Source organism: Bombus flavifrons, chromosome 16 (genome assembly GCF_040668555.2).
Source record: "Bombus flavifrons isolate JBK064 chromosome 16, iyBomFlav1_principal, whole genome shotgun sequence".
NCBI lineage: Eukaryota > Metazoa > Arthropoda > Insecta > Hymenoptera > Apidae > Bombus > Bombus flavifrons.
Window position 1 is genome coordinate 4,251,454 of NC_138457.1, and position 487,587 is coordinate 4,739,040.

Genomic DNA, 487,587 nt, shown 5'->3' on the forward strand with positions numbered 1-487,587 from the left:
ACGTTATAACGTTATACCATATAACGTATTACATTATAACGTTATACCATATAACGTATTACGTTATAACGTTATACCATATAACGTATTACGTTATAACGTTATACCACACAACGTTATATTATATTACGAAATACGTTATAAAGATATACCATATAACGTATTACGTTATAACGTTATACCATATAACGTTATACTATATAACCTAATACGTTGTAACGTTATACCATATAACGTAATACGGTATAAAGTTATACCATACAACGTTATACTATATTACGAAATACGTTATAACGTTATACCACATAACGTATTACGTTACAACGTTATACCATATAACGTTATACTATATAACGTAATACGTTATAACGATATACCATATAGCGTAGTACGTTATAACGTTATACCATATAACGTTATACTATATAACGTAATACGTTATAACGGTATACCATATAGCGTATTACGTTATAATGTTATACCATATATCGTATCACGTTATAACGTTATACCATACAACGTTATACTATATTACGAAATACGTTATAACGATATACCATATAACGTATTACGTCATAACGTTATAGCATATAGCGCTATACTGTATAACGTAATACGTTGTAACGTTATACTATATAACGTAATATGTTATAACGTTGTACCACATAATGTATTACGTTATAACGTTATACCATACAACGTTATACTATATAACGAAATACGTTATATCGTTATACCACATAACGTTATTCTATATAACGTAATACGTTATAACGTTATACCATATAAGGTTATACTATATAACGTAATTCGCTATAACGTTAGACCATATAACGTATTACGTTATAACGTTATACCATACAATGTATTACGTTATAACGTTATACCATACAACGTTATACTATATAAAGAAATACGTTATATAGTTATACCACATAACGTTATTCTATATAACGTAATACGTTATAACGTTATACCATATAACGTATTAAGTTATAACGTTATAACATATAACGTATTACGTTATAACGTTATACCATACAACGTTATACTTTATTACGAAATACGTTATAACGTTATACCATACAGCGTTACACTTTATTACGAAATACGTTATAACGTTATACCATATAACGTATTACGTTATATCGTTATACCATATAACGTTATACTATATAACGTAATACGTTGTAACGTTATACCATATAACGTAATACGTTATAACGTTATACCATATAACGTATTACGTTATAACGTTATACCATATAACGTTATATTATATAACGTAATACGTTATAACGTTATACCATATAACGTATTACATTATAACGTTATACCATATAACGTTATATTATATAACGTAATACGTTGTAACGTTATACCATATAACGTAATACGTTATTACTTTTTACCATATAACGTTATACTATATAACGTAATACGTTGTGACGTTATACCAAATAATGCATTACGTTATAACGTTTTGCCATACAACGTTATACTATATAACGTAATAAGTTACAACGTTATACTATATAACGAAATACGTTATATCGTTATACCACATAACGTTATTCTATATAACGTAATACGTTATAACGTTATACCATATAAGGTTATACTATATAACGTAATTCGCTATAACGTTAGACCATATAACGTATTACGTTATAACGTTATACCATACAATGTATTACGTTATAACGTTATACCATACAACGTTATACTATATAAAGAAATACGTTATATAGTTATACCACATAACGTTATTCTATATAACGTAATACGTTATAACGTTATACCATATAACGTATTAAGTTATAACGTTATAACATATAACGTATTACGTTATAACGTTATACCATACAACGTTATACTTTATTACGAAATACGTTATAACGTTATACCATACAGCGTTACACTTTATTACGAAATACGTTATAACGTTATACCATATAACGTATTACGTTATATCGTTATACCATATAACGTTATACTATATAACGTAATACGTTGTAACGTTATACCATATAACGTAATACGTTATAACGTTATACCATATAACGTATTACGTTATATCGTTATACCATATAACGTTATACTATATAACGTAATACGTTGTAACGTTATACCATATAACGTAATACGTTATAACGTTATACCATATAACGTATTACGTTATAACGTTATACCATATAACGTTATATTATATAACGTAATACGTTATAACGTTATACCAAATAATGCATTACGTTATAACGTTTTGCCATACAACGTTATACTATATAACGTAATAAGTTACAACGTGATACCATATAAGGTTATACTATATAACGTAATTCGCTATAACGTTAGACCATATAACGTATTACGTTATAACGTTATACCATACAATGTATTACGTTATAACGTTATACCATACAACGTTATACTATATAACGAAATACGTTATATAGTTATACCACATAACGTTATTCTATATAACGTAATACGTTGTAACGTTATACTATATAACGTAATACGTTATAACGTTATACCACATAATGTTATACTACATAACGTAATACGTTATTACCTTATACCATATAACGTTATACTATATAACGTAATACGTTGTGACGTTATACCAAATAATGCATTACGTTATAACGTTTTGCCATACAACGTTATACTATATAACGTAATAAGTTACAACGTGATACCATATAAGGTTATACTATATAACGTAATTCGCTATAACGTTAGACCATATAACGTATTACGTTATAACGTTATACCATACAATGTATTACGTTATAACGTTATACCATACAACGTTATACTATATAACGAAATACGTTATATAGTTATACCACATAACGTTATTCTATATAACGTAATACGTTACAACGTTATACCATATAACGTATTACGTTATAACGTTATAACATATAACGTATTACGTTATAACGTTATACCATACAACGTTATACTTTATTACGAAATACGTTATAACGTTATACCATACAACGTTATACTTTATTACGAAATACGTTATAACGTTATACCATATAACGTATTACGTTATATCGTTATACCATATAACGTTATACTATATAACGTAATACGTTGTAACGTTATACCATATAACGTAATACGTTATTACTTTTTACCATATAACGTTATACTATATAACGTAATACGTTGTGACGTTATACCAAATAATGCATTACGTTATAACGTTTTGCCATACAACGTTATACTATATAACGTAATAAGTTACAACGTTATACCATATAACGTATTACGTTATAACGTTATACCACACAACGTTATTGTATATAACGTATTACGTTATAACGGTATACCATATAACGTATTACGTTATAATGTTATACCATATATCGTATCACGTTATAACGTTATACCATACAACGTTATACTATATTACGAAATACGTTATAACGATATACCATATAACGTATTACGTTATAACGTTATAGCATATAACGCTATACTGTATAACGTAATACGTTGTAACCTTATACTATATAACGTAATACGTTATAACGTTATACCACATAATGCATTACGTTATAACGTTATACCATACAACGTTATACTATATAACGAAATACGTTATATCGTTATACCACATAACGTTATTCTATATAACGTAATACGTTATAACGTTATACCATATAACGTATTACGTTATAACGTTATACCATATAACGTATTACGTTATAACGTTATACCATACAACGTTATACTTTATTACGAAATACGTTATAACGTTATACCATACAACGTTATACTTTATTACGAAATACGTTATAACGTTATACCATATAACGTATTACGTTATATCGTTATACCATATAACGTTATTCTATATAACGTAATACGTTATAACGTTATACCATATAAGGTTATACTATATAACGTAATTCGTTATAACGTTATACCATACAACGTTATACTATATAACGTAATACATTGTAACGTTATACTACATAACGTTATACTATATAACGAAACACGCTACAACGTTATGCCATATAACGTTATATTATATAACGTAATACGTTATAACGTTATACCATATAACATATTACGTTATAACGTTATACCACATAACGTACTACGTTATGACGTTATACCATACAACGTTATACTATATTACGAAATACGTTATAAAGTTATAGCATATAACGTATTACGTTATAACGTTCACCATATAACGTTATACTATATAACGTAATACGTTATAAGGTTATACCACATAACGTTATACTATATAACGTAATACGTTATAACGTTATACCACATAACGTTATACTATATAACGAAATACGTTATAACGTTATACCACATAACGTTATACTATATAACGTAATACGTTATAACGTTATACCATATAACGTATTACATTATAACGTTATACCATATAACGTATTACGTTATAACGTTATACCATATAACGTATTACGTTATAACGTTATACCACACAACGTTATATTATATTACGAAATACGTTATAAAGATATACCATATAACGTATTACGTTATAACGTTATACCATATAACGTTATACTATATAACGTAATACGTTATAACGTTATACCACACAACGTTATACTATATTACGAAATACGTTATAACGTTATAGCATATAACGTATTATGTTATAACGTTATACCATACAACGTTATACTATGTAACGTAATACGTTATAAGGTTATACCACATAACGTTATACTATATAACGTAATACGTTATAACGTTATACCATATAACGTATTACAATATAACGTTATAACATATAACGTTATACTATATAACGTAATAAGTTTTAACGTTATACCACATAACGTTATACTATATAACGTAATACGTTATAACGTTATACCACATAACGTTATACTATATAACGAAATACGTTATAACGTTATACCACATAACGTTATACTATATAACGTAATACGTTATAACGTTATACCATATAAGGTTATACTATATAACGTAATTCGTTATAACGTTATACCATACAACGTTATACTATATAACGAAATACATTGTAACGTTATACTACATAATGTTATACTATATAACGAAACACCCTATAACGTTATGCCATATAACGTTATATTATATAACGTAATACGTTATAACGTTATACCATATAACATATTACGTTATAACGTTATACCATATAACGTACTACGTTACGAGGTTATACCATACAACGTTATACTATATTACGAAATACGTAATAACGTTATAGCATATAACGTATTACGTTATAACGTTCACCATATAACGTTATACTATATAACGTAATACGTTATAAGGTTATACCACATAACGTTATACTATATAACGTAATACGTTATAACGTTATACCATATAACGTATTACATTATAACGTTATAACATATAACGTTATACTATATAACGTAATAAGTTTTAACGTTATACCACATAACGTTATACTATATAACGTAATACGTTATAACGTTATACCACATAACGTTATACTATATAACGAAACACCCTATAACGTTATGCCATATAACGTTATATTATATAACGTAATACGTTATAACGTTATACCATATAACATATTACGTTATAACGTTATACCATATAACATATTACGTTATAACGTTATACCACATAACGTACTACGTTATGACGTTATACCATACAACGTTATACTATATTACGAAATACGTTATAAAGTTATAGCATATAACGTATTACGTTATAACGTTCACCATATAACGTTATACTATATAACGTAATACGTTATAAGGTTATACCACATAACGTTATACTATATAACGTAATACGTTATAACGTTATACCACATAACGTTATACTATATAACGAAATACGTTATAACGTTATACCACATAACGTTATACTATATAACGTAATACGTTATAACGTTATACCATATAACGTATTACATTATAACGTTATACCATATAACGTATTACGTTATAACGTTATACCATATAACGTATTACGTTATAACGTTATACCACACAACGTTATATTATATTACGAAATACGTTATAAAGATATACCATATAACGTATTACGTTATAACGTTATACCATATAACGTTATACTATATAACGTAATACGTTATAACGTTATACCACACAACGTTATACTATATTACGAAATACGTTATAACGTTATAGCATATAACGTATTATGTTATAACGTTATACCATACAACGTTATACTATGTAACGTAATACGTTATAAGGTTATACCACATAACGTTATACTATATAACGTAATACGTTATAACGTTATACCATATAACGTATTACATTATAACGTTATAACATATAACGTTATACTATATAACGTAATAAGTTTTAACGTTATACCACATAACGTTATACTATATAACGTAATACGTTATAACGTTATACCACATAACGTTATACTATATAACGAAATACGTTATATCGTTATACCACATAACGTTATTCTATATAACGTAATACGTTATAACGTTATACCATATAACGTATTACGTTATAACGTTATACCATATAACGTATTACGTTATAACGTTATACCATACAACGTTATACTTTATTACGAAATACGTTATAACGTTATACCATATAACGTATTACGTTATATCGTTATACCATATAACGTTATTCTATATAACGTAATACGTTATAACGTTATACCATATAAGGTTATACTATATAACGTAATTCGTTATAACGTTATACCATACAACGTTATACTATATAACGTAATACATTGTAACGTTATACTACATAACGTTATACTATATAACGAAACACGCTACAACGTTATGCCATATAACGTTATATTATATAACGTAATACGTTATAACGTTATACCATATAACATATTACGTTATAACGTTATACCACATAACGTACTACGTTATGACGTTATACCATACAACGTTATACTATATTACGAAATACGTTATAAAGTTATAGCATATAACGTATTACGTTATAACGTTCACCATATAACGTTATACTATATAACGTAATACGTTATAAGGTTATACCACATAACGTTATACTATATAACGTAATACGTTATAACGTTATACCACATAACGTTATACTATATAACGAAATACGTTATAACGTTATACCACATAACGTTATACTATATAACGTAATACGTTATAACGTTATACCATATAACGTATTACATTATAACGTTATACCATATAACGTATTACGTTATAACGTTATACCATATAACGTATTACGTTATAACGTTATACCACACAACGTTATATTATATTACGAAATACGTTATAAAGATATACCATATAACGTATTACGTTATAACGTTATACCATATAACGTTATACTATATAACGTAATACGTTATAACGTTATACCACACAACGTTATACTATATTACGAAATACGTTATAACGTTATAGCATATAACGTATTATGTTATAACGTTATACCATACAACGTTATACTATGTAACGTAATACGTTATAAGGTTATACCACATAACGTTATACTATATAACGTAATACGTTATAACGTTATACCATATAACGTATTACATTATAACGTTATAACATATAACGTTATACTATATAACGTAATAAGTTTTAACGTTATACCACATAACGTTATACTATATAACGTAATACGTTATAACGTTATACCACATAACGTTATACTATATAACGAAATACGTTATAACGTTATACCACATAACGTTATACTATATAACGTAATACGTTATAACGTTATACCATATAAGGTTATACTATATAACGTAATTCGTTATAACGTTATACCATACAACGTTATACTATATAACGAAATACATTGTAACGTTATACTACATAATGTTATACTATATAACGAAACACCCTATAACGTTATGCCATATAACGTTATATTATATAACGTAATACGTTATAACGTTATACCATATAACATATTACGTTATAACGTTATACCATATAACGTACTACGTTACGAGGTTATACCATACAACGTTATACTATATTACGAAATACGTAATAACGTTATAGCATATAACGTATTACGTTATAACGTTCACCATATAACGTTATACTATATAACGTAATACGTTATAAGGTTATACCACATAACGTTATACTATATAACGTAATACGTTATAACGTTATACCATATAACGTATTACATTATAACGTTATAACATATAACGTTATACTATATAACGTAATAATTTTTAACTTTATACCACATAACGTTATACTATATAACGTAATACGTTATAACGTTATACCACATAACGTTATACTATATAACGAAATACGTTATAACGTTATACCACATAACGTTATACTATATAACGTAATACGTTATAACGTTATACCATATAACGTATTACATTATAACGTTATACCATATAACGTATTACGTTATAACGTTATACCATATAACGTATTACGTTATAACGTTATACCACACAACGTTATATTATATTACGAAATACGTTATAAAGATATACCATATAACGTATTACGTTATAACGTTATACCATATAACGTTATACTATATAACCTAATACGTTGTAACGTTATACCATATAACGTAATACGGTATAAAGTTATACCATACAACGTTATACTATATTACGAAATACGTTATAACGTTATACCACATAACGTATTACGTTACAACGTTATACCATATAACGTTATACTATATAACGTAATACGTTATAACGATATACCATATAGCGTAGTACGTTATAACGTTATACCATATAACGTTATACTATATAACGTAATACGTTATAACGGTATACCATATAGCGTATTACGTTATAATGTTATACCATATATCGTATCACGTTATAACGTTATACCATACAACGTTATACTATATTACGAAATACGTTATAACGATATACCATATAACGTATTACGTCATAACGTTATAGCATATAGCGCTATACTGTATAACGTAATACGTTGTAACGTTATACTATATAACGTAATATGTTATAACGTTGTACCACATAATGTATTACGTTATAACGTTATACCATACAACGTTATACTATATAACGAAATACGTTATATCGTTATACCACATAACGTTATTCTATATAACGTAATACGTTATAACGTTATACCATATAAGGTTATACTATATAACGTAATTCGCTATAACGTTAGACCATATAACGTATTACGTTATAACGTTATACCATACAATGTATTACGTTATAACGTTATACCATACAACGTTATACTATATAAAGAAATACGTTATATAGTTATACCACATAACGTTATTCTATATAACGTAATACGTTATAACGTTATACCATATAACGTATTAAGTTATAACGTTATAACATATAACGTATTACGTTATAACGTTATACCATACAACGTTATACTTTATTACGAAATACGTTATAACGTTATACCATACAGCGTTACACTTTATTACGAAATACGTTATAACGTTATACCATATAACGTATTACGTTATATCGTTATACCATATAACGTTATACTATATAACGTAATACGTTGTAACGTTATACCATATAACGTAATACGTTATAACGTTATACCATATAACGTATTACGTTATAACGTTATACCATATAACGTTATATTATATAACGTAATACGTTATAACGTTATACCATATAACGTATTACATTATAACGTTATACCATATAACGTTATATTATATAACGTAATACGTTATAACGTTATACCACATAACGTTGTACTAAATAACGTAATACGTTGTAACGTTATACTATATAACGTAATACGTTATAACGTTATACCACATAATGTTATACTACATAACGTAATACGTTATTACCTTATACCATATAACGTTATACTATATAACGTAATACGTTGTGACGTTATACCAAATAATGCATTACGTTATAACGTTTTGCCATACAACGTTATACTATATAACGTAATAAGTTACAACGTGATACCATATAAGGTTATACTATATAACGTAATTCGCTATAACGTTAGACCATATAACGTATTACGTTATAACGTTATACCATACAATGTATTACGTTATAACGTTATACCATACAACGTTATACTATATAACGAAATACGTTATATAGTTATACCACATAACGTTATTCTATATAACGTAATACGTTACAACGTTATACCATATAACGTATTACGTTATAACGTTATAACATATAACGTATTACGTTATAACGTTATACCATACAACGTTATACTTTATTACGAAATACGTTATAACGTTATACCATACAACGTTATACTTTATTACGAAATACGTTATAACGTTATACCATATAACGTATTACGTTATATCGTTATACCATATAACGTTATACTATATAACGTAATACGTTGTAACGTTATACCATATAACGTAATACGTTATTACTTTTTACCATATAACGTTATACTATATAACGTAATACGTTGTGACGTTATACCAAATAATGCATTACGTTATAACGTTTTGCCATACAACGTTATACTATATAACGTAATAAGTTACAACGTTAAACCATATAACGTATTACGTTATAACGTTATACCACACAACGTTATTGTATATAACGTATTACGTTATAACGGTATACCATATAACGTATTACGTTATAATGTTATACCATATATCGTATCACGTTATAACGTTATACCATACAACGTTATACTATATTACGAAATACGTTATAACGATATACCATATAACGTATTACGTTATAACGTTATAGCATATAACGCTATACTGTATAACGTAATACGTTGTAACCTTATACTATATAACGTAATACGTTATAACGTTATACCACATAATGCATTACGTTATAACGTTATACCATACAACGTTATACTATATAACGAAATACGTTATATCGTTATACCACATAACGTTATTCTATATAACGTAATACGTTATAACGTTATACCATATAACGTATTACGTTATAACGTTATACCATATAACGTATTACGTTATAACGTTATACCATACAACGTTATACTTTATTACGAAATACGTTATAACGTTATACCATACAACGTTATACTTTATTACGAAATACGTTATAACGTTATACCATATAACGTATTACGTTATATCGTTATACCATATAACGTTATTCTATATAACGTAATACGTTATAACGTTATACCATATAAGGTTATACTATATAACGTAATTCGTTATAACGTTATACCATACAACGTTATACTATATAACGTAATACATTGTAACGTTATACTACATAACGTTATACTATATAACGAAACACGCTACAACGTTATGCCATATAACGTTATATTATATAACGTAATACGTTATAACGTTATACCATATAACATATTACGTTATAACGTTATACCACATAACGTACTACGTTATGACGTTATACCATACAACGTTATACTATATTACGAAATACGTTATAAAGTTATAGCATATAACGTATTACGTTATAACGTTCACCATATAACGTTATACTATATAACGTAATACGTTATAAGGTTATACCACATAACGTTATACTATATAACGTAATACGTTATAACGTTATACCACATAACGTTATACTATATAACGAAATACGTTATAACGTTATACCACATAACGTTATACTATATAACGTAATACGTTATAACGTTATACCATATAACGTATTACATTATAACGTTATACCATATAACGTATTACGTTATAACGTTATACCATATAACGTATTACGTTATAACGTTATACCACACAACGTTATATTATATTACGAAATACGTTATAAAGATATACCATATAACGTATTACGTTATAACGTTATACCATATAACGTTATACTATATAACGTAATACGTTATAACGTTATACCACACAACGTTATACTATATTACGAAATACGTTATAACGTTATAGCATATAACGTATTATGTTATAACGTTATACCATACAACGTTATACTATATAACGTATTACGTTATAACGTTAAACCATATAACGTTATACTATATAACGTAATTCGTTATAACGATATACCATGTAACGTATTACGTTATAACGTTATACCATATAACGTTATATTATATAACGTAATACGTTATAACGTTATACCATATAACGTATTACGTTATATCGTTATACCATATAACGTTATACTATATAACGTAATACGTTGTAACGTTATACCATTTAACGTAATACGTTATAACGTTATACCTTATAACGTATTACGTTATAACGTTATACCATATAACGTTATACTATATAACGTAATACGTTGTAACGTTATACCATATAACGTAATACGGTATAACGTTATACCATACAACGTTATACTATATAACGAAATACGTTATAACGTTATACCACATAACGTTATACTATATAACGTAATACGTTATAACGTTATACCATATAACGTATTACATTATAACGTTATACCATATAACGTATTACGTTATAACGTTATACCATATAACGTATTACGTTATAACGTTATACCACACAACGTTATATTATATTACGAAATACGTTATAAAGATATACCATATAACGTATTACGTTATAACGTTATACCATATAACGTTATACTATATAACCTAATACGTTGTAACGTTATACCATATAACGTAATACGGTATAAAGTTATACCATACAACGTTATACTATATTACGAAATACGTTATAACGTTATACCACATAACGTATTACGTTACAACGTTATACCATATAACGTTATACTATATAACGTAATACGTTATAACGATATACCATATAGCGTAGTACGTTATAACGTTATACCATATAACGTTATACTATATAACGTAATACGTTATAACGGTATACCATATAGCGTATTACGTTATAATGTTATACCATATATCGTATCACGTTATAACGTTATACCATACAACGTTATACTATATTACGAAATACGTTATAACGATATACCATATAACGTATTACGTCATAACGTTATAGCATATAGCGCTATACTGTATAACGTAATACGTTGTAACGTTATACTATATAACGTAATATGTTATAACGTTGTACCACATAATGTATTACGTTATAACGTTATACCATACAACGTTATACTATATAACGAAATACGTTATATCGTTATACCACATAACGTTATTCTATATAACGTAATACGTTATAACGTTATACCATATAAGGTTATACTATATAACGTAATTCGCTATAACGTTAGACCATATAACGTATTACGTTATAACGTTATACCATACAATGTATTACGTTATAACGTTATACCATACAACGTTATACTATATAAAGAAATACGTTATATAGTTATACCACATAACGTTATTCTATATAACGTAATACGTTATAACGTTATACCATATAACGTATTAAGTTATAACGTTATAACATATAACGTATTACGTTATAACGTTATACCATACAACGTTATACTTTATTACGAAATACGTTATAACGTTATACCATACAGCGTTACACTTTATTACGAAATACGTTATAACGTTATACCATATAACGTATTACGTTATATCGTTATACCATATAACGTTATACTATATAACGTAATACGTTGTAACGTTATACCATATAACGTAATACGTTATAACGTTATACCATATAACGTATTACGTTATAACGTTATACCATATAACGTTATATTATATAACGTAATACGTTATAACGTTATACCATATAACGTATTACATTATAACGTTATACCATATAACGTTATATTATATAACGTAATACGTTATAACGTTATACCACATAACGTTGTACTAAATAACGTAATACGTTGTAACGTTATACTATATAACGTAATACGTTATAACGTTATACCACATAATGTTATACTACATAACGTAATACGTTATTACCTTATACCATATAACGTTATACTATATAACGTAATACGTTGTGACGTTATACCAAATAATGCATTACGTTATAACGTTTTGCCATACAACGTTATACTATATAACGTAATAAGTTACAACGTAATACCATATAAGGTTATACTATATAACGTAATTCGCTATAACGTTAGACCATATAACGTATTACGTTATAACGTTATACCATACAATGTATTACGTTATAACGTTATACCATACAACGTTATACTATATAACGAAATACGTTATATAGTTATACCACATAACGTTATTCTATATAACGTAATACGTTACAACGTTATACCATATAACGTATTACGTTATAACGTTATAACATATAACGTATTACGTTATAACGTTATACCATACAACGTTATACTTTATTACGAAATACGTTATAACGTTATACCATACAACGCTATACTTTATTACGAAATACGTTATAACGTTATACCATATAACGTATTACGTTATATCGTTATACCATATAACGTTATACTATATAACGTAATACGTTGTAACGTTATACCATATAACGTAATACGTTATTACCTTTTACCATATAACGTTATACTATATAACGTAATACGTTGTGACGTTATACCAAATAATGCATTACGTTATAACGTTTTGCCATACAACGTTATACTATATAACGTAATAAGTTACAACGTTATACCATATAACGTATTACGTTATAACGTTATACCACACAACGTTATTGTATATAACGTATTACGTTATAACGGTATACCATATAACGTATTACGTTATAATGTTATACCATATATCGTATCACGTTATAACGTTATACCATACAACGTTATACTATATTACGAAATACGTTATAACGATATACCATATAACGTATTACGTTATAACGTTATAGCATATAACGCTATACTGTATAACGTAATACGTTGTAACCTTATACTATATAACGTAATACGTTATAACGTTATACCACATAATGCATTACGTTATAACGTTATACCATACAACGTTATACTATATAACGAAATACGTTATATCGTTATACCACATAACGTTATTCTATATAACGTAATACGTTATAACGTTATACCATATAACGTATTACGTTATAACGTTATACCATATAACGTATTACGTTATAACGTTATACCATACAACGTTATACTTTATTACGAAATACGTTATAACGTTATACCATACAACGTTATACTTTATTACGAAATACGTTATAACGTTATACCATATAACGTATTACGTTATATCGTTATACCATATAACGTTATTCTATATAACGTAATACGTTATAACGTTATACCATATAAGGTTATACTATATAACGTAATTCGTTATAACGTTATACCATACAACGTTATACTATATAACGTAATACATTGTAACGTTATACTACATAACGTTATACTATATAACGAAACACGCTACAACGTTATGCCATATAACGTTATATTATATAACGTAATACGTTATAACGTTATACCATATAACATATTACGTTATAACGTTATACCACATAACGTACTACGTTATGACGTTATACCATACAACGTTATACTATATTACGAAATACGTTATAAAGTTATAGCATATAACGTATTACGTTATAACGTTCACCATATAACGTTATACTATATAACGTAATACGTTATAAGGTTATACCACATAACGTTATACTATATAACGTAATACGTTATAACGTTATACCACATAACGTTATACTATATAACGAAATACGTTATAACGTTATACCACATAACGTTATACTATATAACGTAATACGTTATAACGTTATACCATATAACGTATTACATTATAACGTTATACCATATAACGTATTACGTTATAACGTTATACCATATAACGTATTACGTTATAACGTTATACCACACAACGTTATATTATATTACGAAATACGTTATAAAGATATACCATATAACGTATTACGTTATAACGTTAAACCATATAACGTTATACTATATAACGTAATTCGTTATAACGATATACCATGTAACGTATTACGTTATAACGTTATACCATATAACGTTATATTATATAACGTAATACGTTATAACGTTATACCATATAACGTATTACGTTATATCGTTATACCATATAACGTTATACTATATAACGTAATACGTTGTAACGTTATACCATTTAACGTAATACGTTATAACGTTATACCTTATAACGTATTACGTTATAACGTTATACCATATAACGTTATACTATATAACGTAATAAGTTGTAACGTTATACCATATAACGTAATACGGTATAACGTTATACCATACAACGTTATACTATATTACGAAATACGTTATAACGTTATACCACATAACGTATTACGTTATAACGTTATACCATATAACGTTATACCATACAACGTTATACTATATAACGTATTACGTTATAACGTTGTACCATATAACGTTATACTATATAACGTAATTCGTTATAACGATATACCATATAACGTATTACATTATAACGTTATACCATATAACGTATTACGTTATAACGTTATACCATATATCGTTATACTATATAACGTATTACGTTATAACGTTATACCATACAACGTTATACTATATAACGAACTACGTTATATCGTTATACCACATAACGTTATTCTATATAACGTAATACGTTATAACGTTATACCATATAAGGTTATACTATATAACGTAATACGTTGTAACGTTATACCATATAACGTATTACGTTATAACGTTATACCATATAACGCTATATTATATAACGTAATACGTTATAACGTTATACCATATAACGTATTACGTTATATCGTTATACCATATAACGTTATACTATATAACGTAATACGTTGTAACGTTATACCATATAACGTAATACGTTATAACGTTATACCTTATAATGTATTACGTTATAACGTTATACCATACAACGTTATACTATATAACGAAATACGTTATATCGTTATACCACATAACGTTATTCTATATAACGTAATACGTTATAACGTTATACCATATAAGGTTATACTATATAACGTAATTCGCTATAACGTTAGACCATATAACGTATTACGTTATAACGTTATACCATACAACGTTATACTTTATTACGAAATACGTTATAACGTTATACCATATAACGTATTACGTTATATCGTTATACCATATAACGTTATACTATATAACGTAATACGTTGTAACGTTATACCATATAACGTAATACGTTATTACCTTTTACCATATAACGTTATACTATATAACGTAATACGTTGTGACGTTATACCAAATAATGCATTACGTTATAACGTTTTGCCATACAACGTTATACTATATAACGTAATAAGTTACAACGTTATACCATATAACGTATTACGTTATAACGTTATACCACACAACGTTATTGTATATAACGTATTACGTTATAACGGTATACCATATAACGTATTACGTTATAATGTTATACCATATATCGTATCACGTTATAACGTTATACCATACAACGTTATACTATATTACGAAATACGTTATAACGATATACCATATAACGTATTACGTTATAACGTTATAGCATATAACGCTATACTGTATAACGTAATACGTTGTAACCTTATACTATATAACGTAATACGTTATAACGTTATACCACATAATGCATTACGTTATAACGTTATACCATACAACGTTATACTATATAACGAAATACGTTATATCGTTATACCACATAACGTTATTCTATATAACGTAATACGTTATAACGTTATACCATATAACGTATTACGTTATAACGTTATACCATATAACGTATTACGTTATAACGTTATACCATACAACGTTATACTTTATTACGAAATACGTTATAACGTTATACCATACAACGTTATACTTTATTACGAAATACGTTATAACGTTATACCATATAACGTATTACGTTATATCGTTATACCATATAACGTTATTCTATATAACGTAATACGTTATAACGTTATACCATATAAGGTTATACTATATAACGTAATTCGTTATAACGTTATACCATACAACGTTATACTATATAACGTAATACATTGTAACGTTATACTACATAACGTTATACTATATAACGAAACACGCTACAACGTTATGCCATATAACGTTATATTATATAACGTAATACGTTATAACGTTATACCATATAACATATTACGTTATAACGTTATACCACATAACGTACTACGTTATGACGTTATACCATACAACGTTATACTATATTACGAAATACGTTATAAAGTTATAGCATATAACGTATTACGTTATAACGTTCACCATATAACGTTATACTATATAACGTAATACGTTATAAGGTTATACCACATAACGTTATACTATATAACGTAATACGTTATAACGTTATACCACATAACGTTATACTATATAACGAAATACGTTATAACGTTATACCACATAACGTTATACTATATAACGTAATACGTTATAACGTTATACCATATAACGTATTACATTATAACGTTATACCATATAACGTAAAACGTTATAACGTTATACCATATAACGTATTACGTTATAACGTTATACCACACAACGTTATATTATATTACGAAATACGTTATAAAGATATACCATATAACGTATTACGTTATAACGTTATACCATATAACGTTATACTATATAACGTAATACGTTATAACGTTATACCACACAACGTTATACTATATTACGAAATACGTTATAACGTTATAGCATATAACGTATTATGTTATAACGTTATACCATACAACGTTATACTATATAACGTATTACGTTATAACGTTAAACCATATAACGTTATACTATATAACGTAATTCGTTATAACGATATACCATGTAACGTATTACGTTATAACGTTATACCATATAACGTTATATTATATAACGTAATACGTTATAACGTTATACCATATAACGTATTACGTTATATCGTTATACCATATAACGTTATACTATATAACGTAATACGTTGTAACGTTATACCATTTAACGTAATACGTTATAACGTTATACCTTATAACGTATTACGTTATAACGTTATACCATATAACGTTATACTATATAACGTAATACGTTGTAACGTTATACCATATAACGTAATACGGTATAACGTTATACCATACAACGTTATACTATATTACGAAATACGTTATAACGTTATACCACATAACGTATTACGTTATAACGTTATACCATATAACGTTATACCATACAACGTTATACTATATAACGTATTACGTTATAACGTTGTACCATATAACGTTATACTATATAACGTAATTCGTTATAACGATATACCATATAACGTATTACATTATAACGTTATACCATATAACGTATTACGTTATAACGTTATACCATATATCGTTATACTATATAACGTATTACGTTATAACGTTATACCATACAACGTTATACTATATAACGAACTACGTTATATCGTTATACCACATAACGTTATTCTATATAACGTAATACGTTATAACGTTATACCATATAAGGTTATACTATATAACGTAATACGTTGTAACGTTATACCATATAACGTATTACGTTATAACGTTATACCATATAACGTTATATTATATAACGTAATACGTTATAACGTTATACCATATAACGTATTACGTTATATCGTTATACCATATAACGTTATACTATATAACGTAATACGTTGTAACGTTATACCATATAACGTAATACGTTATAACGTTATACCTTATAATGTATTACGTTATAACGTTATACCATACAACGTTATACTATATAACGAAATACGTTATATCGTTATACCACATAACGTTATTCTATATAACGTAATACGTTATAACGTTATACCATATAAGGTTATACTATATAACGTAATTCGCTATAACGTTAGACCATATAACGTATTACGTTATAACGTTATACCATACAACGTTATACTTTATTACGAAATACGTTATAACGTTATACCATATAACGTATTACGTTATATCGTTATACCATATAACGTTATACTATATAACGTAATACGTTGTAACGTTATACCATATAACGTAATACGTTATTACCTTTTACCATATAACGTTATACTATATAACGTAATACGTTGTGACGTTATACCAAATAATGCATTACGTTATAACGTTTTGCCATACAACGTTATACTATATAACGTAATAAGTTACAACGTTATACCATATAACGTATTACGTTATAACGTTATACCACACAACGTTATTGTATATAACGTATTACGTTATAACGGTATACCATATAACGTATTACGTTATAATGTTATACCATATATCGTATCACGTTATAACGTTATACCATACAACGTTATACTATATTACGAAATACGTTATAACGATATACCATATAACGTATTACGTTATAACGTTATAGCATATAACGCTATACTGTATAACGTAATACGTTGTAACCTTATACTATATAACGTAATACGTTATAACGTTATACCACATAATGCATTACGTTATAACGTTATACCATACAACGTTATACTATATAACGAAATACGTTATATCGTTATACCACATAACGTTATTCTATATAACGTAATACGTTATAACGTTATACCATATAACGTATTACGTTATAACGTTATACCATATAACGTATTACGTTATAACGTTATACCATACAACGTTATACTTTATTACGAAATACGTTATAACGTTATACCATACAACGTTATACTTTATTACGAAATACGTTATAACGTTATACCATATAACGTATTACGTTATATCGTTATACCATATAACGTTATTCTATATAACGTAATACGTTATAACGTTATACCATATAAGGTTATACTATATAACGTAATTCGTTATAACGTTATACCATACAACGTTATACTATATAACGTAATACATTGTAACGTTATACTACATAACGTTATACTATATAACGAAACACGCTACAACGTTATGCCATATAACGTTATATTATATAACGTAATACGTTATAACGTTATACCATATAACATATTACGTTATAACGTTATACCACATAACGTACTACGTTATGACGTTATACCATACAACGTTATACTATATTACGAAATACGTTATAAAGTTATAGCATATAACGTATTACGTTATAACGTTCACCATATAACGTTATACTATATAACGTAATACGTTATAAGGTTATACCACATAACGTTATACTATATAACGTAATACGTTATAACGTTATACCACATAACGTTATACTATATAACGAAATACGTTATAACGTTATACCACATAACGTTATACTATATAACGTAATACGTTATAACGTTATTCCATATAACGTATTACATTATAACGTTATACCATATAACGTAATACGTTATAACGTTATACCTTATAACGTATTACGTTATAACGTTATACCATATAACGTTATACTATATAACGTAATACGTTGTAACGTTATACCATATAACGTAATACGGTATAACGTTATACCATACAACGTTATACTATATTACGAAATACGTTATAACGTTATACCACATAACGTATTACGTTATAACGTTATACCATATAACGTTATACTATATAACGTAATACGTTGTAACGTTATACCATATAACGTATTACGTTATAACGTTATACCATACAACGTTATACTATATAACGTATTACGTTATAACGTTGTACCATATAACGTTATACTATATAACGTAATTCGTTATAACGATATACCATATAACGTATTACATTATAACGTTATACCATATAACGTATTACGTTATAACGTTATACCATATATCGTTATACTATATAACGTATTACGTTATAACGTTATACCATACAACGTTATACTATATAACGAAATACGTTATATCGTTATACCACATAACGTTATTCTATATAACGTAATACGTTATAACGTTATACCATATAAGGTTATACTATATAACGTAATACGTTGTAACGTTATACCATATAACGTATTACGTTATAACGTTATACCATATAACGTTATATTATATAACGTAATACGTTATAACGTTATACCATATAACGTATTACGTTATATCGTTATACCATATAACGTTATACTATATAACGTAATACGTTGCAACGTTATACCATATAACGTAATACGTTATAACGTTATACCTTATAACGTATTACGTTATAACGTTATACCATATAACGTTATATTATATAACGTAATACGTTATAACGTTATACCATATAACGTATTACATTATAACGTTATACCATATAACGTTATATTATATAACGTAATACGTTATAACGTTATACCACATAACGTTGTACTAAATAACGTAATACGTTGTAACGTTATACTATATAACGTAATACGTTATAACGTTATACCACATAATGTTATACTACATAACGTAATACGTTATTACCTTATACCATATAACGTTATACTATATAACGTAATACGTTGTGACGTTATACCAAATAATGCATTACGTTATAACGTTTTGCCATACAACGTTATTCTATATAACGTAATAAGTTACAACGTTATACCAAATAACGTATTACGTTATAACGTTATACCACACAACGTTATAGTATATAACGTATTACGTTATAACGATATACCATATAACGTATTACGTTATAATGTTATACCATATATCGTATCACGTTATAACGTTATACCATACAACGTTATACTATATTACGAAATACGTTATAACGATATACCATATAACGTATTACGTTATAACGTTATAGCATATAACGCTATACTGTATAACGTAATACGTTGTAACGTTATACTATATAACGTAATACGTTATAACGTTATACCACATAATGTATTACGTTATAACGTTATACCATACAACGTTATACTATATAACGAAATACGTTATATCGTTATACCACATAACGTTATTCTATATAACGTAATACGTTATAACGTTATACCATGTAAGGTTATACTATATAACGTAATTCGTTATAACGTTAGACCATATAACGTATTACGTTATAACGTTATACCATACAATGTATTACATTATAACGTTATACCATACAACGTTATACTATATAACGAAATACGTTATATCGTTATACCACATAACGTTATTCTATATAACGTAATACGTTATAAAGTTATACCATATAACGTATTACGTTATAACGTTATACCATATAACGTATTACGTTATAACGTTATACCATACAACGTTATACTTTATTACGAAATACGTTATAACGTTATACCATACAACGTTATACTTTATTACGAAATACGTTATAACGTTATACCATATAACGTATTACGTAATATCGTTATACCATATAACGTTATACTATATAACGTAATACGTTGTAACGTTATACCATATAACGTATTACGTTATAACGTTATACCATATAACGTTATATTATATAACGTAATACGTTATAACGTTATACCACATAACGTTGTACTAAATAACGTAATACGTTGTAACGTTATACTATATAACGTAATACGTTATAACGTTATACCACATAATGTTATACTACATAACGTAATACGTTATTACCTTATACCATATAACGTTATACTATATAACGTAATACGTTGTGACGTTATACCAAATAATGCATTACGTTATAACGTTTTGCCATACAACGTTATACTATATAACGTAATAAGTTACAACGTGATACCATATAACGTATTACGTTATAACGTTATACCACTCAACGTTATAGTATATAACGAAATACGTTATATCGTTATACCACATAACGTTATTCTATATAACGTAATACGTTATAACGTTATACCATACAACGTATTACGTTATAACGTTATACCATATAACGTATTACGTTATAACGTTATACCATACAACGTTATACTTTATTACGAAATACGTTATAACGTTATACCATACAACGTTATACTTTATTACGAAATACGTTATAACGTTATACCATATAACGTATTACGTTATATCGTTATACCGTATAACGTTATTCTATATAACGTAATGCGTTATAACGTTATACCATATAAGGTTATACTATATAACGTAATTCGTTATAACGTTATACCATACAACGTTATACTATATAACGTAATACATTGTAACGTTATACTACATAACGTTATACTATATAACGAAACACCCTATAACGTTATGCCATATAACGTTATATTATATAACGTAATACGTTATAACGTTATACCATATAACATATTACGTTATAACGTTATACCATATAACGTACTACGTTACGACGTTATACCATACAACGTTATACTATATTACGAAATACGTTATAACGTTATAGCATATAACGTATTACGTTATAACGTTCACCATATAACGTTATACTATATAACGTAATACGTTATAAGGTTATACCACATAACGTTATACTATATAACGTAATACGTTATAACGTTATACCATATAACGTATTACATTATAACGTTATAACATATAACGTTATACTATATAACGTAATAAGTTTTAACGTTATACCACATAACGTTATACTATATAACGTAATACGTTATAACGTTATACCACAAAACGTTATACTATATAACGAAATACGTTATAACGTTATACCACATAACGTTATACTATATAACGTAATACGTTATAACGTTATACCATATAACGTATTACATTATAACGTTATACCATATAACGTATTACGTTATAACGTTATACCATATAACGTATTACGTTATAACGTTATACCACACAACGTTATATTATATTACGAAATACGTTATAAAGATATACCATATAACGTATTACGTTATAACGTTATACCATATAACGTTATACTATATAACGTAATACGTTGTAACGTTATACCATATAACGTATTACGTTATAACGTTATACCATACAACGTTATACTATATAACGTATTACGTTATAACGTTGTACCATATAACGTTATACTATATAACGTAATTCGTTATAACGATATACCATATAACGTATTACATTATAACGTTATACCATATAACGTATTACGTTATAACGTTATACCATACAACGTTATACAATATTACGAAATACGTTATAACGTTATACCATATAACGTTATACCATATAACGTTATACTATATAACGTAATACGTTGTAACGTTATACCATATAACGTAATACGGTATAAAGTTATACCATACAACGTTATACTATATTACGAAATACGTTATAACGTTATACCACATAACGTATTACGTTATAACGTTATACCATATAACGTTATACTATATAACGTAATACGTTATAACGATATACCATATAGCGTAGTACGTTATAACGTTATACCATATAACGTTATACTATATAACGTAATACGTTATAACGGTATACCATATAGCGTATTACGTTATAATGTTATACCATATATCGTATCACGTTATAACGTTATACCATACAACGTTATACTATATTACGAAATACGTTATAACGATATACCATATAACGTATTACGTCATAACGTTATAGCATATAACGCTATACTGTATAACGTAATACGTTGTAACGTTATACTATATAATGTAATACGTTATAACATTATACCACATAATGCATTACGTTATAACGTTATACCTTACAACGTTATACTATATAACGAAATACGTTATATCGTTATACCACATAACGTTATTCTATATAACGTAATACGTTATAACGTTATACCATATAACGTATTACGTTATAACGTTATACCATATAACGTATTACGTTATAACGTTATACCATACAACGTTATACTTTATTACGAAATACGTTATACCGTTATACCATACAACGTTATACTTTATTACGAAATACGTTATAACGTTATACCATATAACGTATTACGTTATATCGTTATACCGTATAACGTTATTCTATATAACGTAATACGTTATAACGTTATACCATATAAGGTTATACTATATAACGTAATTCGTTATAACGTTATACCATACAACGTTATACTATATAACGTAATACATTGTAACGTTATACTACATAACGTTATACTATATAACGAAACACCCTATAACGTTATGCCATATAACGTTATATTATATAACGTAATACGTTATAACGTTATACCATATAACATATTACGTTATAACGTTATACCATATAACGTACTACGTTACGACGTTATACCATACAACGTTATACTATATTACGAAATACGTTATAACGTTATAGCATATAACGTATTACGTTATAACGTTCACCATATAACGTTATACTATATAACGTAATACGTTATAAGGTTATACCACATAACGTTATACTATATAACGTAATACGTTATAACGTTATACCATATAACGTATTACATTATAACGTTATAACATATAACGTTATACTATATAACGTAATAAGTTTTAACGTTATACCACATAACGTTATACTATATAACGTAATACGTTATAACGTTATACCACATAACGTTATACTATATAACGAAATACGTTATAACGTTATACCACATAGCGTTATACTATATAACGTAATACGTTATAACGTTATACCATATAACGTATTACATTATAACGTTATACCATATAACGTATTACGTTATAACGTTATACCATATAACGTATTACGTTATAACGTTATACCACACAACGTTATATTATATTACGAAATACGTTATAAAGATATACCATATAACGTATTACGTTATAACGTTATACCATATAACGTTATACTATATAACGTAATACGTTGTAACGTTATACCATATAACGTATTACGTTATAACGTTATACCATACAACGTTATACTATATAACGTATTACGTTATAACGTTGTACCATATAACGTTATACTATATAACGTAATTCGTTATAACGATATACCATATAACGTATTACATTATAACGTTATACCATATAACGTATTACGTTATAACGTTATACCATACAACGTTATACAATATTACGAAATACGTTATAACGTTATACCATATAACGTTATACCATATAACGTTATACTATATAACGTAATACGTTGTAACGTTATACCATATAACGTAATACGGTATAAAGTTATACCATACAACGTTATACTATATTACGAAATACGTTATAACGTTATACCACATAACGTATTACGTTATAACGTTATACCATATAACGTTATACTATATAACGTAATACGTTATAACGATATACCATATAGCGTAGTACGTTATAACGTTATACCATATAACGTTATACTATATAACGTAATAAGTTATAACGGTATACCATATAGCGTATTACGTTATAATGTTATACCATATATCGTATCACGTTATAACGTTATACCATACAACGTTATACTATATTACGAAATACGTTATAACGATATACCATATAACGTATTACGTCATAACGTTATAGCATATAACGCTATACTGTATAACGTAATACGTTGTAACGTTATACTATATAACGTAATATGTTATAACGTTGTACCACATAATGTATTACGTTATAACGTTATACCATACAACGTTATACTATATAACGAAATACGTCATATCGTTATACCACATAACGTTATTCTATATAACGTAATACGTTATAACGTTATACCATATAAGGTTATACTATATAACGTAATTCGCTATAACGTTAGACCATATAACGTATTACGTTATAACGTTATACCATACAATGTATTACGTTATAACGTTATACCATACAACGTTATACTATATAACGAAATACGTTATATAGTTATACCACATAACGTTATTCTATATAACGTAATACGTTATAACGTTATACCATATAACGTATTACGTTATAACGTTATAACATATAACGTATTACGTTATAACGTAATACCATACAACGTTATACTTTATTACGAAATACGTTATAACGTTATACCATACAACGTTATACTTTTTTACGAAATACGTTATAACGTTATACCACATAACGTATTACGTTATATCGTTATACCATATAACGTTATACTATATAACGTAATACGTTGTAACGTTATACCATATAACGTAATACGTTATAACGTTATACCATATAACGTATTACGTTATAACGTTATACCATATAACGTTATATTATATAACGTAATACGTTATAACGTTATACCATATAACGTATTACATTATAACGTTATACCATATAACGTTATATTATATAACGTAATACGTTATAACGTTATACCACATAACGTTGTACTAAATAACGTAATACGTTGTAACGTTATACTATATAACGTAATACGTTATAACGTTATACCACATAATGTTATACTACATAACGTAATACGTTATTACCTTATACCATATAACGTTATACTATATAACGTAATACGTTGTGACGTTATACCAAATAATGCATTACGTTATAACGTTTTGCCATACAACGTTATACTATATAACGTAATAAGTTACAACGTTATACCATATAACGTATTACGTTATAACGTTATACCACACAACGTTATTGTATATAACGTATTACGTTATAACGGTATACCATACAACGTTATACTATATAACGTATTACGTTATAACGTTGTACCATATAACGTTATACTATATAACGTAATTCGTTATAACGATATACCATATAACGTATTACATTATAACGTTATACCATATAACGTATTACGTTATAACGTTATACCATATAACGTTATACTATATAACGTAATACGTTGTAACGTTATACCATATAACGTAATACGGTATAAAGTTATACCATACAACGTTATACTATATTACGAAATACGTTATAACGTTATACCACATAGCGTATTACGTTATAATGTTATACCATATATCGTATCACGTTATAACGTTATAGCATACAACGTTATACTATATTACGAAATACGTTATAACGATATACCATATAACGTATTACGTCATAACGTTATAGCATATAACGCTATACTGTATAACGTAATACGTTGTAACGTTATACTATATAACGTAATATGTTATAACGTTGTACCACATAATGTATTACGTTATAACGTTATACCATACAACGTTATACTATATAACGAAATACGTTATATCGTTATACCACATAACGTTATTCTATATAACGTAATACGTTATAACGTTATACCATATAAGGTTATACTATATAACGTAATTCGCTATAACGTTAGACCATATAACGTATGACGTTATAACGTTATACCATACAATGTATTACGTTATAACGTTATACCATACAACGTTATACTATATAACGAAATACGTTATATAGTTATACCACATAACGTTATTCTATATAACGTAATACGTTATAACGTTATACCATATAACGTATTACGTTATAACGTTATAACGTTATACCATACAACGTTATACTTTATTACGAAATACGTTATAACGTTATACCATACAACGTTATACTTTATTACGAAATACGTTATAACGTTATACCATATAACGTATTACGTTATATCGTTATACCATATAACGTTATACTATATAACGTAATACGTTGTAACGTTATACCATATAACGTAATACGTTATAACGTTATACCATATAACGTATTACGTTATAACGTTATACCATATAACGTTATATTATATAACGTAATACGTTATAACGTTATACCATATAACGTATTACATTATAACGTTATACCATATAACGTTATATTATATAACGTAATACGTTATAACGTTATACCACATAACGTTGTACTAAATAACGTAATACGTTGTAACGTTATACTATATAACGTAATACGTTATAACGTTATACCACATAATGTTATACTACATAACGTAATACGTTATTACCTTATACCATATAACGTTATACCATATAACGTAATACGTTGTGACGTTATACCAAATAATGCATTACGTTATAACGTTTTGCCATACAACGTTATACTATATAACGTAATAAGTTACAACGTTATACCATATAACGTATTACGTTATAACGTTATACCACACAACGTTATTGTATATAACGTATTACGTTATAACGGTATACCATACAACGTTATACTATATAACGTATTACGTTATAACGTTGTACCATATAACGTTATACTATATAACGTAATTCGTTATAACGATATACCATATAACGTATTACATTATAACGTTATACCATATAACGTATTACGTTATAACGTTATACCATACAACGTTATACAATATTACGAAATACGTTATAACGTTATACCATATAACGTTATACCATATAACGTTATACTATATAACGTAATACGTTGTAACGTTATACCATATAACGTAATACGGTATAAAGTTATACCATACAACGTTATACTATATTACGAAATACGTTATAACGTTATACCACATAACGTATTACGTTATAACGTTATACCATATAACGTTATACTATATAACGTAATACGTTATAACGATATACCATATAGCGTAGTACGTTATAACGTTATACCATATAACGTTATACTATATAACGTAATAAGTTATAACGGTATACCATATAGCGTATTACGTTATAATGTTATACCATATATCGTATCACGTTATAACGTTATACCATACAACGTTATACTATATTACGAAATACGTTATAACGATATACCATATAACGTATTACGTCATAACGTTATAGCATATAACGCTATACTGTATAACGTAATACGTTGTAACGTTATACTATATAACGTAATATGTTATAACGTTGTACCACATAATGTATTACGTTATAACGTTATACCATACAACGTTATACTATATAACGAAATACGTCATATCGTTATACCACATAACGTTATTCTATATAACGTAATACGTTATAACGTTATACCATATAAGGTTATACTATATAACGTAATTCGCTATAACGTTAGACCATATAACGTATTACGTTATAACGTTATACCATACAATGTATTACGTTATAACGTTATACCATACAACGTTATACTATATAACGAAATACGTTATATAGTTATACCACATAACGTTATTCTATATAACGTAATACGTTATAACGTTATACCATATAACGTATTACGTTATAACGTTATAACATATAACGTATTACGTTATAACGTAATACCATACAACGTTATACTTTATTACGAAATACGTTATAACGTTATACCATACAACGTTATACTTTTTTACGAAATACGTTATAACGTTATACCACATAACGTATTACGTTATATCGTTATACCATATAACGTTATACTATATAACGTAATACGTTGTAACGTTATACCATATAACGTAATACGTTATAACGTTATACCATATAACGTATTACGTTATAACGTTATACCATATAACGTTATATTATATAACGTAATACGTTATAACGTTATACCATATAACGTATTACATTATAACGTTATACCATATAACGTTATATTATATAACGTAATACGTTATAACGTTATACCACATAACGTTGTACTAAATAACGTAATACGTTGTAACGTTATACTATATAACGTAATACGTTATAACGTTATACCACATAATGTTATACTACATAACGTAATACGTTATTACCTTATACCATATAACGTTATACTATATAACGTAATACGTTGTGACGTTATACCAAATAATGCATTACGTTATAACGTTTTGCCATACAACGTTATACTATATAACGTAATAAGTTACAACGTTATACCATATAACGTATTACGTTATAACGTTATACCACACAACGTTATTGTATATAACGTATTACGTTATAACGGTATACCATACAACGTTATACTATATAACGTATTACGTTATAACGTTGTACCATATAACGTTATACTATATAACGTAATTCGTTATAACGATATACCATATAACGTATTACATTATAACGTTATACCATATAACGTATTACGTTATAACGTTATACCATATAACGTTATACTATATAACGTAATACGTTGTAACGTTATACCATATAACGTAATACGGTATAAAGTTATACCATACAACGTTATACTATATTACGAAATACGTTATAACGTTATACCACATAGCGTATTACGTTATAATGTTATACCATATATCGTATCACGTTATAACGTTATAGCATACAACGTTATACTATATTACGAAATACGTTATAACGATATACCATATAACGTATTACGTCATAACGTTATAGCATATAACGCTATACTGTATAACGTAATACGTTGTAACGTTATACTATATAACGTAATATGTTATAACGTTGTACCACATAATGTATTACGTTATAACGTTATACCATACAACGTTATACTATATAACGAAATACGTTATATCGTTATACCACATAACGTTATTCTATATAACGTAATACGTTATAACGTTATACCATATAAGGTTATACTATATAACGTAATTCGCTATAACGTTAGACCATATAACGTATGACGTTATAACGTTATACCATACAATGTATTACGTTATAACGTTATACCATACAACGTTATACTATATAACGAAATACGTTATATAGTTATACCACATAACGTTATTCTATATAACGTAATACGTTATAACGTTATACCATATAACGTATTACGTTATAACGTTATAACGTTATACCATACAACGTTATACTTTATTACGAAATACGTTATAACGTTATACCATACAACGTTATACTTTATTACGAAATACGTTATAACGTTATACCATATAACGTATTACGTTATATCGTTATACCATATAACGTTATACTATATAACGTAATACGTTGTAACGTTATACCATATAACGTAATACGTTATAACGTTATACCATATAACGTATTACGTTATAACGTTATACCATATAACGTTATATTATATAACGTAATACGTTATAACGTTATACCATATAACGTATTACATTATAACGTTATACCATATAACGTTATATTATATAACGTAATACGTTATAACGTTATACCACATAACGTTGTACTAAATAACGTAATACGTTGTAACGTTATACTATATAACGTAATACGTTATAACGTTATACCACATAATGTTATACTACATAACGTAATACGTTATTACCTTATACCATATAACGTTATACCATATAACGTAATACGTTGTGACGTTATACCAAATAATGCATTACGTTATAACGTTTTGCCATACAACGTTATACTATATAACGTAATAAGTTACAACGTTATACCATATAACGTATTACGTTATAACGTTATACCACACAACGTTATTGTATATAACGTATTACGTTATAACGGTATACCATACAACGTTATACTATATAACGTATTACGTTATAACGTTGTACCATATAACGTTATACTATATAACGTAATTCGTTATAACGATATACCATATAACGTATTACATTATAACGTTATACCATATAACGTATTACGTTATAACGTTATACCATACAACGTTATACAATATTACGAAATACGTTATAACGTTATACCATATAACGTTATACCATATAACGTTATACTATATAACGTAATACGTTGTAACGTTATACCATATAACGTAATACGGTATAAAGTTATACCATACAACGTTATACTATATTACGAAATACGTTATAACGTTATACCACATAACGTATTACGTTATAACGTTATACCATATAACGTTATACTATTTAACGTAATACGTTATAACGATATTCCATATAGCGTAGTACGTTATAACGTTATACCATATAACGTTATACTATATAACGTAATAAGTTATAACGGTATACCATATAGCGTATTACGTTATAATGTTATACCATATATCGTATCACGTTATAACGTTATACCATACAACGTTATACTATATTACCAAATACGTTATAACGATATACCATATAACGTATTACGTCATAACGTTATAGCATATAACGCTATACTGTATAACGTAATACGTTCTAACGTTATACTATATAACGTAATATGTTATAACGTTGTACCACATAATGTATTACGTTATAACGTTATACCATACAACGTTATACTATATAACGAAATACGTTATATCGTTATACCACATAACGTTATTCTATATAACGTAATACGTTATAACGTTATACCATATAAGGTTATACTATATAACGTAATTCGCTATAACGTTAGACCATATAACGTATTACGTTATAACGTTATACCATACAATGTATTACGTTATAACGTTATACCATACAACGTTATACTATATAACGAAATACGTTATATAGTTATACCACATAACGTTATTCTATATAACGTAATACGTTATAACGTTATACCATATAACGTATTACGTTATAACGTTATAACATATAACGTATTACGTTATAACGTTATACCATACAACGTTATACTTTATTACGAAATACGTTATAACGTTATACCATACAACGTTATACTTTATTACGAAATACGTTATAACGTTATACCATATAACGTATTACGTTATATCGTTATACCATATAACGTTATACTATATAACGTAATACGTTGTAACGTTATACCATATAACGTAATACGTTATAACGTTATACCATATAACGTATTACGTTATAACGTTATATCATATAACGTTATATTATATAACGTAATACGTTATAACGTTATACCATATAACGTATTACATTATAACGTTATACCATATAACGTTATATTATATAACGTAATACGTTATAACGTTATACCACATAACGTTGTACTAAATAACGTAATACGTTGTAACGTTATACTATATAACGTAATACGTTATAACGTTATACCACATAATGTTATACTACATAACGTAATACGTTATTACCTTATACCATATAACGTTATACTATATAACGTAATACGTTGTGACGTTATACCAAATAATGCATTACGTTATAACGTTTTGCCATACAACGTTATACTATATAACGTAATAAGTTACAACGTTATACCATATAACGTATTACGTTATAACGTTATACCACACAACGTCATTGTATATAACGTATTACGTTATAACGGTATACCATATAACGTATTACGTTATAATGTTATACCATATATCGTATCACGTTATAACGTTATACCATACAACGTTATACTATATTACGAAATACGTTATAACGATATACCATATAACGTATTACGTTATAACGTTATAGCATATAACGCTATACTGTATAACGTAATACGTTGTAACCTTATACTATATAACGTAATACGTTATAACGTTATACCACATAATGCATTACGTTATAACGTTATACCATACAACGTTATACTATATAACGAAATACGTTATATCGTTATACCACATAACGTTATTCTATATAACGTAATACGTTATAACGTTATACCATATAACGTATTACGTTATAACGTTATACCATATAACGTATTACGTTATAACGTTATACCATACAACGTTATACTTTATTACGAAATACGTTATAACGTTATACCATACAACGTTATACTTTATTACGAAATACGTTATAACGTTATACCATATAACGTATTACGTTATATCGTTATACCATATAACGTTATTCTATATAACGTAATACGTTATAACGTTATACCATATAAGGTTATACTATATAACATAATTCGTTATAACGTTATACCATACAACGTTATACTATATAACGTAATACATTGTAACGTTATACTACATAACGTTATACTATATAACGAAACACGCTACAACGTTATGCCATATAACGTTATATTATATAACGTAATACGTTATAACGTTATACCATATAACATATTACGTTATAACGTTATACCATATAACGTACTACGTTATGACGTTATACCATACAACGTTATACTATATTACGAAATACGTTAGAAAGTTATAGCATATAACGTATTACGTTATAACGTTCACCATATAACGTTATACTATATAACGTAATACGTTATAAGGTTATACAACATAACGTTATACTATAAAACGTAATACGTTATAACGTTATACCACATAACGTTATACTATATAACGAAATACGTTATAACGTTATACCACATAACGTTATACTATATAACGTAATACGTTATAACGTTATACCATATAACGTATTACATTATAACGTTATACCATATAACGTATTACGTTATAACGTTATACCATATAACGTATTACGTTATAACGTTATACCATATAACGTATTACGTTATAACGTTATACCACACAACGTTATATTATATTACGAAATACGTTATAACGTTATAGCATATAACGTATTATGTTATAACGTTATACCATACAACGTTATACTATATAACGTATTACGTTATAACGTTAAACCATATAACGTTATACTATATAACGTAATTCGTTATAACGATATACCATGTAACCTATTACGTTATAACGTTATACCATACAACGTTATACAATATTACGAAATACGTTATAACGTTATACCATATAACGTTATACTATATAACGTAATACGTTGTAACGTTATACCATATAACGTATTACGTTATAACGTTATACCATACAACGTTATACCATATAACGTATTACGTTATAACGTTATACCATATAACGTTATACTATATAACGTATTACGTTATAACGTTATACCATACAACGTTATACTATATAACGAAATACGTTATATCGTTATACCACATAACGTTATTCTATAAAACGTAATACGTTATAACGTTATACCATATAAGGTTATACTGTATAACGTAATTCGCTATAACGTTAGACCATATAACGTATTACGTTATAACGTTATACCATACAATGTATTACGTTATAACGTTATACCATACAACGTTATACTATATAACGAAATACGTTATATCGTTATACCACATAACGTTATTCTATATAACGTAATACGTTATAACGTTATACCATATAACGTATTACGTTATAACGTTATAACATATAACTTATTACGTTATAACGTTATACCATACAACGTTATATTATATAACGTAATACGTTATAACGTTATACCATATAACGTATTACATTATAACGTTATACCATATAACGTTATATTATATAACGTAATACGTTATAACGTTATACCACATAATGTTATACTACATAACGTAATACGTTATTACCTTATACCATATAACGTTATACTATATAACGTAATACGTTGTGACGTTATACCAAATAATGCATTACGTTATAACGTTTTGCCATACAACGTTATACTATATAACGTAATAAGTTACAACGTTATACCATATAACGTATTACGTGATAACGTTATACCACACAACGTTATAGTATATAACGTATTACGTTATAACGGTATACCATATAACGTATTACGTTATAATGTTATACCATATAACGTATTACGTTATAACGTTATACCACACAACGTTATATTATATTACGAAATACGTTATAAAGATATACCATATAACGTATTACGTTATAACGTTATACCATATAACGTTATACTATATAACGTAATACTTTATAACGTTATACCACACAACGTTATACTATATTACGAAATACGTTATAACGTTATAGCATATAACGTATTATGTTATAACGTTATACCATACAACGTTATACTATATAACGTATTACGTTATAACGTTAAACCATATAACGTTATACTATATAACGTAATTCGTTATAACGATATACCATGTAACCTATTACGTTATAACGTTATACCATACAACGTTATACAATATTACGAAATACGTTATAACGTTATACCATATAACGTTATACCATATAACGTTATACTATATAACGTAATACGTTGTAACGTTATACCATATAACGTAATACGGTATAACGTTATACCATACAACGTTATACTATATTACGAAATACGTCATAACGTTATACCACATAACGTATTACGTTATAACGTTATACCATATAACGTTATACTATATAACGTAATACGTTGTAACGTTATACCATATAACGTATTACGTTATAACGTTATACCATACAACGTTATACCATATAACGTATTACGTTATAACGTTATACCATATAACGTTATACTATATAACGTATTACGTTATAACGTTATACCATACAACGTTATACTATATAACGAAATACGTTATATCGTTATACCACATAACGTTATTCTATAAAACGTAATACGTTATAACGTTATACCATATAAGGTTATACTGTATAACGTAATTCGCTATAACGTTAGACCATATAACGTATTACGTTATAACGTTATACCATACAATGTATTACGTTATAACGTTATACCATACAACGTTATACTATATAACGAAATACGTTATATCGTTATACCACATAACGTTATTCTATATAACGTAATACGTTATAACGTTATACCATATAACGTATTACGTTATAACGTTATAACATATAACGTATTACGTTATAACGTTATACCATACAACGTTATATTATATAACGTAATACGTTATAACGTTATACCATATAACGTATTACATTATAACGTTATACCATATAACGTTATATTATATAACGTAATACGTTATAACGTTATACCACATAACGTTGTACTAAACAACGTAATACGTTGTAACGTTATACTATATAACGTAATACGTTATAACGTTATACCACATAATGTTATACTACATAACGTAATACGTTATTACCTTATACCATATAACGTTATACTATATAACGTAATACGTTGTGACGTTATACCAAATAATGCATTACGTTATAACGTTTTGCCATACAACGTTATACTATATAACGTAATAAGTTACAACGTTATACCATATAACGTATTACGTTATAACGTTATACCACACAACGTTATAGTATATAACGTATTACGTTATAACGGTATACCATATAACGTATTACGTTATAATGTTATACCATATATCGTATCACGTTATAACGTTATACCATACAACGTTATACTATATTACGAAATACGTTATAACGATATACCATATAACGTATTACGTTATAACGTTATAGCATATAACGCTATACTGTATAACGTAATACGTTGTAACGTTATACTATATAACGTAATACGTTATAACGTTATACCACATAATGTATTACGTTATAACGTTATACCATATAACGTTATACTATATAACGAAATACGTTATATCGTTATACCACATAACGTTATTCTATATAACGTAATACGTTATAACGTTATACCATATAAGGTTATACTATATAACGTAATTCGTTATAACGTTAGACCATATAACGTATTACGTTATAACGTTATACCATACAATGTATTACATTATAACGTTATACCATACAACGTTATACTATATAACGAAATACGTTATATCGTTATACCACATAACGTTATTCTATATAACGTAATACGTTATAAAGTTATACCATATAACGTATTACGCTATAACGTTATACCATATAACGTATTACGCTATAACGTTATACCATACAACGTTATACTTTATTACGAAATACGTTATAACGTTATACCATAAAACGTTATACTTTATTACGAAATACGTTATAACGTTATACCATATAACGTATTACGTAATATCGTTATACCATATAACGTTATACTATATAACGTAATACGTTGTAACGTTATACCATATAACGTATTACGTTATAACGTTATACCATATAACGTTATATTATATAACGTAATACGTTATAACGTTATACCACATAACGTTGTACTAAATAACGTAATACGTTGTAACGTTATACTATATAACGTAATACGTTATAACGTTATACCACATAATGTTATACTACATAACGTAATACGTTATTACCTTATACCATATAACGTTATACTATATAACGTAATACGTTGCGACGTTATACCAAATAATGCATTACGTTATAACGTTTTGCCATACAACGTTATACTATATAACGTAATAAGTTACAACGTTATACCATATAACGTATTACGTTATAACGTTATACCACACAACGTTATAGTATATAACGTATTACGTTATAACGGTATACCATATAACGTATTACGTTATAATATTATACCATATATCGTATCACGTTATAACGTTATACCATACAACGTTATACTTTATTACGAAATACGTTATAACGATATACCATATAACGTATTACGTTATAACGTTATAACATATAACGCTATACTGTATAACGTAATACGTTGTAACGTTATACTATATAACGTAATACGTTATAACGTTATACCACATAATGCATTACGTTATAACGTTATACCATACAACGTTATACTATATAACGAAATACGTTATATCGTTATACCACATAACGTTATTCTATATAACGTAATACGTTATAACGTTATACCATATAACGTATTACGTTATAACGTTATACCATATAACGTATTACGTTATAACGTTATACCATACAACGTTATACTTTATTACGAAATACGTTATAACGTTATACCATACAACGTTATACTTTATTACGAAATACGTTATAACGTTATACCATATAACGAATTACGTTATATCGTTATACCATATAACGTTATTCTATATAACGTAATACGTTATAACGTTATACCATATAAGGTTATACTATATAACGTAATTCGTTATAACGTTATACCATACAACGTTATACTATATAACGTAATACATTGTAACGTTATACTACATAACGTTATACTATATAACGAAACACGCTATAACGTTTTGCCATATAACGTTATATTATATATCGTAATACGTTATAACGTTATACCATATAACATATTACGTTATAACGTTATACCATATAACGTACTACGTTATGACGTTATACCATACAACGTTATACTATATTACGAAATACGTTATAAAGTTATAGCATATAACGTACTACGTTATAACGTTCACCATATAACGTTATACTATATAACGTAATACGTTATAAGGTTATACCACATAACGTTATACTATATAACGTAATACGTTATAACGTTATACCATATAACGTATTACATTATAACGTTATAACGTTACGTTATAACGTTACATTATAACGTTATACTATATAACGTAATAAGTTTTAACGTTATACCACATAACGTTATACTATATAACGTAATACGTTATAACGTTATACCACATAAGGTTATACTATATAACGAAATACGTTATAACGTTATACCACATAACGTTATACTATATAACGTAATACGTTATAACGTTATACCATATAACGTATTACATTATAACGTTATACCATATAACGTATTACGTTATAACGTTATACCATACAACCTATTACGTTATAACGTTATACCACACAACGTTATATTATATTACGAAATACGTTATAAAGATATACCATATAACGTATTACGTTATAACGTTATACCATATAACGTTATACTATATAACGTAATACGTTATAACGTTATACCACACAACGTTATACTATATTACGAAACACGTTATAACGTTATAGCATATAACGTATTATGTTATAACGTTATACCATACAACGTTATACTATATAACGTATTACGTTATAACGTTAAACCATATAACGTTATACTATATAACGTAATTCGTTATAACGATATACCATATAACGTATTACGTTATAACGTTATACCATACAACGTTATACAATATTACGAAATACGTTATAACGTTATACCATATAACGTAATACGGTATAACGTTATACCATACAACGTTATACTATATTACGAAATACGTTATAACGTTATACCACATAACGTATTACGTTATAACGTTATACCATATAACGTTATACTATATAACGTAATACGTTGTAACGTTATACCATATAACGTATTACGTTATAACGTTATACCATACAACGTATTACGTTATAACGTTATACCATATAACGTATTACGTTATAACGTTATACCACACAACGTTATATTATATTACGAAATACGTTATAAAGATATACCATATAACGTATTACGTTATAACGTTATACCATATAACGTTATACTATATAACGTAATACGTTATAACGTTATACCATATAACGTTATACTATATCACGTAATACGTTGTAACGTTATACCATATAACGTAATACGGTATAACGTTATACCATACAACGTTATACTATATTACGAAATACGTTATAACGTTATACCACATAACGTATTACGTTATAACGTTATACCATATAACGTTATACTATATAAGGTAATACGTTGTAACGTTATACCATATAACGTATTACGTTATAATGTTATACCATATATCGTATTACGTTATAACGTTATACCATATAACGTATTACGTTATAACGTTATACCACACAACGTTATATTATATTACGAAATACGTTATAAAGATATACCATATAACGTATTACGTTATAACGTTATACCATATAACGTTATACTATATAACGTAATACGTTATAACGTTATACCATATAACGTTATACTATATCACGTAATACGTTGTAACGTTATACCATATAACGTAATACGGTATAACGTTATACCATACAACGTTATACTATATTACGAAATACGTTATAACGTTATACCACATAACGTATTACGTTATAACGTTATACCATATAACGTTATACTATATAAGGTAATACGTTGTAACGTTATACCATATAACGTATTACGTTATAATGTTATACCATATATCGTATCACGTTATAACATTATACCATACAACGTTATACTATATTACGAAATACGTTATAACGATATACCAAATAACGTATTACGTTATAACGTTATAGCATATAACGTTATACTGTATAACGTAATACGTTGTAACGTTATACTATATAACGTAATACGTTATAACGTTATACCATATAAGGTTATACTATATAACGTAATTCGTTATAACGTTAGACCATATAACGTATTACGTTATAACGTTATACCATATAATGTATTACGTTATAACGTTATAGCATACAACGTTATACTATATAACGAAATACGTTATATCGTTATACCACATAACGTTATTCTATATAACGTAATACGTTATAACGTTATACCATATAATGTATTACGTTATAACGTTATACCATACAACGTTATACTATATAACGAAATACGTTATATCGTTATACCACATAACGTTATTCTATATAACGAAATACGTTATAACGTTATTCTATATAACGTAATACGTTATAACGTTATACCATATAACGTATTACGTTATAACGTTATTCCATATAACGTTATATTATATAACGTAATACGTTATAACGTTATACCATATAACGTTATATTATATAACGTAATACGTTATAACGTTATACCATATAACGCATTACGTTATAACGTTATACCACACAATGTTATACTATATAACGTATTACGTTATAACGATAAACCATATAACGTTATACTATATAACGTAATTCGTTATAACGATATACCATATAACGTATTACGTTATAACGTTATACCATATAACGTATTACGTTATAACGTTATACCATATAACGTACTACGTTATGACGTTATACCATACAACGTTATACTATATTACGAAATACGTTATAAAGTTATAGCATATAACGTACTACGTTATAACGTTCACCATATAACGTTATACTATATAACGTAATACGTTATAAGGTTATACCACATAACGTTATACTATATAACGTAATACGTTATAACGTTATACCATATAACGTATTACATTATAACGTTATAACGTTACGTTATAACGTTACATTATAACGTTATACTATATAACGTAATAAGTTTTAACGTTATACCACATAACGTTATACTATATAACGTAATACGTTATAACGTTATACCACATAAGGTTATACTATATAACGAAATACGTTATAACGTTATACCACATAACGTTATACTATATAACGTAATACGTTATAACGTTATACCATATAACGTATTACATTATAACGTTATACCATATAACGTATTACGTTATAACGTTATACCATATAACCTATTACGTTATAACGTTATACCACACAACGTTATATTATATTACGAAATACGTTATAAAGATATACCATATAACGTATTACGTTATAACGTTATACCATATAACGTTATACTATATAACGTAATACGTTATAACGTTATACCACACAACGTTATACTATATTACGAAATACGTTATAACGTTATAGCATATAACGTATTATGTTATAACGTTATACCATACAACGTTATACTATATAACGTATTACGTTATAACGTTAAACCATATAACGTTATACTATATAACGTAATTCGTTATAACGATATACCATATAACGTATTACGTTATAACGTTATACCATACAACGTTATACAATATTACGAAATACGTTATAACGTTATACCATATAACGTAATACGGTATAACGTTATACCATACAACGCTATACTATATTACGAAATACGTTATAACGTTATACCACATAACGTATTACGTTATAACGTTATACCATATAACGTTATACTATATAACGTAATACGTTGTAACGTTATACCATATAACGTATTACGTTATAACGTTATACCATACAACGTTATACTATATAACGTATTACGTTATAACGTTGTACCATATAACGTTATACTATATAACGTAATTCGTTATAACGATATACCATATAACGTATTACATTATAACGTTATACCATATAACGTATTACGTTATAACGTTATACCATATAACGTATTACGTTATAACGTTATACCACACAACGTTATATTATATTACGAAATACGTTATAAAGATATACCATATAACGTATTACGTTATAACGTTATACCATATAACGTTATACTATATAACGTAATACGTTATAACGTTATACCATATAACGTTATACTATATCACGTAATACGTTGTAACGTTATACCATATAACGTAATACGGTATAACGTTATACCATACAACGTTATACTATATTACGAAATACGTTATAACGTTATACCACATAACGTATTACGTTATAACGTTATACCATATAACGTTATACTATATAAGGTAATACGTTGTAACGTTATACCATATAACGTATTACGTTATAATGTTATACCATATATCGTATCACGTTATAACATTATACCATACAACGTTATACTATATTACGAAATACGTTATAACGATATACCAAATAACGTATTACGTTATAACGTTATAGCATATAACGTTATACTGTATAACGTAATACGTTGTAACGTTATACTATATAACGTAATACGTTATAACGTTATACCATATAAGGTTATACTATATAACGTAATTCGTTATAACGTTAGACCATATAACGTATTACGTTATAACGTTATACCATATAATGTATTACGTTATAACGTTATAGCATACAACGTTATACTATATAACGAAATACGTTATATCGTTATACCACATAACGTTATTCTATATAACGTAATACGTTATAACGTTATACCATATCATGTATTACGTTATAACGGTATACCATACAACGTTATACTATATAACGAAATACGTTATATCGTTATACCACATAACGTTATTCTATATAACGAAATACGTTATAACGTTATTCTATATAACGTAATACGTTATAACGTTATACCATATAACGTATTACGTTATAACGTTATTCCATATAACGTTATATTATATAACGTAATACGTTATAACGTTATACCATATAACGTTATATTATATAACGTAATACGTTATAACGTTATACCATATAACGCATTACGTTATAACGTTATACCACACAATGTTATACTATATAACGTATTACGTTATAACGATAAACCATATAACGTTATACTATATAACGTAATTCGTTATAACGATATACCATATAACGTATTACGTTATAACGTTATACCATACAACGTTATACAATATTACGAAATACGTTATAACGTTATAGCATATAACGTATTACGTTATAACGTTATACCATTCAACGTTATACTATATAACGTATTACGTTATAACGTTATACCATATAACGTTATACTATATTACGAAATACGTTATAACGTTATAGCATATAACGTATTACGTTATAACGTTATACCATATAACGTATTACGTTATAACGTTATACCACACAACGTTATATTATATTACGAAATACGTTATAAAGATATACCATATAACGTATTACGTTATAACGTTATACCATATAACGTTATACTATATAACGTAATACGTTATAACGTTATACCATATAACGCATTACGTTATAACGTTATACCACACAACGTTATACTATATAACGTATTACGTTATAACGTTAAACCATATAACGTTATACTATATAACGTAATTCGTTATAACGATATACCATATAACGTATTACGTTATAACGTTATACCATACAACGTTATACAATATTACGAAATACGTTATAACGTTATAGCATATAACGTATTACGTTATAACGTTATACCATACAACGTTATACTATATAACGTATTACGTTATAACGTTATACCATATAACGTTATACTATATTACGAAATACGTTATAACGTTATAGCATATAACGTATTACGTTATAACGTTATACCACACAACGTTATACTATATAACGTATTACGTTATAACGTTAAACCATATAACGTTATACTATATAACGTAATTCGTTATAACGATATACCATATAACGTATTACGTTATAACGTTATACCATATAACGTTATACTGTATTACGAAATACGTTATAACGTTTTAGCATATAACGCATTACGTTATAACGTTATACCACACAACGTTATACTATATAACGTATTACGTTATAACGTTAAACCATATAACGTTATACTATATAACGTAATTCGTTATAACGATATACCATATAACGTATTACGTTATAACGTTATACCATATAACGTTATACTATATAACGTCATACGTTATAACGTTATACCATATAACGCATTAAGTTATAACGTTATACCACACAACGTTATACTATATTACGAAATACGTTATAACGTTATAGCATATAACGTATTATGTTATAACGTTATACCATACAACGTTATACTATATAACGTATTACGTTATAACGTTAAACCATATAACGTTATACTATATAACGTAATTCGTTATAACGATATACCATATAACGTATTACGTTATAACGTTATACCATACAACGTTATACAATATTACGAAATACGTTATAACGTTATACCATATAACATTATACTATATAACGTAATACGTTGTAACGTTATACCATATAACGTAATACGGTATAACGTTATACCATACAACGTTATACTATATTACGAAATACGTTATAACGTTATACCACATAACGTATTACGTTATAACGTTATACCATATAACGTTATACTATATAACGTAATACGTTGTAACGTTATACCATATAACGTATTACGTTATAACGTTATACCATACAACGTTATACTATATAACGTATTACGTTATAACGTTATACCATATAACGTTATACTATATAACGTAATTCGTTATAACGATATACCATATAACGTATTACATTATAACGTTATACCATATAACGTATTACGTTATAACGTTATACCATATAACGTATTACGTCATAACGTTATACCACACAACGTTATATTATATTACGAATACGTTATAAAGATATATCATATAACGTATTACGTTATAACGTTATACCATATAACGTTATACTGTATAACGTAATACGTTATAACGTTATACCATATAACGCATTACGTTATAACGTTATACCACACAACGTTATACTATATTACAAAATACGTTATAACGATATACCATATAACGTATTACGTAATAACGTTATACCATATAACGTATTACGTTATAACGTTATACCACACAACGTTATAGTATATAACGTATTACGTTATAACGTTATACCATATAACGTTATACTATATTACGAAATACGTTATAACGATATACCATATAGCGTATTACGTTATAACGTTATACCATATAACGTTATACTATATAACGTAATACGTTATAACGGTATACCATATAACGTATTACGTTATAATGTTATACCATATATCGTATCACGTTATAACGTTATACCATACAACGTTATACTATATTACGAAATACGTTATAACGATATACCATATAACGTATTACGTTATAACGTTATAGCATATAACGTTATACTGTATAACGTAATACGTTGTAACGTTATACTATATAACGTAATACGTTATAACGTTATACCACATAATGTATTACGTTATAACGTTATACCATACAACGTTATACTATATAACGAAATACGTTATATCGTTATACCACATAACGTTATTCTATATAACGTAATACGTTATAACGTTATACCATATAAGGTTATACTATATAACGTATTTCGTTATAACGTTAGACCATATAACGTATTACGTTATAACGTTATACCATATAACGTATTACGTTATAACGTTATACCATACAACGTTATACAATATTACGAAATACGTTATAACGTTATACCATATAACGTAATACGGTATAACGTTATACCATACAACGTTATACTATATTACGAAATACGTTATAACGTTATACCACATAACGTATTACGTTATAACGTTATACCATATAACGTTATACTATATAACGTAATACGTTGTAACGTTATACCATATAACGTATTACGTTATAACGTTATACCATACAACGTTATACTATATAACGTATTACGTTATAACGTTGTACCATATAACGTTATACTATATAACGTAATTCGTTATAACGATATACCATATAACGTATTACATTATAACGTTATACCATATAACGTATTACGTTATAACGTTATACCATATAACGTATTACGTTATAACGTTATACCACACAACGTTATATTATATTACGAAATACGTTATAAAGATATACCATATAACGTATTACGTTATAACGTTATACCATATAACGTTATACTATATAACGTAATACGTTATAACGTTATACCATATAACGTTATACTATATCACGTAATACGTTGTAACGTTATACCATATAACGTAATACGGTATAACGTTATACCATACAACGTTATACTATATTACGAAATACGTTATAACGTTATACCACATAACGTATTACGTTATAACGTTATACCATATAACGTTATACTATATAAGGTAATACGTTGTAACGTTATACCATATAACGTATTACGTTATAATGTTATACCATATATCGTATCACGTTATAACATTATACCATACAACGTTATACTATATTACGAAATACGTTATAACGATATACCAAATAACGTATTACGTTATAACGTTATAGCATATAACGTTATACTGTATAACGTAATACGTTGTAACGTTATACTATATAACGTAATACGTTATAACGTTATACCATATAAGGTTATACTATATAACGTAATTCGTTATAACGTTAGACCATATAACGTATTACGTTATAACGTTATACCATATAATGTATTACGTTATAACGTTATAGCATACAACGTTATACTATATAACGAAATACGTTATATCGTTATACCACATAACGTTATTCTATATAACGTAATACGTTATAACGTTATACCATATAATGTATTACGTTATAACGTTATACCATACAACGTTATACTATATAACGAAATACGTTATATCGTTATACCACATAACGTTATTCTATATAACGAAATACGTTATAACGTTATTCTATATAACGTAATACGTTATAACGTTATACCATATAACGTATTACGTTATAACGTTATTCCATATAACGTTATATTATATAACGTAATACGTTATAACGTTATACCATATAACGTTATATTATATAACGTAATACGTTATAACGTTATACCATATAACGCATTACGTTATAACGTTATACCACACAATGTTATACTATATAACGTATTACGTTATAACGATAAACCATATAACGTTATACTATATAACGTAATTCGTTATAACGATATACCATATAACGTATTACGTTATAACGTTATACCATATAACGTATTACGTTATAACGTTATACCATATAACGTACTACGTTATGACGTTATACCATACAACGTTATACTATATTACGAAATACGTTATAAAGTTATAGCATATAACGTACTACGTTATAACGTTCACCATATAACGTTATACTATATAACGTAATACGTTATAAGGTTATACCACATAACGTTATACTATATAACGTAATACGTTATAACGTTATACCATATAACGTATTACATTATAACGTTATAACGTTACGTTATAACGTTACATTATAACGTTATACTATATAACGTAATAAGTTTTAACGTTATACCACATAACGTTATACTATATAACGTAATACGTTATAACGTTATACCACATAAGGTTATACTATATAACGAAATACGTTATAACGTTATACCACATAACGTTATACTATATAACGTAATACGTTATAACGTTATACCATATAACGTATTACATTATAACGTTATACCATATAACGTATTACGTTATAACGTTATACCATATAACCTATTACGTTATAACGTTATACCACACAACGTTATATTATATTACGAAATACGTTATAAAGATATACCATATAACGTATTACGTTATAACGTTATACCATATAACGTTATACTATATAACGTAATACGTTATAACGTTATACCACACAACGTTATACTATATTACGAAATACGTTATAACGTTATAGCATATAACGTATTATGTTATAACGTTATACCATACAACGTTATACTATATAACGTATTACGTTATAACGTTAAACCATATAACGTTATACTATATAACGTAATTCGTTATAACGATATACCATATAACGTATTACGTTATAACGTTATACCATACAACGTTATACAATATTACGAAATACGTTATAACGTTATACCATATAACGTAATACGATATAACGTTATACCATACAACGTTATACTATATTACGAAATACGTTATAACGTTATACCACATAACGTATTACGTTATAACGTTATACCATATAACGTTATACTATATAACGTAATACGTTGTAACGTTATACCATATAACGTATTACGTTATAACGTTATACCATACAACGTTATACTATATAACGTATTACGTTATAACGTTGTACCATATAACGTTATACTATATAACGTAATTCGTTATAACGATATACCATATAACGTATTACATTATAACGTTATACCATATAACGTATTACGTTATAACGTTATACCATATAACGTATTACGTTATAACGTTATACCACACAACGTTATATTATATTACGAAATACGTTATAAAGATATACCACATAACGTATTACGTTATAACGTTATACCATATAACGTTATACTATATAACGTAATACGTTGTAACGTTATACCATATAACGTATTACGTTATAACGTTATACCATATAACGTTATACTATATAACGTAATACGTTATAACGTTATACCATATAACGTTATACTATATCACGTAATACGTTGTAACGTTATACCATATAACGTAATACGGTATAACGTTATACCATACAACGTTATACTATATTACGAAATACGTTATAACGTTATACCACATAACGTATTACGTTATAACGTTATACCATATAACGTTATACTATATAAGGTAATACGTTGTAACGTTATACCATATAACGTATTACGTTATAATGTTATACCATATATCGTATCACGTTATAACATTATACCATACAACGTTATACTATATTACGAAATACGTTATAACGATATACCAAATAACGTATTACGTTATAACGTTATAGCATATAACGTTATACTGTATAACGTAATACGTTGTAACGTTATACTATATAACGTAATACGTTATAACGTTATACCATATAAGGTTATACTATATAACGTAATTCGTTATAACGTTAGACCATATAACGTATTACGTTATAACGTTATACCATATAATGTATTACGTTATAACGTTATAGCATACAACGTTATACTATATAACGAAATACGTTATATCGTTATACCACATAACGTTATTCTATATAACGTAATACGTTATAACGTTATACCATATAACGCATTACGTTATAACGTTATACCACACAATGTTATACTATATAACGTATTACGTTATAACGATAAACCATATAACGTTATACTATATAACGTAATTCGTTATAACGATATACCATATAACGTATTACGTTATAACGTTATACCATACAACGTTATACAATATTACGAAATACGTTATAACGTTATAGCATATAACGTATTACGTTATAACGTTATACCATTCAACGTTATACTATATAACGTATTACGTTATAACGTTATACCATATAACGTTATACTATATTACGAAATACGTTATAACGTTATAGCATATAACGTATTACGTTATAACGTTATACCATATAACGTATTACGTTATAACGTTATACCACACAACGTTATATTATATTACGAAATACGTTATAAAGATATACCATATAACGTATTACGTTATAACGTTATACCATATAACGTTATACTATATAACGTAATACGTTATAACGTTATACCATATAACGCATTACGTTATAACGTTATACCACACAACGTTATACTATATAACGTATTACGTTATAACGTTAAACCATATAACGTTATACTATATAACGTAATTCGTTATAACGATATACCATATAACGTATTACGTTATAACGTTATACCATACAACGTTATACAATATTACGAAATACGTTATAACGTTATAGCATATAACGTATTACGTTATAACGTTATACCATATAACGTATTACGTCATAACGTTATACCACACAACGTTATATTATATTACGAATACGTTATAAAGATATATCATATAACGTATTACGTTATAACGTTATACCATATAACGTTATACTGTATAACGTAATACGTTATAACGTTATACCATATAACGCATTACGTTATAACGTTATACCACACAACGTTATACTATATTACGAAATACGTTATAACGATATACCATATAACGTATTACGTAATAACGTTATACCATATAACGTATTACGTTATAACGTTATACCACACAACGTTATAGTATATAACGTATTACGTTATAACGTTATACCATATAACGTTATACTATATTACGAAATACGTTATAACGATATACCATATAGCGTATTACGTTATAACGTTATACCATATAACGTTATACTATATAACGTAATACGTTATAACGGTATACCATATAACGTATTACGTTATAATGTTATACCATATATCGTATCACGTTATAACGTTATACCATACAACGTTATACTATATTACGAAATACGTTATAACGATATACCATATAACGTATTACGTTATAACGTTATAGCATATAACGTTATACTGTATAACGTAATACGTTGTAACGTTATACTATATAACGTAATACGTTATAACGTTATACCACATAATGTATTACGTTATAACGTTATACCATACAACGTTATACTATATAACGAAATACGTTATATCGTTATACCACATAACGTTATTCTATATAACGTAATACGTTATAACGTTATACCATATAAGGTTATACTATATAACGTATTTCGTTATAACGTTAGACCATATAACGTATTACGTTATAACGTTATACCATATAATGTATTACGTTATAACGTTATACCATACAACGTTATACTATATAACGACATACGTTATATCGTTATACCACATAACGTTATTCTATATAACGTAATACGTTATAACGTTATACCATATAATGTATTACGTTATAACGTTATACCATACAACGTTATACTATATAACGAAATACGTTATATCGTTATACCACATAACGTTATTCTATATGACGTAATACGTTATAACGTTATTCTATATAACGTAATACGTTATAACGTTATACCATATAACGTATTAGGTTATAACGTTATACCATATAACGTTATATTATATAACGTAATACGTTATAACGTTATACCATATAACGCATTACGTTATAACGTTATACCACACAATGTTATACTATATAACGTATTACGTTATAACGTTAAACCATATAACGTTATACTATATAACGTAATTCGTTATAACGATATACCATATAACGTATTACGTTATAACGTTATACCATACAACGTTATACAATATTACGAAATACGTTATAACGTTATACCATATAACGTAATACGGTATAACGTTATACCATACAACGTTATACTATATTACGAAATACGTTATAACGTTATACCACATAACGTATTACGTTATAACGTTATACCATATAACGTTATACTATATAACGTAATACGTTGTAACGTTATACCATATAACGTATTACGTTATAACGTTATACCATACAACGTTATACTATATAACGTATTACGTTATAACTTTGTACCATATAACGTTATACTATATAACGTAATTCGTTATAACGATATACCATATAACGTATTACATTATAACGTTATACCATATAACGTATTACGTTATAACGTTATACCATATAACGTATTACGTTATAACGTTATACCATATAACGCATTACGTTATAACGTTATACCACACAACGTTATACTATATTACGAAATACGTTATAACGTTATAGCATATAACGTATTATGTTATAACGTTATACCATACAACGTTATACTATATAACGTATTACGTTATAACGTTAAACCATATAACGTTATACTATATAACGTAATTCGTTATAACGATATACCATATAACGTATTACGTTATAACGTTATACCATACAACGTTATACAATATTACGAAATACGTTATAACGTTATACCATATAACGTTATACTATATCACGTAATACGTTGTAACGTTATACCATATAACTTAATACGGTATAACGTTATACCATACAACGTTATACTATATTACGAAATACGTTATAACGATATACCATATAACGTATTACGTTATAACGTTATAGCATATAACGCTATACTGTATAACGTAATACGTTGTAACGTTATACTATATAACGTAATACGTTATAACGTTATACCACATAATGTATTACGTTATAACGTTATACCATACAACGTTATACTATATAACGAAATACGTTATATCGTTATACCACATAACGTTATTCTATATAACGTAATACGTTATAACGTTATACCATATAAGGTTATACTATATAACGTAATTCGTTATAACGTTAGACCATATAACGTATTACGTTATAACGTTATACCATACAATGTATTACGTTATAACGTTATACCATACAACGTTATACGATATAACGAAATACGTTATATCGTTATACCACATAACGTTATTCTATATAACGTAATACGTTATAACGTTATACCATATAACGTATTACGTTATAACGTTATAACATATAACGTATTACGTTATAACGTTATACCATACAACGTTATACTTTATTACGAAATACGTTATAACGTTATACCATACAACGTTATACTTTATTACGAAATACGTTATAACGTTATACCATATAACGTATTACGTTATATCGTTATACCATATAACGTTATATTATATAACGTAATACGTTATAACGTTATACCATATAACGTATTACGTTATAACGTTATACCATATAACGTTATATTATATAACGTAATACGTTATAACGTTATACCACATAACGTTGTACAAAATAACGTAATACGTTGTAACGTTATACTATATAACGTAATACGTTATAACGTTATACCACATAATGTTATACTACATAACGTAATACGTTATTACCTTATACCATATAACGTTATACTATATAACGTCATACGTTGTGACGTTATACCAAATAATGCATTACGTTATAACGTTTTGCCATACAACGTTATACTATATAACGTAATAAGTTACAACGTTATACCATATAACGTATTACGTTATAACGTTATACCACACAACGTTATAGTATATAACGTATTACGTTATAACGGTATACCATATAACGTATTACGTTATAATGTTATACCATATATCGTATCACGTTATAACGTTATACCATACAACGTTATACTATATTACGAAATACGTTATAACGTTATACCATATAACGTAATACGGTATAACGTTATACCATACAACGTTATACTATATTACGAAATACGTTATAACGTTATACCACATAACGTATTACGTTATAACGTTATACCATATAACGTTATACTATATAACGTAATACGTTGTAACGTTATACCATATAACGTATTACGTTATAACGTTATACCATACAACGTTATACTATATAACGTATTACGTTATAACTTTGTACCATATAACGTTATACTATATAACGTAATTCGTTATAACGATATACCATATAACGTATTACATTATAACGTTATACCATATAACGTATTACGTTATAACGTTATACCATATAACGTATTACGTTATAACGTTATACCATATAACGCATTACGTTATAACGTTATACCACACAACGTTATACTATATTACGAAATACGTTATAACGTTATAGCATATAACGTATTATGTTATAACGTTATACCATACAACGTTATACTATATAACGTATTACGTTATAACGTTAAACCATATAACGTTATACTATATAACGTAATTCGTTATAACGATATACCATATAACGTATTACGTTATAAAGTTATACCATACAACGTTATACAATATTACGAAATACGTTATAACGTTATACCATATAACGTTATACTATATCACGTAATACGTTGTAACGTTATACCATATAACTTAATACGGTATAACGTTATACCATACAACGTTATACTATATTACGAAATACGTTATAACGATATACCATATAACGTATTACGTTATAACGTTATAGCATATAACGCTATACTGTATAACGTAATACGTTGTAACGTTATACTATATAACGTAATACGTTATAACGTTATACCACATAATGTATTACGTTATAACGTTATACCATACAACGTTATACTATATAACGAAATACGTTATATCGTTATACCACATAACGTTATTCTATATAACGTAATACGTTATAACGTTATACCATATAAGGTTATACTATATAACGTAATTCGTTATAACGTTAGACCATATAACGTATTACGTTATAACGTTATACCATACAATGTATTACGTTATAACGTTATACCATACAACGTTATACGATATAACGAAATACGTTATATCGTTATACCACATAACGTTATTCTATATAACGTAATACGTTATAACGTTATACCATATAACGTATTACGTTATAACGTTATAACATATAACGTATTACGTTATAACGTTATACCATACAACGTTATACTTTATTACGAAATACGTTATAACGTTATACCATACAACGTTATACTTTATTACGAAATACGTTATAACGTTATACCATATAACGTATTACGTTATATCGTTATACCATATAACGTTATATTATATAACGTAATACGTTATAACGTTATACCATATAACGTATTACGTTATAACGTTATACCATATAACGTTATATTATATAACGTAATACGTTATAACGTTATACCACATAACGTTGTACAAAATAACGTAATACGTTGTAACGTTATACTATATAACGTAATACGTTATAACGTTATACCACATAATGTTATACTACATAACGTAATACGTTATTACCTTATACCATATAACGTTATACTATATAACGTCATACGTTGTGACGTTATACCAAATAATGCATTACGTTATAACGTTTTGCCATACAACGTTATACTATATAACGTAATAAGTTACAACGTTATACCATATAACGTATTACGTTATAACGTTATACCACACAACGTTATAGTATATAACGTATTACGTTATAACGGTATACCATATAACGTATTACGTTATAATGTTATACCATATATCGTATCACGTTATAACGTTATACCATACAACGTTATACTATATTACGAAATACGTTATAACGATATACCATATAACGTATTACGTTATAACGTTATAGCATATAACGCTATACTGTATAACGTAATACGTTGTAACGTTATACTATATAACGTAATACGTTATAACGTTATACCACATAATGTATTACGTTATAACGTTATACCATACAACGTTATGCTATATAACGAAATACGTTATATCGTTATACCACATAACGTTATTCTATATAACGTAATACGTTATAACGTTATACCATATAAGGTTATACTATATAACGTAATTCGTTATAACGTTAGACCATATAACGTATTACGTTATAACGTTATACCATACAATGTATTACATTATAACGTTATACTATACAACGTTATACTATATAACGAAATACGTTATATCGTTATACCACATAACGTTATTCTATATAACGTAATACGTTATAAAGTTATACCATATAACGTATTACGTTATAACGTTATACCATATAACGTATTACGTTATAACGTTATACCATACAACGTTATACTTTATTACGAAATACGTTATAACGTTATACCATACAACGTTATACTTTATTACGAAATACGTTATAACGTTATACCATATAACGTATTACGTTATATCGTTATACCATATAACGTTATACTATATAACGTAATACGTTGTAACGTTATACCATATAACGTAATACGTTATAACGTTATACCATATAACGTATTACGTTATAACGTTATACCATATAACGTTATATTATATAACGTAATACGTTATAACGTTATACCATATAACGTATTACGTTATAACGTTATACCATATAACGTTATATTATATAACGTAATACGTTATAACGTTATACCATATAACGTATTACGTTATAACGTTATACCATATAACGTTATATTATATAACGTAATACGTTATAACGTTATACCACATAATGTTATACTACATAACGTAATACGTTATTACCTTATACCATATAACGTTATACTATATAACGTAATACGTTGTGACGTTATACTATATAACGTAATACGTTATAACGTTATACCACATAATGTATTACGTTATAACGTTATACCATACAACGTTATACTATATAACGAAATACGTTATATCGTTATACCACATAACGTTATTCTATATAACGTAATACGTTATAACGTTATACCATATAAGGTTATACTATATAACGTATTTCGTTATAACGTTAGACCATATAACGTATTACGTTATAACGTTATACCATATAATGTATTACGTTATAACGCTATACCATACAACGTTATACTATATAACGACATACGTTATATCGTTATACCACATAACGTTATTCTATATAACGTAATACGTTATAACGTTATACCATATAATGTATTACGTTATAACGTTATACCATACAACGTTATACTATATAACGAAATACGTTATATCGTTATACCACATAACGTTATTCTATATGACGTAATACGTTATAACGTTATTCTATATAACGTAATACGTTATAACGTTATACCATATAACGTATTACGTTATAACGTTATACCATATAACGTTATATTATATAACGTAATACGTTATAACGTTATACCATATAACGCATTACGTTATAACGTTATACCACACAATGTTATACTATATAACGTATTACGTTATAACGTTAAACCATATAACGTTATACTATATAACGTAATTCGTTATAACGATATGCCATATAACGTATTACGTTATAACGTTATACCATACAACGTTATACAATATTACGAAATACGTTATAACGTTATACCATATAACGAAATACGGTATAACGTTATACCATACAACGTTATACTATATTACGAAATACGTTATAACGTTATACCACATAACGTATTACGTTATAACGTTATACCATATAACGTTATACTATATAACGTAATACGTTGTAACGTTATACCATATAACGTATTACGTTATAACGTTATACCATACAACGTTATACTATATAACGTATTACGTTATAACGTTGTACCATATAACGTTATACTATATAACGTAATTCGTTATAACGATATACCATATAACGTATTACGTTATAATGTTATACCATATATCGTATCACGTTATAACGTTATACCATATAACGTATTACGTTATAACGTTATACCACACAACGTTATATTATATTACGAAATACGTTATAAAGATATACCATATAACGTATTACGTTATAACGTTATACCATATAACGTTATACTATATAACGTAATACGTTATAACGTTATACCATATAACGCATTACGTTATAACGTTATACCACACAACGTTATACTATATTACGAAATACGTTATAACGTTATAGCATATAACGTATTATGTTATAACGTTATACCATACAACGTTATACTATATAACGTATTACGTTATAACGTTAAACCATATAACGTTATACTATATAACGTAATTCGTTATAACGATATACCATATAACGTATTACGTTATAACGTTATACCATACAACGTTATACAATATTACGAAATACGTTATAACGTTATACCATATAACGTTATACTATATCACGTAATTCGTTGTAACGTTATACCATATAACTTAATACGGTATAACGTTATACCATACAACGTTATACTATATTACGAAATACGTTATAACGATATACCATATAACGTATTACGTTATAACGTTATAGCATATAACGCTATACTGTATAACGTAATACGTTGTAACGTTATACTATATAACGTAATACGTTATAACGTTATACCACATAATGTATTACGTTATAACGTTATACCATACAACGTTATACTATATAACGAAATACGTTATATCGTTATACCACATAACGTTATTCTATATAACGTAATACGTTATAACGTTATACCATATAAGGTTATACTATATAACGTAATTCGTTATAACGTTAGACCATATAACGTATTACGTTATAACGTTATACCATACAATGTATTACGTTATAACGTTATACCATACAACGTTATACGATATAACGAAATACGTTATATCGTTATACCACATAACGTTATTCTATATAACGTAATACGTTATAACGTTATACCATATAACGTATTACGTTATAACGTTATAACATATAACGTATTACGTTATAACGTTATACCATACAACGTTATACTTTATTACGAAATACGTTATAACGTTATACCATACAACGTTATACTTTATTACGAAATACGTTATAACGTTATACCATATAACGTATTACGTTATATCGTTATACCATATAACGTTATATTATATAACGTAATACGTTATAACGTTATACCATATAACGTATTACGTTATAACGTTATACCATATAACGTTATATTATATAACGTAATACGTTATAACGTTATACCACATAACGTTGTACAAAATAACGTAATACGTTGTAACGTTATACTATATAACGTAATACGTTATAACGTTATACCACATAATGTTATACTACATAACGTAATACGTTATTACCTTATACCATATAACGTTATACTATATAACGTCATACGTTGTGACGTTATACCAAATAATGCATTACGTTATAACGTTTTGCCATACAACGTTATACTATATAACGTAATAAGTTACAACGTTATACCATATAACGTATTACGTTATAACGTTATACCACACAACGTTATAGTATATAACGTATTACGTTATAACGGTATACCATATAACGTATTACGTTATAATGTTATACCATATATCGTATCACGTTATAACGTTATACCATACAACGTTATACTATATTACGAAATACGTTATAACGATATACCATATAACGTATTACGTTATAACGTTATAGCATATAACGCTATACTGTATAACGTAATACGTTGTAACGTTATACTATATAACGTAATACGTTATAACGTTATACCACATAATGTATTACGTTATAACGTTATACCATACAACGTTATGCTATATAACGAAATACGTTATATCGTTATACCACATAACGTTATTCTATATAACGTAATACGTTATAACGTTATACCATATAAGGTTATACTATATAACGTAATTCGTTATAACGTTAGACCATATAACGTATTACGTTATAACGTTATACCATACAATGTATTACATTATAACGTTATACTATACAACGTTATACTATATAACGAAATACGTTATATCGTTATACCACATAACGTTATTCTATATAACGTAATACGTTATAAAGTTATACCATATAACGTATTACGTTATAACGTTATACCATATAACGTATTACGTTATAACGTTATACCATATAACGTATTACGTTATAACGTTATACCATACAACGTTATACTTTATTACGAAATACGTTATAACGTTATACCATACAACGTTATACTTTATTACGAAATACGTTATAACGTTATACCATATAACGTATTACGTTATATCGTTATACCATATAACGTTATACTATATAACGTAATACGTTGTAACGTTATACCATATAACGTAATACGTTATAACGTTATACCATATAACGTATTACGTTATAACGTTATACCATATAACGTTATACCATATAACGTTATATTATATAACGTAATACGTTATAACGTTATACCATATAACGTATTACGTTATAACGTTATACCATATAACGTTATATTATATAACGTAATACGTTATAACGTTATACCACATAATGTTATACTACATAACGTAATACGTTATTACCTTATACCATATAACGTTATACTATATAACGTAATACGTTGTCACGTTATACCAAATAATGCATTACGTTATAACGTTTTGCCATACAACGTTATACTATATAACGTAATAAGTTACAACGTTATACCATATAACGTATTACGCTATAACGTTATACCACACAACGTTATAGTATATAACGTATTACGTTATAACGGTATACCATATAACGTATTACGTTATAATGTTATACCATATATCGTATCACGTTATAACGTTATACCATACAACGTTATACTATATTACGAAATACGTTATAACGATATACCATATAACGTATTACGTTATAACGTTATAGCATATAACGCTATACTGTATAACGTAATACGTTGTAACGTTATACTATATAACGTAATACGTTATAACGTTATACCACATAATGCATTACGTTATAACGTTATACCATACAACGTTATACTATATAACGAAATACGTTATATCGTTATACCACATAACGTTATTCTATATAACGTAATACGTTATAACGTTATACCATATAACGTATTACGTTATACCGTTATACCATATAACGTATTACGTTATAACGTTATACCATACAACGTTATACTTTATTACGAAATACGTTATAACGTTATACCATACAACGTTATACTTTATTACGAAATACGTTATAACGTTATACCATATAAGGTTATACTATATAACGTAATTCGTTATAACGTTATACCATACAACGTTATAATATATAACGTAATACATTGTAACGTTATACTACATAACGTTATACTATATAACGAAACACGCTATAACGTTATGCCATATAACGTTATATTATATTACGTAATACGTTATAACGTTATACCATATAACATATTACGTTATAACGTTATACCATATAACGTACTACGTTATGACGTTATACCATACAACGTTATACTATATTACGAAATACGTTATACCGTTATAGCATATAACGTATTACGTTATAACGTTCACCATATAACGTTATACTATATAACGTAATACGTTATAAGGTTATACCACATAACGTTATACTATATAACGTAATACGTTATAACGTTATACCATATAACGTATTACATTATAACGTTATAACATATAACGATATACTATATAACGTAATAAGTTTTAACGTTATACCACATAACGTTATACTATATAACGTAATACGTTATAACGTTATACCACATAACGTTATACTATATAACGAAATACGTTATAACGTTATACCACATAACGTTATACTATATAACGTAATACGTTATAACGTTATACCATATAACGTATTACGTTATAACGTTATACCATATAACGTATTACGTTATAACGTTATACCATATAACGTATTACGTTATAACGTTATACCACACAACGTTATATTATATTACGAAATACGTTATAAAGATATACCATATAACGTATTACGTTATAACGTTATACCATATAACGTTATACTATATAACGTAATACGTTATAACGTTATACCACACAACGTTACACTATATAACGTAATACGTTGTAACGTTATACCATATAACGTATTACGTTATAACGTTATACCATACAACGTTATACTATATAACGTAATTCGTTATAACGATATACCATATAACGTATTACGTTATAACGTTATACCATACAACGTTATACTATATAACGTATTACGTTATAACGTTGTACCATATAACGTTATACTATATAACGTAATTCGTTATAACGATAGACCATATAACGTATTACATTATAACGTTATACCATATAACGTAATACGTTATAACGTTATACCATATAACGCATTACGTTATAACGTTATACCACACAACGTTATATTATATTACGAAATACGTTATAAAGATATACCATATAACGTATTACGTTATAACGTTATACCATATAACGTATTACGTTATAACGTTATACCATACAACGTTATACTTTATTACGAAATACGTTATAACGTTATACCACATAACGTTATTCTATATAACGTAATACGTTATAACGTTATACCATATAACGTATTACGTTATAACGTTATACCATATAACGTTATATTATATAACGTAATACGTTATAACGTTATACCACATAACGTTGTACAAAATAACGTAATACGTTGTAACGTTATACTATATAACGTAATACGTTATAACGTTATACCACATAATGTTATACTACATAACGTAATACGTTATTACCTTATACCATATAACGTTATACTATATAACGTCATACGTTGTGACGTTATACCAAATAATGCATTACGTTATAACGTTTTGCCATACAACGTTATACTATATAACGTAATAAGTTACAACGTTATACCATATAACGTATTACGTTATAACGTTATACCACACAACGTTATAGTATATAACGTATTACGTTATAACGGTATACCATATAACGTATTACGTTATAATGTTATACCATATATCGTATCACGTTATAACGTTATACCATACAACGTTATACTATATTACGAAATACGTTATAACGATATACCATATAACGTATTACGTTATAACGTTATAGCATATAACGCTATACTGTATAACGTAATACGTTGTAACGTTATACTATATAACGTAATACGTTATAACGTTATACCACATAATGTATTACGTTATAACGTTATACCATACAACGTTATGCTATATAACGAAATACGTTATATCGTTATACCACATAACGTTATTCTATATAACGTAATACGTTATAACGTTATACCATATAAGGTTATACTATATAACGTAATTCGTTATAACGTTAGACCATATAACGTATTACGTTATAACGTTATACCATACAATGTATTACATTATAACGTTATACTATACAACGTTATACTATATAACGAAATACGTTATATCGTTATACCACATAACGTTATTCTATATAACGTAATACGTTATAAAGTTATACCATATAACGTATTACGTTATAACGTTATACCATATAACGTATTACGTTATAACGTTATACCATACAACGTTATACTTTATTACGAAATACGTTATAACGTTATACCATACAACGTTATACTTTATTACGAAATACGTTATAACGTTATACCATATAACGTATTACGTTATATCGTTATACCATATAACGTTATACTATATAACGTAATACGTTGTTACGTTATACCATATAACGTAATACGTTATAACGTTATACCATATAACGTATTACGTTATAACGTTATACCATATAACGTTATATTATATAACGTAATACGTTATAACGTTATACCATATAACGTATTACGTTATAACGTTATACCATATAACGTTATATTATATAACGTAATACGTTATAACGTTATACCACATAATGTTATACTACATAACGTAATACGTTATTACCTTATACCATATAACGTTATACTATATAACGTAATACGTTGTGACGTTATACTATATAACGTAATACGTTATAACGTTATACCACATAATGTATTACGTTATAACGTTATACCATACAACGTTATACTATATAACGAAATACGTTATATCGTTATACCACATAACGTTATTCTATATAACGTAATACGTTATAACGTTATACCATATAAGGTTATACTATATAACGTATTTCGTTATAACGTTAGACCATATAACGTATTACGTTATAACGTTATACCATATAATGTATTACGTTATAACGCTATACCATACAACGTTATACTATATAACGACATACGTTATATCGTTATACCACATAACGTTATTCTATATAACGTAATACGTTATAACGTTATACCATATAATGTATTACGTTATAACGTTATACCATACAACGTTATACTATATAACGAAATACGTTATATCGTTATACCACATAACGTTATTCTATATGACGTAATACGTTATAACGTTATTCTATATAACGTAATACGTTATAACGTTATACCATATAACGTATTACGTTATAACGTTATACCATATAACGTTATATTATATAACGTAATACGTTATAACGTTATACCATATAACGCATTACGTTATAACGTTATACCACACAATGTTATACTATATAACGTATTACGTTATAACGTTAAACCATATAACGTTATACTATATAACGTAATTCGTTATAACGATATGCCATATAACGTATTACGTTATAACGTTATACCATACAACGTTATACAATATTACGAAATACGTTATAACGTTATACCATATAACGTAATACGGTATAACGTTATACCATACAACGTTATACTATATTACGAAATACGTTATAACGTTATACCACATAACGTATTACGTTATAACGTTATACCATATAACGTTATACTATATAACGTAATACGTTGTAACGTTATACCATATAACGTATTACGTTATAACGTTATACCATACAACGTTATACTATATAACGTATTACGTTATAACGTTGTACCATATAACGTTATACTATATAACGTAATTCGTTATAACGATATACCATATAACGTATTACATTATAACGTTATACCATATAACGTATTACGTTATAACGTTATACCATATAACGTATTACGTTATAACGTTATACCACACAACGTTATATTATATTACGAAATACGTTATAAAGATATACCATATAACGTATTACGTTATAACGTTATACCATATAACGTTATACTATATAACGTAATACGTTATAACGTTATACCATATAACGCATTACGTTATAACGTTATACCACACAACGTTATACTATATTACGAAATACGTTATAACGTTATAGCATATAACGTATTATGTTATAACGTTATACCATACAACGTTATACTATATAACGTATTACGTTATAACGTTAAACCATATAACGTTATACTATATAACGTAATTCGTTATAACGATATACCATATAACGTATTACGTTATAACGTTATACCATACAACGTTATACAATATTACGAAATACGTTATAACGTTATACCATATAACGTTATACTATATCACGTAATTCGTTGTAACGTTATACCATATAACTTAATACGGTATAACGTTATACCATACAACGTTATACTATATTACGAAATACGTTATAACGATATACCATATAACGTATTACGTTATAACGTTATAGCATATAACGCTATACTGTATAACGTAATACGTTGTAACGTTATACTATATAACGTAATACGTTATAACGTTATACCACATAATGTATTACGTTATAACGTTATACCATACAACGTTATACTATATAACGAAATACGTTATATCGTTATACCACATAACGTTATTCTATATAACGTAATACGTTATAACGTTATACCATATAAGGTTATACTATATAACGTAATTCGTTATAACGTTAGACCATATAACGTATTACGTTATAACGTTATACCATACAATGTATTACGTTATAACGTTATACCATACAACGTTATACGATATAACGAAATACGTTATATCGTTATACCACATAACGTTATTCTATATAACGTAATACGTTATAACGTTATACCATATAACGTATTACGTTATAACGTTATAACATATAACGTATTACGTTATAACGTTATACCATACAACGTTATACTTTATTACGAAATACGTTATAACGTTATACCATACAACGTTATACTTTATTACGAAATACGTTATAACGTTATACCATATAACGTATTACGTTATATCGTTATACCATATAACGTTATATTATATAACGTAATACGTTATAACGTTATACCATATAACGTATTACGTTATAACGTTATACCATATAACGTTATATTATATAACGTAATACGTTATAACGTTATACCACATAACGTTGTACAAAATAACGTAATACGTTGTAACGTTATACTATATAACGTAATACGTTATAACGTTATACCACATAATGTTATACTACATAACGTAATACGTTATTACCTTATACCATATAACGTTATACTATATAACGTCATACGTTGTGACGTTATACCAAATAATGCATTACGTTATAACGTTTTGCCATACAACGTTATACTATATAACGTAATAAGTTACAACGTTATACCATATAACGTATTACGTTATAACGTTATACCACACAACGTTATAGTATATAACGTATTACGTTATAACGGTATACCATATAACGTATTACGTTATAATGTTATACCATATATCGTATCACGTTATAACGTTATACCATACAACGTTATACTATATTACGAAATACGTTATAACGATATACCATATAACGTATTACGTTATAACGTTATAGCATATAACGCTATACTGTATAACGTAATACGTTGTAACGTTATACTATATAACGTAATACGTTATAACGTTATACCACATAATGTATTACGTTATAACGTTATACCATACAACGTTATGCTATATAACGAAATACGTTATATCGTTATACCACATAACGTTATTCTATATAACGTAATACGTTATAACGTTATACCATATAAGGTTATACTATATAACGTAATTCGTTATAACGTTAGACCATATAACGTATTACGTTATAACGTTATACCATACAATGTATTACATTATAACGTTATACTATACAACGTTATACTATATAACGAAATACGTTATATCGTTATACCACATAACGTTATTCTATATAACGTAATACGTTATAAAGTTATACCATATAACGTATTACGTTATAACGTTATACCATATAACGTATTACGTTATAACGTTATACCATACAACGTTATACTTTATTACGAAATACGTTATAACGTTATACCATACAACGTTATACTTTATTACGAAATACGTTATAACGTTATACCATATAACGTATTACGTTATATCGTTATACCATATAACGTTATACTATATAACGTAATACGTTGTAACGTTATACCATATAACGTAATACGTTATAACGTTATACCATATAACGTATTACGTTATAACGTTATACCATATAACGTTATACCATATAACGTTATATTATATAACGTAATACGTTATAACGTTATACCATATAACGTATTACGTTATAACGTTATACCATATAACGTTATATTATATAACGTAATACGTTATAACGTTATACCACATAATGTTATACTACATAACGTAATACGTTATTACCTTATACCATATAACGTTATACTATATAACGTAATACGTTGTCACGTTATACCAAATAATGCATTACGTTATAACGTTTTGCCATACAACGTTATACTATATAACGTAATAAGTTACAACGTTATACCATATAACGTATTACGCTATAACGTTATACCACACAACGTTATAGTATATAACGTATTACGTTATAACGGTATACCATATAACGTATTACGTTATAATGTTATACCATATATCGTATCACGTTATAACGTTATACCATACAACGTTATACTATATTACGAAATACGTTATAACGATATACCATATAACGTATTACGTTATAACGTTATAGCATATAACGCTATACTGTATAACGTAATACGTTGTAACGTTATACTATATAACGTAATACGTTATAACGTTATACCACATAATGCATTACGTTATAACGTTATACCATACAACGTTATACTATATAACGAAATACGTTATATCGTTATACCACATAACGTTATTCTATATAACGTAATACGTTATAACGTTATACCATATAACGTATTACGTTATACCGTTATACCATATAACGTATTACGTTATAACGTTATACCATACAACGTTATACTTTATTACGAAATACGTTATAACGTTATACCATACAACGTTATACTTTATTACGAAATACGTTATAACGTTATACCATATAAGGTTATACTATATAACGTAATTCGTTATAACGTTATACCATACAACGTTATAATATATAACGTAATACATTGTAACGTTATACTACATAACGTTATACTATATAACGAAACACGCTATAACGTTATGCCATATAACGTTATATTATATTACGTAATACGTTATAACGTTATACCATATAACATATTACGTTATAACGTTATACCATATAACGTACTACGTTATGACGTTATACCATACAACGTTATACTATATTACGAAATACGTTATAACGTTATAGCATATAACGTATTACGTTATAACGTTCACCATATAACGTTATACTATATAACGTAATACGTTATAAGGTTATACCACATAACGTTATACTATATAACGTAATACGTTATAACGTTATACCATATAACGTATTACATTATAACGTTATAACATATAACGTTATACTATATAACGTAATAAGTTTTAACGTTATACCACATAACGTTATACTATATAACGTAATACGTTATAACGTTATACCACATAACGTTATACTATATAACGAAATACGTTATAACGTTATACCACATAACGTTATACTATATAACGTAATACGTTATAACGTTATACCATATAACGTATTACGTTATAACGTTATACCATATAACGTATTACGTTATAACGTTATACCATATAACGTATTACGTTATAACGTTATACCACACAACGTTATATTATATTACGAAATACGTTATAAAGATATACCATATAACGTATTACGTTATAACGTTATACCATATAACGTTATACTATATAACGTAATACGTTATAACGTTATACCACACAACGTTACACTATATAACGTAATACGTTGTAACGTTATACCATATAACGTATTACGTTATAACGTTATACCATACAACGTTATACTATATAACGTAATTCGTTATAACGATATACCATATAACGTATTACGTTATAACGTTATACCATACAACGTTATACTATATAACGTATTACGTTATAACGTTGTACCATATAACGTTATACTATATAACGTAATTCGTTATAACGATAGACCATATAACGTATTACATTATAACGTTATACCATATAACGTAATACGTTATAACGTTATACCATATAACGCATTACGTTATAACGTTATACCACACAACGTTATATTATATTACGAAATACGTTATAAAGATATACCATATAACGTATTACGTTATAACGTTATACCATATAACGTATTACGTTATAACGTTATACCATACAACGTTATACTTTATTACGAAATACGTTATAACGTTATACCACATAACGTTATTCTATATAACGTAATACGTTATAACGTTATACCATATAAGGTTATACTATATAACGTAATTCGTTATAACGTTAGACCATATAACGTATTACGTTATAACGTTATACCATACAATGTATTACATTATAACGTTATACTATACAACGTTATACTATATAACGAAATACGTTATATCGTTATACCACATAACGTTATTCTATATAACGTAATACGTTATAAAGTTATACCATATAACGTATTACGTTATAACGTTATACCATATAACGTATTACGTTATAACGTTATACCATACAACGTTATACTTTATTACGAAATACGTTATAACGTTATACCATACAACGTTATACTTTATTACGAAATACGTTATAACGTTATACCATATAACGTATTACGTTATATCGTTATACCATATAACGTTATACTATATAACGTAATACGTTGTAACGTTATACCATATAACGTAATACGTTATAACGTTATACCATATAACGTATTACGTTATAACGTTATACCATATAACGTTATATTATATAACGTAATACGTTATAACGTTATACCATATAACGTATTACGTTATAACGTTATACCATATAACGTTATATTATATAACGTAATACGTTATAACGTTATACCACATAATGTTATACTACATAACGTAATACGTTATTACCTTATACCATATAACGTTATACTATATAACGTAATACGTTGTGACGTTATACCAAATAATGCATTACGTTATAACGTTTTGCCATACAACGTTATACTATATAACGTAATAAGTTACAACGTTATACCATATAACGTATTACGTTATAACGTTATAACATATAACGTTATACTATATAACGTAATAAGTTTTAACGTTATACCACATAACGTTATACTATATAACGTAATACGTTATAACGTTATACCACATAACGTTATACTATATAACGAAATACGTTATAACGTTATACCACATAACGTTATACTATATAACGTAATACGTTATAACGTTATACCATATAACGTATTACGTTATAACGTTATACCATATAACGTATTACGTTATAACGTTATACCATATAACGTATTACGTTATAACGTTATACCACACAACGTTATATTATATTACGAAATACGTTATAAAGATATACCATATAACGTATTACGTTATAACGTTATACCATATAACGTTATACTATATAACGTAATACGTTATAACGTTATACCACACAACGTTACACTATATAACGTAATACGTTGTAACGTTATACCATATAACGTATTACGTTATAACGTTATACCATACAACGTTATACTATATAACGTAATTCGTTATAACGATATACCATATAACGTATTACGTTATAACGTTATACCATACAACGTTATACTATATAACGTATTACGTTATAACGTTGTACCATATAACGTTATACTATATAACGTAATTCGTTATAACGATAGACCATATAACGTATTACATTATAACGTTATACCATATAACGTAATACGTTATAACGTTATACCATATAACGCATTACGTTATAACGTTATACCACACAACGTTATATTATATTACGAAATACGTTATAAAGATATACCATATAACGTATTACGTTATAACGTTATACCATATAACGTATTACGTTATAACGTTATACCATACAACGTTATACTTTATTACGAAATACGTTATAACGTTATACCACATAACGTTATTCTATATAACGTAATACGTTATAACGTTATACCATATAAGGTTATACTATATAACGTAATTCGTTATAACGTTAGACCATATAACGTATTACGTTATAACGTTATACCATACAATGTATTACATTATAACGTTATACTATACAACGTTATACTATATAACGAAATACGTTATATCGTTATACCACATAACGTTATTCTATATAACGTAATACGTTATAAAGTTATACCATATAACGTATTACGTTATAACGTTATACCATATAACGTATTACGTTATAACGTTATACCATACAACGTTATACTTTATTACGAAATACGTTATAACGTTATACCATACAACGTTATACTTTATTACGAAATACGTTATAACGTTATACCATATAACGTATTACGTTATATCGTTATACCATATAACGTTATACTATATAACGTAATACGTTGTAACGTTATACCATATAACGTAATACGTTATAACGTTATACCATATAACGTATTACGTTATAACGTTATACCATATAACGTTATATTATATAACGTAATACGTTATAACGTTATACCATATAACGTATTACGTTATAACGTTATACCATATAACGTTATATTATATAACGTAATACGTTATAACGTTATACCACATAATGTTATACTACATAACGTAATACGTTATTACCTTATACCATATAACGTTATACTATATAACGTAATACGTTGTGACGTTATACCAAATAATGCATTACGTTATAACGTTTTGCCATACAACGTTATACTATATAACGTAATAAGTTACAACGTTATACCATATAACGTATTACGTTATAACGTTATACCACACAACGTTATAGTATATAACGTATTACGTTATAACGGTATACCATATAACGTATTACGTTATAATGTTATACCATATATCGTATCACGTTATAACGTTATACCATACAACGTTATACTATATTACGAAATACGTTATAACGATATACCATATAACGTATTACGTTATAACGTTATAGCATATAACGCTATACTGTATAACGTAATACGTTGTAACGTTATACTATATAACGTAATACGTTATAACTTTATACCACATAATGCATTACGTTATAACGTTATACCATACAACGTTATACTATATAACGAAATACGTTATATCGTTATACCACATAACGTTATTCTATATAACGTAATACGTTATAACGTTATACCATATAACATATTACGTTATAACGTTATACCATATACCGTACTACGTTATGACGTTATACCATACAACGTTATACTATATTACGAAATACGTTATAACGTTATAGCATATAACGTATTACGTTATAACGTTCACCATATAACGTTATACTATATAACGTAATACGTTATAAGGTTATACCACATAACGTTATACTATATAACGTAATACGTTATAACGTTATACCATATAACGTATTACATTATAACGTTATAACATATAACGTTATACTATATAACGTAATAAGTTTTAACGTTATACCACATAACGTTATACTATATAACGTAATACGTTATAACGTTATACCACATAACGTTATACTATATAACGAAATACGTTATAACGTTATACCACATAACGTTATACTATATAACGTAATACGTTATAACGTTATACCATATAACGTATTACATTATAACGTTATACCATATAACGTATTACGTTATAACGTTATACCATATAACGTATTACGTTATAACGTTATACCACACAACGTTATATTATATTACGAAATACGTTATAAAGATATACCATATAACGTATTACGTTATAACGTTATACCATATAACGTTATACTATATAACGTAATACGTTATAACGTTATACCACACAACGTTACACTATATAACGTAATACGTTGTAACGTTATACCATATAACGTATTACGTTATAACGTTATACCATACAACGTTATACTATATAACGTAATTCGTTATAACGATATACCATATAACGTATTACGTTATAACGTTATACCATACAACGTTATACTATATAACGTATTACGATATAACGTTGTACCATATAACGTTATACTATATAACGTAATTCGTTATAACGATAGACCATATAACGTATTACATTATAACGTTATACCATATAACGTAATACGTTATAACGTTATACCATATAACGCATTACGTTATAACGTTATACCACACAACGTTATATTATATTACGAAATACGTTATAAAGATATACCATATAACGTATTACGTTATAACGTTATACCATATAACGTTATACTATATAACGTAATACGTTATAACGTTATACCATATAACGCATTACGTTATAACGTTATACCACACAACGTTATACTATATTACGAAATACGTTATAACGTTATAGCATATAACGTATTATGTTATAACGTTATACCATACAACGTTATACTATATAACGTATTACGTTATAACGTTAAACCATATAACGTTATACTATATAACGTAATTCGTTATAACGATATACCATATAACGTATTACGTTATAACGTTATACCATACAACGTTATACTATATAACGTATTACGTTATAACGTTGTACCATATAACGTTATACTATATAACGTAATTCGTTATAACGATAGACCATATAACGTATTACATTATAACGTTATACCATATAACGTAATACGTTATAACGTTATACCATATAACGCATTACGTTATAACGTTATACCACACAACGTTATACTATATTACTAAATACGTTATAACGTTATAGCATATAACGTATTATGTTATAACGTTATACCATGCAATGTTATACTATATAACGTATTACGTTATAACGTTAAACCATATAACGTTACACTATATAACGTAATTCGTTATAACGATATACCATATAACGTATTACGTTATAACGTTATACCATACAACGTTATACAATATTACGAAATACGTTATAACGTTATACCATATAACGTTATACTATATAACGTAATACGTTGTAACGTTATACCACATAACGTAATACGGTATAACGTTATACCATACAACGTTATACTATATTACGAAATACGTTATAACGTTATACCACATAACGTATTACGTTACAACGTTATACCATATAACGTTATACTATATAACGTAATACGTTGTAACGTTATACCATATAACGTATTACGTTATAACGTTATACCATACAACGTTATACTATATAACGTATTACGTTATAACGTTATAACATATAACGTTATACTATATAACGTAATTCGTTATAACGATATACCATATAACGTATTACATTATAACGTTATACCATATAACGTATTACGTTATAACGTTATACCATATAACGTATTACGTTATAACGTTATACCACACAACGTTACATTATATTACGAAATACGTTATAAAGATATATCATATAACGTATTACGTTATAACGTTATACCATATAACGTTATACTATATAACGTAATACGTTATAACGTTATACCATATAACGCATTACGCTATAACGTTATACCACACAACGTTATACTATATTACGAAATACGTTATAACGATATACCATATAACGAATTACGTAATAACGTTATACCACATAACGTTATTCTATATAACGTAATACGTTATAACGTTATACCATATAACGTATTACGTTATAACGTTATACCATATAACGTTATACTATATTACGAAATACGTTATAACGATATACCATATAGCGTATTACGTTATAACGTTATACCATATAACGTTATACTATATAACGTAATACGTTATAACGGTATACCATATAACGTATTACGTTATAATGTTATACCATATATCGTATCACGTTATAACGTTATACCATACAACGTTATACTATATTACGAAATACGTTATAACGATATACCATATAACGTATTACGTTATAACGTTATAGCATATAACGTTATACTGTATAACGTAATACGTTGTAACGTTATACTATATAACGTAATACGTTATAACGTTATACCACATAATGTATTACGTTATAACGTTATACCATACAACGTTATACTATATAACGAAATACGTTATATCGTTATACCACATAACGTTATTCTATATAACGTAATACGTTATAACGTTATACCATATAAGGTTATACAATATAACGTAATTCGTTATAACGTTATACCATATAACGTATTACGTTATAACGTTATACCATATAACGTATTACGTTATAACGTTATACCATATAACGTATTACGTTATAACGTTATACCATATAACGTTATACTATATAACGTAATACTTTATAACGTTATGCCATATTACGTATTACGTTATAACGTTATACCATATAACGTATTACGTTGTAACGTTATACCATATAGCGTTATTCTATATAACGTAATACGTTGTAGCGTTATACTATATAACGTATTACGTTATAACGTTATACCATATAACGTTATACTATATAACGAAATACGTTATAACGTTATACCATATAACGTATTACGTTATAACGTTATACCATATAACGTTATACTATATAACGAAATACGTTGTAACGTTATACCATATAACGTAATACGTTATAACGTTATACCATATAACGTATTACGTTATAATTCTATACCATACAACGTTATACTATATAACGTAATACGTTATAACGTTATACCACATAACGTTATACTATATAACGTAATACGTTATAACGTTATACCATATAACGTATTACGTTATAACGTTATACCACATAACGTTATACTATATAACGTAATACGTTGTAACGTTATATCATTTAACGTAATACGTTATAACGTTATACCATTTAACGTATTACGTTATAACGTTATACCACATAACGTTATACTATATAACGTAATATTTTATAACGTTATACCATATAACGTATTACGTTATAAGGCTATACCATACAACGTTATACTATATAACGTAATACGTTATAACGTTATACCACATAACGTTATACTATATAACGTAATACGTAATAACGTTATACCATATAACGTACTACGTTATAACGTTATAACATATAACGTTAGACTATATTACGTAATACGTGGTAGCGTTATATCATATAACGTAATACGTTATAACGTTATACCATATAACGTACAACGTTATAACGTTATACCATATAACGTATTACGTTATAACGTTATACCATATAACGTATTACGTTATAACGTTATTCCATATAACGTTAGACTATATTACGTAATACGTTGTAGCGTTATACCATATAACGTATTACGTTATAACGTTATACCATATAACGTATTACGTTATAACGTTATACCATATAACGTATTACGTTATAACGTTATTCCATATAACGTTAGACTATATTACGTAATACGTTGTAGCGTTATATCATATAACGTAATACGTTATAACGTTATACCATATAACGTATTACGTTATAACGCTATACCATATATCGATATACTATATAACGTAATACGTTATAACGTTATACCACATAACGTTATGCTATATAACGTATTATTTTATAACGTTATACCATATAACGTATTACGTTATAACGTTATTCCATATAACGTATTACGTTATAACGTTATACCATATAACGTATTACGTTATAACATTATACCATATAACGTATTACGTTATAACGTTATACCATATAACGTATTACGTTATAACGTTATACCATATAAAGTATTATGTTATAACGTTATACCATATAACGTATTACGTTATGACGTTATACCATACAACGTTATACTATATATCGTAATACGTTATAACGTTATACCACATAACGTTATACTATATAACGTAATACGTTATAACGTTATACCATATAACGTATTACGTTATAACGTTATACCATACAACGTTATTCTATATTATGAAATACGTTATAACGATATACCATATAATGTATTAAGGTATAACGTTATACCATATAACGTATTACGTTATAAGGTTATGCCATACAAGGATATACTATATAACGAAATAAGTTATAACGTTATACCATATAACGTATTACGTTATAACGTTATACCATATAACGCTAAACTACATAACGTAATACGTTATAACGATATACCATATAACGTATTACGTTATAACGTTATACCATATAACGTATTACGTTATAACGTTATACCATATTACGTATTACGTTATAACGTTATACCACACAACGTTATAGTATATAACGTATTACGTTATAACGTTATACCATATAATGTTATACTATATAACGTAATACGTTATAACGTTATACCACATAACGTTATACTATATAACGTAATACGTTGTGACGTGATACCAAATAATGCATTACTTTATAACGTTATACCATACAACGTTATACTACATAACGTAATACGTTACAACGTTATACCATATAACGTATTATGTCATGACGATATACCATATAAGGTATTACTTTATAACGTTATACCATATCACGTTATACTATATAACGTAATACGTTATAACGTTATACTACATAACGTAATATGTTATTACGTTATACCATATAAAGTATTACGTTATAACGTTATACCATATAACGTTATAACATATAACGTTATACTACATAACGTAATACGTTATAACGTTATACTATATATCGTTATGCTACATAACGTTATTTGCTATAACATTATACAATATAACGTAATACGTTATATGGTATGACGTTATAACGTATTACGTTATGTAGTATAATGTTATATGGTATAACGTTATAACGTTGTGTGGTATAACGTTATAACGTAATACGTTATATGGTATAACGTTGTAACTTATTACGTTATATAGTATAACGTTGTATGGCAAAACGTTATAACGTAATGCATTATTTAGTATAACGTCACAACGTATTACGTTATATAGTATAACGTTATATGGTATAACGTTGTAACGTACTACGTTATATAGTATACCGTTATATGGTATAACGTTATAACGTAATACGTTGTATGGTATAACGTTATAACATATTACGTTATATAGTATAACGTTATATGGTATAAGGTAATAGCGTATTACGTTATGTAGTATAACATTATGTGGTATAACGTTATAACGTATTACGTTATAAGGCTATACCATACAACGTTATACTATATAACGTAATACGTTATAACGTTATACCACATAACGTTATACTATATAACGTAATACGTTATAACGTTATACCATATAACGTATTACGTTATAACGTTATACCACATAACGTTATACTATATAACGTAATACGTTGTAACGTTATATCATTTAACGTAATACGTTATAACGTTATACCATTTAACGTATTACGTTATAACGTTATACCACATAACGTTATACTATATAACGTAATATTTTATAACGTTATACCATATAACGTATTACGTTATAACGTTATACCATATAACGTATTACGTTATAACGTTATACCATATAACGTATTACGTTATAAGGCTATACCATACAACGTTATACTATATAACGTAATACGTTATAACGTTATACCACATAACGTCATACTATATAACGTAATACGTTATAACGTTATACCATATAACGTATTACGTTATAACGTTATAACATATAACGTTAGACTATATTACGTAATACGTGGTAGCGTTATATCATATAACGTAATACGTTATAACGTTATACCATATAACGTACTACGTTATAACGTTATACCATATAACGTATTACGTTATAACGTTATACCATATAACGTTATACTATATAACGTAATATTTTAGAACGTTATACCATATAACGTATTACGTTATAACGTTATACCATATAACGTATTACGTTATAACGTTATAACATAAAACGTTAGACTAAATTACGTAATACGTGGTAGCGTTATATCATATAACGTAATACGTTATAACGTTATACCATATAACGTATTACGTTATAACGTTATACCATATAACGTATTACGTTATAACGTTATACCATATAACGTATTACGTTATAGCGTTATACCATATAACGTTATACTATATAACGTAATACTTTATAACGTTATACCATATTACGTATTACGTTATAACGTTATACCACATAACGTTATACTATATAACGTAATATTTTATAACGTTATACCATATAACGTATTACGTTATAACGTTATACCATATAACGTATTACGTTATAACGTTATAACATATAACGTATTACGTTATAACGTTATACCATATAACGTTAGACTATATTACGTAATACGTGGTAGCGTTATATCATATAACGTAATACGTTATAACGTTATACCATATAACGTACTACGTTATAACGTTATACCATATAACGTATTACGTTATAACGTTATACCATATAACGTGTTACGTTATAACGTTATACCATATAACGTATTACGTTATAACGTTATACCATATAACGTATTACGTTGTAACGTTATACCATATAGCGTTATTCTATATAACGTAATACGTTGTAGCGTTATACTATATAACGTATTACGTTATAACGTTATACCATATAACGTTATACTATATAACGAAATACGTTATAACGTTATACCATATAACGTATTACGTTATAACGTTATACCATATAACGTTATACTATATAACGTAATACGTTATAACGTTATACCACATAACGTATTACGTTATAAGGCTATACCATACAACGTTATACTATATAACGTAATACGTTATAACGTTATACCACATAACGTTATACTATATAACGTAATACGTTATAACGTTATACCATATAACGTATTACGTTATAACGTTATACCACATAACGTTATACTATATAACGTAATACGTTATAACTATATGGTATAACATATACATATGGTAACGTTATACCATATAACGTATTACGTTATAACGTTATACCATATAACGTATTACGTTATAATGTTATTCCATATAGCGTTAGACTATATTACTTAATACGTTGTAGTGTTATATCATATAACGTAATACGCTATAACGTTATACCATATAACGTATTACGTTATAACGTTATACCATATAACGTATTACGTTATAACTTTATACCATATAACCTATTACGTTATAACGTTATACCATATAACGTATTACGTTATAACGTTATACCATATAACGTATTACGTTATATCGTTATACCATACAACGTTATTCTATATTATGAAATACGTTATAACGTTATACCACATAACGTTATACTATATAACGTAATACGTTATAACGTTATACCGTATAACGTATTACGTTATATCGTTATACCATACAACGTTATTCTATATTATGAAATACGTTATAACGTTATACCATATAACGTATTACGTTATAACGTTATACCATATAACGTATTACGTTATAACGTTATACCATTTTACGTATTACGTTATAACGTTATACCACATAACGTTATATTATATAAAGTAATACGTTATAACGTAATACCATATAACGTATAACGTTATAACGTTATACCATATAACGTATTACGTTATAACGTCTTACCATATAACGTATTACGTTATAACGCTATACCATATATCGTTATACTATATAACGTAATACGTTATAACGTTATACCACATAACGTTATGCTATATAACGTAATACTTTATAACGTTATACCATATAACGTATTACGTTATAACGTTATACCATATAACGCATTACGTTATAAGGCTATACCATATAACGTTATACTATATAACTTAATACGTTATAACGTTATACCACATAACGTTATACTATATAACGTATTACGTTATAACGTTATACCACATAACGTTATACTATATAACGTAATACGTTATAACGTTATACCATATAACGTATTACGTTATAACGTTATACCATATAACGTATTACGTTATAACGTTATTCCATATAACGTTAGACTATATTACGTAATACGTTGTAGCGTTATATCATATAACGTAATACGTTATAACGTTATACCATATAACGTATAACGTTATAACGCTATACCATATATCGATATACTATATAACGTAATACGTTATAACGTTATACCAAATAACGTTATGCTATATAACGTATTATTTTATAACGTTATACCATATAACGTATTACGTTATAACGTTATTCCATATAACGTATTACGTTATAACGTTATACCACATAACGTATTACGTTATAACATTATACCATATAACGTATTACGTTATAACGTTATACCATATAACGTATTACGTTATAACGTTATACCATATAACGTATTATGTTATAACGTTATACCATATAACGTATTACGTTATGACGTTATACCATACAACGTTATACTATATATCGTAATACGTTATAACGTTATACCACATAACGTTATACTATATAACGTAATACGTTATAACGTTATACCATATAACGTATTACGTTATAACGTTATACCATACAACGTTATTCTATATTATGAAATACGTTATAACGATATACCATATAATGTATTAAGGTATAACGTTATACCATATAACGTATTACGTTATAAGGTTATGCCATACAAGGTTATACTATATAACGAAATAAGTTATAACGTTATACCATATAACGTATTACGTTATAACGTTATACCATATAACGCTAAACTACATAACGTAATACGTTATAACGATATACCATATAACGTATTACGTTATAACGTTATACCATATAACGTATTACGTTATAACGTTATACCATATTACGTATTACGTTATAACGTTATACCATATAACGTATTACGTTGTAACGTTATACCATATAACGTTATACCATATAACGTAATACGTTGTAGCGTTATACTATATAACGTATTACTTTATAACGTTAAACCATATAACGTTATACTGTATAACGAAATACGTTGTAACGTTATACCATATAACGTAATACATTATAACTTTATACCATATAACGTATTACGTTATAAGGCTATACCATATAACTTTATACCATATAACGTATTACGTTATGACGTTATACCATACAACGTTATACTATATATCGTAATACGTTATAACGTTATACCACATAACGTTATACTATATAACGTAATACGTTATAACGTTATACCATATAACGTATTACGTTATAACGTTATACCATACAACGTTATTCTATATTATGAAATACGTTATAACGATATACCATATAATGTATTAAGGTATAACGTTATACCATATAACGTATTACGTTATAAGGTTATGCCATACAACGTTATACTATATAACGAAATAAGTTATAACGTTATACCATATAACGTATTACGTTATAACGTTATACCATATAACGCTAAACTATATAACGTAATACGTTATAACGTTATACCATATAACGTATTACGTTATAACGTTATACCATATAACGTATTACGTTACAACGTTATACCATATAACGTATTACGTTGTAACGTTATACCATATAACGTTATACTATATAACGTAATACGTTGTAGCGTTATACTATATAACGTAATACGTTGTAGCGTTATACCTTGTAACGTAACACGTTATAACGTTATACCGCATAACGTTATAATATATAACGTAATACGTTATAACGTTATACCACATAACGTTATACTATATAACGTAATACGTTATAACGTTATACCATATAACGTATTACGTTATAACGTTATACCATATAACGTATTACGTTATAACGTTATACCATATAACGTTATACTATATAACGTATTAAGTTATAACGTTATACTATATAACGTAATACGTTGTAACCTTATACCATATAACGTTATACCATATAATGTATTAAGTTATAACGTTATACCATATAATGTATTAAGTTATAACGTTATACCATATAACGTTATACTACATAACGTAATACGTTATAACGTTATACCATATAACGTTATACTACATAACGTTATACGCTATAACATTATACCATATAACGTATTACGTTGTAACGTTATACCATACAACGTTATGCTATATAACGTAATACGTTATAACGTTATACCACATAACGTTATACTATATAACGTAATACGTTATAACGTTATACCATGTAACGTATTACGTTATAACGTTATACCACATAACGTTATACCATATAACGTATTAAGTTATAACGTTATACTATACAACGTTATACTATATATCGTAATACGTTATAACGTTATACCACATAACGTTATACTATATAACGTAATACGTTATAACGTTATACCATATAACGTATTACGTTATAACGTTATACCATACAACGTTATTCTATATTATGAAATACGTTATAACGTTATACCATATAACGTATTACGTTATAACGTTATACCATACAACGTTATTCTATATTATGAAATACGTTATAACGTTATACCATATAACGTATTACGTTATAACGTTATACCATATAACGTATTACGTTATAACGTTATACCATATAACGTATTACGTTATAACGTTGTACCATATAACGTATTACGTTATAACGTTATACCATATAACGCATTACGTTATAACGTTATACCATATAACGTATTACGTTATATCGTTATAACATATAACGTATTACGTTATAACGTTATACCATATAACGTATTATGTTATAACATTATACCATATAACGTATTACGTTATAACGTTATACCATACAACGTTATACTATATATCGTAATACGTTATAACGTTATACCACATAACGTTATACTATATAACGTAATACGTTATAACGTTATACCATATAACGTATTACGTTATAACGTTATACCATACAACGTTATTCTATATTATGAAATACGTTATAACGTTATACCATATAATGTATTAAGTTATAACGTTATACCATATAACGTATTACGTTATAAGGTTATGCCATACAACGTTATACTATATAACGAAATACGTTATAACGTTATACCATATAACGTATTACGTTATAACGTTATACCATATAACGCTAAACTATATAACGTAATACGTTATAACGTTATACCATATAACGTATTACGTTATAACGTTATACCATATAACGTATTACGTTGTAACGTTATACCATATAACGTTATACTATATAACGTAATACGTTGTAGCGTTATACTATATAACGTAATACGTTGTAGCGTTATACCATATAACGTAACACGTTATAACGTTATACCACATAACGTTATAATATATAACGTAATACGTTATAACGTTATACCACATAACGTTATACTATATATAACATAATACGTTATAACGTTATACCATATAACGTATTACGTTATAACGTTATACCATATAACGTATTACGTTATAACGTTATACCATATAACGTTATACTATATAACGTAATACGTTGTAACGTTATACCATATAACGTTATACCATATAATGTATTAAGTTATAACGTTATACCATATAACGTTATACTTCATAACGTAATACGTTATAACGTTATACCATATAACGTTATACTACATAACGTTATACGCTATAACATTATACCACATAACGTATTACGTTGTAACGTTATACCATACAACGTTATGCTATATAACGTAATACGTTATAACGTTATACCACATAACGTTATACCACATAACGTTATACTATATAACGTAATACGTTATAACGTTATACCATGTAACGTATTACGTTATAACGTTATACCACATAACGTTATACCATATAACGTATTAAGTTATAACGTTATACTATATAACGTAATACGTTATAACGTTATACCACATAACGTTATACTATATAACGTAATACGTTATAACGTTATACCATATAACGTATTACGTTATAACGTTATACCACACAACGTTATATTATATTACGAAATACGTTATAAAGATATATCATATAACGTATTACGTTATAACGTTATACCATATAACGTTATACTATATAACGTAATACGTTATAACGTTATACCATATAACGTATTACGTTATAACGTTATACCACACAACGTTATACTATATTACGAAATACGTTATAACGATATACCATATAACGTATTACGTAATAACGTTATACCACATAACGTTATTCTATATAACGTAATACGTTATAACGTTATACCATATAACGTATTACGTTATAACGTTATACCATATAATGTATTACGTTATAACGTTATACCATACAACGTTATACTATATAACGTAATTCGTTATAACGTTAGACCATATAACGTATTACGTTATAACGTTATACCATATAATGTATTACGTTATAACGTTATACCATACAACGTTATACTATATAACGAAATACGTTATATCGTTATACCACATAACGTTATTCTATATAACGTAATACGTTATAACGTTATACCATATAACGTATTACGTTATAACGTTATACCATATAACGTATTACGTTATAACGTTATACCATACAACGTTATATTATATAACGTAATACGTTATAACGTTATACCACATAACGTTGTACTAAATAACGTAATACGTTGTAACGTTATACTATATAACGTAATACGTTATAACGTTATACCACATAATGTTATACTACATAACGTAATACGTTATTACCTTATACCATATAACGTTATACTATATAACGTAATACGTTGTGACGTTATACCAAATAATGCATTACGTTATAACGTTTTGCCATACAACGTTATACTATATAACGTAATAAGTTACAACGTTATACCATATAACGTATTACGTTATAACGTTATACCACACAACGTTATAGTATATAACGTATTACGTTATAACGTTATACCATATAATGTTATACTATATAACGTAATACGTTATAACGTTATACCACATAACGTTATACTATATAACGTAATACGTTGTGACGTTATACCAAATAATGCATTACTTTATAACGTTATACCATACAACGTTATACTACATAACGTAATACGTTACAACGTTATACCATATAACGTATTATGTTATAACGTTATTCCATATAACGTTAGACTATATTACGTAATACGTGGTAGCGTTACATCATATAACGTAATACGTTATAACGTTATACCATATAACGTATTACGTTATAACGTTATACCATATAACGTATTACGTTGTAACGTTATACCATATAACGTTATACTATATAACGTAATACGTTGTAGCGTTATACTATATAACGTAATACGTTGTAGCGTTATACCTTGTAACGTAACACGTTATAACGTTATACCGCATAACGTTATAATATATAACGTAATACGTTATAACGTTATACCACATAACGTTATACTATATAACGTAATACGTTATAACGTTATACCATATAACGTATTACGTTATAACGTTATACCATATAACGTATTACGTTATAACGTTATACCATATAACGTTATACTATATAACGTATTAAGTTATAACGTTATACTATATAACGTAATACGTTGTAACCTTATACCATATAACGTTATACCATATAATGTATTAAGTTATAACGTTATACCATATAATGTATTAAGTTATAACGTTATACCATATAACGTTATACTACATAACGTAATACGTTATAACGTTATACCATATAACGTTATACTACATAACGTTATACGCTATAACATTATACCATATAACGTATTACGTTGTAACGTTATACCATACAACGTTATGCTATATAACGTAATACGTTATAACGTTATACCACATAACGTTATACTATATAACGTAATACGTTATAACGTTATACCATGTAACGTATTACGTTATAACGTTATACCACATAACGTTATACCATATAACGTATTAAGTTATAACGTTATACTATACAACGTTATACTATATATCGTAATACGTTATAACGTTATACCACATAACGTTATACTATATAACGTAATACGTTATAACGTTATACCATATAACGTATTACGTTATAACGTTATACCATACAACGTTATTCTATATTATGAAATACGTTATAACGTTATACCATATAACGTATTACGTTATAACGTTATACCATACAACGTTATTCTATATTATGAAATACGTTATAACGTTATACCATATAACGTATTACGTTATAACGTTATACCATATAACGTATTACGTTATAACGTTATACCATATAACGTATTACGTTATAACGTTGTACCATATAACGTATTACGTTATAACGTTATACCATATAACGCATTACGTTATAACGTTATACCATATAACGTATTACGTTATATCGTTATAACATATAACGTATTACGTTATAACGTTATACCATATAACGTATTATGTTATAACATTATACCATATAACGTATTACGTTATAACGTTATACCATACAACGTTATACTATATATCGTAATACGTTATAACGTTATACCACATAACGTTATACTATATAACGTAATACGTTATAACGTTATACCATATAACGTATTACGTTATAACGTTATACCATACAACGTTATTCTATATTATGAAATACGTTATAACGTTATACCATATAATGTATTAAGTTATAACGTTATACCATATAACGTATTACGTTATAAGGTTATGCCATACAACGTTATACTATATAACGAAATACGTTATAACGTTATACCATATAACGTATTACGTTATAACGTTATACCATATAACGCTAAACTATATAACGTAATACGTTATAACGTTATACCATATAACGTATTACGTTATAACGTTATACCATATAACGTATTACGTTGTAACGTTATACCATATAACGTTATACTATATAACGTAATACGTTGTAGCGTTATACTATATAACGTAATACGTTGTAGCGTTATACCATATAACGTAACACGTTATAACGTTATACCACATAACGTTATAATATATAACGTAATACGTTATAACGTTATACCACATAACGTTATACTATATATAACATAATACGTTATAACGTTATACCATATAACGTATTACGTTATAACGTTATACCATATAACGTATTACGTTATAACGTTATACCATATAACGTTATACTATATAACGTAATACGTTGTAACGTTATACCATATAACGTTATACCATATAATGTATTAAGTTATAACGTTATACCATATAACGTTATACTTCATAACGTAATACGTTATAACGTTATACCATATAACGTTATACTACATAACGTTATACGCTATAACATTATACCACATAACGTATTACGTTGTAACGTTATACCATACAACGTTATGCTATATAACGTAATACGTTATAACGTTATACCACATAACGTTATACCACATAACGTTATACTATATAACGTAATACGTTATAACGTTATACCATGTAACGTATTACGTTATAACGTTATACCACATAACGTTATACCATATAACGTATTAAGTTATAACGTTATACTATATAACGTAATACGTTATAACGTTATACCACATAACGTTATACTATATAACGTAATACGTTATAACGTTATACCATATAACGTATTACGTTATAACGTTATACCACACAACGTTATATTATATTACGAAATACGTTATAAAGATATATCATATAACGTATTACGTTATAACGTTATACCATATAACGTTATACTATATAACGTAATACGTTATAACGTTATACCATATAACGCATTACGTTATAACGTTATACCACACAACGTTATACTATATTACGAAATACGTTATAACGATATACCATATAACGTATTACGTAATAACGTTATACCACATAACGTTATTCTATATAACGTAATACGTTATAACGTTATACCATATAACGTATTACGTTATAACGTTATACCATATAATGTATTACGTTATAACGTTATACCATACAACGTTATACTATATAACGTAATTCGTTATAACGTTAGACCATATAACGTATTACGTTATAACGTTATACCATATAATGTATTACGTTATAACGTTATACCATACAACGTTATACTATATAACGAAATACGTTATATCGTTATACCACATAACGTTATTCTATATAACGTAATACGTTATAACGTTATACCATATAACGTATTACGTTATAACGTTATACCATATAACGTATTACGTTATAACGTTATACCATACAACGTTATATTATATAACGTAATACGTTATAACGTTATACCACATAACGTTGTACTAAATAACGTAATACGTTGTAACGTTATACTATATAACGTAATACGTTATAACGTTATACCACATAATGTTATACTACATAACGTAATACGTTATTACCTTATACCATATAACGTTATACTATATAACGTAATACGTTGTGACGTTATACCAAATAATGCATTACGTTATAACGTTTTGCCATACAACGTTATACTATATAACGTAATAAGTTACAACGTTATACCATATAACGTATTACGTTATAACGTTATACCACACAACGTTATAGTATATAACGTATTACGTTATAACGTTATACCATATAATGTTATACTATATAACGTAATACGTTATAACGTTATACCACATAACGTTATACTATATAACGTATTACGTTATAACGTTATACCATATAACGTATTACGTTATAACGTTATACCATACAACGTTATATTATATAACGTAATACGTTATAACGTTATACCACATAACGTTGTACTAAATAACGTAATACGTTGTAACGTTATACTATATAACGTAATACGTTATAACGTTATACCACATAATGTTATACTACATAACGTAATACGTTATTACCTTATACCATATAACGTTATACTATATAACGTAATACGTTGTGACGTTATACCAAATAATGCATTACGTTATAACGTTTTGCCATACAACGTTATACTATATAACGTAATAAGTTACAACGTTATACCATATAACGTATTACGTTATAACGTTATACCACACAACGTTATAGTATATAACGTATTACGTTATATCGTTATACCACATAACGTTATTCTATATAACGTAATACGTTATAACGTTATACCATATAACGTAATACGTTATAACGTTATACCACATAATGTATTACGTTATAACGTTATACCATACAACGTTATACTATATAACGAAATACGTTATATCGTTATACCACATAACGTTATTCTATATAACGTAATACGTTATAACGTTATACCATATAAGGTTATACAATATAACGTAATTCGTTATAACGTTAGACCATATAACGTATTACGTTATAACGTTATACCATATAACGTATTACGTTATAACGTTATACCATATAACGCTAAACTCTATAACGTAATACGTTATAACGTTATACCATATAACGTATTACGTTATAACGTTATACCATATAACGTATTATGTTATAACGTTATTCCATATAACGTTAGACTATATTACGTAATACGTGGTAGCGTTACATCATATAACGTAATACGTTATAACGTTATACCATATAACGTATTACGTTATAACGTTATACCATATAACGTATTACGTTATAACGTTATACCATATAACGTATTACGTTATAACGTTATACCATATAACGTATTACGTTATAACGTTATACCATATAACGTTATACTATATAACGTAATACTTTATAACGTTATGCCATATTACGTATTACGTTATAACGTTATACCATATAACGTATTACGTTGTAACGTTATACCATATAGCGTTATTCTATATAACGTAATACGTTGTAGCGTTATACTATATAACGTATTACGTTATAACGTTATACCATATAACGTTATACTATATAACGAAATACGTTATAACGTTATACCATATAACGTATTACGTTATAACGTTATACCATATAACGTTATACTATATAACGAAATACGTTGTAACGTTATACCATATAACGTAATACGTTATAACGTTATACCATATAACGTATTACGTTATAATTCTATACCATACAACGTTATACTATATAACGTAATACGTTATAACGTTATACCACATAACGTTATACTATATAACGTAATACGTTATAACGTTATACCATATAACGTATTACGTTATAACGTTATACCACATAACGTTATACTATATAACGTAATACGTTGTAACGTTATATCATTTAACGTAATACGTTATAACGTTATACCATTTAACGTATTACGTTATAACGTTATACCACATAACGTTATACTATATAACGTAATATTTTATAACGTTATACCATATAACGTATTACGTTATAAGGCTATACCATACAACGTTATACTATATAACGTAATACGTTATAACGTTATACCACATAACGTTATACTATATAACGTAATACGTAATAACGTTATACCATATAACGTACTACGTTATAACGTTATAACATATAACGTTAGACTATATTACGTAATACGTGGTAGCGTTATATCATATAACGTAATACGTTATAACGTTATACCATATAACGTACAACGTTATAACGTTATACCATATAACGTATTACGTTATAACGTTATACCATATAACGTATTACGTTATAACGTTATTCCATATAACGTTAGACTATATTACGTAATACGTTGTAGCGTTATACCATATAACGTATTACGTTATAACGTTATACCATATAACGTATTACGTTATAACGTTATACCATATAACGTATTACGTTATAACGTTATTCCATATAACGTTAGACTATATTACGTAATACGTTGTAGCGTTATATCATATAACGTAATACGTTATAACGTTATACCATATAACGTATTACGTTATAACGCTATACCATATATCGATATACTATATAACGTAATACGTTATAACGTTATACCACATAACGTTATGCTATATAACGTATTATTTTATAACGTTATACCATATAACGTATTACGTTATAACGTTATTCCATATAACGTATTACGTTATAACGTTATACCATATAACGTATTACGTTATAACATTATACCATATAACGTATTACGTTATAACGTTATACCATATAACGTATTACGTTATAACGTTATACCATATAAAGTATTATGTTATAACGTTATACCATATAACGTATTACGTTATGACGTTATACCATACAACGTTATACTATATATCGTAATACGTTATAACGTTATACCACATAACGTTATACTATATAACGTAATACGTTATAACGTTATACCATATAACGTATTACGTTATAACGTTATACCATACAACGTTATTCTATATTATGAAATACGTTATAACGATATACCATATAATGTATTAAGGTATAACGTTATACCATATAACGTATTACGTTATAAGGTTATGCCATACAAGGATATACTATATAACGAAATAAGTTATAACGTTATACCATATAACGTATTACGTTATAACGTTATACCATATAACGCTAAACTACATAACGTAATACGTTATAACGATATACCATATAACGTATTACGTTATAACGTTATACCATATAACGTATTACGTTATAACGTTATACCATATTACGTATTACGTTATAACGTTATACCACACAACGTTATAGTATATAACGTATTACGTTATAACGTTATACCATATAATGTTATACTATATAACGTAATACGTTATAACGTTATACCACATAACGTTATACTATATAACGTAATACGTTGTGACGTGATACCAAATAATGCATTACTTTATAACGTTATACCATACAACGTTATACTACATAACGTAATACGTTACAACGTTATACCATATAACGTATTATGTCATGACGATATACCATATAAGGTATTACTTTATAACGTTATACCATATCACGTTATACTATATAACGTAATACGTTATAACGTTATACTACATAACGTAATATGTTATTACGTTATACCATATAAAGTATTACGTTATAACGTTATACCATATAACGTTATAACATATAACGTTATACTACATAACGTAATACGTTATAACGTTATACTATATATCATTATGCTACATAACGTTATTTGCTATAACATTATACAATATAACGTAATACGTTATATGGTATGACGTTATAACGTATTACGTTATGTAGTATAATGTTATATGGTATAACGTTATAACGTTGTGTGGTATAACGTTATAACGTAATACGTTATATGGTATAACGTTGTAACTTATTACGTTATATAGTATAACGTTGTATGGCAAAACGTTATAACGTAATGCATTATTTAGTATAACGTCACAACGTATTACGTTATATAGTATAACGTTATATGGTATAACGTTGTAACGTACTACGTTATATAGTATACCGTTATATGGTATAACGTTATAACGTAATACGTTGTATGGTATAACGTTATAACATATTACGTTATATAGTATAACGTTATATGGTATAAGGTAATAGCGTATTACGTTATGTAGTATAACATTATGTGGTATAACGTTATAACGTATTACGTTATAAGGCTATACCATACAACGTTATACTATATAACGTAATACGTTATAACGTTATACCACATAACGTTATACTATATAACGTAATACGTTATAACGTTATACCATATAACGTATTACGTTATAACGTTATACCACATAACGTTATACTATATAACGTAATACGTTGTAACGTTATATCATTTAACGTAATACGTTATAACGTTATACCATTTAACGTATTACGTTATAACGTTATACCACATAACGTTATACTATATAACGTAATATTTTATAACGTTATACCATATAACGTATTACGTTATAACGTTATACCATATAACGTATTACGTTATAACGTTATACCATATAACGTATTACGTTATAAGGCTATACCATACAACGTTATACTATATAACGTAATACGTTATAACGTTATACCACATAACGTCATACTATATAACGTAATACGTTATAACGTTATACCATATAACGTATTACGTTATAACGTTATAACATATAACGTTAGACTATATTACGTAATACGTGGTAGCGTTATATCATATAACGTAATACGTTATAACGTTATACCATATAACGTACTACGTTATAACGTTATACCATATAACGTATTACGTTATAACGTTATACCATATAACGTTATACTATATAACGTAATATTTTAGAACGTTATACCATATAACGTATTACGTTATAACGTTATACCATATAACGTATTACGTTATAACGTTATAACATAAAACGTTAGACTAAATTACGTAATACGTGGTAGCGTTATATCATATAACGTAATACGTTATAACGTTATACCATATAACGTATTACGTTATAACGTTATACCATATAACGTATTACGTTATAACGTTATACCATATAACGTATTACGTTATAGCGTTATACCATATAACGTTATACTATATAACGTAATACTTTATAACGTTATACCATATTACGTATTACGTTATAACGTTATACCACATAACGTTATACTATATAACGTAATATTTTATAACGTTATACCATATAACGTATTACGTTATAACGTTATACCATATAACGTATTACGTTATAACGTTATAACATATAACGTATTACGTTATAACGTTATACCATATAACGTTAGACTATATTACGTAATACGTGGTAGCGTTATATCATATAACGTAATACGTTATAACGTTATACCATATAACGTACTACGTTATAACGTTATACCATATAACGTATTACGTTATAACGTTATACCATATAACGTGTTACGTTATAACGTTATACCATATAACGTATTACGTTATAACGTTATACCATATAACGTATTACGTTGTAACGTTATACCATATAGCGTTATTCTATATAACGTAATACGTTGTAGCGTTATACTATATAACGTATTACGTTATAACGTTATACCATATAACGTTATACTATATAACGAAATACGTTATAACGTTATACCATATAACGTATTACGTTATAACGTTATACCATATAACGTTATACTATATAACGTAATACGTTATAACGTTATACCACATAACGTATTACGTTATAAGGCTATACCATACAACGTTATACTATATAACGTAATACGTTATAACGTTATACCACATAACGTTATACTATATAACGTAATACGTTATAACGTTATACCATATAACGTATTACGTTATAACGTTATACCACATAACGTTATACTATATAACGTAATACGTTATAACTATATGGTATAACATATACATATGGTAACGTTATACCATATAACGTATTACGTTATAACGTTATACCATATAACGTATTACGTTATAATGTTATTCCATATAGCGTTAGACTATATTACTTAATACGTTGTAGTGTTATATCATATAACGTAATACGCTATAACGTTATACCATATAACGTATTACGTTATAACGTTATACCATATAACGTATTACGTTATAACTTTATACCATATAACCTATTACGTTATAACGTTATACCATATAACGTATTACGTTATAACGTTATACCATATAACGTATTACGTTATATCGTTATACCATACAACGTTATTCTATATTATGAAATACGTTATAACGTTATACCACATAACGTTATACTATATAACGTAATACGTTATAACGTTATACCGTATAACGTATTACGTTATATCGTTATACCATACAACGTTATTCTATATTATGAAATACGTTATAACGTTATACCATATAACGTATTACGTTATAACGTTATACCATATAACGTATTACGTTATAACGTTATACCATTTTACGTATTACGTTATAACGTTATACCACATAACGTTATATTATATAAAGTAATACGTTATAACGTAATACCATATAACGTATAACGTTATAACGTTATACCATATAACGTATTACGTTATAACGTCTTACCATATAACGTATTACGTTATAACGCTATACCATATATCGTTATACTATATAACGTAATACGTTATAACGTTATACCACATAACGTTATGCTATATAACGTAATACTTTATAACGTTATACCATATAACGTATTACGTTATAACGTTATACCATATAACGCATTACGTTATAAGGCTATACCATATAACGTTATACTATATAACTTAATACGTTATAACGTTATACCACATAACGTTATACTATATAACGTATTACGTTATAACGTTATACCACATAACGTTATACTATATAACGTAATACGTTATAACGTTATACCATATAACGTATTACGTTATAACGTTATACCATATAACGTATTACGTTATAACGTTATTCCATATAACGTTAGACTATATTACGTAATACGTTGTAGCGTTATATCATATAACGTAATACGTTATAACGTTATACCATATAACGTATAACGTTATAACGCTATACCATATATCGATATACTATATAACGTAATACGTTATAACGTTATACCAAATAACGTTATGCTATATAACGTATTATTTTATAACGTTATACCATATAACGTATTACGTTATAACGTTATTCCATATAACGTATTACGTTATAACGTTATACCACATAACGTATTACGTTATAACATTATACCATATAACGTATTACGTTATAACGTTATACCATATAACGTATTACGTTATAACGTTATACCATATAACGTATTATGTTATAACGTTATACCATATAACGTATTACGTTATGACGTTATACCATACAACGTTATACTATATATCGTAATACGTTATAACGTTATACCACATAACGTTATACTATATAACGTAATACGTTATAACGTTATACCATATAACGTATTACGTTATAACGTTATACCATACAACGTTATTCTATATTATGAAATACGTTATAACGATATACCATATAATGTATTAAGGTATAACGTTATACCATATAACGTATTACGTTATAAGGTTATGCCATACAAGGTTATACTATATAACGAAATAAGTTATAACGTTATACCATATAACGTATTACGTTATAACGTTATACCATATAACGCTAAACTACATAACGTAATACGTTATAACGATATACCATATAACGTATTACGTTATAACGTTATACCATATAACGTATTACGTTATAACGTTATACCATATTACGTATTACGTTATAACGTTATACCATATAACGTATTACGTTGTAACGTTATACCATATAACGTTATACCATATAACGTAATACGTTGTAGCGTTATACTATATAACGTATTACTTTATAACGTTAAACCATATAACGTTATACTGTATAACGAAATACGTTGTAACGTTATACCATATAACGTAATACATTATAACTTTATACCATATAACGTATTACGTTATAAGGCTATACCATATAACTTTATACCATATAACGTATTACGTTATGACGTTATACCATACAACGTTATACTATATATCGTAATACGTTATAACGTTATACCACATAACGTTATACTATATAACGTAATACGTTATAACGTTATACCATATAACGTATTACGTTATAACGTTATACCATACAACGTTATTCTATATTATGAAATACGTTATAACGATATACCATATAATGTATTAAGGTATAACGTTATACCATATAACGTATTACGTTATAAGGTTATGCCATACAACGTTATACTATATAACGAAATAAGTTATAACGTTATACCATATAACGTATTACGTTATAACGTTATACCATATAACGCTAAACTATATAACGTAATACGTTATAACGTTATACCATATAACGTATTACGTTATAACGTTATACCATATAACGTATTACGTTACAACGTTATACCATATAACGTATTACGTTGTAACGTTATACCATATAACGTTATACTATATAACGTAATACGTTGTAGCGTTATACTATATAACGTAATACGTTGTAGCGTTATACCTTGTAACGTAACACGTTATAACGTTATACCGCATAACGTTATAATATATAACGTAATACGTTATAACGTTATACCACATAACGTTATACTATATAACGTAATACGTTATAACGTTATACCATATAACGTATTACGTTATAACGTTATACCATATAACGTATTACGTTATAACGTTATACCATATAACGTTATACTATATAACGTATTAAGTTATAACGTTATACTATATAACGTAATACGTTGTAACCTTATACCATATAACGTTATACCATATAATGTATTAAGTTATAACGTTATACCATATAATGTATTAAGTTATAACGTTATACCATATAACGTTATACTACATAACGTAATACGTTATAACGTTATACCATATAACGTTATACTACATAACGTTATACGCTATAACATTATACCATATAACGTATTACGTTGTAACGTTATACCATACAACGTTATGCTATATAACGTAATACGTTATAACGTTATACCACATAACGTTATACTATATAACGTAATACGTTATAACGTTATACCATGTAACGTATTACGTTATAACGTTATACCACATAACGTTATACCATATAACGTATTAAGTTATAACGTTATACTATACAACGTTATACTATATATCGTAATACGTTATAACGTTATACCACATAACGTTATACTATATAACGTAATACGTTATAACGTTATACCATATAACGTATTACGTTATAACGTTATACCATACAACGTTATTCTATATTATGAAATACGTTATAACGTTATACCATATAACGTATTACGTTATAACGTTATACCATACAACGTTATTCTATATTATGAAATACGTTATAACGTTATACCATATAACGTATTACGTTATAACGTTATACCATATAACGTATTACGTTATAACGTTATACCATATAACGTATTACGTTATAACGTTGTACCATATAACGTATTACGTTATAACGTTATACCATATAACGCATTACGTTATAACGTTATACCATATAACGTATTACGTTATATCGTTATAACATATAACGTATTACGTTATAACGTTATACCATATAACGTATTATGTTATAACATTATACCATATAACGTATTACGTTATAACGTTATACCATACAACGTTATACTATATATCGTAATACGTTATAACGTTATACCACATAACGTTATACTATATAACGTAATACGTTATAACGTTATACCATATAACGTATTACGTTATAACGTTATACCATACAACGTTATTCTATATTATGAAATACGTTATAACGTTATACCATATAATGTATTAAGTTATAACGTTATACCATATAACGTATTACGTTATAAGGTTATGCCATACAACGTTATACTATATAACGAAATACGTTATAACGTTATACCATATAACGTATTACGTTATAACGTTATACCATATAACGCTAAACTATATAACGTAATACGTTATAACGTTATACCATATAACGTATTACGTTATAACGTTATACCATATAACGTATTACGTTGTAACGTTATACCATATAACGTTATACTATATAACGTAATACGTTGTAGCGTTATACTATATAACGTAATACGTTGTAGCGTTATACCATATAACGTAACACGTTATAACGTTATACCACATAACGTTATAATATATAACGTAATACGTTATAACGTTATACCACATAACGTTATACTATATATAACATAATACGTTATAACGTTATACCATATAACGTATTACGTTATAACGTTATACCATATAACGTATTACGTTATAACGTTATACCATATAACGTTATACTATATAACGTAATACGTTGTAACGTTATACCATATAACGTTATACCATATAATGTATTAAGTTATAACGTTATACCATATAACGTTATACTTCATAACGTAATACGTTATAACGTTATACCATATAACGTTATACTACATAACGTTATACGCTATAACATTATACCACATAACGTATTACGTTGTAACGTTATACCATACAACGTTATGCTATATAACGTAATACGTTATAACGTTATACCACATAACGTTATACCACATAACGTTATACTATATAACGTAATACGTTATAACGTTATACCATGTAACGTATTACGTTATAACGTTATACCACATAACGTTATACCATATAACGTATTAAGTTATAACGTTATACTATATAACGTAATACGTTATAACGTTATACCACATAACGTTATACTATATAACGTAATACGTTATAACGTTATACCATATAACGTATTACGTTATAACGTTATACCACACAACGTTATATTATATTACGAAATACGTTATAAAGATATATCATATAACGTATTACGTTATAACGTTATACCATATAACGTTATACTATATAACGTAATACGTTATAACGTTATACCATATAACGCATTACGTTATAACGTTATACCACACAACGTTATACTATATTACGAAATACGTTATAACGATATACCATATAACGTATTACGTAATAACGTTATACCACATAACGTTATTCTATATAACGTAATACGTTATAACGTTATACCATATAACGTATTACGTTATAACGTTATACCATATAATGTATTACGTTATAACGTTATACCATACAACGTTATACTATATAACGTAATTCGTTATAACGTTAGACCATATAACGTATTACGTTATAACGTTATACCATATAATGTATTACGTTATAACGTTATACCATACAACGTTATACTATATAACGAAATACGTTATATCGTTATACCACATAACGTTATTCTATATAACGTAATACGTTATAACGTTATACCATATAACGTATTACGTTATAACGTTATACCATATAACGTATTACGTTATAACGTTATACCATACAACGTTATATTATATAACGTAATACGTTATAACGTTATACCACATAACGTTGTACTAAATAACGTAATACGTTGTAACGTTATACTATATAACGTAATACGTTATAACGTTATACCACATAATGTTATACTACATAACGTAATACGTTATTACCTTATACCATATAACGTTATACTATATAACGTAATACGTTGTGACGTTATACCAAATAATGCATTACGTTATAACGTTTTGCCATACAACGTTATACTATATAACGTAATAAGTTACAACGTTATACCATATAACGTATTACGTTATAACGTTATACCACACAACGTTATAGTATATAACGTATTACGTTATAACGTTATACCATATAATGTTATACTATATAACGTAATACGTTATAACGTTATACCACATAACGTTATACTATATAACGTAATACGTTGTGACGTTATACCAAATAATGCATTACTTTATAACGTTATACCATACAACGTTATACTACATAACGTAATACGTTACAACGTTATACCATATAACGTATTATGTCATGACGATATACCATATAAGGTATTACTTTATAACGTTATACCATATCACGTTATACTATATAACGTAATACGTTATAACGTTATACTACATAACGTAATATGTTATTACGTTATACCATATAAAGTATTACGTTATAACGTTATACCATATAACGTTATAACATATAACGTTATACTACATAACGTAATACGTTATAACGTTATACTATATAACGTTATGCTACATAACGTTATTTGCTATAACATTATACAATATAACGTAATACGTTATATGGTATAACGTTATAACGTATTACGTTATGTAGTATAATGTTATATGGTATAACGTTATAACGTTGTGTGGTATAACGTTATAACGTAATACGTTATATGGTATAACGTTGTAACTTATTACGTTATATAGTATAACGTTGTATGGCAAAACGTTATAACGTAATGCATTATTTAGTATAACGTCACAACGTATTACGTTATATAGTATAACGTTATATGGTATAACGTTGTAACGTACTACGTTATATAGTATACCGTTATATGGTATAACGTTATAACGTAATACGTTGTATGGTAGAACGTTATAACATATTACGTTATGTAGTATAACGTTATAACGTATTACGTTATGTAGTATAACGTCACGAACAGGAACGTATAAATGGGATAACAATATCTATATTTCAACGCTATCTCTTCCCCAATTATCCAGAATTAGGTGAAAAATTATTCAATTATCTCCATCATGCTGCCAATGTTAATACTACGCACTTGAGTGCCAATTCTTTCAAACAACAAGCAGAGAAGTTCCTCTCTGTAATGAGTGATCAAACTGTATTACAGAATTATGTGAAGATGTATTCTGATATAAAAGGAGATGGAAGCATAAATCCTGATGGATTGAAGGCTTTATTGAACATTTCTTATAATATTGCTATGGATAGTAGCGGAACCTCTCCCTGTATTTATAAAGGTTAAATAATTGATTCAGCTGTATCATCGTGTGTTAGTAAATTTAATATTTATTAGCATTATTACCCAAAACCTATACGAAACTAAAACTATAGAATGTGTATTACAGTTTCATGGTAAACATACTTTGTCTGTGAGTTATGTGAGCAACTGGATCTGGCAACATTGTCCACGTCTAATATATGGCCCTCATCGATATATAATACATGTACTAACAACTGCTTACATAAATGGTAAAGCTCTTTTATCCAAAGAACAACCACAACCACGTTTGGAGATACCAACACCTATATTGGAGCAACCAGATTCTTTATGTTTTCCACAAGTTTTGTTACCTATGAGCTACGTGTGGTTATTATCAAGCACACTACCCGAATGTTATCTTCAGGTATATTTTCATTTGAAATTTGATATATACTTCACTGAATTGTAAAATAATAAGATAAATATATGTTTAGACAGATGATTCACCAAAAGATGTTACTCATGCACTCATAGCTAAAAGAATGGGCAATGTGTGTCCTAGACACTGGACATTATTGTACAATAGCTCAGAACATGGAACAGGAGCTAATCGATTTCTTTACCATGTATTAGGGTACAGAGGACCCACTCTTTTATTCATACGGATTGTTAATCCAGATGGAGATACTTCGCGTCCTACATACTGCATATGTTCAGCGATAGAATGGCGTGAAAGTCATTTGTATTGGGGCGACGAAGATTCGATGGGCATTGAATTATTTCCTTCATATAGGGTTATTGAAAAAGGAGCTAAAGTATTATACTTGAATACTGGTATCAGAGGTTATCCTCATGGATTACGCTCGCCGTATATTAGTATAGATGAATCATTCCATTCAGTCAGTATAGCAGGTGCACCTTATCCGATTGCTAGCTTAGAAGTTTGGGGTTGTGGAGATATGAAATTAAGGTATCTTTTTTTTTTTGTTTTTTCTCTTATATAAAGATGAATAGATTACAATAAAAAAAAATTAATTTGAAATATTTTACAGGGAACGTCAATTGGAAATTAAAAAGTGGCAAGTGAAGGAAGCAGAAAAGCAGAGGACCGTTAAACTAACTGCTAAAGATTGGAAAGATCATCCTGATCGTTACTTACTTGAATTGGCGGGTAGGGCATCCTACAACGAATCAAATAAATAATCTCAATATGATATTCTATTATAGCACAAAATTAATTCAGGATTTTAGTAGATTATTTGTATATATGTATATATCATTAAGCATAGTATTGCTTGAATGTGTAAGTACTTATGCTGTATGTGTAAGATTGCAAACACCATATTCGATTTACAAAGTACGAAGTGCTATAGTATATAAACTGTACAATAACAGGAGGAGGAAAGTTTCTTAATTTATTACTTATTTATTATGAATCAGTTACTTAAACTAAAATCGAAGTACTTCAAAAACCTAACATAGTATATTTTTAAATAGTACTTTCATGCTCAATAATATTAACATAAAAGATACAAAGCTGCAAAAATATTTAAGATGAAAATGTGCTATGTTATATAGCGATGATTGAAAATTTGCATTATAAATGTTATAAAAATTGTTTAATAACTGTAAACTTTCAATTTTTAATAAAATATTCGATATACACGTGTATTTGTTAAAAGTATAACTACATAGGTGCTATTGCATATTTTTATGTGAGTTTTAGATAAATGTGTTTTAATTGTGTGCGTTAAGTTTGAGCTATTTGATTCAACCAACTCAGATTTATGTAACTTCCGGAATTTTGTATCTTTTTGTATTTTTAAGCTGTGCCTTATGGCGTGCCTTATATACGTACTTAAAGAATATAATGAACCACGTTAGATATTAACATTAGATGCATGCAAAAATGAAATAAAAATAATAGATATAACTGAAGAACTAGTTGCGTCCGAAATCTTATTACCATCGGAGAAAAAAGTAGTCATTACTGGATAATTTATTTTAAATGACTAATGTTTTTTAAAATAAAATTTGTATTTACATAAATAAAGCAATGAAATAGGGAGCAAGATTTTTTATTTTAACGATTATACTGTATGAACAATGTTATTTTTTGGTCAAGGAATAAATAAGATATTTAACATATTTTCTTGTTTTTTAAATCCCAAAGCAGTGCTCATGTTTAATATAATTTTTCTTATTTTATTCAGTTATTTCCTTAACTCTATGCTTCAGTAACTATAAATGAAAATCGTATGCTTTTTCAAGAATTTATTGCTTAATATAACGATATTCAATGTAATATATATTTCTATAGAAAGACGTGTATAAGATCATTTATCATTCCAAAGATAATTTAAACATTGTACAATATATAAAGTAACTTGAGGAAATTGATTAATTGCTGTGACATTTAGCATACTTTTTAACATCACTGAATAGAGTAAGGGAAAATAACTTATAACGTAATTTTCATAAGTACGTATATCAATACAAGTATATACTTTGTTAGAAACATATCTATTGAAGATCACTAATATGATTTTCAATATACATTCACACTTACTGCAAAAAACTCTACATATATATCAGAATACCATATAAGACATATTTACAGTTATTTAAATAAATATATAAAACTATATCTCTCTAATAAGTTTTATATATATTATTTATGCTACCTGATAATATGGGATGTGCTACGAATGGAAGATAAACAAATCCAATATATTCATCTCTAGAATGAAATGATCTTTTGAAACATTAAGACAGTAGAAGAAAACATATGCTGTTAACCAAAGTGGAAAGTATAACCGTCTGTACGAAATTGATATCCATCTTGTTGAAAGAATGTTTGAAACACTACATTTGGATCGATATCTTTAAGGAAAAAAGTTAATTATTATACCACATATACTGAAATATCTATAAAATCTTATACCAGCATAAATTTAGAGATTGTGCGAACCTTGGAATCCACCTTCAGCATCATTAATGTCGTGTCCACTATCATAACGCGACCGTTTCTTAGGATCAGATAGAATACCATAGGCTTCTCCAACTTCCTTAAACTTCTTTTCTTGTTCTTTCTTTTCTCCTTCCGTTGCGTTAGGGTGTCGGTCTGTACACAATAACGTAAAGATAGATTAACATAATTAAAATAAACTGAATAGAAACGCATTTTCAAGCTCACCAGGATGATGTACCATCGCTCGTTTCCTATATGCTTTTTTGATATCATCAGTAGATGCGTTCTTATCAATACCTAAAATCTTGTAGTAATCTTTCCTCTTTGATTTTTTTAACGCCAACTTAGCTTCCATTAACAATCGTTTGTTATCTGTCAATATTTAATAAATTAATATGTTATTATAAAAGTGTTTATTATTGTAAGTAAAATGTGTATCTTCTTTACCTGAACTTTTATCCATTTTATACGCTTTTTCGAGATCACGAACAGCTTTTTCATATTTTTCGAGCTCCATATAGGAAGCTGCTCTTCTCAAGAGTGCTTTAAGATACTTTCCATCGAGTTTCAGTGCTTCCGTACATTCTGTTACCGATTCATTTAATCGATTTAACTATAGGGTTATGTGAAAATATTAGTAATTTTTATAAAATCGATTTTAATAAAATATGAAAATATAATACCTTTGCTGCAACCGTTGCTTTATTAAAATGGAGTTTTGCATTTGTAACTATATTTTGAGGATCTATAGTCAAAGCTTCTGTATATAATTGATATGCTTTCAAATATTGTTCCATTTCATAAGCAGCATTTCCTTCTTCCTTTTTTTTTTTCAAATTCTTAGCTCGCTTATATATTTCTAATGCTTTAGCATGGTCTGGAGCCAATCTAAGTACTTGTTGGAAGTGTGCTAATGCTCTGTCAATATTATCTTGGAAATATAGGCACATAGCACGAACATATATAGCATCTGCATTTTGCTTATCAAGATGTAAGATATCACTGAAATATCATTGATATTGAATATAAAATAATTTTGATTACTTTAGGTTCATGAAAAAAGCAATTACTTTGCTATTTCCTGTGCTTCTTGATACCTCCCCAAGAATACCAAACATTCTGCTTTAGTTAATTTAAATCTTGTGCAACGATTACTCACATCACAACAACGATCCATACAATATACAACCTACAAGTATTATATGTTAAACACTATTATCTATATTACTAAGTACATGTTCATTTAGAAACCTTAGTTTAGTTACAAACCTTACGATAATCTTTAGCATTATATGCAGCATCTGCATCCTTAAGAAATTTTTTCACATATTCTAAGTCTTTTTTCTCTGTGGTAATGCCTATATTCTCTGGATCAATCTCTAATAACTTGGATAAAGTAGTCTCAGCTTGAACTATGTCACCCAAAATCAGACAACATTTTATAATTCTTACATAAGCCTAAACATAAATGAATTGAATTAAAAGAATGTTCATTTCTTTAAATGTATTTTTATGTATCTTTATGTCTAACGTACTTTGTATACTTTTGGATCCAATTCAATACATTTCTTTGCATCTTTCAAGGCAGGAGGATATTTGTTAAGCATCATGTAACATGCAGCTCTGTTTGTATAAAGTAGTGGTGTATTTGGATATAATTCTAAAAGGATATTCGTTTTATTGATCCATAAGGTTGTAACATCATAACAAATTTTTAATTGAACAAATACTTACCAATAAGTTCACTGTATTCTTTTAATGCTTCCTTGTATTGTTTTCCACCATAAAGTTCTTTGGCAGTTTGCATTTTTGCATGTTTGGAACATCTATGTATTTAATATTGCACTGAATAATTTGATAAACCATAATCATAATCATATAAACTAAAGCCATATCATCTTTTACGAAGTCAATTATGTAACCCCATAAAAAATATTAAAAACATAGGGTCAATATAAAATTAAAACGATTATTATGAGATAGAAAGAATGTTTAAGAATGTTGAACGATATATAAAGAAAAAGATCGATCAGTCCACGGTATATATCATTTCTGTTTATTAAAAAAGTAACATTTAATAAATTAAACGAAGCGCGACATTATATATTCTCGGTCTTTACTTACTCTTTAATAGTAGACATTGTCGAATGTTTTGAAATATACTTGTGTATATTCCTAGAAGACTGAAAAATAGTAAGCGTAATATTTCATGAGATATTATATGATATTCCTATATTTATACATAGTAATTTTATATTATTATGAAACTTACATCTTTGTAACAAAAATATATACGTACTAACCCAATCGGTTTATTCCCTTCGTGCAACAGTCCTACTCCCTTTAAAACTACCAACAGAAGAGCCGCATTTGTAATAATGATCCCAGGAAATTAGTATATACACGTTCCAAAACGCATCCAAAATGGTTTAAAAATCCAAATTAATTTTAAATTAATTATTATTTAATACTAATCATTAGTGCAATAACTAATCAAATTTTTGTCCTAATAATAATTTGAATAAAAAAAAACATCAAGGAGAATTTGAAAACTTTCCACCATTTTTTTTGGAACACTTTTCATCACAGCAATTTTATGATGTATCAGCCTTTAATGGCGTTGTCATTCTAACCTGTGGCAGTTTAACCATTTGAAGCGAAAAAAACGATCAATTTTGTAATACGTAAGTTTATAAATGAATAAATAAAATTTATATACTTTTACATCATTTTTGTTAATAGCAATGCGTGCTCAACATAAACTAATACTAATCAAACTATTGCACCATGTGCTTAAGAATTATCGCATATACAGAGCAGATTTTCTAATTACATGCACAGTTCAAATTTCAATTTTATTATTATCATATTATATTATGAAATTTTATAAATAAATATATGTAAAAATTTGTATTAATAATAAAGTATATACATTCATATACCACCTTTTCAAATATTAAACATTTACTAAATTTGTTCCTTTTTTCTGACACAGTATTTTTCTAAACATGAGTCGTTTCTTTGCTACTGGATCAGATTCTGAATCTGATAGTGCTTCCGAGGAGGAGCAGGTTCAACGAGCACCAACTACAGCTTTCACGGTAAATTTAAGCATTATAATATTTCATTATTTCCTTTTTTATACTGTGGCAAACATACAAAATTTGCATTAACATAATGTAAAATTTTTTCAGTTCAGTGATGAAGAAGAAGAAACTAAGAGGGTTGTACGATCAACCAAAGAAAAAAGATACGAAGAGATTGCAAATCTCATCAAGCTCATAAGAAATTATAAAAAGATCAAAGATATGAGTAGCATGTTGTCCAGTAAGTACTTACAAAGTTTAATGATGTTAAACAAATATAAATTATTCATAAAGTATTCATTTAATTAAAATCATTCATATTGTAACTATAGGTTTCGAGGATTTAATGCGTGCTTATCAAAAAGCTCTGCCTGTAATAGCAAAGGAAGAAGGTGGTCAAACACCACGTTTTTACATCAGATGTTTAGTAGAAATGGAAGATTTCATCAATGAAGTATGGGAAGATCGCGAGGGTCGTAAAAATATGTCAAAAAACAATTCAAAGTCATTGACTTCATTGCGTCAGAAACTTCGTAAATATAATAAAGATTTTGAAGAAGATATAGCAAAATTCAGAGAAAATCCAGATCAGGATGATGATGAGGAGGAAGAAAAACGTGAGTCAATTTCACTGATAGTATTCAATAATATTTCAATTCAATAATAATTCAATAATATTTACTGATGTTCTAAATTAATTATTTAAAATAAAAATTAATCATTGTTTAAAATCTTCTAGCTGAGGAAGTTATAGAATCTGAGGAAGAGGAAGACAGTGCAGTTCCTTTCAAAAAGGCTGGATCAGAAGCAAGTGAACCAGATACTTCTAAATTTAAGGTTTGTTATATGTAATAAAATATTTTGTGACTTCCTTCTCTTAATATTAACAAAATCATACTTTTACAGAAAAGCATAGCTGATGGAGAAGAAGGTAGTGAAAGTGAATCTGACTGGGGTAGTTCTTCAGATAGCGAGAGTACAAGTAGTGAGGATGAAGGTCAATATCAAAATATACGTGAACGGTTTATCAAAAAGTATGTTTAACTCATTCACACAAATAGACGAAAGTAATAATTAATTAATGTAATATTAACATTGGCATATTCTGAAATAGAGTGACAGATAAAGAGGAAGAAGAAGACAAGACAAAACGAAAGGAACAGCGAAAGGAACGTAAAGAAAAGGAACGGAAAAAGAAGAAAGATGAAGACGACGAAGAAGGTGAATGGGAAACTGTCAAAGGCGGTGTAGCCATTCCATCCGAAAAGCCGAAAATGTTTGCGAAGGATGCAGAAATTAATGTGGCTGCTGTCTTGAAGAAACTTTCTGAGATCATCGCGGCTCGCGGTAAAAAACGTACCGATCGAAGGGAACAAATTGAACTTTTACACGAACTGCAATCCATAGCCGATACTCATAATCTTGGACCAGCGGTAGCTGTAAAAATTAAATTTTCTATCGTGTCCTCTATTTTCGATTACAACCCAAAAGTATCAGATGCAATGAAACCTGAATATTGGTCAAAGTAGGTATTATATTTTAAATTTTTAGAATATGAAACCATCCCAATTTATGAATTAATAAATTATTTTTTTGCAGGATACTAGAACGTATCACAGAAATGCTCGATATGCTTTTGAACACGAAAGATATGGTTATCGCTGAAGTGGTATCTGAGGATGCAGAAGAGTACGAAACTCCGCCTTATAAAATACATGGATGTGTGCTAACGTTAGTAGAACGTTTAGATGAGGAATTTACTAAGTTATTAAAGGAATGTGATCCACACAGTAATGAATATGTAGAAAGGTATGTATATATATTTAAATAAATTAGTAAATTGAAAATGTAGACGAAAATATTCACCATCTTTTTAGGTTGAAAGATGAGAAGCAAGTGTCTATGATAATAGATAAAGTTCAAGAATATTTAGAAAGGCAAGGCACAGTTTCTGAACTTTGCCGCGTATACCTACGTAAAATTGAACATCTATATTATAAATTTGATCCAAATGTTCTTAAACAAAAAGAAGTAAGTATATAATTATTAATATTTTACAGATAAAAATCTAAGAATATAATATATACATATTCAGGGAGAACTTGGTCTAGACGTTGCAACATCTGTCCAAGTTATGGAGAAGCTTTGTAAATACGTTTATGCTCATGACGGGACAGACAGACTTAGAACTCGTGCGATTCTTTCTCATGTTTATCATCATGCTCTTCACGATAACTGGTTTCAAGCACGTGATCTTATTCTGATGTCCCATTTACAAGAAACCATTCAGCATTCCGATCCAGCTACACAAGTTTGTATCCTTTATAATGAAATTATGCTTTTCCATATTCTTATGAATTTTTTCCCCTCTATTTCCAATTACAGATTTTATACAACAGAACTATTGCTCATCTGGGTTTATGTGCATTCCGTCACGCGAATATTAAAGACGCACACAATTGTTTAGTTGATTTAATGGTGACTGGTAAAGTAAAGGAACTCTTGGCACAAGGTCTTCTTCCTCAAAGACAACATGAACGGAGCAAAGAACAAGAAAAAATTGAAAAACAGAGGCAAATGCCATTCCATATGCATATTAATTTGGAACTCCTTGAGTGTGTTTATTTAGTTTCTGCCATGCTCATTGAAATTCCGTACATGGCTGCACATGAATTTGATGCGAGGAGAAGAATGATTTCCAAGACATTTTATCAACAGTTGAGATCAAGTGAACGTCAGTCTTTAGTTGGACCTCCAGAATCTATGAGAGAACACGTTGTCGCGGCGGCAAAAGCGATGCGCAATGGAAATTGGTTGGCTTGCAATAATTTTATCATTAACGAAAAAATGAATGCTAAAGTTTGGGACCTCTTTTACCAAGCGGACAAAGTTCGTGACATGCTCACAAGATTAATCAAAGAAGAGGCTTTAAGAACGTACTTGTTCACGTATTCCCACGTCTATGATTCGATTTCTATGCCAAAATTGGCAGAGATGTTTCAACTGAAGCGACCTGTTGTTCATTCCATCATTAGTAAAATGATTATCAACGAGGAACTTATGGCATCTTTGGATGATCCAACAGAAACGGTTGTGATGCATCGCAGCGAACCAAGTCGTTTACAATCTCTAGCATTGCAGCTTACCGATAAAGTAAACAACTTCGTGGATTCTAATGAACGTATTTTCGAAATGAAACAAGGTAAGCTATGAAAACTTTAAGCAATTTTAAATGATTGTAAAATTGTAAAATGATTTGTATTGTAAATGATTGTAAAATACTGATGATGATGAACGTCTTACGTCACAGGAAACTTCTTCTCAAGAGGAAATCAAGGAAACTTCCGTGATAGGCAAAATTACAATCGACAGGGACAAGATTGGGGCCGTCAGAGACGGGACCGTGATCGGGATCGTAATCGAGAAGAAAATCGAAATTATTAAAAATCAGGGAACATTGAATATTGTTTATGTGGGTGTTTAACAGTGGATTATCATTGTACCGTGTATACACACTCATGTGAATAATGTTGAAAATAACAGTATATAAATAATTAATCACTATTTTAGTGTATATTCATACTTCCATGTTTGCTACTATTTACATATAATTACTTAATATATAAATGTTACAAATTTTTGATTATCATCTTTAAGATGTTCATATATCTTGGACCTTCTCCAGCAATTTATTACCTGTTATTATATTATCCGAGGTTAGTACAAGTCGAATCCCAGTCGATTTTTCTATAAACCGGCAAGCAGTTATTTCAGCATAAGTAATACCACCAATGATACATATCACTACCATTTTTGGTAATAATGAACCACGTTGGCCACTTATGACGCAGTTTGATAAATTTGTTAATTCGTCAAGACTCTTAGTATCCTTTTCTTGATTCACAACAATATTTAATATTTGAGCCTATAGAGATGTGAATTTTTGTCAACTCCATTCAATATTAAACATTATCAAGTAAACTAATTTAATTAATAATATTACTAACAATTAGTGGTATGTAAACATTATTGAATACGTAACTTGCACACGAACGGCTTTTTTGCTCCATTTGCTTGTAGTAACTGGGTAACAGCTTTAACTTCTGTGCATTATTATTCCATTCACTGTTCCAATTTGGTAATTTGTGTAAAATATTTTCTGACCTATACTTCAATAAACCTATACTATGCAATTTATAAAATAACGGTATGTGTTTATAACCGTGAGCATGAAGATAAAGTTTTTGTATAGAGTCCAGTTCATTTTGGGTAATTCCGTCGCTTGTAATCGATAATAAACATAATAAACGTAAGGTTCTCAGTGGATGATCGTCTGAAAAATGAGTTGTAAGATCGCGATAAATAAGATCATCTGAAAAAAAATAGTGTTATTGTCTATTAAAAGAATTTACATACCTACATATCTCTCAATATGACTCAAACACTCTTTCCTCTCTTTGCACTCAAGCATACATTTCTCTATTTTTTGCAAGGTTTGAAAGTCAGAACTTAATGTGTCTGCTATCAGCTGGCAAGCAGAAATATGAAAAGCAAGTTGTCGCGTTAGATCTCTAGTTTTTTGTAATCTCGTCGCTACATATCTTTCCATTTCGGATAACTTCATTGTTTGTATCGCACTCTGTTCCACTGATATGAACCATTAAAAATACTGCTAACTTTTATGAAAAATAAATTAATAAAAGAAATATATAAGGACATACATTTTAAAGATTTAGCTTTCCCATGTAAAATTGGAAAAACTTCGCTGCATGGTGTATCTCTTACTTCCCCGTAAATTTGATCTTTATCTGGATCTAGCTTAACTTGAGATTTGCCCAAAATACCAGTACCAACATTTATTTCCACTACTTCGTGTAATAATCCAGCGTAAGTTACAGGGGTTAAAAGTGGCGTAACTAAATCATAATTCCTGTCCATTATAATTAAAGCTCCTATTTCATTTTCTATATTAGAGGAGCCTAAACAGTGTTTCATTGACTCCATAATTTTGAACATTTGCTGACTGTACTTTCCAAAGGAAAGTGTCAATTTGGGTGAACCAAGTATAAGTTGCAGTGACCATAAGCTACGACCTAATGCTGGCAGTAATGTAGTATCTTTATGATAGTAAAGATCAATAAACATACAGTTTTCTAAAGTTAAGATGTTCCCATCTAATCTTATAAATTCCCAAGATAATGTTTGTAATGTAACTAATCCAGATAATCCTAGACAAACATTTGCATTCTTACTCTAATGGAACTGAAACAACTATTGATTATTTAATTGCATAATAAAATATTCACCTTCTTCTTCGATTATTGAATTAAGAACAGTGGGTACAGATGGAGTAACTAGAATATGATGATATGGTTGTACATGTGGTTTAATATTTGAAGGAATTTCTGACTGTATTTGATCTAGTACCCTTTTGCAAGCAATCAAATCACTTGAAACCAAAAAGATGTGTTGAGAATTTGAAAGCTTCAAGCCTTGCTCCATTTTATAAATCTTTTCAACGCCATAACGTCTAAGTAAAAAATAATATCATTTGATATCTGTTCAAAAAGTAACATGCCACATTAATTTAAAATAATTACTTGAGTACAGAAACTCCTACAAAACTGTCCAAAATTTTCATAAGTTTCTGCTCTATCACTAAGTCTTTGGTTCCGGGTATCGCGTCCAGTATTTCAACAAGTTTTCGTTGACTTATTTGTTGTAATACATTCAATCTATCATCCAACGTGATGTCCATATCTTTTTAATATATATTATAAATTTCAATAATTTGATAATAAGTAGTAACAAAATTATTTAACCACTATGAATTATGAAGATGCTGCATATTTTTATTCGATGACATGATATCGATGTAAAGTTAAAAACTATAATGGAATTCCAATGTTTTATTCGTCTATCAAAATTCTTTTGAACTGCAAGTGATTTTCAAACCACATCACATTAAATTGATACTTCTTCTAAAGGGAGCATAACAAACAACTCGACTAGTGCACCCATGTGGCAGAGCTTCGTAAACCGGAGTGAAACGTATTTTCCAATCCTTTCAATACTCACGCGTATGCGTATAGTATCTCAGTAGGGTTATTTAAAAATGGCGGACGCATCGTCTTCCGATACTACCTCAGATTGTTGCTATGAATGGTTCTCTGATATTACTTCCGAAAAATCGGAATACGTGATAGTAGGTCAGAAACCATGCCTGTCTCATCGACGCAGTAAAAGACATTTCTTACAGAAGCTATTTTTAAGAGAGGTAATGTTGCTTAACCTTCAACTTACTACGAGCGTTAATGAAATTGACAGACTCCAAATAACTGCCAAAATTCTGTGATAATGTGAAAAAAAAAAGGAAAACAATTATGACATGTCCAATAAGAAAATTTAAATCGTTCCTCGGTGTTGTATGCTTGTTGTTAAATGATACATAGTGCTTAATATTTTATGGATGCAAGAAAAAATGTGCTTTTGTTCTTACTCATGAAGTTTTTTAATCTCTCTTGTTTGTTCTCTACTGTAAATTAAATGAATTAATGACTACATGATACCTATAAGAAATAGAAATTAAAAAAATATAAGAGCAACAGTGATCTATTAAAATTTGTTAATTAGAGAGAAAGAACGATGAGGGTATTATAAAAAAATATTAATTTTTACAGATCAGAGGTTGTTTATCAGCGCACAACTATGCCTCAGAAGAAAGACTGTTTGCTACTGTACCTTCATGGAGACATTTACCATTATTACATGTAATCCCAAAATCAGCACTTGAAGCAGGGTATGTTTATTACATGCGTAAATTTATATCACGAGGAAATGTAGTAAAATGAGAAAATGTTCATTCATTGAGAATCTTGTAATAACAATAATTATTATTATTGAAGACACATTGTAATGGGATTGACACAATGTGGTCAGTTTTTACTTACATACACATATACCATGGATGTGAGTGGCACTACCTCTTTGTACAAATACTTGTTACATTGGTGGGCCTTTACTCCAAATCATGTTGCACGTAAAGTTGCAGAAGTCACGCTTTTTGGTAATTACACTATCTACAGAGAACTTAGTATTGTTATATCTCAATGGCCACTGGAGAGGAATAAACTAGTGATACATGGTCTTTGGTAAGATTTCATTTAATTATTTTATTTATTAGATAAGTCTTCAAATTTACAAAGTAAATTAAGTAATTTATGAAGTAAGTAAAAGTAATTAATAAACATAAATTTCTAGTACAAATTGGCTGCACCTTCAACCAACAGATAGAGCGTACTTAACAATAACTACAGTACCATCTCTTGAAAATTGTAAAGACTGTTTAAAAGTAGCAGCATCCTATGAAGAAGAAGGTGAAGGTAATATAACATTACATGTATAAAATGCATTGCAGTAAATTAAAAAATATTTGTTTGATTTTTTTTTGCAGAGCTTGCAGCAAACTGGGATGGTTGTGTACGGTGTAATTGTCTTCAACATGGACTCACTGTCCATACCACCTATGAAGTAATTTCTCCATATCCTAGGTTCCGTGCTACTGTCTGTTTGAATTACTGGAATCATGTGGTAGTTAACACAGGCAACTTTTTACATGTGCTCAGGGTGGACTTGGACATTCCAAAATCAAAAAACCAGAAGTCTAGCGATAAACAGGATACTGTAATTCCCGACACAGTGCCGTTAGACATGAGTGATGTTGAAGAATTGGATTACACGAAGACAGTGGAACGTTATGAGAGTTCCGACGAGAAAGTAGGCACACCCGAATGCGCGGTGGATCAATCACCGCGATGCGAGTCGAGTATAGAACATGACTTTTTAGAGGAACCAATTAAATTAGATGATAAGTTAGGTCGTGATTCATTAAATACCTCAAGCAGCAATCAAAGCGACTGTGCCTGTGATATAAATAAGTCTGCTGACGTCGTAGGTGTTAAGCCGTGCGAGTGTTCCGACAGCATCGAGTGTAAATGTCGAAACAGTAGTCCGATCTCACGAACCGAACAGCAAGCGATCTCTGTCAGAGACAAAATCTTACAGGACTTCTGTGAGGACATGTCCCAGGAACTCAATATCGGTAGTGATCTGATCACACTAGTGAAGCACCCCTCGTGTTCCCCACGGTCTACACCACAAAGACTTCCTTCTGATCTCAAAACTATGACATGGTCTTCGCCAATTCTTACGCCACCCTCAGACATCTTGAGAACCCGGAATTCAGAGTCTAGTCATAAAAGCACGCGCAGTCAACGTTCTAATTCTCCTCAACCTGGTGCTTCAAAGGACAGCAATGTCAGTTCTGTTAATTCTCCTCTTCATTCGGTCTCTATAAGTCCATCCTCTTCATGTTCTTCGCGGTTAATGTCACCTCCTGTGTCACGATCCTTTCGTCATCCAAGTCCACGCAAAAGATCTAATTTACATTCTCCTCCTCCCATTGTGAATTCGACGCAGTCGAGGACGAGAGCTACGCATAAGCTTATCCTCGAAGCTGAAAAGGCGTATGAATTTACGGACGAAGCGCAAGAGACTTGTGAAAAGCTTAGCTCATTCCGGAAACGAAGACTTGCTGATAAGAAGTACGAGTTCTGCGACGAAACTGAAGATGCCGAGAACATAGTTCCTTTCAAGCATATACGGGATCAATTTAAACATCGTGGCTGTTCAATACATCAGATATCGTCCTCTCCTACAATGTCACCCGCACTGCCAAACGGTAAGAAGCATTGGGTGGATTCCGATCAGAGTGAAACGGATGATTTCAGCGTTACTCAGGATATTGGTTTGTCGAATGATTTAATCATCGATTCAGGTAAACTGAATTGTCCATATCGAGGGAGCACTTCGATCTTATTGATAGATGAAGTCAATAATGTTATTTTAATTTATTAGCGGAAAAAAATGTGCTACGTCCATTGAATCAGAATCAACTATCCAATGGAGGCATAAGTAGAGATCGTTCTAATAAGCATTCTGTTAATTCTTCGCCATTAGTTCCAAAAATAAATTTACAGTATCCTAGTATAAAATGCACTGCACATTTCAAGAGAAGTTACATAGAACTTGATGATGAAATGATATCAGTTATTACAGATGTTGAAGGTATATTATAATTTTTATTATTTTTTGGTAATTAAAATAAAAAAAAACAAGCATAAGCATCCATATATATATACATTTTACAGATGAGGAAACGGGAGGATATGTGAGTTACCAATGTGTGCTTCCTATGCATGTCCATGGATCTGGTTATGTTCAAATGCAAATGATTAGCAATAGCAAAGCTGAAAAATTGGTATTATGCTTAAAATTTGAATGATTTTATTCAACAATTGATAAGATAAATTTAAACAATTATTGAATTTTTAGATAGTACCATGCGTTTCGATAAATCAATTAAGTTTCGATATTGAAACGTTCTCTCATCATATTGCAGACTGGATTTGTATGAGATTTAAAAAGAAATATTGGCATTGTAGTGATTATGATATAGAAATAATAGATGTGTGCGCGTTAAGTGGTGACATTATCTGTCTATTAATAATGAAGATACAGGCTAGTGAAATTAGTAGTCAAACTCAATGGTTCGTACTAGTTTATGTTCAAGAATTTTCATTATACCTCAAATACTTATTTTGGTGAAATATAGCTCTCAAGAGAGAACACAGTATGAAGTGGGATGCAAATTCACATGGAACATTAATACAAGTCAATATAGGATAACTGATATATTACCATTGGAAGAAGTAAAAACCGAATCGTGGAAGCCAAATTTTATGAACGTTCCAAATTTTCGTAGTCCATTATGGAACCCGACCAGACGTTTAGCGCCAAAATTAAGGGAAAAGATACAACAACCATATGCGCACACAGTACGATTTTTGCATAATGAAATGACTTTGGCAGGTAAGCGTTCCAAATGAAGTAAACATTATTTTAAAAAATAAAAAATACATGATATATTTTTTAGGTGAATCTATAACTAGACTTTATGATTTGGATAACCTGGTGGAATTTTACATAACACCGATGCCAAATTACTCTTCGATCGAGTAAATAATTATCGACTAAACGATATGTCGCAAACAATAATTTATTTAGTGTTACAAATCTATGAGTTTCATCATCAATAAGACAGCGTGTACAATATACTGAATGTATTGGAAACATACCCCATACACTTATGATACTATTTCAAAAAATTATTAATTCCAAACGTGAATAGCAACAGATGTAACACGTTGTATAGATTCTTACTGTGCTTTTTTCACGAGACTACCTAAATAAGTTGATTGTTAAGTGCCGCTATAATGGATTGTTCAAAACTTAATGACGTAGACTAAAGGTACTGAATAATAATACAACGAATATTACAAGCGGTTTGCTTGAACTTTGTAAATTATATTCTAGCGCTATATATTGGTTATCTATATATTATAGATAAACTTTGGTAATTACCAGATATAAGTAACTAAGAACTGATTGTCAATGAATGTATTGTATATGGTCTCAAAGAAATGGAATAACTAGTAACAAATTATTTAGTACTTGGTCCCAAAATTAATTAGCAAAGGAAAAATATATCTCAACATACTTCTTAATTAACTTTTTATGCTAAAATTTGCCCTAGTTAGATTTGTAGAATTAAATACATTTATTTACGTTTTCGCGTTAACTTCGCGTAACCGTGTTGTATTATAAAGCCATTTTACCATAAACCTTTTTATATCTGAAAAACTGAAATACATATATAAATGTGCACAACCTGTGCGACTAATCACTGTATTGTAATGTATATAAGTACCAATTGTACTTTCTACAAAAAACATTTAAGATTTGAGAGATAAAGTTATTTAATTTGCTGAAGCAGCGACGATGAAACTGGAAAGATCAGTTTCTTAAATGCAATAAAATATTTGTCATTACTGGCGAAGGATGACTTTAAGTTTCTTACCTTTATAAATGCATAAGATAATTACTATCTGTATGTACGAAAGTGAAAGATTATAGAATTCAAACGGGAATCTTGATAGGTGGTCCTACGCTAACTTCGGATCCTATTCCATCCAGTTTCAAACCAGTGAGAATTTCTTCCCATGCACTCATACACTGCTGATAATGTCGAATTTGTCGATCTGCCATTGAAATTAACATATTTTTCAAATCCATTTGCTTTTCAACGTTCCACCTTTGTAAATCACTTCGGAGATTTTCGTTCGCACATTCTACACGATCTTGCAATAATTCTGTTTGCTTTGCTAGTCGTGGAATAGTCTGTCCGAGTCTTTCTAATTTTTCGTCACGGGATTCTGCCTTCCAAAGTGATCCACCCCAATTTTGGGTTGAAGAATTACCGCTCGTAAGACCCATTAGCTATTTGAATAATTAGTATCATAAAATATCGCAATTTATTAATAATAACTACATTTAAAAGTAAAATGTAAAGTGCACCTGATCTTTCTCTAATCTTTTCTTTGCTAATTCTTCAACGGTCATTTCGTATTCAATTTGCATTGAGTCCCGTCGGGATAAAGCATTTCTAACTGCATCTACATATGAAATGTATTCTCGCTCCTCGTTCGTTACGTTTTCTAAGAGTTTCTGATGAGCCACTGCATTACATTCTATTGCTTTAGCAATGGCTAACAGAAAGGAAGCTAATTCTGGCTCTGAAGTTGCCCATAAAGTGAAAATTGGATGTAATTGATGCAATTCCAGCAAGTAGTCTAATAAAACATAATTTAATTGAGATCATAATAAAAAGTAATTAATATAACGAGTCAACTAATCTTTGGTTATACCTTGTCTTTCCTTATGTATACGATGATTTATTTTATCTACAGTTGCTAATTTTTCGCTAAGAGCTGTACAATAATCCCGAATTTGCTCAAATTCAAAATGACGCTGTTTCATGGTATATGTACTTGCGATATTTTGCAGAGAATCAGTCATTTTAACAAGAACATTTCCACGATTTTTACGATGTATAAGGAATTCCTAAAAGATATGGAAGTACAATATTCAAAAGTATATTGAAGAAATAAATATATAAGAGACAAAAATATTCTTACTGCAGGTTTAGTAGTCAGAAAAATGTACAGATTTTTGTCACAACTGAGAATTGGATGATTCACAACTCTATTAAGAAATACATGTAACAACTTCATGCGTGCTATGATAAATTCTTTGGAATAACGATCTAACTGAGCAAGTAACGTATGTTTTCCAGGCATTGGCTGTAATAATAATATTAATATTTAATCATTCTCATAAGTTATAAAACTATCCTGGGGATAAGTAAGTAAACATAGAGTTAATATGGTTCAGAAATGTATAATGGCTCACTGGTATGATATGTGTAGGATATAAATCCACTAATTTTTGTCGCAACCAAATAAAATCATTGTAACGTCTCCTGACAATGTATTCTCCTTCCTCAAATTCTGGTCTCATAGACTAAAATGATGCAAAAAGTTTATCATTCTATCAATGCTCTTTATCAATGTTGGTTTATCGTCCTCTACAGATATATAACTATAAACTTGAAATAAAACTTACTTTTGTTGTTATACGAAAAGTAATATAAGTTTCAAGCGTTTCAAGATGCTTCTGAGGATTGTCTACTTTTACTTGTAGATCTCTAGAATCTGTTTGAAAATCTGATATTTCTTGCTCTGGTAGAGTAGAGAAACTGTCAATGGAGGGAGAAGCTATCTGGAAATAAAAGTTGCATTAAATAAAACACGATATTAAACGTAAATAATTAAAGCTATTAATTGTATACAGTAAGACATTATGCAAAACTCGTGATTTTTATTTCTGTATCGTTGTAATACAGTGACTGTCAAAGATATTACAGGTTATATCCTCACCACAGAACCCTCGACGGACGTGCTACAATTCGAAAGAAAATCGACATCGCGGCTTTCCTGCTTAATAACACCGCCGACTGCCATTGTGCTTACTTCTAAAATTGCAGAATCTTCCACATTCTTTTCACTCAAGTTCTCTACCTCGATTTCCGAAGAGGTCATCATCTTTAAACTGTCAAGCAACAGACACACAGCTTTAACAGCACTGCGTCCTGCGTCACAATGCGCAGCATTAGGTCAATCACGAGTATGATACGCACATTGATCATGTTTTAAAAACTGGAGGGCGGTCAACAAAAAGTGACGAATCTGTATCTTTTCAGATTTCTAAAATCCTAATAAGATGTCATTCTATAAGTTCTAAGTTATCATAAAAGTACAATTATTTATAATAAATATGATGGGAAAGTTTGAGGAAATGTAGATGAAGTCGACGGTGCTCCGAAAGACGAATTAGAACTTTCTGACTTCGAATAATGATAACTTCCAAACGATTTATAAAAACATATTGCTCAAATTGTTAATTAATAAAACGCGACAAATTAAGGCAAATATTCCATGAAATATGTTTTTATAGTTATACTATAACTTTACTTTTAAAACAAGAGGGAATATATTGAATACGAAGAATTGCCGCTATATTTCATCCTTTTTTTATTTAGATGACGTTTTTTTCGATAAAATATTGGTTGTACCTTTATTTGCCTGATGCCTAAGTAGAATTTTAGATGTCTGAAGGAACACTAATTTGGTATTTTTTGACCATCCTTTTTTTTGAATATAAATAATTTTCACGTAATCAAATTAATCATTATTCCACATTACAATCCAATTATTCCACATAAGAGAAAAATCGTATATTGTTCTCTCTGTAATTGAAGAACTATAATCTGATCTTCGGTTGTTATAAAGCGTGGTTGAAAAAATTTACGACATTCTGGAGTAAAGAGCAAATAATTTACGCCCGTGGAAACCGTATCTCGGGATACAGTCGACAGATTTTCCCGCGATTAAAACTCTAAAACTTTGGCGTGTACTTCGCAAAAGTATGGAGTGGCAGGAAGAGGACGAATACAATTCCATTTTTTCCAAGAGATATTCCATAATGATGGCGGAAGAATCCTCATTGCCGATTATTTATTATCGATCTCAAAATTTGTTGTCAAGTAAGTTTTACGTTTACATATTTCCTACACCTGTCAGAAGGTTAAACGTGCAGCGAAAGTTTATTTAAAATATAACATTTTTGTCATTGGGTGTAAAAGTATTTAGTTGTTTTAGGAAGATCTTGTTCAGGTTATTCGTTTTTGTTACGATAATAGTAATCACTAGACTGCGGATTTTTATGCATTTTTATATTTTTATGAACATAACTAAAGAGATAAAATTCCAATCAAATTTCTAATTTAAATAGAAATTCGTTTCATCTACTATCAAATATTATAGTAAATATCCTATTTTGTGCACATTATATGCATTGTGCGTTATGATGTATTTTTGCATCATCAGACTTCCCATAGATGTATAAAAATCCGCAATCTAGTAATTATATTTGTGCATGATTGGTCAATTATTTACAATCTTTCACTCTTCGACAATTTCGAACAGCGCGCCGCGTGAAAGCGCGGTGTATTTGTATGATCGATTGATTCAAACGAATTAAATGCAGATTAAGATGAATTAAAGATACTCTGACATATTGCATATCCAATCGAGTAAAAATCAGCGGCTAATCTAAATGATTATTCATCGGAGCAAAGCAAATGTCATAATGCAGTTAGTCGTTATCACGTATAGGCTGCGCATTGATATGCGATTGCGCACACATACACTAACTGCTATGTAACACAGTTTCTATTTATGAGTTACATTTGCCGTTTTTCGAAAACGGGATTCCTATGGAAAAAAACCTGGAGTTAAATCTTATCTAAACGAATGTTATAGATTTTAGTGATTTAATCAAGTCCGACTGTTAATGTAGAAGAAGGGCACGCGCGACATTATTCATAGGCGTATCAATAATTCTATAGACCCGGTTCAAGATTATTCTGTAAGAATAATTTTTTACTCGATTTTAGTCGACTATTAATAGACGCGGTTTTTATGCGTTTATAAGAAATTTGAAAGCGCAGAATTGCACAAAATGCACGTAATACGAAAAAATGTATGAAGTATCCAAAGTATAGTGCCTTCTGTAATACTTGATAGTTAAAAGAATTTTTTACTGAGATTCTACTTTTTAAATTATATTCTCAAAAATATAAATTTACATAAAAATCCGCAATCTAATTACTAAATATCATTGTGTATTGCGGGATATGTAACTTATAAGATGATTTTAACTATGGTCGCGATAGAAGTGCTTGATCACATAACATATACAAAACCTAATACTAATTAAGTTCACTGTCTATCAAATTAAACTTGAAAATGGCCGAAACTTTAATAAAACATGGTTTAAAAAAACGAATACTATTTCGTTTACTCCAAAGTACATTTACTTATTATATCTTACTAATTACATATATATAGTAGCTCGCAAAAATATTTGAACACTGAACACAAAACTTTTTTGATGAATATATTATATGCGTTATATAAACGTTTTTGAAAATTTGTTAGCACTGTAATGAGACACAATTATTGTGATTATAATTATAGAGTTTGAAATCAATTTGAAAATGTATATTAAAGTTACAAGACATTTATTGCAAACATACACTTAGTAAAAAATTAGTATACAGAATGTATAGAATAGTAGTCTTAAACATAAAATTAGTGCTAAACATGGTCTGGTAAAATATTATGGCTTATTAATATAGAAAATAATTGATTGTTAATACTGTGCTCATCTTTGCAAAGTGTATGTTTCCAATAAATATCTTGTAACTTTTATGCACATTTTCAGATCCGTCTCAAATTTTACCAATATGAATCACGATAGTCATGTTTTACTATAGTAATAATGAAATTTCAAAATGTTTTTTATAATATATACATAAAAGTTCCTAAGGATATTCGAATACTTCTGTGAGCGTATGTATAGAAGAAGAATGAAAAGGAGAAGGGCGAACTTAACAATATTTAGAGAAAATAGTGAACTTAATCAGAAAACGTTGATTTGAAAGAATAAAATTTAAAAACATAAAAGGATATATTCTGAAAGGGCATAAATAATAGTGGTAGTTTGTAGTATTGGTTGTTTTGTATATATGTATAGGGTAGTTATAGCACCCTAAGGTAAACGAAGATTAGGTACGGTACTGGTTGTGACGCGGGCAGTGATGCCGTAGTCAAGGCGACCGCAGTAGCAGACAACCAACACTCCGACCAGCCGTCGACAACAAAATATACAGGTTTGTCGGAGTGTGCTGCTCCGCTTTTCCACTTCTACGGTGCCTTGGCTGTCCGCGTGGTTTCCTGGGTGACAACTACGGCAGTTCCTTGAACGGGAAAAGCCCGATTGAAATACGTGGGGGGACACGTTCGGTCGCGCAAGTGCGTCCGGGCGTCGTGTTGAAAGTACACGCCATTCATGAAGACAGGTGAGTAAAAAAGAAACGTATGAACCGCGCTTTCTTACGATTCTAATTACTATTGTTTGTGCGCGTGTTCATAAAATTTTCCATACACGATTACGGAAAACAGAACGTAACGTGTTCGAACATACAGCGTACTAGCGTCTTATCAAACTCAGCTATATTATTAATTTTATCATCTGCAATATGTATTTGTATAGTGACAGTTGATACAATTTGATTATTCATAGTTGTAAGCTGAACTATCCAAATAACTGCGATTTATGGTTCTGAGAATTTTTCACATTTCATAATTGTATTCCTTAATGCAAAGTCATCGTACTATGAACATTCATACGTTACTGTTTGGCCTTTTTATGTGAAGATTTGTTGAAAATGTTCACACTACACTGTTAAGACTATGAATCGTTTGGTTGCTTAGACATTTGCAGAAAAAGAAAGTATTTGCTGTAGCAAAGATTAATTAATTTCTCCCACAGAGAAAATCATTGCAGATTTCTTGCTTTATATATTCCCCTATTGCATTACGCTTTGGTGATTTTATTGTGCACCCTACCTGGGGGATATCTAATATTTGGAACCCTGTGTAGCATTTAATTAAAATGGGCTTATCAATGTACTTCTTGAAGCATGAAAGAAAAAGCCCACCTTCAGCCATCTAATTATTTTAAAAATGATGCTGCAATAAACTAAAAATTTCAAGTACTGCAATGTTTCTTGTTCAATATGTTTATAGATTATGTTTGTAAGATAAGACTTATAATATTAAGATATTTGAAAGTATATAAATATATGTGATATTATATATGGGGAACATGCAATGTAAAGTAACAAATAAGGTGTGCTGCAGAACACTTTCAGGCATCAGTCATGCAGTCATGCATAACAGAGGCCAGGTGCATACACAGTATGCTTTCTAATAAAACCACCATTTTTTAGAATAACATAATACCTGATATCAAATAATATATTTTTCACATATATTTTTCTCAAATTAATTATTACATTAATAGGGTCTTAATAATTTTATGTTGATATTATATTTGCAAAGAAAACGATTAATATATCTTTTTTCAATAGAATATACAATAAAAATTTCTATATCCTATTTTTTTTGTACCATCGAAACTTTTTCACGGGTACGTAGGCTAATTATAAAATTTATTGCTATTGATCAGCAGGGAGTTTTAATACTCTCTAATTGCACCTATGATCCGACCTTTCCTATCGATGCTTTCAATCCCCTTGACAAGAGTTCTATGTCCATCCACGCGTATGCTACATTTTAGCCACTACCCCTCGCCCTTTCGTTTTCTTCCCTTTGAAACATTGTTTGGTACCTGTCACCCTACAGGTACAGGGTGTACCAATACATCTTGCTACACATACGTCGAAACGACAATGCCGTGTTTCATTCGAGCGCTCTTTGAGGCTTCTCTTTGATCTATAGATTATTGAATGCTACACACCTGCGAGAAATTACGTAGGCGATTCTTCTTATATGTAGGTTAGGGTGTCTGTTAATCTATCGCTATAACTAACATCCGATTCGCGGGTATCACCATTCGATTATGTTCCCTGCTTCTGCTTATCAACGTATACAATATGTATTCTGAAATTTATTATAATAAAAATGATTAACTCTACCATATTGTTATTCTTTCGATACTTATACGATCGTATTTGTTATACTATAAAAAATAATCAATACATTCTTGCACATTGTATAATACATCTACACAGCAAAATATACATAAAATTTTTATTCATTTACGAAATATTTATTTTTCTCATTTTCATTTAAAAACTTTCCAAAAAGTAGTACATAATACTTATCAAGTGGAATAGTTTGTAACAATCTATAGATTTTATAGTAATTTTGCTTCCTTTATTTATCAATCAGTTATATTTCTTTAGTGATTGCATTCTATAGAATGGCTATAAGCATATAGAAAGAATTTATAGCAGTTCTTCCTGTGCTGAGTCTGCTGGAGAACGTTATTGATATTTATTGCATTTGTATATGTATACGTCTACAGATTCTTCCCTTCACAAACGGGGAGGTAGCAGTAGTGGTGATACAGTGGGAGTAGAGAGAGGTGAAGGAGTGATTGCCATGACTACGACAGGAGCCCAGTATGCCCTCGCAGCATCCACCAGAGCTAATAACAGTGGGGGTAGCTCTACAACAGTGGGGGTGGAACCTAAGCCAAGCGTTGTTGTCGTGACTACTTCCAGCTCCAGTGGCAGTGGTAATGCAGCACAGAGTCAGTCTACGAGGGGACAGCAACTTATTACTGTTGTTACCAGTCCTGATCCTTCCAGTCCAAATAATCTACAACCTATACAGGTTTGCTCAACTACATAGTATTAGTAATTCTCTATTTTCTAAAAAATTTCCTTTTTTAAAGAACTTTTAAAGAAATTTTTTTCATGATGTATGGAACCTTATATTTATCAATTATATATATGTTTGATATTATTGGAAATGAAGAAGCTGTGTTAAATATTTATATTATTATATAGAAATTTACCGTTGATCATGAGAACATGCATACTATAAATAATAATTTAGTTATTGGTTCAGGATCCGCTTGAAACAGCTGCAGACTCTTCCAACGGCTCAACAGGTACTCCAGCGCATGTTACAGCACAAGTTGTAGTGAATACTACCCATTCTGGTCAGCATACTCTTGTTGATTCTGACGCTGCATCCACGTCTGCTGGTACCATTGTCAGTGGATCTCCGCATTTTATTACAGTAACAGGTGCGTTTTGAGCCAAAGTTAATTTCAATTCAGCTGTTAGTCGCAAAATTGCCGATTGCCGAGTCGAAAATTGCAAAACGTTCAAATTTGAGAACTTGGTTTTAAAAAATACCGGTGATATATATAAAAGGAAATCGCGATAAGTTATCGAGAGACTCCTTATAAGTATATGTTAGGGGTGAGTATCAGGATCAGTTTGAAAAAAAATTATAGTGTTTGAGTAGAGATTTGGCCCTTTCCATGCTGCTGAAAAACATGCACCTCTGTTCTTCTACTCTGACCACACTAGGCACCAGTGACTCACCATCCTACGCGTCCCTCACAACGGCAGTAGGTGAGGGCAGAATATAATTAGCATGCATTATTTATTTCATTACTAATGTACAACATACTTGTAGAAAAGTTATGTAGTATTCGTTAATATGCATTAATTAATTTTGCATGTTATAGTACGTTTTTTATATGGATGAATAATAAAGAAAAATATAAATAAATTTAAATACGTGTAGATATTAAATTTTATTTTAAGAGTGGAAGCGCTTACTTAAATGCACTCTATTTTTTCTAGTGATTGGCAAGATACAACTGCGTAACTCCTAAATATTATGCATTTCACGAAGCTTAATTCGTGTGAAAGTGTTGTCTATATAAATATATTGAAATATATCGCGTTTGTTTCAGTGTCTGGTGAACCGGAAGCGGTGGGGTCCGAGTCGGTTTCTCATCCTACCTATGTTCAATATGTTGAGGGAGATGGTTCTACGTATATACCGACAAATGGCCAGATGTAAGTATATCAATATTATATTCAATCATTCCACTAAATTTTATAATTTATCATTCATAGGACATACCCTGTGTATGCTGTTGGAGAAGCAGGAGCGATGTATACTCCTGCGTCCAGTCAGTACTACACACCAGCAACCACACCAGTAACTTACGCTCAGGTAATTTATAAAAGATCTTATCTGCTATTAATGGATGTAACTGTAATTCTAACGTAATGTGTGGCTTTTAGTATTATCGTGAATAATATTTCATTGCATGTAGGTTACTGGTCAAGGTTCAAATTCTACAACTGGACAATTGTTATCCCAGGGCAATGGCACGTACCTTATTCAACAGAGTGTTGTAGATGGGGATCCGACAACACACGCGTTAATATCTGCAGCCGCTGCACGTGCTAGTCCGCAGACAGAAAATGCGGTAAGATAGCAATGCATGTTTATGGTTCCCATTGCTTTCAATTTCTTTGTTATTTTGCAAAACTCTGTATATATATATATATATAATATTTTTTTATATAATATAAATTTGTATCGAATTGCTCTAGAATATTAAATAGCGAATGGTGATCTATAATAAAGTTACTTTTTCGAAATTGGGACTTAATGTGGTATTGGTATGTTGGGTGTTTGATAGGAAACTGTGGTTAGCGGGGGTGGAGGGGCATACTTGATCAGCGGTAATTCAGGAAGTACTGCTGTCACCGTGGAAGATGCTGCAGCAGCAGCTGCAAATATGACGCATGCCACTAGAGTTTCCCAAGCAACAGTAAGCTGATACATAATCTCTATTTGTAAGCTTAGCTGTACTAATTTGTTGTAGCATGCAAAACTGCTTTTTTAGAGGTGCTTTATACTAGCTCAAAATTTAATTTGATTCACCAATAATGCAAGAAAGATTTTTTCTAACATAAATATTACTAGCACGTGTGGGTGTTATATGTAGTTTGAACTAGCATTTTATTTTCTGATTTTTTATGTATATAGTGTTATATATCTGTTGTTCGTTAATAATATAATTCTGGTTTATAATGAATTTTATGCAATCAGGTTCATTGGTTGCTTGAAAATTATGAAACAGCAGATGGTGTTTCTCTTCCAAGATCCACACTTTACAATCATTATCTACGTCACTGTTCCGAAAATAAGTTAGATCCTGTAAATGCCGCAAGTTTTGGGAAATTAATACGTTCCGTTTTTTTGGGTTTAAGAACCAGACGATTGGGCACAAGGTAAAGGACTTTATTGTTCTTTCTAAATACACTCTGCATTATATTTTAATTGTATGTTGTAAATAATTATGTTTTAATTACTATCATCTTCCACAGGGGAAACTCAAAGTATCATTATTATGGAATTCGTGTTAAACCCAGTTCTCCTTTAGTCATGCTAAATGAAGATGGAACACCGCGTCAGCAACATGGTACAAATTCGCAAACGAAACGATTCAAATTCGTGAATCAAAAACAGGATACTACATATGAGAACAATGCGCATTCGAATACGAACATTTCTTCGAACAATTCGCCGCCACAATATCATCAATATCTGGGTGAGGCGAGTGGTGCTATTCCAGAATTTCCAGAAATAATAGTCGGACATGGTTCGTCCCTTCCGGAAGATTGCACGTTAGAGGATATTGATACGTTTCGTAGTATATACAGAGAACATTGTGAAGCCTTTTTAGATGCTGTTCTCAACTTTGAGTTCGCTACTGTAGAAAGTCTTTGGAGAGAATTTTGGCGTAGCCAGGACAATAATAATGGTGATGAATGTGAGGAAGAAAAATATTTATCAAAGTAAGATTTTTATACTCGATTTTTTAAAGAAATTTCTGAAAAACATTTTAAGACATTTTATACTGTTTATTTAGGACTAAGTTATATCAGATGTGTAAATGTTCAGAAGTTCAAGATTTCATAAGAAAAGTTGATTATACATTTTATCAAAATTTAGTAGAAGTACTAATGCCTAATGTGTTGCGACCCATACCGAGTGAGTTGAATTGATCACGTCATTATATATTTGTAATATCATTACGGTAACAATTGATGTACAATTTCCAGGTTCATTAACACAGTCTATCCGAAATTTTGCAAAAGGTCTAGAATCGTGGTTGACGTCAGCAATGGCTGATTGCCCTGAAGAAATGACTCAAATAAAGGTAGTATTAAAAAATGATGAAGAATTATATCTTTTTTAACAATATTTTATTTTAGTTGACTGCTGTATCTGCGTTTGCTCAGACACTAAGGCGTTATACATCATTGAATCATCTTGCTCAAGCTGCACGTGCAGTGCTTCAGAATTCTAGTCAAATAAATCAAATGCTAGCTGATCTGAATCGCGTTGATTTTCATAATGTGCAAGAACAGGTATCTAATTTATTAAGGCTTAGTAATTTAACATAAAGTGTACCTCTTCTAACACTGAAAGATGCATATATGTATATTTTACAGGCTTCGTGGGTATGCCAATGCGATTACGCAATGGTACAACGTCTGGAAGCAGACTTTAAGGTAACATTACAACAACAAAATTCATTGGAAGATTGGGCAATTTGGTTAAAAAGCGTTGTGACTCAAGTTCTTAAACCGTTTGAGGAAAAGCCAACATTTGCAAAGGCCGCTCGACAATTTTTGCTCAAATGGTCCTTTTATAGGTAATTATTTCAAATATGTAAAAGATTACGATTAATTCCTTATATCTTTGATTATTATTTTACTATTCATTCAATAGTTCCATGGTTATTCGTGATCTTACTTTAAGAAGTGCAGCAAGTTTCGGATCTTTTCATCTAATTCGATTATTGTATGACGAGTATATGTTTTATTTGATTGAGCATCAAGTAGCAGTTGCCACAGGGACAACTCCAATAGCAGTAATGGGAGATGTGTGTATTCTTGTCAGACAATGTAAGATATAATATTTGTAATGATTATTGGATTAATAGCTTTTATTTTCTTTCAGAAAAGTCAAAATTGCTCTTTAGTTAGCGCGTTTGGGGCCACTTCTAATGGAGGTAAGTTATGTTTGCTTAATATTTTTCATGAATTTTATCCATTTACATGGAATTTGTAATTTAGAAATGTTTTTTTAGATGCGTCAAACACGAGTCAACCAAAGCGTATGAAATTAAGCTAACTGCGTGCCTACGTCTTTTAGTTTTGAAAATAAGCCAGTAGCACCTGAGAATGGAACGTTAGCACAAGAGCATGCAGGCCTACTAACACACTAGTCCCATAAATTATAATTTTATATAAGATGAGATCTTATTGTATTATGACTTGAACAAAGAAGATTTTTGCATAACGAACACCCAGGATATATACAATCTAAGTAAGTTTGTGTGATATAATGTGTAGGAATATGTAATGCAATCTCGTTTCATACGAGTATATGATGCAAGTGTAACGTATCGCTGGCACGATGTTTAGTACATTAATGTATCATCTAGTCGAAACATCCTTGAAATGTGTATGGGACCATGAATTTATCATGCCCTTATAGTATTCAATATTGAAAGCTTACTCGACTATAAATTTCGTTTCCTTTAAAGCTTCCGAGCATTCCGAAAATTCTTAAACTTTACCACTAATAACTTGAACTTTGTACTACCTAATGTACTTTACTTTTTAGCATGTTACATGAAAATTAAGTCGAGTGAGCTTAAAATAAGAAACATCAGTTTGTGCAAAAGAAAATAGTCGGAAAGAGAGCATTTTTAACGGAGAAAATTTTTTCTCCTAGAATTCATATCGACGGATTCTATTTTGCACAAATAATTGAGTAACATTTTACAAGATCCGCCCTGTCGACGGTATTGTCAAAAGAAAGAGTAAGAAAAGTAACTGTTCCTACTGGAGCAGATTCAAATTAGATTACTATAATGGTATAATCGATACCAGTTTTAAAAATTTCCGACATTCATATTTTTTAATGCAATTTATTAATTATACATCAAGCTGCGTAAAAAAGTTCTGTTGTAAGCCGTCTGTGTGTTATACTCTATATATATTCTTTCAGTACTTTTAAACGAATAGTACAAAACAGCGATGAGAAAAGTGGCGAATGTAATGGTATAATATAATCGTTTTCATTTACTGATAGAATATACATTATAGTTCTTACATTAAATGTATATATATGAATGGTATGACAGAGAATTGCACAGTTGTTGAAATTTAATATGAAAGAGAAAGAAGAACATAAAATTGCAAATTGTATCAGTGAAAACTGTGAGTGTCTTCAAACATACTTCGCATTTATTACATAATTTTAATATATTTAACTACAGAAGATGATTTGTATTTGTAGACACTCAAGTAACTTATCTATGTAGTAAAAACTAACTAAATTTTAAGTATACTTTGTGAATTTCATGTTATACTTTTTTGTTATATATGTATTATTTTATGAAAGCATGTCAAAATATGTAAGTTGTTACAAAAGTTGAAAACACACATACTTTTTTTTTTATGTATGATTTCATCATTTATTGTATTTATTTATTTCAGCCTGATGGCCTAGAAATTAGATTTCGTGTTACATAATGATTTCATTATTTATGATTCTAATTAGATTTAATTATATATATCACAGCCACTTCCTAAATGTGGAAATTAGCTGAATTAATGGAGATATACTATAATTATTTATGACTTACGATATGATACCAAAAGACTTATATTCTAATTTGATATGTTCATTTCTAAGCATTTTAGTGTACATTGAGAGAAAGGGAGAGAGAGAAAGAGAGAGTATAATTTGTTGTACACTGTAGGTTCATAAAAACTTATAGCTATTATTATTTGTTTCCATAAAAATTTGATATTTCTGAATTTCTCATATTTTATGTCATATTATACATTTATTTCATATATTTAGTGACATGAACAAATATATACACACACTATATTTACTTTGAGAGAAGTACAAAGTTTCAATGAAATTGATGTGTACTGTTTGACATATTTTTTCAGTAACTTACTTATTATGGTTATTACCAAATGTCAGAAAATTACTCTAATAATTCCATATTTATAAAACAAAAGTACTTTATTTGAGAAACTTGCGCTGAAGTAAAGTTCAATTAATGCTTGCACATTTACGGAAATGAATATTGAACATATTAAAAGATTATCTTTCAAAATTATTACTACCTGCATGCGAGTTTACTCAAATACAGAATTGATGATGTAAACGTATTTTTTATTGCAAAACATTGCTATATAGATTGTTTAATTAGACTTTGTGAAAGCACGTTACGTATTTTACAAGAAATCGAGAATTATTATGTAAAAATATACGAATTGCTTGATTTTCCAAGAGAAATCCTGTCAGAACGTATCTCGAAATGTAGGAAATGAGTAATTGCATAAATGTTTAAATCCATTGTAGGATGCTATTCTTATTCAATATTAAATTGAAAGATAGAAATTCCTATGAACAAACTAAATGTTTGGCAAAACTTGGTGCCTTTTATTTCATACAAGAAAGAAACGAACATTTTTTTATTGTACCTTGATTATATAAAGAATCGAGGCCAAACGACCAAGATGAATGGGACAGATAGTTATGCTCTTCCTTTAGGGCTTCTTTTATAACATTTTATTTTGTAAAAAAGAGTTAGGAAGTTTTTTCAAAGTGATGGAGTAGAAAAGAGAATTAAATGAATGTATGAGAGAAAATGTATGCATTTTATAAAAATATTGTATCGAGCAAAAAATAGCGGTTATTTCTGTTAAATTTATTTAAACGATTTTTTTTTTTGCAAAAAAAAGATTTCTTCCAAAGTAAAATTCACTTTGTTAAAGGTCATAATAAAGGGTACTAAATACTGATCAAATTTATTACATTGCGATGTTCGTAAATAGTTTTAACGAAAATAGGATACAAATATATATATGTATATTTATTTATTGTATAAAAGTATTGCATATATACACTAGTCAAACTTTTTATAGATTTAAGTCGAGAACAGGGATTGAGTATCACACAGTAAATTGACCATTGGTTGCGCATTATATTATTTGTGTGCAAAAGGAAAGGATAGAATATTTCCATAACTATAATGAGCTTATACATGTAAAAATTAATGATATGTGTACTTAGCATAAGAATGGCTTTCTAAGAAATTTCTATATTTCTTTTTTTGTCAATAAGAATTCATGCAATGATGGCAAGTATGATTGAATATAGAAATGTGTGTTAAACTACTTCATTTTCAAAATGCAACATTTAAAAATCAAAATCAAATAGAAATGTCTTATTATATTACACAAAAACGATGCTATTCAAAAAGAAATGTTTTGCACGGTTCTGTATTCATTGATACTTGCTTGTACTTTGTATTTCTTAGATAGAATCGCTGTTCGTAAGTTTCACATAATTATCACAAAGTGCAAGCAATTGTAGTCTTGTTGTTGATGATAAAAGATCAAACTTAACACAGTTTCCTATGTTGCGAAAGAAGACGGCCTTAAATAATTCCAATTGTAAGACAGAAAAAAAGATTTACTACGTTGTTAAGAGATGAACACTGAGAACAAACGAAAAAGAAGAAAATTAAGAGATACTCTTGAGAGAGGAAAAGAAAAAGTATCGTTTTCCTTATAACTTAAAGAAAATATTTTGATACCTCCAGATTTGCACAAGTCGAGTGTCATTCATTACTGCTTAAATAAGATTATTTTTACTGAATGCAGCTCAAAACGATAAACAATTTATATAAATTATGTGAGGTGTAAGAAGCTCTAAGAACTGTGTGAATGTGCGAATCACAAAAAATTGAATAATAAATATATGTTTAAAACTTGTAAGATTGCGTTTGTTATCTAATTTGTGATGTTATCATAAGTCATTTAGTTGACGAGTATTTTTCATTGAAATAATTCATTGAGAGACATTTAAAAGAATAAAGATAACTTAACAAACTTGAAATCTATCAACCGGATACCACCTAATTTCATTTTTATGTTTACTACAAAACATGAAATACCTACAACGTAAATAATACAATAATCATTAATGTTAGACTAAGGTCTTTGCTTCAAAATTACCCGCGTTTCGCACGGATCACATGTAGACCCCAAAGTCGAGTAAATTGCTCCCTCAGTCGCCATGTTGCGCGCGGTCTGTATATTATGTAGTTGTGCGCGGTGGAACGAAATTTTCCAAATTTTTCACAGAATTTCGAGAAGTTGAATTAGTTTTTATTCATTTCGTATATAGTATACTTTAAAGAGTAAGTATTGATATAAATAAGAGTAATTTATAATATAAAATACTATAATATCAACATAAACATTATTAATGCAGGCTAAGCTGTTTTCATATATTATACGTTTTCTTTATCTATTTTATTCCACGAGCATTGTTAATTCGTCGAGAATTTTATTCTTTTTATTCAATTTTTACATCGACAATGAAATATAATTAGGAAAAGATGGTAGGGATTATAATACATAAAAATTATTATTCGAAAAGAATTCAATTTAAGTTTGTTCGTTATATTTGAATCATAACAGCACCCTCTATCGACCATTTTTTTATAATTTGAATTTTGATAGATGGTCGTTTTTACAGCAGAATTATAAGCTAACTGTTATATTATTTGTATTATTGTAGGCGATAGAGTAACGCAAGATATCATCTTCAAGAAGAAAATACAACACAAAGCAAGGAGGATTTCATCTTCCTGATTTTCTACGATCATGGTCTCACTGCATTGGTAAGTGGATAATATTGAATATTTTGAATAATTAGACTAAAGAAATTTTTATAAATACAGTTAAAGAAATGCAATGTAAATAGAAATTTATTTCATTGTCTAAATATTATAATAAGCATTTGGGTGTTTCTTGCATATTACAGTACATTCTGTACATATTTACACATATAAATTTTTAATAAATAAATAAGTATTCTCAGCCTAATTATTATCAGCATTGCGCAATATCTTGCTTCTTTTGTTTCAAATTGTGTTTACCATAAAATTGTGATTAATTTCAAAGAATTCGATTATTAGTTTGGCAGATATTCGAAATAGAAAATAATTTATATGTATGAAAATTAAATCTTTTTTTATTTATTATATGTATGTAGGAGGTTAAATGATGAGATTACTGGTAGATAAAATCGTTATTATATTTGAAATCGTCGATACAATGTACCAGTCGCGAAACGGTGTGCGTAACGTCGTTTGGTCGTTGTTTATAATAATCCGTTTGCGATCACGTCCATTTATTTATAGTAGTCAGGGGGAAGTCGGAAGATTCAAATTTGTCTTTGTTTTACAGTTACATGTAGCGGCGACGTTGTTTTGCTCGGAGTTTGTTTATTCTTACATTATACGTAACCTAACTTTATACGAACTTCATACTCCGAAGCATAACAACACATGAATTGAATCGAATTCTAACTCATGTGCCGCTACATGTATCTAACATATCTAACATCATATCTCACGCATTAAAATAAAATCAAGAAAAAGGGGAATAATAGACATTACTTAATATGGATAATTTTTAACGTTAAATATAAATCTCTAGACTTATACAACAATAATAATGACAAGCAATTAAAGTTGAGACAACAATCGATAGTTTGTCTATAGTTGAGTAATTGGTATAGAATGTATACATGGATAGTGTATCACTGCCTTTTATTCATACATTCATACGATATTTTGTGTATTTGCGGATAAGTAAAAGAGGAAACTTAACAATAAGCTTGATTCACTTCATGAAATTTAGCAGAACAATTTATTTTAATAATTGAAAATCAATTAAACATCCTCTGTAAAATTAATCTTAATAGTTATTGACACGTCATCTACAAGTAACAAGGTAGTTCCAGATATTCTTCTTAATAGTTTTTGTTTATTATATCTATTTACAGTAAAAGGAAACTATATCTAAGGTATCGTTTATCTGTTACAACATAATATTTTTATAACAAATTTTGAGCCATTTTGGTAGTTAGAATAATACAATTATTAAAACCATATTGTTAGTTCTTGAGGTTATAGGAAAAAGTAATTTAAACATTTAAGCGTGTTTAATCAATATTTTCGAGATTTTCTTAGAATTGCAACGAACTTTCTCGCGTTCATTAAGTGATGCTTTTATTTTGGTAATCCATTAATTTTAAATATGTAAATCTAACTATATGTTAGACAAATTTTTTGCAATCAGTTGTCATATGGCATTAGTAAATTTTTCTTTAATTTCAAGAAGTCTATAAAATCAATTAGAAAAATGATTGAGTTTAATATATACTTTCAATTGTTAGGTATATAATGTCTTCAGATATCATGAGCACAGATTTTGGCAAAAATAAAAATATGCTAGTTGCTAGACGGTACCTTGTAGTTGATGCAAACGATATTAATGATGATAGAAGTTTACATATCCCAACTCCATCTGAAAAGTTAATTAGTAGTGAGTTGCAAATAGATATAAAGACGGTTAATAAATCAAAACCTGATTTGGATACTGCAAAATCTTTGATAGATACTAAAGAGGATCAAACTAAAGGTGATAATAACAAAAATATTAGATAAAGCATTCTTAGTGATGATAATATCATCAAAGATATTTCATTAAAAAACATTCCTTGTAAATACTTGCCATTTTGTAGTTCATTATAATTTAATTTTCTGGTGATATTTGTTAATAGAATTTGCTATTTAGTTCGTTATAAGTATGTTGTTAGTCACTTGAATAGGCACTTTAAAACAGCTGATCTTTTAAGGTTTCCATAGAAGGAGACCTGCGAGGTCTTTCTTTCTCTCTTTGTCTTTTTAATATGATAATAAAATCAATGTTGAGCTACTGATTAAGTTATAGTGCACACCTGATACAGTAGTATATTAGTGCTTTCAGAATGCCAGTAAAATATAAAAATAAAACAAAATTTTCAAAGCGTCAAGGTATCATCATCACTTATAGAATAGTTCCTAGAAGGTCTTGTCTTTACAAAAATCCATTTCTTAGAAATATTTATGAACATTTTGTACTCTAAGGCATGTATTTAAAACAAGATTGTTTTTGCTCTAGAAGTTGTTGGACATCAATTGAAATTTAGTACTCACAATGAAACTAATTATAAAAGTAGTGATATTGCTGCATTTATTCAACCAGAATATGATGCAAGCATAGATGAGAAGTTACCAGAGACAGTGACATTACTTACTACACCAGAAGGAGGAAAATTATACTTAGTAGGTACAGCACATTTCAGTGTTGAAAGCCAAAATGATGTTGCAATGGTAAATAAATTATATTTTATATGTACCAGATATATTAAGTACATTTCAAAATATTCAAGGATCATTCCAATATGTTTTCTTTAAAGATAGTAGGAACCCCCTAGTAGGATAATTAAAAACTATATTTTTTCTTTACAATTAAAGATCATTCAGGCTGTACAGCCTCACATAGTTGTAGTTGAATTATGTAAAACTAGAATCGATGTTATAAACATTAATGAGGAAGCTCTGTATCGTAATGCAACAGACTTAAGTATTAGTAAGTTCCCCAGATTGTTTATTTAAGTACAATGCTTTTAGCATATCATTCACTTACTTCGTTTTGCAGAAAGTTTAACTGAAACAATAAGACAGTATGGGGTTTATAATGGATTGTTGCATATTATGTTATACCGCATGGTGAGTCATGTCGTTAAGCAACTTGGGATGCCACCAGGTGGTGAATTTCGTACAGCATTCGAAGAGGTATACTAGAATAGACTTTAACCGAATTTAAACAACAACATGAGATAATTATAAATTTCATGGTGCTTCTTTAGGCAAAAAAAGTACCAAATTGCATTATTCAGTTAGCGGATCGTTCGATTAATGTGACATTTCAACGTGCGTTGAGAGAATTATCTTGGTGGGAAATAATTAAACTAGCTTGGTTAGTGGTACGATTAGATTCTCGTATCAATAAACAAGACGTAGAGCGTTATAAACGAAAATGTGTGATACAACAAATGATTTCATCATTGAGGGAAGAATACCCAGCGATAGAGAGAACGTTTGTCACAGAAAGGGATATATATCTTACATACCATCTTCAGATGGCTACTGCAGCACAACACACTGCAGAAGGGCTAAAACCACCAAGAATTGTAGGAGTTGTTGGCATAGGACATATTAATGGAATTGTTGAAAACTGGGGAAAAGTAAAAGCCTCTGATATATGGCCTATTATACGGTATATATAAAGTTAACTTAAGTATTCATGGATGTATCATTATGGATACCTACTCTTCTTTTCCATATTTTTTTTTTTTTTTATAGAGTACCTCCTCAACCTTTATCAAGCAAAATATTAAAGTTTACAATTAAAGCCTCCTTATTGGGAGCTACGATTTACATGGGATATAAAATTATACAACTACCTTCTTCTAATGCGTTGCAATCGATCAAATCGTCGTTTGAAGGATTATTGGAGGTCAGTGCTAAGTAGAATAGCTGGAATTTGACTTTTAGAACTCTTTATTAATATATAATACATACTTTTTATCGAGGACAAAGAAACAAATGCAAAATAATTGTCTCCTTTATTTTGTGCTGCCTATCCTTAAAGATCCTGTCGAACTTTCTTCTGGTTTTTAATTGATATAATATTGTAATAATCATGGAGGCGACTGCCTGTGCAGATGAATACGAACACGCTATACCTGGTGTCATGTACACAGTACATAATATACCAGGTCCTGGGATAGATCTGGAAGAGTTCGAATCAGAATATTCATTAGGTTGCTCATGTACAATTCAGTGTTCCAACTGTTTCTGTACACGTGGTTCGCCAAATTATAAAGATGATTGTATACTAGATGAAAAATTATCAGGGCCAATAGTTGAGTGCAACCCTCATTGTACTTGTGGAGAAAATTGTAATAATAGAGTGGTACAGAATGGTCCAGTGGATAGTCTAATCGTGTCAGAGATCGATGGAAAAGGGCATGGTTTGTTCACGAGTAAACCCATTAAGAAAGGTCAATTCATTTGCGAATACGCTGGGGAGGTGGTAGGTATTGAGGAAGCAAGGCGTAGAGTCGAAGCGAATAAAAATACCATGAATTACGTTCTTGTCGTTTCTGAACATATCGGGGATCGAGTAATAGTGACGTGCATAGATCCTAAATATTTTGGCAATATCGGAAGATACTCCAATCACAGTTGCGATCCAAATACTAATCTTGTACCTATTCGAGTCGAAGGACCAGTACCTCGATTATGTTTGTTCGCATCCAGAAATATAGAGGTAGACGAAGAGATAACTTTTAACTATGCCGGCGGAGTTACTAATTCCGTCCATAATCTCAGTCATACACCCTGTCTTTGTGGCTCCAACAACTGTTCTGGCTATCTGCCTCATAATACTATTTAAAACTGTTAAGCTTTTTGATAAATTTATCGAAATACTATTTAAGACTGTTAAGCCTTTTGATAAATTTATCGAAAAGCCTTCAGTAAATTTGTATGACTGGAAAGAATTGAATGTGGATTGATCATAGAGTTGTGTAAACAGAGTTTTGGTAATTTGTATTTATTCGTTGTTTATTTATAGTTTATCGAGAAAAAAAAATATATATATAATATTATTTTGCAACAAGTTAGTATCCTGAAAGAATATTATTTTTAGTAAGAAATGAATAGTTGAATATCAAATTCGTGATATTATGTTTGTTATAGCATGTAGAAAATTAGTGTGCTAGTAGTATAGAAAAATTATAATTTTTTCTTATTAATATAGGAAAATAGCAGAGTAAAGGAATATTACTTTGATCATTATAATTATATTTTCTATTACAGCCTTCTCGTGTGTTCGTTTACACTGATACATATTAGAAAAGATAATGGGGATAGGGATATTTTTGTGAATATAACAATTGTTAACTTTAACATATTGTAAATTAAAAAAAATCATTACAAGAAAGATTGTGATTCTCAGTAGATTTAAGGATATAACGTGAATTATAATTAAGAAATGATTTATCATAAGATCATGATTTTATAGTGAAATTAAAAAAAAGTGATGTACTAATATATTACTCTAACTAAAACTATTAAGAATGATACAATATCATTGTTACTCGAGCCTCGATTTAATATTCTTTGGTATATACGTACCAAACATTTTTGTAATAACTGATATATATTAAAAACATATTATATAAGAATGCGTGTATAGCAAAACAGTTAAGCACAGTATATATCAATTTTCCAACGAAATAAAACATTCGTGCGTTTTAAGTAACACCAATGTTGTTAATAATGTAATTTTACTCTATACAAATATTTGAACACAGTTTTTTTAATCTCCATATTGTTAGGTATAAATAATGTGCAGTGCTGACAATAAAGTGGAGTGTGATATACAGAAAAACAAGTCTCGGATTTATAAAAATCTTTTCAATTTATTAGAATATACATCCGATACGTCAATTAAAAAAATTGACCTTTAGGAGATTGATTGAAGTTTATATTTTAACTTTAAAATTGATTTTTTATAATTGTGTAAGTAAGAAAAGCACTAGAGAAGCATCCAATATTCTTTTCGTTTCTTAAACATTAGTGAACTTCTTTGGTTTGTTGTGTAACTATGTTTCCTGTATTTTAAAAACTGTACATTACGTAAAGGTAATACGTAGAACGAGCATAAAATTAACCATCAAGCTAATATCTTTTTGTTCTATTAATTTCTATTTTTTTTCTTCGTTTTTCGTAGCGTATTCCGATTCTTTTGACTCGTTACGATATTTCCAACGCATCCATGCCACCCTCATGCGATCCCAAATGTTCTCTAACGAATCCATAGCTGGTCTAACATCTAGTAACGAGAATGTAAATTTTTCATCAACTGCTCCACCATCATAATAATCTATAACGTATCGTACATCCTTTCCGCATCTGTCTACGATCCAATCATGCCGGTCAAATGGTAATTCATATCTAAAAAAAAATAGGTCTATGTTTATTAACCAAACTCATTAAGGATAATCGTGAATCATTCTTCTTGATAACCATAACTTACCCCAACCAATATCGGATGCGAGCGCGTGGCGAATACTGCTTGGCCTTGCCTCCAAAGCTACGCAATTTCGGAGTACAACATTCTCTTGCATGAAGAGCCTCCCACTTAAGCACTTCTTGCCATGCTAGTTCGTTATTGGCATTGTGGATTTTTATTATGTCATCCATGTCTTTTGGTGTTATGTCGTCTTTTTGCCATCTCCAGCCTTTCCTCAGCATCGCATTCCAGAACATTTGTTGCGAAGGGTACACCCAAAACTCTCCTTCTCCCACTGCTTTTGGTATAGATGAAACTTGTCTCTCTGTGGGCAGTGGAAAAGGCTGATCTGGTGCTGGTTGTTGATTAGCTGCTGGCATCTAGAATTTTATTTAAATTATCATTCAGAGGAAATGAATTAATACCAAGAGGCATTCTAAAGATATTCTAAATTGTGTTAATTAGGATATTAACCATATTAAGGGGATTAATGTCTCCTGAAGCCATGTCATTAATTGGACATTCACTGGGATACGTAGATGGTGTTTTGTCCTGTGCAGATTTGTGCATAGGACATTCTGGAGGAGGTTTCCCATCAGGTTTGTGTATTCCATGATATGGAGCGTTTGAGATCTGTTGCTGGTGCGTTGGGATAATTGCATCAGCTGCCAATACAGCAGAATTCATTACATTACCCATCTTCCTTTGTTCTAGAATTTCTGCAACGAGTATTTGAAATTAGAATACTTATGTTTTCATTCAAGAAAATAAAAATTACGACCGTTGGAAGTATAACCTATAAATAGATTATGCAATAACCTACATCTTCTGTTGTTTCAATGTCACAATTAGATATGTTAGAGTAAGTAGTGAAAATATAGTAGAGTAAGTGAAATGTTCTCGTGTTTTGGCAAAGGCGAGGTTTTAATACTTACATAGAGCTATGAACATGTGATATCGTTGTTTAAGTAAATGTATTTGATCATCTATTTTTATCAAATTAGGGGGACGTTTCAGTAAATTATGATGTTTCTAAATATATTAAATAAATGTTAAAAATTAGAGATATTGTCCTTTAAAGAATTGGAACATCTCAATTCCGAATTCTTCAAACGGATTAGGATTGTGTCACACTTCACACTGTCATTTCTAGCAGTACTAGTAACAGTGATCTCTGTTAAGGTCACGATAATTTTCTCTAAAAGTAGGGAACTTTCTAGATTTTACAACGAACGTTCGTGAATAATTTGAGGCAACCTTTTAACAAAAATTTATTCTATTTTCATATCTATACATAAATATGTTTGTAATAATATGTAATTAACAATTCCACCAAGTTTTAGGAAGTTATACGTTCTTCTATTGGTAAAACTTTAGATTCAAATTTGAAATTTTTGGCATAAGGAATTTATTAGACAGTGAATTATTTTTTAGTGCTTTTTTATTAAAATACATATAATATGTACACTCAGTCCGCAGATTTTAGTATGCGAATGGTGACGTTATCGTTAGATTTAAACCATCTTTCATTATATGTACAAAAGACATCCAATTTCGATAAGAAAATTGCGTTATTAATAAGATAATATTTTCTCAGTAACAACAATAATTTCAGAATCATCGATAAATTAGAAATAGTAATTTCTAACGCAAAAGGACTTTCCACTCGCATAATTCTTTAGCCTACAATACTGTAAAAACAAATCAGAGAAAGAGAACAGGTTTATCGAAATACATACTCGTTATTATTAGATTTTAAGAAATCACTATTTATATTATACTTAAGGCGATCTACTCTTTACAACAAAACCGGTTTTCAATATATTCTTCTTCTACTATCATCGAAAGCCGATTTTGACAAATACACTGGCCACTATTATTCATAAATTCAGCAAGTTCCGTAGCTTCGCGGAAATTGAACATATTCAATCGTGTGGCATAGATGTGTGTTCTCAAAGGATTCGATTAAAGCAAAAAGAATCATCAATTCCTTGCGATCTTCGTTGATTCCTTGTTTCCGGTTACGTGTTCCAGATCCAGACTATCGTATTCTAGTCCAGCAGTGTTATCATAATAGGCATAGTCGTAGTCATTTTTTTTCCCAGATTTTGGCCGCGTTGTAGTGGTACTAGGTAGTAGCCTCGTCGTGGATGAAAACGGTCTGGCGGATCCACTAACATAAGTACTTTCCCTAGGAGTTGTTGGTGATTGTGACGATCTTTGGGTATTAGAGTTGAAATTGTTGGGATTGTACGTGGTGGCTGTAGAAATTCTCCTATGTAAAAATAGTAAAGTAGTAATAGTTATAGCAGTAATAGCAAAATGATAAAAACTGTAAGAATATGTAAAAACGTATTTTTTTTAATAGAGAGAACGTTGGCTCGAGTTTAGAAGTCCATATTGCGTACTAATCTATCTAATACCTTGGTACTGGAGTCGTAGACCTTGGTGTTTCAGCCAAATGATTGATACTAGCAGGGCTGAATCCAATTCCAACCGAAGACCTTGCTAGATCGTAATTTCCGGTGCTGGTTTCGGTATAGTATTTCCCATTTGTTCCATCGTAATTGTTGTATTGCGTGGCTTTCTTTGGTGCTTTGGTGCTGTCGTAGTATTGAGACGAACTTTTGATAGGTTGGTTAGATTTTTCGTAGTACTGTCCGCTTTCGCTGGTCCTCACAGCTGTTTGAGCCTGAGCATTGTCATTAGGAATATACTTCTTCGTGGCTGGGCTATATGTAGTAGGAACGTAACTGCTGCTTGCAAAACTAGGGAAGTATTTAGTGGTTGGTTGAGAGATATCCTGCTTGATGGTTGTACTACTTCTGTACTGTCCATTATTATTGTTGTTATTGTAATTATTGTTGTTGTTATTATAATTATTATCGTAGACGGTAGGTGTAGCAGTGGTAGACTGATAAGGTACGTTATTATTTGTACGTTGAATATTATTGTAACTTCTCTGGTAGTTTGTGTAATCGTTTGGCTGGTAATTGGTGCTAGGTTGCAAGGTTGTGGATTGCGTAAACTGCGCGCCGTTATTATAATTCTGATTGTAATTCTTATTATAGCTAGTCGGCTTCACCGTGGTACTCTGACTGAAGCCACCGGTATTTTGTTGATTGTAATTGGGATTGGTGTTGTAAGCGTTGTAAATGGTCGTTTTGGTCGTCGTGCTAGGAGACTGGAAGTTGTAATTATTCTGATAATTGGTGCTAGGCCTGTACGTCGAAGACGGCGTGTTATATCTCTGCGTATTTTGTTGATTCCTGTTGAAATTCTCTAGAGGTCTCGCACTGGTCGACGATACGAAACCATTGGCTCGCTGATTGTAATTATTACCACTATAGAAGCCGGTATAAGTATTCTGATTAGCAGGAGCAGCGGCAGGTACAGCAGTGCTGGATGCTATGTAATTATTGTTGCCATTGTCATTGTACTGCTGTTTCCTGCTGACCTTTCTCACTCCGGTCTTCTTTTTTTCTTGAGCAATCTCGTCCTTGTAGGTTTTCTCGCTCTCATAATCCTCATCCTTGCCGTTTCTATTATTGTAAAAATTGCCACTACTACTGCCTCGGAGATCCCTATTGGCGTTAAAGCTTCCCGACGACACTCTGTTGAGAGTGTTGGCCGACGAACGAACAGGGTCACTCGTTTCAGACCGTTGAAGATGGTCTTGGGGCTCGGCGTCGCTGCGTATGCTATCGTAGTGAAGCGACTCCAGGCCGGATCCTAATCTGTACAGGTCAAAATTATCGCTGGCGTAGTACAGAGTAGCCGCCTCGCAGTCGACGTCGTACCAGTCCGCGCAGGTTTGACTTTCTTGGTCGAACGCTGTGTCGTTAGGACACAAGAACCTTGAAAAAAAAAAGAAAAAAGAAAAAGAAAGAAAGAAAAAACAACAGATGCTTATAATAAATCGTTTTGAACGCGTTGGTGGGCGGAATATTAATTTTTCTCACAGAATAACCTACTTGTAATCCTGAATAGTGCCGGACACGGACACACAGACGTGGAAGACTTGACAGTCAGTCTCTGGGTCGGCGTAATAGCTTCCTACGATCTTATTGCGACAAGTGAAGGAAGTTTCCGGCATGTACTGTTGCGAGTACCTGGGTGGTGGCCGTTGGAGCCCGAAGACACAGGCTCCGAGCGCAGCCACTGTAACAAAATGGAAATCATCGAAAAAAGGTCGTAGACTTTCGCTTTCCATAATTAATTTCACCAGCAACGAGAAGGGAATATCGCTCGGCAACCAGTGGCTCGTCATGCTTCGCGCTGATGTTTCTTTTCTCGCGCGTTTACGGCATGTTCGCAGAATCGTATTCGCGACACGCGTCTCTTTCCGCTCGAAGGATCGCGACAGAGAAATTCGCTGGAGCACCCGTGAAATTCAATTAAATCTCCAAAGTTTCGTCTAAACGTACCCCATACAAGGCAAACGAGTCTCCCGATCGATTTCATCCTGTCTTCTTCTTCGACTAAACCGTTCACTACAGCAGTTGATCCACAAGATAGCTGACACTCGCGCGTTACCTTCGCGAAGGGACTCTTCGAGATGACTGCAGCGTCGAGGAGAACGCCACGACCGAGAAGAGGATGCCCAACGGGGAACGTTCCACGGGAGGACGCCTCTGGGGCCCGTGGACGAGGTAGGGGCTCTCCTCTATCCAGGAGAAGGCACACGTGTCTGATGGGGGTAGAGGACGTAACGAAGCGTTACGTCACTCTCCGCTCGATCGCCGAAGGCAGATGCTACCAGCCAGTGACGACCTGCATAGAGAAACTATTGATGAAAGCTGCAGAACGATCGTAACCTCGCATTCTTCTCATCTTCCTATAGAGTTTGTTTTTCGAACATTCTGAGGTCCTCGCTGACGTCTTTTTAAGCACAGTCTGGCGATCTTTGGAGCTCAGAATCTGAAAGAGGAAGGGGGAGAGAGAGAGAGAGAGAGAGAGAGAGAGAGAGAGAGAGAGAGAGAGAGAGAGAGAGAGAGAGAGAGAGAGAGAGAGAGGAAGAGGAAGACTATGGAAACACGTAGATTAATACGTGTCTCTACACGTTATGTATTAAGACAACTATTTATAAAAAGAGCTTAATAAATTTCACTTTTGTAAGAATGAACAGCACGTAAGATTCGTACGACGCGAATAAAGTAACAGATTTACTGTGAGATAATTGAGGAATAAACGCAGTGGACCAGCGTTCGATTTCTATCAAATATCATCGAGAATACCAATATTCATGGCCGGCGGTTTAATTGTTTCACAATTGTTTCGATTATTCATTTGATGTAAGTTGACGAACCTGCGAGTTCTCCGATCTAGGACAAGCCTAGCCGATCTTTGGAGAAGGTTTACCCGCTCCTATGACAAAACGACGTTGCTGTTAGACTCTCTCGGATGACAAATCGATGGGTTACGAAGGCGACAGGCAGTAAAAGTCGCTTTCTATTAAATCATTCGGCGGGACGCAGCCAGGACACGGGTTACCAAAGCCCGGAAAAATCGTCGATCGACAGGAGATCTTAGCTCCGAAAGTGTCTACAGTTGAAGATACCGATAGAGATCTGCGATCGGATGAATTGGTCGATACCATCGAAATCGGTGACGGTCGGAGCGTGCTGAAATCGACACTGGAATCGACACAGGAATCGTGGTGTACGCCGCGACCGGTCGTCTCTTGCCCTTTGCCAGCTCGAGATCGAGTCTCGACCCCTGGAGAAGGCGCATCCAAGGAGTGCTGTGTCGCATTCCAGCGGTGGACCGACTTCTCGTTGCCTGGAACCTGATCGTCCTATAGTCCGAGAGGAATCAAAGGGTTGGAGAGCGGCGAAGGATAAAGGGAAATCGAGAGGAAGCACGGGGAGGCTGAAGATCGAGGTCGTACCTCGACAATCGAAATTTTGCAATTCCCCTCGCATTCTGTTTATCCTGCGTGAAACGGAGGTGGTTTCCGGCACGTTTGAGAACATCGTCGACGATAAAACGAGGCTTACGCAAGACTCTTGGATCGAATATAACGAATATGAACGTATACATACAGAGTGTCCCAATATTGATGGTACATCGTGGACGGGCTGATTGTACATGAGAAAATAAGTCGAATATATGGAATAAATTTGTTTCGTTCGGGGCTTTGTTTTCGAGAATAGTGATCCGTCTAACATAATCAAATTCACGCGTATTTGGGAGAAATTCAAAGTCGATTTTTTCGAAAGCAAATTTATTCCAAAAAATGTATTCCATATTCTCGACTTATTTTCTCATGTACGACCATCCCTTCCACGGTTGTACCATCGAACCTGTGACACCCTGTACACTGCAAATATATCTGACGCTCAATGTATTCTAGCGAAGCTTCGTATTTTGTATCGGATAAACGTGTATCTTTTTTTCGAAAATTGTTATTATCATCTTTTACATACGCTGTTGGAATCTCAAGTAGAAGAGCGGAAAAGAAGCGAAATTGTGTTGTACTAGCGGAAGCACAAGCAAAGGACAGCAGTGTCGAATATATTTATTAGCGTCGACTGATTCTGTCGTGATGAAAATTAGATTTATACTGTTTTAGCTGTTCGCAAGAGATCAATCTTCTGCCTGTAAATAACAGCTAATCGAAAGTTTCATCACAGACAGCGGCTATTCCGTTTTTCAATGACCATCTGCGTCTCTATTACGCGCGATGAGCTCGCGACGAGGAATCTTCTCAGCCTTGGAGGGCGAAAGTTGCCTTCCACTCGTTCTTAGATGGCACGATATTTGCACCTACAGCCGGAGGAACGTGACCATAGTGGGAGATGGATCGGCTGGCTCCTTGTAATTTTACTTAGCTTCCTTTTTTCCCATCATCTTCGATATCTATTAATAGAGGTCGTGAAAACCGTACATGGATCATCTCGGCCTTCGCGCAATTTTCAGTTTTCTATCGTTCCATCGGTGGAAGCTCGAATGCGATTTCGCTTTTCTTTTTAAAGCCGAAGGTCGCGAGAATTTGTATAAAATACGTCCGTAGAATATTCAGCGCAGATACCGATACCAAATTCACGGATACGGTGGCTGTAAAAAACACTGCCACGTGTCGTTATTTTCGAGCGAAGCACATTCTTCTCAGATTCTGCGTTTCACTTTCCTGCCAAATTTTTGGTACGAAAGTATTACCTAATTTTAATGCAAAATTCGTATTAATTGATAAATAACAATTAATACGAATACGATGGCGTGTCAATACTTTTTGTGGCCACTGTATATCAGACACACGTTAGACACACGAGGAGAGGTTCGAAAACGCTTCCGTCTTTTTTGCCCATATCGCGACCGCCTACGAGTATGAACGTTCGTCGTGACATTCTTTGCCAAGCGTCGAACCGATGCGATGGAGAAAGCGGGGTCATGGATGCACAGACAGGTCATTTTCCCGCCAGGATATTTATCAGGGATGCTACGAACCTGATAACTCCATAGGCGATTATTAAATTGTATTTGTTGCAAATGAAAACGTCCTTATCTAAAACAGGCTTATCTAGAAACGAACTAGACGCTTATTGTTAGCCTCACGATCCGGTGCGATGTCTGCATCGACCATTGCGCGAGGATCATTCACTCGTCGTCGATCGGTCTACGTTGGAGTTCACGACCGCAATAGACGAAAGTATTCGTACGCTTAGCGTAAAAGATTCTTCTGCGTGTATCGTATAGAACATTTTGAAATTTACGTAACGAGACATCGTCATGGTTACACTGGTATTTGAGACCAATACAAAGATATACATGTAGTATACGTATAGAAACGAGGATAAGCATCTTAGGCGTGTTAAGGATGATCCTATGGAATACCAAAGTTTATTTTAACGTAACGAATAATCGTTTGTTCGGTATACTACGATCTCCGCGAAATATACACTTCGATGGATACAATTTTCAAATTTGTTTCGAACATTGCGAATATAATGGCGATAACCGAGCCTCTTAACGGTAGTAACAGAAGTTTCAGAATGTTTCGTACGATACACTCAGAAATTATCTACGCACGTTGGAATACTTTCGCGAACTTGTGTACATGTGGAAGAAAAAAAAGCTCGGTTTTACACGACTGTCGGCGAGGAATGATATTACGTAGATTTGCATAGCGATTTGGAGAAGAGAGAATGTTGCTCGTTACCCAAGCGGATACAAAAAGGTGCTAAGCGTATGCGGGAACACACTCGACTTCCGTCAGACCGGTGCACCTCTTCGTCCAGCCACCGTCTCGCTATCTTTTTTAACACTTTCGCGTGTGACGCGAAGCCGCGTCTTTCTCTAAACCACGGTAGATTGCGAGTCCATTTACAGCATGGAATTCGAATGGGACATCGAATGGGCTAGTTAATATTCAACGATCCTTCGTCTTCTGGCATCCTTTTTTACACGTTACACGCAAGATATTCGAGCAGGTAGTCGTATAAAAATATCTCCAGTCGAGCTATTTTTGTATTTGTAATTTTCATGCTCGATCGAATGAAGAACGAAAGGTGGCGGCACGAAAGAGCGAACGCGATTAGATGTACGGCCTTGGCGTGTACGAGCTCCCGTTTTTCCTATTTCCCTTCGTACGCGTTCCTCTTCTAGCCCGAGTCGAGCTAGTGAAAGCTGGCTGGAACATCTCCAGCGTCCTCCGGCACGTGCACTCGAATCCTCCTCACGAATCGACGATTTATCGCGTTGAAACGGCGAAAGCAATAGGAACTGGAGCACAGATATATCGACATCACGACTATCGTATCCATTGGTCGATGCTCCGCTGGTGAAATCAGCCGCTGAGTCGGTTAATTCTGCATCGAACTTTTCGTCAACGTGCTAATATCGAAAGATATTCGGACAATTTATGATATTCAAATTTGTCTATTTATTTATTCCATAGGACAGATACGAACGTAATACAAGATATATACAGGGTGGTTGGTAACTGGTGGTACAAGCGGAAAGGGCGTGATTCTACGCGAAAAAAGAAGTCGAAAATATAGAATAAAAAAATTTTTTTTTTCCTAATTTTTCCATCGAGACAACGATCTACAGTGAGATGCGTTATAAGGAGACGTGATAAATTGCAAGCGTACCGAGCGAAAATTCAAAGTCGATTTTCTCGAAAACAAAGCCTCGAACAAAAAATTTTTATTCTATATTTTCGACTTCTTTTTTCGCATAGAATCAGCCCCTTTCCGCTTGTACCACCAGTTACCAACCACTCTGTATATATAATATAACAACTTCGAGAGCTGATTATAGCACGTAAAAGCGATGAAAAAGTCCATGTAAACGTATGCTGTGTCTGTGTTCGTTAATGAGACGTAACGAATTTTGTAAAAAGAGCAAACGCTCGTGAAAACGTCGAGAGACTAACGTTCAGGATAGAACAAGCTTTTCAACAAGTTCGGAAAACACCAGCAACCGGTTCGACGACAGAAGGAAAGTCAGATGCTCATTTCGAGCATCTTCCGTAAAGAAGCTAAGTTCGTATGAACTTTCTTCGTTGTTTTTAAGTGTACGATCAAGTGCTGAAGTGGATTCTACGCGTCCTGTTACGTCCTGTATAATGGCAATTATCGTGTACATAGAAATGAGCGTAAGGCAAGAAATAAGCAGAAGCAGAAAAGGCAAAAAGAGAGGCAGAAGAAAGTTCCTTTCTTCGCGTTTAAGTCGATCCGGAATGGAAAAGAATTCAGGATCGATTTTGCATGGTTGAGGAATTCAAAGGGAAAGAAACGGCCAAGCTGCTGGAAGTATGAAATTTTAACATCACAGTCGTCTCGTGAAATCGAACTAACATTATCAGCGAAGTTTTAAGTTGTAAGTTACAAGTTACGTTATCAATAAACCAGCTGTGCATAATATACTAACAAAATGAAAGGAGGATGTTATACTGTTTTTGGTCATTCGATTTGGCCATTTGATTACCTTGCGAACGAAAAATTCTTGCAGGGCGTTCAAGAGAATTTTTCGTCCAGAAATGGTCATTTAATGTGACATCATCGTTTACAGGTAGATGTTACAGATTGCAGGACGTTTGATTATCTCATTAGGCGACACATTATAAGGTCACAAGAAAGAAATGTATAATTTGTAACTTACAAGTTCAGTCAATTTATTAATATTATTAGTAGACTCTTATGGACATTTGCATTTTAGAATATAATTAAAATGAAAAAAGTGGAGCCTCGGTAGAAAATTGTTTATCAAGTATTTCAAAAAGCATTGTAATTTCTACATTTTACGAGTATACATACAGCTTTTCACGTTTCGCGGGTGTTAAGAGCTTCCGTAGTTTCTTCGTGAAAAGACGAGAAAATTTGATCAGCGACGACATGGAAGCGCGACGAGACGATCCGATCGTTTGGTTCCGGTGATTGAAAATGGCGAGGAAGGTCGGTGAAGAAATCAATGCCTCGCGTTTCCGACCTACGACCCTCGATTACGCAATTCGATGCGCCTGCCGAGAGAGAAAATTCTCGCCACTTGTCTACGACTTTTCTTTTTCCCATGTCTGTTCAGAGATTTCACTTAATAACGAATTAATTTCCTCGTCCTAAATCCTGCAGCCGGCTCGAACAAACGTATTGCGAAACTTGCTTCAACGTTCGTTGTAGGTTTGCTCCTGTTCGTAAACGGAGAAATTTCGGTGGTGCAGGCTCTCGAACACAATACGAAGGTTCTCGTGTCAGCATCTTATCTGCAATGTCTCTCTTTGAATATTCGTCTCGCGTGCGCGAGCTGCTATCTCGCAGCTGCATCTCGGCGTCGATTACGTTGTCGCAATTACGTTTCCTCTTGGAAAAAAACACCGTTTTGTAGCTTCTTATTGCTTCTCCAGAGGCGAAAATCTTCACAAATCTCGTCCAAATCGAGTTTTTCTTCCGAAAGGATCACTCGCGATAGCTTCTTAACGTGGAAATCAGAATCTTTTGTTTGGGAATTCTTTGATGGAAATATTTGAATGATTCCTCAAACACCAAAGTTAACATTATTGCACGTTGTACTCTGTGGACCGTAAGTGTTAGGACAGCCACTTGTTACACAGTCGGAGACGAAAATACAGGTAGCGGGGACAGATATCGAAAAAGTTTCGTTGAGTCTGGCTTATTTACGCAAAAATATGAATGTTAATTTTAGTTACTTAAAAAATAATCTATGTACTGTAAGGATATACAGGGTGCGGGCGAATAACACGTACAAGCGGATACGAGGCGATTGCTTATGATAAAATAGGAACAATAGGAATAAAATTTGTTCATTTCATTTTCATTTCATAAGGAATCGCATTCGGCCGCCATGTATAATAAATAAAACTTAGGTATATAACTGTAACAGTAGTACCAGTTCGATTAAACTCCATTGATACAGCTTCCATTATCTGTCCACTTATTTTTATCCGCAACTATATTTGTTGAAAAACTCGAGCAATATTTACCTTATTTAGTATTTTATATCATAATACGTTGCTTCTTCGTAATCACCATGATCATCGTAACTATATAATATAATAAGTATATATATATAGCTTACAGTTATATAATAAGTGCATAGTAAGTAGATAATATAGATAATATTAAATAGAATTTCGAAAGTCAGCACATAATATTAGATTATCTGAAAAGTTTCTTCCGTTTTATAAGGAAATAGCAGATGCGCAACGTTCCTTTGTTTCATGTTATTTTATTGAATTACGTACGATCCATTTTGTTCTATTGGAAATACATTGGATCCACAAAGTGGATCATACATAATTCAATAAAATAATAAAAAAACCTTGTGAATCTATTATTTCCACATAAAACAAAAGTAACTTTCGGGACAAACTAATAATAAAAACGGCGCTTGTAATGGTCAATACCTTGACAAGGTATTCGTCATTTCTGCAAATTCTTTAATCTTTTAATTACACGGCTGATTAAGAACGGTACCTTAAACAGATAGAAGAACTCCCAACGTTGATACAATCAGTGACATTTAAACAGCGAACGCCTCTATTACTATAACAAACAAATACTAGTATATAATAAATACTGCAATGAATTGCCAGGTTTTTTAGTATGTAACATGGATTACACGCGTGTCCTGTAGATTTCATAAAAAGATAGTACCTGTTACTTCCGACTATTTCGTTTGTATAATTTCATTTGTACAATTCACATACCAAAGTGTCCGGATACATACGAGCGCTAGTGTATACATATAGAAAGGTGTAGCTAATTACACAGTCGCGCAACGATTGCATACGCGAGCGGCGAAGATGGAACGACGAACTCGTGCACGAGGATCTTCTCGCAGTTGACTCGACTTGGCGCGGGGAAGGGGATTCCTCTTCTAGTCTTCGCCACGTGAGAAAGTGAAAGCAAAAGGCGAGTGCTCGAGGAGGCATCCTCATCGAGCCGATCTCGACTCGTCTGTCTCTGGCGATCATCCTGAAAATCCGCGTGGCCCCTGAGCTATGAGCGGCTCGTTAACCCTCCTCCTGGATCCTGTCCTGAGCCAACCGTTGCACCATTTACGTACACGATTCGCTATACTTGTAGAGAATTTTTAATTGATAAGAGCTCGCGCTGCTATTGGTTGAAAATGTAGTTGCCTGCGAGGAAGCAGACCGATGATTCGGTCGATTAGTCGGCTAAGGCCGGCCTTAGCGCCTGTCTACAGATATCCGCGAGCGATTCTAGCGGAAAACAAGTCGGTTAATTAAGGATCTGGTTAATTTAAGGCCCGACAACCGATTAGTCTCTACAGAAGGTCCGTTTACTAGCAGGAAGGACCGTGTAAAAGATACGGCGTTTCGAAATGGGCCCATTGATACAGCGAGGACGCGATTTACAGGACGAAAAGCTCGTACCGTGCGCAATTAACGCCGCTCCCGAGGTCTTAATTACGGAGTAGCTGGTTATTGTGACAGAGTGTGCAACTCCGTGTGAAAAAGAGGATTATCCACTCGTCGCCGTTCTCTTACGTAATCCGCGCTTTGGCTCGATGCTTTGTCGTCTGAAACAAATTTTCGTGACTCTACTATCCGTAAATCACGCGACGTCTCTACCGTTCAAATGTCTCGTCTGAATCAACCAAGTACCGCGTGACACATTACACGCGGCTGTATTTACACGACTTTGACAGAGAACCAGGTCGCGACGCCGTTACGAGGCACCTTCAAAATTAAGTTTCAAAATGTGGTCCCATAGAGAATGAGGTCCCAGCTACCGTCTAATACGGCTCTAATGTCACAGACACGAAGAAACAACCAAGTTCACCTACGAATGGTTAAAGAAATTTCTAACTCGCTCTGCGACTACCCACTAAATCGCTAGACGCTAATAGCGTCTCTCGCTGACGAAAAACAAAGGTCTGTGTTGCCTGAGATTATGAGAAGCTTGCGTATGCGAGTAGCACGATGATAAATGATAGTCGTTAATAATAGTAATAAATCGGTAGCTGACGCGGCTATAAGTAGCAAATAATAAGAAGAAGAAATTTCGAGTTACGCTTATTGGGATACATTTTCATGTGTATCATATTCCGAGAGAAATCTTTCCCATGACACGACGACCTTATTGGCGAGCTTCGAGCAATTTTCAAATAGCGAACGATGGGAAGTGTTCCACTTTTTATCGGGAACGCCGGCTGGCACAACGGTCGTCTTCTTTCCCAATATTGTTTTCTCCGAGGAAGAGAACAATCGATATTTCCCACTAATGGAACCCGATTCCACTTGGAAATCGCCACGAGATTCGTTCGGTACGTTTGGAGGATCCACGGGCACGGCGTTTAGTCTGGCCAGCTTCCGATATGATAATGGCAGCGGGTCGCCGCGATGTGCGCCGTCGGTCGGCGTAACTTTCACCGGGGCACACACGGGGACGAGGTGGTGTGTCGTGCGTGCGCAAATCCCCGAGCAAAGTTGCATAAACGCGGAGCCTCCGCGGCCTGGAACGTGGAAGTTATACAAGCGGCCGGTCCTGAGAGACTTTCCAGACGAGCGGCTGGATTCCTCCGCCTCCGAGGCAAGATCTTGGCTGGTGAACTTCGTGGGGAAGTCTTGACTTTGGGATGGAAAAAATGATCACCTCGCCAACTTCCTGTTTGCCTGGACCTCTTCCACGTACAGCGCCTCGTGGAAATATTAGACTGTGCCAAAAGTTTTGCTTTCGTTTTACAAACAAATGATAGATGCACGACATTTTATATTATTTTATTGAATTACGTACGAATTCGTATTGAATTTGTTCTGTTGCTGCGAAGCTTTATAAGGAAATGTTAGATGCACGACATTTTTTGTTTTATATTATTTTATTGAATTATGTATGAACCATTTTGTTCTATTGTTTACAACAAAATGTTGTGCATCTATCACTTCCTTATAAAAGGAAACTTTTGGCAACATAATGTTTAAACTCCTATCACAGGATTATTTTTGCGAATATACTATATGCGCTATAAGTTTTTGAAATTTGAAACTAATCCGAAAATGTACATAAAAATTATAAGAAACTTTTGGGGCAACCTAATGTTTAAACTCCTATCACAGGATTATTTTTGTGAATATATTATATGCGCTATAAGTTTTTGAAATTTGAAACTAGTCCGAAAATGTACATAAAAATTATAAGTCAGTTATATGAAACGTTTACTGCGAACATACATTTAGTGAAAAGTTAGTATGCAATAGGAATAGTGGTTTTGATACATCAAAGGCCAGCGTTGCGATAACGCAACATTTAATTTGCAATCTTTCTCAGTTAATTTATATCATAGGATCGAAGTGTGCTCGTAGAAGACACTGCAAGTGCGAAGAAACAAGCTTCTCGGGAGAAAATACCCGAGGAAATGTTCCATTCATTTAGATAGATGGCATAGACAAAAGCCAAGAAACAATTAACTAAATGACACTCATGCTTTTCTGTACAGAGGCGACGTTGTAACACCATCTACAACTATCAATAAGCAACAGCTATTTAAAGGTGGAAATTGCACTTAAATTCTATGCTACACAGTATATTCTCATTAGTACGTAGAACATTTTTCAATAATAAGTCAAAAGTTTTTAATTTTGCCACTTACAGTGTTCTCTACAAACACTTTTCAATTCTATTTCCTTAGTATCGTGGCTATGAGAAGAATATCCTTTTCCTACATTATTTCTCCCACTTAGATTCTTCGTGTTTATAAAATGTAAAAATGTAAATTGGAATATTTGTAATAGCGTGATAATTTATTATTGCCTGCTCCTTAATGGGTTAAACGTGTACAATTATGCCAAACATGGGTCTCTCTGGTTTTTTAATATAGGAAATAGTTGATCATTTGTACAAATGCTTTGGTGATCCTTGCCAAATGCTTCCAATAAATGTCTTGTAACTTCTGTATACAATTTCAAATTCGTTTCAAATTTTCATGGTGTCTGTGGTGATAATTATAACAGCCGTGTCTCGTTACGGTGCTAATACAATTTCAAGATGTACATAATATGAACACGTTTCTGTGTTCGAATTCCTTCATGAGCTACCATAGTCGCTAAATGCATTCTTTTTGTTTTTCAAATCTTAGTCCACCTAAATTGTTGACATCGTTTATCGAATGTCGAAGATAACGTTCTTGTTGCTTTGAATACGACGAGACTCTTCGTGTTCCTATAATCCTCTCGAGGCTAATTCTTTTTACTGTTATAGGATTTTGAAAGATTTAAGATACAATTGTCAACACGTAACATACTAACACGTTCTTTAGGGATCGGATTTTCATTTTGTAAAACGCTGTAGGCCAACAATAAATTTTCGTACAACACCTGTCTTTATATTACGAAACTGTACGTACGTGTGCAACGTGAATTATTATGAAATACTTTTCCACAATGTGCGTGATTTTTAGTTCACGCGCCATTTCGAAGTAAAAGCATGTAAATACGTCAAGTCGAGATGTTCGTAAATTTTTGAAATAAAAATAAAATATCGCTGAAGCAGCGATTCGAAAGTAGAATTTAGAAGACTAGGAAGATCAACGTCTAATATCGAGTCGACAAGAAAAGTAAGCGTTTACAAACTCTTTAATGGGCCATTTTTTAGTCAAATTAGCCTTTCAGCCGTTGCGTAAGCGCGCGTTTCCATCGGCTATCCGGGGCAAAATGATGCGACAGTAGACGAAGTAGGAGAATCTACGACAAACGAGCAACTCTCATGACAGATTTCTTCTAGGGGTCCATGGACAGTTACGAGAAGACGAGTGAGAGGTTCTCTAATTATTTCTCGATCTAACAATGCTCTAGAAATATCGAATTTGCACTTAGCGATATCTAAAAATATCCTTAACCCTCGATCGATATTGGTATATTATATAACAGACGACGACTCACGTTAGATTCGATTCAAGTTTCTCGTAGAATAGAATAGAATAGAAGATCGTAGAATATCGAATTTTAATTTATATTCTACATCTTCTTCGATATCATTGATAGCCTTGGTCCCTTAAAATACAGAACGCGCGTTCAATTAAGAAAAGCAAAATTACGTTAATTGAAGTTTGTTGTAGATTGATTAATCTCATGTTTGCACCACACCAATCGAGGGTTCGTGCCTATGCAAATCGTCGTTCAAGATAATCACGCACGTCTGGTTAAAGACGTTTCACCGAGTCTGATCGAGATGAAAACCGTATGGAAATGTTAGAACGGAATAGAGCGTAAACAGTGGAGGGAAATTGATGAAAGCGCGGGATGTTGCGTGATCGGAGGCGAGTTTCATTAGAAAGAGCGGATCAGAAGGCTAATTGGGAGAAGCGTAGGAAGCGTTCATTCATTACTGGGAGAAATGGTGCAACTTTGCTGTATTTTAATTACACATTTCGCAGAAAATCTCACGAAATTACCTACGGTTCTCTTGGAGGTGTTTCTGTCTGGCAAATCGGCTCTCTCGTCTCTGTATTTTAGATTTTCATTTTCATTTTCCATCCTATGGAATTTTACGATAGCGCGTGTTTTCGACAGAAACGAACCGCGGACATGTTCCGTGTCGCAATCGCGAAATCGCAGCATCGGTTTCGTGCTACGAATGTGTCGTTGCAGCCTCGGATCTGGCACAAGGATGCGTTGCCCGCTCGGCTGGATCCTTCAGTTTCGTTTTTTCCTCCTAGCGTCGAGCCTCTTCCCTGTTCAGACACGAATTTCCATGGGACCAATACGGTTCGACTTTCTCCAAAGTCTTATCGATGTTAAGAAACAGCTTGTGCCCCTAAAGGCATTGTCGCGTACTCCAGCTGCTTTCGCAGGCTGATTTTTTTTCCTCTCTTACGAGGAAAAATCCTCCTTCAATGGATCGGCTACTTTCGCGATGTTCCTGTCCCTAAAGAGTGTGAAGTCGAATGATGCGTAGACAATGGCACGCGTGCTGTCCTCGATTCTCTTCGTCTATAGTTCTCTTTGCACGAGGTTCCGAGTCTTATTGAATTAAGTAGTTCCGACCGTGAGGGATCTACGGTGCAATTTTTCACGCTATCGATTCGCACGATGCAGATAGTTTAATTCTAAAAAAAAAGAAAAAGAAAAAGAAAAAATGATATTTTCATGCAAACGTTCGAGCGATGTAAAAAATTTATTTCCAAAAATAACGATTCGTCTACACTCGATAGACAACGAAAGATACGAAGAGGCACGCGTCCTCGCCGACTTATCGGAATTTGATCGATGATCTGCGTGCCGTGTAGCGTTACGAAATTGATGATCAGTGTCACGCACAGTCCAGCGGTTCTTAGCCAGACTTTCGTATCGAAGAACCTTGAGGAAGACGAGCCAGGTAAGCAGCGCAGACAAGTCGATCGAAGGAAGTTGTAATTAGCCGGGGGCATACCCTGGAATAATGGTGGAGCCGTTACTTCTTTTTCAACCAGGCAAAACTCTCGTGGGAGGCTGACAGCAGTTTCACACAACGATCATTTTATTATACCGCTAGGTATGCGCGCCGTCAGGTCCCGTAATTGTTGGTAAAGCGAGCTGCTCGACTAACACGTACGATCGCGTAACACGCGTTATTGTCAGGCGAATTTTTTTCCTTGGTGGCATCTTCCTGCCATGGAACCAGGAAACGAAGTCTGGTTGCGCAATGGAAAGCGCTCTCCGAGAGATAGGATCTGGAGGAAAACGCGAGGACGATTATTTCGCCGGCTCTGATCGTTCGTTTAGGCTGTCCCTGTTCCGTTTTTGCACAATTTTCCCGGTGAATCTGATAGGAAAGCCAGGGTTACTTCTATTTATTTTCTCCACTGTTGTTATACCGCCTAATATCTCAAACGTTGTAATGTAATTAATTTTCTTTTACGTACAATAAGAATAAATAGCCGAAATACTGCTTGAGTAAAAAGTACATTATAAAATTCTCTTGGTCATGAGTTACATCCTCCCTTTCAAGGTAACCTTTAAATCTAGGAACATCTTACAGTAGTGCAGCCTCTAACCTATCTATAAGTCACGCACAAAGTTCAGTCACGCTTGTATTTGCTTCGTAGATTTGTTCTGTAGATTGTCATTTTAACCGGCGTTGACATAGAAACGTTTTCACAAGGATTCATAATCGATCGTTGAAAGTTAAAACCTATAGCATTTTTGAATTTTCCGTCGTTTGGATCTTCTATTCGAATATCCGATTAAGTTATAACGTACAGTGGCTCGTGTAAGTATTCGTACACATTTTATGAACACATTACGTGTGTTATACGAAACATTTTTACATTTCATTAGCTCGTTGTAATGACACCCAATTGTCACAATTATATTGGAAAAATTTCTAACGATTCTGGAAATGTATACAGAAGTTGCAAGACGATACAAGTATATATTTTATGGAGATCAAAATAATATTTAAATAGGCAATCATCCACTATACTAATAAATCTCAGTATTCAGTGAGATCATTTTTAAATTACACGCTTAAGATGATTATTCGTACTGTATATTAATTTTTTACTAAATATAAGTTAACAGTAAATATCTTGTAACTTCTGTATGTATATATCTTTAGGTTGGATTAGATTGTTGCCAATGTAATCATGGCAGTAGAGTCATTACAGCGTTAATGAAATTGCAAATTGTTTTATAAAATACGCACGATATTAACATAAAAGTTTTCTGTGGCAAATGTACAAACACTTCTGCTAGTCATTGTAAAGGACATTCTAATGATCAGCAAGCGTCCGAAGAACGTGCAATAAATGGCTATTATATAAGCCATCGAATAAACAATTAATCGTTTGGTAAAAGAAAGAGAATAAAAGTTCTTTGACTCATTCACTGGGTCTCCTGCAATCGGCGTAATCCTTGAATGTATAACCTTTTGATGAAGTCAGTGAGCATCCTCTGTCTAAATGCCAGAGGAGTAACATCACGACATGCTCATTGATATAATGGTGTTGGGTTTATTCTACCATAAAACTACTTGGGAAAGAAAAAGTCCTTTTCTGTCAAGGATATCTCGTTTTTATCGAAGCCGTTCCATTTCTCATTATAGCTCTGGAAATAATTGATGGTTTTAGTAGGACCTATTTTTGTGGATGTTTTTTAATTAATGGAAATACTTTGAATTACGTAAGTTTTAGGGATATCTGTAGGAATAACAATAGCGTGCCTAATTGAAAATGATTTATTGCAAATAAAATTTCTCTTGAAATTATTAATGCATTTGTATTTTGTATCGTTCGCAACTCACATTGTGGAGCCATCTACTGAACGCAGATTCAATCTAACGAGACAGAATGTAGATGATTGCGAGCATTAGTAAACAATAATTATTAAAATTTATTGTATATAACAGAAAATATGACGAATTGGAAGGAAATACTCTTTATTGCAAAAATAAAAATCCTACAAGTCATATACTTTGCCTCATAATATTTACAATTTCGTTGTTATATATCAAACAATATTATTTTTGAAATGCTTCGTTAGGAACGGCGGAAGATTTATAGTCCTTCATAAAATTCGAAATTGCTTTTCTTATGTCCCACTTAGCTTCTTCTAAATATGTCTGACACCAATCGGTGTTTAACCTAGTCGTTTCTGCAAATTTGGCTAGTAACTCTTTTTTCTCGCTTACACTAAAGCACGATGGAACGACGTCGTCGTGAAATCTTCCTTCTATACTACTTGGTGGAATTTCTTGTATAGTAGAATCTATTAGGTACTGATCATTTATAATATTGTATTCGTGATCAGGACCAGCTTGAATAATGAACGTTCTGTTGAACCATAGAATTTGCGATGTGGTGCTAATGGTCCTCAATAGTCCACAAACGGAGATTGCTAAGCATTTGCCATCGTCATACATTATATCCAATACAAAAGAATTTCTATCGTGATAGGATCGTGGTAATTTCTTTAGACCAATTAAAATATTATCTTGTCCGTAATAAAGATGCTGTTGCCGTTTCTTATTTGAATCCACATTTTTTAATAAATTTCTACTCGCTGTAAATTGAACGAGGTTCCGTTTATGAGCTACAGCTGCTGGAATCGCCAAGCTCATGGAATAAAACGCATTTTTACAATATAATCCTCTCAGGACTGTTCTATCCCTCTGATCGTACAGAGTGAAAAAGTGGTTGACGAATTTGGTGACTAACCCTTCCCTAGATTCATTTCTGAAGTAATTAGTATACGTGAGTGGTAGGCCAGATGTTCTAATGTAAACTCCATCCAATTGAAGCAAATTGGGACAGTATTTCATAGCAGAGTCTATGTACTGTTTAGAACTAGAATAATTTTCACAGAGAGGATTTCCATCTAACCATAACTTCAGTATACACAGATTTTTTAAAGGAGTGAGTGCTTCCATAGATATCAAGTTATTGTACCTTAAATCCAGATACTTTATGGATGTCAGACCACAAGTTTCTATAGGAATCAGGTTGAACAGTTCGTTTTTTTGAAGATTCAGGTGCTCTACCTTGGCAATTGAAGTCTTTGTTAATTTTAAAACATGACAAAAAGTTCTCTGTTGAGATAAAGGGCAATATACGGTGTTAGACATTTCAGAGTCTTTATGAAACTCTGACAGGTCTAAAGTTTTTCTATTAGAATTGTACATCTTGGTCAAAGCAGTTAAAATCAATGGCTGAATATTGAGTTTCAGATCTTGAATGGATGCAAATCCTAAAGTTACGATCAAGATCAGTGGATCTCCATCTGGATTTTTAATTATTAAGTTAGTCTTGCATAGCTTGTCCAGAGCATGAGCACAATTACGTGCCAAAAAAAAGGTATCTTCTCCGCTGGCTTGGTACTTAACAGGGATCAATTCTGCTGGTTCGATAGCACTCAATATGGCTTTCAATACACTTTCTCTGCTGTATTGAGTTCCTTTCAGAATTTTAACTTTGTGCCACACATCTGAACGACCCATTAATGTCCTTTCTTGGAACATAGACCCTCCCATGCTTATTTTTATAGCAATGGAGGAATCCAGTTGCATTGGCACAATTGGCAAACTTGTTCGTTGCATTTCCGTATTATATATTCATCCACATGTTCTAAGTAAATATTTATCGATATGGAGTCTTTGGAAATTTTTCTAATTTTATACCAAGAAAATTACATGTTCCTGAAAAGGAAAAATTTTTATTTTTTATATCGTTAGGTTAGATTTTTTAATGCAAAATTATATCGTACGTATAATAAGGATCCGAATTACATTACCCTTTTTCAGCGATATCCATGGAAAAGAAGATAAATTTATTTTTGTTTCAAAAATATTCATTACTAATATTATTAAATGTTGTTGATAATTTATATTGCATCATTGTACGTTGACAGTAGGTGTTACGTACATCGACATCTGCTGGCTGGAGTAGTAAGAAAGAAGTTGAGAAAGGATCACTTACTGGTTATCGATAAATTCAGCTGTTTAAAATGCCTGTCACTGTTTCAGTCAAATATCGTAATTGTTACTTTCGTACTACATATTAACCTTACAAATTTTCCACAGTTTACAAAATCTTTTTATAAATATTTCTGTATATCGTTTTGAACGTAAGAAACTTCCATAAGTTGCCGTTAAGCCTGCTGTTTCTCATAAATCTCCGGTTCATTTAATTGTCGAAAACACTTAGAACTGCGTCCTCTACAAAGTTTACATGATATCGCGTGAACAAAAGGTCCATTGAAATTCGGATAATTGTTTCTGCTCGATGAATATACGTCAAAAATGCCTGACAAATATTCTGAAACCTGACTCTACATAGAATCGAATTATGAAATCGTGGACGTGAAGATGTGCACGACATTGGATCCAGATAGAGATCAGTATCTCGACGTCGAAGTACCTTATGAAATCATTCTGAAAAAAGGTTGAAAAACCAATAACAGGTACCACGAAGCATTTTCACGCGAGGAAAGGGTAACCAGATATGTTAATGGCTGGTCGACGAGCAAGTATGCATTACCGGGCAACGTGTAACGTTATCGGGAGAGAATTACCCGCTCTAGAAATGGTGCGTGGTCCGGCTTCTCTTTTAAATGTGTTATTTCACGGCGAAGCTCGTCCAATCACGCACGAATACAACAATGAATAGCGTTGAAATAGAGGTATAGAAGATCGAGAGACCGGTGATTTGACCGAGGGGCAGAGTCAGCGTGTGGTGAGTGTGCATCGAAGCCGCCTTGGGCATCCTCTTCCGCATTTCACGTAGACCGAAAACGAAAAATCCGCCGCGTCCAACGATCTGCTAGTTACACTACCGCTCAAAAGTATCCGGGCGTTAGCTTCTTCTTTTCACAGAATTCCGCTCCAATTACAAAATTACGAATAAATCGGATACCAGTGATTTCACTCGTAATTAACACGACACTGATAATGTTACGAGGTGGTTAACACTAACCTTACCAGGTTCGGTCAAATGACAGGTTTGAAAATTGAATTTAAAATAGTACATTCATTATTATGTATGTATATTATATATGCAAATTCTTATATTATCTGATTAATCAATTTCTCAATTTTGGTTAATGTAAGAATTTACATAAGGTTAAGTGAACAAAAGAAGCAACGATGAAAGTACAATTTTAAAGTAAATTCTGAAACTAGAATGTTCAATTTTAGAAGTCGGAAAATCATAGAACGGAGCTGACGAACAATTTCTCCATTCACAAGTCTCTTGAAAATAATTCGCGCAGTAAAAAATTATTTAGGTGGAGTAGGAAACGCCTTTAACTTTTCTCAAATGCTAGTTTTAACTTTCTCCATAAACCTTCGTGGCGCTTTTTTCAAATTGAAGTTCACGCAAGAAAATCATACGAATATTCTGACTATATACACCAATGTTACGATAACGAAGTTTCATATTTTTATTATAAATCTTCCTAACATCGAACGTGCCGATTCATAGTAAATTTCTTCCACCGTAATGTAATTGATAATTAACGATAGAACAAGATTGAATGATATAGTAAATCAGATATAGTAAAAAGGCTTGCGACAGTAAATCTATATAATAAATGATGGAATATTCGTAAGCTTTCCAACAGATAATATAAATTTGTAGCCTGTTTTAGTTACTAGAGTAGAGTGCGCTTTTTCCATGCATTTATAGGAAATTAAAAAATAAAATGCGCAGGTAGCTCATAACATGGAAAAAGACATAAAACATCCAAAGTGTAGTACTCTCTACAGCACTTACTAGATAAAACAATCTTCTTGCGAAGTTCCATTTTCGAAATAATATTCATAAAAATATGAATTTGCACGAACATCCGAGCTCGTAAATAATGATAAATTCCTTATTGATTCGTACGCTCTGGTAAGATCCGCGTACTTCTCCTACGAAGCGTAGGGATTCTTACGTGTACGTGTACCAGCAACCGGATGAATATTTTTCTTAGTATAGCAGACTCGGACAGCTGCGCTAATGGCCACGGGCCATAGTCGAGATACTCGGAGCTGCGTTAAATTCGCGATTTAAACGATCCACTCGGAGAAAAATCTTAATGGAGACGCCTGTGCGTCTGCTTTTCGATAATCGAATCTCTCTTCCTATGCGATTATTTAACCAACTTGCATCTCGCCGTAGGAAGGAAACACGAGAGAAGTAGGAAGCGGGGTTTTCGTGTTTCAACTACGGGCCACATTTTCCTCTCTTTTTAGCTGGGACAAGGCTGGTTATCTCGCGGAGATTTCGCAGACCGTACGTTTTCCACGTGGTGTATACACACGGGATCGTAGCCCGTATTATAGCAATTCAATAATAAATTGTAGAACGTTCGGTCGTCGCATTATGCGCCGGTAATCACAGTAATAAGCAGTTCTAAAAGTAACGTAAGTACGTTGTAGGTAGTAACGAGTGAGCCGTAATCTCGGGGATGCCCCTATCTTCGTAGTTCGCAGCCATCGAAGGGAATCATAGGGAGGGAAAAAGAGTGGGAATCGAGAGAGGGAACGAGAAAGGGAAGGATAGGAAGGCAGAAAGACTGTGGGACGACGGAATGACAGAGAAGGAGGCGCGCGCGCGCGAAGGAGGAGAAGGAAAAGGCGATGCCGTGGAAGAGGCGCAGTGCGCTCGACGAGGAGAGCAGCCCATGGGCGTCATCCATGGTGCGATCTGGAATCGGCATAATTTACAACTCTCGCAGGAAATTGAGCCGCGTCGAGCCGATGCAAAAGTCCGCCGTGAGCAAGAGTCGCGATCATAGGTCCCTACCTTTCCTTCCGGCAGTAGATCACGTCCGATTGATGAATTTCTGCCTGCTGGATAGGAAAGGATCACCGATTCATTCCCGCTCGATCTATATTTTCCGACGTTCTTCGTTAGCAACCCTAATCGCCGCTCGAGATCGTTGCTCGTCCGGAGATCAGTGAATTCTTGTTGGATGGTTTAGGGAACAAGAGGAAAACGTAGCCACGTGTAATTTCGGGAATTAACGAGGGACTTTGTTAAGTCGGAACGGCTGGAATACATGGAGCTTCGATCGATCCAGGAAGAATCCTCTTTCTCTCTTATCAGATGGTAGTACAGAGAATAAAAAAAGGGCTGAGGCGAACCGTCGGCGAATTGAATTAAGTAGATCTTTAAAGTTTGATGCTCTCGTTACTATCACGCGATAAAGAAGAGCGGCGTATGTACGCCTATGAAACGGCTCGAAGAAGACCGTGTTGTACGTAGCCGTTAAGCCAACATCTAATTCGATAACTGGCGAAAATAATAACGTAGCGATCTGTTGCGTTCGCGAGGCGCAATCATCCGTTTCGTACCGGGTGTCCACAGAAAAGTATCGGTCGATTCTCGCGCAGCTCGCTCCACGCCATCTTTTTTTTTCTATCTTACCTCCCTTCTTCCAGCGTCGTTCGCGTTCCACTGAAATTATTTGCAATGATAAAGCAGGCGATTAGACGCGATTCTTCGCGTCTATAGGCATCAAAACTCAGAGAAATTACTATAAAATTTATCAATAAAAGCGGAGGGAATCTGAACGTCGGTTCCAAGGACAACAATTAACAATACTACGCTATTTTCCTTCGACGACAGTCGCAAACACGTTTGATCGAAAATATCGATCGCAGTTGAACGTTAACTTAGATGGAACTTAAATAGCACCGTTGGTTTACCAGCGACCATAACGATTGTTCTAGGTTAAATTAATAAGATTTAGAATGTTTGACTTCATTTTGTATCCTACGTTCTCCGCGAAGGAGGCGAGAGGACCAAATCGAATTAAAAATTCCAAGATGAAGTAATGAAACCTGAAATCGTTACCGATGGCTCCACGACAGTACCGATATAGAGCCTTCTCAATTTTCGAGTAGTAATGGAACGAGATCGTATTGTAGAAGCGGATCACGCGTTACAAAGGAGGTTGGCGTTACAAAGTCGACGAGTAGATTCGTAGCTGTAGGCTGGCAACGCCGGTTCCAGGGAATCAGATAATTTTCGGCCCTTAAAGACCGGAGCAGCGCACGGTAGCGATTTATAACGAGTCAGAAGAGACTGCTACCTCGGTAGCAGATGACATTTATTAAAAGTTTCGGTCCGAGCCGGGACGAGCATCGATCTTCCTCCGCTTCTTCCCCTTGGAAACTCGTGTTGTTCATGGCCGGCCCCGCGCGTCGGCTTGTTGCGCCCATCCACCGGGGAATACCGAACAGTTTAATAAGCAAGTGGTAGCCGTGATACAAGATACACCGAGTACCATCCATCACGATGCACTCGCCAGTCGTCATTATGCTCCACGAATATTTCGAACCGGCAGATCCTCCGCCCTTGAACCTACTCTCCCCTTCTTTCCTTCATCGTCGATCTTACTTCATAGATCGTATTCTCTATGTTACCTGTTACGCGTTAGAATTCCGCTAGTCACGACGGACAGAGTTGATACGCGAATTTATCAATTCTTGCTTTCTGCTGTTCGAAGTGTATAACGATCGAAGTGGCTTTACACGCCTTCCTTCTAAGCCAATCTTCCCTCGCGGAATCATAGAGACAGAGCACGCGAATTCCTCTATAGCGTCGCGTGTCAGGCAAAATAAACGAGACGTATCGAGATCGAATTGACGAGTCGGTTGTTTTCGAATAACGCGGTTAAACATTCGATTCTAAGGGTATGATCCGCCTTAAATCAAACTTGGTAACTTGTCTAGGTGTATGCACCGTGTGCTTCAGCACTAAGCTTACCAAGCCTGGTTCAACGACCGGTTTCAAAATTCAATTTAAAATTGTACATTCGTTGCTATTTCCTTTGCTCATCCTACTTTATGTAAATTCTTACATCAACGGGAATTGAGAAATTGATTAATCGCGTAATATAAGAATTTGCATATATGATATTCATACTTTTAATTCACTTATTTACTTATACTTTTACTTATACTTATTACTTATTTACTTATAATTCTCAATGAGAATTGATTGTAATATTCATCGGAATAAAAAAATATAATATTCATATATAATAATGGGTGTAGAATTCTAAATTCAATTTTGAAACTGCTCATTTTTATTAGTTCATTTTATTAACAAACATTGAGGAAATGATTACTTAAATGATATAAGAATTTACATAAAGTTGGATGAACAAAAGAAGTGACGAATGTACAATTTTAAATTTAATCTTGAAACTGCTCATTTTTATTAGTTCATGTCATTAACAAAAATTGAGAAATTGATTAATCAAATACTACAAGAATTTACATAAAGTTGAACGAACAAAAGAAATAACAATGAATGTACAATATTAAATTAAATTAAATGTTGACAGCGGTCATTTGACCGAGCCAGGTAAAGTTAGCGTTAAACGTGATGATATATTTCTACGTACGTGTGTATACGCGTAGAGATCATCCTGAGAACTATTGTAGTAGTTAATTGTTCGAACAGTCCTTCCTGATTTAATTTTCAGGCGCAAATGTATACACTGCCGCTCGAAAGTATCCGGTCGCTTGTTTATTTTCGACGAGACACTCTTCAGAGTGGAAACCTACAGTCAAAGCTGCAGTGATTTTCTTGTTTTCATCGTCTCATAGCAGTTACGTATAACGGAACGTTATTATCAGCCGATTAAATTGATTCTGAAAGGTCGATAACTAATAATAAGACTGGCGCGCGTAATTGTCACCTTTCTTCTGTTGCTTGACGAGCTCTTTATCCGCAGATTCTCTGATCTTCGAATTGTAAGATACAATGATATCGACAAAGGTGTTCTAAACTGATAGAAAAACATCCAACGTTAATTGACATAACGACGAAATTGATGCGACACGGCTAGTAATATTTAAATAGCAAATATGTACATACATAGTATCGGTTTATACCTGTATTTCCTGCACACCCTGTATAGCCAATACAAAAAAATATTATTGCAACGTTTCCTAGCATCTAACTCGGATTTACATTCTGTTAATTTCATAAAAAGACAGCGAGTGTCTAATTCTAACTCGTCACCGATTTCTTCAATCTGATCAAATTTGCATATTGTTACGATTTCACTGGACTAGATTTTCATGCAAACTCATATTAGGTCGTCCGAAAAGTTTCTTTCGTTTTATAAGGAAATAATAGATGCGCAACATTTTTCGTTTTATATTATTTTATCAAATTATGATCCATTTTCTTCTATCAAAATAAGGAACACAACGTTCGACAGATCAGCTTTCATGTTTGTATAAAGATGCGTTGTTGTAAAAGACGTGTCTGTAAAAGAACCTAATATTTTCCAGAATATCATTGAAAACGTGGAACCTACAAACAATACAAAATCGTTTAACCCGCCAAGTATCCAAGTAGTGAGCGCTATACTTTCCGCATGCTTTATACATTTCTACGTATTACGCACATTTTGTGCGATTCTGTACTTTCAAGTTCCCTATAAACGCGTCAATATCCGCGGTCCAGTTGCGACTACAAATCTCTCGACGCGTCCACGTATTTATCAACAGCCGTGTATACATATTCGGTAAGATCACGTGCGTAGTCCTCGGCCTGCGTGATTCAACAACGAGTTCGCAACAGTGTGAAATTACTTTGGAGAGGTGATCGCGTCGACCAACTCATTTTCCAAAGTGTCCATCGCATCGTATCGACCGTTTTGCGAATCATCGGTTATGGCCGATGTGTAATCAGATAGTAGCGGAATGGACGGTGTCTCTAGGATTATTCAAGAAAACTGTTAAAAGGATCAGAATGTCGTGGGGTGCCTGGACGTGGGAGGGAAAAGAGGGGGCGGTAGTCGCGCGCGAAACCTCCATTAAGCCCGGCGATAATAAAAGCTCAGGTCGCGGATCGACCCGTCATCCTGGTGGCCGGGTCGCGTGCAAAAAATACGTTAATTCCGCGGAACTTGCATGACCGTGCAAATAAATAAAACGGCGGGCACACATCGCCACCGGGCGTCGCGTACACCGTCGTCGTTCCGTGGCAGCGTATTTTATATTTTATCCGGTTCGAATGATTGATTGCGCTCTCCGCTGGCTAGCACGCCGCTCCGCGATACCATCTCGCGGAATGTCCCGGCTGTACTTGTCGTTTCACGCATTGTTTATTATTGTCCGATGCTTTTATCGTGATCGCCGCTCGAACCGACCGCAGCGACAATTCCAGCGGAAAAAGAAGCGCGGTCGAACGAGAAGCTGCGATACCTCCACCCTTTCCCTCCTTTTTAACTACGCGTTTTGCCCTCGTGACAGTGTAATTAGTCTGATACAGACAGGCTACCAACTTTGCTAGCCTCTTTGGCTTATCTTATATTTTAAGGACGTTAAAAACACCGTGCTGCATCGATACACTTACGTAATACGAAGCAGCAACGCGATGTGATTTGCCGCCATATCTCCGAAAGCACAATAGAAAAGAAGATAGCAAAATGTACGTAGCCATAAGGATCTCCTCTCTGGTACGGTAGAATGGACGCGTTTAATTCGCAATTCGAAGATATATCCGATACGAATTTCATTATAGTAATATATCTCATCGCGATATAACATTCATTTGGTTTATTTCGTTTCGTTTATCCGTTTTAATCGCTGCCAATAGAAACTAATCGATTGTAACGATTATTGTGTTCTTACCGCGTAAGGACACCGTTGGAACCAACTACTTATGTCCCTTGTAGGCTCCTGGTCCCAACTCTGAAAACTGTTGCTTGGGTTTAGTCCATTTAACCTGTAGACCGGATCATCCTTGAAACGGAAACTAAAAACAAATCAATTGCAACTACGTCGAATGGAAATGTTGCAGGTGTAGATACTACGAGGTTTGTTTTTCAGCAGAAACCATGTATTAAAATATAGAGAATTTAAATATAGCAATTCTACGCGGAAAAGGAAGAACTCGACTCGAGCCTGGCCTCTTAACAGATTGAAACTTCCAATGGTCACGCGTTCTTCTTTCGCGCTTTAATCTGAAGTAATCGGTTGTTGAGACGTTTCAACGTCAAATCGAGCCGTTTTTCTCACGCGCGAAAGCAAAGCCTCGTCTCCATCCAGACAGCATGGAAGAAGTTAAAACAGCGGACGAAGTTAAAATCCACCTTCCGTAAGTTGCCCCTCGCTGGGAATGTTTTGTGGAGCGGCAAGAGACGAGGAAAAAATTCGGTCGACGTTGCTTCGACCGAGACACGAGGCTTAACGCTGTCGCACGATTTTCGTAAGCAACGAAACTCGTCGATCAAACGTATGCGAGAGATGGAAATGGACTTGCATTAGACATTGACATGGCGGAGGCAGGGCGGGAAAGGAAGAGCAAGGTTGTCGTTTTTGGCACGAACCGGAGTAAAGAGGCAACGATGGTATATACGCGAGAGGAGGATAGTAATTACAGAAGCGGGACTGAAAACGCGGGGTTCCATCAGACCCTGCGAGGCACGATCCTCGATAAGTATAGTTGTTTCAGGATCGCGTCGATGCCTCCCTCTCTCTACTCCCGCTATCTCATTTTATTGGTACAGGTTACGTGAAAAATTTATTGGCTGCGCGCCGCAGTCGATCGTTCAAGTATACCTACAAAGATAGAAGAGAAACCACGACTTTCGTGCCCGTGGATCGTGTAATTTTAGGAGTTATCCGCGACCATTAGAGAGGCCTTCGATCGTTTCGCTAGGAATTTCTTTCCGTAAGCTCTCTTCGTTTCCTTTTTTTCAACTCCCCCGCTGAGCTTTTTGCAAAGGAGCCAGCCACCTTTGTTATTTCCGTCGAGAAATATAATATTTGTTTAATCGGCGCCGAGTACGAGTTTTTCTTTGCACGAGAGATTTCTTCTTCCCTGCAGCCACGTCTATAATAGTCGTCGTTCATCGTGTTATTCCTCTTCTGCGGTGAATGCACCCGATCACCATGGCACACGGCTACCCCCTCATTATCTTCGATACAGTTTCGCCTCATTTTTTCCCTGCCCCCTCTTTTTCTGTTATTTCATCTTTACCCCTTCCTCTGCAGCGCTGCAGTTTCCTTCAGCCGAAACAGAGTTGTTCTTCGTATTTCTCGAAAAAGAAAGAAAGAAAGAAAGAAAAGAAACGGTTGGGAATTGAAAGATGCTTTACGATGTTCCACCGAGGCTGCGGCAATTAACCGGTATAAATTCATCGATATCGATGGAGAATAAAACGGGAAAAGTATCTGGCGAGAGACGGTCGCCTTCAATTTCTCGATACGTTGCCTCGCCAAATTATTTTCCTTTCGTATCTTCGCGGTTATGCGTGGTACGCGAGCGTGAGCAGATCGCCTCGGTCGATCGTCACGCTCGATTTCCCTGGCATTGCGCGCACAGCGATATAATGTAGCCAATTAATGCCCGCGGGACAATCGCCCCGAGTTTCTTACGAACTGTCCCGCAAATTGCCGCGATAAACAGCCGCTGGCAATATTGAGACGGAAGTGGTCTATGTTACCGATATGTCTAACTTATTCCCAAACCACTTCCTTTTTGTATCGACGATCGAACAGTTACACAACTATTCGATTCTTTCTTTTCAGACTGTGGACGTTTGTACATTTATAGGAAATTTCGAGGCGGAAGATGGCACGGAATATGAAAAATATATGTGAAATAACCGAAGCATAGTGCTTTCAGTAGAGTATTATAGTAATAGTACTGTGGTATTAGTATTATAATAACCTATATACTAGTATTTGGTATATTTATTGCTATAATTACTAAATTTGTAAATTAAGTAATAATTAAGAAATAGTAAGAAATTTAGCAAATTTACGGTAATTATAAACAGGATAATATATTGTAATATATATGTATTATAGTATTATAATATAAAGTATTATAATTTTGTATATTGTAATAAAATATAAATAAAGTAATCATAATATTAGTATTATAATAACAAGGTATTATAATACTCGGTAAGTAGAACAATTTCCTACCGAGTTTTAATTTTCTAATTACAGTAGAATCTCAATTATCAAAGGCGATGCCGATCGGACCTGCCTCGGATAATCGGAAACTCAGATAATACGGAAAAGTCTGTTGGTGTTTGTATATTCATTATCCGTATAATGTTCTACGTGTATTTAAGTTTAATTAATTATCAAATCGACCGCAAGTTTAATTCACTGCTTTCACGATACCTCACTATTTATAATCTCTTACTCTTCGTGTCAACATTTCGAAAAAGGCGAGGTTATGGTAAAGTTCAAAGCATCTTGGATAATACGGAATTTCGGTTAAACAGGGCTCGGTTAACCTAGACACCATTGTATATACCTATTCTCAAACGTATGAAATATATTATACCGCACGAATGATAATACTATAATAATATTATAATTTATATAGTGATGTTATTATAATATTTCATTGCATCTTGCAGTATGACGTTTCGTTTCGTAAAATGATTCCAAAAGAGGCAAGAAAGGAAAATAAATTACAGGAGGCTACAGGACTAACAAAAGTGTAGAATACGAGCCTAAATTTAGGCCTGCGTTGGTTAGGTATTTTACTTTATAAGACGATATAATTACTTATTGCATTAGATTGCCTTCGAATAAGATACATTTCTGAAACCAAATATGTACGTCCCACGAAGCGTTAGGTGAATCAGTAGGCAAGGAATCGGTAGAAAAGAATTTATCTTCCACTAGCATCTCCCCGTGGCGCGGACCAGAGACATTATCGACGAATAATGTGCCGGTTCATGGCCGCGGCGTAAAAGTATTGATGTCCTGGCAAACGCTTCGGCCACTTCCTAGCGGGTGTGCTACCCTGGCTCGAAACCTGCCAGGAATCAATGACAAATCCACCAACCAACCTTCTTGCCTCCCCGCTTTTTAATTGTCCGAATCGATGGACCGCCTGTCCACCCTGAAACCATGCAATAATCGCAGCTAAATATCATTACGCGCCGTAATGTTACGGAATCGACCATTCGAATTAATGAATTTTCCAATCTTGTCGTTTGTTCCAGGCGAAGCGACGGTAGAGCAAACGACACGGAGGAGTCGGAATCTGGAATGGAGCAGATTTACTGGTAAGTCTAGTTTATTAAAAATTGACGCTGCATAGGAACGCGCCGTAGAAACGGGTTACCGCGTCACACGATAGATGGCAGCAGCAGTCTCTGTCTGTACTCGCAAGTTCTAGAACCTGGTATTACGAATTATGTAAATACCTAGATCCGATCCAGTACTATTTACCAGATTGATAATACTAGACCGACGGTTCCGAGTAGAAATTGGCGGTCGCTCTCTTTTTAATGAACAATAAACGACAATTTAGAGGTTGATTTAACAAATTCTACGCTGGAAAGAAAGCAGGATGGAAATCTCGGACGAAGCGTTCCATCTATGAAATTCGAAAGACCTCAGAGTAGAAAGTTGCCAGTGTTCCGGAAGGCACGTTTTACCCTAGGAACTTCCCCTCTGGAGGAACGAGTCTCGGTATGCTCGTAACTCGTCCCTCGGAACGGTTCTCTCGCAGAGTTTGCGTGTAAGTTTTTTCGACGGCTCGGATCCGTGGTTATTCGCGCATAACTCGAGGCAGATTCTAGTTGAGCCGCAGATTTATTAGCGATAGAGCAGTTCGATAGGCGGCCGTGCATCACCACGCCCAACCACGCGGCCTGCACATGCATCGAAACACTCGACTCGACTTCGCTCGACTCCACTCGACTCGTCTGTCGAGCGCAACGTGGAACGAGTGCGCCCCACGTCGCGTTTCTCTTATCCGCCGTTGCCTTCGCGTAGCTCCTGCAATTTCCTGTAAACCCTGTCGTTTTTTTCTTCTCGCTCCATCGTCTCTCCGTTTAATCGTTGCATGGCGGAAAGATGCTGACTGGAAGATTCTCTGGAAAAAACGTGGAAGCCAGTTGGAAAGTCTCACCGTGGAATATTATCGGTAGAGCGATTGAATCGTCAGAAACGACGAGCCCGGGAACTCGAGCACCGTCCACCGAGCACCGAAGCGATAATTACAAGGAAATCGAGTGCGAACGAGCGGCGTTTATCGGCTGCGATCGGGCAAGCCACCGGCGGGCCAGCGCCGAACAGATAAAGAGCCAGAGAGAAGAGAATCTGTGTCAGAGGTTGCTTATGCCTCGGATTTATGGGTTTGATTACCGGCGCGGCATACGTGCCGCGATTTTGTATGGGTAAATCGTGATCCTCCACGCCTCCTCTGTGGCTCCCTCCACCTCGACCCAGCGAAACCTCGATCGCGTATAAAGTTATCGCATTCTCGGCCCCGTAAGTGTCCATTGTCTACTTTTCAGGCCCGCATTATGCCCGTTCTGCTTCTTCCCCTCTTCGGCTAACCTCTCTCCCAGCGACTTCACCGCCGGTGTAATTTCACTTTTACAGCCGCATCGGATTCACCGGCGATAATCTCGATACGCCTTTACTCATCCTTCGGGTCCTCTGTTTGACCAGACGAATCTTTCGTATTTCACCAGCGAAATTGTTATCCTCGTTGGCAACGATCGCTTGGTGCTCGATGGCATTTGAATATCAGGAAGATGGAACTGTTCGTGCTCCTTATATCTGAACTGGTGTAACCTAAGTGATTCGCGTGACGTGGCTCTCTGTAATTTGGAACATACGCTGCATAGATATCGGGACACCTACGCGTTACATCGATCGACAAAGCCTTAACTTTGGCTTCGATGAGTACGCTCGTTCGTCGATTGACGCGGAGTATCCGTTTCACGTAGATTCGTTTCACGCGAATGGAAATCGCGTAAATAGAGCCTGTCGGTAAGAAAGGAAAGATGCGTACACGTACAACGACAGGCACGACGTAATGTACTTTTATCATTATCACGTGCAGCATTGACGCGTTTCAATATCGCGGAATAATAAATTACTGCATGCACTCGTTACTTTTGAAACTTTTAGGAAAATATATTCTCTGGCCGCGTAAATTACGGTCGCGCGTAACATTTACCGCGTAAGTTGTGTTGTAATTTGTCACGTAAGAAAGGTGCCGCGTGAATTGTGACAAGGAAGGAGAAGTTTATATTACATTTAAATAAGGTTTCGATAAACCTAAGCAGCAATTTGTTTTGCCTCCCCTTGATATTACGATAGCTGTTAAATTTCCTATTTTGTATAATTTAGCACTTTCCCTGTAAATGCATAAATATCCGCAACTTAATTATAAGGCGCGTACGATGCGAATATAATAGCAGATTTAGCTTAAAACGATTAAAAAGCAGGGCAGTGAAAAGCATTCGATCTTCACTAGATGCGTACAAGTTCTAATATTTATAAATATTTCCCGTCTTGTACGTGGCTCTGCGTTACTTTCGCGTTTCGTAAGATGACTATAATCTGCTTGAACCCTCCAACTCTCAGCCGTCGAATCGAACAAATACGAATTAGATTCGTGTTCTCTCTTAAGCTTCGTTCACACCGAGCGACGAAGCGATCGAACAGTTGAAATTCAGCCGTGCAAGCACAGCGTCAACCAAGTCGAATCGATTCGTCGTTCGACTAGGAACAGCCCGTTCTTCTATCGTTGGTCCTGATCCTTTGAACCCGCGGCCTGGTCGTTGCAAGCGCAGTTGGCCGATGTGAACGTGACTTTAGCCGGAACAGCCGGCCTCTTCGGTAACCGTGGACGACTCAGACATTTGGCTCTCGTTATGGAATTTAAAAACGACGATGCAGTTTCGGCTGGAAATACTCGAGCAGAGGCGATAGCTTGTAACTCGTAAGCAGGTCTCGTCTGGCGATGCCGAAGACAGAGAGATGGTGGCACGAAACGGTCGAAAAACGCCGTTACGCCGGCGCATCAATCTTGCACCGGCTCTCCCGAAGCGTGGCCAAAGTCCTTCGAGGAGGAGGACGCTGTCGGGGAGAGACGTCGCTCGGCGAGAAGATGAGAAACGTCGCGGGAGGTCCCGCGCTCCGGGATTGATGGACATCCTCACCTACACGGCTGATTATTTGCCGCCACACGCAGGTTCCGGCCGGGCCCTGGCCTACCTCCGTAACCGCTCTTACGCGTGTTGCCACGGATTCCCGCCCGTAATCACCGGTCGTTAGCGCCTCATTCACCGCTGATCTCGACGCACGTCACCGATTTCCATTCCCTTCCTTCGTCTTGGATCGTTTTAGACCACGCAGAGGCGCACCGAGTTTCCTCGGCCCAGCTTTCGATACAAGGACTCTTGCGTCATGCCGGACGATCCTGCAGGACTTCGACCTTGGGGCAACCTTCGAACAAGTCGAATTTTCAAGCCATCTGCGCGATCAATTGGACCGGTCGGCGGTATTGATCGTTCGTCGTTGGCGATCCCTGTGTTTTTAATCGACGAGTAAACGGAGAGATAACGGGCTGGAAGCGGCGTAACCGCATTAAAAGGCTGGCTCGTCTCAACACCTCATCTCTCATCGCGGTGCGTTGATGATGTTCGAAACTGGTCGGCTCATTAGTATGTGAAGCCTGGCTGCCACCTACCGGGCGGGGCAGCGGGTCATTGAAACAATGGTGTTGTGACTAGACATCATCAGGCCCTCTCAGAGTGTCCTGGTCTGATCGATTCCGGCGATGATCGATCGATTCACCGTTTCTTCATTTGTCCAGGAATCTTGGAACCTGTGGCCACGTGCGTGCACGTTCTTTGTTGTCGAGCCAGATGCCACTGGCTCCGCGTGCAATTTCCGTTTTACTCGATCGTACGTATACTTTGGAAAATGAACGACGTAATTACTGGAAAGTTTGCGTGCGTGTAATCTCGATGTAAATTAGCCGGGTAATTTATTCGAGGGAAATCAATGAAGGGCCTCCGCGTCGGTATAAATCAGACGCAGCTTCTCCTTTCTTTCTTTTCTTTCTTCTTCTCTTTTCTCTTTTTTCTCTCTTTCTTTTCGACTCTAGCAGGAAGCATCGCTTATTCGATCAAATCGATCGATCGCTAATAGACCTCTGCCGCGGCAAGATCATTAATTATGGCGTAATACTCGTCGAGAGGATGCGTCGATCAGCCTCGAGAACCACTCTTCTCCTCTCACCGTCGATGAGAGCAGGTAAGCGTTCTTCTAAACTCTGGGACCAGACGCTGGGGACCTGCACAGCCCTCATCCTCCTCCCTCGAAAAAGGGTACAGAGTGCCAGTCATATATTAGAGAACTGTTGGGGACACCTAACAAGCTGGCAGGACACGTTTCCCAGAATCGGGGCTACCCGCCACCCTCTACGCCTCTCTTACCCTCGATTTTCTCTTTTTGTCCCGATATTCCACCGCGTATTTCACATCCAACTAGCCGGCAGGCGCGGATAGATATTGTTTCGCGCCGTACGCTTGTTCCCAGCCCTCTCGAAACCTCCTTCCACGCGTCGTCCACGTTTTCTTAACGATCCAAATCGTTTCGCCTCTTCTTTTCTTTTTTCGCCTATTGCTTCGTCGCAATTTTAGGTCGACGACGTTTCGCCCTTTCGTCTTCTCTCTTCCTCCGCTTCTCTTTCACCGGCACGAAGGAGCTGAATGGCTCTCCGGTCGCTATGATCGGCAGATGGCTAAAAGTTTAATTACCCAGGTTGAAGAGGTTTTCGCAACGGGATATTAAGGCGAGCGCGCAACTATCGGCCGACAGGCTTATCGCTAATTATTAATCCAGTAGTTCCCTTTTATATGCGTCGTAAGCGGCGCAACCTGTTCGCCGCGGAATTATTATTAACAAGAGCGTACACTCGAGCCACTGAACGATTAATAGAAACGCCACCTTGCCATTATGCTACCTGCCTGAGCAAAAAACTGGCCACGACCAGCAACTCGTCTTTTCCGTTTGTTCGTCTTTCTTTTTGGTAAAGAGAAGGTCCGAGGTAAGATACACGGTCTCACGAAAGTACTCGAACGCTTGTACGTGTCTTTTGTATTATGCAGCTTGTACACACACGCGTCCTTATATTTGTTTCACATCCTGATCGTATCGATAGAATGTGGAAGAAATTCAAAGATGTACAAACTGTGGTATTTCACAGAGGCCAGAAAGATATCTAAACAACGAATTGTCTATTACACGTGTAATTACATTTTTTTTTATTTGGTAGACTTTTTACAATCTCATTGAAAATTATAAGCAAATTATTTTGGCGTGGTACTGTAACTTGGATCATAAGAGTTTATAGTACGTTTGATTCTAGTTCAATCTAATGCTTAAATCTAAAGGATATTGTCTTTTTAGTCCGCGGATTTGATTCGTCGTGTCAAGTAATTGGGTAACTAATTTTGGCGGTTGTTAACTCTTATATTATACCGAATTTCGATATTTCTTCTTTAGCCGTGGCTATCTTAAGGTCGCGATGTATCGTTTCGTTGGTAACATACCAAGGTGCACCTATCGAGGATCTTAGAGTTTTTCATTGGAATCGTTGGACAATTTCTATGTTGCAATTACTCGAAGAAAAACTCTACACCTTTTCGTTTGTACATCCGCAACCTACAGACCGCTGTTACGAAGAGAATAGAATTTAGTGAAAAAGATTGAAAATAACGAGAGGTCCATATCACTGTGGCCTTGAATATAAATTTCGTTTTCGGTTACAAGGTCTAGAAAGAAAAGAGCTATAAGTAGATTTCTATTGCTGTTTCTTGTAGCCTTCAGCTGCAGCCACACACCAAGGTTAACTATTCGGTAATGTCCTTTGCTATGAATATACGAACGTGATCCCTATCTTTCTATTGTATCGTGACACTGTAAGAGCGAGGATCTGGATCAGCATACGCTATATCTGTACTTATACTTACTTCAATATATTTTTCTATTTAATTCATCCACTGGTTCGTCTATCAGTCAACCTCAACGACACGTGTTGATAAAGCTCGATATTTATGTAGTCGTGGTCAGCACTCGTTGTACGTTTAAAGTAGCTGTATCAATTTGTTGCCAGATATACTGTAATTTCTACGTACATTTTCAGATGGCTTTCAATTTTGCCGAAAATAATCGTAACATGATTCGTTTGTAATGTTAATAAAGCCTCGTTAAACGTACCGTATAACGCACACGATGTGGCCATAAAAGTCTCGCATGGCACCTAGACGTTCAGATACTTTCCAAGTGTGTCTTCTCGTTCCGAAGACCCGAAGATGATTCAGCGTCGTCACTCGTCAAGGGAGCGAGGGAATAATCGATGAGAGGAGAGGAGGAGGAGAGACAACGGAATGAAACGCTAAGGACGAACGTAGTTCGTTAATATCAGTTATCGAGTCGCGAACCGCCTTAAGTGTCGTTGTCTGTTTGTCGTAATTTAAATATTTAATAACTCGAGGCAAAGTTGAAAACGTATAATGCGTATGAAATTCGAAGCTGTTCCCTTCATCTGAACGACGCGACGACTTTTACGCAGTGGTTCGACCGGAACAATAAAATTGCGAGAGGGCCGTTTTCAGCGGTTTTCCACGATTTTAACAGCCCGGCCGAATCCAGCGGGCTAGTCAGCTGGATAAATTAATCGAAAGTCCAGTGGAGGCTTCCTAAAATACCCGAACGAGTTTACCAGAAATAAAAACAAGTCTTAATTAAACGAAACGATCTCCGTGTTCGCCTGCTCGACCAGAAACCTGGTCGATACTTACGCCCTGGCTCGTTCAGCATTTCGAATTTAGTAGGTTCCACCGGCACTCGACAGTTCCCGTAACATTCTGCCATAGGGAAATCCACGAGCCACCTTGTACGCGACCGCTTGTTCTTCGACCACGTGCCATTCATTCGCACGCTTGTCGGCGTCGATACTATTTACGATATTATGTTGGAAAAATTTCATTTATTCTCCGAGCAATGGTTGTCGGTTGACCGTGCGTTGCATTTGAACAAGCTACTCGAAAGGATGCGTTTCGCGTTTGTTCGGAATGGTCAGCGGTTCGAGGACTTCTCTAGGCCGAACGGCTCAGGTAGCTCGGCCCTGGTATCAGAAACACATCGTGTCCTACACGGCTCGCGTCTGATAACACTATTACTCGAAACGATTCACACGGATCTGTTTTCCTTCCGCGATTAGGTGTGCTTGCACCTGGGAACCTTCGCTGCCGGTTAATGGGCCGATCGCTTTCGTATTTTCTCGCTTGGAAAGGAATCGACAGCGATCGGGAAAGTGGGATCTTTATCATCGTCGGTTTGATTAGCCTGACAGGGTCCCTTGATGGCTTCCTTATTTGTAACCGAACCGCCGTCGTGACTTTCACGGCCTTCACACCTACTCGGATGAATCTTAATGCCCCGTGTCGTGATCACGGGAAACGTGTCTGTTGCCACACACGTAGCCCGAAACCGTTGTTGGGAAATCCAACGTGATACAACGTGCGAGCCACAGCTTCGAAATTCGAAAATGCCTAGCACAAGAGGAACGCGCGTTCCAACGATACGGAAGATAGCGGCCAGATCGATCCGACGAATTTTCTCGCACAGCAACTCTCATATCCACGTTGTATACTTACGGTGCGATCTTTACGCCACGCGCAACGATTCGCGAGACAGGAATTTGTGGAAGAATGGCGGAAGAGTTATTTCGTCAAATGATCGAAAAGATTGGCCCCGCAAGGTTGCCGCGAGGTTAGGACCATCGGAACGATATTAGTAGCCGAGTTTGCTCCGGTGTCACTGGTATTCCAGCGAAGATCCGTGGTTTATCTGCGATCAGGCAGGAATTCGGGATAGAAACCCGGCCGATGACAATATGGACTCGCGAGAGGAGACAAAGTAACGAGCGGCCGTGGCGGTGGAAGAGGGGTCAAGGGTAAGACATTCCACCAGTTGACACTCTAAGCTGGCCCGAATGTTTCAGATGGTTTCTCCTCCGGCTCCTCGACCTTTCGTCCCCTCCCGGTGCATCGCATCGCTACGGGTTCCAGCTGGATCCGACACGGCGTGTTATGGGCCTCGTAGACCCACAGCGAGAGAGAAAGAGAAAGAGAAAGAGAGAGAGAGAGAGAGAGAGAGAGAGAGGTGGGCCGTGTGCCGTGCCACGGTTCGTGTTCTCGGTTCTCGGAATCGCTAATTAGTGTCCTCCTTGTTTTATTCCCATGGCCGGCTCGTTCTCTCCCAGAAAATCCTTGTCGACGACGGTCCTCCTCTTCGCGCACCCTCCGATCCGTCGGTTGACGCGTCCGTTTGACGATTTCATCGCGAATCGAGCGATTTTCAGTACCATCCGACAGACCGATCTTATAGATTCGTTTGTTTTTCGTTGGTTGGTCAATTTCATTGGTCGACACGGTCGATCGTGAGTTCTATCGCGGAAGAGTGGAAGCAAGGGAATGCCAGGCGTTCCCGTACGAACGGAGATCGAAAGGTTTATCGATTTCTTCAACGAATTTCTCGAATGCCTTACACTTCTTCAGCAGCCTTCACACCTCCGATCTATCGAGCCATCTCCCCCGTGGATTTGATCCACGGACCAGATCCACCGTCCGAAACGGGCCCCTTTCTCGGAATCGCTAATTAGTGTCCTTCTCGCTTTCTTCCTTTCCAATCAGCCGGCCAGCCGTCGAATCTGATGCGAGCCGGCCCCGGGCCCAGACTGACTGACGCCTTCGCATAATTTACGACGCCATAAAACGGTCGATCAATCCATGAAAAACTAACGCGAACGTTCGCCACGAGCAAACGACCGATCTCGGTTATACGATCCACGTGAATTAGATTCTTCACATCGATGCATTCGCTACGATCGAATGAAATTGAATGGATCGGAATATGCATAGCAGCGTGATAGTCTCGTCGTGGAAACACGCGCTGTCGTAACACATTTAGTGGAAGGTAAGTGGACTTGGCAGAAAGTCGAATGAAATTTTACGTTGCAGCTATCGACCATTAGGTACCTAAATATTTCGTATGTAAATCGTAATTTGTACGATATTGATTAGAAATCGATATTAATTTTGGCAAAGTCGAATGATATCTTACGTTGCAGGTATCGACCATTAGGTACCTAAATATTTCGTATATAAATTGTTATAATTCGAACGTTATTGATTAAAAATCGGGATTAATTTTTTTTAAGGTATAGAGAGGATTTGGAAAAATAATTAGTGTAAAATTTATATACAAATTATTCAGGTTGCTTGTTTGTTTTCTTCTGATGATTCCAACCACTTCTAACGACTTTTAGTAACATCCAACCGCTTTTAATCGCTTTTATCTCAACTGAAACCTGCACGTTCTTCGACGCGCACATACACTTTCACACGTACAGTGCGAATGTACCATATATTTAGCAATTTTGGCAAAGACACTTCTCTCAGCCAATTGTAGAGAAAGAAAATTCGAAACGCTGCGTTTTAACGGACTTGCGGTGTTAAAATCCACGCTTCTTGCTTCATATTCGCGTCTCGTTCGTTCATTCGCCTCGAAACCGACCGATTACTGTTTACTCGTGACACACGCCGGTTCTATAGTAATCGAGAAAAGTAAATTATGTCGAGTACATAGAATCGTTGAAGGCTTTATATTTGTCGAATATTACGTTTACACGATACGCTTACACGGTCAGCTGACTTTACTGCCAACACGAGCGCGTTTCTCGCGCGATTGCTCCGTTCTTGCGCAACAGATGAGCAACAACGATAGACCGAAAATAGTAGGCGTAATAGAACAACGATTGCTTCACGATGGACGCGTAAAGAAATATAATAATCGCTATAACGTCGATAAGAAGACAAATATTATTAACAGCAGATTAAGAACAGCAAATATTATTAATGCAACTGTTACGTAATTACCATGTAATACAACAGGCGATCGTCTCTCACCAGGATTCAAGTAGCCCAAATTTACTATCCAAAGCTACGGAGATTCTATGGTCGCAAGATGCGGGTGTGGCAGGACGTTACAGAGGGTTGAAGATGATTAAGAGTTTCGGAAAGTATGTCGAGCGTCGCTGTCGCGCGACACCGCAGGAATACATATCTGCACGTCCTTCGGCGGCAATAAGAACGGCCGCGGAATAAAGCAGAAACGTGACCGGCGCTCCTCGCAATTTACGTCAAAAGCGGCGTCGTGGATTCCCGCATACCGAATAACGACGTCGTCGAGAATAATGTCGCCTATGTAGATTCGATCCCGATAGCAGCAAAATACCACGCCGGTATCTCGGCGCAGTCCCTGACTGTTGAAACAAACCAAAAAGGGAAAGAAGAAAAAAGAATGGAGAGGGTAGGCAGGGGGAGGGGAGGGGAGAGGGTGAGAGAAGAGAGAAAATAGAAGAAGAAGGGAAAAATAAAAGGCGAAAGGAACGGGACAGGGTGTTCTTCCACCATCGGTGCCGTTTTCGAAGATGAAGGGATAAAACCGACTGCCCTTCGTTCCTCTTACTGCCCCTCTCTCTCTCACTCTCTCTCTTCTGGTGCTGTTTATCGCCTGGATCCTGCCACACGAGGAAAGTCAGCACGAGGGAGATCCGAGGGAAGAAGAGCAGAGAGGCTCGTTTCACCGTGTGATAGATAATGACAATTTCGTGTCACCGGTTCCTCCGGAACGGTTCTAACGAGCGCGGTTTACCTGTTGCACCGTGGGGTCCTGGAAAGGAGCTGCGGCACAATGCGGCCGGCAACGGATAGCAGTTTTTTGCCCAATTGAATTGAATGTAAAACACGGCCTTACATCAATCTGAGCCGCGAGACTGAGTGACCGGAGTGATTTAAGCATCGGCCGGACCGCCGCGCTCTTTAGAGCTTTCCTGTCTCGGACTATGGCTGCCGAGAATCGAAAAGGACTTGGCGTTAAGCCGATCGACCGTCGCTGCTCCCTCGGTCGTTCAACTTGTCTACCCTCGATCGGCCGAGCGTTTCGTTCTCCGGTTTATCCTGGCTGCGATTCTTCTTTTTACTTTATCAGAAAATTCGACGTTTCCACGTTGTTCCGTAGCACGCAGGACCACCGTGTTCGTTAACGCGTCCGCACGAGAGAAGATCGATCTCCTACCACGCCAGTTCGGGGATAAAGTCCGACAGGGACGCATCGCTCGGACGCTCCGGGAATTTATTAGTCGGTTGTGCGGCGTTTTATGATAATTGGCCAGCGCTCCGTAGTACGATGCAGTTTTTGCCGCAGTCTACGTGGACGGAAAGGGGAGCTGGTCTCGGGAACGCGGCCGCGTTCTTCGCGGAACCATATCGGGAACGAGTCGCCTGGAATTAGCGTCGGCTAAAAATCGGATCGACGCGACGCGGGCATTCCATGTAAATCAAGGCCCCGTGGCAAATGTGGCGCGCGAACCACGAGCCTCTGCTCTCTATTCTCGGCCACTGTAGCAACGCGTTCCACGCTGACAAACTCCACCGGCTAACAACATTCCGCCTGCGATTCTTCCTTTTCGCCTGGCCATTGTTTCCCGCGTCTCTCCGCCCCTGTCCATTTATTTGTCCTCGATTACCGGCGCCGAAATTTACATCCAACAACCCCCGGCTCCACTCGTGCTCCAACCCTCCGCTACCCTCCGCAGTCGTTGATAGCCGAGTGGAAGTAAAAACGACAGTGGAGAAATCACGAGGGTGTGGAAGATTGGCCGAAGATCGGTGCAAGAGGAGGCACAGGCATGGGACGATGTAGCTGGAACACGGTCGAGTTAAGCGACAATTAAATAAAGCCGAAGAGGGTCCCGTGGGTCCCAGGTGGCGCGGGAATCGGTGCCTGCACGCACGTCCAAGGCTTCCAACGGACTCCCACACTCCACCGACACGGGACACACGTACGTAAAGCTCGGAGAACCGTGTGAGTAAAGGTGGATACCACGGGACAGCCAGCAGGTATATAGCTCGCCTCTACCAAACCGTTGTCTTAAGGCTACCATATATTACGTCGGAAGACCGTGGGGCTGGCTCGGTCGTCCTCGTCGCACCTGCGGGTCCTAGCGTTCTCTCGCGCTCGGTTTCTCCGCTCACTTCCGAGATAGACGAAGAGGAGGCCAGGAGGAGGCCGAGAGGAAGGGCAGAGAGAAGCTCGAAGAGGTCCCACAGGCCCCGTGTCGTCGCGGGCATTCCTGCAGCTGATTTTATTTGTAGGATGTCAACCAGTCGCGGCCACGGAGGGACCAACCGAGGGACGCAGAATGCGAGCCTGCGACGAGACGGAGAGAGCGAGCGGACGGTCGGAGGAGGATGCAAGAGGCGGAGGTTCGAGGCAGAGACAGTGAGGAGCTGCGCGGCCATGGGACCCGGATCGGACCCAGACCCGACAGCACCAAACGGCAATTAATTCCCCTCTGGATTTATCGTGTCTAACTGCGCCGATCGGGGCCCGCGGATCCTATTACCCCCGCGGGCTCCATCATTTTTCCTCGCCCCGGACGCTGGCTCGCGTGTTCTCGGACAACCTCCGCTGCCAATCATTTCGACGCTTCTGTCAGCTTCCGTCACGATTTCTTTCCCGCCGCGCCTCCGCGTCCTCACGCTCTTCTCACAAATTTCGCCAGCACGTCGACGAAGATCGACACGGGTTTCGGACAAGCCCAGCCTAAGTTTGCCGGGCTTGTACCGAGTTCGCCATCGATCGCGAGAGATCACGACGCTGTTATCGGTAACGGTAGGCGAGGCTCGGCCGTAGAAAAAAGGTTAAACGACCTCGTGGCATGCTTCCCGCGAGGCAGATAAACTCGCCGAGACAATGACGACACGATAACAGTCTGTTTTACGGCGAGTATCCATGGCTGGTACGTGGGCTGCATCCGCGCCACGGTGAGAGCGACTTTCCTTCGTCAAATTCAACGTTATTAACTGGCCGTGGCTCGACCATCCCTCCGCCTCCGTCCCTAGACACGGCTACCGTCTTTGATTATCGGCCGGGCACATTTTTTTCCACCAAGATTGGCTGCCGAGATAAGCTTGACCGAGGGTAGCTGTCGAGAGTCAGCCTCGTCGAGTTCATCCTCGAGTATCCTTTAATTCCACCTCGTCCATGGTCGGAATTTCCATCGATTCGTTTGTCCAATTGAATTTTCGGCGGACGCGTTTCTCGATCGATCGCAGTGACAGTAGAGCGACGAATAGGGTGCTGTTCGTATTCGCCGCGACGAAAGCGACGTACGAGAGGACGATCTAATGGGTAAAAATTAGTGCTGACGGAGGGCATGGGTTCGACGAGACGGTAATGGTCGCCGGATTCTCGTCACGACCATAGATCGTTGGGTGCCGTGGTAGCCGAGACTGCCCGCTGGGCGTCCCAACACTATCGCTCCTGGATCAGCCACGGATTTCAGAAGCTACCAACTTATATATATCCACGGTGTTTATGTATGTTTATGCCTGTGTGCGGCCAGTCTTTACCGACCCCCTGCTGCACAGCAAGCGCGACTCTACGCTCGCGAAAAGGAAGGAAGAGGGTGGCCATCGGTGGCCTTACCCCTCGCCGCTGTTCGTCCTCTGGTCGACTGCGTGGCTGTCGATGCCCCATGGGAAAAAGGTGTAATAATTTGCAGCTCGTCCGTCCACCTTCTTTCCTCTGCCAATCAATTTCAACTTTCCTGCAGTGGTGTTTTTAATCCCGGCCAACGTTTATCTATCTCTAGATTCCATTTCGGTATCGATCGATGATTGATTTCCCGTGGATCTCATGGAAATACCGCGGGTACTCGCTTCGTCTAATTGCTCCGTCTATTTTCGGCCGGATGATTTATGGCCAGGATATGCAAAGCAGCTCGCTGAAAACGGCTCACCGAGTCCATTACACGCGTCGTTTCAGGCTCTCTCCCCCCCCCTCGCCCTATCTCTCTCTCTCGCTCGCTCGCTTTCTGTCTTCCTCTTCGGAGATTTTTTATGATAAATTAATCTAACTTCGGGAGAGACCAGTTCACCACTCGAACGCGACTTGGAACCGCTCGACAGGGGCAATAGGAATGAAGATCTCCCTGAAGCAGCGGCGGATTCGGTTAAATTAATTACGATCTTGGTCGGTTTATTAATACCTAACGAGTCGTCGGAGCGGACGCTGTCGTCGAAACGTCGTATATATTCGAAAAACGGCTGCTCCGGGCCGCAGGGATAAAAAAAAACAGGCAGGAACAGGGGGCAGAGTCGACTTTACGACTGGCGGAATGCCCGGATCGGCCCTTTTTACGCGCGGATTTTTAATTGAATTAAACGATGATAAATAATCGAACCGATACGAGAATGTCGCCCGTTACGTGCCGGATTTTTCTGCTCTCTGGATTCGGATCCCTCGATGCTCTCGGTTTCTTGCCGCCTGCTCGAACGAGAACCCGATCGAATAAATGCTATTCTCCTTGCTACGTTGCGTGCCGGTAAGAGAATACCACATCGGATCCAGTATACTGTATATTTATTCCTCGATAACTATTCTCCGTTTACGCTAACGACTACAGCCAAACGGGAAATACAACGTAGCCAGATTGTACGCCAGCTACTAGAAATCGCCAGCCGCCCGCTTGTCTCCGGAAACACGAAATCCAGTTTGATCGGCGGCGTAGATTCTGCTAAATGCACGTAATAACGCAAGGAACGGTCAGCGTTATCGCTGTTCCATCTGGACGAACTGCGTCCTTGACGACCGACGATCGTTAGACGCGGCTTGTAGAAAGCTCTGGAATCGAGAGGCTATTCTCCTTTGTCGCGCAAACGTCGTACGACCAGGTGAAACGCGAACGTCGTGTTTGGAGGAAAATTCGCGACGAAAATATCCGGGCAGCGGCTAAAGGAAATGGTTTGCCGCGAGTTAGGAGGAATTTCAGGGGTGTTGGCGAAGCTATCGAGGGATCGAGAGGCCGAAAGGAGCCGGTGTACGAGGCGGTTTGAGGCGGCCAGAAGGCCCGGCTCCATTTATCATACAGGAAACAATAGGAACTGGCAAAACACGTGCTTCGCGCGCGCTCTGCAAAACCAGCCGAGGCGCAGATCGAACGACGACCACGACCACGACAACGACCACGACCACGACGACCACGACGATGGAAGGAAAGAGACTGGAGAAGAGAGGGTCCAGATACATAATACGCCGAGGGGCTGTGTGCACAAACAGGCGAAAAAGAAAGTCACCACGGTCCCCGGAGTGGAGACGGAGACAGACGGCGAGGGACCAACGGGGTGACCGGTCTCCCTTCATTTGTTAAAACAATATAACAATTCATTTTTGTCACATCCACTGTCGAAGGGCTTTTATTGCGATGGCCAGCCCTCTCGGAATTGTTTCACCGGTCCAGCCAAACTATTGTCGAACCGGCGCGGCGGTGTTCTCTCGTCTTCTCCAGGGACGGACGAATATCTTACGACTCGGCCGAATACGCCATCTCCGGTTTTGCTTGGCAATTTCCAGAACGGCATTTTAAAAGAAACTGGCCAAATACGAAACGGTAATATGTAAGATGGGATTTTTAAGAAACCGATAAACCAATACAATCTGTCAAACTGATTTAGGTTGTCCCGATCGATCGCCCCAAGACGCGTACTTTGTTGCGTGGTCATGCGTTTTGTCACTGTTTATCTTCTCAGGAAGATTTTTCGCGATACTCGCACGGAGAAACGCGCATAATGCCCCGGCTCTGCAGAAATGGTCATCGATGATGATAAATGCCGACGATGGTGCAGAGTTTCACACTCGTCTGATCGTTGCAAACAGCTGTCTTTTCAGGTATAATTTACTAACCAGAGAGATCGTTGAGAAGAATAAAACTGTTTTTCCTTTGCTTTCCACGAAAATGTCACATCTGATGTCAATGTTTTCACGTCTGGCTGTACATATTCCATGTTTAGGTACAGTTTGTTTTCTCGTATTCGCCAGTTCGACATTAGAAATCGCTCGTAACGTTAGAGATATGCGAGGCTGTCGCGAAATCGATCGATTTCGTAAGAACGTTTTGTTACGTTCCTGCGCTCGATCTGTGCACGATTTTCTTATAGATTTTTGGGGAGAAGAACGTTAAAAACGTCGGTTAATTCTCAGTCGGAGAAAGATTTCAGAGTTGCACGCTTTTTCCAGAACAGGTCAGGGCTGGCGAGGAGCGTCACGCGAACTTGCAGCCGTTTCCACGAGAAAAATCGACTTGTTGCTATCTCGAGCGTCCCAGTTCCAATCCTAACGAGCTTCCACCAGCTCCGTCGCTGCTATTTTTTTTTTTTTTTTTTTAGAATCGTGAAATCTAGCCACGGCGATTTTTATTAGCCGGCTCTTTTTATCCGCATTTTCTTCGATCAAACGAAAACGGGGAAGCGGAGCGTCGCGCAATGGACCACGACGTCGTTTCGGGATGACTTCGGAAGCGGATAGGTTTCGCTCGATAATATTCTTGCAAATAAAAAATATAGAAACGCTTTCCATCGCCATTTGTTAGAAGCGTTTTTACATCATTCGCGAGAAGAGACTCGTTTCTTCTGAAATTTCTTCTTGTCGATGAAGAATGGAACATAGAACGGAGCGTGTTAGACGATCTGACAATTCTGATCTACGATTTGCTTAACTTAACTTTCGCTAAGTTATGATTGATTATTATAATTTGGTTCTAACTTGGATATTACAACGATCGTAACTTGGTTTATTCCTCAACAACCGTAATGTTAATTTAAGGCAATTTAATGTGATAAAAGATAGGAATATTAGAAACTGGACGCGCTTCTACTTTATCACCAAGACGGAACCAAATGTCTGCAAAACCTGCGACATACTAAACTCCGTTGAAAATGTCGTAATATCGAACGAGTACAATTCATGTACAAATTATACAATTTGCTACAGTTTCGTTTCGTTCCACTGAGCGTTCTTAACGTGGTCGCTAGTAACCTCGAAAGGTGTCAAAGACGACTTTAAACACACGATCGAAGAAAGAAAAACACTAACGAGAGTACCGTAGCGTAGAATCCAAGTGCAATTTGCTCTTCCAAATAATTAATTACGAATAATGGCAGAAAGGTACAAAGTCCAGCGAACGACGGTTAATTGTTTCTTGGCTCTTGTCCACGATCCATCCATTTAAACGAACAGAACACCGTGTTTCGTTTGCGTTTAGGAGCTGGCACATACAACAGGCTTCTCCACAGGTACGCTTTTCTTTTCCATCAACTTCAACTGCATTCGCGCGTAAGATTTCTCTTTTCCTTGAAAACTCGTCTCTTGGCACTCACCGTGTTTTTTCTACCAGCGCTCTTCGAGGAAAGCCTATTTTTACCACAACGTTGTTCGAGTGCTACTTCGCGATGAACCACAGCCGCCAACGCTGTTAACTCGAACGTCCCCGAAGATGATTATTCCCGACCTTGGGGAACAGCGAATTTCGTCGATTTCGAATTACCGAATGTCGATGCGCCACCGCTGTGTAGAAGTTTAAAACGTGACGATAGATTCGCAGCGAGGAACGCCATTATGGATGAGCAAACTGAGGCCGGTCTTCCTGGTCCTGGCCATAAGTTAGCTGCCACCGGCTTGAACCCGGCTGCATGAGAGATACTCGCGGCAGCGCATTATTTACATATTTATATATTAAACGCTCGGCTCCTACCACGCGGCCCTATCCTCGGGGATCCCTTGTTGCCGTTTCGGGATACGAATCGGCGAAATTTGTGTTGTAACCAGCCGATTCCCCATGCGACTCGATAAAATTCTCCAGCCTCTCGCGTCTCTCCGCCCGCTCCTTCCTGCTCTTTTTTATGCACCTTAAAAATTTCTTCGGCAACATCAACTGGAAAAATGGTACTTCTCGCGCTGTTCTCGTGTCCTGTCGCCTGTTCAACGGCTCGCGGGCATAATTCGCGAGGAAACAGGATACATAGTTATTAAATTACTGGCGAGTCTCCTCTCTGTGTATGCATTTTCGGCCGGTGGAATTTATCCCGCCGCTCGACCGGATCCAATTGCAGCTTAGAGCAAACTCCGTTTCGTCCATTTCGAATCGAAACGAACGAAATTTTTGGTCCGTTCGAAGGGTGACGTGTATTTGTACCCGAACTGTGTACCTAAGCATCTTTCTGTAAGTTTTTAGGCTATTAAGATACGACCGTTTGTAGGGAATCGTTGCACTAATTTTTATCTTTTTCAATTGCGTAAAAAGAAAGAAAAGAAGAAGAGGAAATGTAGTTAACCAGTGCACGCGTGTCTCGTTTGTACAAAGAATATAAATTTACGATACGTGTTGAAGATTCCACTTAGAAAACGGTATAGTTATTTTAGGTCCTAATTCTAATAGGTAATATGCAATATTAAAATTCCATAAACTTAAAACTCGGTTTTCTTAGTTCACAAAGTAGAAGAGGTAGAACAATTAACACTTTGACTGCCACGGTGGTCATTGGTGAGTGCTTCAACTTCTTACGATTGTAAAAATTGTATGAAAATTGACAGTTAGGGTATTTTGAATATAACCGATAAATAGAAGATACTTTGAAACAAAAAGTGCCCCATTGAACGATTAAACGTTTTTATTAGAACATCGATAAAAAAAAAAAAAAAAAAAAATGAGAAGAAATCTTGTATCTAACGGTGCACTGTGTTAAAACACTTCAAACATAAATGTGGCTCGTCGATACAATCTGGACAATAGGTGGTCACCTTTTTGGTCCGATTCTTAGCAGTATTTGATTCTAAATGTTTAACATTTTTTTTATACCACTCTCTGCAAAATTTTCGTGCCAGGTACGCTTGCCCTTCTTTCTTCTGCATTTCGTGTCGCAATCTTTGTCGAATAAGTATATTTCACGGTTGTGGCGAATGGCACTGTGTAAGGTGCATTACGAGTGCCATTCTAAAATCTGATACCTCGATTTTTGTTTTTGTTGCTTGTTTAGAGAGTATCATGGCGTTTGAAATTGATGTATTTAACAATAACTCTAAAGCTAATTTTATATACCACTTGAGGGTTCTTCTACGTAGTGTAGAATATGCTATCGTTTGATCTAATAAATCTACAACACGTTTTCCTTTCTTGTAATCTACCACTACCATTGGTTTATCGCAAACATAATTTTCTTTGCGGACCTCTACCATTTCAGCCGAATGTTTCGTCGAAATCATAAAAATAATCAAAACACTGTTTACTAATATCTTCTACACGTTTCAGCAATATATTCTGCACGTTTTGCTTACGATGAAATGACAAAAGCCTTTTTATGATATGTCGCTATCAACTGTTACCAAGGCGCTACGGTGGTTACCCGTAACCACCAATAAGATAAACGGTTCATTGTGGAAGAATGTTGTCTTACATCATCAATTTACTATTATTTTGCCATTATATGCTTCGAATAATAAAAATACTTCAGTGGCGTTCTCAGCGAAACGTGCGATTTCTACGTGGCAGTCAAAGTGTTAAAGACTGGAGCTACGAAATGTATGGGGAACGTTGTAAAAAATGTAGACGACGTAGATGATCCCCTGAAATTCATTAAATATATTTGTCGGATATGAAAGAAAATCGGGGCCTTTCCTTTGGAATTTTGGGAAAATCCCCAATACTTTAGTCTAGACTTTTTATTATATCTGAGTATTTAATCCGAGTATGTTGCCCGAGATTTATGACAGTAGGCTTGGGCTCGAATGACACATCTGGTCGCTAAACGTAGTCACGGTCACGGGATGGACGTTTTTACCTAACAGACGTATAACGTAGTTGTATAGCTCTCCTTAAAAATATCGTTGACCCGAGGGGTACAGAGAGGTACAGAGAAAAGTATATGGGAGAGTTCCACTTGGACTGCAGACAAGTCAATTTAGTTCCACTTGAACTGTAGACAAGTCAATTTAGTTCCACTTGTACTGTGGACAAGTAAGTTCAGTTCCACTTGTACTGTGGACAAGTAAGTTCAGTTCCACTTGGATTGTGGACAAGTAAGTTCAGTTCCACTTGGACTGTGTACAAGTCAATTTAGTTCCACTTGGACTGTAGACACGTCAATTTAGTTCCACTTGTACTGTGGACAAGTAAGTTCAGTTCCACTTAGACTGTGGGCAAGTAAGTTGAGTTCCACTTGGATTGTGGACAAGTAAGTTGAGTTCAACTTAGACTATGGACAAGTCAATTTAGTTTCACTTGTACTGTGGACAAGTAAGTTGAGTTCCACTTGTACTGTGGACAAGTAAGTTCAGTTCCACTTGTACTGTGAACAAGTAAGTTGAGTTCTGCTTGGACTGTGGACAAGTAAGTTGAGTTCCACTTGAACTTTTGACAAGTAAGCGCATTTGCTATCCTATTAACCGTGTATTCGTTATTGAACCTAAGATTATTGTCATTAGCATCTCGAGTATCTAATTGTCGCGGTTAATTGGCAAATTCTGCATTAGTCGTATAATCACCTTGTGAATTTATTATTATAGTCATTTAGGGACTAAGTAATCATTGTTATTATAATATAAGTATTTAGTGAGAACTTATTATTGTGTAGTGAAACTGTTTATTGCTAGTGAACATTATTCTGTAATAACCATATTTGTACCATTAAGTATCATCTATACTGTATAATGAAAAAAATGGCTAATTCATATGAACGTTCATTAAACGCTCCTAACCCCATTGCTAACTCGATAGTTTGTTTTTATTGAAATATGTGCAATTTTGTGTGCTACATTATATTAGCCGCGTAGTAGTGACACACATGTACGACTATGAGTGTGTGGAAGTATGTGCGTGCACAGACGAATGCAACTGTTGAGTTAGTAGCGTGGTATAGAAGATGGTGAGGCAAAGAGAGTGCCGAGACGCATGCAAATGTATATCGATGAATATCTTGCAAATCACATGTTAAATAAATCTGAAGCTATTTTGATATCAATTCTAAGTGTAATTTAAATGTTCCTATACATTTATTTCGGCGATTAAGATCCACAATTCTCAACAGTTTTGGAAGCAAACTATAATAAAATCGGAATAAAATATGCCCAATTTGTCGCGTTCTACTGTTCTCTTTTTGCTTTTCTTTTTCAAGTTTACCAGTTATTATTTATTTACATTCACATAGATCTCTGAGAGTTATTAAACAACCACATTCGTACAATTGTATTTCACAGGCCTGTACAACATTGTATTAGTACGTTATTGTTTCATATAGTTAAACTCGTACTAGTACACGCGTGTCAGTTGGCAGCGAAACTGTTACTTCTCTGCTGCTAATAAATTTATGACAGTTTTCCAGCAAAAAGCCCTGAACACTCTCAAACGGGTAATTGTCACGTAAAACTTAATATTAGAAACTACAAGCGAAGGTTAGGCTACGACAGGAAACTTCTCTACATACAAACCTTAAACGAATCTTAGATTAATACAGCGTTACGTGTACTTACGTATTTGTTATAAAAGCGAAGATCTATATCTGTAAATGTTTGTTCGATCGTTGATCTGTCGTTGGATTAGTCGGAATATTTTTATCCTTATCACGTTCTACCGTTATCAATTAACGATAAGAGCAATATGTTTCCACGTGCTATGTAAATACCGACTTTGTCTTACGAAACAACGTTCGAATCTTTGCATTTTATTCGTTCGTTGCAAGATTACGATCGCTTAAAGTCGACAAGTTGCAATTTGTCTTTCGCGTCGGCTTTATCTGTAAGTTCTTTTTTTTTTACAACTTTTTTATCACATTTGTCATAAACGACCGTGCTTTTACGATACCTCGGGACTCGTACAACGACGACTTATTAAAACTCGAACTATCCGAATGGCGAAACGGCACAAATATGGCACTTTTTCGTCGTTCTGGTCGTAGGATCGATCGGTCGTTATCGATTGGCGCAAAAGCGAAAAGGGCAACTTGTTCGAGTTTTCCTTTTAATCGCTAGCGAGGCTCGGCGCGATGCGTCGGTTGGAGCGTGAGCTTGCGATATTCGAGGCGAAAGAAAAGCGTTTCCGACATATTTCATGCGGCCAAAGATAACGCGAAACGGTCACGTGAAACGTGTCAGAAGGAACTATGAAGATTTATCGCGGCCGGCATCGGTGCTCCGGCTGCCGGACGATCGATAATTCCTTCCTCGTTTGCTTGCAGGGCCGCGAGCTTGCAAGCCCGTTTAGAACGCGATAAAGTCGTTAGCGCGCATTATCGCCGGCCAGCCTTTCCCAAGGCCACGCCGCCCGCCTGAATAATACACGTTCCGTTTTATAGATCGCTTTATAGATCGGCTCGAGTCCATCGGGCTCGAGCTTTCGGTAAACGAGCTTCCTTCCCAATAATTTTCTTCCTTTCTTCGCACTGAAAAGTGCGGCAGAGCAGCTCTGCGAAGGTTGCGACGAGGCATAATTTGCACGCGTACTCCGCGGCGATAGACCTCGGGGCCTTACAGCAAAGCGATCCACGTTGATTTCGTATGCGATCCGCGGGGGCCCGTCAAAACGCGCCGACTATGTCGCGGAACCTTCCAATAAAACACGCCACCAACGGCCATACAGTCCTATCGGAAAGTATGCGAGCTATCCTGCCATCGCAGAAAAACCCATTTTCGATTCGCTCTTTAGTATCGCGTGCCTTCTGCCCCGTCGAAACCTTAGACGTGGTCCTGCTTTTTACCATTTTATCGGTTAACAAACCGGGGACAGTCTACTTATTTATCGAGGTCCGCGCGCACGGCCACGCTTTCGAGAAGATTTCGACGCGATGTTACGAGCGTGTCCGGTGGATTAATATTTTTCTCGAGGCTGGTACCGCGCGGTCGAGAACGTCCCGGGAATGGTCCACACCGCTCGTTAACATACTTTCGGTGTTGACTGTATGCGCGTAGAGAGCCGGGCTTCTACGAGGAGTAGGTTTCCGGCGGTGGAATTCCTTCGCGAGGCAGGCATCACAAAGGGACCGCGAGACCGTGCCAGTTGCTGGGGCCCATTTTGGCCGCGGCGCCATTTTGGTGAACCGCTTTATAACTCGGGAACAGCGTGCCTTCCTCTCGAGTCATCCTCTCTCCTCTTCGCAACCTGGTCACCGGCGTCCCCACCTTAATTTCCAGCTGCACGAACCCTGTACGGCCTGCACAACGATGGTGCCAGAAGTCGAACCCGGAGCAAGAGTCAACGGATATCCACGTCCGTATCCGGCATAATTATGCAAAAACAGGGCGTAGGGAGGCTGGCCGAGGATCGGGCGAGATCAAAACGCCGCGGACGGGCCGGACAAATTGTTGGATTTATGGATCGGTGACGGGGCGAGAGGCCGCTGCTGGATCCACCCTGTTATCGTCAAAATCTCCGTAGCTTCCGAGAAGGGGCCACAACGGAGAAGGAAAAAGACGAGCGAACGGCGACCGATGTAAAGCAGCGCGCGCCTGTCTTCGTGCACCGTCCACCTTCTTCTCTCCCCTTCGCCGTATAATCTTAACGTCCCCCTCGTCGTGGTACCTGGTGAAAAAATTTACCCGCGCCGCGATAAACGTCGCGCCGAATAAGGAGCGCGAGGAAACTGCGCGAGGAACGTGGCACGCGCGTTTTCTACCTCCAACGTTCCATCTTCTTCACAGACTCGGCAACAAATTTCTTACTCGAGCGTCGCCCCTAAGTTTTCAGATTTCCTTTCGTCGCTCGTTATCCGTGTTGCCCGTTAATTGTCCGTGTAATTTCTCGTAATTCGGATCGATCCGAGGGACAAGGAGACGACGCTACGGCGGAACGCGATTTTTCATCTACGAATGCGCGCTGTGCATTCCGGTTTTTTTCGGTCTCTCGGAGAATCCAGGGCCAGGTTGGATGTCTGTGGGCGCCCGGTTTCGGCGAAAGCCAGCTCTCGATGGACCGGCTAGATTTCTATTCGCGATTAGGAGGCGCGTATACGCGTCCTACGTGACGAGAATGCTCGTCAGACGCGCGCCTCTCGTTGAACGGTCCGCGATATCGGGTTTCTGGCCTCTAACCACACCATCTGTTGCGTATCCTGGCTTACGAATCCTCTCGCTCGTTCGCGATAACTCGAACCACAGCATAGAAGGATTTCTCGTACGCGCACAGTTAACTAATTGGTTTATGAATAAGCTAGCGGGACGGTGATCGGTGGAATCGAGTCTCGATGATATAACAGACGGCCGATTCCTGGTGGTCACGCAGGGACAATGGTAATTACAAGCCAGGCCATTAGGACAATGCGTCGCGCCGCATGGGGCAGGTGTTTTTCGTTCGATCAGCGATGGCTACGAGTCCGCTTGTCTCGAACAATCTGCCCGTTTGTTTGCCGATCGAAATTTCCAGCAGTCGGTTGGACACGCGGTCGCTGTTCGTCAGTCGCCTTTCAACGCTATTTCTCTCGTCCGTCTGTCGCCATCGTTAATATCCAGATACGATTGCACGCGTGCAAGCAATCGAAATTGCAAGCTTCCAACAGAAAGCTACGGGAATTGTGTCGGCGTGCGTTTCGATAACGAGTTTCGTGGGACGTGGGATTTTCGTTGGAATCGTTGGAGTGAGGACGACGAGCGGAAGGCATCGTCGATAGGTTCACAGACATCGCTAGGCTCGCGAGACGCGCAGGGTGATTCAGCGAATAGCGGAGAAGCGGCGTGCAAGTCTTACAGGGTCTTAAGGGCCGTTTCTCGCGCATTGTTTCAGACCCCCGCGGGGCTGTAGCCTCGCGAGTCATCCGGGAAAATTAGTTCGTCCGCGGGGGGTTCCTTGTTACCACCGAGGCGCCCTTTCCACCCCCTTTCCTCTCTTCGCGATACGTGAGAAAGTTTTTTACGCAGCGTACTCCTTACTGCGTTGTCGAACCTGTTCGATTCGACGTTCGTTCGCGCCTCTCCATCTGCTCGTCTCGGTGAAGATGGTGGAAGAATTTCGGCCGAGGATTCGCGCTGCTGACGGTCCAAGACGTTTTCCTCTAGCGGTGAAAGTCGGCCGTGCACGTTAGAGGGGGAACTTTCGGCTTGTCGGAGTTGTAATTTGACCGTTTAGGCGGCGTCTCCTGCGGAGCGAGATCGACTCGCGTTCTCATAGTCATTCCCCGAGTAACTCGAATGCCATTGTTGCGTAACATAAGATACCGACGAGCCCGAATAATAAGCATCGCGGTCCCTAACGAAATTAATCCCTTTGTCGTCGCCGAGATTGAAATTTCTCCACGAGCAAACGCCGAATCGACGATTTGTCGAGGAAACAAAGAGACACTTGTTCCTTGCCGCCCCCGGAGCCACGCCACGGGCAAAAGGTATCTCGATAATTGCGATCGGGACGCGTCGTCCGAGGCGTGAACGACACGAATAGGGCGTTGATTTGACGACACTCCCATCGGGGGGAGAAAACTCGAGGCGCACGCATGCATTATGCATCGCGTGGCCGTTGTTTGTGCGTAGTCTTCCACGCTTTCTTTCGCTTTTCAAACTCCCACCAGTCGCTGGGCAACCACCGACGTTAACCGTCCATTCACTTCATTACCTTTTTTCTAATTCCTCTCGCTGGTTGGCGGATCTTTGTTTCTTCGCTGCTTGGCAGACCTCTGATCGCATCGTAATGTCGCGATGGTGTAACAGCCACATCGCCGTGTCCAAGGTCGGTAAGTTTGCCGATAATAATAACAACGATGCGACGAAATCAACGATAACCACAAACGACGAGATACAACTGAGAACCGGAAGACTGGACCGGCAATTTTCAGCCAATTGCACGTCAATCGAGTGCAAGTGTCAGTCAAGTCGATTCCTAGACTCGTTGGCTAAAGTTAATTAACAGTTAAGCTATTTCTACCAAAACAAGTCAAAATGACTGATCTTTGAAAAATACGTGAGTCACAGGACAGTTCAAATCACGTTGTTGTTTTGCCTCGGAGTATCAAGCTCGTTAGAGCATACAAAATGTAATAATAAATAAACTCCGGGCGAAACAATGTCGTCGCTACGTGCAGCCGTCGAACAAAGACGAATTCTAATTTTTCGACTCTCCCCCGGCCAATATAAATAAACGGACGCGATCGCGAGCGAATCAGTTATTAGCAGTTGTTATACGAGTTACACGAGTTATCGATTAATATCTTCGAGTTATCTGCGAGCGATTATACACCGTCTTTGCGAATACGTTTGTACGAGCGACTTTGGACATTGCCTATATTTATTTATAATTTATTTAATTTATTTCAAATATGTTCGACGGGTTGCAACAGCAAGTTCTCGTTACCGTTTTATCAATCCTCTACAATTCCGCCACATATTAATCCAGCTGGGACTATGATCCCTGAACGAGGGTCGACACATTTATAAAATCGTAGAACCAGTCGTTTTGTCTGCTGTGGTATTTCTAGCGTTAGCGTCTAGCGATCCAGCGATCGATCCGGAATTTTCCTGATATCTGATATCGTCATATCGAATGATACGCGGTAAAAATTTGAAAAACGCGTGGCAAGTTGTAGAAAACGAGGAAACTGGTTAATTGAGATTTGATAAACAGATTGCAGGATCCTTTTACATTTCGACTGCTATTGGTATAGGTAGCCTCGATACGAAATTATTTTCAGTTTGAATACATAGAAAACAAGATAAAATTCATTATATTATTCTTTTAGTTATCGTTGCGAGAGTCATTAGATCATTGCGGAAAAATATAATATGAAGTAGGAATTTTAAAATAAAATGGTAAAACCAGTCGATTTGACCGGCGTGGTAATTACTATATAGTACCGAGTAATACAATGTATCAAAGTACAGCGATAAAGAACGACGTAACAATGCTGCAATAAACTCGCGACGATTTAGAGTTCCGTATGCTTCGATTTGACCGAGATCTCGCGGACGATGCCGCTGTAATAATCGCGTACACGTGTGCACGGAGATGGACAGCTACCGTAGGTCCAAGGACAATTATTTTGGCCTCAGGAGCGAAGCCGACAGACAGGCAACTCGATCTGTCTTTCATCTGGCACGCACAAACCGTCGCCAATACCAACGTTCGTTCCTTTAATTCGAACCTTTATCACCGCGTTATCTGCACGGTAATAAATTTCGTTCTATATTATGTCAATCCGTTGCAAGAAAAACAACAAGACAACTTGCTGGAAGAGCGCGCGAAACGCGGTAACGTTTCTAGTAGTCTACGCCGCTTAGTCTAATTAATTCGCGGCGATTACTAATTGGACGATCTCGTGACCGCCTATCGACGAGTTTTAGCCGCGTGATCCACGGTGCATCCTGGCTGACCCTGATAGCGTTTCCAATTACGCTGTGTGTCGGCGGGCTGAAATCCTTGCAAGGTGCCGCTCGTTGCTGTTGGTCGTGGCCCGTTGTCAACCGGCCGAGGCCAAAGTGGACTCATAGTCGCGTTATCGACGCGACGTAAGCAATCGGAGCGATCGATCGATGTGGTAGCGATGGTGAACGCTGTGCTCACCTACCAGAACATCCCTACCGGCTACCGGCGCTCTCTCTCTGGCTCCTGCAAGCCAGATACGCCATCTTCTGGCGGGGCTCGTCGCGTCTTCTCCCGGCACTCGATCTGATATCTCGAGCCGCCTCCATCGGCTATCACTCTGCCCCTTCTCTGTCGCATTCTTTCTATTGCCGCGCGGTTCTCCGTGCCCTCTGTCCGAGTTATTCCGGGGTCGAGGCACAGGCCTCGAGTGATCCTGCAACGCTGCGTGTCTTTACGTTTCGTGGTACGTCGGCAGAGGATTTTCCAGTGGGAAGAGTGGAACGCACGGGCCGAGAACGATGGCAGGATGAACGGGAGGATTTTCTCGGGTCGGGTCCCGGGGCGTTTGTTCGGGTTCTGGACCGACCCATCCATCGTTCGGGTGTCTGCTCGGCTCGTTAGCGATTCTGCATGAGTTGTCCTCTGTTGGCCGGTTGTCTCTTGTCTTTTTTCGTGGGCCCACGAGCGAGTTGGGCCTCCGCGGGGCCCCCTTGACGCGAGACCACCCCGTGCACCCGACAGGTATCCCCGTCTGTCACGTGACCTGTCACGGAACCCTCGGACCTCGCTCGGCTGCGACTCGACCGTTTCCTCGGTCGACGTGATCGACGCTTCGACGGTACGGGACACTGTCGACGACAACCGAGATTCGTACGTCGTATAAAATAAGTTTACGTAACCCGCAAGACGGGGGTTATCGCGCGTAACCGGTTACACGGTGGCCACGACGCGTTCAAGGCCTTCGATTTCCCATATTTCCTGACCAGCCGGCCGCCGCTGGAAATAACAACGAAATAAATTTCATTTCGTCCCGGCGCGGTAGTACGTTACACGTGTTGGATCCGGCCGATACCATCTTCGCCCGGTATCGATTTCACAAAACCTTCTCTCTCCCTCTCTCTCTCTTTCTCTCTCTTTCTCTCTGTGGCTGACTTGGCCACGCTATCCTGGCTCTCTCAGCAGAGTCCTTTCCTTCCTGTCGACCAGCCATCGAATCGCTACCCGCGTCCGATTTTCCAGCCATCTCGAAGAAACGCCGCGATACCCAACTTCCTGGCGAAGCGAGTGCCCGAAGGCAGAAAAGCCCGACGTGCTCGCCGGATCCCGGGGACCAGGAGTTTAGACTAAACGGAGGAACTGGCGGTTCCACGGGACAGGGTAAAAGGCATCGGTTGCCGGAACGCATGTCCTCCGGTTGTTGGACCATTTGCTCGCATCCCGTGTGGTCCGTCGATGTCCCCATTGTTTCTGAACCTGGCCGTCCGTATTCAAATTCGCTCGTTTCGAATTGGCCGGGGCCCCGCTGGCCGGCTCCGCTCGCGGATCCCGCGACCAAGCGAGAGCAACGAGAAGAGAAGAGAAGAGAAGAGGGAAGGAAGAGAAGAAGGAGGTGGAGAGGCTCGCCTCCGTATTACGATCGGGCGAAACACACGCCGACTCGCTGAAGAGGGAGGAAGAAGAGAGTGGAAGAGATGGTGGAGGAGGAGGAGGCAACAGCAGCAGCAGCAGCAGCAGCAGCAGCAGCAGCGTGTTCGAGAGGAGGAAGAAGCGTGATGCACGGTGTAACACTGTGTGTGCCGGCGCACAGAGAGCGGAGAGAAAGACGACGACTGGAATAAAATATTCACAGCCGCGGCCCGAGCGGGGCCTTAATTGCGATCAGACGCGATCTCGGATTCCAACGGTCGGTGGGCCCACGAACCGAACCTAAGAAGTCCCCTCGAGTTCTTCTTGCTTGCTCGCCTCCTCTCCTCTCTCTCCTCGTCCCCTCTTCGCCTCGCCCTCCGTCGCTTATTCCTCTTCCCTTCTGTTCCTCCGCTCCATTCGGTGGTTGTTTCTTCTTTGAACCGTGTGCTGTGCTCTCTCGCTGTCTCTCCTCTACTCCCAGCGACCACGCACAGCTGCTCCTCTTATTCGTTTCTTCGACCGTTTCGTTGCTCTTTCGAGTCAGCCTGCCTCCCGCCCCAACAGGCCACTACCGTGTCTCGACTCCTGTTTATCCTGTTACAATGAGATGTATCGACCTGTTCCGACCGTCTACGAGCCGCGACCGCCGCTCCACGGGATTATTTAATTAGCTAGGCGATAGATCGCCCCGGTCACTTCGGATCTGCTCTTTTCTCTCGGAACCTGCAGGCTGCTCGCTCGAGGAAAAATCGTCCACGCCTTCGCGGCCATCCGCGCGAAACCGTAGGTTCGGGCGCGAGCCAAGTTTCCGATGTGCACGTGCAAGCAGATAAGAGGCGAGAAATATGCTACGGGTCCTCGTTCGTTTGTCTCTTCTAGTCGACAAGCGTGACTTGGATCGCGACTCGCGATTCGCTCTGCACTTTCAGAAACTCGCCTCTTTCCGCAGAATATTCGTCTTCGGACGATGACAACGATACTCGATCAGCTTCGGCAAGAATATCGTAACGAAACGCTTGTGAGAACCTGCATCGCTCGAGTATTGTGTGTCCACTTTTAACGGTTTCCAGAGGAACAGTTAAGAATTCAATGGAACCTGATAATCGACTAACTTCTTCTTGCATTTACCTCTGTTCATCTTCGTCCACGTTGTCGTACGATCGCTCGTGCAAATTCTACACCGATCCATTTTTTCCAGAAGCGACATAGCTGAAATTCTTGACAATATGTCGGTACGATAAGCGGAAATATTATTCGCCAGAAATACGACAAATACGGACGATACGAACGTGGCTTCTATGCGACGTGGAGGAAGGAAAATTACGCGAAAAGCGGACGTACGACGTTGGCGCGCCGAGTCGTCGAGGCGCGAAAAGCGCGGGCCGTTGACGATCGCGTCCAGTGTGTTGACCGACGCTAATGCGACAGAAGAAGGGCTCTAAAGTAGACGTTGAATAATAAAGTAGTCGCTCGCTCTCCTCCCACTCTGCCGAACCTCGACAGGATCTCGCTGGTGGATTGCATAAGACGCATCGTTACCTAATATCGTTCAAAGCAGACGTTCCGCGTTAAACGAGCCGCAGGATATGTCTGAACGAACGCAACGGATCCAACTTACAATTAAGAACCTGGAGAATTTCGCGTCGGTAAGTGGCGTGTAAACGCAAATTCCTCAGGTTGCTTCCGCATAACTGCGAATCCGAAGGAGTCCAGCCTGGATCCTGGGAATGTTGGATTTTTTCCGCGGCTCCCCGCTTTCTCTCTATCCGTTTCTCTGGCTGCTCGGCGGATGTGAACGCGACGATAAGGCCCGGGTACGTGCGTGACTCTCTTTCCGTCTCCGAACCCCCGCCGCCTCCGATCCCCTTGACACGGCTTGGATGCATTGTTCCGCGCGATCTCCCGCGTACCTCTGCACCACGTATATTACATTGTTTCTCCGGCTGGAATTCGTTACCTCGAGCCCGTTACACCCGCCTCGCGTCCGCCTAGCGTTCGTCCCGCGACAGCTCCCTTTCTCCGTCAGAGCTTCTCGATCCTACGACGAAAAATCGTCACCGCAGATCGAGTAGATCCGCCTGTTTCGCTTAGCGACGCGTTCCCGTAGATGCGATACGGATATCGTCGTTTGGATGATACGTTTCTAAGGTCTCGCGTAGTTATCGACTTTGTAAGAGAGCAGATACCACGCACCGAGCCTTTATGTATTGTTATATTTACCGTCAGACAGTCGAACAGCGATAGGAAGCAATGGATTTCAGTGTTTGTACGAACACGACGATAGAACAGAGGCTCTAGATAGTAAGAGGACGTCTTTTGGTTATTTCCTGTTGCTATACACATTTTCAGTTTGAGTGAGTTGCTTATCTTTAATCGTTCAACGAGCGTAGCAAGATCATTTCAATATAAGGAATGATTTCTTGATTGTTTTTTGTTGTCAGATTTTCAATTCGTTTGAATAAATTGCTTATCTTTAATCGTTCTAAGAGCGTAGCAAGATCATTTAAATTCAAGAAATCATATTTTGATCGTTTTCTGTTACTAGATTTTCAGTTTGTTTCAGTGAATTCCTTATCTTTAAACGTTCAAAGACCGTAGCAAAATCGTTTCAATATGAGGAATGATTTCTTGATTGTTTTCTGTTATTATATTTTCAGTTTCTTTGACTAAATTGCTTATCTTTAATCGTCCAAAAAGCGTAGCAAGATCATCATTTCAATTCAAGAAATCATATTTTGATCGTTTTCTGTTATTACATTTTCACTTTGTTTGACTGAATTGCTTATCTTTAATCTTTCAAAGAGCGTAGCAAGATACTTTTCATATGAGGAATCATTTTTTGATTGTTTTCTGTTATTACATTTTCATTTTGCTTGAGTGAATTGCTTATCTTTAATCGTTCAACGAGCGTAGCAAGATCATCTCAATATAAGGAATCATATTCTGATCGTTTCCTGTTACTAGATTTTCACTTTGTTTGAATGAATTCCTTATCTTTAATCGTTCAAAGAGCGCAGCAAGATCATTTCAATTCAAGAAATCATATATTGATCGTTTTCAGTTATTAGATTTTCAGTTTATTTCAATGAATTCCTTATCTTTAATCTTGGAACGATCTTATGAATTTAAATAATCGTTTCAAGATCACTTCAATTAGAAAAATTATATTTTGATCGTTTTCTGTTACTAGATTTTCACTTTGTTTGAATGAATTCCTTATCTTTAATCGTTCAAAGAGCGCAGCAAGATCATTTCAATTCAAGAAATCATATATTGATCGTTTTCAGTTATTAGATTTTCAGTTTATTTCAATGAATTCCTTATCTTTAATCTTGGAACGATCTTATGAATTTAAATGATCGTTTCAAGATCACTTCAATTAGAAAAATTATATTTTGATCGTTTTCTGTTACTAGATTTTCAATTTGTTTAAGTCAATCCCTTATCTTTAATCTTGGAACAATCTTATGAATTTAAATGATCTTTAAACGGAGCACCACTTATCTATGAGAATTTTGTAAATAGAATAATATCCTCTCTATCCAGTGATGTGTTATTCAAGCGAACGATATATGACGTGTTATCTTGATTCTAAATTTACTATTCAACTACGTTTTTCCATCTATATTATACATAATTTTTATTTTTTATTTTTGTTTCCTTTCCTTTTTCCCAACCTTCTGTATCCTATAACTATCTGTCGTTGTAAATGCATTTATTCTAATAGACTCACCCTATGTTACATACATAAATAGGTAAATAAATAAATAAATAATACTTACACACAAGTCTGTAGTAGCTATCATCCTCGAGGATACCATTTACCGGTTGATGTTCCTGCTTCTGGTAAACGATGATATTATCTGTGAGTTATTTTACTTTTGATAGATTTTGTACAGGAAAGCACGTACTTACATTACATTAGATTATTCGCTTTATAAGGAAAGAAAACTTTTACGGAGCCGATGATATTTTAAGATAGACGTGCTCAAAATTCGTTAAAAATTCGACTCGATGCGTTTCAATTTTTAGAGCAAAGTCAGTGCGTTCGCGCGCATTCGTCAACTTTTTTCTTTCACTTTGCAACTTGAGCGTTGCTCTTTAAAATCGTTCAACGAAACTCTCAAGTTGCAAAGAGGATCTGAGATTTCTCTGGCTTATAGTCCTCACCGATAGGAATAAAATACGGTTAAACAAATTCATTTTTTATTTACTTATTTAATTACACGGCCGATCAAATATAAAGCGCCGATCCTGTTCGCAGCATCGCGTTTCAGTGAACCGAGCAACGATCGCGCTATTTTCCTCTGCGTATGCTCGTCTCTGTACACTTTTGCCAATGGACGAGTAACTTTTTTATTCCAGTTCCGTAGAAAGTGAAAGGCTAAATCCAAAGCCAAATTCCACGCCAATTGCTCTACTTGTTCGTTGCTGTTGGAACGTTGTCCTGCTCACGACTCTTCGAGTGTTCGCGATTTAGCGCAACTTGCACTCCGTCCGAATCGTAGAAACCACACTTCCGCCACTTAACTTTCCAGCAAATTTCTTCGATCGTTACGCGACCATGTTCGATCAATAGCCGAACAGCTTCCAAGTTTGCTCGCCTTACAGTTGTCTCGAGGCGACGCGAATGCTACGCGTTTTGAACGTATCGACGTCCATCGAAAGACGAACTCTCGCGTCTTTCATAATGTTTCATCCCCCAATAGTAATCGCGATCTACGCGACATTTCGATGGTTAACAATATTCCATAATCACGCGTCGTGCAATGGAACGTTGCTTTGTCGTTCGTTCATCGCGTTATCTACGGAAAAAGCGATACAAAGAGAACGTGTTTAACGCTAATCTCAGCAGACCCGGTGAGACGACCGGTTTGAAAATCGAACGAAAGATCGTACATTCGTCATTTGTGTTGCTCGTCCAACTTGACGTAAATTCCTATATTATCCGATCAATCAATTTCTCAATTTTCGTTGATATACGAATTTACATAAAGTTGGCCGATCAAAAGAAATACAAACGAGCGTACAACTTTAGATGAAATTTTGAAACCGGTCGTTTCACCGGGTCTGCTAAGCTTAGTGTTAAAACACGCCTATTTCAACTCCCACGCAGTCCTATCTGGATAATCGACACATTTCGACATTGGGACATCGCGCAGGCTTGCTGCGACCAGTTTCCTTGTCATTTCACCGATCCTCGTACACACGAAATACGAAGAATATTCCATAAAAGTTTCATTGTAGAATTCCGAAAATTGCTACAGTTAGAGCGAAGGTTCGCTATGAGCCGACCAATCGTTTCCAGCGAAACGCAGCGTAAAGACGACGATCTTCTTGAAATCGTTTTAACAGTTTAACTGCCACGCCAAATTCACGTGTTTCGCTCAGGACGCCACAGTGTTTTAAAACAGTGCACCGTTAGATGCAACGTTTGTTCTCATTTTTTTTTTTTAATTGATATTCTAATAAAAATGTTTAATCGTTCAATGGAGCACTTTCTATTTCAAAGTGTCCTCTATTTATCGGTTATATTGAGAATACCCTAACTTTTCATTCAATTTTTACGATTGTTGTTACGAAGTTGAAGCTCTCCGGTGCCCACTGACCAACGTTGCAGTGAAAGCTCTCACGCCCTTAAACTTCAATTTCGATTTGTTTCTCGGCGATCATAGTTTCAACGATTCGGGAAAAACCCGGAAAACGATGCAAACCACCGCGAATTCGAAGATGGAATTTCCTCGTCGATCGGTTACGATCCCACGAAAGTCGACATGGGAAGCTTTGCCTGTGACGATTGGATGACGAGGGCAATGATTTTTTATTGGCTGGAATCGCTGTTTGACCGAGGTCGCTGTGCGCTGTACAATGCGGAAAGTATGCCAACGTGGACGACACGCGGATAAAAAATAAAGTAATTATAGGCATCCCGTAGGTTCGAATATTCTAACGGGTGAATTCTTCTTGGAAACGGAGAAGCTAACGTGTTGGAACGTTTCTCGCGGAATAATCGAGTTCACCGATATGCTAACGCGTTGTCATCGATAAAGCAATTTATTTCTTCGGTCGACGGACTACCGTTAGTTAGCAGCTGTTGCGAGGCCTCGTCGTGTCAAGATCCCAGCCATCTAACATTCCTATTGCTCGCCAGGCTGAATAAATCGTTCGACGTAACCTCTGCCCGATCTTTCGAACGAAAGCAACCGGAGCGTAGCTGAGCGCAGTGGACTCGACCGCGCGCAGATCGAACGTTCGAAAATACCCGCCATAAGAGGCTGCTGTTTCACTTTATCGCCATTCTGCATGCGCAGCTCTTTAATTGGAACCGCGGAAGACAGTGCAAAATCCTCCAGACTCTACCGCTGGAAAAAATTTCACAATACAATTTTCCTATTGTATTTTTCACGTTGCATTTTCCAGTGTCTATGTGTCTTTCTGTGTTCCAAGAATTCTACGATTTGGACCGCCTATCGCGATACGGGGCAAACAACGATGTATAATTTTAATTGTTTGTTAGTAGATAGTCGTATTTTATATATACAGGGTCCTTTGCAGAGATTGGACATTCCTTATGGAAAAATAAGAAAATAGTGTGCAATGAAGTTTTCTCAGTTTCAGTCGGCTTAGTTTCCGAGAAAATCGAGTTTGAAAATTTATCAAATATGCTTGAAAGTGGCTAATTGCGGATTGGAAGTACTAAATAATCGACAGGAGGTTGTTCTACGTGTAAAGATAAGTGAAAAACGTAGAGTAACATTTTTCCGTTCGCGGCTTCGTTTTCAAGAAAATAAAGTTCCAACGTTTAGCTAAGAATCGTACACGCGTATGATAAATTTCCAAATTTATTTCTTTCGCAAACAAGGCGAATTCCCCAATTTTGACTTATTTTCACACGTGCAACCATCTCCTGTCGACTATTTGGTCCTGCCTTCTCCGAAATCAATCACGTTCACGTATACTTGACAAATATTGAAACTCGATTTCCTCGTAAACTGACCTGAACGCTTTTATTCCACATCTTCTTATTTTTCCACAAGCCGTCGTGTCCTGCACGCTTGTACGCGTTACTCGGCCGCACCCTGTGTACGACACAAGCTCTTCTCCTTCGATCTTTCACTCATCGCACTCTTATTCTCGACATTGAAACTCTGTTAGACACAGTTTCATCAAGTTGGAAATTCTTGCCGCGAATGATCGCACTCTGTGCATCGATAGATCCGTGGCGCGGCTCTTCGTTCAATGTCTTCACCTTGAATTCTTGTTCCTGGGCAACGAACGACGCCGCTGCAAGAGCCGTTGCTCGTGATCGGTGGCGATCACGAAAGCCAGTCCAGCTCGTTAATTCGTTGGACGGAAGGTGTCGAAATCGGGTGGCCGGAGACGAGGCACGCGCGTGCCTCTTGCAAGATTCCGTGGAACATCGTAACGGAATCAGAAGCGTGTTTTTTCGTGGTATGGCGTGAGGCTGCGGAGAGCCGAGGAGGCGCTGAGGCGTCGCGGGGACCAGATAAAAATCTCCTAGTGGCCGCCGTGTGACCAGAATTCCATTATTTCCACCGTGGAATCATGCACTCCGGCCTCCTGCCGGAGTGTCGTCCACTGCCCGCCGTACATTTCAATAAGCCATGGCCAATTACGCGGCGAGTTTATGGAACGGGCCATCCAGTTCGCGACCTCTTTTCCTTCTAACTTCTCGCCACCGTGCCTCCTCTCTCCGTTCCAACGAAACCTTTACGATCCGTGTTTGTGAGAATCGCACGAGGATACGTTCTTTGGCGAAGCTTTGGCTTCGGTACAAATGTCTACAAGTTTCCAGCCAGATGCATCTCTCGCTTTATATTTCGATAGCGGTGTTTTCAACAATTTTAACGATCGTTCCAACGATTTCGTAAGCGCGTGTTTGCCTGTGTATTATATCTGCTTTTGTTTATCGTATTTATCGTAGCCTTACACGAAACCAGATTGAAAATTCCTTTGAACGTCGCCTGTCGAATGTAAAGCGAATTTAAAGGCAATTTCTGCACACTACCGTAGGTCAAGGTTCTCCCAGATCTACGTTAATTTAGTTAATTTAGATGTAAGATTCAAGGAGATCCTTGACCCAGCATGGTGTGCAGAAATTCCCGCGTTACAAGAAATTTCTTGTATTTCTTATGTTCGCTTTATATTCTAATTTAGATGTAAGCTTCTTTCCTAAAGTTTCGTTTCTAAATCGCGTTTATCGTTGAAACGCGACGAAGAAGAAGAAGCTTCGATACGACGCGTACGATAACGCACTGAATAATGCAATCACCGCTCAATCTGAAGACTCCGGGGAGTTCAGGTAAATTAGTATTGCTAATGGGGAAGTAAATTGCGCGAATTACCACTTAATTACACTCGTAGGACTGCGATAACGACAAGCCTCTCTAAGTAAGCTTGCCTAAACTGAGGTTGATGGCGTGACAAAGCTTCTCTATAGATACGCGTCTATCAACCCAGGTAAACAAGCTTTTCTATTTTCACGTCAAAGTTTCAAGCTTTCGGTTAGATCGATATTGGGCAATCTTTTGGCGAATTTTTTAACGATATTACACAACTACGTAACAGTGTGTGGAGCGTGTTATCTCGTTTCGCTTATCGCTTACAGTCGATGTTATTTAAAGTTCCTTCGGACGTGGCTGTTCGCGCTTAAACTTACAAATTCGCGCCACGGTATTTTCCGTGTCCAAAGGATATTTCTGCGTTCAACGACCACGTGGTTTCATTTTTATCGCGTCGCCAGGCTTATTAAGAGGCTCGCGAGTTGCCATTTGGCTCCAGGCTTTTCGAATAGCGTGTGTGGAAAGAGAAAGCTCGACTCGTGGATCAAATTTCGTGAGCGAATATTCAAATAGAGTTATGAATATTTCGTGGAGCTAATAGATAGCTGGAGAGTTGTACTTGGCGGGAAAAAAGAGAAGAAAAAGAAGAGGAAAGACTGGCGTGTTTCGTGAGCTATCGGCGCCAATCAGCGGAGAATTGAAATTCATACGCGAGATTATCGGCGATTCGTCGGTGAAAAGCACACGCCACTGCGCAATCTCATCTCTGCGTCATTTAATGGCACTTTGTACCCATGCAAATTAGCTACCATTTTGTCACTGCTTCCAGTTTTCTACGTCTCCAGCTCGCTTCTGTTTCGATGAGCAAGGAGATTCCTGTCGCTTTTGTCGGAGTACAAGTTTTTCCCAAACTTCGAAGAGGTCAGAGCCTTTGCATACAGACATTTGCAATAATTGTTATCATAGCTAGTATACCTTCTTATTGTTATCGTGGAGAATTTTGCATCTTAGTTGCAGAAATAACGGTGTGGCAACACTAAATTTGCACTTAGAATTTATATTAGAATAGTTATACAGGGTGGTACTAATCTAGTCTAGCACATAAAATTATAGTTATTTCTCCTTTCACTCTTCGTTTGTGACTTGAGTATTCACACGCGAACCTTCCACAGTATCGACACTGTGTCTCGACAAACTTTGTTATTGGTTCGAGCAGTGTGGCTATTAAACTCAATTTAATTGCTTTAACCTGAATTGCTCTAAATCGAACTAATCACCGATTAACAGTCAACAAGTTGAAGTACAAGTGAAGGAAATATTTTTTTCGAGGTAGATGCTGGTTTCTTGCTGGCTTCGCTTCTTTCTTGGTGCAACCAGCTCGAACACGGTTCACCGAGACAACAATTGGAGCAACTTGCTCGAGATGTTCTACCGCATTCTCCAAATGTTGCACGTTCTGACTGTCGCTTATCTCGCTCGTTGCGAAACTACCTCAACCACATGAACTCGTCCTCCTCGGAAGATTGCAAAGACGACTGGAAGGTTTCTTCCTGTCGGAAGAGAAAGAAAGAGTGTCCCTGGACGATCGAAAATATCAATAACAGCGACCGATGTTTCAAGATTCGCTTTGTCAATCAATTTTGACAATATTGGTTCGACAATGCGTATCGATCCTCGGCTGTCTCGAGATATTGACGATGTGTATTGATAGTCCGAGGGCAGCCTAAGCGATTCTACGCCGACGGAATAACAAAGTTGCGACAAAGATGGCGAAAAGTCTATCGAGATATGTACAATTTTATGTGCTAGACTAGATTAGCTGCGTAGTAGTGATACATGTATGTGAATATCAGCGTGTGGAAGTATGTGTGTGCGCGGCGTCTGGAAAACAAAGGAATGTAAACTGTTCAGTTAACAGTCGGCTATGGAAGAAAGTGCTGAGACGCGTGCGAGTTTGTATCGATGAATATCTTTGAAATCGTTTATCAAATAAATATATAACTATTCTAATATGAATTCTAAGTGTAAATTTAGTGTTCCTATACCATTATTTCGGCTATTAAGATCCAAAATTCTCAACAAAGCCATCGGAAAAAGGAATGACGTATATATACGTCGATTGAACACAATACGCGTAAATTATTCGGTTTGGTCGTAAAACCGAAGCGGTCGCTTCGGGTTCCAGTCGATGGACAGTGCTTTTCGAACAGGAGCGCAACCGTTTTAGGGAAAATCGAGGATTTCAGCGAGACTGGACGATGGAGCGCGTTTGGAGTTTCAAAGAAATTGGTCGGTGGTGCGCGCGTTAGATGAGAAAGTCGGTAGAACGGGTGCCACGCGTTCGAAGAAGAGGAGCAAACGAGGGGAAGATGGCGCGACATTAACGAACGTTCTCCGGGCTGGTATCGCGATCCTCGATCGTTTTACACCGGTGGAGTTCATATGTCGGTGGCCGTAGAATAAAATAAAATAAAATAAAGGGACGGCGTGCCACTGAATACAAAAAATAGGCCCATTAATTCGTCGGCTTATGTCCGGGCGTCTCGCGCGTTCTCACAGCGTCGTCACGCGACTTCGTGCCCTTTCTTGTCCGACTTCCACGCGAAAAGCCTTCTCACGAACGAAAGTTTTACCAGCGGACTCGCCTCTCGTCTCCAAACTTCTTCGTCCAACGTCCGATCCCGTTTCGAACGAGCGTCTGGCGAGAGACGGCCCATGTTTCGATGGCAAACGGAGGATTAGCTCAATTCCGAACAAGTGCAAAGTCCGCGGTTTTACGAAACTCTGGAAGAGCGGTCGTTCGTGGAAACGTCAAAAGCTACGCTCTGTTCTTCCCCAGGCGAGTCACGTAGCAGCGTACGGATTTCCACGGACGCTGCTCGTTAGCCGGACGATTTTGGAAAACCAGCGGGCGTCCGGCTGCCCATGATCCTTCGGTTTATCGCTCGATAACGTTCGAACGGAGAATCTCGATCGGCTGTGCGGAGAAAGCAATGATTCTTTCGAATGATTTGCATCTTATTTTTCAAAGATCGTTCAACCTCTCGTAACAGCTACTTAGGCGAAGATCAGCTTCCATCGTTGTAATACCGCGTCAGATGCAAAGCGAATCGCGACGGGACAATTGCAGCTAAAAGCGACGTTGCAAGTAAATTTTGCTACAAATGCGATCTGCTTTCATCGTAGCATCGATTTATAGCGCGACTCGATTTCGTACGAGGCAACGAGCTAACTATAGAAGAAAGTATGTACAGGTGTCGTTCGTATCGCGCGGTACAATCAACAGCTAAGAAAAGTACGCGAACATAGTATTTCTTCGTAACTGAGAGAGACACGTTTATTAAAACGATGGATAATTAGCTTAAAGCATTACGTGTTAACACTAGAACTACCACACCAGTTAAATCGACTGGCTTTAGAATTTTATTTTAAAATTCTCACTTCATGTTATATTTTTTTCCACAATGATCTAATGACTTTCGCAACGATAACTAAAAGAATAATATAATGAATTTTATTTTGTTTTCTATGTATTCAAACTGAAAATAACTTTGTATCGAGGCTACTTATACCAATAGCAGTCAAAATGTAGAAGGAACCTGTAATCTGTTTATCAAATCTCAATTAACCAGTTTCCTCGTTTTCTACAGCTTCCCGCGCGTTTTTCAAATTTTTACCGCGTATCATTCGATATGACGATATCAGTTATCAGGAAAATTCCGGATCGATCGCTGGATCGCTAGATGCTAACGCTAGAAATACCACAGCAGACAAAACGACTGGTTCTACGATTTTATAAATGTGTCGACCCTCGTTCAGGGATCATAGTCCCAGCTGGATTAATATGTGGCGGAATTGTAGAGGATCGATAAAACGGTAACGAGAACTTGCTGTTGCAACCCGTCGAATATATTTGAAATAAATTAAATAAATTATAAATAAATATAGGCAATGTCCAAAGTCGCTCGTACAAACGTATTCGCAAAGACGGTGTATAATCGCTCGCAGATAACTCGGAAGATATTAATCGATAACTCGTGTAACTCGTATAACAATTGCTAGTAACTGATTCGCTCGCGATCGTGCCCGTTTATTTATACTGGTCGGGGGAGAGTCGGAAAATTCGAATTCGTCTTTGTTCGACGGTTACACGTAGCGGCGACATTGTTTCGCCCGGAGTTTATTTATTCTTACATTTTGAATGTTCTAACGAGCTTGATACTCCGAGGCAAAACAACAACGTGATTTGAACTGTCCTGTGATTCACGTGCCGCTACAAATAATACCAAAAATGTACCACACAACATGGAATTGCCTCCGTAAGAAAGTAATAAATCAATAAATATAAAAATATTCTAAAACCACTCATTTTCACTGGTTTTGGTAGAAATAGCTTCGTGTTAACTATCGGTAGTTCTAGTGTTAATACGTAACGCTCACAGTATCAATGGTATTTATGCGAGTTAAAAAAAAAGTCACCTACATTTCGTCAGAAAAGATTGAAATTTGTCCACCGCAAAGGGATTAATACTCGACGAACTAAAAACGAATAAGAAATTTGCATATTCGAAACTTACGTACGCGCTGCATCTGAAACGACTAAAAAACGTACGAAGAAAGGTGCAAAGCGAAAGAATTCAATTTTCACTGTATCATTTTGTGCACCGATTTCTCCAATTTCTCCAATCTGTGCAATTTTCGAACCGTGTAGGTTGATAGAGCGAAATCGTATTAGAGAAATAGCAGCGCGGTACTGGGATTTTCCCAATCGTCGAGTGTTGTAGCACAATATAGTCGCTATATCGTTGTACACGGAGAAAATAGTTTTAAAGAAGATATCTTCCGTATCGATATAGCGATGCAGCAGATAAGAAACAGCATCGATTTACAATTTACCATTGAATCGTGCAAATTGTTTTCCTCGGAAACGCTGATAGCGGATTGATATCCGTACAGTAGGTCATCGATATCGAACAGAGTTTGTTTTCTTACCTGGTTAAATTACGAGCTTCGATTAGCATTAACCGAGAGAACGTGCAATCGCATGATTTTCCCTCACTGCGTGCTGCTTCTTCTCGTCCGCTTTTTTCACAGGGTAGAGAAGAAGCGGACGGCGATGCTGGAGAAACGGAATAAATCCGCCGACAGGCCGTCCATTTTCATGAAGCACGTATCTCCATCGAGGTGTGAAGACGTTATTCAAAATGTACAGCCATTAACCATTGGCATCCTACGGAACTGCCGGCCCTGAATTAACAAGTACTCAATGTGCGCCCGTACATCACCGCGAGGTGTCAGCCGATTCAGAGAATCGTCTCCCTCGATCTCGGAAGCCATTCACGATGCGACCCGTCGCGATTAACATTTCAAATATTCACCGGACGGGAACGGGCAGCTACTTAGGTCCTCCTTGTCCACGGCAAATCAGAATTTTCAACGTCCTCGACGTTCTCCACCGACCATTTTCCCCTCTCCTCTCGCAGTCGTTCGCTCGCTCGATCGTCCAGCAATAAATTAATTTCCCGCCAGTATCAAGAAAACATTTACGCAACGATCGGCTCGTGCAACTGTTAGATCGTTATCGATCGCTCTTCGAGCTCTTAATTACGTCGCTTTTATTTTCGTCATTTCCAACAGCGACCACGTTCGTTCATTGTGACCGATATACGGTTGAGCATTCGGCGATCGCGAAATCTTCAGCGCCGCTTTCCATCTTTCGTAAATTATCTTTAATATCCGGGACACCCGCTGCAAGTCGTTCGTTTCTACGTTGTTGCACGTGGAAATTCGAAAGGCTACGGATAGCTTTTTCATAAGATTCTCGTTCATCTGGATCATCCGACAGCGAATTTTTATGCGAATTCGTGTCACTGCGAACCTAATGGTAAATGAGATTTTCACTTGGTTCGATGAAGGTTACGCTAAATCGTCGCAGATGTGTCTTTCTGTTACAATCGCGTCTGTTACAACGACGAATGTTTATACAAACGTTTATCTTTATTTTAATGGAACAAGATGGATCATACGTAATTCAATAAAATAATATAAAAAGAAAAATATGGTGCTATTTCCTTATAAAACGAGAGAATCTTTTCGGACAATCTGACGATAATTTGGACGTTTTTATTATATTTCTTTGCGTATTTCTTTGCGTATAGGTGAGTTCCTGTACCTTGAAATTTGCCACGATCGCGTAGAATTTCACCATCTACCGATTATCCGCGTTTCATCGAATTATTTTACACGGCGTGAAAGTTTGCAACGAGCTTTGTCCGAATTATTTTTAGAAACATCTTTTTCCCAGCCTTGTAACACGCAGCTAGCGTATATCGATCTGTAACATGCAGCTAAATTGCTACATATGAATTATTATAATTAAATCGATAAAGTTGAATTAATTATAGATATAATAACACGTAGCCACGTTTCTGTCAGAATGATCGATGCGAAAAGTCAACGTTAATTTTCCGAAAGGTGAAATGTACAGTGACGGACAGAAGAAAATCTAAAGTCGCCAAGTAATTTACTTGTGTATATGCGCATATTAATTACTTTTGTATTTGATATACATATTTCGCCGTGCTGCTGACAGTTGCTTATTCTACTTAGAATACAGATACATGTATTTATTCTCTGTTCTCGTGAAATACAATCTGCAAAATTATAATACGTTTCGTATTATACCAGTTCGGACTTTCTTTCGTTCACTGCTGCGCCTATATTTACCGCAAAGGTAAAAATTCCACAACCCATAATTTCCAGAGTATCGATGTCTTAAATGATCTATGGAAGACGAATTGATTTGTCGTTCTTTTATTTATGGATTTCAATTTTTATTCGTAATCGTTTCACTTTTATCGGAAACGAGTTGTATCGCATCTGTCTGTATTACATGTACGTTGTAATAGTCTAAGCGTGAAATCAAATTAATGAAATTAATTTCTCTGCACGAACATTCGATTCCGTGGTTGCAGAACTTTCTGACAGAGAAATGGGCCGGTTAACGCTTACCTCGCCAGGCTCGGTTAAGCGGCCGGTTTCAAAATTTAATTTAATGTACGTTCACTGTTACTTCTTTTGTTTGTCTAATTTCATGTAAATTCTTATAGTAGTTGATTGATCAATTTCTCAATTTTTGTTGCTAAAATGAACTAATAGAAATGAGCAGTTTCAAAAATTAATTTATTATACATTCACTGTTATTTCTTTTATTCGTCCAACTTTATGTAAATTCTTCTAGTATCTGATTGATCAATTTCTCAATTTTTGTTGATAAAATGAAGTAATAGAAATGAGCAGTTTCAAAAATTAATTTTTTATACATTCACTGTTATTTCTTTTATTCGTCCAACTTTATGTAAATTTTTATAGTATTTGATTGATCAATTTCTCAATTTTTGTTGGTAACATGAACTGATAAAAATGCGCAGTTTCAAAAATTAATTTATTATACATTCACTGTCATTTCTTTTATTCATCCAACTTTATGTAAATTCTTATAGTATCTGATTGATCAATTTCTCAATTTTTGTTGATAAAATGAACTAATAGAAATGAACAGTTTCAAAAATTAATTTATTATACATTCACTGTTATTTCTTTTATTCGTCCAACTTTATGTAAATTTTTATAGTATTTGATTTATCAAATTATCCATTTTTGTTGGTAAAATAAACCAATAAAAATGAGCGGTTTCAAGATTCAATTAATTTAAAATTGTACATTCGTCCTCGTTTCTTTTCTTTGTTCAACTTTATGTAAATTCTTATATCATCCGATTAAACAATTTCTCACTGTTTCTTAATAAAATGAACGAATAAAAATGGGCGGTTTCAAAAATTAATTTAAGATCATACGTTCACTGTTATTTCTTTTGTTCGTCTAACTTTGTGTAAATTCTTACGTTATCTGATAAATCAAATACTCAAACTTTGTTAACAGAAGAATTTACGTAAAGTTGGATGACGAGAAGAAAGAAGGTACAATTTCAAATTAAATTTTGAAACCGGTCGTTCGACCGGATCTGGTAAGGTCAGTGTTAACCTGTTAACTGGGGAGTTTAGTTTCAAAAATCCCTTACGGGAAGCGCAGGTAAAATCAAGCAATGACGAGTATACACGTCGTCCGTAGGGTCAATGTTCCTATTATAAGCGTTACGAAAAAGGTAAAGCAAACCAAAGAGGGAAGCTTACATTTTCATTCGATGAAAAATTAACAATTCGTTATTTAAAAAAAAGAATTCTTATGAAAAATTTAAAAATTGTCAAAAACTAATAAACTAAAGTATACAAAACAATTCATGGAATAGTCGATGCGTTGTAGAAGATGATCAACTCAACTGATAAAAAGCGGTACGTTACACGTGCCATAAACCGATATACCGAAACAGAACGATCGAATAATCAAACTTTCTTTTTCTCTTTTACAAAATACATAACAATTTTACTCGAAACATAAAAAAAAAAAACATATCGCCAAACATCGTTTATATTACTTTCTACTAAAATTTCCAGTCCTTACATCAAACGTTAATTTTCTGCTTCTCACGACGAGTATACACGTCAAGCTCACCGTAATAAAGTAAACGTGTGTACGCGTCGAACGCAGTTAACCGGTTAACAGGTTAGTCCGCCGACAGAGTTTGGCGTACGGGGACGCGCGTGTAGCGGCGCGCGCGAAAAGCCACAGTGGATTGGTCCCGTGCGCGATCAGACAAGTGAATGCGCCCGGTGCTCGTTAGCCTGTGGCCATAATCCGCGGCTAGGTGCCCGCGAGAGGTCAAAGTCTTCGGTACGGGCCGGCGGGGTTCTCGTCCGGTCGCGAACCATCGCCCGTGGCCGGCGTTTAAATCAAAAAGTCCCGATAATAGGGGGATGCGTGCTCGTTAGACCCCGCCGGTCCGTGTCCCTCACCGGTGTCCGGCGATAAGTGCGAACAAGTGTGCGCGGCTGTCGGAGCTTCTCGCTCCATAGAAGCCACAGCTAAAAGGGAAAAACGAGAAGAAAAAGCCGCGCGACGCTGGTGGAAAGAGGCGGCGGTGGAGTGGCGGAAAGGGAGAAAGAGGCGAGCAAGGCGGGGGGTGGGCGGGGGGCGGTGTGCATGGTTCGCGAGCAAAACAAAGGCTCTCGCGAGCCACGGACGCGTATATAAAGGCAGCAACGGAGGGACAGACGGACGGACAGACGTACAAACACACGAAGAGAAGGAAAGAGAGAAGCGGGGTCGTGGGGAAGGTTGCGTAAAAGGTTTCCACGGAGGGAAACACAGGGGCGACGCGCGATGCCAGGAGGAGGTGCTCGACGACACGCGATGTAGCATGTTCTCGGCACGATGCAGTAGGATTGGTCGACCAGCAACCTGGGCGTCCATGGAAGCACGTCTCTGATTGGCCCCCGGCCTCGCTAACAAGCCTGCTTTCCAACAGACGAAATAATAAACCGCGACCAGCTTCTCTTTCTCTCTCTCTCTCTCTCTCTGTGTCTTTCTTTCTCTCTGTTCTTCTCTGTCTCTGTCTCTCCCTCTCCTTGTCATTCTTTCTTCTTCTCGCTTCCGCCAACACCTACCGATCCTCTCTTTTCCATCTTCCTTCCACTCGCTTCTGACCTCCTCCTCTGCCCCCGCCGCTGCCCCCGCGAGGCCGATGATAAAATATAACGTGGTGGACGGCCCTCGGAGTCGCGCGAGCCACGAGCCTCCTGATCCCCCGATCCCGACGTGGAAACCACCACCAGATGGCTCCCAACGGGGATCGTAGAACGATTCGAGGAACCTGCGCCCCTGTTCGACGATCTTAAGCACCGTGCTCGACGATCTATCGGCCAAAGGTGAACAGGTTCTCGATCGATCCAGCCACTGGGAGGAAAGAATTTTCCTATGGGGAATTTTTGGGTAACATTCCAAACGGGGCTCTCTGTCTCTCTTTCTCTCTCTCTCTCTCTCTCTCTCTCTCTCTCTTTCGCCGACACCCACTTACACCCGGAATTAGTTGCTCGACTCTATCTGGCGAATCGCGTGCCTGGCTTAATGGCTACCGCGGGCTCGAAGTTGCATGTAAAGTTGTTTGTAAAAAGGCCACTCTCCGTACCGAGACTGTGTGCGCTTTGCTAGCATGTTAATACGCGTACGTACACGCGCACAAGCCGGCTGTATAATCGCAGAACCCAGCGGCATTCGCATCGTTTCCATTAATCAGTCCGCAGATCCTATCTACCGGCTGCAGGGAAAAAGAAAAAGGAGTCGCTGAAAAAACCGGGAGAAAAAAGCGTACCGAGTCGAGAAGTATGAATTAGCCTTCTTTTCCGACGCATTAACAGCTCCGTCGCGTTTACAATCTCGCCCATCTATACGCAGATCGTTTCCTGTTTCACGCGTCGCATCCGAATTTCCATATTTCCCCCACGAGAGAAAAAACGCCTAAATTCTTCGTTTGTCGCCGATGGCTCGCAACGCTCTCTTCCGAACTGTCGCTGTATTTTCTGACAGCGCTCGATCAACGACACAGTCGATTCTCAGTGCACGGACATGAATTGCGTGAAACGTTAGGCGTATTCTATTCTCGTTAAATAAATCGGTTTACTTCGTCTTGCGCACCAGAGATACATCTTTGAAGCTTTTAATCTTCGCTGACACTATCGATGTAGCATTGGTCGCGCTACGCAGTCGCTAATATTTGACAAATCGATTCGTATACCTGTTGATAACGACCTTTGAACCGGCGGATTCTAAACTCAGAAGCCACGCTGTACTTTGTACCGTATTCGTCAAATACGAGGAAAACACGGAAGAAAATTGGTCAGAGAAATACGAGAACCGTTTGGAAGAGAAACGATGGCTGGAAAGGAAGTTCGGGCGAGGAAACTTTGGACGAAAAGATTATTTTGGTCGATGGCTGGAAGGGAGGATCCAACGACGTCCTCGTTAGCCGGCTACGCATGAAAGTGAATTTTAAGCGCGTTAGTCAGCGGCTTTATCGTTAGCCCGATCGGCCACGCTGCTCGCCGTGTGGAAATCGTGGAAAGGGATCCCTTGCCAGTCGCGGTTTTTAATTGCAAAGCAATTGCTGGTTTCATCAGCGCGAGAAACTCGTTTCGTGGCTTTCGATGTTATCGCGATCTTTTGTTCGCTCTTGTATCGTCGATTTTCCGACATCGTTCGAACCCCAAAACTGACGAAGTATCTGCTCGGCCATCTAAAATCGTAACGAGACGTCGTTGCAGTTTCACTTGTCCAAATTGACCGTCGCATCTTCCAGTTGGAACGAGGCACAAACAAGTTTCACATTTGCCTGGTTTCTTTTTTTGCAAATTCACGTGGAAACAAAGTCCATTTCGCGACGTTAATCGACGTAAATGTCATTCGAGTTTCTCCTTTGGCTCTTTTTCACGAGTGGATCTACCGCTACATTTTCGCATAAGCAATAAGTTCGCTGTGACGTCGTTCTTCCACTCGTCGATCATCGGCGTACACAAACAGATATTTAGCTTTCTTCTTAGAAACAAATCTCCGTAGAATCTGAAAAATCTTCGTAGGAAACGGTCGAGCGGTGTTGTTGTATTTTTAGAGCGCAGTGGTATCGATAAACCGAGGATACGTTTGCAATTTTGAGAAATTCGAATGCACGGAATGCACGCGACATATGGAAACGTGTAAAGTATCGAAAGTATAGCGCGAGCTTCTGCTAATTACAATAATAGCCGAAACAAATTTCCTGCCAGGTGTTGCTCTTTCAATTACACTCGTGAAAATGAAAATAATTTGCATAAAAATTGCCAGGATCTTTCCACGTCTCAAGGAATACGTAGAATACTCTGGATTTTATCGTTAATTAAAAATCACCTAATTTTACCGCTTAATCTCGTCCCACGAGGGGACACGCTGTGACGTTTACACCTCGCGCTACGAAATCCACCAATTTACCCAAAATGAATACGAAACAGGCACATTTAGATTATTCTCGGAAAGATTGGAAAAAGTTACCTCTGATTTCTTTATCTTCCTTCTGTGAGCCAGCCGGGGATCGTAAACAAGCCCCAATCAGCTCGACACGAGTCGTTAAGATTAGACAGGTCTAACGGAACCCGGACATCGCTTGCAAGTGGTGGCTTTTATTTCCGATCGCGTTGCCACGGCGATATCGTTTCAAAATGAAATATCGTGTGGCTAATGGGCGATATAATAATTAACGAGGCACGCCCCCGGGGGTGGAGGGTAGGCAGGTCATCTCTCACCTGGTCGCGCGTCCAGAACTCGTTTGGCAACGATTTGATGCATTTAAAAGCCTCCCGGTGAGAGCCGTTTCATTTTCCCCGAACTCCATTAGCGGCCACGATTACCACGTTTCTTCTCTTTCTCCTGTTTCTCGGCCGGGTTTCCGATGACGAGGGAAATGCAAATTTCACGCGAGCCCCTCGACGAGTCATCGGCGACAATGCGTGGCAACTGGACGCCACGGCCACCTAATAAAACGCAGAACCTAGCGTTCTCCGCTCCGAATGCCAAAGGTATCCGGTTTCCACCTTTTGATTCGACGATAATCCGTTTCCGAAGCTAACGCGCCGCTCTAGTTCTTAACCGACCTAACGCCATTCTTAAAAACCGGACAATTCAGACTCTACGACTCGACTCGACTCGGCAAGATACCTGCGTTTTCCCTAAGCAACGAAAAACCGTTTTTACGCTGTTTGTAATCGAATGGAAGTTTCTCTTTGCTTGCCAAGCCTGTGCAACTGTGCTTCCAGTTAGCATACGATAAGTCGTAACGAGGTAAACGAAGGAAAACGATCGAGTTTCGTAGTGTGTCGAGAAGCGTGGCACCGCGTCGTTTTCCCCGCGATAACTCGAGAATCGTATTTTTCGAGTTGCGTCTGAAACAATTGAAACGCGTTTGAAACGATCGTTATGCCAAGATTACGTATTACCAATATACGTAAACAATCTTTTACTTCGAAATGTAATTACACAAATTTGCGTACCACGTTTGTTAAGATCTTTCAAATCGAAAATACTTTCATCTCGATTATTAGTCACGCTAGCTCGCGTTTGTCTCGCTGCCAGTAAATATCCACTTTCAATCTTCGACTCAGTTTCACGTACAGATTCGATCTTCCCAACGAACCGATCATCTTCGATTGTACGTGAGAACCACGTCATGCGAAGACAGTAGTCGCAATATCTTTGACGCTCTACAGAAATTAGCGTTATACGAGACTCTACAGCTGTACTCTCGTTAGTCAAAAGCTATAGCTTTGCTGTCAAATGGAAGCTCATCTTTGTTGAAGCGGTCACCACTTATAAGAAAACTCTACATCTGGTCTTTTTAGTTTTCTCAAGCGCTGAAGCCATCGACAGCGCGTAGACAAAAGAAGTCGGACGAAGTCAGACCATAAACAGTAGACAGGCGACGTTGGCTTCGGGGTTTTCAGTTATTGGGTAACACAGCTAGCGTGCGGATTTGGACCAGCTCAAATTGTATTCTTAGTTATAATTACACTTCTATTTAAATATGTTTTCTGCCTTACAATTTATCCACGAGTTTTCACTGTTTACACATCGAATAACCTCAACAATCTTAAACTATCGGAAAGTTCGTCGGCCAGTGACCGACGCGATTATCGGTAGTTGTCGGCGGGTCGACCTTGAGGCGGACTTCCGCCGCGGAGTTTGGCCGATTGAATGTGGCCGATGCGGGGCGCGCAACCAGGTGGGAGGCAGATTGGATCGGTGCATCTTCGATATTAGCATAAAGCTAATATGCCACGCGAGGGGGACAATGCGTTATTAGAGCGGAAGATCGTTGCCGGTGATACGTCACAGGCCACGCATATGCTCTACTTAACATAATATAATTGACCGCACGCGATTCAATGGAGAGGCCAGAAACAAACGGTATTGTTTCGCCGGTTTATCGACGGAGCAGGTCCTGCGAGCGGACGTTGCAGAGGCTCGAGAAAAAGACGAAAGGAAGCGAAGAGGCGAAGAGGAGAGGGCGCATGGTCCGCGAAAACGCGGAGAAAATCATGGCAGTGGCGGAGGGGAGGGGGCAGTGTGATGGCCTTGGAGAAGCGATTCCGCAAGAGGGAGCAGAAAGAGAGTGTCGGGAATGATAATGAGAGATCGCCAAGAAGCGATAATCGCCTCGTCTCTTCCTTCAGCGCCGGTGTGGGTGTACGTGGCTTTTTAACGCTTCTCACAGACGAGTTGCCGGACCCCCCGGCGCGTTAACGGAACCCGATTGTGCGTCAGAAGACGCGGAGGAAGCGCGTAAGCGTCCTTTATCCTCGGCCGATCGGACCCCGATCGATCTAGCCGCGCCTGTCTCCTTTATGCCGGGGTCCCGGTCCCGTTTAGACGCACGGTGGCCTCCAGAACCACATTTCTACGACGCACAGCATCCGATGATACGACCTGTTCCTTCGATCGACCAATAAATTCCCTCGTCTTTCTTCCAACATCGTCACTTTCGTCTTTCGTCTGCGAAACGAGTAAATTATCGAGCCTGTCGTTTTCGAGCGTTTCGTCCTGTGATCAAGAAATACCGATACGCACTGCCGATCATAAGTCAGCCGATATTCGTCTACTTGGGTTCGCGCGATAGTCGGGCTATTGTTAGAGCGTAGGATACTTTCGATGTTTCGCGTAATGGTAACTTTATTTCAAAATACGTGTCGCGCGTATTCTAATCCGACGCAGAAACTCGCACGCAGACCATTTTGGACGAGACTGAGCGAGCGTGGCAACGACCATACTCAAATCCACGCTATTTCATACTGCTTGACAGCCGACCGTTAGGTTTTCACTTGATCTTTGCACATGGCCCAACGTTGCATTTTCCCCATTACGAAGGGTAATTAGGATCTGCCCCTTGCCCCTCAACACCTACAATTGTAATATTATAGTTAGTCATTTTCGTGAATAAAAGCCTACAAAATGATAGAAACACGGTCTCGTTAAGTTACTGCTCGACTACTTCTTTTTTATCATAAATTTTACGTGACACGAGCAGCTTGTTACGTTGATGGTGGAACATCGAGGCGACTAATATCGCGATATTAACAGCACGATAGATGTTCCACTAGTCCGTGGAAGGAAACGCTTCAGAAATATGGAAACGGGTTTCTCAGAGTGAACGCCAGCCGAATATTTTCGCACGATGCTGTGTAATATTCCCACTCGAGATACGCGCGTACTGTATAATCGGCACGGAAAATGTGAAAGTCCCGAGATCTCCACTCTCACATTACTGTCGCTGCATACATCAAGCTGACAAGAACAGACCGAGAGGAGAAAACAGCAAGAAGAAGAAGAAGAAGAAGAAGAAGAAGAAGAAGAAGCAGAAGAAGAAGAAGAAGAAACAGAGGAGGCAGAAATGTGGCCCGGTAGAGCCGTGTCCTTAATTGACAGGCCGTGGTCCCGTGTCCTTCGACTTCGTGGCAGGACCTCGTTAGCGAGGGGCCCCCATGGCCGAGGGGCGAAGAGGCCACGGGACAGAAAGACTGGATGGCAGTCAGAATGCCATCTGCAGGTATACAGGATCTACCGGGCCGAGAGCGGAGAGACGTCTCTAAATTAGTCGGGACACATTATCCTCGATAACGTGCCGCTACCACCGGTCGGGCCCGTGAATCGAGGAATCGATCGTCGTCCACGGAACCGGGGCCCACGTGTCCCCGGCTAATCGTCGTAAATTCAATTACCATGCGTCCACCTTGAACGCGATTCCTCTCGTTAGCCTCGCGACTGTTGCTCCTCCTTCGAGTTTGTCGATTAGTTAGAAAAAACAATTACAGCGGAGTAGTCGTCATAATCGTCGATAAATAAGACGAGGCTGTCTATCGGCTAACCTCTATCTCTCGAATCGCGAGCATAAAGATATAAATTTGCATAAGATGGCGTACTCCGCTAATAAGGAAAGCCGGAGGAAGAGAAGGCGAAATGACCGAGGCTCGTTATCGCGTCGCGCTTCCTCGTTCTCTCGAAGATATCGCGCCTTATTTCCCCGGCGAAACGTCGCAGCGCCGAGACCGGAGATTAAGACAGTTTACAGCGGTCGCTAATTGTCGGCCCAGCTGGGAAAAATTGATTGGAGCGCGGCGATGCACGCGTGCCCCGGCGCGTATGCACATCCGGCGCGGCGCTTAGCCGAGGCGAACATCGCCGCATAGCCGAGCTTGTTCTTGCGATCATCGCTCAGCAGCCTAATTACAGGACGATTACTGAATCAACACCTGCTTCCCTGAAGGCCGACGACGCCGTCGGTTCCCATGCTCGCCGGTGAGATACGTACGCGTTTGATGCGCGACGAATGGTCGTTGCCAACAAACCAGACTACAAGAGCGAAAATTCTGTGACGTCCACCGGGATTCACTGTCGTTTAATTGCTCAAGCCAGCCATTTCCATCGCCGAGGGCTCGATAAATGTTTTATAAGCTGCGACAGGCTCGTTACAGTCGATTGCTGCTGGCTAGTTTTGCGTCTCTTCGCGGATCGATGTCACGGTAGCCGCTCTGTCCTAAATATCGCCATTTGTCGAGAGAATTTTACTAATGTCAGCCCCCCGTCGATCGTCGGATCTCCTGCACGCGTTCCTGCTTTTCCTATTCCCACGCACGGAATGGGATTTCGTTGCGTGACATTTGTACCTGGCGCTGGATAGGTGGAATCAATTGGTCCGTATTGGTCGAAGGCAGAGGGAATTTCGGTAGCCGGTGGAAACGTCTGGTCGAGCGAAGATTAATATTCCCTGCCATTGTAATCTTGGAAATCTTCATCGAACGTTTCATACGAGGGAAAAATTACCTGGCAGGATCGCGTCCAAGGTTCTTCTACCTGGCGCGTTTCGCGGCGCGTGTTCCCTCGAAAAACGTCAGCCGAGATTTAGGCCCTTTGTTTCGCTTTCCATCAGGAATTTCCCTCGGCGTCGGACGGGTCGGGTAACACCCGACAACGAAACTGGTTCTTTCCTGGAGTCGGTGCGTAGTCGCCGGGCGAAAACTGACGCGTCGTGAGACGGACGGCCGAGGAAATTTAATCGAACGTCGAGCAGGACCCCCTGACCGGGCCCTCTAACGATCGAACGTGCTCGTAAAAGTCGTCTACCTGCACGAATCTCCCGTTAGGAATTCCTTAAAACAATGTCAGGATGGCATTCCTCCCCCGTGTACGGAAAGAAACAGCCTCTCTCCGTCCACGACCCCTGTCCATTTCGGGTAGTCGCCCCGTGATTTGTGCGTCAGCCTGCTCACAAACATCCTCGTTTCCAAGAAACAGAAAGGACAACGGTACAACCGAGCGTCTTTCTCGTTGCACTTTCACCCCCGAGGGTTTTGGCTTTTCCTGCGCGAGACCTGTCTGTGTCTCTTCCACCCGGAATGAGACACAGACAGAGACAGAGAGAGCATCGTGGGTTCCTCGAAGACGCGAGTTCCGGGGGCAGGAAAAGGGGTAGGGGGAGGAGGCCCCCGAAACGAATGATAATGCGGAGGATATCGTATTAAAATCTGGCGCTACCTAGAGGCCAGGCAAGGATCGTTGGGCGCCAAAATAGATGGACCTCGTTACAAATGGAATGGAGTTTATAATCAGTATCTCTGCGGTGGCATCTGTGCCCCCTCGTCGACCGGTGCTTCACCGGAGAGCGGTGAAGAAAGAAAGAGAGAGAGAGAGAGAGAGAGAGAGGAGGACAGTCGAAGGAGAAGGCAGAAAGGAGAGTGGAAGAGCTCTCGGTTCTCCGTACTCGTTTATATCTCTCTAACTGGTACCCTGCCGCCCTCGGCCCCCCTCGCCACCCGTTTTCGTGGCCTCGCCACCTGCACACGAGAAACAAGTCCAACAATAAGATTATAATAGCCTGTGGGAATGCGTCGTATTTATCATTGCCCATTGTTTACCAGCGTCAGGTCTCACTTTTTTAAATCGAACCCCTTGTGCCGCGTCCGTGCCCCCTATTTCGCTCTTGATCCTTTCACGAGCAGGCCCCCGATCTTCGTCCTGGCAGAGTCCTTGCTCGCGCAAAGTACACGACCGTTGGTATCCCTGTCCTGTTGCTCGTGCGACAGTGACGAACGGATGGACGGCCTTCGACAGCCGGGCAATTATCATAATCGATACCCTCGGAGCGTGAAACGATACATCCATCACGAACCTGGTTCAATTAACCTGGAAAAAGTGGTTCTCGGACTTAAAAAGTGGCCGGGGAAAGGATCGGCGGTAGAAATCGAGAAGCCGCAGAAATAACGAAGAAGAGGAAGAAGAAAAGGTTGGAAAAGAAAAAAGAGAAACACACACATATATATATATACACACGTATATCCTGCGGTGTCCTGCACGCGCGTATTTGCATGCCGTCTGTGCGGAGTAAGTTCGAAGGGGGCGTGGGGATCCTCTCCATTGGTTCACCATCCGAGTAATGGTCGCTTGCATTAGCTACTCCACGAGGGTCTGCTGGGCCCGTAGGCAAAGCAGAGACCCCGATAATTCCTCCCGCGGATCCTCCTCCGCCTCCCCCTCCGCCCCCGAGCTCTCTCGCTTCTAGTTTCTTCTTCCTCTTGTTCCTACTCCCATCGGTATGCGTCGTTGCAACAGCCTCGACTACGCCTACCGTTCCCTGCACCGGTTCCACGCGAAACTACGCCTACGTGACTTTCTTCGCTCGCCAGACAGTCCGGTGCTTCCTCTTTTTCGCGCCCCGGGGGTGGAAACGAGGGAACACGTTCCGCGGGCCCGGAAACAGCCGAGAAGCGGCTCTCGAGTCGTCGCAACAACAAGTCCAAGCGGAATGTCGAAAGGGATGCGCGATGGAGACCGCGTGTTTTAATATTTAACGCGAAGGAACGTTAGACGAGCGATCGTAGATAAGCGGCGATGTTGCAGCGCGTACTTGGCTCCCACACCCTCTGTCACCGATGACGAAAATTCGGTTCACGGTCGCGCAAGCTCGCTAATTAGTCGTCCGGCCAAATGACTCGATGGTCCCACGAACGGAGGTCCCATATGCCGAGCTCGTTCGGGGTTAGATTAGAATCTTCGCTTCCGTCTCGTTCCATTTTACCTTCTCTCTCTTTCTCTCTCTCTCTCTCTCTTTTTCTCTCGATCGTTGGCCGCGTTCCGCGCCGCATCTTGCGGTACGTGCGTGCGTGCGTTTACGACCCTGGATGCGTTTTGTGATCCAGATCGAGGGGATCGTTATCTCGAGCTGGCCGGTTATGCCTCGGTCGTCGCAGAAAACCGTCTCACCTGGTTCCTCCTTCCGGAACGCCCTCCTAGACTCCTCCGCTCCTCTCCTTCTCTTCGCTCGTTCCCAAAGTTCGATTCCTTTCGACCAGACGAACTTTTCGCTCCGTTCGCTCGCGCCTGAAATCAGAGAGGACAGCGTCGATCGCGACGATGAGACGAGATCGACGACAAGGAAGGCGCGTGTCTATCTTTGACCCAACGAGAAATTAGTGAAAATTAGCAACAGCATTAGCGAAGACAGCGCGGCGGTCGACGAGGACGGAAGTTTAAAGAGATAGAAAGTTTGAGAAAAGAGGATGAGTGGCAGGCTACGTGGGACGCGCGTCCCAGCCTCCCTCTTTCCCCACGAAACTCGATCCACCTTGGAAGCCTATGGTTAGCGCTCCTAAAAGACCGATCGCGATCGGCGTATTCAAATTTAACGCCACGGTCGTGAGACTGGCCCTCTCAGCTGTATCGCCTTTCGCTACGATTTAATATCGGCCGCGTACAACAGCGTGCATTTCGATGCTCGACCGAACTTCGACACGATAATCGCGAAACGCGCACGAGTTTCATCGCGTTGCGCGTCGCTCGCGTCTACGCTAGATGCGAATCTCGAGCAAAAATTGGCGAAAGAAGCCACGGGGGTAGTCGATGGGTTTCCACGAGGGGGCAGGAGGCTGCCCTAGGTAGGGCAACATTATGCAAATCCGTAGTCAATACCTAATACAAGATAATCACGATGATTATACGTCCCAATCTGCCTTCTCACGGGGCCGGGGAATGTGTGCACACACAACGCACACCCTGGCCCCGTGATCGCCGTAGTTCTCTTCCTTTTTCCCCCCCTCACGCTTATCCTTTCCACCCTCTCACGGCGTCTGGCTGGAACTTGCAAGTGCCTGGATCGCCCCCAGGCGGGGTCTCGTGGCAAAAATGCATCGCTGCTTATCATACAATATGCTCGCGATGCACCTGGAGAGAGGGCACCGCTCTCAGCCCTCCACCTACCCGGCGTCCCGAAAGTATTTCCCCAGCGAACTTTCCAACTATCGCGAATCTGCCGCCTTCGCGTCTTCGTCAGTTCCGCTTTTCCATTATTTCCACGCTCGTAACGCTTCGCGCGAATATTTTCCAACGACCCGGACAGCCAACGAATCGACCTGTACGTAGTTAGAGACGAAGGTTTTTTCTCCTCGTCGCGGAACACCGTGTACCCGAGCGCAGAGACTTCCTCCACGCACTTACCCCCGGGTGGCACATAACATTATGTGGCTCCCCGCGAGAGAGCTCGTGTTTTCGTAAGAGCACGTATATATGGAAGTTGCGCGGTGCTTCTCGCTCGGACCGCGATGGCAGCCCGCGGCCAATTGGAAATTGTCCCTAATAACAGGGGAACACGCTGGACCGTCCACTCCTATCTCGCGGGGTGGATTGCTCCGCTCCGTTCTGCTCCGCTCCGCTTCTACCGCATACCACGGTGAAACGTATTCTTAGACGAGAGAACTGTGCGGTGAGATGGCCGAGAAAATAAATCCTTCCATCCTGCTCGCATCGTCCAGCGTTGCTCTCGCTGCCTGTGCCGGGCTTTCCTTTTTAATTTCGTTAAATTTAGCCGACGAATTATGGCAGGCGACTGGTCGGTTGGCCCGCAGTGGACACGTGGGAAGGGCGAGGTGGAAAGCAGGAGGAAGCCGCGTGTTCCTTAATGAAACGTCGCGACAAAAAACAGCCACCACGGTAATGTATTCGCGGCGGAAGTAGGCCGACGGGGTTGGGGAACCTGCGGTACCGAGCGGCCAGCGGGCCCTTCGGCTAAGACCGTTACTAATTAACGCACACGAACCCGCCATATATCCGTCCTACCCTTCCCACGTGATTTATCGATGCAACGACTGCGACCGCGCCGATTTCCCGTCCGTTTCTCCATTCTATTTACGAGGAAATACGGTGCGCTGGAGCGGATTTCGCAGGAGCGCCAGGCAACGCGTTCTCGATGCTCGTAAGTCGAACAAGCTGCGTGGTCGAACGAGAACGCGCCGTCTCGCGGCTCGGTAAAAACGAATCGACGCGACGTTTCTAACGTAATCAGTGGCCGAAAATTATCCGCGCGGTTCCCGTACACGTTGCTCGTCCTTTCTCATCCGTCCCCCTTTGCTTTTCTCTTTTTGCCAGCGAATTGCCGCGGTAGCGAGACCAGACAATTCCGTTGGCCGGCCGACGGAGACGGACGGACGCGTGCAACGGGAGCGAAACGAGAGGGAAAGAGAGAGTAGACGCGTGCACGAGTGCGTGATATCGCGGACACGCATCTAAGATCCGGCGCGGCGATATCGAGCACGCATATTACGAGGCCCAGAGAGCAGATGCTAAGTTCGGTTGAAGCCGAGCCGCTGCCTCCGTTCCCGGTCGTTGCTTCGACGCGAGCAGGAAAGAAGCACGCGAGGAAACGGACGCACGGGGAGACAATGAGGGACTTTTTCGAGCTGCCCCGCGGGAACCCGCCGCGATCATTCACTTCCTCCTCTGTTTTCGTCCATACCTGCCGACAGTGTCGAGTCCAGGTACCGCGTTATCGGTAACCTCGTCGATAGGCGTCCGTCGTTTCCTCAAATTGTCGATACTGCGCGCGGCTATCGATAAGCGACGCTCACGGCCAGGCAAAGTGTCGTGTCAGCGTTAATTTCGGTAGAGGAGAGACACGCGGCGTATAATTTCCTGCCACGTGGCCTCGCAGCTTTGTTAAAATCTTTTTACTACTTTTACCAGTATCAGTTTCCGCGTCGTTGACTCAACGCGTTGAGATTGAACATAGGCAGAGAACGATTCGAAACGATACTGTCGAAGTGGGCCTCCTTTCTAGGAAAACTCTACGTCTTCTCTGGTGTTTAGTTTTTGGTACAACGATTCTCTTTACAGAGGATTCTTTGGTCTCTGTTATTGCGTTGAGACAAAATCCGCAATCACTTAGTTGCCAATCCAATATAATACCGCGGAAAGATCGCCGATATACAGACAATGTGGACGATAAAGCGGAAATGTAGACAAGCTGAAAGAGTGGGAAAACTCGAATAGGCCTAACGGTCGTCGATATATTTCGGCACCGCGTCTAACCAGCGGAGAGTGAAGAGTTGTGATTGTCACGTCCCGCGTCCCGCACGATCCGTAGCGCGAAAGTAAAATTGGTCATTTCTTTCGAATCAAGATAATTTAAAACGTTTATTTGAAACCGTGTTTACAGTATTTGAAGCGAAAGGCAGTTAAATCCGCTAAAAGCTATATCTTGCGATAAATTTATCCAACTATGCTTTTATATTTATCTAACTATGTTTTTATAACGATATTAAGACAGTTTAAAAGTGTAAAGAAAGTCGGCAGTTTGAACAAACGTTGGGGATCTTCCCAAACATTTTCAACAGAAAGACCCCGATGATATTCCATCTCCGACATATATAAATAAATGTAGCGACTCAGAGGAGTCAGTAAGTAATTACCATTCTATCGAGTAATAATTAATTACAGTTCGTCAACCGAATAATTACCATTGTCTATCGAAGAGTTATCATTTTGTCTATTCAAGAATTAGTTATCATTTTTTCAACCAAAGAATTACCATTTTGTGAACCGAAGAATTACCATTTTGTGAACCGGAGAATTACCATTTTGTCAACCGAAGAATTACCATCCGTCAATCTGTCAGTCAATTGTCAATATCGAAATAAATTAATTACATCGAATATCAATATCGAAGATTTGAATAAATCATTACATATTGTTAATTTACCTTCGAACAACTTTAATCCTCTCCTGTGCCAGTATTCTCGCACACAGCAGGTTAGCCGAAAATGGAACTTATTGCCAGTTGCATTAAACGTCAGTTAACACAATTAAATAAAACGTAACAATGATATCACACTACTGCATTAAGTTGGCGTTAAATAATCATCGTTTTTTTATTTTATTCACTGTAATAAATGCATCTATCAGTACATTATCATATGGAATAGAAACCATTGGAAATCCTAATTTCTAACATTCCTAAATAAAGAATTTCTATGATACATTCATCCACGAAAGAGCGTTTGCTCTTTCTATTCCGAGATATATAAAACCTCAACAGATACGAATACGAGGAAGTTTGTATGAAATTTATCATCTGCGGATGATACGTTCTGGGGAACACGCGTCGACCAGCTCGCAGCGATAAGAAGACGATTTCAGTGTTTTCTGTTTCTCTTTAGCTTCGAGAAACTTTACAATTTGTCCAGCTACGACGTTCGGTAAATTGATTTAGCTGCGGCGTCGTTATACGTCTACGCGTCACGTAGATGCATTTCTCATTGGAAGAAGATCGTTGCGGTGTTTTCTACGCGGTCTTCTAGCAATATCTTTCAATGTTTAATAATCGAGTTCCTCATATTCGAATTTCGCTTTTCTTCCAAACCGGGAAAACGTGCTTAAATATCGGAAATGGAAGGGAAAAATCACGCGTATCGATAACTGACTATTGTCTCTTATTTTTCCGAAATTTTCTACCGAGGAAGAGAAATGATTCTGTCGAAAAATACCCAGAGTAAGTTTGAACAGGATTATTCTGGAAATTAGAAAGGGACAGAAAATGGAAAATTAGCTAGTTGTAAAGTGTTTTAAAAAGCAATCTGATTTCGATCAATCTCGCCTTGGTTCTTGTTAAAATTACTCGAATTGTAATTGTAATTGTAATTGTAATTGTAATTGCAAGTCCTAATTGAATTACGTATATATCGATTATAGTATAATACGCTGAAGAACTATAGAAGCATAGTAGATCTTTACCACAATTTTCTCATACGATATACAAAATTTAAAATTAATTAATTTACAATATACAAATTCCGTACAAAAATTTATTTCCTCGACTTTCTTCCGTTCACTCGAATATCCAGAAAAATGGCTACACGTAATTTAACGTTGTAAAAGTAGAAAATATGTGGGAAGATGGTACAGCGAAAGATCGGAAAAGATGCAAATACGACGAAATCTGTCCACGATCGGTTCGTTTGCGATTCTCCAAGAATCCTCGATTCGAATTCACGCGGAATTTTCACCACCTCGCATACGTTAATCCTTAAATTAACTATGTCACCGGCGTGTGGCTGGTGTGCCATGAATTTTCGAGTCTCCGTGTTTATCGATGGCCGATCGTGCGTGTCGGAATCGCCTGAAATCGTTCCCGTTTCCCACCGAGCTTTATTTGAATACAGAACTAATTGAGACGGCGCAGGGATCGTCCAACGGAACGGAAACCCATCCAACGACCGCTTTCGTCGTTTCTCTCTCATTGTCAGTCTGTTTACCTGTAACGGGCAGTTGAAGGGAACGATATCGATAGCGATCGCTGCACAAATATTATATGTCCGTTTTTAGCTTTCTTTTCGAAGAAGACAGTTTTAGAAATTCAATGGTACTCGATGATCAGCCAGTTAGTCGTTTTCCACGAGTATACTCGTCACGAAGAAATGGCGATATTTTGTGTTACGACTTGTGAAACGACTGTTTTATTTTTGAACTTTATCACAGACAGACCTCATCGTAACGTAAAATATCGCCATTTCTTCGTGACGAGTATACTCGTCAAGAAATGCCGATATTTTGTGTTACGATCTGTGAAACGACTGTTTTATTTTTGAACTTTATCACAGACAGGGCTTGTCGTAACGTAAAATATCGACATTTCTTCGTGACGAGTATACTCGTCAAGAAATGCCGATATTTTGTGTTACGATCCGTGAAACGACTGTTTTACTTTTGAACCTTATCACAGACAGACCTCATCGTAACGTAAAATATCGCCATTTCTTCGTGACGAGTATACTCGTGGAAAACAGCTAACTGGTTAAACATCTCGAAACGAAAAATACGCAACTCAGGCCATTTTCGTAATCACCGACACGCGTATAAAGAAAGAAATCCGTTCCAACATAAACTTTGAACTTCGTCTTTTACTTTTTTCTTCCCCTTTAGGTGTCACTTGTTTATCATACAGGTTTTCACAGTTTATATCATAGCAGTATATTGTAGCCAGTATTGATGGTACAACCTAAATACAAACCTCGATACAAACCATTATTTACTTTATTTATTTATTTATGTAGAAACGTACATATTAAATGAAAAATTTATTCCGAAGACAAGGATGGTCTTCCACGGTTAAAAGCGACGATCGTTTCTCGAAGAACTAAAAACGGGAAATACGTTGGAAAACGTGCACGGAAATTTAATTCGGAGAGCACATCTATGTATGCAGTACAGCGTCCAACATTTTCAACAATTTTCGCATTAATAGAATAAATCCTAAGAACAACGTGCTTTGTGATTACTCGTAAACCTACGGCATATGTTTTGTCTCGAAGATGGTATCCCATTGGGGGTAGCCATCCACATTTTATTTAACAATTAATCTAGAAAAATTTACCAAAATCCAGCTGGACAAATTGTAAAGTACAAATTAAATAATAACAAAAAAGTATATTTTGTAACTTGAAACGTCTAACCAGGACATAGCCAAACATACTCAAAGAAAATCCAAAGCCTCGAATGAGAAGAATTTAATCCACACATTCGACTTATTTTCTCGCGTACGATCACACCCTGCAGTACTATCGATACTCGGACACCCCGTATATATTCCTCCACCCCATTCTTTCGTTTTCTCGCGTTTCTCGTCTGTACGACTATCTCATGCAATTTCTGCAACTATTTCGCGTACAAAAGACACGTCGTTGTTATTTAACTCGTACAATAAGCGAAATTAAAATGACGAGTTCTATCGGAAAGTACTGCCAGGTAGATGCGAAGATAGCGAAGCTGTTGAGTTTTGCTGGAAATCGGTAGCAAAGTGGACGGCGAGGAAAAATTATAGCGCGAATACTAGTCAGTTCTAGCTCACGATGCAAGTCAGCCCCCGGCAGGGTATTGTGTTACTCGGACCTTCCTATTAAACCGCGGCCACGGTCAGTATCGTAGAGAAAATCGTAAACGCAGGGTGGAAAATCAAGATACGCGATACCGGCCATGGTCCACGCGCCGCGGAATTTTACGCTTTGTCAGATTTCAGGTGCGCCGTGGCTTTAGTCTGGCAATTTATTTAAGGCAGTAGAATACGCCGATACGCCCTTATTACTACCAGTTAATGAGTGGAAAGGAACGCATTCCGTGGCGAACGCGCCAACGTTGCGCGCCCTCCCCTAACTCTTGGCAAATTGCTATCAGCGGTTGCTAATAGTTTGTTCCTCGTTATCGAAGCTTAATCGCCACCCGCGTACCCTGTTTTCGGTTATAATTACTCGGTGGTTGTGGTTCGCGTTTCTGCTCGATTAAATCTCGCCGTTCAACCTGTCTTGTATGCGGCAATCAGGCCGGCGCGACGCGACGCTCGGCTAAATCTACGGACATTGTACGTCGGCGGCGCAGTGTACAGGGCAAACTCTTTTGTCTCACAAACTGCAGATAAAATTGCGTCGATATCGATGTAGCAACGTTGAAACGTACGCGTCGCGCCTACCTTTTTCCTTGCTAAACGTCGAAGAACGTGGTAATTTAGCCTAACAAACACGACTTTCTCCGATTCAGCTTCTCTTTTCTTTTTCTTTTTTTCTTCACCTTCGATCATTTGGCGGTTCGTACGAGAATACGCTGTTTCTAGATCGTACCGCGGTTCTCGGAGAAGAACTTTCGTATGGCAAGTTGAAGATTAACTGCGTTTAGTCTGCAGTTTCATCTTGCATCGGGTAGGCTATGTTCTCTTCCCTTGGGCCTTTATCTTCTCGATTTTCTTTCGAAATTTTGATTTTTTCGATTATTTTCGAGTTAGAAGCCAACGTCGGTGCCTCCGAGGCTGCGTGTTTTATTTCCACGGCGGATTTCAGCGGACCTCTCGGACGCCTTCATTCCGCGAATGCCGCGCGTGTGCCGCGGCGCAACGAGCGGAAAATATACGATCCGCAGGCGAAGGCGGATCGAACCGACTTAAACCTGGCGCCTTTTGTCTCTGCCGGCCGCATTTGTCGTACCGGTATGCCTGGCGTTTCGCGCCTCGTCTACCCTGATTGGCAAATCGCTCCGTTTCTCGCGTTTCTTTCGTCCGTTTTTTCCCCTCCCGAGCTTCTTTACGAGCTGCCGGCTCGACGCACGTTGCTCTCGGTGTTACCTTGGAATCTGCGCCGAATAAATTACACCAGGTTCGCACCAACGCGGAACAATGCGCGGAGGATTGATCGCTGTGGCAATTATCAAGCTATTGTACATACGTAGTTGGCGTCACTCGACTTTCGGTCCTCTGGTCCACTTTTCTCATGGTACTTTAAGAATCCCGCGCAACGAGGACGGAGGATTTGTTGACCTTTCTGCAGTATCGAGAGCGGAAAACAGTTACAGGTAGCCGGAGCAGGCGGCTGTGGTACTTTAATATCGCGGTATTTTGCGAAATGCTAATTGCGAAACGTTTCTAAATTCTGCGGTGGACGGTGAAACGTGTTGTTGGTTAAATCAATAATTACTTATAGTTAGTTGTTTATAGTTATTTACTTATGATCTGTTGCTTATAGTTAATTCCTTATAGTTAATTGCTTATAGTTAATTGCTTATAGTCAGTTGCTTACAGCCAGTTACTTATAGTTAGTTGCTTATAGTCAGTTACTTATAGTTAGTTGCTTATAGTCAGTTACTTATAGTCTCCCGTGGTAGCAGCGAAATTGCTTTGTCCAGAGTTTGTTTATTACATTATGCGCGTCGTACAGTGTTAATTGTCTGTGGCAAAACGTGAGGCATCCGCGCACCGAAACGTCCTAAGACGCATATGCCGCTACAATTCCATTTGTAAGAAGCAGGAGGCCAGCAACGCCGGATATAACCGACGCTATCCACCGTGGACGAATTGCTGGATGCCGGAAATAACCGATGTCAGCCGCGAAAGGGTTAATAAGGCGTAAATCAGGTAGAATCAGCGGGCTGTTAGCCCTCGTGGACGTGTTCGGCAAGTGACGTTTCCGAGAAGGTTGAGCGGGGACACGACAATCGTCGTCTAAAATCTCTCACGGTTCGCCCTCCCCCCCATCATTATTCCCGCATCACCCACGCCCGGCGTTCTCGGAGGCGCAAGAGAAACGTGGACAGGACACGTCGAACGTGTAGAGCGTAGAGACTGTAGACGATCCTGAAGAGGTGGCTGGGTTCCACGGGGGAGAGCTTAAGGGGCCTCGAAAGCTGCGTTGCGAATTATCAGTCGCGTGTGATCGGCTGGCCGACCGAGTCGGCCCCCGACAAAGACTCTGGCCATCCATAATTCAAGCAATCCGGTCATTGTGTGTCCCCGCGCGGCCGCCCAGGCGCCGATTGCCTCTTTAGCCGAGCGAAACGGCCCTCTTCGCGCCCCTCGCGACACCTTCGGCCGCGGCTCTTCCTCTTTACGTGTTAATTCCGATCTCTCTTGTACCTTCCGACACCCTATCACGCAGCCTCCGCTCTTTCGCATCGGAATTTCCTCCTTCCTGTCCACCTCCGTGAAAGCTAATCCTTTGGCTACCGCCCGAGCTCTTCGTAGGTAACTCAACAACTAGCACTGCGTTGCGACTTAGCCTTCGGAGGAACAGCTTCGCGTTTGTCTAAGGTTTCCTCTAGGATCGTGCAAACGCGTCTCGACGCTCGTATACCGAAGCTTACGGAAAACCGTGTGGCGACTCAGTCGTGGAAAATCAACGAAGTTTTCGTTCTTGCGAGACAGGGACGGAGACGAGTAGAGCGACTCTGTTTCTGTCTGAGATGACGAAGAGAACTTCCTTGTCTCCCATGATGAGTCTTCGCGACTCAGTTTTCGCACGCTTTTCCCAAGGCTTCGGTGTACGGACGTCGGTACCTGTTTATACGGCGCCAGCTTCTGTACGTTTCGGCCGGGTTTCACATTGGTAACACGTCGGACTGTATGTATAGGGTGTGGCTAAATAACGCGTACAAGCGGGCACTAGGTGATTGTTTAAAATGAGATGAAAATGTGGAATAAAATTCAGTTTTAAAATTGAGTTTGAAAATTCATCAAGTATACTCGAACGTGGCTAATTAACTAGACGTGGAATACGACGTTTTCTGAAGACGCGTTTCTGAAAAAATACATTTGAAAATTTGTCGATTCTTAACCAAACTCTATTTGAACTCTATTTTCATGAGAATAAAACCTTAAACAGAAAAATCTTATTTTCTATGTTTTACTTACTTTCGCTTCTACGACAGTGTCCTGTTAATTGCCTACTCATATGCACTGGGTGATTAGCCAGCCACAATATTTATCAAGTACATTCGATAAATTTTCAAACTCGACTTTCTCGAGAACTAAACTGAAAATGAGAAAATCTTGTTGCGTATTATTTTCTTATTTTTTCATAAGAAATTGCGTCGTGTGCGCTTCTACGCGTTATTCGGTCGCACTCTGTATATACGGTAGATATACGCGTACGTGATTCCTCGTTTGTTTAGCAGGGCTTCGCGTTGCGACAAGTGGATCGAGTCGATAGGAGGAACCATTTAATCAAAGATACTGTTTGATCAACGCTGTATAGTTATGTCGCTTCTCGATCGCAGTACGCTCTTGTAGATGTCGTGTGCGGTTATTGTAAATTCAAATGACTGTGCTCGTTCGCTCGCTTGGATGCGTGCGTTCCAGGAACAAAGCCTGGAAAGCGAAGCGTTACTCTACAAAGTTGTACTAAAACCCATTTGGACCTGTGGGATTGAACCGTGCGAGACATCCAGTGATCTTAACACAGAGATCCTCCAACGATTTCAATCGAGGACATTGACCAGTTGGTTGTTGCGAGCTCGTTGAAAAGTGTGTAGCTGAAACGCGTGGCAAGAAGTAAGCCACGACGAGTATACTCGTCAAGCACAGAGTATGCGTGGCAGTTGTAATATAAAGTTAAATTGTAACGAATGTTTCATTTTTTAATTTTATTACCGATAGGGCTCGTCGTGAGACAAGGTATTGCCATTTCTTCGTGACGAGTATACTCGTCGAAAGCAGCTAACTGATTAAGGACAGTCACAAACGCTCCTTGCTATGTAAAATCGATGAAACGACCCCGCGCGATAAAAGGAAAGGCATCAAAGTACACAATCGAGTCGCGTAAACAATCAATCGAACGTACTGATCATCCAACTGTTGCACGGTATGGAAGACGTTCACAGACTAAGAGCCACTGACTATCCTCTAGAATTACACGATAGATTCGGCTAAAATGGGACATTCGCTCGCGTAAAAGTCAACTGTAAGGAATTTGAAACTATTTATAGTTACTTATAGGCAGTTACTTATAGTTAGTTGCTTATAGTTAACTACTTATAGTTAGTTGTTCATAGTTATTTACTTATAGTTAGTTGCTTATAGTTAGTTACTTATAGTCAGTTACTTATAGTCAGTTGCTTATAGTTAGTTACATATATACAATTAATAATAAAAATAGTATAAATATATAAATAATAATATATACATACTTATACTAATTAATAATTCTCGTTAACAATTAATCGTAGTATACTCGATGACTAAAGAAGAAAAATTCCAACAGCGAATCCTTCTTCGTTCACTAACGACACTCCAGCTACTGTAAACGTTAGCTCGATCTTCTTCTTGTTACGCAAGACTCTGCAAACGAAGAATTTCTTTGTTTTCGCTGCTGCTTAACCAACGGCGTATCTATTTCAAATTTCCACTTACAGGCTGCACCACTCGACGACGAAAATTCATTGCGAACGACGAAACTTGGGTCGTTTACCCTAGAACGCCCAGCGAAATATACAAAGAATACATTAAAATAACACAAACGTTCCACGCTTTGCCTAAAAACGACGCGTTTCTTCTACAAATTTCACACGTTAAAACGCCAACGTTTTACGCACTGCCGTGTTATTTTATATCAAATTGCCTCAAAATCGGAACTACTCCTTAAAAGACGAACTTTCCGAGCGACCAGATGCAATCGTCCCAGCTCGATTCTTTCGTCCAGATTGATTTTTAACCTACTTCGGGATCGTTCGACGGCAGTTTCCTCGGAGAAGCAGCCGATCACAGGTTATTTTCCGTGCGGGAAAGCAGCGGCTGCGATTGAAATGAAGCAATTAGGGAATTACCATACGTAATACCGGCCGTTTCCGAAAGCAGTAAGCGGAGGCGCACGCACGTTCGAACGCGAACGCGAACCTGGCTATCTGATAGGGACGTTACCTCGCGTTTAACCGGAGGCATGCAACAAGCCTCGTGTGTACATTCTTCCTATGTGGCAACTCATTAAGGATACTCCACGGAACGTCTGACCGCCATTGAGCCTCACCCCTCCGCCGAGGGTTCAAGGTCCTCCCGTTTCTTTTCCCTTGCGTCGACCAACGTGAAGCAACTCTCTGTCTTTGCTTGCTTTGTTTAGACACGGGAGAAAGTCCTGCGCGGAAATCCAGCAACGTTTGTCGTCCGTTAGAAATCAACCACAGCTCTCGTTCGATCCTTGTTTCTTTCGTTTGTACCGATCAAACCTGAATCATCGTTCCGATGTACCTGGCTGTCTGAGATAATGAGATCACAGCCGAAAATCGGATTAAAGAGCTTCGTTGGAAGCGCGTTCTCGATACCTGCGAAACGATTCCGAGGTGTCGAGGTATTAGGTTGTCCGAAAAGTCTCTTTCGTTTTGTAAGGCGATAATAGAGATGAACGACAATTTCTGTTTTATATCGTTTTATTGAATTTTATCGAATCCATTTCGTTATATTTCTATTATTATGTTCGCGCATAATTCAATAAACTAATATAAAACGAAAATAATATTATAAAAATAATATTATAAAACGAAAGAAACTTTTTGGACAACCTAATACCTGCGCGCGTACTTGAAGACTCCTTGTACAATAGAAAACGTTGTAGGTGGCGCGTTAGAAACTTGTCGCTTTTGGAAAATTGGCGAATGGGAAATGTTGTACGTAGCGAGAATATCTCAGCGTAGAATTCGAGTGTAATTTTTCCTTCCCATAGATAGTCGTTAATGACGTTGCAAGATGACTTCGTGATGTTGGCTATATGCAGGAAACTACGAGTGCCATTAAACATTAGCCAATTGTTTCTTGGCCTTTGTCTATGCCATCTATCTAAGTGAGCGAGCACGTTCATTCGGAACATTGGCATCGCAATGGGAACGTCGCGTCTTTTCTACAACTAAGAGCTGGCATATGCAGCATATGCAGCATTTTCGTGAATTTCAATTACTCTTCGATTATAATCGTCGGTTAACGTGGTCGATGGTGTTGCGACTAATTAAGGAGCTGAATTAGAATGTTCTAAAACAGCGTTTTTTGTGATTTCTTCTAGAAGGCAAAGAAAGAAATGATTAAATTATCAGATATTTTTCTTCTGGGCGAACTAAACAAAGGCAGAACAAAATGTGAAATTAAAAATTTTGGCGGGTTTAAAAAAAAATGTTAAACTTCAAGATGCTATAACAATTATTTAAATAAACTTTTTGACGAACTTTGTTTAGTTCACCCAGAAGAAAAATATATAATAATTTAATCCTTTTATGGCTTTTCGTTTCAGTCAATGATTACGAGCTGGATCTTCCCCGCCGATTGAAGACCGCAGCGTCGAGACGCCCATGAGATAGACTTAAAAGTCTGTTATAATTTTCTTTTTTACTTAAAAAAAAATATTTCTGTATTCCTTAAATATATATAAAACCATAGCTCAAAATTCAATAACTTCGTTTCTCTCTTTCCCTTGTGACAAAAATCACAAAAAAACGCTAGGACACCGCCTTAATACGGAAAACCTTAGAATTTCCAATGTACAACGCTGTATTTATTTTTCAGGCGACGCCGAGGAATTTGAAAGAGGCGCGCAGGGGAACGGAGGACCGCCGCAGACATCGGTGAGCGAAACAAAAATCACTGGTTTTTTTAATTATTCGCGATGGGAGCGAGATCCAGGAAGCTCGTCTCCAAAATCCTTTTGTATTATAATAGCCGGGCCGGGGATATTTAAAGGCACGCGGCCGGCCTGTATTCAAAGTAGCCTTCAACTAATTTGAATAAGGAATAAAGTGCCTTTTTCGAAGTGATATAAGCGAGGGAGCCAGGTGAGGCCCCTCTTGGCCGCTGTTTATCTAATCTTGTCGTGCCATGTAAGGCGGAATGGGACAGGCAGCTCTTAAAAGTCCCAGCCACCGACGTTATTATTTAAATAAGCCCACCTCTTCCTCTACCGATGACACCAGCTCCTATCCACGACCTCGATATGCAGAAATATCGAGCAACTAGTCTGACGAGCGATCCTCGGCCGCGATTGTACCCCTTTGTCATATTTATTTGCATTTTTATGACGTCCTTATCGACGCCAGCAGCTCCACGTGAAACGGCCACTCCGTTGTTCGAACCGATCGAAATTTCTTCTTTTTCGTTTTAATGACATACGTCACAAGTGTATTAATAATATGCATATACACGTGTATTTATTCTAATATATTTTATTCGTATAATTCAGAGTTAGGCATCGATCGATAATTTGTTCTCTGGATGTCTTGTTCTTAGAATTTGCTGGTTCTAGCCAAATCGTTTGTGTCAGCCCGTTGGCCTAAATCTTGTCGATTTTCTGCTAAGATCCTTGACCAGTATCGTAGCCAATTTGACGCCAATTCTCCGTTGTTGTCTATTCAACGCTATTCGTAGCTAGTTTTCTCATGGTAAACGTGACGTGCACAGATTTTGTTTGGCCGATCTTTGCTCGTCACGTCGCCAGCCATGTTTCTACGCCTCTAATTCCCTTATGAAGCATTTTAGAGGCTTGGGATCTTGATTAACTGCTAGTATCGTTGTATCGTTAGCTACCGATCGGAATTCAAAGTCGGAATTACCATCGAGCGATTTCAAAGCGCGTCCATCCTGGCTACTTTACATTCTCCTTGTTAAACATTTACGCGGACGTGGCACAGGAAAAATGGACTCGCGGTAGATGGGCACGTGAGATAAGGTCGATGAAAACACGTGTCAATAACGCGACTGCGATGGAAAAACGCGACCGTTCGTCGCCATTGCTCGGGATAAATCCCCGGGCGAAAAGACAATGATCGTATTGGAACAAAGGGCCATTTTCCCCGCTCCTGGTCCACTGGTTCCAAGATACTCAACCGAGGGTAGTAAAAGTAATGGCGAAATGGTAACGTTCGCGCGGAAGGGTGGCACAAGTCGCGCAGAGAACCGGTTGGAAACGTTCGGTCGGAACTAACGCCATTGTCCATGGTTGGGAAAGGCCGCGGGAACAGGTGGACGGCCGTAATAACATGGAAACCATAGCCAGCGAGAATATCGTTGACATCCCGCTGACGTCGACAAGCAGAATCGTGAAAAAATGGTAAACTTGTAAACCCTTGCGACTTCTAAAAATCTGTCAATTTTTCGAGTTGATAGATATCGATTTATAGCGTGAATTTTGAGAGTTCAAGTTCAAGTTTATCGTATCAGTGGTCGGCAGAACTCTGGAGAACAATTATTTCAATTACTTTTGATTAACGTTTACGTTCGAGTCCTTCGAGAAAATTCGCGGCGGTCGTAAGCTGTCGTTCGGCGGCAAAATCAGTGCCAAAAGATCGAGGGACCTTTGCTCGAGAAATTGTCGAAAATTTTTGAGTTCTTCTACTGCCATGTTAACGAACTCGGTGAAATTCGATCAGCGACGTATCGTTGGCAGTTGAAACGACTGAAAATAAAGAGATTAAGATCCCCCGATCCTTCAGGATCCGAATTCCGGTGGAGGGGCATCGATCATCGTGAGCTCGGGGGCGCGCTCGAAAAATGGCCCCTGGCCGGCTAATCGAGGCACGAGGCTGGTCGCCGTCGACAACGACCTACATCGTCGTCCTGGTGGCTCGTGAACACGCGATCTGATAGCGCTAGACGTGCCGGTTCTCGTGCCGAAATAAACCGTCGCGCTTTACATAATGCGCGTCCAGAGGGAGAAACGATCCTGGCCGCGGAACGAGGAGGAAAAGGGCCGAGAAACGTGGTGCACGTCCGTTTCCGTGTAGGTTCTGCCAGTCAGTCGATAAGTCATCCTCCTTCTCGTGTACGTCCAGCAAAGAAACTAGGAGGAAGAAAGAGGCAGAGAGAGAGAGAGAGAGAGAGAGAGAGAAAGAGTGAGAGAGAGGGAGAGTACGAAGCGGAAAGCTCGATGGTTTTGTTGCTTCCTCGTTAACCGACGAAAGCCACCCCTCGCACGAAAGCCGATACCGATCGTCTCTCGACGGAAACAACCGGGTAACGATGCGACCGCCGACTCGTCCAGGTTTATCGATTCGATTCTGGCCGCTTCGCCGATACGCGCTTCTTCCTCTGCTTGTTCTCGGATCACGCGTGGCCAGGGTGCGCGCGGAATATTCGTGGAACGCGTTCGGAACCAGCTGGAATTCGCTGGATAAAAGCGACAGTATTTATATATATCGAGTTATTATTGGGGTTAGGGACGTTTAACGAATCTTCATTTCGATTAGGTATTGTTATTGTACAATATAGATGATAGTTAATGGTACAAATATGATTATTACAGAATCTGACAATTAACCGTGACGATTAGATATTAGAGATGCTAATGACAATAATCTTAGGTTCGATAACGAATACACGGTCAACGGGATAGCAAATGCGCATTTTTCCAGAGTTTAAGTCAAATTGAACTTACTTGTCCACAGTCCAAGTGGAACTGAACTTACTTGTCCACAGTTCAAGTGGAACTCAACTTACTTGTCCACAGTCCAAGTGGTACTGAACTTACTTGTCCACAGTCCAAGTGAAACTGAACGTACTTGTCCAGAGTTCAAATGGAACTGAACGTACTTGTACACAGTACAAATGGAAGTAAATTGACTTGTCCACAGTCCAAGTGGAACTAAACTTACTTGTCCACAGTTCAAGTGGAACTGAACTTACTTGTCCACAGTCCAAGTGGAACTGAACGTACTTGTCCACAGTTCAAATGGAACTGAACGTACTTGTACACAGTACAAATGGAAGTAAATTGACTTGTCCACAGTTCAAATGGAACTGAACGTACTTGTACACAGTACAAATGGAAGTAAATTGACTTGTCCACAGTTCAAATGGAACTGAACGTACTTGTACACAGTACAAATGGAAGTAAATTGACTTGGCCACAGTCCAAGTGAAACTGAACGTACTTGTCCACAGTACAAGTGGAACTAAATTGACTTGTCCACAGTCTTTTCGGACAATTTAATACTAAGATACACTCGGCTAGCACGACTAGCGTTACTTTTGTAACGTTACGACTATGTTAATGTCACACACTCAAGAAGGTCACACGCTCAGAAGGAGTAATAGGATAAGCTAAACATCCTTCATGCCATAGCTATCTAAGCAATAACAAAATGGTAACAGAACAGCCGCCTCTGATATACACCAGACTACAACTCCTCCAGAGGAACTAAAACCTCAGTAATTAAAAATTAAAAACCCTCGCAAATTAGCGCTCGAGATCATTCTATTGTAACACTTTGAACCGTTACTCTGTTGGATTTGCATAATAAATTCTATCATCATATACAAAGTCCAATTTTTTCTTCTTATTTGTGAAACGTTCGAACTGCGACGCGAGGAGATCACCGGTGATCTATCATTTTCGTGATTTCTTGTGTCTCCTACGTGGCACTACAATAGTCGCGGTTAGTCGCGCTTCGCGAGCAGCTGGCGAGCCGTCGCGACGTCCAACGCTCCGCTCTTAACGCGTCCTCACGCGTCGCTACGTTTATCGGCAGAGATCCGCGTGGCTTCGTCTTCAGACGCGGTGCCATCGGCCTGTGTGTAGGTGTTGACGCAGGCAGATCGCGCGTGGAGTCCGCTTGAGCGGTACGCGCGCGTACAAACATCTGCTCGAGTTTGTAGTAGTTGCGCGAGCCACGTTGATCTCCTGCCGCCAGCAGAAACCTGGTCCCACGCTTGTCCCCGGAAGAAGCGGACGAAAACGAAGGAAAGAGGATACACAGAAGCGAGTGCGCGCCAGTAGCGTGTCCGGGGAGCGTTTAAACGGCTCGAGACGGTCGGGAAGGACCCCTGGAACGAGCTAATTATGAAATTATGATAATTCCCGAGTGGTCGCCGTTCCGGCTCGACGACCGCCGCGCAGTTTCTTCTCTCGAGTTCTCTCGGTGTTGCCAACCGTCCTCGATTTCGTCCGCGGCTTTCCACCCACTCGTGTCGAATAATTCTTACGCAACGAGAAATAAAAGAGAAACTGGTTAGCGTGGTTCGCATGATAGGTCCGATCGAGCGCCTTCTATTAGCCGCGACTTCTGCTACGTCGTTGTAAAATCGAGCGTAGTCGCACTACGATTTTCGCACTCGCCAGTTGCGATTGATTTCGTAAAAGGCGAAGAAACGACGCATTCGCCTCTACGTTGCTGCAAATTCGAAGGATAAATTCCGACAGGTTGGGTAAAACACGGTAGTCGGACGCGTTTTCGCGAATCATCCTTCCGGGGAAAAATTAGTACGTTGGAGTAATCGGCCACTTTGCCCGGTTGTTTTCAAGCTCCATGAAGATAGAGCATCTCATGAATGGTAATTGCAAGCGTGCCGGCTCGAGGTGTATCTTGATAAGCGGCTGCGCGTTCGGAAAGTCGGAGAGAGAATCCGCGGGCTTCGTTAGAGTTATTGCATTGTTCTGTTCAATTCGCGGATAAAGCCACGGCGCGGAGCAAGACGCGGCCTCGCGTTCGCGTGACCGTCGGTCTCGGCTGGCTAGCTTCACCGCGCCATCCTCGCTTCTTCAAACTCTTCTTCCTCCTGCGCTCGGGCCGCCATTACGCCCGAACCAGCGGCACCGCTTCCATTCCGTGCCGCCTCGCCGTTTTCCACGCCGATTTCTCTCTCCTCGTTCGCCGAAACTTTATCCACGCTGCCGGCTCTTTCCTTCGGTTTCGCCTTAATTAGGTGAGTCGGTTAGCCTAGGTCGGAGTTCATTAACGCGAGCCTCGGTTACCTGTAGGCGAAATTATACAGGGTATCTCCGAAATCGCGCTACAAGCGACCGGACGATGATTCTACGTGCAGAAATAAACGGAGAAGGAATAACGTTTCTTGGAAGGTTTGCTTTTCGAGAAAAATGAGTTGGAAGAACCGTCAGCTAGCCGCCTGTTTCAACCGGAAGCTTGGAATTATGAAACGTGTTATTAAATATCGAAATTATTAAATACGAACAGACAATGTGAATGGCTTCCTGTTATTGTCTTATCTCCGCGATATCGATTCTTATTCCTTATCGATTATCACGTTTTCCTTTATTCTGCATTTAGTTCGAATGGTTTCATAAATATGGATAGGATTAGCGCGTTTCAAGAATCGTTTTATCAATCGCGAATGAGATCGTAACGTTGTCTGTGTCTGCTGTGATACAGAGACGAAGAGAAACAGAAGTTTCGCGATCCGAAACTTGCAATTAATACGCCCGATGAGTTTTTAAAATCTGTTGAGAATTTTGAATCTTAATTTTGTAATCTTTATTTTGTTCTTTCACTTTTATACCGTGGCTTCTGAAAGTATCGATAGACCTTTTACGATCACCATACGCATATTATACGAAACATTTTCAAATTTCATTGATGCTGTAATGACATCCAACTATCATAATTGTATTTTTAAAATTTGAGACGATTCTGAAAATGAATGCAGAAATTATGAGATATTTGGTACAAGTACGCGTACATATATTTTGCAGAGATTATAAAAATATTTAAATAAGCGATCATTCATAACATTGGTAAGTCTCGGTATTCAGTGGGACCATTTTTAATACAATATAGTATGCCCATAAGGTGACTATACATACTGTATATTAATTTTATATTAAATATTCTGTAACTTTTATATATATTTTCAATTTGGCAATATAAATAGGGCAATATCGTTATAGTGCTAACAAAATTTCAAAATGTTTTATACGCAATACACAATATGAATATTAAAGTTTTCCGTGACAAATGGAAATACTTTAGCAAGCCACTGTACATATCAATGTTAACAGTATGTTTCTGCATATGTAGAAATAAAATAGAAGTAAACTTTCAAAATATTTGTTGAGAATTGTGGATCTTGATAGCTGAAATAATGGTATAGGAACATTAAATTTACACTTAGAATTCATATTAGAATAGTTATTTATTTATTTGATAAGCGATTTCAAAGATATTCATCGATACACACTTGCACGCGTCTCACCTTCTTCCATACCACACTGTTAACTCAACAGTTTACATTCATTTGTTTTCGAGACGCCGCTCACACACATACTTCCACACGCTGATATTCGCATGCGAGTATCACTACTACGCAGCTAACCTAGTCTAGAACATAAAATTATACGTATCTCAATAAAATTATTCTTTTTCTCGAAAATCAAGCCTTCGATGAAAAGATATCGTTTTTCCTTATGTTTCCACGTCGGATCATCATCCGACTGCTTGTTAATCCGTTAATTGTAATGCTCGTTAAATCTGGATCGAAGGCACGTTGAACTGCAACCTGCGTTACCGTAGGATGCAGTTATCCTAAACTGGAGCTATTCAAGGTTACAGTTAACGCGGATCCAGACTGTTGCACGCGACAGTTAACCCGAACCTGTTCTTTTTTACACCTTCCATATACGTAGAATGCGATATACATGCAACTCGCAGCAGACATAGACATTAGGTAAATCGTTATATTCGTAGAAGATAGAAGATAGCTGAAAGACGATATCTCCATCGAGACAACTTTATCCGGCACATTATCTAACTTCTTTATTGGTACGAGCTATCGATCCTAGTTGCTGCGAGTCGCTGGTTGTTTGACTCGATTTTCAGACCGTGTTCCTTTAAACCAGTCGGCTGTTCTTGACGAGTATACTCGTCACGAAGAAACGGCGATATTTCCTGCTACGACGAGTCCTGTCGACGATAAAATTACAAAGCAAAACAGTCGTTTCGTTACGTAGAAAGAGAGCTTGATGCTGTAAAAAGAAAAATCTGTCACGTTCATTTATTCAGCTATTTAACGTGACAAAGGCGACCGAAGCCTCGCACCTTTTGACATTTGCTCGGCGACTGACTGAAACCGATCGTCTACGATTCGACGTCGAGGAACGTTTAGATTATCGGCGTTAGATCCCAACATCGATGACTGACACGAGTTCTTGAGAAAGGTTTCCATGTTTTATCGCCTACAATTACGACTTAATTTTATATTGTAACAGCCACGCACCGCTTTACGTTTCGCGAGTATACTCGTCGTACGCGTCGTCGCTTGCTTTTCGCCGCACGTTTCAGGTACACGTTTCAGGTACTTTCAAAGAGGTTGCAATAGCTAACTGGTTAAACCTTCGCGGATGTATCGGTCGCATCCATTGTCGACCAATTCAGTCTTCCAGTCTTTCAGTCTTCCAGTCTTCCAGTCTTTCAGTTTTCCAGTCCTCCAGTCTTTCAGTCTTTCAATCTTCCAGTCTTTCAGTCTTCCAGTCCTCCAGTCTTTCAGTCTTTCAATCTTCCAGTCTTTCAGTCTTCCAGTCCTCCAGTCTTTCAGTCTTCCAGTCCTCCAGTCTTTCAGTCTTTCAATCTTCCAGTCTTTCAGTCTTTCAATCTTCCAGTCTTTCAGTCTTCCAGTCCTCCAGTCTTTCAGTCTTTCAGTCTTTCAATCTTCCAGTCTTTCAGTCTTTCAGTCCTCCAGTCTTTCAGTCTTCCAGTCTTCCAGTCTTCCAGTCTTCCAGTCTTCCAGTCTTCCAGTCTTCCAGTCTTCCAGTCTTCCAGTCTTCCAGTCTTCTAGTCTTCCAGTCTTCCAGTCTTGCTGAACGATCTACTAGGAACGAGGATTGATACATTTCCCAGCTGCGGAGGATACTGTGGATCGCGTGCGGTTGGCCGAGGACAGGTGGTGCAAAAAGACGGATGATGGACGGTGGGAAACGGAGAAAAGGACGAAATATAGGAGGAAGGCGAGGTGGGCGAAACGCGAGCATTATGCCGGCGATTATGTATTTAAATGCGGTTCCGGTGATCAGCTGCCGTTGCCCATTTTTCGACAATGATGGCCGTGATCGTAGCCCGCGGCCGGCCACGCGAACGCGATCCTCTCGCTAACGAAAACAGCCGGGGACCCGGCTGTATCGATACGATTATACGGTCGAGCTGATTATAGCGGCGCCGCGGCCGACGCGACGCAGAAAACAGGCGAAAAATTTGCTCCGACTGAAATTACACCGTGTATTTCGATTATGCGGGACCACGGACGCGTTTTATTAAATTTGCGCCGATCCGTTATCAGCAGCATCGGTTAACTTCGCCCTGGGAGAGGCCGGTTAATTATTAGACCGTACGCTCGCGATACCACGGTGAAAATTACTCGGACTCGCTCGAGCTAGACCCGTTGGCTTTTTAAACGGACTCGGCTTTCGGAATATTTTAGCGTATCTCGGCCGATCTTGGGGAACAGAGAGGCAAGATGGAGGCTTGTAAAGCCGGGGAACGACACGAATTCGAGAACGGCGTTCCGTGGTAACGGACAACCGACGATATGTATCACTCCTGTGTCATACAACGATCTCCGGTGGAATCGATGGTAAACGCATTATCGCGTTGCGATCGCGGAAGGGTCCGTTTCGTTCGGATAAACATCGGCGTTTTTAAAAGCAGCCCCGCGAAATCGCACACGCCACCGCGTCGCAATTTAACAGCCTAATGACCGTCTCGAACCACTGTGTTCCTCCTTGTTCGCAACCGATCAACCCCACTCGATTCTTTGTCCCGTCGATTTCCCTCGTCGCATGCTCGCATTACGCTCTTTGTGTATCGTAATTATCTTCCTCGGGTTTGCGGATACTCGCCTCACTGATTTCACATTTTCAAAGATTTTCCAAGGGTTTCGTCAAACCGGCTTTCAACTTCTCATGTCCGCGTTAACGCCGATTTAATCTTTAAGCTACATAAACGTTGAATCGAAATTATCGCAGGTTTGTATTAACTTGGATCCGAGTTTCATCGAGTTTTACGTTAATCTAGCTCCGAGTTAACTCGCATCAAAGTTTCTCTAAATCTATGTATATCTAGCTAGGTGTGAGCTTCCGTAGATCTATATATGTTAACTTGGGTCTAACCCTTTCCACTCTGACGTTAATCTACATCTCTAGGTCTGTTTTAATTTAGATACAAACTGCCACGGGCCTACCTTGACCCAAGCTCGAAACTTCCACTAACCTATGTTTTTGTATGATCATATACTATACGTTATCATGTACGTTAACTTATATCTAATCTTTTCCAGTTCGATGTTAATGTAGATCTCTAGGTCTGCTTTGATTTAGATGCAAACTTTCGCAGATCTATGTTGACCCAAGCTCGAAGCTTCCATAGATCTATGTACGTTAACTTGGATCTAACCTTTTCCACTTTGATGTTAATCTACATTTGTAGGTCTGTTCTAATTTAGATGCAAACTTCCGCAAACCTACCTTAGCCCAAGCTCGAAGCTTCCACAAACCTATGTTATTGTATGATCATATAATGTACATTATTATGTACGTTAACTTGGATCTAACCTTTTCCAATTTCACGTTAATTTACATCTCTAGGTCTGTTTTAATTTAGATTCAAACTTCCGTAAACTTTCCTATTTTAACGCAAGCTCGAAGCTTTCATAGACCTGTTTTATTGTATGTATATTAGTGTATTGTATGATCCTTGTACGTTAACTTGGATCTAATCTTTTCCACTTTAACGTTAATTTACATCTCCAGGTCTGTTTTAATTTAGATTCAAACTTGCGCAAACCTGCCTTGACTCAAGCTCGAAGCTTCCACAAACCTATGTTATTGTATGATCATATAATGTACATTATCATGTACGTTAACTTGGATCTAACCTTTTCCAATTTCACGTTAATCTACATCTCCAAGTCTGTTCTAATTTAGATTCAAACTTCCGTCAACTTTCCTATCTTGACCTGAGCTCGAAGTTTTCATAAACCTGAGTTATTGTATGTACACGTATGTATTGTATGATTCATGTACGTTAACTTGGATCTAATCTTTTTCACTTTAACGTTAATTTACATCTCCAGGTCTGTTTTAATTTAAATTCAAACTTCCGTAAACCTTCCTATCTTGACCCAAGCTTAATTTAGATTCAAACTTCCGTAAACTTTCCTAACTTGATGCAAGCTCGAAGCTTCCATAGATCTGTCGTATTATATATACATTTGTGTATTGTATGATCCTTGTACGTTAACTTGGATCTAATCTTTTTCACTTTAACGTTAATTTACATCTCCAGGTCTGTTTTAATTTAGATTCAAACTTTCGCAAACCTGCCTTGACGCAAGCTCGAAGCTTCCACAAACCTATGTTATTGTATGATCATATAATGTACATTACCATGTACGTTAACTTGGATCTAACCTTTTCCAATTTCACGTTAATCTACATCTCCAAGTCTGTTCTAATTTAGATTCAAACTTCCGCAAACTTTCCTATCTTGAGCCGAGCTCGAAGTTTTCATAAACCTGAGTTATTGTATGTACACGTATGTATTGTATAATCCATAAACGTTAACTTGAATCTAATCTTCTCCAGTTCGACGTTGATCTAGAGCCCTAGGTCTGCTTTAATTTACATTTAGGTCTCCGCTGAACCAAGCCCGAAGCTTCCATAAATCTATATATGTTAACTTGTACCTAATCTTTGTTAAGCTCTCGTTATCCTAACGTGGCGCGATCTAAGCGTGGAGAATGTGCACTGTCGAGCTAAAACCTTGCTCTCGATAAACAGCAAAGCTCAGAGACATTCCCATGGAAGGAGACAAAGAGCGTTTGAGAAGAGTCGCGCTGGCGACTGGCGTCAAGACAGGGACACAGCGGGAGCGAAACAGGGATCCAGAGGGATATCAGCATTGACAGGCGGGTATAGGAAGAAGCGTGGAGGCTGGAAGTTGGCGGTGAATCGCGGCCGGTGACGAGGAAGAGGGATCGAAAGAAAGAGACAGAGAAAGAGAAAGAGAGAGAGAGAAACGCGAATAGGTGCAGCAACAGCGGACAACAAGGCGACAGAGAGGAGGGAAAGAGGCGAGTTCTTTGTTCGGGAACGCGAGGCGACGGCCGATTGTGCGACGCGTTGATAATTTTAAAACAAAGCCTCGCCGGCCGGTCGGCCATTGTGCAAAAATCACGGGGAAACAGCGAAAAAGAGGGAACGCGGACTGGGAAACAGGGAGAAAGAGAGAAACGACTGGTTCGTTCGTTTGTTCGTTGCCTGGCAAACGACACGCGAGTGGGCTGGGGCCCAAGCTTTTATCTCGCGTTTACGAAATCCCGAGCTGGCCTCGATCGACTAATCGACCGTGTCGACGCCAGAGATCCCCTGAAAGCCTCTCCGGCCGGCAGAAAAAGCCTGTCGATACGCCTCTATCCAATGCCACTTCGTGCGATTCGTTTCCCGCCAAGATACGCCACTTTCGATCGCCTTCTCGCTACGCCGCGAGAATGCTCCCCTTTTCCTCTTGCAACGCTTCATCAGCAAATGGAAAAAAGCGCCGCGTACATCGCTGCGATTCGCATCGCAGTCGCACTCGCTCGTCTAATTCGCAGTCCACTCGTCTCAACTGCTGCTCCGTGCTTTGCGAAATGAATATTTTATGAACGCGTTTTAACGCGTCGCCTGTGGCTCGCCGGATGTTGGCCGAATCAGAGTCGACACATCTTCGACAAAGGTCGCGAGTTCTTCGGCGGGAAATTGAAATAAGACAGAAATAAGACTTGGCCGGTTGTCGTATCGGAAGGAAACTTCCGATACGAAGGGCGAGGATGCCGTGGCGCGGAAGAAGATTTTTGAGCGCAGGTTTTTCCAAGCGCGCCCTATCAATCGGCGGGAACTTTCTGCAGCGAAACAGTGCAAATCACAGCGGCGCGTACAGCGATGCATGTCATAATGAACGGCTGGCGACTTTTTGTTTCGGTCCCGTCGGCCGGAAATATCGGCCATTTTGAATTTTCAATTTTCAACGCTCTAGTAAGCCCCTTCGGCTCTCCCGGCCACCTCCCCCACCGCCCCTCTGGCCCCATGTCCCCCTCTAGGCCAGCATCGCCAAATGCACGCACGGAATCCATCGCGTCCAACGATTCGATTCGCTTTTTTCACCGATTCATTCTCAGCAACTTGGAGTTTCGCCTCGCTACTTTCATTCCGCCGCCATTTCACCAGTTCATTTCGTTGTAACGTTATCGTCGTTTATCTATTTGTCAGTAGGAGGAGCGGCAATTACTCGGCCAGCAAAGATGCGAGGCTTTGAAATTTATTTCAAAACACGATAGCCCCGCGGCTCTTCTTTTTCCTACGGTTTTTCGTTTAACCATCCTTCTCCTCGCGGGAATTCATTTCGTGGCTGGACGATTTTTATGGCCGATCCAACGAGATAGCCACGCAGGCCTCTGCTAAATATTCCTACGTTGCGCGTCTTCGTTTCTCCACAGAAAATTGCCGTTTTCATGCATTCGCAATTAACGTGGCCGCTTTCTTTTCGGTATCTCGATTCACGCTACGGCGTATCGATATTTGGAAACTCACTACGAAACGTTCACGCGTACTTTTACGACAAACATTCTCCGCGTTACGAAGAAAGAACCTTCCTCCACACTCGAGTCTTTGCTTCTTCCCATAACTCCAACCATAATCATTCTCCATGTTTTTCCTCGTTTCTGCGTACGCGATGGATCGCTCGGAAAGTTGGTTCCGATTTTTAAGAAATTTCATCGTTGCGAAAGATCGTATCGGAAAGTTCTTGGCCGAAAAAAATGACAGGTTCTGAAAGGATGGAAAGGCGGAGAAAGCTTGTGCAAGAAAATGGCACACGTATACATCGTTCGATGAATGTTCATCGAACGGAAACTAACTTCCCGAGCTTATTTACGCACATCCTGTACGATTTTTCGCGCCTTCGCAGACTTCCCAACGAAGCGGCGCAAGAGCTAGAGGACAATTCGAATCACGTTGTTGTTTTGCCTCGTCATCTACATCGTTATCGTCATCGTGGTTATCAACATCGCTATCGTCATCGTGGTTATCAACATCGTTATCGTCACCGTATTTATCAACATCGTTATCGTCGTCGTGTTTATCAACATCGCTATCGTCATCGTGGTTATCAACATCGCTTTCGTCACCGTGTTTATCAACTTCGTTATCGTCGTCGTGTTTATCAACATCGTTATCGTCGTCGTGGTTATCAACATCGTTATCGTCGTCGTGGTTATCAACATCGTTATCGTCGTCGTGGTTATCAACATCGTTATCGTCATCGTGGTTATCAACATCGTTAGGACGTACATAATGTGATAATAAATAAACTCCAGGCAAAACAACCACGCCTCTACGTGCAAGCGTCAAACGAAGACGAATTTGAATTTTCCGGTACTCCCACGATTAGTATAAATAGACGACCATGTTCTTCAGAAGTCAGTCAGTCTCCAGCGATCTTATTAGCGAATTATACAGTGTCTTTAGAGAATTCGTTAGTACGACCGTCTTAGCGACTATTGTCTGTACTTATTTAAATATCGTTTTAACACTTTGGTCGCCGCGTCACCCACATATATGTGACGGGTACACTTCCGTGGGGGCTCCGTCACCCAAGTATGGATGACGCTCTTCTCGTTCGAGTTAATTAACACGTTGGTCGCTCAGCGTACTTGGACTAAGTTTCCTGCGGGGCCCAAATCCGACCGCCGCTACACAGAACGTAAATAGAGCGACAAGCGGCGATTCATTGTTTATCGCCTTCGATTCATTGCAATGAAAAGATTATTTAGTTTCGAAACGGAGAAAGCGATAAGCTTTCCAGCTGGAATATTCCGAGGGATCTCATGGCAGATACCTGAGATCTTTCATTTTGTGAGACGTACATCAGTGATTGCTTCATCCTGAAAATGTTCAGTAAACAGCGCGAAAATATATTTGAAAGCGAGGAAAGTAGCGATGACGAAGTCCACAACTATTGTTCGAAGTGGCGAGAATCAGCCCAAATGTGTTTGCAATGTTTTAACAAATACCACGCGACATAGCGTAATGTAATATTTTATCCAGAATATAAATTAATAAAAAGTATGGTACAATGTGTTTTTAATATTTTTATCTCGTATATCCTATATTTAAAATATACTTGACGGTTTCAACAACGAGTTATCTCGTTATTCGAACAAATCAACTATCCTCTACAGTAAGCACACGTACAGTCGCACAACGAATTCTGAACGTTTCCATCGGTAATTCGTATCCCAAATCGCAGAAACGAGAGAATTACGCGTCGCGTCGCCTTCCACGTACGCAAGAATCGTTGGCGATTCATCGAACGATTTAATAACAGCGCAGATCGGTATCGTTAGGGATCACGGACGACCGATCGACAGCTCGTTAGAAACGTTGGCGTAATTTCGTTGCCGTAATGGAAAAGTCGACGGCTGTCCTATCGACGCGTGTCCATCTACGTGTCGGCTCTAAAAATACGTAAAAAGTACGCTGGATGCGATCGATAACTCGAGGAAGAACAGGCTGGTGGACGTGGACGCGAGACGCGCAAGACAATCGGCGTGGCGAGAAGATAACGTTATCCTGTGGAAACGTTTGTCGGGACAGCAACTCCCTCGTTCCGACGATGGATAGATCGATCGACGAACGCTCGTTAGAGATCGGTGACGAGGCCTCGAGAGCAGGTGTAGGCCCCGGTACGCGCACCGTTCGATGAACGACACCTGCGGAGGCGCTCCGCACACCGGGAAATTATGGCGCGTAGTGGCGCGCCATATTTATTGCTTGGCCAACTATCGCCGGAATCGTCGTAATTTATCCGCGGCCTGCTCGCGTCCGACAGCGTTAATCGTTGTATATGGAGCTGGCGGTTTCACCCCGAGCACGGCCACCGGTGATAGAGTAATTTAACGATTCATTAGCGCTTTCCACGCCAAGATTGCTCTCGCGAATCTCGAGAATGTTGCGCGGTGACTTCTGCCTTTCGGCTAATCTTGCCGTTTCAGCTCGACGTTCTTCGAGAAATAGAGGAACAGGCAGAGGCGAAACGATCGGGCCGCAGGATCGCCACTTATCGCGGAATCGGCGAGGTAGTCGCACGGAACGACGCCGATAGCCACGCGTTTCGCTTTCCGTCTCTTAATGGATACTCGAAAGATTACATCCGCGTTAATTGACGAGCCTGCCGGGCTCTTTTCACCATCCACGGCCTTTTCATCGCTATCTCGCGAGCTTCCTCGTGCTCGTTCAACGAGAGAATCCCATTAATTCGCACCGCAAGACGGCCAAATCCGCCCTGAAACGCGCTCCTTTCTTTCTCTTTACGTTCACAGCATCCGATCGTCGCGATCGTCTTCTAAATTCGATTTTTTCTCGGAAGCTTTTCGGTTCAGCTTTTCGCGTTGCAGGCTCGTCGTGAACGTCGCAGACACGTGAAAGACGTGGCAAATAAGCGGAACTATGTCGAGTTTGTACGGTTCGAAGGTTATAAAAACCACCGTACTCCGAACGATCTGTTTTATTTCTCCCTGCGTACATTTGCGTCTTTCAATTTCCCACGAACGTGTAAAAGAGCGCAGCCTACTCGTTGGAATTTTAGACGCCCGAAGGGATACAACTTCGCCATTCGTCGTCGACCACCCTCCTTTAAAAAACCGTGCGAGTCGTGGCGCGAGTTCGGCCGATTTACGAAGCAGTAAAACTTTGTGCCGGTTGATTAACGGGGCCAGATGTCCGCGGATACAACGATACGCCGATTCGTCGTGGCAAAGGAGCCTAATTTCTGGTCGCGGCGGAAAATCTCGCGGTAAATTTTCCCGCCGCTAACTGCCAGATAAAAAGTGCGGCCTCGGCTTTGCGAACGATCGCCACTGCCGATTAATAAATGTTGTATACTCTTATCGGGCTTAGAACGTATAATACATACGTATACGGTAGCTAACTGGCCACGGCGTATCTGGCGTGGTATACTTAATACGAAATAATAAAAACCGGCCACGGCGAGACGTGTTCGGCCACGTCACCAGATAATCGTGAATTATCTACAGGCCAACTGAACACGCGGATAAAACTCGACGTGTACCTGTGTACGTGTGATGGAGGCTCGCGTGCCACTCGCTTATGCACGCTCGGTTATCTAGATGCCTATCTGCCCGGTTTATCGGTAATTTATCTGAACGGGCATTAGTTTTTGCCGGCCGATGGCGTGCACCCAGTAGACCTTCGCGAGGTTAGATTATTCATTATATGGAGCAATCCTTCGCCCTTCTTACCCGCGCAAGGTGTCTTTGATACCTTTTTTTCGGTTATTACGACGCTACACACGACGTCCCGCGGCTTAGCGTACGAATTCTGCCGGCCAGTTTTACGAGTAGATAAAAAATAAGACTGTAAGTAACATGTAGCAATCGTACAGCGACGTACAGTCCTTAAATTCTTACCAGGACACCCTGTATATGAGGAAATAAGGCTGTAAATAACATGTAGCAATCGTATAGCGATATACAGTCCTTCAATTCTTACCACGACACTATATATAAGGAAATAAGGCTGTAAGTAACATGTAGCAATCGTATAGCGACGTACAGTCCCTCAATTCTTACCAGGACATCCTGTATATGAGGAAATAAGGCTGCAAGTAACATGTAGCAATCGTATAGCGATATACAGTCCTTCAATTCTTACCGCGATACTATATATAAGGAAATAAGGCTGTAAGTAACATGTAGCAATCGTATAGCGACGTACAGTCCTTCAATTCTTACCAGGACATCCTGTATATGAGGAAATAAGGTTGCAAGTAACATGTAGCAATCGTATAGCGACGTAGAGTCCTTAAAATCTTACCAGGATATCCTGTATATGAGGAAATAAGGCTGTAACATGTAGCAATCGTATAGCGACGTACAGTCCTTAAATTCTTAACAGGACACGCTGTATGTGAGGAATAAGGCTATAAGTAACATGTAGCAATCATATAGCGACGTACAGTCCTTGAATTCTTACCAGGACATACTGTATATGAGGAAATAAGGCTGCAAGTAACATGTAGCAATCGTATAGCGATATACAGTCCTTCAATTCTTACCAGGACATCCTGTATGTGAGGAAATAAGGCTGCAAGTAACATGTAGCAATCGTATAGCGACGTACAGTCCTTAAATTCTTAACGGGACACCCTGTATATGAGGAAATAAGGCTGTAAATAACATGTAGCAATCGTATAGCGATATACAGTCCTTCAATTCTTACCACGACACTATATATAAGGAAATAAGGCTGTAAGTAACATGTAGAAATCGTATAGTCACGTACAGTCCTTAAATTCTTACCAGGACATCCTGTATATGAGGAAATAAGGCTGTAACATGTAGCAATAGTATAGCGACGTACAGTCCGTAAATTTTTACCACGACACTCTATATATGAAGAAATAAGGCTATAAGTAACATGTAGCAATCATATAGCGACGTACAGTCCTTGAATTCTTACCAGGACATCCTGTATATGAGGAAATTTCTCTCGAAATTCTATCGTAGGTTTCTCGCGGCTTTCTGATTTCCGTTTGCCTTGGAATCTTCTCTAATCTCGTTGATCGCAGTCGCACAAATTCCGCCACATTTCGAACTCGCCGTATTCCTTTTGCTCAGCTTGCGCTCTAAACACGTCATACGTTTCACTTAATCAGAAACGTCAGATTTCGATAACGAAGCTTTCCGAATAATTGTATATCATTTCCTGGGACGTTGGCACACGTAGCGACCCCATCCCCCGCTGCCGGGGATGAGATATTCGTCTTCGGCGGGTTGGCTAGCGTGCATCGACTTAGCCCTTTCAGGGGCTAAATTATGCATAGCGCGCCGTAATTCCAATGTATGTACGTGTGCAAGCCTACACCTGCCCGGCAACGTCTGACGTTTATTAATTACGTCGAAGAATCGCGCTGCCTCCGACCATCGATCAGAATTATTCTCGCAATTAATGGAAATCATGCGAGATCCTCGCTTTTTACCTTCGTATCGCCGATCCTCGTGTTACCCGAGTCGTTGGCACCTCTACCACGCTGGACGTTTGTCGTTATCGACGTCGGACGAGACCGTTTGTAACACGTTTCGTTCATCGACGAATACATCTGTTTTTATCCGAAAGAAAGAGGAAAAAAGGAAAAAACGTAACGAGCAAGAACCCTTCAATTTTCTGCTTCGAGTAGCCTGCGATTTCGCTGCGATCTTTACCGTAGGGCTTATCAAGCACGCGTTTCACGGTTCACGGAGACGAAAGATGATCGGAGCGATTTGCAGAGAGTGTATCGGTCGCGATTAGATGCCCCCACGGATAAAGCAGCCACGATTAATAATTAATTATCCTTCGCCCATTATCCTTCGATCGACGTTCATCGTTATCGATGAAGTCGTCATTGGAAACTCGTTTCTCAGTTTTCCTTGCCGCGAGCCAGATGCGTCGATCGATAGCTATCTGTTATTAATTATTAACCTGCAGAAAGCGGTGAGGCTGATTGGTGTAAAACGGGAACGAGCGCTTCGTCTTGCGAACGGCCACCTTAATAGCCCTCGTCGTATTATCGTTGTTGGCAATAATTCGCCAATTTCGGTATAGCCATCGTAATTGTAGCGGCACATGAGCTACAGGACAATTCGAATCGTGTTGTTTTGCCTCGTTATCGTCATCGTCGTTATCAACATCGTTAGGACGTACATAATGTGATAATATATAAACTCCGGGCAAAACGACGTCGCCGCTACGTGCAAGCGTCAAACGAAGACGAATTTGAATTTTCCGGTACTCCCTCGATTAGTATAAATAGACGACCATGTTCTCCAGAAGTCAGTCAGTCTCCAGCGATCTTATTAGCGATTTATACAGTGTATTTAGAGAATTTGTTAGTACGAGCGTCTTAGCGAACATTATCTGTATTTATTTATTAATTATTTTAACAATAGAACTGGTTAACCCGAAGCTATTTCTACCACAAGCAGACAAAATGACTGATCTCTAAAAAATACGTAAAAATAGAATATTTTTACATTTATTGATTTATTACTTTCTTACGGAAGCAATTCTCCGTTATCTAGTACATTTTTGGTATTATTTGTAGCGGCACGTGAATCACAGGACAATTCAAATCACGTTGTTGTTTTGCCTCGGAGTATCAAGCTCGTTAGAACATACAAAATGTAATAATAAATAAACTCCGGGCAAAACAATATCGCCGCTACGTGCAGCCGTCGAACAAAGACGAATTCGAATTTTCCGACCCTCCCCCGACCAGTATAAATAAACGGACGCGATCGCGAGCGAATCAGTTATTAGCAGTTGTTATACGAGTTATACGAGTTATCGATTAATATCTTCGAGTTATCTGCGAGCGATTATACACCGTCTTTGCGAATACGTTTGTACGAGCGACTTTGGACATTGCCTATATTTATTTATAATTTATTTAATTTATTTCAAATATGTTCGACGGGTTGCAACAGCAAGTTCTCGTTACCGTTTTATCGATCCTCTACAATTCCGCCACATATTAATCCAGCTGGGACTATGATCCCTGAACGAGGGTCGACACATTTATAAAATCGTAGAACCAGTCGTTTTCACTGCTGTGGTATTTCTAGTGTTAGCATCTAGCGATCCAGCGATCGATCCGGAATTTTCCTGATAACTGATATCGTCATATCGAATGATACGCGGTAGAAATTTGAAAAACGTGTGGCAAGTTGTAGAAAACGAGGAAACTGGTTAATCGAGATTTGATAAACAGATTGCAGGATCCTTCTACATTTCGACTGCTATTGGTATAAGTAGCCTCGATACGAAATTATTTTCAGTTTGAAAACATAGAAAACAAAATAAAATTCACTATATTATTATTTTAGTTATCGTTGCGAAAGTCATTAGGGCATTGCGGGAAAATATAACATGAAGTAGGAATTTTAAAATAAAATTGTAAAACCAGTCGATTTGACTTAAATATTTGAAACCGCACGACCAACCATCCTCCACGTAATTAAGAGCAAATTATTTTCCTGGTACGTCGTTTATCTCTCACCTACGTTCCATCGATTCGACGATTAAGAAGGCGCGTCTCCGAAATGAGAAAGTTCGCGATAAAGGGCCAGCTCGGTCTCTCGGAAGAAAAGATTCGAGCTGTGGGTAAAGGGCAACACGAAAACCAGCGGCCCGTCCTCGTAAAAGAAATATATCGGGGCTGGTGATCTAGCGCCGCCATGGAAGATAATTATTCACGTTTAGATAACGAACGGCCGGCGATGATATCGAGCGGAGGCGTCCATTAGCGGGGCTAAGCGTCGGACCGAGCAAAGGTATATCTATTTATCATCAGATAACGTGCCGGGAATTATCTCGAAAACTCGCCTCGAACGGCTCGATATCGTTCGCGTGTCGCCGCTACGCGCGCCCGACCGTACCACCTCGCCTCCTTTTCGCTCGAAATTTTCTCTCCCTCGTTTATTCGACGCAACGACCGGCCAGAAATTTTTCGTTGCTCCGGATTCTTCGGATTCTCCGATTCCACGATATCGAAATTCTTCCTTCCAAGCGTAGCTCGCACGCTGTTCCAATTCCGCGTATTCGTGTTCTTCTCGATGTTTGGAAATTTCACTGGACCGCGGATTTCGAACAGGTCCGTAGGGAAATTGGTATCGTGACGGGAAAACGTAGGAAACGTGCGAAGTAAATTTTTCTACGACGTTCGGTCCTGCGAGTAGGCTTCTACTTAGATTTCGTTTGTTTAATCATACATTCATAAATACAAATTTGCACGAGAGTCTGTCTAGCTATCGCGTATGCTACAATTTCTTCCGCGTTTCTCCTTTGTAACAAACATTTCTTCGTTTCTTCCATTGCTTTCGGACGAGCCGGTCGTTTCATCGATACGCGTCCCTTTCTTTGTACGAGTTTCTCGAATGCCAAAGCTGTCGGACTTGTGATCGCAGGCCTCTGGAACCTTGAACTTTCGAACTCCTTTTACCATTATTCCTGCGATCCTCGGGCAGATTAGTCGGCAATTGAGTAACGAACCTGCGGCTAGAGCTGTGCGGCTATCGCGACCCATTAAAATACCAGCTATTAGAAATTAAATATTCAAGGGAGAGGTTCACGCGAGCGCGCGGGCCGCGGTAGGGCGACGAAAATCGGCGAAAAGTCGAAGGAGGCGAAAGAGCGGGACACGGGGCAGCTCTCGTCCGGCCACGGCACGGTGGCCAAGCTTGTCCGGTAATATACGTTCTCTCACGGAAAGCCGCGGCCACTTCCGGCGTGGCTAACCGATTATATATTCGCCGCGCAGAAGGACGAAGTCGGAGAGAATCAGCCGTTTAAACACGAGCCAGTAAGCTTCCACGAGGCTTGTCCAGTGGCCGGGATCACGCTAACCCCTCGTTAAGTCATAACTTACCCCCACCCTGGCCTGCTCTGCACCGGCCTACCCTCCAGCGTTCTTATTTATAAGCCGTCTCTGCGCTCGGCCCGGGCTAATTAAATATTAATTAAAACCCGTGAATTACAAATTACGCGCTTTCCCTGGATATCTCTTTTGCTGTGCGCGTCTTTCTCTCTACGCGTTTGGTGGATTTTCCAAGGGAAAGGTTGAGAAGAAGAATCGGCCGGGGTGAGACTGGGAAACGCGCGGAATCGTCGAGCTGTTCATCCCGCGCGGCGTCGCCTTCCAACGCGATAATTAAATGTTAATTAAGCCGCGGAATTCGCCGAGTCAGGCCGGCGTGATCGACTCGTCGAGATACGCGTCGTCTAAACTCGTCGAAATTCACCGCGTTATCGCCGCGACGACTCAAGAAACACCGATGGAAGATCACGAACGTGTTGCCCAACTCGCGATGAACGAAACCTCGATCCGACCTTTCCGTCAAGTCGCCTACGATTTCAGCAATTTCTGACGGTTCTTGGAAATTCCCGGTGAATTTCCAGTTTCAGGCTCGGCCGACCGTTCTGCTCGGCTGTTCCAGGAACCGGCCGCCATGCTCCCTCCGGTTCCATCGCGAATCAACGCCGTCGGCGAGCAAACGACTGTGACCGGCCGTATTCACGGGTTATTAAATTCCTGCGAGTTTGAATACGCAGGATCCGCGAACCTCGTGAACCCCGTTGCTCCGGGCGCTATGCAAACGATTCGACGCGCGAAACAGCCAGCCGCCAATTATCCCCGGCCGCTGTTTCGTCTACCGTGTCCCGGGTATCGTCCAGTTACATCCATTTACTCCGACAATTTTTTCGTTAGAATTACTTGGAACAAAGGCGGTTCGTTGGAGGGAAATTTCCCTCTGTCGGACGCGCGCACTTTCTTGACAATTACAGACTGCAACAATCGGCCTTCCGTGGCCGCCGGCCACTGAATAATTCGACGCGTCCGCTTATCATGCGCCGAGCTCGTTGCAATTAACCGGACCAAGATGCATTCGCGATAACGCGAAAGTCGCGCTAATTAATTAATTCCCGCCTTCCGCGCGGTTACTCGACAATTTTCCTGCAACAGTCCGAGCCAGGTATAACATCGTCGTTGGAAGAGAACGCTGTTTCTCGATACGTTGATTCCTTGGTCGATTCTTGGGCTCGTTCGTTGCACAGCCTCGACAAGGCTACAGAGGCTCGTCTCTCTTTCCTCGGATCGTGCGAAAATTCGTGCGCAGACGGGGCCCTGAATATTCCAGCGTCCCTCGAGTTCCGTTTGCGACCGCGAGGCGAGCAATAAAAGCGAGCGATCAGAGGGCAGGGGGTGGAAGAAAGAGGGCGAAGGTGGCGGGTCGGCCGGGATTTTAACAAGAATTTCGCTCGGAGCTCGCAAAGAGACGAGCGAGATGGACGGGGGTGGGGTGCAGAAGCTGGGAAGATAGCTGGCCCGAGAACGAACAGCTCCGCTTCCCCTCCCTCCCACGCGGGCCCCGGGGGTGGCTAACCCATCATTATCGACAATTTATCAATAGCCAATAATATTATATTAAAGCGGCCTGGCCCGCGTTCCGCAGCGGCGTGGAAACCGAAACTCGCGCGACGCCACCCCCTCTGCCCCTGCCCCTTTCCTCCACTTCGTATCTGCACGCCAATGCGCCCGTATTTATGTTGCCTGCAATCATAATGTTTATGTTGCCGCGCCGCCAGCAGGGGCGAGACTTCAATCAGATCACCGAGAAACTCGGTACCACGTGAGAATTTCGATCGGAGCCCACCTCTTCGTCGGTTCTTTTCCTCCAGTTAGTTTTCCGTTAGTACGCGCACGCTGTGCGCAAGCTGCTGAAAAAGGAAAATTGAACGTCGGCCGTTATCTAATAGAAGGCAGGCGAAAGAAGCGGATGGATAAAGAAAAAACGGCGGAGAAATGAGCCGATTAACTGTCGTAGGCACGCTCCGACAGTATCGCGGCCATTACGATATTTACAGGGGCAACTTAAAGACACCGTAAAACGTAAAACCAGCCAGGCTTCGACCGTTTTGCATATCGCGCGCGAGACCCGATGCCGAGACGATCTCTGTTTGCGCAGACGAGATTCTTTTAATCTCGATGATTCTCGCCGTTGCCACCTCGCAGAGTACGAGCTTCTGTTTGAATCGCGCGCGATCATGGTCGCAGGAACGAGGAAATTGGTGAAAAATTGAAAAAGATAGAATCTGAGGATGAACGGCCGCGGTGTCCACGGGTGCCTTAATTTACAAGAGCGATCGCGATCGCGCCGATAACCGCTCTTGTCTTGGGATATAATTTAGCGGTAGTCCGCTTCCACAGACCATCTCTCCAATCAACCACTTAGCCCGACGATGTATTTACGAGGTGTTTTGTAATTTTCTCTAATTCGACGCGACTTGCCTTCCGCGTCTGGCCAGCACGCGCCTTCCGCGTCCGATCAACCTTCTCCTGAACGCAAAATCCTGCGACTCCTCCTCGCCTGCCACTTTGCCCGCGTTATGCTTCACGGTAACCGCGATTTGTCTTCTCCGACGATACCATCTACCCACGATAGATCTTCGTTCGATGATCGCTGCTCGATAACCATCGAGATCCCGTGAATAGATTCCCACCTGATGGATGAAGGTTTCGTGGGTTTTGGAAATTTGACGAGCCCCCCTCTGCCCGTCTGCCATATTGTACGTTGGCAGCGATTTTCAAGGTTGCCGCATCACGAAATCCTAAATCAACAGCGGCGGAGGGAGTAGAGAGAAAGGGGTGGGGGTGGGAGGACGAGGATGGAATTCTGCTCGGTGGACAATTCCTCTGGCTCGTACTTAGCCCGACCGACAAAAACACAGGTTCCCGATCGTCGATATATCCGGATACATCGTGCGGCACCGGAGAAGGGAGACTGGTAGACCGCGTGTCTGAAAGGATGCTAACTAGATGCTCGACCCCGAAAAGGGCTGGTCGATCTGCTGGCTTGGCTCGTTCCTTCCTCCCCCACCTCCTCAGCCCGTTCTTCTTCTTCTTCTCCTTCTCTTTCTTCTTCTTCTTCTTCTTCTGCCGGTTCCTCGTCCCCCTGCTGCTCTTCCTGTTCCTCTTTCACGGCGGCTGGCCGGGCCCCTGCACCAGAGATTAAAAAGTTAATGGGGGGGCGTGCTGTGGGGGCGTGCTACGTGTACGTGGTGCCGGGATTTATGTCTGCACCACCGAGATATCGTTCCGCTCGAACGCCAATAGGCACTGGCTCGTTCTAAATCTCTACCCCCCGCCGCCCCCTCGGAACCCCCGTCCGTGTCTCGCGTACTCGACTTTTGCGAAACAAGCCTCTGCCCCCACCCCTCGCCCCTGCGCTTTTCTCTTCCTCGATCAGTCCGGACGTCGATTTTCGACTGTCCGACCGGCAACTGCCGAAATCTTCCATCGAAATGAACCTCCTATCGATCCACCGATTGGCTTTCGTTCGGCCGATTCTGTTCGGGAAACTGTGAACGAAGCCGAGACGCTCGTGGGAAGTTACGCTATCGCGAGATTCCTCGCCGACCAAGCTTCGTCCGACTGTTAAAAGGGGACTGGCGTCCGGCGAGAGAAATTTCAGCAGAGGGGAAAACCGTGACGAAACCGATCGGATCGATGGGTTATCGGGGGCCGCCTTCCGGGATTTTCAGCCTCACGATCCGACTCGCGATGCACGAAACCGATCGCGCTATCGTCGGAGCGAGATCCCGTGGCCCGGTTGGTTTCAGGTAAAAACTAGACGGAGCTCGGTCGACTCGTCGACAACGCCGTTCCTCCCATCCCATCTAACTTTCCATTCCATTTTTTCCCCTTTTAATTGCCGATAATTTATATACAGGGAAATATTAGATTCGTGCGAAACCGTATTAAACCAGGCCCATGGAGCGGAATGAAAGAGGAGGGTGGGGGGCAGGGAGGAAACCGTCTCTCGAAAGCCTGTAATTATTGGCAAACATGAGCACCGCGGGCCCATAAGATTAATTTTTACGCGAGATTGATGCCGCGGGATCGAAGGGTATCGACTGACGGCCATGGGGAAGGCTCCCTCTCAACGGGTCCTATTCTTCCCCCGGTTATCTCTCCCTTAACGAGATTCCATCCCTCCGTTCCTCAAAATCCTGTCTGAATATTAGTAGCTTTTACACTCTGCAAGCTCTCTGCCGCGTACATCGATAGCAGTCAGCTTGCTTGCTAATGTCGTCCAATCTCGAGGTAAATTTCCGTGTAATAACAACTGTGCCTGTGCCTGTGCCTGAGACAGCGGCGTATCGATTATTTACGCGTTCGATACAAAAGTCGTACGTATGGTCGGTTGGGAGCGAAATGAGAAGCGAAAACGGGAAAGAGGCGGCCGATTTACGCGCGCGACACGCACGCAACGTGTTCGCCGCGTAAGAAGAGTGCGCGCGTTATCCGGTGGGGATAATTGCGACACGATGAAAGGTGCAGCCACTCCACTGACACAGAATCGGCTCACCGAACGATCTCGAGTTTCCTCGGTCAGCCAGACCGGCAATTACCGAATTAAATATAAATTCACGGGTAATCGGCGCTTCCGCGATCGACGCCGAAATTCTTCTCTGCCTGTTGCTCGTCTGCCTCTGTTCGATTGTCCGGCACGGCGGTTCTCCGGATTGGCCGGCCTGTGCAATACGCTTTGGGATCGGCTTTAATCGATCGGCGGAATGCAAAGGCGGGTTCTCCAAGCGTGCGCTTTACCGGCTTTAATTACGAGAGCCGTGAGAATTTCGGCCAACGCCGGAGATTGAGCCTCTTGTTCGGAGGGGCAAGCAGATCGCGTATCGACGTAATGAACTTCGCGGAACCGTTGCTTCCTCCGTCCCTTTCGCCAATTTGTAACCGGCGCGACGAGAACTCTCGCGTACGCTGCAACACGCCATTTCGGAGAACGCGTACAGAATTATAGAAAGGGATACCCTGTCGCGTTCGGGTTATGGGGAAAATCGAGTATTCTCGGCGGCCAGGCTCCACCATGAATTACACGGTTGACCATTAAGACAAAACCCGACCTCTGCCATAACTCTGCATAGATTTATAGTAGCCGTGCAACGAAGGAAAAGGAGCCGGCGTTATAATCCTTCTGGTGTCCTCCGTGGTACCCGGTTTCGTCCCTCGGCTCGAGAGGAACCTCCGCGCAGACAGAGACAGCAGCACGCGGCCAAGCGCAAGCGAGAGAAAGCTGGCGGACCAGCCTCGGTTTCACGCTCACGAACGCGCGATACATTAGCATCGAGAGACAGAAACCGCAGAAAATGCAGCTTTGTGTGGTGTCCACACCATCAGCGCATAAAACAGCCACGGGCTATAAATATCGGCTTATTTACGGACATAGGTCCTGCCACGCAGCGGGGATAAATTCAACAAAATGCCCGTTTAATTAACACCTTATTTATTGAGACGTCCGGTTCCAGCCTCTTTTCCCGGCCACAAAGGATCCCCATCGAGGCAACAACGAAACGTTCCACCTCTACGACGCGCTATTTGCTCCCGCCTTGTGCGAAATTCCCCTTTAATCGACCACCACGTGCCACGCGAAAAGAGCGTCGAGTGTCGCCGGCCAGTCGAGCAACCGACCACAGAGTTCAGCAACGAAAACGATCAAAGGGACAAAGAAACGCGAGCAGCGTTCGACAAAAGGGGGTGGCGTTCGACGAGCCACGCACTCGTCGAAACAGTCGCGTGTGCCCTTGTTCTTTCGCCATTCTTAACCGTCCGGCTCTAGCTCGCTGCAAGTTTATATTATTCGTTCGAATGCGCCAAGTACGAAAGGACAAAGGCGGTGGGCAGAAGGCGGAGGACGAGCTTTTACAACTTTTCGTTCGAGCCTGTGCGAAAGGTGGAAAGTACGTTTCGTAGATTTACGTGAGTTTATGTACGCGTTGACAATTTCGTGCGTTGCACGTGTCAGCGGCCAACTAACCTTCTCGCGTACTCGCCGACTGGAAGTCGGGGCGCCGCGGTTCCGTAGAAAAATGAAGTTTTCCTCGTAAGTCAGAGGCATGACGGGCGAAACGCTCGCGGCGGATCCTTTACGGCCCCATTTGGCGGCGGTTAACCGACGGCGGGACTTCAATTACCCGCGCCAGAATTAGAACCTCGTTAAATAATCGTCGGGGAAGCGCGCCGGGGCGCGCAAAGTGGCCCGTTCGATCCATAACCCGGTTCGTCCCGTCGGTTCTTCTTTTTACAAGCGCGTTCAGGTGCCACTTTTCTCGAAGATTCAGCTGCTGCCGATGTCTTCTTCTTTCCTCTCTCGGCCGCGGCGATCCAACGGCTACTACCGGGTGGTAAAGTACACCGGGACGAGCCAGGCTCGCTTACACCTGCTTTACAAAAGCCGGACGCGAGAACCTTCTCATCCTTGGCGCTCACTTTGTTTCTGCCTCCTTTTCTCCGGTTATCGTGGTCGCTTCACGCACGTCAGAAATCCTCCTGTTTCCCTGCTCTTCGTCCGTGGAAACGTGTCCTTTGCTCCGGCTGAAACCAGCGTCGCGGACGTTACGGTTCATCGCCGACAGTTTCTACCTCGCAGCGGAACGAATTCTCCTCGTCTACACGATGTACGTAAATAGACTGCGGATACTTTATCTCTACAAACTCGTACGCTTGCAAACGCGATTGCAGAAATGCAGCCTAAATGGAAGTGTTTCGTGTATCGCGAATCCATCGGATTCGCCATTTTGGTCGCCAGCTCACTTCGCTTCTCGCGTTTATTGTGGTTTATTATGGAGTTTATTAAGTAACTCGGGACCATAGGAATTTTCGAATTTAGCCAGACAGCTGTTTCTGACGAGTATACTCGTCGTCGCTTACTTACCGCGACGCGTTTAAAGTACACGCTGTTGGAAAAGGTCGCAGCAGCGAACCGGTTGAAGAATCGCGAGAACGTTTCATCGACCAGGAGGATTTCTGGGATATTTCGGGTGGAATTAAGGCCGGAGATGGAGAGACGGTTGCTCGAAACGAAAACAGCGATCGCCCAACTCCCCAAGGACCGCGGTCGTCCACAAAACAGAGTGGATTACACCTGCGCAGCTGCCCGGCCGGGCAGGTGAATCCTTGGCTCACCTGAGCACCGTAGGTTTCGCGCACAAAGCTGCCCACGGCCACGGCACGTTGACACGTGTAAAGAAAAATACAGGCTCATCCGACACTCGGGCCCGCGCCCGGGGAAAAGTGTCTTCGAGGACACGGGCAGGTGATATCAATTGTACGAATTATGGTTGATTGACTTATGAGAGTCGACCCTCCTTGCCGCAGGCACGAGCCACTGCCGAACATCAACTACATTCTATAGTTTCGAGTTTCAGTCCACGCGTGCTCTTTTCCAATGGAATTCCATATTCAAATTTCGTCTGCTCGGGCAATGTTCTCAATTTTATTCCCAATTTTCTGTTCCTGCATCGTCCGTGCAATTCTGTTCGTTCGGAATTTCGAAATTGAGTGCTCTGTAACTGCGTAACTCGTGATACGACACGAGTTCCAAGTTTTCATCTGATTTTACTTTCGGCTGCTCTCGTCCGAATCTTTGAAACTTGTAAATCGATATACAGGTGTCGATATCACTGGAGATCGATAATTCCTTTCAGTTTACGTTACGAAAAAAGGATTCAGTTTGTATAAATTACAGACAGTTAGGACATCGAAGCCTTCGACTCGAAATTCCGCAATTCCTTGGTCCTTCGGGCGTAGCTACGAAACTTTTAATGCTCCTGGCTCAGATTTGTCGAAGCACGGAATTTCAGAGTGGCCAAAGATTGAAATCGAAGCGAACTTTTCGAAAGCGTAAAATGTCCGAGACGTTGAAAGCGTGGAATTGAAATGGAAAGACGGAACAGAGTGGCCCTCGAAGCGCCGACAGACTATTCACCGGCGACTAATGAAAGCGAAGAGGCCTCTAAATTTCCGCGCAGCTGTGGCCCATTTTTTTCAGCGGGCGGTGTTCGCAATAGCTCGTCTTCGATCGGCAAATAAAAGCGGCCCCGTATCGATCTATAATCTGACCATACGCTCGGCCTCTCTCTCTCTCTCTCTCTCGCTCTCTCTCTCTGTCTTTCTCTCTCTGGCAGCCGCATGCAACCGACCACGAGCCTCCGCTTTAGCCAGCGCATATACTGGCCAATCTTTGTAATTATAGAGCAGCCGCGCGTCCCATTAGCTCGATGGCCCTCGCGCACGGAACAGCGACTCGTCGGTGAAAGAAGAACGGAGAAACTTCGTATCATTTATCCGACCACTGACCAGCTCAACATCGTCTGCGCGTGTTCGCCGGTGAAAATTTCGTTACTCCACAGCTGTCTTGTCTTTCTAACGTCAAACTGTTTTAATCTCAGCGACAGATTCGAAGATGTACGAGGAGTTTTTCCATTTGCAGACAGCCGATCGCAGGAAAAAACCAGCGATTCTTAGGCGATGAGCCAGTGGAGAGAGAATTTTTTAAACATACACAATGTTACCAGGCAGGTTTCAAAATTTAATTAAAAATCGCACGTTCGTCGTTATTTCTTTCGAAAGACGACTTTATGCAAATTCGTATATTAACAAAAATTGAGAAATCGATTAATCGGATAATACGAGAATGTACGTAAAATTGGACCGACAAAAGGAACAACGACGAACGTACGATTTTTAATTTGATCTTGAAATCGTTTTACTCGGCCTGGTAACCTTAGTGTTAGCTATCTGCTCGCTGATTCTTTTTTCTATAGAGCGTCGAATAGAGAAACGATAACAGTTTGGTGTGAACGCACCATGTTGAACGAAATATGCGTAGCAGGTTCCTCTGCGCGGAATTTTTGTAATTACTTTATGCGTGCCGCGAGATGAGAAAGGTTGAAAATCGCTTGTCTAGACGACTAGCGGCGGACGACGAACCACGAAGGACAGGCTGGTACAAGCGGAAGTCGGTTGTAAACCCGTGCAAACGGTTTTGTTCGCGAGGGAGCGTGGTTCACGCACGCGGCAACACCGACAATGATCCTGTAAAACACGAGCTTGTGGATTTACTCGTATGCCAATGAGAGGCTGCCCCTCGAAGGAGGTGTTTCTACCGCCGACAGTGCTCGTTACCTCCTTCCCTGATGTCATCATTTCGGACGTGGCGTTCCTACGCCTCTGTCCATCCGCTCGCGTCGTATCTCCAGCGCTGGAATCTCTGAAATTTAAAAACGTACTTCACCGGTCGCCAAATGTCCATACTTGTCTTTCTAAAGTCGCCTAAGTCAAGAACTTAGAAAAATTGTCGCGTTGCGTTCATCTTCGATTATTTGCGATGATACGAAGATCTCTGCGGAGCAGTAGAAAGCAGTAGAAATATTTGACTGATTTGGTTTCATGTTTGCGTACAAATACGTCGTTGCAGAAGACGCGTTTGTAAAAGAAAGACACTTTTGGCACAATCTTAATACAGGGTGGTTGGTAACTGGTGGTACAAGCGGAAAGGGGGTGATTCTACGCGAAAAAAGAAGTCGAAAATATAGAATAAAAATTTTTCGTTCGAGGTTTTGTTTTCGAGAAAATCGACTTTGAATTTTCGCTCGGTACGCGTGCACTTTATCACGTCTCGTTATAACGGATCTCACTGTAGATCGTTGTCTCGATGGAAAAATTAAAAAAAAAAATCACCCCTTTTCCGCTTGTACCACCAGTTACCAACCACCCTGTATATTTTCATAAAATTCGTAATTTTCTAGCATATGAGCAATCTCTTTGCGTCTTCTTAGAGGCAACGTTCCAGTCGTTTCTTCTCCATTACGAATCGTATTATCGTTGAAAATTTTGGATCTTAATAACGGAAATAATGGTACAGGAATACTAAATTTACACTTAGAATTTATATTAGAATAATTATATATTTATTTGAAGAGCGATTTCAAAGATATTCATCGATACACACTTGCACGCGTCTCAGCACTTTCTTCTATAGCCGACTGTTAACCGACTGTACAGTTTACATTCATTTGTTTTCGAGACGCCGCGCGCACACATACTTCCACACACTGATATTCGCATACAAGTATCACTACTACGCATCTAACCTAGTGTATCTCAATAATTATTTTAATTTTAAAGATTTTGATAGCAATATCAACGATGAATGGCAAATTTTCCATCCAATAAAAATATAATCCTCCCTCGTTTTGCTTCGCCCTTTCGTTATTTACAATAATAAATTTACAATTGAGCCATTTACCCCGCGTTCCACGTATACACATGGAACATGCACTCGTGGAGTATACACTCGTCATTGCTTGATTTTACCTGCGTCAGGCATTTTCCAAACTAAACTGCGCAGTTAACAGGTTAAACACAGGATTGTGGTGGAATGGCAGCATAGTGGATGGCGACAAAGGAAGTGTGTCGAGGAGGCGAACAATCCCGCCTTGATTCCGTTGCTGTCCGCGACAGCGGCAGGGGCAGTTACGGGGGCCTGTAATTCATTGGTTCCGCTGCAGGTGTTTTCGCTCCTTGGACGCGAGTCCGGCTGAGTCCGAAAGCAACTATTAAATCGCAATTTTATGGCCGATCACCGAGTCGCGTGCCCGAATCTCGAGCTACCTATAAGCTTCTAATTAAGCAGCGTACGAACTGGAACCCTTTGTTGCAAAAGGAATGTGTTTGCGAGTCGTTAAAATAGCCGACGCGTTTGTCAAAATCCGACTGACAGCGACAAAATCGAGCGCAGTTCGTTCGCAGCGCATTCTCGATGCCATTCACCCAGTTTTTCGACGCCGCGTCGTTTAAAACGCGTCGCGTGCTCCACTGTACCACGCGTCGTCCAGCAGGTGCGTCTCCTACCTGTGGATCGACCTTAATATTCCCCTCGATCCGCGGATTCCTACAGAACCAGGGTGCCGTCCTGTTGCTTGAAAAACTTTTCCCAACGAATCAACAGGTTAATTGGTCAGCTTTCTAGCATCCCCTAACGACCAGACAAGACGAGGAACAGAGCAGACTAGAGCGTCCGACTATGCGTCTGGGTGGCGGTGAGAAAAAAGTGGGAACAAGGTAATCAGCAATTACGGCAGAATTTCCAGGTGTTGCTGGCGCGGTTCGTGAACGTCACGGAGAGATTTACTCGGTCGTTAATCTGTCCGATGAAGGAACGAGAGGCGATAGGCAGAGACTTTTCCGGCCAGGGACGTTCACCTGCCTCCGCGACTTTGCATTTATTTCCTAATCGGTCGAAAGTTCGCACCTGCTTTCCACGTCCACTTTCGTACGTCCTCCCTGTCCTTCGTGCGCTTCCTTTCCGGTCGAGCGGAGTCTCGATTAAACCGGCAATCGTTAAACCTCAATAAACGAGACCCGCACCAAAAACGGCTCGAGCCCCTTTCACGGTTAATCGATTTATCGGGCTCGCGTGATCGGCCACGATGATACATAATTAATCGTATCAGGAGAAACTACGAGAGCAGGATGATGCGCGGTTTATTTACACGATAATCGGCCGAAAATTATGTTTCCATTCTGTCCGGCTGGAGCTGTATCAAGCCGGCCCCAATCGCCGCAACAGCCTCCTTTCCATCACGTTTCTCTTAATTGTTCTGCAACGTGGAAAATATGGACCACATTTTTCCAGCAACCTGGTTCGATGTTTGTGATCGATGAAACAGCGCGACCAACAAGTTCGTCGCAACTCGCAGATCACGCGTGTTCGTATGATGTACAGTAGCAGACAGAAGGTAGTTTACGAAGTAAAAACTGTAGGAAAGTAGCGTAATTTTGTAAAATGGATTTACCATCCATCTGATTCGAGTGGAACAAGAGCAACTAATAAATACGATAAATAGCGTTGCGGTAAAAAATGTTGGGACGGAAGTTATTAAGATTCATGGTATGTCAATTTTTAACCTTTTTTATCTTATCAACCATAAGTATATTGTGTACGTTATATACATTAGGGCACCTATTGATATTTAGTCAAAATTACATGCTCCTATTTGCTAGTAATTTTATTATAAATCCACTGTTGCATTATCGTACACTGTGCTGTGAATAATTATACGTTGAAACAGATTTTTTGCCTTATTTCTTCGGTGTTTCCAAGAAACCACTGATTATGCCTCAATATGTTGAGCGAAATTGTTTTTGTAATGGATAAATTGCACGCTACACATGTTGCACGGCGAATTATTGCCTTTGATAACCGGAATAGAAGACAAAAAGGCGATTTTTCAACGAGACAATGTTCCTATTCATACAGTCGCCAGTGCAAAAAAGTGGTTCCAAGATGTCGGAATAGAATTATTACCATGGCCAGCACTGAGCCCTGATCCGAACACGAGCGAGGACGGAGAATTTTAGCAAGAAAAGTTTACGACCAAGCGAAACCATCGCTAGAAGATACCCATCAACCCCCCTAAAAAAAAGAATGAATAAAATCCACGAGGGCGGATATTGAAAAAAAGATACGAATAAGTCAGATAGTGTAGCCAACAGATGAATAAAAGCGATCAAAAATAAAGAAAAATCCATGGAACGTTAAATAAAAAGGTAACAAAGTGAACATCGAGTTTATGTCTTTTCACAGCCATTTTCAAGGCACAAGTTTCAAAGAAAATCTAATTTCCCTCGGACTTGGGAACAAGACAATTTTTGTATTCCTCGTATCTTCACTTTTATTTTTCGTTGTAACATGAAACCGTACAAACCATCTTGTCAATTTTTCCTTCAATCTCACGAAAAGCCGGAAAATAGGCTCGACTATATAATCACGTGTCTCGCTTACACGCGTAAAACGCTGAATAAAGTAGAAGTTGTTAGAATTCTGCGCCAAGTGCGACAAGTAGATATCCTAATACTTACGACCGACGATGTACGTTGTAAGTTGGTCTCGTTGCTTCAACGAGATGGTTAAGTAATGGTTATTTTGCCTCGGTCACGAAACACGCTATTTCTGGTCTCTGACTAAGAGTCGTGTGCAGAAGTTACGTATTGGCCGATCGGTGGAAGGTGGCACGGCGACGAGCTCTCGGTCGCATTAACCGTACCTGTTACTTGCCTGCGCCATCGGTAATTAGTTCAGCTGCAGCGTGCGGAGACGCGTGCCCAGTGGCCGGTACTCGGTGCTGCAGCTGCACCTGTCGCCCCGGACGATCCGCACGGCTTCATAAATACGTGGCTCCGCGGGCGCGCGGCTAGCGTAAGCGCGCACCACCGGCGACAGAGAGCCGCCCCGATAAAAAGCCGCTATTAAGCTCGATTCCAGACATCCGGGCCCGCCTGTAACCATACACGCTGTTGCACTTTAAATTTGATTTAGGACTGCCACGAGGTCGCCTCTCGCTCCTCGTCGCCTCGTCATCGTCCCTTCTATCGAGCGGTTATCGCGTGCTTCTTCGCCGCTGCGAGGGCAGACGGCACTGACGCGAGATGCATTGGCTTGGCAACTAAGTGATTGCGGATTTTGTCATTAGATGGTATTGACAAAACCCGCAATCACTTAGTTGCCAATACAACGAATGGAAATCGATTGGCGAAAATCTACGCTAAATTCCGGGGTCGATTAGTTTAGTCGCCTGTTTTAATCTGTTAATTCGCTTTTGATGGTGTAGCTGGTGTAAAGTTATGCAATAATTCGGGGAAGATATACGCGGCAGGGAATGGTCAAATAGTCAAATGCATTTTTGTAAAATACGTGGTAGGTTTATTGAAAGTGTAAAGGGAACATATCGTTAAATGTCATTGGTTTTTACTAAAATTTTCAGCTTTTATAAATAGAAAATGGTAATTTTTTGCACGTCAAACGCACCGAAATAAAGTTAAAACGTATACACGTGGAACGCAGTTGACTGGTCAACATTGGACTTTTAAGTTTCAGGTAGCTTTGGCATTGACGATTGACGTCTAACTTGGATTTTTCGGAACGTCGCGTCGATGGATTCTCGAAAACTCTTGGCCCATGCCACGTCTGCCATTGAAACAGCGTTGGAAGATTCAATCGTCGATTTTGAAAATAAAATTTAGTTATTTTTACAAACTGCTGCGTCGTGAATCCCTCCATTAGAAATTTCTAAAAAAGCAGGCTACAATTTTAGATTAGAAATTCAAAGCTATGGGAGAAGAAAAGAGTAACACGTGGAAGCTTCGGACGAGAAGTCGACAAATTTAGCGCTTCAGCTTTAGATTCCAAATCGAGTTACAAAAATATCGCGATCAAAATCCCCCTTCCACTAGAATTCCTAAACTTCGTACACGTTGATCCTCGGATTCTCGGCTGGCTGACTATTTCCTCTTCCGAATTCTCCAGGCTGTGGATTTGCAAGTTGCGCGAAAAAGTCCCTCCTCTTGCAGATCGTCGCGGATATTCGGTTAAATTCGCAGGTGTTGCGCTAGTGGCGAAACGCGCTAACTTCGCAGCGACTATCGAGCATATAGTCGGCGCATAGTCGGTGCACCGCGATAAATCTCGCCCACGATACTTATCTCAGCGACTATGCAAGCCAGCCAGACGGTTTCCTCGTCGTCGCGAAGCGTCGTCCCCTCGCCACGCGGCCACGACCGCTCGTCCAACCTCGATCTTCGACTGCAGATTCTCCGGGACTTCTGGAATTCCGCTAACTCCGTATTTCCGCGTGCCTTTGCCCTCACCTGGGGGAGCAATTCGTTTCGGCCATTGCACGAAACTTTCCCATTCTCAGCCACGCCACCGCCATGGTCGACATTATTTCGAGTCTCGTTCGCCAAGTGGATCCGCGTCTCGTTTACGTCCCTCGTCTTTCGACAGCAAAACGGCCATTTAAAGGGAATTTGCACCTTTTTACTTTGGACTATCGTCGTGGTCACGGCTTGAACGAGAAACGTTGTTCCTGGCGTTTCGTCCAAAGTAAAGAGGTTAAATTTGATTTGAGTCACGGAAGGGACAGCGGATAGGAAATTGAGGGCCGCGCGTTCGGCACGCGACGAGCGGCAAGCTGCGAGCGCGGCGAGCGAGCGAATACAAGCTGCAGCCTCTGCGTGGAACAGCGGTCTTATGAATCACGCGGAACGCCACCAAGCTATCATTACGTCCGGTAATCACGGTGATTTGTCGGAACTGTTCTAATCGAGAGTCGATATCGGCTCCCTTTTCACTTCGCTGCGAGACCGCGCCTTTCTTCCCTTTTCTTAATCGCATCTTTCTTAACGAGTTTCCAACGAGATACAAAGCGTCGCATTCCGCGTAGTGGAACCAGCACTCTGCCAACTCTACGCTTTGCGATCGTTCGAAGAGTTCTAGTTCGAGAAACCACGCTGTACTCGTACGTTTCAGGACGAAATGCACAGTCTGCTCTCGCGCATATTAAGGTTCATTCATAAACGCGTGTCGATAGTTAGCTACATGTACAGTAGCTTAAGACTACTTTCCTGACAAATTATCGCGATATATCGCGGGCAATGGACGACCAACAACCCTCGATCCTTCGCCATCGAATTCCGCTAATTAAATTAAAGTTCTTGTATTATCCGATTAATCAATTTCTCAATTTTTGATAATATAAGAATGTACATAAGGCTGAACAAGCAGAGGCAATAACAACGAATATACAATTTTAAATCGAATTTTGCAACCGGTTGTTTGACCGAGTCTGCTAAGGTCAACGTTAAACTAGTGTCCGCTCAATCGTTTCACGCTCATTCTCTCAAATATATCGTTCGTTTCAAAAGTCTGTTCATAGATAGCATACACGTAATTGTAAGAACAAATTCGAATGCTAATTTACAATCCATGTGCGAGAATCTATGAGAAAGTCAGTGTTCTGAAACTTTTGTTCGCCACTGTATAAAGAAACGAGCGTTTGCTGTTAATGACACGGCGATGATATCACTGCGGCTTGTCTCGACAAGCTGGCACATCCAAGAGAAGCGTAACACGAGGAAGCTAGCGTTCGTCGGCGCAATTTCGTACGACGTTACCGCGAACAGGGAACAGGTCGATGCACGGTTAGGTCAGGGAGTTTTTTGGCGTGGCAAGAAGTCGGCCGAAGAAATACGCGCAACACGAGCGAGCCGGGGTTAACGATTACTGCGCGGTAAATAACCACGATCCACCTGTGCGCGCCCGGTTGCCTTGTAAAACCGACAGAACGCTCCATTGTTTTACATGGACGATCGTAAAGCATAACGAGGCCGCGAATTTCTGACCGCCGCCGCGCGATAATCGTTCGTCGTGCGTTCAAGCGGATCGCGATATCGACGCTTGTAAATTCGTTGCTAACGAACGAAAGAAGGAAAAAAGAAGGCAAGAGAAAAATAATTTCGCAAACGTTACGTCGTAGATGTTTTCCTGGCAGCCGTGGAGAAAGAGCTCAAAGCAATATTATTTAACCGTTAAAGTCAGTCCTCGTTAGGCCGTGGCCGATAGAGGCGTGGGTCGTGTCGTCGTATATTAGTTGGGAAACGCCTCCTGCGGGATCGAGAGGGGTGATGGCACACGAGATTAATAGCCAGCGGGTCAAGTACGCCGAGAGGAGAGCTGCTCTACCGAACGGAGTTCACCTTGGAAAGTAGTCGGTGGAATCGGCGAACGTGCGCGTGTTTCTCCCGACAGGCAAAATTCGACGCGAGCCGTTTACACGCATTGCGCGTCCATCGACGAGTTACGATGTTTGCTCTGGATGAAACCGATACTGTTAAACAGTCCGATCAGATTTTCCCTCGATAAGATGGGGCGCAACGCGGCTGCCGGAGTAATTGCACGATACTTTATATATTACGCTAAGTAATTGCGGCGGCTGTATGCGCGTTTATGTAAGGCCAGGCAGCGAACAATGAGGCAGCGATTACCATCGTCTCGGAATCGCATTATCCCGACGCGTCCACGAATCTCCGACGTGGATCCTGCTCGTAATTAACGCCGCCTCCGGTTCTGTGAAAAGTCCAGGTAAACTCGCGCCGCTTACGCTCGCTCCTGCAAATTTTCTTCCTGTAGTATCTATCGCGCTTTACCGTTACGCCAACCTGAACGTACACTGTCTCAGGCGAAGCGTAACAATGTTATCACTGACATTGTCACCGACGTAATAATCTTCCGCCATCTATGGGACAGTCGCATCGTTACATCCGCGTACAAATTCTCTTGTTGTCTGTCAAGAAGAAACTCGATTCGAGGATGAATCGACGCATATCCTGATCTGGTAAATTGTTAATAAATAAATAAATAAATAAATGTATAAATAAGCGGTGGCAGATGTAACGCGAAACACCGTGAACGAAAATATTCAATTCGACCACCTTTTCCACGAACGATGGATCGGAAAATTACGCGTCACGGAAAATTATCCGCCAGAGTTATTCCGCAATCGCTGGTGTACACGGCACACGATTTACGACGTTCGTCGTGTCGCGGAAGCCGAGGCGCCACCGCCAGGCTCCGCAAAATGGCGACCGATCAGGCGATTTACGATCGATGTCTTTGTCTCGTTACGCAACCGCGCGTCTGTCTCGAGTCTCGAATAGGATGTTACCGTGAAATTATCGCGCGCCTACTTTTTCCGATTAATTAAACGCTGCGAGGGAAAAAGTACCGTATTCTCTCATTGTATCCTCCCTCCCGACTCTCGATCGTATCGCCAGCCTTTTGTATTATTATTTAGCAATTATACGGTCGGTGATAATTGGCGAGGCTTCACGGCTGAATCGTTCGATTTCACAGAAAACACTGTGATGGGGGACAAACGATCTTCTTCCTTCTTTTTCTTCTCGTAACACGGTCGAACCTCGGTAACTCGGAGCATCTAAGTCGGAGTAACTAGCATCTTCGAGTTACAGAGGATTCGAAGTTTCCGCGTAAAAGAGACTCGACGGATGAAAACTCTCCGGAAACTTCGATTACGTTCACCTTTCAGGAAAACGTTGGCGTTTTCAGCTTCCTATTAGAACTCGCTTTATACAAAGTAAATGCAACAAGTTGCGGTCGCGATCGACGATGATAATTGTACGTCCGGTTGACGAAAAACGACTAGCTTGCGTGGATAATGGAGAAACTAGGGAGATTGCGTCGTCTTGGTCTGTTGTTTGAGACAATTGCAACAGCTGGAGGAAAAGAGACGATGCATCGGACGATTGGTTTCGCGCATCCTGTCACACTATGTCGTAGCTATACGCTGACGAGACTGACTTCTACCGATTAGCTGGTGCGCCTTCCGTAGCGCGACATCGAAAGTGGCCTTTGTATCTAACAGATACAGCAGACTGCCGTATAACGCGAATTTCTGTAACGCGCCAAAGATATCGCGATTATTGTGTTCGTATAATACGATTCTTCGTACAACACACACATATAATTAACCCTTTGCACTGCGAATTTTATTTCAATTTCGTTACCAGTAGCTTTTAAGTGTTTTATTGGAAATTTACTTTAATTAAAAACTAAGACAATTTAAATAAATAAAGAAAGGAAGAAATTCACTTAAATACCAGTTTTATTCTATTGTCGTATTTTGTAACTTTTGAGTGCATGGTATATCTTGAAACAATTTCCAGGATGCAATCCTGCTTTTGAGCTCCTGAGATAAAAACTGGTGTCGAGTCACACTCGACATAGGAGTGCAAAGTGGTAATATTCGTTGAAAGATTCGTCGAAAAGGTGGAATTTGTTATCGAAACTGATTCGACGATCGAAAATGAATATTTGCTTGCACCAGAACGAAGACGTTGGAACGTCATTTCAGACGACTCGGACAGCGACTAATAATCAGATTGCAAACGTATTTTTCAATTTAGAAAATCTTAAAAAACACAATACACAAATTTGTGTAATTACATTTTCATTAGAATTATCGAGCTTCCACTTTAATAGGTCTCTGCCATGGACAAATAAACAAATAAATATCATAGTCACATCAGACGACAGTATGCGGTTTGCTTGCACCAGAACGAAGACGTTGGAACGTCATTTCAGACGACTCGGACAGCGACTAATAACCAGATTGCAAACGTATTTTTCAATTTAGAAAATCTTAAAAAACACAATACACAAATTTGTGTAATTACATTTTCATTAGAATTATCGAGCTTCCACTTTAATAGGTCTCTGTCATGGACAAATAAACAAAGAAATGAATAAATATCATAGTCGCATCGGATGACAGTACACGATGGACGAGCGGCGTACGGAAGAGGTTAATCCCACCAGGAGTGGAAACGTCGGGGAAGAACATGCGCTCGGGCTAAAGAAAATCCTAACACGATTCCGGAGACGCGCGGGAGCCGGCCACTAAATCCTCCCCAACCCCGTGTGCCGGCAGTCCAGTTCCTGGACGCGTCGTCCTGGACAAATGCCCGGATACCAACGGTGGAAGCAATGCGTCTTAACGACGCCACTCTGCGAGGCGTCACCGCCGTACCACGCCGTCCCGTGCAGTTCCTGCGGGGGCCGTTTCACGCCTTCGGCACGAACGTCCACCGCCAGGACCGCGTTTCTCGCACATACCGGGGAAACAGGGCCATCGATCCGCTCTCCGACCGTCTCTCACCGAGGGAACCTTATTTTTTTCCCACTCGAGCCCCGTTTCGATCAGCCCGCTGACTCGTTTGCCAATGCGAGCTCGTTATTTATTTTCTCCAGCGGCAATACGCTTTTGAGTTTGAGGAGTAGTCGAAAGAAACGATGAGTTGGTAGATAACGTAACGTAAGACGATGGAAGAACGCTCGTAGCAAACACTGTGAATGCGAAGAAACGAGTTTCTCAGGAGGAAGAGAAAACTCGTGCTGTTTGAATGTGGTCGAAAAATAAATACACATTTACATGTTGTAAATCGCAAGCTTTTGTATTAATCACTCGCGACCATGCCAGCTGAGAGTTATAATTGGACAGTGGAAAAACACCGCGAGTACCGAGAAACGAGTTTTTCCACGAGGAAAATAAAACTTGGGTATCCGTGTGTGGTCGAAATTCGTGAGAAAAGAGGGTGTATTTGTAGGAAAGCCTGTACGTGCTAGCTCCTAGTCGCGAAGAGAACACGATATTCCATTCATTTATGTGAATGGCATAGACAAAAGCCAAGAACCAATTGACCAATTTATTGGGGACATGGTGACACCAGCTACCAGCATTATTAACGGCTATCTAGAAAGGAAAATTGAGTTGAAATTCTGTACCGCGGTTATTCTCGTTGCTATGTGGAACATTTCGCAATAGGAAAATCAAAGTTTTTCAATTTTGCCAGTGTTTTCTGCAAATATTCCTCGATTGTCTTTCCTACACCCTCGAACAGATTAGACAAGTCAACTCTTTCCGCACTTCATATCCGATGTTTCTTAAGGGGGTGTCCTGAATTAGAATGTTCTAAAACAGCATCTTTTTGTGATTTTTTTTTAGAAATGAAATTATTGAATTGTGAGGTATGGTTTTATATATATTTAACGAATACAAAGAAATTTTGTTAAAGTAGAAAGGAAAAATTGTAACAGATTTCTAAGCCTATTTCATGGGCTGCAGTTTTCAATCGATGGGAAAGATCCACCTCGTAATTCTTGACCGAATCAAAAAACCGAAAAAGGATTAATATCTTTCTTCTGGATGAACTAAAAAAAAAGCAGAAAATAGCGAAAAATTACAAATTTTGCCGGGTTTGAAGAAAAAATGTGTTTTATAAAAAGAAAAAATAAACTTTAAGGTGCTGTAACAATTGTTTAAATAAACTTTTTGACGAACCTTTTTAGTTTATCGAGAAGAAAAATATATAATAATTTAATCCTTCTTTGGTTTTTCGTTTCGGTCAAAAATTACGAGCTGGATCTTTCACGCCGATTGAAAACTGCAGCCCATGAAATAGACAGAAATCTGCTATAATTTTCTATTTTACTTCGAAAAAAAATGTTTTTGTATTCGTTAAATATATATAAAACCATACCTCAAAATTCAATAACTTCGTTTCTTTCTTCCCCTTCTATAAAAAAATCATAAAAACACGCTGTTTTAGAACATTCTAATTCAAGACACCCCCTTAATTGTAATTAGCATTTTCCACTGATTTACAATCAGTTTCGACACTTCTTTTACAAATAGTTGGCCCTACAATCAAATTACGTACATTCTACGAGAGGCAAAAAGTACTGACCTCTCCTCGAGGAGAATTCCGCTGCTTCGAACGACGTTCGTGGCCGAAAAAGCGGAAGGAGCAGTCGATGAGACGCGGCGATCAAAGCCGAAACAAAGCCGGACGAGCGAAACGATCCGCGCGACGATTAAAGGAAGCTTACTGGCGCGATGTTCTATCGCGTATCTGGCGCGCGATTTTAAAGCAACCTCGGACCATGGTAGTTTATCGGGGACACAGGTGAAAACGTAATTAAGAACGCAGTCGATTAAAGCGCGTTGCGCGCCGCGGGACGGTGAGGTAAAAGGCGAAATAACCGAGAGGGCTCCATGTGTGGCACGGTTAGCAGCCCATCCATTTTTCTGACTGCTTGTTGTTTCGCGCCAGGGGTCCCTCGGAGAGAGCCGCTTCGATCTCTCCAACCCCCGCCATTCTCCTCGACTGATCCGAAGCAAATCCGACCCGACCTTAATATAATCGTAATCCATAAACCATCTATAAAGTTTAAACGGTCGATAAACGCACTGATGGGTGGAGAATATTGGGAACAGCGACGTCGAGACGTAGTTTCATCTTATAATCGAACGGTTTTTCCACCTTTCTCGTTCAACCTCGTTCAACGCTGTTTCGTTTTGCAAAGACGCGATCTTTTGTTCTGCGTGTAACGAAGTTGCGAAATGCACGACACGCTTGCACAGGTAAAACACGAAGACGCGTTAGAAGGTGGAAAAAGGTAGGTCGGAGAAAATGGGACATGGTTTTCTGGAAATTGAAGACGATTCTACGCTAGAAGGTTGGAAAATATTTATTGTTAGTTGACCATCATAGTAACGATTATAATTAAATTAATTCTGTTTTTAAATATCTTTGACAGCTAATTGTTATCTTGTCCGTAGCTTTGCGCAGCAGGCAGCCTCCATATTAAATATTCTATTAAAAACGTATAATTATTTATTATATTTATCGAACAGTAAGAAACGCGTAGATTTAATATTCAGTGCGGAAGTTTATTAACGCGAACATAAATCGATTACAAAATTTTCACCAGGTTTAAAACAATACTCGATTTTTAATCGCACTTTCTTGATTTATTCGAGTTACTCGAAAACTGCTCTTCGATCGAGAAATCTTAGGTCGTTTCAAGAGTTTTTTTCGTTTTAACGTTTTGTCCTTGCTTGGACCATAATAAATAAGAAAGTTGGTTACGCGTCGAGCCATTTCAGCTGTTCAGCCGTGTGCTCGAACTTGCGCAAAATGTACGCGTCTCATGACATGTCTATTTTAACGCGAGGAAAGGAATTGTGAAATAACAGACACGTGTGGACACAACTAATACTTTTAAGATGTCTTGCGAGTAATTATGATCGATTCATTAGTGAAGAAAAATGATTTATTGTTTACAAGTGGATAATGTATCAGTAAGAATATGTAAATTAATGTTTTGAGAAAACTCGTAGGAAATTAGTAATCTACAACTGTGTGATATTTCTTGAAACGATGAAACACAATAGAAAACACAATACCACTATCATAGCTATCGTTATCAGAAGGATTGCAAAAATAACACATTTCTCACTACTATCATCAATATTAGATTTTCTTTTTACTGATACGACAGGTATAAGGGTTGTCTAATTCTTTAAGGAAATTGTAATCTAAACGTGCGAACGTAACAAATAATTGCACGTAAGTAAAATAAGAAAATATCGAGTACAACTAACAATTTTTGTTAATTCAGAATATTCTGTACCATCGCAAATACGCTGGCAGACAATGCACCTAAGTAAACCAGTGTCCATCGAAGGTAATATACAGGGTGGTTGGTAACTGGTGGTACAAGCGGAAAGGGGGTGATTCTACGCGAAAAAAGAAGTCGAAAATATAGAATACAAATTTTTCGTTCGAGGCTTTGTTTTCGAGAAAATCGACTTTGAATTTTCGCTCGGTACGCGTGCACTTTATCGCGTCTCGTTATAACGGATCTTACTGTAGATCGTTGTCTCGATAGAAAAATTAAAAAAAAAAAGAAAATTAAAAAAAAAAATTTTTATTCTATATTTTCGCGTGGAATCACCCCCTTTCCGCTTGTACCACTAGTTACCAACCACCTCGTATTTTCTAATTTACCACGAGTCATGCTCGTGGTTATTGCTTTTATTTATTTATTTCATTTGCATGAATTTTGCAATCAATTCTCATTGAGAATTCTAAGTCAATTTTTCTGCCGTGCTACTATGTCCTGTTTAATAAACACGTTTATCGTGTGTTTGATTCTAGTTGAATCTAGCGCTGTTGGCCTAAATTTCTTACCACGAGTCTCACTCGTTGTTTTAGGGCAAAGGGTTAAGTAACAGACGCACAACATTTTCTTTTTCATATTGGCGAATATATTTTTTATATCGGGCGAATTATAAACAAGCAGTTGCGGAACATTTTCGTGCTTTGACTAAGACAAAAGACCAGAGGATTGCTAAAGGACAAAGAGGAATTAACAGTCATTTTGAGTTGAGAAGTCAGAGAGTGCGAATTGCGTTGTCGAGGGAGCGTTGAATCTGTGGTGACGAGAAATGAACTATCTAGTTGTCTTAATTACAATACTTTGTTGTGATTAGTTCACGTTAACCCCTTAACCTACGATTTACGTTCAAGAATTTTGGGCCGAAAACGTAAACAAGCTCGCGCAGCCTTCCAGCCATTCGCACTTGTGTAGTACGTACTATGGGCTATTCCCGTAATATTTCGTTTCCTGTTTAACCAACATCTGTTTAATCCATTTACCGTAAATAAAATTGTAGTAAGATCCTACAATATTATTTTATTAAATTATCTATTTCCATTACGTTCCATTACCACGAAATGTCACGAAATGATCAGTCGATAAAAATCAATAAAATCATTCGATGAAATAAAGCGAAAAATGTCGTGCATCTGTCATTTCCCTACAAAAGCAACGAAACTGTTGATCCAAGCTGACGTAAGCTATCGCACAACGCGCGTTTCTTACGATACAATAAAACTATCAATGTCTCGATCGGATCGCATCGATCAAGGACCTACGCGTGGTACACGCAGGCTGTCTATCTGTCGATCTGAACTAATAACAATCTCCACGCATCGTACGATCGTCGTCGAATTCGAATGGAACAGCGAGGACGCACCGATTCCGAATGCCACGTCGCTCGTGCAAGTCGATTTTTCTGAAGCATCCGGCCACAATGGAAATTCCAGGCGTGAAACCTGGATGTTCCGGACGTCGGGAGCTGGTGTCTGTATAAAGCACAGTGTCACGGGGCACCGTGACACCGGAGGGAACCTTCCGTGGAACGAGGTTACGCGGAGATAGAGAAAGATAGTGGAGAGAATCGAGCGTCTGTTGTCTCCGTCTAAGCGCCAGTCACGCCGCTCTCATCAATCTTGTTCGATTATTCCGTGATGGGCGAAAAAGAGCGGCGCGAAGGAGGTCCATGGCGGGCGGGGGACAAGGGGGAAACAAAAGGAAGGCGGGTCGTTATAAACGGCGAGGCGATTTGATTTCTATTAGGCGACGCATTGTTCGCTCCCTCCGGGGGATCCTCGGCTCGTTAATGAATTTGTGGTCGCGGATCCGGCCCGTGGAAAACGTTTTCGAGGGGCTCGGGCCGATTTCGCGGCCGCAGAAAGTCTCCTCTCTGCGTTCGTGCAAGCTCGCGTTCCCTGAGCGGAGGTTCGAGGGCGTCGACGGGAGGTGGACCATCGCAAACACTCCCCGGAGTGTCAGTCTCGCGGATAATTTACGCCGTGGCTTTATGGGAGGCTAACTAGCGGGTAGAGCGCGGCCGAACACCTACGTCTCCCTCCTTTTCCAACGATTGCTCGTTGGCGATGAAGCGAAGACTTCATAAACCCTGGCCATGCCAGTTCCACCTCGCTCCCCTCCCACCGAGAAATCCCGTGAAAGGATCGGCCTGGGTTTGTTAACTAACCGCGCGACGCGATCGACTCGCAAAGAAAGCTGGAAAAGCAGATCCCTCGATCGATCGGAGACCCTGTTGCGACGCAGCAGACGCGACAATAGGCAGATTAGGGGCTCGAATGGATTCCTGGTCGCCGGTATTCACGTAACAGGATCAAATCGCAGACGCAGGACGAGAGGAAATTATAGGTGGCGGTGATCCGGAGAGCAAACAGGGCAGCTCATGCGGTAAATCGGTTTGCCCGCTCCTCCTTCCCGGTCCGAGCCGCTTCACGCTCCTCATTGTCCGCTCTTTTTTCCATCCCGCCCGTGGGACACTCGAAATCTCGTTTGCAAATAAGATTTTACGCTCTCCTTTTGCGCGCACTTCCGTCCCCTCTCCTCTCTCTCTCTCTCTTTCTCTCTCTCTCTCTCTCTCTCCGCTGTGGACTCTTCCTCTCGTAAGATTCAACGATCCCGATGAAATTACCAATTAGCGTTGCCGTTTACGTTGCTGCTGAGAGAAACTGGCTCGCGCGTCAGTCCTCGTTCTCTTGGACTCGGCGTGCACGGGAGTGGAGCCGAGGCGGGACAATGACCGTGAAGAAAAGCTATTACAATCGTTGGACGATTAGCCCGATCGTTTTTTGGCTGCCCCATCGAGGAGGAATCACGGGGAGGGCATTCACTGGCTTTATGAGGCAACAATGACTGGTCATCCACGGGTATTCGGGGATACCTTCTATCTTCTTCCACTTTTTTCTCTCTTTCTTCGTTTTAACTCGCCTCTTTCTCTGTCTCTCTCTCTCTTTTTCTTTCTGCCTCTCTTTCTCTTATTGCCTGTCGGTGATTAACACGCGCCTACCTTATTCGATCTCTGCCGAATACGAGCTGCCACGATCGAACGATTCGGTAACGGGAGGGCGCCGATAATTGCCGTTATTAAAGCCTCTGCCGTCTCTCTTTCCTTTTATCTCGGTCTCGCTTAACTAGTCGATCGTGATTTGTGCGATTTCTTATTCGCGACCTGCCACCGCACGCTCCACATGCCGAGTCGACCAACCACCCCACGTGCTGTTCCACACTTTTCAAATTCCCGCAAATTTTCGCGCATAGACCTTCGAACGCGAAGCAAACGCAAGAAGGAAGCGAAGCTTAGAAATCTACGCTTCGTGCCGTGGCTTCTCCATTCGTGTATTTTCGTTTCGTTTCGGCTACAAATCTCTGCTTCTGTTCGTCGTTCGTCAAATTTTACGTCAAGCGGACGCACGGTACCTGTGCGGTAGACGATGGATCGCAGCAGAGAGAAAGAGAAACAGAGGTTGCAGGTAACCGCGTATCAGCAAATTCGTCTATCCGAAGGTTTTCTCTTAGAAATTTTCGTATGACGCGCGTCATCCCACGAGCGGCGACTAACGAGCTTTCCTCGGGCTAACGAGACTGTGGCGCAGGATGGCTGGGAGGCGTCGAGCCGTCAGCCGGACGTCCACGCGCGAAATTTCCCTATCGACCGCGATCTTATCGCGTCGAAGGAAGAATTGGATTAACAGGATCAGCCGTTGATGCGATTAATCCGGTGGACGTGGCCGATCGAACGCTCGCCTTCTTCCTCTCGATCGAAAACCGAGCACCGTCAGCTATATCGCCAGAGTTGGAGGGAAAAAAGAAGGACAGAGGGTGATTGGTATAGAGAAGAGAGGCCAGGCAGCAAAAGGGGAAGAAAGAGCGTGGCGGGAAAAAGGATCGTTCGGTCCGGGGGAGGTGCCGGGCAAGAAGCGATCGAGAGCCGCGATCTTGCGCTCGAAAATCGAGCACGAGGGCGTCTACGAGGCGTCGATACCTCTCGTCTCGTCTCCGCGAGCCGACGTTCATGATCAACCTGCAATTAAATCGGCCAACTGAATTTCGACGCTGCAACCTCCGTAGATAATTGAACGATAAAGTTCCGCGCTTCTATCCAATCGGCCAACCCTATCCGGATCGACCTCCCCTTGCGCGCTGGTGACCCGTTCGCCGTTAAAATTAATCGCCGAGGAATCATCGCGAGAAGCGTCCACGATCGCGATCCTCCGTCTCCCTCGATTCTCCGATCCGCTTCCAACGATCGCACGTTTACCGATTGCAAGCTCTCGTTGCTGCACGTTGCGCGTTCTGATCTTAAAAGCGGGCGAACGCGCATGATGTGCAGTGATTTATCGCGATATAGAAACACGGCGAAATGGGATAAAAATGGACATTCGAAGACGGTGGAAGGAATCGTCGATGTCACGTTCTATTTAGTTGCCGCGTTCGGTAGCGTTAACTGACGTTTAATGCAACTGGCAATAAGTTCCACTTTCGGTTAAACTGCTATGTGCGGGAATACTGACACGAGAGAGGATTAAAGTTGTTCGAAAGTAAATTAACGATATGTAATGATTTATTCAAATCTTAGTCCATTTCGATATTAACAATGACGGATATAAAATTCTTCGGTTGACAAAATGATGATTCTTCGGTTGACAAAATGGTAATTATTCGGTTGACGAACGGTAATTAATTATTGACTCCTCTGAGTCGTTACATTTATTTATATCCGTCGGTGAAAAGCGTCGGGGTCTTTCTTTTGAAAATGTTTGGGAAGTTCCCAACGTTCGTTCAAACTGTCGACTTTCTTTACAGTTTAAATTGTCTTAGTATCGTTATAAAAACATAGTTAGATAAGTTTTTGCAAGATATAGCCTTTAGCGGCTTCAACTGCCAATTTTACTTTCGCGCTATGGATCGTGCGGGGCGCGGGACGTGACAGTCGAAACGAACGCGGAATCGGTCAGATGGAAGGTTGCTTTTCGAGGGGATAGTGTCCAAGGGGCGGCCGAGTCTTTGGCGGAGGAGGGTCGGAGGAGGTGGATCAGCATCGTTATTAATGGGCACGATTACTTGGCGAAACTCGCGCCTTTGTACGCCAGCCTCCAACCAGCCCTGCCGCCTCCCTCGCCCCCGCTCTGCCACCCATAATACCCGCGCGAGTATTCTTCTTTTACACCTGTACGAGCCCTTTTAACTTATGCATGGGATCCTCCCACAGAAACAATGCGCCCGCTCCTCTTCCTCTTCTTCCTTCCTCCTTCCTATCCGACTCTCTCGTTCGATTCTAACCTCCTTTCGTTCCACTCTTCCATACACCGCTGCCTTTCTGCTAATCGATCTCCCCTTGTTCGAGCTGATTTTTCTCGTTCGAGCATTGGCCTGGAATTTACACCGGTCCGAACGCCGAGTTGAAACTTTTGCCAGAGTAGAATCCATACGGTTGATTGCTCGGGATCTCGTTAACAGCCAATTAAAAGACCGCTGGAATTTCGGCCACCGTGCACAGCTGTTAAAATTACTAAATTTCTATAAAAATTTCGAGGATACTCGCCAACGTGGATGTGTCTTCGCCCCTTAGGTTTACGTGTAAACTTGGAAACACTCGGTTCGTACGTGGAATCTACTCGATTGCTGATAATTGCTGGTTTGTACCGCAGCTCCTCTTAGCTTGTTTCAGCGCGTTTCAGGATCTGTACGAACGTTGTGATCGCATTCGTAGCTCGGTCAGTTTCTCTCATATTTTGAAATGAAATAAAATTAGAAAGCCACGTGTTTGTCGATTGTGTCTGAAAAGTACTAACTTCTTTCTTGAATTTCACAGGTTGCTTTCACGTTATTTATAATTAGCCGAATAAATTGATATTGCGGTGGAAGCTCGATTATTCGTTGCGACTTGGACCTGGCGTAGTAGAATCGCACAAAACGTTTTGACAACCTAACGCCGCACGTTACGGATTTAATTATATTTATCCAAGTACGTTAAATACATTTAAATTTGATTAATTATCAAGTTAGAGATATATTACACGATACTGGACTATTTACGCCTTCGTAGCCTTGGAATGAACATTTCAAAGAAAAACGAAGGGAAATACCACGGGTAATACGGAAATTCGATTAAACGGGACTCGGGTCGAGACTGTGTCACGTAAAATTAATGATAAAAGAGGAGTAGCTGAGCAATAACTCAACTTAACTGTGCTTTTATAATTTTGTAGGTTTTTATTCACGAAGATGATTAAATATTACAATGAAGAGGGGCAAAGGATCCTGATTGCCCTATGTAATGGGGAAAGCGTAATGTCGGGCCATGTGCTAAGCTCATGTCAAAAGCTAACGTTTCGCTGTCAGGTAGCACGAAATGGCATGGATTTGGTTATGGTCGTTGTCACAACCGCGCTGTAGTTTATTTTATCTGTGCAACAATTATTTGTTATCCGTAAGAAAGTATTAGGTCGTCCGAAAAGTTTCTTTTATTTTATGAGAAAATAATAGACGCACAATGTTTTTCGTTTTATATTAGTTCATTGAATTATGCACGAACATAATAATAGAAATAGAACGATACCTAATTCGATAAAATAATATTGTTGTTCATCTTATAAAACGAGAGAAACTTTTCCTAATATTTTCGGATTCTTTTGCGAAATTCGGAATCTTTAATAGATTCGGAATCTTTTGCGGATTCTGGAATCGTAGATTCTGTCAGGAAGTTGACGGACCGTCGATCTTTCGTATGACGACGATACGCTCGGCAAAAATCATCGTCAAGTGGAGAGAATCGAGGCTTCGTGGAAGCGGCGCGTAGAAATCCGAGCTAATTCCCGTCTTGAAAGTGCGTGACGCGTTAAACCGCGTTGCGTGCCATAGCTGGTAACAATCGGAACACATCTAAATCGGCGAATCACGAAGAACGGCTCGATGATTCCTCTCATTACGCTCTGTCTTCTTCTCCGTTTCTATATCATCGCTCTGCCACCGAACAGATTCCAAGTAGAAAGCGGACAAACGTCATGGCTAACCGATAAAAGAGATTCTCCGTACTTGTCTATCATCCTCGTGGAAATATACGGTCAGCGGAGAAACGACGTGACCGTAGGCGATCCGTAAGGTGTCCAGAGTGGAAATCCTGCCGATTGATTTCCCGTTTCTTCCCCAAGGAGCTGGAAATCCCGCAGTTTCACACTCGACGTGAGACTGACCCCAGCCGCTTGACCCACGCGGCGGGATACGCGACAGGGATTACGTGCAGCCTGTTTCGGTTTCGATTCACCGATTTTCCATAGGGTTTGCAGCCGATTCTCGGCACGAGAGTCGCGCGTCCATGCGTCACTTTTGCCAATCGACGCGGAAACACTCGATTTCCAATGGATTTACCTCGATACGTTTAATCCAGCGCTGTGCCAGGCTTTCCGTTTTATCGGCAAGAATTTTAGTCGTTCGTGGATCGAGTCTCCGCTTCGAGTTTATGGCTAGGGGGACCTTTAAGGACAGCCATCGATCTGACATAGAACATCGAGACGACTGTAGCCCGATCGACGAATAACGCAGCTTCGAACGAATTTTAGCGAATGTATCCATGGTTGTTTGAAAGTTCGCCTCGCTATCTGCGTAAGTCCCTCGATTCGAGTCGTCCTAAAGCTCACTGGCACACACTTGTTTATCTTTTGCTGTGAACTTTGAAGTTCTGCTTCCGATAGAGGCGTAAAGTACGCGAACTTTGCATATTCTTTTTCAAACAAATAACGAAATTAGAATACCACTGACTGATAGATCGTCGCGTCACTGCGATAATAAAGTCAGACTGCCAGAAGCTAATTAAACGATCAATATAGCTCCAAGTTTTCACAAGAAGATAACAAGCATTCGAAATAGCCTTCTCTTAAACGTCTCTCGACAAGAATATTCTGCCAACGATCGCGCTATCGATTCCACGATCGACCCACGACGAACTCGGGGCAGCTGCGGCGAACCGCGCAAAGGCAAAGCGAGGCAAAGGCAAAAGCGAGGAGTCGGTTGACTCGAGGACCTCGAGAAGTAAAGGAGCTTCCCAGGGAACGGGATTACGCGGAATCCCAGCCAGTTTTCCCCGAGACCAACGCATCTTCTCTTCGACCACGATTACCCGTGGCTGTTCCTTTCGATTCCTCCGGATCTTCCCCTTGCTCGCAAGCGGCCATTTGCCGGCCAGCTGCCGAGACTTAGTAGAAACCTATACACGGATTTAATTCGCCGTGAAACGAGCCCCTGCCTTCTCCAGAAAGACCTTCCACCCTTAGAATCGCCTTATTTTTCGCCAATCGCCTGGATTCCTCCGCGACTCTTCAGAGCCGCGGCTGTAAACCATTGGTTGCATAGTTTAAGGGGTAATTTGAGACAAAACGATAGTTAACCTTAGCTCACCTCGATAGTTTCGTATAAAATTACCAATTGCTTTTTCATAAAATTTGTTTGACAAATTTGTTACTTTTTATAGATATTATACAGGATGGTTGGTAACTGGTGGTACAAGCGGAAAGGGGGTGATTCTACGTGAAAAAAGAAGTCGAAAATATAGAATAAAAATTTTTTTTTAATTCTTCTTTTTGTTAAATTTCCATCGAGACAACGATCTACAGTGAAATCCGTTATAACGTACCGCACGCGTACCGAGCGAAAGCTCAAAGTCGATTTTTTCGAAAACAAAGCCTCAAACGAAAAATTTTTATTCTATATTTTCGACTTCTTTTTTCGCGTAGAATCACCCCCTTTCCGCTTGTACCACCGGTTACCAACCATCCTGTATAATAATACGTAATACCTTGTCTCTTTTTTCATTTTTGATCATTGAGAACTCGTGTTGATTTTACGGTCGATAACCGGCAGATACGAAGGAATTATCCAAATCTGGAAAACTTAGCCCATTTTACTAATTGTGCATTCGAGCAATTACACCGAAATGAATCTTTCCTTCAGACGAAGGTTCGTCGTTATACAAAGCCAGATGCAACGCGTGCTTTCTCTTTGTCATAAACTCTTTAGCATAAACACAAGTATTTTGCAACATACGAGAGGTATACGTTTTTTACTCCCAATCTTTTAATTTCATCGGACTGTCGAAGGAATAAAAACAGTTCTGACGCGACGACGCGTCTGGTCACGCTCGAAGTGAACTACGCATTTAAGGGATTGGAGTTAAAAATGCTAATTTATTGACGCTGCGATTATTCCGAAAGTTATACGCCGTATTACAAGCGTTGCTGGTTAATTTGATACTTTGTGATTCCCCTTGCTTATTTTCAACTTTGTACTACGTATTCCCCGATTCTTAGTCTTCAGTTTCCCGTCAGACCTCCTATAGAGTGCATACACTTTTTCCTTTTTAATACCTACCTTGTCATATTTCCATTTTTAATTGGTATTTCATACTCCACCCTTCAGTTTCAGAGTAACGATTCCCACTTCCCATGTTTTCCTCCCATGGTATCGTATTTCGAAATTTCCCTTCCAATTATAACTTACGTTTTCCACTTATCGCATCTTGATCGCGATACTCCACGTTTACGTTTATAATGAAACTTCATGATAAAATGTAGCAAGGAATTGTGTATAATAATGCATTTTTCCATGATTTTCTGCGTAGGAAGATCTCTAGAAAGTCTCAACTTCTCGCAGGAAGTTCGTATACAAAAACAACGTCGAAGAGGCTCGATGAAAATTCACTTGCAAGGCATCACATTCCTTGCACGAGGAAACATACGTACGAAACGTGTATTATATGCTATACATAGTTATTGTAATACATTAAATAAGTAATTAAAGAATTCATTACGCAGAAAAGTATGAATTCATTGTGAAATTGTACGATTATTGTAAACCCGCAAATTCAATTGAACAAAGCTTAACTCAATTGTGCAAATTAACGAGGAGTTCAGCCATTTAAAGTCCATGCAACATCCACAGTCCTTATAGTCCTTCCAATTTACAATGGTTTGAGCAATAATTCCTGGAAATGACGTCATTTTCTGAGAAACACGAGAGCACAAAATCTACCGCTCGAACGTAAAATGTGTGGGAAGAAAATCTCAGTTTTGTATCAGGAGAACATGAAGACGGAGAAGATGGCACGAACCTCGGCGATTTTTGGAAATGACGTCATTTACCAGGAATTCATAGAAGCGAGATTTATGAAATTTCGACCAAAATTTTCGACCGATTTTGCGATTTTGTATCAGGAGAACATGAAGATACAGGAAGTGGCACGAATCGGCCGGTTTTTCGAAATAATGTCGTTTCTCGGAATTATTTGTGAACCTTTCTGGGATTGGATAATGAAAAGGGTAATTAACAAGATGATAAAATACTGTTAAACTGTTTTTTTTTCTTGAAACTTCTGAATACACTCTGTACAATTATTTTACAATGAATAATTTCATTTTTTATTGTATTATGTAATTATTCTCAAGAAGATCGTTCATGCTATTTATCCATGGTTGCTGTTGTTTGTTGTTGATTGCTGCTACCTGTTTATGATCTCCTGATTGCTGTTGCCTGTTTATGATCTCCTGATTGCTGTGTCTGCCCCAAAGTAGCTTTCCTGTAACAAATACAAAAGAAAACAATTTATTTCTAATATATAATTAAACCATTTAAACGATATATCGCATGCAATTTCCCTTTTTGAATGAAAGTAATAGTCTAAGCTATTTTACACGACTGTGATGTTATCCAACAACTTAAATGAGTGCAATAACTATAATAAAACCATTCAGTACTTTAGCAAATCTCAAATCGTTAATTAACTGATAAATAGTCGCTGCACAATTATCGAAATTATTAAGACGGGTACAAAAAATAATATTCAGGCGTAATAATAATAAAAATAAAAATAATAAAAATAATATACGACAAAGAATTGGTGTTATAACATCTTCTACTAATTTTCGATTGCGACGATGTTGAAATGATCTGTGTAAACATACCTAAAAATAGTTTGATGTTCAATCAGCAATCGACGATACATCCTCCTCCTCCGAAGCCTCGTGGCAAAATAATTGCGGACAGATTCGGTTCCACTCTTCGAATTTCCCTCATAACCACGTGTTACTCGTTCTTGAACTCTTTAACCTTTTGCCTTCGCTACGGAGCCATTTAAAATTTGCCTTCAAACTCGAGGTGTCCAGTACGAGCCATTAAAAATTTCTCTTGAAACTCGAGGAGTCCGCTTCCACCGTAAACAATCTTCCAACCTTTTTTCCAACCTTATTTGCAAATTTTGCAGTTTGTAGCCTCGCGACAAAAACAACAAGTGACCTCGCGTGTTTTTATAACGGACAGATAAGATACAATCACAAAGATATACTCGAGTATTGGACAAAAGTATCAGATTACCAAACAAAATCACGCTGCACTCTGCGACGACGAATGGGTGACGTCATCAATCGCGACAACAATCACGAACAACGCAACTATAGTTCTTTTTTTACGCGCATTTCTATCTATACGTAAATATGTTCCTTGTGCTCAAATTGCTTCGAATAGTTGGTTAACGCGAGTAAAGAAAATCTTTTACCGCAAAGTGTTAAATATTGCCATATGAGATTTAACTAGGTAAAGATAGAACGTATCTACCGCCAGGGCAGCGTCGGAAAAAAACGAAACACAAACCTTGAAAATGAAATACAATTGTCCTTACTCGTCGTCCCTTTGCCAATTTTCCAATAATAAATTTCCAAGAAGCAAACTTTAAGAATCTTGCACAAGAGCTCAAGTATAAACAACAGCAAAACTGCACATCTTTTTGTCCCGTTTCCTCCGATGTCGATGATTTTTAAATATGTCGTAAAACTCAAAATTTCCAACAACTTTTTCCTATACATATAACCGTCTATCTCGTTCAATTTCCGAGATATTCGGAAGAAACTATCGGTACCGCTACGGTGAATTCCGGCTATGGCTGTGCGTAAAGCCCCGTGCACAACGTGCATACGCGAGGCAGCAAGAAACGTCCATTACAATTCCCTTCGAAACGAGTATCATCTGCGCGTTTTGGCTTTGTGCTTGCGTAAAGTAATTAATTAATCGTAAAAATAAGGCGAACGAATACTCGATATCATTTTACGAAATAGGATAATCGTTATTACTTCACGCAAGCGGTCTCCTGAATAACAAGCGTCTTTTCCTGCACCGATTTCGATCAGATTACGTGACTCGGCCGTCGAACTTCGTTACGTTTCAAAGGGAACACGAGGATCCCCTAAAGGGGAAGCTCCCAGTAGCGGAGATAACACCGATCAATTACGAGAAACATAGTGGCGATCGATTCTGAAGTAACACCGCGTGTACCGCTGTACCGGAGATCGGTTCGGCAAAAGATTCGCGTCGTAGCGCGAATAGATCGTCGTGGCAGCAACTGTCGCTGCTAATTCGTATTGGGGAAAATTCGCCACCCGGTGGAAAACTCGCGTCGTCCGTACTAGTTGCGCGAGCTTCTAAGTCGACCGGTTGCTCGCGGATCGAGTTGCTGAGAAGCCAAAGCTGCTGTGTCAATTATGCACGTGAAATTGTATGGAAGCGAAATGAACGTAGCGATCGCGTAAGCAGCAGTTGCTGCATCGCACGGGAATTGCCCCGGTTCGGAAACGTCCCTCGGCCGGATATCGATAGCCATCGGTCGGCGGCAGGGAGTTTATTCGCTTTCGCGAAAGCCGCCGACTTATCTCGCGCACCGGCCTTTGATTTACATGTAAACACGTCGCGTCGGCTCGATAACGCTTAATTAACTCGCACCTGCTAATTAATAAGGTTCTCGTGTCACGTCCGAGTCGAAAATCGTCTTGGAAAAACACGCCACGGCTCTTCCGATGTTTATCTTCCAAGAGAGCTCGGCTGTTTCCGCGAATGAGAGCGAAGGGCCGGTGAAAGAATTGGAACACACGGCTGACGCGTTGACTGCCACGCGAATTTTCTCTGCTCTGGTCTGACAGCCGCGACCGATTCAAATTCCTTTTACGTTACGGTTTTTCCAAGCTGTTACGTTTGCTGTCGTAAAACGATAGCCAGATGATCCGCACGACGTTCAACGAGAATGAAATCGAACGCGAATACGTAAAAAATGTTTCGTTTGACGAGAACGATATTGGAATAACGAAACGACACTCCGTGTTTCGCTGGATCGTGTAATTTAGCTGGTTCTAACGATCGAAGAAAACGCGGCTAACCGGCGACGATCGCGTGGCAGCGAACCTGTTAGCAGAGACTATGCTTCGGAAGCTGAAAACATGCGCGTTTATGCGTGAATTATCGTTAATTTATTTTAAGTTAAAACCTTTTTTTACAACGATATCTTACAATGTCGCTTTATACATGTTCACGAAATCAGTATCTCCACGAAACTTGTGTCGTTGAATTCACTTTCGGCCTCCGGTGACATCCCTCCTGCTCATCTTCTAAACGTCCAGCCTTCCGAATCATCGTACTTGCGCTCTTTCCCCTCTCCGTTTCCTCCGCGTTCCTGTGTCTGTGTTTCTGTGTGATCGCCTTTGTGTTTCTTTATACAGTCTACACGCTACACCCTAATAATACTATTTTATTAGAATAATCTGTCCTCTCTCCGCCGTCTGCGTCTCATCGTCTCATTCCGCGAAAAAAGGGGCCGCGGTGAAACATCCGCCGCCCTTTCTCCCTCCTCTTCTCGTCAGTCTTTTCTTTTTCCTTCTCCTTTTCTCTCGTTTCCCTCGTCTCGATGCTTTTCGAAGCCACCACGCCGTTCCAGGTCGTCCGCCATCTCTTCGAACGAAGCGATCTCGAACAATCGATCCACCCCGTCTGTCTTTCAATCTCGCTATCTGATCGGCTCGCACGGAATCCGAGTAATCGGCTTTGCAAACCTTCGCTTCGAAAGCTTTCGCGCGAATCTATTTCGCGAGGAATCTGCAAGGACGACGCGGTGACGAGCAAAAGTTTCCAGTCCGATGGATCTCTCTGTCTCTCGTTACGTTACATCTCGAAAACGATATCGCAAAGAATTTCAAGCAACTGCACGACTACGCGTACGACAATGTATCACTCGAATTTCTTTTACATATCGTTCCTCGAGTGTAAAATAATTGCAAGAGATTTGTGCACGCCATCGCGGCTCGGAACTACTGCAAAATTGGAAATCTACAGATATATTTTCGTACATCGCCGGTCATAGGTACAGGGACAGCTGCTGGTTACGTCTATCGAACGACTGGAACAAATTTTACTCGAACAAGTCGAATTATAAGTAGACCGTGCTTGTTTACGTGGTTTTCTATTTCTACGGCCACGAGCAAACGGCATCTAAATAGAGGAGAAATTTAAATAGAAATTTCTTTTCGCCCACTAGCGTATCACAAGGTGTACTCTAAATATCGTAGGTTGTTGCGTATGATACGCGTGTTATAAATTTTCCAAATCTGACGTTTGCGTAGAGAAAGAAACGCGTAAACAACCGCGGTCTAATTATAAGGCGCGTGTGTAACACTCGAGCGTAAGAGTAACGAAGTAATTAAGAAACGAAAGCAACGTTCGTATCTCTACGAAACTATTTTCATCGGTTGTCCGCGCGCTTATGGCCGGCAACGTACTTCCAAAGACAGAAAAATCTACGTTGATCCGCGTTGCGAATGAAAATCGAACGCGGAGGATACAAATGGGAAAGTTTGAAATGAAGTTTGCACGAAGGAAGAGACGAAAGATCGGGTGTTCGAAGGGGTGGCGAGATGGCGAAGAACGGAGGGTGCCGTTTTGCGATGTTCACGGCCTAGCAAGATCGAGAAAAGAAAGGATCGCAATTGCGACGAATCTGGCCGGCTCGTGCCGAGTGTGCCCGCGCGATTAATTAATTAATTAGAAGGAGAGATTAATGAATAATCGGCGATACCGGCCGATCGACGACCACGATAATAGTAATAAGAATAATAATGATAATCGTCATTCACGGCTATTAACCTTTCTCGCTCGCGATAAATCGTTTTAATTACCATCGCGCGCTCCGACTATCTAGATGCAAATCTTACGATGCGCAATTAACCGCTAATTTATGCACAATCACTTTTACTCCTCTCTTTCCTCCCCACCCTTTTCACTTCATTTTGCTTTTCGCCAGTCGCGCGCCTCCACTCACGCACGCACGCACGATGCACGCACACCACCATCCACACACACCTCAACTATTATTTATAATATTTATAATATTTATATTTATATATATATATATATTTATATTCATCTTTGTATATATAGACTTTTTCGTTTATATTCATATATATATATTTATAATATTTATATATATATACTATTATTACAATGATAACGGTACACAATCTCGAAGATACAAAATTTACAGCGCGATTTTTTCGTTTTCTTTACCCTAGTTTTCTTCATCCTTATTATTTAATTATCTCTCTTTTTTTTTGTATTTTCGCTTTTGCATTTCTGCCCAGTGCTCCGTCTCTCGTGTCCAGTCCCTGTCTTCCTTCTCTTTTATCCTCTCTATCTTCTCTTACTTTTTTCTTTTTTTCTTTTCTTCTCTCGAACCGAGAATTTCGATTTCTCGACGGGGACGATCGACTCGCGATCTGGATCACCGGAAGTTCCATATAATTTACCGACTTCTCTACGTGTGCTTTATACACCTAACTTGTTGCTCGCTATCGCTAAACCAGTACGACACACGACGCGACGCTCGGACCACTGGACGCCGATTTCCCGGCGGGAAAATTGGGGAGAGCGTTGCGTGCGCCACGCGGCAAAAGACGACGGAACGTCGCTCGCGCGAAACCTGTTTCGCGAGCTTCCTTCCGCGATTCGCCTAATCTCGTTCGAACTTACGAGAGAACAATTAGCCCTTCGCGGACGAGTATCGGCGAATAGCCGCGCGAGTCTTTTTGCAGTTCCGCACGCGTGTCACATAGCCGCCGGAATCTGTTCACAGTTCCTTATTTTCAACTTATTTTCAAGTGGCTGACCTACGACTATTTTTCTGACCGATATTTCTTAGTAAACAAAATAGTATTGCGTTTTTGATGAAAGAAAATTGTAGATCTTTGGAGACCTTCTCTTGCGTTTAACGTAAGCTCGCGATGCGGCATGCTGGTCGAGTCAGAAAGAATTTTAACCTTTCAATGGCATTACCAGACGACTCGGCAAGCTTTTTAGAAATTTTATATTTTTGTTTTTTTTTTAAGATCCAGAAAGAACATGTTCGATTGTGATAGTGGCGATGACGAATATTATTTCGAAGCTGACAAGGTAGAAGACGTTTAAATGTTTCTAGTAACAGCGATAACGATGATAAATTAATTATTGATAAAAATAATACAAGCCTGGACAAGGAACAAGGAAAACGATCAACGTGTACAATTTCTCAAGTACGCGCGTCGATACTTCGACAGCGACCTCGTCCGCAAACGGCTAGTGGCCGTAAGCGAGTGATGGAAATGGGGGAAAAATAAGAAAATTATCTGCAAATACCAAGTCACCGGAGTGTTTCCCTTAGCGCTGTCGCGTATCGTCGACGAACGGTGGAAAGCTGTTCTGCCATTTAAAATGGGGAAGAGGGAAACGTAGAAAAGTAAATGTAAAAATGGTGCGCGATTAAAGAACGGTGAAACTAAGTTTGAGTGGAGAAATCGCGTGTCATTAACCTTGAAAACAGTGTTGTTGATTTAGCGATTACAGATCAGTAGACGGTGGATTTTGAAATCTACGCTTAGGGGAAATTTCAGGATAGAAAAATGCACGCAACATGCGAATATTGCAATGGGAAATATTGAAAATGCGGCTGTGTACGATACAGACGAAACATTTGCCTATCCTAGTTCCATTTCGTAAATAATATTCGCAAAAATACCAATTTCCATAAATATTCGCAGATCACAATAATTTATTATTCGCGTTTAGGATATTTAATTATTTCTTAGCTTCAATTTTCTTTACGACCAAGTAAAATTAAATTCGATCGGAACTGGGAAAATTAAAACGCCGAGTCAAACTGTTCGACAGTCGAGTGATACGAGTTGAAGATGGAGAAGCCGCGGATCGACGTGAGATATTCGTGGCAACAGAAAACGTTTCACAACGCTAACGAACGTAACGAGTTCGTGAGAAATTTGCCCAAGACTACGAGAATCTATAGATTTGGCGGAATTATTTCGCGAGTCGAAACGTTTTCCCCGCCGTCGCTGTGAATAATCGCAGGATCCTCGCAAAGCGAAACAGATACAGCGCTCGAAAGCGTCCGGACATTTGCTTCTCTTCGATACGACGTATTTTAATTATAAAACTACGTTGCCAACTACGTTGAAATTCGGTGACATTGCTCTTCGTAATCGGCTAATAGAAAATTCGATCGATTGATTTTCAAACGCCGGTGTAGCGATAATAAACACGCAATTTGCTATTGCCACACCGTGTACGATTATTTTATTTCGCGACTTTTCATCCTTAGGTTCTTCGATCGCCGAATTAAAATCGGATCGACGAGCAGCTACAGAAACTCGAAACTCTAATGACTCAAACTTTGACGTTTGAACGGTATAGTACGTGGCAGTGTACGCAATGGATAGCAAAATGTATGATCGTTACGCCTTTAACCTCTTGGGAATTTTGCGCCAAGATGTTTCTTTGCACGGCAGAGTTTGACGCGAATTACGCGTAACACGTACAGCACAGCAATGTGTGGCGGATAATGTTGTTTCCTACGTGTTTGATAACTAAATTATAATTTTTCTTAAACGTACGATGCATATACCGCAACTTGAATAATTTACTTTGATAATTAACATTAAGTTTACGGGATTTCAAACTTTGAAATGAAATATCCCAATACAATACAATATACAAGTAGAATACAAGTAGAAGACAATTATAAACGTGTTTCAGAAACCATTGCTTTTTATAATAAAACAAAGTTTGGTGTGGACGTCGTTGACGCAAATATAGTGCGAAAGCAGAGACTTTTCGACGGTCCCTTCAAGTTTCTTTTCAATATTTTAGATTTGACAGCGATAAACGCGTGGATATTATGTAAAGAGTGCACCGGATCGAAAATATCCAGAAAGCAGTTCATATTTTGCCAAAGATCAGACGCTTCATTTCTGTCACTTTCAACGTGAAGGAGAAGTACGAAAAAGTTATCAAGTGGGCTACTGCAAAAAAAAAAAAAATAAAAGCAATGATTGTTGTATATATTGCAAAAAAGATCGTAGGCGGAAAATGCACAAACAAAATTCAGTATATTTGTAAAAAATGTGCTCAATAAATATGATTACCCTATGGCGTTAACATTATTGTTGTCATTTCCGTGATAATTTAAAAACAACAAGACTTTTTACTTATTAGTCATTTATTTAAACACGAAGCCTAATATTGTTCGATTCAGACTTGATTTGAATGAGATGATTTTTCCAAGAAAATGCAAATTTTCTTAGAGATAGAAATATAAGAAACGCCCGTAAACCTAGTGTTAATAATACAATTGAGTGTGATATGTTTTAAAGCACGGTACGACGCATTGACCCACGTCAAAATTTTCAAATTGCTCTTTGTTTTCTATTTCCGAGCGGCATTTTCAGCTTGAAGATTCTAAAAAATTATAAGGATACGGGTCAGCATGTTAAAAACAGCGTCTAACAATGGTATATTTATTCTAACGAGAAGCAACAATTGATACCTGACACTGGCGTATCAGAAACAAATTGTATATTGTTAACACTGTATATTGTTAACACTGTGAAAAAACATTGCGAGGGTAAAAAAGTGTGAAGCAAGACAAATTAGTTCAAACGGTGAAACAATTAGTCAGTAGACTAAGCCACTATGGTGGCTCGTCGTAATGTAGAATATCTGCGAAAGAAACTATAGTGGTGCGTCGCAATGTAGAATATCCAGGAAAGCCACTATAGTGGCGCGTCGTACCCAAGAGGTTAATGCACTTTTACAAATACATTTAACCCCCTTAATCTACAACTAAGGGCATAGCCCTTAATATTATGGGCATTCTCGAACGTAAATCGTAGGTTAAGGGGTTAAAAATGATTGCAGATCGGTGATCGCTGCTTCTGATAATTAAGTTTCCATTGATTTCTATACTCCGGTAGAATTTGCGTGCTGTCGTTACGACTTGTCCGGACACTTAGGAGCAGTAGCGCGTGTGAAAGCGATCGACGACCGGTGGAAAAGGCAGAACGGCGCTGAGGATCGAAAGAAAGAAACGTAGAGAAGCGAGGGAAGAAAATCGGCGTCCAATGGTCCCCGCGCGGGATTCTCGTTTAATAAAAAGACTTTGAAAATTGCACGATTTCTCTCACGGATACACGCTTAATATCTAATATTACTCACACCGGCCTCCGAAGACCGACTCCGATTCCCGAGGGTTTCATACCCTTTCGAAAACAATTGAACACCTTCGAACGTCTCGAATAAATAATTTTTTCCGCTGGTTCACCCTGTAAGAATCGTCTTCGAAGCCTCCTCGGAGGGACGATCGATTACACGACAAAGGAGGAGGGGGGTGGCTCGCGCTCACCCCCGTTTCTCACGCCACGCACGTAATAGAAACTCTTGGTTTAAGGTATAGCGTCGTCTATGTACAGAGCACGTCTAATTAGACTCAGATACAAGTTATAGCTGACTTTGTTTGTACTTGGGGCCCGGGCTCGACGGCCCTACCTTTTGTGCGAAACTTTACATATTTACAGCGACGCGAGACCGCGAAACGAAAGGGGACAGATGCGAGATGACACAGAGAGAGAGAGAAACGAAAAGAAAGAAGGGAGGAAGGGAGAAAAAAAAAAAGAAGAAAAGGGGGCAACGCACGTTCTAAATGGTTCGCGACTCGTGCGTTAATTTCTCTTTTTTTTTCTTTTTTTTCTTTTTTCGTTCGCATCGTTCTCTTTTTTTCCGTCCGTGTGCGCCTCTCGAACGTCTCTCGGTATCGTTCGCGGAGAGAGAAAGAGAGGAGAGCTCGAGCTCGCGATTACGTTAGAACGAGATTAGAGTGGTGGGCTGCGTCCTGAGCTGCTGATCACTCGCGATTCATGTGTACTCCGATCGCCAACCGGTCTGAAACCAGACAAACAGAACATCCATGTGGCTTTTCCATCGAACCACCGCTCTCTCCGTCTACTTTAATTCCACTACGCAGCTATAAGCAGGGCAGCTAGAAGGGCGGAAACGCGGCCAATGGAGGACTCACCATCGCGTTCGTCGTGGCGGCCAGCTGGAGACCCTGAAGACTCGTCATGTGATGGGAATGGGAGTGTGAGTGCGAGTGGGGATGAATCGGTGGAGGCGCCGGGGGCGCGAACCCTTGGTGAAGACCACCTGCCACTCCCACCCCCGTGTGGTACATGTAGTGTTGCATCGCTGGGTGCATCGTGTGATGATGCTGCGACGTGCCTGCAATCACAAATCATTTTCGTCTCGTATTTCCTGCTCCTATGAAATTCAGCGTTTCAGTGGCTAGCGAAAGTGCTAACAGTCGGCGACGTGCGTAGGCGGTTGGTTCATTCGAATGTCGAGAGTTTGCGAGAAAATATTCGTCGATGGGACAATTTGATAGGAATCTGACTGGGTTCTTCGAGTGAAACGACCGGTTTTAAAATTGAATTTAAGATTTTAGGTTCGTCCGCGTTATTTATTTATTTATTTATTTATGTAGATTTTTGTGTTAAGAAAAATTGAATAATAGAAGGATTTACATAAAGTTAGACGAGCAAAGGAAACAACGACGAATGCGGAATTTTCAATGAAACTTTGAAACCGGTCGTTTGACCGCGCCTCATGAAGTTAGTGTTATAACCAAAGCTATAAGTAAGACAGTACACTTCGAGTGCAATTAATTGAAGCAAATAAATCTATGTAATTATGTCTCTGACTAAATATGAAATAAAAATACCGGCACGTTTTCAGTAATTGTAAAAATGGAAAATCTGGAGAACCCGTTATTTTGACGGGTTTGGTAGCCTGTAGTGGCGTTAATCGAGAAAACAATCGATTTAAATATCGTGATATTCGGCGGCCAACCGGCTCCGATGCAAGCTACGCGAATTATAAATATACTATCACAATACAGAAAACATAGTTCATTATTACAGTACGATAGCTTGCGGCAAGTTGAAGCTACGAGAACTCTCGATCGAGTCATTGGAACTAAGTTTATCAAATTGTATAAGGTTGTCTCAAAAGTGTCCTTCCTTTACAAACACGTCTCATACAAAAATGTATTTTTACACAAACATGAAACCTAATCTGCCAAACGTTGTGGTCTTTATCTTAAATAGAACAAAGTGGATCAAACATAAGCTTGTCGGCGGTTAAATTGTATCAGGTTGTCTCAAATGTGTCTTTCCTTCACAAACACGTCTCATACAAAAATGTAGTTTTACACAAACATGAAACCTAATCTGCCAAACGCTTTGGTTTGTATTTTAAATGGAAAAAAGTGGATCATACAAAGGTCTGTCGACGGTTAAGTTGTATCAGGTTGTCTCAAAAGTGTCTTTCCTTCACAAACACGTCTCATACAACAATGTATTTTTACACAAACATGAAGCCTAATCATCCAAACATCGTGGTCTTTATCTTAAATAGAACAAAGTGGATCAAACATAAGCTTGTCGGCGGTTAAATTGTATCAGGTTGTCTCAAACGTGTCTTTCCTTCACTAACACACCTCATACAACAACGTATGTTTACGCAAACATGAAACCTAATGAGCCAAACGTTGTCAAAATGGATCATACGTAATTCAATAAAGCAATACGAAAGAAGAAACGTTGCGCATCTGTTATTTCCTAATAAAAGGGAAGAAACTTTTCGGACAACCCAATGGGTTTGCCTCCGATTAACGTGAACTTGTAAAATAATAATTGCCAAGTACGAAGATAAACGCGCATTCGAAATGAAAAAAAGAAATTGAGAAAGTAGTCGGCCAACAGGCGGAGGATGCGAGCTCGTGTGCCGCTTCAGCGTAACCGGTAAAACTAAAATTCACCGATGAAATTAGAAGCATCGCGTGGAAAAGGTAAAGAAAATCTGTCGGGGAATTTAAGAATAGAGCGTGCAGTACTTACTCATGGGCGAGCCGAAGCCAGAATGGAAGGGCTTGTTGTCGAGATCGAGGTGACCACTGGCCTTGATCATATCGCCCATGACGCCGCCAAGTCCTAGGCAGCCGCCGGCCTTCTTTTTCTTGCTCTTCGACGACAGCTTCCTGTTCCTCGTCTGAATGCCCTCCTTCTTCATCGTCAGCGGCCGATTCACCTGCAAGAGTCGTAGCCAACAATTCGTTGAGTCGATCGGCTTTAATCTAACGCGGCTTCTCACCAACCAGGGCAACCGATGTGCAAATGACATGAAATGGAAATAAATCAGCCCTCTGACACACGTAGACAAGGGGAGAGAAGGGAGCGGGCTCGATCGATCGTTCTTCAACCCGTAATTAAGAGATTCGCGTGCCGGTCACTAGCCGCGAATTCCCATGCGAGTCTCGCCAGGGAAACACTGCTGTTTGCAATTAGCGGATTAGCAGCTCGTGTAGGAAGCGGCGAATATTCTCCGCGTCCCAGCTGCGTGCGACAACGTCAAACTTCGCAAACGTGCAACTCAGTTTTCTCTACGCGTTCGGAACAGTTCAGAGGCAGATCGACCAACCGTAACTTTCGTCTAATCCTTTCGTTGCCAACTGCGGCTATGGTCACCGAATGCTATAGTCACTTTTCACGCTGGCTATGTGGCAAGTTGCTAACGTCGCTATAGTTGGCTATGGTCGGCCGATAACGCTGAACGCTCGTCGAATGTAACAGCACGTGGAATGTGCAGCATATACGCACACGCGGTGGCAGAGCGTTGGCGAGCAGAAAGCACCGTGTAACGAAAGGGCTAGAGCTCTAGTCGCGAAGGATACGCTGATGGCTCGGTGCGGCCGAAGGGTCACGGGGAAGCAGCGCAGCGTGCCGAGACTCTAATGGGATCGGGCGTAATTCGGCAAATTCGAGCAATCGCGTAATTCCGAAAAGAGTCGTTGACCGTCTGGACGTTGGCTTGGGTGTCGGAGGGAAGGAGAGGCGACGAGCGATCGAGAGAAGGACGCGACGGAGAGACAGAGAGAGAAGGCGAGAGGGGCTGGGCAGGCGGAGGACGAGGGAGGATGATGCCACGACCGCCACCTCCGGAGGCTCGTTCGCGCATCCCGCAATACCAGGAACCTTTTCCTTAAGTTGGCAGTTGCGTCACGTCGCGGCAACTACAAAGCGCGCCTCCGCCTCCTCCTCCACCCCTGCCGCCTGCCCCTCCGCCCGCCGCCCGTGCATTTCCTCCTCCGCCGCGGCGGCCGCCGCAACCATGCGGCACACCACACTTGCATACCTAGTTATTTCGTACTTAAGCATTGCACGCGCACCGCGAGCATCCGCGCGCGCACACGCACGCATAATTGGTCCTGCGACGCGAAAATCTGCCGCCTCTGCGACCAGCTTTTTCGATCGATCGGTTACATCGGAGAACACGGTCGAGATGCTTTGTCCGGGACGCCTTGAAATTATCCACCAGCTGAACGTAATCGCCAACGATCTCTGACTCTCGTCGCTGATTCGAGTCACACTGTCACACGCGACCACCATGTTACTCGCTAGCGAGGATCACGCTGTCGGCTGTACGCCATTATCCGAGGATTCTAGCGGATTTATTCCTCGTTATTCGATGCGTACGACGGTGCAACGATAGATTTGTAACAAAATTAAAATCGACGGGAAGCTTACGTCAAATGTGGTCGGTGTGCATCGTGGTACATTTCGCAGGGTCGTCGTTTCCGAAAAGGCGAAGTTTCACTTTCGTATGAATATCCATGCGCGTGTGTCGCGAATATGAGCGAGTGGAAAGAGATAAGGTTGGTGGACGAGAGACGAAGGAATGGGAAGGATGGCGCGAGCGGAGGATCGAAGGTCGAGAGTCGAGGGAGGATCGAAAACGCAGTATTTTAGCGGATCGACGGATGAAGCTTAATGAGCGAGCAAAAGTAGCCAGAACGGCAAGCAGACACGAAAGAAAGCTCGAACCGATTTGAATACAATACGAGCGGCTTTAATAGGAACCGAGCGACGAAACCGAGCGCGAGGTGCAAACAAAAGAGAGGGAAAGAGAAAGGGAGAGAGAGAGAGAGAGGAGCGAGCCGGAGGGAGAGAGACGGCCCCATCCGCGGAGATTCGAATGCAGATTGATGTGGTCACACACGATGCAACCGCACACCGATCGCATACGAAATCGCGCCGCGAACCTGCGCCGGGTGGGGTCAATGAATGAAAGATCGGAGACGAGCCTACCTACGGTCGAATTTCCTTCTCCACTCTCTAACACCGATTCCCCGCTCGTTCCTCGAATACGAGGTCTGCTACTCATGAATTAACGAACAGCTGTCGAAACAGGCGCTCCACAAGTTTTATGCATTTCCAAAGCTCCAAGTTTCTAATGGTCCAAGGTGGAAGTTACGCGGGTTGTCGATGAAGCGATCCTACAAGCGAAAACACTGGCGAATCTACGTGAAAAAATAGATGGAAGGCGCGCAGTGACACGTTTTTGTCTCTCGAGGCTTCGCTTTCGAGTTTGAATGTTTGTCGAGTATATTCGATGACATTTACTCTGCGGATTTTCGCGCAAAGTCATCGAGAAAGTAGAACTTTCGTAAAAAACGGTTTTCGAGCTTCGAACATTTTATACAGGATGGTTGGTAACTGGTGGTACAAGCGGAAAAGGGGTGATTTTTTTTTTTAATTTTTCTATCAAGACAACGATCTACAGTGAGATCCGTTATAACGAGACGTGATAAAGTGCACGCGTACCGAGCGAAAATTCAAAGTCGATTTTCTCGAAAACAAAGCCTCGAACGAAAAATTTTTATTCTATATTTTCGACTCCTTTTTTCGCGTAGAATCACCCCCTTTCTGCTTGTACCACCAGTTACCAACCACCCTGTATATTTGCCAATATTATGCGCATTTGGCGCGATTCAAATCTTCTATCGATGCGTAAACACGCGCAATCTGATAACGACAACAACAACTAGGTGTTAGTGGAGACGTGGAAAAGTGGAAAATAAAATTGCTTGCTTTAAGGATTCATTTTCGAGAAAACAGGATATGCGCGTGTTTAGTTAAGAATTGATCTCGTATACGATCTCTTCTGTAATCTATGATCTACGATCTATGGCCTAGTGTTTTATTTATTTCTCTCGGAAACCAAGCTCCCTGCTATTTTCGATTTACATAATCTCAGTCCGGAATTGACCGCGTTCAAGTATAGTTGACGAATTTTCTTCTAGGAGACGATGGAACGTGCCTATAAAAGATCATTTCCTTTACAAAAGTCTTGCACGCGCTTTTGAAACGTTGAAAACTCTCGTCCAAAGAAATTCACCGTCGAATTACAACAGTCTACACATTTGTAGGAAATTTAATTTTCAAAGGTCTTTCACGCGCTTTTGAAACGTTGAAAACTCTCGTCCAAAGAAATTCACCGTCGAATTGCAACAGTCTATACATTTGTAGGAAACTTAATTTTCAAAGGTCTTTCACGCGCTTTTGAAACGTTGAAAACTCTCGTCCAAAGAAATTCACCGTCGAATTACAACAGTCTACACATTTGTAGGAAATTTAAAATTGCCAAAATTCGCGCGATATACGTAACATGTAAAAATATAACAAGCAATGGTATAGTTACTATAATAATCAGCGGATGTATAAATATCTACTTAGACTCCGTTTGTTTAATTAGGTTTATAAAAATACGGATGTGCATAAAAATTCGCAGTATAGCGGCGAGGCTGTGGATGAATCATCGGTAAGAAGATGGTTGCGAGCATTCAATGCGAATGGTAAGACTGTGTGCGCGATAGTGAGCGTCCTGAACATCAAGAAACGTGTCTACGATTTTATACTCCAAACGCGTCGACGTATCAAACGGGCCATCCTTTCGTAAAACTGAAAGAGTTTCTGGGAGAAGGAGGGTTCGCAGGAAACGATGATTTAAATTTAGAGGACAGCGTGCAACGATAATTATGCAAACTCGCCACAGAGATATATCGTACATATATATCGTACGTATACGTGTATACTCATTTTACATTGGGATAAGTGTCGGTGTAAGACCTGCGAGTATATCGAAAGATGTTAGTTAGAAATAAAGAAAACATTTTCGAATGCGTTTCGTCGCTCTAGTTCTCAGCTGTTCCACATCTTCAGAGAAAACAGAGTTTGAAGTTTCCAAAGTCTAACATTATTGTACGGAGCTAGGAATATTTATCGCTCGCCTGGTAGAATTTCCATTTTATTATTACGAATTTGTATTGTTTGTGCGTACACGTACGCACGTGGATCGGTTAATCACAGATTTCGTGAAAAACGCGACTAGACGAGTTAAGAACCGAGGCGTCTTATTACTTTGCGAACGACTGGTGATAATTTTGAAAATCGCTGGACGAGCCTGTGGATTTTCGGAAGCGACGCGTGTTTCGTCTTCTGCGAGGAGATTGCAAGTGGCGTAGAAAACGGGAACAGAGGCGAGCGGAGGCGACTCGGATCTCTAGCTCGGCTAAAACGTTCGCAGAAAGCGGCACGGAGGAATGTCTCGTAGCCGGCTCGTCGGGGGCATATCAATTGGCGGCCCTTTGCGCCATTCCTCCTCCCCGTAGCGCGATTTTACAACTTCCTCGGGGGGACAAAGCCGCGCGACGCGATGCGCTGTTGCGTTCGTCGAACGTCCGCGTGATTTATCCGCAGCCGCGCTTCGAATGAAAAGGAAGTGTGAGAACCTTGTCGATCTGCCGTGGAAAAGACGAAAATTGCCGGTGTTATCGGTCGATCGGCGCGTTCGGGCCACACACGCGCCTATCTTCAACCTGACATCGAGATACGTATCGGGAAAAGACAGCGGCCCACTGTTTACGATCCCCCGACTCGGCTATTTCCGTCGCTTTTCCATTTCAAATTTCAGGCGGCTTCTCCCCTCGCGTACATCTTCCACCTCTTTCCTCCAACAACTCACGATATGCTGGCGTGTACTCGACCGACGAAATCGATTTCGGACAAAGTAAGTTAAAGTTGCGCGGCGATTGGAATCGACGCGACGTTTTCTTCCTATCGAGCTGTCGATACGATATGCGAACGACGCGTCGATCGTAAAATCGACGAGTGGCCACAATTTGTACGTTCGGAGCGTCGAAACGCGTATAACGAGAGGTTTCTGCGCAGATATAAAACGGCAGTTGCGAGCATCTTTCGAGAAAAATACGCGCTTTCTAATTCGCAAGGGGAAGCATCGAGCAGAAGAGGCGATCGACGGCGGGAAAGCAACGCGGCGCAATTTCAGCGATAGATCGTAATCGGAATATCAATTCGCAAGGATGTTGTGCGGTGTAAGATTTAAAACGCTTTAACAAAACGCGCACGATTCTGGGTGCGCCTACGTCAATGAACGTTGCTTCCTTAAATGGTTTAATTCAAGACCGCGCTGTATCTAACGCGTATACGTAATTCGTGTTACGTTAAACACGCTGCGGCTCGTTTAAACACCGCCAAATCGGACGTTCGGAAATTGTACGGATCGCGCGACGGCAAAACGCGGCGGTGGCGCGAGGCGAAGATTCGCGCGTCTAATTCTCGAGTCTCCGGCTCCTTTGCCGATCGTGGCACGCGGTTTCCGGGGGACGAGTATCGTCCTCGTTCGAGGAATTTCTCCGGCGACCCCGGCGACCCTCCGGCCAGGATTTCGAGCGGCGATTACCATATTTCGAGCAGCCGGTAGCTCGGCGCCGAGAGCACGAATAATCCGTGTATTTTCGACTAGCCGTGGCTCGATGGCTGGCTGGATGGCGCGCGCGCCACCGCGACCGCGCTATCGGCCCGCTCTATCTTAACGACGCCAGATCTGTCGTTCCGCGTCCCTCTCCTTTCTCTTGCTCTACCACTCGCGCCACAGAGCAACGGTGTCTATCTGGAATCTCGGGACAAGCCCGGGCAACAGCCGTATACCCTCTGGTGGCAGGTACAAGAGAAACTGCCGGAGACGCTGCTCTCGAAATGATTGATCTCTCGCCCGAGCCTCCTTACGCATACTTGGTAGCCATCGATTCTCTTTCCTCTCTGTCTCTTTTTCTTCTTTCCATTCCTTTTTCTTCTTTCTTCCTCGTTCGTCTCCTTCCACCTTTCACCCGCTCTCCTTTCCTTCGAGATCCGGGATCCCTTGCGTTGTGTACGCGCGTCGATTCTACCAGAGTGGTCGTTGCTCCATCGAATTTTCTGTATCGTCGACGACCGATCCAGGGAACCTTGGACGAGTGCACGGACCCCGGGGCTAATCCTCGCCGTCCGATTGTTCGACGGAGTGGCCGGACCGGGCAACCGAGATTCGGCGCGAGAGACTGTAACGTGTCGGCTTAACGTCACCGAAGACAGTCGCCTATTCCGGCTTACCCGGTTCTTCGCGAGTGAAAGAAAGACGAGGTCGGTTGGAAACGGAGCTACGAGTTTCGCGCGTTTCCGTCTCGACGTTTTACGCCGCACGAGAAGAAGGGAAGAATCGACCGAGAGAGTCGCCGAATTTATTCCCCCCTCCCCCCCTTGGTGGAGCGTGCACGGCGTCCCATGTCGCTAGGCGGGGCGGAAGGGGGCCCTACGCTTAATTAATGATTACCGGGAAACGTGTCTGGGCCGGCCTTTATGCCCGGCATTAACCAGCGCGAGGATCTTGCTGATGCTGCTGTACGTTGCTGCCTTGGTCGCTATCCTGCCCCCGCCTCACCCTTCTCTTCGTCTTCGTTATCGATTCGACAAACGTCGCGAGAAAACGCGATTCTCTTCCGTCGGTGATTTGGTTGCAGCGCTGGTCCAGCGATTTCGAGTGCAAAGTGCAAAGTACGAAGCGAAAAGTACGCGACTGTACGCGTTGCAACTGCGTGGAATCTGGATAACTCGGGACGGAGATGGCGAACAGGAGTCAGAGGCTCGCTGTGCGTTCGTATTTGAAGCGAAGATGGGCTGATAAGTCGGCGGAGGAGGGAAAAAAGCCGCGTAAATTCGAACGGACCATTTGCTTTCAGCAGAAGGGGCGGACAGTGAGAGCCGTTGTGTCATCGCGGGCCAATTAGCGCGAGCCGCAAACGAATCCTTATCGAGATCGCGCGAGAGACGCGCCTTATTTTTGGCCTGCCCTCTCCGAGCCGCGAAAACTCCGCCAAGGCAAAGAAAAACGAGCAGTGTACGATCGCTCGCAGCCTCAAAACCGCTTCAATATCCTACGTCGATCGCAAAAACCGAGAAAACGCGAGTACTCGAGGTGACGGCGCTTCGTTGAAATTGTCCAACTCGTTTCGCGTCCGCGTCTCCGCTACACGACGTGTCTTTACCTTTCGAACATACCGTTGTTATCACAGGATCGTCAAATTTGACAAACCGATTCATCAGCTGCACGAACTTCTTTCGCGTCCTCTTTTCAAGTGAACGTACAGAAAATTCTCCGACGATTACAATATCAGCGCTAAATTTCTACCTCGCGACACTCCGCTCGCGTACAGGAAACTGAGCCGACGCGTTTGTGGTAAAAATAATGGTTGGTCGTGTTCTACTTCGATAGTTTTCCAGCTAAGACATCGCGCGTCATTTTGCGAGAAAATGCCACACCTAAGAGATGATTCGCGAAGAAACGCCGCTATCTCTCGGACTGGGACGACGCGTAGTTCGATCTAAATAGGTCGACGCCAAGCCGCGTTCTTTCGAACGTCTCCACAGGGCGATCGCTAGCCGCGTGAAATACGTCGAGTTGCTGAGAAAAACTGCGCGCAGGATGTCCGTTTTTCCCTCCTCCCTTTGTCTTCCTCGCTGCTTCCTGTGTCACACGCCGTTGAGCACGCTCCACCCCCGCCGCCGCCGCCGTCTCGAGGGGATCCTGGCGACACTCTTCGCACGTCCGGCGACCCGCCGAGCACCCTAATTGTTGCCACAACAGAGGGTCGCGTCGCGTAAGCGGAAGGGCTGACTCGAGTGGCCACCCGCTCTCTCGCGTCTCTCGGAAACAACCAAACCACCCTCGAGATTCACGTTCCAAGCTGGCTACACGGCTTCCTACGTTCCTTCCTGGAAACCGTGATACGCGAAGAAACGCGCGATTTGTGTCGCGAGATGTGCGCAAGCGAGTCGTGAGGATTGTCGAACTTTTAGTTAGTTGGCTGTTGCCACCTCGTTGAAGACTTTGAAAAACGCGTTGCAAAATGTAAGCGATGACGAATATGACAGAGCACGTGTGGCTGTTGAATACAGGGTGGTTGGTAACTGGTGGTACAAGCGGAAAGGGGGTGATTCTACGCGAAAAAAGAAGTCGAAAATATAGAATAAAATTTTTTTTTTTAATTTTTCCATCTAGACAATGATCTACAGTGAGATTCGTTGTAACGTACCGCACGCGTACCGAGCGAAAATTCAAAGTCGATTTTCTCGAAAACAAAGCCTCAAACGAAAAATTTTTATTCTGTATTTCCGACTTCTTTTTTCGCGTAGAATCACCCCCTTTCCGCTTGTACCACCAGTTACCTACCACCCTGTATAATACAAAATTAGTTGCAACGAAATCACTGTTTTATTTAATTTTGATAGCGACAGGGCTCACGCAACACGAAATATTTCTTCGTGGCGAGAATATTCCTCGAAAACAGGTCATAGGTTAAGCCCTGTTTATAGACGTCCACGCGACGATCATTGATACATGTGCTACGTATAACGTTCAGTATATGACGCAAGAGGCTATTTCAATTGCATTACTCTAACTATACTCATGAAGATTGCATAAAAATCTCAGTTTAAAAGATTGGAGCTGGCTCTTTTACGCTTCGACTGACGTAAGCTCGTCTGCGACACCGAAGGCCCTGTGCCCGTTAAATAAACTTAAATAAACAAACAATTGATAAAAATCCGCGGTGTAGTAACTGATTAGCGCATGACAGGTGTTAAAAAGAGATGGAACGTCGGAGCGGTAACGCGCCGCGAGATTGGAAAGTGGCGGAGAATGCGAGGAAAATCCGACCACCGTGGCTCGCAGCAGAAAGAGGATCGAGGAATTAGGTTCCACGGATCGACAATAGAACTCTGGAGAGGCTTGCCGCGACAATAGCGATCCGATATTACGTTACACGGGCCGGTTCACGATCGGTGGCTTCGACGGTGGCCAAAGGACGACCTTTTGCCTCCGCTGTTTATCGAAGGGCCGCTCTCGTTCGTCGGATCTCGTATCCGTCGTTTTAATACCCGGGCCCCTTTTGTCGATGTCTCCCTTCTCGAAAACATTGTATCGAGTGGTACGGATCTTCCGCTTTCGATCGCTCGCCCCGATTCCGAACGGAAGTTGTCGGCAAATAAAGTATAATAGCCAAGCAGCGTTTGTTCCAAAGACGTTTGACAAAGGGATACATCGACGTACTACGGCGTTTGGCGTGGTGAACGCGAGACTGAATCGTCGAATCCGATGGAAAGATGGTTGGTTGGTTGGTTGGTTGGTTGGTTGTTTGGTTGGTTGGTTGGTTGGTTGGTTGGTTGGTTAGTTGGTTGGTCGCGGCTGGGGATCCAGCGGAGGAAACGTCGATACGGAGGGAATGTATGATCGATTACTTACGTTGTGCAGCTTGTAGTAGAGGCCGCACGCGTTGCAGACTGGCTCCCCGGCCTGGTTCCTCCGCCACAGCGTGGTGGTCGCGGTCTTGCAGTTGGCGCAGCTGGTGCCCGCCCGCCTCGCCGCGCTCTGCAGCGACAGTTTTGGAAAAGAAAACACACAGATATCACACCTGTAACGCATTAACCAACCGAGTCGTTCGCCGTCTTCCAGCTCGATCTCGAGCCTCTAAGATCGCGGTCGACTCGGCTTGCGTCGCTGTTCTGCTCGATGCGACGCTTTCGAGGATCGAACACGCACACACCGATAAACTGTCATAGAAAGAAGACTAAAGAGGAACCACCCCATTGACCTCATTAAAGAAATAAAATAGTCAAACTCGAAGATGATATCTCGCTGGGGTAGCCATCCACGTGTTATTCAGCGATTAGGTTAGAAAAATTTACCAAATGTCCAGCCGGACAAATTGCACAGTACAAATTAAATGATAAAAGAAACCATATAAGACAAGAAATAAGGAAAAATAGAGAAGCAAAAGAGATTTCGAGAATTGTGTTAATCTAAACGTAGAAATAAAACAGTCAAACTCGAAGATGGTATTTCGCTGGGGAAGCCATCCACGTGTTATTCAGCAATTAGGTTAGAAAAATTTACCAAATGTCCAGCTGGACAAATTGTGAAGTACAAATTAAATAATAATAAGAAGAAAAACACCGATAATCCTTGCGTACACCGGTACCCGAACTTACCGATCTTGCAACAGATTTTTGTTTGCAGGGTTAACACTAACCTTACCAGATCTCACAATGATCGGTTTCAAAATTGAACTTAAAGTTGTCGTTTCCTTCGTTCAGTCAATTTTATGAAAATTCTTATATCGTCCGATTAATCGATTTCTCAATTTTTGGCGAAGGTTACAGCCTGGTAAGCTTAGTGTTAATGGCGAGCATAGTCTGGTAATCATTGTAATCAATTAATATGATCCGCGGTACAAACGCTTGTTCTTGTAACGAGTACACCAATACATGCAGTCATTTACTCGTTTGTTTTTCTATTTCTTTTAATTTGGAAGTAGTTTACAATGAATTCTCATTGAGAATTATAAGTAAATTATTACTATAACGTGAATAATAAATGATTATCGTAAGTTTGGTTCTAGCTGAATCTAATATTTAAATCTAAAGGCTAATGTCTTGTTAGCCTGCGGATCTGATCCGTCGTGTCAAGTAATCGTGTAACTAGTGGAAGTTACTCGTATTCGAAATAAATTCGAGCGTCGAATAAGAAGCAATTGAAATTGTAACGCTTAAGTCACGACACATATTCGAATCTGTTAGAAGAACCCGATAAGAACTGTCTAGCGGATTTCTACTATCGAAACTGTCTTGTCCCCCAATTTGTTCGAACGAACGAGCTTCTATATCGAAACGATCGACGATTTGGTCCGCTTGCAGCCAAAAGTTGCTATAAACTGTTAATCCGTGGACTCAGGGGACGAAGCTTTCGACGACAGAATTGGTCAGAGGGATCCCTTTGCAGCTTTTCTCCGGCCGTGAGATTCGTGGGAGGAGAATCGAGAGAAGCTTCCAGAATCAAGAAGCCAGAAACCGAGCCGGGATCGCGTGAAATCGGCCGCCCATAATCCTCGTCCCGGGGATTGGAAATGCGAGCCCGTGTTCTTACCTGTGAGCCCGGATCACAGTCTCGTAAAAGGATCGGAGACCGTCTCCGCTACACCTGTTTCCCCATCGGCGAACGAGAACCAAGGGATTCGTCTCGTCGTGGCGTCGCGTCGTCCCGACAGTTACGGATTTTACGTGACAGCACCGGTCTATGCAACTCTGTAGCATCGATGTATAAATAAACATACGCTCGATAGTTTGTTAAAAACGCGACGCGTTATCCACTCTTCCAGCAATTTTGTCCTCTCGAGGTATGTTTCTCGACTCGAACGTTTTTCCAAGGACTCGCGCGTGGCATCGAGCGTACTAAATCGAGCTGGGTCTCCAGAGATTCTGGGAACCTTATTGCGATCGATGATCTATAATGTACGTTAAACATTGTATATCTTTTGTCAGGTCCTCGATGATCGTCGCACGCTCTTCACAGGGTCAGGTTGCGTCGAGTTTCGTTTGGAAATCGTCCTTCTCGCTTTCCATTCATCGGCCACTTAACCTTCGAACGAAAAGCAGACCCGGTTTCGGGCATTGTGGACGCAGGCGGAAGGGAGGGCGGCTCTAATGGAAAACCGATTGAAAGCTGTTTGAGCGAAAACGCGTCGTCGAAATTGCACCCCCTTTGTGCCCCCGTCACAATGCGTCTCTGGAGCGCGTGTCCACGAATATAAAATGTCCACGCAACTGTTTTTCCTCTTTTTCTTCGGTGTCTCCGTCCCGTCCTCGTCTCGAGAGTCCTCGAGAGAAACAGGGTGCGTCTCGCCCTTTGTCGTCCGCACAATGTAACCGTTTTCGCCTGTCTTGCTTCGACAAAACGGCGCAAGAATCCGTGCGTACGCGTAATTCTCGTAATCGCAAGCAGCTCGACAATTCGATCCTCGCTTCTAGTTCGACGCTCGAAGATCTCTGGAATCGAAGCTGGACGATCGAGGCTATCGCGGTAATCGCTTACTGTTAGGTTTTGTGCCGATACAATCTCCGATCTGCTCGATACCGACGCGTCTGCTCCTCTAAAATTGTTTACGACGAACAATTTTGATGTATTATATTTTCCTATATCCTTGGCAATATATAAATCCTCCATTTGGTTGAATATTTCAAACAACGAATAAATTCAAGCTACTTGTTATTCGCGAATGGCGAATAAATTAAAGAAGCTTTATTCTTGAGTAGTAAGTACCACGTTGTCCGAGAAGTTTCTTTCGTTTCATAAGTGAAACAATAGATGCACGACATTTTTTACTTTATATTATTTTACGGATTTACGTATGATCCATTTTGTAGTAATAGAATAAAATAATAAAATAATATAAAAATGTTGTGCATCTATTACTCCCTTATAAAACGAAAGGAACTTTTCGGACATACATCGAGTTTATTTGCACTATGACTATTACGCAACGCAGCTGGCCCATTTCTCCCGTCAATTTATCATTAAATTCCTACCTTAATCACATTCCAACCCTACTCTTTCGAAAAATCGCGATATAAAAGCCACTCTGTCACGACAGGCAGTCTTCCAAAACGCGGTTTCTTCGTCTTTAGTTTCTCGTCTCTGCGCGTGCATCTCATTAACGCTAAAACTACCGATAGTTAACACGATGCTATTTCTACCAAAACCAGTGAAAATGACTGGTCTTTTGTATATTTATTGATTTATTACCTTCTCACAGAAGCGACTCTATGTTATGTGACACATTTTTCGTATTATTAATCCATCTAGGTCCATGATACCTAAACAAGAGTTGACACATTTATAAAATTACAGTTAAAAAATTCTACCAAATGTCCAAATTGGACAAATTGTGAATGTAAAGAATTGAATTAAAAAAAGAAAACGTTTATAAAATTGTAGAACCAGTCGTTTTGACTAATGTGGTACATTTAGCGTTAGCATCTAGCGCTCGATCCGGAATTTTCCTGATGACTGATATCGTCATATCGAAGGATACGCTCTAAAAATTTGAAAAACGCGTGGGGAATTGCACAAAACGAGGAAACTGGTTAATCGGGGTTCGATGAACAGATTACAGGATCCTTTTACATCTTCACTGGCATTGGTATAAGTAGCCTTAATACAAAATTATTTTCAGCTTGAATACATAGAAAACAAGATAGAATATTATATTATTCTTTTAGTTATCCTTGCGAAAGTCATTACATAATTGCGGACAGAAAATATAACACGAAGTAGGAATTTGAAAATAAAATTCTAAAACCAGTCAATTCGACCGATGTGGTAGTTCCAGTGTTAACCTGCGTAAGATCGTGGAAATGCATCTTGAGGGTAACTGTCCGTGCGAATAAAATAATATAAAAGAAAACTGAGAGTTATCTGGACGACAAGGAGAACGAAGCAGCCATGAACGCGGAAGACTGTTTACACAGTCGGTGGCGGGGTGGCACAGGAAGGAGAGAAAAACGTTGGAAGAGGGGTGGCTCGACGCGGTGTGTAATCATGGCTTATCTGGCGGATCTTATCGGGGCTGGCGCGTAGCAAAAGGGGTCTGCAGGGTGCTCCGGGCCCCGGCGAAGCCTCTCCGCGTGCAATCAATACGCGGAGAGCCAGCTCATCAATATAGAGGCCCCTATCTGCTCTAGATCTTTCACACCCTCGCCGCGTCCAGCCTTTCACCTTCGCGCCCGCCGGCCTCCGACACGAGGGGGTGGAGTCGTCTGAAAATCGTCCGAGGCCTGGTCGGCCTAATGGTTATTAAACGAGGGAGAAAAGCGAAGCTGCGCCGTTTCCAAATTGATCGGGAAAAGCTGTCTGGGAAAGTTGGACATTCGATGGAACACCGGAAAGAGAAAGAGAAAGAAGGGGATATTCGTGATAATAATTAGGACGATGGTAAAATAATATTAAAGCCAAGGTGGGTGCTCGTTCTGCTGCGACTGCTCGTTCGATCGTTAACCGTCGCGATTGGACCAAGTGCGTGGAACGTGGCGGCGAAATTCGATTGCAAGAGAACGGTGGATGGTTTCGAGCGAGACGAGAGCGTTGAATTTGGAGAGTCGAAGACTAAAAAGAAAACACCCCACTGATCTCTCTAGAGAAATAAAATAGTCAAACTCGAAGATGGTATCCCGCTGGGGGTAGCCATTTTATTTAACAATTAAGCTAGACAAATTTACCAAATGTCCAGCTGGATAAATTGTAAAGTACAAATTAAATAATAATAAAACAAAATTTGGAGAATGACGCGAGAACGACTCGTAGGACGTGAAAGAGGAGCCGCGCGCGGTCCTCCGGTGGAAGGAAAAAGGGGCGGCAAGAAGGTCGACAGGAAATAAAAGCACGAACCGAACCGTCGCGCCGCGCTGGGTGGAAGGAAGAGCCTCCCTCTGGACGGGCGAACGGACAGGGAGGAGGGCAAAATGAAATGCACGCGAGACGCTGGAGAACCACCGAGCGGCAAGAGCCGGAGAAAGAGAGAGAAACTGACGTGGCCCGGAGACGAGCAAAACGAGATAATAAGGGAACAAGACCGGCAGAAAAATCGAATCGAAATAAAAGGAGGACGTCGAAGGGACGAGGATGCGAGGAGAGCGCGCGCGCTCGCACACGGCCAACGAACGAGCTGCGGGTAAAACGAACGAGAAGAGAAACGTAGATGGCCACGAACTTCAGAAATGTCATATCCGTCAGTGTCCACGGTTGTGTGCCTCCTCGAAGGCAACCGGTTCCCGGCCCGCGGATCGCGTCGGTATCGTCCCCACTCTGCTAACCACCCTGTGAAACGCCGATTACACGGCCAATCGGTGGCACCGTGTGCGCTAGGCCTCGATCGTCCACTCTCCTACCCCCGTGAGCGACGATTCTCAGAATCGCAAATCCCTTGCGCGTCAGGCTACTCGTTAAGCAAAAGCTTCGTTCGTAATTTTATCGTCGCTCTTATCCTCGTCGCAACACGAGGGTGTTACGGCTCGTTACGATGGGCCGTTGATCGGTACGCCGATTCCAACGTTAGGCAGAACGACCGCGGAAGACAATCGGAAGCAACGAGAAATCTTTCTGCAGGTATTTCTTATCCCCGCTTTTCTCCGATAAATACGTGCGTCGTCTGCGCGAGGGTTTCTACCCGGTGCAAATGTTTCGCCATTGCTGCGCTCATAATTTCCCGGGAACGTCCACGAGCTCTCGAAGGAATCTCCTAAGAAATTAGCGCTGAGAAACGAGAAATCTCGCGGAGAAGAGGCTAATCTCGACCGAGCAACTCTTTCAACCCTAGCAGAGTCTCCTCTTTTGGTTTTAGATTCGCAACGGTATTTCTCCGAATCGAGGATTTTCGATTATTCTATCGAGGATTTTCGATTATTCTATCGAGGTCCGGAGAGCGTCGCGCGATTCCACGGAACCAGTCTCCTCGCGGCCAATTCGATCAAGGCCGTCTCTCGAGGGGAATATCCTACGCAGTTCCAAGTTCCAACCGCCTAATCGCTCAACAATGCGTGCACGGGTGTCCCGGTTGAGCAGTCGCTCGTTCTCTCGGCTGAACGATCCACGAAGCCTCGTCTAACTGCTGCGCGCTGTTTATTCGCGTGTAGACGATCGCGATAATAACAACGATACCGACGATAACGCGATAAACATCCGCACGATCGTTTATTCGCTGTTAATGGTCCGCGGGACCAGCTATCGATGCGCGCGAAATTCGAACAACGGTAAGAACACGTTTTGAAAGACGACGAGGACTCGCGCGGTTGTTTGGCCGCGCTCACGAGAGACTGTTCGTCCAGGAGAATCTAATATCGTGGTTGACGGAGAAACAGAGGGACGAGGAGAGCGGCGTGATCCGTAGGAAACCGGATCGTACGTGACTCGGGACGATTTTTCAAAGTTAATTGCCGGCGAGTTATCGATCGCTCGTGACAGACGGCGCGGGAGCAATTATTACCGTTGCCTGCTCCAGTATCCGACTCTGCCGAACTCGCCCATCCACTCGTGTCCTTCTTCTTTCGCTTTCCAGCCTCGATTTCTCGGAACCGCTTGCATAATAGCCGATCATCGGAATCGAGTCAACGTGGTGAGCGCGCGCTCGCCTCACTCTCTCCATCCATCTACACTATCGCGCACATACGTTTGTATTTGGACACCCGATACAATGCAATGGACAGACCGATAGGTTTGTTAGATTCTCAACATTATGAAAATTGTCGTGTATCTAACGTGGGATATGCTGGTTTACGAGACTGTACCGTGGCGGACCTTGAAACGTCTCATCACACGCTGATTTATCCTCTTCCGTTCGATAATAAATTCAGTCCTCGAGATATTGTACCGGTTATGACGTACGCAAACCGTGCACAGGTATTCGGACACCTGGTGCAATCCAATCGTAAGACCGATATTTTAACGCTTTATGCTGGAAGAACGTTAATTATTCGCCTCTTGCCATAGCTGCGATCGAATGTTAAATTGAAATTGCAGCAAGCAGTTTACCTGCGCCGATCGAGCGCTGTCGCCCTATCAAACGTATAGAAACTTTTTGAAACATCGTTGCAAATACGTACTCCACTTATTCTAAGATCTGAACATTAAGCTTGAAGCAATTTTCATGCATCTTTGATTCATTGCTTTTTTATTTATATTAATTAATATGAATGATCGTTGTTATCAGTGTCTACCAAGCGTATACGCTTGCCCGAGATAAGATCAGAGACGGAAACCATCAACTTCCTTGCGATCCAGTTCTCCAACTCTCCGTCCAATAATTTCATTCAAATCCATCGCTATCGACTGTCTAACAGAGATTTGTATTTCGCGTGTATTAAATCCATGTAACTTTTATTATACGCGTACTCGTGCAATATTTCACGAGTATTTAAACGTATCTAGTGTACCTAACGTATTAGATCGTCCGAAAAGTTTCTTTCGTTTTATGAGGAAATAACAGACGCACAATGTTTTTTCTTTGATATTATTTTGTCGAATTACGTACAATCGATTTTCTTCTGTTGAGATAAACACCGCGACATTTCACGTTTGGACGAAGGTGCACTGTTGTAAAAGACACGTTTGCGAAAGAAACACACTTTTCCGACAACCTAACGTATCGCGTATCTAACTACACCCGCAATTTAATTCATACGACTTTTAATACACAAATATCCAGGGAACCTCAAAGATTGCGTGATTAACAAAAGATTTAGAGTAGTTCGATGTACAATTTGCAGTTTGCTGGAATAACACGGGGAAAAGTCGATCGAATAAAGACTTGTACTTAAATAAAATTTACACGGATCGTGGCGTGGATATTTTTTTTTAATTATTAATATTTAGTTTGTACTTTACAATTCGTCGGTAAATTTTCCTAGCTTCGTGGTGTGGATACGCGCGTATACGTGTCTTCTTACGACGACTAACGAGACTTACCAATGTTATGAATGATCGCTTATTTAAATATTTTTATAATCTCTGCAAAATATATGTACGCGTACTTGTACCAAATATCTCATAATTTCTGCATTCATTTTCAGAATCGTTCCAAATTTTAAAAATACAATTATGATAGTTGGATGTCATTACAGCATCAATGAAATTTGAAAATGTTTCGTATAATATGCGTATGGTGATCGTAAAAGGTCTATCGATACTTTCAGAAGCCACGGTATAAAAGTGAAAGAACAAAATAAAGATTACAAAATTAAGATTAAGACAAAATTAAGATCCAAAATTCTCAACAGTTCTATATGTTTGTCGTAATTCATAAGTGTCCAGACGCTTGTGCACGGTAGCGTACGTGTACGTACTCTGCGCCCGCTGTTATATTCGCTGGTCGTAAACTCGCGCTTCGATAAATCTTGGGCGGCGAACTTCCTGCGGAGCGGCGCGCGTGTCCCCGATCGTCGAGCGATTCCGCGAAAACCGGCCGATTCGGCGAAAGGCGGAATCGATCCGGATGAAAGACGTACACTGTGCGCGCACCGGCGGTCGCGAGTCCGCTCGTTAATCAGCCTATCGGGTTAATTAATAACGCTCGATCGACCGACAGACGCATCTTGCGTGGCTCTCGCCGAGGTATCGGTAGCCGACTCTCGTTTCCTTTTCCTCTTGTCCCGTTATCGCGCTACCGCTGCAGCCGTTGTCCCGAAATCGCAGCCGGATCTCGCTTGCCGATAGAATTATCATTGCCGAATTCTCAGCCGCGATACGTCGTACGATTTATTTAGAGAAATCCGAAACCAAGACTTTAAACCTTTGCGCTCCATGTCGAGTGTGACTCGACATCAGTTTTTATCTGAGGAGCTCCTTTGTCGAGTCCCACTCGACATTCTTTCACGTCCAAATCGATAGATGTCCTAGAAAAGCAGGAAATTGTTATACTTAAAAATTACAAAATACAACGATAGTGTAAATAAAACTGGTATTTGAGTGAATATCTTTCTTCCTTTATTTATTTAAAATTGTCTGATTTCTTAGTTGAAGTAAATTTCAAATGAAACATTTAAAAGCTACTGGTAAAGAAATTGAAATAAAATTCGGAGTGCAAAGTGTTAAACAAAGGATAACGGCGACTGGAAGCCGCGTACCGTACAACGAGAGACGAGGGTATTCGTAACGTGAAAGCAGAGAGATATTTCCGCTCGAACGTCCACCTGTTTATCACAATTCGTACATTTCTTACTGCAAATTGCTGTGTTAACCGTTACGTTGTACGTGTCACTGTGAACAAATTGTTAATTAAATTATTCTCTTATCGAGCTTATCGAAACAGCTTGCACAGCGTATTTATTTTACTGCAAACGATATTATAATTACGCTTATCCGACAATGTTTGATAACACGAACAATGTTTCTCTTTTTATTTCCATATTCCAAATGTGCGAATACTTTCGTGTTTCAGCGTGTACGATAGATTTATGTACAGACGTACACACATAGTTGAAAGTTCGTCGAAGGAATTAAGCGGAGGATGTTAAAAATCCTGGAATCGCCGATGCAATTGTTCTAGGAACAGGCTGCTTAAGGACGTGGCTGTCCGGGCTCTCTCTCTCTCTCCCTTTCTCCTTCGATTTTATTTATTCCCCTACCATGGGCCGAACCGCATCGGCATACGAGCAATTTGTATCCCGATGAGAACAATGTTTGTATCGAGGTTGTATCGGCGCACTCCCTCCGCTTCTAGTCACGATTTAGTCAAGGATACACGGAGATCGTTATCGGGGCTACGCTCGTAAAACGATCGTTTACTCGTACTCGTACGATCCGGCCGGAAAAGTCTCGATCTCTCCGACCGGCCTGGTAATCCTCCGATTTACAGCAATTCTCTTTGAAAACAATGGGAGGGGCATCGATTGGACGCGCAGTTCCCTGGCGGCGAGCGGCCAGCGAGCGCACCGGCCGGGACCCTGATTTTATTTTAATTGCGTTTCCGATCCTACGTGCACGCCGATTGCATCGCCACGGTGATATGCGCGATAATTTATGCCTCGTGATTTCAGCCAGGCGAAACTATGCCGGTTATGCGCCGTACACCTCGAGCTTCGTGTTCGCAGACCGAATCGCGTTTCGAATTTAGTCGCGCGCTTGGACCTTCGAGGAAGACGTTACGTTGCGACGATACGTACGTTCGTATTTAATCGCCTGCCAATGACAATAATAATAATAACAACAATAATAATGATAATAAAACGACAATAACACAACTTCACCGATTGTCTCGGTTGACTGGTCGACTGACCGGCCATTGGCGATCGAGCGAGGTGAACCGACAAGTAGCGAGGTGAACCGACGAGTAGCGAGGCGCGCGAAATTCCATCGTAACAGAAAGTTTTCGAATTTTCCGAAATTCGAACCGATGGAAAGTGGAGGGGATTTGCGAAACCTGTTACACCAGGGCCAATTATCGTAGGTCGTTGGACGCGCGGAAGCGAAGGCAAGCACAGGTAAGCAAGCGGCTACGTGGCCGGCGTTCGGCAAGCCGCTCGATATACAATATAAACTATAGACGAACGCACGAGGCGTCGTACGCCTACCGGGCCACTACTCGCGCTGCACTTATATGCAACCGCAGCCGCATAATACAAGGTACCGGTGGTACCGTGCAGCGTGCGCTTGTGACTGTGACAAGCAGTGGTACCACATTCCTAACACTAGCGCGCGCTCGACCCGCTCTCGGTGCACCTTCTCCTTCCCCTTTTGTCTCTCTTCCCCCGTCTCTTTTCTCCCCTGTTCGCCGTTTTCCGTTCCACGAGTCCTGGCCACCGGCTAGAGAAGGATACGAACGATGCGAGGGTTCGTGCAAAACGCCTAAACATTCTCGATTCGCAGTTTCGCGACACGCGATTTAGCGTGAAGCCGAGGTGCCAGATCAGCTTGGCCCGCCGATATTCGTCGCTTCTACCGTGTAGAAGCCGGTGACTTGGACAATTGGTGCAATTAAAACGCACGATTCCACTTTATAATATTTAACTTCATCCACGTTTCTTTTTTCCTCCGTTCCCATTATTCCAACTTTCAAAGAAACTTCCAACTTTCCCATCGCGTTTGCTACGAGCGATTGTAGGTTTATGCGTTTGAAACTCATACGATTAGAATTTATTAGAATTGCTGGCTCGCGAGGGCAGACGAGCGAACGAAGGATCGCCGCTGTCGGCTAGTCACGCGTCAGTTAGTTAAACCAGCGACACGCTTTCGAGAGAAGATTATTTCGCGCATACTTTGTGTACTTTTCTGAGAGAAGGCAGCGAGGAAGCGCGATGTCGCCTTGACGAGGTCGTGTGAAAATCGTGTGGAAACGACTGCCTGCCACGTAAACGCGTCTGGATTTATTCGATTAATATTAATGACCGTCGTATCCGATGTCTCGCCGACAGGTTTTCCAGCCGGATTTTTCCCGGCTCGCCGTGATAACCCGCCGCTTATATCGGGCCTCCGCTTTTTTCGTCTTCGACGCGTTTCTTGCGCTTCCGGTGGAAACGATCGCCGCGTAGAAAATTGGAAAAGCGACGCTGCAGAAGAGCCGCTTTTCTTTCGCCACGCGCGATTCACCGATGAATAATATTCTATTAAGGGAAGATGCATCGTCGCTGGTATTTAGCGAAGCAAAGGACATCGTAACAGTCTCTTTGTCTGTCGCGCGATTAACCAGCCTCGCCTATCCTTGAGAAACTCGGACCCTCTCGGCCGAGCGAAACGTTCGTCGATGTTGCGGAGGAAGAAGGGAAGAGGCACGTCATAGCAAATCCGGCGCGAAAACAAATTCGCCGAGAGGAATTCACGTGGCATCCAATTAATCGGCCAGCTCGCGGAAAATAGAGCAACGTTTTTCGTTTAGACAGAGCGACTCTTGGAAAAGAAGAAGCCTGATTTTCTGAAGCCGAGACTCGATTAATCCTCCAATTACGCTTCTGCCAAATAGAAGAGCAGAAAAAGGAAATTGCGCACTGGAAGGCGACGAGGAAGGGAAGCGAAAAGCGGACGGTAGTTAATTGGTTAAGAACAGTGGAGAGAAGATCGCGTAAGGTGGAGGAACGAAGTAAAACGGGAGAAGCTTTAAACGCGATAAATGTAAAAAAGTGCGCGTGAGAGTGGAAGGAGTAAGATTTAACGCGAGCCAAGTCCATCGGTTGTCCCTTGAGGTTGCAATTATCTGCAAACTGGCGTTTCCTTTCAAATTGCGAATTCCTATCGCCGGCTATCGAGCCAGTAAATTTCGTTGGCGACCGGGTTCGATGCAACGACCCGTTTTCTACGGCTATTCCGGCACGAGACATTGAACAGACCTTGGTCCGGCCAGGCAACCTTTCACTCATCTTCTATCCGCTGAACGCGGCACGCGGATCGACGCGACGCGACGTGGCAAACGATTTTCACCGCGTACCCGATACGCGCCGTGACGCAGCCGACCACGCCGCGGCGTTCCGTCGATCCAACGCTCCTCTCTGCCTTTCTAATCACTGCGATCACCGACCAGTCTTAATTCGTCGTCCTGACTCGGCCGCCTCGACGTTTACGCCGCGCGTTCCTTATCGTTCGCCAACTCGTACGAACGCTCGTTACTTGGCATCGTAGGATCGCCACGTTTCTGCGTTTCTACTTTGTCCGGCGGCCACTCGAAAAATCGAGAGTCGTCGCTGAACGAAGCTGAGCGGAGCAGCGTGGAAGAAGCAAAGGGAGGAGGAGGAAAGGTATAGAACGGTTGGAGCAGAGCCACGGGGACGACACGGTGAATTTATTTAAATTGCGAGCAATGTTCCAGCGTGTTCAGCAGCTTCTTCTGGGCCGGCGCAATCGAAATCGAGCAAAACGAGCAGCAAAGCGTGCTGGATCGCCGGTTTATATAAGGCGGGGAGAAGTCGAACGGTGGGTCGCCCCGTGGGACAACGCCACTGAACCACCTCCGCTGCTCTTCCCACCCTCGGCCCCCTTCGTTTCTCTCTGCCACGCGTTTTTTCTACTCTTTTCGACACTCCGCGCCACGGTTCCGCTTAAAACTTTAAACGACCGGACTGCACGACGCGGCGAACACCAACGACAAGCAACGATTGGACTCGCCCCTTCGAGGGTAGCCTGGAATTGCCGCGGGAACCGCCAGAGGGAATTACTTGTACGAAGAATTATTATCGGCGAGATTATAAGAGTTGGCAATAAAACGAGCAACGAGAAGGTACAAGGAACGGTAGTGGCGATTTTTGCCAACGGGCCACGCAGTAACGTCGTTAAATAGATACCCAGAAGCCATCGAGCCGGTTTCCGGCTTACGCGTGCTGTGCACCGCTTGATTGCACCGGTCCGGAGAGCGTATCCGCCTCGCACGGCCTCCTCACCGCCGATTATTAATTGGATCGCAACGCGGAACTAACAATTATACCTTCGATTTTTCGTAGCCCTAGCAATTTATCGGCAGCCTATCGAGAGAAACTCGAGGAAGATGAAGTTTCGCGCGTCCTCCTCTCTCTCTCTCTTGCCGTCTGCTTCAAGGGAGCAAACACGACGGACAGAGCTTTCGGGATGAAAATTACAGCGCAGAAAGCTGGCGAATAACGGTACGCGTCGAACCGGCGAAATAAAGCAACCGATAATTAGTATGGAATTCTCGTGGCATTATTGAACTGTCTATCTGCTAATTGCAATCGGTTCGTTACAGATGCCGCGCTCCTCTCCTCTTGCCACTCATCGTCTAACCACTTTTTTTCTCCGGCATTTCCATCGCGTTTTCGGCCAGCTGGACCTTGCGTTCGCGTATACGCCACGTTCTTTCTCTGTAGCAAGGAATTTCTCGGTTGACTGTACTTTCTATGCGCGCACACTGCCAGACAATTCAGAAATGGACGGAATCGCGTGGAAGAGAGCCGCGTGGAAGGGGCAGACCCAGGCGAAATAAAGTGGCGTATTTACACGATGAGGCCGCGGTATGCAACGCTTACGTTCGGCTGTAAATTACTACGCTGTAAATCGTGGCCTGTTATTTGGCCGCGGAGCGGGGGCGAACGAGCGAGAAAAGTGGAGTAGAGAGCGAGACGGAGGCCGCAGCTTTATGGAGCGCGAGATGATTTACGGGCCGATAGTTGAAAACAACTCTCGCGGATCAAAGGACGTTTAAATTACTGCATCTTCCACTTGCCTCTAAGTGCTACCATGCGCTAAACAATGGGTTAATAACGTGTGCCTGGGAGAGCGCCGCGGTGCTTTCCTCGCTATATGCAACCAACGATTAGGATCTTGGGCGTTTTGCGAAACCGCGATTCGTTCAACCGTGTCCTCGTCGTGGAATCCGCTTTGCGATTCGAAAAGAAGCTTCGAAGCGGCGTGGTCTCCGCTTCCACATCCTCCCAGTTCCTACGATCATTTCGTCGTATCCGCTTGGACAGAGACACCCTCTTTCATATTTTCCACGCTTCATCGTTTATCTCGATGTTTAATACGATTTATTTCTGTCCTTTCGCGAGGATAATTTCGTTGAAAAACCCAGTAGAATATAATCTAAAAGAAGAATCGTGCCGCTTTGATGAGCGAATGTGCATCATCCTCGTCGCTGGAACATGCGAGCGACTTGAATCGCAGCTAGCAATTAGAACGAACGAACCGAGGGAGAAGTTGGTCCGAAGGAATTGATGGAAATAAGGAAGGGACGGACGCGGCGCGGCAAACGAGTCGGTTTCCTGGTGGCGCGGCGTCGCGGCGAGCCGGCGCGCAATTAAGGTCAGCTCTTTATGCACTCAACGAGGTGACACGAGATTCATTATAGTTTCCCCGAGATGGCGAGAGTTCACGCGAAGCTCGTTCAGCTGCCTAAACAAACATAAAGCTGGCCGGTCTGTTCGTTAATTATTACGCCAGCAGGAAGCGGCGCCGGCACGATCGACCGGCCCGCCACAATGCTGCCAGTTACACCAGGATGCGTTCAAATGCATCTCGTTGCACGTGTACACGTCGCCTACCTACCTACACAGTTGCACGTGTATATGGGACACGGCCATTAAGGTCGTATACTAAATTCCAAATTAATTTTCCCTAGCTAAAACCACGGCCGGAAGCGAGCACGCGGGACAAAGCACGACCCGATCTACTTACATTTCCCGCGAACGGAACAATTTTTTCCAGATCGTAGGAAACAGCGGATAGCGTGGAATAAACGATCGTATTATTTGGAGAGACTTTCTGTTTCACATTCCGTGAACAGGAATGAACAGGGAATAACGAGGTAGGATATAGCAGGTCGGAGAGCGTGGCCGATGTATTGTATAAAGTCGAACGAAACAAAAATCCCAAGAGGGAAGAAGCAGGGTGAATTATGGCGGGCCACCCCTATCTACGCGCGTACAATGCATAAAGCACGCGCGTTCCGAGTGCGTGTGCGTGCCGTGGCCGCGATTCAGCTCTCGAAACTCGATTTATGACTTTGGCTAACTGCTCAGAGGCCGGCAGCCCCCGGCTGCTGCCCTTGCCAGTCCAACGGACCCGCGCTTAAATGCTAACGCATACGACCCGCCCGACGACTCTTCTCTCCTCTCGTCTCCTCACCGGTTGTCCGCGCTCGCCGTATCTCGCCGTAATTACCGCGCCTTTCCACCGATACAAATAACCTCGCAAATTGCTGGAATCTGAGAATCCGCGGAACCGACGAACATTCGAGCGATCCGTAAGAATTTCGTAGAAACGTAGAAATTTGGAATTGTCGTGGAGCGAGTGGAACAAGAGAACCGCTCGTGGCTCTCGTATGACACGGAATCGCGGCTCGATTTCAACCTCAACGGCTGGTTGTTGGCGCGGGATAGTGGCGCGTATGCGGCTTTCCGCAAGGATAGCCATCTACGATTCAAGGCGTTACAAGTAAACGGTCCCGACACGACATAAATCTCCACCGGCTCGATCTTTCAATAGCGAACTTGGTTCGACACGGATTTCCACGTATTCTCGCAGTCCACCGGCCGCCTTCTTTCTACCTTGATCTTTTCCTTCGCGATCAGCAGGTGAAGCTTGCGCAATCGAGTTCCGATGAATATTCGAGACGGAGAATGCGTTCGCCTCGAGATTCGGCGATTTTCCTCGTTTCTGTTTCTCCTCTTTCAGATTCTCATCGAGCTTCGTCCTCGGTGCACCAACAACGAGCAATTCTTTACTGTACGGGGCCACCCGCCGCTGCGTGCCTCGACGAACAACTTCTGCAGACACGTTTGTCTCGTTGGCGCGGCGATTTTTTCAAGGAACGTCGATCGCCAACGAAAATCGTAGGGCGCCGCAGCTTTTACGAATTCCCACGTCGGACGCGTGCACGCAGAAAACGTGTGGTGAATACTCTTAACCTTTTCCACCGCCCACCAGCGCGTATACGCGTCTTTTTAAATTCACTGGCCACACCGCCGACCGATGGGACGGCGGGCAATTTGAATAGATACGGTTTCACACCGCGGTCGAATTAGAATATCGAGATCGGGAGAATTGTGAAGTGACTGCACCGCGATTACCAAGTGAGATTCCACGGATCACTGTCCCTGTTCGTCGGGTTCTCGTTGAATTGCAAAGAAAAAGATGAAATAGACGAGAGACGGAGAGACGAACGGACAGACACATAGATGTGACGAGAAAACTCGTTGACCATTTCTCTATTTCCATCGTTCGACTCTGGAAACATCGTCGAAACTGGTTAACGACTAGTGTATTTGTAAGAAAAACCTAACAGTGGAAAAATACACAACGCTGTTTGTTTATAATGTCGCGAGGCACATGATCGATGCTGATATATTAGGTTGTCCGGAAAGTGTCTTTCTTTCGCAAACGTGTTTCTTGCAACGACGTACCTACGTATAAACGTGAAACCGAGTGTGTGAAACGTCGCTGCGTTTATCTCGACGGAACAAAATCGATCGTACGTAATTCGACAGAATAATATAAAAGACAAAACATTGTACGTCTATCGTTGCCTCGTAAAACGAAGGAAACTTTTCGGACGACCTAACAGTAATCGTCCGATCGTCCAGTCCAACTGCGTAAGCTTCTCGTACGTTTGATCGAGAAGAGGACGTAGACCGCGCAAAGAAACTTACGTCTCTGAATTCGTTCGTTAAACTTGACAATCTGCTAACAACACGCGTATGATGAAATTCAAAGGTATACTATCGAGTTGGCAACTAATCGGCTGGTATTGACAAAATATCGCAATCACTTAGTTGCCAGCGCAATATATATAGCAAAAGCGCGAAAGCACCAGGATGCTTCTGACGAGTGGCATCCTTCTGACATTGCGACGATATTCTTCATTCTCTGAAGAATCTGTAAACGGTATACGTGTGTGTTAAGTATTCATCAGGATACTTAATAAATACTTGTCTGGTTAGCTGGCATCTGCTCGATCGTTGCTATAAAAATGTAATTTCGCGTAAATATCCGCAACCTACTAATCACGGACAAACGTTGTCTAATGATCGGTAAAATGGTGGCTTTCGGTGAGGCGCGCGAAACGATAGGCACGAGGCGACGCGGGATAATTGCGATTCGCCGGCCGTAATCCGCAGTTAGATAATATACGGTATGATAGGATGGCTGGCAGCCTGGCCACGATTACCATACAGTTGGCTGGCGTGTAGACACGTGTAGACAGGCGTGTGTGGTCTGTGGCCGGAGCGCGCGAGCGCCGTTCTCTCTGCCTCACGGAGGCTCGATGCCACTTTAATGGCATCATCATCCTGCTCGTTCAGGGCCTCAAACACTATGTTACGCGATTTCATTGACTTAACTGATTTCTGTAATTTTGTAATTAACGATCAGCGTCCGGAGCGAATAAATTGTCGATCGAGCGAGCAAACGCCGCGCGTATCGGCCGTCGTTTCTTACGCTAACGATATCGTTAATGTCGCGTCGATCCAGCTGAATATTCTCTCGTTTCACCAGTCAATCCGTAACGCCCCGTTGGAAAAAATCACACCAGCGTTCCACGCTATTAACCTGTTTTTCCCCACTCTTTTCTTTTTTGCTTTTCCCTTTTTATGGGAAGAAGATGTTTGCCAGCTAAATGGACAGCCATTAAGCAACTCCTGGACAGTCGAAATACCATCGCGATCGCTATCGTAATGTTTTACGCGATCCGAGATCCGAGCGTAAACGTCGCGGAAAATGAAAATATTCTCTCGTGAATCAACGAAATACGCTTTCCTCGACGCGCGCTTGAAAAACGACTAGCGACAAGGCTATTAATCGCTGCGAGAGGACGTGGATACAACTTCTCGAGTATCCGCGAAAGATCGCCAACGATCGATAACGTTAATGTCGTCATCATCGTCAGTGAAGCTGTAAATCAGAGAGGCGTCGATTTCGCGTACGCCAGGCTTGGAAAAATTCGATAAAAATTCGCTCGCAAGGCTGCGGGATACTGGGTGGTCGAGTTTTCGCGATCACAGCCGCATCAATTTTGCTGTGAACGAGATGGAGCCGCGTTCGAACGGGAGTCGACGCGATCTTCCACGTGTCGATATGCAAATGCCCTCCACTCGATCAGGACGCGATATTAATTTCTCTCCGGGCAAAAAACCGCCGTAGAAACTCGTCCATCGAGCCGATTATTCATTCCAATCGGCTATTTTCCCTCGCACCAACCAACCACCTACGAGCTTTCCATTTGGTTTCCATCTTTCACGCCAACGAGGGAAGATGCCTGTTCGATCCGAAAATTCAAAAAGTTGGGAAACTTTGGGAATACGTGGAGAATATACAGACGTGTATTACGCGATTTATCTTTGCTGTCCGACTTTATTCTCGAGGCATGAAATTGTCTCTGGAACGGCAGGTTATTTGCCGATTTTAATTATTTTGCCGTAACATCGATAAGCTTTTTACCGAATATTTATTCCAATTAAAGAAAGTAGTTTTCTTTTTATCTCTAGTTTTATCTAATCTGCGAGTTGTAACGCAAAATCGAAGAGCATTTCATCTCTCGAGAGTAATTTCGAGTGGCAGAAGATAACTGCGCAAGAGTTTCGTAATTCGTTGATTTTTCCGCGAGTCGAAGAATTTGCCGCGTACATCAAATTTGCCCGATTTTCTAGAGAATTTTAGCTCGGCGAGCGATAAAAAGAGTTGCTCAGCGACGGACATTTAGTTTGGAAACGATTCTATGCCACAAAATCGCCGAAAGTGTCGAAAGTCTTGGAAGGCGTAATGCTTTTCCGATATCTCGAGCTTGTTACATTTTCCCCGACATTTACGTCAATGACACTACATAGCATACTATCGGCTCCAATAATAAACAATATATACAGAAAGAATAAAATTACATCTACGGAATATCAATATCGCGTTAAAAATTCAAAATTAATATTTTTGGATATTTTTGAGATGCTCGGAAAATATTGACCGCGCGCCAAGCTTTCAAAACGCTAACCGAAATAGCCGAGACCTTCGTGTCTCGCGAGACTTTCTAAATGACCAAAATTTCCAACACTTTCAGGTATCTTAGTGTATCGATTGCTACTCCAAGTATAATAACAACGATCGTAATTGTGCGGCGCGTGCGGACATTCGACGCGATTGGAAGTGGTGGGCATCGGTGAAGCTGGTGGAGGATGAACGATAACAGAAGGACTGTAATTGTAAGATGGATGGCGAAGAAACGGTTTCTCTTAGCAGCGTGTACCTGCATATCGGTCGGGGGCCTTCGTCTATCGCGCGGAGAAACCGCGTGTTAAGTGTGTTAAGTGTGCTCTAGTGAACTTTTAGTCACGGCCACACCCAGCCTCCGTCCGAGGCAAGGCTGGACCTCTTACACACACCCACACTCGACCGTGTACTTTCGTCCGGGCGTATCCGATGTAACGGGTGTCGGATGGAAAAAGGACGAGCTGGAAACTCGTGCGGAGAAGTAGAAAAAAGTTGAAACCGGCGTGGGAAAGCTGCAGCGAGATTGCAATTTCGAACGCGTTCAATTTACCGATCGATCGTTTTCGCTGTTTATGGAGATGGGCAATTCGTTCAACCTTGAACGTGCGAATTCCGAGCAGGAAATATATGGCAAGGTTTGCGATAGTGCGGGCGCCCGTGGCTTCTAAACGAGCATCGTTACGGCTCGAATTAAAATCAATTCCCGTTATCAGAAAATTGCAATGTCGTTTACCGGCTATTACATGGTAGACGCGATCAACGTGAAAGACAAGATCAGCCGATAATTGAAAATCGTAGCTGGCTTACGCGATGATTTCTCCGTGTGGTCGTCGATCGTGACAAATTGCCCGATCCAATTAGAGACGTCTTTTTTTTACCGCGGCTACGACTATGTTGCAAGGAAAAATTATCTTGTCTGTACGGTGTACGCGAGTAGCGCGCCGCGTTACTTTCGATCGAACGTTAATCGTTTCCCCTTCTTCGCGAGCCTCATTATCGCTGTATATTAATGCCGTGTCCGGCTAACGTTTATCCATTACATTGCCGCGCGAGGAGAAGCCGTTTTCACGGGATCTACGCGTTCGCGAGAGGAAAATGCCATTGGATCGGCGCTCTATGTTCCATTGCATGCCACCTAACCTAAAATTCGTCGCATCGCACGTACACGATTTTCATTCTGTCCATTAACGCTGCAACTACCACGGTCAACATGGTCGATTCGTAACTTTCCATTGAAATTTTGCACACTCGCAACGGTGCATTTCTACAGATTCGAGCGATTTTACATAAAATGCACGAATAATAGAAACGACGTGTCTTTTGCTTTACAAACATTTTCCTGTTCTCCGCGCTTTCGTTTCTTCGACGCGTACCAGCTTCCTATCTTATCTGTCGGTAGTTTTGGCGCCAATTACGGTCCTTTTTGAATGCTCCTTCATGCAATATACAGGGTGGTTGGTAACTGGTGGTACAAGTGGAAAGGGGGTGATTCTACGCGAAAAAAGAAGTCGAAAATATAGAATAAAATTTTTTTTTTTTGATTTTTCCATCTAGACAATGATCTACAGTGAGATTCGTTGTAACGTACCGCACGCGTACCGAGCGAAAATTCAAAGTCGATTTTCTCGAAAACAAAGCGTCAAACGAAAAATTTTTATTCTATATTTTCGACTTCTTTTTTCGCGTAGAATCACTCCCTTTCCGCTTGTACCACCAGTTACCAACCCTGTATATATTTTGAAGATTTCTTTTTATTTCATAGACTTTTTACAATCAATTCTCATTGAGAATTATAAGTAGATTATTTCGCCGTGGTACTGTAACTTGGATTATAAGAGTTTATAGTATGTTTGATTCTAGTTCAATCTAATGCTTAATGTCGTGTCGAGTAATTGGGTAATTAATGGGTTTTGGTGGTTGTTAACTCTTACGTTATATCTGTTACTGAATTTGGACATTTCTTCTCTAACTATGGATATCTCAAGGTCGCGATGTATTGTTTCCTTGCTAACATACCAAGATCTATTAAGGATCCTAGAGTTTTCGATTGGAATCGTTGGAGAATTTCTATGTTGCAATTACTCGCTGTTCCTCATAGTTAGACATTTTGAAGATGCGCATTATTCGAAGAACCACGCGAGTCTAGTTCCACCAGGAGACCCGCGCTCCTTATTGTTGGGTTCGGATTTCATCGACGACGCTGCACCGTGACCCCATACCTATCCCATACATACATACGTACATACTTCTGCCTGCTATATTTTCCACTGTTAAATCATAACAAGCTTTACGCGTACAAACTCTACGTATCGATAAATGCAATGATCCAACGCGTCACGGTATATCGTGGATAAATCTACTCGTAATTTGAGGAACGAATACTTGAGAAACGTTGGAAATGAATGAGCTTGGCTGTTGTTATTTTTAGAAGCTCTAGGCGAGCTAGAGGTCCAGGTGTGGGAAAACTTGGACATCCAAAATATAATGAGCGTTAGGCGGAATTGGCGGGTGTTACACCGGCCTCGACACGAGAAAGTTCCAGCCTAGCCAGTGCATTAATTACGTCACTGGACAAAACTTCGCCACCGCCGACGCGTATAACGCCGCGTACACGACCCTCTGTCTCTCTTCTTGTCTCTTGTAGTGCACGTGCGTCCTTGTCGGTGCACGTGCGCGTTCGTATGCGGCAGCGCGCTCGCGCGTCGCCTACCTCACCAACGGACGAGTATCGCTATCCAGGTGTGTAACGCCGCTGGTGTGTGGCATTTAAGTCGTTTTACAACGCTGCTCTCTTGCTACGACACCTAGACGCCCGCGCGTTCGTAACTAGACACCGTTGTTCCAACTTACACGCGATCCCTTCCACGACAGTGTCACAAATCCCGTGGATTTGGCTGCAGCTTCAGTCGCTTCAGTTTTCTACAAGTATTTTGACACTCGCAAATCATTGCAGAAGTACGAAGCGTACTTCCAGCTGCTAAGCTGCTCAATCCGAATTTCCCCTTATCTCTGGCAACCATAGACACAGCTGGTAGATATCGATGAAAAGCAACTGATCGATAATCGATATTAATTGATAGGAACGAAAGAGCAACGATAGAAAATTGTTCGTACGGGAACACGCAAGTTACGGCACTTTAAACGTATCTGTTAAAAATGTTGCGATCTTAGAATTCGAAACATCTGTCTCGAACACTGACCTTCTAAAAGTTTCTATAGATTTGATCGGCTATTTATTACAGCCAACTATGGAACTCGACCGATGCAGCTGTATCGCTCGTTTCAGTTTCAATTCACAGGGAAGTTTGGTAGTCGGAGTTATCGCAGCAAGCGAAGAGTCAACGCGAGGGAAAAACGTTGCATCGAAAATACAACGACAGTATCAACTGTCTTAATTGAATTTTTATTGAATTGCAGGGAGTGTGCAAGGACTTGCACCGTAGCGAGCTGTTACGGTTATACCGAAAGCGACTGTGTGTAACTAGATCGCGTTTCTGCACTTGAATCCGATCTTCGTCAAGATTTTGAACCGCCAAGAACGAGAGAACGAAACAGAGGAATAAAATTCGTTCAAATCGCATTATTCGATACGAGTCGCACGCGATCATCGTGCAAAGTGTAAAGGAAAATATGGAAAGCGCAGAGAAAGATTGGACTCTGGAAGCCTGGCCACCTGGTGGAGCTGGAACGCGCGTTGCGTCCACGCCAATCATCCGCGAGAGTAACCAAAGTAACTCGACTCTATCGTCGCGGGCAAGTGGTTACGAGGCGCGCGAATACACGTAAAACCGTGTACAGGTAAATATATCGCGAGTTTGTCGTGCATAAGCGTGCCACGAATTGCGCAATCCAGCTGTATGCACGTCAGACAATATACAACGCGGCACGCCGACAACGGCACAGGATTGAATATCCTGTTCAGGCTTATTGGGGCAAGGTGGCCAGCCTTGCCACTTTGATACCGGTCGCGGCGCGATAGCGCTACGCTCCATCGCGAGCCCATTCGGCTAGCGCTAGCGATGAACGTTCGAACGTCAGTCTCCGAGAGATCCGACGTTTTTCAAACATCGTGAAAATTCGAGTAGCTTCGAATGAGAAGATTCGATGGTCGAAGAATTCATAAAACTATCGAAACCGACGAAGATCCTGAAGATCTTGGCTGCTTCGATGAGTCTTGTGAAAGTGCGTGATTTCGAAAATCTCGGTTATTTTCACGAGCGTTGAAAGCTTGGCGTATGGTCAATATCGTAGAACTCGAATGTCATCATCGATATAAAATACGGAAGAAAGCGCGGAGAGTTCGTATGATCGTAAATTCTATTCTAAAAGTTCTATTTGCGTTTATAGTCCGCGATATAAATTAACAACTGTAGATACGTTTTTGTTATCAGATAAATATATCATAGAAGTATTCTGAATCGTCATTATTTAATCATCGACTTATTTAAATGCATACGTTATACTTCACTGCGTACATTACGTTACATTATACACGATTATGTTATTCAATAAGCGATATGCATATGCAGCGAGCTTACTTTTTCGCAAGCTTCGTCGCAGTCATCGGGAAATCTTTTCCATTTGATCTGGTTTCAAGTCTGCCGGTGCTTTCAAGGGCATTCGTGAGGCGATCGAAACTTTCGAGACAAACTTTCCAATGGAAAATTCAAAAACTCGTCCGCTTCTTCGTGTTACAAAGTCTAAGGAAGAAGTGGCCTGATCGACTTCCGTTTCTCGATAAAAACGACAACCTATCCGACGATCCGTATCGAATTTGAATTAATCATTCGCCTGCGTCGTGATTATGTGGCTTCGATGTGAGTGGATTTACATTTCTAACGACATGAGGAAAAAAGCGGCCGCGATTTTTCTCCCAGGTTTTCCGCGTAGCTGGAAAACACGCCGCGTTTCCACGTGCCGGTCATTCATCACCTCCGTTCTTCCTTTTTTCCCCCCTTTTTCGACCGCATTAAGCACACTCAGGCCTCTGTTATTTGTTCGGTCAACGATAAAACCAGACTAGCTGCCGGTAATTATTCAACCGCTGTCATCCACCGTGGCTCGTGACAATCCGTCTTGGGTTGTCACGTTCGCCCGGTTAATTGTATTAACCCTCTTGCTACAAGTTTTCCATGTTAGCGTTCGGAAATATCATGGCTAACATGCGTTTTTCACTACACTTGTCAACGTGAACTTTGCTTGTTGAAACGTGCACATTCCACGGTAGAAATATTTTCTATCGCAACTATTAAGCTATATATATAAAACTGAGGTGTAATAGTAGTCATCGCGATAGTGCTGCTGCTGATGCAGACGTCGACTATAAGAGCTACTGGGGTACTGCTGATTTTCTTCTCATTTTTTCGTGGAAGAAAATTCGGACTAGGAAAATTCGGGATTCGAACCCGGGTTCCGAACGTTCGTAACCTAAGGCGCTAACCACTGCACTGCCGTCGTCCGACACTAGTTAATAGTTAGTGCTGTTGAGTGCCGCCACAAAACTATTATAATTACTAAACACATTTCACAAGAACGAGACATCGTCACACGCGTTAAAGTGGAACTTCGATGTGTATGGAAAACGAACAACGTGAATATCGGGTTTCAGGTGATGACAGTGTTGGGCAAAGCTTTATTCGAACAACAGATAGCGAAGGAAAACAAGAAATAAAATGTTATTCGTCGCTGATGAATAAATATCGCAGGAATAAGGATTTATTCGAACAAGAAATTCGTGTAAGAATTTATCCTAATAAAAGTTTCATCGAATAACTTATTCAGATAAGAGCTTATTCGGATAAAATTATGTATTATGCATAAATATTTATGCGCTACGCGGAGGATGGACATGGTACCGAACGCGAGATATATTTTCAAGCTACGTTGCCCGGTTGTCGCAACATTGCCTTTTACAATCAACCTTTTTCAAACGGCGGATTAGAAAGTTGATCGTCCCTGGTTAATTAATTATTTGCTAAATTAATATCGAGAGTCGTGCTGGCGTCTGAAATTAAGCGGAAACAATCATTCGTGTTACTAGTCGAGTAATTGTACGATCACCGCTCGAGTAAATACAAAGAAAATATTAGCTTGGCAACTAAGTGATTGCGGGTTTTGTCATTACCGCCTAATGCCAAAGCCCGCAATCACTTAGTTGCCGAGCCAATAATTGCGCGCGTAAAACATTTCGCTAATACGAATTCGATTGGCCAACTGCCCAGATAAATATTTATCCAAAGGTGTGTCTACCACGAGGGTTAGAAACACCGCGCTGTGGCAGTCTCTTCACCACGATTTTCCATCCTCCGTGTAACTTTTCCGCTGCTAATCGTCGTCGTTCCTCTCTCTGGAATCGCTCGATCTCGAACCTCTCGGTCCAGTCCATTATAATTGTTAATGGAAGAAAAAATACACGTGTATCGTCCTTGATTCCTGCCGTCGGCAAAAGCGTTCGATAATTATGTATTCTCGATCGTGTGGCTCGAGAGGTAGCGGTCGAAGAGAGAGGGAGAGAGGTGGGGGCGCGAGGACGAAAGGAAAGAGAGACAGAGAGAGATAGAAAAAGAGGGAGAGAGACCCGGTCAACATTTACCATACGCTCTCGAGCCTCAACAACAATAGAGACAACATAATGACGCTATAAATAAATAATAATGCCACGGTCTAAGCACGGTAGAAAGGCTCTTTGTTGCGGCGTACCCACTTGCCTGGCGTTTATTATTCCGCCGAGGTCTGGGCACGCTCCAACGGCTGCGGATCTTGGAAAAAGAAGCGATTATTCCTCCGAAAAATTGCCATCCTCCACGGTGCACGCTGTGATCCGGTTATAGAACGTTTTAATCGCCGGAGAAAGTTGCCCTCGAAGCCAACGAACAAATAAAATTGCACTGCTGCCGGGATAGATCGGCGGTATCGTCGGGACGATTGTTTTAATATTCAAGGCTCGGTCGTGCCGTCTACGCAATCGCGGTTATTATTTACGTAAGTGTAATGGCTGAATTAAAGAATCGTTCGGGCTGAATCAGCGCGATTTTCCACGCGACGCGGTCTCCATGGAAATTCTATCGGGAAAAAAGAAAAGGAAGAGGCAAAGCGTAAGAGGCAGGATGTAAAATTGCAAGGAAGAAAGTGGATACACCGGTTAGCATGGTCGGGAATCGATCGTGGACCGTGGAAAGGTGGCGGCGTGTAAATTTATTCCGCGTAACGGTGAAATAAAAGGCAGCGCTCGAACGAAACAGATTGCTCGTCTTAATGAGCCAATACTTGGATTAATATTTACCGTAAAAGCTTTTTATCGGTCGTAATTTATACCAGCCGCGCTTATCGCTACATGTGTTCGCTTTGGTCGACTAGGTACGTAGCTTACATTCTGCGCGTGGTTTATTCCCCGAGCGTCGGCCAACCGGCCGACGTTTTAATGATGAGAATGGTAAGTGTTGTATCTTAGGCAGTAAAACCCATGACTGTCGCCGGGAATAGCTGTTGCGCGTTCGTACGCGTTTATATGGTCGCGATAAATTACGTTGGTCGCGGTTGCACCCGCAGACTTCCCAACATCCGTGACTCCATCGATCCTCCGATCGTGGCGCCCAGCTGTTTCCAGCAGCATGGTCCGCCAAGAAAACCTGGCTTCCCATCTTCCGACCAACATCGTCCTCGAGGCTCACATACGCTCACAGTGACGGCCCTGTGTAATTAGGATACCCATTTGTCGTGTTTACTCGACGATTCTAACAAATACTCCGTTCAGAGTTGTGCGTGACGAGACGCGTATCGCCGCTCCAGTTGTCCGCCGTTCTATCTTCACCAGCTTGTAAACCGAGGAAATTGAGTCTGCAGTTTGCGCGGTTTAATTTTATAGAAATAGGAAAATAAGGAAGTGAAATATCCTCTGGACGAGCAGAAGCAACGATATGGTTGGACAGCAATAAAGTAGAAATAAAAGTAGAACGGTTTGAAGGTAGATAGGCAACTGGTGTTGAATAAGGAGCGATAGTAAGGCAGATATGATGAGAATGAAAGGAATCGCAAGGGAAGTCCATTTCTCTAAGCTGAATTGAATTTAGTCGGACAGAAATTAGATAAATGACAACGAGAAATGAAATATACTCCGACTAACTAAACAGCTACTTACGATTTTATATCGTTGCATTTGGCTGAAATTAACGAGAAACGTATAAACTTGAAACGAAGCTGAGCAACGGATTTTCGAAGCTAGCGATTAAAAGAAAGTTATCAACTTGTACTCTTCGTGCCAAAGATTCGATTAATTACGTTCCTTTTTAAAGCAATGCAACTAGACCGACTAAGAATTAAAACGACGAAATACGACGCACGAACGGAATAACAAATCTACAGGAAAATTACTAGAAAACAATAAAAGCCACGTAATTTGTTCCAAGATCTCGATAGGCGTGTCCTGATCAACCTATGGCCGACTCGACCGCTGCGTCGTATTTTATTTCGATGGATAAGAATTGCGTTCAGAAAGAGCCGAAAGATTCGATGGGTACGCGGGATTTCAGGCGGCCGAAGACAAGACGAAGAGGAGGCGCGCGGTTAATCGGCGAGGCCGGTGTTGTTCGAGTTTAGAGCGGTCGTCACGCCGTTTATTCAGTCGCGCGACTAATCGCCGGGACAGGCGTGAGCGAGCGCGAGCACGCGCTCGCTTATCGCTGGAAATTGCCGGTGCGCGCCTACGTGTTCGCGTGTGCACCGGGACAGAGCGATAAATAACGGCCGCGGCGGCCATTACTTGTCGCTCACCCTCTGCCACGGCTCCTCCTGGGGGGTGCGCGGCCGCCCCCGCGCGCGCACGCTATTATTCCTTTCCCGACTTTCCACCGGAAACGCTCTGCAATCGATCACCAACCACGACCACGTCCGACCGGCTCTTCTCCTCAGTGGCGGATCCAGGAGGTTTCTTCGGCGCAGGCCGAAACGCGTAAAAGTATGGCAATACCAACACCGTACACGGAACTCTGGCCAATTTTTATCGAGATCGTCGCTAAACCGTACGATGGCAAACTAATTGTTGAAAATGACAACGTGAGTTCGTGCTCGCCATCCATGTGCAGATGCGTTGGTTATAAGAAATAGCAACTAGAAGATAATCCTAGCTACAATCGATAGATTTAATCGATAGGCTTAGGATGCTTTTTTGTTTTTATCCCTGTTTATTTTGCTATTTTGTTTTATGCTTTTATGTCTTTGTAAGCGCGTGCAATTAAGATTTTTTTTGGCTCACAACAGTGTGATGATAGATTTATCCATTCAATAAAATAATAACTATTGCGATCCTACCTCTGAGTATAGAAATAACAACACTAATGATGAAAAGTATATTTTATTACTTGTTGTAATTTAATTGTATTCTATGTTATAGTATGGTATTAAATGGAATTAGAAATACACGAGTCGTCCAGGTGTTAACAGATTTTTAATTGCTATAATAAAGCGGAGCAAGATAGTCTGTCAATTTGGAAGCATCCTCGTTATCTTATCCGTTGCTTGTCGGACAAATGATCCGCGGATAACGCAACTACTTGAATAATAACACTTGCGGATATCGATCCCTTCAACGTGTATTAACTCATAAGAGTAAGCCTTATCGCGTCATAACCAGGTAATCCCGCACGACAGCTCCAACAAAGGATGAAATCATCCTGAGTCCTTTCTATTTTTCAAGCGACAATGCGAGCACATTTTTGAAACTTCCGCGAGATTTCAAATCCGCTGCTAATTTTAATATAAATAAATAATTGAATGAACTGGCGTTAAATTAGCAAACAAGTTTTTCAAGCATTATAATATTTCGTTGCTCTTGCGGGATGCTATCACCCCCCTCCGCTTCTCTTTCTTTCCCTTTGTGTCTCTCGCTTTCTCCGTGCTTTCGCCTGCCTTCTAACCGGATTACAACGCGCCAGATAACGTCGAGCAAAAACTCTGCTTGAGAAGAAAAAAAAAAAAAAATAAAAAAAGATCTACTCGTTCTGACTGGCGGGCTGGCCGGGTCGCGGCCGTCTCGATTGCGATACGCAGAGTGACAAGCAAATATCGTGGCTGCAGCAGCCGCTCCAATCGTATCGCTTAATTGCGCGCTGCGCTTTTTGTCTTCGTTAACGACCACTCTGGTTTCGAGCTGTTATTAGCTTCGATAACGCGACGTTGTTACGGTTCGAGGAAGGGGTCGCTGCACTTTTCCCCGGTGAACGTATTATTTCGTCAAGCGTACTTTCGAGAACGCACCTGACCGGTCCTTGAATCGAACCGGTGGTCGGTTACGAGCGGCATTGTCGCGTCCAAGCAGATTCGTATTATTAGATTGGCAACTAAGTGACTGCGGGTTTTGTCATTAGGTGGTGATGGAAAAAGATGAAATAGACTAGAGACGGAGAGACGAACGGACAGACACATAGAGGTGACGAGAAAACTCGTTGACCATTTCTCTATTTCTATCGTTCGACTCTGGAAACATCGTCGAAACTGGTTAACGACTAGTGTATTTGTAAGAAAAACCTAACAGTGGAAAAATACACAACGCTGTTTGTTTATAATGTCGCGAGGCACATGATCGATGCTGATATATTAGGTTGTCCGGAAAGTGTCTTTCTTTCGCAAACGTGTTTCTTGCAACGACGTACCTTCGTATAAACGTGAAACCGAGTGTGTGAAACGTCGCTGCGTTTATCTCGACGGAACAAAATCGATCGTACGTAATTCGACAGAATAATATAAAAGACAAAACATTGTACGTCTATCGTTGCCTCGTAAAACGAAGGAAACTTTTCGGACGACCTAACAGTAATCGTCCGATCGTCCAGTCCAACTGCGAAAGCTTCTCGTACGTTTGATCGAGAAGAGGACGTAGACCGCGCAAAGAAACTTACGTCTCTGAATTCGTTCGTTAAACTTGACAATCTGCTAACAACATGCGAATGATGAAATTCAAAGGTATACTATCGAGTTGGCAACTAATCGGCTGGTATTGACAAAATATCGCAATCACTTAGTTGCCAGCGCAATATATATAGCAAAAGCGCGAAAGCACCAGGATGCTTCTGACGAGTGGCATCCTTCTGACATTGCGACGATATTCTTCATTCTCTGAAGAATCTGTAAACGGTATACGTGTGTGTTAAGTATTCATCAGGATACTTAATAAATACTTGTCTGGTAAGCTGGCATCTGCTCGATCGTTGCTATAAAAATGTAATTTCGCGTAAATATAGGCAGTCTACTAATATAGGCTATATACCTGTGTGTTAAGTATTCATCAGGATGAATCACACACCAGCCCGATAGCTTGTCCGAAAAGTTTCTTTCGTTTTATAATCAGCAAATAACAAACAGATGCACCACATCTTTGTTTCATATCATTTTATTGAATTATGTATGACCCATTCTGTTTTATTACCGCAGGATGCGTCATACTAATTCAACTTCAATTTTTCTTCCATTGCTACAAAATGGATGAATAAAATAATATAAAAGGAAAGATGTATATTTGTTATTTTCGTGTAAAACGAAGGACACTTTGGGGGCAAGCTAATGCGTTGGTAGCACAGCGACGAGCAAGGGGAGGATTCTAAAATAGAAAGAAAGTACAACGAGGCACGAGAATTTTGTCAGATCGATTTGTACCGGGTGTTTCATACTAAGGGGAAATATTTAAGGGACGAAGGGAAAACGTTAGGACATCGACGTACGTTCCGCGTGATCTTCTTTATGAGAATGTAGTGAGTTTTGTGTTCTATCGTTTCGTATCCGATTACTTTCGTACGAGATGCTGAAAATGAATTTTTTTGCCTTTCAACGCGGACGTCGCTGCTGTCTCGCTATGTCGACGTGGCGATACGCTTTCCATGCTTCCTGATTCCTATATTTCCAATATTCCCCGAATTCGTTGAATTCGTTCGGTTTCGTAGCAAAGTAGCGCGCTGACGCTTTCGATGGAGTCCGAGTACCCGCATAAATAAAAATCCAATGCGCGCGTGCATTGAAATGCAAGGAGGTCGTTTTCAGCGTCTCGTACGAAGCCACGCGATCAGATACGAAACGACAGAGCACAAAGAACTAGCTGTGTCCCGTAAACAAAATGAATGGGAACGCGTATTATGCCCATACGAACCGTTTCCATCGTTTTCAGACGTCGAATCCCTCAACCACCCTGTACATGATAGAATCAACGAACGAATAGAGCGAATGGCAAAATGGTAAAATGCATGTTCTTAGGAGAAAAGTTACCAAAATTCATAGCGTAGGAATCTGAAAGTTTCCTGTGTCCGCCACCGTATGCGAAAGTTCTGTACCGACAATGCAGCTGGCCTACGTTTCCTCGCGATACCGCGATCATGGTAGGTGGTCGCGACGTCGAGGGATATTTCTGCCGCAATTCCAAGCTCCCGTCGACCAGAAACTACCCGCGGCGTCCCGATGGCAAGATGGAGCGACGCCAGCGCCGAAGGGACGCCATGCGCGCTGCCCGGCACCGGCATTGGTCGACGCCGGGCGTCTGCGCGCCTTTCCACCCGTATTGACTTTACACCCTCTCCTCTGCGATTCTTCGCGTCCCCGCGACTCCCACGTCCCTCCCCCTCGCCCTTCTCGTTCATCCGCGACGCTCATCTTCTCTCTCTCTTTCGCTTCCTCTGTGTCGTTGGCTCGAGTCGGCGCGTACACGCTCACGCACACCCTTCGCCGCGCGAGCCACACGAGCGCGCAGGAACAAAGAACGAACGCGGAACGAGCGTACGCGGGGAACGCGGGGGACACAAAGGAAGGTGACTCGGTTCACGGATAACGCACGAAAGCCACGAGAGCACGCCACAAGAGAGATAGAGATAGAGAGAGAGAGAGAGAGAGAGAGAGAGAGGGAGAGGGAGAGAGGACGACTACACGCGAGGCGAGTGTCTTACAATTGATTTTCACGCCAGTTTGATTTATTCGACCGCGCCACCGGCAGCCGCGTTTTTCGTGCCCGCGGGCCCCAACCATGGAGAAGCCAGCCAACCAGTCGGCCTACACCACCACCCCCGTCCACCCGCGCCTCTCCGCCTCCTCGCCAAGATTTATGGACTTCCACGACGATTCTTTTTAGATCGACGAGACCCTTTTTCTGGTAGCCGTTCCGCGCCAGCTTCCATCGGGTCCGTGGCGATTTCCGACGCGACGATCCCGTCGTTGGCCGATTTTCTGTACCGCGTCCGATTCTTCCCTCGCGAGGTTTAAATACAGCGAACGCTATTGGGATATTTATCGCGGTACCAGCAGGACGGTAAAACTTTACAGCCCTTCGCAGGCGCTTGAAATTCCAATAAGCAGCGGATTCATATTTTTGCCAATAGAAGTTTGGAAAGGTTGAAATTCAAAGACAGGTTGTAAATAAGGTGGCGTTTAAATTGAAAATGGCAATTACTTGGTTCGCTAGATAATCGCAAGCAGCGTTATGTTGCTCGTTCCGCGTAGAAATCCACAGGCTTCTAATAAGACATTTGTTCTATAAGCCCTGACGTATCGTACGATTGTTTATAGGAAATACGGTGAGAAAGTAAAAAGTGATAGATGCGACTGTCTGTGTTCGAATGATCGTAAGTTGGACATGAACGCGTGAGATGCGTATCGTAAAGGGAGATGGAGAAATACTCGCGGAAAACACTGTGAAAAGAGAACTTGCGCGACAACGTGGCGGAAATTCGTGAAAAAGAAACGCGTAAAGTATCCGTAGAGAAGCTTGTACCTGCTGGTTCTTAGTTCCAAAGGAAACTCGATGTTCCACTCGTTTAGATAGACGACACAGATAAAAGTGGAGAAACAATTAACTCTTATTTATCGGCACTTGTGTTTTTCACTATAGAGGCGACGTTCTCATACCATTTTCAAGCATCATTAACACAGCTATTCAGGAAGAGAAATTGCACTTAAATTTTATTCTAAAATATAAACATATTATGCAATTACTTGGAACATTCGTCGATAGAAAATCAAAGTTCCTCGATCGTCGATTAACAACGATAAAACGCGACAAATTAAAATAAGATTCTACGATTACGTAGGAAGAATGATCGCTATTATTAACGATTAACGTTAATTATTATTAATTATCATTATTTCATCCTCGTCTTCGTTGGACGATAGTTTCTCAATAAAATCCTGGTCAAGGACGAAGCAGGCAAAATTTTAGCCGTCTCGTCGTTCGCTAGGATGGCCTAGCAAGTTGCGGAAAATTCGGGAAAAAGGAAGAAGACGAAAGATAAGGCGAAAGTCCTAGCGATATCTGGAAAGTTGCGGGGCTAACGTTTCTCATGAGGATTCCGATCTTTCGCCCCGTGTAATTTCGTCCGGGGACGGCAGCTCCGAAAAATCCACCCCAGGCAGGGATCTACCCTCGGCATGGGAAACACGGGATAGGATTGGTGGTCGATCGCTGGAGGGGTCGTTTCCAGGACTCGGGTGGGATCCATCGAGATCGCGACCAATGATAGCGAGCGCAGCTGCCCTAGGGAATCTACGAATCCTTCTCGGAAGACTCCTTCTCCCTTTTGACGAGGGGCAGCGAGGCTGACGCCTCGAAACGACGATAGGAGCCTGGATTACCTTCTCTTCCCTTGCCAACCTCTTTCTCCACCCTAACGACACAACATTCTGCCCTTAATCACGTTCACATGTGGCAAACGATAACAATTTCGGTGACTCTGCGTGGGGCGAACGAAAGTGGAACAGACAATAGGAGAGATCGCTAGGTCTCGGGCAAGGTGGAACAGAATTTTTGCAAACGCGATTGTCTGTAATTACACGCTGGCGAGTGTTCGTTTGCGAGTAAACATTCCTGCATATAAATCGCAAGCTGCACACACGATCGATCACCGTGAAACATGGTTGCATCGTGCACCTGTGTGCACGACGCCGGGCTGGTGCGCTGACCTCGAAACAATGCATTCTTCGGGCCACGATCGACTTTTCCATGGGCGGGTTGCAATCCACTCGTACTCCATTTTCTTCCCTGCAAATGAATTTCTCTTTCGTTGCGCCGCCAACCCTCCGTCACTTCTCCTCGTCTTTTTCCACCTCGTTATCGTTCACGAGCGGGCAAGGTTTATCGAGGCGGAAGATTTTCTTTCGTCGGCTGGTTTAATTATTTAGCCGCGAGGTTTCTCGGCCGGGGAATATCGTTTTAAGCAGCGGCCAGAGCACGGAAGCGAGCGGACGCACGCGAGAAAAATTCTTTCGTACTTTCTCGCGCGGCTTTTACGCGCAAAATCCTACGCGCTGCTCCTTGCTACGTTTCACCTGCAATTTCCTACTAATTTTTTCTGCCTACGCCGCGTGTTATTCCATTTCGATTGCGTGGAAACCTTCTTTGGAAACCACTTTTGCGTCGAATTAACTGTCTCTCGTTTTTCTTTTTTCATGTCAAATACGAAGGTAAGAAACGGCGTATGAAAATTTCCCAACAAATCTGTTGGGCGTAAAAAGAGGAGCGATCTCGCTGCGAGCCGAATTGGCCGAGGTAAATCAATTTCGAGAGCGTCGCTTGTACAGCACGGTAGTTTATCGAGCGGCCGATTGTTTCTTTGTGTCGGTGAATGATCGATCGACTTGTCGGACAGTCGAAACTGGTCATCCAATCGTGGCGTGCCGAATCTTAAGTAGCCGGCCGGCGACGAGAAAAAAGTATTATTGTTCGAGCTAACGGTGTCCACTCTCGATTCCACTCTCTTATTATCGCATCGATTGCGATTCAAATTCAAATTCTGCACCCTTCTCCAAACATACACTGCCGCCCTGCTATTTAATATCTACCTACCAATCCAATGTCTTTCCTTCTTCCTTATTTTGTATCTACGACATCGTAAACCTATTTTACCTATCGTTTGTATCGTGTAACGTGATGTGTACACGTGTGCGTATTTTCCATTGCAATTTACCCATTTTAGCAATTTGGCAATGTGACGTGTACACGTGTGCGTATTCTCTATCGCAATTTACCTAACCCCAATGACAAAACCCGCAATCACTCAGTCGCCCAATAGATGAGAAGCTAAATCGCAATAGAAAATACGCACACGTGTACACATCGTACTATACGATACAAACGATAGGTACAATATGTTTACGATGCTGTAGATGCAAAATAAGGAAGATGGAAAGACATTAGAATTGTCATTAGGTGGCATCGACAAAACCCGCGATCACTTAGCTGTACACTCCGCTGTGAGTTACACCTCGATCTTCTTTTTATGTTTCACGCTACTTCGCTTGGATTTCATTGGCTCTTTCTGTCGATGTGGTCACCGCTTCTAAGAGAACTCTACATTTGGTCTTTTTAGTTTGCTCAAGCACTGAAGCCATCCACAGCGTATAGACGATAGACTGGGACGAAGGCAAACCACAGACAGTAGACAGGCGATGATGGCTTTGGGGCTTTATAGGGTAACACTGTTAGCTCAAATTATATTCCTGCTTGTACTTACACATCTGTATTGGAATATATTTTCTATCTATTTTCTACGTATTTTCATCTAATGACCTCAACACTTTCAGTAAACGTAAAGTTGCGATAAATGTGCTAGCGTTTACTCTTTGCTTGCGTGTTTCTGTCTGTTTGACAGCCAGCCACGATTTTCCAGGCATTCCCGTTTCTGGATTGGAAAATTCGACGGCAGAGCGTGAAGCTGGACGAGAAGCTGGACGCCTTTAGGCCACGAAGGAGGCAGACCAGCCAATTAGGCGATCGCAGGGAATAAATGCAGGGTCGAAGACCGCGTAACCTATTAACTTGTAAATTGCTTCCGACTGATGCAGCTGAGAGACGTAGGCAATCCTGGCCGGCATAAATTCGCGAAATAAATCGTGGCGCTTGTCGTGCGGCGAAACGAGACGCGCGACCAACTTATTGGCCGGCGTCGATCGGCGGATCGCTCGTTTGCATCGCGTCGTCTGCGTCTGAAAACTACGTCAACGTCGCGACGACAAGGAATCGCGCGCGGCTTTATGACCGAAATTTCGTCCGATTTGGCCGTTTCCTTGAGATCGCAGACGGCACAAACGTTCGCAACTTCGCTCGGCAAGAGGACCGTCGGTCTAATTCGCGATTCCAACGGATGATAAGAATTTCAGGATTCGAAGAAGGAACCTGTTCCTTCCAGCAAATAGTAACTTCTACTTGGCAGAGAAGCAACGAAGAAATAAAGGGGCGAAGAAATCGACAGGAAGATCTCGAATCGCGACACGATCTTCCTCTCTTTTTCTTCTTTTTTTACCTTCTCGTTCGAGGAAAAAAAAAAGAGAAAGAAAAAGAGAGCAGTGGAGCGCGGTTGGATCTCCGGTGGTGGACAGCGACGTATTCAAAGTGTGAACGGATGCAAATCTCGTCTCTCATGAGCGGAATTTTCAAGGAAGCTGAAAGATGGATGGAGCACGCCGCCGGCACCGGACAATACGACGACATTTGCATCTGGTACATAATTCAGTCGACGTTTCTGCCCCCGACCATGGCTGCGTGTGCTGCTCATAAACCACCGTGCCGATCTCACGAAATCCGCCTGCCAGGGAAATCGCCTTTTTTTTCTCTTCGTCCCCGCCTCCTCTCCCTCTTTGGGTTTATTTCTTCTGTTTCTAAGCTTCGAAGCTTGCACGACGAGCACCCAGCAATTGCCTCTTCCATTGGCACGTCCATAATAATTAACACGTGATGGATCTCGGAAAGCGGCGAAAACTCGCTTTACTTTCGACCAGCAGGAAAATCGAGCGACGACGCTTTCACGAATTCAACCGTACGCGCGAATCGCAACAATGGCGGTGTAGATTCTTGTCTCGGATAACGACGACACCTAGTCGCATTGTGCGACTGCGAACGACGTTTTCTTCGTCGACTCGCAGCGTCGGTCACTGGAGATTCCGCGCCAGGCGGAGCAGATTCTTTTCTCGGAAGAGTCGCTGGCCGATTCCTGCTCGCGACACGTGGCCGTCTCTCGCAACTCGATACTCGAAAATCTTTGCAGCAGAGCGCGCAAGATTGCGCGTGGCTGTAAGAGACGACCACGAGACGTGGAGGAGGATTGGACGTTCGTCGGATGTTCATTCGATTCGATTCGAGAAACAGGACTATGGTGCAACACATGCTCACACATATCCATCTACTCTTCTCGCACTCGCTCAATTCCTCGCTCGATAAACTAGCATTACGTGGCTTATTTTCTCATTCCTTTCTTTAAACGTAGCAATCAATCGCATCTCGATCAGTGCGCTACATCTTCCGATGTATCGTGTCTCGATATTTTATTCTCACGACGACTTTTCTCGTGGCTACACGATCTTCCAGATTCCTAGCTGTTTCTACGTCTTCTAAAACGTTTCAACGATCCCATCTGCGGCTCAGATATTTCGCGAACTCCGTCCAGCTCCTCCCAGCAACAACCAGGTTTCTCAGTATTTTTTTCCTCCCGATTTTCGCATCTTGCGTTTCCCATCAAACTTTCACTTCCTGTTTCTTCGCGTACTTTCCGGTACCTCGATGTCAGGCACTGTACTCTGTTTGTGGCGTGCGTGTCTGCGAGCCATAGGAAAGCCGCTGTGCGCGTTGCCGAGTCAGAGGAAACGGAGAAACGAATTTTCTTCTCGAATTTCCCTTTCCCCTTCGAGATACCACCGACTCGGCGAAAAAAATGTCAAAGGGCACGCGAGACAACGGCGAGTTCGGGGAAAAAATTCCTGCGGCCGGATTAACGGGTGCCGCGAGCGACGCTGGCGCTTCTGTTGCCACCGGAATGTCCAGGAACGCCCGGAGGACCGTAACTCGGCGTTGCACGGCGCGGCGTGGCATGGCGCGCGCGATAACCATCGCCAGGACGAGAGGGAAGAAAAGGGAGAGCGTGTAGGACAGCCGTTAACGAGCGATTCCTCGCAGAAGCCTGGCCCCTCCGCTGCCCCACATGCCCTTTGCCTCTCTGCTCGTGGCTGCACCACGTTCTCGAGGATTCGCTCGTTGGAAAATCTTCCGCCGAGTATCTTCGCCCTGGCGATTCCTCTTGTCTCGTTGAACGCAACGCGCGCCTAGTTCCGCGTGCATTTCAGCGCATCCCAAGCCGGAGGTTCAGTGGCGAGTTAAACCGAGCAAAGTTGGGCTCGAAGATATTTTCTGCCACGCAATAATAAATGATAATAAAATAGATACTATAACATACATTGCAGAAAAATCGCCAAACAAAAGTTACCAAAGTACTTAGAAAGGAGGATGAAGAGGAAGGACGGAAAAGTATTAGCAAGATTCGGATGTGGAAACGTGATCAAAGCAAGGGAATACTGGAAAGAAGAGGAAGAAAAAAGATGCAGGCTATGTAAAAGGAAAGAAGAAGACCTGAGACATGTGATAGAAGAATGCGAAATAACGGGAGGATCAAAGGACACAGAAAAGATACTAAACGAGACCGGAGAAGGACTAGCAGAACTAAAAGCAATAACAGAAAAGAGAAGGGCAATACAAGACGGTGAGGAACGACAAGAAGGAAGCACAGCAAGAAGGCAAAAGTCCAAAAGTCCGAAAGGCACGTACTAAGCAATAATAAATAAAAAATAAAATAGATACAGTTAATAATCATTTGACATAATTTTCTGTCACTTTCCATTTAAACGTAAACGTAGAAAATGCGTTTGCGCGTGAAACGAAAGAGACGTTTAACGTCAGCCAGGGACCACGTTGTGCAACGTGTTGCAATTTTGCGTACAACGTGCACAATTCGAAGCAACAGAATTATTTACCTCCTACGACCATCTTTCTCCTCGCAAACACGTCCACGAACTTACTAAATCTGCTCCATAGATTCGCTCGCTTGATATGAGTTTGCTCGTTGAGTTACGTTCGCTCTTACAGTTCTACTTCGGAGTCCTGGTGAATTTTAATTGATGAAATTTGAATCACTGCGATTTCGTACAGAAAACTGCGCCCAGTAAGTCGGATTAGACGCGATCGTTATCCGTATACATCTTGCTACAGCTGGTGCTTCCGGTGCACACGGTTTCGCACAGACGCGAAGCGAACGTTCTCGAATTTAGCTGAACTTAGCTCGTGGCTGGATCTGCAGCTTGAAACTATCGCGAGCTGCTCTCGACAGTGTTCCTCGTAAGCTGCGTCGACAGTGATTCGACACAGTCATCGGTTCGGATAGTCTGAACGCGGTGTCCACTGCGATAAAAATCTATTTATCTGAACTTGTCTTCTATACAACCGGAATTCTCGTAATGGAAACTCGCCAATTTCCCTCGTTTTGTATTATTTCTCGTCCGGACGACAGAAGCTCGCGCTTCGTTAAGTATTAGCTTGTCCGGAAAGTGTCTTTCGTTTTATAAGACGATAACAGACGAACGACAATTTCTGTTTTATATTATTTTATTGAATCAAGTATGATCCATTTCTATTATCATATTTCTATTATCCTGTTCGTGCGTAATTCAACAAACTAATATAAAACAATTCATTACATTGCAAAACGAAAGAAACTTCTCGGACGACCTAATAGCTTGACTGAAGCTTGCAGAAGTTAAGCTAGTCAGCGAAATCTCGTTCGAACAAATCCAGCTCCGCCGTAACAAATAAAGCTAAATACACCGCGATAGTTTTACAACGAAACGCACGTTCGCTGCGAAGGTAACGGTAAGCAACGACAGCAGGGGTGGTTCTCGCCCCTGTTGCGGCCCGATAAAACAGAGACATCCAGCCGGGCAAGGAACCGGCAAAAAAGAAAAAAGAGAAGGTAGAAACGCGGCGCGGACAGAAAGGAAGAGAGGAAGAAAAAAAGCAGCAGCGAAAACTTGCCAGCTGTTCCAGGCTATCTGCGCAACGAATCAAAAATGGCGGCGGTCGGTTGAGCGGGACGACGCGCCGAGCGACGAAGAGAGGGTTTCAACCCTTGCTATCTGGCCCATCGGGGCTTTCGAGCACGTTAGACCGTACCCGTTCATAATAACGCACGGCTGGAATTTCCGTGGAAGAGACACGTCGGCACAATGCGTTTTCACGTGGCCCGATATGTGCCACGACTTTATTATTTCGGCGCAGAGACAGAGTACGGGGAAGAAGGGGGTGAATACCTGGTGGTGGCCGCCCTTTGTTTCGCTGATCGTATCGGCGGCCCTCTTTCTCTCCTCTCTCGTCACATCTGCGACCGGATTCGCTCCCATGGCTCGGCCCCGTAAAAACGCGACATATTGTGCGAAAAGCATATGGCCCGGGTGGCTCCTCCTATTTTTCGGGGCCTTTTTCCACGAGGTCTCGCGAGGGGGTCGATCGACCCTGTGTCCCTCCTCGACGATCAACTTGTGCGTTCCGGTCACACTCTCTGCTTTCTTTTTCACGCTGTTTATCACCAACGCGAGTATATCGCAACGTAGGAAACGTGCAGGTTTTTTGTATCGAAACTATAAAAAATTTCATGGCAGCGTCGAAGGGCTACACAGAATTGCGACGCCACACCGTGGCCGGTGCGAACGAACCGCGTATTGAGAGATTCGAAGTGGAAAATGTTAATTTATCGACGTTATTTGCGAAGTTATGCACCGTGTGTTACACAAGGCTACTGATTAATTCGCTACTTTGTAATTCCATAACTTGCTTATTTTCAACCTTGTACTACACATTGGCCGATTCTTGGTCTTTCTCCTATGGCGCACACACGCCTCCTTCCCTTCTTGATACCCAGCTTGTGGTATTTCCATTTTTAATTTATATTTCATAGCGCAGCCTTCAAGTTTCGGTGTAACTAACGATTCCCATCTTTTCCTTCCACGGTATCGTATTTCGAAATTTCCCTTCCAATTATAACTCACGTTTCCCGCTTATCGCATCCTGTCCGCTTCACGATTTACCTTTATAATGTAACACACGTTGCGCTAAAACCTACCAACGATATACGCACACCGGGGTACGAATGTGCTTAAAACCTATCAACTTGAACAACAATTTGCTTGAATACTGTACAGAAACAATAGATCGGACCTTAGTTAACCACCCATATTTGCATCGAAGCGCGGATCATTACGCAATCGAACGACTGTCTTCTATCACCAAGCGCGGATTATAACGCGCGCTGCGACTGCTTTTCATTTCAGTCGCCAAGTATTCTTCAGGTGTGAGAGATCACGTTTGACCCGTTTCTCAGCATCTCACACTTATATCAGTTTATTGTATTGACCATTTTAAAGAATTCCACGAGAAATAATATGATTTAATTTCTTATGTTTTTTAAATAAATAATTTTTTCTTTTTCCCTTTGTTGTAAAGAATGTAAGATGCGATGTTTGCAAGGTAATATGTTGTCTACCAATCGTTTCGAACAGTAAATTTTCGATAAACTCCATGAAGAATTCGGATGTCATTTACTGAACACTTTGCGCGTGCCGTCATAGGGACCAATCCTCTTAAGTAGAGCCATGATGCAAATGGGTTAAGAAACCATTAGAAGTTCTGGAAAATCGTGTCATTTGTAGAGCTATCACAATGATATATAATTACTACGTCCCGAATTATAACCGGAAATCAACGATTCAATATACGTTTTTAAATCAATCTGTTTCGTAGAATGAGCATAGCAGTGATGAGGGATAATTATCCATTGGACATGAGTCAAATGCTACCAGCACACACTATATAACAGTGATGGCTACTGTCACATTAACCAATCTGAGGTGGAGTAGTGTTACGATTGTAATTAGTTTGTCAAGTTAGTGCGTTACTGCTCATGTAGGGGTCGAGTTAATGTGTCTGCCGCGGATTTGGATGTCGCATTTTCTTCTCATTTAAGAAAAATCGGACTCCGGGTGGTCGCCGGGATTTGAACCCGGGACCCGAACGTTCGTAACCTAAGGCGCTTTTTTTTTTAAAGTTTATCTTTTACCAAGATACAATTTTTAATACATATTGGGTATTCACAATAAACTATGAATTTCGATAAGATGCGTTAGGCAAAAGTACCGATACGCGACGGTACGACGTAGCCATACTATATTATGTGTCGGCGTTTTACATTTTTTGTGTTTTAAATCTATTCTTTGGATTTAAGCCGCTGGGGAGCGGAGCATTCATGTAATTTTGTTTTTGGTTGATTTTTTTGTCCTGAAAACTTGGTCGCAAAACAGGACGCTTGTAACCTAAGGCGCTAACCACTGCGCTACCGTCGTTTTTTTTAATGATGTTTATTTAACCCAAGATACAATTTTAATTACACGAACTACGCTACGCTCGTTCAGCTCTACTTAGTGTCGAGTGGTGGTATTTGCTGTCGAGTGCCGCCACAAATCTATTGCCTGGCGAATTGTTCTATGAAATTAGTACAGAAAATGGTAAAATTCTACCTGGTGACAGCGCGGATTTACATTCTGTAAATGTCGAAAAGCAGCTAGAAATTACAGTGCAGTTAGATGAATACTCCTTTAGTGCGTTAGGGAAATATAGCGTTTCGTTGCATTCGGGACAAACCTTTAAGAATCCAAATATTACGCGTTATTTTATCGCCCAATATTCGTCTTGTACATATTTCTAAGCAAAAATTAATCGTTTTCGACGCTCTGTCCGAGTTCGATCGCAAGTCGAAGCTCGAAATGTCAGAAGCAACGGGGAGAAAGGCAAGCGAAGGGACAAGGCTCGTAGCAATTACCAAAAAATACGATGCTATTGAATGATTTATTCGACGTGACCGGTGCTTTCGCGTAACATGGAGGGCGAAGTTTCGTCGATTATTAAAACACACAGCGCAGAGAAAGCCTGCTGCTGCCCGAGGAAATGGCCACGGCAAGAAAATTATAGCGTCGGGCCGAAAATGTGACACGCGTGCCGGCGATCAGGCGACGCCTACCGGTTTAAACCGATACATATTTTATAGGTTCGGCTCGCGCCTACCGATCTACGCGAGTACGTCCTCGCTGTGTGAGTGATAGGTGGGCGGGTTCGGCTCGTCGCGCTGTCATAATATTTGAGCTGACGCCGACTACGCGGCGATCGTTAGACCCTCGCTGTTTCCGGGAAAACCTACTATATCGAGGGCGAATTATTCAGACCACTGTTCCATGGTATCGAGCATTTTTCCATACGATGTTGCAGCGTTTCAAACACGCGCTTCGAATTTTCTGGCATTCGCGCGCACTTCGCAAGCTATCAGCTCCGAGTGACGCGTATTTACGTACTTCGCATTACACGCGTCTCTTTAGCTACAGTTTTTTACTAAAACACTATGATCAACGAAGAAATAAATCTCCGGGTCTTGATGACTATCTTCCACGTGGAAACCGATGAAACGATAAATAAAACGAGCAGCAGGGTGTAACAACGATGCGATCTTTGTTCACGTGTGCACCCTGGGGGTGAGCAACGGCCGGGATGTATTTTCCGCTTTGCCCGTTTCTCTGCAACAGTTTCCAGTTTTCCTACTTCGAAAACCAATGGCATTTCGCTGGACAAAAAATGCGACACGTTGGAAACCGCGCGAACCCGAACAAAGCTTGGCGAGTTGATAGGCCGAGGCAGCCGGCCGACAAATGATGGCAAAAACGCGACGATTAATAAATCTAGTGCGTGCGTGAGCGGCGTAATTAGAGGAGCAGGTGGCGGCGAGAAAAAGCTTGAATCCATCAGCTTTGCTCTATCGCGCACGAGAGAAAGCGCGCGAGAGGGATAGTGAAACGTCACCGTGCTATGCGCTTTTGCATCCGCGGAATGCAGACTCTTCTCTCGCGAACGCGACTCGCCTCGATCCACTGGCCGAAAGCCTGCACTTTCACTTCGAATCGACGATTCTTCGGCGATTTCGTCGGCCAAACGTTTTTCCCAAAGCCAACCATTCCGTGGAAACACGAGGCGAATTTATGAATCTGACGTGGAAAGGAGGGAAGATATCGAGTTTCGCCATTCCGTTTGCGTAAGTGCCAGAGCGTCTGCTCGACGAAAATAGATGGAATTCGCACGAGTCGTACGGGCCGATCGCACGAAAGCCCCGGTTACCCTTCGCCTTATCGATCCGCCCCTACCGATACCTGGTGATCCGAAATTTCCATTTCTAACGCGTCGCACGGTCGTATATTCGCTGCTGACTGAGACTCAGTTTTGTCAAACTCGTTGCAAGCAACAAATAATTCATTCGATAAAGGTGCAAAGCTGGGAAACGATAAATTAGAATTTTTTGCGGCTGCGCGCTAATGGATATTCATGGCATTTGATCGAACCAGATTGATCGTATCTCACGACCAACCTGCATATATCTTCCTGCTACTATTTGCTACAGTGCACTTTCAAAGTCAGAGGTTTTCTTCGTCAGAAAGATATTTGTCAGAAGCAAGCTACGAATCGTTGGACAACGAGCAAACCGCGTTCGAAGCGAAGCTTCGCTCCTTTCAACGCACTCAACGGGTTAATAATCGTTTTGCCCAAACAGACCGAGACGCCATTTTCATTTGGTGGAAAATCGTCTGTGCGCGATTTTCGGGCAGTTCGTAACGCTGGAATCGACGAGGAATACGCGAACGTGAACGTGGTGTGTTAATAGCCGCGTATATAGGAAATTAGCTTGGCCTTGTTTTATCTTGCATTCTGATGACTGCATCTGCATATCGCGAGAAACACACAACTGCCGTGTATCGCGAGCGTGTATTAATTAAGTGTAATGTGCAGCTCGATGCGCACCGAGGAAACGATCAAGGACACGCTTTTACGAGGCAGACAGGTGCACCAGCTCCTAGACGATTCGTCGGTTGCCTCCGGTTTACTCCGAACGAAAACTCACTGACACCTTTGCAAGCGGCTCTGTAATCTCGGATTTCCGATACGCGCACATGTCAAACCGCAAGGTCCGACGTTCCAACTAACATTTTTCGACGACGCCTCGTCGTTACGTAAAGTTTCCTTTCCACCACTTTACAATGCAAATGGCACGAAGGCTGTGTGCGTCTTCGATCCTTCTCGAGTAAAAATACACCGGCATGCATAAGCATTTCGACACTCACGAATTATCACAGATAAATAAAATGTACAACGGCCATGTACGAAAACGTTAGTTAATATTAATTAGTATAGATAAAACGATGCAAGTTGTACGAAAATCGTGCGCTTGCACCGTAACCGTAGGCGTTGCACGTTGCTATCTGAGAATAACACGTTCGAAAACTCGCAGATGAATATGAAACTCCATAGACGCGCGTGTATTTCTTCTTTCAATTTTGACTTGGCGGGCCGTTTGATTCCGGTTAATCAAAGTTAGTCGAATCGTTGTGTGTTGAAAATATAACGAATTTTTCGATGACACCAGGTGTCCAAGTACTTGCGCACGCCAGTGTAGCAAAGTAATTCAGCTTAGGTACTTACCAGGCGTCGTTTCGGCTTGATAAGAGGTCTGTTTTGTCCGTTCATCTTGTAGTAGAGTCCGCAAGCGTTGCAGAGGTAATGACCAGTGCCGTCTCGTCTCCACAGAGGCGTGGAAGTTGCGCCGCAATTGACACACTCGCGGCCCTCTGTCGGTGTCGCACCGTCAAAACAACAAATTGATTAATCCTTCGGTGTTCGAACGCTTCGTGTCAAAGAGAAGCTACGTTCGGTGACGTCGATCGAACGAACAGCAATGGAATTCTTCCTCCGCTTGATATCAAACGCGCTGAAACCACACTTTGGACTAAGCTGTGACCATGCAAAAGTATCTTGACGATTTACAAGACGTTCGTAAATTATCCCGCTTGGAAGAATTCCGTTTGAATATCGTCCGATCGAGCGTACTGGGAAGAAGCTCGAGCACGCTGGCTTCTCGAAACGACCTGGAAAATTTGAAGGTCCGCGAAGAACGTTCAAGAAGAAAATGGGAGGATTTCGACGAGTCAGCGTGCTCGACGCGGACACCAAGTCACGAAGATCGGTGATGGGAGTCGCATGCAGTTGCAGACATACCATATCAAGCGATTACCAGAGCAAAAGCAGAGTCTCTTTAGGACCGTGGCCGTTCGAAGGACTCGTGGATCGAACACGATCGTCCGATAGCGGCTTGTTAATAGCGGGGACGACGTTTCAGATGGGATTGCACGACGAAGGATGAACAGACCTGGTATCGTTAGTTCTAACCCCCACCAGACAGCACACGGAAAGGGAAGGATCAAAAGTTTCAGGCGTCGTACTCTTTTTCCATGATTAATTATCGTCCGTTCGATTCTACCTGGGTCTGTCGCGACCCGAGACGCATCGCAATACGCGTAGCTCTCGAACGCTTGGTTTTACCATTTAACGCGATCTTCCTATCTTTTGCGTATTTCACGCCTGTTACTAGCAAAATGATTCAAGCAGAGAAGATCTGCGAAGAGATACAGACTGTTCTATGAGTCAAATAGACGAAGAAGAAGAGACGTCTGAAGAGATAGGGCTGCGATGAAGAAACAAATAGGACAGTTATAGTTGTAAAATATGTAGTTATAGAATTCTAGAGAAATTAAACGGCGATGACTATATTTCTTATTCTTATATATCTTATATATAATCGTGGTAACTACGTATGATACTAATACTACAACCGGTTTAACCGATTACTGGAAATCAATGTGCAATGATAAAAGCGACGTGTGCAATTCCCAGGACGTATAAAATTAATTTGTTACCTAACAAATCCTTCGTCTTCGGATTTTTCAAATTTCTTAATTACAGCGGCAATTAACCATAGTTAATTACAGCATTACCTACGTATAATAAATATCAAAACATGTTACTGCTACGTTTTTTTAAACGCAATTACAGATTTATGGCGTGATTTCATGAAAAAGTAATAGTCGTTGCTCCTAATTAGATAATAACCGATCGTTCATTCGTACACTTTGATAAAAATCGTAATACGCTGTGTACTCGCCATAAATCGATCAAAAATACTTTTTATCGCTTTGCCTGTTTTATTTGCCTAACGAGGAACGAGCCTGAAAGTTTTGGGAATCGTACGACGGGAGAAGAGAAGAGAAGGAAGGGGAGAATTTTATCCGATGAAAAGGCAAGAATTTTCCTCGAGCCGTGAAATCCGCGTCTCTCGAAGTGGTCCTTCGAGCTGCATCCTCCTCGAGATCGAACCGAGCGTTCGCCATGACTGCAAAAGATCTGTAGACTGCGCCGAGGCGTTTTTCGTGTCGAATCTTACGCAACCGACGTGGCCAAAGAGCGATTCGAAAACTCTTCCATTAACCAGGGGGGCAGGAAAATATTAGAAGAAGAAAAAAAAAGAAAAAAAAAAGGAAAAATAAAGATACATCCGACGATTTCTAATTTAACCGTAATCTTTGCTCTTTTAACGCGATTTATCGTGTCGCAAGTCCACGCGTTCATTCACAGACGACTACGCGAGATTGTTTTAATTGCGATCGCTGATCGTTAACGTCTCGGTACCGCGTCCGAGAAAACGATGTTTACGAGAAAGAGGCGGATTGTTTCGACGAAAAGACGAGTTCGACCGGGGGAACGAGACCGATGGAAGCCGTGCCACTTTTGCCATAAACGGATGAATTATGATCCAGGACGAGGAAACCGGCGTTCCGTCACGAATTTGGCCCGGCGACTCTTGCTGCTTCTTCTTCTTCTTCTTCTTCTTCTTCTTCTTCTTCTTCTTCCTCTTCTTCTTCTCAATTCCGATTTCGAAGGATTGCTGCGCGAAAATGGTTGCGGATGGAACGTTGTCGTCTAAACTTTCGAATCGCCAGGCCTACGAAGATTTTTTTTACGAAAACGAGGCTCGAATTAAAGAGCATGAAACGCTGCGAGGAGAAAAGCAACGGAATATGAGCTGGCTCGTTAATTGCAATTTTCACTTGTGGCAAAAACACGCGTCTTCGTTAACGATTAATTAATAAAAGCATCCGCGGCAGAGAAATCTCTCTACGGCTATTAGCCGAAAGAAACATTCTAACGAAGATGAAAATTATACGCGTCGCGTGTATTTCGAGACTCGTAACTCTCGCGAATTAGAAATGCTAAATTTTTACTTTCGACTCGATAGGCGCGGCGTGACGCGGTTCTTTCGCGCAAAAGCCGTCCGTTCTCTTCGCGGACAGCCTTTGCGCCACAACAACTCGTCAAAACGAAGAATTTTTAGATTTTCTTTTTTTCTTTTTCCAATTACCGAAACCGTACAGCTATAACGTATACGGGGTGTTTCATAATAAGCGAGCGATATTTCAGCAACGGATACTGCGTTCAAAAACGATAAAAAAGCCTTCCAATCGACGCCGTTTGATCTTGTTTACGAGATATACTTGCGTAACGAGTTTGGTGTTCTATCATTTCGTATCTGATTACCTTCGTACTCAAATTTACTTCCTTGCGTCTCAATGCACGCGCGTACATTGCATATTTCCTCGTGGGCGTACTCGAAGTCTCTTGTATAATCCACACCTCTTCAAGTTCTTGGAACACGTGGCCATAAAATCGAACGAGGATTTCGACAAATTTAAAAAATATCTGGCTGTATCGAAGGAGTCGCGCATCGATAGCAAGACAGACGTCTCCGAGTCTGCGGACACAGGAAAATCGTTTGCAGCATATTCGAAGACAAATTAAATACGAAACGATAGAACAGAAAATTCGCTGTATCTCGTAAACGAGATCGAAGAAACCCACGTGGATACGAGCTACGTTCTTATCGTTTTTAGGTACCGCTACGATTACTCGAACATTGCTCGTTTATTAGGAAACACCCTGTATAAGTTATATTCGTTGCAATTAATATGGTTGGAATTCTAGCGATTTAAAAGAGCATTTAGATACATTTGATCGTAGCTTTGTACGAGATCCACGGATTTGTCTGGCTTCGCAGTCATCGAGGCTGGCACGCTGTGCGTTGTGTGTGTCGTAAGTCGATTTAATTAGCGGACTTCCACGCCGCGAAGTCGGGCCATTGTTCCCGGAATTAGGATTTTTACCACGCCGTGCCGTCCTCGCCGCAGACCGGCTATTATTACCGCAATCAACGTATCCGGCATTTTTCAACCGTTTCATTCCCATTCCCGTTCCCCTTCGCCCCTTTCTACCTCCCCTTCGATCGCCAGCGACGACCCAGATTTCCGTTTTGCCCGATTTTCCTGCCGCTTTCCAGCTGTGGCGAGTGGCCGCCCTTTAGTTTTCCGTCAAACGGCTCGAGTATCCGCGGCACAGTTTCTCCGAATCAAAGAATTGGCCGTCGAGTTGATCGGTCGAACGCTTCGTGGCGCAGAGAAAAATCGTGCGAGAAAGCACGGCAAAAACGTTGGTCCGCAGACTCTTTTCGAGAGGGAGATTTTTGCCAGTGACAAAACCAAAAAACGAGTAGCATGTAGCCACACCACATCGAGATAGAGAGATACATAGAAAAAAAAAACAGGTACGTGTGTGCTGATTCGCCCGCGCGTGTGTGTCTTACACCTGTGTGTATTTATAAAAAATATATATATATATATAATAGAACCATACAGAGAGAAAGGCACAGAGAAAGGAATGCGCCGAGTCGAGTCGCCTGCAAGCGGACGCTCGAGCGTCTCCGACGCCTCGAAAAAAATAAGAGCAACGGTAACGTCTCGATAATTGCCCAGCGTGGTGTACATACTTGATAAATGTCCGGTCGTCATTCGCATCGCTAGACCAGCTTCTTCCAAGAGTTTCCTTTGACGCAGCGCGAATCTCGTCCGCTGACCAGCGTAATCCAATCCGAATTTAAACGTCAGCGTGACAGTACTAACGCAATAACGAAACTCTTTTGCCTGTGACTTTTTTTAAATTAAACCTTGACCAACCAGTTTGCGAGGTTTTTCTGATTAAAACGAGACCAAACACGGTATAGTTTAAATCGCGTTTAACGACGGAAAATAAGTTAACGTCATTAAATATGCAAATATGTCGCGAGCGATATCGCGTTGCTAAGAGAATTAACAAAATTGAAAATCTTTCGTCACCGCAGTTAATATTGTCCCGCCGATATGCTTCGTTCTCCAAAGCCCATCCCCGGGTCTCTTCCTTTTTCACTCGCGCTGTCCTCTTCCACGTTCCATGCAAAATGGCACACGTCATCTGTAGCTTCGGAGTGAATTCCACGATCCGATAATTGGTCGGCGCTTGTGCCCATTTTCGGACAATTATCGAGAGACATTACCGTGCAACGTCCGCGATAGCATAGACGTTGTTCAAAAGAATAAACGAGATTGTCGTACGTTTGGAATCAGAGACGTCTAGGCGTTGCCGTTCTCGGTGTCCCGCCCTGTGCATCCACGTTCGTCATAAAAATCAATCAGGTGTGGTGCTGTTCACGCTCGACGTCTCGCGGGTGCCACTCAAAAAACACATCGGTGAGGCAAAAATACAAAAATACGCGTCGGTGTGTCTCCCTCTCGCCGACAACACTCAGCTCGTTTCGATAAAAAAACAAAGAGAAAAAATATATATATATATAGAGAGAGACGTGTTGGTCGTTCGTATCAACGAACCGTAAGCGAAAGACGACCGCCACCAAAAGCTCGTTCAGGGATGAAAAAACGGAACGAAATTGAAAAAGAATAAAAAAAAAAAAAAGAAAGACGACTCGAGGTTTCTCTCCTTGGAGAAAGAAGTGGTGTTCTTCGTGCCTCGCTATATTCTAGGAACGAGTGCTCGAGGAATATCGATTGGCGCGAGGAACGCCGTGCAGGCGAACCTCGAGTCGATAAATAAAACCAAGGAAAAAGTACCCGGTGTGACAAAAGTGAAAGCAAACGAAGGATACTGGAACTGAAAGCGAAAAACCGCGCGAATCCCGGTGCTTCGAGTGCTTGCGGATAGTCGAGTGCACCGGGGTTCGTGCGTGCAAGCAAAATTAAGGAAACCAAAAGCGTTAACGTGGAACCAAAGGAAAGAAAAAGTGAAATGGGGTGCGGCCGTTTCGGTGGGAACGAGGCTCGTCCGATCACGAACTGGCCATTCTACTGCGTGGAACTTGCTACGTCCAGACAGTGAAAAAGTCCAAGACCAGAAACGACAGCACTCGCACGGCCTCGTCTCCGTAAGTACGTTGGTACTCGCGCAGCTACCGAGATAACCGAAAGAAAGACGACCGAGGTAGATACTCTGTTCTCTATCGCTCACTGTCACGCGTTGCTATGTTATTCTACTGGTATACGTTGGCACTTTCGGCCAATACGCGTGCTCACGCTGCCGGCCATTAGTATCAGGTACCTACAGTGGCTACAAAACATATTGGCACTCACACGCTCGTGGTTTACGACGAAGCGCATTTTGTCAGGTTGCGCAGTTCAGTTTCATATACTTCGATATAGCTGACTAATTGTGAATAATACGTACAACGATGATAAATAATAACGTTGTAATAAATACCACGGTGTACAAACACCTTCCGCGCAAATGGTTATGTAAATGCTACGATACAATGCTGTGCCGGTACTTTTTGTGGCCAGCGTCGAACAATTCCAAGAAATTTTACCTCGCTTAGCATTTTACGTTACAAGACGCGGCTCATACGAATGCAACAGATTGACAATGGTATTACCAGCAAGCAAAATCCATTGAGAGCAAGTAATTTATGCCGAACATCGATGATCCTAAACGGTCGGTCGTACTGTCGCCGACAGTGTACTTTCGCGATTAAACTGCGTGGAATAACGCGTCGGTGAATCGTAAACCTGGTTAAACGGGCAAAAATACGCGGTGCAATTGCGATGGCCTATCAGAAATAATCCATCGGACCGACGTCTGATTATGTCGTGTTCGTAGTTCTCTATCGTAGTCTGCAAGCGCGGCTTGGATCTTCGAAAAACTGGCTAGAAAGTTGCGGAGACTAGGCCGTTGCATTTTGAAATCCAAGGAATTCGGAAAATCAAGGAGAACCCAAAAGATAAAAAAAGAAAAACGAAAAAAAAGAGAAAGTAAGAGGGAAAGGTGGTAGGCGTGCCGCTTACCGGCGGACGTCCTCGACTTGTTCCTGGGCTTTTGCTGCTGCTGCTGCTGCGCGGAAGGCGAGCTCGGCGTGTTGGCGTGCGCGTGACCGACCAACAACTTCGAGTCGACGTTAACGCCGGCCACGCCGGTCGCGTTGCCGGCCCCGGCTGCGGCGGCGTGATGCCCGAAAATACCGGAAACCGCGGTCCCGTTGTGCGGGTTGTGGGACGAAGACGAAGAAGACGACGAGGAGGCGCCGTGATGATGGTGATGGTGATGGTGGTGGGTGGTACTAGGATACTGCAGGTGCTGGTACATGTTATACGCGCTGGTTGCCGGGTCGTACTGGGATCCGGAGGTGGCATGGTGGGTGTTGGAGGCAGCCGCGGCCGCGGCTGCGGCGGCGGCGGCGGCAGCGGCCGCGTAACTGTCCCTACACGACGGTGAACTCGCACCACCGCCACCACCGCCACCACCGCCCGCCGCCACGTTGTTCCCCTGATACGCAGCCTCTTGTTGCTGTTGTTGCTGTTGCTGCTGCTGCTGTTGCTGTTGCGTGGTGCTCGCCTGTTGGCTGCCGGACACGCTGCCCGACTGGTTATTACCTTCTCGTTGCTTCACCTGACCGGTCGCTCCGCCGTTCGTCCCGTTCCCAGCGTTTCCTGTGTTCGTCGTCCCGTTGTGTTGCTGATGCGGCGGCGATGGTGCTCCGTGATGGTGGCCTAGCATCACGCTCGGTTTTACGTCGCAGGAGCTCGCGCCCCCTGCACCCAGCGCGTCCTGATGGTGCATGAACACGCCCATCGCCGCCGCGTGGGCCACCGCCGCCTGATACTCGCTGCTCGCTCCGCCACCTAACCCTGACAGAGGATTGCTCGTGTTGTTGTTGTTGTTTGCGCTACTGGTGTTGTTGTTGTTATTGTTGGTAGTGCTGGAGGTGGTGCTGGCGGTGATGCTGTCGGGGGTGGCGTCCTTCGGCGGCGTCGGCGGGAAGGAAAACAGATGGTGGCCAGCCCCGGCACCGCCGTGACTCGACAGGCTGCCGGTGGTCGGCGGCAGGGACGAGCCCAGGGGGCTCTGCGGTTTATCGTCGCTGACCGCGCCGCCGCCGCTCGAGCCTGTCGTCGTCGGGAATCCCCAGGGCGTCTTCGAGGTGTCCGCCCCGCTGCCCGATAGCCACGGATGCAGCACGGAACTGTGGAAGTGCGGCCGACAGACCTGGCTCACCGGTCCGCTCGTCACGCCGCTGCTCGACATCCTTGCTGAAAGAACGCACAGAAAAGGATTGGTTAGACGACTCTTCGCTCTTTTCCTTCTCAATCTTCTACGTACAGGCACCCTATCTACGTAGATCTAAGCTGTGCCTCGTACGAAGCACCGCAGATATCTCGACGAAAAAAGAAAAGAATCGACAATACCTTGCACGATATCTCGTTGAGAGCAAAGCTCGATCGTATTCGCGTTCCAGCTTCGGCCGCGAGCTTATCGTTGCACGTGGTCGATCTACTATCAAACGCGTCAATTCCACGCCTGAAGACAGAGATGGTCGCGACGCGACGTGCTCCACAGGTCCCGTAACAACGCGATCGTTCCCTGCGCCCGAGAGAAGAACCTGATTCGTGCGTGCGCGGAATGATCGGCTTTTACGTCGATCGTAAAGGCAGCTAATTGCCGAGGACATCTTAATTACGCGCGCAAAGCCCGCTCTCCATTGACACGCGCGCTATCATCGCTTCTCCCCCTTTTTTCATCCCTCTAACGTACGCCATCGTGCATTCACCCTTATATTCCGTGCATCCTTGTACCAGAAAGAGAGAGAGAGAGAGAGAGAGAGAGAGGATTGACTCCGCCTCTGGCTAGGTATAATTAGACGTTCATTAACGATTTCAACGTTGCAACGTTGCCTATCCAGAATTCGCGTTTCCTCCAACCATTGCCTCCACCGGGTTCCGCGAAAAGGAATCGTTTCGTGCAAATTCGTGACTCGGGCGCAAGCCTGCTTACGTCGGGTGCAAGTTGCACGAGCACGATCGATATATTGAATGGTTCTTGCCGGCGTTGCTCCGCCACCTCGGCGGCATACGCTGATAACGAGCGAATGTTTTGCCAAACTCCACCCCGTTGCACCCCTTAGCGCAGCTGAATTACGACCGTTAATTCGAGCTTCGAGTCGACGTCACGCTCCGTATTCCTCGCTAAACTTACGACTCTACCTGTGGCCTTACGGTTCTCACAGCAGCGACTTGGTCGTCGGAAATTTTGTCGTCTAAGAGAAGGGAAGTGGCCCGAAATCACCGAGAATCGAGAGAGATCGTATCGAGATGAACGTTTTAGTCGGGCCGAACGACGAGTTGAAGATGCACGTGCTTCTGCTATGGAAAGTCGTCTAAATTTAGGAGCATGAAACGTAATATGAAGAGGGAGAGCACGGGACGAGCAGCTGCAGCGTCATGCAATTAATCGAATGCAGCGATGCCCCGCCTGTAATTGGATCTCGTGCATTAGATGGAAAGTAAACAAGAGAACAAGATCTCGGTGAAAGCTGGCGATCGCCAATTTTTGCAAAATACCTCGCGCCACGCTCTTCGTTATTGTCCGTAAGCGTCTGGATCTTTGTATTTGGTAGTTTGTTTTATCGATTTTCCATGTCGCCCCGCCATTTCCGAGTTATTTTTCGGTGAAATCGAGAGATATTGATATTAACCCTTTGTACGCTGAATTTTATTTCAATTTCGTTACCAGCAGCTTTTGAGTGTTTATTTGAAATTCACTTCAACTAAAAAATAAGACAATTTAAACAAATAAAGGAAGAAGCATATTCACTCAAATACCAGTTTTATTCAATTGTTGTATTTTGAATTTTTAAGTGTATCATATATCCTGAAACAATTTCCAGGATGCAATCCTGCTTTTCTTTCGCACATACATGTAATTAACCCTTTGCACTCTGAATTTTATTTCAATTATGTTACCAGCAGCTTTTAAGTGTTTATTTGAAATTTACTTCAACTAAAAATAAGACAATTTTAAATAAATAAAGTAAGAAAGAAATTCACTTAAATACCAGTTTTATTCAATTGTTGTATTTTGAATTTTTAAGTGTATCATATATCTTGAAACAATTTCCACGATGCAATAATTAACCCTTTGCACTGCGGATTTTATTTCAATTACGTTACCAGCAGCTTTTAAGTGTTTTATTTTAAATTTACTTAAACTAAAAAATAAGGCAATTTAAATAAATAAAGGAAGAGGCATATTCACTTAAATACCAGTTTTATTCAATTGTTGTATTTTCTAATTTTTAAGTGTACGATATATCCTAAAACAATTTCCAGGATGCCATCCTACTTTTCTAGGACATCTATCGTCGAGTGGGACTCGACAAAGGAACTCCTCAGATAAAAACTGATATCGAGTCACTCGACATAGGAGTGCAAAGGGTTAATTATCATAAAGGCAGGTAAGCGAAGAGGTGCTTATAGGAGAGACACGAAGGTATGCAAACGATAAAAGAAGCTCTCAGATGATTTTATCTGTCTTTTTTCATCGTGCAATCCATTTGATACGTTCGCTTGTCGCAAAGTTTGATTCTGTACCTTTCTACGCATTTCTGTACCTTTGAGCAGGTATAAACCATCTAAGATCGATAAACACGAAAGCAGAACGACGCAGACGTTCGGCTAATTTTACTCTACGTAACCACGTATCTCTAGATATAGCTTCATCAACGTTATTTGTTAATAAACATCAACTACAAAAGTCGTACAAGAGTAACAACGAGATCATAAAACGACGCGATAAATTCACGAAAGAAACTAAACTGGCGAGATCAGCAAATGGGTGTCCGGATACGTGTAACCTAAACATTCTACGCGTAAATCATTATAATTCGGACGATATTAATCGAATTAAACGGACCTACGCGGCCGTCTAAACAAAAATCGATGAAAATCTTGTTGCAGAAATACGTCGACGTCTGCAGCAGCTGGAAGAACAGGAAATCGGAAATCCGTCATTTTCACGGGTTAATTTTTGCAACGTGGCGGATGGAACGAGGGGCAGAAGCCAGTTCGCACTTCCTTCGGTAAAAACTTTCGCGCTAAGGGATATTTATCATGCCGCTACCTCTCCTTTCTCCGCGAGACGTTCGCTCTTTTTCGTTCGTTTGCGCGCCGGTCCTCTCCGCTTTTTGCCGCCGCCATCTCGCAAGCTGCCGCGTCTCTCGTTATCCCCGAGACATTCTCATTCAGGTTCACACTCGCTTCTCCTCCACCCACGACCGAGAGTAAGTTTTTCTGTAGGGCGAGCGATCGACGCGTGAATTTCACCGGCAACGAGATTGGCAAACGTCGCGACGCCGGGAAAAGGAGAAAAAGGCGAAGAGGCCTCGTTAAGGCAGTCTCGAGGAGCTGCTTAGGCGTCGATTCCCAAGGCGGTCGTTTGGAAACAGGTCGCTTCTAATATGGCGCCGCTTTTCCACCTCGCAGCGTGCCTTTTTTTTCCTTTTTCCCGATCCCCAACTTGCACGCGTTATTCGCGTTATGCTAACGAATTTTTTCGCCCAACTGCAACGAAGAACCTCCCATGTGGCTGTTACTCGACTGTCGCAGAAGAGCGTCGGGAAAAGCAAGGAAAGCGCGTGGAAAGTGAACAAGCGAAACCTGAGATACTGGAAACTACGTAGAGACACCGAAACCGAAGAAAGTGCGGGAAGCTGCAAGATCGGATAATATCGGCGACACGAAAACGATAGAACGTAAAATAGAGAGACAAGTTCATGGTGAAATACAATGGCGTGCAACGCTAATTTACACGATTTAAGATACACCTAAGCCATCACCAATTGGACAAGAGTATGAAACGCAACGAGCCAGAGGCAGTCGCGAAAAAGACTGAAAACCCAGGAAAAATTCCAGCGTCAGGCAGAATATCCGTTTGGGTCCCAGGGGTCTTTGAAGAAACAGGCTGGAGAAATCCTGAACAACGCGATAACGTTAATCGATTAATAAGACAATATCATTCGTCATATTTCTTACTTTTGTCAAATACATCTATATCATTAAATATGCGTGCTATTATCTTATGAATATTCCAAGTTTTGTTCGATAAAAATTACTGAGAAGATAACAATGAAATACAAAATACCGTCAGTCGTTAGCGTCCAAATGTACTGACACTTTTCCACGCAAAGTGTAAAGAGCGCGATCGCACTGCTCGCGACTCAAACCGATATAGTTCGTTGCTGGCTGCTAGAGGAATCGCGGGTTAAGCTAAGCTGGCAAATCCGCACCTTAGACACCGGGATAAGAGTTCGTATCGGAACATCTATTTATCGGAGCTGATGGGCGACAGGATATACCGGCGAGAAAACGTGGGTGCGTCGGTGGATCCGTGATGGCAGTGGATCTTTTCAAAACTCTTTTCAAAAGCACGAAACGACAAGAATAATGGAAAAGAAGAAAAGAACGTGGTTCGTTCGTCTCTCGGTGGAAACCTGTTTTCGCGGAAGGAATTCGACGTCCTCGAACGACGCGACGTACGTTCTCCGCTAGAGCCGCAGCTACTGCTACACGATCGGCCAACGATAAAGCGGCGAGATCTACGCGCAATCTAGATCGGATCCATTAATCGCTTACTCGATCGCGACGACTCCTCGCCAGACTACGCCCACGCGCGTTGAAAATATTCGATGCAATAAGTCACACCGGTCGCGATACGACATTCCGGCTGTTAATATGATAATTGACTCGTCGGCTGAATATCTAGCAACCGGATCGGCGTAGCTCGCCGCCGTGTTCCTTTCGATTCCAGCGGACGAATTTGCGTGCGATTGTTGCTGGCCCTCGAGCGCCTTTTTCCACAGCTCGTTTCCTACGTGGCATAGATGCGCACCTATAGATGCGATATTGTGCACTATGCGCATACTAATTCGAACCGAGATTAATTAGAACGATCACGCCTACCTCTTTTCCAGACTTTCGCTCCTAATTCCGACGTTTCCGCGTACATAACGTGCACATTGACGAGCGTAAGTGTACTTGGTCGCGTGGAAATTATCGATAAGTATAATTGAATTGAATTTCTGTTCGGCTAATCGTCGTGTTGATAAATCTTCAAACTTATTTAGTAGGATAACATTCGACACTTATTTTACAAGATGATTATTCGCGATATTTGAGAATTTTGTAGTAAATTCACGTCTGCGATGAACAGCTTGCAATTTCTATATACTTTTTTAACCAACGTCGATTTCAAGTTCGATGAATCACGACAGTCGTGTGAGTCGTTGCAGTGTTGATGAAATTGCAAAACGCGTTATATAACGCGTGCGATATGTGCATAAGAGTTTTCTGTACTTTTAAACAGATACTTTTATAGAGCAGTGATTCTCGTCTCCGATCTCATCTCATACACGTCACGTACGTAGATCACATCTAGTGGGTTGGTAACTAACATTAGGTGGTAATGACAAAACCCGCAATCACTTAGTTGCCAATCCAATAGATACGGTTAGTAGCATTGATACAAATAAATAGCTCGTGTTATAATCGTGTAATAATCGAAAGTGAATAACATTGATTCCACGGAAATATCTAAATTCAGCGAATATAAACGTATTTGTTGAATGCTAAGATCTTGGAATAAGTGGAATACTTATGTGTTCTCAACCACGTTCCGCAAATTCTTACAGATTCGATCAAGTGTCAGCTATTTATCAAAGATAAATACGGTTGTACTCCACGTTTTACTTGCAATTTAGCGGAGCAGGTAATATCGTAGTTACAGCAAGAAGCAAGGAATTAGCAGCAGAGAAAGATTCTTCTAACGAAGCGTTGCAAACGTACCTGATAAAAATACTGTTACGCTTTTATCTCGTAATAGAGAGAGAGAGAGAGAGAGGAAATGCATGGATGAGCACGAAGCTATTTCTACCAAAACTAGTGAAAATGACTAGTCTTTAACCATCTAGGTTAAAGACTAGGACCATGATCCCTAAACAAGAGTTGACACATTTATAAAATTTCAGTTAAAAAATTCTACCAAATGTCCAAATTGGACAAATGTAAAAAAATAAATTAAAAAAAAAGAAACATTTATAAAATCGTAGAACCAGTCGTTTTCACTGCTGTGGTATTTCTAGCGTTAGCATCTAGCGATCCAGCGATCGATCCGGAATTTTCCTGGTATCGTCATATCGAATGACACGCGGTAAAAATTTGAAAAACGCGTGGCAAGTTGTAGAAAACGAGGAAACTGGTTAATCGAGGTTCGATAAACAGATCGCAGCACCCTTTTACACTTCGACAAGTACCAGACATTTTCACTGCTATTGGTAAACATAGCCTTAATACAAAATTATTTTCAGTTTTAATACATAGAAAACAAAATAAAATTCATTATATTATTCTTTTAGTGATCGTTGCGAAAGTCATTACATCATTGCGGAAGGAAAATATAACATGAAGTAGGAATTTGAAAATAAAATTGTAAAACCAGTGAATTTGACTGGTATGGTAGTTCTAGTGTTAAGCACTCGGAGATGGTGTCCTATTAACTATATTAATTAAACTGGAAAAATTTACCAAATGTCCAACTAGACAAATTGGTAAGTTCGAATTAAATAATAAAGAAAGATATTTAAGCAAGTCTAATTACAAGGAGAATGTTGCTTGTAGAGCGTTGCTTTACGAGAGAGCTTCGAAGCTATGGGGTTCTATGGGTATCTATACAATTACGGAAAACTGACCTGTCCGTACCCAGTTGCATCATCCGTGCAACGCACGTTCCTAGAAAACTAAGAAACACTTCAAATTGATTTAGCGCTAAAACATACTCAATGGGTTCTCGGGCTAAGAAAACTAAACTTTAGAAAAGACGTGCAGTTTTCCCTAAAGCGAAACCCACTTCGCCAAATACCAATCTGCCGATTAAATTGTACCAAGTGTTCCAATACTTGCGCACGATTCTATGTGTCAGAAGCAACACGGTACGTTGAGTTTATTGAATTTATTCTCCGAAGACAAGATAAATCAGCGCGATGAGACGTCTCAATGTCCAACACGGCGCGATCTCGCGAGCCAGCGTGTCCGACGTTACATACACGACGATTTTCCTAACGTGGACAATGTAATAAAAGTATCAGGTCTTTCGATCGGATTGCTGCACCGGGTGTCCAAATACTCGCGCACGGTGGCGTAGGTCAGAAGCAATACGAGCTTGCCATCGAAGAGAAGAAGACAAGTTAGCGCGTGATGAGACGTTTCAAGTTCGAACGCGGTACGGTCTCGCAAGTCGTCGGATATCCGACGTTACGTATACAATTTCCATAAGCTTCGAAAATGCGATAAAGATATCGATCTTTTAATTGGATTTTCACCAAGTGTCGGGATACTCGTGCGCGACTGCGAGATGGAAAAAGCAGAGGATTCTCTCATTCATCGGTGGAGTTTCCAGAGGCGCGAGATCTTCTCTGCGCGATTTATCCGGTGAATGGAAAGCGGCGCGACACGCGTCGTATCTCCGTTTGGGTCGGCATTCGACATCAAAGCGGCTGCACTCCAAATAATTAGCCGCCCCGAGGTAACCGTTGGCTGTGGCCGCGTGGCTTTTGTGCAAAGGCGTGGTGAACGAGCGACGAGTGTGAAAGGCTGGAAAGGATTCAAAGCGTCGGGCCGTCGCTTTCAAAGGACGAGCCTTTCCCTATCGACGTATACAAACGTATAAAAAGACGTAACGAGAAAGCAAGGAAGCCTGTCGATGCACGAATTTTTAACCACGCTGATTCAACACCTGCCAATGCATGGAAATTGATTTCTGGCGGCCATTTCGCGGACGCTTGTTTTCCATTGAGGCGAGAGATCGCGGCGGATAAGGAGCGCGGCCATTTCATTCACTGCGAGCCAGCCAGGAGAAAATCGCGTCGAGAAAGGAAATCGCGTGAATTATGCGCGGCTCTCGTCGCTATTTCAAGGAAAGGCCCCGTCGCCTTCGCGTTTCCACAGTCCCGGCTAATTATTCCCTCGTTACGTCGCCTCTTCTTTGCTCGAGTAAGTCATCGAGCAATCGTCGTGCACCGTTCCGCGATTAAGCCATCTATCGCCCTTAACAGTCCGCGATTCCACGAATCGACCGACCGCTCGTTTAACCGACGTAAACGTCTCGCGATTTTTCTCCCGATTTTCGTTGGCGACAGCTGGAGGCAGAGTTTTCGAGTTCATCGAACGCTACCGACGAAACGCGACTTATCTGCCATCATTAAAGACACGTAAAGATTAAGGATAGTTATTTTCGCGAAAATACTTCGGCACGGCACGTCGTAAATCGCCGAATTACGATGGCAAACAAAGGGAAAAAGAAAAAGGCCAGATGGAGGGGTGGAAGCAGCGAGGGGCGGAGAGACCGCGTCTCGGTCGTAATAAGATTCACGGCGTGTACGAAATTCCAGGAGAAAATAACGTCTCATTTGGTCGTCGACCGCCACCAGCGGCTTTCTCGTAATAACATGCAATTTCACCCCATACGCTTGCCCCGGCTTTATCGATTCTTTTTTCCTCGCCGCGAGCTCTCTTAAGCGCTTGCCAATTATTCGCAAGAAGAAACCACCAGATCGATTTTTCGTCTATTATTTTCTGGTCGCCGTCACCGACGGGTAAACGAGGCGCAGTCCGAAATCGAAAATCCACGGCGGGAAGCCGGCAACGCTCGCGACAGCTCGAAAGAAAACGGATCGCGGGTCCAGGAAACTGGCTGACCTCTGGATAAAAGTAAAAAATGCGCCAGGCGGAGGGCGAGCGTAGCCTGCGCGCCGTCGAATCGTGACACCGAGAGGGGGCTACCGACTCGCTGCACTCGACTCGAGAGTCCGGAGGAACCCTCTTAGCCAGAGGCGAGCGAGAGAGAGAGAAAGAGAAAGAGAGAGAGAGAGAAGCAAGAACGAGGAGGAAGATTGATCGCGGCGAAGCTGCATCGCGAGTTGCATCTGCCTCGCGAGACTCTGGTCTCTCCGGGGGAGAGAGAGGCCAGCAAGACAGACGCAACCGGGAAAGAGAGAAAGAGAGAGCCCCGGGAGAGGCTCCGCCTTCGGTTGGCGTGTGCATTTGCGCAAGATGGCGGCGGTCGCGAGTTTTGCACGACCTGTGCGCCGTGTTCGACCGGCGGATCCTCCGGCTGGCTCGTCGCGGCGGGCCTCCGCAGTTTGCTCGCACGAAACGAGACTCCGCGCTCGTTGTTGCACGGCGAAACTTTCGACGGGGTCGTACGCAGTCAGGAGACCGAAGCGAGCAGGGGGTAAATAGAGCAATTAAGCGGCCGCAGGTAGACGAAGGAAAGCGAGAAGGAAAAATGCGAGAGACGGAGCGGATAGACGGAAAAACGCGCGGTGCAACGCCAGCCAGATAAAACGACCGAGATAAACACGCACGAGAAGAGCGCAGCAGGAGGATCGGCAGGTCGAGAACGGAGATAGGAAGAGATGGAGGAATAGAGAGAGAGAGAGAGACAGAGAGAGGAGGACAGGGAAGGAGTTAGAAAGAGGGAAAAAGACAGAGGAGAGAGAGAGAGAGAGAGAGAGAGAGAAAGAAAGAGAGGAGAGGGTAACCTACAAAAGCAGCGCCTCCCGCGTGGCCTGCAATTACGTATGCACCTCTCTGAGAGCCCGTGGGCTTCGCGGTTGGCTGCGCTTCCTTCCTGTCTGCCGCAACCACTGTGTGTATTATGCATCCCGGGGAGCGCGAGCGTCCGCCTGTCTTGTTTATTTTTTACCCATCGCCCTGCACGCCCCCGATCCGCGTGGCACTTTCCTCGATCGATCACTCGCGGACAGAAACATCCTCCGGGAACCGTTTCTCTAACGAGTCTGCAGGCTGGCAGATTCGGACGACCCGAGACTGCAAGCGATCGTACGTTTCCAACGACTGGACTGCGCATTTTTCACGCCGACGAGTATTTTTTAGGATAGCGATGGAACAAGTGGTGCCACTGATACGGAGTTGTTCTACCTAGCAACTGTTACAGAAAGCAGAAATATTATATTACCTCGTCCTTTTACGTCATTTAGTGCAAGCAGGTATACGCCAGAGGCTGGTCAAAGCGGTCAATTCGTGATTTTCCATGGGAGTTTCGTAGGCTTGCAACGACGACGCATATTTGAAACTTTGAACGATTCTTTGTAAAATAAATGGACGAACGTTTCCCTTCTGTCTTCGATTATTCGCCTATTTTCCTGCCTATCTTCCACGCTAATTTTCTCGCTATGCGGCCCTTACACGTTTCAATCGTTGGTAGCTCTAGCGTTATGTTAACGTTAAACAAGTTAAACTCACTTTCGAGTAACAAAATGCACACATAATTGAAATATAAAAATTTCCCACGAACATAAAGAAATCCACGATCTACCGTTAATCGTGCACCAACAGAATTTTCGCTAGAAAACCCGTCAAACTTTCGTCAAAAATTCTCAACGACCATCCCCCCCCCCCTGTAAGAAATTCCTGGCGTGGCAGTCGTTTCGTGAAACAGGATTCGATTCGATCGAGTGGAAGAATCCGTGTGGGACGATACGCGTGCTCGAGTCTGTTGCTCGCGAGGTTGGCGAGGCTTCGGCTGTCAAAACAGCGACTGGTACACTGATGGATGACGGGGAGGATACAGGTAGTGACGTTTCAATCGGAGGCGATAATCAGAGGTTGGTAAGACGGAGAAACGACGACTGCTTGCTCTGGAAACACGTTCTCACACGGCCAAGCAGGAATTCCTGAGGACCATGGCCGGCGGTGTCAGGGGGTCAAGCACCGACGCAGCCAGCGTAAGAAAGAGGGAAAGAAGAGCGGAGAGAAGTCGTAAAGAAGTCGCAGGGATGGCGAGCAGCCGCGGCTCCAACGACAGATAGAGATTTGATTCCGATTAGGGCGCTGGTTTTTTAGCGCAGCACGAGTTAACAGAGGACCGAGTATGATCCATGCACGTCGGCAAGAATCAGGGATATCGCGTTCCAGGGCCTCGAGATCCGACCGGCTGTATCGAGTTTCGTGCCTCTTCGTGCACTTTTTGGCTCCTTTCCCTCCTCTGTCCCACCGCCATATCTTTCTGTCTCTCTCTCTCTCTCTCCCTTTTGCGCTCTTTTTCTCTCAGCTTCTTTTCTTCTCTCTCTTCTCTGCTTTTTCATGCTTGGCCAGCGACGGAGAACCGAGAACTATCGGCGTTACCTAGACCGTACGCGCTATCGCTTTTTCTCGGCCTCGTCGTTACACACACGGGCGAAAAGCGACGCGCAAACAGACAACCAACGATGAGAAAATGGAGGCCCGTTGAGAAACTTCGCTAGGCTTGGTTAACCCGGCGTTCTTTCGCTCAGATTATTCTATTCCTTCGATATGAAGAACTACCTGTGTGTCACAGCTTCAGCGAAATACCAGAGAATCGTTATCGATACGCGTGTGAATTCTTCTTTCGATTTGAACACGTTAACACGTTTGACTGCCACGCGTGTTTTCGCTGAAATCTCCGTCAGAGGCCACGCGTTGCTGCTGTGCTAGAGCTACTCCCATCGATATTTCAGTATATGCGAGTAAATAATTTTTTCAATAAACCAATTTTTATATTAACTCAGATCGTGATAGTTGTAGAGCTACTCTGGTGTAGATGTCACTACTGGGGTATTGCTACTTTTTTCTTTTCATTTTTTCGTGGAAGAAAATTCAGACTAGGAATATTCGGAAAATTCGGGATTTGAACCTGGGACCCGAACACGTTCGTAACCTAAGGCGCTAACCACTTCGCTACCGTCGTCCAATATTAGTTGCTGTCCTCCGGTGGTACTTGTTGTCGAGTGCCGCCACATTATTTTTATAACAATTCAATAGTTTTATTATTTCCTTTGGAATATCTTTTCAAAAACCTACGACGATCCTTCGCAAGTAGTCGAATAAACGCCACCCGAATACGGCTGACGCGGTCCTACCGGAAACTTTGTTGTCACCCGAATACGGGTGCCGTGGCAGTCAACGTGTTTTAAAGGTGTTTTCGCCGGTGGTAGAACCGCGACATAAAATTTCGAGGAGCGCGGCGGGGTTGAGTTAACCGTGTAGAGCTGGTTCTGACGACCGCGGTGAAATAGTCGACTGGAAACGAAAAGTCATTTGCCAAAGGTGTGGAGGGTTCGAGAGAACCGCCGAGCAGCAGACAGAGAGAAAGAGAGCCGCCGTTTCGGCGTACGCGGTCGCGTGCTCGAAAGTGGATAATCGAGGCTCGATTGCGCACCGAGATGCCGGCCTCGAGGTTAAGAAGCAGCATGTTAGTTTTCAATCGCCGTACTCGCCTCTAATTCGAGGCCGGCGTTCCATCCACTTCCGGCGAGTACGCGATCGTCCGTCTTCGCGTGAAACGATGGCCAGCAGTTTCGAAAGAAACCGTCGACCATGGGAATCGTTAACCGCGAAAAAAGAACGCCGCCGAAAGAATTTAACGGCAAGAGGAGAGAGTTTCGTGCAGCCAGGCTGATGTTTTGCAAAATTTCCAGGAATTTTTTAGTGCCCCGGAGGCCAGCCTGGACACGACGACATAATTAAATATCCGCGTGGTAATTAACGAGCTAGACCAAGACGCCATTAGCCGATCGTTGAACCGAGTCACGAGAGACACGCGAAAAAACCAGCCGACGCGACCCGCGTACTCTACCCCGTGCGAGTATGTCGGCCAGCTTTACGACTGTTGGGGGTGGAAACACCGCCGCACGTCAGCGGCAACCCCTTCCCTCCGCCAATTTTTAATCTTTAACCCCTGTGTGTGGATAACCAATTTTTATATTCCCTTGGACAATCGTTAACGTTCTATGACAAAATATTGCCAAACGTTTCCTTCTCGTTTCTTTAGACAGTTTTATGTCGATTTCACGCGAGAAGAATTTACGCGAAATATTTTGAACAACGAAGCATGACAAACTTATTTATACCCAGGCGGTTAACCGGCTACCCCATACACTTATCCCATACGGAGTAAATTATGGTTGCAGTTACGAAGGGAAGTTTTACGAGATTATACAAAGTGTCGCGTTCCGGGTCTGCTTGTTTATTAGCATCCAAACTACGAATTATAATTATTAACGTAATAATTATTACACACACACATATATATATAATATAGCAATTATCGATAGAATAAATTACAATTACCAAGCAGCGACGGAAGAGGCAAGGTGAACGCGTAGCAATGCGTGTCACGCACGTATGCGACTTCATCGTGAAATTATATCGCAATTTCCAATGACTTTTCACTCGAGCGGATACGCGGAGACGGTACTCGTTACGGTAAGGGAAAATTGAGAGTAAAATTATCGCTGTACACGCGGTGTTTCGCGAATAGGACGTTCGAACATTTTCGTTGATTACACCGAGGGTTAACTCGCAAAAAAAAAAAATCCAGATTCGAGTAGGATCGGCCGCGATAAAGAAGCTTCCTTTGGCTTTATCTATCGATCGATCAACTGGAAATCGAGTGTCTCTTTTCACCGAAAAGCGAGAAGAATTCGGCGAAGACGACGATAAGATACAGGTTACGTGCCGCGGGTGTATTTGCCTAAGCAAACGTAACGATATCTTATCTGTAAATTCGGCCAGCACCCTGCACGATCTTGCCGAAAGAAACGGAATAATTCCAACCACACCTTCCAATGTACAGCACTTATATAGAGGACGTTTGATCGTGAGATTTATTAAATATTATTGCTTCTTGTTGAACCGTCCAATATATTTAAAATAAATTAGTATACTCGCTATATTGGCTGAGACGCTCGTATAGTGTACAAGTCGTAAAATAGGATCGTTAATTAGATCGCTGATAATTCGTTGATAACTGGTTGATAACTGATCGACAACTGACTGTAACTCCGTCGCTCTAATCTCAAAAAAAAAAAAAAACACGCCCGAAACACCGGAAATGGAAATTATTACGACGACTACACCGCGCGGATTTTCACGCGTCTAGGTGAAACTGGAGCGCACGCGACCCGAACCAACGAAATATCGAAAATACATGGACGTCTGAACTATTAGGTTGTCCGGAAACTGTCTTTCGTTTTACGATCAAATAACAGACGCACGATGTTTTTTCTTTGATATTATTTTCTCGAATTACGTACGATCGATTTCATTCTCTTGGGATAAACAGCGCGACATTTCACACACTTGGCTTCGCGTTGTAAAAGACACGTTTGCGAAGGAAAGACACTTCTCCGACAATCTGATAGTACGTTGTTCTCTGTAAATACTCGCTTCGGTAAGGACGCTTCGTTACACCGTGGAAAATGTGAAATCGCATGAAAATTCGCAGTCCGGTAACGAAGCGTACTCGAAGCGCTGCTGAGAAAAACAACAAAATGATTACACTTACTGTGAGCGTAATGTGCGGCGGCTGCGGGGTGATGGGCGGTTGGTCCTGCGTGGGGGTAGTAACCCCTGTAATCGGTGGGATTGCCGACGACTCCGGCGACTCCTGCGCCCCCCGAGGGCGGTTCCAGCGTGGACCTAGGGGGCTCGTACCACCTAGCCGCGCTCGACTCGCTGCTCATGTCCATCCTGTCGAGAATGCTGCTCTTGCGTCTAACGGAAGGGTGAAAGGTCGACGATCGGATCGTTCAGAGGGGGTTGCTCCAGCAGGGGGAGAACCAGGAAGGATGCACGGGAGTAGGGGGACGCGAGGGGGAAGGGAAATGGAAAGGGGATTAGGAACGCTGCCAAAAACGCCTCTCTGCCGGAAGCGTGGTCCTACTGAAGACGCTCGGCCAGGTCATAGGTAATCCTGGCGCTTCGTTCACGATCGCGAGGAAAATCTGTCTCTGACCCCGCCTTCTGCAACGACAAAGAAGAAAATGCGTGTGCGGTTAGTGGACGGAGTGGAACGGTACGTACACAGCGCGGTCCGTAAGTTAGTCGCTCACTTCGTTCGTGGCAACGTACATCGGTTTTCTTACTCGTCCGCAAGCGATTTTACGAAACTACGAAACCGCGTGTATCGCGAAACCAAGCGAGGCATTGTCGCGGAACGTTGAAATTGCGCAAGGTCAAAGTTACCGTACGTAGTTTTGTCGAAAATTACGCGCGCACGCGTAACTCCGCTCCGGCTGCTACTAAAATAAAAACATGTCATTCGCGAGTTACGCAACACGAACATCACCGAAACTGGAGACGTGGCCGCCGAAAACCGCGCGATCCGGTTGCGAACAGTCGGTTCATCTGGTTAGGCGATTAGACGCGGATGATCGAAGACACACGAACGTCGCTGTTTTCTTCTGCAAATACGCGCCAGGATGCACACGCTCCTCGGCGAATTTCGCGAAAAGGAGCGAGATAATCGGAGGGAAAAAGCACTAGAAGCGGGAACAACCGATCTAAGATGCGCAACATGGTAATCGAATGTTGGTCGCGCTGGCGTCGTTCGACCGGCCAATTTCCACGGCTCTTCCTTCCGGCTAGCGGCGGCAGGGATGGCGGGTCGATCTCTCGGCCAGATCTTCGCAGATAAACGCGCGAACAAACCAAGAAATTCGCGGCCAGACTCACCCGTCCGCGATCACGATAGCCGATCGCTCCGACAGATCTCGGTTAATTAGCTCCCGATCTGCGCGCTTCAGTCAGGCGACACTGATGTGTGCTCGGCCCACTCGACCATCGAGTGCCTCCAAATGATTTATCAATCGGCCCGGGTACACAGCCGATGATCAAGGTCGTGGATGACGTAACCAAAAGGACCGATCGTCCGATATCGATAGAGCGTTGTACGCTGGGAAAATCACCGCAATGGACAATGTCTTTTTTCGTCTATTTATTTACAGCTATGGAACCGTTTGCTGTATAATTCGATTGCGACCAGTCAGCTGTTGACAACGATACGTAACTGTACACATTACGCGTGAAGATGATAATACGCCGGTTGCAAGAACTTTGCTCCTTCTCGGCAAGATCGTCACAGAGGATCGGCCTCTTCTTCGCAGTCCCTCGAAAACACGGCGGATTAGATAAAAATGGGAAGAAATTTGTGGAAATAGATGTTTGTAATGACCGGTACAATTGCTAGAAAAATATATTACGTACGTACAAGTAGTCGATGACGGAGGGACGAGGCGTTTTCAAAATTATATGTCCAGGCCAAACAAAATACTCGAGAACGAGATCCGATAAGATACACACGAAAAGCCTGGCGATAAGATTAACAGCACGAAATCGGCCTCTACGCGGTTCCAATAATTCTTCGCGCCTCTCGCTACTTTCCACGCTAATTATAATTCAATAATTACGCTCATAATTATCGCCAATTTTTCCACCATTTAGGCAAAAGTGCACAACCTTCCAGTTCGTAACCTCCGAGCTATCGTCGTCTGCGATATTGTTGACGAGCGAAACTGCAGCCAAATACGCGTACGCGTTTCCTTCGATTCCATTTCCAAGCGATTACGATTCTGTCGAATTCGCCGACTTTGCTGTTCGAGTTATTGCACGTCCACGGCAGGCGGTCGCATGTGCAGGCGAAAAACGCTACTTTACTACTTTTCTCGTGGCTATTCGTCTTACTTCGCGTTTGGACAATCGAAGAACTGTACGGCCAAGTGTCTCGGATGATCCTTAATACCTAAAACTTCTGCGTAAATTCCGACTAGAATCTAAAGATACCCAGAGTCTTGCGGTGATTCTACCAAAAGATAAGAAAAATTGCGGAACTCGTGGAAACGGGTCGAGCGGAGGATGGAAAAATGACAGAATTCGCCGGCCCAAGTGCGATTTTCGCGTTACTCGACGACGAAGGGTCGCTGCAGGAAGCGAATCACGCGAAAGCAAACGGCAGAGATGGCGGGAGACGAGCGGAAAGACGATCGCGATCGCCGGCGCCGATATTTTCGGCTGATCACTCCCTGAAATCGTGAGGTGGCCCTGAATGTTTCGACCATCGAGATAAGCAAGCTCGCCAGCCGATAAGAAAACTACCAAATGACTTTAGACAAGATTAGACGAGTCGAAAATAACCCGAGAGAATCTACGCTGCTGCGTTTCACGCGTTTTTCGTCGCGCCTTTTCCAACCTGAATCTTCTATTACAGACGCAGCAGTTGGAACGCAGAATCTAACCACGTCGTCCTACGACTGTCCTTATCAGCCGAAATGAACGTTGTATTTCGATAAATATTACGAAAAGACGCGTAGCTTTGAAATATTTCATTCTGCCATTCTCTCGTACGCTATATCTCCTTTTATCGATAGAATAATTGAAAAAATCCAGGTATCTCGAGAGATACAGAGACGAAAAAAAGGTTCGAAGCTCGAAGGACGTCGGTGGAGAAGACGAAGTTTGACGGACGGTGGAATCGTCAAAGTTCAAATTGTTGGCAGTTCAGAGTCCAACTCTGTTATTATTAAATCTAGCGATTTCGTGCAAGAACGACGATATTTCGACAAATCGCGAAAAGATGCAAGGCAACGGATCTTATCTGGTTTTATCGGCGAGGCAGAGATAAGATTTTTGCCCGGAAGGTTCGGCATAGAACCTGGTTAACTTCCATCGTGGTCATCGCCGCGTCATCGGCGCGAAAATCGCGGCAACGCGACGTTCCACGATTTATCGCAAGAGGTGACGACGTTACATCATCGCGGCGAAAAAAACACCTCCATCGAAGCGAGCCGGCCGATCACGTATCGCGTAGAATAATCTTATCGAGATTTGTTAATCTTGTTCCGTCCGAAAAAAAAGAACGGCGTCGCGTTGCACGTGCGAGCAAATCGCCGCCGATTTCGTGACACCGCCTCGAAAATCGTTAAGCGGCGACCTCGAACCTGGAGCAAAGTCCACCAAAGATTCGCGTGCAACGTGGAAAAAAATGTATCCAGTCGGATTAATCGTCCCCGAAGCATGGTGAAACGTATCTTTGTCCTTTTCCGGCCGATCTTTTCACGTGCCTGAATTAATTACGCGCCTCTTGGATCGCTGCTCGCTCGTCTCTTCCCACATCTTCTTTCTCTCGGCTACTTTATTTTAGTGGCGAACAGAAAATCGCATCGCGTGGAAAAAGCAAATATTTGGAAAGTACGCGTATTCGAACGGAAGCGTAATATTTCGAGTCACATCGGTCCGACCAAGATCGGAAAATTGATTCTCTGACGAAGCAGCGTAAGTCGGAATTACAAGTATTACGGGGAGGAGCGGTGATGGAATAATATTTAAATCACCACGGAGATCGCATCAGGTGTTATAGATTTCCGATATGCTGTTAGAATCTCTGTTGAAAGATCGGCGAAGAAGTAGAATTGGTTTTAGAAACGTGAGCGAAAGACAGCGACGCAGAAAATCCTATGCTGTTGACCGAAATTCGACTTTCATCGCTGGATGAAAGAAAGTTTCAAGTTGATACACCATAAGTTTCCTATCGATAGCTGTACCATACAAATAACAATCGGTTGCTACGTGCGTATTACGTTTACTCGTTGCTCTTACCAGGTACGTTTTGCAAACCTACAATGTCTTTTTGTATCTTTCGTTTTAGAAACTTTTCTTTCGTTCGCCAGTTGCCCAGTCGCTACAAAATCGAGCGCGAATTTTGATTATGCGGTAGCTGGAGATTCGAATAGGCAGAGAAGTCGTAAAGCGTGGAAACTCGACGACGATGGAGATGGTCGACGCGAGTGCGAACGACGAAGATGAGAATAAGACGCGCGTGCGATTCTCAGCCGTCGGATCGAGGCTCCGACAGGGAAACGCGATACTCGCAGACCTGCGAATCTCTGAAGGCGCCCCTGGAGGCGGAATTTGTCGAATTTGTCGAATTCACGTGCACGTTTCATTTCACGAACAACACTGCACGTTTGTTGCAAAGTGGACGACGACGAGTGGCAAGCGGAGTCTTACGTCGATCGTCTTTACGAAGAATTCTTCGATCTCGTAATTTACATCGAACCTGATAAATGGGAAATACCGGATTCGATGATTTCCGATGAACAGAAAAACGCGTAGATCCTTAGAGCCAACGTTACCGAGAATTTTCGCAATACGAAGATCCCACTCGATATCGTATCGACCAATAATTCGATTGTTCATTACAGAAACAATGGAGCACTCGTTCGTGATCTACGATATCGTTCGATTTATCGATGACTAGACCGCGATTTCTTGCACATTTACAAGAAATTCGAGGGTGTAGAACACCGCGCACAATTCGTGTACAACGTCTGGAAGATGTGCGAGATATCCAAAGCGGAATACTTATCGCGATATTTAATAAATCAAATGCCCATTTCCATACTATTTCTCTTCTTCTTCTATTTCCTTTCAGTTGTAGCAATTGATAAAAATACGAAATCGAGCGAAAATGCGCCGTCTATCGATGACAGAGTCGATCCTTTACGTTTGAAGATGGTAGGACGCGAAATCCGCGTGTATAAATTTCCGCTGGAAAAATTCCTTCGCAACACACGGTCGTGATTTTCCATTAAATACGCGACTCCATAGAAGGAACGAAGGACGAAGAATAATTAAATAAAAATTCGAGAATCGATGGATGGTGAGGCAGGAGGAGGAAGAGAAGGAGGATGAGGACGAGGAGGAGGAAGCAACGCAGCCGACGTTTCGTCGGCGAAGAGAATGTTTATCGCGAAGAAACGAGCGAATTGCTTCGAATGCATGGTTGCGCTAATAAGCGGAGGCATTTCGCGGCTAATAAATGAAAACAGAAACCGACGGTCGTTTATTATACTTGCAAATTAGCAATTATAGGCCGCGCGCAAACCATCGGCCGATATCGCCTCCCTTCTGCAAGGGGTGAATTCCCTTTGAAAATCATCCACTTTCTCGCCGACTCGACGCCCTGTCCTCCGATTATCTACCTGTCGCTGCGAAAAATTCAATTGTCAGCGTCCGACTGGCATATTGGAAACTATGGCAACACACAGATTATGCTTTGACCTGCGAATTTTTCCTGTTTACTCGACATCCAGACTCGATGGAATCTTACAAACCGAACGAGATATTTACAATTTGAAAAGTGACGAACAACGGCCTGTGTTTACGGAGAATGCAATCGACCCGACGTAACAATTGGTCGCGGCAGTTGTCAACTTGATGGTTGAAAAGAAAATATGATTGACGTGAACGTATGTTAATAAGCTGCTAAGTGGAACGTACGTGGAAACTAAACGCAACTGGCCGAGCCGCGCAAAAGATACGAATCGATGGCGATACGATGAAACTTGCGCTTAGGAAGCGACGAATATTCGATTCTTTCGAGTCCTAACTAGAGATTTTGGTAAATTTGGAAGACAATTTTCTTCGTTTACGAAGCGGCCAATCATCAGGCTGTATCCCTAAAGGGATTAGCTACAGCGATTTTAAATCATTCCGCTGACGTCATCCACGAATCGATCGTCCTTCACTGGCTAATCGATTAGAAAAGAACTAGCAACAGCGGAGCAATTTTTCTACGGAGCTCGTTGCTTCTCGAAGACGATACCTGCGACAGGCACTAACGACGCTCGTAATTTTCATTTCCGCGTCAACAGATTTAGCTACGGCAGGCAAACGGCCGTTGCAAGAACAAAGGAAAATCCTGAGTCGCGGAAAGTCCTGACTCACCACGCGTTCTCGCCGGGTTTCTTCCGGTGAATTGGTCGATCTACCTGCGCCGTCGGAGTTCGATCGACTCCGGTCGCCTAACACACACACACACATACACACACAAGCTCTATGTCTCTTTCTGTTTTCGTGGAAATCAAACTGTTACGCAATCGACCGTAACGAGTTACACGAGTATTATTCGTGCATCGGGTTTCCAATTTGCCATGGAAAGCCGGTAACCCGATCGATCGGAAAAACTGGACTCTCCTATGCCGCGGTTTCCCCTGGGAACCTAAAATTCCGAATCGACTAGCAAGAATTACGCGACATTTCGCCTTTCTGTTGCTCTCTGACCGCGAGGTCGTAACGCCGAACGAATTTTCCCAAGATTCCAGTTAACTTTTTGTTTCGTAGGGTGGTGTGTACGCAAGCTGAAGATAAACAGCGGAGCGTGAAAGAGAATTAGCGACCGTCGGCGCCATCTTTTCGTCCCACTGGAGTGAGCAAACAAGCAATTTCTTCGACCTCTAAATAGACTGGAGTCAACGACCTATCCGAATAAAAAGGCACCGCTGTTTTTGTGTCTAATCGCAGGCGCTCGACTGTAAGCCGTTACATTTTTCACGCGAAGGCAGGCAAACGTTAGAGGGACGAATTTCGAAAACAACCTACCGACAACTTGAATTTCTCCTACGTAAGGACCTGAGACTTCCTAAATTCCAAAGTCGTACTTTCTCTACCAGAAAGGGAACGGGAGTATCGCTGCGACTCCGAAAAATCTGTCACACGGACCTCTACAATTCCGATTTCTCCGACGTTTGATCCTAAGAGAATTCGACCTACGGACCGATGGCAACTCGATCGCGATACGTCGACGTTACGACGCCAATTTTGCTCCACAGCGATCGGATTTTCACTCCGCTCTCAGCTCCGTTTGCATTCATCGCACTGAGAAACACGAACGGAAACAACTCCTTGGGTGATATACAACGACCTCCTACAACGACCCTGTGCAGTCGAAGGAAAAACAACCGACTACCGAACTATCGCACACTCGCAAGAGAATAGTCGAACGCGAAAGACAATCGAATGGAGGCGCCAGAGGAAAAGCGTACGGCGATCTGGCGCTTAGCTGGTATTCGTTGGAAACTGTCACGGAGTCTACTCCAAATTCGACTTGGCGTTCGTTACACCGATAAAAGGATAGAACGTGGACCGCGGAGCAAAGTGGTACACGCTGCTCCTCTCTGGAAAAGGAGTCGGCGATCGGTGGAGCGGCGGTTCGCGATCGTTACGAGCCAAACACGCTTACCTGAACAGTTATGAATTCCGAGTGGCGCGGTATGTCGCCGCGCGGCGTCTCGTCGTTCTGTGGGCGTGTTTCAATATCGTTATCACTAAGTTAGCACCAAGAAGACACTGCACAGTACACACACACAGCACATCGTGGCGTTCGGATGGTTGCCCGCGTCGATAGCTGGGCCCCTGTGTATCGCGCGCGTCGTCCAAGTCGTCGTCCAAGTCGTCGTCCAAGTCGTGGCCGAGCCGTTCGTGAGAAACAACAGTACGATGTAACGAAACCGATGCACAGGGAAAACGAGCACGGTAAATCGTGCACGGAGAGCTGCTGGGCTTGGTGCTCGAACCGGGTCGTCGGGATGTCAGGTTCGCGTGTCTCCGCGAGTTCCCCTGGCTTTCCTTCTGCCGTCTGTTTTCCTCTCGCTCGACTGCTCGATCCGCGTTGGGAGGGGAGACAGATAGAGAGAGAGAGAGAGAAAGAGAGAGAAAGATTTTTGGAAGCACGCGCGCGCGCGCACGTAAACTCGAGTCGATGCGACTGTCGTGGCACCCGGCGCGGAACTAAGGCGAACGAAAACACCGGTCTCGACGTTCCCCTCGCGTTCACCAGCGTTCGTTAGCTTTCGCCAGCGTTCGGCACGACTCGGCACGACCCGGTCACGCCCACTGCCACGGACCAACCTACTAGCGGGCGTTTACTCCCTCCCCACCATAGAACCAACGAGAACGACCCAGCAGCGTTCGTGTTGCTTCTCCTGTCAACACCGAGCCTCTCCCTTCTTTCCAGCAGGACCCTAGCGGCGCTCCTTTTTCCGCGGTGCCTAGCCTCTTGTTTTTCCAACCGCGATTTCGCCTTTTTTTCTTTCCCTTGTTCGTTCTAGGGCTGCCCTCTTTACACTCGCTTGCCGAATCGACGATGTGCACGGAATCCGAGGATTCGCGGTTAATATGTTCGACAGAGCCGCTAACGAGTTTACGATTCCAGTTTCTTGCTTTCCGGTCGATCCGTCAACAGCAGCCGGGAAATTTACGTACCCGGCTGAAACATCCCTATGCTCCTTTCGCCACTTTTCCAATCTTTTCATCTCAGTCTTTCTCCGGCTCTCCCTCGAAGAAGGACTCGGTTACCCTTTAGCAAGATATTTCGGAGGAAATCGATACGAGAGATCGTGCGCACCAATGACGATCCTGTCGTGGTTGCTCGATACTTTTACAACGTCGGGCGGATCGAGCGGAGAACGAGCGGAACAAACTGTTGGAAAATGAATCGCAATTAGCATAATCGCGACGTCTGTGTGTGAACGCGCGTAGGCACGTGACAGACTCTCTTCAGCAACCGATAACGGTTACAGGTGTTTTTCCTTTTTCTTGTCACGAACGTCGTAAACGAGAGACGTGTGCTTAATTAATATTGCGAGTGCGAACCGCGGCCAAACGTTGTATCCATAGTAACCTATTATCGAAACACCGTATCTACCTACATACCTACATTATTTGAAAAGACAGCGCTGGAAAATCCATCGGAGACGAATCTGGATCGGAGGTTCGGCGAATGATAGCGACGAGCAGGAGGCCGATTAACGGAGAAAATTTTTCAATCGCATTGCTAGGGACAGTATGCGTGAAAGCGTCTATCTGAGCGATGATCTTCGCGCGGGGCACGCGCCGTGCCTCCCGTTTTCCTCGATCCGATCTAAATTTGGGTCGACCGATCGCGCAAGGCATCTCTTTCATCGCCACAAACGCACACAGGCGCGCGTACACCTGCGTAAAGGCACGCGCTCGCACACGCTCGCGACAGAGAACGATGAAATCAGCGCACTGATCCGACGGAATTATTCAACACCTCCCTAGCTAGCTTGCCGCATCTACATAATATTCGTTCGTTCGATAAGCTGGATTTCACCGGGGGACATCTTTACGGTACTTGCAAAGTCTAGGAACCAGCAAGCCACTCGCCCTTGCACTTTGCCTTCCACCACACCGAGTTTTCAATAATCCTCGTCGAACGTTTCTCGGTTGCTATCTGTTGGTCGAGAATTAACCAGTTCAGCCAAATGATCCTGTATTTTCCATTGCTATTTTCTTGCTCCCTTAGGTACGTGGATACACAGTGGTATATCGAGAGAAAGTTCATGAAACGGAAATTATAGAAAGATAATTTCATGGCATGGAATTATATTCACTGTACGAGCTAAACTTGTAGTACGAAAGTTAGAAAAATTCACTGCGAGTGTTTCAAGTTGACTGGTTGTCGCTCGAAAATCTTTCAATTTTCATCGAAGTACACATCAACCACTAAAGGACTGTATTTGTATCTATACGACTGAATATCAGGCCGCGCGTTTAAATCGTAAGAAACAGAACTAGACTCTTAGAAAAGAAGTACACGTTGCGTGTGTAGATATTTGTATCGAATTTCGTGAACGAACGAACAGTGATAACATGTAACGCGCAACAAAGGTGCATTTATACGCAACCGTGCAATGTTGTTTCCATGTGCTGGCCGTGCAACGCACCCGAATTGGTTACCATAGTTTTATATGTAACAGTTTAGGTATTATACATCATCCATACCTTGTTCGTCAACATTCACAGTGTCCACGTTTCCCAGTCACATTTCCTAGTCTCCGATGTTTGCGTTGTTTCCCCGTCTGACTGATTCAGGAGACGTACGAACATCTGACAGCGTACGAGGAAGGTGTTCGTACGTCTCCTATGAGAACATCTCGACAAATACCAGGAAGAAATTGAACAACCTGAACCAGTCTCGCTGCAATGAAAAATACATCGGAGATTAACACAGTTGATCTTTGTATCTGCCTAGGCGAATTATTACAAAAGGCTGTTACAAAAGTTAGTTGGATTGTACGATAAAACTCGTAGAATAAGAAATCTGTGTAACGGCAACGCGATCTCGGTCAGTTCGATTTTTTTTTTTTTTTTTTTTGACGGACCTTAAAACGGAGGAACGTGGCCCCTGGATCTCGCGAAAACTGTTGAAGACACGTAGCGAAGGGGTAACGTGCCGAAATATTTATAACGAGCAAACATTTGTAAATTTCCCCGGCGTTCCATTGTAAAACACTTTGCACGTTAGGTTAGACGCGCGGTTATCGGCGATCTACGCAAATTTGTCGTGCAAATATTCCGAGTCGCCGGGGGTTATTAATGTATTCAAAGCAGGCCGTACGAGCATATGGTACGTGCACGGTCTGATGGAACGATTTGGCAGCGTCGAGCCGCAGTATCTGCCAATCGGTGGTGAGAACTGCATTAAATTCGCTCGGGAACATTGAATTTTCCACTGGCGCCCGTTCTATCGCCGCGGATATTCACCGCGTGCCGCCGATAATTGCGCGATTCCGCGTGCCGTTCGAAGAAATCTCGTTTCTTCCAATTTTTCATCCGCCGATTCGCTCGGGATGACGCGTACTTTTAAATTATCGAACGTGGCCGAACAATCCAAAAAATAGGAAAAACCAGGATACATATTTCGTGATCGTAAAGTCAAATCTCGCGAAAGACAGGTATCGTAGGAAAGTCTTGCTGCCACGCGACATCGTGGAAAGTAAAGATCGATCGTCGACCTGTTGGAGACTCAAATTCGCTATTGTAATTTTCGTATGTCGGAGATGTCGACCGATAAAATGACGAGCGACAGAATCAGGTTGGAGATCAGCTGGTAATTCGATGGTACGTTGTTCGGTTTTGGAACGGGTCGGGCGAACATACAGAGCTTACGTATCTACCTAGATACAGGTACACGCGTGCACGCGTTTCCGTGAGCCGATCTGGATGCCGGCGGCCTATCTAGATGAGATACGACGATTAAGATACACGCCCCTCCTCCGAAAACCAGAGGCCGGAAAGCAACGAGAGATGAGACGACAAGAGTGCACCGACTGGCGTTACAAGTTGGCCCAGGTCGGGCGATCCGATAGCGGCTGACTTTTCCGATCCGCTCTATCGCGATGCAGCCGCGAGAACTCGTCGATAACGTCGCCGAACGGCGTTAACGAGTAACCGATTGACTCTGACGATCGATAGGTATCGATAACGCGTCAGCTTTCTTTCGTCCTATCGCGTAATTCCAAACCTGTTCAAATTCTAAAGAATATAGTCCACTGCAAAATACTTTTCCTGGCAAAGTCCATTTCTCTGGGAATAGAAAAAGACCGATCGTTGATTTATGCTTCCTCTGTGAGATCGTTGACAATCCGCACGTTACTGCACCGGTTTCGACGTTGTCCTCTACACGCAATCCGCTATTCGGACTTGTCTTCCACCTAAAAGTGTTCTAAACGCGCCGATTCGGATCCGATCCGCGGGATCTGTTCACGGGCCAACGACCTTCGACGCGCGATCGCTCTCCGGATCGCTTTCTACCTTCGAGGCTGGGGAAAATTCTTGAGGAACATTAGCTTTCAGACGGAATTTCGCTGTATTTTGTAGCACTTATTCACCTATTTTTGTCTATTTATACGTGCGCGTATGTATTTTCTTATCTCTACTCCTCGGTCTTTCTCCTATCTTTTATTCTTCTTGTTTCTCTTCTCTGTGACGCAAATACGCGACACGTACACGGAGTAACCTTCCACGCAACTTGCTAATCGCGCTCTTACCTCGTACCACGATAGCGTACTCGATCATCGCGATAGACGACGAGTTTTACCGAAAGCTACAGCAAGAATCGTCCAATATACGGAAAATAAATAATCTCGAGACGATAACATAAACGGCGGAACGTAAATTCCATTTACAACGAACGATATTCTTTCGTTGTCTTATCGACCATCGGTTTCCAACATCGGCCCGATCCGAACTAGGATCGACGATGCGAAAAGAGCTCTCAGCCTTTCGGCTAATCGCAAGAACAACGTAATAGGCGCTTTACCGAAAGAAGCATCTCGGCGAGGAAAGGGTTCGGTGATTCTGTGGTCGGGCCAAGTCGGTTCGATTCCGTGGCGGGAAGGACGCGTGTCTCGCTTTCACGGCGCTGCGGGTCGGCTGGGTGGGGGTAAAAGCGCGGTGTGCGTGTGGCGCTGGTGGGGGAAAGGGACGTAGACGGGTTGGCGGCGTTGCCGGGTCGCCGGGTGGCTGGAGTACCGACGGAGAGTACAACCGAACAATCTGTAGAAGCTTGTTCGGGACGAGAGAAGTCCGTAGATCAGCCAATCAGATAGGCATACCCCCCCTCTCGTCCATTGTCACAAAATGGCGGCCCTAAATCAGCCAGACTCCGCCTATCGCGACCCCCACCCTCTGGCGCCTCCAGCGCCGCGTCATGAAAAACTCCGCCTATCGATTCATTTTTACCGCTCTTGTTTCCCCTCTCTACCCCTCTCTCTCTATTTCCCCTCTCTGTTCGGTCTCTCTCTCTCTCTCTCTCTTTCTCTCTCTTTGCCGTTCTCCCGTCTTCCCGAGGAGTCTCGGGATCTTCTACCGACATACAGGCCGTGCGTCTCGATTTCCAGCGGTTATTCGGCCTGGAAAATCGGAAATGGAAAATATCGTAGAGATCGTTTGGAGATGGAAGATAACGAGGGTGAATCATCTAATCGCCGGATACTCTTCCGGGATAATACGCTTCCGAGTGACTTTCTATTCCCCAAATTGGCCTTCGTTTAGCCTCTAATTGCTACTAATAGTCCTAACGATAATCCGACCTTGTAATTTGTCCACGCTGGCCTGTCCATTCTCCATTTCCCATAGAGTAGCTCGACTAGCATCGCTTAGCTATTCGTCCCGCGTACTCCTTCATCCGGAATAATAAATCGGCGTCGATATCTTTGCTCCAGGAAGACTCACGTAGCCACCTGATCTATGGCCATTCTCCTAACTTTATCCGCTGGCGAGCCGAATAAAAATCGGCTGGAAGGCGCGCTCCGGCCATTGATTCCAAGAAGCTGCGAGTTATAACGCGAGCGGACCACGATATTCGCTAATTACAACTCACCGAATTCGAAAATTGTGAAATAGGTCGATGTACCAAGTACCCGAACATGTATCGTCGTCGATACAGCGTCCAAACGACTCTGTAATCTCGGCTCGATCTTAGTCTTCCAAGTACCTACGCGCAAAAACGCCTAAGTGGGTATCTACCTATTTAGATTCTGTCGTTCGGGTTGCTACTTTACGGGTGAACATACTTTTCAAGGTACCGTGTATAGTATGAGATGGTTGTTGCTGAAGCAGCCCACAAAAAACACTCTTGATGTCCAACAAAAAAGTTTATTGAACTATTAGCAATCAACAGTCAACAATTTACGGTCAACGATTAACGATCAACGATTAGCTATCAACAACAATTAACGATCAACGTGAGGTAGTCGTTGGCGAAGGTGCCCACGAGAAATACTCTTGATGTTCAACAAAAGAGTTTATTGAACTATTAACAATCAGCAATCAACAATTTACGGTCAACAATTAACGATTAACGATTAGCTATCAACAACAATTAACGATCAACGTGAGGTAGTCGTTGGCGAAGGTGCCCACGAGAAATATTCTTGATGTTCAACAAAAGAGTTTATTGAACTATTACCAATCACAATCAACAATTTACGATCAACAATTAACGATTAGCGATTAGCTATCAACAACAATTAACGATCAACGTGAGGTAGTCGTTGGCGAAGGTGCCCACGAGAAATACTCTTGATGTTCAACAAAAAAGTTTATTGAACTATTAGCAATCAACAGTCAACAATTTACGGTCAACGATTAACGATCAACGATTAGCTATCAACAACAATTAACGATCAACGTGAGGTAGTCGTTGGCGAAGGTGCCCACGAGAAATATTCTTGATGTTCAACAAAAGAGTTTATTGAACTATTACCAATCACAATCAACAATTTACGATCAACAATTAACGATTAGCGATTAGCTATCAACAACAATTAACGATCAACGTGAGGTAGTCGTTGGCGAAGGTGCCCACGAGAAATACTCTTGATGTTCAACAAAAAAGTTTATTGAACTATTAGCAATCAACAGTCAACAATTTACGGTCAACGAGTAACGATCAACGATTAGCTATCAACAACAATTAACGATCAACGTGAGGTAGTCGTTGGCGAAGGTGCCCACGAGAAATACTCTTGATGTTCAACAAAAGAGTTTATTGAACTATTAACAATCAGCAATCAACAATTTACAGTCAACAATTAACGATTAACGATTAGCTATCAACAACAAATAACGATTAACGATTAACAACAATTAACGATTAATGATTAACAATCAAGAGTTAATAACCACGTCTCTGGAATTGTGTTTGCTTCGCTATGACGCTAAACCTGTTTCACTTCGCAGCTCGGAGCAGAATGAATTTTGTTCGGAACCAAACGGATTCTTTTCTTTGTTGCTCCTCGATATCGCCACTACGCACGCGTTTATTAGATATCCGCGACGGTTGTCGCGTGTGCATTCTTCCAAATATTCGGCGAAAGAACCATAGGGATATCGATGGGACATTAGGCACGTCGACCTTACGTTTTGAAGATATAGGGAAGGTATTAGTTTCCCTATACCTTCCCTATACCTAGTAAGATACTTTGTGTCGCGAAGCTGTTGGAATGTTTCGTGGTCGAGTGCCGTGACAAATATTATTCGGGATATTTAGTTACGTACAGCTACTTAAAGTTTCTAATTTTACTCTGCTTTTAACGTACGCGTTCGGTTCGTCAGCGAGCAATAATAGCAATTTAGGTTACGAAATCGGTAGCTTTTTCTCAATAATTATCCGATATTCCTAGCTTCTATCCTCGCTTTATTATCAGGGTTTCACCCGATAGAGCAGCAATTGGCCGATAATTTTCTGTCTCTGTACGCGCGTGACCTTAGGTTCATCGGGTTGCCACGTTATCGCGACTACTTGCACTTTCACCGAGCGCGTATTTTAACCACAACCATCCCCCTTCTGCCTCACCCTCCACCTGATAATCCAGATTTAGCGAAAGCAGCCTTTGGAATAAGCGGCGCGCGAAATAATCCCGCCTCTCACCGGGGTCGAAGCTCATTATCGTTAAATGTGTTCGGAAACTCATTTGGCCGGCAGCGGTCGCGAATAAAGTTCGATCGAATTATTTGTCGACCGCGAGAGTTCGTTTTCGGCCTGCTGCGCCACGATTAAATCACACCTCTAACGATTACTCTATTGACTGCCCTATGCGTCGCTCTAATGACCATTTCGCGCGATACACTGCACTCGCACCGTGTACAGCAACTCGTCGAGCGGATATCCGCGGTAACACGGTCGCAATTCGCTCGGACATTTTATTCAGCCATTCAGTCGGCGATCCTAGCGTTGTAAAAAGGAAGAAAGAATATTAATTGTTAGGGATAGCTCGTGTAGAGTTCTCGGCTAATACCACTGATTTTGCAATCTCATTCTGGAATTTCCTAAAAAATCCTACTCGCTATGTTCCTCGTAATTGATCGGTCGTCATGAACATTATTGGGGGCAGCTGCCCTCGAGGGGCCATTGTGTTCTCTTTGACACAAGTTCCGAGTAGCGTAACCTGATTCGAATTCGATCGTCCACGACGAAGTACCTGCAGAGGACTTGTGTAGAGGATGTTTGATCGTGAGATTTATTAAACGAGATTGCTCGTTGTTGAAACCGTAGAATATATTTAAAAATAATTAAATAAATTAATATACGGACAATATTCCCTGAGACGATCGTACAGTAAACAAGTGGCAAAATAAGATCGCTGATAAATACTCGAGAGATACTCGTAGATACGATAACTGTTAGATAACTGCTTGATAAGTGCTTGATAACTAAACTCTTTTCGGTTGCGTCCGTTTATTTATACTGGGAGGATCGGAAAATTCAAATTCGTCTCTGTTCGAAAGGCGACATTATTTTGCCCGGAGTTTATTTATTAATACATTGTGTATCCTAACGATATTGCTACTCCGAGGCAAAGCAACAACGTGATTTGAATCGTCCTGTAGCTCGTGTGTCGCTACATACTTTTTATCTTCGACTTGTTTAAAACGAGTCTTCTGCCAAAGTAAGATAATATTTCTAATATTAAAACGAGATCAAACGATATACTTTAGATCTATAAAATACTATTACGCTCCTCGTCAAAGAGATAGCCCATGTGAGCTATCTTTAATTTCTCAATAACGCGTGTAAAGTATTTCGCGTGTAACGTATAATACGAAAACATTATGAGCTCAGGATATGCGGTTCGTTGAAAGTAATTAAAAATATTATGAGGTTTAGTGTGTAACAAAAAAATTGTTTTATTTTAAGAACCAAATGATAGCACGTGTACGATAAGAAAATAGTAATCAACGTAAATTGTAACTAACAATAATTACTTATCAAACGTATATACTTATTTAATAATGAGTACATCCTCCTTTATTTTCTATTACTTCTATTGCACGATTTGCTATCGATTTATATAGTTTCTGGATGTAATTTCGACTTAACGTATCCCATTCGCGTGCAATTGCATTTTTTAATCGTTGTACGTGTTGATACTGATTTCCATTCGCGTATACGCCGTGAACAAGTTCTGCCCAGCAATTTTCAATGATATTAAGGTCCGGGCAGCGTGCAGACCACGGCAAAATAGATATATTATTTTCATTAAAGTACGATTGGACCAATCTTGATGTGTGTACAGGTGCATTATCTCGTTGAAAGATGTAATCAGGTTCAGAAATGCGTTCCGCATGAAAATTTATTTGTTCTTTGATTAAATTTATGTATCGGACACTACTCACTCTGCCAACGATGAACTTGACACTTGTCTTGCCGAAATAACCGATGCCGGCCCAAACCATCACGCTGCCTCCTGCCATTTGTCGTCGAATTGCCGACATTGTCTGTTTTCCCGTGTCATGAAAATAATATCGCAATCCATCAGGACCATCCAAGTTGAATATTTTTCGTCTGAAAATGGTACCCTTCTCCGTTTATTTTTCCAATGCATTCTTTCTTTCGCAAAGCATGAACAATCTTTTAATTGCTGTACGTGTTTCTGCCCAGCAATTTTCAATAATATTAAGGTCCAGGGACCTCTTTGACCCCTTTGACGAGGAGTGTAAATACGCGCGTGTATATAACAGACGGAAGGAGATAAATCAACGTGGCTGTGGCGAGTATACCACAAATTCTATCGCGTTTGGTTTTGTTCGTGAAAGTAAAATAGTTGCGTTAACATCGTCCGATCGATGCGTTTCTTTTCGCCCAGCCGATCTTCGGTTCTCTTCTTCTCCACTCGCGCTGTCTTCCTCCAAATTCCACAAAATAGTGTGTTGCGTCTATCGAGTATTTCCGATCAATTACGAAGAAGACACGCTGTACCGAGCTTTTCCTGCGGAGATTAAATTTGATTTTGGCGGGAGGAAGCTCGAGAAGCTCGATCTCCGCGTCTGAAGGACAAATTAGAAGGAGATTAGAAAGTTAAAGTTAAAATCGTTAAATGCGTGTCGTTTTTTGGCAAATGACGGATTCAGGAAATAGGCGATTCGCCATAAAACGTCCACGAATTTGCGGCAGAGACCAATGGACGAGTGGTCTGTCCAACAGTCCAGGTACAGAAGCGTCATAAAACCGACCCTGTTATAAAGTGTCCCTCATCTTTTTTTGTATCCTGAAAGCACTACAGTCTCTTTCAATGGCTAATTCGAGAGCTACTGCTGGACGCGACGAAGAATTCGAAGCATAATGAGTTTGGCCTAATGCTCAGCGACGAGTCATCGAGTATTGCTATCATTAGGCGTCGTTAGCGAAAACACTTTAAACGGTGGCCCATTAACCTTCGTTTTTCCGGCTACAGAGGAAAGCGGCCCAACGTACAATACCATTTTGTCTTTGAAACTTTCTCCTTGAAAGATCAATCGCAACGAGCGAAGGATGTTTGTTACTGTCGAGCAACGTATTTACGCTCGCCCAGCGCGATCTTTTATTTCTAACGTCGCCAACAATTTCCAATATCGAATTAACATTAAACGGACATGAATCGTGTCGCAAATATGGAACATCGATATCGGCCACCTCTACCAGGTACGCTATATTCCTCGGAAAGATAATTTCGTCCTTTTTATCGATTAAGATGATTTACTTATAAAATCAGGTTTGCAAGCAATTTAATAAGAACGTAGCTACTTGCAGCTAACAATCCTCGCACATCAAACTACCAGACCAGCGACGACAGTTCTTGGCAAAGCGAACGATCTCGAAGCGAACGATCTCGAAGCGAATGACCGAGATAGTCCACCGAAGTTTTTGATATTCGTGTGTCAAATTTTTGAAAATGCCAGCTGCTGGTCCATGTCGGATACAAGTACCGCTGCATATTTCGTCACTGTGCCGCGATATGGTTTCTTTCTCATAGCTGGAACCGTAGATCGCTAAACGATGTTCGCGAGTGCAAGCTTCTCGGTAAATAAATTGCTGCAAGTTTCGTCGCGAGATACGCGAAGACGCGCGAGAAGGAAGGAAGAAAAGTTATTATCGGGGAAAATTTGACTTCTGGGAGGTCAGCCGACGGAGAAAAAGAAGTCTCGCTATCTGAAAGCAGACCCCAGAGAGCCTTCCCTCTTTCCTTTTTCCTCTGCCCGTTTATTTCCACCGTTTGATACCGCGCCACAGCTTTTTCTGCGCCGCGACTACTTACTTTTCCGGAGGTCCTTTATCCGACAGAAGTCCCTTATCGACCGGCCGACCAACTTTTATTTTCGCTAGAAACGCCAGCCTGAATCGTCTTCGACAGCCAAGCTCGACCCTTTGCGAGAAAAAGCTAATACGCGAGCAAATGGCGATGGGTCGTCGAGCGATCGGACGCATTTGCTTCATTTTGCAAAACCGACGAGGAATAAACAGACTCTGGAACCATCGTTATATTATCGCGAATCCGCGTTTATTCGCAAACTACGTTTCCACTAACACCTTCCATATTTATCGATAATATCGAAACGTTTGACGATATTGTACAGACGATTTTATTAATCGTCCGAGGTTACAGTGATGTCGTACACGTGCAATAGCGTTGAGAATTCTGAAAAATTTCAAATAGCGTGCAACTGCGGTGGACGGTGAGACGTGTTGTTGGTTAAATTAACAACGAGACGAGTTCATTTCGTTAACTATATTTACAGATGTTTTAAAATGTAGAATACAAAGTTAATCGCAAGCGTTGCTCGCTCGATGCTATTCGTTGGAAGATTGCGCGATACTGCGGCACTGATACTAATTGTTATGCTGATTCGTTAGACTGATTCGTCATACTTATTCGCTCGACTGATGATCTCCATGACTCGATACCGATATTGATTTTCGCGACTCACTGACTGTGTCTGGAGAACATGATCGTCTACTATTTATACTGGTCGAGTGGGGGGAGGTTTGAACTTGTCGCTGGTTGTCGGTTGCGCGTAGCAGCGAAACTGCTTTGTCCAGAGTTTGTTTATTATTTTATTATGTGCGTCGTACAGTGTTAATCCTCCGTGGCAAAACAACTACGTGAGGCATCTTCGAATCGAAACGTCCTAAGACGCATATGCCGCTACACATTGTTCGTCCGAGGGTTCCTTGAAGAAAATCTGGAAAAAGATGAATTTCCGCATTTTAATATCCTGAACTTTTTACATTTTCTTCGACGGTTTGCTGTCCGCGTAAATTTGTTAGCTTGTGCTGAAAGATTCTCTCGTTTTATATAAAAACAGTAGATGATTAACGATTTTTCTTTTACTTTATTTTATTCAACTACGAATGATCCAGTTTGTTCTGTTAAAATAAAAACGACAACATTTGACGGATTTTTACATTGTTATAAAATTGTTGTAAAAGACACGCGTTTGTAAAAGGAAGATTCTTTCGCGAACAGCTTAATATTCGGTGACTTTAATCGGTAGGTTTAGTGATTTTCCGTACAAAGTTTCACGTTGGAAAACTTTACGTCGGAGTTGACATGCACGTGACGTCAACGTGATGTCACCGGAAACTAACACTTAACGTGTATTTAACGACACCCCTGATGTTATCTGACGCAAAGGTGCTCGTAAAGTAATTCCTTGCGTCGATGAAATATCGTTTGGACGAAAGCGTATGAAATGCTTGTTAAATGTTATCTAAGTGGCAAATTTTCGAAACTTATGGAAGTAAGCAAAGCCATGAAAGCTTAAAACTTTTAAAATTCACCGAGGAAACGAGGATGGAAACAGCGTTCGTCCGCTGACGTGTCGCTGCGAAGTGAAACAGCGTAAATCGGCTTTGTCGGCCGTCGAATCTTAACCCAAGTTTTTTATTCTTTTATTATTATTTAATTTGTAATTTGTATTCTTACAATTTGTCCAACTGGATATTTGGTAAATACTTCTATCTTAATTGCTAAGTAACATGTGGATGGCTATCTCAGCAAGATACCATCTTCGAGTTCGACTATTTTATTTCTACGTTTAGATTAACACGATTTTCGAAATCTCTTTTGCTTCTCTATTTCTCCTTATTTCTTCTTTTATATGGTTTTTTTTATTACTTAATTTGTACTTTACAATTTTTACAACTGGACATTTAGTGAGTTTTTCTAGCTTAATTGCTAAATAACACGTGGATGGCTACCCCAGTAAGATACCAACTTCGAGTTCGACTATTTTATTTCTACGTTTAGATTAACACGATTTTCGAAATCTCTTCCGTTTCTCTATTTTTCCTTATTTCTTCTTTTATATGGTTTTTGTATTATTTAATTTGTACTTTACAATTTGTCCAGCTGGACATTTGGTAAAGTTTTCTAACTTAATTGCTAAATAACACGTGGATGGCAACCCCCAGCAGGATACCATCTTCGAGTTCGACTATTTTATTTCTTTAGTGAGGTCAGTGGGGTGTTTTTTAGTCTTCTTTCTATGAGACTTCCCAAGACTTTTTCTTTTTTCTATTTGGATGTATTTTACAATCGATTCTCATTGAGAATTATACGTAAATTATTCTGGCGTGGTACTACAACGTGAATAATAAATGACGAATGTTTAAATCTAAATCTACCTACACCAAGTAACTCGAATTTCGACAGCCCTGAGACACATCGAATCGGTTGGAAACTCAGGTTCCAGCGCCTATCACTGACTCTACATATATCGTTTCGCCTACTTATGGCACAGGGTAAACGAGCGATATCGTTGGACAAGACGAGAAGCCCGCTGCAAGGATCCAAACGATGGAATTCCTAGGTCGGGATAAACAAACAATGGTGGACGAGTATACGGAGAAAAGTACCGCTCTGCTGGGAGAAAGGTCTGAAAAAACAACGAGTTTTCCTGCCAGAGGTTGCCTACCCTCGTTCGGTTAATTTACGACGTCTGCTGTTGCAGCGCGAGGTCCATTCGACTTTTCTACATTGTGTAACTTGGACTCGTAAAACACAGACACCTTGGCCGGACCCTGACCGCGAGATCCAACGATTCTCGTTAGAAGGACATCGATACCTCGGCCAGGAGACAACCTGACCAGGTAACGGGACAGCAGAGAAAAGAAACGAAAAAAAGAAAAAAAAAAAAAAAAAAAAGAACAGCGGACCCCTTCTGTTTTTCGCGGGATTCGAAAGGAGTGTTCCCGCGTGGAAGTTTGATTTAGGACGTTTCTCGCTGCTAACTCTAGTTACAGTTGTCCATTTCAGTTTCACGGGTCGATTTCAAACGGGTCGGAACAGATCGTAACGAATGGCACATAAACGCCATTCCCTGGAATTCGGTCACTTCAACCCGAAAAAGAGAAACTCTGCTATTCCATAGACTAAGCCGCGGATTTTCGTGCGTTTATGGCATACTTACGGCTTCACGCAGTAAACTACGTTTCGTAGCTTCTCTTTGGAAAGCGTAACGTTGCAGCAAATGTGCGTAATGTCCGTGAAAAGGTACACGATATTTCTATCCACTCGATTATAATGGCCTGGCAACTAAGTGATTGTGGATTTTGTCGATACCAGCTAACGACAAAATCCGCAATCACTTAGTTGCCAAACCAATATTCCGAGAAACGAGAATTTGCACGAGATTCGGCAACTTAGCAAGTAAAAATGAGTCCGCGAGCAGGAAACGCGGCCGTCTGATTAAAGAGGACGAAATTGGCCATTTTCTCCGGCGCCGATTGCAAGTTGGTCCGTGAAACTTTAGCGCTTCTTCAGAAGTTGCTGGCAGATTTACCGCCGGCCAACCACATCCTTTTTATTGGCCGCTTCGCCACCAATGCGATAATGCAGCCTTTAACGAAACGAAGCTCGTCGTATCGGCCGGTTGGCGCGATTAAATCCGAGCGGCGATCTCCGTTCCATCGATCGATCCAACTTGCAGCCTGATTTGTCGAGCTGAAAACGATAGCGGCTTCTGGCCTGACGATCGCCTCGATAATCGGAAAGATAAGGGCAACAGGGTGGGGAGCGAGAGCAACGAAATATCATGTCGGCTTTCAGCCCACAAAAATCCAATTCCTGCAGAGTCACAGCCCGCCTCTTCATACAGTACGTTTCCAAAGTGATCCTCGGCCCGAAACCCCAATCTTCGCTTCACCACTTTCCAACCTGCGTTCGTACACTTTCCACGTTTCGGTGACTTGAATTGTTCGCGATGGAACCGACGTTTGCGCTTGCAAGAGAAACAGCAGCGATCGAATTGTCGAGAAGCTACTCGCTCGTGGCTTTCAACGGGACCTTTCTCGATAAATTTGTCGTCGCGTGCTTATCGTTGGTATGTTACCAACGAAACAATACATCGCGACCTCAAGATACCCACAGTCAAAGAGGAAATAGCAAAATATAGCGACAGATATAGCAAAGGAATTAACAAACACCGAAACCCCCTAATCACTGGACTACTTGATACGTCGAACCTGATCCGTAGGCTGAAGAGACACTACTCGATAGACCTAAACGCTAGATTCAATTAGTTATTCAAATTAAGTAATATTTACTTATTTATAATACTTACTTAAAAATTATACTTATCTATAATAAGTATTAACTTATTATAAATAATTAGCTATTTCACTGCGCCACGCCAGAAAAATTACTGAAAATTCTCAATGAGAGAATTGATTGTAAATTTCAATAAATAAAAAAAAAAAAAAACGTGCTTATCGTCCTAGTTCTTTTAATCGCGTCTTTTTCATAAGAATTTAATTAAGCTACAGGCGTATAGATACGTCTCTCTGGCGCAAAGAATAGAAACTGGCGGGATCGTAACGACGACAATTCTATTTGCAAGAAACGTACAGTTCTTTCGGCAACTTCCTAAACTCAAAACTGGATTTTCCTATTACGAAAGAGTTGTACGCGCGAGGAAAGCGGCGTAGAATCGCACGAGGAAGCGACCGTTCGAGTTCACCGAATGTTGACAAGGCTGTAGATATTTTCAGCGAGTCGACGCAGCAGATTCGGGCGAGAAGCGGAGTAGGTGGACCGATTGTAACATATAGACGCGTGTCAGGAACGTGTTGCATCGACCGGATGGAAGGCTCCCGGAAAACGAGCGGTTCAGGGCGGGCGTTAAAAAAAAGAAGAAAAAAAAGGGCGGCCCAAGCGGGTCTCTGTGATTACGCTAATGCACCGACCACGAGGATGCTTTCTACGCGCGATACTTGCCTCACCTGCGCCTTTAAATCTCCACTCGTGTTCCTTAAACGATACGAATTCCTCGTCTCTTATTCGGTAGCCGAAGATTTCCTAAACAAAACTACGAAGATTTCGAGGCACTCGATTCCATCGGAACGATCGTCGACAATCGATCGCCGGGCCTAGGACAAAGAGACTCGCCGATCTGTTTGCGTGCAGATCGTAACTGTTCGTGCCTTCCTTTTGTCCGCCATCGACAATGGCACAAGGACAGAAACTTTCCACGACACGTCCCTCCACTCTTTCCTTCTCCGAGGATTTTCGTGGCTTTCTTCCATCAGATATCATCTCGTCCCGCTCGCCTTTCCTTTTTAACCGGCAGCGAATCCTTCGAAATTCCGGAAAAAAAAAAAAAAAGAAAAAGATTTGACCGGCAGACAGGAGGAAGCTCGGAGACGATGAGAGGCTGGCAACAGCTGCGCGTCCGCGCGACTCGAGAAGCGCGAGGCAGCGCGGGGCAGCGTAAAAAGAGGCGCAGAAACGGGGAAACGTGGCGAGGCGCAGGAACGCGGAGAAACTGCTTAAAGCTGCTGGTTAGGATCTCGAAAAGGGCAAAACATAAAGCACGCGCACCGCCGTACAATATCTTCCCCGTTCCTCGCGGACCTCTCCCGCCCCTCTGGCGCGTTCCACCTCCGGACAGAGAGAAAAAGAAAGAGAGAAAGAGAGAGAGAGAGAGAGCTCGACAGCGTTCTCTTGGAAGAAACACAAAGCCAGACCGGAGTTATCTTGATGAACCCTAAGTACTACAAGACCTATTTGGAGGAGAGATAGGCCCGGTCGCGCTGGAGAAGGCAGAGGAGCGACGAAGACGACGAGAAGCAGGAGGAGGTAGCACGAAGGAAAGACGAAGGTGGACGTGGAAGGTAAAAAGAAAGACGAAGGGGAGGAGGGCAACGTCCACCTTGGAAAAGAGATCTTTCACGGTTGTCGATGCCACGATGATAAGAAGACCGGCATTCTCCAATGCTACTCTTTTTACTACCATCGCGCGGCCTCTATCGCTTCGTTGCTTCTGCACTTTCGCGTTGCTCGGCCGCGCGCGCCACTCGTCGCTGACAAACCGTACGAAAATCGTCCGACGATCGTGGAAACCAGGCTCAGGTGGTTTCCAAAGGTAGCGGGATTTCCGAGACCAGCAGAGACGGCCGCGTAAACCCGTTAGACCGAGCACCTGGACACCGGTTTCTCGCTTGCAACGAATCCGGACAGAGAGGGAACAGTATGGCCCAGTCGAGTAATTAACTATGCAAAGGTTAAGCCGACCCATGGAGTCAGGGGGTCGCGGGCAATTACGTTGCGGCGAAGCTGGCAGACCGACGTCCTCTAAGGGCGTGACGACGTTTCGACGTCGTTCCGTTTCCGGAAAGGCAAGGGTTGGCGAGCGGCCACGCGCTCGCATAAATCATTCGTTGGAATTTGCCAAGGACACTTTCGGGAGAACGGCTACCGTTTAGGCTTCCATCTCGGCTCGATAGTTTTGTATTTGCACAGGTAATATCATTTCCGGGGCGCTTAAGCATTCGAATGCGAGAATTTCTGGCGCCAGTTGGAAAAGTTTACCGAATGTCCAGCTGGATAAATTGTAAAGTACAAATTGAACGATAAGAAGGAAGAAATTTCTGAAGCGGCTTAACCGATGGCTGAATGAGAGGAAAATCGCACAGATGCGATTTAACGCATATTTTCATGTGTTTATTTTCGTATTTATATGTCGGCGGAAAATCCGGTTGGGTAGAAAACTGGGAAAAATCTAGGTTTTACGTTTACTAAATACACAATTGCTCGTAGAACAACGTAGTCCGGTGAGAACAGGTGAAAATTAAGACGAGCCAAGTGGGGCAATTGATAAAAACGATCGCAGGATGCATGAGCGTCATTGATGTGTATTATCATTCGCGTGTACATCGTCGACGATGTAGCACGATGTGACGTCGTGATGAAATAAGAGACAGAGCAAACACGCTGACAAAAGACGCTGTGTAGAAAATGTGCAGAAACTTGAAGAAGATCCTTACTTCAGCTGTTTGCTACTCTTTAATACCACTCGTCGCGATGTGCAATCATTTTTTCAATTTTCATAAATAAAAATGTTACGTTATCCGCCAATGCATCTTGTTTATTATGCTTTATCCCTACTTTTAAATAATAATAATAATAATTTTGGGGACCTGTATGTAATTAGGGTTATACTTTGATAATTAAATTGAACGAACTGTTCGAGTCACCGTACAAGACAAGAAGAAATAAGGAAAAATAGAGAAACAAAAGAGATTTCACAAATTGTGTTAACCCAAACGTAGAAATAAAATAGTCACGCTCGAACATAGTATCCCACTAGGGATAGCCATTTTATTTAACAATTAAATTAGAAAAATTTACGAAATGTACAACTAGACAAATGGTAAAGTACAAATTAAATAATAAAAAAAGCCATATAAGACAAGAAATAAGGAAAAATAGAGAAGCAAAAGAGATTTCGAAAATCGTGTTAATCTAAACGTAGAAATAAAATAGTCAAACTCGAAGATGGTATCCCACTGGGGTTAGCCATCCACATTTTATTTAACAATTAAGCTAGAAAAATTTAGCAAATGTCCAGCAAAGGACAAATTGTAAAGTGCAAATTAAATAAAAAAAAATCTAAACATAATGCAAAACCAAACTTTAAAAAGCGTGTATCTAGAACGTGTCGTAAAAAGTAAGCGACGACGAGTATACTCGCCAAACACAAAGTATATGTTGCTGTTCTAACATAAAAGAATAAGTTACAACGAAACGTGTGTTTCATTTGTTAATCAGAGATCGTCGTAACACAGCTAACCTAATAAACATTCTCAAATTTCCAAAAATTATCGATTCTTCGAATTCCTGGATTCGTAGATGGTCGGTAAACGAAAGTCCTTGCAATAGCCACGCGTTCGTCGCGTGGTTAATTCAATTAAACGTCTGAAAACGCGATTATTTATGTCGGGTCACGTACACGTCTGCGGGTAATACAAAGGGAGCCGTGAAACGTGAATGCATAAAGACGTCGTAAACGACACGGGACAGTGGTTGAAAAGGAATACTGCGGCGTAAGACGAAGCCATCGAGCTTTTACTAACCCCCAGGAAAGAAAAGGGCCGCTGGCGAGGAAGAGAAGGGAAACGGCACTTGGAGGTTACAAGGCCTGGCGCCGGGTTCACAATGTATCCCAGACCTTTCACCCTAAAATCGTTCTGCTCGAAAGTGTCCCAGGCCCTCCTAAGGAAATTTGCATAAAAATACGGCACGTCCACGCCTCGGAAACTTTTCCACCATAAATTCCTCGTCCCGATAAAATTCAATGTTTTAAACTCGGCCCGGCTATTTTATGAATTTATCGCGCCTGATACATTTAAATTGCCGCCGAATTTTCCCCAATCTTATCGGTTCTAACTTCTTGTTGTAGCTTGTAGTCTGCTGCGAAAACAAGAATCGAGCGCGTCGCTCGTAAAAAGCCGGCCGTCGTCCGACCGGAAATCGGTCTACGCCGGGAAACCCTTTCGAATTGGCGAGATTACACGTGTTTCCGGCTCGTGTCGGCGGTAAAAGGCTCGGGCCACGGCCAGCCAGCCACGCCTCGCAGATAAGGCCGACGGACAACAGCCGCATCGATAAACTTCAATTTCCAACAAACGAGGAAAGAGCCTCGACCCTGGATGTATCTTCGACACGCCCCGACACCGTGTAAAACCACGCGGCGGTTATCTGGCCAGGACCAGCAGCAGATAAGTGGCCGGCCCGTTCGATCTCCTTCGGATACCAACGTCAGCTCGTCCATCGCTCCACGCTGCCAGCTTATCGTATTCATTTTCTAGCGGATTCTCACGAGGAAACCGGTTATCTGGCTCGTAGATAGCCATCGATACTCGGTTACCCGCGATTGACAACCCCTTTCCGATCCACGTAATTTTCCATCTTGTTTGCCTTTTTGCGCGTGCACGGGGTGGTTCTCGGTTACCAAACGACCACCAATTAGCGCGCGAACCCACGAAATCTATCTTTTTGTCCCTGCACTATTCGTTTCTTTATTTTCACGTGATATTGTCGATCTTATTCCGAATGGTCGAGAAAACTACGCTTCTCTGATCATTGGCGGGTGATCGTTCGGAGGAGCTCGGTCGACGTTGGAATCATCGGCGACCAAAGTAAAATACAACTCGTCTCGGGGGAAAGAAACTGCAAGGAATGGGACGAAAAAAAGTGTACAACGCAACAAGAGATACAAAGCTTTCTAGCGTGAAAAATTGCTTGGCTTTTGTACTCGGTGGTATTGGGCGCGGAAAGGTTCCGTCTAGCTTCGTCCGTAAACGAAGAATCTTGTTGCTACGTACTTTTAACAATTAACCGATCGAATCGGTTTACATATTTCTCATTTTTATTGAACAAACCAGACGAAGGCGATCTTTTTCTAATTCTTCAAATTATCCTTTGGCAGCCATTAATTTCAATGAAAATAATTTAGACGAAACACGATTTATTTTTCTTCCTGAGCAGGTAATTTTCTTCGAAATCCGAGCACACGGTCGAGCAATTCTTCGAAGTACTGTATGTGTGTATGCAATGGGTTGGCAACTAAATGACTGCGGATTTTATCTTTCGTTTTGTCAACGTATCCTTGTTGTTTGGACTTCTACCTTTAGCTTGATAAAAAAATTGTACCGATTGATTATTTAATTTCGTTTTTATCCCAATTTAAAAATAGAAGAACAAGACATTTCAGACATATTTTATCGTATTATTTGCGAAAAGTCTGTAGCTACGTGCTGTATATGAGAATGAAGCTTCGAAAGAAAATTGCTTTGCCAAATTTCGTTTTGCTGTTTTTTAAAAAATCCTCAACGATCTGGCCGTGCAGTTGAAGTTGACGAGACCCATAGCAAGGCCATTATCGATTCAGATCGCCATAGCACGACGCGTGAGATTGCAGAGAAGCTGGATGTATGGCATTCAAGAAAAATGAAAACAGCCTGGCTAATTTGGAATTTTCCTTCTTATTCGAAACACTTAGTTGCCAACCGAATATCTACCGTGGCGACCAAAAGCATTCCAACGTTTACTTTAATCATAAAAGTACAGTGAAATCAACCTAACCCTTCATTTGCTCCTCCGTAAAATTACAAACCATAAGTAGCTACGTATAACAGCACAATGTGATCTATGCAAATTCATTTTCACAACAGTCAACATATGACAATAAAATTTGTAATTGTCATATTTCACGAAACTATTTGGTTCCTTTACTCGAGCTGCTTATCTCGGAATTCCTTAATTCTCGAACCATCGTATCACAGACTAAGAAAGGTATTCTAAACAGATAAGACAACTGCCTGGACGAACAAAGCCAGTGATTGAACAGCAAATTTGTAACGTCGTGACTAATTATACTCTGAAACTGTAAATATTTTCGAGAAACTATCGATCATAATCTGGATATGTCAAGCGAAATCTGATTGGTAAATGGTCAATTTTGGGAAATGGTAAACGCTACAAGATACGAGGAGATGTTACGTGGAAAATTATCGCTTTTCATAGCCGAAATGGAAGACGGAAAGACAATTTTTCAACGAGACAATGTTCCTAATGTTCCTATTGTAGAATCGTTACGATGGTGGACATTAAGTGTCCGGATATGAACCCGACCGAAAGCTGTAGGGGATTGCGGCAAAAAAAAAAGGACTTGGAGGAGCTACCAATAGGAAATTCCATTGAACTTAAAAGAAGGAGTAATGTGCACGAAGGCAGATATTCAAACAGAATATAAATAAGTTAGGGAATACCTAACGGTTAATAGAAGCGAGGAAAGATAAAGAAACATCCATTAAATGTTAAATGTAAATTATTTAAGAAGATGAACAAACTCTGAAGGGAAGTTTACAAACGTTTAAACGTACAAACAAAATTTACTTCTTTTCAAACGTCAAAAGAAGACAAATATCTTGTTATTCTATCTTCGATTGTACGAACGGCTGTGTCAATCCTTTCGATATTGCGAGAAGCTTGAAAATACAGTTGAATTTATAATTATTCGCGACACTCTAGAGGTGTATTATTGTTTATATATTATATGCTATATACTGTGTACAGTAAATACTAAAATAAATTATTGTCGCTCGTTTTAATGGGTAACACAACTTCTAATACGAATATTCCGCTGGTTGCATAAAAAGATAGCGCGTGTTGCTTCTAATTGTACAATAATTGATATAATTATCGATTCATCGTCAATTTCTATACTTTGGTCAAATTTCACCTACTGTTGCTACAAATCGACCAACCTGTCCGAACATTTACCTGCGTTCGACTGTTAAGGGGGTGTCCTGAATGCCCTAAAACAGCGTCTCTTTGTGATTTTTTTTAGAAGGGAAAGAAAGACATGAAGTTATTGAATTTTGAGCTATGGTTTTATATATATTTAACGAATACAAAAAAATTTTTTTTAAAGTAAAATAAAATTGTAACAGATTTCTAAGCCTATTTCATGGGCATCGAAAAAAGATTAAATTGTTATATATTTTTCTTCTGGATGAACTAAAAAAAAGGCAGAAAATAGTGTGAAATTAAAAATTTTGGCGGGTTTATAAAAAAAATGAGTTTTTTTTAAAAAGAAACAATAAACTTCAAGGTGTTATAACAATTGTTTAAATAAACTTTTTGACGAACTCTTTTAGTTCATCGAGAAGAAAGATATATAATAATTTAATCCTCTTTTGGTTTTTCCTTTCAGTCAAAAATTACGAGCTGGATCTTTCACGCCGATCGAAAACTGCAGCCCATGAAACAGACTTAGAAATCTGCTATAATTTTCTATTTTACTTCAAAAAGAATGTTTTCGTATTCGTTAAATATATATAAAACCACACTTCAAAGTTCAATAACTTCGTTTCTTTCTTTCCCTTGTAAAAAAAAATCACAAAAGGACGCTGTTGTAGAACATCCTAATTCAGGACGCTCCCTTAACAAAGTACAAATACCCGTATTAACAAACAAATGAATAAACAAACGCGAAAATTCTAGAACGCTTCTGGCGGAATTCTTCGTGGCGCTCTTCGACTACAATAAGCTTCTCGCCCCATTTCCTCTTGTTGGCAAGGGCGGCGCGTTTACCTGAGCCTCGACACGAATAGGCCGAACGGAAATTCCCGTAGAACCTCGAGCATCCTGGCAGAAACGCCGAGACAGAGGTGACCCAGTTTCGCATTACCGATATTTACGATGACACCGGGGGATCTAAGGCAAGATGCACCGGCCATAGCCCGCTGAGACATTTACCTGGCTCACCTGTGCTTCATAGACGCGATTAGAAACGGGCCTGTGTCGTCTCGCAAGATATTTGCAGCCGAGCCAGACTGTCGAAGCGAACATGTGCCGTGACAATTATACGTCGTCCAAACGATTGGCGCTCGAGACCTCGTTAAACGAAAATCGAAGAAAATTCTCATGTAGCTTCTCGTGCAACTACTTTGAAATTCTCCTTTCGCCGATTTCTCGCGACACTGATAGCCGATTAGTCGATGGAACTTAGTCCGAGCCAGCTTAGCTCGCAGGTACGAGGGATCTGGGACGTCGTCAGAACGTGTCGCTCCGAAATGTCGCAATGTCTTACGTGCCCAAGATCCATTGTCCTTGTGTCGGGCACCCTGCCTGCGCTCTGCCTCTTCTTCTCTCTCCTCTGGTCTACTGCAGGACAGTTGGAGAGGAATGAGACGAGCTGCGCTTACTTCTGTATACCTTCGGCGCGAATACCACGGTTTTATGGTCGGTCGTGGTTGATTTATGGTCGGTGATTTTACCCCGTAAAATGTAAAAAGCGTCTCGTGCTCACGCGAGACCCCTGCCATCTCGTGCACCCTCGCGTTTCACGCAGCCAGCTACGATTTATTCCGCCATCTTTCTCATTAACGAGCTTTTCCTCGCTACGGGATTTTCCACCTCTCGAACTGACCGTCTTCTTATTTTTTTCACGCGGAGAGAGTCTCGTGGACGATATATCCGGTGACGTGGCGTAAAATCGGGAATAAAATTCCAGAAGCTTTACGTGTATTACTTTGTTTGTATAGGTGGTGTATACCGTAAGGTTGTTGAGCCGTAGGCGTTTGAAGAGAAGAAAGGAAAGGAAATGGTTGACAGTAGACAAAGGTAAGAACATCAGCAAGGTTATATTGTCATAATTGATCTGCAGAGGTATCGATTTCAGCGGTCGTAAATAACGATCCACCCTTCGATGCGGGGTGTCCTTGTGACTGTAGCCATTTCGTATTCTTGCCGAGGATTAGGGTAACCCGGGCGATACCTTTCGATTTTACGGCGCGTCCAGAAGTCGGCCTCTAACTTTTCCACTTGCTGTCTCTCTCTTCGTTCCCTCACGACCCTCGCCATCCACACCCCCACCCATTATCTTCCTTTTTTCCATGCGATTCAAGGAAGAAAAAAACGGCGTTTAAAGAAGTTTTACGACGCTGGAAAAAATATTAGCGCCGTTTCGAAACCCTTTGACCGCGATTCCCCAGACAGCTACGTTCGATCGTAACTCTATAATTAGCTTACGAGTGACTCGGACGAAATAAGCGGAGGCCATGGGAGCCTGTAACGCGACTTAATTGGTCTAATTGCGGTTAATCGCGGCGTGATTAGCGTCTGACACGTGACGAACGTCGGATCCTACTCTAATAACAGGTCCTGAACGAACCCTCCTTTCACCGGACCATCTCCTCCTCTTCTCTTCTCTCGCGCACCTTCACCCGGCTCCCAATGATTCGGTGATCTGTGGTTATACGGTAGTCTAGCGCTAACAATCGGAACCGTCAAACACCGGAAGCTGCGCGTCTAATTTCTGTTATTACCGCTCGATATTTTCCACGTTCCCGACAGCTCGATCCTTCCTACGCCTTTCTACCTTCGTAATTGCCGGCTGTAGCCTTCGAACACCGGAGACTATACTTTCGGTGATGGATCGACGCGAAAATTCAATGACCGTTATTTACTATGGCCGTGTAGACTTTCCAATCGCGATCACTTCGTCGTTGCAAGCTTCCAACGAGCGCGATTCTTAGAATAAGAAGAACGATGAACGATAGGCAAACTGAGCATAAATGGCTTTGCCAATTGTATATCTTCTTATAAATGGAATGTTACAAAGTAGCCCGTTTAATCTGCGCAGTTTAGTGCGAAAAATCCCTTACGGGGCGCGCAGTCAAAATCAAGCAACGCTGTGCGAATGGACCTGTTACACGTTTCACGAAAAACGTAAAGCAAAACGAGAAAGGGTTCTTATTTATTTATTTAGATTTATTCAATATGGTAAGATTTTTTATTTTAAATTTAATTTAATAAATAGGAGATTAATAAATTATTTAACTTTAATTTTGCATTTGTTACCATTAAATATTATTCGATAAAGAATTAAGGATTCGTCGTTGAGAAGAGGTATTGTTGTTAAAAATCGAAAAATTTCCAGAAAATAATATATCGAAGTGCAGAAACGAATTCGGGGAATAGCCGATATAAAGTAAAATACACAAATCATCGAAAGTCATCGAATGAATATGTAGAAAGCATTATGTCACGAGCATAGCCGATATACCAAAGACGATAATTAAACGAACACTTTTTTAAAAAATAGATAGCAGATTTACAGGAAGCATAAAGGAAACGTACCATTAAATATCATTTGTAGTGCTTTTTACTAAAATGCTATGTTTCTATAGTAAATGGCAATGTTTTATTCCGGATCCACATGTATACACGTCGAACATAATTAACTGGTTAATGTTATAAACTATTATCGATACTATATATATGTCGGAGACGAAAGGACATCGGGGCGTTCCTTTTGGAATGTTGGCAAAAACCTCAATGCCCTAATCTAGACTTTTACTATAGCTACGCTTAAGTAATAAAACTAAAGAATAGTTTTAACGTTCTAATCTGACTTTATGACGATGGGCTTGGGCTGGAAGTGACAAAACGGGTCATTGAACATAGCCACGGTTACAGGAAGGACGTGTACCTGACAGAGGTATGAAATAATTGTATAGCTCTCCTTAAAAACAAAGATTGACCCGAGAGGTAGGGAGAAGAATATATAAGGGCAGTTCCACTTGGACTGCAAGTTAGTTCGTTCAGGTAAGTTCAACTTGTACGTTGAGTCATACGTGTATCACATCGCATTCGTCATCCCATTGACCGTGGATTCGTTATCGAACTTGAATCCGTTGTCATCGACATCTCGACCGCTATTACTTGTAGCCTCTTCTAATAACCACATTTGTACCAATAAATATCAGCCATAACCGCGATGGTAAATTCGAGTGAAGGTTCGTCAAACGCCCAAAATTCCAACCTTAACCCGACATATGCATATTAATATATTTTCAAAATAAATTTCCATTGTTACAACGGAAAATGGTATCATACAGAAACTTGTCGCTAGGCTGGAATAATTACGAGAACTTAGGAAAGAAATATTTGAAAAAATTTCGGACACTGCTTCACCGCTTTAACGTTTCTTGCGTGGGCCACGGCTGGCGCACGAACTGAATTAGGCGTCTTACCGCGCTATCGCCTGAACTACAGGTCTACCGTATCGATTAAGAGACAATCTCGGTTCATTCGGTCTACTCAAAGTGGACAAAATCGCAGCAGCTGTTACGAGACAAACGTGTTTAAAGCGAAAGTTAAAATGTGGTACACGTGGCGAGGGAAGGCGATCGTGCCGGAGGCCGGCAGGAAAATAAGAAAACACATGTACATGGTAGAAAAGCAAACTGAACGTATTCCCGGGAGGATGACGGAATACATTGGACGAGGGAACGCGCCGAGGTAAATCCTCGGCCTCGAGGGACGCGATTTTCAAGGTTCCCGGGTTTTTACATCCTGATGGATGGAAAACCAGACACGCCTACCTCGTTATCGAGCACGAGCGACTCATTCTGCAAATATTTTACGAGCTTCTTTCCCGCCTGTCGAAAGATCCAGCAACCCCTCGATCGACGAGGAAGTCGCGATCCTCGATTTAAGCGTGGCGACCTTATCCGACGACAACCAGCCTCTTGTGGCAGCTTAATCGGCAAAAAAGTCGAGAGAACAATAGACTCGCAACGACTGAATGATCGCTGGAGCCTGGAAATGGAAAGGCGTAGAGGTTGACGTTAGCCAGTTGAGTCGATGAAACGGCGAACATCCGCGAGACTAGCGGCTGCAGGGAGGGAACCAGTGGCACTCGAGGTATCGTTATACAAACCGTGCAAGAGAAAACCGATGCACTTGTCGGGGCGGCTCGAGGAGAGAGGGCTGCGTTAAACGGTTTAGCGCCCTCCACGGTCTATAGATGTCGATAGGGCAGATCGTGGCCCTCCTCGAGCCACCACTCGACGGCCTCAGGGGTGAAAAAGGTAACTCGAGTTCCGCGACGACGTCGAGTACGGCCTTTTCAACGGAGCACACTGCGCACCGGCTCGCTCCCACCTTTTCTTATTGTCGTGTCACGAAGGACGATGACGCCCGGAAGTGCGGCGTTCCACTCGTTTTCTCCGGCCCTTCTCCTCGAGTCTACCTGTCGCGACCGCGCGTTCTCCGCTTGCGAATGGGTCGCGATACGGCGAGAAACGCGACTCCTCTTGTTCCACGAACCAACCGAATCCGATTTTCTGCTACTCGCGTGTCCGACCTCTCGTTAATCGCGAACAACGCAACGGAAACGAGTGAACTTGCTGGCTGGAAAGAGCGCAGTCACGACGCTGGACAAGGAAAAATGGAAACGAAGAAAATCTGTTCTCACCTTGCGCGTCTCGTTAGTTAGCGGCGTCGAGGTCGATTAACGCCAAGTCAAAACACCTGGCGCGAATTATCGGCCAATTACACGTGCCATTAGAGGCTCCGGTTGACTTTAAGCGAAACAGAGATCGCTCGTGTCTCCGACAGAGTGTGGCCGTGAGCCGGCGAGAGAAACGGAGATACAGCGATGGAGAAAGAGAGAGAGAGAGAGAAGAGGGTCGATGTGCAATCGTCTAATTTACGCAAATTGCAAATCTGGCCGGCAGTTCTCCGTCGCTCTCACGGCGTGTTACGCGCTAATGTCGGCGATCTCCGGCTACGCGGCCGCAAACTAAGATCTAATAAAGCGACAAATCAGCCTAACGAGCGACACGCGGACGCTGGAAATGCGGCTTAATGCGGCACGGCCCGTACGTTGGATTAACGCCGCCACTAATGGCTTTCCTATGCACGCTGCCACCGCATTCCTAGACGCGTATGATTTTCCTTATCTGCCAGCTCGAATTCAGGAATAGCCTCGTCTCCGAATCCGCCCGTTTATGTACTTCAGCAATCCTCTTTGGCCCTATATTTCGCCCCAGCAATTACGTTTCTTGCGTTTCTGACGCTGGCATTGTCACGACCGGCTCTGTTCAAAACCGGAGATAAAGATGTGGCGGCACTCGGCAACAATATATATCGCCGAAGCGAAGTTCCTAATGAACCGTCGCTATCCCAACGGTGCTTCCGCCGAATGTTCGAGAAGAAGGTGTGCGTGGCAGCAGTCGCGGACGCCTAACAAACTCGAGGATAGTCGGGAATTTGGGGGGTGACGAAAGGAAAATATCCGAAACCGATCGGAAGTCGAGTTGTAAGAGTCAGTCTTGAAAAGTCACGCTTAGAGCTCGGAAGCAAATTGTGAACAAAGTGTTAGAAAAAAAACAAAGTTCTTTTTATTTTTCACCTTAAATTTCTTTTTTTATTTTTTTTTTTTTTATTTTGTTATTTTACGTGACACCATCGCAGTTGTATAAAATCGTTGCTCTATTTTTACGTCTGTGGCGGCACTCGACCACGAAACTTTCCAACAGCTTCACGACACAAAGCGCAATACCTTCAAAGCGTAAGGCCGACATGCCTAATGTCCCATCTATATCCCTACGGTTCTTTCGCCGAATATTCGGAAAAATGCGTACGCGGCAACCATCGCGGACATCTAATAAACGCGTGCGTAGTGGCGATATCGAGCAGCAACAAAGAAAAGAATTCGTTTGGTTTCGAACCAAAGATTCATTCTGCTCCGAGCTACGAAGTGCGACAGGTTTAGCGTCATAGCGAAGCAAATACTATTCCAGAGACGTGGTTATTGACTCTTGTTAGTTAATCGTTAATCGTTAATTGTTGATCATAAATTGTTGACTGTTGCTTGGTAATAGTTTAATAAACTTTTTTGTTGAACATCAAGAGTGTTTCTTGTGGGCACCTTTACCACCGACTACCTCACGTTAATCGTTATTTGTTGTTGATAGCTAATCGTTGATCGTTAATTGTTGTTGATAGCTAATCGCTAATCGTTAATTGTTGATCGTAAATTGTTGATTGTGATTGGTAATAGTTTAGTAAACTTTTTTGTTGAACATCAAGAGTGTTTCTCGTGGGCACCTTCACCAACGACTGCCTTACGTTGATCGTTAATTGTTGTTGATAGCTAATCGTTAATCGTTAATTGTTGATCGTAAATTGTTGATTGTGATTGGTAATAGTTTAATAAACTTTTTTGTTGAACATCAAGAGTGTTTCTCGTGAGCACCTTTACCAACGACTGCCATACGTTGATCGTTAATTGTTGTTGATAGCTAATCGCTAATCGTTAATTGTTGATCGTAAATTGTTGATTGTGATTGGTAATAGTTTAATAAACTTTTTTGTTGAACATCAAGAGTGTTTCTTGTGAGCACCTTCACCAACGACTACCTCACGTTAATCGTTATTTGTTGTTGATAGCTAATCGTTAATCGTTAATTGTTGATCGTACATTGTTGATTGTGATTGTTAATAGTTTAATAAACTTTTTTGTTGAACATCAAAAGTGTTTCTCGTGGGCACCTTCACCAACGACCACCTCACGTCCATCTACTTTCTCCGATCGCTCCCTTTTCTGCCCTTAAACTGTCCCGGTTTTTTCTTCGAGGGAATCTTCAATATTCTCACGGGTTTTCACTTTGGAGCATTCATCGGATGATTCATCGAAAAACGCGGTTTTCATCCGAGCGATCAGCGGACCAGGCAGAGATCTCTGCTTCCGATGAATTCAGTGGACGATTTATTCGGTGAGAAAAAGGTTACGAAACGTAAAAGCTCTTAAAATTTGCAATTAGCTTGCTACGAAATGACAGTGATCTCTCGGTGATTGTCGCTTTTCTTTGGAGAAAATTGTAAAGTGAAGGTGTCTATTTCTGCGTTTTTTTAGGTAAACGGAACCTCGTTAACGCTGTCACGAGACTCGATTGTCGTGATTATGTCGGTAAAGTGTGAGGCAAATCGCGAAATCTACGTAGAAGCTATAAAACACTTAACCCAACAGATTTTTCCCTTAAATGAAATACAAGGAAATAAATACACAACATTTTTCGTTTTATATTATTTTATGCCATTTAACGATAGACGCACAACATTTTTTGTTTCATATCAATTTTCACAGTAATAAAACGAACGCATTTATTATTTCCTTGCAACAGGTAAGAAACTTTCGGGTGAACCCAGGTCACATTTCCTAGGGATCATAAAAGTACTCAAACAGTGAGTTACTTATCACATTGGTAAACTCGATGCACGCATATGAATTTGTAATGGCACATGAGTAAAGGACAATTCAAATCATGTTGTTGTTTTGCTTCGAAGTATCAAAATCGTTAGGACACAAGTAATGTAAGAACAAATAGACTCCAGCCAAAACAATGTCGCCGCTACGCATGACCGTCGAACAAAGACGAATTTGAATCTGCCGCCATTCCCCCCACCCCCGACCAGTATAAATAAACCGACGCAACCGAAAAGAGTTTAGCGTCTACGAATATCTACGAGTATCTACGAGCATCTTTCTGTATCAACGAGCGATCTAAGTGTTATCACGTGTTATCTACCGAGTTATTGACGAGCATTTACAGAGTATTTATCCGCGATTTTATTTTGCGATTTATACTCTGTACTAGGGACTCAACGAATATAGGCTGTAGACCAATTTATTATTTTTAAATATATTCGACGGTTACGACATAATAGAATAACCTCCAATAAATCTCAGGTATACCTGTCCTCTACAAATTTAATATTATATACTTAGAAATAATTTTATAGATGTATTGTTATATACTTAGAATAGGTATTTATGGCGTATACTAATTTCCCATTAAATATACGCGTTATTAAATGTTGCGTAGTTTCTCTGCCTCTTTAGGTTTTCAGAATGCCTTCGAATTTTCCCGATATTTACTGATCCCAAAAATAAAACAATTGCATTGTTATAGCTCTAATGAAATGCTCGAGTATTTTACGTAATGCGTGTTAAATAAATAAACTAAAAATTCTTTAGGACAGATACCTTCGTGACTCAATATACACTTACCAAACACATACATAAACAGCACACCTATAATCACTGTGAATGAATCATCAAGATTCACGTGATGAATCATGTGACGTGTAACGACACAAAGCGAGAAGCTACGAATTCGGCTGTACTGGCTGTCAATGTCTTCGTGGAATACGCGAAGAGAAAAAGGAAGAACGGGAAGGATAAAATAGATCGCCAATCTCGCAGCAGTTTCGAGATAAGAGAAGAGAAGCGAATTTCGAAATGGCAAGGCAGTCTCGGTGCGCTGGTTGGCGAATTAATTGAACAGCGTATTTATGCGTGCATTATGCGACCTGCCGAGGGATAAGACTTTCGGCCAGGCCCGCGGCTAATTGAAACGCCACTGTACACCCGATAAGCCCGATTGCGACGGAGAGTTATGAGACAATATTATGAGGCGTCGTACGTCAAGCTGAAATTAATTTCGGCCATCGCTTCGCTGGCTACAGATAGCACCCAGCCCGTCTCTATACGTCATCGCGATGCAACCGCGATCGTTTCCAGGCTGCGCTCCTTTCCGCTCGTTATCTCGCCGCGCGTTAGAATCGAAGGAAAGCGGGATATATTAGCTGCTATCTAGGAAACTTCTAGGCAACCTGTTAGCCACGGCGGTGGAAAAATCTGCTCGATGTTTGGTGCAGATGGCCGAACGACACCCTCGAGGGTCGATAAAATAATTTCAACGTCAACACGGCGATTTAACGTCTCCGTTTACGCGGCTGCGAACAGATGCGGCTGTATAGTTCGATTCGGTCGATCGACCTCCGCGGGTGGTCTCGTCACGGGGCTGAAACCGACCCTTAACGACCGGCCTGGGGCCGCGAAGCGGTCGTAGCTGCGGTCCTTAAGCGAATTTGCAAATCGCAAATGGCGCCTGCACGATGCTGACAGTGTAAAAGCGTCGAAACGCGGACGAAAGGCGAGTTTTCTGTTTCGTTGATTCTTTTCTGACGTACAACGAAATACGAGGCTTGGTGCGCGTTAAAAGGTTCCATTTAACGTAGTCGTATTCGGTTCGATGTTACGCGCGATTCTTACGAGAAGATGGCGAGAACTGCGAAACGTGGAACGAGCTAGCTAGTGTTGGTTAAATTAATAACGAGACGAATTGATTTCGTTAACTATATTTACAGATATTTTTGTCACGTCCCGTGACCCGCGCGTCCCGTGGCGCGAAAACGGAATCGATGGATTCCGTCAGATCCAGACGGTTGTAACTTCAAATTGAAAGTATTTGAGCAGTATTTGAGGTGAAAGGCAGTTAAAGTCGCTAAAAGCTATATCTTGCGAAAACCCATGTTTTTATATTTGTCTAATTATGTTTCTGTAGCGATGTTGGGACAATTTAAATTGTAAACAAAGTCGGCAGTTGAACTAACGTTGGGAATCTTCCCGAACATTTTCAAAAGAAAGACCCCGATGTTTTTCATCTGCGACAGATATAAATAAGTGTAGCGACTCAGAGAAGTCAGTAATAATAATTACCGAATAATAATAATTACCGTTCGTCTATCGAGTAATAATAGTTATTATCGTTAGTCTATCGAATTATTATCATTTCGTTTATCGGAGAGTTAATCATCATCTTGTCAACCGAAGAATCATTATTTGTCAGCCAATTATCAATATTGAAATCGAGTAAGATTTGAATAAACCACTACATATTTCAAATTTGTTTACGAGCAACTTTAATTCTCTCCCGTGCCAGTATTCCTGCACCTAGCAGGTTAGCGGAAAGTGGAGCTTATTACCAGTTGAATTTAACGCCAGTTAACGCTATCTTCTCGTTCGGCAACCAAATAGAACGTAACAGTTTTAAAATGTAGAATACAAAGTTAATCGCGAGCCTTGCTCGCTCGATGCTATTCGTTGGAAGATTGCGCGATACTGCGGTATTGATACTAATTGTTATGCTGATTTCGTTAGACTGATTCGTTATACTTATACGCTCGACTGATAATCTCCATGACTCGATACCGATATTGATTCGCGCGACTCACTAACTGAGTTTGGAAAACATGGTCGTCTATTTATACTGGTCGAGTGGGGGAGGTTTGAACTTGTCGCTGGTTGTCGGTTCCACGTAGCAGCGAAATTGCTTTGTCCAGAGTTTGTTTATTATATTATGTGTGTCGTACAGTGTTAATCCTCTGTGGCAACAACTATGTGAGGCATCTTCAAGGGATATACAATGCTTTAGGTAAAAACGATGGTGAAACAACTGCAGAAGGAGTTGATAGCCACTTGTTTTCGAGAAAGTAATAAGCTTTTATCGTATCGTACTCTATAAATTCTTCCAATATTCTATTATTCTATATTCTATTCTAATATTCTAATATTCTATCTTGATAAATTTTCGAAAGTAAGCTTAGGAGTTGAGTACTTAATTTCCCGTTGCTTTTCAGGTTCAACGACGACGTTCACAAGGCGAAGGTCGCAAGGAATTTCACTAGAAGCTACTTAACCATCCATCCGTTTACTGGATCGTTGTCGACCATTGATTTCAAGTAATTTTTCATTTCCCTCGCATTTTTGTTTAAATTCCTCTCCGCTAGAAACAACCAAGATGACGCGATGATAAGAACTGGATGATACACCGGCAACTTGCAAAAGCATCGAAGAACGTTCCGGGATATTTGGAAGCTTGAAATCCTAAGAGAAGGCTGCGTACGAAGACTCGAACGACTCGTTACGCGGATAAAAGAAAAGCGTCGATAAAAATAAGATCGCAGACGGAGAGCTAAAAGATGGCTGCGTAAACATTTGTGCGTCCGCTTTGCTGAGCCAGCGTGTCTCGCCGTTGGATTTATGCCAGTCGAACAGGTGAATTTCATGGCCAGACTTGCTTCCTATGCGAAACAACACTTGGACATCGGTTGGACTCTTGTTCGTCGGATTTGCTATCACCGGGATCAGTTAAGGATCTTGACGCTTGACACTTCCTGCGCCACACTCCGATGAAGACTGTCCCTGATGCGTGAAGACGTAGGGCCAATTACTCCGCCGTATCTCTAGAGAACGATCTACTATGTTGTAGCGTCTAGCGAACCAGCGTTTAAGAAAATTTCGAGAAGCGGCCGGGACAGCGAAAAGTCGATACGAAGGAGGATAGCAAGGGACGAAGGAAAGAGAGAGGCGATGGCTTGGAAAAGTCGGAGCGAGATAAAAGGCGCGAGCGCGAAAGAAAATTCGATCTCGGCGGAGGGGTTAGGTTTGGTGGAGAAGGAGGAGGAGGAGGTGGAGTGGAAGCGGAGCAGGCATAAATCAGACGGGCACCCGAAGGTACCGCGGAATACAAAACAGAAGAAAGATCGCGCGAGCCCGTTCCATTCTCATCGACCCTCGAGTTCGCCAGCGAAGGATCTCAGAGCGGCCGACTATTTTCCAATAATTTAGCCCGTAGAGAGGGGGCCGCGCTGGGTGGCGGTTTTCCGGCAGGGGTAGGTGCTGGTGCTACTGGTGCTGGAGCGCACAGGACTGACACTATCGCGGCCATAAATACTGGGGAGCAGCCTCTGACGTCACCCGGCGAGGGCCCGATATTATACTTTATCTCGAAACTAATTCCCCGCGACCAGATTTATTGCAAGAAAGGGGTGAAAAAATACACCTTCTCCGTCCCCGCCCTCTCACTTATCTGCCTGATGGAAAAGTAACGAGTGGTCTCTCGCGTTTTCCTCTCGGTGCTTAGAGCTTTCGCTCTGAAAACCCAAGAACCTCGCGTCCCCAGGACGCTACCGCGAGTCCCGCACCGGTGTACGCTTTATTTTCGGGTGTCTCTCCGACAGAAGCCCGGAATTAGCCGCGGAAAAAGAACATTACGAGTTACTTGGTCAGCGTAGGAGCAGGCTGCTAAGTCTTCCATCTTTTTTCTTCTTTTTGGCTTTAGAATAGTAGCGGTACAGGAGTCAAAGGACGACGCGAGTCGAGAGCGACTCATGCTGTTGTTTCACCTCAGGACATTGACTCAGCCTTCACGCGGAAATGTAATGATAAACAAACTCTGGGCAGAACAGTGTCGCCGCTACATGCAACCGTCGAATGAAGACGAATTCAAATTTTCCGACTTCTCCCCGACCAGAATAAATAAACGGACGTGATCGCGAACGACACACAGTATCACACAGCATCACGAGTATCTGACAGAGTATCTCCGAGTATCTCACGAGTATTTATCGAGTTACGCGACGAGCATTAACGAGTATTTATTCCACGATTTTATTTTCCGATTTATACTTTGTACTAACGACTCACGTATACGGTTTTACGTTAAATTATTATTTTAAATACAGGGTGGTTGGTAATTGGTGGTACAAGCGGAAAGGGGGTGATTCTACGTGAAAAAAGAAGTCGAAAATATAGAATAAAAATTTTTTCTTTTTTTAAATTTTTCCATCGAGACAACGATCTACAGTGAGGTCCGTTATAACGCACCGCACGCGTACCGAACGAAAATTCAAAGTCGATTTTCTCGAAAACAAAGCCTCGAACGAAAAATTTTTATTCTATATTTTCGACTTCTTTTTTCGCGTAGAATCACCCCTTTTCCGCTTGTACCACCAGTTACCAATCACCCTGTATTTATAGCAAAAGGACATTGGCAAAAAAGTTAAGCTTATAGCTTTGGCTAGAGGCTACAGGTAACATAAATAGAAACCTGTTTATTGGTTCCTTTGTTCCTAGACCTTGCAACCCAAAACATGATGTATATTCAAGGGCATAATAACATGCACTGCTCCTTATTTAGAATATTTCTGCGTAATAGCAGTCTGCAAGTCACGGATGTACATAAATAAAGATGATTTTCTTGATGTAGTTACTTCAACGGTGCTCGTTTGAAATAGCAACGGGTAAGAATAGAAGTTTATCCTAGAAAACGTATGTCGATTAAATTTCCACGGGAGATAACAAATTGAACATTTTGCACGCCTCAGCTACCTGCTTCTAGCGTTGAATCAAATACGCACCGGAATATATTCAACGGAATTGTTGAACAATCGCCTGCCATCTATCGCTAATGGAATTGTTATTCTCTTAGAGGGTAGGATTCCTGTTGAATCTGAGCAGAAACGCGAACTCGCAAGGGTTTAAGACTCAGCGCGATATTTCTTCGCACGATAAACTCGGGTTTTCAAGGTTAGAAGGAGCAAGTGACGAACCACGAAGAATGCAAATAGCGTCCGATCTGAGCCTCGTCGGGCAGGTTTATCTCGCGGCTAATTCCGCGCGATAAAATTTGTCTTTATGGAGACTTTTAATTTTCTGCGGAATTCAACGCGAATCGATATCGTTATCCTCTTCTTTTTCTTCTTCTTCCTCTTCTTGTAGCCGTTCATCGTGGTCGAATGGAGCTGCTCGACGGCGTATAAATAATCTTTCCATTTTTTGTCCGTACGTCGTTGAGATTTCGTCGAACGTTTCGTTCGGTCCTGGAAACTTTATGGGAATTTCCCTGGCTTTTTGTTGTTTTTAATTCGTCCGCCGTTGCCGGAAATATACGAGCAGCAGCAGGAGAAGTTCTGGAGAGGATGCCAGCCAGGACGGCGGCCATATACAGACACCGATATATGTATATCAGAGATATCGGCGTTATCTGCCACCAGATATATCGAACTCGTATACTTCGGCAGGAGGACGCGACCGGAAAGACATTTTTACGAGGAGCCTGCGGGATATGCGTACAAATACTGGCAATATATCCTATTGCCCGACCGCGGCAGTCATTCTCCTGCGTGAAATATTTTAAGCGAAGATAACGATTCCATTATTTTATTCCATCCAGCGCCGATCCTACGCCATCTTTTTAATTAAATAATTAGACCGGCCGAAAAATTTGTTTATGGACCTCCACTCGACGACCATTCGATGCAACGATAAACTGGCGAGGATCGCGGATAGCACCGTATTAAACTTGAAAAGAGAACCGTCCTCTGTTGACCCGGGCGGGAAAAAAGAAAAAAAAAGAACAAGACGACGCGAGGTCGTAGAGAGAACCGGAGGGTGTCGGGACACGAATGGGTGCCCCGAGGTGGTCGTGGAGAGCGCGCACACGTAGGAGGAAGCCGGAGGCGAGTCGCATTTTACATTTTTACTCCACGCTCTCCTTTTTCCCCTGGCAGCCTCCATTGCCGCCGAGCCGGTGAACGAACGAGCACACGATCAACCCCCGACACACCATCCCACCCCCTTGGCTGCCCGTATTTCACATTCAAAGCGTCCCCCAACGAGGCCACCGGACTCACCCCTTCGCGGCTTCCTGGACAGGCTTCCTGGCGTATCTCTGCAAGGAATATAAAAACGCGGCCGGTGCGTGGGGGTTGCTCGTTTCTCTGTCTCCGTCTATGTCTCTGGCTATGCGTGTGTGTGTGCGCGCGCGCGCGCGTGAGCATACACCGGCGGTCGCATCCGTGGATCGCACCTGCACGCGCCGCTGCACCGGCTTTAATTTAGAAAATAATTAAACCGCAAAATTAAACGAGCCTGCACTCTTCTACTTGCAGGCTGTCCCCCTCCCCCCGGCCATCCTGCCATTTCCAGCGCGCCTCATCCTACCGTTCATTCGCAGGCTTCCTTTCGATTTTGTAAGTTTCCATTTTCATCCACCACTAAATTTCCCTCTAATTCCTCTCCGTTTTGCCTCTCGCCATTCCCAACCCCCTTCCATCGAGTGCCGGCTGGCTGCCTCGTCGCATCCTCCACGCTGTTCCATCCCTTCGGCTCCGTCCCCTCGTCTTCCGCCGCTGTTCGGTCGGTTCTTTTTTCCACGACTCACGTACCACGAAGGGGTACACGCCAGATAGTCGAGTCTATCTGTGGCCCTCTCGTCGCGGCAACCCCTACCGGTCCGCCAGAGAAACGCGCATCCCGTATGTGGGGACAGGAACGTGACTGGACGCGTGGGAAGGGGTAATTGGAAGTACAAAGAGAATAGACACGGATAACCGATGTCTCCATTAAGCGTTCGCCGATTGCGGCCTGCACGCTCCACTACGCTCCCTCTTTCGCCGCGGTGGCTGAATTCGATCAGCGGTAATTGTACAACTCGCGGCCAACGCTTCTCTCGCAGCGAGTCGTCTTCGTTCTTTTTCCTTCCCTCGCTTCTTCTTTTTCCTCTTTTTTGGTCCCTGGTCGACTCGTGGGTCGTTTTAATGAAATCGCGTTCAAGGATTTGTTTCCCATCCTCGCGGGGCTTTTTCCTCCGACACGCGGATCCACCGCGTGCATTTTCTATCGCTGCAGGAGACTGAATTTATTTCTTATCGGCGAATTTGTTTCTTGTTGCGGGACGAGCGAAAGAACGCAGCTTAAGCCGTGTTTCAACATCCGAGATCAACATCCGAGATCAACATCCGTGAATCAACAGCCGAGCAACTTTTTGTCGCCTCTGGTTCCAAAACGCTTTCGACGAACGACAACTCGTGCAAACGTTTCGTCCACACTGAAGCAACGCAATTCCACCAACGTTTGCATTTTCTTTCGATTCCTGGACTGCGTTTGTTTCCAGCGACAGGTTATCAACGTTCCAAAGCAGAACTCGGGACGACCGAAGAAGAACTTGCTCCTTGCACCTGCGTTTTCCTTATCAACGACGACAGAAGAAGAACCGAGAAGTGCGAGTTTCAACGAATTTACGTTGTCAGAGATTCGCGAAGCAGCACTTGTTAAAAGATGGACATCTTCGAAACTGTGCAGAACATCAACGCAAAGTCACAGTGGCCCCGTTGTTTCTCCCAGCAACGATAATAATTTCCCACTTCTCTTGCATCTGTAACGGCCCGAATGAAAATAGCGGACGAGCTGCGACACGTTCGTTGAGCCAACGAGAACACGAAGAAACTTGGAGAAACGTCCGACCTTCTCGGGAAACACGAAACAGCAACACAAAGTCGCTGGTCGTCGCCTCGGTGGGGATGCGGCTTTAGACTATTTTAGGGCCGACCTATATAGCGGCGTTATCCTGCCGCGAGATCGCAGGATCCTCGACATCTTTTGCCACGACTCCTCTAGCACCTACCTTTCGACGAAATCTCTTTCTCCCACTGGAATATCGAGATGAAAGACGAGTTTTTTCCCTCGTCTTTGAAAACACTACGCGTGTTTGACAGCTTAGCCGTTGTAGCATCGGATACTATCTCGGCTCTTATCAGGGCAAAAGTGGAGAGGATCGAGGCAAAGGCGGTTAAGAGAACACGACACCGGACAGAGGAAAACGGAAAATCGCAACGTGCCAGAGGAAGAGAGGTAGAGTTGGAAGGCATCGATGTTTACGGAGCTTAACGCGACCGGACATTGTCGAAACAGATTAGCAACAATGCGCTTGTATTACGCGGCTCTCGTTATATCGGCGCCAACTCTTTTTGTTGGCAAGGATTAAGCAGGATTCTTCACAGCGGGGGTGCACATCTCGGGATACTTCAGTTTTAACCGGAGAAAAGTGGAGCCGCCCACTTCCATTCTCCACAATACCTGAGACAATGCGTCGTCCTTGCTGTAAAAGCTCCTGCACGCAGGATTTCGCGATCCTGTCACGGGATAACGCGTTCCTCGCGACCAACCTTTCACCGGATTCCAGTTTTCTTTCCTTTCTCCTCTCTCTTTCGTGCTTTTTGTTCGGGTCGTGGTAAAAAGAAATCACACGGTGTTACTTTAACTACAAAATACGCTGTATGTTTTAAGGTTAAGCCAACAGTTTCTCTTCGGACCGGATCCGTTTCGTTTCATAATTTCAATAGCAAGCGATGTATCTGATGTATCGGAACAAGCAGAGAATAGTAAATTTCGCAACGATTTAACTCTTCGGGGATTTGCAAGCGGACTCTTAAATTTGGGAAACTTTGAAAAATCTCTTAAAGGGGTGTTCTGAATTAGAATGTTCTAAAACGGCGTCCTTTTGTGGTTTTTTTTTAGAAATGAAGTTATTGAATTTTCAGGTATGGTTTCATATATATTTAACGAATACAAAAAAATTTTTTTAAAGTACAAAAGAAAATTATAACAGATTTCTAAGTCTGTTTCATGGGCTGCAGCTTTCGATCTGCGTGAAAGATCCACTTCGTAATTCTTGATTGAAACGAAAAACCAAAAAAGGATTAAATTATTATATATTTTCCTTCTGGATGAACTAAAAAAAGGCAGAAAATAGTGTGAAATTAAAATTTTGGCGGATTTAAAGAAAAAATGTGTTTTATAAAAAGAAAGAATAAACTTCAAGGTGCTATAACAATTATTTAAATAATCTTTCTGACGAACTTTTTTAGTTCATCGAGAAGAAAAATATATAATAATTTAATCCTTCTTTGGTTTTTCGTTTCGGTCAAAAATTACGAGCTGAATCTTTCACGCCGATCGAAGGCTGCAGCCCATGAAACAGACTTAGAAATCTGTTATAATTTTCTTTTTTACTTTAAAAAAAATTCTTTTGTATTCGTTAAATATATATAGAACCATACCTCAAAGTTCAATAGCTTCGTTTCTTTCTTTCCCTTCTAAAAAAATCACAAAAAGACGCTGTTTTAGAACATTCTAATTCAGGACACCCTCTTAAACGTGTAACTGGAAAGGTATAACGTAGCAAAAGCTCCGATAAGCGCGGTAAAACCTCAGTCGTACGGAGAACAGGAAAAGTTCTGTTAGTATTCGTTAACCACATAACAAAATTGTAGAAAAATTTTGACGATGTATTAGGTTGTCCGAAAAGTGTCTTTCTTCTACATACGCGTCTTTTGCAACGATGCATATTTATACAAACATGAAACCTAATCTATCGAACATTGTGATCTTTATTTTCATAGAACAAAATGGATCATACGTAATTCGATAAAATAATTTAAAACGAAAAATGTGCGTCCATTAATTGCGTATAAAACGAAAGACACTTTTCGGACGACCTAATAACATCGTAGATCTACTTGGGTTCCGTTAATTACTCAATCGGTTGAAAATTCGATTAACTGCTTCCGCGATATTTACGCTTCCATTCTCTTCGTGTTAAAATTTCCACAAAGAAACTTGTGTTAAGGTTGGAATAACACGGGACTGGAGCAACGATGGAGACCGTACCGCGTCGCAAAATTTCGTCAGGTTTTCCAAGAGCTTAGCGCGGTAACGAAATGCAGCGTAGACACGAACGACTCGGTTAGGCTAGCGGAAATGCGGAAATAAGCTTGACCATGGCTGGTCAATTTGAAAAACGCTCAGCCACGCGCGCGGTAATTAGAAGCGAGCAGGAAGCAAGCTTGAGGCGAGCTGCGTGTCTTGCCGTGCGATTGTCAAACCGACTAATTGCTGTGTGACGACACCAATCACCGTGCACGATTATTCGACACTTTTCCTTCTTCTAGGCGAGGGAAACGTTACGGCGCGAGTTGCGCGCTAGCACACCGCATTAGCATAAAGCAGCGCGTGTCGCCTCGATTAAACTGGATTCGACGCGGCGGTATAGATAAGCGAAAGCAAAAGAGGAGGACGAGAGACTCACCGTTGCGGCTCAGGTGTCCCCGAATCGGGCTGAATGCACCTGCATGGTCGAGGTATCACGGCTCCGTGATCGGCATCTGCAAGCAAACGATATTCGATATTATTACGTGCCTGCAGGATCGTTTGAATATCATCGACTTATGCTCGCAATTTCCTCCTAAGCGGAAACCGTCAGCCGCGCCGTCTTCGTTAACGAATCGATCCCTCGCCTTACTTTTGGATCGTAATCTGCGTTAAAGCGGATTGGATTTGCGGAGATAGTCGAATAGAGAGAAAGAGAGAAAGGGAGAGAGAGCTATCTAAGAGAAGCCATCGCTAGGAACGTCGTGGAGGTACGAAAAAGGCTCGGTGCCCGGCTCGTTTGGCGGCTAGATATCCGCGAAAAGAAAACGTCCGTGGAGCCGGGAGTTGCATCCTGTTATCGCGCCGCGCTTCCACCCCTCCCGTCGATCACGAAATTGCCCAAAGCGTTGCAATAAGCTATAAAGATACCGTGTTGGATACTGAGCCGTGCACGCGAGCCCTTCCTTATAAAGATATGTGTATCCTGCATCGAGAATAATTATATAGAGGAGGCCGGTGCACCGTCCGTGAACCGGCAGATTCGTAGCGTAGATGCACCCTCGATGCAACGTATTCCTGTACTTTTTTTTTTCTCCTCGTTTCATTCTTTTTTCTACTCTGCCTTTCTTTTTCTTCTTCTCTTCGCTAGCGCTTCTCCAACTTACGCGTGGACGTTTCTTTTTCTTCTTCTTCTTCTTCTTCTTCTTCTTTTCTAACCCCGAAGCTTGCGCTGGATTTGTGGAAATTGAAATTCGTTAATTTGTTAAACGCGGAGGAAACAGGCTTCCGGTATAGCCACGTGCATCGCTATGGGACGTTCGTTTCATCGAGGGAACAAACGGACACGGATGGAGGAAGACGAACAGGTCTGGAAACGAGGACGAAATCAAAGGGACACGGTGGAGCGAAGCGCGAGAAGGAGAAACACGATTCGTTGAATGCTATCTATATTATCCGGCAGAGCAAGGGTTCAGCCCGGTCGCGGTGTTTGGCGTAGATCGAGATTATCTGCAGCGGTATCTGAGGCCGCGGTCGCCGAAAAGCAAAGGGTGGAGAGGGTTGAAAAGAGAGACAGAGGGCGAGATTATCGCCAGATACGTTTGTGAGCACGCACGTTTGCTCTCCAAATCTAATGTGACGTCTGCGTCACGTAGCTCTCCTCCTATTCGGTCCTTCCATTTCCCTCGGCCTCACACGACCAACCCCTATGTGGTAATCGTGGCGAATACACCGTTCAAATGTCCTGCGCGACCAGCTTTCTCCGCATGTGGGACCGGTAGGTTTTAAACGATCGTTGCATCTCGATCTTCCAAGGTAAATGTAAAACCTTGCTAAATATAGCGGTTCGTCAAAATATTCGTACATTTGTGCACATCTTTTACGAACATGTTGCATGCGTTGTACGAAACATTCGTTGTACGAATTTCATTAGTATCGTAATAAAAAGATATTCAAATATCAATCGTGGTAAAATGGTAAAACATCAATATTGGAAAAATGCGAAACGTGTCGGGAAATGTACAGACGAGTTACTAGATATTTAGTACAACGTATTGGGTGTGTTGCAGGAAACATTTTGGAATTTCATTAATATCGTAATGATACTCAACAATCAATCGTGGTAAAATGGTAAAGTAGTAACATCAATATTGGTAAAATGTGAAACCTGTCGGGAAATGTACAGACGAGTTACTAGATATTTAGTATAACGTGTTAGGAGTGTGGGAGGAAACATTTTGGAATTTTACTAGTATCGTAATGACATTCAACTATCAATCATGGTTATATCGGTAAAATGTGAAACGAGTGGCGAAATGTATAAACGAGTTACTGGACACGTTTAGTACAAATATGTACATGCACAGCTACATACACAGGTGTTTCGTAGTCTCTTGGGGACCCGCCTTGGCGATAGATTTTCCAGAAGGAAACAATTGAAAAAGTTCCTGTAAACGCAACGTCTAATTTGACCTTGTTTTCCAGTTACAGTTTCTTCTTCAAGGAGCTACAGTCGTGTCACAAAGGCATTCGTACAGCCTTTAAAACTAATAATTTTTCAAAAATTATATCAAACAATTGGATCGAACGATTTGAGTTTTTTTAGCTAAAAAGACTAGTTCATCGAATAACGCGTAAAAGATATTTAGAGGAAATTGAAATTGATAGGAACGGAGATAGCAAACATCAGCTTGTACGACTTTCTTACTTGTTTAAAAATCGAATACTTTCGTGACTGACTGTATAACCGCATACTTTCTCAGAACGTGTCGAAAACGACCTCCTTACATCCGAGCACAAACCTGGAGACGTTTTACCATCAACCGTCTTACCCTTTTCATTCCTCAGGGTATTATCCTAATTTCCTGAGAGGCCTATTCAATTCTTTCGAAAGGTATTTCCACGTTGTTAACGAGCAAATTACTGCATCTTGAAATTTCCTATGATTCGAAAACAAAGTCGAATAGGACATACGTTCATTTTCTTTTTATTTATTTTATTTCTTATTGGTTGAATGTCATTACGATATTAATGAAATTCCAAAATGTTTCCTGCAACACACCTAACACGTTAGATTAAATATCTAGTAACTCGTCGATACATTTCCCGACACTTTTCACATTTTACCAATGTTGATGTTTTACCATTTTACCATTTTACCACGATTGATAGTTGAATATTATTACGATACTAATAAAATTCCAAAATGTTCCCTGCAACACACTTAACACGTTGCACTAAATATCTAGTAACTTGTCTATACATTTCCCGACACATTTCGCATTTTACCAATATCGACGTTACCACTTTACCATTTTACCACGATTGATAATTGAATATCTTTTTATTACGATATTAATGAAATTCCAAAATGTTTCCTGCAACATACCTAACACGTTGTACTAAATATCTAGTAACTCGTCTGTATATTTCCCGACACGTTTCGCATTTGACCGATATTGATGTTTTACCATTTTACCTTTTTACCATTTTATCACGATTGATAGTTGAATATCTTTTTATTGCGATATTAATGAAATTCCAAAATGTTTCCTGCAACATACTTAACACGTTGCACTAAATATCTATAATAGTAACTCGTCTATACATTTCCCGACAGGTTTCACATTTTACCAATATTGATGTTACTATTTTACCTTTTTACCACGATTGTTAGTTGAATATTATTACGATACTAATAAAATTCCAAAATGTTCCCTGCAACACACTTAACACGTTGCACTAAATATCTAGTAACTCGTCTTTACATTTCCCGACACGTTTCGCATTTTACCGATATTGATGTTTTACCATTTTACCTTTTTACCATTTTATCACGATTGATAGTTGAATATCTTTTTATTACGATATTAATGAAATTCCAAAATGTTTCCTGCAACATACTTAACACGTTGCACTAAATATCTATAATAGTAACTCGTCTATACATTTCCCGACACGTTTCACATTTTACCAATGTTGATGTTTTACTATTTTACCTTTTTACCACGATTGATAGTTGAATATCATTACGATACTAATGAAATTCCAAAATGTTTCCTGCAACACACCTAACACGTTAGATTAAATATCTAGTAACTCGACGATACATTTCCCGACACTTTTCACATTTATAGAATTCATCCCGATGCTACACGACACTCTGTATATTTTGCAGAAATCGCCAAGTGTTTTAACGAGCGATCATCTACGATGACATTAAGACGTCTCGATATTCAGTAGGGTCGTTTTTAAAATTTTAAAATTACATGCTTAACGCGAGTCTATTCGTACTGTATACTAATTTTTTACTATACAGGCTGTGTCATCTAAGAGTCGTTGACCGAAATATTTCCAATGCTATCATTTATCATGGGACAATGTTTCGGATAAATGTTGAATGGCTTCAAGGGGGGCACGTTTCCACGTAACGACGTTAGTTGTATAGGTGTGCCCGTAAAGGTCACGCGGAGGGTACATTCCCTTTTTTCAATGGAATCGACGAGGAAAGACGCGAGACATTAATTTTACATTTGTTCCTCTTGCCTTTCGTACGATAAATTTTACAAACTAAAAATCAAAATATCTACCGAACCAATAATTTTTCGATCTAAGTCGCTTGATCATTTTCTGTTGAAAATCTCGAGTTTCATCGATCAATATATTTAAAGACTGTACTTTGCGTGATCTTTATCCAACGTCAAAACGTGTCCCTTCTGAAGCCATTCAACTTTCACCTGAAACACTTTCCATACAATTAACGATAAATAATTATTGAAAATATTTCAGCTGAAACTTTCAGGTGACTCAGTCTGCATATAAATTTACAGCAAACATCTTGCAACTTGCACGCATATCTTCAAACTGAATTTAAATCTTGCCAATACAATAGTTTGATAACAGTGGCAACGAAATATGAAAATGTTTTACGCTCTTGACAATATGTTACGCAAAATGTACGAATACTTTTGTTAGCTATTTTTGGCGTACGTGAAACATTTACCGCGTTGAAGATGCGACGAGATTGGAAAGTTACAAAAGTGCCGAGACTCAAGGTGCACCTTAATCTCTCTATTGTTTCGATTCATGGAAACTATGGGTAAATGGTAGATTTGGGAAAACACTGAGTGCATCTTAAAGCAACACGATCAGCCTCTTTAATCGCGGTCAAATCCGGGCCCGTTACCTGAAAGTAGAGCGGATTTTGAAAGCCGGAAGGGAGCCCGACGAGATTTGCCAGTTGGCACCTGACTACCTAGCCCCATTCTTTCCCCGTTTCGATGGAACAAATTGCGTTAACGACCCGATGATGATAATCGTTTACAAACCCAACAACTCTACGTCCTTGCTTATCTGTTTGTTTTACTTATTTACCAATTTACGAGCATTAGCCTGCTGTTACAAAGAAAGGGAAAAGTCAGTTGCTACGTTAAATATGTCGGTAATAAAAGAAACAAGAAACAGCGATATGAATTTATCTATCTGTTTTATCCTAAAATTGGTGCAAACCAGGCGAGGAAGATGTCAACTTTCTATTCCTAATTTCATTTGCGATCTAAATCTTAGAATATTCTTCCGTTTTAATCCACTGAAATTTCCATAATAAATGGCATTGCAGAATTTCACTTATTTACCAATTTACGAGCATTAGCCTGCTGTTACAAAAAGATAGAAAAATCAGTTGCTACGTTAAATATGTCGGTAATAAAAGAAACAAGAAACAGCGATATGAATTTATCTATCTGTTTTATCCTAAAATTGGTGCAAACCAGGCGAGGAAGATGTCAACTTTCTATTCCTAATTTCATTTGCGATCTAAATCTTAGAATATTCTTCCGTTTCAATCGACTGAAATTTCGATAATAAATGACATTGCAGAATGGTTTATTTTGAAAGCGACGCAAGTCCATTTCCCGTAATCTGTATAGTCTGTCGAAACAGTCGAGCGCCAATAATCGAAAACAGGTGATATTGAAATTTAGTAACAGTGTTTTGGTTTTCCCGCTCTTATTTATAAACGAAAGTAGATTGAAGCATAGAACGTAGATTTTCGGCGATTAAAGTTTAACGAATGCTACTCACTAATTTCGAAAGTAGCTTGTAAGTCTGTTCGCGTCCTTGAAAACAGATATTGGTCTAATTAATCGTCGAAAATACTATTTGTGTAATGAATTCACGTTTACTTAAACACATCGCAGGGACGTGGTCGAGCTAAGTAGACCTTGTCAGGACTTTTCGGTCGATGGAAACTCGAACGCTTGAACATTTCGAAACTGAGGAAAATGCACTCAAACTGCGTCTGTTTCATTTATTCCATTTATTATCGTAATTTCGAACGATGAGAGCGAACAAAAATATTCCAACACTTGAACCGTAAATTGTCAAGGTACGTGTGAATTTTTCCAAAAAAATAAACCTACACCGCTTTCCATGTGACAACTCATCAAGCGTTAAATAACCGCAAAACTGATCGCCCGAACTTATTTATAAGAAGAAGCAAACGGAAGATCGACTCGGTCTGAAATACCATTTACTTACGTAATTGCACATTCTGCTGACGGGCCAAGTCTGACATCAGTCACGAAGCTGAGAACATGGAAGACCGGGTATTGCGTAAGGAACGCGAACGACCATTGAAACGAACAAGCCCAAGTTCTCAAAGTTCCATAAAGAATTTTTTCAGCGAAAGGATTTCCGAAAATGTCACGCTATCGAAAGCCACGTTCGAGACACTCGTTCGCCTCCTATGACTGAGAATTGTCAAACACGTAGAAATACAAAATTACTACGAGACGTTCTCATCGCGTGACACTTGCGTACGTGAGAATGAAAGTCAATTTACAATGGAAAACGACGAATATAATCGGATTATCAAAATCGTTGTGTATCTTGTTCTATTGAAATGTCTCACTACAATCATCGATTTGGCCAAACTGTTAAGTAGATGACATTTATACTGTACGTGTGAAAGCGAGCGTCAAAGGACGTCCAGGTCTCAATTGAGACAAAAGCGATTAAAAGCGGTCAGAAGTTGTTTAAAAGGCGTTAGAAGTGATTAGAATCGTCAGAAGAAAAGAAAGGAGCTAACGAGTAGATTGTCTCTGTACTCTTCAGAGAGTAACGTACATGTAGAGCTGAATAATTTGTAAACAGACTTTAAACTATTTGTTCTTCCAAATCTTCTCTATACCTTAACACAAACTTATCCCTTTCTGTCCTGCGATAGTAAACTCATTCCTCGAGATACTATGAATTGGTTACTTGTTTCACGTACTCACGTGCACGTTAACGATGCAAAAATTCGCGCCACAGCCAAGTACACGTTCGTCAGAGTGACGAACCATGGCACGTTCGATAATCGAAGGTGTTGCTGCGACACGTGTGCGTCTTGCAGTCGCTTGTTCTTACTTGCGTCCTTGAGTCGATCGATTCCTCGAACGAGAGACGCGCCAGTGACGAATATCGCTGGCAATCCGTGCTTACGAAGCCCAACCAGTGTCCCGATTCGATGTCAGCTCTAGGAATTAACGTATCAGGCTGGTGGAATTTAATTAACGCGATCTTGACCCGACAGACACCTCGACTCGCTCGTTAATTGATTTACGAGCACCCATTCGCGGTCTTCGTCAACCTGGCATACTTGGCCACCAACGATCTTCGTTCTTTACCATTTTTTACCGCGCGCCAGAGATTTAACGATTTACTGGGCTTAAGTCTCGTTCGACTATGGGTTCACTGAGTGACCAGGCTTCGCGTTATTCTTCGATAAAGTCTCCGGTTGCAATGGCCGCCGTGTGATAACTCGAAATTAAAGCGTTTCTGATACCAGATTTACGAGCATCGAACTGTAGCGGCACATGAGTAGAGGACAATTCAAACGATGTTGTTGTTTTGCGTCGGAGTATCAAGATCGTTAGGATACATGTAATGTAAGTGTTACGTTCTATTTAGTTGTCGACGAGAAGGTAGCGTTAACTGACGTTTAATGCAACTGGCAATAAGCTCCACTTTTGGTTAAACTGCTATGTGCGGGAATACTGGCACGGGAGAGGATTAAAGTTGTTCGAAAGTAAATTTACAATGTGTAATGATTTATTCAAATCTTACCCGATTTCGATATTGTCAATTGACTGACAGATTGACGGATATAAAGTTCTTCGGTTGACAAAATGGTAATTCTTCGGTTGACAAAATGGTAATTCTTAGGTTGACAAAATGGTAATTCTTCGGTTGACAAAATGGTAATTCTTCGGTTGACAAAATGGTAATTCTTCGGTTGAAAGAATGATGATCCTTCGGTTGACAAAATGATGATTCTTCGGTTGACAAAATGATGATTCTTCGGTTGACAAAATGATGATTCTTCGGTTGACAAGATGATGATTCTTCGGTTGACACAATGATAATTGTTCGGTTGACACAATGATAATTCTTCGGTTGACAAAATGATAACTAACTCTTCGATACACAAAATAATAACTAACTCTTCGAATGGTAATTATTCGGTTGACGAACGGTAATTGATTAATATTATTCGATAGACGAACGGTAATTATTATTCTTCTTATTCAATAAACGAACGGTATTTATCGTTCTTACTCGATTAACGAACGATAAATATTCTCATTACTGACTTCTCTGAGTCGCTACATTTATATCCGTCGAAGATGAAAAAACGTCGGGGTCTTCCTTTTAAAAATGTTTGGGAAGATCCCCAACGTTTGTTCAACTGCCGACTTTGTTTACAATTTAAATTGTCTTAATATCGTTATAGAAACATAATTAGGTAAATATAAAGACATAGTTAGATAAGTTTTCGCACAATATTAGCTTCTTTAACTTCACTTACCTTTCACTTCAAACACTGTAAACACGGTTTCAAATAAACGTTTTAATTACCTTGATTTCAAAGAAATGATCAATTTTACTTTCTAAGAATAAATAAACTCCGAGCAAAACAATGTCGCCGCTACGTGCAACAATCGAACGAAGACGAATTTGAATTTTTCGACTCTCCGCCGACCAGTATAAATAAACTGACGTAATCGAAAAGAGTTCAGTATCGACGAGTTATCTAAGAGTTATCAGGAGTTATCTACTGTGTTATCGACGAGTATCTAGCGAGCATCTACCGAGTATTAATTAGCGATCTTACTTTGCGATTTATGCACTATACGAGCGACTCAGCGAATATAGCCTGTATACTAATTTATTATTTTAACCCATTTGCATCGAAGCGCGAATTAATCCGCTCGCTGCGATTGCTTTTTATTTCAGTCGTCAAGTATTCTTCAGATGTGAGAGATCACGTTTGACCCGTTTCTCAGCATCTCGCCTATATCAGTTTATTGTATTGACCATTTTAAAGAATTCCACGAGAAATGATATGATCTAATTTCTTTTTTTTTTTAAATAAATAATTTTTTCCATTTTGTGAAAAAAATTTTTTTTCACTTTTCCAAGGTTCATGCTTTAGCGGCATCTATACTAATTAGGAATCCGTTAGGCTTTTTTGTTTCAGATGACCAGAAGGGTTGAAATCATGCACGCCAGGGCACCCTTCTTTTTTGGACCACCCACTTTGCCAGCTCATAACTTTGTGAATTTTGACTTTTTCTTTCGGTTAATTATTTATGTAATCTTAAAATATCAATAAACAAATGATAAAAAAATGGATAGTAAAAATATCTTTTGTTTCGTTTGTACAGAGCTTCAAAAACCGCCCGAAATTCATGCCTCTAGACTAGAATACCCCCTTAAGTAGAGCCATGATGTAAATGTGTTAAATATATTCGACGCTTTCAACAACAAGCAATAACATTTAATAAATCTCACGATCAAACATCCTCTATACACGTCTTGTACAATCGTATTACTACAAATTTACCATGAATTTTCCTTTCTTGCCATCGTCGATCGATTGAAAAGTCGATCGCGCGTCCTGTCACCGATAGAATCGACCGGAGCAAGATATTAAAATTATTGAGATATGTATAATTTTATTTGCTAGACTAGGTTAGCTGCGTAGTAGTGATACTTGGATGTGAATATCATTGTGTGAAAGTATGTGTGTCTGGAAGACAAATGAATGTAAACTGTTCAGTTAACAGCGTGGTATGGAAGAAGATGAGACGCGTGCAAGTGTGTATCGATGAATATCTTTGAAATCATCCATCGAATAAATATATAATTATTCTAATGTTAATTCTAAGTGTAAATTTAGCGTTCCTATACCATTATTTCGGCTATTAAGATCCAAAATTCTCAACACACCTAATAATATTTGACAGAGTTTATGACCGGATTAGAGTTAAGACTGGGAATCTATTTAGTCAACTTGCGTGCGGTTGCTCTGTGTGCAAAAAAGTGACTTATAACGTCGAATACACAAGAGGAAAGGATAAAAATTTTCGTCGAAACTGCTTGTTAACCCTTTGCACTCCTATGTCGAGTGTGTCTCGACATTAATTTTTATCTCAGGAGCTCCTTTATCGAATCTCACTCGACATTCTTTCGTGTCCACTTATTTTCGTGAAACGTGCGAAAGAAAAGCAGGATTGGAAATTGTTTCCAGATATATGATACACTTAAAAATTACAAAATACAACAATAGTATAAAACTGGTATTTAAGTGAATTTCTTTCTTCCTTTATTTATTTAAATTGTCTTATTTCTTGGTTAAAGTAAATTTTAAATAAAACACTTAAAAGCTGCTGACAACGAAATTGATATAAAATTCGCAGTGCAAAGGGTTAACGTACGTTCGCCCTGCAAATGTGTATCGATGAATATCTTTGAAATCGTTCATCAAATAAATATATAACTATTCTAATATAAATTCTAAGCGTAAATTTAGTCTTCCTATGCCATTATTTCAGCTATTAAGATCCAAAATTCTCAACAAAAATACGGAGGATCGAGCGCGCCAACCAACGATCCATTTGAATTTGTAAGCGAGCTCGGTGCATGGTGCGTTATCACGCAGGCTGCGTTTCCTACGTAATATCGATGCGGTTGGCCGATGAGGGAATTTCACGCTTAGCGCGTCGCCCTTGATAATACTAACAGGCGAATCGAAACTGGTCTTCGATACCGCGGAGAAATCGCGTCTCGTAAATTTCGTTCGATCGCCAACAATCTTTCGAGATTTCGTAAACGGTCGTGCGAGTGTCCGCGACAAAATTCGTGGCGAAACGCCGAACCAGAACAACAATCGCGATCGCGATATCGTTCGCTCGTGCAGGTTTCAGCTGGGAAAGCGCCCGATGATTCTACAGCGACCGGTAAACTTTCCTTTACGTTCATATGTAGGCTGAGCCAGGTAGAACGGAAGATGTAAATGTGTCTGCTACTGTGAAAGACAGGAAAAAATGTCAGAGAGGAATGTTGTGCAGTTCAATGGGATGAATATGACGATACCCACAGATGGCTTGGTTGACGTTATCTTCGAGGTCTTGCAAAGGTCGTCGATGGTTTTTTAAATGTTCTAGGCATCTTTGAATTCACTTGGTAGTAGCTGACGTAAAGACCAACTCAACGATGTAGGATATTACGACAGAAATCTGTGCACGATCGAACGAAAATATCGACGATGCAAAGTTTGCATTCCCCGGTCGTTAGGTTTCGTTCGTGTCAACAGCGAAAGGCGATCTCTAAACGTGTACCAACACGATTATCGATGAACTACAGGTATACGCAAGGTTTCATCGTCGTCGAATCATCGCGACAACGTATCAGTTCATCGATGTACTTTCGATAACGCATCGAGGAAACGTTGTCGGTGCAAACAGGCGCAACTTCTGCAACACGTTGGCGACTTTCGCGACAATTTGGAAATCAGCATCTAATCGTCTCCTCCTTCGAGCGACGCGCCGTCAAGCATAAGATACATCTGATACATTGCCACGATAATTCGACGACGATACACGTACACTGGAGGCGAGCTGATCGCACATTGTCGGTTCTCAATTAGAAGCCGGCGAAGCGATTAGCGGCGCGAGCCAGCCGTGACAAGCGAGCCTACGTACGTTGCAACAACTTTATGGCACGCTCTAAGCGCAGTGTCGTGAATTCCAAGCGTCGCTACGAACAAATAAATTGCGTATAATAAATTGGTGGCGCAACGAGTTCGAAGTGCGAGTTTCGACCGAAAAGAAGAAACGAAGGATTCGATCGCGATGCGTTCTCGATGGCCGAAATTCGAGGAACACGAGAACAGGCAAAAAGAGAAAAGAAGAGGCCCGGTGCCGCGAATCCGGCGCGGGAATCTCGATTCCAGCAATTAATTACGACGTAGCGAGACGCGACACTTCATCGACGTCCTGTCAGCGATTCTTTCCGGCTCGGTCGACGCCAATTGCGCGTTAAGCGGAGGGCCTTGTTTTTTCCCAGCAGGAGCAAGCAGCGCTTCTTAGGATCGTCTGGTTATGCACGCGTCGGCGGACCGCGTGCATGCAGCTTCCTTTGCGCATGTTCCCGGAACACGCCCTCCGGTTCCTTCTTCATTTTCTTCCCTTTTGCCCCTCGTAAATGGAACGTGCACTGGTATCGTGGGTGGTAGCGCGAGGATCGAACCGCGTTTCGGAGGTCGACGCGAACTTGGCCGATTCCATCTATTTTGAAAAAAAAGGCGGAGCTGTGCGCGTTTTCGATCGGAACGACGCGAGACAAAAACGAGCCGAGGTCTGCTGTCGGTTTTCGAGAACCGATTTTACGACGGGCGCCATGAGTGGCGGCGCCTGGTCGACTGCACGGCCGAGACCGAAACCGATTGAACGACGCATCGGTGACTTTTCGACCTAAACGGCCCGGCCAATTGCATCGTTAACGGTAACGACGGTATTGCCTCGACCAACGGCGCTTGTAAATTATCTACTTTACATGGAAATGACGTATCCTCCGCTTTCACGAGCGATCGATTTACGACTCGAGCGGATGTAGGGTAATCGCGAGCGCACTTTCCTCGTTGCCATCCTAAGAATTTTCGACGAACATGAAATTCTAACAAGTACAGACCGCGGTTTGTTAGACATTTATGAGAAATTTAAGGGCAGCAGAATGTACAGAATGCGCGTGATTTGGAAAATAAAATTATATCCACGTGGTAAATTACAGCAGGTGAAAGAAACGTCTACGTAGGTTGCTCGTTACTTTGCTCGTGGTCCTAGAAATATGAATTTAACGTAAACGTCCGCAGTTTAATTATGAAGTATCGCTCAGTAAGCCCTAAGGTATCGTAAAACCGCGATCATTAACACATTGTTGACCGGCCACGAGTTAACTCGTGTTTTCATGGCCAAACGTTGCCGACCGGCCACGAGTTAACTCGTGATGCTTTTTTTTCGCATCAGCGTCGTTTTCTCAGTGCGCTATTGAAGATGATACAGTGCAATTGTTGGTCAGCATACCTGAAGCTGTGTCTCTCGCTTATAAGACCCGTCAAGTTGCGTCCTTTGTTGTAAAAAAATTTCAACGATGACGGAACGTAGCAATGAAGAATCTTTCAATGAATTTTAAGCGGGTGTTTTATCTGATAGTCCGAGTGATTGTGAATCAAATTGTGGTGACTTGGAAAACGATACTGTATCAGAAGATAGTGAATCTGATATTAGGCCAGCAAAATATCATTAAACCTACGTGCATATTACAATACAATGAGCGCATGAAACAGGTAGATCGTGCAGATCAGTTTTTGGCGAACAGCAGTATTTTACGAATAACTTTAAAGTGATGCAAAAAATTAGCATTTTTTCTGATAAACTGCACCTTGTTCAATGCATATAAAATGTACTGTACCGATCTGCCAGAAAATAAAACAAGATACAAAATATTTCTACTGGGAGTAGAATGGATAACTGTTGATTCTAAAGAAAGCAGCATTGCACCTGACAATTCTCGAATTTCTAAGACAGCTCTTTATAATGATGCACCTGCAACTAAGGGACCACGTGTTAACACTTTGACTGCCACGTCGAAATCACACGTTTTGCTGAAGACACCACGGGAGTATTTTTATTATTCGAAGCATATAATGACAAAATAATAATAAATTGATGATATAAGAAACTTTCTTCCCCAACGGACCGTTTATCTCGTTGATGGTCACTGGTGACCACCGTGGTGCCTTGGTAACAGTTGATAGCGACATATTGTAACAAGGCTTCGTTTATTTCAACGAACCATTCGCATTTGTTATTTCGTCGTATGCAAAACGTGCAGAATATATCGTTGAAAAGTGTAGAAGATATTAGTGAACAGTATTACGATTATTTTTATGATTTCGACGAAACGTTCGGCTGAAATGGTAGAGGTAAAAAAAATTATGTTTCTGATAAACCAATGGTAGTGGTAGATCACAAGAGAGGAAAATGTGCTGTAGATTTATTAGATCAAACGATAGCATATTCTACACCACATAGAAGAACCTCGAGTGGTATATAAGATTAGCTTTAGAGTTATTGTTAAATACATCAATTTCAAACGCGATGATACTCTATAAACAAGCAACAAAAACAAAAATCGACGTATCAGATTTTAGAATGGCACTGGCAATGCACCTTACACAGTGCCATTCGCCACAGCCGTGAAATATACTTATTCGACAAAGATTGCGACACGAAATGCAGAAGAAAGAAGGGCAAGCGTACCTGGCACGAAAATTTTGCAGAGAGTGGTATAAAAAAATGTTAAACGTTTAGAATCAAAAATTGCTAAGAATCGGACCAAAAAGGTGACCACCTATTGCCCAGATTGTATCAACGAGCCACATTTATGTTTGAAGTGTTTTAACACAGTGCATCGTTAGATGCAAGATTTCTTCTCATTTTTTTTTTTTTTTTTTTTATCGATGTTCTAATAAAAACGTTTAATCGTACAATGACGGCACTTTTTGCTTCAAAGCATCTTCTATTTGTCGGTTATATTCAAAATGCCCTAACTGTCAATTTTCATACAATTTTTACAATCGTAAGAAGTTGAAGCGCTCCGGTCATCGATGACCACCGTGGCGTCACAGCAGAAACTGTGATGGGTCATATATGAACCACGAGGCAGTCAAAGTATGCTGTTCAAAAGGAAAACGCAGCGAAACTAAATATATTTGCAAAAGCTGTTGTGTACCGTTACACGCAGGTGATTGTTACACTGTTTACTATAGGAAAATGAAATATTAAAAGTCGAATAATAAATAAAATTTGTTAAAGTTTATTTATATTGTTTTACTTCCACATCCAATTACGAAATAATAGCCGAAGACGTGAGATAAATTGTCGGTAAAATTGCAGGTAAACAATGTGTTAACGGTGAAGTTAGGCGAATTGTAACTTTCCCCTCTTTCTTCAACTCTGAAACGAACGCGTCAAATGCAAAAATTCGAGCGTTATTTTGTAAAAGAGACACGATATTCGCACAGATTGTCGATATTTCTCGCCCAAATTGTCAATTAGTAACGATACAACGCGAGAACTTAAAGTAAAATACGACGATGCAAATATTCCATGAAATATGTTTCCAATTATAGCAAGATAACTTGGCTGCGAAACAAAGCAGAATGCACCGAAGATATTCGAACGAATGGAACGTATATCGCGTGCATCTACGTTCCTCGCAACTGTGCCATCGTATTTGAAACTAACGATCGTACGTACAATTTTTATACTTTCGTAATTTCAGATATCCGAAGGTGTATAAATTTGATACATTTTGACCGCAACCTCCTTTCGTAAATTCGCCTAAATTCCAGCCAGAAGAAATAAATATGGTAAGGAGCGTTCGATAAATCAGCGTGGCAGCCGAGTCGGCGGAAAAATTTCACAATAAGTTGCCGCGGAGCCGCGTGTACCTGGCCGGCTGTAAATCAGATAAATCCGTTTCCGTGTTATCTAGCGGGCTTTTCAAAAATACATTTTTTACACTTCGTATATTTACAATCGGCAGATGATCTCGAATTAACGCGGCCCATAAATCAGTATTAGTTCGTACGGCCGCAAAAACAAAACAGAACAAAAAAAAAAATACACACACACGCACGCACAAAAGAAAGGAAAGAGAGGAGCGCGTGTACACGCAGCAGGGTAAAAAAAAAAAAAAAAAAAAACTGTGATCGAGATTAATTCCGCGCACCCGTTCGACGACAGTCGAGTTTTTATAAGCCGCTGCATAATGCCGATAACTTATCGGATTGGTATCGCGAACCGATACCCACCCCCGTTGTTTCAACGACCACAACCCGCTGCGGAAAAAAAGTATATATTATTTTCAATATCCCGCCGCTTTTTCTCCTCTCGAAATCACCAGCTTTCCATGCATTTTCCGCGACAGGGACGAGAGAGCGGTTGCAATCGATCCGCTCTGTCCAACACGTTTAATCGCCAGGAAGACGCGAGGACAGAGGAAACCGGAGCAACGACGTGACCGTGGTCTCGACAATGCAGCTTCCATTGGTCGACAAACAGCCAACTCGATCCTCGTCAAATTTTCCATCCTTAATAAGGATGTGCCGGTTGAACGTGGGTCGAAGCAATCTCGCCATCTAAATTCTCGTCGAATGATATTCGAGCTTGGAAGCTTCGTTCCGCCGCACCACGTGAATATGGACGCGTGATTCGGTGTACACGGGCGCAAACCGCGACCACGAAGAAAAAAGAGAGAGCGAGTGAGTGAGTGAGAGGGAGAGAGGAAGGGAGCAAGACGCCTGAGGGGAGGGGGAGGCACGAAGAAGGAGGGATGCAGATGAGATCGTATCGGGACCGCGTAATCGTAGGATCTCCGGGTGCAGGACAATACCGGGTGTTCTCCAGTGTTCGGGAACACTCACAACATCGCGCGACAATGGCAGAGAATGGGCGACAGCTGCCTAACGCTGCTCTCGCGACTCTCTCTCTCTCTCTCTCTCTCTCTCTCTCTCTCTCTCTCGGTACACGCTGCAACAAACCGGAGGATCGACGAACTGGCTCGCTTCACGTTCGTCGAATCGTCGGATAGCAGCAGGAGTCGACATCAACTGGAATTCGCACTGTCTTTCTTTGGAAGATCGATGAAAACGACGAAAACGAAGGATGAAGTATTCATGGCAGTTCATCGGATCGACGCTGCCGATGAATCGTTGGTTCAGATTACGCGAGAAGTCAGCACACTGCAGGTAACGACACGCTCGTTGGATATTTCTCACTCGAACGAACTTGCAAGCTTCTGTTTCCTCGCTGCACAACGCTTCCTACTAAGCAAACATCGATGATAATTCGTCAACTTGCGAGCGAGACATTGAAATTCTCATTCGTCCGTACACATTCTCGCGTGTGTACTTGACGTGGTTTCGCCGGTACGTGCCATTCGTCCCGTTCGTGCGAAGTAAAAGCTCGGCTCAACTCCGTCCACGTTGGAGGATCGCCGCTCACGATGAACATTTTCCGATGAATCATCGACCGGCGATCCTGCGAAGAGAAATAGCGCGAAATTGTAGGACAACGATGCAAAGGCGAAAACTGTGGAGGAAAAAGAGAGACGGTATCGAGCGGTAAAAAGCGGAGTGAAAACGGTCGCGCCCCGACTAGGGGGCGGCTTCTCACCCCCTCGGCGTGTCGCCCATAAAAACCGAAAATCCGCAGATCGGCGATCACCGATAACCGAAAATACAGCTGCAGTTTGCGGTCACACGGTGCGCGCTGCCTGTAGATGCTGGATCGCGATTACACCGCGGGGGGAAACCAAACGACAGAGGGACGAAGAGGGGGGTATATTTTGACTAGAACAGCCGTAATTTGCCGGGCATTGTCGGCAGCCATTGTTGGGGGTCGCGACGACCAAAATTCTACGTGTCTTCCTGTAAAAGGATCGACGGGAGGTGCCTGCTGGCTCCGATCCTGCGCGTCACGCAAGAAGAAACCCCGGAGAATCTGTTTGCGGTTGTTGGTGCCAACGTCAAATTCCCGCCACGTCGAGAAAAAGATGTCTATGTCGAGGCTATTGTCCGGCTTATGCCGGACGAAGGATGAATTCGTGGGGAAATTTGGAAAGCCTGACCTCCGCGATCCGATCGCGTGGTTGAAAGATGGAAAACTGCATTGCTCGTGCATCTCGAAATAAAAATCGATCTGCTGCGGTTACTGTAGCTTTCAAGCAGTACAAGCTCTAGCTGCTGGTACAAGTTCTATTTGGAATTTATTAATTAAATTACATTTTTGTCGAAGGAGTTGTTGGACGATATTGTCGCGATAACACTTAGCGTTACGAGTTGGTATACTACGACAGAGCAATTGACTCGTGCGAGTGTTATCATTTAAGGAGTTGGATATCGACGTGTCCGGTATTTTAGACGAGTAGAGCTGTTGAACGTGCCCGGATGGTACAGTGGAGCTTTCGAAAGCACGAGAGAAGCGTTTCAGACGCTGACTTTCCAACAATAAATACACAATTAATCATTGATCTTGCAACTGCATTGCATCGAACTTTGGAGTCCCATGCAAGAAATCAACGATTTTCTCGTGCGTCCTAAACGAGTAGCTTTCGAATCTCGAGCATAAGATCTATTCTATCTAATACGTGAGATCTAAATCTGTTTTATCCTTTAAAAAATTCTAAGACAAATTCGAAACACCCTTAGGCGATTAGGACTTAGAGGGTCGATAAAAATTCGTTAGAAGGTACGGATCTATCGAGTTCAACTGGCATTTAGACGATTAAATAATTAACGTTACAAGGATGAAAGGATAATTTAACGGTCACGTGCACTCCAGCAGAGAATCAGGAAGATTAGTTCCGAACGATAGCCGGGATATCGATCAAATACAAGGCCAGCACCGGACGTTTCCGGAATTTTGTACGGAAAACAGGTAGACTGAATTGCTGCTTGTTACATCGTAAGATACAGAAACGTAAATAAATAAACGAGATCATTGTTGAGATATGTATAATTTTCTGTGCTGGACTGGGTTAAATACGTAGTAGAGATGCTTGTATGTGAGCGTCGGTGTGTGAAAGTGTGTGTGCGCGGCATCCCAAAAAACAGATGACTGTAAACTAGTGAGTCGGTTAAGAGTCGGGTATGGAAGAAAGTGCTGAGACGCGTGCAATTATGTATCGATGAATATATAAGGAATCGTCCATGAAATAAATATATTACAATTTTAATATGAATCCTCAATGTAAATTTAGTGTTCCTATAACATTATTTCGGCTTCAAAGATCCACAATTCTCAACAATCATGCAAGAAGATCGTCAGCGCTCGATGCTCGCAGCGATATCAACAATCGCGAATTTCTATGAAACATATGACAAAATACACGTAGAGCACATAATATGCAAAAATGTGCAAAACATCCACGCTACAGTGTACCTTTTTTTAATAAAAGAAACAATCTTCCATCAAAGTTGCATTTTTCTTTTTTCTTTTGTTTTTTAATTGTGTTCATAAAAATCACGAAGAATCACGCGAGCACAGAATTTTCTTTACTACGACGAAGCGGATCCGAGTGTCGAGAGACCTTCGTCGCATTCCAAAGGAAAATAACGACGGGGGAAAACGGAATGGAATGATCGTCACGAAGGATGACTCTAGCTGCAGGATGTAACTCGTAGATTATGTTCGGTGTTGGGATAGGTTTGCATCCCGAGGGACTGGTAGCGCGATCGTTAACTGTAGGAGGCCTGGAAACGTCCTGGGGCTTCCACGACTAGAAATCAATCTCGACACCTGGCCAGACTGATTTCCTTACGGACGCAAGTCACTGCGGCAATTTATTTCACGCTCGCCCACTCCCACGCGTTCATTTCAACGTAACGCAACGAAGAAACGCGACAATGCGTTTTCGTCAGATACTTCGAACGGGTATTAAGCGTTTCCTAATTTAACGCTGGTCCGTGAGAGGACCGTGTGTACGTGACAGAGGAAGCAAAACGGGAAGGAAGATTCCTGGGCGACGTAGAAAAGGAAAAAGGGTGTGGTCCGACGGTAGCCGAATCAGGCGAAAGCATCCGGAGATTCGTGTGGTTGTGGATAGATCGGATCCGAGTCTTCCTACGTTAAATATGGGTGTTCCCCAGGGGATAACAGGATGTCCTTTGATTGCTCTCTTGTCCACGAACATTGGCTAGGCAGAGCCGGGAATTTCTCGGCATATTAGCATTTTTAATGCGCCGAACGCCAACGATAGCGAGCAGGATTTAAATATAATCACGGTCAACCACCACCTGGTCGTGGATGAACGCGTTGATCCTCGAAAGAGGATCGCCGGTTTCCGAGAAATCGACTCCTCCAATTTTAACCTTCTCGTCGCAGGCAAGTGGCAACTGCAGACTCTTTTCCCGATGGAAAGTCGATGAAACGTTTTGCGGCTGACACGAAAAATAAATCATACGTTTGGCGGATGCTACGCTATTTTATTTCGACATTCCATTCGTTATCGTCAGATTGCGGATTTTTACGCAAACTCCTATTTTTACGGATATATCTAAAAGAGGAAAAATGACAATTAGATAAACAATGTTTTACTTACTAGATAGTATAACGGGTGTCGCATTATCCATTTATTTATACGTTTCTGCTTATTATACGCGTATCTTTCGAATCTCTCGCAAAGGCATAAAAATCCGTAGTCTCGTTATCACGTTATGGAGAACTTGATTAAGCGCATCAAACTTAATAACGTTGCTACGTGTAATATTTTGCAAAACGTATTCTTGGCCAGAAACTCGTCGTTTTATCCCGTCGCTTTTATTCCTTTCGCTCTTTCTCTCTTCCCAAACAACTACGCAACTTGGTCGCTGTCGTCACCGCTGTTGGCGCTATGTTCGAGCCTTCGATTTATGACACGTATAATCGATTCGGCCTCTAAACCATGTAAAGTCAAACGCTCTCACTGATTCCATGTTAATCACTCGGCCAGTGGACGAAGCTTAAAATGATAATTTTCGTGCGGCGTCGAATCAAACGGCCACTCAGATTCGAACGCAAAGGGTTAAACTTAAAACACTCGTCGAGCTCTTTGGTAGACCGAACGTCCAACAAGTCCACCGAATCGACGAGAACCTTCCGCTGTCGAGTGGACGGAACGCGAGGAAAGACGAAGAAAATCGGTGGCCGAGATCCGGCGTTCCAGACTTCGACCTCCGACGAGACTCGTATTAATTAGAATTAATTATAATTGTCGACGAGATATAACCGGTTACATCGTGGAGGGAAAAGGGAGGTCAACAACGGAAGACAGAATAATTTCTCAGGCACACGGCGGCCGTCTAATTAGGAGAAAAGGAGGAGGAAGAGGCGCGGAAGGAAGACGGCGGCCGCTCATTTCACCTCGTGCAAGAGAGAAGCAAGTTTCTGCAAACAGATCAAAGCGCGTCTGTCTGCGGGGTTGGCCTGCGTGAAACGGCAAGAGCGTGCTTTGATCATGGCGACAGCGAATCCAAGGGGGCAGAAAAAATACGGTGAAAACCAGTGCACAAGCAACGAGGAATATTGTTCGGCTAAAAACCGGCGGACGTGTTCGAAAAAGTTTGAAAATCCGTGCACGCGGACAGGCGAAAATACGTGTACGCTTTAGAAAGGGAGAGAAACAGCGAGACAGAGAGAAGAGAGAACGAGACAGAGAAGACGAGCGCGACGAGGAGGAAGCAAGAGGTTGGATTAAGGCAGAGAGAAAAGCTGGTTTCCTATGACGGGGCATGAGCGCGCAGCCCGTCGTCCTCGTCCTCGTCGTCTATGCAGATACGCCGGGCTGATACGTTTCAGCTCCCGGTCTAGCCCCCACAGATAGGAGCGATATTATTCAGCTAGCCTCCTCACTAATTCCATTCATTCGCTCGAAATGGAGACAGAGGAAGAGCGACAGCGAGAAAGGGAGGAAACGAGAGGGGAGAAGGTTCCAGCCGGACCGTCACAACACTCCACGTTCTACATCGAGGAACGTGCCCTGGCACCCCTCGAATTTACGTCAACGCGCCACCCGCTACTCCACACCCGTTATTTCTAGCGGGTTTTTCTTCTTTGTCGCGATTCTGCTTCTTTTTTTTTTTTTTATTTCTCAGTGAAATTCTGCCAGCTACCGTGGTTAACGCGAAACGTGCCAGTTATCAGTGGGAACGATTTAACGTGCTTCTTTTTGTTATAATGATAATAATAATAATAATAATAATAATGGGAGAGCTGGAAAGAAATGCATGCATCGTACACGGTCCATTTCTCATCGCTAGTTGCCATACGAATAAAGAAGAATTGTCAGCAAAGAATCGCATATTCCTTTTATCTGCTGTTTATTATCCTTCGATAATTCATCCGCTGTCCAAATTCCCATTGTGTTTGTTTTGACAATGCGTTTCAAATGCTCTACCGCGGCTATGGACGGTCTCATCAGCGGTTAATCTCGCGTTACTTTCGACTTGAAAACATCGTCATCGAAGTTTCATGATCTTCCTGGAATCTTCGAAATCACCGTTGGCACAGTGGTCGATAGGTCGATAATCGATTGCGTTGTTTCGGAAAAAAGCTGCCTACTGCGCGGTTCGTCGATAACGGGCTTCGACATTTTGGGGCTTAACGTTAAATTACAGTTACGCGCTGGAAAATAAAGTCAACGGGCAGTAAACGAAAACGAACTACGAAAAGAGCAACACAGTTGGACATCGTAGCAGCATAGACTAGCCCCAAACTCGAGTTGCAAAAATAATGGATTTCTTCCCGACAACCCTAATTTACGCGATCGAACAGTAGCGTAAGCGTAACACGAACTAAAAGAACAGGCAAAAAGGCAAACTTGGCGCGAGATCACGAGATTTTACGAGATAAATACATCGATAGACGGACGGATAGGACGCAGAGTGCTCGTTTGATGAAGAGTCGCGCAGAAAACGTCAAGTTTCTCGCAGTTGTTTCAACACTTACAACTATAAACGACAGATTGAAACGTGCTAATCTTCGAGATGAGGACGATAAACGAAACGTGCCGCGTTCTAATTCGAAGATTCGAAAAAAGAAAGAAACGGAGCGCGCGTCTTCCTTCTGAAAGAAACATACGGCGAGGTTGGCCAAACGGGAAATCTCGTTGGCAGTGGCGAAACAAGTTGTTGCAGGAACATTCGCCGAGCTTTCCAATCAGGTTAAGCCGAAAGCAGATGCGCAGCGCGAATTACACGGCCGGTGGTAGCGACAGAATCGCCACGGGGTTTCCGCATTATGTCCTGGCCACGTAACCCTCGTTAAGGGCTTTCTTAATGGCTATGGGCTACCCCCGTATTGCGCGTCGATAGTTTCCGACGACTATTAACCGACCACCCGAGCAACCTGCTACTGTCGTCTAATCCAACCTGTTTAATCTCGATACTCGTGGATGGACGATAACGTTGCATCGTTTTAATTGAAATAAAAATTACGCGTGAGTCTTCGACTCGGCCGATGGAAGGAAAAGTTACTGGAAAAAGATATTCCCACTGACGTTTTTCCAGAGAACGTTGCGCATAAAATCGACTGTCGGAATTCTTTCGACCGTCTTGTAATTTTGTTGTTACGAAAATTTCATTCAGGTACAACGAATCCTGTTTAGCGGATGTATCTTTTTACATTTTCCTGCTGTTTCTTCCTAACGGTTTTGTATTATTCAAATATATAGAGTGGTTGGTAATTGGTGGTACAAGCGGAAAGGTGGTGATTCTACGCGAAAAAAGAAGTCGAAAATATAGAATAAACATTTTTCGTTCGAGGCTTTGTTTTCGAGAAAATCGACTTTGAATTTTCGCTCGGTACGCGTGCGGTACGTTATAACGGATCTCACTGTAGATCGTTGTCTCGATGGAAAAATTTAAAAAAAAAGAAAAATTTTTATTCTATATTTCACCCCCTTTCCGCTTGTACCACCAGTTACCAACCACCCTGTATAGGACGTTGCGAAAATTGTTTTTCAACCGGCCACGTGGTAATTGCGATTGAAAAAACAAGTCGGAAATGGAGAACAGAATTTGCTCGTTTACGGGTTCGCTTTCGAAAAAGCGAGTTTGTTATTGCTTTTATCTTACTTTCCCGATTCGCTACGAGAAGCGAATAATAATACAGTTCAGAGAGCAGAACTGTGTATGCAACAACTTGGTGGAAACACTTGGAACACTTGTTACGTTGGTAAAGTGGTTCTTAAAAGCTACTAATCTTATCTTTATTTATGAAACCATTCAAATTAAATACAGGATAAAATACAACAATAACACAGTCTGTTATCGGGGAAATAAGATTACAGCAAATGCGAAAAACAAATCGTAACAGTGTTCGTGTTTAGTGATAGAAGCACGAGCAGAAACGAAAGTTTCGTAGGTCGAAGATTGCAATTAGTAGACTGGTGTCTGTGCGGATTTTCAAATTCATTTTTCCGCAAACTAAGAAACGTTACTCTTCTTCTTCCACCTACTTTTACGCGTATCCTATTGGGTTGGCAACTAAATGATTGCGGATTTTGCCATTAGACGGTATTGACAAAAGCCGCAATCACTTAGTTGCCAACCCAATAGAAGAGTAGCGACATATGCGTTTTAGGACGTTTCGGTACGAAGATGACTTAGTTGTTTTGCCGCAGAGGATTAACACTGACCGACGCACATAATAAAGTAACAAACAAACTCTGGACAAAGCAATTTCGCTGGTACGTGCAACCTGCAACCGGCGACAAATTCAAACCTCCCCCTCCCCTCGATCAGTATAAATAGACGACCATGTTCTCCAGACATAGTCGCGCGAATCAATATCAGTATCGACTCATGGAGATCATCAGTATAGCAAATCGGTCTAGCGAATCAGCATAACAATTTTATAACAAATAGTATCGAGCGAGCAACGCTTACGATTAACTCTGTATTCTACATTTAAAGATATTTGTAAACGTACATGTAGGTCATGCGAACTATCTTTAATTTCTCAATGACGCGTGTAAAGTTTTTCGTGTGTAACGTACAATATGAAAACATTATGAGCTCGGGATATGCAGCTTGCTGGAAATAAGTCACAATGTCGTAGATGTTTGTATACAAGCAAGAAAAACTATTCCAAACTACGGTCGAAATGATAGCACACTGTGTTAATGTGTTTAGAAATTGCTCAGTAGTTCGTGATATAGCAACGAGAAAATATTACAGTATATATATTATGCAAATTTGTAAGTATGGGACACGGAAAAAGATTAAACGAGTGTAAAGAAAAGCAAATTCTAGAACTAAAACAGCAACAGTTATCAGTAGCAAAAATATCGAAAGTAATGAGAAGAAGTCGTAAAGTAATACAGAATTTCTTAAAAAATGTTGAAGATTACGGCAAAAAGGAAAGTACTGGTCGGCCGTCATCGTTATCCGATGGTGATAAGCGAGGAATTTTGCGTGTAGCTTCTAACTCGCAGTTAACGCAAACAATTAACGAAGCGAATAATGGAAAAATCTAGTGTTGGTGTCAGTGTTTCAAGCGTTCGTCGAGTTCTACTATCTTGCAAAAATATCAAGAGGCTAAAATTGAAAAAGAAAGCTTCGTTAACAAGGAAGCGCAAAGTAGAACGTTTACGCTTTGTAAAAGAAAGAATGCATTGGAAAAATAAACGGAGAAGGGTACCATTTTCAGACGAAAAATATTCAACTTGGATGGTCCTGATGGGTTGCGATATTATTTTCATGACACGCGAAAACAGACAATGTCGGCAATTCGACGACAAATGGCAGGAGGCAGCGTGATGGTTTGGGCCGGCATCGGTTATTTCGGCAAGACAAGTGTCAAGTTCATCGTTGGCAGAGTGAGTAGTGTCCGATACATAAATTTAATCAAAGAACAAATAAATAATCATGCGGAACGCATTTCTGAACCTGATTACATCTTTCAATGAGATAATGCACCTGTACACACATCAAGATTGGCCCAATCGTACTTTAATGAAAATAATATATCTATTTTGCCGTGGTCTGCACGCTGCCCGGACCTTAATATCATTGAAAATTGCTGGGCAGAACTTGTTCACGGCGTATACGCGAATGGAAAGCAGTATCAACACGTACAACGATTAAAAAATGCAATTGCACGCGAATGGGATACGTTAAGTCGAAATTACATCCAGAAACTATATAAATCGATAGCAAATCATGCAATAGAAGTAATAGAAAATAAAGGAGGATGTACTCGTTATTAAATAAGTATATACGTTTGATAAGTAATTATTGTTAGTTACAATTTACGTTGATTATTATTTTCTTATCGTACACGTGCTATCATTTGGTTCTTAAAATAAAGCAATTTTTTTGTTACACACTGAACCTCATAATATTTTTAATTACTTTCAACGAATCGCATATCCTGAGCTCATAATGTTTTCGTATTATACGTTACACGCGAAATACTTTACACGCGTCATTGAGAAATTAAAGATAGCTCACATGGGCTATCTCTTTGACGAGGTGTGTAGTTGACGAAATCAACTCGTCCCGTTATTAATTTGACCAACAACGCGTCTCACCGTCCACCGCAGAACAGAATCGCCACATAGCCAACAGCGTGTATTTAATAATTTATATTTATTTAACAATTTTCCCTTTATATTTAGCAATATAATTTAACCAGCCGAAAAGCAAGCTATATATCTGATCGAATAAAGACGCAATAAAAGCTACGTAACAGAGAAAGGAAAGTGGCTGGATGAGAAAAGAAGAACGTGACTGTACGAGTACAGGAAACGAGGAGTATGATGTAATTGGTCGATCAGCAAGTTGAAACAACGTAGTGGTCTAATAACAGGGGAGGATAGGGTGAATGTGCCGCGTCATCATCATTCCCGGTGGTGCTTGCAGGCCCTCGTTCGAAAGCCAGAGCAAGAAGGTCACACGGTTAATGTATTCAGATTCCGTAGATGGGCGTTTATCGAATAAAGTGCTGGGCGTCCACTTGTGCCGGCCCTTCGAAATTTCGCCCGGCTTACTCGATCGCCTCCTTTTTCCTTTCCCTCTCGAGGCTGCCCTCGGCCTCGAAAATATGCTTTTCGAAGCGTCATAGCCGCGACGAGATGCTGCAGTAACAATTAATTTGGAGGAAAAAAAGAGCGAGAATACGCTGCGAGTGTCTCGGGTCTGCTCGTTGTCGAGGCGGAACAACGCCGGTAAAACTATCGCCGACGATCTAAAGTATCTATTTAACACTCTCGGTGGACGCGACGCGACGCGACGCAGGGGAAGGGTAATCGAAATCGGGAATCTCGTGTGCCAAGAACGGCGAACCTAATTGGCCGACTTATCGAGCGAGCAGCGCCTCTAAGGTCCAACTAAATCTAAAACATATTCGCCGGTTAAACGAAGCGGAAGGTATATGTTTAGTCGATTTACTCTCACCCCGGGGGTTGCGGAGAGCAACCCCTCGTACACGGGTCTCGCCCCTCCCCTGCCACGTTCTGCCACCACCGACCTCTGCTCCCACTCGCACCGATGGTTATTTATGCGCGATGATACTACTCACACAGATTCGCCAGAGTATTCCAACGCTTATACACATCTCTTACGAATATATCGTCTGCATTATATGGGACATTTTCAGATTTCAATGGCACTGTTACGAGATTCGACGCTATCGCGATTACGGTAAAGTCTCGAGCAAATTTCCAAACGTACCGTTGCAAAATCTTACAGCGTCTTCTGTCTCTCAATTTTCTAACTTGACCGTTTGACGTAGGTTACGAGCTTCGCCACCTAAGCTTTAGGATACGTTACGCGTTTCTTTTCTTCTCACTTTTCTGTTATATGAAATATCGAGCTGAATAACGTTCTATCAAGTTTACCATCGCTTACGCTGTTTGTCCAATTTTCAAACAAATACGGTGACAAGATTTTCAAAGGAAATTTTCAAAATGCTCGATCTGAGTCAGCCAGTGCCGTATACACCGCGTCTTTCTCCAAATTTCAAAGAGAGAAAAGAATATCCAACGAAGACACGTCCGAGGATTTCCTGCTTGAGATTCGACGATTGCAACTGCATCGATTCTCGGTTACACGCGGCTCTCGGGAGAAAAGGCTGGCGAAAGAATCTCCTCCTCCCCGCGTAGATACGAGCCTGAGGTCGACATTCCGTCCCCGTTCCCGTGCTCCGTAAGAATACTGCTTTGCAGAGATAAGAGTTATCTGTCGGCCTCCGATACGATAGAGCCCCTGGGTATTGGTGGCCGCGTGTGCGTGAACACATGCACGACTCCAGGGGCGCTTTTACCCTCCTTTTCAGGGACGTGTATGCGCCGGGGCGCTTTCTCTTCTTCGAGGGTGTTATGAGCCATTGTTGGCCATGATGCATCGCCTCGTAAATATTGTATCGGGACGGCAAGTAGCTACGCGTTTCCACGATAAACCTCGCCTTCTCGCGACGGCGGCGGCGGCCGTACCGAAGAAGAAGAAGAAGAAGAAGACGAAGAAGAAGAAGGGAAAAAAGACAGGAGCGAGTTTTCCCCGGTGGTTTTTCAAAAGTCGCGCGGAAGAAACTGGAGATTACGAATTTTTCGGCTCGAAAAGAGCGAGCCGCACGCTAATGCTCGCGGCTCGCTAAGTATAAAGCTGGCCCGCAACGGTTTTGTCCCTCTCGCTGAGTAGCCAGCGCGTAATCTTGGCCGATGCTATCTCCGAGCAGGCCACGGACTATAATTATATCGGATCCCCGAGCCACCGCGTATATTATTATTAATATACTTACTCGGACCGACTGCTCGTATGTGTAACACGTTCCAGTACTCGAGTTTCCCCGTGTGTATGCGTTCATACGTGCCCGTAGCACAATGGACGCCCGAGGACGGGGGTGGAGCTCCGACAACCGAGGGAAAGAGAGGCCTTATTTGCATACGGATACACCCTGTAGAATGTGGATCGGCAGTTTCGTCCTCTACAGGGTGTACCGCTGGCTTTCGGTTAAGGAAACGGCTCTCTTCTGCGCTCGAGGAGAACGTACTCCTCGGACCAGCAGACTTTTTGTTCGACGTCCGAGCACGGACAAGGAAGAGACTCGATTCTTTATTGAGAAATCGAAGGACTGGGGACGACGAGAGAGGAAGCGACGTTTCTTCCGATGGAAGATGGCTCGCGAACGGAGTGACAGATTCATTTTCACCGACAGAAATTCACCGGCGAACGATTGCCTTCCAATGGAATTTTCGTCTTAGGATCCTTCAATCATCGAAGCAAACTTTTTCCTTACCCTCGACTAGAACTTTATGATTCAACTCGGGAGAAGAAGACGGTCTGGATTTAAAAAAAAAAAAAAAAAAAAGAGGAAAGAAAAAGGGAGAGAAACGAACCTCGTAGCCTTCGTTCCGAGAAATTTCAGGGGGAAGACAGCCAGGCCTGGGCCGAACGCACGCTAGCGATGCATCGGCGCGACGCCTTCCTTCGTTTCGACCAGCGTTTTGACGTTTTTTCGACATATTTTGACGCATCGTTCTTCCCAAAGGATTCCCAGACTGGCCTTTTCCCTGCTGTCCGAGTCGCCGCGAAACACCACAAGCTTTCTCGACCATCGTCAATCCTCCTAAATCGAGGCAAACCGGAATACAAAGCGATCCGAACCTGTTCGATAAACGGCTGTCTTCGAACGTTCGTTCAACGAAATATCTCGACGTTTAATTCGTTGTGAGAGGCAAGATAACGCGGTTCCGTGTAGCGATGGCATCTGAAACGCCTCTAATCTGTATCGTATGTGGCGACAAATTCGAATCGCTTCCAACATAATTCCAAGCTTAAAACTCTTGAAAGACTTTACAAGTCCTGTTTCTCGATTGGTTTTCGATCTTCAGAGTTCCAATAGATTTTGCAAGCTTACGAGCTGCTTTTCGATTACTTTTCTTCAAACGATATCACTGTCCGTATCCTTATGAATGTAAGCGATTTCTGCGAAGTTCTTCGCTTCTTCTGCTCGTACATCAGTGATCGTAAGCTGTTTGTATACTAAATGATCTTAACCCGTCGATTAAACCGAATTAACGCGAAATATCGAGGACAGTCTTGAGACTTGAAATTCGTAAGGACGATCAAGCATCTCAGGACTTTCAACACTGCAGATCTGTTAATCGTAAGACTCGGGACTTTCAAGTGATTCGAATTTTTGTCTCACCGCGTTAGCGACGATTTTTACGAAAAATGTTTCAAGAAAAACTGAACGGTTTCGAGAGGAACGTAGACTGACATAATTAGTTTCTCTCGTTTTAAATGAAACTATATATTTCTCTTTTTACGTGTACTGATCCTTGGGAACATTCCGCGCCAAAAAGTACCACGGTGCGATATTAAAAAAATAAAAAACATATTTCCAACGAAGAGAATATTACTAGGTTGTCCGAAAAGTTTCTTTCGTTCTATGAGGAAATAATAGACGCACGAAGTTTCTTGTTTGATATTATTTTCTCGAATTACGTACGATCGATTTTGTTCTGTCGAGATAAACACCGCCACATTTCACAGACTTGGTTTTACTTCTATATGAAGGTGCACCGCTGTAAGAAACACGTTTGCGAAAGAAAGACACTTTCCGGACAACCTAAATACAATGCACATAATATAAACTCGTATAAAAATCTGAAATATCTCAGGAATCGCTGGTTTTGTTGCAGCATACACAGAATCTGTATAAACACAGACTCGAACTGTTTCAGATCTCATCAGCGATTCGAAGCTAGTCCGGGCTGGAGGAAGCAACGATAGGAATCGAGAGACATCGGGAAACGGTCGATTCGAAGAAGTCATCGTTCGTTCGCTTGGAATCGATTAGGGTAGCCAGCACGGGTCGCGCTCGATGAGATTCCAAGCTCGCGCTATCGATTTTGTATCGGCTGAAACTCGGGCCAGCCACTTAGTCACGAGATTAGCCGGTCCCGAAATTCCACGCGTCACCGTGCCGGTTGCCCGTTTCCTTTTCTATCGAGCGGAGAGACGCATCATCGGGGGAGACGTTCGAATGGCTGAAATGACAGAAACACAGAGGGACGAACAGGACGGAGGAGCAAGAGGGAGAATAAAAAGGAGAAAATGGAGAGAGGGCGAGCAGCAGCACAATGTTCGTCAGCCGGACAATGAAGTCAGTCTGTCGAACGATGGGCCGAGGACCAAGTATCGATACTAATCGATGTACACGCACACCGATGCGCGCGCCCATACGTTACACATTCTGATGCATACAGTATCGTTCAAAAGTTTCTTCTCGCGTTATTCCCCGTGTTTCAAATTCGATGACTTCGATAATAAATAGTATTCACGCGTGAGACAAATAATAAGAACCGATCGTAGTTTCTAGAATGTACAGGGTGGCCCGCGATTCGTCGTACAGTTGTAGCGATTTTGAAGATCGAAGGACGCTTTCGACGATAGAATTCCACACGGTTTGACGAAACGATAGGAAACTTTTATCGGACGCTGTACGCGAATGCAGACTCGCAGAGAACGCGAGATTCGATTAGTCTCCGCATTGTAGCGCGAAGCGCTGGTCGGATCCACGCACACAACTAGCCGCGCGTCCGAATCACGCACTGACGAGCGAAGAAAACGAAGGAAGCTCGGAGGAAGAAGAGAGCCGAGTGTGTCATTGTTGGCCAGCCGAAGGCCTAAGTGATTCCTGACACGTTGTCCGTGAAAATGCTTCCTGAGGAGAACGAGGGTGGCTCTCTGGCTCAGAAAGGAATGCCAGTCGAGGCCCCGATCGATCGCTATTACCGTCCAGGCTTTTTGTTTCCAGTTCCCTCCGAGGGGAATCCCTGTAACAGCGATAAGCGAGACGACGGTCATTCGTTCGGCTCTTCTTCCTTTCGCGCACGTTACAGTCGCGTATTCATCCGGCGGCTGCTTCTTCCTTCGATACGCTGGCGCTCGATCGAGCAAGGTTGGCCGTTCGATCGCGTAACATCGGTTTCCATGGCCGAAGGCAAAGGCAAAGACGAAGGAAGGCCAAGGTGGAGGAGAAGAGAGGCTGCGATCGTTCGGCGCGAGGCCAATAAATTTCCCGGACAAAGACGCATTAAGAGGGCCATTCTTCTCTCTCGGCTCGGCCCGAAAGCTCCGAGACAATTTCACGGGCTGTTCCACGGCCGGCCGTCTTTAATTTTTCATCCCCTTTGGAAACCGGACAATCCGTGCACGATTCTCACCGACGATTCTACCGAGGTTGCCCCAAAGATAGTCAAAACAGCCCCACCTCCGCGTGGTCACGCGCGTATACCTACCCTCTTGGTGGACGAGCAGGATCCTTCGTGGTCGACGTGGCCCAGAGAGCGCGTGTCCCGAGGGTAACCACCGCCGCCGCTGCTGCGTTGGAGGGGGTGAAAAGTGCCGAACGGAGACCGTGACACCATCGAATTACGCCTGTTTTGTACACAGATTCGCCACGGCCAATATAATGCCTATTTCGCTGGGCTGTTGGAGCTGCAGCTCGCCATCGCCTGCCGATTCAATTATCCAAGGTAGCGCATTATGATACACTCGCGTGGATGCGCGACACTGCCGGAGGACCCATTGTTCGGAAGCACTTGCACGAGCATCGTCGACTGTTTCAATTACCGGGATACCGACTCGTCGATGATAGATGCGAGCGCGGGGTCGGCCGCAGAATCGAACGGGCGTGTGAACTCGCTTGAACGTTGGCTATTAGCTTGGTCGAATGGCCCATAAAAACGTGCCTTTACGACTAGCCCGATTTGCCACGCCACGCGCCTCTTCGTCTCGCCACGGTAATTCAATTTTAATCGAAACGAGAGCCAGATTCGCGGTATTCGGTGGCAACCAGCGGAAGCGACACTGACGGAGTATTCGAATGGCCAAGTTGCAACGAGAGAAAAACGAGGCCGCTTCGAAGATTTCGGCGGGCATCGATCAGCCGCAGATTGCAAGGTATCGTAACTGCATTAGGTAAATTACACGTTGTACCGTACCGCCTCGCCGATGAAGAGACTCATTATCGTTTAGTAATGATTCAACGACGTGTTATATAATTTACGAAACACGCGATGCCAATTACCACGAGGCGCGATCCTTCTTTTTGCACGAGGGATCGTTGATCCTGCGCTACTCGCGCTTCCAACAACCGACGCGTCGTTAAATCGACGAAACGTCGTTCTCGTAACTTGTGCCGAAGGAAATGAAGATAAAACGTGGTGTAACGCGCGCGATAGCGGCTCAGATAAACACACGTTGCGGCCAGCTTGCCACCATATTTCTTAAACACATCCAATTCGAACTTTCCGGCCGCGAAACGGTTGCGTGTCTGAACTTCTTCGGACCGCCTGTGTCTTAACTGTAACGATGAATAGCCGCGCGTTGCTCCAACTTCCTCGGCCAACTTTGTGTTTTCGCAACGCGAGGTCCGTGGCGCGCGTCGAAACTTGTTAAATTTCCGCGTACACGCGTTGCTCCCCGTTTATCAGATGCGGCTCTTAATTGGAAAAACCAGCCCAGCCGGCGCCCGAGTATTTTCATCGGGGCGTACGATTTGCCTCTAGACAGACCAAAAGTATATTATTTATTTATGCTACCGGCGCCACAGCGTATTAGGACAGCTCCTGATACTCCAGTTTTTTCATTTCATTTTCCATTTATCGTATTATAAATCTGTCGTATCGTATGGGTCGTGCAACGTAAAATATTGCATACAGCTTATTGAAATATGTATAATTTCACGTGCTAGACTAGGTTAGGTGCGTAGTAGTGATTTGTATGTGAATATCGGTGTGTGGAAGTACGTGTGTGCGCGATGTCTCGAAAACAAAGGAATGTAAACTGTTCAGTTAACAGTCTGGTATGGAAGAAAGTGCTGAGACGCGTGCAAGTGTGTATCGATAAATATCTTTAAAATCGTCCATCAAATAAATATATAATTATTCTAATGTTAATTCTACGTGTAAATTTAGCGTTCCTATACCATTATTTCGGCTATTAAGATCCAAAATTCTCAACACACCTAATAATATTTGATAGAGTTTATGACCGGATTAGAGTTAAGACTGGGAATCTATTTAGTTAACTTGCGTGCGGTTGCTCTGTGTGCAAAAAAGTGACTTATAACGTCGAATACACAAGAGGAAAGGATGAAAATTTTCGTTGAAACTGCTTGTTAACCCTTTGCACTCCTATGTCGAGTGTGACTCGACAGTAATTTTTATCTCAGGAGCTCCTTTATCGAATCTCACTCGACATTCTTTCGTGTCCACTTATTTTCGTGAAACGTGCGAAAGAAAAGCAGGATTGGAAATTGTTTCCAGATATATGATACACTTAAAAATTACAAAATACAACAATAGTATAAAACTGGTATTTAAGTGAATTTCTTTCTTCCTTTATTTATTTAAATTGTCTTATTTCTTGGTTAAAGTAAATTTTAAATAAAACACTTAAAAGCTGCTGGCAACGAAATTGATATAAAATTCGCAGTGCAAAGGGTTAACGTACGTCCGGCGAATACTCAGTTTAGCATAACACAGAAGAAAGAGAAAAGAGAAAAGGAATTGCAATGTTGAGTTACACGAATAAAAGAAAGAAAAAGGAACTCGTGCATAATAACCGATTAAGGGTAAAATATCAGCAGAGTTGATCGCCTGCGTTTACAGGATGAGGCAGAGAAGAGATCGACTCGGTCGGAAATACCATTTACACGATCTGTTAACGGGATCGCTAAATCTAAGATCGCTCATGAAAAAATCAGTGCGGAAGCGTTTCGTAGGGAACGAGAACGAGCATTGAAATTAATAAGCTAATTAATAAGCTAATTAGTAGACAGCAATACATTAGGAGAACAGTGAACGAGATCATCGATGACCTTGAATAACAAAACGAATATCAGCAACCTTGGTGATGTCCTGCAAGCGTTAGCACGAACATTTTGCGGAATACGGGATCGGTTGTGATCACCACTGTAAATTGGACGAGCGAGTGTACGCGATGCAAATCGCGGCAATTTATGCTGTGCTTTTTCAACAAGCCGTATGTACTTGCTTCGATAAGGAGACCACGCGATAAACAGCATATTCTACGCCGAGTATCGCTAAAGAATAACAAGAAATTGTTCAAACCCCTGTAAAATCGAAAGACAAATACGGGGGACCTGTTTGCCTAGTGGACCATGTTAGTGATAGATATGCTTCGTGACGAAATCGCACCACGCAAATATTTAAAGAGACAGAAAGACGCGGTCACGCGACCGATATCGAAGAAATCGCGAATATCAGAAGAAACGCTGGCATCGACGTGGCTCGTAGGGCGTCGGTGAATTTCCAGGAAGCCGTGAAATCAATCAAATCGAGCAGGATGGCTCGTTGGTTCGGTCGGTCGGTCGCGAAAAAGGAGCGTGAAGCAGCGAGGGATCGAAAAAGAGGAGGAAGATCGGTAAGGTGCGCGCAGAGCCACGGGGGTGTCTGCTTCTCGTCCACCGACTATAAGCGTTTCTCCGCGGGTTCCCATGGGCAGGTTCGCCCACCCATGGGTTTTTGAGGACGCGGCCCGAGGTATTCAAAAAGGACAGGCGGAGGGAAGAAACGGATAGAGTCCTTCGTTGCCGTGACAGCGGGGGCTCGGCGACCTGGCAGATATAAACGTGTAATTCTTTCGCGTTTCGCACTCATTGTTCCCCTAAACTATGGATTGCGCCATTGTCGCGAGGAACGCACCGCTCCACGGGGGTAGCGAACGATGGCATTATTCCCCGACGCTGAATGCGCAAACTCACGCGGACTCTTCACTCGTTACCTCGTGAAAACGATGCACTTGACTCCTGTCCTGGCTGCAAAACACTCGCAAACACCTGCGAGCAACGAGGAGACGAGCACGTTTCCTTGTTTTCTTTATCCCTGCGAGATGATCCAGCGAGATACTCGGGTGTTAAGGGCTGACCACAATACCAAAATCGATCGAGCAGCGGTAAATCGAACGAGGACCTGCTTAACTCGTCTAGCTTGTCCGTCAACGTCGTCCACGTGTCGTATGCCATGTTCGAAAGCCGGAACGTGGTTTTTAGTGTGAAACTACGTACTAGCATTTCAACGTTCTTAGGTCTTAACACGTATGTCGTATATACGATATTTTGGAAATTTATTAGTACCGCATTTGGGACACGATGTCGCGACGAATGACGACGATGATATTGGTCAAGGGAACCAATGTGATTATCTATGCGCAACTTGAAACATATTTAGTAAAAAAATGAAATGGCCTAGCGAATATCGAGTTTCATTAATACATATTTATTGAGATATGTATAATTTCATGTGTTAGACTAGGTTAGGTGCGTAGTAGTGATACTTGTATGTGAATATCAGTGTGTGAAAGTATGTGTGTGCGCGAAGTCTCGAAAACAAATGAATGTAAACTGTTGAGTTAACAGTGTGGTATGGAAGAAGGTGAGACGCGTGCAAGTGTGTATCGATGAATATCTTTGAAATCCTTTATCAAATAAATATATAACTATTCTAATATAAGTTCTAAGTGTAAATTTAGTGTTCCTATACCACTATTTCGGCAATTATCCAAAATTCTCAACAATATTATCGATCCAATACTTGTGATTTTTATATACATTTTTAAACCCCGTACATATTTGGTTAAAAATTACAATTTTACTATCGTGTTTGAAGCGGAACGTTGATGTTGAAAATCAGAGTGAGAATTACAGAGCCATAAAACGTGATACAACGTAACCGGAAATTCGTCCAGACCCCAAGCAAAACTATGTAAAAATACTTAAATCGTTTCTTGATCTCGCTAGACATCTTGCAATTTCTATATAAATTTTCAAACTCTGTACATGTTTAATTAAAAATTACAATTTTACTATCGTAGATGTTAAAGATTAGAATGAGAATTACAGAGCCTGAATAAACCTGAGATAACGTAACATAAGAGATAAGACCTGATATAACGTAACATAACGTAACCGGAAGTTCATCCAGACAAGACTACGTAAAAATAATAAATCTATATAAATAGATAAATATATATTTCCAAATCTGTTTCAAACTTCGCCAACATAGTCAGCCGATATTCGTGTCTCGTAACACAGTGCCGATGAAACTTTCAAGTATTTCGTCTAACAGTCTAACGCATAATATATTCGTACGATACAAGATACATAATAAAATGTATCATACGTGTTTCGTTGATATTAAATACCGCTGTGTCCGTTTCTACGGGGTGTAGTTAGAGTCTCGAGGCGTACGAACGAAGGAAAAAGGAAGAAGCGGAAATAAGACGAACGAAAGAAGACTTTCACACGACCCGACAAGGATTGCCCGAGTCAAAGCTGACCAATTAATGACCCGGACTCGCTTAATCCAGCCATTTGGTTCGAGAACGACTTCTCATCCCCCTGTAGCATAATTCGATCCACGCCACCCCCTTGGGCTTTGGTCGGGTGAACGGCGAAACCGAGGGTGTTACGACGACCCCTCGAGAGCGTTTTAACCCATAGACGAGAAACATCCTCGTTCCCCGTACTAAAGGCATCAACCACTTATCTGGCACGCGCATCGGATTGCGTTCCTTATCGCGGCGCTGCACTACTTTCGCTACGATCCACCCTGGCTGCGGCCCCTGCACGTTGGCCCAGAACGACGGAAAGTAAACGGAAACGACGTGGAAGAAAAGAAACGAAATCGTCGGCGGTGGTCCGCGGCGCGTCTCGTCCCTCGGAATATTATTCGTCGCGATCGTTAAAAATAAAGTATCGCGTGTCTGCGTTCTCGAAGCTAACTCTTACAGCACTGTTTCTGGTGTTTCGTGAAACGATATTTCATCCTTCCACGAGTCACGCTGCCGAGATGATATATGATCGGTCACGGAGCGGAGGAATCACGCGAGGACTCGATAGAAACCTCGAGCGATCTCGAAACGAGGCTGAAACACCTCGGCGCCGTAATCCGTGGCAGATCTTTTGGAAAAAAAGCATAGTTACACCGTCGTACGTTATACCGCGGACATTGTGTTCGTAAGGGCCCCACCATGTGTCAACGTCTTATTCTTATTCTTAGGGGGGGTCTATAGAGGAGCCTGGGAAAAAGGTTTGAAGGAGTACATTATACTCCGAGTCCATTATGTAGCCGGAGTAGTACATTAAAATGTTGATAAATTGTGTCTGGCAGTTGCTTAAGAAAAAACGAAGGGTAGAAACACCTCGACGAGTCTCTTTCTCTAGTCTCGATCTCGCGACCGGCAATATCGACTGGGGACGCGTCCCAACACAGAAAACGACGTGGACAGGTACGTTAGCCGGCACAAAGGGAACACGAAGGGATTCCTAACTGTTTCAGGGAACAGGCGTAATGGAGCACGGGTCGGCAGTAGCGTACGGGAAAACGTCCTCTGGCCGGACCATGCGTCAACCAGGAGGTCGTAAGTCATGGTCTTTACGACGAGTCTGCTGGAAAGGCGGCGGAAAATTATGCAGAAATACGTGGACCGTACCCGAGGGCCACGCAGCGGCGGTCGAACGAGAAGGAAATGAAATCCCGACGAGCTACTCGAGAGGAAGAGGCGGTCATGCAATACCCGGGGCAGACATCCTCTCGGAAGATGATCAATGAAATAGACCGCAGGCGTGCGGGCCTATCCACCTCTACGGTCGGTGCAACTCGTACACGAAAACCGGGAGGCAGCGTCTCGTAATTGATAGACTGAGACGGCGGCATAATGCCGGACGATTTGTCCGGCTACCCGAATACAATCAGACCTATTGCCGGCGAACCGACGCATCGCATTCGTAATCTTTTATGTCTCGCGTGGCGGCCGGTATTCAGGGGCGAGCTGGCGCGCGCACACGCCCTCCGCACCCACACCCACGCAGGCCGGAGCCTCTTTGGAAAAGTGTCTTGTTACGCGGCGATATTAATCCCGGCCATTAAAAACTGGACGAGTGAAAAATAGTCGCGCAAAAGGAGCACATCGAGCGAGAAGAAGGCTCCTGGCTACCTGTGTTCGGATGGATTGCCGGCATACCGGCTGCCTTTCTTCGCAAGATGGCTCGATTCCCGGAGAAAGAAGAGAAAAGGGCACAGCTTCTGTTCTCTTCGAGCCAGTTTAACCACTTACGAACGTGTATCGCCTGTATCGAGACCTCGTAGTTTCACGGTGTCACACGTAGGTGCTGTGGCACACGGCAAGGTCAAAGAATGCTACATATTGCGTATGCGTGTTGCTAATTTTGTAGCTGACTTTTTTTATCACGACAGTCGTCTGTTGTGGAATATACGTGTGCTATATCTACTTATCGACAATTGTAATTCAATTTTGTGAACATTTTTAGACCCTGCGCTTTCCCTCTTGTCCTAAAAACTGAGAAAACCTTAACGACTCTATTAAATTATCGACGTGATACAGGACACTATGTTGACGATTTTTTGACGATCTCCGACGAAACCAGCGCGGGTCGACCGGGACGAAAGTTCGAAAATACAGTGAGCCGCAAAGGGTTCAGATTTAAGTTATGTAAATATATAGAGATAATGGATCGACATATTCGTGGAGAGGAACAGGAAGCAGGAAATCGTACGTATGGGAAACGATTAGACGCGAACGAGTTGTATAGATACGTCACTATCACGACAAGCAGAATCCTAGGAAGTTGCGATGAATGGGGCGGTAGGGGTCTAAGTTTCTTCTAACTAGGAGCAGACACCTAACGTTGGCCGCGCATAATGTCCCCATTCGTCATGAGCGCGCCTCTTTCTTCCACCGTAGCATCGCTATACAAGCGCATAATATGGAGTTCAGCGATCGTCCAATGGAACCTTGAGGTTTCTGTCGAGCTACGTTGGGGGTGGTCTGCGGGTCTCCGAGGGACACCACGCTGAGAGAGACGAGAACTCCCTAATTGAAACGTTCTCTTTCATTTATTATTCAGGGGCCACGAGATGTCATCTTCCTTCCACGGAATTGGTTCGAAACGAGCCTACGCCACGGACCAACGCCCTCTTCTCCGAAGGAAGTTCGATCTGCCGATCGACACGACGCTTCTATTTAGTCCGAGCACACTCTACGTCATCGAGTAGACTTAACTAACGTGACTTAAGCTAAAGTCAAGCGACCGCTATTTCACGAATAACAAGATCCGTCTGCTGGCTTCTGGTCGCAGCGAACCTGTCGAAAGACAAACGCAAGGAAGACAAAGAGACGATTGGTAGGAGGAAAGTGGAATTAATCGGCGAGCGAGCGATTTCTGGTATGGAGGATCGAGCAGTGCCACGCACAGGTACGCCAACAAAGCAAATAGGATTGCCGGACAACAATGTGCATGCAGCAGCGAGATCCCATCTACGGAGTGATACGGATCGACAACGCGGATTTTCTGGTGGTATCGGACATAGAAGAAGGGGCAGGAGGCACGCGGTAGCTCGCAGTTACCAGATAAGATCTGTTCATCCCCTAACGGGAGGGTAGGACATCGCGGTTTCAACGTCACTCCCATCAACCCCTGTTTTCTAGCTTGCCCGGACGAAAACGCTTTTATACACCGGTCGTTTCGCTTTACTACCGCGATGCTTGCTCACAGGGGTGACTCGGAGGCCTCTGATTTTTCCTCCGGTCCGAATCACCCTCCTCTGTTACTCGCGAGAGAAGCGGCAGCGTGCGAGTTTACAGTTCGAAATCTTTTCGTGCAACCGTTTGTACGCTTAATTTTTTATCGATCGTAGGACGTCAGTCGACTCGTTCTTTCGTGACAATTCGTTCGCGTAAGATGTGGAATAAAAAGAAATTTCGGTTCGTTGACCGACGATTTTTCCGACGCTCGCTACGCGTTCAACTCGGTTGCCAGATATTTCGAGATTATCGTTCTACTATATCCGTACGGAAAACGATAAGAAGATAAAAGCGAATGAAAAAGGAGGGGAAAGACAAAGAGGAGAACAGACTTATCGTTGGAAACACAGGACCATGGCAAAAACGTTCGTATTTATGTTCTCTCCTATTTTACTTACTCGCCTTTTACTTCTGAGATGGTTTGTTATACGTGTTAGTTTATCAAACAGACGAATGATAGAATTATAATAATCAGTGTATATTAAAATCACTTTCTCGCTATAATCAGTCGCTATACTATATCACTATCCTGATTTTCTGAATTATTTTACTAGAGAGAACGTTCGTTTATTTATATCGATCGGTGGGCTTATAAAAAGTTCAAATGTAATTCCTGTTGTAAAATTATACATATCTCAATAAATATAAGTCTTTATTGAGAACTATATGGTATAATAATATCTATGTGGTATAATAATATCTATATGGTATAATAACAATGGCTAATCCAAATGAAGGTTCGTTAAACGATCCTAACCTCAATGCTAACTCGACATATATATGTCGGAGATGAAAGGATATCGGAGCCTTTCTTTTGAAATTTTTGGGAAAGATCCTCAATACTTTAATCTAGACTTTTATTATAGCTATACTTAAATAATAAAACTTAGAAGTAGTTGTTATGATTCAATCCGATTATGTTTGCCCGAGATTTGTGACGGTGGGCTTGGGCTCGAGGTGACACAAATGGTCGCCGAACGTAGCCACGGTCACGGGATGGACGTTTTACCTAACAGAGAAGTGCCAATATTATGGGACGCGCGTTGTATTAACAATCAAACCTCGGGCAGAAGCAACGTTGCCGCTACGCGGGACTGCCAAGCAACGGCGGCTGGAATTTTGTTGATATCCCCGGCCAATATACAACAAAACGAATGCGATCGTAAGGAGAGGAAAGTTTTCATCAGTTTTTTATTCTTGCGATCACCTTGAACAGTTTTCACATCGTCTTTACGCGCAGTTTATACCGAGCGTCACGGCAAACGTTACTTTGTGCTTAAAAGTATATTCTACGTTTAACAAAGAGTTATCCCGTTGACCGTGGATTCGTTATTGAACCTAAGAACATCATCGCTAACATCTCGAGTGTTTAATCACCACGGTTATTTGTCAAACTTTGTAAAAAAAATCAATATTTATACCACTAAATATAATCTCTATCGTACAACAACGACGGCCAGTCCGAATGAAGATTCGTTACACGCCCATAAACCTAACGCTAACCCGGCAAATAAAAAGACTGACAAATTGTAACAGGTGATCAGGTAAAGTACAACAAAGAACATACATACGTGTAATACGCAGTCTTAGTTATCGCTCTCCTTCCTACATGAACGCTATATTTTAATGTCACTGTTTGTCTTTGTACGTCGCAAGAAACAAACGCTGTATAGGCATTCGCAGCGTAAGTGCTTGGTCCGTAGTTGGAAAGTTACTGCGCGTCGACTGGCATCGAACATCGCGAGGTAAACAGAACGTAAGGCACGTGGAAGAATTTCCACGAACCACACCCGAAATATTTCCCATTAACTGATCCGAGGGAAGGGCGAGCGGTAAGCGACCGAGCGGTATCGCGACAAAGGTTACAGGCTCATCTCTCCTTTTATTATTCTCGCAGCAGTCCACCGTAAAAATTCTAATTTCGCGAACCCTTTTTCGCGTGCTGCGCAGCCCGGCCGTATATCTATGCCGCTCCCTTATCGGACTTTATGGTCTTATATACGTTATACTTTATATTTTATAGCGTATACACCTTTCCGCCTGCCTCGTTCGCCTCGACCAACCCCCGTCTCGCGCATTCCCACCCCCTTCGGTCGCCTCCAACCCCTTGTTCGGTGGTTGCATGCACCTAGCGTTTCTCGAGGCGCGGATATTATGCCGCTGGCGTAGCCACTCCGCTTCCTCTCTTTCTCTCTCTCTCTTTCTCTCTGTGCGGGTTCTCGAACGCACCACACACGCGCTCCAATGTCCCGCGGTCTCTTCAGCGGCGCGGCCCGTTTTCGTTCCTCACCGCCGGCCGCGCGGCAAAAGAGAAACATTTTTCCGGGGCATTACTTTTATCGCGCGGCCGTACGTGAGCTCCGGCCCGCGATACTATCCGCTAATTAATTGCCATGCGAAAAAAGACCACGAGAGAAAAAATCACGAACCGCCGCCGGGGGGCGGGAAAAATTCAAATCGGAGGAGGGATCGGTTTCGGGACGGTGTGTATGCGTGTGCAAGCAACTCGGCCGAGTCTCGTGTCTACCGGCAGTTTTCGAGACGCGGCCAGCAGCGCGATACGTCGCACCGATGGAAGCGCGACTTTCGTCCGTCTCTCGCGCCCATTTCAGTCCTGCCATAAAGAATAACGCACTGGGTAGTTCCGATAGGCGATCATCTAAATTACGACGAAGAATCTACTGCTTCAATAGCCCATTTGCATCATGGCCCGCCCTACTTAAGAGGACTGGTCCTTATGACTGCGCGCGCTCGGCGTAGGTGCGAATTCTTCATGGAGTTTATCGAAAATTTACTGTTCAAAACGACTGGCAGACAATGTTACTTGGCAAACATCGTATCTTACATTATTTATAACACGCTGACTGCCACGACACTCGTATTCGGGTGTCAGCAAAGTTTCTGGTATTTGAAAAGATATTCCAGAGGAAATAATAAAACTATTGAATCGTTATAAAAGTAATACGAAAATGGTCTATTAAAAAGAAATTATTTAGAATGTAAAATTTTAAAGCATTCTATACGTAGCTGAGGTTGGTCGGGGTGATTTGGACAATAAGTTGTTGTTTTCTTTAAATTCTTTAGTGTCTTTGTTCGGTCCATTCAACGTGTTTTATTTGCACAACATGGCTTGCATACGCGTCTAATGCTTCTTCCGCAATCATTTTTCCGAACGGCGATATCATGCTTAGGAAGACAAGGACTTTTTGTATTTTCAGACAAGCCTAATAATTTTGCAGCTAACTCTCTAAATACTCCAATATTTATATCCTTCCTTGTTGCAATGTTACAAAACGTTTACAACAGAAATTCCCAGAAGGAGTCGGAGTGCCAAGTTTTCTGTACCATTCGATTCCTTTTCTAATTGTGGTGGCATGAGAAACCATTTGATCGGAATAATCTATACCACACTTTCCTTCATTGTATTCGACAACAGCTAGTGGTTTTAATATTGCGAACAAACGAAACGAGAGATCATTCTTAAGACCGCCGCTTTAACGACTCGGATTACTAAAATATCGATGGGAGCACCTAGCAGAGAACGCTTGGTACTGCGGCACGCGTGGCCTGACGGAGATTGCCTTGAAAACACGCGTGCCAGTCAACGTGATAACAGAGAAAAACAGAGAGAATTATTTATTTAAAAAAAAATTATTTAGATCAAAATGGAAATTAAAATTGCAGTCGCAGCGCGCGTAATAATCCGCGCTTGGTGATAGAAAACAGTCGCAGCGTGAATATAATAACCTAGTCTAACCTAACCTAACCCTCAAGCCTAAGCCTAACCCTCTACTAATCTCTCATGCTCGTTCAATTCAGATCCTAATGTACTTCGTCGCAGGTAGACGCGACAAATCCAGAAAGAAACTTACCGAGATGCAGGGAAATCTTTTACTAGCAAAACGCCTCTACGAAGTGCGTATCTCTCGAACGGTGCTACTCGACGTACCGTGTCCATCAGCTGTCAGTCAGTTGCTGAAAGGAAAAGGCGAGAATTTAATTGCCGAGTGTGAAACTGAAACTAAAGCGTTAAAGGTTAAATTGAAGCGAACTCTGAGAAGACTGAGAGCCGGATAATTACACGATATTACGTATCGTGCTTCTATTTTCATTATCTTTACATGTTCCGGTAATATCGCAACGAAGAAGAGGCCTCTTTTTCCTTTATTCGTAACACAGAGCTAACTAAACAAATAAATAGATAAAAGAAAGAACACTGGGAATGCTGGAGGTACACCAGGTTAGTAAGAAGTGTGCACTAAAAACCGATGCACCACCGGCTGGAGGGAAAAATGTCCCGACAAACACGCGCGCAGATGGCGATCGATAGCCGCGTCAAGATTCGAGATACCGCGGTGGAATCCCGGTTCTCTCTCTGGCATCGATTCAAAGATGCTGCTTGGAAATCTAATCGCGCACGCGAAACGACTAATTACTCGTCTGACGCACCGTAATCCTGGCAGCGGAACTGACAGATAGCATTGAGAAGGTGCACGATTATCACTCGTCATTGGCCAGCGTGGCTTCCATGGTAGTCGATGTCATCTCGATATCGGGTTATCGTATCAGATATACACGTCCATATCCCGCAAGGTATTACGATTCACTTCGGCACAATAGATATTGTTGCCGGCTGACGTGTGACTGACAGACGCGGCTTTTGCCAATGCCTCTCAGAACCCTGCTCTCTCGTTTCCTCCCTGTTATCTCTGTTCGCGAAGGATATGGATTTCGGATCGATCGAACGTTGATTTAACCAACGCACCGCAACGTGCCAATGAATGGCCACGATCCAACGCGAAAGAACCTCCATTCTCCGGCGATGATCGTTCCGACGCGTCTAAATTGATGCAAGCGATCGTACCGCGGTTTCTACATGTTTCAGCAATAATCTTTGCCATACGAATATTCCACGGCTGTACGACGTCTCTTGGAACCGGCGAATTGGAACTACCCCAATCGCGACGTCTTTCTTTTCAAACAGCGTACGCTACCGCTGCCGAGCATCCGGACACTTACTATTGGCTTGGCAACTAAGTGATTGCGGGTTTTGTCGTTAGGTGGTACTGAGAAAATCCGCAATCACTTAGTTGCCAAGCCAGTAGTAACGTTATGCGAATTTGACTGAAAAATGGAAATCGACGATGAATTAATAATTGGAAGCGGCGCTTGATATCTTTTAATCAATGGGATACAAGTGTAAATTCGTTATGTATTAACAAGTATAATGAAATATATTAGAAAGCATGGAGATAATTTGTTTTAATATCTGCTGTATCCAATCAAAAACTCTAAGATTCTTAATAGATGCACCTTGGTATGTTACCAACGAAACAATAGATCGCGACACTTAAGATACTTACAGTTAAAGAAGAAATATTTCAAATTCAGTAATAGATGTAACATAAGAATTAACAGCCAAAACCGATTAGTTGTTCAATTACTTGACGCGAAGGATCAGATCCGCAGGCTAAAAAGACATCACCCTTTAGATTTAAGGGGGTGTCCTGAATTAAAATGTTCTAAAACAGCGTGTTTTTATGGTTGTTTTTTAGAAGGGAAAGAAAGAAATGAAGTTATTGAATTTTGAGCTATGGTTATATATATATATATATATATATATATATATATATATTTAACGAATACAAAAAAATTTTTTTTAAGTAAAGAAAAAGATTATAAGCCTATTTCATGGGCTGCAGTTTTCAATCGGCGTGAAAGATTTACTTCGTAATTCTTGATTGAAACGAAAAACCAAAAAAAGATTAAATTATTATATATTTTTCTTCTGGATGAATTAAAAAAAAGACAGAAAATGGTGTGAAATTAAAAATTTTGGTTTAAGGAAAAAATGTGTTTTATAAAAAGAAAAAATAAACCAAGGTGCTATAATAATTATTTAAATAAACTTTTTCACGAACTTTTTTAGTTCATCGAGAAGAAAAACATATAATAATTTAATCCCTTTTAGATTTTCGTTTCAGTCAAAAATTACGAGGTGGATCTTTCCCGCCGATTGAAAACTGCAGCCCATGAAACAGACTTAGAAATCTGTTATAATTTTCTTTTCTACTTAAAAAAAAATTCTTTTGTATTCATTAAAAATATATAAAACCATACCTCAAAATTCAATAACTTCATTCCTTAAAAAAATCACAAAAAGACGCTGTTTTAGAACATTCTAATTCAGGACACTCCCTTAAGCATTAGACTCAGCTAGAATCAAACATACGATGATCATTTATTATTCACGTTAATGTACCACGTCAAAATAATTTATAGTTCTCAACGAGAATTGATTGTAAACCACTCCCAAATAAAAAAATAAAAAAAAAGAAAATATCTGCTGTAGGTGTAGGAGTTAAGCTTGCCAGGCCCGGTCAAGTT

The 487,587-nt window shown here is 39.9% G+C and overlaps 12 protein-coding genes, 1 long non-coding RNA gene and 1 pseudogene across 30 annotated transcripts; 7 read left to right on the top strand and 7 right to left on the bottom strand.

The window, feature by feature from the left end:
* Positions 1-103,840: 103,840 nt before the first annotated feature.
* Positions 103,841-105,799, top strand: LOC138188383 (uncharacterized; annotated as a pseudogene).
* A 397-nt stretch (positions 105,800-106,196) lies between these two features.
* Positions 106,197-109,553, bottom strand: Tpr2 (Tetratricopeptide repeat protein 2). 4 transcript variants are annotated; one of them, XM_069130185.1, is made up of 11 exons: positions 109,409-109,553; positions 109,230-109,288; positions 108,840-108,931; positions 108,641-108,765; positions 108,375-108,563; positions 108,176-108,294; positions 107,789-108,107; positions 107,553-107,718; positions 107,331-107,477; positions 107,106-107,258; positions 106,197-107,017 (listed from the first exon to the last, which is right to left on the bottom strand). In XM_069130185.1, exons 2-11 carry the CDS (start codon positions 109,244-109,246, stop codon positions 106,929-106,931), a joined length of 1,416 nt encoding a protein of 471 aa, XP_068986286.1. In that variant the 5' UTR covers positions 109,247-109,288; positions 109,409-109,553; the 3' UTR covers positions 106,197-106,928. The 4 variants fall into 4 exon arrangements, with proteins under 4 accessions (XP_068986286.1, XP_068986285.1, XP_068986288.1 ...); XM_069130184.1 differs by having other exon boundaries at positions 109,378-109,528; XM_069130187.1 differs by having other exon boundaries at positions 108,840-108,950; positions 109,409-109,485.
* An 86-nt stretch (positions 109,554-109,639) lies between these two features.
* On the top strand, positions 109,640-113,755 carry eIF3c (eukaryotic translation initiation factor 3 subunit C). Its single transcript, XM_069130174.1, has 12 exons — positions 109,640-109,789; positions 110,101-110,206; positions 110,300-110,432; positions 110,524-110,808; positions 110,931-111,028; positions 111,098-111,225; positions 111,306-111,716; positions 111,791-112,000; positions 112,069-112,222; positions 112,287-112,502; positions 112,577-113,393; positions 113,502-113,755. The coding sequence occupies exons 2-12, from the start codon at positions 110,114-110,116 to the stop codon at positions 113,633-113,635; spliced, it is 2,679 nt and encodes an 892-aa protein (XP_068986275.1). The 5' UTR covers positions 109,640-109,789; positions 110,101-110,113; the 3' UTR covers positions 113,636-113,755.
* Positions 113,079-116,066, bottom strand: Vps33B (vacuolar protein sorting 33B). The gene is made up of 6 exons (XM_069130180.1): positions 115,792-116,066; positions 115,498-115,721; positions 114,913-115,419; positions 114,608-114,838; positions 114,199-114,524; positions 113,079-114,116 (listed from the first exon to the last, which is right to left on the bottom strand). Exons 1-6 carry the CDS (start codon positions 115,947-115,949, stop codon positions 113,853-113,855), a joined length of 1,710 nt encoding a protein of 569 aa, XP_068986281.1. The 5' UTR covers positions 115,950-116,066; the 3' UTR covers positions 113,079-113,852.
* Positions 116,067-116,306: 240 nt separating this feature from the next.
* On the top strand, positions 116,307-120,325 carry LOC138188424 (uncharacterized). 2 transcript variants are annotated; one of them, XM_069130172.1, is made up of 10 exons: positions 116,307-116,468; positions 116,872-116,990; positions 117,097-117,342; positions 117,452-117,573; positions 117,645-119,027; positions 119,108-119,317; positions 119,401-119,510; positions 119,585-119,799; positions 119,865-120,121; positions 120,186-120,325. In XM_069130172.1, exons 1-10 carry the CDS (start codon positions 116,307-116,309, stop codon positions 120,269-120,271), a joined length of 2,910 nt encoding a protein of 969 aa, XP_068986273.1. In that variant the 3' UTR covers positions 120,272-120,325. The 2 variants fall into 2 exon arrangements, with proteins under 2 accessions (XP_068986273.1, XP_068986274.1); XM_069130173.1 differs by having other exon boundaries at positions 117,452-117,567.
* On the bottom strand, positions 120,293-128,112 carry LOC138188429 (sorting nexin-30). Of its 3 annotated transcripts, none has more exons than XM_069130183.1 (7): positions 128,096-128,112; positions 122,774-122,929; positions 122,561-122,671; positions 122,287-122,451; positions 122,017-122,212; positions 121,667-121,941; positions 120,293-121,588 (listed from the first exon to the last, which is right to left on the bottom strand). In XM_069130183.1, the coding sequence occupies exons 3-7, from the start codon at positions 122,666-122,668 to the stop codon at positions 121,229-121,231; spliced, it is 1,104 nt and encodes a 367-aa protein (XP_068986284.1). In that variant the 5' UTR covers positions 122,669-122,671; positions 122,774-122,929; positions 128,096-128,112; the 3' UTR covers positions 120,293-121,228. The 3 variants fall into 3 exon arrangements, with proteins under 3 accessions (XP_068986284.1, XP_068986282.1, XP_068986283.1); XM_069130181.1 differs by lacking the exon at positions 128,096-128,112 and adding an exon at positions 123,088-123,321; XM_069130182.1 differs by lacking the exon at positions 128,096-128,112 and adding an exon at positions 123,181-123,318.
* Rfx (regulatory transcription factor Rfx) lies at positions 127,795-137,080 on the top strand. 5 transcript variants are annotated; one of them, XM_069130176.1, is made up of 17 exons: positions 127,795-128,133; positions 128,666-128,976; positions 129,214-129,394; positions 129,684-129,728; positions 130,076-130,181; positions 130,242-130,341; positions 130,445-130,600; positions 130,817-130,948; positions 131,230-131,411; positions 131,508-131,978; positions 132,053-132,174; positions 132,246-132,343; positions 132,399-132,554; positions 132,639-132,841; positions 132,919-133,072; positions 133,150-133,201; positions 133,280-137,080. In XM_069130176.1, the coding sequence occupies exons 1-17, from the start codon at positions 128,085-128,087 to the stop codon at positions 133,321-133,323; spliced, it is 2,562 nt and encodes an 853-aa protein (XP_068986277.1). In that variant the 5' UTR covers positions 127,795-128,084; the 3' UTR covers positions 133,324-137,080. The 5 variants fall into 5 exon arrangements, with proteins under 5 accessions (XP_068986277.1, XP_068986276.1, XP_068986278.1 ...); XM_069130175.1 differs by having other exon boundaries at positions 127,797-128,133; positions 129,202-129,394; XM_069130177.1 differs by lacking the exon at positions 129,684-129,728 and having other exon boundaries at positions 127,801-128,133; positions 129,202-129,394.
* Positions 137,081-137,815: 735 nt separating this feature from the next.
* Positions 137,816-301,457, top strand: LOC138188163 (uncharacterized). Its single transcript, XR_011175384.1, has 4 exons — positions 137,816-137,911; positions 177,091-177,153; positions 247,155-247,213; positions 301,294-301,457. It is a non-coding gene; the product is annotated as an uncharacterized LOC138188163 (long non-coding RNA).
* LOC138187932 (traB domain-containing protein) lies at positions 138,802-141,753 on the top strand. Of its 6 annotated transcripts, none has more exons than XM_069129222.1 (7): positions 138,802-139,101; positions 139,474-139,718; positions 140,241-140,452; positions 140,597-140,711; positions 140,781-140,917; positions 140,992-141,401; positions 141,488-141,753. In XM_069129222.1, the coding sequence occupies exons 2-7, from the start codon at positions 139,481-139,483 to the stop codon at positions 141,654-141,656; spliced, it is 1,281 nt and encodes a 426-aa protein (XP_068985323.1). In that variant the 5' UTR covers positions 138,802-139,101; positions 139,474-139,480; the 3' UTR covers positions 141,657-141,753. The 6 variants fall into 6 exon arrangements, with proteins under 6 accessions (XP_068985323.1, XP_068985324.1, XP_068985321.1 ...); XM_069129223.1 differs by having other exon boundaries at positions 138,802-139,028; XM_069129220.1 differs by lacking the exon at positions 138,802-139,101 and adding an exon at positions 139,174-139,314.
* Positions 141,828-143,586, top strand: LOC138187935 (histone-lysine N-methyltransferase SETMAR). The gene has a single exon (XM_069129227.1). It carries the CDS (start codon positions 141,828-141,830, stop codon positions 142,581-142,583), a length of 756 nt encoding a protein of 251 aa, XP_068985328.1. The 3' UTR covers positions 142,584-143,586.
* Positions 143,594-145,376, bottom strand: Cchl (Cytochrome c heme lyase). The gene is made up of 4 exons (XM_069129226.1): positions 145,142-145,376; positions 144,681-144,925; positions 144,231-144,586; positions 143,594-144,148 (listed from the first exon to the last, which is right to left on the bottom strand). The coding sequence occupies exons 2-4, from the start codon at positions 144,903-144,905 to the stop codon at positions 143,899-143,901; spliced, it is 831 nt and encodes a 276-aa protein (XP_068985327.1). The 5' UTR covers positions 144,906-144,925; positions 145,142-145,376; the 3' UTR covers positions 143,594-143,898.
* Positions 145,621-148,826, bottom strand: LOC138187931 (serum factor response D). The gene is made up of 4 exons (XM_069129219.1): positions 148,634-148,826; positions 148,181-148,367; positions 146,630-148,063; positions 145,621-146,481 (listed from the first exon to the last, which is right to left on the bottom strand). The coding sequence occupies exons 1-4, from the start codon at positions 148,668-148,670 to the stop codon at positions 146,190-146,192; spliced, it is 1,950 nt and encodes a 649-aa protein (XP_068985320.1). The 5' UTR covers positions 148,671-148,826; the 3' UTR covers positions 145,621-146,189.
* LOC138187997 (nuclear RNA export factor 1) lies at positions 164,028-171,622 on the bottom strand. Its single transcript, XM_069129349.1, has 3 exons — positions 171,502-171,622; positions 165,895-166,040; positions 164,028-165,799 (listed from the first exon to the last, which is right to left on the bottom strand). Exon 3 carries the CDS (start codon positions 165,698-165,700, stop codon positions 164,126-164,128), a length of 1,575 nt encoding a protein of 524 aa, XP_068985450.1. The 5' UTR covers positions 165,701-165,799; positions 165,895-166,040; positions 171,502-171,622; the 3' UTR covers positions 164,028-164,125.
* Positions 301,458-310,222: 8,765 nt separating the features above from the next.
* LOC138188154 (GATA-binding factor C) lies at positions 310,223-483,586 on the bottom strand. 3 transcript variants are annotated; one of them, XM_069129672.1, is made up of 10 exons: positions 482,772-483,586; positions 441,133-441,208; positions 401,178-401,373; positions 391,102-391,559; positions 375,735-376,976; positions 369,169-369,314; positions 323,331-323,456; positions 313,754-313,943; positions 311,875-312,077; positions 310,223-311,741 (listed from the first exon to the last, which is right to left on the bottom strand). In XM_069129672.1, exons 4-10 carry the CDS (start codon positions 391,283-391,285, stop codon positions 311,715-311,717), a joined length of 2,118 nt encoding a protein of 705 aa, XP_068985773.1. In that variant the 5' UTR covers positions 391,286-391,559; positions 401,178-401,373; positions 441,133-441,208; positions 482,772-483,586; the 3' UTR covers positions 310,223-311,714. The 3 variants fall into 3 exon arrangements, with proteins under 3 accessions (XP_068985773.1, XP_068985771.1, XP_068985772.1); XM_069129670.1 differs by having other exon boundaries at positions 323,331-323,465; positions 482,772-483,583; XM_069129671.1 differs by lacking the exons at positions 401,178-401,373; positions 441,133-441,208; positions 482,772-483,586 and adding an exon at positions 398,614-399,145 and having other exon boundaries at positions 323,331-323,465.
* Between the last annotated feature and the right edge of the window lie 4,001 nt (positions 483,587-487,587).

Bases quoted from the DNA above. Each gene is read 5' to 3' on its own strand.
- LOC138188429 (XM_069130181.1), bottom strand. From the start codon at position 123,252: ATGATGACCTCTTCGGAAATCGAGGTAGAGAACTTGAGTGAAAAGAAT. The intron at 122,930-123,087 runs GTGAGGATATAA...TTTTATTTCCAG, and splicing joins CGTCCGTCGAGGGTTCTGTG to ATAGCTTCTCCCTCCATTGA. The intron at 122,672-122,773 runs GTAAGTTTTATT...GCATCATTTTAG, and splicing joins CTTTTCGTATAACAACAAAA to TCTATGAGACCAGAATTTGA.
- LOC138187997 (XM_069129349.1), bottom strand. From the start codon at position 165,700: ATGCAACGAACAAGTTTGCCAATTGTGCCAATGCAACTGGATTCCTCC.
- LOC138187935 (XM_069129227.1), top strand. From the start codon at position 141,828: ATGGAGGCGACTGCCTGTGCAGATGAATACGAACACGCTATACCTGGT.
- LOC138187931 (XM_069129219.1), bottom strand. From the start codon at position 148,670: ATGAAATCGATCGGGAGACTCGTTTGCCTTGTATGGG. The intron at 148,368-148,633 runs GTACGTTTAGAC...ATTTTGTTACAG, and splicing joins ACTCGTTTGCCTTGTATGGG to TGGCTGCGCTCGGAGCCTGT. The intron at 146,482-146,629 runs GTATTAGATAGA...ATTTTTACATAG, and splicing joins TCTACGACTCCAGTACCAAG to GAGAATTTCTACAGCCACCA.
- LOC138188154 (XM_069129670.1), bottom strand. From the start codon at position 391,285: ATGGACATGAGCAGCGAGTCGAGCGCGGCTAGGTGGTACGAGCCCCCT. The intron at 369,315-375,734 runs GTAAGCGGCACG...CGACACCGACAG, and splicing joins CAAGTCGAGGACGTCCGCCG to AGGGCCGCGAGTGTGTCAAT. The intron at 313,944-323,330 runs GTAAGTAATCGA...CGACTCTTGCAG, and splicing joins TCTACTACAAGCTGCACAAC to GTGAATCGGCCGCTGACGAT.
- Rfx (XM_069130175.1), top strand. From the start codon at position 128,085: ATGCTACACACCTGCGAGAAATTACGTAGGCGATTCTTCTTATATGTA. The intron at 129,395-129,683 runs GTGCGTTTTGAG...TGACCACACTAG, and splicing joins GCATTTTATTACAGTAACAG to GCACCAGTGACTCACCATCC. The intron at 131,979-132,052 runs GTAAGATTTTTA...CTGTTTATTTAG, and splicing joins GAAGAAAAATATTTATCAAA to GACTAAGTTATATCAGATGT.
- eIF3c (XM_069130174.1), top strand. From the start codon at position 110,114: ATGAGTCGTTTCTTTGCTACTGGATCAGATTCTGAATCTGATAGTGCT. The intron at 110,809-110,930 runs GTGAGTCAATTT...AAAATCTTCTAG, and splicing joins TGATGAGGAGGAAGAAAAAC to CTGAGGAAGTTATAGAATCT. The intron at 112,223-112,286 runs GTAAGTATATAA...ATACATATTCAG, and splicing joins ATGTTCTTAAACAAAAAGAA to GGAGAACTTGGTCTAGACGT.
- Cchl (XM_069129226.1), bottom strand. From the start codon at position 144,905: ATGGGTAATGTAATGAATTCTGCTGTATTGGCAGCTGATGCAATTATC. The intron at 144,587-144,680 runs GTTAATATCCTA...ATAAAATTCTAG, and splicing joins ACATTAATCCCCTTAATATG to ATGCCAGCAGCTAATCAACA. The intron at 144,149-144,230 runs GTAAGTTATGGT...ATTTTTTTTTAG, and splicing joins CGCATCCGATATTGGTTGGG to ATATGAATTACCATTTGACC.
- Tpr2 (XM_069130185.1), bottom strand. The intron at 108,295-108,374 runs GTTTGTAACTAA...TAATACTTGTAG, and splicing joins ATGCTAAAGATTATCGTAAG to GTTGTATATTGTATGGATCG. The intron at 107,478-107,552 runs GTAAAGAAGATA...AAATATTGACAG, and splicing joins TAAAATGGATAAAAGTTCAG to ATAACAAACGATTGTTAATG.
- LOC138188424 (XM_069130172.1), top strand. From the start codon at position 116,307: ATGGCGGACGCATCGTCTTCCGATACTACCTCAGATTGTTGCTATGAA. The intron at 116,469-116,871 runs GTAATGTTGCTT...TAATTTTTACAG, and splicing joins AGAAGCTATTTTTAAGAGAG to ATCAGAGGTTGTTTATCAGC. The intron at 119,318-119,400 runs GTATATTATAAT...TACATTTTACAG, and splicing joins AGTTATTACAGATGTTGAAG to ATGAGGAAACGGGAGGATAT.
- Vps33B (XM_069130180.1), bottom strand. From the start codon at position 115,949: ATGGACATCACGTTGGATGATAGATTGAATGTATTACAACAAATAAGT. The intron at 115,420-115,497 runs GTGAATATTTTA...ATGTTTGTCTAG, and splicing joins TTCAATAATCGAAGAAGAAG to GATTATCTGGATTAGTTACA. The intron at 114,839-114,912 runs GTATGTCCTTAT...GGTTCATATCAG, and splicing joins GAAAGCTAAATCTTTAAAAT to TGGAACAGAGTGCGATACAA.
- LOC138187932 (XM_069129220.1), top strand. The intron at 139,719-140,240 runs GTGATAATAACA...TTTTTGCTCTAG, and splicing joins TAAAGAGGATCAAACTAAAG to AAGTTGTTGGACATCAATTG. The intron at 141,402-141,487 runs GTATATATAAAG...TTTTTTTTATAG, and splicing joins GATATATGGCCTATTATACG to AGTACCTCCTCAACCTTTAT.